This window comes from Crinia signifera, chromosome 12, assembly GCF_055691185.1.
Source record: "Crinia signifera chromosome 12, ASM5569118v1, whole genome shotgun sequence".
Taxonomy (NCBI): Eukaryota; Metazoa; Chordata; class Amphibia; order Anura; family Myobatrachidae; genus Crinia; species Crinia signifera.
In genome coordinates this window covers 30037088-30613803 of record NC_139228.1, presented here as the reverse complement: position 1 = coordinate 30613803, position 576716 = coordinate 30037088, and the positions used below count along the sequence as shown (strand labels likewise).

The following is a 576716-nucleotide window of genomic DNA, read 5'->3' as shown; positions in this document are numbered from 1 at the left end:
TATAGGGCCAGGTTCGCCCCAAGCTCGCTTCCCCACACATGTTCGTCTTCGAGGACGCCCATGTATAGGTTAGCGAAGCTCGGAGCGAACCTGGTCCCCCATAGCGGTCCCCAGTGTCTGCAAATAAAATTGTGAATCAAACAAAAAATAATTGTGTTCCAAGATAAATTGAATGGAAAGTAGTATAAACTCACGTAGAGGGTCTGAGATCCCCTCGTCTTTGGACAGGTAGTGATCTATTGCTTTAATCCCCATAGAATGTGGTATATTGGAGTAAAGTGATTCGACGTCACATGTGACGAGGTAATAGCCATCCTTCCAGTTGACTGTATTGATAATATTGAGGAAGTGTTTAGTATCTTTTATATGTGATCTCAGACCCTCCACATGTGCCTGTAGAAAAAAATCAACAAAGATGATAAATTATTTGTGAGTGATCCCACACCAGAAATAATAGGGCGTCCTGGTGGCGTGCTCAGTGATTTGTGAATTTTGGGCAAATAATAAAACGTGGGTGTGACCGGGTGTGAGGGAAACAGAAATTGTGAGGTTTCTTTGGATATCGCGCCCCAGGCAAGGGCTGTGTCCAGCATTTCGCGAAGTTTTTTCTGAAAACGGGCGGTGGGATCGCCACTGAGCTTGCAGTAAAACTTTGGATCTGTTAATTGTCTTGTGGCTTCTGCCACATAATCTGCAACGTTCAGTATTACGATCCCACCGCCCTTATCAGCTGGTTTTATTATCACCCTCTCGTCTGCACAGAGTTCTTTTATTGCTCTGCGTTCCCCTGGGCTCAAATTATCATTAAGGCGTTTTTTATCGGCCCTATCACACATGTTTTTAAATTGATTCATAGTAGTGTTATAGAAGCATTCTATGTATGGACCCTTGTACTGGAGAGGGTAAAACTCCCGACTTATTTTTAAAGCGATTGGAGTCATATATTTTTATTGGTCTATCTTCCACCTCTTCAGTACAAGGGTCCATCACAGTCCCATTCTCCAAACTCTCAAGTATTTCAAGAGCTCCCATGTCTCCTTCGTCCAGAACAATTGGCATGCTGTTCAGACTTTTAGATTCTTTTAATGCTTTGATAGCAAAAAATCTATACAAACAAATATAGAGGTATAGATGCCTTGAAATCCATGGATGCATAATAGATGCTTAAATGGTTACCCTAAGATATAGACTCAATAATATTCTTTTCTAAGTAGGAAATATGAATTATGAGGAAATTAAATTAAATTATTCCTTTTTTATAATAATAAAAAAATAAAAATAAAGACAAAAAGAGCTACTATTGGTATTGACACTACAGATTATGATTGCTGTTCTGTTGTTTTTTTGTTTGATTGAATGTTTGTGATACTAAGAATAGTGCTACAGTATGTAAAAAATCTGCAACTCGCAATATTCAATTGCTTTTTTCTATATGTATGCGTTACATCTCCGTATCCCTGAGAAAAACCAGCTATGGGACTATAGATAAAATCTTATCTCTCCGACTACTGCCCTATTCATATATATCCGGGTATGTAATTTACCACCATCGAGAAAGAAATACAGACTGCCGTTAGATTTGAAGAATAATATACTATACTGATATAAAGAAGGGCATGTGAAACACGATTCCCACAATAAAAATGGCCGCTAATCGCACATAAAGCCGAGTCATATGACGATGGCAAAATGTTGCGAACTATGTATAAAGCACACAATACAACGTATATACCGGAAGACGGAAGTGACCTCACTGAAACGCAAAATTCCGATGGAACGCAATACCGGAAGTGCATAAGCGGCATTTGCCGCGATTGGGAGAAATAACGCTGTACTTACTATTTATACCACCAACAGAGCAGTAAGCTCTTCTTGCCACTTGCAGACTCTCTGAAGAAGCCGCTGAGAACCCAAAAAAGGCGGGGAAACGCGTTAGAGCACAAGTCCACCGGCAATACACTTAAGAGGATTGGTACCATCTATTACACTGTGACCAGCTTGCCTGAGAGAATCAAACTCCGGATAAAGTTGTAATTCTGGCTATTCAGCGCCATCAACTGGGAGAACAGGACATAGCAGCACCAGGTCATTTGTAAGGTACCCACATTGTCTGGCCAGACCTAATAAGTTGGTAAAAATTCCATCTAAATACTAACAAATACTACAGTTGGCATAAATCTAACAAAGTTATGAAAAATTTGGGAATACATAGTGACTGCCTATAACATCACAAGTTTTAACAGTACTAACCTATTAACACCAGGATCGGATTACAGTTAATACAACCGGTTGTATAATCCTGGCCCCCCCCCCCCCCCCCCCCCATTTTTCATATTTTGTGTGTTTTTATTGTATTTTTACCAATATTTTCATTTTTATTTATATGTATTGTATGTTTGCAATTGTAATAAATTGTTAATGATTTTTACATATAAAACAAGCCTGGTTAGCAGTTATGGGATGCTGTCGGCAGGTTGACACTAATAAGGTCAATTCATGTTGCCCATATAGCAACCAATCATACTCTGTCTATCATTTGTCTATTGCATTCTAGAAAAGAACAGACAGATCTGATCTGGTTGTTACGGGCAACATGAATCGCCTCTTTTCAGTTTTAGAAACTTTAGTAAGTTTACCCCCCCCCCCCCCCCCAGGAGAGTTGCCCAGCCTTCTGGATCTTCCCATCTGTCCAACATGACCCAACCAGCAGCTGCCCAGTGCCACAAACCAACGGCGGGATTTGCGTTGACATGCCACCTGAAGGCAACCTCTGTCTCCTTTTTCAGAAGCTATTGTATGGCAGCGACAGACTGGGTCACCGAATCGGTCCTGGCATTTGTGCATGCGCACGACCTTTGCCGTGCATGTGAACACCCTGTGCACGTGCACGTGTACGCACACATGCACCCAGCTTGCAGGAGAGATGAGAATAGCATAATGTAATGCCCCCCCTCTCCTGGACCTCAGCAGCACACAGAGAGAGCCGCCGGACCTGCCGCAAGTTCGGCCACCCTCTCTGTGCACTGATCGGGAGGCGGAGCCTCCACTTACAAGAAGAAATCAGCCCATCTGGCCATCGGAAGTGCCAGATGGCCAGTCCGGCCCTGACTGTAGGGGAGGACGTAACAAGCAGGTAAGTATGAGTTATGTGCCCCTAAATATTAGAGTCCAGAGATGCACAAGACATTTCTATTTGATACATTAAGACATTTTCATGTCGACCTTATGCTTATGTGTCAACTTTTTGTCACTGCCAAGCTAAAGCCTGTTGACCTTTTTAATTTGTCAACTTATTGACTGTTGACCAATACGCACTAAATGACTTATTAAAATATGCGGCTTAGAATGGACTATCTGAGCGATATGTGCGCACATTGTTATCGACCTCCCATCCGTCGGCACATGCGGGTCAACTTTGGCTATGTATCCAATGACCTCATGTTCAGCAGTCACAGATGACCTCACTAAATGATATCGGTAACCAATATCATTCAGTGTGTAAGTGCTATCTAGCTGACCAGCGGCATCGCCTATATATCTTATACCACTTTTACACCAGAGCTGCCGAGTCGCACCCAGGTTTTTGAACTTGGCTCCAACCCGGATGTGACCCGGCAGTTGTTCCTTTTACAATGGCATCCTCCGGCATTATGCTGGGCGGGCGACAACAGCGAAGGCGGGCCCTGAGCCGTCACTTGGAGATGACATCATCTCCAAGCCCCGGGAAACCTGCCAGCCGGGGGTGTGGATCAGCATGTAGTTAGACAGTCATTAAGGCGACACCATTAGGTCGACATGCATTTAGGTCGACATGAGTCCAGGTCGACATGGGTTAGGTCGACAGGGTCATTATGTCGACAGTGTCATTCGGTCGACAGCCAAAAGGTCGACATGGGGTTTTTCACCGTTTTTTTACCCGAATGTTGTCACACAGTCAACATGGACACAGGTTAAAGTGCACCGTGTCCCCAAGCTGCGCTCGCAATGCTTCGGGGTTGGTGCCTCGCTATGCTTGGCACACTATTTTATTTTCCCATCACGCCCTAGTGGATGGTAGAGCGTCAAATACCGCCTGTCGGCACATGTTGGCTCAAAAAACAGTGAAAAACCCCATGTCCACCTTTTGACTGTCGACCTAACCAACGTCGACCTAATGACCCTGTCGTTTTAACCCATGTCGACCAAGACACATGTCAACCTAAATGCATGTCGACCTAATGACTGTCTAACAACTTGCTGGTGACCCAATGACCGTATTCCCCATCCGGGACCCCAGCAACACTGTCCGACATGCTGGGGGCCAAGCCCAGCACCAGGGAAAGCTGCTGGGCTGCCCCCAGCCTAGTTCTGTGAGGTGAATGGATGCCGCACACAGGCATCCATTCACCTCCTGCCAGGGGCGGATTGGCCCACCGGGAAACCGGGCCATTTCCCGGTGGGCCGGCCCAAAAATCATTAAAAGGGGCCAGCCACACTCCCCCCTGGGCTGGCTGGGCTGCAGCACTTTGCCCAAATCAAAAATGGCCGCGGGAGGAGCGCATGCGCGCGCAGCACCTCCCAGGCTCCCAGCTCCTGTTCCCCCTCCACCCGGCCAGCAGAAGAAAGAAGAACAGCAGCAGCAGGTGATCCACCCACCCCCTCCCCCCCCCGGGCATACCGCCGCCACCAGCACCCCCTCCTCCCTCCCCTGGGCATACCGCCACTACAAACCCCCCCCCCCCCCGCGCGGCATACCACCGCAGCCCCCACCTCCCCCGGCTCGCATTAGCGCATACCGCCACCCCCAAGGCCAGGTTTCGAGACCCAATCCGCCCCTGGCCCCTGCCCAACCTCTGGGCTGACCGCAGGACGCTGCGGTCTGGAGGTATGGGCTTCCCTATTGGTCAAAATGGGTCGCTGGTTCAGATCCCCTGGGTTACCCATTTACACAGCCCCTGACTCCGGGAAGCGCCGTGTCCGACCATGAGCATTTTTTTTACCCCATTTACACCGGGTTGGGATCATTTGGTCTATTGCATTATGGTCGAAAGTCATTAGGTCGAATCCATTAGGTCGACATGCTAAAAGGTCGACATGATTCTAGGTCGACATGGGAAAAGGTCGACATGATTCTATGTCGAAAGGTCATTAGTTCGACAGGTCATTAGTTCGACAAGGTCATTAGTTCGACATTGTCTATGTCGACATTCACAATGTCGACATGGGGTTTTTCACTGTTTTTTTACCTGAATGTCAACACAGTCGACATGGACACAGTTTAAAGTGCACTGCATCCCCTCGCATCGCTCGCTGCGCTCGCAATGCGTCGGGCACGGTGCCTCGCTACGCTCGGCACACTATTTTATTCTCCCACCACGCCCTAGTGGATGGTAGGGCATGAAATACCGCCTGTTGGCACATGTTGGCTCAAAAAACAGTGAAAAACTCCATGTCGACCTTGTGAATGTCGACATAGACAATGTCGAACTAATGACCTTGTCGAACTAATGACCTGTCGAACTAATGACCTTTCGAACTAGAATCATGTCGACCTTTTCCCATGTCGACCTAGAGTCATGTCGACCTTTTAGCATGTCGACCTAATGGATTCGACCTAATGACTGTCGACCATAATGCAGTAGACCAAATGACCGCATCCCTTTACACCAAGCCCCGACCCGGAGTGGAGCAGCAATAACCCGGATCGAGGCTCTGGTGTAAAAGAGATATTATAGTTACTCCCCTCGTCTTCTAGTGTTTATGGGGCTTTAGTTGCAAAGCAGATAGTGGTAAATCATAAGCAGGGCCGCCACTAGAAATTTTGGGGCCTGGAACTGACCTTCAGTGGCACTCCCCCCGCCCCCCCACTCGTGCCCGCCTGCACCCCGTCCTTATCTACATAACATACATTTTATTTACAATCTTAGACAATCACTCACATATACTGTACACTTACTAGGCTATGATATGAGGGTAAGTGCATAGCTACCTTCTCCTCAATGCAATAAGATTAATCTTTCTGCCCCTCTCTCTCCAACCTAACAACTCATACACAACTTAGCTGGCATTTTCACAAAGGGCCTAATTCTAGTTCACTCGCAAAAGCAAATTCTCTCTCTAATGGACAAAACCATGTGCACTGCAGGGGGGCAGATGTAACGTGCAGAGAGAATTAGATTTGGGTGGGGTTTGTACTTCAAACTGATATCTATATTGCAGTGTAAAAATAAAGCAGCCAGTATTTACTCTGCACAGAAACAAAATAACTTACCCAAATCTAACTCTCTCTGCACATGTTACATAAGCCCCACCTGGACAGCATGGTATTATCCATTAGAGAGAGAATTTGCTTTTGCAAGTTAACAAGAATCATGCCCATAGGGGGTTATTCTCGTTGACATGCAGTGCTGCGAAGATCGCAGCGCTGCATTTAATTTTTCGCCCTCGTCCACAATTGCCACTGGCCCCCTTCGCAGCCCGAATCCCACCGCGCGACTGCGAATGGATGTTTGGCATGAACATACATTCATTAGCGCTGTTTAGGCTCTGTGACAGCTCTTTTCTTTCACTGTCTCTCCCTTCCAGTACTTCTGAATGGCAAACCTATACCTACTCTCTGTCTAAGTGTGGTAGCAGAGGCGTAGGGAGGGCGGAGCCACCGGAGCTCATGCTCCGGGCGCAGATTGGTGGAATGGCGCCGCCGGCCCGCCCCCCTCCGCAAACGATCCATTCCCTGCACAAGTTACTTTTCAAGTATAATAATGGGCAGCGCGTGCCGGCGTCTGCCCCAGTGCCCTGCCCTGCCCGGCGCCGGCGTCTGCCTCCATCCTGCCATTGTCGCCCGGTCCCTGCCGCCAAGCGTCACTGATGGTGTGGCCGGGCGGCGGGCAGACAATCTTCTGTCTTCTCTAAATTGGTGCTGGTGCTGCTGCTGCTCGTCAGCATCTTATATAGATTCCGTTACAGTGTCTTATATAGCGCAGCATATTCCGTTACAGTGTCTTATATAGCGCAGCATATTTCGTTACAGTGTCTTATATAGCGCAGCAGATTCCGTTACAGTGTCTTATATAGCGCAGCAGATTCCGTTACAGCGTCTTATATAGCGCAGCAGGTTCCGTTACAGCGTCTTATATAGCGCAGCAGATTCCGTTACAGTATCTTATATAGCGCAGCAGATTCCGTTACAGCGTCTTATATAGCGCAGCAGATTCCGTTACAGCGTTTTATATAGCGCAGCAGATTCTGTTACAGCGTCTTATATAGCGCAGCAGATTCCGTTACAGCATCTAATATATCGCAGCAGATTCTGTTACAGCATCTTATATAGCGCAGCAGATTCTGTTACAGTGTCTTATATAGCGAAGCAGATTCTGTTACAGCCTCTTATATAGTGCAGCAGATTCCGTTACAGTGTCTTATATAGCGCAGCAGATTCCGTTACAGCGTCTTATATAGCGCAGCAGATTCCGTTACAGTGTCTTATATAGTGCAGCATATTCCGTTTCAGTGTCTTATATAGTGCAGCATATTCCGTTACAATGTCTTATATAGTGTCTTATTTTTTCTTTTCAAATGCCAAGACATGTTAGCCACGCCCCCAATTCATTACAGGGGGGGACGACGAAATATGCCCTTGCTCCGGGCACCATGGCACCTAGCTACACCGCTGTGTGGTAGTGTGTGGTAATTTACTGTGTACTTATTGTTACAATGGCAGGGGGTAACTCCAAGAGAGTTGCTTGCAAGAAATGTAATGCAAAATGTTCACCTTCTACAGAGGGAGTTTTACTTTCTGATAAATACACTGTTACCCCCCCCCCCCCCCCCCCCCCCCACACACACACACACACACACACTAGCACAGGCTCCTGTGCATACCCCTGTCTGGGCATCATTCACAGCTTGCAGATGTAATGTCCCAATTATCTTCTGAGCTCTCAGAAGCTCAAAAAGATAGGGAGTTATCCAGAAACCAGTAGGCCTCTTTAGCCTCTGCAGTAGAAGGCTTAACAAAAGCCCTGGCCCCAGGGCCAGCAGAGGGCGCTGGTCCATCCTCTTCAAGGGCATTAAACCACCCTCTTTTACAAAGGAAGAGGTTGCTGCCACAGTCTGTGGATTTAGGTGAAAGCAATCTTCCACTTTTCCTCTGGCAGAGGAACTGGATGATCATGTGCTGCAAGCCTGGTGTCACCCAGACAAAAAATTTCAGGTACTGTACCCCGCAGGTTTTTATCAAATGACCCCCTTCAACCTGAGGTCAGAAAGAAGGTTGAGATACCACCAATGGTTGACTCTTCTGTATCTCAACTGTCTAAAAAGACGGTCCTTCTGATCCCGGGGCCACCATCCTTAAGGACACCTTAGACCGTAAATTAGAGGTAACCTTAAAATATATTTTTTCTGCGGCTGGTGTTTTACAGTGTCCGGCTCAGGTTGGTTGCTGGGTGAATAAGGCCATAGGGGTATGGGCCTCCCAAATTTCTTCAGAAGTTTGTGAGGGTTCTGACCCCGCCTCCATTGTTCAACTTGCTGAACAGATCCAGGAGGCTTCCACATTTTTAATGGAAGCTTCCTCAGATATTTGTATGGTTGCAGTCACAGTTTCTGCACATTCCATATCAGCTTGTAGAGCAATTTGGCTACGCTAATGGCAAGCGGACGCAGAATCCAAACGAGCAGTGGAGGCTCTTGCCTATAATGGGGACATCCTGTTCTGGCCTGAGCTCGATAAATGGATATCCCAGGCAACACGTGGTAAGTCTCACTTTCTTCCCTCAGCTGCTCCACCAGCTACTCATAGGACACCACAAAGGTCCTTTCGTCACACTAGCAGGGTTTGGGAACCACGACTACCCAGCTATTTGGTCCTCAATCTTGAGAATTTCCAGATCTCTCACTCTTCCCAATCTCCATGTTTATTCTTGCTTATTTAAAATCGTTGATAGAAATGAAAATCAATGAAAATAGATATTGTTCTTTTTTAAAGTCAACACTAAATCAAGAATTTAATACAAATAGAAAGTACCCTCAGGAGGTCGCGTGGGGACCATCGTCTGTTATCAGCTATCTAGTAGGATTGCAATGATTCTAGTACCTTATTTCTGTAATAACTTAGAACAGGATAATGATGTGGAAGTAGCAAATAACACATTTCTGTAGACTGCCCTACCATATTTACCGTCTCTTTGAAGGTATTTTGTGGGCTTTTCCCAGGGCTGTCAAGAGAAATCTTGGGCCCCAGTACAACAACTTCCCAGGGCCCCCTGAACTCTAACCCTCCCTGCCATACTTTCGATTGGGAAGCCAACAGACAGCATTCCGGTGGAAGCATTGTGAGTGATGTTGGGATCCCGGCACCGGTCTGCAAAGCACTGTCGGGATTCCGGTATTCCAACTGCATCCCAACCAAAGTGCATATTCTAATATCTAATGCGGACCCTTTGCGTGCTCAGGCCCAGGTAATCAGTAGCCACTCCCCTTCCCTCTCTGGACAACTCATTCCACCCACTGCCTGTGCCAGGTGAATAAGAACTCTCAAACAATCAGAGAGGATGAAAGATTGATGGGGTGTAATGGGCCCCATACATCAGCAATCACAATTTATGGATTTCCAGGTACAGGGATTTTTTGGCCAGATAAATGGATTTTCAATCTATCTGACTTTGCCCACACATTACAGATTTATTTCAGTGATCGGCAGATTTTTCCATCTAAAGATTGCATCTTCATATCTGGAAATTGCCCAATTGATTGTCATTTCAGCTGTTCATAATTTAAATAGATGAAGTAGACGAATTGGGAATGCCCACACATATAAAAAAGATCTGCAGATAATACCAGATTATTAAACATGTTTAAAAACCTGATTAAGCAATCGATTGGCGATTTTGATTGGGATTGCCAAAAGGGGGAGCCCACACATCTAAAATTAATTGTGGCAATCATCTACATATCTGAAAATTGTCACAATTAATTGCTGATGTATGGGGCCCTTAAACCAAGAGGCTGGAGGCCTAGGTTATGGTATAAGCCGGGGTGGCCAAACCAGTCCTCAAGATCTACTAACGGTCCATGTTTCCCAGACAACCTCGCTGGTGCACAGCTGTAGTCATTACTAAATGTCACATTACCCAGACCACCTAGCTGGTGCATAGGTGTAGTCATTACTAACTGTCACATTTCCCAGGTCACCTAGCTGGTGCACAGGTGTAGTCATTACTAACTGTCACATTTCCCAGACCACCTAGCTGGTGCACAGGTGTAGTCATTACTAACTGCCACATTTCCCAGGTCACCCTAGCTGGTGCACAGCTGTAGTCATTACTAACTGTCAGATTCCCCAGGTCACCTAGCTCGTGCACAGGTGTAGTCTTTACTATCTGTAACATTCCCCAGACCAACTTGCTGGTGCACAGCTGTAGTCATTACTAGCTGTCACATTTCCAAACATGCTGTATTCATTCCTACTATAGATTACAGGTTACCTGATATATATAAACTGTTGGTAGATCTTGAGGACAGGTTTGGCCACCCCTGGTATAAGCCGTGTCTTAAGTGCCTGAATGCCTGCTGCTTATCCTGTGGCTGGACAGTTGGAGAACTGACCCCTATCAATCAGCTGTAATGTTTAGAAGCAGCTGGATCAGCCAGACCACCTCCCCCATCATTAAGCAAATCATTGCCGCAGACAGGGGAGGGGCACGGGACAGCGTGGCAGACAGTGCCTGATGGGGCAAAGGGGATCTATTCACAACCCTGCCCATTCGGCACTACTTAAATAGAAAAAAGGTGTGCAGGGGATTGCCTGTAGAACCCATAGACTATAAGCCCCAGTGTCTCCCTAATTATATAAAAGTACAAAAATTGCATAAATGGGGAAAATAGAAATGCAATTGTATTACTTGATTATGGCCGACCATGTGAGCAGCTGGTCCCTGTCTGGTGATCATCATTCTGTCATGGTGACGGGCCTGTTTTTATGTGGAGGCCTGGAGCTGCAGCTTTATCCGCCCCAATGTTAACCTGTTCCTGTTGCCGTGCTACAGGCTGTGATTGTAAAATAAGATGACCTGATTGGATGGTAATTTTAGAGCACAATGGGATTTGCTGGCGAAGTGTCAGTAAATAATAATAATAAATAAATAATTGAGGATGTCAGGAAGGTGCTGCAAAGATCTCATCCCCCCTCTACTGGTTCTGCCCTAACATAATCCTTATAAGATCTAAGCATCACATTATATAACGGATGCCATAAACCCGCTAACAGCACAAATTATGTATAACTAGCTGACGTACTTATTATGTTCTCAATGAGTTGGATGTAATTATCAGCATTTTACACATAATTAGCAGCTCTTCCAACACACCCATGGGGTGGCTGCCCAGTGTCGTTTTTGTTTTTGGGGTATCGCCATTAGCCCTAATCCCCATCTTTCTGCCGGGCCGAGTGCTGTTCATGTCGGCCGAGTGCTGTTCCTACCGGCACCAGTGATGTTCCTATCGCCATGGAGGTCTTCGATCTTGATAATTGGAGGAACGATTTTTGCAACAAGCTTTAGCCTTTATCTCGCAAAAAAGCCTGGAGAGTACAGGGAGTACAGGAGCGATGCGTCTCATAACAAAATAATCATCCTCATGCCTCGGCGCTCTGGTCTTGCGTTTAAGTTCTGGAGGATGAGAGACTTTCGGTAGCACTTTAGTCCCCTCAGGGATCTTATGGGGGACACAGACACGGTTCCTCTCCACCCGTGTCTTGATGAACTTGGCCTTGCTCCCATAGGTCATTGTGCTGCGGGCGTCTTCATAGGCACTATCCGCGGGGCTGATGTGTGTGATCATGACCATTCGGCCTTTCCCGCTTAGTGCTCCCTTTAGCAGCCAGGTCAGCTTGCTGTCCCGATAGTTTCTATGGCTGCCTGGTTTGTCACGCAGCGCCATGATGCAGGTTCTCAGAGCGAGAAGGGAGCGGTTGATGTAGCCTCCCTCTTTCATGCTCTGGCCACTGTTTGCAGTCTGGCTTGCCCGCTCTGATCCTGCCAGGTCTACCATGTACAGCCTGGCTGTGCTCACACCATCGCTGTCCTCCTGCTGTATGGTGACCTGCATTACTGCATGGGAGCGGGATGAGGTCTTATTAGCGGCGGTGGGAGCTTCAGAGCGCCGCTTATTCCCCTTCTCCAGCAGGGCCATGGCTTCCTCAGGATTGCTAAGGGTGAACTGGGCAATCCCTTCTATTTTGGTGTTGCCATTGGGATCCTCTCTGAGGACCAAAGACCCAGAGGAAGGTCTTAGAAGGTCCCGGACTTTTTCATTGTAGATCTCAGCATATGACAATGATACAGAGAAGTTTTTTCTATTTCCAGTCTCCTCAATGGCATTAAACAGGTCCTTCAGGGTGCGATACATTACTCCGGGCTCACGGGCCTTGCCCATCATAGTAAAGGTCTTCCCGGTGCCTGTTGGGCCGTAGGCAAATATGGCAGCATTGTACCCAGATAGGAGGTCACCCACTAAGGGCCTCACTGTGGAATTATACACAGTCTCCTGGGTCGCTGCCTGGTCAAACACTTGGTTGAATTTGAATGTCGTCTCTCTTGTCCTGGTCGAGCGCAGGACGTTGTTAGGATCCTCACCAGGGTCCTGCAGTAGCACTGTCTGCGGTCCCAGCTGGTGGGCAATGCATTGTGCGCGGTTCTTAGTCTCCGTTCTATTAAATGGACGGATGCGCAAAGCGACAGCCACTTGATGATCTTTAGCTTTGTCACTTTTAGTCTCCATCTTATTCAATCGTCAGTCTTCAGAAAAGAATGAGAAATTATATGTGTTGGCTCTAGTCCAGCAATATCAGTTATGAGCCAGGAAGCAGCAAGCGGATGGTTTTATACATCCTCACAGCCCATTGTGACATCACAATCTGCCCTCACAGCCCATAGTGACATCACAATCTGCCCTATGGCAGAGGGGCCCTGCTGTGTATCTTATCCAGGGCATGCTGGTACATAGGATTCTAACAAAGTCGTATTCCCGTACCTCATCCTGGAGGCATATTAATTACACGGGTTCTGTGGCTGGCTCACTTCAAGACTCAATTTCTACTGTTTTTTTTTTTAAACAGCCATCAGACTTCATTCCAACTGTATTTTTTTAATCAGCCACAGAACCTGTGTAATTAATATGTCTCCAGGATTAAAGGGATGAGGTGTTAACCCTACGTATTACCTATCTGGAGGTGCTCCCAGGAACCTAGGATTGACACCTCATCCCTTTAATTCCGGACACACATTAATTACACAGGTTCTGTGGCTGATTAAAACCAAGTGAAATGGAGTCTTTAAGTCAGACAGCCACAGAACCTGTGTAATTCACATGTGTCCGGAATTAAAGGGATGAGGTGGTAACCCTACAGGAACCAAATACATAATACTCAAATATAAAATTATTTGTAGCCTATAAAATAGATGTCACCCGGTCAGCTTCAGATATAAAGGAAGTCAAAGTGGTTGCTTATATTTAACGACAGCGTAACTGCAGGTCACAGATGTTGCTGCTAAATTACCAAAATAAGCCACAAAAGTGATTGTTATAGTTCCCTTGAAATCTTACTTGACCCCATGTTGTTACAGTGGTTCATATAAATGGGTATAACCCTGGTAACAGTTTTCCCTAAAATAGGGCATGTAGAGAAGGGAGTGGTGAACTTTCCTCTGACTACAAGGACCCAGGTTGTTTCCCCCTCAGGGTAATCTGCAGGTGCTACCTACAGTAGTTGCTCCTGCAGTCATAGACATGCACAGTATATTTCATTAGGGGGTGCACCGTCAAAGGGGTGTGTCTAGCACCACCTATTGGGCGTGTGTAGCATTGCCCATTGGGTGTGTCTAACACTGCCAATCATGCATGCATCATCTATTGGTACTCGCTAAAATATAAAATGTCTCTCAGCCAGAACATAATCTCCGGCCTATTTCAGTTTTAATATTCTTATTACTCTGTATAACAGTGCATGCATATAAAGTTAAAAAATTATATGGATTATGCAGGTATGTAGTGATATGACAACGGTCTAGTACAATTAACAATGCAAAACACACAATTCATTGATGGGCACTAATTTTAACGGAATACAGGTCTAAAAAGCAAAAGACTTTGGAAAAAGGTATTGCTGGTATTGCTAGCAGCAGGGAGTTGTCCATAAGGGTGGGGACAGCATTTGGGGGTGCCTGCGCACTCCTAGCACTCAATGTGCGCACACCTATGATTCACAGCCTATTGGGAACTTCCCACATCATTTGATGGTCTAAGGCACTCTCAGGTGTCTTAGGTTTTCACCTGTGTCCGGTGATGTCAGCTGCCCGTCTCCCGCACCCACGTCATGGGCCGATTACCATGGGAAAGCCCAGCATTTTCCTGAGAACGGCCGCAGTGGTGGGTGCATGCACCCAGCGAACACCCTGTTCCCCGTGGCTGCACGAACCCTGCGTATGCACATGCGTAGAAAAGCACATGCACACATCAAAAAACACCGCTCAAGCATGCAAATTCGCATGCGAACGAACCGACCTGAATAAGGGCCATAGTGTCTTCAATGCAATTGGTAATGACATGTTTGCTCGTTACATTCCATGGTGTCATAAAACATGTTGGGTCGGTCTGTCCCAAGCTGACACGCACGGAGGGTGTTTGGAATCATAAAAGGTGGAATTTGTTCTCACACATGATTCTCCTGGTTGCTTAGATTTTCACTCAGACCAATATTGTCCAATATCAGACTATATTGGACAATGGATAAACAAGTTTAGACCTACCAAGGTATACTATACTTTGATTCTCATTTTGATGGAATACAGTCCCAGGCCTCCTTTCTGTCTGGGCCTGGGACTGGAGTCCCCTAGTTCCCCCCGATGGCTGCCCTGGCAGTCCCTATGCACACCTGAGCGTACCGATCACTTTATGTTCTAGGCAGAAAAACTCGTCCTGATTTCCCCTCACAATATAATGCGTAAAACATTTCTAAAGAATTGCAAAATATAAATATATATACAATTAACAGTGGTAAAAGAAAAATCACATTTAGGGTCGGATACAAAGCCGTTTCCGATGGTGGCAGGGGGATCTGCACATGTGCATGCGTTACCTGCTTGGGTCAGGTGGATGACGTCACATGACATCAGCGCCGTCTCTGTATTTGGCGATCAGCGGCAGAAATAAAAGCCAGTTAGAAACAGTCGACGGTCGGCGTCCATTCAATGATTTCTCTCCCCTTTGGCCGCAGGTGGGGGATGTGTTCTCGTACACATCCCCTCATATGCTACCGAGGGGATGCAGTGTCGGGAGATGGGGCGGGCGTTCGGGAGAACTGTGGGCGGCACTGGCCTGTTTGCTAGGCTGCGAGTATATACATCCTGGTGAACAGGACTGAATCAGGCCCTTAATCATTAATGATATTTTAATTCAAATAATTATATATGTGGTACATACTTTCCCCCCGAAATGTGGGTGGTGCTCCCGGCTCCCTGGGAAAGTGGGCAGGTCTCTCAGATCCTACCACCGGCACTCCCCCCTCTCGCACTCGGCTGCAAAAGTGGGGCTGATGGGGATATTCACGTCCAACCTCATCATCGTAGCCCCGCTTTACAGTGCCAGCAATCCTGGCATTGTAGAGCAGGGGCAAAGCTGTGATTATTTACACATAAATGTGACATTGGGGTAAGTCAGTCCTGATCACAGCGAATCTGCAGCAACCAGCGTTCAGTTAAGACACCGCCCCACTAGAGTGAAACTAGCTCACATCAAATGATTTTAACACTGGGCACCTGGGCATCGCAGGCTCGGGGTAGCTGAGACATATCCGGCCTGCAGCTGACGTCACACACCTCCCCCAAAATGCTTAAGCATGTCTGCATTTTCCTAGGCACGCCTGCATTTTTGTTAGCGCTCCCAATAAACGTCCGGTTCCCACCCCCAGAGGCCAGCTTCCTGTTAATCACATTGTGAACGGGCAGCGATAAAAAAAAAAGCATCAGGAGTTCATTGCTGCCGGATATCACGCAGGCGCATTGCGGCCCATAATCAATAATCACCTGCTGTCGAAAGTCGCAGCCGTGTGATCAAGTCTGAATTACCCCCCTAAGTTATAATAGTTTTACAGGTCATCTGCAGAGGACACTGATTTACAGTATGTGCATCCAGATGACTTGAAGGGACTGTTCTAAAGCTGGATTGTTTGGGTATGGTATCATTGGTATGTGAGTCTGACAATCAGTTAATGGTCATTTAATCTCAATGTAGCAGAACTTGTCAATAAACACCCGTCTTTTGTGGACAGATTCAATTGCGCACAGGCCTTGGTTGCCAAACATTCCACATGCTGATAGAGCGGGGTGAGAGCTTCTGTTTATGCCCAGGGGTCATTGATGATGTCACAGACCGGACACTGCAGCTAACAGACAAAGGTGCCCATTTATCAAACCATATTTGCGGCTAAATCCCAGAGTAACCCCCTAATGTATCAAAGGGGGACTGCAGCAGGAATCTCCAATCCCTGCTGCGATCCCCCCTGCACCCCTGCCGGCCGCATCCCCCATAGGTTTCTATGGGGGATGCGAAGCTGCCCGATGTATAAACATCAGGCAGCCTGGCTTCACGTCCCTGGGCTACTGCCACTCTGAGAGGGCGATAGCCCATTGTAGACTATAGGCTACACACCGCACTGCACTATGGGCTACATATACCCCCGGCTTCCGGGTCAGCGTTTCGCAGGGACGGGATCCTTTCGGAGCCCTGTCCCTGCGCCCCCAAATTTGATGCATCCCGCCGGTGTGATCGCATTTTACAATGCGATCCTGGGCGTTAATATTCCACGCCCATGGTAAATGGGCCCCAAAGGGTCACATGTACTAAGCTTAAAAAGTGATCAAATTGAGTGTGAAAAAGTACCAGCCAATCAGACTGGGACCACCCACTTGGACACAAGGAAGAAGGGGGGTCATACATTTGTGTGTTCTACCCGAAATCCGGCCGTCCCACTGTCCGGTCCTACTACAGCATGCAGTTGGGCCCGGTGGCTGAGTTCCTGCCGCTAATGCGTGGGTGGGACCCACTGTGCGCTATGTGTGGCCCAGCCCTTACTGTCATAGACTGGGGACCAGATGCACTAAGCTTCACAAAGTGATAAAGTGGATAGTTATAAACTACCAGCCAACCAGCTCCTAACTGCCAGATTACAGACTAGGTTTGAAAGATGACAGGTAGGAGCTAACTGGCTGGTTGTTTATCACTGTCCACTTTACCACTTTATGAAGCTTAATGCATCTGGCCCTGGGTATGAAAAGTGACAGTTAGGATCTGATTGGTTGGTGGTTTATCACTCTTCATTTTATCACATTTCATGGCTTAGTACATCTGGCCCTTTGCTATTCATAACTATTCTCTTAGGGATATTTATCCACAAATATTTAGCATTCCCGGGATATAGCTATGGAGGAGAACAGCAGATATTTGTACAGTCTCAAAGGAGTTTCATGTGTTGTGCAACATCACATCGCTGTACAACACATCCTGCAGATAGGAAGGGAGACAGACAAGACATATTCCAGACATCAGGATGAACAGCCGCTTGGACCACCCCCCTAGTAGTCTGGTATATCATACATCACTCATTGATTCATCTTTCTGCCCCTCTCCCTCCAACCGAAAAACTCATACACCGTATATCCCCACCATAACCACTTAGCTGGCATATTCACATAGGGCGTGATTCTGGTTCACTCGCAAAAGTAAATTCTCTCTCCTCTCTCTAATGGACTAAACCATGCTGTACTGGGGGGGGGGGGGGGCGGTTGGAGTTAGAGTCATGTGGGGTTTGTACTTCAAACTGATATCTATATTGCAGTTTAAAGATAAAGCAGCCAGTATTTACCCTGCACAGAAACAAAACCCAAATGTATCTCTCTCTGCACGTTACATCTGCCCCACCTGCAGTTCACATGGTTTTGTCCATTAGAGAGAGAATTTGCTTTTGCGAGTGAACCAGAATCAGGCCAATAGTGTGTTATATTACAGCAGAGCAGTGGGAGTTATCCTGAGGCTATCCAGCACCTGTGGAACTACAAGTCCTAGTATGATCTGCTGGAAACGCTGGTTGTTCGCAGCTTGCATGAGCCTGTATTATACTCTTCAGTGAAGGGAAATCGCACATGTGACGTGTGATATGGTGCAATTTTTTTTAGCTGTCTACAAAATCACACCCTATTTCATCTCACCCCGTGTGTCAACACCTTTGAACAGACTTTATTTCATGTTTGTTTGATTGAGATAAAGGGGAGCATTCAATGTTGTCTGAAATTTCCGACAGGCAGAAAAATATCAATATTTTCCCTTCATGTAGATTTGACTTTGTTTTAGTTGAACTTGCATTGTAAAAAAATGTCTGTTGGATTGTTTAATCGAGGGATCCTTTCAACTACCGGCGGCCGTTTTCACTGATCCAGCGAGTTTCCATCTGTCGGAATCTATTCTGACAGTTGGAAAAATGGACCCGACTTTGAATAGGTTGAATGTCAATTTGACCTAATCTTGTCGGAAACGGACGTTATTTCTGCCTGGCGGAAATATCGGCCTGGTTCTAATAAAAAGTCTGAAACCAATGAACAGTTTGCAGTGTTTTTACCATTGTGGGGGTCATTTTCCAGGCTCATTTTGCAGTGATTCTCGGATCAATGGGGAGGGGGCGGAGCCAATATGAAATGATTCCATTAGAATCGTGTCATTTTAGCCCTTAGCTTCCCCACAGAACTGCGAATCGGTCCTTTTGCTGCAAGGGGATGTGGCTTAGCAATATATCGCCCCCAAAAATTGGGGAATCCCTGACTTCGCAGTCTGCTCACCTGTTGTTGCTAAGACTGACAGACCTAAGAAGACACTATGCTACTGCTGGACATTAATCAAAATGTACTGTATGTACTAAGCAAATGTATCTGATATAAATGTAGTATTTATATGTAAAAAAATGATTCCAGAAATGTGCACTTTTGTTATAATTGTTATAAAGCTAACTGATGCAATTGAATGGTATGATTCTACTCTTAAATAACATAATTGATTAGTTTTTCTATATAAATTATATTTATCATATAATATGTGTGCTGCGCGGGTGCCGGCAGTGCTGTTTTTATGGCCGTATGATATGCTCTGTCATATGGGGTGCCTGCGGCCAATGTATGCAGATGAGTTCCATGCGGTCTGCCCATCCACATGGAATACTGCTTTAAAAATGGCCCTCCCAAAATGGCCACTGCCCCAGAGAAGCAAGAGGCTAGAGGCCCAATAGACATCTAGTAAGAGGGAAAGGCACAGGCTCAAACAGCATTACCTGGAAGTGCTTGGACTGCTGATCCCCCGGGAGAAGGAGGAAAGATGGTTCCAGGGTTACTGACCCACTGGGAAAAGGAGGGAAGATTCTGCAGAAGTACCCATTCAAATATAGGGATCCACGGAATGTATGACGGAGCGACCACAGAAGATATCCACATAACTGCTGCAGTCCCTCCTTATCCGACAGGCAGCTGCAGCCTCCATAGGTTCTATGTGGGCTGCAAAGCTGTGAGACATACTTGCTCGGGTGCAAATGGATCATGTGTAGCAGCACACGTCCATTGGCACAGCGAGGACATTGACTTGCAAGGTGTGATTTCACTATAGAGAAGCGGCAGTTTAACTGAACGCTGGCCATGCAAATTCTCAGCCGTGGGGTCAGTTCTGAATCAGGCCCTTTGTCTCTGATTCTGAAGCAGCAGAACAAATATATCACTGAAGTGATCCAGATAGTGATAAAACAATTCTGACTTTAGAGCGTTGGAAACGTTAATAAATAGGATGTATTTGCCATCCAGTACATTTACTAAATCTATCTTTATGAATTTCTTCTGTTTTCTAACAAAGTCTTTATATCATTTCGGCAGATTTGTATATATTCTGTGACTGAATCAGCACAAAACTCTGTTGTTTCAATTAATTACAAAGCAAATCCTATTCTAGTCAATGTGACACGAGTGAGACAATTTTGTTGGCTTGTATATCTAAATATGGAGGCTAGTGTGCACAGTCCAATATTCAGATTGGGGAGCCCCACCAACTGCCACCACCGCCACCCTAAATAGTACAATCCGGACTCACTGGCAGGTGCAGCTCCCCTAGTTGAATTGTGGACAGTGGTGCAGTCCTACCTCTGCAACTGGCAAGGATGTCCAGGAGCAGAGCATTGTGTCCCTCCTGGAATGGGTCATGTTGGGAGGTAGTGTCAATTAATACTATGACCATCAAAATGTAGCAGAATAGTTATCTGTCAGTAAGCCCCTACACACAGGGCGATGGAGCCTCCCTGCTGAGCACAGATCAGCCAGCACACATCGCTAGCAAACATGCAATGCACCAGCAATGTGTGTACAAACTGTGGTCATCCAGCTGTTGTGAAACTACACATCCCAGCATGCCTTGCAATAGTTTTAGCATTACCTAAGAGCAAAACTGTGTCAAGGCATGATGGGAGTTTCACAACAGCTGGAGCCTACCTCCCAACTGTCCCGATTTTCACTAGACCGTCCCTGTTTTTTTGGGGATGGTCCCGCCCCCCCGCCCAGGGCCGGCAGTGTCCCCGGCAAGGAGGGCAGATGGTAGTCCCCCCAGCCTGAAGGGAATAGCCGCTGTGCGCATGTGCACAGCGTCTATTCAATGGCGCAGAGGGTGGAAAATGAGGGCATGGCCAGACGGCACCCTCATTTGCATAGGCCATGCCCCCTTTTGCACAGGCAATGCCGTACGAGCACCCCTCTTCACAGGATGCAGAGGTTGGGAGGTATGCTGGAGGGCCATAGTTTGGACATACCTTTCTTACAGTAAATAATCCTTTTCTATGATAACAGTGAACCCTTCTTTTTTTAGTGTGGAAGACAGTGGCAGATATAGATGTGGGGCTACAGCACAGTCTATAGTTCAAATAGGGGAGAAGACGGATTGCATTCATACTGCACCTCTAGTCTGTCGTGATTTTAAGCACATGCAATCGCCGGGTCCGCCGCCTTCCCCTGCCGACATCTTCTGCCACACTCCTCCACCCCCCCCCCCCTCGCTGCCTTCTCCTGCCCGCTGCTGCCTTTCCCCACATGCCTCCACCTCAGAGGAGACAGATGCTAGAGATGCGCTGTGTCAGAAACTAGGGGCCAAATGTAATAGGGTGAGAGTTTCAGAAAGTGAGAGATTTTGGGAGAGTTTTCCCATGTTTTTTAAAGCAGCAATCAATTACACTGCAAAACCAGGTTGATTTTGTAGTGTAATTGATTGCTGCTTTAAAAAAAAACATGGGAAAACTCTCCCAAAATCTCTCACTTTCTGAAACTCTCACCCTATTACATTTGGCCCCAGATGTCAAATGTGATCTCTAGCATCTGTCTCCTCTGAGGTGGAGGAGTGTGGGGGGAACTGCAAAGTCAAGCAGCATATCTCCGATGGGGTCTGCCACAAAGCCACGTCCCCTTCCCATGAGACCACCCCCCAATTTAAATTTGCAAACTGTTGGTAAACAACGTAGAATGTGACGCCAGCTAAGAACCAATTGGCCCATCTAGTCTTCCCATGTACAGAGCTGGTTCTACCATTAGGCCGCTTTTAGCCGCTGCCTAGGATGCTATATACAGCTGAGTTACAGCAACCATAGGCACAGGATATATCAACCCATCCATAAAGAGGTGATCTGCAGAGTATAGGAAAAAACCGGACCAGACAGATCTCCGGAACGATGGACCAGACAGGGTTCATTCATCAAAATCTGTCATTCCAAAGCTTGTAGTATCCGGTTTGGGAGGTGCCTGTCCAGGGGTGTCCTGTCTGGGTGGGGGGGGGCTGCCTGTGACACCTGTCCCTGTATGGTCCGGATATGTAGCAAAAACCAGAATGGTCCGGACCACATAGGGAGGCCGTAATCTCCCCTTCCCCATGTCCCTGGTGATAGCTATCACATGCATCCCCCTGGAAAAGACACCCCCCGGACCAGACACTAAAAGCTCCGGAATACAGAATTTGATGTCCAGTCCGGTGCTCCGGGGTCTTGTCCCGTACCGGTTATTACTTAGTCCCTGTTCTTCATGCCAAAATAAACCTGTCAGTCGACGATATGGTTTCGGTGACTTAGCACCTTCATCCTGGACTGTTTATTATTTATGGTTAATAATATATAGTGGGCAGTATTCAATGAGGCTGATTCGCCATGTTTTTATGGCGATTTTGTGCTGTAAGGCGAATTTTTGACTAAAACGGTGAATCACCCTATTCAATGACCAGATGGCGAATACATTTCAAGGTTTTTTGGCCATGATTTACCGAGTAGCAATCCCTATCTTTTTATGGTGAAGTGGAATGTGAACTTTTAAAATAAAGTGTTTTGTTTTTTTACATTTGGTGTCAAAAAATCAGGAATTTTATTCTGAGGAGGGGCATGCTATTTTTATTCATGTGCTGTAAGCATATTTTTTTTTTTTTACACAGACCAGCCAGCAGGGGGCCGGAGCCGAGCCGCTCATTAGATATTCATATATTCACTGCAACCGATCATTACATATGCATGATCGGGTGTAGTGAATATACCCGGTCCCCTGCTGGCACCCCCGGGGGGCAGCCTGTACTGCCTGGCACCCGGGGAGCCCACCTCCCCCCCACAAACGTTCTGGGGCAGGCTGGGAGACTTCCATCTCCCTGCCTGCCGCCGTCCTCAGGCTCCCTGCGGCATCGCCGCAGGAGTTAAAATTCGCCAGTCAGGGGCAGCGAGCCCCTGACTCGTTAAATACTAGAGACGGCGAGGCTCCGGAACGCAGCGAGCAGTGGCGAATGTGCAGCGAATCCTAAACAGGATTCGCTGCACATCGCCAAAATGCTCATTGAATACTGCCCAGTGAGTGCAGAGCCCCTGTGAAAGTGTCAGCAGAAAATCCTCCTCCTAATGTACAGAACTACTTGCTGATTGGCTGAGAGAGGTGCTCTGCTTCTCCCGGCTCCCGCCGCTGCCCGGCAGCCAGCATCTTCTCCCTGCCCTGTGCACTGCTCCTGCTGGCACCGCAACAGCTTCCTCCTGCCCGGCTCCCTATGCAGCCTCCCCCTACTCCCTCTGTCTGTCTGTCTACTAGCCAGCATACCCCGCCCGCTGACGTCCCACGCACGGCTCCCCGGGGACTGCATGTGATAAATCCATGGGATTTATCATATGCAAACCTTGGCACATCAAGTGCCTAATCGTGTGTCCCCCTCCGGGGGAGCTGCAAGGGAAATCAGGGCCCTTATTCTGATCGGTGCGGATATTCCCGCATGCGGACGGACCGCCGATGTTGATCGTCTGCGCATGTGCAGAGGTCACTCTGCGCATGTGCAGGCGATTTCGCCGCACGGATTCTTTATACGCCGCACAGGGGGCATAGAGGGGCGTGAGGGGCTACTTAGCCTCATTACCCTATGCATACGCCCCCCGTTTCATGGGCGTTCCCATGCAAACGCGGGGCGTATGCATGGTAATGAGGCCGTGACGCGTGGGTACGGGGCGGGCATCTGACATCGCCGGATGTCAGCTGCCCGCCCCCATACATGATTTCACACGGACAAGTGTCCGTGTGGTCTTGTGTTGCGGGACCTGGTGGAGCGTGCGGCCCTGCATTCGATGTTCGGCGACCATCGAATGCAGGGACAGCTCCCAAGACGGAGGAGGCGTATCCCCGTCCAATTTCATGCGGATCGCCACATATCCGCGTACGGACGGCAGGTGGCGATCCGTATGGAAGGCGGCGATTCGCCTGCACGGTTGCGGCCGCATATTCTGATCGGGCCGCACCGATCAGAATAAGGGCCCAGGTCCGACTAGGACAAGTCAGACTAATGTATGGGGGCCTTAAATGTATCTATCTCTCATTCCTTCTTTCCCCAAAAATGTAACAGTGTAATGTGGGCTAGATGACATGAGGGAGATTGCTGCTATTTCAGGGAGTCTCCTGCAGAACACAGGAGGGGAGGTAACTATGATCCAATTTGATAATATGTATCAAGTCCCTTGCAGAGAAGTGGTGTTACTTTGAAATTGTTCCTTGTCCAATCTGGGTACACATATGATACGTGTACCCAGCGACCTCCTTGGCACCTGATGCTGGCCGCGACCAGGGCTGGCAACAGAAATCTTGGGGCCCTGTACAATTATATTTTTGGGGCCCCCACCTAATCCCAAATCCACACAACCCTCTTCTGTACGAGCCTCATTTAAACTTTCACTGCTCCAGATCCTGCTTTCAGGTGCAGACTTCTCTCGTTCTCAGTCCTGTTGGCTTGGCTCCTGGCTGCTGCCTTCTGCTCGCCTGTCACTTTCACAAAAGAACGCCGAGCACTATGAGCAAGAACGGAACAGACGACCCGCGCATGTGCTATAAAGTACAGGAGCCAGAGACTGAGGCTACAGTGCCAGTGGCGGGTATGGCTGTGCACCTGCGGCCACAGGCCAGGTGCACACAGAGTAGATGGCTCTGAGCACCGAACGGCAGGGCGCACACAAAGTAGACAGCAGTGGCTCACAGTGAGTCAGTCAGACTAGGCCACACAAAGATGGTGCACAGTAGACGGCCTGGCTGCGAAGGTCACTGACAGGCCAGCGGCTGTGATGGAGCATGGAAGCTCTGGGGCCCTTGAGATTGCTGGGGCCCGTCACACTTGTCCCCCTTGACCTCCCCTGTTGCCTGCCCTGGCCGCGACAAGTGATGGGGGGTATGTGTGTTTGAGGGTGGGTTGCAGCATGGCTTTCGCTACTGATATCCACCATCCCTCTGCGTGTCCAGACAACAGAGGGCAATGCTAGGCAATAGGCACACAGGTTAACGATCGTCATAATCATGCGTCTCATTTTCTTTCTCCAGCTGTTGTGAAAGTACACATCCCAGCGTGCATTGCCACAATTTTAGCATTCTCTGAGAGCAAAACTGTGGGAAGGCATGCTGGGACTTGTAGTTTCACAACAGCTGAAGAGAAACAGGTTGGCCAGCCTGAAGTAATGTATATGCACCTGTATTAGCACAAACATATGTATAGTTAGTGCCTATAGTGTCTTTTTTTATGTTTCCTTGTCTAAGGCATAATAATTCTGGGCCTTTCTGTAATTGCTAGATTTCTCCTCTAGATGTCACTGTTGCTTTAGTTTTTAAATTAATGAACTTCCTTACTAGTTTTGTTTCTACTACTTAAATGCATTTACTGTAAGTGGGTTTTAACATGAAAACTTATACCCCTTTTCCATCTGCAAGCTGGGTCGCACTCAGGATTTTGTACCCGGCTACAACCTGGGTGCAACCCGGCTTGCAAACCCACTCACACTAGAGTCCCCACCCGGCATAATGCCGGGTGGGTGATGTCATCGGGAGGTGGGGTCGGGGAGGCGCTGGGAGATGAAAGCATCTCCCAGTGCCGGCTTTTGCACTACATAGTGACCCCGGTTGAATACATGTTCAACCCTGGTCGCTACCTACCCATCTGACTGGGACGCATCCCAGTTTCCGGACGGCACCGCTGCGGGTCCCTGCCCATCTCCACTTCAGGGAGATGGGCAGGGATAGGGGGGACGAGGGGCACCGGGGAAGGTGGTGGGGGAGGCGGCGGGTGGCGGAGAAAGCTCTGTAGCCACCGGCCGGCTCCATCTGTAGGTCAAATCAATTAGTCATCACACTCAGGGTTGCCATTAGAAATTGTGGGGCCCGGAGCTTTAAGAATACAACCTGGGGTACTTGTGTATTTTGGCGGCGCCCATCGCATCGCATACCATAACGTATACGATGGTATGCGATGCGACGCGATATCGTACGATAGTGCACGATGGCATACAATTTTGAAATTGTATGCCATTGTACATGGCATACAATGCCATACGATGCGATGCGATGCGATTAAACATTGTATAAGCACCCTAATGGGTGCTTATACAATGTTAAGCACCCAATTGGGTGCTTACAATGTTAAATGCACTCCCACGCCACCCCCCCACTATAAACGTGAACCCGAAGCGTGGCGAGCGCAGCGAGCCCGCGAGGGGCGGCGGTATGCGTCCTACGACCTTTTCATACCCCCACTATCCACGTCGGCGTGGAGTTGAGAATAGAATAGTGTGGCGAGCGCAGCGAGCGCAGCGAGCCCCGCGAGCCACGCTTCGGGCTCGGTGGCTCGCTGCGCTCGCCACACTATTCTATTCTGAACTCCACGCCGACGTGGATAGTGGGTGTGAGGTTAGCAGGCTGACCGTAAGACTGTAATTATGATATTTTATTATTTGTAGTGAAAAATGTACACTTTAGTCAGTCTGTACCCTGTAGTCCTATGTATGTCTGTATTTCCCAGGACTTTATTCATGTAAGCATTATACCATTGAGACCATTTGCCCGTGGTTACGTCACTGCCTCCAGGTAATGTTCTTAGTAAACTGTGATGGTATCATGAATAAGGGATTTGTGACTATGAAGTTAATTATGGCAGTCTTCCCAAATGCGTATTACTTAAATATTGTAACTGTGTATGTGGAGACAAATGGTCCGGCTAGAAGCGACCAAATGCTTAGATTAGAATCTGTTCAGTTTGTGTATAGTTTTTGGTTCAGGGATCAAAGGACCTCTTTATAGGCTGTTTAGTAACAGAGACAACAGGTAGTGGCAGAGACATACACTTCCCCCCCAAATAACAAGAAGCTAAAGGCTGGATAACACCAGGGTCACTCTCCAGAGAAGAGATCTGTTTACATGAAGGTGTGAAATCCCTCACATACACAAGCTTCAAAGCCAGATGAAGGGAGTGAGTTAATCAGCCCCTGGACAGGTAATAGGAGACCCTGTTACATTCATGCAACTGCACCCAGCATAGGAAGGGTTAAGAATTCCTGAGGGAGGGGGAGAGGGGTGCCTTTGGGATGTAAGTTGGGGTTTTGCAGGAAGAGAGGGGAGAGATTTGATGGACTGTCCTGGACTAAGAGGTTATGCTCTGTCTAGGTATCGTGTGGACTTATATACTATCACTGCTGTGTGGGCTAAGTGATAGTTTGCCCTGTGGAACTGATCTGGGACTGTGACTATACAAGGACTGTCTGGTTGGGCCTGCTACCTGAATATCTTTCTACTCTGCAATTTACCTTTGCCACTGTTTATTGTCTATTTGTGCGTGCTGTGATAAAAATAAACCATATTTTGGTTTCATCTGCTCGGTGTCTGAGTGATTGAGGAACTCGTACCCTCACATTTGGCGGCAGCGACAGTGGGATCATTCAGACACCAACCATCGAGCACAGAAAGCACAGAGAACAGAGGATCAGACCATATGTAAGGAAACGGAAAATGCAATAAGGTGATGTTCAGCAAGTGAGCAGGTGTCAGTCCTGTGAAAGGGAAAATGTTTCCAAGGAAAGAAAATCGATGCCTCAAGACCCCTGTAGCAGAGGAGCTCAGGGACGGAGGTTCTTCAGTGTATCGGCAGGCTGGGAAGCCGGATCTGTTATTTATTGTCAGGAAAATGCAGTATATCTGGAAGTACTGGGAAGACGCTCAGCAGATGGTCAGCGGGTGGAGAGTATCCAGCATACAGGACAAGTTGTGTTACCTGGGGGATGCATTCCTGCACTGTAAAGGTGAGGCCACCTCTTGGAATCTGTTGGGAGAGCCAGAGTTTGTAGAATTTACAGAGGAAGTGATTGCTACAGTTACCCAGATGCTACAAAGAGGACAATATTCTGAGGCTGAAGGACAAGTCCAGAATAAATTGATGCCCCAGATAGAACCAGAGGAAAGGTCTAGAAGGGGGCTACTGCAATCTGGGCAGACAACCGAGGGGTCTGCCACAGAATTAATTGTTACCGCAAGAGAAGGGTCGTTGTCAGGGGGGCCCCTAACTGCCCTTGAAGAAATGAGTATGGAGGAGCTGATAGCAGAAGGTCAGCTGCGAGGTATACCCATCCGATCCTGCACTCGCGGGGAACTCCTTCAGCAGATCCTGCACGATCAGGGAGATCCTACCAATGCATTTGCTGATTATCGAGCCTGGATCCTCCATTTCGGTGCACAGCTGAGTGTGTGGGAACAATTGCAGTGTCTGGAGGAGTGCTTCGTGGTGGCAGAGGAAGAGGCGATTGATCGGGGGCTCCTGGATACCCCAGCATGGCAAGATCAGTGTCGCAGGGGGCGTGATGAAAGGCACCGTTTGCAATTGCTTCTCCCCCATCTTAGGGAGGAGCTGCACTACTGCTTCCCTTTTGCTGAGGTGGGAGATGCAGAGCTATTATCCTGCTGCCAGGGGATCTATGAGGACTGCGTCCAAGAAGAGATCGCCGTGGTTAGAGGAGTATCCGACAACATCCAGGCCACCAGCCCACCAGTCACAGATGACGTCGTGTTTCGGGCTGCCCAGCATACTCAGCTGGGGAAGGAGGCTATCGCGGAGAAGGAGGTGTGCGCAGAAGTAGCTGCAGGTGAGCATCTGGCTTTTAAGGGGACAGAGCTGACACAGCCTGTCCTGCAGCCACCAGCGGAATTGTTTGTGATGGAGGGTCCCTCCTCAGCCCTGGACATTGAGACCAAATGCTGGACTGAAATTTGCCATGCCCCTAGTTTGGGTTTGGGGGAGGAAGGACATGACGGGGTGGTGGAGATGCCGGGGACAGAGCCCCTATATTGGCCTGCTGTTTGGCCCCTGTTCCGTGGGCAAGAGGGGGAGGTGGAAAGTGGTCCCCGCCCCATTGTGCCCGAGGCAAAAGTATTAGTAGGTTACAATGTTGCAGAGGGGGGGTACCCAGAATCCGAAGAAGAGGAATCGCTACATCCCTTGTTAGTTCCAATGTATGACTTAGACTGTAATCATGCCCTTGCTGGTTCGGCAAACCAGCCGCCTTTTACAAGATGGGTTTGGTATGATGTCACCCTGTGGGACTCCGGTGGTACATCCAAACCCCAGATTCTCGGCTCTGCATCCCGCTATTCCAGGTTGTTATTGGTTCCTGAGCAACTGGGCACAGTGACTAAAGATGTAGGGGGAGGAGTGTGAGGTTAGCAGGCTGACCGTAAGACTGTAATTATGATATTTTATTATTTGTAGTGAAAAATGTACACTTTAGTCAGTCTGTACCCTGTAGTCCTATGTATGTCTGTATTTCCCAGGACTTTATTCATGTAAGCATTATACCATTGAGACCATTTGCCCGTGGTTACGTCACTGCCTCCAGGTAATGTTCTTAGTAAACTGTGATGGTATCATGAATAAGGGATTTGTGACTATGAAGTTAATTATGGCAGTCTTCCCAAATGCGTATTACTTAAATATTGTAACTGTGTATGTGGAGACAAATGGTCCGGCTAGAAGCGACCAAATGCTTAGATTAGAATCTGTTCAGTTTGTGTATAGTTTTTGGTTCAGGGATCAAAGGACCTCTTTATAGGCTGTTTAGTAACAGAGACAACAGGTAGTGGCAGAGACATACACTTCCCCCCCAAATAACAAGAAGCTAAAGGCTGGATAACACCAGGGTCACTCTCCAGAGAAGAGATCTGTTTACATGAAGGTGTGAAATCCCTCACATACACAAGCTTCAAAGCCAGATGAAGGGAGTGAGTTAATCAGCCCCTGGACAGGTAATAGGAGACCCTGTTACATTCATGCAACTGCACCCAGCATAGGAAGGGTTAAGAATTCCTGAGGGAGGGGGAGAGGGGTGCCTTTGGGATGTAAGTTGGGGTTTTGCAGGAAGAGAGGGGAGAGATTTGATGGACTGTCCTGGACTAAGAGGTTATGCTCTGTCTAGGTATCGTGTGGACTTATATACTATCACTGCTGTGTGGGCTAAGTGATAGTTTGCCCTGTGGAACTGATCTGGGACTGTGACTATACAAGGACTGTCTGGTTGGGCCTGCTACCTGAATATCTTTCTACTCTGCAATTTACCTTTGCCACTGTTTATTGTCTATTTGTGCGTGCTGTGATAAAAATAAACCATATTTTGGTTTCATCTGCTCGGTGTCTGAGTGATTGAGGAACTCGTACCCTCACAGTGGGGGTATGAAAAGGTCGTAGGACGCGTACCGCCGCCCCTCGCGGGCTCGCTGCGCTCGCCACGCTTCGGGTTCACGTTTATAGTGGGGGGGTGGCGTGGGGGTGCATTTAACATTGTAAGCACCCATTTGGGTGCTCAAAAGCACCCTTTAGGGTGCTTATACGATTTTTGGTCGTATAGGGGGTCAAAATCGCGTCGCATCGCATCGTATGCCATCGGGTGCATGGCATGCGATGTGATGCGATCTGTCCGTCGTACGACGGACATCGGGGGCGCCGCCAAAATACACAAGTACCCAACCTGGTACCTCACGCAACTGGCGGTAAATAACCCCCCAATAAATCTATATTAGTTGGGATTTACTTAAGGATGGACACCCCAGGCTCCGGAAAATGACTCTTGTATTTCTTTTGATGGATATATCAGGAAAATTGTTTATTCGAGTGGACGACTGTAATTTTATTCGAAAAGATACCTTACACCATGCATTGTAATAATTAGTAACAGATGACACTTCGAACTGATGTACTGTAAAGTATTTTTATTTCATGTATGTGAAAATGTAACATCTGTTTGAAGATATGAAGCCATTGTTAAATAACATGTCAAAATATATGAATGTATAACATGCCTGAATAAAAAAAAAAAAGAAATTGTGGGGCCCGGGACTGCCAAAATAGGCAGGGCAGCTAGCCCTCAATGCTACACTCCTGTTATGATTTACAAAGGGCCGAGGGAGAAAGCAGGAGCAACAGTGAAAGTAGGGATGGATGGAACAAGGAGAAACAGAAAGAGTAGATGGGATACAGAGTTATGGGAGGAAAGAAGCAGTAGAGGGGGGAATATGGGGGGAGAGAGAGAGAGAGAGAAAGGAAATGGTGGAGAGAGAGAGGAGGATTAGGAGGAGACAGTGGTACAGGTTGAGTATCCCTTATCCAAAATGCTCGGGACCAGGAGAATTTTGGATAACGGATTATTCCGTATTTCGGAATATTTTAATATTTCAATGATGTATTTTGAAGTATCTTGCATTTATGCTGTATAAACACATAATATACACACAAATATATTTTATTACCACATAAAATACACACAAATATATTTTAATTGTTCAAAAAACAAGGTTTCAAAACGTGAAACAAAATTTGTGTACTATCTCAGCACTGAATTTGAATGCCAAGCAATCATTGTCTTGCACATATATAGTGCCAGTTACATATCATGTCCCCAGTGATGCTGTTACAAATGTCCCCAGTGAGTTTTTAGCAAAAAAAATTTTTTTTTTTCACTTTCTGGAATGTCCGTATTTCGGAATAATTTGGATAACGGATATTCGGATACGGGATACTCGACCTGTATAACTATGGAGGGTGCCGCTGCTATGGGGAACAGCCACTTTGTGGGACCCCAAATCCCTGTAAGCACCCAATGCACCGTAATTCCATAGTTATGACAGTCAGGAGCATAGGTTCATCTCAGTCGCCCGGAGGCAAGTTGGTGTTTGTTGCCCCCCCCCCCCCACTCCAAATATGGGGTGTGTGTGTCAACATTCACCTGCGTGTATCATCTCATAGTCGAGCAGCATCACTTGCTGCAGCGCAGGCTGAGTGGTACCAGGCAGGAACCATCCTGTCTCCTATTGCAGATGTTAGCAGGGCTCCTTGTATACAGCCATTTAACTACAGGTCCGTCGCAGAGCTCCATTGCAAAACCAGGGGTCACACATCCTGCTGTGAACCACACAGGTTCTGCTTTACATGCAGGTGCCCCTTTCAGGGCTTGGTGCCCGGAGGCAGGCGCCTCCATTGTCTCTTGGAGTTACGCCCCTGAGGCCTGTAGTGATAGGGGTTTATGAGATGAAGGTGGGTATTGCCGGGACTTCATATTCACTGTACCCGGACAGAGCCTAGTGGAGAGCACATCAATACGACTACAAATTGCCGTATTTTCGGGATAGTAAATGTCAAAAATAAGTGTATTTCTGGATACAAATACACCTATTATTTACACATTTCCTTTAGTAAGTTTCCCCCTGAATCAGTGCACCGCGTCCCCTCGCACAGCTCGCTGCCCTCGGCACACTATTTTTTCTCCCTCCACGCCCTAGTGGATGGTAAGGCATAAAATACCACCTGTCGGCGCATGTCAGCTCAAAAAAAACTTGAAAACCCCATGTGGGATGCAGTTGATTTGCCGGCGGTCGGGATCCCGGCGGTCGGAATCCCGACACTGGAATACCGACCGCCGAAATCCCGAAACTTTCTCCCTCCGTGGGTGTCCACGACACCCATAGAGGGAGAATAAAATAGCGTGCCGAGCGTAGCGAGGCACCGGGCCCGCTGCGTGGCGAGCGCAGCGAGCCCGCAAGGGGGGGCGATCCATGTCCCCCCCTTGTCGGGATTTCGGCGGTCGGGATTCCAGTGTCGGGATTCCGACCGCCGGGATCCCGACCGCCGTGAAATCGTATCGGATCCCCCCATGTCAACCTTTTGACTGTCGACCTTCCCCATGTCAACGTAATGCTTGTGTCGACCTAATGACCCTTTCGACCTAAAGCCATGTTGACCTTTTGAGTGTGTCGACATTCAGTGGTCAACCTAATGCATGTCAAGCTTACTATTGTTGACCTAAGGAGCGTATACCGTGAAAGGGACAGGTCAGTATGGTCAGGATGTGGGACAGGGACAAGACAGTGGCACGCTGACATATTTACTCACTGCCAGCTCTGTCTATCAGCTGCTCTGGCGCCATTTCTGTGTCCGGGACAGGTAGAAACAGGCCTTGCCGTGGAGGGCAGTGCTGGCATTGCATGTGAGGAGAAGCGTGCCTGGAGCAGGTGCTGAGAGCTGGATTCTCTTCGCTGCTTCCGCGTGCCTGCCGCTGCAATGCAAGGGGACGCGTTGCACCTATTATTTACACATTTCCTTTAGTAAATTTCCCCCTGTATAACAAATAAATATGAGCATTTTAGATTTTATCGCATTCAGAAATTAGAGTTCGTTAAATCCATTGTTCATTGTCTGCTAGACCAGCGGTTCCCACAGTTTTTACTCTCGCCTACCCCTTGATTAGACCTTTCATTTATGCATACCCCCGCCCTTCACTTTGAATATCCAAAGTACGAGTGGAGTGGAAGTGAGCGGGATGCATATCCCTATGTGTGTCCTTATCTTAAGGAGTAGCGGACGAGTAGTGTGTGGTCAGGAATTGGGTCCCTCTGTGTCTGGTCGCTGGCTGTGTACTGTCTCTGGGGTTCCCGCTATAACCTGAAGGATTAATGCCGCTGCTTCCTCCACCCGTATCAGTGTGGGGTAGGTGAACACTGATATTTGAGGGTGGGTAGCTCCAAGTGGATTGATGGTAAGGCAAAAGCGCTAGGAGACGCCGATGATACTGCAGATGGAACAAGAAATTACGCAACGTTAGAGCCATGGTGGGAATAAAACCCATGACCGCAATGCTGCGAGGCAGTAATGATAACCATGACACCGTCCGTACTGCCCAAATTGTACTTATCTTAATATATAGGAAACATAACATTTACCGCGTAGACAGTGTGTATTTGGAACATATAGCTAGAACGTTTCATTATTCCTATAGAACGTGCAGAAGCAGGACTCCAAGTTAAGCTTCTGTGCACAATGTGATAAATGTCGCGCAAGTGAAAATTTTATGTAGGGAAATGGACTTGTGTACCCCTGTAAATCACGCCATTACCTAATGAACAACTGGCCATAGTAGCTGTTGCTTAGTGATGTCATGTAAACTTGGCTTAAACTGATGCATTAAGGATGTGTGTTTTAATTTGCATCTTTAGTTGAACAAATAAAAAAATAACACAACCGGGTGAGATGGTGAAACAAGAGGAAACCCTTATGCAGCGTTTTAGTCATGTTTTAAAATCGCACTAAATTGCATGCAAAAAAAAAATCGCACATATTTTAAATTTTTAGAAAAAAAAACAACGGAATTCGCATACGATTTAGTGTGATTTTTAGTTAGGAAAATGTGAGATTTTTAGTGCTGATAATGTGTGATTTTTTTTAGACATGAAAGTGTGCAGTATTTAGTAAAAAAAAAAAAAAAAAACAGCATGGGGTACCCCCTCCTGACCATAACCAGGCCCCAGGCTCATTGCACTAGTACTGGTTTAAAAATACAGGGGAAAAAAATGCGTATTGGTCCCCCGTATTTCAGAAACCAGAACCAGGCTCTTGGGTAGGTCTTTGTTCCAAAATTACGAAGGACAAAAAAACTGGGGGTCCCCTGTATTTTGTAACCAGCACCAGGCTCCAACAGCCAGTGCGGTCATGCTACAGCTAAGGGACACTCTTATACAAGGTCGCGGGGGGGTGCCACGAATCGTGGGAGGGGGTGAGTCGCGGGGGGCGTGAATCGCGGGAGGGGGTGGGTCGCGCGCGCGGGGGGGGGGGGGTATCCGCGAATCGCGGGAGGGGGTGGGTCGTGGGTTTGTGTATAACGCTGGGCGGGAACGTTATACACATAGAACACTGGTCTTTTCCCTAGGGGGGCGGGTTTGTGTATCCCGCTGGGCGGGAACGTTATATACACAGGAGATGAGTGACAGATCTGGCTGAATATATAAGAGATACATTACAATCTCTCGCTCCAGCAGTGATCCTCTGCTGCAGCTCACCCTGCAATGACTGTGGGGTGAGCCGGCCCCCCTTGCCGGGAATCTCGCCGTTGTCCGAGCTGGGGAAGCCCTCAGCCCTGATTGGCTGTAGGTAACTCCATGGAGACAGAATGTCTATTTCAAATGGGTCCTGTGCACTGCTGGACCACCCCTTAGATGTACCTATGGTAGGAGCAGATAGGGACTGGGGGTGGAGAGTTTGTGGGCTAAAAACTGTCACAGCTCAAAGTGAAAGTACATTGCGGAAGCCGTCATTTTGACAGACTTTTAACTAGTTCTAGATAATTATAGACCAAATTTGATTGGTTGATCGGCAACATCTCCATTTGTCTGTTTTAGAAGCTTTAATAAATCTACACCTGGTCTGATAACTCCATGCTACTCTTGTCATTGTGCACGTGCCAACGACTTCTTAAGGTGGCCATACACTAGTGCGCGGTATTGCATGCTAGCCATCATTGTGTACACAATGTATTGCATGTGATCCCCTTCACCACCCCGGATAGGATAGATCCTTACTGCGGCGGGGACAATCCGTGGATATAACGTACGATGCACGGGACAGCGCTTCGGATCTTTCCACATGATTTATGCTGCGAAATTGTGTAAAAATGGCCCAATTCGCACTGGTGTATGCACACCTGTGTATACCTGCCCTGCCGAATACCCGCCCCCACCTTGCCATTTCCTCTTGCAACAATGCCAGGGGATGTGCAATGAAAACACAACCCCTCGCATGCTGCTGCGGCCATCCAATGATGTCTCAGGGGAAACTAAATGTTATTTGCGGCCACCGGGACGAAGACCGGGCAAGTGTCTGACGTCCTGTGACATTAGCCGCCGCCCCAGGCCCACATGGTCCTGCCTGCATACCCATGGGAAGGCCCAGCGTTTTCATGGAGACGCCCATAAAACGCTGCGCTTCTCATGGGCAATCCCCGTCCCCGACCGCCCCGATCCCTGCGAACGGCTCAGCGACTATGCAAGTCGCTAAAGCCATTTGCAAAGGGGACCTGCACATGCGCATAAAAGGCCACGCTCATGCGCAGTCCTACAACCATCGTGACGGGGCTGAACTTCTGTTTAGAGTAGATTGGAATCACCCCGTTAGTTTTAGCTAAAAGTTGCCTTTTAGTTTTGACCCCTAAAAAAAGGGCAGGGTGTTATGCCATCTGCTCAGCTTGGGTCTCCAAAAAGACAGAGACTCTCTGGCAGGGCTTCCATCAGAATTGTGGGGCCAAGGATTGAACAATGTAGGCAGAGCCCCCCCTTCCCTTCCTCAGTCACCTGGAATGACTGGTGAGACCTCCGGCGTCCGCAGCACTGGCCGCACTGCTCACCCTCTACATCGCTTCATGGGAAATGTGAACTTCGTCTATCACAAATTATATTTTGTAAACTCTAGTCCTGGGACCCCTTTCTGTCTGAGCCCAGGACTGGAGTCCCTGCAGTCTCTCCCCTCCACCTCCCTCTCTCCCTTTTGGGGGGGTGGTATAGGAGCCCGACAGTCAGGATCCCGACAGTCATTAGCCCAATGTCGGGATCCCGACTGCCCGCACTCAGACAGCGGAGGGTGCGCAACAAAGCCCCTTGCGGGCTCGTTGCGCTGCGGGCACAGAGGCTCACTACCTATTCTATCTCTATGGGGGTCGTGGACCCCCACAAGGGAGAATAGCCGGTGGCCATCGGGATCCCCCAGTGTCAGGGTGTCGGGATACAGACGTTGGGCTAATGACTGTCGGGCACACATCCGGCACCCCTTTGGGTGTGAGGTATAGAGAGTATACTGTATTCAGGTCGGGGGTCAATAAGTTGACACCAAATGGTCAACATGCGCTAGGTTTACAGTTACAAAAAGTTGTTAGATGGAATGTCAACAAGGTCTAAAGTTTGACATGACAACAGTCGACGCAAGTCTGTTTTTTAGATCAAAACTTGTATATAATATTTAGTACCACCCAATGACTGTTATACTGTACAAGTTTCCATAACAGCCCTGCATCCTATCACCAATTACACTGTGTTTATATGATAACTTCAATATTTTGGCTTAAGATAACAAACACAATCCCAGCCAGACCAGTCAGCACGATGACCGTCTTGCTGCAGCACCGGCTCACTGCGCTCTGACGTCACCGCCGGCCTGCGGCAAAGAACTACACGTTCCGTCATGCCTTGCGCTTTCCTCCCCACGTGGGGGCCGCCTGGCTGGCAGGCTGCATCTGCAGAAACAGAAAGTGCTCAGGGAGCGTTTCACCTTCAGCCCGTGCTGAGACCCGCGGGGGGGCGAGGAAGCCGCAATGAGCGCAGGATCCCAGGTTGCAGTGGAGGAGATCTCGCTCCACAGAGGGCCATCAGGTACCTAGCCAGCAGAGCAGCTCTCCGGCCCCCTGCTAATCCTCGGGGCACCCTCTCTGGAGTAGACCGGACGTGTCATGGGACTGTGCAGGCCTGGGGGGACCCGGAGAGGTGCACAGGATGGGGGCAGTTGTCACTAGACTAGTAACCATGTGCAGATCAGAGGGTCCCAGCTACCATATGTGTCCCTAATGTACCTATCAGGGGATCCAAGCTATTCTCAATGCCCCCAATGTACCGATGAGGTAGTCCCAGCTACCCTATGTGTACCAAATGTACTGATCGGGGAATCCCAGGTACCCTATGTGCCCCAGTGTGCAGATCAGGAAATCCCAGCTACCCTATGTGCCCCCAATGTACTGATCAGGGGATACTAGCTACCCTATGTGCCCCAATGTACTACTCAGGAAATCCCAGCTACCCTATGTGTCCCCAATGTGCCGATCAGGGGATCCCAGCTGCAGTCCACCTCAATGTCAACAGTGTAAATGACAGCATGAACAATGCCAACATATAAAATGTTGACAGTGAAAATAGGGATTAGGTAAAAACGGGAACGGTCCCTATCCTGGAAGGCTGCAGGATGAATCTAAACATATTTGCTGTTGAGCAACTATTTTGTGCTTTTTATGGATTTATACAATTCCGCGCTAAATGTGTGTGTGTGTGTGTGTGTGTGTGTGTGTATGTGTATATATATATATATATATATATATATATATATATATATATATATATATATATATATATATATATATATAGGTACTTATGTAATATCTGGGCTCCCGTTTTTCTTATGAGACCGCGTCCCCTCGCGGGGCTCGCTGCGCTCGCCACGCTTCGGGCACGGAGGCTCTCTGCGCTCGCCACACTATATAAAATCAACTCCATGCGTAGTTGGGTAGTAGGGGTATGAAAAAATGGGGTGCATTTAACATGGGAGCCCAGATAATACATAAGTACATATATATATATATATATATATATATATATATATATATATATATATATATATATATATATATATATACAGTCAGGTTGCGATAAAGCGGCACTGGAAGACTTGTGAAATCCTTTATTGCTGGTTCAAGACATACACTCTGTCCGACGTTTCGGGGATCAACCGTCCCCACACACCTTGATAAAGGGGACGGTTGATCCCCGAAACGTCGGACAGAGTGTATGTCTTGAACCAGCAATAAAGGATTTCACAAGTCTTCCAGTGCCGCTTTATCGCAACCTGACTGTATCTACTTACTAAGAGAGGGCACGGAAGCAGCTGCAGCATTAGCAGGAGTGCCGGACCGTCGAAAAGTATATATATATATATATATATATATATATATATATATTCTCCAGATTAGTGCTTTGTGGATCTGGTGTGTATGATGTAGTGCACCAGGCATCTGCATAACACTTGCAGTACATAGTATTAGCCCCCATCCATAGTCACTGTCCCAGGTTGTAGTCAGTATTCCAGCGGTCAGAAGACCGACACCAAGATCCTGACTGCCGAGATTACCGCCAGCTGGAATCCTGGCACACAGGGTCTATTTTACCTTGTAGGGGTCCACTATACCCATATAGGAGGAATAGAACCTTGTGGCAAATGAGCCACCGTGTCCGCAGCAAGCCCACAAAGATCCTCATTGTACTCCTCCCGCTGCCAGCTTTCCGGTGGGTAGGACCCCTACAGTCAGAAAATCGTACGTAACCCACTGTCCCGGTGCGGTTCTGCTGGAAATCTGGGCTGTGTGATGAGATTGCGGCCTCTGATTGGCCGTCACATTCACCAAGCCTTCTGCAGCCATTAAGCACAGTACGTGTGTCCATTCCGTATCACAGACAATAATGCAGGAGGACTGGATTTATTGCTCAGTTCCCAGGGCTGTCCTTTGCGGAAGGAGCCAGCTATAAAAGTGTCTAGTAGGCAGTAGTGCAGCTTTCATTCTGACTTTGCCTCAAGTTACAACTCGTTTAACTTCTCTATACGTTTTACAAGTGCAAAATAACATGAGAATTGTGTCATTAAAAAATTGCATATTTTTTTATTAGATTCATTAACGTATGCCTTGACAATAACGCCCCTGGCCTCTTCCAGCTTAAGCAGTTACTATAACTGATGCCTGTAATTGTGATAATTAAACTATACATAAGTAATGAACTTTGCAGAAGCCGGAAGTAGAAACTACTAATGGATCACACAACATATTCCCAAAGGCCCTTACACACTAGGCAATTTTGAGCCCACAAGGGGCTTTGTTGTGCACCCCCCGCTGTCTGAGTCCGGGCAGTTGGGCTAACGACTGCTTGGATCCGACTGTCAAGCTCCTATACCACCCCCCCCCCCCCCCCCCCCCAAAAAAAAAGGGGGGAGGGAGGAGGAGAGGAGAGACTGCAGGGACTCCAGTCCTGGGCTCAGACACTTTTCCTGTTTTTTCCCTTCGCTAGCTGTTGGTGTCAAGGTGATTGACAGAAAGTAGGTGCCTGGGGGTGGTAACTGGCCATTTAGTGGGAGTGCTTAGAAAACCGCTAGGCGTGCCTAGGAAGACAGACATGTCAAAGCTTTTTAGGGGAGGGTGTGAGACGTCCGCTCCAGGTTGGATAGGCCTGTATTCATCGCAGCCACCAAGCAAGTCCCTGGCTCCTCCTAGCTTGCGATAACTGGTGCCCAGTGACAAACATCATTTGATGAGCCTGTAATGAAGGCTTTTGGACATTTTTGCTTCACCGCAAATTCTACGCAAGGTGTATACATTCATTCGCACCGTGTGCATGTTTATTCGCAAGGCAGGATTTCACGCTAACGGGGCAGCGACTACCTGATCACTGCTAATCCGCTGAGTGGCAATCAGGTCTGAATTACCCTCACAGTCTGCTGGATTGAAGGCTAAGGGGTATATTAATTAGTGTAGGATCCATTCAGACATTCATTTGTTGGGATGGATCCGACACTAGCTATTCAATGCAGCGGCCAAATCCGACTGTCGGATTTGGTTGGCCGCTGATTGATGGTCACCCAACAGCATTGGGTGAGCTGCTCTGGCCCGGCGACGGGACAGGTGAGTGATGCAGGAGGCGGGCGTTGCTGCTCACCTGGCACTGTCTTCCCTGCCTCCATCAGACCTTTCCAGATTGAGAAGGTCGGAAACGAGGCCAAAACCTGTCGGATTTGGCTGCATTTCCGACGAGCAGGTGGATCAGCGGCTATTCTACCGATTCAGTTGGGTTCCGACAGGTCAGAGCATTCGTACCTGTCGGGGAAAAGCGATTGAACAGGTCCCTTCCAACCTATTCTGTTCTGAAACTGACGTCTTTTCAACAAGAGGGTTTTCACAACAATTGAATGTAACCCTAAGTGGAAAAATGTGCCATTACTCCATTCTAGCTGTGTTATTTGAGTGAAAGGGGAGCTTTTTTGGGGAATGGGGAATCTACCATGGTCAACTACTATGTACTTTCTTCAGAGCATTGAGTATTCTTTTTTAAAGAGCACTTCTCTGAAAGTGGCCGCCAGAATGATATACTCGTTTTGTATATATTGGATCATAAAATGTTAATTTATGTTGACAAGAGCTCTTTAAATGACAGAGCCCCGCTAATTCATCACTGAAAGGTTTGTCGTTTTTTGCCGTACTTATTAGCGTAAGATTGCGTTTCTCCCGAAACATCCTTCCACATGACACAGTCACCTTTGTATTACTACTGAGGATAAATGAATAGCCCAAATACATACAGTGACCTTTTGTGACATTGAGAACCTTTTATTTGTGGCACAACTGCTCTTAATGAAATATAATTAGAACAATAGAAAAAAAAAAAGTCGGTGATGAATCATATAGTATCTACCTGCTTGGGACATGGAACTTGATCTCCAGGATATAGGGGGGGACGCACTTAGTGAGTGATGTAATAAAACCACTCATCTAGGTTTCATTGATTTTTGCAGGCAGATTATTCTGCTGACTGTTCACTGAGCATCAGGGATTTAATGGTGTCTACAGTTCTCCAGAAAACCACAACATTGACTCCAAAGAAGCTAAATGTACTTGATAAGGATTTACAGTAAAATGTATTTACTACAGAGGTGGCTCATGTACAGGGTAAAAGATGATACAATGCTAGATACACAACAGACGGTTTAGGTTAGTGTGCGTTCTAGCACCCAGCATCTTTCAAAAACCATGCAGTTTCTTTTCCCTGCCTGGGGGGGGTAGTTCTCTGCTGTAATGCTTCTAGCGCAGTGTGGTCTGCATATCCATTCTAAAATACAGACCACGCTGTGCTAGAAGCACCACAGCAGAGAGCAATACCCCAGGTAGGGAAGCGGTGCTGCACTGGTTTTGAAAGATGCAGGGGGCTAGAATGAACATTGTAGAGTAACCAACCACAATTTTTTCCAATTCAGTTTCTCCCTAAGGTCCTGATTCAATTGTTTAGTTGGAACTGATCTTCAATCTAAAGCGACGGGAGATCGCAGGAGACATTCAAATGGATGATTTTTTTACACATATCGTGCCCATTGTCACGTTAGGCGTGCATAGCGGCTAAACCCAATCAAACTAATGGGCTTGATGCAAAAAGTCCCATTTGTATGCTCGAGTTGAAACGACAGTGGCGGCAGCCATATGCGTCTGAAAAGAGCTACAATTGAATAGCTCCGCTGGGTGCCGGCGTGGAAAAAAACGTGTGAATATGGCTAAATGTCTCTAAAGATAGTCAAAGGGACGCATTTAAATGCATTTTCCGGATGACCTCGTACTCACTGTGTATGCGACAGCTGTTATGATGAAATAACCCTGTGTATATAATATGACATTTTCAGAAACACAAACCGTTCTTGCTTGATATTTCAGTCTGTTATTTTAGACCTACTTGACTGCAATGTGCAGAATATTTATAATATATTGGCTAGGCATTCAAAAAAGCAGTCCTCGGGGAACCCTAAAGGTCCAGGCTTTAAGGGTATCCATGCTTAAGCACAGGTGGCTTAGTGTATGTCAGTCAATTTGATTTTACCATCTGTGCTCAGCCATGGCTATCCTTAAAACCTGTAATGTCAGGGTGTCTTGATGACCGAGTTTGGGACCCACTGGTATAGGCAGTTGCCAATCGGCAAAAGATCTAATATGAGGTAGTCAGGAAGGACAGTAACTATAATTGAATGATTGCATGTATAGTGGAGTTTCTAGCACGTCTGGTCTGTATAGCCTTGCTGAAATACAGACCACACTGTGCTAGAAGCACCAAAGCAGAGACACACACCCCAAGCAGGGAAGAACATCTGCATGGGTTTTGGAAGATAGTGGGTGTTTAAATGAACACATGTATGTGGTCATTGTCCAACCATGCTACATGTGCCGTTATTTCTACCATTGCAGATCACATGATTCAATAGAGCAGTTTGCGTAACAATGGCATTTTTGCATTTATTCAAATATATTTTATATGTAATTTTATACATCACTTATTGATTTGTATAACTTGAGTGTCTTGACGGTTCCTCTCTGCCACACCAGTAATCCACTGCAGTATTATATTATCTATTCATGCATAGTACCAACACCCATCCATCTGAGAACACCAGATTTTCAGATCTGCAAGCACATTTATACGTCAGCGTGTGGCCGGGTATAACAGATCCTACCACTTGATTTGGCTGCTGCAAAGTCCATTAGCAGGAATACTGCCAGGAAGTCTGCAGTGTGTAGATGCATACTGCAGCTTTATTCTAAGCTACGGAAACGCACTCATGAGCCTAATATATCGGTAACCATTATGGCAGCATCGCTCTATAGCCTATGAGTGTTTTCAGTTTAGAAGACCTTTACATTTTGTGCAAATGATGTGAATATTTTCACACATTGGACCTGATTCTGGTGAGTTTGCAAAAGCAAACTCTTTATTTAATGGGCAAAACCAGGTGGGGCAGATGTAACCTGTGCAGAGAGAGTAACATTTGGGTGGGGTGTGTTTAAACTGAAATCTAAATTGCAGTGCAAGAATAAAGCAGCCGGTATTACTCTGCACAGAAACAAAATAACTCATCCAAATGTAACTCTCTCTGCACATGTTACATCTGCCCCACCTGCAGTGCAGAATGGTTTTGCCCATTAAAGGAGGATTTCGCTTTTGCAAGTGAACCAGAATCACCCCTATTATGTGGGGCAGTCACTTATGTACAGTATCCCACGGGCATTTCTATGATGCCCGGCTGCCAACATGTATGCTAATTTCAGTAGTCTAGTATCGCTCAGCACCATCTCTCCGTGTGTAGGCACATTTAGATTTGGGGTTGTTATTTTTTTTTCTGTGCAGGGTATATACTGGCTACTTTATTCTTACACTGCAATTTAGATTTCAGCTTGAACACACCCCATCCAAATCTAACTAACTCTCTGCACCTGTCACATCTGCCCCACCTGCAGTGCAGCATCCATTGGCAAAAATTGCAGGTCTTGATTTCTACAAATTTAATGCATGTAACCATATACGATTTACGAAGACGTAATTGAGACAAAATTCTAAATAAATGTTAGTTTAATCCGTGCACTGAGCTCATTTATTGTGCTTCATTTATTCAGGTCTTGGTTTCAATATTGTGGGCGGCACGGACCAACAGTATATATCGCACGATAGCGGCATCTACGTCAGTAGCATCAAAGAGGATGGAGCAGCGGCGCGGGACGGTCGGCTGCAGGAAGGGGACCGGATATTAGAGGTAAGTGACCGAATCTGCTGCAAATGAGTGTACACTATCTACCTCTTCTTACCGCTATGGCTAGGGATGCCAATCCCGGGGCATTTTTTCAATCCCGGGAATCGGGATTGAAAAATGCGCAATCCCGGGATTGAAATCTCTAAGGGGCGCACACAGTGAGCCGGGGCAAAAAACAAGCACAGTGCCTCCGGGAGAGGGCGGGTGGAATCGGTTGTGGCACAAGCAGCAAAGCAGGAGGACAGGCAGCCGAAGCTGCACAGGAGAACTCAGAGGTGCACGGTCACTCTAGAGCGGATAAGGGCGGTGCAGCGTGACGGTCAGAGGTCACGCGGCGTAGGCAGCACTGCCCATACCCACTCTAGACTGCAGGCCAGGGATCGGAAACACTTGGGCAGCGTCTGAGCGCCCACTCAGACGCTGCCCGGCATTAGATATGGGAAGGTCCAATTCCGGGATTCAAATCCCAGCGTTTTTGGGCGAAATCCCGCCGATCCCGGGATTGGCCACCCTAGCTATGGCCCTGCAACTTGCCTTCTGTCCATGCTACAAGGAATGTATTTGTGTTCTGAAGTCATGAATGTGTAATAAATTGTCAGAGACATTTTATGGACCAATGTACTAAGCGAGAGAGATTCTACCAACCAATCAGCTCCTACCTTATTTTCCAAACACTGCCTGCAACATGACAGACAGGATCTGGTTGGTTGGTAATTTATAGCTCTCCAAAGCTTAGTACATATCTGCCTTAAGGAGGAAGTGGGTGATGTATGCATGTGAGCCTTTACACCAGAGTTCACCTAACTCCATCTTTTATAGTCTAGATTTAAAGACTATCCATGTTCGAGTCCATATGTTTATTCAGATTGACTGGTGTACTATGACACCTGTGCTCAAGCATGGTTATTCGTAAAACCCAGGCTGTAATGGAGGAGTTTGGGAAACTGTTTGACATGAAGACCTCCTGTATAGCAGGAATGCCAGGTTTCTTAGCATTGCGATGTATTATAAAGTGTATGTCTTGTCTGTATCACATCAGCCGGCTGCTGGTATGTGCTGAGACATTAGTGCATTACACATGTTTAGTGATCCTGCAGGGCAGCATGAGTGACACGGGACAGGTACATCAGCAAAGTGGATGGGCCTGGCCTCTGCCGTCGTCTATGTGGTTGGGCCTAAGTGCCACCGTCACTGTTGTGGGCGTGCCCTGTAACTACGGAGGTGCTGGGCTTCCCCTGAGCACGACATCTACTCAGGTAGCCGCGGAGACAGATGGGCCGGCTGATTTAGCCTCAATGCCCTTATGGGCCACGGTGCCCTGCTTAAACAGCCTAGTGTGAACACTACGGGGGAAATTTACTAAGATGTGTATTCTACTTCACATGTGATGTTGCTATGGGCAACCAATCATAATCTACTTCTTATTTAGCACCCTCTAGAAGATAGACAGGTTCTGATTGGTTGCAGATAGCAACATCACATGTGAAGTAGAATACACATCTTAGTAAATTTCCCCCGTAGTGTTCATGCTAAAAGGTGTGTTTCCTGAGAAGGGAGTTCTAGTGAAGATGGATTACCAACCCTTAGCTACTAAGCAGAATCTACTTCTTATCTACCGCCTGTGATTGAATACTAATCTGCTAATTAATGCAGTTTTTTTTTTTTTTCCCTGAGTGGGATTGAAACCCTGCAATCTGATTGGCTGCCTATAGCAAAATCTCTTCATTAGAACGCCTTCCTTCGAAAATAAACCCCTGTGTGCGGAGTCTAAGGTGGCACACACAAGTAACTATAGCACTGTCCTCAGTTGGCACGATGTGTAGTTACACAACAGACAAACTGCTCAGCTTTTCAATGATTATTAAGTGGCTATGAATGATGGCATTATTTAGCTAAACAAGGCACTTCTGGAGAAATCTGGTTTCTCAGTTCTCTACAGAATAATCCATGTTGCAAAAACGGGTTAATCATTGCCTTTGGGCCTTATTCACGCTTTTTAAATGAGCAGTTCATCTATTTAAATCTGGAATTCGTAGAGATTATTGATCTTTCTAATAGAAGCGTCCTGTGCCCATTGGGTACACCGCAGATACGGTATACTGTGGTCCAGGTGTGCTGCACTGTGCATGGAGGATGTATTCAACATAGAGCGACTATTGGTATGATAACAGGCTTCACAGCTTGCGGGTCAATGATTTATTTATTCCCATTTATTTATATAGCGCACACACTTTTACAGAATACTTGAACAATCACATCTACCCTGCCCCAGTGGAGCTTACAATCTATATTCCCTACCACATGTACACGCACAGGCATTGTATATTTTTGGATTGTGGGGGAAAACCGGAGTAAACCCACGCAAGCACAGGAAGAATAAACAAACTCCACAAGTCTGACCCAAATTACCAGTGACCAGAGTATTGACACAGCTCTTGTTTTGCTCCATTGGGAATGCAGTGTGAGTAAACACTCAGCTAAAAGGTACATGGGAACATTAATATTGCAGTGGAGGAAGAGGTGCGGAGGGATATGAGTGAAGTGTCTGTAATGCAGTTGCTGAGTGATGGGGGAAGAAGTTGGTATTACAGTGTGGGATATGACTCATGCGGCTCATCAGGAGATAGATGAAGGAGAGAAAGATGGCATTGCATGTTTTTGTACATACTCCGGACTGTTACTCATTACACTGGACTGCAAGAACCGGCCATTCTTTCTTGTTTGCTATCTGAATAAAAATGGATCTCCTAGGACAGGTCTGGCTAACCTGCGACTCTTTAGCTGTTGTGAAACTACACATCCCAGCATATCTTGCCACAGTTTTAGTATTCTCTAGAAGCAAAACTGTGGCTAGGCATGCTGGGACGTGTAGTTTCACAACAGGAGAGCCTCAGTGTTTTGATTGGTTGTTTTTGTGACATTGCTATGTTCATAGTTGTCCTTGGCGGTCTGCTTTGTGTTTGTGCGTAACCACATACACAAAACCATACTATACTCCACAAAGGCTACTGGTTTCCGTCTTTGTTGATCATTGAAGGTGGTAGGACATTTTGCCTTGCGTTTCTGAATCTAATTATCCGTGTCAATGGAAGCCAGTTCCTACAAGTGTCGTGTGTGTGGTCCATGCCAGGTTTTGCAGATGTTCCCTCAGGGTCATCGTTCTTCTATATAGGATAGCAATTTATGTCTTCTCATTTGTGTTCTGTTTGCAGGTGAATGGCGTCAAACTAGAGAATATCTTACACAATAAAGCAGTGGAACAGTTTAGGAGCGCTGGAGAACATGTGGTATTAAAGGTTAATCACCAGGTCAGTGACTATCCCTCGTCTGACTATTTGCTATATAGTGTTCCCCCTAGGAATTATGGGGGGCAGGGCGCTGGTTTGGCGGACCGGGCACGCCGACGTCACGGCAGGGGGCGTGCCCAGGCTGCCGCGTCACGGCAGGGGGCGTGCCCGGGCCGTCACGGCAGGGGGCGTTCCCGGGCCGCTGCGTCACGGCAGGGGGCGTGCCCGGGCCGCTGCGTCACCCCAGGAGGCGTGCCCGGGCCGCTACGTCACCCCAGGAGGCGTGCCCGGGCCGCCGCATCACCCCAGGAGGCGTGCCCGGGCCGCCGCATCGATGAAGGGGCTTGCCCGGCCATGACTACGTCACTGAGCCGCCGGGACGCTGCTAATGGGGAAGGGCGCATTTTGCCCTTTAAAAATCGGGCAGGGCGCAGCGCCCCGCTAAAACAGCCTAGCGGGAACACTACTATATATATGTAACCTACCTCAGTGCATGTGATGTCACCAATTCAGTGTTTATTAACAATGCATACAACACAATGTATATCTGTAAGTTATTAAAAAAAATTTTTGCATGTAATTATTTTCTTTATATAATGCAAAAACTTTCCGTGCCTAACTGGTGTTAGTTTGTTCCTGTGGGGTAGATGTATCAAGATAGTCCCAACCAATTGGCAGTTAACTAATTTTAAAGATTGTTTCAAAATCATAGTCAGGAGCTGATTGGTTAGTACTATTTCTCAAGTTTTTTTTGTACCGAATTTTGACATAAGTCTCAATGGAGACTGTATCAGTGTACCATATCCCCTCACATGGCGAGAGCACAGTGCTGTGCTCAGCACACTATATTATCTTTTCCCTCCATGCCCTAGTGGATGGTAGGGTATGAAATAGCGCCTGTTTTGAGGAAAAAAATGCGAATAACTCATGTCTACGTTTTAATTGTCGATTTTCCCATTGTCTACCTCAACCTATTTCATGTGTCCATCTAAGCCCTATTCCTCTGTAATGCCACTGGGTAGTTTAATTTCTTAGACTGTTAATTTACCCTTTCCTGGTGTTTTTCACTCATATGCTTGTAGTACGTTGGACATCTAGTTTTGAGGGCGGGATGTACTAAGGAAAATGTGGTAAAAACCCCGTTTTCGGGGGGTTTACCGCATTTTCAAGTGTACTAATATCTTGCCACTGCGTCTTCGCCGGGCAGGGTATCACCACCTTTGGGTGGCGATACCCTATAGAAGCTTATGGACTTCTATCACCAACCACCACAGATGCCTACCCCCCTCCCCGTCCTCCATCAAACTCCTCCCCCTAGCAGTATGTCACAGCCGGATGTCCTTCCGGCGGCAGGGGGGAGGAGGAGGAGCCAGGGACAGCCACGAAGCCAGGGATGTAACGGAGACTGCCCCCCACACCACATCACAGGTATACGGGGGGGCCTCCGCCACCACTTTGTGATGCTAGTCACATATTTTAATACATGCGGCAACAACACTGCGGCGATGTATTTTAATACATCCCACCCTGAACTCTTCAGGTGTGTTAGCTATCCGTATCAGTGCACCATGTGATGTCAGAGAGCGAGGAAACATTGAACATGAGAAAATGTGAAGGGAATTGGAGACTGAGGGAAAATTGCTTAATTAGCGAGTTCTGCTTCTCCCAAATGGGTTTTTAGGTCTGCCACATGTTGTAATGGTTCCTTGCATTTACCTCTGTGTAATAGAATGCAATAGTGTTCCAGTGCAGTGGCTACAGATTATGTTCTTCCTCAGAGCCAGAGCAGAAATACAGGGGCCCTGGAGTGGGACAGGCTTCCTGCTCTGTTGCTCAGGGTAATTTCAGTAAGCTGGAGGCAAGGAATCAATCCTGACAGCTTGAATTAGTTTTACAGAGCATATTAAAACAATGGCTGACGCAGAGATAGGTAGCACATCGGCTGTATTTTTTATTACTTAAACCCAGATAGAAACCGTTTCTATGACTACAGCTGCAATTCAGAATCACTAGTGAAACATGCACCTATATTCATTTTGCCTTTCGTGAGGGAAAAAACACTAGGAAATCTAAATAGAGGTTATGTTGCACTGTGCAAGGACCAAAAATTTTATTGGTTTATTTTATTTTTTATTTGATCAGGTTATTTATGTTCTAATATATTTATACACAGGAGGTAGGTGGCAGCACGGTGGTGTGGTGGTTAGTTTTTTTTTTTACCTCACAGCAAAGAGGTCCTGAGTTTGACTCCCACCAAGGTCCACTCTGGGAGGGGTATGTGGGGGTTCTCAAACTCGAACCCCACACAGTTCACGTTTTCCTGGTCACCTGACAGGATGCACTCATTAATGACTGACACATTTTGAAAGATAAACAGGTGGAGCTAATTATTTCACTTGATTCTGTGTGGGGTCCTGAGGACAGATGGCCAGATTCTCTAATCTTCAAAAGTGATAAAATTCAGAGTGATAAACAGCCAACCAATCAGCTCCTGCCTGACATTTTTCAAACACAGTCTGTGACATGGCAGGTAGGAGCTGATTGGCTGGCTGTTTATCACTCTCCATTTTATCACAACAGCCAGCCAATCAGCTCCTACCTGCCATGTCACAGACTGTGTTTGAAAAATGTCAGGCAGGAGCTGATTGGTTGGCTGTTTATCACTCTGCATTTTATCACTTTTGAAGCTTAGAGAATCTGGCCCAGAGTTTGCGAACCTGTGCTATAAGTTGCTTGGTTTCCTCTCAATATTCAAAAATGTACAGATGGGTAAATTAATTACGTACTTGTGTAGTTTCACGGCAGCACCTTACGCTACGTTGTCAGCGTAGCCCAAAGGCAGCCTAGCACAGTCAGCATAGTGTCCCTGCGGCAACCCAGCGTAGTGTCAGGAAGCGTAGTCACTGTACTGTCCCTGCGAGCCACAGCTCTGTCCCTGGCAAGCCTAGTGAGCGCCTCTCACACAGCGCCGGTAACCGACAGATCCTCTGCGATGGTGGACGAAGTGTGGCAAGCCCGAAGCGTGGCGAGTGCAGCGGTATACACATCAAGTAATACGGGCTGGTTTTACGCATCCCCTTGCTGTGCTCGCCACACTTTATAAATTCAACTCCACGCTGACGTGAATAGTGGGGGTATGAACAGGTCGGGAGGACGCATACCACGGGGCTCGCTGTTACGCTGGCTGCGGGAACACGCCGCTGATACTGACGGGGACACTACGCTGACTATGTAACTGCCGCTGTGAAACTACACAAGTACCATTAATTGTCTTGTACTTTTGTGTGGATAATATAGTAGGCAATATAGATTGTAAGATACATTGGGGCAGGGTTCTTGTGAAAATGACTATTGTCTGTAAAGTACTGTGTAATGTGTGCCCTAAATCACAGGTACTCAAACTCAGTCCACAGGCCCCCCACACAGTGCATGTTTTGCAGGTCTCCTCAAAGAATCACAAGTGAAATAATTAGCTCCACCTGTGGATATTTCAAAATGTGTCAGTCAGTAATGAGTGCAGCTGTCAGGTGACCTGGAAAACGTGAATTGTGTGGGACCGAGTTTGAGAACCACTGCCCTAAATAAATCCCTATTCAAACAGTGCCATGCATTGCTGTTTTGGGCCTCAAAAGCCTGTTTGTAAAGTGGTGCCTTATTTGTAATTGATTTCAACAGCAGTACAGGGCAGTGCTTTCAATCCCCCAGGGCATACAAACAGTGCATGTTTTCCAGATCTCCTCACAAAATCAAATATTTAAAAGGTACTACCTGTGGATCTTTTAAGATAATCGGCGCACTTCTCTAAAGAGTTTTCCTATTTTTCCTCATTTTTCAGATGTTTATGAGTACTGAAGTGATGCCGGGACTATTGCAGGTACTCTTTACCTAGCACGGCACCCACGATTTTGATCGTGGGCATCGCAGGTAAAAAAATCGCGGGCATCGCGGCCATTGAATGCACTAAAAATCGGGTGCGACGCGACCGACGCGATGCCCGCGATTTCCCATAGGGAACAATGTTAAATTTCTCAATTGACCCGATTTTACTGTTCAATGCCTCAATTGACACGATTTTTCCATAGGAAACAATGTTAAATGGCCCACAGAGGCAAAATAGCCACCCTGAAGTGTGAAATGGCCCCCACAATTGGTAACGCCACCCCACGATCAACGTCAACCCGAAGCGTGGCGAGCGGCGGCGGTACGCGTCCTACGACCTTTTCATACCCCCACTATCCACGTCAATAGTGTGGCGAGCGTAGCGAGCCACCGTGCCCGAAGCGTGGCGAGCGGACGCAGATACCTTCACAGGTAAATGCGTCCCTTCGTGGGCTTCACAGGTATCCGCGTCCCCTCGCGGGGCTCGCTGCGCTCGCCACGCTTCGGGCTCGGTGGCTCGCTGCGCTCGCCACACTATTCTATTCTCAACTCCACGCCGACGTGGATAGTGGGGGTATGAAAAGGTCGTAGGACGCGTACCGCCGCCCCTCGCGGGCTCGCTGCGCTCGCCACGCTTCGGGTTCACGTTGATCGTAGGGTGTCGTTAACAATTGTGGGGGCCATTGCACACTTCAGGGTGGCTATTTGGCCTCTGTGGCCCATTTAACATTGTTTCCTATGGAAAAATCGTGTCAATTGAGGCATTGAACAGTAAAATCGGGTCAATTGAGAAATTTAACATTGTTCCCTATGGGAAATCGCGGGCAATGCGTCGGACGCGTCGCACCCGATTTTTTTAGTGCATTCAATGCCCGCGATGGGCGCCGTGCTAGGTAAAGAGTACCCTATTGCATTATAACAGAAAAAAATGTTTTTAAAACCCAAAAAAACTCAAGCTAATATTTAGCACGAGGAGGTCATTAATGATGTGTATTGTCTTAACAATATGTCTTAAAACTTTGTGCAAACATAGTTTGTATTTTTTACTCACCGTCCCTCTTCTTTTTTGCCCCCTTCCTTTTTACAGAGTCACCTAAATGGCCCTCTGGGAAGCAGAAGCGACAGAGATTCTGAAGGGACGTCACTAACCATGATTGTGGTGCCTGTAATACTAGCTGCTGTGGCCATCTTTGCACTCGTAAAATACCGGCAACGTATGACGAGGTTCTGAAAGGCCACAAAAATGTGCTAAGAAGAGAAAATATAGCTTTATATACTAATGTCCATATATGCTGTCACATGAGATACCTCCACTGTATCTACTGCCTAGATAGATGTCATAGCTTGGAGTGGTACACAGGAATGTAATGAGTACAATCGTCCTGAGAGTATATGGTATCTTGCGTTACATCTCCACATTGACTACACAATTGTTATGCTCCTGTCGTGTTAATTACTATGAAATAAGTCATGTTTTTGAATGATTACTGCATCATGCTAATAATTATTTCAAATCATTTAACACTTTCCAATGTAATGTCGAGCAGCCTTCACCTTATAAGTTACTGTATGTGGACACTAGTGTGTGTGATGGTTTTTGAGCATGGAAGCTATTTTCTGTTCATTCCCTTTTTTTTTTAATTACAAATTTTTTTTTTTTAAGCCAACTTTTTGTAAGGATGATGCATGGCTGGAAAACTTTATCATGATGCAATATTAAACGTAGGGGACACATGGGTGCTGTGACTGCTCAAGACTTGTACCCAGGGCGCCTGGTAGGGTTGGGGTCATAGGGTCAACCTCTAAAGGTCGACAAATTAAATAAGTCAACATGACTAAGATCGACAGGGTCGGTCAGTCGACGCAATCATTAAGTTGACATTGGCAAGGTCGACAGTCAAAAGGTAGACATGAGTTTTAAAAAAAAAAAAATCAACAGAAGTCGACAGTGTACCGCATCCCATCGCATGGATTGTTGCGCTCGGCGCGTTATTATATTCTCCCTCCACGTCCTAGTGGATGGTAGCGTATGTTATACCACTTGTTTTGGGGGAAATATACGAGAAACACTAATGTCGACCTTAACCATGTCTACCTGTTGTACCAATTCTACCTGTTTTTATGTGTTGACCTAGCGACAGTATCTGGTATTTGCAATTTTAATTTTCCTGCACACAGCAAGTAGCGATTGTCAGATTGGGCTGGTTGGAACAAAATCCTGGTAATGGATGAGAGCAAATGACAGTTGACCATTTGCTTTTAAATGCTGGAAAACTGCCAAAAACTGTCATTCATATACTACCAGGTTTTTGTTACAACCAGCCCAATCTGACAATCGATCCAGCTTAAGGCATGGGTTGGCGAAACCTGTCCTCACCATCTACCAACAGTTCATGTGTATCAGACAACCCGTGGATCTATAGTAGGAATGATGCAGCAGGTTTGAAATTGTGACCGTTAGTAATGACTACAGCCGTGCGCCGGCTAGGTGACCTGGGAAATGTGACAGTTAGTAGTGACTACAGCCATGCGCCAGCTAGGTGACCTGGGAAATGTGACAGTTAGTAGTGACTACAGCCGTGCGCCGGCTAGGTGACCTGGGAAATGTGACAGTTAGTAGTGACTACAGCTGTGCGCCAGCTAGGTGACCTGGGAAATGTGACAGTTAGTAGTGACTACAGCTGTGCACCAGCTAGGTGACCTGGGAAATGTGACAGTTAGTAGTGACTACAGCTGTGCACCAGCTAGGTGGTTTGGAAAACGTGGACCGGTGATAGAGCTCTAGGACGTGTTTGGCCACCCCTGGTCTAAGGTGTGAATTTAGTAAGATGAGAGTTCTATTGAAGATTGGATGTTGCCCATGGCAACCAATCAGATGCTACTACTTATTTATTTAGCACCTTATAAAAGACCTTAGATACAATCTGATTGGTTGATATGGGCCACATCCCATCTTCAATAGAACTCCCTTATATGGCTAACTTGTGCACACATAAATAGCATGTGAGACCCCATGTGCCCCTACTCCAAGGAGCAAAGTCTCCACAATGCATTAGCTTCAACAGATTTAATAAGGGAAGATGGTAAAGGATAACATGGCCTCTACACAGTAAACCTGTTGTACAATTCATTTTATATTTATTTATGCCGTGTTCATATTTATCTGACTAGAACAAAAATCTAATGTGTTTGTTCTAAGGGCATTAGATTTAGGACCCTTTATGAGGCTTTCTTTATACCCCTCTCCTCACTAATACAAAGAATCTAGATAATAGCCATTAGTCAGAGGTAGTGCATTCCAATAACTGCTCTGCTGCATGAATGATTGGTAACATACAAGCAGGACTGCATTCTGTGGTTGTGACCCCTTTTTTCTTATCTATCTCCCTCCCTTGTCATTGTCCAGTTCTTTTTTTATTCTGTGTGACTGAAGCACTATCCTGCTTGGCCTTGACTCTTCTAAAGGGGTGTATACACTAGAACAGGGATGGGTAACCTTGGCTCTCAAGCTGTTAAACTACACATCCCAGCATGCCCTGCTACAGTTTTGCTGTTTGGCCATGCTAAAGCTGTTGCAGGGCATGCTGGGATGTATTGCACGATAACGACCATTGTTAATGATCTTTTCTTGCATGTCGTCTAGTGTGGACACAGAATGGGCGGGATGCACTTAAACAGAAATGCGGTAAAAACCTCAGCTGCGGAGGGTATTGCCAGCTTTTGCTGGCGTTTTCCTATAGAATCCTATGGGCTTCTTAATGCAGCGCTGTGTGAGGGATCCGTCACGGATTGTCCCAGCATGCCCCGTGGCCAGGCCAAACCTGTCCTTAAGATCTACCAACAGTCAATCTTTGTCAGGCCACCTGTGGATCTATAGTAGGAATGAATGCAGCAGGTATGAGAATGTGATAGTAATGACTACAGCTGTGCAACAGCTCGGCGATTTGGAAAATGTGGTCCGTTGTTAGATCTTGAGGACCGGTTTGGCCACTCCTATGTTAGTGCATAGGCGATGTGCGGCAAATATGGGCTGGCGGATGTTGGAGCATCCCTTCCTATATAATAAATAATGCACATGGCATTACCAGTGTCCTCCGACATCTGTATATGCAGGAAAATGGAGGCTATTGATAGCGAAAGCAATGCTGTGGGCTCATTGCGCCTCGTATCGGCAAGTGTGCATTGACCAAAACCGGTTACTCCTCCCATATCATGCTAGGTACACCTCTTCCAATGTATACCCAACTTATGTATCAAGCCCTGGAAGGAGGTAACGTACCAGCCACTCGGCTAACTACTGTTTTACAGGCTGTTTTGGTGGGTACTTTACCTCTCTCTACTTCAATTTTCTCCATGGTATTGTTCATCTCCCCGTATATATTACCTTAAATGAATAGTATTCATGTTTTAATAAACAGGCTTGTTTACCACCAACCTTCCCCGATATCCAGTTAGTAACATTCAAATTTCCACCAGTGGGGCCTGACATTAATTAGCCCCCACATTGCAGTACCAACCCCAACCATTTGTATTATTAGCCATTGTTTAATAAAGAGCTACCCCATAACATTAATACCTCCACCAGCCACTACATTTGATAATTCTCCACACACATAATGATTAATCCTGTTTCTTTTCTGTCAACTACAGTTTATATGCTTAAAGTTCATTAATGTTCACATAAAGCCATGGGATGGTAGCATGCTTTTACTACTGTCTAGTGGAAATGTGTAGGTTAAAGTAATGTTTCCCGGCCCTGCTCCTTCAGGCACATACTGTCTAGAATTCATTTTTATGCTAATTAATGGCCGCCCAATGGAACAATTCAATTGTTTGCACGCAACCATTAATAATTGGCTTGTGCGTACAGTTAAATCTGTGTAAAGTCTTAGTCAGCTTGCCCAGACCATGGACTTATTGCATTGATCGGTTTGCCACCTCAGAAGGCTGTGTGTAGAAATGTGTCCCCCAATTGAATTGCTCCACTACATCTACACTAGAATTGCCCCCTAACAATCCATTTTAAAGCCATCAATGCTGTTTAGGTCAAAATAACGCTTACTAATTAAGTCACCTGTGTTCAAGTCTAGTTATCCTTAAAACCTGGGCTTTGAGAACTGAGGTTGGAAAACGTTGGGTTATAACGTAAGACACTGAAGGGGAAAATGCAGTTGCCTGCAAAGGGTGAAAATTGTAATTGGCACATCTTTTAAACCCTGGTAGCGGCACCGCGTCTCGCACCTTTTGGGGCGAATCCTAAATGACTTGTTCCTAAAGAACTTGTTTGTTCTTTTATTTAGCGCAGTCTACATGTGTTCACCGGACAGTGAATGCATGGAATGGTGCAGAATGTAAACCATATGGATTGGGAACAGGTTTTTAACAAGGAAATTGGAATAATTATCAGGCATATAAAGCTGTAGTCTGATTTTCCTGTTAAGCTTAAAAAAACTTGTTTATTTTTAACTTGTCGCTTATTTCATTTGGGAGGATATTGCAATGACTAGATGGCAGTGTGTCAGGCAACACAGCCTGTGCAGCATTGTGGATGCTGTAAAACTGTCCCAATTCCCTTAAGTATGCTCAATAGATTATGTTCTGAGGATTTCCCCACTGGGAACAATTGAATAACTAAAGCCTGTGCCAAATGGTTGAACTTCTAGAAATGCAAAATGAGGTCTATTTGTGCAGACTTTTATATATTCATCATTTATGTTGAATACGGTTCTAAATGTTTTGCCCACATTGGGGGGGTATTTAATTAAGTCTGTGTTTTTGTAGCCGAAAAAAACCCTGGACTTTAGTATTACATTGTGGCCATTTTTGTAAACACTGCATTGGCGAAATATTACGAAAACCCAGTGAAACGGCCGCAGTTTTGAGAAAAACGTGGATTTGGGCGATACACGTGTGTTTTTTTTTTTTTTACTCTGCCAGATTTTAACTAGTTGTAAAATCAGCATTTGAATAGGTCGAATGTAAATTCGACCTAAAAATGGAAGACGGTGCAATTTTTCTCGACTAGTCGAAAAAAATGCCACTTAAATGAATACCCCCCATTATTATGTGTTGATTGAAAGGTGAGTGTCCCCTGCTTGTGAAATATTCAGTGAATGTACATCCCCAACGGTCATCTTTCACTCATTATCCCTGTGCTAAAAAGGAACTGGCCAGCTGTTGTGGATCGACATCTCCCATCATGCCCTGTCATATCTTTAGCATTCCCTAATAGCAAAACTCGTAGGGCATGCTGGGATTTGTAGTTTCACAACACCTGAAGAGCCACCGTTTGACCAGTCCTGTGCAAAAATCTAGGTGCTCGGTTAGTGAACGCAGGTAAAATGATTGGGAGGCTATAGTTTATATAGTATATGCAATTAGTAACGAAAGATGCAGCCTTCCCTATATTGTCTATGCACATGTTGAGAATGGCAATTAACACTTAATTTATGACTGATCAAGACACCTATACTATATCGTCAAGACTGTTTAAAACTAACATTTTACACACTGTAGCCAAATATGTTCCAAATTGTAATCATTATATATATTTTTTTTAAATGACATTGTGTGTGTGTATATGGTAGGAACTTCTTGGAGAAAAACTAGGAAATAAAGCAAGATGTCAAACCAGGATTTTCTGATGGTTGTTAATTCACAAAGTTATTAAGTGCATTTTTTTGGTGGGAAAAGTGATCTAAACTCTTTTTGTTTTACCCTGGCGTTGTGAGGTATAGCTTAAAGAACATTCCCACCCACATATAGGGGCATATTTATCAAACACTGCAGCAGATATTTCCATTCAGTGTGGGGATGCACTGCTGCCAGTCTTGGAGATTGGCCGCCTCAGCCTGCATTGTAGCCTATGGGCAACAGTTCACATATGCAGTCAGCAGAGGAGCCCTCACCGCATCACAGGGATGGGCTACCTTCAGAGTCCCTGTCTTTGGGCAGTATTCAATGAGAAAAATTCTCCGTGTTTTATGGTGAGTTTGTGCTTTTCTCGTGTTGGACGGAGAATTTTGGTCTCAAGAAGCGAACAACCCTATTCAACGTGCACTTCTCGCCGTCTTTCTAAGTGATTTTCGCCGTGTCTCTCCGTGTAGCAATTCTCCATCTTTTCATGGAGAAGTGGAATGTGAACTTTTAAAATAAAAGGTTTTTTGTTTTAATTTTAGGAATTTTATTCTGTGAAAGGGCATGCTATTTTTATTCATGTGCTTATAGCACATGAATATATATTTAATTAAAAAAAAAAAAAATATATATATATATATATATATATATATATATATATATATATATATATATATATATATATATATATATATATATATATATATATATGTATATATTTTTTTTACACAGAGCAGCCAGCAGGGGGCCGGGAGCCGAGCCGCTCATTAGATATTCATATATTCACTGCACCCGATCATTACATATGCATGATCGGGAGCAGTGAATTACACGGTCCCCTGCTGGCACCCCCCGGGGGGCAGCCTGTGCTTCCTGGGTTCTGGGGAGCCCACCTCCCCCCCCCCCCCCCCCCCCCCCCCCCCCCCCCCACATGCGTTCTGGGGCAGGCAGGGAGATGCTTCTCAAATTAGGCCATTTGGAAAAAGGCAGTAGAGGCCAGCGATGATTTCAAAACACTCTGCAACACCACTGAACAGTGTCATGCAGATACATAGAGAAAAACTTCACACACAGAGTCCCGCTGAAATGAGAGCTGGATTACATTTCAGAGGGGAAGTATCATTCTGTCTGCAGTACACTGGAGAAATCATTCATGCCCACAAACATCCATTGTGTGATCCTTATATACACATACATTGACATACACAAAGTTAAATAAGGTTCAGTAAGTAAAGTAATGCCATCTCGTGTTGTCTTATTCTAACTTCCCTGCCAGGGCAGGCCGATCACTGCTTCCTATCACATTCATTAGGGTACGCCACCTATCAGTCACTGTCCCTGTCAAACATTGAAGTGCGTAGTGTGACCAGATTTCTCCGTCTACAGTGCGCTCCAGCAGCTGAAATTTATTGGTAACTTGTTGAGGTGTATGGTGATACCCATGTCATGGGAATCTGGTCCGTGACTCTTTACAGATGTTTAAGATGAGCAACAATCCAGCCAGCCAAGTATGGCCACCACAGGAAGTGCACTGAACCTGTTTTTTTTTTTTACCTGACATTGACACCATTCACCACTGATGTGCCCTTTAAATGCAGAATCTGATCACATGACACTGCACACCTCAGTGTTAGACCATGTTTCGGCCATCCCCACCATCTTACAACTGATGTGAGGATGGTATGGTATGAGGTGTAGAAGCGGTGGTGTACATGAGTGGTTTTCAACATCGGTCCTCATGGACCGTCAACAGTTAAATGTTTTCCACACAAAATCGCAAGTGAAATTGCAGTAATTACCTCCACCTGTGATCTTTTAAAATGTGTCCGTGAATAATGAGTACACCTGTGCACCTGCAGGGGGACTTGAAAATGTGCTCTGTTGGGGGGTACTTGAGGACCAAGGTTGCGAACCACTGGTGTACAGTATCTGCCTGGTTGGAAATGAAAATTAAATAGAGATCACTACGCATGTGAGAAGTCTTGTTACTGTTCTTATAGAACTTCTCTCCTACAGATGGTGCCACTCTCCTAGTTTCCGCCAGCACGCCATATCTGTATAGCAGACGGACGGTGATGCCTGACCGAGAAATTCTGGCAGACGGCGCATGGCGATAGTTGCGCCGAGAGCCGCTCTGATGAGAGTGACTCCATCTGTGTAAATCAGCACTGCAATGGTGCTACGTGAGTGCTAGTGTTCACACTGTAAGTGCCCCATTGTGCCCACCAAAGTTCTGATGCAACCCAGGTTGCCAGCATTCACAGTGGTTTTTTTATATTAAGGGCAAAGGACCCTCTATCACTTATGCTGCGTTCTCATTGCCGCCCCTGCAAAATCCCGGGTTTTTGGCGGGGCACAGAGCTTCTCAGCTCAACAGACCCCAATCATACTGCACATTAGACCCGGGAAATTCCTGTGTCTGCCCCTTTCACACTGCTTTCCATGGTCTGCCTTCCAACAAGTGTGTGGAATTTGATTGGGTGTTGGGAAATTTGTACAAATTGCTGTGATTGGCTGTTTAAAAACCAGCTTTTATTGGCTGGCTGTCACATATCACATGATTACATCCCCCCAATGAGCTTGTTTTTTGGCGTTGTGTGAAAAACATGGGTCTGTGCTGTTCACACTGCCATACACCCGTGTATTACCCAGGAAAAACCCTGCAAAAAAACCCATGTCTAATTCCCAGGGCATAACACCCGGGAATTTCACAAAGACCCTTTCACACTGAGACAGGACAAGGGAAATTACTGCTTGCCCTGGCAAATACCCGGGTTTTTGCGGCAGTGAGAACGGGGTATTAAAGGGATATTTGAAGAGTGCTAGCAAATGTTATATTATTTTAGGTTTATGTGAATATCCGGTATTTGAGTATATAAAATGTTTTAAACATTATGTAGTTTATTGTGATTGGTGATAAGGGGCAAATGTATTAAGCCTTAAAAAGAGATCAAAGCGAAGGTAATAGTGATAAATGTCCAGCAACTTAGCTCCTAAGTGCTGTTTTTCAAACACAGCCTATAATGTAACAGAACCTAATTGGCTGGACATTTATCACCCTCACCATTTATCTTTTTAAGGCTTAATACATCTGCCCAAGATTACCAGTAACTGGAATTATAGTTAACTTAATATACATGTAAATATAATTTGATTTTTTACAGCCATCTTCCTGTCCCATTCCAGTTCTCTCTGTTAAATATGTCATTCTTGGGAATGCTGGCCTGGTTGTGCATTTTAAAGTGTTTGGGGAGAAGAATCCTTGCCTCTCTGTTAGGATGTGGTTTGAATTGGAAGTTGCTGCCAAATGAAAATGGTTTAACTATTCGAGAGGAAATTCCAACTTGCACCCACCCCACATTATTACTTCACACAATGCTTTGTATTATACGCCTTGCTAAAGTTTTCCTTCATTTTATTTACATTTCTAGTGTGATGACATGATGATAATTACCACATGATCATTCAAAACTTAATAATTAAAAGTAATTGCCTGCAGTCTGATGTTGGTGCTCTTGTGGAGAGCTGGCTGGTACCATTAAAGGCAAATCATTGCTTTATCTTAAAATCAACATTGGTTAGCTATACCAGTGTATTAAACCATTTAGACATTCATGTACAGTTTTTCAGGGTATCTGGAAGATAAGTTGACAGTCAATACGTCAACACCAAAGGTCAACATGCACTATGTAGACTTTAACAAAAGGTCGACGGTGTACGGTCATTAGGTCGACCATTATTAGTTTTTATTCACTTTTTTCTTTTTTAGCCGACATGTACCGACAGGTGGTATTTCATGCGCTACCATCCACTAGAGCAGGAATGTCCAACATTGGCCCTCCAGATGTTGTGAAACTACATATCCCAGCATGCTTTGCCACAGTTTTGCTATTAGAGAATGCTAAAACTATTGCAAAGCATGCTGGGATGTGTAGTTTCACAACATCTGGAGGGCCAACGTTGGACATGCCTGCACTAGAGCATGGGTCTTCAAACTGTGGCCCTCCAGATGTTGTGGAACTACATGTCCCAGCATGCCCTGACATTTTTGGCATGCTCTTATAGGAAAAAATGTGGCAATGCATGTTGGAACATGTAGTTTCACAACATCTGGAGGGCCACAGTTTGAAGACCCATGCACTAGAGCAGGCATTCCCAACCACGTTCCTCAAGGCACACCAACAGTGCAGGTTTTAGGGATATCCAGGCTTCAGCACAGATGGATTAATCAGAATCACTCAGGTACTAATTAAGTCACCTGTGCTGAAGCCTGGATATCTACAAAACCTGCACTGTTGGTGTGCCTTGAGGACCGTGGTTGGGAAAGCCTGTACTAGAGTATAGTGGACCGAGCCTAGTGAGCCGACTCGGGACACTTTGATGGTGTCTATGTCGACCTTCAAGACAGAAACAGTGAAAACCTCATGTTGACCTTTTGACTGTTGACCTCGCCATTTTCAACCTAATTCTTGTCGACCTTCCAACCCTGTCGACCTTAGCCATATTGACCTAGTTCATGTGTCGATCAAAACCATTTTGACCTTCAATGGTTGACCCAATGCATGTCGAACTATTATGGGTCAACCCAATGACCCATACCAACTTTAACATCGACATGGATTGGGAATGACAAAGTGTGCTATGGAGTGAGGCACTTGGCTGGAAGCACGGCCAGCGAAGAGCTACACAAATTGGTGGTCTACGCGCGCAGGTGACATTGACACAAAATTTTTGAAAAATCCTCATGTTGACATTTTCATGTGTTGACCTTTTTGCTTGTGTTGCTCTAAAGCATGTCGGCCTTTTGTTCCTGTCGGCCTAGTACAAGTTGACCTTTTGTTTTGAAGACCGATTGACTTTTGACCATACCCGTTCTCTATATGTCCATATGCACATTACGTTCAGTGCTCATCGCAGACCAACCTAATGAACAAACGACTCTCTTCAACCATCATGCGGGTGATCTCCACAGATACGATCGCCTTGGAAACAAAGGCAAGGTATATTTGGTAAGTAAATCCCGGTGTTTAGTCATCGATGACATTTTCAGTCTGTTCCATCTTTATCGTTTCTCTATTATCCTTTTGCATTTCAGTGGTAAACAAAAGCTCGGATCTGCCGTCTAGCGCCATAACTTCATAAATAACATTGTTACGCCGTGGCCTTGCAGAGCCGTCTCATCGTTTCATGATGGATCACACAGATTATAAATGAGAGCTTTAGGAATTCATTTCCTTGAGGACCAATTCTTGAAGTGCCCGAAGACATCACGTTCCTACCGGCTTGAAACGAAATAACCTGATGTCTGGCAGACCAGCCTCATCATGAATCCATATGCTTCTCTTGTTCAATTTCACCACTTGTATGAAGTCTGCATAAAGCACATTCATCATAAGGCCGGAGCCGGAATAAAATAAAGTTTTGCTCCGTAATTTTCCCCTTCGGTGCTCCGTGCTGTAACCCATGTTAAGTCTTCTATCTTCAGTCTGAATACCCAGCCAAATTGTGAGCAAGACTGGGGAATATTCATTTTACATACAACCATCCAAGTCTTCAAACCATCTGCTGCAGCCTGGAGTAAGTCCACAAAATGACATCAATGACGCATCATCGCTTGCTCACTTTGGGTCTGATTCTGAGGTGGGAGGGAAAAAAAACAAAAACGTTAACTGTGCACCGTCCATGTGGTGTCTCAGTGTGATGGCAAAAGAGATGTATATTCCAGAGAGGCACATACAAATTAAAAACGAAATAGCTGTGTTTTAAAATAAAATAAGAAAAGGTCCGTCCTGCATTTGTGTGATTCGGGCCTAATTTGGACCTGATTGCTGTTTCGTGTAGCGTATAATTATTCATGAACGGCGCATGCATATGGGCTGCAATGCATGTAGGGAAGGAATCCTGCTACTTTATTTGTTTGCACGTGATTGGCAGGAGGACAGAATCTGGGAGTGGTTACCGGCCGTTTAGTGGGAGTACCAAGAAAAACGCTAGGCGTGCCTAGGAAAATGGAGGCGTGCCCAATCGGTTTAGGGGGAGGATGTGTGACGTCAGCTTCAGGCCAGATATGCCTGTATTCATTGCAAGCGCCGAGTAAGTCCCTGGCTACTCTTAGCTTGCAATGACCAGTGCCCGGTGGTAAATTAATTCGATGGTGATCGGCTTGTGATGGGATTTGGACACTTTCGCTCAGCTGCGAATTCTTCGCTAGCCATACACATTCATTCGTACAGCGAGCACATTAATTCGCAAGGCGGGATTTTACTGTAGCGGGGGGACGTCTATCTGATCACTGGCTGATGCTAAAACCTACTTACTAACATGTCTTTAAAGTTTTTTTTTTGCCTGAACACTAGCCCTCAAATATACACTGAGTGGCCAAATTATTATGACCACTTGGCACGTATGCGCGAATCGGCCATAACTTCATGTTGTTGCCACTAGGGGGCGAGATAGCTATAAAAAAGGGTATGCAGGACAAGTGAAGCATCAATTGCACCATGTTGCTTGCGAAGAAATGGGCAAAAAAACGTGATTTAACTGAGTTTGAACGTGGGATGATTGTAGGTGCTCGATCAGTCGGAACCAGTATCCGCAAAACGGCTGCACTTGTGAAGTGTTCGAGAGCAGCAGTTATTAATGTTTACAGAGTGGACTACCGAGCAGTAAACCGGGGCTCAGCTTCAGGCTTGTGGTCATCACAGGCTACTGGATGCTCCATCTGAAAGGAGACTTGCCAGAGTTGGCCAGTTCAACAGAAGAGCAAAAGAACATCAAATTGTGGGGAATCTTAATCAAGGAGCAACTGTGAAGGTCTCTCTGAACGAACTGTTCGCCGCATATTACACCGTATAGGCTATGGAAGCCAACGACCTGTTTGAAAGCCTCTACTGTCTGCCTTGAACAAGAGCAAAAAAAAACAGAAAAGAATGAATTACAGTTCAATGCAATTAGGGACAAGTACATGGTAAATAAAGACAGTTGCATCAGGGGACAGGACACTGACGCAATTATCAGGGTGGCAGTGTGAGAGAGGGCCTTCTGACAGCTAGTAGATGATTCTGAGATGTTCCTCTTATAACTCACTCATAAAAGAAAATGATCCGGTCAGAAAGACGATCCCGTGCTGGCTCATGCAATCACTAAAGATATGTTTTGCTTTCTATTTGGCACAGGCAAAGGATTTTTGTCTCTTGATAAGAAAGCCGCTCTATTGCATTCCCATTTCCCTGCAAAATCTGTAGGCTCGCAAGTAACAGATTGCAAAGCACTGGTAATTTAACACCTCAACCAGCTCAGCTTGAATTTAATGGTGAGAGCGCACCCAGCACCTTCTTTGCTTCTGATTAATGTTGAGTGTGCTTAATATATACAAGGTCTAAGTATTGGTGCTTGATACACCTCTTCCATCTGATTTCCTCTGAAAATGACTTTCAGGTGACATTGAGAGATTTACTGTTGGTCTGTACATCAGAAACCAGTCAGCTCCTTGCACTTTTGGGATTGTTAGATTTTATCTATTATCTTCTAGAAGGTGCTAAATAAATAAGTAGAATCTGATTGGTTACTAGGGCAACATTCCATCTTCAATAGAACTACCATCTTAGTAAATAAACCCCTTTATGCTAGGGATGGCTGTCCAATGGTTCAACATCAAAGATGCAACTGGAAACCTCTAGATGTTCATATGCAGCACTACTGTGGGCCAATCAGGAAAGAGCTTGGGACTAAATGGCACAATGAGGGCCACATCACTGCCATTGTTGGTGGACCAACACTGGACCTCCACCATTGAGAGCAAGACCACTGACTATTGGTGGCAAACAATAGGGGAGAAGGGAGTGCAGAGGTGTGAAAGGGTTGTTATCATTTTAACCCTCCTAATCTCCCTGTAATAGATGCGTGTGCACCTCTGGCAGTGTGTGTCAGTTTACAAGGGCCCGGTCTCTCTCTTTCTGTTCACAGGCTGCAACTAACCAGCGCCGGCCTGGGTCTTCTAGTGTAGCTAACCAGCATGGGATCTCCTTCATGCACTCTCCTGGAGCCGTATCTGTTTCCCTCACGGGGCGCTGGATCTGTTTCCCTCACAGGGCGCTGGATCTGTTTCCCTCACGGGGCATTGGATCTGTTTCCCTCACGGGGCGCTGGATCTGTTTCCCTCACGGGGCACCGGATCTGTTTCCTACGTGCTCCCGGCATGCGGCCTCCATCCTCAGCATACCCGGCACCGGATCTCCTTCCTAGGTTTTCCCGATGCTTACCGGGCGCCGTGTCTCCTACTTTCCCTTCTGCACACTGGGTCTACATTGCAGGCACTTCAATTAAGGAAGGAGGGCACAGGAAAGTGGTGCAACAATTGCCCGTGTCAGTATTTCAACAGAAAAAAGGAGAGAGTGCAGGGGATTGCCTCGGGACCCCCCAGCCACCGGGCCCCATAGCAACTTCATCCTCTGAACCCTCTATAGCAGGGGTGGGGAACCTCAGGCCCGGGGGCCATATGCGGCCCCAGGGGCCTTCCCACCCTTTGCCAGGAGTCAAGTACAGGGGAATTCTCGTGAGAGGTCGGTAGTTCTTGCGAGATTCCTCTTAATTAACAGCAGCCAGAGACAGTCAGTCCTATTCAGCGGCCGCCTTCAGAGCGTGAAACGGCTGCAGCAGGACAATTTGTAAGAGAAATTTTTACATATGGCCCGAAGGATTTTTTCTCCATACAAACGGCCCTTGGCACAAAAAAGGTTCCCCATCCCTGCTCTATAGTTACGCCACTGCTACCACCACTACCCTGCACCCCTCCCCACACATTACATTTCCGCTGCTCTGCACCTTACTCCCCACACACACTACACTACCTTCACTACCCTGCACCCGCTCCATGCACACACTACACTACCTCCACTACCCTAACCTCCCTACCATGCCCTACAACCCCCACACGCATATTCTGCTTTTACCCTACACCCCTTTTCCTGCACACTACACTGCTGCTACCCTACACATCCCCTTACTGCACACTACACCACTGCTACCCTGCACCCCCCTTAACTGCATACTACACCACTGCTACCCTGCACCTCCTCTTACTGCATACTACACCACTGCTATCCTGCATCCCTTTTCCTGCACACTACACCACTGCTACCCTGCACCTCCCCTTACTGCACACTACACCACTGCTACCCTGCTCCCCCCTTCCTGAAAACTAGACTGCTGCTGCCCTACACCCCCCTCCCGGCACAATACACCGCTACTACCCAGTACCCCACTCCCTGTCTAAACTACCATTACAGCAAGTTTGGTAGTCAGAGGATGCAGTCGCCGGGAACAGATGACAGTGGAGAATCGCAGAAGGTAAGTATTTTCTCCTCACCCCGTCCCAGCATACATTAGTATGACACTTCCCCCAGTAAATATTAATACACCCCTCTCCAGCACCAATTAATACACCACTCCCCACAGCACACATTACAATGTCACCCCCCTCCCCCCATACATTACTATGTCTCACACAATCCAAAGCACACATTCACATGAAACTCCCCCAGCATACATTTACATGTCACTACCCTCCCCAGCATACATTAAAATGTCAAACCCATCCCTCCCCGGTACACATAACATACCTGACACTGAGGCTGGCTGTAGTGCTGCTCCTCCACGTGCCTGCCCTGTCCTGCTGGCTCCTCAGCACATGTGCACTATGCTGCACCCAGGCCCTAGCTACTGCCATATGGGAGGAGAAAGAAGGAGGTGGGGGTGGTGCTTCTGCATGTCATTTAACTGACAGGAGCAGCGGGGAGGAGCAGGGAGGGGAGGGAAGGGCTCTGACACAGGATGATAAGCGGGGAGAGCACCTCCCTGCTTTGCATCCTCTGCTGGGCAACCGCTACACACCTGACCCTGCTCTCCTTCAGTCTCGGCGCCCAGCCACACCGCCCCCGCCTCCGACGGCTAAAGAGAAAAGAAAAATATCTGTGTGTGTGCCCAATCCTAACTTTTCCATACCTCCCAATTGTCCCAATTTTCACAGGAACATTCCATTTCGTTGGGATGGTCCTGCGTCCCTTCTGGGGTCGGCAGTGTCCTACGTGGAGGAGGGGGAGCAGTTGGGAGTCCCCCCTGAGCAAAGCAGCAGTGAATAGCGTTTATTCACTTGAGGCAGACCGATAGGGGGACATGGCCAACAGCTCACACAGAGTTGGCCATGCACAAACAGCGTCAAAAATGGGGGCATGGCTTCATGATCGCGGACATCCTGTGAAGCCACTCCCCCCTGGACTGGGGACCTTTCAAACTTGGGAGGTATTCTGTTCCAACCCATAGTTTAACCCAACCCCCCCCCCCCCCCCCCCGCCAGCCTAACCCTATGGCCCCTGCTAGTGACTAAACCTAAACACCTAACCTCTAAAAGTCCTAATGCTATTCTTCGGGATTTCAGCATCGACATCAATGTCAGGATTCCGGTGCCGTCTTCTGGAGTCAGGATTCTGGTGCCGTCTTCTGGCCACGAGTCGGGATGATGGCGTTATGCTGGGTACACACCAGGACGACAAGGGTCCGATCCCATCAATCTCAATCCAATTCCGATGATTGGATGTAGTTTGTGTGGTGATTGGGCCCTTTTCTGTCCTGTTCTGATCCGATTCCGATCGGATGCGCGGCCCTGCGGGTCGGCCGTTATTCAGATCCTTCCTGCAGCAGGTAGGATCTGGAAACAACCATCTGGAAACGCCATCGGATCGGGACCCGCTCACGGTGCACGTCGTGAGCGGGTCGTGCGCTCCGCGTGATCGTGAACAGGTCGGACGCGACACTGACGACCCGCTCACAATGTGCATCGTGAGCGGGTCGTCCTGGCGTGTACCCCGCATTAGTATTCTGACTGCCATCATTCCATCCACCTGGATGTTACCCGCACCCCCAAGAACTATCCACAATGTTTTGTTTCTTACAGCTTTAACGTGATGAATTTTCCTGGTTTGGGGGATTTGGTCGGTTACCCCATTTATAGGGAGGAGAGGGCTGGGTCTTTTCTGTAAATGAGCTGCACCCGTATCAGCTGTGAGATGCCCCATTCCTGGGTAAGTGCAGTGCTCCTGCCCTGTATAGAAGAAATGGTTAACAAGACTTGATTTAAATGGAGCTGAAACCAAGCTCAGCCATATACTGTACTGTAACTGCTCATCAGGGAATTCCATGCGCTGGATGTGGAACAGAAAGGGAAACTCTCAGTTGTGTCTCATGAATGGCTACACATGCAGTATTCATACCTCCATCTCTAGAGGGCCGGGGATACTGTATGATGTAACTCACTCCCTGCAGCTTCTATTCACATCTACTAGGCAAGCACCCAGGGCTCCTCCTCCTAGTTAGATGAAGTCATCCTGTCCCTATGTGTTTTCATGGGTACTACACAGTCCAGTCTGTACGGTATCAGCAGCAGCAGCAGGGTCTCTGGTTTCCCTGATCTGACAACCCATGGATTTCACAGCACCTTCCCCTCTCCTCTGTGCACATCACAAGCCGTGAGCCTCCTGATTATGCTGGAAGCAGCATCAGCACCACGGGCTCTGCGATCGAGTCCCTGGAGCAGGGGATGAACACAGGATACAAATCCCAGGAAAGCCTGTCTGATTTCATGCTACCCTCCTTGGCTTCTGCACACACCAATCTCCCTGCAATCTGTCCACTGATGTCAGGCGGGCTGAGGACATAAACAGCTCTGTGTTTGCCACAACTGGTGCTGATGGAGGTGATGCAGAAGGAAGCAGCATGTTTTTGGATGCTGAACTCACCTTAAGCACTGGAAAGGTCATTGGTGTACAGATGGCTATGGCATTGCAGCAGATCCTATAGTACACCGCTTTACTGAGATAGTTATGTTCTGCTGGGCAATGGATTGCAGATCCTAGAACCTGGGGGGCCACACCTGACTTGGCAGGCACATTCGCTTACACCCATGAACTGCAGCATGAGAAAAAATCCTGTTCTGTGCAAAACTTTGGCCAGAAAGATCCTGAAAGTCGTTTGTTTGGAGGATCTAGAATGAAAGCAGCCTTGTCTTCAGTAACCCATTGCAGTATTAACCAGAAGCAATTCATACACCTGGGATAAGTATAAGGAGCAGACCAGACTCACAATGGCCAATGAACCAGTAATACTAAATGTTTATGATATGGTAAGTTGTGTATACTGCTGGCCGCTTAACCTGTCTGGTGTGGCTGCATGCATCAACTGCAGCTGGTTATGGGAGAGCTAGCTATGGTCCTAGAAGCCACTTGGATGGATGCACATCCATAGGTTTAGTTATCAGTGTTCCAGCTGGTGGTCCTGGTAGCATCCCTGCCTAGTTAATCAATCACCGCACAGCTTTTATATTGATCCACGATTAAATCAATTCAAATAATTGTTAGTGGTCTTTGCAAGTGGGGCACTGTGGTCACCAGTCTGTCAGCGACCAATCTAGAACACAGCATGCATTGCATCAATTAACTTCAGATCTTTACACAGCCTTCATCAGTGCTATGGCTGGATACATCTGATGCTTGTTTGTTTTACACAGTGTTGACCCTAATATGATAAGAGGGTTATTTTTTGGTCATTATTTAGAGTGCCTAACCGGCGTAATGTGTGCATATAAACAAGTGAGGAGCAATGCTCTGCAGCCACTGGCAGGGAAGGGTTCAGGCACAAGGTGGTGGGCTGTAGAATTAACAGCAATGCCCTTTCACTGATTTGTCATCTGTTGTAATAAAAGGAAAAGTTCTGCTATGTAGGCTTAAAGGGCTGATGCTGCATTTGGTGTTTGCCCAGCTGTTTGGTATAATATACACACATTAGTACCTGGAGAGGCAGGGTGGGGTAGGGAGTGGGTCATGCAAAAACTAAAGAAAGACCCATGCAGAGAGGCAGATACATCTGTAAGTAACAGTATCGCTTGCAGAGGCCTGAGGACTGGTTAGAACACACATGCATGATCAGGGGTACAGTCAGTAGTTTGTGGGCCTCATAGCAACATTTTGAAGAGACGCCTGTCCCAATGCTTCTAGAGAGAGACACTTCTCCACAGCAGCTGTTAGATGTACTGTATGATGTATGAAAGCTCCCTAGTTCATTTTCTGAACAATAGTGGTCATTTAGTTCCCATAGTAGTGCCTCAGTTTATATTGTGAACCACAGTAGTGCCCTTCTTCACATTATGTCACATTAGGGGGCTTCCAGTACACCTTATGCCGCACAGTACCCCAATTCACATTATGACATACAGGGAGAAATTTACTAAGATGGGAATGAGACTTCACATGTGATGTTGCTATAGGCAACCAATCAGATCCTGTCTACTATCTTCTAGAGCAGGCATGTCCAACGTTGGCCCTCCAGATGTTGTGAAACTACACATCCCAGCATGCTTTGCCACATTTTTGCTATTAGAGAATGCTAAAACTATTGCAAAGCATGCTGGGATGTGTAGTTTCAAAACATCTGGAGGGCCAACGTTGGACATGCTTGTTCTAGAGGGTGCTAAATAAATAATAAGTAGATTCTGATTGGTTGCCCATAGCCACATCACATGTGAAGTCTAATTCCCATCTTAGTAAATCCCCCCCACAGTGTCCCCAATTCCTTTTTGGTCCCATTAGAGGGCCTCAGTTCATATAATGTAGCATTATAATGCCCACTAGGACATTTTATACCACATTACAAGGAAGATGTGACCTGAGGGTCTTTTTCTAATTCATTCCGAACAGCTAATGCTTCATGTGGTAACAAACTTATTTGGGTTTATATACTAAGATGTGAGTTATATTTCAGATGGGATGTTGCTATGGGCAACCAGTCACCTGTGTGTAAGTGTACGAGCGTTTAAGTACTTCTGGCATTATGGGCCTTATTCTAGTTCACGCTTTCTGACAAAATCCTTCTTATGGACAAAACCATGTGCACTGCAGGTGGGGCAGATGTTACTTGTGCAGAGAGAGTTAGATTTGGGTGGGGTTTTACTTCAAAGTGAGATCTATATTGCAGTGTCAAAATAAAGCAGTCAGTGTTTACACTGCACAGAAACAACATAACTCACTCAAATCTAATTCTCTCTGCACATTTTACATCTGCCCCCTGCAGTGCACATGGTTTTGTCCATTTAAGAAGGATGATTTTGCCAGAAAGAGTGAACTAGAATAAGGCCCATGGTGCAGAACTGGATGCATCTTACAATTCCTCAGGGTGTTAATATGCTATTTTACATATAGCTTTTTAGAACTTATGTGTCCAAATCAGCAGGCAGCCACTCAGCGGGCAGCTTAAGAGTGGCGGGCCCCGAGTGCAGTTTCCGTACGGGCCCTCATCTCTGTCATGTTAAGAGTAGACCTTGCATTGTTCCCATAATATTTCTAAATGCCTATGTGCAGCTCACCAGGAAAATGGTGGCCACATCACTTTCCTGGTGATCTCTGCAGCACCAATGCCGGTCTTCATGGAGGTGAGTATAATGTATAGGTAGAAGCTGGGCATCCCCAGACCCAGGCCCCATGGGCACCGCACACGCTGCATCTATTATAGATACCCCTGTGATGTACACAGGAAACACGACTCTGTGTCTTGGTTGCGGCGGCCATTTTGAGATACCATAGACTTACCTGAGGAGTCAATGTTTTGGGATCTATGTTGATACTGCGAATATGACCGCTGCGAGGGCTCCTGTTGGCCGTCTGTAAACAAATCCTAGCGGCTGTTGCATTAGCATATTTATTTATTTGTATTTATTTATTAACAATTTCTTATATAGCGCCTCATATTCCGTTGCGCTTTACAAAAGGAGACAGTGATACAACAAACAGGGTATTTACAGACAGTCAAAAGGTAAGAGGGCCCTGCTCGCAAGCTTACAATCTATAGGGAAATAGGCATTGATACATAAGGATAGATACTTTATTGCATCGATTCCACCAGAATGCAAGGTTCTGTGGCTGGTTCTGGAATATGATAAGCTTGCCTGAAGAGATGAGTTTTCAGGGAACGCTTATAAGTTTGGAGACTGGAGGAGAGTCTGATTGTGCTTGGGAGGGCATTCCACAGAGTTGGTGCAGCCCGAAGAAAGTCCTACAATCGGGAATGGGAGCAAGTAATGAGTGTGGATGAGAGCCGCAGATCTTGGGAGGAGCGTAGAGGTCGTGTTGGATGATATTTTGAGATAAGAGAACAGATGTATGTTGGTGTAGTTCGGTTTATGGCTTTGTGTGTAAGTAAGAGAATTTTGTATTGAATACGGTAGAATATTTCTGCACATTCCCTGTATTCAAAAATCATGTCTACGGCATCATTGGTGTACAACTATAATCTACATCTAGGAACGGGTATGGATCATTGGGTCACCAGCAAGTAGGTCGACACCACTAGGTCGACATGCAGGAGGGTTGATCTACTTCCTGGTGACCCAATGACCGTATCCCCTAGGAACATTACTAATTTACAGTGGTGTCTCCTCTGAGTAGAGAGTTAGTACTCTCCTTGTTGTCTGCTAACTTCCCAGGCACCAGGGCTAGCTGAACATATAAGCACACTGGGCAGCTGCACAGGGCCCACAATTCTAGGGGCAGTGGCTAGTGGTGATCAGAGCAACAAGTCAGCATTCACTAATGGCCTCTCAGCTTGTAGCCAGACAATGGATGGAGCTATCGACCAATCAGAGTGCTGACAGCCATTCACTGTATGGAAGCATGTAGAGAGATGGGACAGGACAACCAGTGGGGCATGTTAATAAATTGGTTCCTGTGGGTGCTCAGGAGCCACAGTGCATTGCTTTTCCCAGGGCCTTCAATGCTTTTAAGACGGCCCTGCCTCCAAGAGAGTCTAATCTACTGGAATCAGTAAATAAATGACTCTTTTCTCACTAACATCTTTATTCATAGATTTGTAACTACAGTATAACAAGGTCTCAGGAATACTTCTGGGAAATTTCTGAATTTGACTGGAAATTATACTAACAGCAATATGATCCCAGCATATTGAGTGCGTTAGAGTCCCATCTTCCCTAGTTACCAAGTCTGATCAACAGTGTTAGAATTAATTTACACATCTGAGCTTTAATTGGGATCCAATGGGCTCTGCGGCCTTACACTCTTCTGTGAGACTTCTATTGAGTTGACGTCAATACAAATGAGCTCATTGTGTTGCCTGATGACTTGTGTCAGCCTTCTATATAAACAGAAGTGAAGGCTATATAACTTACGTATATACAGTATATTATATATAAGCACAGATATAGGTATATGCAGTTAGGTGCATGTGACTTTGGTTCTTTAAATTAGTGATGGTGGAACTGGTTCATAGTAGTAGGCTACCCAATGGTTTACTGTTAAAGCACTGGCTCATGCGCAGGATTTGTTTTGGTCTTCTACTGGGAAATATTTTGCGGTTCCCAAAGTCACAGCCTGATTGGCAGGCTATTTGGGGGCAGTCCGTGGGTGGGATAGCGAGCTTTTGGAAAAATGGGCAATGCTGTTTTTCTTCTAACCCAGATTTTATGGTCTCAACAGTGCTTTGGTTTACACAATGGCTGATTTGCATCAGATGCTAATGAGATGAGCTGCGGCCGTGAGCAGGGCCGGTGTAAGGCGTCTCAGTACCCTAGGCAAAACTTCAGCCTACTCTACCCCCCATACTGCCACCAATACCCACTTTCCAACCCCTTAAGACATACTTGCCTAACATTCTGTAATGGCAGGGAGGCTCCCAAAAATTGGGTGGTCCTCCCAGCTCCCCAGGAAGGTGGGCAAGTCCCCTGCTGTCTCTGGAGGCCTTCCTTTGCCACCCACAACAGAGTGTAAGTAGGAGTGGGCAGCAAAGTATGGAAATATGCCTCAAGGGAAAGTATGGAGGTGAGGTCTTAGAAGTTCCACAGCAGCCACCTGCATTAAGTACAACAAGGATCCTCATAGACATCCTTGATTTTTTGATAGGCAGACTCGTGGCACCCCCCAGATCCCGGTGCCCTAGGCTGCTGCCTAAATCTGCCTAATGGTAGAGCTGGCCCTGGCCGTGAGCTTGACAATCCCAATGTGTCTATCCTGTATTCACAGTAGGCTGTGGTTCCACTTAACTTGTGCACATAATCTGGGTTGCGAATAAATCGCCCGGTCAGTTGCTCCTGTACGCTAGCACTGCTCCTGCCCCCAGACTTTGCACTCTATGTTTGGCCATGCTCAGCAACGGACATATGACTGTGATCCTGAAACCTCATTTCAGCAGAAGAGATGCTACTGTATAGCAGCCGTTTATACAGTGAGCTCAATCTAGCGCATCACTGAACCCTCCCCCTCAGCATTGCTGACTTCAATCCCCCCACACCCTGTAAGCTCACTGCACCTCCCCCCGTCCGTCAGTCATCTGTACCAACTCAATGACCAGTTAATAGCCCTTTCACACCAGACTTATAACCTAGGCTATTGCCGGGGCAACCCAGGTCCAGGTTTGATGTAAAAGGGTCTACCTGGGTTGTATTACCTGGGAATGCAACCTTGGAAGCTACCAGGGTTGAACACGGAACTTAAACGGGTAGACTTTGATGTAAATGGTGTTACCTGGGTCACACTAAAAGTATACAGTGGGATCACTAGCACTTGAAGATAATGTCATCTTTAGGAGCCAGCAAAGAGAAGACTCTGCAGTAGCCTGGGTCCAGCCTGCGGTGTGAATGCGGTTTCAAGCCACTAAACACATCTCAAAACTGTGTTTAATAATCCAGGTTGGACCCATTTTTTGGGGTGTGAACAGGGTAATAGATAGAAGCCAGTTAGCTTAGCAGTACTTTGGTCCGATTCAGTCCTGCTCGCTGGGCTGCATGTGTTTGGAGCCCACCGAGCAGGTTAACACCGCTATCAAAGGATTTCTCATCTCCCTGGTGCTCGCAGCCACCACGTGACTCACACCGCGTGAGGACTCACACAGCGGCTGCATGTATGTAAGCGAAATCAGGGCGGGCTCAATGTCAAGCACAAATAGGACTGAATTTGTCTACGTGTTTAGAATCCATGCAGCTAGCACAGTGGTTAATGTCAGGCCACATTGTCATCACCTGTGCCTTCACAGAAGCACTGTGTAAAGTACAGACACAGATTAAGCCCTGACTCCGGGAGCAATAAGTGCAAACAGAGGGCCAGGTGCACTAAGCTTCAAAAGTGATAAAATGGCAAGCGATAAACAGGCAGCCAATCAGCTCCTACCTGTCATGTCACAGACTGTGTTTGAAAAATGTCAGGCAGGAGCTGATTGGCTGGTTGTTTATCACTCTCCATTTTATCACTTTTGAATCTTGGTGCATCTGGGCCAATACTAGTTATAAAGATTTTTGACAAATGAGCTCTTTTGAGCAAATAGGAATGATAGTCCTGATTCAGACCTGATTGCTCATCTGCAAATGTGCAGCTGACTGTGAGTAGATAGCCACCTACCAGACACAAAGAAAACTCACTTCTGCAATTTGAATTGCAAATATTTCACCATCCGCTATCCTGTCACACATCCATACGCAATTCGCCCACCATCGCAGTATTTTCCAGTGTGTGTAAATGTGAGAACGTCTGAACCTTCCACAACTCTGTGACAGATTGAGGGCCAGATTCTCTAAGCTTCAAAAGTGATAAAATGGAGAGTGATAAACAGCCAGCCAATCAGCTCCCACCTGCCATGTCACAGACTGTGTTTGAAAAATGTCAGGCAGTAGCTGATTGGCTGGCTGTTTATCACTCTCTATTTTATCACTTTTGAAGCTTAGAGAATCTGGCCCACAGTCTGATTGAGGCTGACGCTGAGGTCACAGGGGAAGCGGTCATCTATTAGAATGAACTTAGGTCTACAGTCATTAGGTCGACTGGCAGGAAGGTCCACCTGACTTAAGGTCGACATGGGCCAAGGTCGACATGACTTAAGGTCGAGTTTGCATAAAGGTCGACATGAGGAAGGTCGACTGGTCATAAGGTCGACATGGGTTTTTCACTGTTTTTTGAGCCGACATGTGCCGACAGGCGGTATTTCATGCCCTACCATCCACTAGGGCGTGGTGGGGCGCAGCGAGGCACCGTGCCCGAAGCATCGCGAGCGATGCGAGGGTCCGATTCTCATTGCCAACTGTGTCCATGTCGACTGTGTCGACATTTGGATAAAAAAACAGTGAAAAACCCATGTCGACCTTTATGCAAATTCGACCTTAAGTCATGTCGACCTTGGCCCATGTCGACCTTAAGCCAGGTCGACCTTCCTGCCAGTCGACCTAGTGGGGTCGACCTAATGACTGTAGACCTAAGTTCATTCTGACAGATGTCCCGATTCCGGTCACAGACCCTCCCTTAAAATGCTTGTGCACGCCTGCGGTTTCTGACACTCCCATAAACGGTGACTTCCTGTCCATCAGATTGCAAGGAGAGTGTGATTAGATAAGATTACATTTCTGTTGCTATTTGGGCCCGCACCTGTGTGATATAATCTGTAGGCTAGCAAAATCATTCCATAATTGAATGGGTCGCGAACTTGCACAACAGCGATACGGTCTGAATAACCGCCGATGCTGTTATATATAGCGATGAGACAGAGGCGTAACTAGATATCAGTAGGCCCCATAGCAAAAGTTTGTAAGGGCCCCACATTTACCAACTGATGGTGATAAATGTATGTAAAACATTAATTAGACAGTAAAGATGGGCCCCCCTCAGCTCTGGGCCCCATAGCAGCTGCACCCCTTGCACCAATGGTAGTTACGCACTTGTGATGAGATGATTAGAGGGGGATGCACTAACATCCGCCGCCCCACATCGCCGACATTCACCGGCTACCACATTCTTAATATTCGCATATGCACTAACCTATGCAACCCAGGTCTAAGACCAGGGAGTTCCTCTGCACATGCGCAGGGTGACGGAGCCGGCTACGGAGCATGCTGGGAGGGAACCGTGACAGAACCCTCACACAGAGATGTGGAGAGAAGCCCATAGGCTTCTATAGGATAAGCTGGCAAAAGCTAGCGATACCCCCCCCCCCCCCCCCCCCCCCCCCCGCAGCGGTACCCAGGCATGCACACTTTAGTTAGACTTTTTTACTCTCCTCTCCAGGAGAACCGAGGAGAGGAGACCAGATACTGCATCCAGGAGAGGCGGGACAAGGCTGATGCCAGCAAGCCCCGTCCACATGCCACTCAAACTCGACAGTGGATTGGGGAGGGGTTAAAATTACGCGACTCCCCTTTACCACGGACCTGCAAAATCTAAGACTCAGCAGACCTGGTGCAGCGGTGAAGGGGGGTGCGAAGGCTGCGGGGGGGGTGGGGGAGCGGGAGACTTTCCAACCTTCCTGGGGGGCCGGGAGGGGGACACGATTTTCGGGAGTATAACTTTAGTGCATTCAAAAATGCAGAAAAAAAAAATTTTTTGCTTTAGTACATCCAGCCTGATATCTGATGAATCTGATGATTTAGCCACTACATTTCTGCCAAATGTTACTGAAAACTGTCTAATTGCTGTCAATTGTCCCTATGTTAGAGGTACATCACCACATTTTAAGGGTTTGTCCCTATACATTAGCCCATGTTGACCAACTGCACATTAAAATCCCTGTTACAATATCTTGTCATTTGATTGCATTTCTCACAGTTTTTATATTTTTGGGGTTAATATTTATTGAACAAAAGGATTTGAAATGCAAAAACACTGCATCATACCCAAGTTCAGATACCATGCCACACTGGGGATTGTAGTGCACCAGAGTCTTACCTAGCCTGTCTTATGCATGATGAGTTTTGATGAACCAGCTCGGCCCCAAACCGTCTCTGGAAATTATTATTTGAACTGTAGGCATCTTTGCGTATTTGGGTGTTGTCATAGTGATATCAGTTGTGGATAAATCCAGCCAAGCATGAAAAAACTTTATTGCCTTATGTTATGCTTGACGGTTTGAAAAATTCTGAGCTAGTTCTTGTGTTTATTCTGTTGCTATATACAAGCTAAACGCGCATAATTGGTAAGATATAAGACTTGGAAATGACACTGGAGCATCAATATGGAATATGTCACACCATATATTATATCCTATATTATTAATAGACGGAGTGACCCAATCAGTGCTAAAAGATGTCTATTGTTCTCTAAGGGCTATCTGTGCAACAGAATTGTCTGCAGTCTCATCTAATAATGAGCTGTGTTTGTAATACTTATTCCATAGTTGCCTACCCTTCTGCATTCTGCAGTAGACTCCCTGAAATAGCAGCAATCTCCCTCTCTCCCTCATTAGTCTAGCAATCTCCCTCATGTCACCTAGCCTACATTACACTGTTATATTTTTTGGGAGAAAAGGAATGAGAGACAGATACATTTACATTGAATCATCAGCACCATTTCCCAGCACTTTACCAAGTATAGTAGCTCTTACTAACTGCTTTGGGGCTCATCTACATTTGGATATAAGTCATTTTAAAAAGATTCCTCTCAGATGTAGCAGTACACACCCACGCTTCTAGGTGCCACGTTCACAATCTTTTTTCACAATCTCTCCATATATGGAACTAGACACGCCCTTTGGGTGGAGCATAGTATGCCCCCTCAATAGGGAACTGTGCTAAATTTTACTACCAACTATAATCTCTCTGAAACTAGTTTTAAAAAGTAGGCGAGTCCAAAAGACCTAGAGCCCAAGTCAGATTTTTATGCAACGCCGACGGTCACGCAGCTGAGCATTTATCGGTAGACTGCGCACACGCCGAGGTTCTCTATCGAGGGAGGAGGGCCCCCGAATCGGTATCTTGGCTAGGGCCCCGCCATGAGGTCTAAATCTGCCTCTGCTGAGTAATAATGAACGGAACGTGTATATACACTTTGTGCACCTGTGTCACATTACTAAAGCTGTTTTGGAGCTGATCCGTATGGTGAGTGCGACTAGGGAAGGGATGGAGCTTGACAAGTAGAGTGCTGCCATAATATTGCATAGTTATAGGTAGAACTATAAGGCCGGCTGATCTGACCTGATGGCACGTCTTGGCAGGCAGTCCCCTACGGCACTAAAGTCTGATTATTCACGTGTAATTCAGGTTATAGCAAATTTGTGCAATGGTTTATGTATAAACGGGTATGGATCATTAGGTCTACAAGATAATGGTCGACACCATTAGGTCGACATGCAGAAAAGTTAACATGGGACTTGGTCGACATAGGTCTTGGTCGACATGGGCAAGGTCGACAGTCAAAAGGTCGACATGGGCTTTTTAAAATCCGAATTTCAATACGGTCTACATGGACACTGAACCATAGCACCGTGTCCCCTCACATGGCTCGCTGCGCTCGTCATGCTTCGGGCATGGTTCCTTGCTACGCTCGGCACACTATTTTATTCTCTCTTCACGCTGATAGGCCATGAAATACTGCCTGTCGGCACATGTCGGCTCAATATACAGTCAAAACCCCATGTTGACCTTTTGACTGTCGACTTTGCTCATGCCAACCTAATGCTTGTGTCGACCTAATGACCTGTCGACCGAGACCCATGTCGACCTTTCTGCATGTCGACCTAATGGCGTCGACACAATTTTTGTCGACCTAATGATAGTATCCCGTATATACAAAGCCAAATTGCTGCGCTGTATTTTTGTCGCTTGCCTATAAATAAGGGACTGATTCAGATGGTTCGCTAGGCTGCATATACTCGCTGCCTAGTGACCGGGTCTGCGCCGCCCGCTGCCCCACTGAACACCCGCATCTCCTCATTAGCATATGATGGGATGTGTATAAATAAAATAAATAAATTTGGCCCACTATGAGCGAGTCTGAATCGTCCCCTTTTTTCAAGGGAAATCTGCCAGGGCCGGTCTATGAATGAATATTGAACGTACTCTATAGTTCATCTGTGAAGCCCAGTTGCCATGGCCATTGAAGCGAATGTCTATTCTTAGGCGCATGACATTATTGACTGTATGACTGTACTGCACTAAGGTGTCAGGGATTCGCTATTATGAGACGCTGTGTATCTGAGCAACAAAGTATTAGCATGAATCTATCACGAGTAGGAGTATTGTATAATAATTCATTCCTAGGAGACTGGCTTTGTATAGAATCATTGCTACTTTCTGCACCCCTTCCGGATCTTTATTTAGACTGCATCCTGTGCAGGCTCCATTCAAAACACATTATTATGATGTGAGTGTTATTCACGACAGCGAGGAACTCATTGACGCAATGCTGAGTTGAAAACACGAGGACTAAGCAGCCCAAACGTTATTTTCAAATTTGTTTTTCAAATCTATTTACAGACCACACTGTGTAATGGGAAGCCTGATCGAAATGTAATAATCATTTCTCAGCCACCCACCACCCAACTAGGACAACCGTGGGCGTTCCGAGCGCAGGGAGCTCTCCAGCCCTGCCAGAGCTTGTAAATGATCATTTAGCAGGCTGGGGAATTTTAAATACAAACTTGGTTATGTAGGACACAGACTAGTTTGTGGTCAGAATGCCTGGATTCCAGTTATAGCAGTGGGAAGTATGCAGAGAAGTTTGAAACTGGCCAATCAGAATGATTTCAGGCTCGAACGCACGATTTAGGCCCTTATTCTACTCGGCTCGGTACGGCCCGCGTGCGGCCGTACCGCCGATGTTTTTGTTCTGCACATGCGCAGAGGTCATTCTGCGCATGTGCAGCCCCCTTCGCCGCAGACGGATTTCGTCCGCCGCAAAGGGGGCGTATAGGGGCGTGAGGGGCTTCAGCCCCTCATTACCCTATGTGTACGCCCCGCGTTTCATGGGCGTTCCCATGCAAACGCGGGGCGTATGCATGGTAATGAGGGCATGACGCCCTCATTACCATGACATGGGGGCGGAAAGCTGACGTCGCCGGATGTCAGCTTTCAGCCCCCTTTCAAGCTCCCACACGGACGATTGTCCGTGTGGTCTGAGCTTGCGGGAGCTGCCGCGGCGTGCGGGCCTGCCTTCGATGGTCGTCGACCATCGAAGGCAGGGGGCAGCTCCCACCATGGTGGAGGCGTAGCCTCCACCATTTTTGTGCGGATCGCCAGCCGTCCGTGTACGGACGGCCGTGGCGATCCGTCGGGTGGGCGGCCCTTGGTTTGTGCGGTCGGAGCCCCGTGTGCGGCTCTGACCGCACCAACCAGAATAAGGGCCTTAGACGGGTCGTGCGATGCATTGTGTGTGTTTTGTGAGGTGCTTCAGTGCCATGCGCAGGCCCGGAGGTTGTGAGGTTCTTCAGTGCGATGAAAGGGCCCTGGGTTGTGAGGTCGATCCTCAGATCTTACGTGCTGCGCATAAGGGGCTCTTTCAGGCAATCTGAGAAATCCAAAATGTACAGGCATTGATATCAATGATCCCAGGCTTGCAGCAGCAGTTAACTTTATTCTGCAGCATGAACGTTGGACAATCGACTATGCACAATCAGGATGATGTTAAGGGTTTCGGTCGACTTAAACCCCATACACACTAAACAAGGCCGGAGGTGGTGGGATGGGCAGCGTAGGCAAGTTTGTTAGCAGGGTCCAGGGGGACTGCACCCCCTGCACGTGTTCCACAATACTCACCCCTCCGTCAGCCTAACGCCGGCTGCATAGCCATTTTCTGTGATTGTGCAATAGAGGTGTCATAGTGAACGCGGCGTGGGCACCATGTTCCCAGAGACCGGAGCATGCGAAGTAGACGATGCAACAATGCCAGAGTATCTATACTGCTGGAGAAGAGGGGGCCCAATTGAAACCTGCACAGGGCCCCTACCTCTTTTAATGCACCTCTGCTAGCAGGTCAGTCCTTCGATCCTTTAATGTTCCTGCCAGGGCACGAGACGCTCACGCGCTCCAGGGCAACGGAGCTTGCCCCGGGTCCCTGCTGCCTCCCCCGCCGTGGTTCCCCCTCGCTGCCCTGACACCCCCCTGACCCTGCCCATCTCTCTGAAACGGAGACGGGCAGGATGCCGCTGCCCCGTCGTCGAAGACTGGCACGCGCGTCCCAGTTTTAATGGAGTCCCTCTCTGCTGGTGCTTGCCCGAGGGGAGGTGCTGGCGAGCGCCGGCACTGAACGAGAGGGGCTCCATCTGTATATAATATCTCTTTTGTGGTGCCTAATTTTTTACTGCCGTATATATAATATCTTTCTGGTTGGGCATAATTTATTTTCTGCCATATGTATAATCTCTCTCTGGTGGGGCCTAATTAATTTACTGCCATATATATAATATCTCTCTGGTGGGGCATAAATAATTTACTGCCGTTTATATATCACCGCTCTATTGGTGCATCTACTGCCGTGTATACTTGCACTCCAATGGTGCTGTCCTGTGGTGTAATGTATTGCATAACTCCACAAAAATAATGGAGATCCAAAATATGGAGAATCAATTAGGGAAAGATGAAGGGCAGCTTCCTCTTACTTCTGAATCTGCTGCAAATGCAAGTAGTAATGAGGACATAGACGATAAAAAGCCATCAACATCGTCTGCCCAGGCCTATGTCCAGTGTCAAAGTACGGGGCATGTAAAATCCAAAAAGCCAAATTTGAGTAAAAGGACGACCAAAAAAAAAGAAATTCAAATCATTGGAGGAAAAACGTAAAATTGGCAATGTGCCCTTTACAACATGGAGTGGCAAGGAACGGTTAAGGCCCTGGCCTGTATTCACGACTGGTGGTTCAACTACACATGACCATGCAAGCCCTTCTACTCCCCCCTTTAAAAATTTGTGTACTTGTGTATTATCACGGCTCCCGGCTATGCTTCATTTTCAACATAGCCTAAGGTACGTTGTCAGCGTAGCCAGCGCCATGATAATACAGTTGTTGATTGTGTGTGTGTTGTGCTTTATATTTACCCTCCTCCGGGCCGGCCACCGCGTCCATCGTCCATCATGATCCCCGCTGACTCCCCATGATCCACCGATGCACGGTCACTCCCCAGCGACAGCATTCAGTCCCCCTCCTCCGGCAGTCACTCCCCGGCGCCAGTAATGTACAATGTACGTAATTCAGCATAGTACCGCTGGGGAAGCATCACAAGGTTTCCCTGCTCCCCCAGCGGCACTACGCTAATTGCGTACATTGTCCGCTGTGAGTACCGGAGGAGGGGGACTGAACGCTGGCGTGGGGGGAGTGACTGCCGGAGGAGGGGGACTGAACGCTGCCACCGGGGAGTGACCGTGGATCGGGGGAGTCAGCGGGGATCGTGATGAATGCAGTGGCCGGCCCGGAAGAGGGTAAGTATAAAGCACAACACACACACACACAACACACATTTCCCCCACTAACAACATCATATCCCCACTATCCACATCATACCCCCAGTATCCACATGGACGTGGAGTTAATTTTCTAAAGTGTGGCGAGCGCAGCGAGCCCAAAGCATGGCGCTTCGGGCTCGGTGGCTCGTCACACTTTATGAAATTAACTCCACGCCCATGTGGATACTCGGGGTATGACGTGGATAGTGGGGATATGAAGCATTGTGTATTATCACAGCTCCAGAACAAGTTACGTAGTTTACATAGCCATGGGGAGGAGTTCAGCATGTAGTAGATTCCTATTAGAAGCTGCTACTGCTCATCATACACAGAGCTGACTCCTCCCCCTCTTGGGCTGCCAGTACAAGGAGCGATGACAGCAATAGCTTCCAACACAAAGCCATTCTGTGCAAATCGCCAGAGCTACAGTGGTTCTATGGGCTGCTGTCTTGCAGCCCAGAAGCAATTCTGTGAATGTGGCACTTAGAAGCATGGGTGTGTACTGCTACATGTGAGAGGAATCTTTTAAAATGACTTATATACAACTGTAGTTGAGCCCCAAAGCAGTTAATAAGAGCTACTATACTTGGTAAATTGCTGGGAAATGGTGCTGATGATTCAATGTAACTGTATTTATCTCTCATTCCTTTTTTCCCAAAAAATGGAACAGTGTAATGTAGGCTAGGTGACATGAGGGAGATTGCTAGACTAATGAGGGAGAGAGGGAGATTGCTGTTATTTCAGGGATTCACCTGCAGAATGCAGGAGTGGAGGTAACTATGATGTAACAGTGTAATGTGGGCTAGGTGACATGAGGGAGATTTCTAGACTAATGAGGGGGAGAGGGAGATTGCTGTTATTTCAGGGATTCACCTGCAGAATGCAGGAGGGTAGGCAAGTATGCATTTTGTTAATTTGCACGGTACCTATTCACTTGCATAATTGATCTAATTTTATCTATTTATCCTTGTTCTCATGTCTTTGTAAATTTGTGTTAAGAGAAGCATTTAGAATTAATCTTTCAAAAATAAAATTGCACTAGAACCAAGATTGATAAAGATGTTGTGACAGAGATTGCAGTGTGTAGACTCACCTAGTCAGTCTGACAGTTGCCTTCTCAGCACCAAGGTTTCCATGGTAATCATTTGAAATTGTTGCTAATTATGCAAGAACTATATTTCAAGAAGTTCCATAAATGGAATATTCATTAATATAAGGCTACAGTGGATATAGAAAAAAATAGTCCCATTAATTATAATTTTCAATTTACACAAATTTCAATGATAAGAAAATTATTTGTATATGGGAATTTCCAAAAAAATGTCATGCAGGGAAAGGGGGTCCAATATCCATGCCCATTCCAGAGCTGAGAGGGGGCCACCTTCCCTGTCACAGTTACTTGTATTCTACGCAATCGTGTAGCAGGGTTGCCTACCCTCCCGGATTGGACGTTGAGAGGCACCGAAATCGGGTCCCCCTCCCGGCACCCCGTAAAGGTGAGAAATCTTCCCGGATGCCGCAGGACCACCCCCCCTCCCCCCCCCCCCCCGCATCTCTCCGGCCACAGCGTTCCATTACTGCGTTTGGTACTTGTGTAGTTTCACGGCGCCACCGCACGCACAGTCAGTGTTTGAAACTTGGCAGCTTGCCAGACTCTGTGTTTAACTGTGCGCGTGCCGCTCTAGCTGTTCTCAGCGCTGACAGGTCATTGTGGTACTTGTAGTTCCACAGTGAAATGGGCATTATGGTGTGTGGCTTAATATGTAATGGGCATTACGGTGTATTGTATAATATGTAATGGGCATTACGATGTGTGGCATAATATGTAATGGGCATTACAGTGTGGCGTAATATGTAATGGCCATGACCGTGTGTGGTATAATATGTAATGGGCATTACGGTGTGGTGTACTATGTAATGGGCATTACGGTGTGTCACGCAATATCTAAGGGGAATTATGGTGTGTGGCTTAATATGTAATGGGCATTATGGTGTGTTGTATAATATGTAATGGGCATTATGATGTGTGGTATAATATGTAATGGGCATAACGGTGTGGCGTATTATGTAATGGGCATTACAGTGTGTTGTATAATATGTAATGGGCATTACTGGGTGTGATAATGCATAATGGCCATTATAATGTGCAGAATCCTGGCACAGTGTTTCTAAGGGGCTCTACTTGGCACAGTATGTGGTGTAATGTGAATTGGTACTAATATGTGTAACAATAGATGTGTGTGTGTGTGTGTGGGCCCCTGCCTGTTTTGTCAGTCCCAGGCCCCACACTTTCTGATGGCAGCCCTGGGGGCAGGACGGTAGTACAGCTGCTATGGGGCCCAGAGCTGAGAGAGGTGTAGCTGCTATAGGTGCAGCTGCTCTGGGGCCACCTTCCTTGTCATAGATACATGTTCTGCTATATACATTTTCCAGCATAGTAAATAACTAGGGTCCTTACAATCTTTTGCTTTGTGGCCTACATACTGTATATCAAGTTACGCCACTGCTGATAAAGCTTCCACGCATGTACAACTGGCAGGAATTATCATTATGTGAAATGTTGCAATGTGTTAAGCTCCAAAACAAAGCATTCTAGAGCTTGGTTTTGTATTTAACCTCTTTCTATAAACGGTTTCTTTTTAGCTTAAATTCTGTTGACTTCAAGGTCACATTGAATGATGGTAAACAGATATACGTATTAGGCATTGATCTTGGTCACAAAAGCCTGCAATTTCAAAAAGGATGTGTAAACATTTTGGGGCAAATGTAATAGGGTGTGAGAATCAGAAAGTGAGAGATTTTGGGAGAGTTTTCTCTTTTTTTTACAAAAAAGCGGCAAACCTTTACATGGCAAAATCAACCTGATTTTGCAGTGCAAATGATTGGCGCTTTAAAAAAATTGGAAAAACTCTCTAAATGCACTAACTTGAACCATGTGTACCCACCTTTACACTGGGAACACTCTGACGAGCAGTGGCGTAGAAGGGGTGTTAATAACCTGAGCCTGGGTCAGCGACTATTATTTCCCTGATATGGCCATGCCGCATTCAATGCCCACATCCCTGCTACCGGAGTGGGCAGCCTGATCTGCGTTTAGGGGGCATGGCTGGCAGGGAGATAGGTCAGCTGGGGGGGCGGGGTGGCACGATTGTGCCATCATGGTTCCGTCCAGCTATACAATGTTGACAAAACAGCTAGTTTATAGCAAGAGCAGGTCTATGATGAATTAAAGTCATCAGTCCCCAGGGCCGCTGAGGGGGGATGTGGGGTACCTGCCCACCGTGGTTACTACGGGTAACTTCTCCACTGGCCATCCACTTCTTCACTCTTTCATCTACATGATATATCAACTACATTTTTCCAATATATGCCAACTATGCATTTGCATAGAGCAGCCTTAATCTGTGACTAGGGGGCAGATGTATTAAGCCTTAACAAGAGATAAATTCAAGGGTGGTAAAGGGAGATAAACGTCCAGCCAATCAGCTCCTTACTGACTTTTTTCAAACACAGCCTGTAACATGGCAGTTACGATGTGATTGGTTGGACGTTTATCTCTCTTTATCATCCTTGCATTTATCTCTTGTTAAAGCTTAATACATCTGCCCCTAGATTAGAAATGAATTATAGATTGCTGGGTACAGGGGAAATACATATGACCTTGTCTTTTTAAATGTGACCCAAATTCCCATGCATTACCAGATGTCTGAGCGCAGTGGTAAATAATAAAGCACCAGACTGCTTATCTTTGCCGTGCTGCAGAAGAAAGTTCTGGCAGTAGTATACAACTGAGCTTGTTCCGTGCACTTGATGTTCCAGATATGTGATTATGAAATGGAAAATGACAGAGACAATAAAAGACCATAAATTACAACATTTCAAATTGAGGCCAAGTACGAAAATTGGTTCACAGGAAAAGGGGGTGTAACCAAGAGTGACCCCGACCCAACATTTGCTGTAACTTTGTAAATTGCATCAGGAAAATACCAAAATTAGCTCATATATGTCCCTGACTCCCTACACAAGTGACCGATGGCAGCACACTGCCCTCACTTTTTCCTCTATGGGTAGAATCATGGTTGCCTACCCTCCTGCATTCCGCAGGAGACTCCCTGAAATAATAGCAATCTCCCTCTCTCCCTCATTAGTCTAGCAATCTCCTTGATTTCACCTGGCCCACGTTACACTGTTACATCATAGTTACCTCCTCTCCTGCATTCCGCAGAAGACTCCCTGAAATTACAGCAATCTCCCTCTCTCCCTCATTAGTCTAGCAATCTCCTTCATTTCACCTGGCCCACGTTACACTGTTACATCATAGTTACCTCCCCCCCTGCATTCCGCAGGAGACTCCCTGAAATAACAGCAATCTCCAGAGGCGTAACTACACCATTGTGGGCCCCATAGCAAAACTTTGGAAGGGCCCCCCAGCACTTTACCAAAATGAAGGCGTGGGGGGGGGGGTGTTGGTCAGAATAGCAAACTGGGATGGGTATGATTTTGTAGAAGGTATATTAGGTATAAGCACAGGACATTAGACATAAGATCAGGACAATAGGGAGAGGACAACAGAGACAGGATAGGACATTACACATAAGCTCAGGACAATAGGGACAGGACAATAGGGACAGGACAATTAGGATGACAATAGGGATAGGACAGGACAATAGAGATAGGAGGGGACATTAGGAAAAAGCATAGGACAATAGGGACAAGACATCCCCACTCACCAAGCATGTATTCACCTTCATTCAATGGATCCAGGCCTCGCTGGGAATGCCACTCATACACCAGGTTGCAGGCAAGGCAAGTGCCATTTCCCTGCATCTCCCACTGGAGGAGGGGGGGAGAGACCCTGCTGTTCCCTGCGCTGGGTCTCTCTTGCTCACATGCGCTGAGTGGGTGAAGAATAGACACAGGAGGCACAGGCAGCCACTGCTCCCTGCTTGGTCTCCCCCTCACATGCGCTGGGGGCAGACATGAATCGCCGTCAGGTGCTGCTCTCTGCTGGGTCTCCCCCGTTGCTCACATGCGTGGCGGGGGAGACCATACACACGATGCGGGGGTCCCGGGTCCCGGCAAGTGCTGCAGTTCCACCGCCACTGCCAGGTCTCTCCCCCGCTCACATGCGCTGGGTATGCGGAGAGCCAGAGACAGGACACGGGAGGCGCAGGCAGCTGCTTCTCCCCGTCACAGGTGCTGGGGGGAGGGGAGAGACAGGAGGTGCCGACGGCAGTGCTGTTCCCTGCTGGGTCTTCACCAGCTCAGAGACAGCGCAGGAAAAGGCAGGGGAGTGCTTGCTGTCCATGGGGGCCCCCCAGCCGCCGGGCCCCATAGCAGCTGCACCCTGGATAGTTCCGCCACTGGCAATCTCCCTCTCTCCCTCATCAGTCTAGCAATCTCTCTCATGTCACCTAGCACACATTACACCGTTACATTTTTTGGGGAAAACGGAATGAGAGATAGATACAGTTACATTGAATCTTTAGCACCATTTCCCAGCACTTTACCAAGTATAGTAGCTCTTACTAACTGCTTTGGGGATCATCTACATTTGGATATAAATAATTTTTAAAAGATTCCTCTCAGATATAGCAGTACACACCCACGCTTCTAGGTGCCACGTTCACAATCTCTTTTCACAATCTCTCCATATATGGAGCTAGACACGCCCTTTGGGTGGAGCATGACACGCCCCCTCAATGGGGCATTGTGCAAAATTCTACTACCAACTATACTCTCCCTGAATCTAGTTTTCAAAAGTAGGCAAGTATGGGTAGAATATTGGCATGTTGGTGAGTGCAGTAATTAGGTTGGTGTGGCCCCTGGATTAGGGAAGCCAATCCTGTGTGTAGGAGATCAGTGGGATACCAGGATTTCGCCCCAAAAATGCTGGGATCTGAATCCTGGGATTGAACACTCTAATCCCAGGATTCACAGCATTAGGCTGCACATGTGCGTTCATGCTGGGCAGTGCTGAGCACAAGCAGTCCTTGACTCAGACGCTGCCCAGCTGTGCGGCCTGGGTGTCTATGGTGCTTAGGCGGGATGCCATAGACATACAGACAATACCAGCAGCATTTCAGATGGGCCACCAGCCATTCCTAGCTAGCCGAAAAGCAGCCAATCAGGGCAGTGGCTGCAGCTCCTGATTGGCTACCAGACCACCAGCTCTGATTGGCTGGCAGCAGGAGCTACATTTGAAATGTAACTCCATGGCTGTCTGCCTAATAGTAAGTGCTTTTAAGATATCCATCCTGGCTGTTACCCCTCCCCCCAGGGGATGCCAAGAGGGGGGAGGTACTAATTACCCAGGCCTAGGTCTGATGGACTGGCCCAGTAGATAAGTAGATCTGCAGGTCCCGGCGGTAGACAGAGTGGCGAGGTGGGGTTGGGGGGCTTAACTTTCCTGACAGGGATGGCTTAACTTTCCTTGAGATAGAGCAGCCTCTTTTTTGTTACGGCCATGGATAGATCCCATATATTGTTTATTTATGAAGTTATTTGTATAGCACACAAATATTTCATAGCGCTTTACTATTTGGCCATTTGACATCACTCGCTGCCACAGTGGTGCTTGCACTCTATATTCCGTACAACAGTACTGTGAAGCACCCATTGCACCATCAGTGCTGCTCACAGATATAGAATGCGCAATAGTGTGACTGCATCTAGGGCCAGTCCTGGGCCAGTCCTGTGCCATGAGCTGTTGGTATCTGGGGCACAGATGCCACCTCTCTATGGGCCTTATTCTGGTTGGTTCGGATGGCTCCGAATGCGTACGGACGGCCGATGGTTGGTGTTTGCACATGTGCAGAGGCGGATCTGCGCATGTGTGAACACCACGCAAGTCCAAAATATGGCGTGAATTCTGTACAATCCAAACAGGGGGTGGAGAGGGGCGTGAAGGCCTGTTTGGGGTCATTACCATATGCGCACGCCCCGCGTTTCATGGGTGTTCCCATGAAAACACTGGGCATACGTATGGTAATGCGGCCGTGACCCACGTGTGTGGGGCGGACATATGATATAGCCGGATGCCAGCTGCCCGCCCATATCCCTGCTTCTGCACGGAGAAATGGCCGAGTGGTCTGGAGCACTCGGTGCTGCCTGACCACTCGGTCCAGCATTGATGGGGGAGGTTCTCACAGATGGAGGTCCGTTCGGTCGGCATCTTACCGCATTCGGACGGTGTGAGCGATCCGTACGGAAGGCGGGGCTAAGAACACTCGGTTCCAGTCCGCAAATATGCATCCGTCCGAACCAACCAGAATAAGGGCCTATGTACAGCAATATCAGCGGACTGGATCGCTAAAGCAGGGCTTGGCTGTCTTTCTGATACCAAACATCCTCAGCCATAGTTTAGTATATACTGTACCACTATTTAGCAGCAAAGTCACCAAGCAGATCTTCACGACCTTATACAAGAAGGCTTACAATGAACTCTCCAAAATGATTGCAAAATGTACTATAGTTAAATAGTGGCAATAAAGCATTAAAAGTCACGTTCCATTTTCACTGCCTGGAACACTTCCAAAGTGGCCGCGTGGTGTGTAAGTAGTGCACACATGGAGGTCGGCAAGAGATCTATCAACGGATGTAATTTAACAGGTTTAAGCAGAACATTAGAAAACATAATTATAGCATGAACCCAGAGGACACCCACAGCGTAGCTGCTTTGGAAATGACAAAAGCTTAAATTTCCACCCAAATCCAATAATTAACCATCTACAAATGAGTCTGTGTTTGGAAGAAAGGCAGAACATTGTGACTCCTTTAGTTCAGATATTGTAGCAATGAATCCACAATGTTACAGTAAGGTCCATTTACCATAGACAGAAAATTCCTAATTCTTTCTATATAGGAAGCCCGACGACAGGCAATAGTATTTCTGACAACTAGGAGCAGTAGTAGAAATATAGCTGGTTGTTCTTTTATAGCTATGTAGCAGTTGCACCAGAGAGAACCAAACATTTTATTTTTTTAAATAAAGGTCCTTATTCTGGTTCAGATTCAAATTCCTTCTCTAATGGATAAAACCATGTGCACTGCAGGTGGGGCAGATGTAACATGTGCAGATAAAATTCGATTTAGTGGGGATTTTCTTCAAAGTGAGATCTACTGTATATTGCAGTGTATAAATAAAGCAGTCAGTATTTTCCCTGCACAGAAACAAAATAATTCTCCCAAATCTAATTCTCTCTGCACATGGTACATCTACCCCCCCCCCCTCCACAGTGCATATGGTTTTGTCCATTTAAAAAGGAATTTGCCTCTAAGAGTGAACCAGAATAAGGCCCAAAGTATTTTCTCATTTGCAAATTAGGTACTTGTGTATTATTAGGGCGCCGTGATAATACAGGAGGTAACAGGATGGTGTGGTTTATACTTACCCTCCTCCAGTCCGGGCACTGCTTCGATCCCCGCTGACTCCCCGTGATCCACGGTGACTCCTCGGCTGTCACAATCAGTCCCCCTCCTCTGGCACTCGCAGCGTCCGTGGTGAGTGCCACTGCCGGGGAGTCACCGTGGATCGCAGGGAGTAAGCGGGGATCGACGCGGTGCCCGGGCCGGAGGAGGTTAAGTATAGAATAGCCATTTTACCCCCACTATCCACATCATACCCCCACTATCCACGTCATACCCTCAGTATCCACGTCGGCGTGGAGTTGATTTTATAAAGTGTGGCGAGCCCAAAGCATGGCGAGCGTAGCGAGCCCCGTGAGGTGATGCATATCCGCGTCCCCTCGCTGCGCTTGCCACACTTCGGGCACAGTGGCTCGCTGCTACCGCCACACTTTATAAAATCAACTCCACGATGACGTGGATACTGGGGATATTAAGCATTGTGTATTTTTAGGGCTCCAGAGCCACTTACGTAGTTTACATAGCCAGCAAGGTCTGTATTGGTATTCTCAATACACCACTACGTAAACTACGTAATGGGCGCCCTGATAATACACAAGTACCGCAAATTATATTTTATTATTTTTTAACTTTTTTTCTGTCTGACTTTGCTAGGAGTTTTTGTTCTTCTCTCTTCCCCTGTGTTTCTCTCTCACACCCACTCTCCCGCCTCATTTAGCCGCAAGCCTCGCAGTTTTAGCAGCCGCACGCTCCGTTTCCCTGGCGCTGCAAAAACCCAGCGCTGTGGAAACGGCGTGTGCAGGGGGGTCAGATGAATACTGCACTGCTCGCTGTCACAGCTCACAAAAAACACTGAATATACCCCAAAGACGTACCCTGGTACAGTGTGTTATGGGAGCAGATCTCTGTCCCTTTACAATGGGTAAAAATAACGTGGCCTGGAAAGTATATTAAACAAATCACCAGGAAAACAGTCTATCTCATGGGATCTAACAAGAGGAAATGAAAATGTTCAAGGTTAAAATAACAAAGAACTACATTGAGAAGATACAATCTGTTCTGTATGAATTCTCTTCTATGTACCTCTAATGTTACCTACAGGCAGTGGTGTTGTTAATGTCCCTAAATTGTGACTATGGGGAAGATGTACAGTACTAAGCCTTGAAGTATGTTAGGGCTCAAAGTGGTCACGCAGAGGACCGCCCACACGCATTCCGCCTCCCCCTACCCACCCCCCCCCCACCCCCCCCAATAACCATTACTTACCAGCAGTGGCAGCTCGGCATCTCCCTCCATCACAGACGGTCAGGAGCGCACACTGCACAGTGCAGCCTGCAGAGCGCCGAGCCCCTCTGAATCCTAGGCTCGGCACTCTGCAGGCTGCACTGTATATTGTGCGTGCCTGGCTGGGGGGCCTCCTGGTGTGGGAGGTGTTGTGCTGGTGCAGGGTGGGGGGATGCCACTGTGAGCAACTACCCGGGCCCCTCCAGACAGCTGTACCCAAGTCAGCCCCCTGTCGGCGGCCCTGGCTGGTCCAATTTGGAGGTTAAAATGTTTCACCTCACCATTAGAGGTGGTGGAACTCAGTTCCACCCCGTTTCCCCTCACTTTAACCCCTGGTTATAGTGGAGAGATGTAAGGTAGCAGCCAATCAGCTTGTAAAAAGTATAGTCAGGATCTAATTGGTTATTAGTTTTTCTCTCTCCACTTTGGACCTTATTCAAGTCTGTTCGCATGGCCGTGTGCGGTCGCACGGGGCCGATGTTTTCTCCTTGTGCATGCATGTGCTGTGTGCGTGCGGCCAAGGTGAACAAACTGTTCTCTGGGTGTACCAGGCTTGCCTACCCTCCCAGAATGGCCTGGAGCCTCCCGAAAATCGGGTCCGCCTCCCGGCCCCCCAGGAAGGTGGGCAAGTCTCCCGCTTTCTGGTCATAGCCCCCGATCCCCCCTTGCCCGCTGGTTTAATTACAGCAAGTTGCGGGTCCGCAGAGAGGGGGCGAGGCTAAAATGACATGATAGCGGCATTTTTCATCATTTAAGCCCCGCCCCCTCTCCGCAGCCCGCGAATCATGGAGTTTTCCAGCATGGGAGGGTGGGGCCAAGTGATGACAGCCTTGCCCCTGCCCCCCTGACATGTTGCCCCTCCGGGCTTCTCCTGGAGAGGTGAAATTGAAAGTAGGCAAGTATGGGGTGCACTTAAATAACAAGGGTGTCTAAGGCGCTATGGGTAGATGCTGAATGTGTTATATACCAGCAGCCTCTAATTCGCCGCCCTCTAATTCGTATAACAAAAAGAAACAGCACCGTTGGACGCTTGGTATATATATAATAATTAATCAGTTGGACAATTAAAACACAAATTTAATTAAAACAAATCACATAACGTTACACAAATTAACATTTAATAAATCATACTAGCTAAGAAACAATTACACTAAAATGTAGGCTCAAATGGACCCTAAGAATTCTGCGGACCAGTTGGTTAGCTTTAATTGGTTGTTCCACATATTACGAGTTTCTCCTCTGTAAATTGGAGTCCAGGTGCCCTTTAAAAATATTTTTATACAGTCACCAGGTGTTCACTTACATGTAGTACAGATGAATGTCTCCTTGTGGTTCCATTAGATTGGTGATATCACTTCCCCTGATCTATGACACCCGCCGAGCGGGTGTCTATCGTGCTGCGGTGTGGGGCAGGAGGCATAGCACAGCTACGATATTTCATACTGCGCGCCTGCCTCCTGCATAATTTATGACCGTTCCGCCGCCTGCAGCTATCGACTTCGACAGCTGCAGGCGGCGATGCCCTATGCCCACAGCATGGACATTGCTGTCCCTGCTGCTGGCTCTGAGCTTTGCTGGGGATCTCGCAAGAGTAGCGAGATCCAGCGCATGCGCAGTGAGCAGGCCGGGGGTAGGAGACAGCGCATCAGTATTAACTTTTGCGCTGTCTCCAGGAGGGGACATCGCCGGAGGGGGGAGTTAGCGCTCCCCCGCTTCAGCCGGCAAGATGTTAGTACAGTAACTAGTAAGGTTGTAGGTGAGCCCCCAACAACTTGCTCCTCCCTCGATTGGCTCACTTGGATTACAAATCGCCGTTCTTGGGACTCCAACCCAAATTGTGACCAATTGGATGGACAGCAGTGTTCCCTCTAAGCTGTGCGCATGTGCGCGCGCACACAACTGGACGAGTGTGCGCACAGACATTACAACAGAGCGCACAAAGCAGCAGTGGTCCTTTTTGCAGTTGTAGACTCAATTAATGAGTGTTTCACCCACTAACTACATTGTGTGCTGTGTTTTGAATGTTTAAATGTTTAATATCATTTTGAAGTAAAGTTAACACAAATGCTTAACGCCATTTTCCAGTTATATATAAGTGATGCACAAAAATTTTAATTTCCTTCCAAAGCTGCACAGCGAAAATATTTTGCCGCACACAGCCTTTGTAAAATTAGAGGGAACATTGATGGACAGTGCAGGTTTAATCTAACCACATTCTCCCCTGGGACTGCCTCATACATGTGAGATCTGGTACCATTCGTTTTTAAACCAACATTTTTTATATATATTTTTTGTCTATTCAATTATGTGTTTATAATGTGCTATACCTTAATTGATATTTAATAAATAAGTGTATTTTACTTTTTAATCTTGATTCACTCATTTAAGTTAGAGCGCTGCTATAACCTTGTGTTTTTTTCTTGCTATTTCCATTGCGGGGACTGACCCTCCCCCTATCATAGCAGCAGCTACCATTGATTAGCAGTTCAGCATCAAGCGCTCCCAGGGTCAACACTTAGTGTTGACCCTCCTTTTCTTGCCTTGAGGAACTAGTAAGGAACTGTTATAGCGGCGCTTTTAGCGTCACTAGCGCTAAATAATGCAGGCAATTGGGATGAATATCGGTCCCCCAGGGTTGACACTTTGTGGAGCGGTGTTAGGGCCTTAAAAAGACGCATTTCGCCGCACGCACCCATCCTTGAGAGCAGGGGGGGGATGGGTGTGGTGCGGCGGGGAGGTCCATTAGCATATGGGAACGCCCAGCGTTTCATGGGTGTTACCATGAGAATGCTGGGCGTTCTCATGCTAATGGACCAATGAGGTCACTTCCCTCAGAATGTGCTTTGAGCAACCTTAGATCTGCGTGCAGGTTCCACATCATTCGATGGTTGGCGACCATCGAATGATGTGGTTGTTCCCTCCCCCATGGGCTGCGAATGGATGTTTATGTAAAACATCCATTGGCAGCCAGTGCGAACGCACACGCCTTGCGAATGGTGGGCCGGCGAATCAACCAGATTAACCCCAATTATCTCACTACAAGGCTTAGTACATCTGCCCCTATATCATGTCATTGTGTGAGTGGAAAGGGACAACATCAGCGATGCCTGTTTGCAGCAGTTGGTTTCTTGCACCAAGCAGACACTAAAGGAAGGAGCTTTCCTAGCTGTAATTCATCCAATGTAATAAAACCTTCCACATGTAAGGGATGATCTATGTGCAGCACTGCATCAAGGCTGGATAATGGATCCTTCCCCTTTTCTAGATTGTAGATTGTTGCACTTAGGAGTAATACAGATGTTTTTTCTAACTTAATTGATCTAAGCGCTGGAGGGCATTGTTTCTTTATAGCTCTTCATCATGTCTTATTGCGCTTACTTGGAATGTATTTTGCGCACGTTAAATACTATTTTTTCATACCTCTAGGGCTATAGATACTGAAATTTGGTGGAATGGATTTGGAAAATGGTGGATTTGGCGACTTTAGGAAAATGCCAGTGATGACACATGCAGCAGTTTACTATGGTGTCTTCTCTGGTAATGGAATTATCATAATCCCCAAACAGTTCTGCTCTTAACAACAAAGATTTGCTATTTACAGCACCTTCCCTGTCATACCATTGTACATTATATAGTTGTATAATGATCCAGTCAGTATACTGCACTGTGTCCTATGTTGGCGCTTTACAAATGAAAGTATAAGAAAAATGTCCTGTGCCGATGGAGATCAGGCGTTATGCACCAGCGATGGATTATTTTATGTAGTAGAGTGATGTCACATGTTTGATATTGATGGTTTTTATTCTAGGGCCCTTATTCTGGTTCACCCTCAAAGGCAAATTCCTTCTCAAATGGGCAAAACCATGTGCGCTGCAGGTGGGGCAGATGTAACATGTGCAGAGAGAGTTAGATTTGGGTGGGGTTTTACTTCCAAGTGAGAGCAGTGTAAAAATAATGCAGCCAGTATTTACCCAGGGCTGGCCCCACCACTAGGCAGTATTAGGCATTTGCCTAGGGCACCGGCCACTGGAGGGCGGTACTGTGCAGCAGAAGAGGGCAGCAGCAGCAGGGGCAAAGAAGAAGAAAGGAGCTGGGAGCAGGTGAGTGACCCCCACCCCCCTGGAGCCCGCCCGGTGCCGCATCCCCAACCCCCCTCCCTCCGCCGCATCTCCCGCCAACTCTCCCCCCGTGAAGCGCAGCGGCAGCGGCCGGATCACCAGCACGTGTAGCTCAGCAGCAGCCGCATCACTCAGCCCCCCCCCCCCCCTGTGGAGCGCAGCGGCCGCATCAAACCCCCGCCCCCGCCTGGGGCGCTCCGGTGCCACCCACCGCCCCTGTATTTACCCTGCACAGAAACAAAATAACTCACCCAAATCTAACTCTCTCTACACATGTTACATCTGCCCCCCTGCAGTGCACATGGTCTTGTCCATTTGAGAAGGAATTTGCCTTTGCGAGTGAACCAGAATAAGGGCCTAGATGTAACGTTTAGCATTTCTAAGCCTTGGCTGAGGGACATATTGATCAGTTATTGGGTTATCCACTTAGGGCTTAGTTTGACACCTGAAATAGGTAGACATAGCTAAGGTTGGCAGCGTTGTAAGGTCAACACAAGCATTAGGTCAACAATGGGAAGGTCGACCGCCAAAAGGTCGACATGAATTTTTCACAATTTGTATGAAAATACCACGATAATACCCCAGAGAGCCATCGCAGGGACATATGATAATTATCACATCGCAAATCTGGGCGATATTAACATATGACATCTAAAGGATGCAGATGGCGATGAATCTGCTGCTACAGGGAAATTGTATAGTAATAATCACATCTCTTGTTTTGGAGAATCATTTCCTTTGTTTTGTTGGTTTAATGGAAATAAGGTTGTTTCCTGCATAAAATCGGAGAGAATATGTCATAGAACAGTTTTGTGGCCCTGGTTATGGCAGTGCCGGATTTGGGAATGTGCCTCATGGGTTATTACGCCTACCAGGCAGAACAGGGCAGATGTCTCATACAGCTGTCATCATACGTCAGGGAATTCATGTAAATGTATGCGTGATGAGAGAGGGGCGGGTGCATAGGCCAAGCCCCCCCCCGCACAGGACGTAAGGACAGAAATACTCTAGTTGTTGATAGAGGTATCCTTCCTGCCATTTTGTATTGATAGCTGCCATTTTACCCCCCTCTCCTCTGCAGCGTTATTTTATATGATCCCCTCAATAATTGCCCATAGCAACCAATCAGAATCTACTTCTTATTAATTTAGCACCTTCAAGAAGATAATAGATAGAATCTGATTGGTTGCTATGGGTCAGTGGGGCAGATGTATTAAGCCTGGCAAAGAGATAAACTGGAGATAAAGTGGAAGGAGATAAAGCACCAGCCAATCAACTCCATACTGTCATATTTCAAACACAGCTGATTGGTTGGTGCGTTATCACCTTCCACTTTATTTCTTAGGGCCAGATGTATTAACCCCTTGAGTGGTGGGTTTTGCTGGGGCAGGACAAACCTACTGGGGCAGGTTTGTTCTGCCCCAGCAAAACCCACCACAGATAGTGGGAAGCTGCCGCTCCCCCCCTCACCTCTGCTCCAGCATTAGTACTCCGGCGAGTTAGCTCCCCTGCCGCCACTAGCTCCCCTGCCGCCGCTTCCCCCTGCCGCCTGTCAGTCAGGACACCGGCAGCAGGCTCGGGGATGTTTCGCGGCGGCTCGGGAGGACTCTGGTGCCTGAACTCTCCCGAGTCCCCCCGAGCCGCGCCGACCATCCCCGAGCCTGCCGCCTACGTCACTGATACAAATAGTGATTGGCGGCTGGCGGCAGGGGATCACCGGAGCGGAGGGGAAGGGGGAGACAGGAGGGAGGGGGGGTAACGGGGGGACCCCTAAAGGTAGTGCGCCAGTGGTGCTCCAGTGGAGCACCACTGGCGGGCACCTAATGCAAAAAGTGGTATGCCTGGAAATTTTCCGTGACAGCCCGCTGCGCTGCTTCAAAAAGTGATAACGTGGAGAGTGATAAACAGCCAGCCAATCAGCTCCTACTTGTCATTTTTCAAATCCAGCCTATAACATGGAAAGTAGGAGCTGATTGTCTGGCTAATAGCACTAACGAAGATAAGTGAGTGAGTAGTTTTGCGCACCCAGCAGCCGTAGGTCAACAAATTCTTAAGGTCCCTCAAACTGTGGCTGTGATATTATCTGCATTATATGATGATGACGGTGATATCTGCATTATATGGTGATGACGGTGATATTATCTGCATTATATGGTGATGACGGTGATATTATCTGCATTATATGGTGATGACTGTGATATTATCTGCATTATATGGTGATGACGGTGATATAATCTGCATTATATGGTGATGACTGTGATATTATCTGCATTATATGGTGATGACTGTGATATTATCTGCATTATATGGTGATGACGGTGATATTATCTGCATTATATGGTGGTGACGGTGATATTATCTGCATCATATGGTGAAGACGGTGATATTATCTGCATTACATGGCGATGATGGTGATATTATCTGCATTACATGGCGATGATGGTGATATTATCTGCATTATATGGTGATGACTGTGATATTATCTGCATTATATGGTGATGACGGTGATATTATCTGCATTATATGGTGATGACTGTGATATTATCTGCATTATATGGTGATGACTGTGATATTATCTGCATTATATGGTGATGACTGTGATATTATCTGCATTATATGGTGATGACTGTGATATTATCTGCATTATATGGTGATGACTGTGATATTATCTGCATTATATGGTGATGACTGTGATATTATCTGCATTATATGGTGGTGACGGTGATATTATCTGCATTATATGGTGATGACTGTGATATTACCTGCATTATATGGTGATGACTGTGATATTATCTGCATTATATGGTGATGACTGTGATATGATCTGCATTATATGGTGATGACTGTGATATGATCTGCATTATATGGTGATGACGGTGATATTATCTGCATTATATGGTGGTGGCTGTGATATTATCTGCATTATATGATAATGATAATGACGGTGATATCTGCATTATATGGTGATGATGGTGATATTATCTGCATTATATGGTGATGACGGTGACATTATCTGCATTATATGGTGATGACGGTGATATGATCTGCATTATATGGTGATGACTGTGATATGATCTGCATTATATGGTGATGACGGTGATATTATCTGCATTATATGGTGATGACTGTAATATTATCTGCATTATATGGTGATGACTGTGATATTATCTGCATTATATGATGATGACGGTGATATCTGCATTATATGGTGATGACGGTGATATTATCTGCATTATATGGTGATGACGGTGATATTATCTGCATTATATGGTGATGACTGTGATATTATCTGCATTATATGGTGATGACGGTGATATTATCTGCATTATATGGTGATGACGGTGATATTATCTGCATTATATGGTGATGACTGTGATATTATCTGCATTATATGGTGATGACGGTGATATTATCTGCATTATATGGTGATGACGGTGATATTATCTGCATCATATGGTGAAGACGGTGATATTATCTGCATTACATGGCGATGATGGTGATATTATCTGCATTACATGGCGATGATGGTGATATTATCTGCATTATATGGTGATGACTGTGATATTATCTGCATTATATGGTGATGACGGTGATATTATCTGCATTATATGGTGATGACTGTGATATTATCTGCATTATATGGTGATGACTGTGATATTATCTGCATTATATGGTGATGACTGTGATATTATCTGCATTATATGGTGATGACTGTGATATTATCTGCATTATATGGTGATGACTGTGATATTATCTGCATTATATGGTGATGACTGTGATATTATCTGCATTATATGGTGGTGACGGTGATATTATCTGCATTATATGGTGATGACTGTGATATTACCTGCATTATATGGTGATGACTGTGATATTATCTGCATTATATGGTGATGACTGTGATATTATCTGCATTATATGGTGATGACGGTGATATTATCTGCATTATATGGTGATGACGGTGATATTATCAGCCTGTAACTTCAGCGTTCACCTAAAGCTTTAGGTGGGAGCAGTTTACCTATAAAGGGGCATTTACAGTATAAGCACAAATCTGCTAATCCACTAAAACCCCATCAAAATATACAATAGAAACACTTCAAATAGCCCATTCCTGTCATGATGTACGATAACTCGGGAAAGGCAACTTTATATATTTTGCAAGGGTTGTTTGTAATATTTTCCATACAGTGACAGTTATGATGTTTGACATTGCATGTAATCTTATTATCTACTTCACTGCAATCTTTTGTCTGCTGTATGAAGCCCTTACAGCCTCAACAGTGACTGTGAAGTGTCCCTTAATAGATTTGTCATTGCCATTTATGTGGAACCACGTGTAAAACACAATAGATGAACAATCCCTCACATTTATCAGTGACTTTTATTTATCAAATATAGTATCTCTTACTAACTGCTTTGGGGTGCATCTACATTTGGATATGTAATTTTAAAAGATTCCTTTCCAGATGTGGCAGTACACACCCACGCTTCTAGGTGCCACATTCACAATCTCTTTTCACAATATCTCCATATATGGAACTAGCCACGCCCTTTGGGTGGCGCATGACACGGCGCTGTGCAAAATTCTACTACCAACTATAATCTCCCTGAAACTAGTTTTCAAACGTAGACAAGTATGTGTAATAATAATAATAATAATAATAATTAGATATAAAGATACCTCAATGAAATATAAAAATATTCCAAAATACGGAATAATCCATTATCCAAACTGCTTCTGGTCCCGAGTATTTTGGGTAAGGGATATTCAACCTGTATATAAATACAATTTATAAAAATGTTGTATTATTGTAAAGACATGACTGGGTTAAGGCGGAGATCCCAAATTAGCACTTACAAGTCATTTTTCTATATAAATGTTCCCCAATGTGTGATCTCCGTCTCTCTTCTATATAACCCGTGTTTCTATCCTGAATTTTATGTTGCTGGATGTTAATATGTAATTTGCATGGACACTGTAACAATTAATCAAGAGTTTGCTTGATTAATACTGAAAGCCTGATTAAGAACCATTGATTGAAACACTTCAATTCTAATTGAGCTGGGCTGCAAAAGAAAAAAAAATACACCTGCAAAAATCTGCTTTTCCTAAAAAAATGTTGCCTTTCAAATAGCAAGTACTGTAGTGATATAGGAGGCATTATTTATATATGGTGAGTTTGTTTTATAACTGATTGTATAATGTAATCTATGTGAAGTAATATGAACGTAATAAAGGCATGATTTGCCTTGACTTATAAATCTCTACCAATTAGGGAGGGTATTTAAACCCAGCCTCAGCCCCCATAACAGTCACCTTGAAAAAGCTGCCCTTTCTTTAAGTGACAGCGAAACCCGTTGGTGATAAGACTGGGACCTTGTATTCTCCTGCTCAAACATATATATATATATATGTCTCGAGTGGACTACACACCCGGTCCTTGTCTCAGTGTAAAAAAGACGCCCTATATATATATATATATATATGGCTAAAAATTCCTCTTCTGAAGCGCAGTACTACCAATGACCACTAGAGGCCACTCAACAGACCAATTAAATCCTTAACAGAAAGTGAAAGCAAAATGATGTTTCAACTTCCTGGATATAGACAGTGGGAGCTGTGAAGACAGAGATTGGAGGTAGGAGTAGCATACCTCCCAACTTCGGAAGCTCAGCAGGCGGGACGTGGCCTAATTTGGGGGCGTGGCCTATACTTGCGGCCCTTCCGCGAGGCCACGCTCCCATTTTGCCGCTATGGGGGCATGACCCAGAGGCTATGTGAGCCTCTAGCCATGCCCCCAGCCCCCTGGCTGCGGGCAGCGGTGTAGCTAGGTGCCATGGTGCCCGGAGCAAGGGCATGTTTCGCGCCCCCCTCTGGGTGATCTGGGCGATCTGGGCAGTGGCTGTTCTGGGTGGGAATGAGGATGGGGGTCACCAGGACTGTGTGGGTCACAGAGGGCTAGGACTCTCATCTCTCTCATATTTATTTAGTAACCGTTTCTTATATAGGTCTCCTTCTTTCTCCCTCTGATATTCCTTTACGTCTTTCCTTTTTCTGTGTCTCTCATTCTTGTTCTCTTTTACACACATACTATATCCTTTTATTTCTGACACACTTACTGTGAGCACCACTCTCATACATACACCTGCACTCTCATACATACTGTACATACATACACCATCACTGTAATACATACATACACCGGCACTTTTATTCATACATACATACATACATACATACATCATCACTCTAATACATACATACATGCACCATCACTCTCATACATACGCCATCACTCTCATACATACATACATACTCATTCATACATAGATACACCCTGCCACTCTCATACATACATACACCCTGCCACTCTCATACATACATAAACACTGTCGCTCTCAACATCACTGTAATACATACATACATACACCGGCACTTTCATACATACTGTACATACATACAACATCACTCTTATACATACATACATGCACCATCACTCTCATACATAACGCCATCACTCTCATACATACATACTCATTCATACATAGATACACCCTGCCACTCTCATACATACATACATACACCCTGCCACTCTCATACATACATACACCCTGCCACTCTCATACATACATACACCCTGCCACTCTCATACATACATACATACACCCTGCCGCTCTCATACATACATACATACACCCTGCCGCTCTCATACATACATACATACATACACCCTGCCGCTCTCATACATACATACATACACCCTGCCGCTCTCATACATACATACATACACCCTGCCGCTCTCATACATACATACATACACCCTGCCACTCTCATACATACATACATACACCCTGCCACTCATACATACATACACCCTGCCACTCTCATACATACATACACCCTGCCGCTCTCATACATACATACATACACCCTGCCACTCTCATACATACATACATACACCCTGCCACTCTCATACATACATACATACACCCTGCCACTCATACATACATACACCCTGCCACTCTCATACATACATACACCCTGCCACTCTCATACATACATACACCCTGCCACTCTCATACATACATAAACACTGTCATACGGTACATACATAAACCCTGTCGCTCTCATACATACATACACCCTGCCGCTCTCATACATACATACATACATAAACCCTGTCGCTCTCATACATACATACATACATACATAAACCCTGCTGCTCTCATACATACATACACTCGGTCCCTTCCGCTCTCATACATACATACATAAACCCTGCCGCTCTCATACATACATAAACCCTGTCGCTCTCATACATACATACATAAACCCTGCCGCTCTCATACATACATACATAAACCCTGTCGCTCTCATACATACATACATAAACCCTGTCGCTCTCATACATACATACATACATACATACATACATAAACCCTGTCGCTCTCATACATACATACACACATAAACCCTGTCGCTCTCATACATACAAACATACATAAACCCTGTCGCTCTCATACATATACATACACCATGTCGTGATCATACATACATAAACACTGCCGCTCTCATACATACATACACCCGGTCCCTTCCGCTCTCATACATGCATACATACATACATAAACCCTGCCGCTCTCATACATACATAAACCCTGTCGCTCTCATACATACATACATAAACCCTGTCGCTCTCATACATACATAAACCCTGTCGCTCTCATACATACAAACATACATAAACCCTGTCGCTCTCATACATATACATACACCATGTCGTGATCATACATACATAAACCCTGTCACTCACACCACCACTTTTATACATACATACACTGCCTCTCTCATTCATACATATATACATACAATGATGGTATCATATATACATACATGCACCCACCTCCACTCACCATACATATATGCAAACATACACTGCCTAACATATATCCATCTAATCATATATACTTTGCCACAACTCCTCCAGTCCCCCCCCCCCCATTCCCCACCAACACATCAAAACCCCAGTGCAGCCCCATACGCAATTGCAAACACCAACCCCCTCCCCCCCTCATTACAAACTGTAGTGGGGCTCCATATAAATATAGTAATCCTCCCCCCCCCCCACCGGCCACCACATTCACACTGACACCACCTTCCCTGGGTGGTGACTTCAGTCCATTGCTCCGGGGATTCAATTGACAGTTGAAAGTACTAATTCCCCTTACCGCTGGAAGGCTGCAGTGCTATCAGCTCCCTGCTTCTTGTGGCACTGCTGCTGCTGCTTCATCCGATGGGGCCTGCTTCCGAGTCGGGGGGTGGCAGTGGCACCTGCTGTGTCTTCGTGTACCCGGGCCGTGGTGTGCGCACAGGAAAATGTGCGGTGACAGTTCTGTTCTGTCTTGCTGATTCGCGGGCCTCCCGAAACAGCCGGGGCCGGCCCAGCCCGCCACTGAGCAGGGGAAGGAGAGAGCGCAGTTGTTGTGACGTCATGGCGCCGCAATCCATGGCACGGGCGTCCAAATCCGGCGCATGCGCAGTAAGAGCGCTCGACGGATTTTCTCTTTTAGCTGGGAGCGGGGAGCGGGCGAGCAGGAGGGCGGGGGAGCCGGCGGCAGAGTGCATGTCTCCGGCGCCAGGTTACATTGCAGCGCCTGGAGCACATGCTCCGCCGGCTCCACCGTAGCTACGCCTCTGGCTGCGGGAATAGACACTGTGCGCATGCGCATAGCGTTTATTCCCCGCTGCTTAGCAGCTGACAGGGGGGACTCCCAACAGCCCCCCCACACCGTGGGACACTGCCACCCACGGGTGGGACAGCGGGACAGGCCCTGACAATCGGGACTGTCCCGATAAAATCGGGACTGTTGGGAGGTATGGAGTAGATAGGGACTAAGCCATCATTTTGACAGGCTTTTAACTACTATATAATAAAAAATGTGGTCATATCAAGGCTTCTTTTATTGCTTGTATAACAACCACTTTTTTTTAAATCTAGCTGTCACAATCGTGATAAATGACTGTACCCCACTATCTATATGGAAGATCACATGCATATAAAGCTTTATGCTTTTCCTATGTCAGGTAAGTATATGAGCAAGTGTACCCAACTCACAGAGAGAGGGTGGGAAGTCAGAATATACATTTGGACACAAAAATAAATATAGTTTACGTATACAATTTATTTTTGAAAACATTTGACTTTTTTTTGAGAATTGTACATATATATTTTCCAGTGTTAAATCCCCGTCCTAAAACTGTCAAAATGAAGTATATTATCACTTCGCACAGACAGCTGATTTCCAAGACAAGTCTGAGCTTTATCAAGATGATTCCATAATCCCTCTATAATTGCTTTCTCCATGGAAAATAGCACGGGCAGGTGGAAATAAGGAACGCCGCTGTGACAATTCTTGTGGGTTTGTTATGGAGTCCATCCCTTTAAATTACATTTTTCGCTACTCTCAATTTACTGTAAGTAAAAAAAAACGTGTCAAATGAATTCTTACTGGGATGAATTAGGGCAATTAGCTGCAGACAAGAGATTGATGAAAACTGTTTTAAGGTTTTCGCAATAAAACATTGCAGAGAATACAGTTTGCTGGCTCAGATTGTATTAAGTCAACATATCAGGCTGATTCAGACCTGCTCGCTAGCAAGTTAACACCGCCCTGGTGAACGCACACCCACTCCGCTGCCTGAATCACCCCCTGCTACACTGCAAGTAGATGTGATGGGAAAAATCATGAGATGGTTACTTATACTGTGGGTTGCCTAACCGCCCGTAATGGCCTGGAGGCCCCTCGAAAATCGGGTCCCCCTCCTGTCCCCCCGGAAGGTGGGCAACCCTCCCGGATACTGCCGGACAACCAACCCCCCCCCCCCCTCCCCCATGTGCGCGCATCTCCCTGGCGGCAGCATTAAATGACCGCGATTCGTGGCTTTTTGGCCCCGCCCCCTCCTCAAAGACCCGCAAAATTACGGGATATGCATTACTGGGGGTGGGACTTAATGACGTCTACATCAGGCCCCGTCCCCAGAAGTGCTGCTGACAGTCTCCTCTCTAGGGTCTTCACTGAGAGGAGACAAGGTATGCTTATACTGTATATAAGGGTGGTTTGAGTAAGGTGACAAGACCTGTTTCATGTTAATTTCATGTTAATTTCCCACCAGGCCAAAGCAGATAGACCCCTGCATCCTCTTATGGTCATTACACTGCACCTCCTATCAGTCAAACTGTCCCAATATCAATTGTAAGGTGAGAGGTGTGGGGAGAGGAGGGGGGGACGTCTGGCAGACACATGATCAAACATAAAGGTTTATAGGGGTGGATGTACTAATCCTTGGAGAGAGATAAAGAGGACAGAGATAAAGGAACATATGTAATAGGGTGTGAGAATCAGCAAGTTAGAGATTTTAGAAGAGTTTTCCCATTGTTTGAAAGCGGCAATTTACATATCAACATCAACCTGGATTGCCGCTTTCAAAAAAACGGGAAAACTCTCCCAAAATATCTCACTTGCTGATTCTCACACCCTATTACTTATGGCCTCAAGTATCAGCCAATCAGCCCCTAACTGCCATTGCGCAAGTTGTGTTTGAAAAATGTCATGGAGCTGACTGGTACTTGACCTCTCTCCTAGGTTTAGTGCATAGACCTTTAATTTGCATATTAACATTGGTATTTTTTCTGTGTGAAAGGGTCAACCAGGTCAAAATTGCCAGGGTTTAAACCCTGGTAAAAACCCAGGGTCGAAGACCTGGGAATTTCGACCTGGGTTGACCTTTCCACACAAGAAAAGGACACTTGTTGAACAGCAAATAAGCAGTCAGAAATGTTTGACCAGTTACAGTACTTTGCTTTTTTTGTGTGAAATGGGGTTATATACTGTGACTGTGCATTTGAAATACACTTTATCATACCTCCCCTTGGGGCAAGTGGTGGAGGGACATTTCTGAAAATAGGGTGTGTGGCCTTGTGGTCAGGGGGCGTGGACTATGATCACTGCACTCCCGCCATGCCCCTGTTTTTACCGCTGAGGAGGGCATGGTCAGCGCACTGAGAGCTGCTGACATGCCCCTGGCCCCTCTCTGTCAGTGAATAGAAGCTGTGTGCATCTTCCAACTGCCCCCACCCCCCTCCCCACTGAGGGACACTGCCTGCCGCAGGTGGGATGGGACAGTCCCAAATAAAGGGACTGTCCCACAAAAATTGAAACAGTTGGGAGGTATGCATTATACATATGTTACCTTATACTGCACAGGTGTATTTTCTAAACAGGTACACTGCATGTACTATCAGTATTTTGTATTCTACAGTGGCTGGCCATGCCCCCTCTGGAGACTGGCCACACCCCTACACATGGGCCCCTATCCCTGCATTCCCCTGATGGGCCCTTCAGGCTCCAGTTCAACATTGGTTTCCTTGACCAGGATAATAAATGGAATATCATCATATGGTCGTTGCTATGGGTTACAACACAGCTTTCAGATATCCTATTGGTAAATTTACATTTTGTGATATTCTTGTAACACTGAATTATGAATTTGTCATGGTATTATTGTCATGATGGAGTACTATATATTTCTTATTTTCACTTACTTGTGCTCTTTAACCATAAACAATCCATATTTTGTTTTGCAGTATTGGATAAATGAATACACCTCTACATTGGGCATAGGAGTATTTCATTCAGGAATAGAGATTTATGGCAGAGGTAAGTGCTACACTTTCTTTATATATAGAAATAAAGTATATACTGCACCTTCCATGGAGAAGTGGCCATGGGGACAGTGTCAGGAATTGCAGGCCTCTTCTGATTTTCAGACTGTATGGAGAAATCCCAGATGTGAGACAGTCCAGAGGGAGGTGGGACTGCAGCACGGTTCAGAATTCAAATAGGGGAGCCACACCCACTGCCAATGGGTGTGGCTACTCTATTTGAATTCTGAACTGCAGCCCCTCCCCTCTGGAGCCACTAACCTTCAACACCAGGGTCTGCAGCCACTCATGAACAACGTTAATGGCTATCCACCTAGAGGTCATCCCCTAAAAAATGTCTAGATACTATCCACCTAGCAACCGCATCCCCACTGTGTTCCTTGGTAAGAGGAGGGGGCCCAGACAGAGACTGCATACGGGCACCCTCCTCTCTTAGGGGCCCATTTATCAAGGATCACATTCACAATGTATCCTTGATTGTGCGATCCTACCACCTGAATGTATCACCACCAGCTTGCAGGGGCAGGGCTCCGAAAGGAGCTCGCCCCTGCGATGTGCTGAGCTGGGAACGGGGGGGGGGGAGCATGGTTAGCTCTGACCCGTCGCCGACCCCGCTGACCACACTGCTCGGTGGCAGTGTGTAGCCCATAGGCTAAAATGGGCTACCATATCAGAATGGCGGTAGCCCATGGATGCGAAGCGCTGCTGCCCGATGTTGATCGGATATTCCTGTTGCGGTCCCTCCTGATATATTTGGGTGATACTTAATACTTTTTTAGGCATTTAGCTGTGTAAAAATAAAGCCTTCAGTATTTTCCCTGCACAGAAACAAAATAATTAACCCAAATCTTACTCTGCACATGTTACATCAGCCCCACCTGCAGTGCACATGGTTTTGTCCATTAGAGAAGAAATTTGCCTTTGCGAGTGAACCAGAATAAGGACCTTTGGGGCAGATGTATTAAGCCTGGCGAAGAGATAAAGTGGAGATAAAGTGGAGAAAAGGTGGAAGGAGATAACACACCAGCCAATCAACTCCCAACTGTCATATTTCAAACACATCTGATTGGCTGGTGCATTATCTCCTTCCACTTTATCTCCAGTTTATCTCTTCACCAGGCTTAATACATCTACCCCATTGTGTCCTGTGAAATATATAAATCTATTAATGTGAGAAATATAAATGATACAAAGTGCTACAGTATATAGCGTCCTGCAACTCCCGTCTGCATCTCATCCAGAACCACTAATCTATATTCACTCTCTCTGCTTCTTTCCTAATGTCAAGTCTGTGACATTGTAAAACAATTACACCTCTCCTTCGTCATCTGTTCAATGCTCCTGACAAATACATTGTGCTCGCATTGTCTGCGCTGCTCCTGACAAATACATTGTGCGCTCTTTGTCTGCGCTGCTGAATACAAGGCTATTTGTTTTTTGTCTTGTTTTTTTTTATTGTAGTCAGAGCTGCTAAGGGTTACACAGGGAATTCTATGTGAATGGGGTATGAAATATGAATAGAATCTAATCACAATTGCTTATTGAATCCTCTTCTTTTAAGTTGTTTAACAGTACATTAAATTCCAAAAAGGACCCAGTATGGTCAGCGGTCGATCCATCATTGGTGTGTGTGACATGCAGTGTATGGCAAAAGAGGGCCTTATTCAGATTTGTCAGCAAAGCAAAATGGAAGCAAATGGGCACAACCAAGTTGCAGTGCAGGTGGGGCAGATGGAACATGTGCAAAGAAATTTAGATTTGGGTGGGGTGTGTTCCAACTGAAAACTAAACGAAATAAAGCTGTCTAACTTCAGTGGGCTACATGCAGGGGCAGACGGTATTTGCACTACACAGAAATAACATAAATGCATTTGCTCCACCTCGCAATCCAAAAGATCCATCTCTGACCACAGAACGTGAAATTTACCTCAGGTTACTGAATAATCGTCAGGTCACTTTCCCCATACTTTTGTAATAGGAAGTTTTATCAGCTCCTTGAATAACACAAAGCAAAAAAAAGATAGAACATGCAGACGCACACTACAAATACTAAGCACCGCTCATCAGAATAATTATAATTCCATCCTTGCCTATTCTCCTGGATCCTGCAGGATACACGCACATTTTCAGGTAGTGTCCTGCAGCTGCGGAAGAATAGGCACCCCTGCTGCATTGTGCCCGCTTGCAAGGGAAGTAGGAAGAGTGAGGAAATGACTGCGGTCCTGGTGGAGAGGGCGGGGCCTAATGATGCAATCATATGCTAATTAGGTCATATTTGCCTCACCCCAATGCAAATATTCAGCCAATCATGGTAGTTTCCTTGTGAGGGGGCAGGGCCTAACAACGCCCACCATCGCTGCCTACCTGCTTTTCCTCTTCGGTCATTATAATTAACTCTGCAATATAACAGAATACATTTGAAGTGCTTAGCATTATTGTGGCAAAAAAATATGGGCTCACCAACCGCAACTTGATGACCTCACCTGGTGGGTCCCAAACAGTAAGGTTCCGGTACTTGAACCCCCAACTAGCAAAGATCCTTTTTATCACAGGTAACAGAAACTAATGATACAGCTCTATAAACATACTTGCCTACCCTCCGGGAATGCCGGGAGGCTCCCGAAAGTTGGGTCCCCCTCCTGGCCCCCCCAGGAAGGTGGGCAATTCTCCCACATGCTGCCCAAAGCCCCGCCTCCCGCAGACCCGCTGAAACAAATTCCGGAATTTGTGGGTCCACAGGAGGGGGTGAAACAAAATTGACATTTGTGTGGCTTGGGGGCGGGGCTTTTGACGCCAGCATTGTTCCCGCCCGCCGAAGTGCAGATGTGGTTCTCTTCTCCAGGCTTCTCCTGGAGAGGTAACTTCAAAAGTCGGCAAGTATGTCTTTAAATAGATCGCCAAGTGATACTCGCTCCAGTCACATTTTAAATTCTAATTATAAGATTTCTGTCAATCACGGATCTCCAAGGATACTGACGGAGCTTGAATAATCTTGTAGAGAAAAATGATCATATACTGACAAATGTAATGAATGATACAGTCTCACCATACAGTACTGTGTTGATTACAGCTGCACACGTTGGACATACACCAGCTTAAATAAAGATTCAATACTTGAATCTTTATCAAAATGCCTGCATTTTCCCTGACACCCCAAGAAAATGTCCAGTCACCACCGCAAAACACTGGCTTTCTGTCAATCAACTTGCGTACGGATAGAAATGAAAAAAAGACATATGTGCACTACAATCCGTACACAGGCACATTGATCGATAATCAGTTAGGCTTCAAATTCATAGCCCAGTGATCAGATCTAAATAACCCTAAATTGGCACAAATTATATATATAAACTATGTGAGGTGCATACATTTTGTAAATGGATAAAATTCTGTATCTTTAATTACAGAGTTTGCCTATGGGGGTCACCCCTATCCTTTCAGTGGAATTTTTGAAATCACACCAGGCAGCGCCGTGGAACTCGGAGAGACATTTAAATTCAAGTAAGTAATTCATTATAGTCCTGTATATGTTTTCAATGAATTTCAATTATTATTGAATTTTAATTCAATTTGCAAATGTATTTAACTCTTTTAATAAATTCTAGATTCCTAATCCCAGTCCCATAGTATATTAGTACAACGCTTCTTTTAAAATGCAATAATTCTCACATCAAACATTTTTCTGCATTATAATTTTCATGTATCAAATGTTTCCCTCACACTTATACAGACATCATTTATAATCACAGATCTCTGTACAATGTATCATTATTTTGCATAGATTAGCAATACAAATGTTCTGCTTTCTTGTGGTCAGACCTTTCCTATGTGAAAAAATAAATAAAAATCACTATGTGGGAGGTGTATTAGCAGTGGTACCAACTTGGGGATAGGGGGGGGGGGTAACTAATCACTTAGGCCAGGCATGACCAAACTATGGCCCTCCAGCTGTTGTGAAATTACAATTCCCATCATGCCTTGCCACAGTTGTGCTATTAGGGAATGCTAAAACTATGGCAAGGCATGCTGGGATGTGTAGTTTCACAACAGCTGGAGAGACACATTTTGGACATGCCTGACCTAGGCCTTGGCTTGTTGGAGGGGCTTAGTGGGGGCCCTTCGTCTCCTTTTTACCTGTCAGCCTAATCACACAGTTACAGCGTGCTGGGCTGCGGTGGGTCCAGATAGGCTGCTGAAGCTAATTGCAACAGGGGGGTTAGGAACCATACGGATTGTGACCCATCTTGGTCCTGGCTGAGGGGTGGCGTGCCACCCCCCTGTACAGGTTACCATAAACAATAGCTTTTTCATCTCTTTGTTTTAAAAGGGGACAGTACTGAGGCCTGGACAGGCTGTCTACGGCCCTGTGAATCACATAGAACCTGATTGGGTGCGTTATTTATTAACAGCTTCTTATACAGTGCAGTAGTTTCCTGGATACACACCCTTGGAAAGCCCTCCCTAAACTTCAGTTTAGTCTCAAGTGACTTCCACTCACTGGCTTATCTATAATGGGTGCAAGATGCAGGGTCGCCATCAGGGGAATACTATGGGCACAACTGTCCTGGGCCTGGCTGCTCTAACAGAGGACAGGACCCAGGCTGCTGCACCTCAAGCTGCCTCCGATCCCCATAGTCCCGTTCTCTTATCAGCTGTGTCTCCCTGCTTCACACAGCACACCACCCACCAGCCTCAGAGACCCCTTCTTTTCTCAGCGGCGGGCCATAGGTCACCCGCCACACCCACCAGCTCCGAAGCCCCCTTCTGTCATCAGCACTGGCCACTCGCCGCTCAAGCCGGTGAGCCGCAAGACACAGAGAAGCCCATCTGAAGGCTAGCCTGCGATATCACGTCACGCCAGGAGCACAGACTGCATTGCTAACGAGAAGGGTGGAAGGTAATTTTGTGAAAGAAAGAGGCCTGGGGCTGGCTCTGTGTGTAGGCTGTAACACTGTATTTAATATTAAGTCCCTACCAGGTGCATTGGAATGGGGGTGGGGGTGCAGATAGCCCACCCCACCAAAAATGTGAGAGGCGCAGAGGAGTGGCATGGAACACGCAATGACAGGCAGGGGACAGAGAGTGGTGTCATTGAAATCAATGTTGTCCCATTGAAATTAATGGGCTGCCATTGATTGGTTGACAGAGCCATGTATCACTACTCTCAGCCGATCAGTGGTTCCCCTTGACTTCGATGGGACAAACTGCATAAGATGTAGCCACCCTACTGTACTTCCATGCGCTGAGGACAATGGCGAAAATGCTGGCACTATAATAGAGGTGGGGGGCCCTGCCTTTTTTTGTCAGTCCTGGGCCCCACAATTTGTGATGGCACCCTGGCAAGGTGTGTGGTACACATGGAGCCCTGGGTCCAAGGGGGCCCATGCTGCATACCCTGCACTCATTTAGTTATACTTACTGCTCTGTCGGCTCTGTCTCAGCTGGCTGCTGAGCTGCAAATATCACTGGGAACATGGCCACTGCTGCCATTTTCTCAGGGGATTTGTGCATATGCAATAGGGATGTCCACGGGAACTCAGCACAGTCACTATGTTCTTGGAGACCTACACATGCCAGAGTCTACTGCACCGCCGGAGAAGAGGGGCCCGATCGGAGCCTGCATATGGGCCCCCTCCTACCTTAGAGCGCCTCTGCGCTCACTGCAGTATAACAGAATGTATCAAAACTGTTAGAAGACCATTTTATATTTTCCCTTATTCATCTATCTATCTATCTATTGCCACTGACCACTAGAGGCCACTTGATGGACCAAATGACTCCTTTGTGTGCTAAACTAACAGAAAGTGAAAGCAATTTTTGTAGGGACACTGATCTGTTTCAAGCTTGCTGGATATGGAGAGGGAGCTGCTAAGACAGAGATTGGAGGTAGGAGCAGATAGGGACTGGGGGTTCGATGAACAGTTTGTGGGATAAAACTGTCACAGCTCAAAGTGAAAGTAAAAACTGCCACATCTCAAAGTGAAAGTACAGTACATTGCAGAATCCATTATTTTGACAGGCTTTTAACTAGTCTTTAATAAAAGTTGCTTTTTTTATTGTGTGAATTACAAGTTCTTGCATATTGATATGTACGGTGCAGTAGAGATTTCTTTATTGTTTTTGGTCAATACCAGGACCCACCTCACATGTCATTTGTCTTTCCCACAGGGAAGCCATTGCCCTGGGCACAACAGATTTCACAGAGGAGGACATTGATAACATCATGGAGGAGCTGGGGAAGGAGTACAAAGGCAACGCTTACCACTTAATGCACAAAAATTGCAATCATTTCTCTGCAGCTCTAGCTGAGGTCTGTAGCAAGGCGGCCCCACCTGTCTGGCACAGTACTGATTTGCTTTCTTGTCCCCTGCATGCTGTTAACATGGCAGCCACGTCCCCTGCTGCTGCTTCTCTCATTCAGATAAATCTGGGGAGAGTATGATTAGATTATAGCATCACACAAAGAACAGCTGCTGTAGAAAAGATGTGAAGAAAAGACACCAGTGTTATAAATATTCACACACAGTGCGCTGATGTCAGACATTAAATACATGTGCATGGAAAATGAGCAACATGTGCCCACTCATTTCTGTAATTACAATTATGGGGGTATACAATCTGTGGCGATATTTCCCGACAGGGGAGATATCGCCACTCACCTATTCAATGAAGGGTCAGATTCTGCTTTGTTGGAACCAGCTGTGGATTGTTGAATTCTCGGCTGTTTGTCGACATTCTGCGGTCGTTTTCACCGATCCACGGGCTTTCCGACACTCGACAGTCGGAACATTGAATTCCAACTGTCGAGCTACTGTCAGATCGGGTGAAAATGGCCCGGGATACCAACAGTCGGAGTCCCAGATTGAATCCCCTCCTTAGACTTCATGTTGCACGCCTGCAGTTTGTTGTATGTCTGCAACACTCCTGATTACTGACAACAATTTCTTATTGCCAGGCAATATATTTTCTTATACGGCGCAGCAGGTTCCGTTGCGCTTTACAATTGGAAATAAACTGGGTTGTTACAGACAGTGAAATGGTAGAAGGGCCCTGCTCGCAACCTTACAATTAGTACACGGTGTTATGCACATATTGATATCTGACAAGATTTGATCTCATCCAGCACAAATGCCTATTTTAACTTTCTCTTGAAGAACCTTCATGTGGGCACAGTATTATGTATCCAACAGTGGCGTAACTATAGCTCCGCAGCCCCTGCAGTGGCGGGGGGGCGCAGAGAAATTGGGGGCGCCGCCGGGGGGGGCTGCGGGGCTATAGTTACCCGCGGTCTGCGTCTCACCCGGCTCTCTGTCGGGACCTTCCTGACGTCACGGTCCCGGCCGGCTCCTGCTGCAATGAAAACTGACAATTAGAAAATGGCTGCCCCCATACTGCAGACAGTTTTCTGTCTGCAGTATGGGGGCAGCCATTTTCTAAGAGTCCATTTTCATTGTAGCAGCAGGAGCCGGTCAGGACCGTGACGTCAGGAAGGTCCCGACAGAGAGCCGGGCGAGACGACGCAGACCGCGGGTAAGAAGGGGGGGCAGGTTAGGTGGGGGGCGCCGAATAAACGTGCGGCGGGGGGGCTCTGAATAGTTAGTTACGCCCCTGGTATCCAATTTGCCAGTCCTCCGTAAATGCTGGGCAATGCCCTTTAACTGGGCTGCCACTAGGAATTTTGGTGCCCGGGACTGATTTTCCTTTCTGAAAAAGTTACATTATTTAAATAAAATTATGAAAAACTCATGCTGACCTTTTCATTTATCGGTCATTGCCTTGTTGACCTTTAGCTTGTGTTGACCTACAGTATTGTCCATTTCAACCTAATACATGTTGACCAATAGTGGTCGACGTATTGACTCTTGACCAAAAGAATGTCAACCTCAAGTCCAGATCCATTTAAAGGGAGAAATCTACTAAGAATGGAGTTATATTTTACATGGGATGTTGCTATGGACAACCAATCAGAATCTACTTCTTATTTATGTAGCACCTTCTAGAATATAATAGATAGCATCTGATTGGTTGCCCATGTGAAATAGACCTCCCATCTTAGTAAATTTCCCCCAAGGGATCTGGTTGATCTGCAAACTATGGCATATTGTTAAAATTGTAATACTCTGATAATTATAGGAGTCCTGCCTATAGTCATACCCATGCGTCCTGGTTATATATGTCTTCCACCGAGATAAAAGGCATTTCTAAGTTTTAACACAGTTTATCCACTTTCCAGATGCTGTGTGGGAAGGAGATCCCACGTTGGGTCAATCGATTAGCTTACTTCAGCTCGTGTATCCCATTTCTTCAGAGCTGCCTTCCTAAAGAATGGTTGACACCAGCAGCCCTACAAAGTCACATCAGCCTTGGCCTCCAAAGAGAAGACCAGGGCGAGACCACAGATGAGGACTCGCCAACTGCATCGGGTGTGGCTGCAACAGCAACTGCCTCAGCCGGTTCTTCACGAACCTGTAGACACACCAGAGTATAAATGAAATTGCGTTCTTCAAGCTATCGCTAGACTAGACTGGACGGTACTCCGGGAACCAACTTCAACTTGTTTGAGGGGGAGTCAGACATTTGAGGAAGATTATCCAGTTTTCCATGTTTTCTCTTCTCCACTTTGTGTGATTCTTTGTGTTTTCAAAGGATCATGGTTATGCAAAAAAAGCAACAATTTTCTTCAAAGGCTAATTCCCAAGGAATTCACAAGTTTGCATTATTTCCAAGTGTGCTTATGGTATGATTGTTCGTTGTATCTAAAATGCACCTAAAATCTCTGCACAGTAGAGACATTCATATGATCTTCTTCTTCTTTGATGAGGCAGCTTCCATGTCTGCCTCTACTGCAGGTGTTCTCAAACTCGGTCCTGAGGACCCCACACAGTTCACTTTTTCCAGGTCACCCGGTAGGTACACGGGTGCATTCATTACTCATTGACACATTTTACAGGATGCACAGGTGGAGCTAATTATTTCACTTGTGATTCTGTGAGGAGATCTGCAAAACATGCACTGTGTGGAGTCATGAGGACCGAGTTTGAGAACCTGTGCTCTACTGGGTGCCGATATTAGGTGCACTTAACATGTATTTGGTATTTTTTTCTCATACTGGTTTATTTCTGAAACAACAGATGATTCATTATTTAAATGAAATACATTAAGAAGAATTTCAATGGTTCACTGAAATGTGTATAGGACCACAAAGGTGTCACAACTTGGGGTTGTGGACCGCACCCATATGTCCCAGACTGATATAAACGGGGGACATCCCATGAAGCCACGCCCCTGGACTTCCTGTGAGGCCTTACCCCTCTTCACAAGGCCACACCCCCTTTCAGGTGACCTTGATACGCCAGGGAGAAGGGTGGCTATTGGCCACACCAGGTGTCACCAACCCGGTGCCACCACTGTAGCATCAGCAAATGTCAGACAACTTCCTTTTATTGTATAACGGGTCATTTATGTGCCACCATTTTATATAGATTTCAGCCACTCACTGTAGTTATCAAACATGGCTGATCCTATGAAACACTGAGGCAATTTTATAACTAATTGGAAGACATATTACCCATGGTATTAGGTAGAGGCATTCATAGCCTCTAACATACATTTTTTTTGCACTTAAATCAAAAATGTATTTCTGTATGTTCTGCTGATTTTAGTCAATTTGTACAAAAATACATAAAACAGTAATATTAAAGAGTAGAATGTGAAGAAATGTAACAGTGTTTAAATGTTTCACATCATCTACATACCATGTGTGATGTAATAGCCATTACACTCTGACGTTACATATAGAATGGATTCATGTCTCTGAGCTTAGATACAGAAACAATTATATGTGATCAATGTTTCCCAACCTCTGCGCTCACATTTACTAAGATGGGAGTTCTATTGAAGAGAGGAGGTTGCCCAATCAAATTCAACTGTTATTTATTTAGCACCTTTTAGAAGATAATAGATAGAATTGGATTGGTTGCTATGGGCAACGTCCTCTCTTTAATAGAACTCCCGTTTTAGTAGATGTACTCCTAATAGTCCAGGTTTTAGTGAGCACAGATGGGCTCAGACCCAATTCTACTGCAAGCCATCCGGCAGTGCCCCGGGAGGCTCACATGTGATAACTCACATGTGATTTATCACATGTAACCGGGGAGCTGCAGTGGGCGGTGAGGAGCAGTGGGGCAGGCGGCGGGTGGGGAGGAGCAGTGGGGTGGCCGGTGGGTGCTGAGCAGCAGGCGGTGATCAGCTGGACGGGCACGATGGGCCACGGCAGGTTTTAGAATTTTTTTTTAAAACGTGTCAGATGACTGGCCTCCCTCGCTCAGCACCCACCACCCGGAAGAAGGACATACAGAAAGGTGTGTGCCAGCAGTGCGCTACTGCTGGCATACACCTCGGAATCGAGCCGGATACATCGCAATGTGCCGCTGATGGGTCCGATCCGACAGATTGATCCTGCTGCTGGTTCATTCTGTAGGGTCTGACCCAATGCGCACGGGACAGTGAATCTAGTCAGATGAGGGGTCAAGCACAACTGATTTGGGCCGATTTCTCTGCCCGACCTGTTGGAATCAGGCAAAATTGGCCCAAACTGGATAAGTGTATGGGGGCCTTTAGTGTACCTGGAGGATTGTGGTTTGGAACTGCTGCTTGAGTCATACCCTGGACTATAGCGAAAAAGCGGGATAAATGGATCCAAGTGAATAATAATTAGGCATTATACAGATTTTGTATACGGGTCTGACCTGGGTGCAAATCTGCAGAGACTCCTTTCAGAATAGCGGCTGAACCCAGCTTATTATTGAGGCAGTGACATCACAGATGCAGCCCAGGCCTTGCGGATGAGATCCTCTCCTATGCTGTAAAGGGCTGCTAGGTCGCATTGATTCGGCTTTCCTGTTTATACTGCACCAGAACCTGGGTACTTCCAGGGACCAACCCTGCAAGGCTGCAAGCTATCCAGGTTGGATTCCCAGAAAACTGGACCTGGGTTAACCCGTTTCCACCAAGCCAATCCCAGGTGATCGCGGCAATAGTAGCAGTGGAAAAAGTACTACTGAGATACTGTTGCCCCTTTCCACTGCTGCAACCTGGATTATTGCCGATCCTCCCAGATCTACCCTGGTCCCAGCTTGATGTAAAAGAGTCCCAGAGAAATAAACCAACTTACCTTGGAATCGGCTCTGGTAACATTTGCAGGGAGGAACCCAGCAAGTGGAGAAGCCGTGCCCTGTAGGGGGCAACACTCACATGCTCGCACCGGGAGTTGTTGAATCAGGTTCTTAAGTCCCCCATACACTGGGTGATGTACCTATAATTTGGGCTCTTTCCCTGTGATTGCAGCAATCAATCACAGGAAAAGAGCCCAAATTGCAGATAACTGACAGCTGTCTCAATGCAATGAGAGTAGAGTGACCAACCGTCTCGGTTTGGCCGGGACTGTCCTGATTTAGACCTCCTAAATCCAACGTCCCGGCCAAACCCATCCCGGGACGCAGAAAGTCCCGTTTTAACTAAATTGTTGGTGTTGCCTGGTGACGTGCCGGGCAGCTCACTGCTCTATCCGGCCGCACAGCATTAGACTTGGAGTGTGGGAGGGAAAGCTGTTACGCGGTGTGCGTCACCGCCTCCCCATCATTGGTTATTTCGGCCGCCGCGTGACCGCGTCCCATCCCACTCTCCCAGTAATGCTGTGCAGCCAGCCAGGGGAGGTTGCAGTCAGGCAGCATTACTGTGAGCGCGGCGCCGGTGCTGCGTTAATGACCTGCTGCTGCCTGTGCTGGTGAGCCCCTGGCTTGACTGAAGGAGAAAGGTAAAGGCGGTGACCCGACGGCTGCTGGAGGCTGGAGTCTGTGAGTCGACTCTGCCACTCTCTGAGATGGTCGTCAGTCTGCTCTGTGCTGCTGAGTGGGATATGCGGCCGGGTGAGTCACTCTGTGAGGGGGAGAGGGGGAGGGAGGGGGGGTGTCGAGCCCGCGACCCCCTGTCCCGGGTTGGCCCTATGGAAAGTTGGTCACCCTAAATGAGAGGTCCGTGGGCATCGCACCGGACCCTCCGGGTCCCCCCGGCTGGAGAAGCAATCTGCAGGATTATAGGATATATTGCATGCAAAAGGACAGCATGCAAAGGTCCCAGGCAGCTCAAGAGAGCATTGCGTGCGGCTTCTCTGAGGGGAGAAGTCGCCCCAATGTATGGGGGCCATTAGTCTCATGTCAGCTGGTATAGCTATCTTGGGACTGATTAACCTTGCACCAATTGATGATTTGGAAAATGTGGACGGTGGTAGATCTTAAGGACCTGTTGGGCCAACCCTGGTCTAAGTCATACTGTGCATGTGTCATGATGGTCTTGCGAGAGTATTCATAAAGTGAGCGACAGTCAGACACCATTTGATGGAGATGTCACTGATTGGCTGCAAAAATGTTGCGTTCGATCATCAACTAATCAGGGAAAGATGCTGTGTGTCTGTAAGTAGTCGCTGGGACTTGCAAATCCACCAGTGGGAGTCTCAATGCAAGTTACACATAGACCAAGTTACTGCAGAGAATCCAAGATGCTGAGGTATTTCCTAACTTAAAGCTTTGTAATTTGCTACAATGTTACGTGTGGATCATTTGCAGCTGATTACCCCACCAGCGCAATGGCGACCAGATGACTCTCTACTGCACGATTTAACATAACTTGGCTATTAGAAGTCTGGATTTACAGAAGTGGAGATGTTGCCCATAGCAACCAACCAGATTCTATCTATTATCTTCTAGAACGGGGATGGGGAACCTTTGGCCCTCCAGCTGTTGTTGAACTACACTTCCCAGCATGCCTTGCTATAGTTTCTCTATTTGGCCATGCAAAACTGTTGCAGGGCATGCTGGGATGCAAAGTTAAATAATAGCTGTAGGGCCAAAGGTTCCTGGTCTAGAAGGTGCTAGATAAATGATACACCGCTCACATCTAATGATATTCTTAGTGTGTGCTGTCTATGTGTTGCCCAGGACCTACTCAGCCGGCATTATAGAAACAGACTGTCTGGAGACGGAGCTGACCTCACACTCCCTCACTTCAAACACCTGGGCATACCTGTGTTTTCCCTGACACTACCAGAACAGTGGCAAACGCAGGATTTCTAGAGGGAGGTTCCAAATACAGTCCAAAAATTTTCCACTGGGACATTGGAGCAAGAGCAGGAGTCTGGCGGAGCGCTAGTTGATCCTAGTAATGACCCTTGACATTAATGTACACACTAGTCTTTTTATACACTGGAGACTGTATGGAATACAGTACTAATATTTAACACTATATATATACTGTATATATATATATACAGTATATCTATACTATAGTATAGGATGTATTAAATGTTGAAATAATATAAATAAGGATCCTGTCTCTTCTTCCTGGCAGCTGCTCTCTGGTCCAGTTCATTGACTGAGGACACAGCAAACTTGGCATAAGAAGTTACTACCACTGGGCATGTGCAGCAGTTCCGCTCTGTCCCTTACACTGCATTACACTGTGGCGACAACTCCAGTAATCGTATTATATACTATTGCTATCGTTATAATTTGAACCACATGCCAAGAGGATGGGGGTTTCTGGGCAACCAGAACCCCCCCCTGTGTTTGCCTATGCAGAAAATGGCCGGTTTTACCACCCCCAAACACCGGCTTCCTGTCAGGCAACCTGCGTATGGCCAGCGATAAAAAAGAAGCAGGATTTTACCTCAGGATGGCCTCGCACATCGATCTGAATAACCCTCATCGATCAGGTCTTAATAACCCCCTATATATTTTCATATTGCACTGCTAATCCGCATGGGTAATACGGCTAAATTTCTCCACAGCATATCAATGCTCTTTCTATTAACGGCTCCCTGACTAAGCCCCTTAAAATGTCATGCGGTACCAGGCAGGGCTATGAGTTATGTCCTGTTATTTTTTCGTTATCATAGAATTTCCAGCTGTAAAAGTCAGAGCTGAAAATATAATTGCCCAATACATCAGTAGCACTCTCTTCACTTTCACTCAGCCTTTGAGATCACTTCTCATCCTCCTTCAAGGTTCAGGAATTCTGTCTTGCGGCTCCCTCCTTGGATATACTCAGTACTTGCCAAACTTCTTGACCTAAACATTGCCCCTCTCACCTAGAGTATGGAAGAAAATAACTTTACTAAGAAGGGAGTTCTGTTGAATAGGAGATATCGCTCATAGCAACCAATTGGATTGTACATCTTATTTATTTAGCACCTATTCTAGAAGATACTAGAATCTGATTGATCTCCTATAGCACTCCCATCTTGGTAAATTTAACCCTAAGCATCTGTGTTTTTGTACCGTCTCTGCAGCCCTGGCCGTACTAATCAACCTTTACATTGCTTCAAGGGCAAGGTTATCTCTCTTTATTTTCTTTCTATCTGGGCCCAGGACTGGAGTCCCCGCAGTCCCCCCTGATGGCTGCCCTGACTGGCAGTGACTTCCAGTTGGAAGTCTGACCTGCAAGTCACCCAAGGCAGTCACATTGGGAGGTGTTCCCTCCCTTAGTGATGCCTTTATGGGCTGCTATGGCTGCAGACCATAGAATCCGGGTTCTTGCGAATATGCAGTACCAAGAGCAATACTGCGCATACGCCAGTGGTGAAAATTTGGGCAGCGCCCCCCCAAGTAAAGTTAACACCCCCCAAGTAAAGTTTACCCCCCCTCCCCAAGTAAAGTTAACACCCCCCCCCCCCAAGTAAAGTTAACCCCCACCCCCCTCTGCCTTATCCCTCCGCATGGCGCTTCTGTGGCAGGGACCCGCAGATCTAGCATCTTCAAAAACTGTCTGCTGTATGGGGGCGCATACCTCCCAACAGTCCCGAAAACCGCGGGAATGTCCCGGTTTTCAGGGACATTCCTGGCAGTGTCCCGCAGCGAGAGGGGGCCTGTTGGGAGTCCTCCTGTCGGCTACTGAGCAGCGGGGAATAAACTCTGTGCGCACGCCTATTCCCACAGCCAGGGGGCATGGCTAGAGGCTCACAGATCCTCTGGGTCATGCCCCCACCGTGAGTATAGGCCATGCCCCATTTTTCGGCACGGAGGTATGGGGGCGGACATTTTGTGATGGTCCGTTTTCATTAGTAGCCAAAGCCAGGAGGGGAGCCAAAATCGCAGACAAGTAAATCTGGGGGTCCCGGCCACAGACGCGACAGGTCCTGCTGCTCCCGGTGCCTGTTATCTGCAGTGTACAGGTGCTGGGACCGTATTTTAGCACCCATACAAGCTGGGGGCCAGCACAGGGGCAGCACCGAGGAACATAGTCAGTATATAGTAATGCTGGTGATGGCAGTCAGATCCATCAACTTTCTTAATGGAGGCTGCACGTTGTGATTAACACAAGCATTACTTGTAAGATAGAGCAGTACTTGTGTTACACATGCTTCCCCTTCCTTCTACCTGGGAGAATCACCGCCACTGCCTATGGACCTGCAATTTCAGTTATTGGGGGATATTTACTAAGATTATATGGGTACGAATTCACCAATTTGTCCCATTCGATCCTAATTACGGCCAGGACCTGGTGTATGGCTCATTTACAAGCAGCTGAATTTCGAAGTGGAGTGAGTGGGGAGGCTTCTATGGGGTGTATGAGGGTAGAAAAAGAGGCTGCTGATTTAAGGGGTTATGCCTATCCCTCTTCTATCTCCCCCCACCTCTATAATCTGACCATTATGGTGCCCCATTGTCATACTGCTAGTGAAGTCACTGGTGGTGGATGGTATTGACATACTGGCATAGGCTGTGTACTCTGTAGGGTAATAATGAAGTCTGCAGGTTCTGGATATGGGAATGATAGCAGCCTGGATTTGCACAGGACACCAGTACTCATACAGTATCTGCGGCCTTGCAAGCTGGTGATTATTAGTGTGGTTACTGCCCAGGACTTGTACAAGACAATGGCCCTCATTCTGATTGACCTGCAAAGCTGCTGATCTAAGACACTCTCTGGTGTCTTAGATAAGCGGCACCCCTGTACGGGAAGAGGGCGGGCAGCTGACATCCGGTGTCCTAAGCTGCCGCCACCCACACCCACATCACTGTCGAATTTCGATGGGATCACCCAATGTTTTCATGGGAACACCCATGAAACAGTGGGTGTTCCCATGGGTGCTACCAGTGGCCACCGCCCCCCCACACCCCCCGCCCTCACTGTTATGTATGAACGGGCAGGCGAATAATCAGTCTGCCACCCCCGCTCGCACAAAGCGGCTGTACATGTGCATAAATGTCTATGCAGTAGCTAAACATCAAACGCACAGAGGAGCGGTCAGTATAAAGGCCAATGAGCGGCGTGGAATTGCACATGATGCAGTAGCTAAGTACACAGGTTCTAACAGCAAGGACTTGATGATAAGCGTGAAAACAGCACATGACTGCAGTCAGACAAAAGCTATTAGAAGGTGAAGCTGAGAACAGGAACTGATACACTCAGGGGGTTATTCTAATACGGTCGCCTCCCCCGTGCGTTGGGGTGCATCTGCGCATGTGCAGTAGCAGGGTGTGCGTGACCACGGTGCACAGTGTGTTCCCTGGGCGCACGCACCCAAGATTACAGGTGGAGGGCGTGGGGCGGAGAGCCGGGAGACGTGCTCCCCTGTGTGATGCCCCGGGCCCCACCTCCAAGTCCGCCCGCTCCTTCAGTAGAGTGGACTAGTTGCTGCGCCATCTCAGCAGTGCGCAGTCTGTACTGCCGCTGTAGCGCCGAGTTTGGTTGCCCGGTTACAGGCTCCTGTCAGGGTATACCCATCTCTAGTCTAGGGGAAAACAATGTGCACAGACTGTCACTATATCATCTTGTAATACTGACACTAATAGTTACCTGGACGTCACATTATCAATAGCTATACCACACACAGCCTGGCAGCCATTGATGATGATGACCATGTATGGCTGTGTGTGGTACACATAGCCATCATCATTATCATCATCATCAATGGCTGCCAGGCTGTGTACCGTACTAGCAGGATATATCATCAGTACAGTGGGTATTACAATTATATGATTTTCTTCCTTTCAAATCAAGGGGGTAACGTTGGCCTATGTAAATATATTTTGGGGTAAAAGATAAAAAAGTTCCCTGACCCTTGGTCTATAATGACTGGACAAGCCTATGTGAGGGCTGGACACATCCCCTAAACATGAGCCCCCATCGGTACATTTTCCAGGTTTCATGCCCCAGCCCAACACTGACAATATCTACTAAAGGCCGACTTTCCCAGAATGTCTAGCACACTTTGTGGCTGATTCAGCATTGATCGGACGGGGCCGACAAATGGAAAAGGGCAACATGGTCAAAAAGCCGGTACAAGCAAAAGGTTAACATGGAAAGGCTGACATTGAAAAAGGTTGACTTGAGTTTTTCAGTTTTTTTTGTGTCTATGTCGACATAAGTCAACATGAGCACAGCAATAGTGCACCCCATAGTTTGCTGCGCTTGCCATGCTTTGGGCACTGTGTCTCGCTGCGCTTGGCACACTATTATGTTCCCCCTTTTCACCACTGGGGTGGTAAAGTATAAACAAGTCTGTTTAAAAAAAAAAATCATGAAAAACTCACTTTCAATTGTACTGATGGCATGATACCATTAGCAAGCTATATTATGAGCAGGAACCTTTTGCATAAAGCCTAAAATAATGAGACTTTGGGGCCCTCTGCTGGCGGATAACAGAAATTAGGATTTTTTTTTTTACTATTTCCAAATAGTCAGATTGTCAATTCATATTTCTCATACAGAAAAACTCCAGCAGTTATGGTGACATCACACTTATTATTTATGAAAGTTATTTGTATTATAAATACTATTTGTTAGCTCTCATGAATCTCCCAGTGTGGATCATTAGGTCGACAAACTAAGGTGGACATGTATTGGGTTGACCGCTGAAGGCCGACAGGCCTTAGGTCAATACATGCTAAAAGTTGACGTGGCTAAGTTGGACAGGGTCAAGAGATCGACACAAGCATTAGGTCAACATTGAGAATGTTGACAGTCAAAAGGACGATGTGGGTTTTTCATTTTTTTTTATCCCGAATGTCAACAGTCGACATGGACACCGAAAAAGTGCACCACGTCCCCTCACATGGCTTGTCACGCTTGCCATGGTTCAGGTTCGGTGCCTTGCTACTATCGGCAAACTATTGTATTCTCCCTCCACACCCTAGTGAATGGTAGGGCATGAAATACCACCTTTGGGCACATGTCGGCTCAACCCAGCGCATGACATCTGATGCTGTGTCTCAGATCTGACACATGGTAATAAATGTACTATAGCAGTACGGATTGTGCCGCTATAACAGTTTTGGTGCCCACACATGGTGGTATTCTCAGATGCGATTCGTACTTTTTAGGTCAGAACGCATTGCATGTAGTGAACATCGCACGTGTAGTTCATATCGCAAGCCAGTAGTTGTTGTACTAGGTGAATTTACATCTTGTTCAAATAGCATCTTGTTGTAGCGCATTGCATGTTGTTGTAGCGTATCACATGTTGTTGTAGCTTATCACATGTTGTTGTAGCGTATCACATGTTGTTGTAGCGTTTTGCATGTTGTTGTAGCTTATCACATGTTGTTGTAGTGTATCACATGTTGTTGTAGCATATCGCAAGTTGTTATAGCGTATCACATGTTGTTGTAGCGTGTTGCATGTTGTTGTAGCGCATTACATGCTGTTGTAGCATATCCCATGTTGTTGTAGCGTATCGCATGCTGTTGTAGCGTATTGCATGCTGTTGTAGCATATTGCATGCTGTTGTAGCACATAGCATGCTGTTGTAGCGTATCGCATGCTGTTGTAGCGTATCACATGCTTTTGTAGCATATCCCATGTTGTTGTAGTGTATCACATGCTGTTGTAGCATATTGCATGCTGTTGTAGCATATCGCATGCTGTTGTAGCACATAGCATGCTGTTGTAGCGTATCGCATGCTGTTGTAGCGTATCCCATGCTGTTGTAGCGTATCCCATGCTGTTGTAGCGTATCGCATGCTGTTGTAGCATATCCCATGTTGTTGTAGTGTATCACATGCTGTTGTAGCATATTGCATGCTGTTGTAGCGTATCCCATGCTGTTGTAGCGTATCGCATGCTGTTGTAGCGTATCCCATGTTGTTGTAGTGTATCACATGCTGTTGTAGCATATCGCATGCTGTTGTAGCACATAGCATGCTGTTGTAGCATATTGCATGCTGTTGTAGCACATAGCATGCTGTTGTAGGTTATCCCATGCTGTTGTAGCGTATCCCATGCTGTTGTAGCGTATCCCATGCTGTTGTAGCGTATCCCATGCTGTTGTAGCGTATCCCATGCTGTTGTAGCGCATTACATGCTGTTGTAGCGCATTACATGCTGTTGTAGCACATAGCATGCTGTTGTAGCGTATCACATGCTGTTGTAGCGTATCACATGCTTTTGTAGCATATCCCATGTTGTTGTAGTGTATCACATGCTGTTGTAGCGTATTGCATGCTGTTGTAGTGTATCGCATGCTGTTGTAGCACATAGCATGCTGTTGTAGCATATCCCATGTTGTTGTAGCGTATCGCATGCTGTTGTAGCGTATTGCATGCTGTTGTAGCATATCGCATGCTGTTGTAGCACATAGCATGCTGTTGTAGCGTATTGCATGCTGTTGTAGCATATCGCATGCTGTTGTAGCATATCGCATGCTGTTGTAGCATATCGCATGCTGTTGTAGCACATAGCATGCTGTTGTAGCGTATCGCATGCTGTTGTAGCGTATCCTATGCTGTTGTAGCGTATCCCATGCTGTTGTAGCGTATTGCATGCTGTTGTAGCATATCCCATGGTGTTGTAGTGTATCACATGCTGTTGTAGCGTATTGCATGCTGTTGTAGCATATCGCATGCTGTTGTAGCATATCGCATGCTGTTGTAGCATATCGCATGCTGTTGTAGCACATAGCATGCTGTTGTAGCGTATCGCATGCTGTTGTAGCGTATCCCATGCTGTAGTAGCGTATCCCATGCTGTTGTAGCGTATCGCATGCTGTTGTAGCATATCCCATGTTGTTGTAGTGTATCACATGCTGTTGTAGCATATTGCATGCTGTTGTAGCGTATCCCATGCTGTTGTAGCGTATCGCATGCTGTTGTAGCGTATCCCATGTTGTTGTAGTGTATCACATGCTGTTGTAGCATATCGCATGCTGTTGTAGCACATAGCATGCTGTTGTAGCGTATCGCATGCTGTTGTAGCGTATCGCATGCTGTTGTAGCGTATCCCATGCTGTTGTAGCGTATCCCATGCTGTTGTAGCATATCCCATGCTGTTGAAGCGTATTGCATGCTGTTGTAGCATATTGCATGTTGTTGTATCTTATCACATGCTGTTGTAGCGTATCCCATGCTGTTTTAGCGTAACACATGCTGTTGTAGCATATTGCATGCTGTTGTAGTGTATTGCATGTTGTTGTAGCATATTGCATGCTGTTGTAGCGTAACACATGCTGTTGTAGCATATTACATGCTGTTGTAGTGTATCGCATGTTGTTGTAGCATATTGCATGCTGTTGTATCTTATCACATCCTGTTGTAGTGTATCACATGCTGTTGTAGCGTATCACATGCTGTTGTAGCATATTGCATGCTGTTGTAGCGTAACACATGCTGTTGTAGCATATTACATGCTGTTGTAGTGTATCGCATGTTGTTGTAGCATATTGCATGCTGTTGTATCTTATCACATCCTGTTGTAGTGTATCACATGCTGTTGTAGCGTATCGCATGCTGTTGTAGCATATTGCATGCTGTTGTAGTGTATCGCATGCTGTTGTAGCGTATCACATGCTGTTGTAGCGTATTGCATGCTGTTGTAGTGTATCGCATGCTGTTGTAGCACATAGCATGCTGTTGTAGCATATCCCATGTTGTTGTAGCGTATCGCATGCTGTTGTAGCGTATTGCATGCTGTTGTAGCATATCGCATGCTGTTGAAGCACATAGCATGCTGTTGTAGCGTATTGCATGCTGTTGTAGCATATCGCATGCTGTTGTAGCATATCGCATGCTGTTGTAGCATATCGCATGCTGTTGTAGCACATAGCATGCTGTTGTAGCGTATCGCATGCTGTTGTAGCGTATCCTATGCTGTTGTAGCGTATCCCATGCTGTTGTAGCGTATTGCATGCTGTTGTAGCATATCCCATGGTGTTGTAGTGTATCACATGCTGTTGTAGCGTATTGCATGCTGTTGTAGCATATCGCATGCTGTTGTAGCATATTGCATGCTGTTGTAGCATATCGCATGCTGTTGTAGCACATAGCATGCTGTTGTAGCGTATCGCATGCTGTTGTAGCGTATCCCATGCTGTTGTAGCGTATCCCATGCTGTTGTAGCGTATCGCATGCTGTTGTAGCATATCCCATGTTGTTGTAGTGTATCACATGCTGTTGTAGCATATTGCATGCTGTTGTAGCGTATCCCATGCTGTTGTAGCGTATCACATGCTGTTGTAGCATATCGCATGCTGTTGTAGCACATAGCATGCTGTTGTAGCGTATCGCATGCTGTTGTAGCGTATCGCATGCTGTTGTAGCGTATCCCATGCTGTTGTAGCGTATCCCATGCTGTTGTAGCATATCCCATGCTGTTGAAGCGTATTGCATGCTGTTGTAGCATATTGCATGTTGTTGTATCTTATCACATGCTGTTGTAGCGTATCCCATGCTGTTTTAGCGTAACACATGCTGTTGTAGCATATTGCATGCTGTTGTAGTGTATTGCATGTTGTTGTAGCATATTGCATGCTGTTGTAGCGTATCACATGCTGTTGTAGCATATTGCATGCTGTTGTAGCGTAACACATGCTGTTGTAGCATATTACATGCTGTTGTAGTGTATCGCATGTTGTTGTAGCATATTGCATGCTGTTGTATCTTATCACATCCTGTTGTAGTGTATCACATGCTGTTGTAGCGTATCGCATGCTGTTGTAGCATATTGCATGCTGTTGTAGTGTATCGCATGCTGTTGTAGCGTATCACATGCTGTTGTAGCGTATTGCATGCTGTTGTAGTGTATCGCATGCTGTTGTAGCCAGTGCTCGAAGTGGAAATGTCAAAGTAGGGGTATGGAAAAGAATAGTAACTAGTTCTGTGCACATGCTCTGGAAAAGGGGGCATGGTCACTTGGAAGGGGGTGTGGTCACTCAAAAGGGGAGGTGTCTACCTGTAGTGTAGGCTGGTACCATTGCCACCCTGCCCTCATCCCTCACTGCTTCTGGCCCCAGCCATCATCATCAGCTGCTGGGTTCTATCCTCGGCCTCCACCCACCTCCTGCAGCTGCTGCTTTCCTCCCCATCTCCACCGCCCTCTCATTCCCATCAACCAGGCGAGCCTCCTCGCAGGTCCCCACTGCCCTGCTGTGTGTGGCTGGGAGTGGCTGGGCTATAGCGCAGCACATACCCGCAGGTCAGGTCTGGGAGGGGAGAACCACACTCGCTACTGACACTGAGTCCCTGTCAGGGTCCTGTCATGCAGCGACTCATCATTGCTATTAGGTGCTTGTTTGATATGTCCCTTTTTGCCTCTTGGTTACCTACCTTTTCTGTGTTTCACCCCTCCCAGCCGCTTCTCTAGCGGTCACCAGATGGAGGTTGCCACCTGGACATTGCCATATTTGGCTGCTCTACAGACATTCCATCTGTCCAGACCTTTGCATCACTGGCAGCACATTCTATCTCATTTTCATGTACTATGTCTCTGTGGTCCATTGTTACCACTTTACATTTTATTTGTATTCTTCTATTATGTACGCGTTTCTTGACCACAGCCATTTGCATTCGTCATCGGCCGACCCCCTGGTCTTCCCTTGTGCGCCTCCATCCTCCATTTGTATTGCCACACTGTCCCTTTACGCTGATTCACAGGGTTCTTATTATATATCTCACTCCATGGCAGTGGCGTAGCTACATATATGGCAGACCTTGCGGTGGCTTGGGGAAGTGGCCCCAGCGGGGTCTGTGGTGGGCACCACTGGCTGAACTGACAGGTGACCCAGGTAGCAGTGAGCACTGAGCTGGTCCCACCCTGTACATATCTGATGAGCGGGTCACGCTCATTACATATGCACGGGGTGGGTACCCGCTCGTTAAATATGCACTGTGCTGGGTCCCCGCTCATTAGATATGCACAGAGTTGGACCAGCTCAGCGCTCACTGCTGCCTGGGTTGCCTCTCAGCTCAGCCAGCGTCGCCCCCGTAGTCCATCGTCTTGCCCCTTCATGAGGGGAGGGGGGGGGGGGGGGCACCGGAATTTTTTTGGGCAAAAGGGAGAAAAATTTCTAGCTATACCACTGCTCCATGGATTTGTTTCCCCCATCACCATAGTAACCACACTCCGGGTGTCTGACCCACGCCCCCCGGTGACCCTGACAATGTTGGCGCTGAGTGCACCAATGATGTCATCAGCACCCCGCCAGGTGCCGTGCGGGTGATTGATGCATGAGGTTGTTCCCATTTGTTACCCTTTATATGTAAGTATCTATGCACATTTTTTCAAGTCTTGATAAAGGGCGACCTGCCCGAAACGTTGACTCACATTATCTGTGTCTGCCTTTCAATTATTAACTATATCTGCCGCCGTGCAGTTTAAACATTCTTATGAGTGTTTTATGACCTTTGTTAAATAATAATAATAATAATAAAAAAAAATATATATATATATATATATATATATACACACACACACACACACACACACACAGACATTTTAATAGAGGGTAATATTGCATAGGATGCATAGGGCATGTATTAAGTTTGTGTTTGTGGCCACTGCGCTTGTCACCAATGATCAATGATAGATAGCTATTTTTGGTACTTGTGTAATATCTGGGCGCCCGATGCAATTGATTGTATGCCTTAACTTAAGGCATACAATCAGATGCCATGGACGCGATTTTCCAGTAAAATCACATCGATCGCATCGCGACCAAATCACATGCGATGCGATCGACGAGATTTTCCAAAGGATTCAATGTTAACAAGGTCCTGTTCATTTCCCCACTATCCAAGTGGGCATAGAGTTGATTTTATATAGCCTGAAGCGTGGCGAGTGCAGCGATCCCTGCGAGGGGACGCGGATTACTTAAAATGTATGCGCTCGGAACGCTTTGGGCTCGGTGGCTCGCTGCGCTCGCCACGATATATAAAATCAACTCTATGCCCACTTGGATAGTGGGGAAATGAACAGGACCATTTTAACATTGAATTCTATGGAAAATCGCGTCGATCGCATCGCATCGCATGCGATTGAGTTCCAAGGGAATTTGTCAAAATCAGTGTGAAAATTGCCAAGCAAACATTTTTATTCTTCATCATTACCTGTAATGTTACCTTATATAGGAAATATAACCTTTTTATTTTTTTTACACAATATTTTTCTTTGAATTTATAAAACACATGTGGGCGACGCTGATATTTTAGCGGATATTCTCTCACAGAGATGTTGGCACTCAAAGGGTTAATTGTATGAACAAGTATTCAGCAGTTATACTGTATATCATATATGTGCTTCTGTTCGATAGATATCTGCAAATAGTGCGGGTACTATCTAGGCCCCATATATTACTCCATGCGTTATATGTTATTTATAGCACACTGCGGAGCAGATATATACTGTGTGTCACATGAGACATCTCTATCTGTATCTGAGCAGATGTATCAAATCTTGGAGTTAGAAATGGTACCAACCAATCAGCTCCTAACTTGTCATTTCTCAAACACAGCCTGTAGCATGGCAGTTAGGAGGTGATTGGTTGGTATTTTATCTGTCTGTACAAGCTGTGATAAATATCCCGCACATTCAGCCCTCAGGACCCCTGAGCTGTCCTCAGCTACTAATGTGCAAGTTGGAAAATGTGGCAGTTGGTGATGAGTCACCTGACCTGTGCACCTGCCATAACAGTTTGCCAGCCTGCCAGAGAAGACGCATGGTGAGTATCTGGTGAGTATTTGCTCTGGAAAATTAACTTTTTCTGTTTTTAACAGTTGAAAATGGCAAATCTTTGCGAATTCTTCTGTCCACATTGGCCCTGCCGACTGAGACACTTACCCTATGTGATTGGAGGAACACTTACATCTGCAGGGGTGCTCATCTCCGTCATCGCCTATGAGTCCTGCCAGAGAGACTCAGAGGAAGGCTGCAGCACCGTACTGAAGATCCTGGGACCAGTTCTTGCTGTTTTGGGCGTTGGCTCCCTGCTGCTGACAAGGTGCAGAGCTGTCTCCACAGAGGACACCACCACAGATACAGAAGGGGACCCAGTTGCTGTAGAGTCACCACCACCAGTAGACCGGGCCTACAGCATTACTGTGGGTGAGTACTTACTACGGTTATGTTACTGTTATGTCCTTTGTCAGGCTGATGGTGTGTAACAGCCAATAGCAGCAGGACAGCTGGTCTATAGGAAACATTAGTCAGTAGGGACAGGTGGTATATATGGTAGCTGTTATTGGTGATATAAAGGGAAATTGGATGACAGACACACCCAGCGAAAGTGGCAGTTATGTGGGTTAAGCCAGTGCTGACACATGTCATCACATACACAGCAAGTGGTGGGGGGCACTGGGAGCAGGAAGGTGGGTGCCAGGTGGCCTTCTACATAACAGGTTGTCTCCCTAGCCACCACAAGGTGCCATGAGTGCAGTGTCTGTGCCACCATAGATATTATGTTTCAAACAACATATGGGGGTTTATTCTAGTTCATTCTTTCTGACAAAATCCTTCTTAGATGGACAAAACCATGTGCACTGCAGGGGGGCAGATGTGACATGTGCAGAGAGAATTAGATTTGGGTGAGTTATTTTGTTTCTGTGCAGGGAAAATACTGACTGCATGATTTTACACTTCAATATAGATCTCACTTTGAAGAAAAACCCCACCCAAATCTAATTCTCTCTGCACATGTTACATCTGCCCCACCCGCAGTGCACATGGTTTTGTCCATCTAAGAAGGATTTTGTCAGAAAGAATGGACTAGAATAACCCCCATGGTTATTTTCTACTTATTACATATTGAATTGATGCTGATATCCACAGCACTCTGGACAATTTTTACAGAAAATCAAGATGTGGACTAAATCCTTATCATATTTATATATATTATATTCAATATATATATATATATATAAAATCAATTCACTTATCATACGAAGGCACCCCCACTTCATGGACTTATCAGTTTGAGTGCCGGTCTACACTGCATGTCTGTCTGTCTTTCCTTCTATCTATCTATCTATCTATCTATCTATCTATCTATCTATCTATCTATCTATCTATACACATATATTTCATATATTTCTATATTTTTTGCAGACAATGAAACCATCAACCTTCCGGCACCTCCTCCATCCTACTTTGACATCCCAGCAGAAGGCAGCCCTGGTGTCAGAGATGCAAGAGACTTGATTGATCCACCACCGTCGTACGAGAGTCTCTTCAGCAGATGGTAGGACAAATGTCTCACCAGTAACATGACTATAAACTCTTGGACTCCTTAGTGAGATAGTGGAAGGTCCCCATCTTATCCGGCTATGGGGTGTATGTAATAGTCTGCATGTTGAAGGAAACTGTGCGATTCTGTCGATTTTGCTGCTGGATTTTAATGTATCAATCTTTAAAGATGCAAAACAAGCTAATGGCTAAGGGGCTAATGGCTAGGGGGCTAATGGTTGTGGACCGGACAACGCTGGTGTATCCAGACTGCTTGGGGGCCTGCCACGGCTGTGTGATGTCACATGGAGCCACTGGAACCTGACAAATGGATGGAGGGTGCAGCCAGTAGCGTGAAAAGCACTTGTACAATAGAGGTGTGCCCACAAATTATTGGAGGTGCATTGTGGTGCATTCCCAGATCTCTGTGACATGGGTGTTTCTGGGCAGTAGCTCAGCAGGTGCCATGCGGGTGCTAGGAACAGATCTGGGTGATGGGAGGTCTGTGGGGTATAGCCTGACTTCCTTGCAGACATACATTGGACACTTGTATCTAATCCACCATTTGTGCCCAGCATTAGAGGGGATACATATAGATGGTATGCCGGCGTTCAGAACACCAATGCCGCATTCCAAAAGAGGGAATCCCCACCACCCCCTGCATCCTAACCCTAAGTCGTTCTCTCCACACGGCCTAACCCGCAGATCAATAGGGAGGTGCCGGCTTCCACGTGTAACTGACAGATACATTAGCACAGAGCTGTGACCCTGCTGCATACATCCAATCAGGTGCATTGTAGACAGCCAGCTGGGGAGATGAACCACATCTCACAACTGCAGGCTATCCATTAGCTGGTGGTCACTGACCTCATGCTGCTTACACAGTGAGGACAAGGAGTACACTAGAGATATCAGTGTGACGTGTACATGTGATAACCTATGACGCCTGTATTTGTGTCTTTTCAGCCAAGTCGCCAGAGAACTCAGATTCCCACCCAGGATAAGATCTGCGTGGAATCCTGACCCGCCACCAAAGTACAGCGAAGTCTGCCCTGTGTAGGAAAGACCTCCTCCTGCAGGCACGGAACATCTGCCTCCATCACTGCACCACTGCCCTCTACCTCAGTGACCAGATAACATCTCCTGGCTGCAGGCTGCCTACTGAGTGCTCCATCCGGCTCTAGGAGTATCCTTTATATAATCTACTAAGGATTTGTGTTTGACATCTGATTATCTGTTTGAAAAATGTTTATTAAATCTGATTTAAATTCAGTTCAAAGAGAATAGAAATGTTAAATGTTAAATATGTAATTTTTAACCTAATTTATACCTAATCATTTTATTACTTTTAATAGTAACCTTACAGTTTACTGCTTGCCAGTTTTTATAGTTCTAGGAGAGTGATGTTATATTTCTAATTAATTGAGGAATGTACTATGTTTTATAATGTCATATAAATGCTATGTAATATGCCTGTTTATTTGTCATGAGCAGCGGAGCGCACAAATGTGTCGCCAACTGGTGAATCTTGTGCTGCATTGATGCTGCCATGTTTTATGTTCTCTTTCCCTGTTAGTCTGTTTTGTCTTCCCCTGTCTATCCTACTCGGGGCTTCTGCCACTCGCCACTTTTAACAGTGGGGGTCTTGAGGGATTTTCTACTTTTTTGCCTGACTAGATGGACATAATTTGGACAAAATTTGGCCATAATTCGGACATAATTTGGACATAATTCGGACATAAGGAATAATAAGTCCCTCAGCAGGTTTTATGGTTTTACCTCTTGCCGAGTAATCTTGTGTTTCCCTGGCTTTCCCTCCCCCCCCTTCTACCTCCTTTCCCTCAGTCAATCCTTATGTGTCATTTGTTTTGTCCGTGCTCTTGCCCACACTAAAAACCAAACACTTTTTTGGCATTATTATTTCATCAATAAATTTCTGACTTTTTAATGCCAGCCGATGTCTCCGTGTCATTATTGTAGTGTTAAGTTATTAGAATTGTTACATGTTTATGGAGTTGGGAACCAACTAGAAACTGGAGAAATATGTAATAACTGCATTTTACATACACAAAAGATGCAATTCTTTTGTTCTCATTCTTGGTTATAATAAAATGAAACAATTTTTAGAATTACTAATGGAATTATTTAATTGTTTACCACCCCTTAAAATTATACATTTTTATTCTGTCTGGATTATGGGTAATTTATATTTTTCGGTGGGAGGTGAAGGTGGCTGCTATAACTAGTAGGAGGGTTATTTTCTGGAACCAGTAGGATTAGGTGCTTGGGCCATTGTTGTCCTCATAGAACTTTGCGGAAGGACACATAGCTGCTGTGGGACAAGCTCACCTGTGCTACCACACAGGGAGGCCGACAGGTGAGCGGGGCATCGATAAGCAGAAGGAGCGTGGCCTCCCGGGTGGGAACGCACACTACCAGCGGAGGGAGAGAGATGACAGGCTGCCCCTGCCTGTCTCCCCAGCCCAGCACAAGGCACTGAGCAGCTTGCGCTGAGCTGCAGAGAGAGGCTGTGCTGCCACAACAGCCTGTCATCCCTCTCCGCACTGCCCGTCTCCCTGCAACCGGGAGGGGGGCACTGCTTGTACATGTTTCTCTAGGGTGATAATGAGCTAGAGGTTTAAGCTTGCCAGTGTTGGGGACATTACTAGCATCAGATATCCCGGCCTTCATATAAGATTAGTTGGTCTTACATTTAGCCTTGGTTGTTTTGGTATAATGATGTACATTTTGCAGCATTGGACATCAGTAGGCAGAAGAGTAACCTTGTGCTTGTACATGTAATTTATCCAATGGGGGTGCCGTAGGTAAACACCCATTGATATTTTCAGAGATCAGCATTTGTACTGTTCTGATGGGAATCAGGGGATGGTCTACAGATGGAGCGCCTCTCATTAGAGTTGGTCCTGGCTATCGCCATTTGCCAGGACCTTTCATAAGACAGAAGGGGGAGTGCACGCATGAGATGCTCGCACGCCCCGTTCCGTTGGAGCACAATGCCGCCTTGGGGCCGCAGCCCCCCGCACCCCCTATCCCTGCCCGTCTCCCTGAAGCGGAGACAGGCAGGGATTCCGCTCCCCGCCACAGAGAAACGGGGACGCGGGTGAGTGTTAGATACTCGCCCATACTCGTCAGATAGAGCACCTATCCGCCAGCTCTGGCCAGCAGAGGGGATTTGGTGAGAGCTGGTGCTGAAGAAGAGGCGCTCCATCTCTATGTTTAGTCTTTGGGAATAATTTTAGGTGTTCGGCTCAAGTGTCTTACATGAGTGTATGGTGTTAACAAACATGGAGAGAAAGAAGACTCTTTTTTTGGGGGCACTCTTGAAAAATCATTTGCATAGATTTTTATGCAAGCAACAAAAAATATATATATCCATGTACTACCGAGGTCTATGGAAAGGTTTGTGTAGTCTGAAGATTTTTAAAACTTAGCTTTTATTTCAATTATTCTTAATATAAGTGGTAATTCACACAAAATATAACGATAAATTATAAAAGATGCATTGTAGCTCAATTATCAATTATGACAGCACGAAAAAAAGGTTCTTATGCAGAACTTAATTCAACAAGAAAAAACTTTTTATTTTTGAGTTCTCAGAACTAGTTAATGCCACAATCACCGTATTTTTTCAAAAATACAGGGATAGAAATGCAAAAATAGTGTGTCAATTGAAACAGCTCAGATTATTTGAATTACCGTTTAAACGTATAGTACGTTCATTTTACAGGGAGAGGTAAAGTTTTAAAGAGAAAGAGTCAGTTTGCCGGTGTCTATATCTCACCCAGATTTCTATATTCCCGCCATCATATAAATTAGAGGATGGTTGGTAAGAGAATTGGGGAGAGCCTCCGCAAATGAAAAAGGAGGAAAGTGAGAGATCTGACCAAAGTATCTTCTGCTGCTCATTAATTCGAAACGTGCACTCACTGTTGCTAAATTTTAGTATTGCAGTACAGATACACGTACGATCTTATGAGTGAGAGAGAATTAATTAACAGTGAGTGAGAAAATTCAAAAGTGATATATAGATCAGAGGGCCAGATGTACTAAGCTTCAAAAGTGATAAAATGAAAAGTGATAAACCACCAGCCAATCATCTCTTAACTGCCATACTCCATGCTGTGTTTGAAAAATGATAGGTAGGAGCTGATTGGTTGGTGGTTTTTCACTCTCCATTTTATCACTTTTCAAGTCTTAGTACATCTCACCCAGAGAGAGATAAAGTCAGATAGTTCAACGGTGTCTATATCTCACCTGATTTCTACTGTCCTACCATCACAGGTTTGTAGGATGGTGGATGAGAAAACCAGGGAGAGCCTCCGTTTTAGAAAAATAGTGAGAGGTCGGCCAGAAAGTGCTTTCTACTGCTCACTGGGATCAGGCTAAACAGTCACTGTTGCTCAAATGGTCATTGCAGTGTCTCGATATTGCCTATACCCAGGAGTGAGAGAAGCTGAAAGGAAACAATATTGAAATAGTTAAATAAGTAAAGGTGTGCCACTGGATCGTGGTTATAGTGGATAAGTGGCTATATGGGAATTATAGACAACAAATTCCCTATAGGGAGACTGTCTATGCAGTATAGAGACAGCATGCACTAGCCCTCTATCAAAGGGGTACGTTCGGTAATGTAGTTGATTAGAGTTTCAAGAAAAAAATAAAAAAATATATTGACACTTTTTTTGCACAAGTTTCCACGTTATTATCTCATAAGTTGCAAATATCTCATTAACAATATGTCATTCCAAAACGTTATTACAGTTGAGCCCAGTTTGACGACATTGACAAGTTACCAGGTATATATGTAAGGTGCAGTTTATGATTTGCAGTGAAATAGTACAATTATAATTCACTGTTAATTGGGGCAATAATGTATCCAGGCATACAGCAGAAAGCAAACGAATGACTGTTCCTGCCTACACTGAGATCAATTAAGCCCAATTAGCAGGCTGACAAATACTTAAGCATATACATTATGCACAGCCCGTGGTTTGCATTAAATCAGGTTGAAAAACTGGCACTTTAACAAGCATATATATTTTTGCTACAGTCTGTCATAAACTGAAAAAGGCACAACTATAACGAGTAGAGCAACAATGTATCTGAACATCACAGCAAGGAATCAGTGACTATTAATGCCTGCGCTAAGATCAGAAAGTATATATCTAATAGGTAGACTGACAATTATCTAGGCATATGTTTAGTATGCAGCCTCTGGTTTTTATAACAGCGATACTGTCTCATTTAAGGCAAAGAGCGGTGATCTGTCCGGCTGTTTATCACCTGGGCTGGGATCAGATACCGCAAATGCGCATTATTAGAAACATACAGTGTGTACACACAAAAAAACAATTGTTACTGCTCAGTGAAAACACCGCAGAGACGCGGTCTGAAATTTCACAACTTAGGAATGAATGAAAAGGAATAGTTACGCTTCCAGAGATACAGCGGGTCAGCGGGAGCTGGTAATTGTGGCTTAGTGCTGGTAGTAGATTCTGCTACAGCATCAGTAAGGGTAGGAAAACGCGTTTCGCCCCTCCCATGGGGCTTGTTCACATCCTATCTACGTGGCTGCGGTGTCAGCTATTTATCAGCACACTAATTGGGTGTCTCAATTGATTAGATTAAGCTGCTACTGCAGAAGGGCTAAGTTTTATTAGTACCAAATAGCGCCCTGCATTTAGTCCTATTGCGAGGAGGTAAATGCTACATGGTAACAGTTTGGCATAAAAAAGTTATAAGTGACATTGGAATAAAGATTATATATGGTTGCAATTCGGAATTAATGTGTCATGATAAGGATACCTAGAATATTTATTTATTGCTGGGTTAATTTTATGGGATCCTATTCCCAAATACTTAATGAATTATAATTAATTAAATTATTTATTACAGATTTAAATCAAGAAAGTAATGTGTATCTAATAAGATAGAATAAAGAAGGAGTAAAAAGAGGGGGAGGGAATGTCCAAATAAGAGGATATCTTAGGAAACAAAGAAAGAAAGAAAAACTTATTTAGTAGTATGAACAATTTATTCCTAATTTTTATTTTAGTTTATATTGTTTTTTTAATGTAAAACGATCTAATAGTAGAAAAGAGAAATACAATAAGGAGACATACCTTAAAGAGAGTTTCAATCAAGGCAGTCTTTAGGAAAAATTGGACAGATAAGCCAATATAAAGACAAAAAATATTAAACAAAATGTATATTAGTTTATATTAGTCCATATTCATATTAAACGGGGGGAAGAATGAACGGAATAATTCATGTGTATATATACATACATTTTTTGGATTTTTATATTGTATATATACATAAGTCAGAGCAGATACATCAAACAAAATAAACCAAATATAGAAGGTCGAGAAATAAATGGAAAAATTATTATTATTATCGGAAAACTATCGGAAAGCTATTTGGAACAATTAATAGTGAGGGGAATAGCCTCAGAGATTAAAGCTGGTAATCTGTAAACTTGGTCATAAAAACCCTAATTATGGAGAACAAAGAGTTTATTATTATTTTTAATTAGTTAATAAACATTATGTTAGATTGCATTTAAATTATAAGTAGAGAAATAGAAAAATATCTAAATGAGCAGAGGAATGTGAACAGAAAAATAGTGGGATGTTATGTTTATAAAAAAGAGCTATAATTAATATGCTCATTAAGGCCGTTAGGAGAAACCGTATTTAATGTGAAAGTCCAGAAACTCTCTCTTCTGAGTAGTTGATTAGTGAGGTCACCGCCTCTGATCCCCAAATGTATTGCCTCAAGTCCAAAGACTCTGAAAAAATTGAGATCACCTTTGTGTTTGAAATGGAAATGCCGGGCCACCGATGTTAATTGTTTTGATCTTGCTATGTCCGAGGCGGCATTGCGGATCGTGCCGATGTGTTCTAAGACACGTTCCTTCATCATTCGACTTGTCATCCCGACATACATAGCGTCACATTTGCAGTGTATACAATACACCACTCCTTTTGTGCGACAATTGATGTAGTCGTGGATTTGATGTCTGTTACCATATCTGTCTGAAAGTTCTTTTTGTCTTATCATGTATTTACATGCCTTACAGACGCCACATGGAAAAGAACCTGTCAGTATGGGGACTCTGGGCTTAGTTCTGGTGTAATGACTGGTGACCAGATGGTCCCTTAAATTGGGTGACCTTCTCCAGCTGATTGATACTTTTTCTCCAATGATTTTGGCCAGATCCTCATCGGACATTAGTACATGCCAATATTTTTGAATACTCTGTTGTATTGTTTTCCACTGCTGGTTGAAGTTACTGATGAATCTGGGTTTAGGTTCCCCTTTGTCATCCAGGTCTTTATCCTTTCCTGTCTTGAAAATGATAGATTCCCTATTGGTTTTGATTACTGACTTTTGGGCTTTTTTAAGGGATCTATTACTGTATCCACGGTCCTTCAGGCGTTGACTGAGTTCTTCACACTGTTGCTTGAAAATCACCTCGTCCGATACGTTCCTCCGAAGTCTAAGAAACTCCCCCTTAGGGATATTTTCAACGGTAGGGGGGAAGTGATGGCTCGTCTGGTGTAACACACTGTTAGTAGCAGTACTCTTCCTAAAGAGTTTGGTTTCTAGTTTGCTATTTGATGCTTTGTAAATCTTTAGGTCCAAGAAAGAGATTTCAGAACTGCTGATTTCAGATGTCAATTTTAAGTTTAGATCGTTTGTGTTGAGGATGCTTAAAAATTCATCTAGTAGTTCTCTGCCGCCATCCCATATCAGTATGATGTCGTCGATATAACGGTTCCACATGCTGATGTGTTTTGAAAATTTCTCATATTCCTCCGAGAAGACCATCTCTTTCTCCCACCAGCCTAAATATAGGTTTGCGTATGTTGGTGCGCATGCGGCACCCATTGCAGTTCCCCTCGTTTGCAAAAAGAACTTGTCATCAAAGGTAAAAAAGTTGAAATTGAGGACAAAAGATAGAAGTTCCAGCAGGAAATCTTGAAATGGTCCAAAATCCTCCATGCTGAGGAAATATTTAACCGCATTGAGGCCTCTGGCATGATCTATACTAGTGTATAATGATTCGACATCCAAACCAACCAAAAGTTGACCCTCCTCCAGACTTACGTCGTGCAGTTTCTTCAAAATATCTGTAGTGTCCCTCGTGTATGAAGGGAGTTCAAGGACAAATTTCCTCAGGTGGAGGTCTAGAAATATGCTTGCTCTCTCCGAAAGGCATCCAATACCTGATACAATTGGTCTGCCTGGTGGTATCATCGGGTTTTTATGGACCTTCGGGAGCAGGTACAGGGTGGCAATTTTAGGGTTCTCAATCCATAAGTAATCATGTTCTTTCTTAGTGATCGCTCCCTCCTGTAAGCCTCTCTTGAGTATTGTTTCATATCTTGGTTGTATCAGTCCGAGAGGGTTTAGCATGATTGGTTTGTAGCATTGTGTGTTATTGAGTTGTTTGTAAGCCTCAGTCATGTACATACTTTTTGGCCATATAACCACGTTCCCCCCCTTATCAGAGGGTTTGATGACTATATCCTGCCAGCTTTGGATATTCTTAAGGCCCAACCATTCCTCTTTCGTGAGGTTGTATGGTATCTTATGCAATTTACGATTGATGTAGATTTTATCGAATTCTTTCGAAACCAAATTAGTGAAAATACCGACCTCCGGACAGATTGAGTCCTGTGGGGTGAATACTGATTGTTTTTTACAGGTAGGTCTTTTTATCTCCCAAGAGTGTATGGTGGCCTGCAGCAGTTCTGCAAGCGGAACCTTGCCTTGGGGGGACAGAAAGTTTGATTAATTGTGACAAGGAATCACATACACTGGACAAGAGGAAGTCTTGGTCTTCATGATGTAGCAGGTAAACAGCATACCAGGTTGTTAGCATAAGCAAGGGTGGTTACAGCATTGCAGTATACAGGTGTCACACCATAGTACAAACTCTTCAGAAAGCTCCAGTGGTCTCTACAGTAGCCCACACCCCGGCATATCACCTGGGCAGCTGTTCCACCATCAAGAGCAATGACCCTCTGCCCTGGAAACACTTATATCAGTAGAGCACAGGTGCTGCTAATCAGCCGAACCCTGATCACATCAGTTTCCCTGCTGCTGTTGCTGCTGCTCTAAACCTGGACCGGATCTTACACATTACTTTGATGTCTAAAGATTTTGACCCTGACGCACAATAAATAACTCATGTTTTTAATGCCAACCTATGTCTCAGAGTAATCATTTTACTGCTAACTTACAGTAATGAATGCAGCTTCATGGAGCTGGGATACTACTGGAAATGGACTCTGCTCTCAGGGAGGACATAGAACTTGATTCAGATAAAGTCTGACGATGAGCGGAAGGCCGCCTTCAGTACATGAGATGGGCGTTATAAGTACGTAGCAATGACCTTTGGTCTGTGTAATGCCACATGAGTTATACAAAGCTTAAATTAAATATTAAAAGACCTTCAACTTGTGGTCATATATCACGCTGATAGTCTGATCCTGCCCCAGTCTGTCCGCTCATTGTCAGCATGTCTGCCAAGCTTTATCTCCTCTCCAAGATAATCCCCCTTTCTGTAAACCTGAGAAGTGTATATTCGCACAGACCTCTATTCCTTACCTACATATTGTGTGAATCCAGGTTATAAATGGGCCTAGGGCAGTGTTTTTCAACCACTGTGCCGTGGTACACTAGTGTGCCTTGAGCTGTTCTCAAGTGTGCCCCGAGATCTAGAGATGCCCAAACCAGTTTACAGCCTCCACCAGTTCAACTGTTATTTACTGGTCTCTTCTTTTCATGTGGGGACCAGTGTGATTGTTTTTTATATGGGGGGCAATAGGTTTGGTTTTTTCCTGTTGGGGCCAATGTGTTTTGCCCTGTGGCGATCTCATGGTGTGCCTTGTCAATTTTAAAATCTTATTTAGTGTGCCGCAAGGTAAAAAGGTTGAAAATCACTGGCCTAGGGAAACGAAAAATCCATTGAATTGTCTACATCTACAACATCTAAACTAAAAGACCCTTAGGGGGATATTTATAAAGAATTGTGTTTGTGTTCAATTCTTTTTTACACTTTATCACTTGAATACACAGCAAATCTCAAAATTTGCAAATCATTGGTTCCAACGGAAGTGGCGCATGACTAATCTAAATACTCATGATCTTGCACCTGAAAATTTAAGTACATTTTCAGGTGCAAGGGTGGCGTGGGGTGGGTGCTGGTCTTGTGCTAATTGTCCACTTGCTGTGTAGTCCTGTGGTGTCCTGTGCTTCCACAAATGTCCAGTGCTGGGGCAGTACTGCTTAGTCCTGTGCTGCTATATCACTCACTCTGCGACATAAGTGGGTGCTGCCGTGTCCTGTAAAAATACAGGGGTTTTGCTGTGTGCCTTTATGGGGGGCCATTGTCCCATGCAGTGGCGTAACTATAAATTTAGCTCCCCCTGCCAAAACTGTTTGGGGGGCCCCAATGCCATTTTTGGATATATAGTCCAGAGATTGGCACTCTTAGGTTGTAGTTTTTCAAAAGATGCCGTGGTGCACAAACACAATTGGAGATATTTCCAATTGATAATAACAGCAGATGAGGTAGACACTCTACAGGCTTAGGCGTATAGCAGACAGTAAATAATGGACACAGCGGTCACTAAGTTATTTAGGCAACGTTTCGATCTTTTATTGCTCGTCTTCAGGCTGAATCCCACTGAACAGAGGTGAGGAGTTCTCCAAGGTGGAGGAGTCTGTTTCCTGTTTTCGCTAACCTTTCAGAAGCCAGGTACAGTAAGTAGGGGGGGGGGGGGGTGAATTCTATACTGTAGAGCAAGGGTTCTAAATCTTTTTTGAATCACGGCACCCTCGAGTATCATAGTTTTTTCACGGCACCCCTAGGGCAAAAAATATATAAATAGATTGGGTTTATATGCGATACTTATGGTCAGTTATATGGTAAAGGGCAGGATTTGCTTCTGTTTGTACATATTTTATGATTGGCAGCCACCAGCACTGGTTTTGCTCATAAATAATTAACCATTAATAATTTGAGTTGGTCCTGGACCACCAACCCAGGGCACCCCTGCCTGCAAGTGCCAGTATGTCATACTGGTGTAGGTACTTGTTTAGTTTCACGGCGGCAGCTCGTGCCGCTCTAGCTATGAATCTTGGCAGCTTGCCAGACTGCCTTATGCTACGCTATCAGCGTAGCGACTGTTTGAATTCTGGCAGCTTGCCAGCTGCTTACTTGTTTAGTTTCAGGGCGGCAGCGTGTGCCGCCTTACTTCTGTAATGTAGGTTATCAGCATTGTACGCTGACTCCTCCAAGGCAACCCAGCGCTGGTACTCCTATGCTCCTGTGAAGCCTAGTGAGCAGGGCCGTTTCTAGACAATTTAGCTCCCAGGGCAAAGAAATAAAAATGCGCCCCCCCCAACACATAACATGGTATAGAAGAAATTGCGCGCGCCTTCGGCGCGCGCCGAAATAGGGGCAGTGGTTTATTTTAAAGGGGGCGTGGCTTAATATAAGGGCGTGGTCTATCAGGAAACAATTACCTTACATCTCACTTTTGCAACCTGCACGTCTAGACATTGTCCTCCCGCACTTAAATTGGCGGGCTGAAGGCCACACAGTGACATAAAAATATAAAGGCCCACACAGTTACCTAGTACGCCTCACAGATCAAGGCCAAACAATGACTGGCTACTTAATTCATTATACACTTTTTACCCGTGATGCCAATTACACATTACGCCGCACACTGTGATGACAATGACATATTACGCCGCACACCATGATGACAATTACACATTATGTCGCACACTGTGATGACAATCACACATTACGCCGCACACTGTGATCACAATTACACATTACGCACACTGTGATGACAATTACACATTACGCACACTGTGATGACAATTACATATTATGCCGCACACCATGATGGCAATTACACAATACTCCCCACAACGTAATGCCTATTACACATTATGCCCCACACGCCGCTGCCATACAACTGATGCTGTTTACTAATATGCCCCCACAGTGGCAGATATGCCCCCACAGTGCCATACATATATGCCCCCACAGTGACAGCTATGCCCCCACAGTGCCATACATATATGCCCCCACAGTGCCACATATATATGCCCCCACAGTGCCACATATATATGCCCCCACAATGCCATACATATATGCCCCCACAGTGCCAAATATGTCCCCACAGTGCCACATATATGCCCCCACAGTGCCACATATATATGCCCCCACAGTGGCAGATATGCCCCCTCAGTGCCACACATATATGCCCCTACAGTGCCATACATATATGCCCCCACAGTGACAGCTATGCCCGCACAGTGCCACACATATATGCCCCCACAATGCCAAATATGCCCCCACAGTGCCAAACATGCCCCCACAGTGACAGCTATGCCCCCACAGTGACAGCTATGCCCCCACAATGCCACACATATATGCCCCCACAGTGCCAAATATGCCCGAACAGTGCCACATATATGCCCCCACAGTGCCACACATATGCCCCCACAGTGCTACACATATGCCCACACAGTGCCATATATGCCACCACAGTGCCACACATATGCCCCCCTCAGTGCAAGACCTATATGCCCCCACAGTGCTAGAATATTATATCCCAGCAGCAGCACAACTCACCATTGCTGCTGCTGGGGAAAGCAGAGTCCGGGTCTCCTGCTGCTGCTGTTGCTGCTTCATCAGTTCCCAGGGGAGGGGAGGGGATCAGGGGAGCGCATTCTAGCGCATCTCTCCTTCCCCTTCACTATGCCAATCATAACTCGCGGGCTGGCTCCTGATTGGCTGCCGGCCCGCGAGATGATTCGCTAACAGCCCAGTGACACAGACAGGGGAAGGCAGAGACGCGCTATGCGCTCCTCTCCTCCCCTTTCAAATCATCTGTTGCTGGTGTGGCCGCGGCGTACGTACGCCGGGGAGAGGCGGAGGAAGGGGGGGGCAGCGGCGTGGGGGGAGCTGCCGGGCGCCCCGGCTATCCAACAGTGTCGGAAGCCGGGGAGAGGCGGAGTAAGGTGGGGGCAGCGGCGTGGGGGGAGCTGCCGGGCGCCCCGGCTATTCAACAGAGGCGGACAAGCCGTGCTGCGCCCCGGGCTGCTGCACGGCTTGTCCGCCTCTAGAAACGGCCCTGCTAGTGAGTGCCTCTAACACAGCGCTTGTGCCCGCATGATATCCTCTCTCCTGTGGAGAGGGAATCATGTGGGCGCCGGTGGAGAGGCGTTCCATCTTTGTGATACGTAGGAGCGTCTCAGACGCTCCAGCAATGAGACTCCTGCATCTGAGCAGCACAAGCCTCTCCTGTCCTAAGAGCGGGTGTGGATGCAATTGCGTATCATGCCCAATGAAGGAGGCATTTGCCAGTGCTCCATGTTACATACTGAAAAATGCACAACACTTTTATTGGCAAGCTGCTCAATCAGAGGTAATATCATTCAGGTGCCAACAGGGAGGGGTAAATCTGGTTAGGAAAAAAAAAACAGTTTGTATCCCTATTGCACACTGAATGAGAAATATACATATAATAATCAGATAATACAGAGATCTTGGTTGCATATATCTGCAGATATAGGGCTAAGCCCCCAGGCCGTACGTCAAGGCATCTCTGTCACTGGGGGTCCCTACCACTGGGTATGGGTCTGGGGTGTGGGCCCCCAATATGCCGGCACAGGCTGACTACTCCAGGGCAGCACACAAATGAAAATTAGTAGGTGTTAAATAAGAAGCACATAAGTGTACATTGTATGTATATTTCTCATTCAGTGTGCAATTGGGATACAAACTGTTTTTTTTTCCTATACTGAAAAATGCCTCCATATCATACCCCCACTATCCACGCCATCACGTTACGCGTCCTCCCGACCTTTTCATATCCCCACCATCCATGTCGACGTGGACTTGACTTTATATAGTGTGGCAAGCACAGCGAGCCACTGAGCCCGAAGCGTGGCGAGCGGACGCGGAATACATGTGAAGTTATCCGCGTCCCCTCGTGGGGCTCGCTGTGCTCGCCATGCTTCTGGCTCGGTGGCTCACTGCGCTCGCCACACTATATAAAATCGACTCCATGCCGACGTGGATGGGGGGGTATGAAAAAAGGTCGGGAGGACGCGTAACGCGGCCGCTCGCCACGCTTCGGGATGGCATGGATGGTGGGGGTGTTTCAGGAACACATGCCATATCATACATCTGAGCAATAGCTACTCAGAGGTCAGAGGCAGGAGGGTATCATTGCATTGCTGCTGGAGCGTCTGAGACGCTCCTACGTAACACAAAGATGGAGCGCCTCTCTGCCAGCGCCCGCATGATCCCCTCTCCACAGGAGAGAGGATATCATGCGGGCACAAGCGCTGTGTGAGAGGCGCTCACTAGCTTAGGAGTACCAGTGCTGGGCTTGCTTGGAGGAGTCAGCGTACGACGCTGATAACGTACATTACAGAAGTAAGGCGGCACTGAAACTAAACAAGTAAGCAGCTGGCAAGCTGCCAGAATTCAAACAGTCGCTACGCTCATAGCGTAGCTTAAGGCAGTCTGGCAAGCTGCCAAGATTCATAGCTAGAGCGGCATGAGCTGCCGCCGTGAAACTAAACAAGTACCTACTCCGGTATATACCAGCCCACTTCGAGTACCGGTTGTACCATATCACATGCGATTTGAACTAGATGCAATGTGATCAAGTACAAAACTCCGCTCCAGTGATTCCCTCCAAAGCACATAGGGCACAGCCTAGTGGTTATGTGCTATGTCTCACTGCCCATCCAGCTCCATGTCAACATAGGTCGACATGGACACCGCCTAAGTCTACCGCATCTCCTCGCAAAAGGGCGAAATTAAAAAAAGCCAACATTGAAAAAGGACAACGTGAGTTTTGTCAGGGTATTTTGTGTCTATCTGGACATTGGTTAACATGTGCACCTGTACCGCTGTGATTGTTTATACATTGCCCCCTGCTATTGGCATGCTATTTTTGGTACTCTTTACTTAGCACGGCGCCCACGATTCTGATCGCGGTCATCGGGGGTAAAAAATCGCGGGCATCGCATGCACTAAAAAAACGGGTGCAACGCGACCAACGCGATGCCCGCGATTTCCCATAGGGAACAATGTTAAAAGTCTCAATGGACGCGATTTTACTGTTCAATGCCTCAATGGACCCGATTTTTCCATAGGAAACAATGTTAAATGGGCCACAGAGCCCAAATAGTCCCCCTGAAGTGTGAAATGGCCCCCACAATTGTTAACGCCACCCCACGATCAACGTGAACCCGAAGCGTGGCGAGCGCAGCGAGCCCACGAGGGGCGGCGGTACGCGTCCTCCGACCTTTTCATACCCCCACTATCCACGTCGGCGTGGAGTTGAGAATAAAATAGTGTGGCGAGCGCAGCGAGCCACCGAGCCCGAAGCGTGGCGAGCCCCGCGAGGGGACGCGGATACCTGTGAAGCCCGCGAAGGGACGCGTTTACCTGTGAAGGTATCCGCGTCCCCTCGCCACGCTTCGGGCGCGGTGGCTCGCTCCGCTCGCCACACTATTCTATTCTCAACTCCACGCCGACGTGGATAGTGGGGGTATGAAAAGGTCGGAGGACGCGTACCGCTGCGCTCGCCACGCTTCGGGTTCACGTTGATCGCGGGGTGGCGTTAACAATTGTGGGGGCCATTTCACACTTCAGGGGGACTATTTGGGCTCTGTGGCCCATTTAACATTGTTTACTATGGAAAAATCGGGTCCATTGAGGCATTGAACAGTAAAATCGCGTCCATTGAGACTTTTAACATTGTTCCCTATGGGAAATCGCGGCCATCGCGTCAGTCGCGTCGCACCCGATTTTTTAGTGCATTCAATGCCCGCGATGGCCGCCATGCTAAGTAAAGAGAACCCTATTTTTAGATAGCGGTGCCAAGGTGCACGATCAGTAATCACGCTTGTCCTCCTTCATACATGGGTGGGAGTTGGTATAAGCGCAGATAAGGGCACTGATACCACTTCTCCCCTATAATGACATGTAATACATTTCCCTCATGGTTCTTTAAAAAAAAAAAAAAAAAGAAGCTTCACATAGGTCATAGCCTGGTGCATACCTCCCAACAGTCCCGATTACAGCGGGACAGTCCCGATTATCAGGGCCTGTCCCGCTGTCCCTCCCACGGCCGCCAGTGTCCCGCGGTGAGGGGGGGCTGTTGGGAGTCCCCCTGTCGGCTGCCCCCATAGCAGCCCCCGGAATTAGACCACGCCTATGGCGCGCAGCAGCTACGTCTCGCGTCGGGGTCGTCAGAAGTTGGGAGGTATGCTGGTGTGGTCTTGAGCTCAGAGTGTATAAGATCTGGGCACAGCAGCATACCTCCCAACATGACCCTCTCCAGGAGGGACACAATGCTCTGCTTCTGGACTTTTTTCTTAATGCATGATTACCTTCATCTGTGTTGAACAGGTTAATTGATAAGTAAGGCGCTTCAACACAGGTGATGATAATCATACATTAAGAGGGAAGTGCAGCAGCAGAGCGATGTGCCCCTCCTGGAGGGTCATGTTGTGAGGTAGGCAGCAGCTGATTCCCCACTTTCACATCTTTCATACAACTTTTGGTTGTGGACTTATTTATTAGAATTTTTTTTACAAAAAGTCTTCTATCGCTCGGCTCCCCAGGGACATAACAGGTATTATCAGTCCAAGCTGGAGCCAATGGGCAGCCTTGATGCGCCGCAGAAACAGGGGGAACTGCACAAGCTTGGTTATCTCTTTCCGGGGGACGCGTTTGTAGTAAGGACGTAGTAATGACTGCCAGTTTGCTGAGGCCGTTTCCGGGTGCACGTATGGTGGAAGTACGGTGTGCTGCGGTTATATTGTTCCCCCTTAAGGTGATTGAGGTTATTACAAGATGCTGAGCACGTTATGGCAATCTTTTAAAAACAATACGACGTTGCGATATGGAGTTCCCATGATGGTGAGTTGTACTGGAGAAAAGATATTGTTATATTATTAAGAGGGTGTCTCTGCCAAGTGTGTGCAAGTAGCATGTCTGATTAGCCTTGCAATGTATGGGCAACTGTGTACCCACATCTCTAATAACATAATCATTATGTAACCTTAATGGATTTTGTAAATGTTCCCTGTTAGGCACCAGGTGTGCGCTCGCTGCCCCGCTCCAGGTGTGCGCATTTGCATTGCTCTAGGTGTGCGCTTGCAGCTGTGCTCCAGGTGGGCATTCACTGTTATGTGCAAGGTGTGCGCTCTCTGGTATGTGCAAGGTGTGCGATTGCTGCCTTGCTCCAGGTGTGCGCTCGCTGCCTTGCTCCAGGTGTGCGCTCGCTGCCTTGCTCCAGGTGTGCGCTCGCTGCCTTGCTCCAGGTGTGCGCTCGCTGCCTTGCTCCAGGTGTGCGCTCGCTGCCTTGCTCCAGGTGTGCGCTCGCTGCCTTGCTCCAGGTGGGGGTTCACTGTTATGTGCAAGGTGTGAGCTCGCTGTTATGCTCCATGTGGGCTCGACATATAAATTCTCCAGGGGGGAGGCATTGCCTAGTATATGAGTGTCAGATTTACACATGCTGTAGTATCACACTTAGATGAAAGGTAGAATATAAAATGCATTACACGTTGTCATGTATATTTATTTGCAGACACCATTTTAATAATAAATATGTATCTAATGATTAAAACAAAAACTTATTGAATGTAGTTGTTACATTGTTGTATAAACAAATAGCAGTAAAGGGTACTTGTGTATTATCACGGCGCCCAAGTTTGTTACGTACGGTACCATAGGAAAATTGCATCGCATGGGCCATTATAACGGCGATGCGATTTTCCTATGTAATTTATTCACTGCCCTCTTAGCCCTGGGGAATCGCATTGCATCACATCGCACCTGCACAAAGCCATTAGGTATACAATGAGGTTTTAGGCACCACCCCACTATCCACGCCACCCCAAAGCGTGGCGAGGGGCGGCGGAACATGTCCTCCGACCTTTTCATACCCCTACTATCCACGTCGGCGTGTAGTTTATCTTATATAGTGTGGCGAGCCCGAAGTGTGGCGAGCGCACGTGGATGACTTTAAATGTATTCCACGTCCCCTCGCGGGGCTCGGTGGCACACTGCGCTCGCCACACTATATAACGTCAACTCCACGCCGACGTGGATAGTAGGGGAATGAAAAGGTCAGAGGACGCGATCCACCCCCCCTTGCGGGGCTCGCTGCGCTCACCAACCTTCGGGGTGGCGTGGATAGTGGGGGGGGGGTGCTTAAAACCTCATTGGATGTCATTATTGTATACCTAATGGCAAATATAAATAAAAAAGCACTGAATAAATTGCATAGGAAAATCGCATCGGCACTTACAATGGTACATGAGATGCGATGTGATTTTCCTATGCAGAATTGCCCACTAAGCAAATAGCTTAGTGGGCGCCGTGATAATACACAAGTACCCAGTAAAGTACTGAATACACTTTCCCTTTAATGTGTACATGCAGTAAGTTATAATGTACTACACAATATTACCTGAGTACTCGTGGGCTATTACTGCGCTCATATGGTACATGGTGGTTAGGTTGACACTATTAAGGTCACATTGGGTCAACCACTGAAGGTTGACATGGCTTTAGGTCAACAGGTTCATAAGGTCGACATGTGCATTAGGTCAACAATGGGAAGGTCGACAGTCAAAAGGTTGACATGGGTTTTTCACGGTTTTTTTTAGCCGGTTAGTGCCGACAGGCGGTATCTCATGCCCTACCATCCACTAGGGCGTGGAAGGAGAATATAATAGTGTGCTGAGCAAAGTGAGCCATGTGAGGGGGCGCTGTGCACTTTTTCAGTGTCCATGTTGACATTTGGGACAAAAAAACTTTAAAAACCTGTGTCAACCTTTTGGCTGTCGAACTTCCCATTGTTGACCTAATGCATGTGTCGATCTTATGACCCTGTCGATCTAAAGTAATGTCAACCTAGTGAAGGTGCCGACCTAAGACTTGTCGACCTTCAGTGGTCAACTCAATGTATGTCAACCTTAGTTGCGCCCACCCAATGACCCATACCCGCGCATATGTAGTGCTGAGAGTACATTTTGAAGAGTAAACCCAAGTAGGTAAATTTGAACCTTCTGGACAGCTGGAATACATACGGATGACCGGAAGTGGGTATGTCCATACTATGGCCCTCTAGCTGTTGTGAAACTACAAGTCCCATCATGCCTTGCCACTGTTTTGCTATTAGGGGATGCTAAAACTATGGCAAGGCATGATGGGATGTGTAGTTTCACAACAGCTGGAGGGCCATAGTTTGGACATGCCTGCCATAGCCTATTCCTAACCACGACCCCACCTGCACCCTAACCATAAGTTAAGTCAACCACCAGTAGTACCTAAAACGAAATTGTAGGGGCTCTGCACTCACTTAATGAACTGATAATAATAAATAGTGGAGATTTAGTTCATGAATTGATCAATGCATTTAAGCCTGCAGCCCCCTTCACGGGACCACCACTTTTCTGCAGGTCCTAACACTATTGCTCAAAACGATTACAATATACAGAGACCCTACAATTTCTGTTTAAACAATGTGGTCACAAGCCATAGGGCTTAGTACAAAAATATACTTCTATAGACATTCAGGGATAGATGCACTAAGCTTCAAAAGTGATAAAATGGAGAGTGATAAACAACCAACCAATCAGCTCCTGGCTCACATTTTTCAAACCTAGTCTGCGACATGGCAGGTAGGAGCTGATTGGCTCTTTGTTTATCACTCTCCATTTTATCACTTTTGAAGCTTAGTACATCTGTGAGCTTATTGCAGCTGCAGCTATGCCAGCAGTATTGTAATGTGCGTTTATGACAGCACAATATTTGTAATTTTCCAATTAACATTTAGGGTCCCAAAAATATTAAGATTTACTTCAACATGTTCTCCCTTTACAGCTATTGGTCATAGGTGGCTCCTTTGGGCTCCGTGAATTCACCCAAATTCGGTACGACGTGCAGAAGTTAAAAAAAACGGTAAGTTAAGTACCATATTGTAGGCTGATTGTTTCATTGTGATCTTCTTTATGTTGTATGTTATTGCCGTTCTTTCTGGTAACTTCAGAAATGTTACTTTGAATAAATCTTGCCTGATGCTTACAGCAGTGGTTCCCAATAGGACTCATTACCCTGGAGAAGGCCAGATAATGGAGGTACCAAGGGGACCTGGGTCTGTGCTAGAAATGAGTGGCTGGCCGGCAGGGCACAAATGGTGCATACACACAGAGCGATTTTCTCCCATCCAAGTGATCTTCCCGGGGGTGGACAACTTTCCATAGCTGGACGCTATGGAAAGCCGTCCACCCCATCACTCATATGCTGGTAATGCCAGCAGATGAGCTGCGGTGACCTGAGATGATGGGAGAGCGCCCATCTTCACTCATTGCCAGGCCGTACACACAGAGTGTCTTTTCAGCTGAAAGTCGCCCAGTGTGTATGGCCAGGCGGTGAGCGCTGAGTGTGTATGCACCTTAAGAGGCATTGTAATGACAGTAAGGTGGAGGGGGGGTTGCTCAAAGCTATACTATTTGATGGGAACCAGAAACAGTGGAGTAGGACCAGAACGTTATAAGGTGAGGGGCCCCGGCATCCACACATTGTTTCTTTAACTCCGAGCATGGTCACTGCCTACAGTAATTCCATCACACACTGCCCCCATAGTAAAGGAACACACAGTCTCCCATAGTAATTCAGCCCCACGGCAATTAAATACCTGTGCACGTGAGTAAAAAAGTTTCTCCCTCAGTGGCAGGAGCACTGGAAGATGGCGGAGAGCAGCACGGACACTGAGCAGTACTGCGCAGCAAGACAGCATGACATGCATGAATCATGCTACGTCATAGGTCACTGGCCAGGCTGCAAAAGTGCAGGGAGGGGGTATTAGGACAGGGCTGTGTGGTCAGTGAAAGGGATATTAGGACAGGGCTATGAAGCCACAAAGGGGGTATTAGGAGAGGACTGTAAGGGCAGAGAAGGGGGTATTAGGAGAGGACTGTTAAGTGCAGGGAGGACGTATTAGGACAAGGCTGTGAGGTCAGAGAGGAGAAGTATAAGGACAGGGCTGTGAGTGCAGAGAAGGGGGTATTAGGACAGGATTGTCCTGATTATACAAATACGTAAGATCAGCACTACATAATGGGCTTCTCAGTACAGTGTGCCCAACTGACAGTAAAATGTGTACACTGCATAAATGTATTACATGTATACTATGGGCACTAAGATCTCCAGTTTCTTACCCGAGTCCTGGTCCACATCTTTCACCACAGTTGAGCCTCCTCAGTTCTGCCCTGTCTGGTTGGAAGAATGGATGGTGTCGTATGTTGCCGTTGACTCCGAGTTGTCTGGCGGGATCTTGATTGAGGAGCTTTTCAAGGATGTCTTTCACTGCATTTCCAAGTCCATGAAGTTGTGTAAGATCATAATGTAGACTTCCAGTGATCATTTGGGTCATAATGACACCAAATGAGAACCAGTCGGCACTGGCACTGTACATCTTCCCAGCACGCACCCCAGGAGCAATGTATCCACGTGTTCCAGCGCAGCCAGTTGCCCTTTGGTCTCCAGGGATGTTCTTGAGTGTAAGACCGAAGTTGGCGATCTTAATGTGGCCTATTTCAGTCACTGTGGCTTGAGGTCAGGACGGATTATTCCCTTGGAATGGAGGAACTGTATTCCACATACAAGCTCTGCAGAGTAGAACCTGGCACTCTAGATAGGAAGGTGGCCTTTTCTCTGCAGGAGCTGGTTGAAATCTCCTCCAGTTGCATATTCCATTCCAAGTAGCAGATGTTCCTTTGTCTGTAGAGCAAATTGGCCATGGATAAGGAAGGTGCTTCCTTGTGCCATTTCCAACATACTCCTTTCCACAAATGCTACTTCTTCTTTGCCCCTGGCGAGCAGCCATCTTTTCTTTATAACTTTTACAGCCACCACTTGACGGATAGACCAATCTGCTGCCAGCAGGACCTTTCCAAAGCAGCCCCAGCCCAACTGATGGAAAAATGTCAGTCTCTGGAGGGTGTCCCTGGTGCAGGATGACGCAGTTCCTGCTCTCTCTTTACATTTTCTTTCTTAATCCTCTTATGTGCAACCTTCTCCTCTGAACTGGATGAGATCCGCATACAACTCTTATTCTTTCTTCCTTTCTGGATGCAGACGTTCTCATCAGAAAAGATCCAAGGATCTTGCATGTTCCCCCATCTTTTCTTCTTCTCCTTGGTGGGGATCTTCGCCTTTTGCTCCTCGGGGAGAGTCCGAACAAAAAAATAGTTCTATTCCCATGAGCAGCCTTGTTCTGCTCCTCTCCACACATCTCTGACACACATGCAATGCACCAGTGATGTGTGCTGAGCGATTTGTGCTCACCAGTGTTCTCTGGTGGGAACACTGGGGAGCTGACTAGTTTTTGACTGCATGCAGCTAAGATCTAGGCAGGTAATAGTGATGCGCAGGACCATGCATGCATCACCGTTGCCCAGGGGTTTACACATGGAGCTGTCTGTGATCTGGTCGGACAATGTATGGGCCTTAAGTCACTTCATGAAGCACCTCTCCGATGTAACGGGACACGTCCACTGCGCTTATAGGTGCCACATTCACAATCGCCCTGACATGCATTTTCACAAATAGGCAAGTAAGGTTATATTGCATTTGGAGTTTATTGCATCACATTTATTAAATTGTGCTGAGTGAAAAAAATATATATATCGCTGTAGCCAGAGGGGACCCTAAGACAGGAGACACTGACTCCCTGGGCCCCCACTTAATCTGGCTCTGGTCCATTTATGGAACTAAACACGCCTTTTGGGTGGAGCATGATACACCCCCTCACTGGAGCAGCATGGAAAACTATAATCTCCCTGAAACTATTTTTCAAAAGTAGGCAAGTATGCATTTCTTGTATTATCACTGAAACTCGGCGTATAATCTTGTATCATTACTTCTTGTGCTATGTTTCTTATCTGAGCACGTGTTTCTAGGTGTTCCTACAGAGTGGCGGTACAGGTTCAGATTAGATATGCAGTCGCTATCAATGGTTGCCATCTTCAACTGGCCATCGATAGTAATGAACTATGTGTTGGATGACCATCAATAGTTTTACCTATCGATAGTCATCCATTTTCTTTGTCTTACCTGTTGGCCAATCAGAATGTGGGGGTGGGGCTTCACGGGTATCAGGGGTGGATCTACGCTCAGGAAAAAAAAATCTGAAACCATCTGGTTCTCCCCATCGATGGCAGAAGTATTCAACAGACTGCACTGGCTTCACTGTGACTTAACTTACTGTTAGAAGGCCTATCTGCTAGTCACCCAAGGCAGTCTAATTGAGCTTAAATTGAAAGTATAGAGATGCTAAGCTGCTTGCACAGTGATACAGGCATAGGGGTCACTGCAGCATATTTTTCAGTCCAGTGTCGGCAGCGCTGGTGTCAATGCATTCTGCTATAGAATTGCTATAGCTCAATCCTATGGATAAATTAAAATATACTTAAAGCTTAATTTCTCCGGTTTTGGTGGTCCAGTCGGCACAGATTTGGCTTTTTATAAAAGGGTAGACCTTTAGCTACTAGAGGATATGAACCCCAAGTTTCTGAAACCCCCAAAAGGCTAACAGCAAGCGTCGGAACTCAGGGTGGGTCTGAATTAACGGTCCCATTATCGTCTATGGGAAAATGTGTTCATTTTGCACCCTGATATCTCCAGTACTAGGTGTCCTAGAGATTCGAGACTGGTACCATATTAAAGAGGAGACTCTTGGCACTATTATGTGACACTGCAGCCATGGCGCCAACATTGGACTGCGGGGAGGTGATGGTGAGCAATCCGGCGCTCGGGTGTGTCAGCTTCTAGCAGGTGCGCCCAAACCAGAGTTGGTAGGGGACCGGAGCTGTCATTGCAGCATCTGTGCCTTTGTTAGCAGCCCCTGTGTGTTTAAATAGCGTAATGAGACGTACCTTCAGCATTCCTCTTAGACATGTAAAACCTATGCTGTTACTCGCTGCATAAATGTGGGCTTCCATGAATCCCTGCTTCACACTCGATAGCCATTTTGTTAACCCGCACAGTGCTCGAGTCTGTCCTTCTCATACTATTTGTCATTCATACAATAGCATAATTATGTGTGTTTAACAAGTGTAGCGTAATGAGAAGCAGGTACAGCAGTGCCCTTACACAAGTGTAAACTATGCTGCAGCCAGCTCCCAAGAAGTTCTGGCTTAAACCCGCTTAGTGCTCGAGTCTGGCCTGCTAGTACTGTATGTCATTCATACTGTAGCTTAATTCTGTGTTTAACTACTGTAGTGTAATGAGACGCAGGACAAGTGTAAACTTTGCCGTCGCTAGCTCCATAGATGTGGGTACCCATGAAGCACTGGCTGAAACACAGTAGCCATTTTGTTAACCAGAGTCTGGCCTGCTACAGTATGTACTATGACCATACTGTATACTCGCTCACTTATTCCCATAACCCGTTATAAATAGCGCAATAAGACACATGCCTATGCAATAGTATTTTTTTTTTAATGTCTATTTAACATACTGTACAGTAGAGTATAGTATGGTAAAGTAGTTCTTGCACTATAGTGCATTTCAATGGAGACTACAGAAAAAAGTTTGGTACCGTGTTAGCCAGTTGATAAGACAATAAAACTTTCACACTACTTATCTACAAACCAATTAAGGACTCAATTTACAAGCTCATTCTGTTATTTTGTTTTGTTTTGATCTTAAGAATGTCCATCTATCACATCTTGTTCCTACTCTGCTGTGTATATATATGTGGTTCTTCACACACCTTGTTATACCATGCCTGAGGAAGAGACCTAAGAAGTCTCGAAAGCTTGCATTTTAACAACATTTATTTTTGTTAGCCATTAAAAGGTATCATATTTGCTAGATTGCTATTTTGTTTTTCTCACTGAGGAACAATAAAACTTTTCTTATCAACTGGCTAACACGGTACCAAACTTTTTTCTGTAGTCTCCATTGAAATGCACTATAGTGCAAGAACTACTTTACCATACTATACTCTACTGTACAGTATGTTAAATAGACATTAAAAAAAAAATACTATTGCATAGGCATGTGTCTACACACACACACGCAATGCAGATTTTTTGCTATAATATTCAATTAGACATCTAAAGCTCGCGCAGTGGTGATTTTAAAAAGCGACATCTGGTGGATGATCACTGGTATCGCACTCACCGGTAATTCCATACGCCGTGCTGTGAGACTTATTGTGCTGCTGTGCGCCCAGGCACGCTGCAATGCCATAGGCAACATAAATGAGGGTGGCTCCGTCTGTATCTGTTTATATTGGTTTACTGTACAAATGTAGCGCCCCTCAGCCAGCTCATGGAAATGCCACATTCCCTGAGCTGGTGCAGGCTGGCGGAGAGGCGCTGCGTCTGACAGGGACACGCAAAGCTTCTCACACGCTCGTGCGTCCCAGTCACTCGGCGACGGGATCGGATTCCATGCACATCTCTGCTTCAGGAAGGTGTGCAGGGTTAGGGGGCGAAAGGGTGAGGGGAACTGTCAGAACGGGGCGTGAGTGTCTCGTGTGCATGCGCCCCCTTTTGGCGGATGGCGAGTGGCAGGCGGCTGGAGATAGAATTGTCAGGAGCAGCTTAGGAGAGTTGCTCCATCTGTAGGTGCTGGATGCACACAAAATATTGTTCCCTAGCTGTGTGGTTGTCACTTATGCATATATGCTGTTACATAGTCATTTTGCTTGATGGTTTCTTGAAGATTAAATGAAAGGCCCATACACACTGGACGATATTGGTCACAATATCGCTCAGAAAGGCCTTTCTCAGTGATATTGTGAACAATATTGTCTGGTGTGTACACTGTACATTGTTAACTGCACTGTAGTTATACGTAATGTTCATGTAATGTCAGAACCAAACCAGCGGGGGGAGATGTTCTACCTCTAGAGGCATGTCTCTAGTCTGCACCGTTGTGAGCATTCCACATAAAGGAATATAATGGTTAGCTAGTAATAGGAATTCAGCAGGTGTCTCAATCACCCCATTTTCTGGTTTGTTTAGTTATAACGTTTCCTGTGTTATTAGAAATGTTTATTAAAATTTTGTCTGTGTATACTGTACACAGTATTCCATGATATGTCTAAATAAACAAATCTACTACTAGTGTGTGTTTGTGTGTGTGTGTATGTATGTGTTTTTTTTAAATTGTTTTGATTTAATTTACATTTTATATATTTAGGGCTAGATTAAAAATATATGCGTAATATAACAATTTATGCCCCTTCTCTAAATTTATTATACCCTGGGTCTGACTATCATACAGGACAATTTCCCTGGCAATTGCATACACCTGATTGCAGGATGAGGAACTGGATTTTGGACTGTGACTTCTTATTTTTTTCCCACACAGGCCACCATAGCACAGACACGATGAGCAGCTGACCAGTGTTTTGTCCTCTGTGGCCTTGAGCGAGTGAGAACAAGTCACCTACCTTTAGTGACCTCTTCACTCACCATAGCAAATATTTTGTATATTTCTAGCCATGATCCTATTCTATGGATCCTCTCACTATACAGTATATTGCTCATCAGGAAGTAACTTAAATAATGTGTGTATAAACGGCTGCCACTGTATGCAGGCAGAAAGCACAAGAAAGGCGCATATTCCAAGGCAACAAAAGTACACACAATTACTTGTTAATATCCATGTACTGTATGGTAAGAAAACTATGAGGTTAAGCAGTGTGTGGGCCGCATTATCAGAACAAGGCATCCTGACCGAAGTGTGGTGAGCCCGTAAGGGGTGCCGGACGACTCACCACGCTTCGGTCAGGATGCCTTGCTCTGATAATGCGGCGCACTGCACAGGTTACTGTTCCCAGTATTAGTCCACGTGGAAGGTAAATTGAACCAAAGTTTTGGGGGAAAAAAAACTTTTATTGACCTTTTTCCCGTTGCATGTATACGATATGGGGTCGGCCTATTGATTGAATACTGCATCTTCCTTGTCATAATACCCAAATTTGTTTACCACAGATAACGTCAAGTTATCGGTCCAGACAAAGATAAATATTGGTGCCCCCCCAACACCTATACCTTATATAAATATGTGTATGCGTGTGTGTGTGTATGCGTGTGCTCGTATATATGTATGCTATGGATATTCTGTTTAAAATAAAGTGTGACATCTACGGTCCTGCTGGGAGGGGGAGTCGGCCAAGCAAGCGATATCAATGGCATTCAATTAACTGATTCAAATTTATCAAAGGGAGAAAAGGTGCCCTTTTGGGAGCAGGAGCCCGGTGGCAGATGACTCCATTGTCTCCCAGAGTTACACCTCTGGGGCCAGCTGTATCAAGGTTCAAAAAGTGATACAGTGGAGAGTGATAAACAAGGCAGGCAGGGAACAGGAACTGCATGGGTTTTCAAAGATGGCGGGTGCTAGAATGAACACAACTGGCTGTTTATCACCCTCTTCTTTATCACTTTATGAAGCTTGGTACTTCTGGCCCACGGTCTGTGTCCAGGGCCGCCACCAAGATTCTGCTGATAAAGAAGACTATTATTCACTCTTATTTCAGAAATCACTCTTTTCTTTTTCTTGCAAATAATTGTATCATTTTCTTTTTCATTCCCTTCGGTCCCAAGTGTGTGTTTTGACATGATGAAATATTGAATGATAATTCATTGTAGTGAAATATCAGATTGTATTATACTTCCAACCTGCATAATAACCTGTTACATATTTCTTTGCAGACAATCTCCAGGGATGGGTTATATTCTGGTAGAAATGTGTCTGTACAAGTAGTCTATCCACTATTGTATTTACTGATCTCCAATGAGGCATGTTTGTTCCATTTATTTATAAAGCGCGCTCATATTCCGCAGCGCTTTGCAGACCATATTTGCACAGTAAAAAGAGGGTGGTATGCTGCGCTTAATGAATGAATAAAGTAGGTTACAAATTTCAAATAATATACAATTTAATAAACGTATCAAACACAATATAAAAAATGGCAAAATTTCAGGCTCATTCATTTGCTAAAAGAAAGGTGCATATTTTGGATATAATAGTCACCCATATCCTCTAAACCTGGATAGTCCAATGTATCAATTGGTATGTCCCCAAAGTTGTCTTGGGCAGAGTCTGTTTATGTAATTAATAACAGGGGGTTCCAGATACCTCTAGTTGGTGGCGAGGTGACTTTCGTCCAGATCGCTGTATGGTGGTTGCAGCAGGCTGGATATATACCGGTCTCCCTTGTGCCAATTGTAGAGGGTAAATTCCTGGTTCTGTGGTATTGTAAATGCGAGTGAGCTCAGAATGGAGTACCCCCCTCGTCTCCATTGAAATATCCACAGTACTTACGAGTGGAGTGGAAGTAAGCATGTCCTTATATTAAGGAGTAGCGGAAGAGTAGTGTGCTGTCAGGAATCGGGTCCCTCTTTGTCTTACCGCTGGCTGTGTACTGTCTCCGGGGTTCCCACTAACCCCTGTAGGATTAATACCGCTACTTCCTCCACCCGTGTCAGCACGGGGCATGTGAACACTGATGTCTGAGGGCAGTGTGGGTGGCTCGCAGTGGATTGCTGGTCGGGCAAAAGTACGAGGAGATGCTGATGATGCTGCAGACGGAACCGGAGGTGACGCAAAGTGGTTAATTTCCACGGCAACAGGCGACTTCTTCTGCCATCAGGAGACTTTTTCCTCTTCTTCCGCCATTACCAATATTATTTTGCCCCAACCGATCTGCAGTGTACCCCAGGTTGGGTACCACTGCCCTAGATGATGGAAGGCAGCAATGACTATAGAGCTCCTGCTTTCACCTCCTTTTTATTAACACTCTTTACGGTACTTATGTAGTATCTGGGCGTCCGATTTTGTGATTGTATGCCTTACCTTAAGGCATACAATCAGATGCGATGCGATTCGATGCGATTTTGCATAGGATTCAATGTTAAGAAGGTCCTGTTCATTTTCCCACTATACAAGTGGGCATAGAGTTGATTTTATATAGCGTGGCGAGCGCAGCGAGCCACCGAGCCCGAAGCGTGGCGAGCCCCACAAGGGGACGCATATTTCTTAAAAGTATTCTGTGTCCCCTCGCGGGGCTCGCTACGCTCGCCACGCTTCGGGCTCGGTGGCTCGCTACGCTCGCCACAGGTTTATATCCAACTCCATGCCCACTTGGATAGTGGGGAAAGGAAAAGGACCCCTTTTTCCCATTGAATTCTATGTTAAAATGGACTCAGACCATTTTAACATTGAATCCTATGGAAAAATCTTGACCATCGCATATGATTTGGTCGCATACGATGCGATCCGATCCGATTTCTAAATCGGACGCCCAGATACTACATAAGTACCCTCTTTACTTCATCATAATAGTACCTGCTGTTTGATCATAACTTGGATGAGTTGTGTGTGTGTGTGTGCTTAAACTTTGACATATCCAATCCCATCTTGTGGACTAACTCAGTGGCCCTTATTCTGGTTCACTCGCAAAGGCAAATTCCTTCTCAAATGGACAAACCCATGTGCACTCTGTGTGTGGGGGGGGGAGGGTTTAGATGTAACTTGTGCAGAGAGAGTTAGATTTGGGTGGGGTTTTACTACAAAGTGAGATCTATATTGCAGTGTAAAAGTTAGGCAGCCAGTATTTTCCCTGCACAGAAACAAAATAACTCACCCACCTCTAATTCTCTCTGCACATATTACATCTGCCACCCTGGTGTGCACATGGTTTTGTCCATTTGAGAAGGAATTTGTCTTTGCGGTGAACCAGAATAAGGGCCAGTTCCCAATGTTTGCTGCAATGATCTCCCGGTTGCTACATGGGATGTTCCATTTTCTCTAGTGCATTGTATAGCACGGCATCAGTTGTACGAGCCCCAACACTGTTACTCTGCACTTAGGTGCCCTGAAGCGTGCACTGTCCATGAGTTATAAAGCTCTGTGCTGTTTTACTATGCTATCGATCTGTACCCCACGGCGCCCTGCAGCTCTGCCTTGTAGTGATGAGGTTGGGCGATCATTAACATCCTCGCTTCTCGCTTTTCCAAGGATCACTATATATCACTCATTCACTCCAGCTAAAACCTGCTCCTCTGACAAATGACCACTGTCAAATCCCCAAAGCCTGAAAACGAGCTGCCTGGCTCTGCCACTTCAATGCAGTCACGTCTGTTTGCATATGCATCCCCTCGCATGCGGACGAATCGATTGGTTGCTCACCATTCCGTTCCCTAATATAAGAGCAAATAGACAGGCAAGTGTCCCTCCTGCGTATATTTTGGGGACAGGGATTAATTCGGACCCTAATGAATCGTCCCCATAGACCAGGGATAGCCACCTCCAGTGCTCGAGAGCTGCCAACAGTTAACGTTTTCCAGGTCTCCTCGCAGAATCCCAAGTGAAGTAATTAGCTCCACCTGTGGATCACTTATGATGTGTTAGTCAGTAATGAGTGCACCTGTGCCCCAGCTAGATCTAGAAAACGTGAACTGTTGGTAGAGCTTGAGGACTGGAGTTGGCTACCCCTGCCATAGACCCATCTGTTTTTAGTAGAATAATGTTCTTTTGCTTCAAATGTAATTGCAGTTAACTGTATCACATAATATAAAGTTTTAGCACTATTTTTAAAGTATAAAGAGCAAATAAAACCATAATTACATTGTCGGTAATATGTATCATAATATGCATATTACAGAGCTGAGACAATAAATGAGGCGGTAAAGACCCATTATACAGTCTCTTTCACCTCTTCCTTCCCATGCTTGTGAGGGAGGATGATCTCTAGCATCACTCTGAAGTAACGGAAAGGAACAGACTATTTGTTCTGCCCAACAATACAATCTCTATGTGATGAGTGGATTTAGGCATAATATTTGTTGTTCAGAGCTAACTGACACTTTGCAATTTGAGCTTTTTGTCCTGTCATAGTTCCCTTTTGAGACAACAACCTAAAGATGCGGCATTGGGCTTAAGCTGTCTATAATGCTCATTTGGAATTCTCTGTCAGACTTTGCTCTGTAATATATCCTTTCCTACCCATGCTTTATAAAAAAAAAAATATTTACGGTTATAGATTGCATCTTGATGATTTCCCTCAGTAATTTGTCCTGACACATACATGTGCAAAAAGAAGATTGCAATCAAACATTGCCCTGAACAACCACTACTACAAGTGTGATCTATACTTTAGTTAGACAGAAATCTCCCTTAAGTGTTCTGCTGATAAGGAACTTTGACCTTAATATAACTGTCATTTACTGTCTTCTGTGCCTCCTCCATCCACTGTTATCAATCATCTTGTTTTTGTGTTTTGTTCGTGGGGGTTGAATATGGAACATTAGCAGGGCCGAAACTAGGGTTTCTGGTGCCCGGGGCAAATATGTGCTTACAGACAGCAGAAGGGTGATATTAAACCAGCAAACAAGACAATATATCATATATTATTATAAATAGGGACAGTGCGTGCCGAAGGGGGGGGGGGGGGGGGGGGGGGTGTTGGTCCAAACACTAGGGATGAGTGTGCACCTGTGTAGAAGAAGGTGCTGGATAGAAAAGTGGTTGTCCCTGTCCGTCCAGTATGTGCTGCTGCTGCCCACTTGCCAGCAGCAGAGGTGGGGAGTGAGCGACACCTGGGCAGGTGCAGAGATTCCCAAGAGGGAGAGAAACTAAGGGAGAGTGATAAAGTATAGTTTAAACAGTGGGGTCCCTGTGGCGGGTGTACGCTGCTGCTCCCCATTTACATGAGTAGAGGTGGAGAGTGAGCGATACACGAGCGACACGTGGATTCCCCGGGATGAGAGGGGGCAGATAGGGGACAACGTCCGTGCGATTGCACCGTGTCCCTAGCGACAGAAATGAAAAAGAAATGTAAATGCTAGGTCAGAGATACCTGGCAGCGTCACCGACGCTGCATGTAGCCGGCGTCCGTCACCCACTAAGCCGGGAGAAAGGAGCATTGCGTCACTCTGACAGTGGTGCCTGCCCGATGCTTGTTCTCCCCCTCTTTGGCTGCTGAGCGTTAGCCGGATAGAAAAGGAACCGCCGGGTTGCTGGTTCCTGTGGGAGCTGCACGCAAAGTCCCGCCGTCAGCCGACATCTGGTACGTGTCAGTGTGACGGAAGGGATTTTGGGGTGTGCCCAAGGGATCAGACGGCCGTTTCGCAGACTCGCTTCTTCAGTGTCTCCCGGACCTGACACTTCATTGACACTTTCTTAAGGTCCATACACACTCTGCAATGCTGGCTGCGGCTGATATGTTGTGGTTAACCCTATGGGCCGAGGGCCGCCGATACTGAGTGTACACAGTAAATGATACCTCTCAGTGATGTCACAAGAGACGTTTTATATTGTAGTGCGTGCCAGTAGATGTTGGTAGACACGCCTGATTTGTGTTGTTAGACACACCCAATAGGTGCCACTAGACCCACTCCTTTGATCGTACCCCCTAATAGAATGTGCTGCGCTCGCCTATGGTCCGGTCCACATATTTAGGACCGTGTCCTTATGTGATTTGATGCAGGTCTCAAAGTTGACATTGCTGTAATGTTAGTTGCTGTGACATTCAGCAGTGGCTCTATCCAAGTCCTGCTGTGTCTGCTCTATACCAGTCCTGCTGTGTCTGCTCTGTAGCAGGGTAACCAGCTGCAGAGGGGAGAGCAGGGCTTGGTGTATATATTTAGTGTTCAGGTATCCAGCATAGTAACACACCCTATTACATAAATACACTTAACAAATGTCTTTACTTGACCTTTAACATCTGGCGGTGAATACGTCCATTATTTAGGTAAAAGCAATCATAAGTCCCTATTCCCTCCTTTAGTAGGCAATAGCGTCTGTTGCAGTATAACCAGTGTGGTAATACAGACACGCGTGTATTACCCTAGTATCCTCCTGCGAGCGGATATGAAGTAGGCTGGATTAGAGCAAGGTCAGGCAGAAATAATTCTGTACTGGTGGAGAAATAAGTGGCCCATGTGTTAGGGTATTGGCAGTCCTCACAAGGACACAGCTTGCTAACACTGGTGCACAGCCTGGTAAAGCGCAGGAGATGGCTACCAGCCAACTAGATTGTGACCTAATGAAGCACAGATTGACCTCCTCTCCGTTGCTGGCAAATGACATCATTCCTCCCACTTGGCTGACTTGTAGGGATAATTTGCAGTTATGTCATTGGATTATAGATATATTTATATACAGTTTCTTATATAGCGCAGCAGATTCCGTTGCGCTTTACAATTGGAAACCGTGATAAAACAAACTGGGTAACAACAGACCAACATAAAGATAGGAGGGCCCTGCTCGCGGGATATGGTCATTGGGTCAACCACTGAAGGTCAATACATGAAATAGGTCGAAAAGGCTAAGGTCTCCTGGGCTGGAAGGTAGACACAAGCATTAGTTCGACAGTCATTAGGGCAACATTAATTTTTTTTTAAATGTTTTAGCCGACATGTTCCTGTGCAGAGAGAGAGAGGTGCCCACGGGCCGTGATTGGCTGGAGACAAGCTGTAGAACTAAGCTCAGGGGCCAACTAAAGAAGAACCTCAGTCATTGGAGGTGCGAGCACCAACCCAACCTCCCACCTCCATCTCCATTACCTGTTCTGTATAACCCAGGGGGTATGGATCATTGGATAGACAGAAACTAGGTTGACAAGAATTATGTCAACATGCATTATGGTCGACATGGGTTAGGTTGACGGGATCATTAGGTCAACAGACTAAAGGTTTTAAATTTTTCCTCAAATGTCGACACAGTCAACATGGACACTGAAACGTAGCACTGCGTCCCCTCGCATGGCCCACTGCATTTGCCATGCTTCCGACACGGTGCCTCACTATGCTCGGCACACTATTGTATTCTCCCACCACGCCCTAGTGGATGGTAGGGCATGAAATACCGCCTGTCGGCACATGTCGGCTCAAAGAAAGTGAAAAACCCCCATGTTGACCTTCCTGCATGTCGAGCTTCAGTCATGTCAACCTTAATGCTTGTCGACCTTATGCTTGTAGACCTAGTGACCGTATCCCAACCTAGGGATTGGATAATTGGCGTACTTCATAGCTGGGACTTTATTAGGCCTCGTACCCACTGCTTTCCTTACTAGCCTTTCTAACACTTTAACAACACCTGAAAATGGAAAACCTCTTTTCAATTACTTCTATCCACATGCGTTCCGGAGATCCGCTGTATTGTGTTCGCTGTAAGTGAATCCACTGGTGATGTTTAGGCGATTTCCATTGTCCTCCCGAACAAGAATAAAAAACGCTATGGGCCTTTTCGCTGGGATATTTTATTTGCAGTTTATTTTAAAACAAAAGCCATTGGGTATGATAGCTCATTTTCCTACCTCGTAATTTACCCTTACGTAGCATTAAATGCTATTCAGCTATAAACTTTATTACAGTAATAAAATGATGTATACGAAAAAAGACACAACACAGTCTTTGATAAGAAACAATGGTTTTCATCAGCTTCCTGTCTGCACTGGGTAACCCTGGGTACTAGACGACAATACTATGCTTAAGCTTTGGATGAGGCCTGATGGTTAATCTGGAAAGTCTATTTGATTTAATGAAATCATCTAGTGCTTTGTATCTGTATGGGTTTGTTAAACTCCTAATTGGATCACAGTCGGTGTTCTGTACTGCCAAACAGTGATTTAGGTAACATCTAAAACTACGGAATTGAAGAACGCAAGAGAACATTTGCTTTGTGGGGGTGGGGGGGATATCCACAGGGAAAGTGTGTGAGTGGGTCTGCTATTTGCTTTTATGACTTTTCAAGTACTAATCTCGTCTCTGAGCAGGAGGTTCCAGCTTTTTGACATCTATCAGTTCAGCTAATGAACATTAAGCGGAGACCATCTGGCAATCCCAAAATATGTTCAGTTTTGCTAATTGTGCAAATATTTAGCTTCCTGAATTGCAGCAGCAACTGATTAAGACTAATATTAGTGTCAATCACTTCTCCTTCTTCCAGTATGCATTGTGTTCTGTCACTGCGCACTTATTGGCATCTCGGCTGATGATTGTGTGTTCTGTCGCTGCGCACTTATTGGCATCTCGGCTGATCATTGTGTGTTCTGTCACTGCGCACTTATTGGCAACTCAGCTGATCATTGCGTGTTCCCTCACTATGCACTTATTGGCATCTCAGCTGATCATTGTGTGTTCTGTCACTGCGCACTTATTGGCTTCTCTGCTGATCATTGTGTGTTCCGTCGCTGCACACTTACTAGCATCTCTGCTGATCATTGTGTGTTCTGTCAATACACACTTATTGGCTTCCCTGCTGGTCATTGGGTTTTCCTTCACTGTGCGCTTATTGGCATCTCTGCTGATCATTGTGTGTTCCGTCACTGTGCACTTATTGGCATCTCTGCTGATCATTGTGTGTTCTGTCACTGCGCACTTATTGGCATCTCTGCTGATCATTGTATGTTTTGTTACTGCGCATTTATTGGCTTCTGATCATTGTGTGTTCCATCACTACACACTTATTGGCATCTATGCTGATCATTGTGTGTTCTGTCACTATGCACTTATTGGCATATCTGCTGATCATTGTGCGTTCCATCACTGTGCACTTATTGGCATCTCTGCTGATCATTGTTTTGAATTACAGAATTGTCCTCAAACATAATGACAGCAGTTGTGCCAAACCAAACAGCCCCTCTCAGTGCGCCAGGTCCAGTCTAGTCTGCTATTGCCTGCCATATTTTTCATGTTTTTTTACCTGAATGGCATGGGCCATTCACTTTTTTATCTCTGTAGTACGTATGCGCAAATATGATGCCTGCACCATGTTTCTGGTGATACCTGTGGCACCAATATTGTGGAAAATATTTTGAATTGGCCCAGGGGTTGCCCTCTTGGACACAGGGACCTGTGTGCATCACCAATGGCAAGAGGTGCACATAAATTAATTTGTTTTGCATGCAGGATAAACACTGGCTGCTTTTTCATGCAGTCCACATTCTAGGGTTAATTTGTTGGCAGTCAATTAAGCTGCCAGTACAGTATATTTTTTTGATTGTGGGAGGAAACCGGAGTACCCGTAGGAAACCCACGCAAGCACGGTTAGGGCCATGGTGGGAATCTAACCCATGACCTCAGCGCTATGAGACAGTAGTGTTCATTCTAGCACCCGCTATCTTTGAAAACCCATGCAGTTCCTCTTCCCTGCCTGGAGTGTCGCTAACCATTACACCATCTGTGCTGCTTCAAAAGATACTCTGGAGTAGTATTTCTATTAAACAGGATGTCTGCATAAAGGTACAGGTCCTCCGGATTATTTTTTGTTGCACTTGCCATTTTTGCCTCTTACGTAATTTCAATGTCCTTAAAATGATTTATATCCTTAACTGCTTGTAGATAAGACAAGCTGTGCCCATTAGATAATGTGACATGTGATGCAATTGACCTTTTGCATCCTCACTGAATTAAACTGCCAGACACTTGTTGAATCCATCTAACTGCACAGAATGCCACACATCACTTCTAAACGGCAGACCTTTGTATGGATTCTATTCCTCCAGTTTGAAGGGTAATGCATGTTATTTCTTCTGTCATGGCAGTAAGTGGTTTAAGAAGGTAATCATACATAGAAAGATGAGATATTTATATCTACAATTCTCAGAAATGTATGCCGGCCCTCTGCTCCCACGTCAATATTGCTACCATCGGTTCCCAGAACGATTGTTCTGCCATCGGATCCAGTCCATAACATTGGCATCGGTTTCCAGACTGTTAACATCGCTCACAGGTCCAAGAACACCATCATTGGTTCCTAGACTGAAGGTCATCTACATTGTTTCCCTAACCGACTTGTTTCCCATTGGCTCCCAGGCCAGATTCCTCCCTTGGTTCCCAGACCGGCACCTGCTGACAGCAGTACTCCCCTTACCCATCACCATCTGTTCCCAGACTGATAACTTTACCATTGATTGCTATATTTCTCATGCCCTCCGTTGAATACTTCCCTGTGTATACAGTATCACAGTCTCCAGTCAGCTGTGTTTAGAGGACCAGGACAGGGGGCCGCGTCCTGCTCGTTGTGCGCAGCAAAGTCCAAAGCTCCTTGCTGGTGAAGACCATCGTGCCCCTGTTCCTGGTCTCTATCAACACTGTCCCAGTTGCTCCCTTGTGTACCACTGTTCTCTCTCTGCTGTATGTCATCCTGATTCATAAAAAACACCCAGCTTCCAGTATCCATCGCCCACCAAGGTTTTTTTTAAATGAACACGTGTTCTCATAGACCCTTTGTTCTAACATGAAATCACCATGCCCCCCCCCCCCCCCCCATATACCCACACTGGTGTTGTTTTATATACAGTGCCTTCTTCTCAATCATGCCAATCTTGATTCTCCTAGACCCCCAGAAACACCCCGTGTGTATTTAGGTTTCCCGATTGCTGCAAAATGTTATTGTGAACAAACCAATTGCTTTTTTCAGTTAGCTATTTAATGAGCACAATCACAGCTCACACTTTTTGGAATTTTTTTTTATTTTCCTCTTTTGAAAACAATTGTGAGCCATTTAATTGCGATTGCCACAGTACTGCACAATATGTTCAGCTGCGTCTTTATAAGATGAAAGAAAGGTACAATAAAGCTGTATCAAAGTTTACTAAGGATATATCAGAGGAGTGTTCTGAGGACAGCAAAGGGGCATTGCCAAAATATCAAAGGAGCATGCAAGGTAATCAAAGGGGTGCTGCCATCTGTCAAAAAATAAATCCGAAGGAAATGCCTGAAATCAGATGACCTATAATTCTTATTACCTGTGAGCACTGATGCTCTAGCTTATATGCTTTATTGATTTGTAATACCCCTTTCACATCTCTATGCTGGGTCAGACCGTTTTTACACTGGGGATTTTGTACCTGGGTGCGACACGGCTTCTGACCCTTTTTACATTGCTGTCCCTACCCGGCATAATACCAGGAGTTTAACGGCAGCGGAGGGGGGTCCTCAGCCAGTGCTGGTTGACCAGAGCATTTCCCAACACCGGCTGTTCCACTGCGCTAATACAAATTGTTTAAAATGAGTATTCCTGTCCAATCCACCTCCTAATTCCTGTCCGACATGCATGGGTGCCCCTTTTTTCTGCTCCCTCGCTTACCTATTTTTATTCCAAAAACTATGTTTTGGTCCCTCCTTGCTCTGTCATCTGTCCGGCCTACAGGCGCCACCCAGGTCTGTCCAATATCCGTATAACAAAGGAGGACATGGAAGTGACTTAATGCAGCATTCTCTGTCCTTCTTCTTTTAGATCAGTGATTTTCAACCTTTTCACTTTGCGGAACACTAAATAAGATTTTAAAATTGCCAAGGCACACCATGAGATCCTCGACAGGGCAAAACACATTGGTCCCCACAGGAAAAAAAAAAACCTATTGGCACCCATATAGAAGACAAACACACTGGTCCCCACAGGTAACAAAAATTAAATACATTGGCCCTTTACATGAAAAGAAGAGATCAGTAAATTACAGTTGAACTGATGATGGCTGTAAACTGGTTTGGGCATCTCTAGATCTGGGGGCACACTTGAGAACAGCTCAAGGCACACTAGTGTGCCACAGCACAGTGGTTGAAAAACACTGTTTCTTTACCGTCCAATGGGATACTGGGTTATACTATGGGGATAGAGATCCTCCGCAGGAGAGACAGGCACATTAAAGCTTTCAGTGTGGGTGCACTGGCTCCTCCCCTCTATCTCCCTCCACTAGTCAGTTTAGAAAAATGTGCCTCAGGAGAGGCAGTGCTTTCTGGATGCTCCAGACTTTTTCTTCAAATTTTATTTAGTTTATTATTTTGGGGCGCTGCTTTAACCAGGCAGCTGTCCTACTTCGAGGGTGTCAGGGGTAGGGTCAACGCGAACCCGAAGCCACGCTTCGGGTTCGCGTTGATAGTGGGGGTGGTACAGCCTCAAAAATGACATTTGGGGGCCATTGAACATGTTTGATACTAATTTCAATGCATTTGGATGCATTTCTGTTAAAAATCGCATGCAATGCGATTTTTTTCCTATACGATGGACATCGTGGGAGCCGTGATTGTTCACAAGTACCGAACCCTCTGAGGGAGATTCCTTTTTCATGACCCAGAGAAAACAGCCGGTGTATTTCCCAGAACAGGCTGAATTAGAAAGTACTTTTAAAGGTGCTTGGCAGAACCCTGAAAAGAGGTTCCAGCTTTCAAAGAGGTTCACAAATGCGTATCCCTTTGATCCTGTTGGCAGGAAGAAGTGGGAGGAACCGCCATGTCTCGAGGTGGGGGCCCGGCTGTTACACTTCAGCAAGGTGTGGGACGCCTTGTGCCTAGATTCCTGGGCCAGGAGTCTTATTTCGCTAGGTTACAGGCTGGAGTTTGCCAGGCCCCCTCCTCGACGCTACTTCAAGTCGGCCCTCCTAGCCTCAGTGGAGAATCAGTTGCTCCTTCAGGGAGCAATTCACAAGCTCCTCCTGTCCAAAGTAATCCTACCTGTACCAAGACAGGAGCAAGGCCAGGGTTACTATTCAAACCTGTTCCTTGTCCCCAAACCGGACGGTTCAGTAAGGCCCATTTTGAATCTGAAGTCGCTGAACCCCTTTCTGCAGGTGTTCAAATTCAAAATGGAGTCGCTCAGGTCGGTGATTGCCTCCCTGGAAAAAGGGGAATTTCTGGCCTCTGTAGACGTCAAGGATGCCTATTTACACGTCCCAATTTGGCCTCCCCATCAAGTCTTTCTAAGATTTGCCATTACCAGTTTCCGGCGCTACCCTTCGGGCTGTCAACTGCCCCGCGCGTCTTAACCAAGCTCATGGCAGAAATGATGGTCCTTCTCAGGCTCCAGCGGGTGAATGTCATACCCTACCTGGACGATCTGCTGATCAAGGCAGGATCGGAGGAGGCCCTGAGAAGTGCGCTAAATCTGACTATGCAGGTGTTGAGAGACCACGGGTGGTGTGAGGAGGCACAGGATAGGGCTTGCCTGCATTTTTAGAAATTAGTTACTCTATGGCCCAAGTTTTGTATTCTTAAATTAAAGCCCTCATTCTGCAGAGGTTACAAACAGGAAGACATTCAGAAGCACACAGTAAGGAAGTGTTCCCTTTAGAAAAGCTTTCCTCCTCCCCCTTTGGAAAGATTGACAGCATGGTCCACCAATCCAAAAGGAAAGATCAATCAAAAGGTGGATTGTGGGAGAGAGGAAGTGGAAGAAGAGGTGACTGTGTGAGGTGAGGGGCACAGCTATAGTCATTGGAGGTTGGGGTGCTGTCCCCTCTCTGTGTAATCAGTGACTAGCCATTCTGTGTGCTCTGCTACAGCTGCCAGTGCTGCTCAGGACTGTAGGAGATACACTGATACATTGTATAGCAGCTTGAGGAGACTTTGCTGAACTGTGAGTGGACTTTATTAGTATAATCCTGATGCTGCTGCTGGTTACTGGATTTCTTGGTCTCCCTGAATAAAGTACAAGCTGTTTAAATTGTTACCCGCTCTGCTGTGTGATTCCTGAACCCCAGGGTACCCAGGTCACCCGGTATCCTCACAGGTGGATTTTAAACATACCAAAATCCTCGTTGCTCCTGAGCCGGAGAATGGTGTTCCTGGGTATGACTCTGGACACGATGGAGCAGAAGGTGTTCCTGCTGGCCGAAAAGGCGTCAGCTTTACAGGAATAGGTAAGAGAGGTCCTATTAAACCCTTGGGTCTCGGTGCACCTCTGCCTGAGGCTCTTGGGCAAGATGGTTGCTTCATTCGAAGCCATCCAATATGCCAGGTTCCACTCCAGGACTTTTCAGCTGGATATCCTCACGAAATGGTCAGGATCCCCCCGGCAAATGCACAGGAGGATTTGCCTGTCGGCGCAGACCAAACTCTCCCTGCAGTGGTGGCTAGATTCGCCAAATCTATTGGCGGGTCGCTGCTTCCAGATACAGGACTGGCTTCTGATTACCACAGATGCCAGTCTCAGAGGCTGGGGAGCCGTGATACAGGGAGTCCGCCTGCAGGGCCGTTGGTCTCCGATGGAATTCATGCTGCATATAAACAACCTCAAACTGAGGGCTGTTCACTATGCCCTATTACAGGCGGAGCCTATGCTGCAGGGCAGGGCGGTACAAGTCCAGTCGGACAATGCAACTACGGTTGCCTACATCAACCGCCAAGGAGGGACAAGGAGCATGCCCTGTATGAGGGAAACCACCACAATATTCTCCTGTGCGGAACGCCATGTAAAAGCCCTGTCGGCCATCTTTATACCAGGAGTCGACAACTGGGAGGCGGATTTCCTCAGTCGTCACGATCTCCACCCCGGGGAGTGGGGACTTCACCCTCAGGTGTTCCAGGACCTGGTAGATCTTTGGGGGCTCCCTCAGATCGACCTTATGGCCTCACGGTTGAACCACAAGCTGGACAGGTACTGTGCCCGGACCAGGGATCCAGGGGCAACAGCAGTAGATGCCCTGACTTGGACGTGGGATTTTCAGCTGGTGTATCTGTTCCCACCGCTCCCGTTGCTGGCACGGGTGCTAAAGAGGATTCGACACCAGAGAGTAGAAGCCATTCTAGTGGCTCCAGACTGGCCTCGAAGCGCCTGGTATGGGGACATTCAGGTCATGCAGGTAGAAGACCCGTGGCGTCTTCCTCTAAGAAAAGATCTTCTCCTCCAGGGACCGTTTGTCTTTCAGGACTTACCGCGGCTGCGTTTAACGGCCTGGAGGTTGAGCGGCAGATATTAGGCCTCAAGGGACTACATCCCTCTGTAATTATAACCATGACGTGTGCTAGGAAGGTCACGGCTTCTCACTACCATGTGATATGGAAGAAGTACATAGCCTGGTGTGAGAAAAATGCTTTGCCACCAGCAGTATTTCGCCTTAACAATCTGTTAAGATTCCTTCAAGCCAGTTTGGACTTGGGCCTCCGGTTGGGGTCCTTGAAGGTACAGATCTCGGCTCTGTCAGTATTTTTCAGAAGAAACTGGCGCTGTTGCCGGAGGTCCACACCTTCCTGCAAGGGGTGCTGAGGATTCAGCCTCCCTTTGTACAACCCACCACGCCTTGGGACTTGAATGTGGTCCTCACCTTCCTTAAATCCTCTTGGTTCGTTCCTTTGGAACAATCGGAGTTGAAACATCTTACTTGGAAGACTGTTGTCCTGCTGGCCTTAGCCTCAGCCAGGCGGGTGTCTGAGCTTGGGGCATTGTCCTGTAAAAGCCCTTACCTGGTATTCCATGAGGATCGGGCAGAGCTCAGGACCAGGCCGCAGTTTCTGCCAAAGGTTGTGTCCGCATTCCATCTGAACCAACCTATTGTGGTTCCTTCCAGCGCGGTACATCCTGATATCCCTCTCTCCTTGGATGTGGTACATACCCTCAAGGCGTATGTTAAACGTACGGCTAGAATCCGGAAGTCGGATAGTTTGTTTGTATTGTATGATGCACAAAAGAAGGGCTCTCCTGCATCTACAAGGACCATAGCCCGGTGGATTCGATGCACGATACAACAGTCCTATGCATCGGCTGGGTTGTTCCTTACTCCAGCGTTGAAGGCCCATTCCACAAGATCTGTTGGGACTTCTTGTGTGGCTGCCGAGGGGTTTCGGCTCTGCAGCTGTGCAGGGCCGCAACTTGGTCAGGGAGTAACACGTTTGTCAAGTTTTACAGATTTCACACTCTGGCCAGGGAGCATTCCCAGTTCGGACAAGCGGTTCTACAGTAGACTCCGCACGTTCCCGCCCATTCTGGTAGCTTTGGGACCTCCCCATAGTATAACCCAGTATCCCATTGGACGGTAGAGAAAATAGGATTTTGGGTACCTACCAGTAAATCCTTTTCTCGTAGTCCATATGGGATACTGGGAGCCCGCCTCTGTGCGGCTTTCTGCTGTAACGACACGGTTACTAACACGGTTAGGGCTTGTTGCCTTGTTGTCCTATATTGACCTTCTTCAAGGATTATGGTGAACTCAGAAGTTGTTATGATTCACCTCTTTGTTATTTTATGTTTATTATTTTGGTTTGGGTGTGCTGTGAGAATCTCACCACGTTATTGTTCACATACCTCCTCACATAGCTCTCCTTCGGCACAGTTTTTTTCATTAACTGACTAGTGGAGGGAGATAGAGGGGAGGAGCCAGTGCACCCACACTGAAAGCTTTAATGTGCCTGTCTCTCCTGCGGAGGATCTCTATCCCCATAGTATAACCCAGTATCCCATATGGACTACGAGAAAAGGATTTACCGGTAGGTACCCAAAATCCTATTTTTGGATAAGCAACAGAGGGGGGTGCAAGGGCCAACCGCGGATCCATTTTGGCAATCTAGCTCAGTAGAAAGCTTTTCATGCCTACTCTTTCAGAATGTCTTTAGACTGTAAGTTCTCAGGAGCAGGGCCCTCTTTACTCATGTGCTTCTGTTTTGCTTACGTAACCCTCTTCAATGGCACCAAATCCTGGGGTTTTCTGCCGCCCTGATACTTATGACAGTATTGTCTGTTGATGCAGTTATGGTTATTATCCCTGTACTTGTCCTCTATTGTATTCAACCACAAGCCACTGTTTCCTGCTTTGATTATTTGTTTATATACTCTGTACTTGGGTGCTGCAGATACCTTGTTGCACCATATCAAGGTTAATAACAATGTCCAGAAGACTCCCAGACCTCTAGGAGAGAAATCATGCCTCCGTTCCCCAGGGATGGTGCAGATCTCACCCTTCAGCCTCCTACTCTTGCCCTTTTGGACCTTCCTGAGGATCTTCTGAAAGGGAAGCCCAATTATGGTAGAAGATGGTTGTGTATTTATACTGCATGGGAAATATCGGGATAATGTGGAAGGAAGGCGTGGCTATAGCTGCACGTCATGGAATCTGTGTGGTTAAAGAGGTGACCTTACAGATCATCCTCCATTATGCCCCCCCCCCCTTAAAAAAAACAACTTTATTTGTCATAATCAACTAAGACAGGCATGTCCAAACTGTGGCTCTCCAGCTGTTGTGAAACTACACATCCCAGCATGCCTTGCCATAGTTTTAGCATTCCCTAATAGCACAACTGTGGCAAGGCATGATGGGATTTGTAGTTTCTCAACAGCTGGAGGGCCATCGTTTGGACATGCCTGAACTAAGGACTATAGGTGCCGATTCTGGCGTGCGTTTTGGGCTAAAATAGCATTGCATCGCATTGCATGCGTTGTGCATGCCATGTGCATGCATTGCGATGCGATAAAAAGACAGTACAAAAAGTGCAGCACATACTTTTTGTACTGTGCGATGAGATGCTGCGGGAGCGCGCATCTCATAGCACACATCGCACCGCCAGAATCAGCACGTGTATGGGCACCTTATATATTATCTGTCCTTTTATTGCCTGAAATGGGGCTTTACTCTGGCCGTCATTTCTTCCACATTGGGTATTGTTGGTTATCCTGTGTTCTAGCATTGGGAGATTACAACAAACTACTTAGTTTGACAGTTTCTATATGTTGTACTATGGGTTTTCACCGTCCTCTGTTGCTGTGCTTGCATCATGCTGTACATGTGCAGTGCTGATTAATTAGTATAAGCTTCTAAAATAATCTTGTATGAAATGGAAATCTAATTTAATACAAATGTTAAATATTGAACAATGTAGTGCAATATAACCTAGTGGGACTGATTGGTCATGGATGACTGAGCGAGGGGTGAAATGGATATTGGTAGTTCTAATACTAGTTTCTTCAAGCTGAGCCCAGTGATTCCAGCAGGTACTGGATACATTACACATCCATCCATTAATTTATATCCCAAGCTGTTGTAATCCGCCACTTCTCTGTTCTGCATAGGGAGTGAAGCATAGATGGGGCGACACACTCTTCCCTACAGTGAGGTTCTGAGCAGGTGACAGATGGGGAACTCTCTGCCCCTTATCAGTATAGGTGACATTCCATACTATGGTTCCAGGTTGATTAGATCTACAGTGTCTAGAGAGATGGTCAATAGGTCTACCCCAAATGTCATCAGGGTAAAAAAAGGTTGACACGAAAAAGGACAAACATGCAACACGTCGACAGGGTGAAAAGGTCAGCATGAAAAAGACACATGTCAAGGGGCGGGGACGGCTGATGTCACAGGATGTCAGCCGGCCGTCCTGTCTTCGTCCTGGCACACGCAATTAAAAGTCGGTCTCCACTGACTTTTATTTTTGAGCCCAGGAGAAATTATTCCATGGTCGGTGACCATGGAATGATTTCTCTTGCAGCAGACACATGCGAGGGGACGTGTCTTCATAGGGGGGGGGGCTCTGGCACTCGGTAAGCTGCTTACCTAGTCAACCAGAATCAGCCACTTTGTTGTATGTTTTGTCCACTGTGGGCCTAGTTCAGATATGGTTGGATGGTGCATCGCCACCGCTTACCCGAAGCGTGGCAAGCCCGCGAGGGGCGGCGGTACGCATCCTCCGACCTTTTCATACCCCCACTATCCACGTCGGCGTGGAGTTGAGAATAGAAAGTGTGGCGAGCGCACCGAGCCCGAAGCGTGGCGAGCGCTTACTTAACATGTATTCCGCGTCCCCTTGCGGGGCTCGCTGCGCTCACCATGCTTCGGGCTCGTATTCCGTGTCCCCTCGCGGGGCTCGCCACACTTTCTATTCTCAACTCCACGCAGATGTGGATAGTGGGGGTATGAAAAGGTCGGAGGACGCGTACTGCCGCCCCTCGCGGGCTCGCCACGCTTCGGGCTGACGTTGATCGTGGGGTGGCTTTAACAATTGGGGGGGCCATTTCACACTTCAGGGTGGCTATTTGGGGTCTGTGGGCCATTTAACATTGTTCCCTATGTAAAATCGGTAATCGCGTCGGTCGCATCGCATGCGATTTTTTTGGGCCGCATGCGATGCGACCGATGCGATTTACATTTTACCATGCATTTCTATGTAAAATCGCATCGGTCGCATCGCATGCCATTATAATGGCATGCGATGCCCGCGATTGGCACCCTTCTAGGAAACAAGTACCTAATTTTATTATTGTATTTATTATAACTATGTTTTATGATTCCCAGGGATTGTATTTTATATTACATAAGTATGTTTTGATTGTGTTTTAACTATTCAAAATACATATTTGTACATATTAATGGGATTTCTGCTTCAATTACAGACAGACCCATCGCTAGCCAAATTCCTGAAAGACAAAGATAAAGAGGAGGTTTCCCTGGAAGCCGAATATGAGGTACTGTATGTTATACTAGCAATTCTCTGTCTGTCTGGAAACCCTCTGACTCGTCTCTGTCAGCCCCTCTGACCACAGGGCGGGTGCTCACACTAAAATTAGACCGGAGCCACTACATTCCGCTTACTACTCTATCTATAGGAAGCCACTGCTTTGTAACTGCTTCTTCCTCCCGCACCATCTGCTGTGTGATCTAAGGTAAAGGCTGAGACCACCCGCTCTCTAAATTAACCATTTAAATGCCATATCCGCCTTCAAATTACCATCCTACAGTTACTGATACATTCATTACTGTGCTCCCCATGCTTTTCCAGCATGCAGAGCCCTGGGGTGTTTTCTACTTCGGACACTGTCTTCTTTATAAACCATTTTTGTGTTTTAACAATAAGTGCTTGGCTGCAATGTACCATGGCACTGCAAAATAGCATAGGACACAGGTTCTCAAAGTCGGTCCTCTGGACCCCACACAGTGCATGTTTTGCAGGTCCCCTCACAGAATTAATTGAAATAATTAGCACCATCTGTGGATCTTTTAAAATGTGTCAATGAGTAATGAATGCACTGGTCGGGTGACCTGGAAAATGTGAACTGTGTGGGGTTGAGTTTGAGAACCACTGGCATAGAACTTGGCCAGTCTGACCAGAGCCCTGATTTCCACAACTCAACCTTTGGAAGGAATGGAAATGGTGACTATGAGCCAGGACATATTGTCCAACATTTATTAAATAAATAATTAAATAAAAAATATAAAGCAAAATAGTCTTGTCTATCTTGGGAATAATCCCTGTGATCGCTCTGGTGTAAGTGGCAAAAACGTAACCAAGGAGGCCTCTGCGTAGGTTTTACCCTGCAGCCAAAATCTCAGATTCAAGGGCCATTGCCATACACCAGGGGTGGGCAATGCGGTCCTCGAGATCTACCACCGGTCCACGTTTTCCAAACCACCTAGCTGGTGCACAGCTGTAGTCATTACTAACTGTCACATTTTCGTACATTCTGCATTCATTCCTACTATAAATCCACAGGTTGCCTGAGAAACATGTACTGTTGGTAGATCTCGTTAACCAAAGACCATAACCATAGACCATGATATAAATCAGCCAATGGTTCAGTGACAAAGCCTTATAAGGCGATAAGTAAGACCTCTCAGTGTACAGAGTAGGAGGTAACGATTTGCAGACCTGGTGTGGTACCATGAAAATAGTTACTTTGCTAGTACCATGGGGTTCATATGACCCCATGGTAAAAAAAAAATACTAAATATGTGACCAGATGAAATACTGTTTATTACAATTATTTGTTTTTGTCCAAATGATATTGCACAACAATTCATGTGTAAGTTTCTGATTTATTTTACATCATCTGATTATCATTATCACTGTAGGCCTAACTTTTACTGCTGCCAGCTCAAATCATCTTCAATGTTGTCCTCATCTTCAGTGTCGACGTCACTGAGGTCCCCTAAAGACGCAACAACGGCTTTGGTTGACAACCTCTGTTGTTTATACATTGTGTTCCGCTGTGTACGTCACAGAACCTTGAAATAAGGAAAAATACATATAAACCATGGAAGGTACTGTGGGGTCCATTTGAACCCAAACGTAAATAGAAAATAAACAGACACAAAAACTAGCGAATGTGTGGCACATTCTTAGGAAATCCTTACGAGAAAATACGTGAAATGCAAGGTCACTCTTTGTGATAGTTTCAAAGAAACGATGGTTCAAAGAGGAGTGGGGTCAGGTAGACCCCATGGTACCACACCAGGGTTAAGTAACTGATCTAGAGCTAAATGTGGGAATTTTTAAGAAGCAGGCTAGTCCCAGTTTGTCACCAAGAATTTCAGGTAAAAAAATTGAATTAAATAAGTTGCGCTTACATGTCATTCTTCTGTCCAGGTATGTGATGAGGAACATGATTCACTTCGGTTTATCCACATATTTTATAATTGAAAGTCGCAAGCACTAATTTTCCTTAATACATTGACCATAAATAATTTGAATTGGTCCTGGATCACAACCCAGGGCTCCCCTGCAAGTGCTCCGCGGCACTCCAGGGAACCACGGCACACAGTTTGGGAACCAATGGGCTATAGTATACAGACATTGTCTAACCAGACATAGGAGGGTGCTGTAACAATGCCACTTGAAATTTTGGCAATCTATTTCCAAGAAGACCCTGGTAGTAGTACTGATGTAGTGCTGAGCTTGAAGGTATGATATAGCCTCTGAAGATGGCTATGCATGAAAGATTTTGGGGGAGTTTTCCCAATTTTTTTTTTAAAGCGGCAATCAATAACTTGGCAAAATGAACCTGGTCTTGCAGTGTAAATGATTGCCTCTTTAAAAAAATTGGAAAACAATCCCAAAATCTCTCACTTTCTGATTCTCACACCCTATTACATTTTGCCCAACATGTCTTATATCAAACTAATCTGCAATATTAACTGTTCATCTTAGAATGTGCAGAGAAAGTTAGATGTGAGAGGGGGGTGTCCAAACTCTGATCTCAATTGCAGTGTAAAAATAAAACTGTCCGCTGCTTGTGAGATGCATGCTAATGCAGCCAGTATTTACCCTGCATGCAAAAACAAACCGCAACAAAAAAAAAGATATTTGCACCCTGTGTTTTACAACATGGTTTGACTTATTTTTGTGATAGTCTAACCCGGTAGCATTGAGGCCCTTGTCTAGAGATCTGCCTCGGAGACTGAAAGACAGCAACTGTAAATGCAGTCTGACAGCTTCTGTAGCTGTGTCCTACAATGGCTGGGTGCTGCGCACTCACAGGATGGCAGCAGTGGGTCATTATTATTCTCTTTGTATTGCTTACTGTAGCCACTGCCTCATTGTCTACAGCCGCAGGTAAGGTGCCGAAGGGCAGCATGAGTCCCCCTGACCAGCAGTGAAGTTCCACCGGCCAGGGGGACAATTGTTCATTATGAATACAGTGGCCTTGTTCTGCGTAGGATGTCCGAAGTCCTAGTCCCGGTAATGTTATATTTTCTACGCAGCTGAAATTTATACATGATTGTCACATGCTAAGGGGCATATGGTGCAAAGGAGTGGACTTGAACACAATAACACAATAATACACTAATACACTATACTGAATGTAACACTTAGGTGTGCATTATTTAAAGCTACTAAAACACAGAATATGTGTTTTGTATAAATATTCAAGTAGTGACCGGAAGCGTGCCTACCTGTAGGGGGCCTGGCAACCGGCAGCTACTGACTGGATCCAGCTGTGAGGCATTCAATATTATTATAAGCATTGTATTGCTTTGTGTGTCCTAAAGAAGGGGAGTCTCTCTCACCGCTGTTTCACCTGTATTCCAAGCTTCTGAGTGCTGTTGTCTTGTCTTTTGCTGCATAAGTGAGCTTCCCCAAAGAAGGGCTCCAAAGCCAAGCGCCTATCATTATATCTGAGTGCAACTTTGTAAACCTAAGGGCGGCCATTAAATCCAGTTGTAGAATGGGGGGGGGGGGGGGGGGGGGAACAGTTAGAAAGGAGACTAGCATCAATGTTCATGATTAATAGAAGTATCGGAATGGCGGGTAAGAAGCCAATGGAAAGGAGCAGGTTACAGTATTCAAAAGTGGAGTAGTAGTGGGTAACTAGACATTGGTTCCCCCGGCACACTGAATAGTTTTAGCAACCAATCTTGAACACTACATGATAATAGAATTCAGAGATATTGGTTACATATACCTGCGCAGGTGTATGACATGCCCCCAAGCCGCGTCAAGGCTTCTCTGTATATTGGGGGTCCCTAGCGCTATATCTAGGTGCAGGGTGTGGCACCCCAAAAACGATCATAAGCTAGGAGGCCCAGTGCGGCATGCCAGTGAGATACTAAGTGTTAATAATTAGTGATAGGAAGCCGAAGCTATACATAAAGAGAGAGATAAATGAAATGTAATTAAAATAAGAGAGAGAGAGTGTTAGTGAGGGAAAAGTGTTAATAGAATGTAAGGGCATGCCGCACTAAAGTCACCCAGCCCAATCAGTCCAGGGGCACCGCACCCCACACCACTGTTACCCTAAATTGGGTCTACAATTAGTCAGCAAGGAGCCACATGATAATGGCTCCTTACTTGGTATATCTGAACTAAGAGCTACCTACCTTGGAGCAACCCCAGACTACTCCATGTGGCATATCAGGACCTGCATCTCCGCCTAATACAGGCTCCTCTCTGCCTCCTGGCGGCAGGAGTGGTGACAAGGTTGGAATGTCAACAGTGAGCGATATTTTAAGTGTGCAGGTTGGAAGTCCGGGATAAGTTAATGATGGTAATGGCAGTAGAGTTGGGTAAGACCTGAGCGAAGGTAAGACCTACAGTAATTAATTTCCTAAATTTACTGGGACATTCAGGATGTGAAAGTATAAAGACAGAGATGTGAGTGCGAGGGTAAGTAAGGACAAGTAAATGTGATTGTCCTCCCTGTAAAGGTGGCATTGACTGAAGGAGTTGAGGAGTTTTCCAAAGGAGGAGGTTTAAAGGGAGATGAGGTGGAAGCAAGCATTTAACGGAAAGTGTTAGGTGGAGTTCGAGAAATAAATAGAACGGCTTGTGAGGTGAGAGGACTGCCACATTCTGGAGACCAGTGCGATGGAGAGTTTATAGAAGAGCAGGATGATCAGCCGTGTAGATCTAGAATAATGAGAATTGTGGCTGTTGGTAGGACGATTTTTGTGGAGAGGAGAAGGATGGGAGGGTGGTAGCGTGAGAGAGAGTGGGGAGTCAAGTGTGGGTTTGTTAAGTATGTGGAAAAACAAAGGCGTACTTGACAGAAGAGCGGACAGTCCATGAGTGCGACAGCTTGAATAGATGGACGAGGCGGAAACAGGCTTCAATAGAGTGGGAGCAAATGAGGCGAGAGCTTGTGTTTTGTTTACTACATAATGACATAATAAATTCTGTTATGAGTTATTTTTCCGCTGAGAATAGATTTTTCAAATTCAGAGAGAGAGGTCTACGTAAGATAAGTAATGTAATAAATAACACATGGATGTGTTTGTTAATTCATTTATTTTCACGTCCGTTGCTGTTCCTCTCCTACGCCGCCGTATTCCTTCCCCAGCACGCACACTGATGGATGCTTCTGCTCTGCTGGGTTACCATCTATTTTCACTGGAGAATGAAAGCAGTCTGGCCGACAGGATGATGTGTCACCACCGCAGAGCCCAACTCCCCAAACCAGATGATATTTGTCAAAATCATGATGCTTTTTGGCACTGCCGTGATTACAACCCATTCCATCACACTCTAGTTATCCTAGTGAGTTGCTTTGGTTCACCGGTGCACTAGCTGTACCCCTCTCCCCTCCCCCCACCTTTGTGTTGCCATTACCCCCCCCTCCCACTAAAATAATCCAGGAAACAAAATCATCTCCCGTCACAATGGCTGTCTCCCTGCGTTATCTGCTGCTGCCTGCTGCCAGGACTGTTGCTAGAAGCTCATATTAGATCTTATTCAAGTAGAGCAGCTTCACGGAGCCCGTGGCCCGACATCCCAGCCTGCCACATGCAGTTTGTTACACACCTCTGCTGGTCGCTGCTCTGTCTTGCCTGCAAGTATTCCTCGATATCACAAGCAGGTTAATTGTCTGAGGCAACTCCATTGTCCTCGGGATTGTTTTGTTCTTGCGTCCGCATCGTGGTAATAACATTTGGAAGTTTAGCAAGAATACAGTACAAGACAATGCACGCTCGTACGTTGCTTTTTATAGCACAGATGCACGACACTGTTTGTGCTGTGATAGAACGATCACTGCCAGCCTGTGTCATTATTGCGCACTCGGCATAGAAATCGCTGTAGGGACCCGGCGAGCGGGGCCAATTCTTTACACGACCGCCATGGAAATGGAACTAGTCTGAAATCTGTTCTATGTAATAAAGGGCCTCATTCAGACTTGATTGCTTATGCTACGTATACAGGTAGGCGTCACCCCGACAAATGCCCCCCTGCCAGCCAAATGTCCTTGCTAACATGCGAGGGGATGTGTACGCGAATACATACCCTAGCAGGCGGCCGCCCGGGAGAGAATTTAGTCAATGGTCAAATGATTGATTTCTGCAGCATTCGGTCTGAAATGCAAGGCCATACTTTTTTCAGATGGCCACTGCTGTGTGAATTTGGGGTCGGGCGCAGTTGAATCAGCCCCAAAGTGGATTATTTTGATGATGTATTCTTACATTATTTACTGTATGAGATGTCATTGATGCAATGTCACAAGCACCCTGCAACAGGTACAAATCTGGCATTTTCATTGCAAGAACCAATCCGCATCTCACACTGGGAATAAAATCAAAACATTTATTGGCGGTTGGCTTTCGAATCATGGTTCCTGTATCAAAGGTGTGCTAATGTCTCCTCTACTTAAGTGCGATGAGTCTTAAGATTGGATATACTGTAGGTAGTGAAGCTTAACCCTTTGAGTGCCAAGTGAATTTGTCCAAAATAGGTGAAAATTGCCATTTTTATTCATCACAATGGCCTGTAATGTTTACCTTTTTATATAATATATATATATAATCTTTTTTTACACATTTCTTATTTGAATTGATATAACAAATGTGGGTGACGCTGGCAAGCTTAGGGAATATTTTGCACATCTCTCTCAGAGATGGTGGCATTCAAAGGGTTAAACTTCCCATTCAGCTTGTATGAAACAGAGATTGGTGCCGGACGTCTCACCGACAGTCTGGATTCCGACACTCAATACTCCGACATCGGAATCCCGACTGCTCCCTCGTGGGGGTCCACGACCCCCATAGAGGGAGAATAAAATCTCTGCAGTGAGCCCGCAAGGGGCTTCATTGCGCTCCCCCCGCTGTGCAGTCGGGATTCCGACGTCACGCTAATGACTGTCGGTGTGTTATACCACACCCACAGAGATGCAGCTGTATCCCGCAAATGATAGAGTGGGGTAACTACGGTGTAGTATGTTTGTGTGTATGTACAAATGTCATAAAGGCTCTTATTTGTCAAGTTGTACATTAGATATAGTATATTGTGGTGGCCTCTGGTTGCTGGGTTCCGAGTGTGGATTAATATATCGACAGTGTCTAGGTAGATATTCAATGGATCGACCACTATTGGTCGACAGGCAATAGATTGACACATGGAAAAGGTTGACAGAAGCAAAAGGTCAACATGAAAATGGGTGACATGGGGTTTTATCGTTTTTTGTTGCCTGATGACGTGGTCTGTTGACATGTCGCATGGCTCGCTATTCTACTATTATTTTCTCCCTCTACGCTCCCTTGGATCGTGAAGTAAGAAGGTTGGTTTCAAAGAAGATCAGGGAAAACTCATGTTGTCCTTTTTGACATGTCGATCTTTTGCTTTTTTCAACCTTTTGTAAGTGCCGACTTAGACCATGTTGACCTTTTTCATATGTCAACCTAATGCCTGTTGAGCAATAGTGTTCGACCTGTTCACTGTTGTCCTATCGACTGGATACCCTGGATTCCTCAATACCTGGTAATAAATATGGATATCTTTAGACAACAACAACCAGCAGCACCATGATGGTCTAGCTTTATTGCGCAGCTTGTTTGTCATATCTATGATGGGTGCCAGGTGTGTGGTGCATTTGAGTCACTACTTCAAAGGAGGGTTCCTAGACACACACCAAGCACCAATAGTAGACCCTAAGGTGTGCCAAGCTGTGCCACACCCTCGCCTTGTACCCGCTCCTAGGAGTTCTCTTTCATATAATATATACAGTCAGATGGAGCCTTTGCAGTCTTCTGTGATCTGCTGCTGTCAGGAGTCGCTCCAGCGGGTTGTGTGTGCCCAGGGACACGTGTCAGATGATGCACAATACAGGGTATCGCACCTCCCGTCCATTGCTAGGTGAAGAGAAGCAAGGAATCATAGTCCCAACTGTTCCACACTAGCTGGGGCGCCGGCAGGAAGTGAGTGCTGCACTGTGTTAATCATCTGTTGCACTATAAATTGTGGGCATCCTAAGTACCGGTGTCCTGTCTGCACTAAGGGAACAGTGGGCGGTTGTTATTGGCAGAAGACCCTCCCTTAGGAGGGCTCTATGGCTTTCACAACAATAGTAATGCTATAAACTGGCCCCCAATCCTTTAATAATTGTTGGAACACTTGCAATACTTGTATTTCTTACCTTTAAATTGCCAGCTGATTTGTTATATGGATAGGTGTTCCTTTTTTAAGTGTATTTAGTTTGACTTATTACTGTTATTACCAATATTAATTCTTTTGAAGTTTAGGACTGACCATGATGTCACTAATACAGAGAAAGTGCCCTAGATGTAGGATAGGGGGGCATAAGCCAACTGAAAATAAATTGAGTAAAATATAGATAAGCTATGACAGGGTTTCTTTGATTCTTGGTGTCACTGGAGTATTTCTCTTTTCCACACCGCTCAATACTGTGTCTAAATTTCTTATTCCGAATAACACGTAGCCCAAGTACTGGTGATAATTTGGATTGGAAGGAACAAAATAAATCTGCAGAACAAATCACATGTCACACTGGCAGTTTTCCCAGCCATACGCTGTGTGATGATCTGTGTTTCCACAAATAGATTTTTATTTATTTCAAATATGTTTTCAAAGAAGTCTTTTTGCTTATAGTTACTGTATACTTTGTTATTCCTTTAACTTAAAAAATATCATTTTGTTTTGTTATTGAATAATCCTTTTTCAATATAGTCCTATATTTCACAGTAGTTTCAAAAATAAAGAATGTCTGTTTAAAATGACATCAGCAGAAATGTGCCAATGTATGGCCAATGTTTTCAGATGGATTTAAATTTAGAGAAGTGAGTTTCAACCTTTTTCAACTTGTGCCACACCAAACAAGATTTTAAAATTACCATGGCACACCCATCGGGCCCCCACAGAAAAAAAACCATACCCATTGGCCCCCATATGAAAAAAAAATTTTTACACTGGTCCCCACGGGGAACAGAAAAAAAAAAATTCATTGACCCTCACATGAAAACAAGAGACCAGCGAATAACCGTTGAACTGATGGTGGTGGATGTAAACTGGTGTGGACATCTAGATCTGGTGGCACACTTGAGAACCGCTCAAGGCATAGTAGTGTGCCACGGCACAGTGGTGGAAAAACGCTGCTTTAGAGGGCAAAGTTGCAGGCGTCTGCAAGTTTCTGGCCAATCTTTTAAAGTGGCAATTATGGTTATGCCTTTTAAATGATTGCCACTTTAAAACACATGCCCTACCAATGCGAATGCTGTGCATGCTCACTCATTTAATAATTGCTTGATTTGCAAATTCTCTAATTAGCGACCCATGCTGAATGAGGCCCATTATGTTTATTGGTAGCTCTTAGAAATATATTCTGCACGGTCTTAAAAAAGCTGCACAGCACAAGTGCTTATTTTGATATTTAAGTGCCACGCTGCTGGAGTCCATTGCACTGGGGTCAGTCTTTGATGGTTTACCCATACACACAGGCTATAAATTACAAGCAGGTTAAATAGAGCTGTGGCTTTTTAGTTTGAGAACTTCCCAGCTGGAGTAACTAATAACTACAGTTAGATCCCTTTGTAGATTTTAAATTATGTTGTCAACATCTCTGGGTTTGTATCTGTGTCCCATCTGCTCAAACCTATATTTCTTCTTTAAAGCCATATTATAGTATGTATTTATATGTAACCACATATTTGCAGAAGCATATTCTGTGCAGATGTACAGCACCAGCACAGCCTACATACTAGCTGCTTTGTAGGACACCTAGCATCACTAAATGCAAAAGTCCTATATTTCTCTCTGGATACTCTGTGATGTATTATTCATATATTATGTGTGTGTGTGTTCCAAGATTTTAATTACGCTGCACTGTAGTTGTATAGAAATCTGCCAGGAAGTCCAAAAATTGTAAATTGGGTATAACAATTAAATGTAAATCACTTAAAAGAGGCTGTTAATAACCATCCAGCCCCGTTCTAGCCACATAACTCCCATTCTCTGCTCACTCCACTGGCTGCCTATAAAACGGCAAATCATTTTCAAGATTAACTTAGTTTCAAAGCCCTACATGACCAAGGCCCAAGGTACCTGAAGCAGCTTCGGATTCCATACTGTCCCACCGGATTACTGCGATCTGTAGATGAAGGACTTTTAGCAGTACCTAGGATCTCCCAGAATTCATCTGGGGGTCGAGCTTTTAGCCATGCAGCGACAAACTTTATGGAACTCCTTTCCCAGCATAATTTGAGAAAGCACCACTCTAGAATTCTTCAAAAACAGACAAGACTTTCCTGTTTACTCAAGCATTTCTGTAATTTATTAAAAGCTTTTCTGTACTTCATTGTTCCTGTACTGTATTACATTCATTGTGTATGTTAAGTGCCTTGAGTCTTATTGGAGACAGAGCGTTATATAAATAAAATTATTTTATTATCATAATAGTGTAATTGAAGTACAGTATGAATGTATAGTTGTGGCCCAGTTGTGGGAAGTGGCGCCACATCCTACAAAGTGTGGCAGGGTTGCGTCGGGCTATAAGCATGTCCACGTTATCGGCGCTTCTGTAGCGGAATCTCTTTAAAGTGTTTGGACTGTCTCAGGCCGCCGGCGTGCTGAGCAAGCACACATTCACATAATAGGTAGGGCTGAGGAAAACTGCATCCAGATCAGACACTGTCTCTTCTTTGTACTTGAAATGTGCTCACTTTACTGGAAGCTTGGATCACACAGGAAGATTAAACCTCATTTCTTGGAAGCGTGAAAACAAAGAATTAGTAATGCTGTCAAAGTTCAAGAAGCAAAGTGAGAGTTTAGGGTTTTTTCTTTTAAACCGTCTCTTTTCATATTAAATCTGGGATTCTTCATTTTAAAATAGCCACTACATTTATATTTTACAACCAGCAAAAGATAGATTTGATATACAGTATATATCCATTTATATTTCTGTTTGTTTGAAATATAGCGGTAAATCTATGAAGTGGTATCTATCCCCTTAAAGAACGTTATGTGCAAGGCCATAATGCACCAGCCAATCAGCTCCAATATGTAAATTGACAGTTAGGTGTTCATTGGCTGGAGCATGACATTCTTTATGGGGATAAATACCGCTTCTCCAAGCTTAATATATTTACCCCATAGTTACCAAGCAGGGGCGTTTCACTGCCTGGGTGTGGCTTTAAAAGTCTACATTCAGAATGTTGAATTATCAAATGGTGACACTGACATTATGTTGACATTACCAAATGCTGACATTGGGAGTGCCCACAATGTGTTTCCCCCTGGACTAACTTAAATCATAGTTGCCTACCCTCCTGCATTCTGCAGGAGACTCCCTGAAATAGCAGCAATCTCCCTCTCTCCCCCAATAGTCTAGCAATCTCCCTCATGTCACCTAGCCCACATTACACTGTTACATTTTTGGGGAAAATAGGAATGAGCGATAGATACAGTTACATTGAATCATCAGCACCATTTCCCAGCACTTTACCAAGTATAGTAGCTCTTACGAACTGCTTTGGGGATCATCTACATTTGGATAGAAGTCATTTTAAAAGATTCCTCTCAGATGTAGCAGTACACATCCACACTTCTAGGTGCCACGTTCACAATCTCTCCATATATGGAACTAGACACACCCTTTGGGTGGAGCATGACACGCCCCCTTAATGGGGCGCTGTGCAAAATTCTACTAACATCTATAATCTCCCTGAAACTAGTTTTCTAAAGTAGGCAAGTATGACTCAAATCTAATCTTAACAGCAGAATAACCTTAAAATAGGTTTGTCGACATTCTGACAATAGGATAAAAATAGAATAAGCGAGCGCTTGTACTGTAAAGATATAATTATGAAGTAAAAGAATGTAAAATTAAATAAACTGATGAAGATTGGTACCTGTAATAAAAATAAAAAAATAAAGATTTTTATAAAAGCAAATGTTTATCTGCTCTTTTTTGGTAGTTGTTTTGTTTAGGGTATGTGGCTTAAAGGTCTGTTTTATTTGAGGTTTCCGGTATGCTAATCTGTCGCTATCATACCTTTGTGTCCTGTACGGCTGTGTGCAATCCAATGCGTTTTGAGCATAGGCTCTTTCAAAACCGCTATCTGGAACTTTTGCAGCTTGCTGGTGTATTTGTATGCTAGAAGCCAATTATTTTGGATTGCGGGAGGATACCCACAAAACCCTCACTCATTGGTAGCAAAACCTTCACTAGTTGCCATCCCTACCAATCAAACCTGCAATTTGCTGTACATATCGTACTCACAAAATGGTATTTTCATCCTTCGCAAATGAAAGGAAAAGATTTTCAGGACCTCCGTTGTCAGCCAGGCGGAATGCCCAGTTGCATTCATTTCCTAATAGTCATCAGTGCTCCGGATTGCTGAGCAGAACCGAGCGCCTGTAAGGACCTACTGCAAACACAACTCTATTTCCCATGGTGCATCTCTCTTTGATATATGTATTCTTAGCCAGCAAATATAAAGGTGAAAGCAAACCTAGAAATGATGATTAGCAGGAAATGTTTATTGTAAAGAGTGGAAAGGCTATCCGGGTCATTACATTACCTACATGTGACAGAGGAGGCACAAATCAAATGAAAATAGTGCAAGTAAGGAACATAGAAAGGAATACAACAAAGCATAGTACTAACGGAGTAGTACTGTTGCTATAATATCACATAATGGGCTAGATTTAATGCCGCCCGAGCTCAGCGTAATTGCGAGCTGTCCGCCGAACTCGGACGGTTTTATAGAGGGGAATTAACTTACAAGGTGTGGTTTTGCCTTGTAAGTTAATTCCCCTTTAAAACAACGTCCGAGTTCGGCGGATAGCTTGCACTGCCGCTGAACTTGCGCGGCATTAAATCTCGCGAAGCAAAAGCAAAACAATTAGCACTGCATGTGGGACATCTGTAAAGTGCAGAGAGAGAGCGTTAGATTTGGGTGGGATGTGTTCAAGCTGAAATCTAAATTGCAGTGTAAATATAAAGCAGCCAGTATTTACCCTGCACAGGGACAAAAAAACTCCCCCAAATCGGTGGCGGGGAGAATTTAAAAATCCTATTCAAAAGACTGGGTAGCTGCTGATTGACTGACAGAGCTCTCTCAGCCAATCAGTGACCGCCCAGTCTTTTGAATAGGATTTTTCAATTATGCAGCGCATCGCAGGCAAAAAAGGGCAAATCAAGTCCCAAATCAGAGTGAGCTCAGGGTAAATTGGGACTGACGTGTCCCTAGGACAAGTCAGCCTAATGTATGGTGGCCTCAACTCTCTCTGCATATGTTACATCTGCCCCACCTGCAGTGTGCAAGGGTTTTGCTTTGCTAACAAAGCTGACTGAATCAGGACCATAAGTAACAATCTTAATGGAATGATACAAGCATCCTCCATCCATCCACCAATAATTATTGATCTATTCCGGATTTGCGTTCGGAAATCCAATCCAAAACATTGGTTTCAAATAAACATTCCCAAATGAACGCAGACAAATGGATTTTTACAAACCTTCTCGTAGAGTTACTATAATATAGCGAAAAGGATCATTTCATATAAAAATGTGGATTTAAAAAAATAAAATCTTTCTGTCCAGAGGAGAGTGGTACCGCACTGGGAACTGCCTGGCCTTGGCTACTACGCAGTACTGCTCAGCATTATCTAATGATTTGCCTTCACTTTCATATGAATTCTCTCAGCGTCTCTCACTCAGTATGGAATTCACGCCGATGAATGAATCAGTGTTTCATCCCTTTTGCAAACATATTAAAATGTGTTTGACTAGGCTCAGAGCATCTTTTTTGTTATTAATCTTTATCTACTGCTTGAAGTGTGTTGAGCGTTCCGAAGTGGGTGATCTAGAACATCCGAGCAGAATGCTGATCAGATGTTGCAAAATTCATGCAGGGCCTGACTCAGTGTTGCATGTAATGCAGCCGTTTGACTATAGATGCAGCTTTACATGGGAATCCAGTCAGCCAGGTCTGTACAGCTACACTGCTCTAGCCTATTCACTAGTGAGTACAGCTTGCATCACTACTTAGCAAAGGATTTGCACAAGCCATATCCTGGGTGCAAGAGACCCATCTGAAATCCCCGGATATTTGTGTATATTGCTAGCAATATATCGCCAGCAATCATATTGCTCAGTGTCTCTGTTTCATCAGCGATGAAAAGGAGACACTGCTGATGTCACGGGGTGGGGGGAGAGAGACCCAATGGGAGGAGGGAGGGAGCAGCAGACGCTGCTGCTGTCACCGGGAAGGGGGGAGATGTCACCTCCCTGTACTCACCCAGCCCCCTGCTAGTCAGAGGCAGCAGCACAGCCAGGTAAGCGGCGCTGCAGCTTCCGGGTTGTGACAGGGAAAAGGGGGGAACAGCGCTGATCCTGGGTGCCCACCTGGCACTGACCTCCTGCTCAGCGCCGGGGGAAGCCGCTGGTCGTAGGTGCATGCTCCTGTGACCGGCGATCACTAGGGAGTACACACGTAAGCACGCAGCTGGCGATTTATCAGTGACCATATTGCCAGCGATTTCAGCCAATATCATCCCCGTGTGTACACATCTTAAGCAAGTTATTAGACTGGATATATAGACTGATATCCAGACATGCATGTGTGTACGGTTATATTTTATGACATATAGGGGTGTGTTCAGGTAGCAAAGGGGCTTCCATCTGGCTTGTTGCAATGCCCATAGCTAATTGCAGCACACGGTAGGCCAATAGGACGCACTTACCACGGCGGAAACAGGTATATTTTGTAAGTAAGGCAATAACCGTGGATTTACTGTAGAGGGAATAAGTTCTAATTGAATAGCTCCAGGTTCAAAAGCTTGAGGCTATGCTCCACTGTTAGCCCTAAGGCTAATTGAATTTCCCCCTATAGTGCGTTACTGTGAATATGAAAAGAAAACTGGAAAAGCCCAAACCACACTGCTGAGGTTACCACTTTACAAAGATCTATAAATGTGTTTCCAAACCGGAATGATAGTAAGAGAACGGCTTCAACAGTCATAAAATGTAGTCATATTAGGGTAGATATACAGAAGTTAAAATATTATTGGATATTTATCGTAGCCATTTTACTATGTCTAGAAGCTCCAATTTCAAACTCATGTATTACTACATTATTTATATTAGCCCTGGGTTGTTTGTGGGTTTCTGCTTATTTCTATTCTGAATTTGATCAAATGTATTGTCCTACTGCATAGTCATTATATCAGTATATTTTAGGTTTAGTGACTCTAGTAATGTCTTTTTATGACCAATGCGCCTAATGCCATCTACGGATAACGTTATGTATGCCCGCTTCGGATAAAAGCAGGACAATGCCTTTCTTATTCTAGATTATCTGCCAGAGTGCATGGCCTTCGCTGGTCCCGTAGTGAACACACGTTTATGTTGCGTCTTTCACATTGGTGATAACGGCAGGGTAGTAATCCCTTCAGCAGGACAAGGTATAATATATATATATAAGAAAATGAGCAAAAAACAAACAGCTAAAATAGAGATATTACTAAATAAAACCCATATTTTAAAGCCTGTATATTTACTGATGCATATAGAAACAAACCATATCCGTTTTTGCTTTTATGAAATGTGCCTATATAAACCAATGTAACCAGCTGTATCTGGCCTACAAGTGACAACCCCAGACTTTAATTATATTTTACGGAGGCCAACAGAACAACATACTGTTGGCGTTCTACTGATAGAAGGTCAAAAGCCACGCATTTGTAATATATACAGCTGAAGATTAATTTCAGAATCCTAGGTATGAATGCTTCTCTGAAATTCCCTCTCTCCCTTTACATAATTCATGCACAATGGCTAAAGTAAAGTGTGTTACATACAATAGTTACAGTATGTGGTTTATTCATGCGTTTCTGTGTTCTTTCTTGTTTTCGTTCTAGAAGGGACCACAGACCTGAATATAACAGATGTGTGAAACTGTAGAACCACTCATATGGGGCCTACACAGGAAAATTTGCTGAGCAATTCTAGATCGCTCAGAACGATCAGCAAGATCACTCAGCACACAGCGATGTTTAAGCAATGTGTGCTGAGCGATATGTCAGGGCCAATGTTCTCCGGGGAGAACACTGGCCCTGACGCCGGCAATTATGGACACATCCAGCATGCTGGAGATTAATCATCAGGCGATAGTGACGTGCGGGGCATTTCCTAAGCGATCTAGTCAGACACCTTATACCACACACCATAATGCCCATTCTAGCAAATGCCTTAATGCCCGTCAAACAATATTCCGCATGCCGTAATGCCCGTTACACATTATAGCAAATGCCATAATGCCCGTTACACATTATATCGCACTCCATGATGTTCGTTACATTATTGTACATCTGTAATGGCTACTATGTATTATGTCACACACCATAATGCCAATTACACATTAGGCCACACACTGTGATGCCCATTACACATTGTGCCTCACACCGTGATGCCCATTACACATTATGCCACACACTGTGATGCCCATTACCCATAACCCTAGAAAAAGGCAGACAGGCTGAAACGCATTGGGAAGCAAGCACCGACCCCCTCATCTACATAAATCCAGCCAGTGCAGTCTCCTCCCGGCCGGGAGTCGAGCAAACAGCCTGGTACAGCGACATCCTTCAGCTGCCGGGATCTCGCGAGAACGGTCACCCAGTGACGCGCACAGCAAGTGAGAGCAGCGGCTTCGCGTCCAGGGAACTGTACGCGAGCCGGGACCACACACCATCTGGAAGTCTCTCCCTAACCTCCGGACGGGTAAGCTGCAGCCAGTGGGACGCCACTGTCTGCAGATCTCATTGACATTTACCACCAGCCCACGGAGGTCCCCGCAGCACCTACAAAGACATTGTTTGTCCGTCACACCGGACTTAGCCACAGTTTTTGGACTTATACTGTAATCATCCCCAGTGCTCAGGCACGCATCCCCACCCCCACACCCTTCCCAATTGAGACCGCTGCGGTCACCTTCCGCAACATATGTCCCAGGTTAAGGACCTATGCTTAAAGGGATCCCTAACAGACACCCTTAAGCCCCTTTTTAGAGGGGTGCATTAGACTGATACCCCGCTGGCCTATTCCTGTGACAAATCCAGGACAACATTTTCATTTAGAATAAAAACAATCTGTTTTTATCACATTTGCAATTCTTCTTCTCATTTGTTCCTCAACTTCCACACCACACGCAGTAGAACATAAGTAGAGCGCTAAAGTATCACCAATTGTATATACTGCTAAACCACACAGGGGACTGGACAACCCTGACACTCAGCTGCTCCTTAAATACATACAGTATAGTTGCCTACTACAGATCGAATCTGAGCGCGATTACCTAACTAATTATATTATGTTACATAAGTGCCGCCTACCTACATGCTCAATGCCAGGGGTTACATGCTTAATGCCAAGGGCTTTAGAATTGATGCCAAGGGGGTTTCCTGCCCGTTGTCAAGGTGTTTCATGCTCATTGCCAAGGGGGATTGCATATTTGTTGCCACAGGGGAGTAAAATGCTTGTTGCCAAGGGGGAGTAAAATGCTCATTGCCAAGGGGAACTGAAATCGTCATTGCCAAGGGGGAGGTAATTGCTTGCTGCCAAAGGGTAGAGAAACTACTTGTTGCCAAGGGGAGGGTAAAATGCTGCCGCCTGCCACGATGTAAAGCAATGACAGTTGGGCAGAGAGAGTGCTGCACTGCCTGGCTATATAGTCAAAGCAGGTACGCCGCTATTTTCCGCCAGCCGTCGGCCCGACTTTGGGCTCCATAGAGGAGGATCAGCAGTTGAGGACCTGCAGGGCACTTCTCTATGGACTCCATAGAGGAGGATCAGCAGTTGAGGACCTGCAGGGCACTTCACTAACAATACTAGCCCGCCGCCTGACTGACATTTATCTGCGGCAACCAGGTCCCCACTGCGCATACAGACAGCCGGCTGGGAAGTGAGTCCAGCAGCCGCTGTCTGCACCAGAGGTCTGCGCTGCACACGCCAGCACATGGAAGTGCTGGGCTGTTCCTAACCCAGTGGAGCACTGTCCATCCTAGCCCAAAGTCGGGCCGACGGCTGGCGCAGCACCCGGAGAAAGGGTTCAGTTAACACCAGGCACTTGGCTCGGTACATCCATCAGGCCAATTCACAGATGCCCTCATGATCGGAGGAGACAGCACCAAGCACCAATAAGGATTTTTGCTATATATACGGTGTGTATCCGTCCTGGAAGCCCTGATCCCACTTGGAAAGACTTATAATATCTTGCCCACAGCAAATTTGTGCGAGACTGAAACATCTGTCCACACCTGGCAATTTATCCATCCAATCAGGAACTGGTAACTATTGGTTACTTCTCATGCAAATGCAGTGAAATGGCTTTTTTATAATCTTTTTATTGAAGTATTGCATGCATGCAAACCATTGTCTTTTAGTATAATTTTGTGTGTATATATTGTGTTTTTGTGTTATTTGTGTAATAAATTGTTTTAGCGTACAGAAGGCGCCCACTGGTTCTTTTTTCCAGTGCAACGATGTGTGCTGCACGATTCGTGCTTAAGCACGTCTCTCAGCTCCCTGCACCCATCGCCCTGTGTGTGCGGGGCATTAGTAACCATTGTAAAAATGCTTCATTTTTTCCTTGTTTATTTCCTGTCCTTTATGGCCTTCAGTGCGATAGGTGTCGGGTCATGAACTGCAGCTGTCCTTGATCAGTAGACTTCCCCACAGAGCCGGACCAAAACTCTTTGCAAGGCCTGCCCCCAAAATCGTGATGCCCAACGCCACCGCTCAGAGTGTCCTATGCCTCTGACTGCAGGGGGTGTGTCAAGAGCATCATTAAAATGCCTGGCAGCATGGCACCGTGCCCCAAGCATGGCGATCACAGCGGTACACATATGTGTCCATGTCAACATAGACACCAAAAAACGTAATAAAGAACCCTCATGTCGACTGTATTCATGTCAACCATATCTACATCGACCATAAGCTTATCGACCTTTCTCGGTGTCGACATTGGGTATGTCGACCATTTCAAGGCAATGACCTAGTCCCTGCTGACCGTTAGTGGTCAACCTAGTGGCTGTCGACCTAGACATAGTCTATCATTTATACCGTAACGACCAAATCACCCAGTATTGTGGGATTTCTTTCCCTATGATAAATAGACCCGTAATCTGAAATCATGGCTTCAGGATCACATGTTCGGTTCCTCACAAGGTGTGTATGAGACGGTTTCTGTTCCTCTCTTGTGTATTCCTAGCACACTCACAGTCTCATTAGAGGCACCATTTGTCTTCGCCATCATATCTCTTTCTATCAGCAAAAATGATTTGTACTTGGGCTGAGGACATGCAAAACAGATTGTAAGGAATGTTTGTCACCCAAGGCACATGACAAAGTAGAACACTTGTTTTTCAAAAGAGCTTTTGTATTGTTTCAACACAAAGTTTCAGTCTGCGTACGAGAGGATTGGCTGTGTGGAATATAGATGCTGTCTGTATAGTTTCTTTGTATGTATATATACAAGATTATATATATATATATATATATATATATATATATATATATATATATATATATATATATATATATATATATATATATATATATATAGATCAAAAAGAAGCTCTAGGACACTGGCGCATTGGATTACCCTGTGTATAAAGTGGAAGGTACTATTTGGGAAACCTTTAGGATTTTCAGGGTATGGCTGACAAATCTAAAGGGTGGCAAGCCAATTCTCTGTGCACCGACTTGGTAAACCGGATAGATTTGGATGGAGGGTATGGGGAGAATCTAGGCGCCTTATAATAGTCAAATAACTCTTATGAGAAGAATTTATACATATATCCGAGTATTTATCATAAAAAGGTATTTATTACATCAAAGTCAAGGTAAAGGTATATATATAAAATCATAAAGTACATAAAATTGCTTTTTTTTACATAAAAGACAGATTTATACAAGACTTTGGGGTTGGTCAGGATGGGGGGGAGAGGGGTTAGGGGAACTGGGGAACAGAGATGACAAATAAATACGTAAAAACAATATATATTAAAAAAAGGTATATATATTTCAAGAGCCAAAGTTGGTACTTAGCTGGGTAAAAAGATTATGCAATTTTTTGTGAAAAAAAGCAGAAGTCCTTTTCCCTAGTTGCAAACTAGGAGGTAGAGCGGTAGTCTCCTGGGCTCAGTGGCAGGAAGGATTGGAAGGTGGTCCCGGCACGTTTCGTCCACTTATGGACTTCTTCAAGGGGAGCAGAAACATATAACATGCACACAGGGCTGCTTTGGCCAGTAGAGGATAGAGGGTGACAGACTGGTGTTGTGAAACATAGAATTTGACGGCAGATAAGAACCACTTGGCCCATCTAGTCTGCCCCTTTTTAAACATGTTACCTCAAACTATATTTGATCCTTATTTCTTTGTAAGGATATCAATATGCCTATCCCAAGCATGTTTAAATTGTTCTACTGTATTTGACTCTACCACCTCTGATGGGAGGCTGTTCCACATATCTACTACTCTTTCTGTGAAGTAATTCTTCCTCAGATTTCCCCTGAATCTTCCTCCCTCTAGTGTCAGTGCATGTCCTCGTGTTCTGCTGCACCTCTTCTTGTGTAGAATGTCTCCCACCTGTACCTTGTTAAAACCCTTGATATATTTGGAAGTTACTATCATGTCACCCCTTTCCCATCTCTGTTCTAAACTACAGAGCAGAGAATGTGGGTGTATGAAGAGGTAGAAGGTGGTATGTTGGTATTGGGTGTGTTAGGGGGTAGAAGGTGGCAGGCTGGCAATGCAGGCATGTAATGGGGCCACTTTCTGGAAACATTTTCAGGGCCACTTTATACTCCCAATCCGCCTGTGACACCAGAGAAGGACGTTGTTGTGGAATTAGCATAAAGTTGCAGACACAAGACGACTGCAAATGTGTACAACTCATAGTAGCAATTATGAGGTGTCCCACCCCTTAACTAGACCCCACCGTCTCAAGAGACCCCGCCTCCATAAGGGCTGCTTCCTGTAATTTCTCATACTTCTTTTCCACCCCCGGAGAGAGCATTACCGGAAGAGTTCCCCTATGCCTTGCAAATCTCATCTGTTAGTACATATGCCATTAGCGTTGGGGCTGTTGGCAGCGCTATGTACCGCAAGTGATTGCTACATCCCGTCCTCTTGTGTCTAACCATTACTCCAAGTCTGCTTTCTGTGCACATTGAGGAATTGTAGTTATCTGGGTACAAAGAGCCCCTTTGCCAGAGAAAAGGGGGCATAATTGCGGTCTCCTTTTGGTGATTGCATACCTCCTAATAATCCCATTTTTAAGGCAGTCTTGATTTTGAAGGGATGTCCCATTATCCAGTAGTCAGGACATTGTACCAGTTCACGGATAAGTTGGTAGGTTGGTAATTGATTAATCATCCTATAAAGAAAACACACTTCATGAATTCTCTGCTCAACGTGAGAATTTGCTTGCCGTAATTGCGATTTAAGGGACTGCGCTAGATCATCTACAAAAACCGTGATGAAAATATGTTTATGGTTATGCTTTTAATCCTAGTCCTTGATTTAGAACGTGTCCCCTGGTGAAGGGAATAGTGGATTTATAATCAATCAAGCCGTGATCGATCATTCGCTTATATTCATTATTTAATAACCGTTTCTTATACAGTGCAGCATATATATGTGTGTGTGTGTGTGTGTGTGTGTGTGTGTGTGTGTGTGTGTGTATGTATGTATGTATATGTGTGTGTGTGTGTATGTATGTATGTATAATATGTGTGTGTGTGTATATGTATGTATGTATGTATATATATATATATATATATATATATATATATATATATATATATATATATATATATATATATATATATATATATATATATATATATATATATATATGGAACAGGCGTGAACCCCTGCGCCAAATGTGTATCAGACAAATAACCAGTAAGAATTCCCCAATAATTCAACTGAGGGAAGGTTAGCACCAAAGTCAGTTTTTCAACCTGCAGCCGCTTCTCTCTATAAGGTGTAGTCTCTGGAATCCACAGAGAAATGGAAATCTAGGAAGAGGCAGAGAGAGGGCGCTTCATGGTGCAGTATTATGAGTATTTAATGGATAATAAAAAATCCTGGTACAGGCAAATAAAAACTCGTACCATAGGTAAAAACACTGTGGACTGGGTACCACAAGGTATAAAAGTAGCCAGAGGCTAGACTGCTCACGCTTAGGTACTGGAACAATGATCCACTGGAAACAGAGAGGCTGCAGCGGAGGGGGGGTAGACGGAGGGGCTGCTGTGGGCGTCGGCGCTGCGGGCGGTGGGGGGAATAGAGCGGAGAGGCTGCGTCGGCTGAAGGAGCCTGGAGGCTTTTCTAGACACTGGATTCCGGGAGAATCCCGGGAAACCGGAAAAGCTTCCGGTAGGGTTGCCACCCAAAACGGGAGATTCCCGGAAATCTGGGAAAGGTGGCAACCCTAGCTCTGAGGCACCTCAGGGAGCCTAGGCGCACAGTTTGGGAACCCCTGTTCTAGTGTGTACGCAGCATAAGGATGCCAGCAGTACAGAAAAACATGATTCATCCCTATACAGTGGGATGAGGGGGGGGGGGGGGGTTGTCGTCCTTTTTTTTTTTTTTTTTTTTAAATTGTTCAAAGTTTAAATAAGCTTTTAAGACCAGGAATCTTTGGCATCCTTTCCAAAGTGTTGTCTTTTATTCCTACATGTAAAAGTAGCCGTCCCCACCAATATAATTCACTTCAGAATAATTTTTAATTTTTCCATTTTTATTTTTATCCATTAGCAACATTTGAAATTTCAAAGCACCAGTCTGTTCGGATATTGTCAATTATCTTTTAATTTGGACTTCAGTACATTTAGTTGCTTTTAAAGTCTGTGTTTTTTTTTTTTTTTCATCGGATGCCAAAAGGGCAGACTGTGTTCTTGGTCTTTGTGGTTGTGGTTTTTGTTTTGTTCTTTTTTTGGTTTATTTTACTTTTTTTCTACGTCTTCCATTTCTAAAGTAGGAAGTAAAGCATAAAAGCACAAGTTGTAGACATACACAGTAACATGCCAGCGCAGGGGCAGGGGTGACCAGAATAATGTTACAGTCCTACAACTACACATCGGAGTTTGGGGGTTATTCTGGTTGACACGCAGCTATGCGTATAGTTTTTCGACTGCCATTTGCATATGCCGCTGCCCCCCTTCACAGGCCCAATTCCCCTGCACGGATGCGAATGGATGTTTAGCCAAGAGGAAAATGGGGGGCAGCTGACAACCGGTGATTTCAGTTGCCCTCCCCCAGCACCCACATCACTGGGTGAATACCATGGGCACGCCTACCCACCGCTGCCCCCCGCACGCCTGCAGTGGTGGGTGCAAGCGCAGATGAAAAACATCACTCTTCGCATGCGAGTTTATGAACCAGAATAACCCCCTTTGTGTAACTTGATGTAAACTTGCTTTAAATATCAGAGTGAGATTGGTAAGAGATAACCTTTCCTCTCTCCTGTCCTCACTCCTTTACTCTCTGTCACTTCCAGTAAGCTGAGTTGGCAATGAGAACAGGCTTGAAAGCATTTTAAATAAAATCGCAAAGACAGGTTTCAGGGAGCTGTTTATAACAAATATAGCGGACGCATAAAAAATGCAGCAGTTTCCGATGATTGAAAGATTGAATTCTGGTGCGCAAAATGCTTTAGCCGCAGGTAGCTCAAACAAGGTGATTTTAAGTCTACCTAAAATATTTAGTATTTGTGAAATTCAACATACTTTTTGTTCACACCATAATGTTATTCTAAGGTTACTGTGTTTTTCTGTGCCCAGTTTCAGGGGCTTTGTATGAATGTAGTTTGCCAACAGTAGTTCATGAGTCTACATCTGTAAAGGCTTTTGGAGGCCTTCACAGCAGCTACTTCTCCAAAGGGTAGGGGTTGGGTAGAGCACCGGTGGTTCTAATTGATAATGGTATGGTGCTCTGCATGGATCTCTCACTTTATTGAACCACAGTATGAGCTCTGCAACACTCTCTACACTCCTTCACCAGACACCATTGCAGGTTAAGAGTTAGGGATGGCCAATGACGTGCTCAATATCAATGGTGAAACTGTAAATGACCATCAATGGTAGCAAACTATGCAATGGAAAACCATCAATGGTTTCACCCACTGATGGTCATATCTGCTCTTTAACTCACTGACCTATGGCCAATCGGAACCTGGGGGCGGGGCATTGCAGGTACCTCAAGGGTCTGAGCTAGACTTTGTGTTCCTACAGTAACTAGGGGGAAAAAAGGCCAACCCTAGTAAGAGTTGCTGGGAAGGGCAGATTGGGAGGGCAGTGTTATCTCCACTGATAGAAACAGCACAGGGGACAGATGATACCACATTTTCTCTCTGCTTTTGCTGGGTTCCTAGAACTCTGTTGCTGCTTGGCTGGTTCTTAATAGTTTATTTTTTTGATTTCTTCTTACTTTCAAAAGAGGTAAGCACTATTCAAACTATTCCCTTGAAACTCCCCCCACAGTTCTTGGCGGAGGCCCAACAGGCAATTAGCCTATTTATTTGGGGAGGTAAGAGACCCAGGTTTAAACATAATTACTTGTTTCGCAGAAGATCCCATGGAGGCCAACAACTACCACCAGGCCACGGTTTTACACAGAATTCTGGAGTGGTTGATAGCTGAGATATGATTGAAGCAGTGGGTAGACTTGGTGGGGTGCTCCTCTGGTTTATCCCTACAGGCAGCACCATGGCTTCCGAGCATCGTCCGTTCAACACATTTGACAGTTGGACCCACTTTGACTCTCTGGAGATCTATGAGATACAAACTGGGCCTCTCCTCACAGGGCGGCAGCTTAGCTCAGCCAGGCAGAGCAGGGAGCGGGTGGGGGAGCAGGCTACACCGCTCCGGGGCCCTTTGATGTCTCGGCACACGGAGCTCGTGCTCCGCCCTCCCTACGCCTCTGTGTGAAGGTAAGTCAAGCTACTGTAAGTAGTTCTGTAGAGCGCCTCATTGCCGTTTCATCTTATATTCTGTAGCTGAGCAGTGATCTCCAGCAAGTCTGTGTCCTTGTAATTCAGTCTGAGCTTCTGAATGTAAAATTAAGTTCTGTGGTATAGTACTGTGTGTGTGTGTGTGTGTGTGTGTGTGTGTGTGTGTGTGTGTGTGTGTATGTTTCCTTTTGCAGCCCAAATCTGTGTCTGTGACTGAGCGGTGGCTCGTGATAATGCACTTTTCATGGGGATAAATTGTGTTGGGTTATTTGCCGCAGGGATGCTCCTGACACCTCAATGTGTATGTTCTGGGTTTATATCCATCTACTGACACATAAAACAGTCCAGCGTTCAGCGGATGAGTGACGGTTTCATTGTCACTCCTTAATAACTTGCTTTGTCGTTTATCCGCCTGGTGTATAAGGTGCTCATAGCAGGAGCTGATAAAACAAACATACCATTCAGCTCTGCTGTGTAGTAAGCATGTTTCCTGACTCATGTGGGCATTCACTGTACAGTACTCCTGAATGTAGCCTATTGGGGTAGATGTATGAAGCGGGGATAAGGGAGGAGAAGTGATTAGTGCCTGGTACTTTATCACCAGCCAATCAGCTCCTGACTGTTAAATAGGCTTGGTTTGAAAAGGAACAGTCAGGAGCTGATTGGCCGGTGATGTAGTACCAGGCACTAATCACTTCTCCTCCCTTATCACTGCTTCATACATCTACCCTATTATTTCTTCTGTTGTGTATCACCAATTGACTTACAGATCGTTCGATATGGAGAATTGGGGTAACTCTTGCTTCCGTCAGTTTACAAATTGCTACTTTGTGGTTTATGCAAATAAGGGCACGGCTTATGCAAATGAGGGGCGCGCCCCCATTTTGATCCATTTCACCTCCGAATAGACGACGTGCGCATGCGAACAGCGTATATTCTGTCAGAATTGGGGTGGACTCCCAACATCCCCATTCCACCACCCCCCACCCCCCCCGCCCCCCAAGCGGGACACTGCCGGCCGCTGGAGGGACTCGGGAACATCCCCCAAAACCATGACATTCCCACATTTAGCGGGACAGTTGGGAAGTATGATCAAAATATAATTGCTATTAGCATTTTGTAATGGCGGTGGAAGCATATCTGGCAATGGAACTCATATATTCCAATGGCCCCATACCCAATCGTATTTGCACTGCCAGTTGGTAGTGTTTGCATTGTGGCATGCCGCCCCGCCGAACGTACCCCCCCCCCCCCCCCCCAGCCCAGCAAATCCCCACACTTGCTTGTGAGTGGATGTGTGTGCTTAATCCACTCGCATGCGGCTGCATAAAGCAAATATCATCTGATAGTCGCTCACCATCACATGATGTTTTTGCATCATTCGTATATAAAAGTAAGTCTATACTTACTTTCATCCTGTACAGAGATGGCCAAAAAGGGGCGGATGCTGAAGTCATCCGCCTGCCCTGAGTTGACAGAAGCACGCCTGTGTTCGCTTGGGTCCCCCAAGCGTTTCAATGGGCACGCCCATGAAATGCTGGGCGGACCTCAGCAAACACCCCCTGCCTGTCACTCAGGCTGTGAGCACCTCGGCGAAGAGGAACTTAGCCGAAAGCACTAGCAGCCGGGCCCTGCACATGCGCATTGGCAACAATGCCCAGAGCAAAAACATCAGGGACTGGGCCGAGTTCGGACCTGTGTGGGCCACTGTTATTGGCCAGATGTACCAAGCTTCAAAAAGGGATAAAGTACCAGCCAATCAGCACCTACTGTAGCTATCGTTTTCAAAGCCTGTTAGGGGGCAGTTAGGTGCTGATTGGCTGGTACTATGGAAGCTTGGTGCATGGGACACTATGGAGGAAATTTACTAAGATAGGAGTTCTATTTCACATGGGATGTTGCTATGGGCAACCAATTAGAATCTACTTCTTATTTATTTAGTACCCTCTAGAAAATAATAGACAGGATCTGATTGGTTGCCCATAACAACATCCCATGTGAAATACAACTCCCATCTTAGTAAATTTCCCCCTATGTGCTTCATTTTTACAGGAGTGGATTGAAAGGTCTACAGCATGGGTGTCAAACAGAAGGCCTGCGGGCCAAATCCGGCCCGCCAGACCTCGTCATGTGGCCCACACGAGGAGATAGCACGCAGGGGCAGTGTGTCCCAGCTCCTGCCTAGGCCACCTCCTCTCACCCACCTCGCCGGAGCTGCGGGGTTGGTTGCTGGGACGTCACGCAGCTGGCGATCCGTGCTGGACTGCTGGTAGTAGCGGTAACCGTGTGTGCGAGGCGGCTGACTGAAATAGGTTAGTAGTGTATAGCTCGGGCTGGTCGCTGTACGTGGGGATCTCTGTCACTGAGGGTGACATTTACACACCAGGACATGCTCTCCTCTAGTCACTGCGTGTCTATCTTGCTAGCCCACATTAAAATGTCTTTCCCAAAATGGTGTCACCTCCTCTAGCATCCCTAAGGCAGCTCTGTACCTTCTGTCCCTGTCTACCACTGAACCCTGCACCTCAATATAATTAGTACTGGATGTGGAATAAAATTTCTGCAGCATAGCTCTGTGTTTGATGGCCCACCATTTTTGTTATTGCATTATTGTTATACAGTATGCATGTCCTGTTTCATACTGCTTTAAAGTACACCTTGTACAAGTTTTCTGTCATTTGTACTTTTTGGGGGACCGGCCCTTTGAGGGTGACCAAACTGCTGATGCGGCCCCCGATGAATTTGAGTTTGACACCCCTGGTCTACAGTGTCTAGCTAGACAGTCAATAGGTCGACTTCAAAAGGCCAACAAGAATAAAAGGTCGTCCTTGAAAAGGTCAACACAAGAAAATGCCAAACTTTTCACATTTTTGGTGTTGTCAACATGGACTCCCAATTAGCGTTACGCGTACCCTCCCATGGCCCATTATACAGAGGCCGACCTGGGTTTAACCCTTTTTATAACCCGGGTCGAATTGTCAGGTTGGTCGCCCCCGGGTTAAAAGCTCTGGTGCTTTCACACCGCACCTCGACCCGGGTCGACGCGTTCCGCAATCCGGCAATTACCCGGGACCGAGGTGTGATGTGAAAGGCGTACAAGTAACAACTCGGTGTATACGTCATCTGGTTTCATCCTCTATTTTTCACTTGTCATCTACAGAAGCTAAAGCAGAAGGACCTTGATAACTGGACGAACATCCGAGGCCCTCGTCCATGGGAGGACTCTAAATCTTACCAAGACCAGCAGAGAACGAACACTGCCAAAAATGCATAAATAAATGAAAATGAGAAAGTGGCGGAAGCCTTCGTAGCGGTGTCTGCAGAGGACGGGCGCCGTGTTCCCAGATGTCTTTGCTCTTGTACTCCATAAATAAGCCACGCTTCAGCAATCCCCCCCCAAATGTCTCTGGTTATTTCAGCAGGTGGATCGTGATGAAGTGGGGAACCCTAACTGTTATTCTGTGATTGTTTTCCCAGACCTACTTCTATTTAATATTAAATCATATTTATGCAGTCCTTCAGTTCAAGTACCTTTCCTCAGATTCCACAGCTGATTGCTGCAAACAGAATATTAAATCTTCCACATAGGAACAGTCATATAAATTGATTTCTGTACAGAACTGAATACACTGCAGAACTAGAACCAGTCGGGGAAATGATGAAAGCTGCTTTCCTGTACAAATGAAGCCTTTAATATGTATAGTTTATTAGTAATTAAAGGATGTTTTGTAACATATTATTTACTTCTGGTATTTTGTGCCTAGCAAACCTCCAAAAATGAACAAAAATATGTTTTATATTAACTGACTGCAGTCCACGTTACGCTTAGCAATAGCGCTGATACCGCTGTTCTGGTAAAGGCAGTGGATTTCCTTTGCGGTAGTCCCAATGATGTGCACAATGACCACGGTTATAAACGAAGTATAATCCATAACAGTTATGTTTGTGATGACCCAACATTGTCTAAAAATCAGGCAAATGCCCAGGAACGTTCAGAAGTGGCCTGCATTGTACGGACCTTGCCACCTGCAATGCCGTGTCAGCGCCCCCCACTGGCCCTTAGACTACAGACACATGCGCATTACAGTGTGTGCAGATTAAAAATAATCGCCTAATGGTTAATCTAGGTCTCATACTGAATTAGGCCATAGGTACTAAACCTTGGGGAGCGATAAATTACCAGCTAATCCTCTCTTAACTGCCATCTTACTGGCTGTGTTTTAAAAAAAAATGACAGTAGCTGATTGGTTGGTTCTTTGGTCCTAATTCTAGTCTGATCAGTCTTTTCCGTATTCACACCGGGGACTTGTACAGTCGTCGCAGCGTTCCCATGTGTGGTAGGGATGGAGGCAGGCAGGGGGCATTTACCTGGGGGGCATACCCACAAATGCTGGGTGTCCCCATGCGAACGCAGATGCCCACTCCGTCAGCCGCCCGACCATCCAATGATTTCGCCCCACGTATGTTAACCTGCGAATGTTTATGCAAAACAACCATTCACAAAGCTGCGTTGATGTTCGGACAGCGACTGGGGCGGACATTTGCTCGCCCGGCGGGCGGTGTGAGATGGCTTCCTGAACAGAATTTTTTTTTTTTTTGCTGCATAGCGAGTTAATCAGATCCACCCTTTTTATATCTCCATTTTATCTCTCTCCAAGGCTTCGTACATAGACTTCATAGGCAGAAAACAAAATCATTGAATTCAGTTTGGAACAGCTTGTTACATGTTCTTCAAGAAGACTAGGATGATGTGTGATTAATATTCCCCGACCCACCGCCCTAGTTTGCTGAAACCTGTAACCTCTGAGATTACTGGGGAGGAAATGGTGAGTATCTTTCATCCATTGTCGTGCCGGAAAGCAATCCGCAGGCATGCAAAGGAATGAATGTGCTCCGTCCCGCTAGCCCGCGCTGATTAGAAGTCATCGTACATGTGCTGATTTTAGATTGCAGCAAATCTTATAGACGTGGTGGTATTGCTTCTCGTCCACAAGGGATTTATCTGCCAGCAGTGAATGGATTTAAAACCCCATTGCCATGCGTTCTCCACACTCACCCGACATATGGACAGCATTTAGTACAGAACTTTCCCCGGCTCGCAAAGTATCCTTAATATATTCCTGGCACACTATTGTCCTGTGCTCAGAGAGCAAGAGGGATTAAGTCTGGGGAAAATGAGCATTTGTTCAGAAGGACGGAATGAGATTCTGTGCTTGTCGGAGCATCAGTCAGCAGCTGTCCGCAGTAGGTGTTATTGGGTTTTATTTTCTATCAAGAAATACCACCATCATCTACGTAGCACTTCCGGCCAGATGTTCTCTAAGCATGCACGACATTATACAGACCTCTCAATGGCCCCGTTAATGCTTTGGTGGTAACAGAAAGGAACGAATGCGTTCTACACAGAATTGTATTGATCCAAAAATCAAAATGAAACAAATAATATATTTTTTGGGGGTAATTACTGACGTTCGTTCTTAAAGGTTAACTCAATCTTCAGAGCAGTGTCTCCCTCATATAATAAATACAGTTGTTAGGTAGGGACACAAACTTAAGGTCGACATGGACTTGGTTGACACTCAAAAGTATTTAACCTTTTTGTCAACAACACATGGCGACATGGATTCTGTACCGTGTCCCCTCGCATGGCTCACTGTGCGCACTGTGCTACATGCGCGCTGCCTCTCTCCACTCGGTGCACTATTATATTCTCACTCTATGTACATTTTGATAAGTAAAGTATGAACCAAGTCGGTCTAAACCCTAAAAAAGTTCAAAACTCGTGTTGACCCTTTGGCAGAAGGTCGACAAACATGGTTGACACTCAAAGCAGACCTATGGTATGTCGACCATTTTCAGTTGTCAATTTAGTCCCTGTCAACCATTTGTGGTTGATTTAGTGATTGTCGACCCAGGGACCAGATTCCAGACCGGATTCCATTCACGCGGACACAGATAGCAAGTTGCTAAGCCTCGGATGGAGATAATGTGGAGAGTGATAAAGTACCAGCCAATCAGCCCTCAACTGCCCTGTTACAGGCCGGATTTGAAACAGGAGCTTATTGGCGGGTACTAGTGTCACTGCAACCAAAATTTATAAGCCCCATTGTCCCTGCAACACCCCTAAGCTTCATCCTAGTGAGCCTAATAGATAATACAGCAATACGGCCCTGTTGTTAAACTGAAAGACTTTGAGGGGGCATTCAATCTTCCGCCGCTATTCCCGACAGTGGAAATAGCAACGGGGCCCTATTCAATGCTGTCTTTCCCGACAGCATTGAATAGGGATCTTGGCAGAACGGGCCCGACTTGGGACCGTTCTGCCGAGAACAGCCGTGGATTGTCAAGCTCCCAGCCGTAGCTCGACTATCCAAGGCCGTATATCGCGGCCACGCCCCCTTTTCAGTGTTCCGCAGGTGGGACATTGAGTCCCACCTGCCGATTTCTCATTGAGACGGACGAGAACAGGAATTTTTAAATATCCCCCTAAGACCAAATTTGCAGGCTGGTTTCTATTCGATAGACTGCACATGTGTTTGGCTCGTAGTACGCATGTGAGAGGCCATCATCCCATAAAATCCTGCTAGTTTTTTGATCGATGGTCGTATGCAAGGTGATTTGACAGGTAGCCGATATTTGTGGGTGGTAACCGTCTGTTTTCTGGGAGTATCCGGGAAATAGGCTTGCCCAAGCATTTGTAGGGAAGTCATGTGACCTCAGCTCCGGCCTCTGTCAGCCTGTTTCTATTGCAGGCACCGAATAGGTTCGGGGCTACGCACAGACTGCACACACTGGGAAAATAATTTGATTGTGAGTGATCGCGAATGGATCTGCAGTTAATCGCATGACTACGTGGCGATGTCATATACAGTATGCAAGTCTCTGTTCATTAGCAGAAAAGCAACCTGGTCTGAATAACCCCCGTAGGCGGGGAGTGTAAAAGAGGAGGAGTTAAAATATTGTCTAAATTTAGAAAGATTTTTTTTTTTGTAATAGATTATAGTATCAAGAGGTACTGTGTGGTCATTCCATCAAGTATATTAACATTTTACATAGTTAGTGGGGTTGAAAAAGAAGTTTTGTCCATCGAGTTCAACCAATACTAAAAAAAAAGTTTGCAATTTCACCTAGTTAGGTGTTATACAACCCCTCTGGCTAGTCTCTTTTACTGCAGCCTGATTCCTGTATGTGTTCTATGTGCAGGTTTAGCTACTACATATTAGCCCATAATCTCTATAGGTCAGGCTGCAGTGTCTGTCAATTGTTTAGCTGCAGATGTGTATCCACTCACCTGTCACATAATTAGGCCATCAGCCCTCTGCCTGTGTGTCTGGCTGTCCACCTGCAGTGAATAGGTGGCTTGTCCCTTCTTGTGGTTCTCATTGGGAGTTGCTCCCTATATTACCCAGCCTGTGCTGGACTCAATGCTGGTTATAGAGTTACCTGATCCTGGTCTGTGCTGTCGGTCTGGTATCCTGTGCTCCAGTGGAAGTTCGAGCCTTTCCATTCTGTGTCCCAGTCCTATGTTACTGGCATCTACCATTCTGTCACTTGCTCCTGGTCGGTGCTGGTGTCCTTAGATATCTGTGCTTTCTGCAGTGTCCGGTGATCCATGCAACCTACATCATGTAAGTACTGAGTTCTCCCTGTTGCTCTCATTCGCTATTTACTTTGAATATTATCTTGTTGCACCCAGTAGTTACTGTGTATAGCTTCTTATTTTGAGTGTTTGCATTTTCATACAATGCATTATTGCATCCAGTGTTTTTTCAGTGGTTGTTATCGGTGCTCTGCTTCATTCAGTGTTTCTTATGGTTATAACCTCTTGTTCATTGTTGCACTTGTAGTTCTACAACTGTCATTATGTGGGTTGGTGTGTGTTTAATTTATAGAGTTTTTATCCCATATTATGGTCCAGTGTATTGCCCCTTTCAGCCTCCAATAGCAGCTGGGTGCTGGATGACTGCCTGACAATCGGAATCCTGACAGTCAGTATACCAACATCGGAATCCTGACTTCCGGTGCTTCGACAGGGGGGTTCCCGACTGATAGGGGCTATTCCACCTTGTGGGGGGTCCACAACCCCCAAAGAGGGAGAATAGAACCTGTGGCGAGTGAAGGGAGCCTCCGAGCCCATGAGGGGCTTCTTTGCGCTCGCCCCTCCTGTCATAGCACTGGCATTCAGGATTCCGATGTCGATATACTGACTTTCAGGATCCCGATTGTCGGGCAGTCATACCACACCCATAGCAGCTTTCTCCGTGTGAAAACCGGGGGGGACCAAATTCCCCTTGGGAAGGGCGGCTGCCATAGGCAAAGCCTTTGGCTACAGGAGGCTAAAATACTGCTGGGCAAAGTGCAATAGCGCCACGTATACCACCTTGGTGACCATCCTAACATTAGGTCTAACCAAGGAACCCTAAATCTGAATTAAGTAATTTTAAGCTATAAGTCTCATTGATAAGTGGCCAATGTATTTTTAACTGGTCCCTCTAATATACATTAACATGAGGGTTGTGTCCCTGGATGTCTTTGTCTGCTACAGATTTGTATAGCCCTCGATCGTCTATATATTTATTGGGTTTGCCAGGACTACTTCTTCTAGCAGAGAATAACAAACTGTGACTGCCCTGACTGTAGAGAATCCCTTTCTTCGTTGGGTCTGAAATCTCCTCTTCTCTAAACTTAGGTGGTGCCCACTTGTCCTGTACATATGGTCAAATTCGGCCCTGTTTTTGATTGTGGGGGTCTGAACATGCATATATAAGCGTCCAACAAAGAGGAGTGTGACACACTCCTATTTTTTGGACTTTGGGTCTAATGCTGTGTACACACGGTGAGATTTGACGTTAGATTTTGACTATATAGTCAACATCGTATGCAGATCGCACAGGTTTTTTACCTTGCGATCCCGATGCGCGCTCCCGTGACAGCACAAGTTGAAACCCAGATAGACAGGGCAGCAATGACTATATAGTGCAAATCTAATGCAGATTGTACGTAAATAGTACAGAGATAGCAAAGATTGCATAGCACTTGAATCTTAAGTCGAATAGCAAGGGAATCTCATCGTGTGTACACACAATAACTCTCTACTACCCGTCTTGGACCAGACCCCCCATTTCGTCATCTTTATGTTCCATCTGGATTAATTACATCGGGATACTACCATCTGCTCGATCTTGGGACCCCATCTTTTGGGAGAGCCATATTCTAGGATCTGGAACAACATCAGTCTATAACCCAGTCAGGTCTATGGACACCCACCAATTCCAGTTAACTACGTCTTTGGACGTACAATTTGGGGCACAGCACTTACCATCAAGGGAGCAACATAGGAGCAAGCTGGACTGCATCTAAGTATACCATTTTTTCCTAATCCTTCAATAGCCAATTCTTTATTGAGGTATATTTCAAAATTTTTTTTTCATGTTACTAATATATTTTTTATGCCTCGTTCTAACAATTTTTTTTATTGAATCAATGCTAATTTTATACAATAAATATTTCTTTGTATTGATGTAATACCCATTGATCAATTTTTAATAATCTATAGCGCTCACCTTCTCTACATCACCCACCAGTCATTTTTACATTCCCTACAGGATTGCATTATGCAGCAAGCCAACCTCCCACATCACTTCTACAATTCTTTAAAGCTGTTGACCAAATTGCTGCTTCTTCCATTGTCCTGTCCTATGGCTGTCTACACTTCAGTGGTGCACTTGGACTTCAACTTCCTCAGGACACTGCTCTGTCACTTTGGTAGAAGATGTGTCTGCATTGCCCACTTCCGGGGAACCAAAGTAAAACATGCTCTGAGTTACACAATCGTGCAAATCAATTAAGCTCGCCAACTTGAAATTGTGTCAGGGTGGTAAGGGGAACCCAACAAAAGCTGCGTTCTAAGTATGGCCTAGCCCGGTACTTCTGTATTATCTGGGCTGCCGATTTTTTGATTGTATGCCTTAACTTAAGGCATACAATCAGATGCGATATCGCATCGCATACGACCATATCGCATGCGATGCGATGTGATGACCCGATTTTTCCATAGAATTCAATGTTAAAATGGACTGAGTTTATTTTAACATGGAATTCAATGGGAAAAAGGGGTCCTTTTCATACCCCTACTATCCAAGTGGGCATGGAGTTGGATATAAACCTGTGGCGAGCGTAGCGAGCCACCGAGCCCGAAGCGTGGCGAGCGGACGGTATTCTGTGTCCCCTCGCGGGGCTCGCTACGCTCGCCACGCTTCGGGCTCGGTGGCTCGCTACGATCGCCACAGGTTTATATCCAACTCCATGCCCACTTGGATAGTAGGGGTATGAAAAGGACCCCTTTTCCCATTGAATTCCATGTTAAAATGGACTCAGTCCATTTTAACATTGAATCCTATGGAAAAATCGGGTCCATCGCATTGCATGCGATATGGTCGGATGCGATGCGATGGACCCGATTTCAAAATCAGCAGCCTAGTTAGTACATAAGTACCCCTAGCCCTTTTCCAACAACGTTTATACTAGCATATACATCTTGCATTGATTAAAAAACCTGAGCTTAGTCATATCCATGTCACCAGGTTGGGTGGTATTGTTGTAGATCCAAAAGCCTTTGCAAATGTCATCACACTAGTGACAGTAGAGAGCCTGGCTGGGTGCAGGTACTTTTATGGGTGTGTGGCCGAATCACAGAAGTTTTGGCCATGTATCCATCTAAACAAAAATAGAAAATAAAAGAACTGCACTGGACAGGGGATTACAGTGAGCCCCACAGCCAGGGCCTGGTTCTAGGTTCCTTGTGTTCTAGGCTAATACACATGACGCTCCCCTTGTAATGCTGCTAAACACACATGCATGTTCACTCAGGGACTCGCCAGCCATACTGCCCGTGTGCATGTAATGAAGGTTCTACAGCTGGCATGTAGGATCTAATGCTTGTGGTGTGTGATGGAGACTTTGGCTTTAGGCTGCCCAACTGGCGCTGCAGCACAATGTACATAAAGTAATGGTTCCACCAGTAAGTTGCATTGCCACAGCCATCTGACAGTCACCTTAAGTACATTGGTTGACAGGCAGAAATCAACACATGAAAAAGGCCAACATTCATTCGGTCAACCTGCTCAAATGGTTGACATGAAAAGGGTCAACATGGAATAAGGTCCACATGATTTTTTTTCATGATTTTATTTTTTTAACCGACTTGTTCATACTTTACCGCGGCGTGGCACCGTGCCTGAAGCATGGCAGGTTTACGCGTTACACTGACCTATGTCAACATAGACACCAAAAACCCAGAAAAAAATCATGCCGATCGTTTATCATGTCGACATTTTCCACAACGACCTTTTCACCTTGTCGACTTAATGCATTATTATTACATTTTATCTATAAGGCCTGTCAACCTTTTATACAGTAGGTGTTGACATTCTACCTGTCAACCGTTTGACTGTCAACCTAACGAACCACAATCCATGTTTTTAATCTAAAAACTTATTAAATGCTGAAATTGATTTAGAAGAAGCGCTAGTACTCACCTTTATAGGAAAGTTTTACATTTCTTTCCCAGAAAATCCATATGAACACTATTTTATTTGCGTTCCTTTAAGCAAAACGGAATTACAGGCCGCTAATTGATTGCTTCTCTGTTGCTGTTTGGAGCTCCGTGTACTAGACATGTTTGGTCGTATTTGCAACCTGTTATATTTAGGTGTTTTCAAGTCGTGAAATCAGATAACACTTTGCCTTATGTTCGTTTTACGCTTGTGCCGGCAATGACGTGAGCACAATATTGCAGCAGTTCCATCTCTTACCCGTAACCACATCAGTAGCAGAAGAATCCCGCTTCCATAGGAATTATTTTGTAGACTTTCATCTCAGAGTCTAATGCTAGTTATTACTGAATCACTCCTTATGTTTCCAAGACTTCTATAAGGTAATTGCTGATAGAACAATTCGAACTTTGAGGTTTAAGAAGGCACTTACTAACACTGTAATGTACAATATTAATACAGAATGCTGCTTTATCCTTCATTCTTTTATTTACAACAATTTTAAAAGGATATATTGTATTGAATGTTTTGTTCCTGAGCTGTGAGCAAGTATACGTCAGGGATTTGTATGTGCGTCTCTTTGTCTTCTGAATGTTTTCGGAATCTCAAGTCTGACTTCCAGTTGTGTACATGTACATAGTTCCCAACATTGTTAATTCAAAAGTGCGGATTTGTTAGTGGAACTGCATACCTCCCTACTTTAAATTCCCAAGGACTGGCCTCTACCAAAGGGGGCGTGGCCCTACAGGAATGCTACAAGCCACACATTTTCTCTTCTGAACAGAGTAGCAGCTGGCAGGGGGGCTCCCAACTGCTAACCCCACCACAGCACACTGCCAACCCCAGGTGGGATGCAGGACATGCACAAAACTGCAGGATCAGGGCAGTAGGGAGGTCAGTGAGTCAGAAGATACAGACAATGGCTTTGGCTACTCCCACAGAACAGAGGCATTCTGGGAAACTGTCCCCATCACCGCATTTGGGGGAAAGGAGTTGCTATGTGCAGTATATTTCTGGCAATTGTTTACCTATGTAACACATGCTCACAAATAAGGGAGTGTCCTAAAGGTGGCCATACATCAGAAAGATATTGTACCCAATCATACAATCTCAATTGATTATAAAATGGATTGTATGCAGATTGTGTGTCCAAAAACCACCAAGGACTGCCGGGGAATTGAAGGGAAATTGGACACAATCATGAGCGCAATCGCTCTTAAGATCGATCTTTCTGATGTATGGCCAGCATTAGGATGGCAGAGCTTGTCACCACTTTGTAATACGTGGCTGTCAATCTGAGGTATCTCTATGCAAAAACCAGCTTAAACCAGCATTAAATGGCTAGCAATGTGGGTATCATTATGTAGTGTAGGTCTAAAAAAAGGTAAGTATCTGGAAAATATGACTGGCTATAGCGTTATCTTGGTGTAAATGGTACAAATGTAGAGTGGAACGAAAGACAGTAGTCCTTTCTTCCACATAGGTTACACAGAACCAAGGGGAGGATCTGAGGTGGACGCTAATGTGATAAAGGCTGCAGCAGCCGAATCTGCAAAGGGCCCATGGTGGGGAGTTGGGAACATGATCAGCTCTGTTTAATACATGCCGAGTTTAAGAAAGTGCTGGTGGAAAAATGGAGGGAGATCATTGAAGATTTGTGATAGGGTGAAGGGGTAGAAATTTGGGGAGGAAAGGAAAAATTTGTGAATCATTAGTAAACCTTTTTTTTATTGCAGGCAAAGTGAACGGATTAGATCTCCAAGGAAGGTGTAGAAAGGGAAGTGAAGGAGACCAAGGACACAACCTTGTGGCACAGCAAGAGGAAGAGGGGAGGATGTAGAGATAGAGAATGAATTGCTGATAGGACAGCCATGAGAGGAAGGTTTGGACGAGGAGAGCGTAGTCAGCTGTGTCTCACATCAACTAACAGGTCAAGTAGGATGAGAGCAGAAAAAAGATTCTAGTGATGAGATGACCTTCAAGGTCATTAGTGACATTGAAGTGAATGGCTCTAAATCCAGACTGAAGCATGTGTAGGAAGACAATGGGAATGGGATGAAGGAAAAGTGGACAGATGGTGGAAGACAAGTTTTGTTTCAAGAGTTTGGAGACAAGGAGGAGGAGACACAGATGGGAGAGTGGTTAATCAGAAATCCAAGATCCAGGCAGGATAGGGTTCCTTTTTTAAATTAGAATAGTGGAGCTGCGGGTGAAGATGAGGGTGGGAAAGTGAATACAGGGTGCAGAAAAAGACTCAGGGGCATATTTATTAAGCTCGGTGACGTGATAAAGAGTCTGGTTTGGTACTTGTGTAGTTTTACGGCGCCAGCATGGCGCCGTGCTACTTCCGTGTGTACGCTCGCCACGAAATATGTCCAAAAAAGTAACTTAACTCCATGCCAACATGGATAGTTAATACCTCCACTATCCATGTTGGCATGGAGTTGATTTTAAATAGCGTGGCGAGCGTAGCGAGCCATCGAGCCCGCAGCGTGGGCGAGCGAAGCGAGCGCCGTGAAACTACACAAGTACCTCTGGTTTTTATCACCGGCCAATCAACTCCTGCCTGTGAAGTTACAAGCTTGGTTTGAAAATGACAGGTAGGAGATGATTGGCCGGTGATAAAAACCAGACACTTTATCACTTCACCGAGCTTAATAAATAAATAATAAATCTACCACAACCAAGTCCTGGTTGCACCAAGTATAGGTAGTCTCCAGAGAGGGGAGGAAAGCAGGTGATGGTCAGAGAAGAAGGACATGGTCAAAATAGCAGGACCACTAGCGCATGAGAGGGAGCTGTAGTGTAAAAGAAATAAGGAGGCTGAAAAGTGAGGAGTGATTGGAGTTGGGTGGTGGGGATGTTGGCCTGGTTGGAGGGGTTGCCGATACAAAGTGGAGGAAGCTGAAAACAACCAGAGCACAGGGCCAGAGGGAAATAATGCCACAGTGATGGTCTAGAGATGGAAAGGGAGGAAAAGGGGAGATGCATGGAAGAGGGACAGATGAATGAGAGGGTATGGCAGCAGGGTCACCAAATGGGACTGCATAGTCACATAAATCAGTGGCAAGTCACCATCAACAATGATAATATTAGTAGATAGAAATATACAAACATTGGTGTCAGTAAGAGGCGGTAAAACCTATACAACATAGGTTTATTTCCTTGAAACTTGTTGTTTTATTATATATTATTAAATACATCTTATTGATTCACTCATCAAGTCTTAGACATTTTTCTTCAGCGCTGCTTTTTCTGTTTTTATAGCATTGTTTTTTAAGGAGCTGGCTACCCCCCCCCCCCCCCTCCCCCCTTCCCCTACCCCCAGCAGTTGATTTGAGTTAGCAGCACCTAACAAGCCTTTTTTCTGTAATCCTATTTCTGTCCAAACCATTATATGATTTACCTTGTGCTGTAATACCAGGCTGACTTCAAAGTTTGTACCGGTCTGTGTCCCTTGTTTAATACCCTTTAAAATGTATTGCATATTTTTTAAGTGTAACTTGACATTTTATATTAACAAGGGAAAAGGCAGTCTGCTCTTCCATGAGTTGCAATAATTGATGTTGACAATAGGTAGGGTCAGATATGTCCCCAGATTTATTTTTCTGACTTTACAAAAATGCAATGTTGACATTTTCAAACATCAGTAGGAAAAACATTGAGATCTGAAAAAAAAAAAAAAAAACATGACATCTTTGTGACAATTCTATTCTACTTTCAGAAGAAATAAAGACTTCAAAGGTTAGTAGGGTATGAGGGTTTGAAGGACAGTATGGTATGAGGGCTAGTGGGGTATGGAGGTCAGGAGGGTATGAAGGCTAGTGGAGTATGAGGTTTAGTGGGGTTTGAGGGTTAGTAGGACGTGAGGGTTAGTGGAGTTCGAGGTTTAGTGGGGTTTGAGGGTTACTAGGATGTGAGGGTTAGTGGGGTATGAGGGTTAGTTTTGTATGATGGCTAGTGAAGTATGAGGTTTAGTGGGGTTTGAGGGTTAGTTTTGTATGATGGCTAGTGGAGTACGAGGTTTAGTGGGGTTTGAGGGTTAGAAGGGTATGAGGGTTAATAGGACATGAGGGTATGATGTGAGGATGAGTAGGACATAAGGGCTAGTAGGACACTGCACAACTGTTTTGTTGCTAACAGCAACCAGTGGTACATTTACTTTAATTTGCTAAATGCTTGTATATATCTATTATTATATTTAGTTATTATTATAATAATTATAATTATTATAATAATATTAATTATAATAATAATTATATAATTGTGTAATGTACTGGTGCACTGGGAGAGACATGGGGAGGGAGTAAGGAAATAGATGGCATACGGGAGAGATGGAAACGGACATAGCGGAGAGGGAGGGTATGGTAGGGAAAAAGGAGATAAAGAGAGACATGGGCTAGGGAGAGAATGATTGGTTGGAGCACCATTTATCATTCTGAATGAGTGATAACAAGAATATCACTCTTTGATATATCTGCCCCTTATGTAGACAGGAGAAAGCCGACACTGAGATCCCAACACAGTTGTAATATGTCTTCAAGCATTTTAACAAATGCTCCTAAACCAGCTTGTTTAACGTTATAATGCCCGAATGGTTACAATACTTTGCGCAGCATTACAGCTGTTTTGGCATCCTGGTGCCAGCTCTCTCCTGCCTACATAGTCACTGTCGTCATAGCGATGGCAGACTCGCTGACTGAACCCCCTTGCACTGCATGTCTGTGCTATCAGACTGAGCAATAGCTGCACCATTATTCCAGCGCTAATGCCTGAATGCCATTTTCAATTTTCATTTGGCAGTTTGGGAAATTCTTTTACACCTTTAATTATCTCCTTTCTTCAGAACAAACTATTGTACTGTATTTGTTGATCTCAAAGTTCACACTCCATAGATGAGCTGGAACACATTTAAGAATCTGTGCTCAGCCTCAAGGAAACTGTAATTTATCTTCCTATGTAAATTATAGTAATCTGACATCATGTTACAAATCTCCTTAAAACGTTATTGTGCTGCGCATGCTGTGCAAGTGTAGATTAGAGGCCTGCCAGAGCATTTGATCATGACTTTCAAGAGACCTCATATTAGTGGTTACTTTGTATCTTGTTTGCCCTATACTGAGAAGAAAGTGCATGTTTTTATGAAAATAGTCTTGGTAGGCCAAGGCTGGGAGTGCGCCCGTCAGACGTTTTCTGTGCTGACTCAATGTTAATACGTTCCTAAGGGACCAGAGGGGATTAGATCAAAACCGGTACACCAGGCCGGCTCCCTGCACCACCTTTGCCATTCTGGAACATGTACAGTATAGCATACTTATCTACCATCCCGTAATGGCTGGGAGGGTCCAGAAAATCATGTACCCCTCCCTTTGACGGTCAAATACCAGCATTCGTGGCTCTTTGGAAAGGGGGCAGGGCTAAAATGACGAAAAATAGTGTCATTTTGTGCCACTCCCTCCCCGAAAAGCTGCATATCACTGCATTTACAGGAATGGGGAGGGGCTTAATAGCAGAAAGCCCCGCCCTCACCCCCCCCCCCCCCCCCCAGGAAAGGAGACAATTAAGGTAGGAAAGTATGATGTATAGATCGTACCTATTATTCCCAGTCTGATGGGTGTCTGTAACAGCTGTCACCAGGGAGGCTGGGAGTGACAGATTACAAACTCTGGGGGTTATTCTAGTTCCCTCGCAAAGGCACAATCACTCTCTAATGGACAAAACCATATGCACTGCAGGTGGTGCAATAGTGATCAATCTACTGACTGTCAATCTTGTTGAAGTAGACACTTCTGTAACACTGGCCAATCAATTCCTGACTGTCAAGGTACAGGCTGGGTTTGAAAAATGACAGGAGCTGATTGGCCAGTGATAAAGTACCAGCCTTTGTATCACTTTACCAAAGCTTAATAAATCTGCCCCTATATAAGTTGGAGGAACCAGTATAAGCAGCACTTTGCCCTAGTTGGGTTGTTTTACTGGATGTCACTTCTGCTGATTTCGTTCTACTAACCAGTATGACAGTATAGGGCTGACCTTGGAACTATCACACTTACAGGATTGTTCTGTTTCCCCTTGTGTGTCACTCATGGGGAACGCTTCCAAGATTAGATGTGGCAGATGCTTTTAAGTACATTAAGGGTCACTTTTAGAAATAAAAACAGTGTTAAAGAAAATGTCCTTTAAAAACCTTCAGTTTCTTAGTGATATCTATTTGTCATATAGAATTTCAAATGAGAGACAGGATTTTATTATTTAATAAAGGTTCCTATGTGCAGACGTAGATGGGAGGTGCGGAACATGTACCTTGGGGAGAGGACACTGTACTGTATATTGTCTTCCTTTTAATGTCATCATTACAGCAGCTGGCAGCACTAGGCACTGACCGCCTGTGTCACCTGACTGCTATTATCCAATGACCCACAGCACTCTGATCTCATTACATGCCGATAATAGGATGGGGTGATCTCTGTGCACGGTGTGTAATGTACACATAAGCAGCAGAAATGGCTTCTCACCAGGGACCTGACCACAGCAACATTCTTCTATGTGTCCTTTAGCTTAAAGCTGCCATGCCACTTACACTCATTTCTATAACAGCGAGTTATAAAATTATTGTTTATTTTTATGGTGTCACAAGGGTTCCGCAGTATCTAACAAACAGGAAAACAATAACTTTACAGTACAAGATGGTGTATATACTGTACCTGTTAACATGAAGCTGGTAGTCCTGGCCTTCATATAGCATACCCATGCTCCAGGAGAGGGCAGCCAGCTCAGTGAGGCAAGGGGGCGGGACCATCACCGGTAGCGAAAAGGGACCGTGCGGGGGCGAAACCATGGACCTGTTTGGGGACGTGGCTAGAGTGATCGCATCTTTTTACCCACGCCCCTGCCATGCAATGCCGATATTTCAGGCATTGCACTGCAGGGGACTGCGCTAAAATGATGCAATCAACATAATTTGACCCACGGATCCCCCTGCTGAGGGGCAGTTCACGGGAGATGGAGGGCTATGTGGGGGGACCAAATTTTTTTGGGACCCTCACGGCAATTCCAGGAGGATCCCTGAGCATACTTCCCAACTTTTTCATGGGACAGTCCCGTGGTGGTGGGGGAGGGATAGCTGGGAGTTCCCCTTGCCTGGTGCAGCTCTGCTGACCGCACATCATCTACTCCTGGACACAGAGGGGCTGGAGCATGGCCAGCAGCTCACAGAGCCTCTGGCCATGCGCCCACAGTGGTGAAAACAGGGGGCATGGCCTGCCGAGTGTATCGCAAGCATAGGCTTTGCCCCCTTGCCGCTAGGCCATGTCCTGATTCTTGTGACTAACAAGTTGGGAGCTGTGCTTTATGTCTCCCACGTTATCACTCTTCAAGACTTAATACATCTCCCCCAAAGTTTGTAATCTACTGATGTACTATATGACTGAAGCAGTCTTGCAGTTCTCTGTGTTTAATGGAATCCTCCCATATTTTTTTGCTCACCCAATAACTGCTGATAGACTGTTTATTTTACGCACCCGTAGCAGACGTGGGTTTGTGTCATAGTGTAAAATGCTGCCCATATTTCCCATCTGACCCATTAAATCTCTCTTGCATTGCAATGTTCCAAAAAAAAAATCTGCTGTGCAGATTTATTTCTCCTATGTAGTGCATTGAATGCTACGTGTACAATTTTTTAATGCCTTTGCAGTCTTTGTGCTAATTTTTATCTTTAAAATTCAGAGGACAACACAAAGTATACGGCTCTGCCTGGCTGTTTCTTTTTTATTATCTTGCAGGAATCTGAAATCTCCTAATTTTGTGCTTAACAAATTCAGATTCTGGGATTATCCTTATATTTGTTTAATTCATAAACAGCTGTGCAAAGAAAAAAAATACCATCTGGTTTCCTCTTCTTACCTAAAAACAGATTAAGCCGTTCCGTAGATCTAAATGAAATGTGCAACTGTATACAAGTTGTTATTATTCATTTGTACTCAGCCAACTCGTTCTGCAATGCTGCAGAAATAATAGAAGGAAAAAAGAAAACGCAAATCTGTGATACAGTAGATAAAGAAGGCCCTGGCAGTGGAAGTTTAAATTATAAAATTAGGGTTCTAAACATTGGCAAGTTCTCTTACCCCCTTCAGTTTTAAATTTTGTGCTTATTATTATTATTAGAATTTTTTAAATTGGAGTCACTTTTCTTTAGAAGGGATCCGCAGCGCCCAATTACAGAGCACATAACAAAATAGGCCAAACAAGAACATAACGACAGTGGTTGGCGCACAGGGAAGATTCCTGGTTGGCCCGCACACCTGTGAGACCGCCTGTCAGCCAGTCACTGTAAAAAAGAAGAAAATAAATCAGTTGTGGCTCTTTCCAGATTAGTGACCCCGCCCACTTCCTGTCTCTCACACAAATAGCCGTTGCCGGTTTACAGAGCAGAGAACCCAACGCTGCAAATACTCATCTAACATGTGTGTCTGTCTACTGTATATCCATTATGTAATCTGTGAAAGGGAAAGGATTGGGTCCTATCTGGGATGTAACAATGTCAGTGGTGTTTCTGGGCTCCTTTTGGCCAGGGTCTGTGCTCAGTCTCTACACACAGGTAGTAGTATGTTTATTTATAAGGCGCCGCAAAGTGTCCGCAGCGCCGTACATAGCAAAATGATGATGTATTCATTCCACCTATTTGGTGTTGATTCCACCTACATTTGATTTGGTGTCACTTTAGTTTAGTTCCCCAAGTGCCCCTGACTGTGAGCGCTTACATTCTAAAGGGGCAGGGGAGTCAGAAACAGATGGGGTAGACAGAGGAACAGAGGGTAAGATTTGGCTGGAACAGAGGGTAAGATTTTGCTGGATTTGGTGAAGAAGTCGGTCTTGAGAGCCTATTTGAATTTTGTAGAGAGGTGGAGAGTATGATAAATAGAGCAGGCATGTCCAAACTGTTTCCCTCCAGCTGCTGTGAAACTACACATCCCAGCATGTCTTGTCATAGTTTTAGCATTCCGTATGTGAGGAGCTGGGGTCAGTGCTGTCGCTCTCGTGCTGTGTCCGCAAGCTCCAGGGAAGGTGATGGTGCTGGAGGCTTGGGGGGCGAGAGAGGCGGCTGCCATCTTCTTCCGCTTCAGCCGGGTAGAGCTTACGGAGGCGTTGGGAACGTTGCTTAGCAACGTCCCGAACTTCCACCCACCATACAGCAGCAGGAATGGCAGAGAGCAGCTGCAAATGACATCACCCTAATAGTGTGGTGGGGTGATTTGATGCAAATGACCAGGGTTGGAAACCCAGAGTTTATGATCCGGGTTGACCATTTCACACAGTTAAAAACCCTGTGTAATTGAGCAAATTACCGGGTGTAAATGTTAGACCCGGAGATTTGCTCTCCTGTGTGAAGGTGGTCTGACAGCGTGCCGCTGAATAACCCGGCATTTCAAAAGCCAGGTAATTGCCAGGTTATTCGGCCACTGCTGTGTGAAAGCGGTATTATATTACAATTCTATCCATCTATGTAAGTAAGAGTTAAATAATGCTGTAGCCCGTTTAAGGTGCGATACTTTTTTTTTTTACATTATTTTATCTTTTATTCATTAGAGCAGAATTCTCCAAATGTAAAATTCATCACACATCAAAGAACAAAACAGGTCATAATTAATACAAAGGCTTACTGTAGGCTACCCCAAGTAATAACACAACATGAGTATCATAAACGAAGCAGTTTCATACAGTAATGGCCAATTTCTATTCAAGATACCTATTTTTCTTTTTGGTTTTAACCTGAGCCTGGAAGGAAGCAGCATGGCCACACAATAGTTCTCCCATTTTAAATGACACCACACAGTAGCACAATCCTATTCACTTACACAGCACCAGTCCCATAACTAGACATGTTGGTGCCCTGTGCCAGAAAGGGAATTGTTGACTGGCTGACCAGCACAGTCAAAACAGGGAGAGTGTGCGCGGCAAAAATATAGGAGCATGGCTTCATGGGAAGGGGCGTGGCCATATAAAAGTACCAATAACACCGTAATGCCCATTACACTTTATGCCACACATCAAAATGCCCCGTACACAATATGCCGCACACCATAATGCCCATATGACATTGACACACATTCTGCTACACGGAATGCCCCGAGTACTCCTGCATATGCCCACAGTGTTATTGCTGCTTATACATAACACCCACAATTGGCTACAGTAGCAGCGCTGCTTATACCTGTATATAGATAATGCCCACAGTTACGACAGTAGCAGCGCTGCTTAGACATAATTTCCACAGTAACCTACAGTTACACTAGTTGCTGACAGTAGTAGTGCTGCTCATACATAATACCCACATTAACCGACAGTGGTAGCGCTGCCCATACATATGCCTACACCAGTTGCCGACAGTGGTAGCGCTGCCTATACGTATTCCTACACCAGTTGCCGACAGTGGTAGCGCTGCCTATACGTATGCCCACACCAGTTGCCGACACTAGTAGCGCTGCCTATACAAATGCCCGCACAAGTTACCCACAGCAGTAGCATTGCCCTCACCAGTTACTGACAGTAGTAGCACTGCCGATACATATGTCTATGCCAGTTGCCAACACTAGTAGCGCTGCCCATACATATGCCCACACCAGTTACTGACAGTAGTAGCGCTGCCGATAAATATGCTCACGCCAATTGCTGACAGTTGTAGCGCTGCTGATACATATACCTACACCAGCAGCCACAGAGGACAGCAGAGGATGCAGGGCTGGGAGAGCACCTATTCTGCATGGCGTCTACCTGCCCTGCATCCTCTGCTGAGCAGGTAGCGCCAGCCCTGCTCATCTACCAGTAGATGGCATAGAAATTGGTGGATCTCCTAGAATACCATATTCATACCCAGGGGTATAACCAAAACACCTATATATCTGTCTTTTAAGAGCTAAAGTGTATGAGTCTATAAAACCCTCCCAGAATGCAAAGAAAGAGGCCATCCCGGTCTCTTTAAGCAGAGCTGTTTAAAGCCAATCCATCAGGAAGGCTAAAAATAATTTGGTTTTAAAGACAGGGAGTGATGGGGGAACCTGCATGGGGCCACATTTGCAATTTACATTTATGGGCTACTGCTGAAATAATCAACAACTTCTTACGGTCTCCCTTCCCTAAAACTAGCTGTGGTAAAATGCCCAAAATCGCCCATTCTGCTGATAGCGGGAGATAATTTACCAGATACATAGAAGAAAACCTATTAACCAAAGCAATAACCATCTTATAAGGGGGCAACCCACATTTAGGGTACCAGTAGTCAAGAACCTGCACTGGGCGGAGAGATACCCATTGTACTAAATATTATGTAAGAGTTTTCTGTGCATATTAGAGGAGAGCACCGATTGGGATAATATGAGGGTGATTTTGGTGTGAAAAGTGGCAGATGCAAAAGGGACCTACCAGAATATTAACCGATTAATAAAGCCAGAGGGATTGGAAGCCTGAAGCATGATGAAAACTCGTGACAATGGGTTTCGACTCCTTCGATGGGCACTATAATAGTTGGTGATGTCCTTTAGGCTGTATAATGCATGACCTCTTTTTAAAATTTTATAAATGGAGCAGCATTGTGGCATGGTGGTTAGCATTACTGGTTACGGTACTGAGGTCATGAGTACAATCGCATGATCCTCATGTGCGTGTGGGGTTCCCCTGGCTGCTACAATGCATTGGGAACACTGACCCTCTGCTCTGGACAAACCTATAACAGGAAGTAACAGGTGTGGTTAATCAGCAGACAGGGATTCAACATACATCTTAGGAAAAAACTGACTGGATCTCACTAGCCCTGCTGTTGCTGCTGCTCTAAATCCTGGACTGGATCTTCCACATTCACCTCATGTGGAAGTATGCTGTCCCTGCCACACATTTATATTACAAAAAAACATTAATAATCCTTATATTTGGAGAAAACCTTGGTAGATTCAAAGTTGATTATTTTAAAAAAAAATTTTGATTTCTTCTTTAATTGCAGGAATCAGGAATCACGTGTTTACAAAATTATTCATAAGCTCATTTTATTTTTAGCCATTAGAATACCATTTTTTGCTTTTATTATCAATACACATTTTTTGCTATGGATTTCTCAAAAGTGCGGGCAATATTAGAAAGGGCAGGCCCACAAAATCTAAAAGCTGTTCCGCTGTCAATTACCGCCAGATCATGAAGGGATTTTTCAATGTGGTTGCTCCTAGAGCAACATTCACAAAAGAGGCCATACTTTCAAACGTTAAAGAAGAATTTTAGTTCCGCCCCAGTAATCCTGTATCCAGATCCGCAGCGACCTTTAATTGTTGAGGCAGAGATATCCGAGGTAGCGGTAGGAGACGTTCTCTTACAGCAATCATCAGGCTCAAACAAACTGCTTCCATTTCTCTTGCAAATTTTCAATTCGAAGACAACTATGATATTGGGAAAAGAGAATTGTGGGTTATGAAATAGGAATTTGAACAGTAGACACATTGTCTAACCAAAGTTGCTCGTCCGATAATAGTTTTTGCTGATTATAAAAGTTTTAATTAAAAAGGGGAATAAATACAATTCAAGACTAAGGGCCAGATGCACTAAGCTTCAAAAGTGATAAAATGGAGAGTGATAAACAGCCAGCCAATCAGCTCCTGCCTGCCATGTCTCAGACTGTGTTTGAAAAATGTCAGGGAGGAGCTGATTGGCTGGCTTTTTATTATATCACTTTTGAAGCTTAGTGCATCTGGCCCTAAGTGATCTTTCGTAGGATTTAAAAGCTACTTCTAAATTTTTAAAAGGTTTTTTTTTTTTCAATAAAAACAACTTGTTAAATAAGGTAAATATGCTATTAGATTTGATTGCTTTTATTGTTCCGGTCACCTACTCCAGTTCCCAGGTTGGACTTACCTCTAGCATAGGTTGGCCAGGACTGTTTGCCTAAATTTGTCCAGGGCATGATCTTCCCAACACACACACACTACAGCAATGTTCATGGAACCAGCACCCAAACGCTTTTATTTTGGCATGCCGCGTCTCCGCTTTTTAAATGGAAACCCTTAGAATTCCTCTAAGAATGAATATGTGCATTGCTACTGGGTCCGTCTTTCTATCTCGGGAATGGCGCCTCCAATCCTGGGTATCCAAATGCGCAGGTGCATTTCACCCTTTTCTGCCATGCAGTGCTGAGCACCAGCAGCGCTTGTTTCAGGTGCTACCTGGCAACCAGTTTGTGTCTGCACAGCCTCGCACCTACCCACCCCCTGCACCATGCCCACTCACCTGAGTATGTAAGGACCAGGGCTTAAAGTGGTCCTGGAGAGATAATGGAACTCATTTCCCCTGACACTGACCCCATCCCCCCTATTAGGCAGAGCAAACTATAAATGTGTGCCCTAACTCCCATAAAGGGATAGTGGCCCCACAAGGAAAGGGTGTGGTCACTCCAATTAATATTAAACCACACAGTAGCATAATCATATTCACATTAAACTGCATGTAGTGCCCCTGACTTATTTTACATCATATAGTAGTTCCCCTTATTCACACAGTAGTGCCCCTTATATACACACTAGGTGATTCCCATAGTAGTGCTGCTTATACACATCTGTTTCTGTTACTTTAGCAGTTCACAGTCCATGTCCTTCAGCAGTCACATACCCTGTGTCCCCCCAGCAGCTTCCCCACCTCTGTGTCCCTCCAGTCCCCTCTCACCCTGTCTTCAGCACAGAGCCTGCTTCTATTAGTTGCTCTTCACTTCAGCAGCGGTGATGGTATGACATCACATACGCAGTTCCCGGAAGAAGAGCCGCTGGGACCAGGCTTTTATGTTGGCTTTACTGTTCAGGGCTGTGATAGAGGTGGAACTCCGTTCCCCCTACCATTAGAGGTGGCAGAACTCAGTTCCACCCAGTTCCCCCTCACTTTAACTCCTGGTAAGGACTACATCACAGTCAGTTCCCAATGCTGCATGGTGTACGGAGGCCAAGGATGAATCCCGAGATTGGAAGTTTTTCAATCCTGGTTCCTGTGATTGGCCTCCTTATTTATAGTGTTTCCTCTAAGCCTTGGTATATAAGATCCAGGAGCACCCACTATGGGGTTGATTTACTAAGATGGGAGTTCTATTGAAGATGGGATGTTTCCCATAGCAACCAATCAGTGCAGGAGCACTTCAACCTTTACGGCAGTGTGGGCCACATTAAAAAATTAAATGAAGCCCGAGGGCCACTAATCTCTACTGTGGTATTTAGCACAGCCCTTCATAGATAGACATCACACCTCCCATAAAGCACAGCCCTTTATAGATAGACAGCACAGCCCCCGCATACATGGTTGGCACAGGCCGCACAGCTGCCCATACACATAACCCCCACCCCCAATATATAGTCAGCACCAGGGCTATTTCTAGACAATTAGGTCCCAATCGGAACAGAAAAAAATGCATCTACCCATACATAATAGTATATTGAAGAAATTGCACGCGCTCCGAAAGAGGTGTGTCCTAATTCTAAGGGGCGTGGTCTAATTATAAGAGTGTGAACTAGCAGGAAAACCATTACCTGACATTTCACTTTTGCAACCTTTGAATTTTGAGTGTCAAGGTCCTGTCAAGCGGGACAAAAACGGACCAGAATTCCGACTATTGGTACGTTCTGACGGAATCCCAGATTAAATCCCCCCCCCCCCTTAGAATGCAACATTTCTGTATATTTCTTTCAATTACCTAAACTCACTTTCATGTTTCTATTGTTCGTTGGAAACTATTTAAATAATGTAAGAAAAAAGATTCAGAGAGATTTTTTTTTTTACCTTAGATTTTTCATTGTGACCCCATTCTTTCAGAGAATATATATTTTGGTTTGGGGACTTATTCCGTGGAGAAGGGCCAAATAAATATAATTCCCGACATGCAAGGCTATGATTAGCCCTTTTTGCGACTGAAAGGCCTCACCTGATGCAGAACCTCGAGGGAAGGCTGGCTGTCAATCATCGTTTTGCCTCTCGCAATGAACCGCTTTCACTGTGTAACACAACAGAGAATGACAGCTCTGCTTCCTTATTTAACAGCCTCAGACTTTGCTGCACTGACCTCTGTGGTGGATGACTGGCTTCCAACGTTATTCCAAATCATTAAAATCAAACCAGCCTGAGGGCCAATTGCTCAGCTGCCACTCAAGATAGCTTGCCCCAGAGCTTAACAAATTTCAGCACCTTGTGTTTATTCCTAAAACAAAAGGGTGTATTTATCAACTGACATTCTTTATTGTATAACATGTACTCCACAAAGCCCGTCTCTTTTTCTACCTAAATCCTTCTGGGTTTTTTTGTGTTCTTCTTAGTGGTAACTGTTCTAATTATGAGCTCTGTTACCGTAGCTCTTTAAAGGAGTTTTTGTAAAACACTGTATTATTCTCCGCAAGCGTCAACCGGATTAATAGGGGAAAAAAATGCACCAAAATACAGACAAGCGGTTTTCTTCTATAACCACTGCTCTTGAGAATTATAACGGAAGAGATCTGCACATTTTATTACCAGTTATTTATATAGCGCAGAGTGGAGCACATTTATTAAGCCTGGTGAAGTGATAAAGCGGTGATCAGAAGAAAGCAGGGGCGGATCCAGGATAAAATGACAGGGGGGGCACCATTATAAAAAAGGGTTTGGGTGGGGGAGGGGCGGTGTTAGTGGTGCCAGTGTACATGCTAAGAGAGCAGCAGGAGAGGGTGGGAATGGAATTAAAAATAGGCCCTGGCATTTAAAGTACACAGGCCCACCATGGTGACAAAAGTGAAGGATGTAGTTGTGCGCGCGCCAAAGGCGCGCTCCAGAAAAGGGTGTGTGGCCACTCAACAGGGGGCGTGTCAACACCATATACAACTTCTACACATTATGCAACAAAATACTAGACCCCATTATACTTGCCCCTTACACATGATGCCAAATGGAATGAGCCAAAATTGACATAATGCCACATGGATTGAGCCAAAATTCACATAATGCCACATGGATTGAGCCAAAATTTACATAATAACACACACGGATTGAGCCAAAATTCACATAATGCCAAATGGATTGTGTCAAAATTCACATAATGCCACACGGATTGAGCCAAATGCATAAAATGCCATACGGATTGAGCCAAAATTCACGTAATGCCACACGGATTGAGACAAAATTCACATAATGTGTGAATTTTGGCTCAATCCGTGTGGCACATAATGCCACACGGATTGAGCCAAAATTCTCATAATGCTACATGGATTGAGCCAAAATTCACATAATGCCACACGGATTGAGACAAAATTCACATAATGCCACATGGATTGAGACAGAATTCACATAATGCCACACAGATTAAGCCAAAATTCACAATACACTTCATAAACAGGGACATTGTCCACCAAAGGCGCGCATTAAACATTTACACCATAATGTCCATTACACGTTAAGTTACACGCCATTATGTCCATTATGTGTTATTCCAAACACCATAATGCCTATTAAAAATTATGCTACATAAGTTCTGCTTCTCTACATGCTCATTGCCAAGGGTTCCATGCTCATTGCCAGAGGTTTTATGCTCGTTGCCATGTGGGATTGCATGCTCATTGCCAAGGGGGAATACATGCTCGTGGTAAATGGGGGACAGCCACCGCCAGGCAGAAGTCATAGCCACTGACAGTGGCAGAGCCTGGCTGTATTCAGAGCACTGCAGGTCCCGGCTATTTGAAATAATACCCCTTTACACCAGAAAATGCATTCCAAGGTTGGCCCCTTTTACACCAGCCTAGTCCCTGCATTTTCTGGTGTGAGGGGGAGAGAAAACCACCCCTCCCCCCTTTAACCAGTTATCTCATTTAACCGGCTATATCTTCGGAACCAACTGACCCATTTACATGAGACAAGTATTATATTGAAGAACGTTTGAGTGGGCTTTGAATGATTTTGGTCCAGTGAAACTGTTACGTTTGGTTCCAGAGTAATCTGCCCTCAAAATCATGAACTGCCATGAAATTACATTTCAAAAATAAAAAAATTGGTTTACACACAATATCTCTGGAACCGATTGACCGATTTGGACCAGCCTGATATCATATTGAAGGCCCAGCGATTTGGAATTGAATGATATCAAGCTTCTGTGATGCCAGGGCGGGAACTGACAGCCGTCGGAACCGGGGGGGGGTCGGAATTGACGGGTCCCATATTATCCTATGGGTAAAAAACGTTACAGGTTTGCCAGGCGATATCTCAGGTTCCCGGGGGGCTAGAGACATGGGGCTGGGCTCGTTGGAAAGCCCTGGTCCTCAGCTACAAAAGAAATGACAGGGGGGCACGTGCCCGGGTGCCCCCCCCCCCTGAATCCGCCACTGGAAGAAAGGTAATAATGTACCAGTCAATCAGACTTCACTTTATCACTTCACCGGGTTTAATACACCTGCTGCAGTGTTTGGTCCTTTACATCTGTCCCTGTCCCATTGGAGCTTACAATCTATATTCCCTACTGCATGTTCATGCACACACTTATACATTAAGGTCATTTTGTTGTGAGTTAATTAACCTACCAGTATATTTCTGGATTGTGGTCAGAAACCAGAGTACCCCGAGGAATCCCGTGCAAGCACAGGGAGAATATACAAACTCTGCACAGTTATGCTGGGTATACACCAGGACGATCCCGCTCATGAGCGGGTCGTCACAGGAACATACGAACCGCTCACGAGCTGAAGGAGCCGCCGACCGGCACAGAAAAAGCCCCTGATGTGATTGCAATCCGATCGCGACCCGCACCCACTACAATGGTCGTTTCTGAGATCCTACTTGTAGCAGGTAGGATCTCAGAAAAGACCTAACGACCCGTGGGACCTCGCATCAGATAGGGATCGCATCAAAAGGGCAGAGAAATGGCCCAAAACACGGCCGATTTACATACATTCGGTCGAGATTGTATCTAAATTGGCTTGTTTTGGGACATAACGTCCTGGTGTGTACCCCACATTAGGGCCGCGGTGGGCATTGAACTCATGACCTTGTGCCATGACGCAATATAACTAGTCATCGCACCATCTATGCTAACCCTTAACCAATTTGCACCAGAGACCTTGGCCAAATATTTTGGTCATTTTTGGCCACAAAGTTTATTGTTTTTTTTTTGTGCTACGGATAACTTTATTGTTTCACTTTCACAAAATATATTGTATTATATTTGGGAATGATCAGATAAAGCTATATTTATCTTTATTTTGCTTTCTTTCATTTTTCTTTAGTTTTATGAGTTCCCTATGGTAATATTTTTTTAGGCCAGACAAAAAAAAAAATATTATGATGTTCTAATGTGTCTAGAAATATTTGTAACACTTTCTTTTATTGTCATTGTTCTTTGTTGGCATTGTGTATATGCTTTACCCTAGGGGAAGAAGTGGCAGAGTGGATCAGTATCTTACTAGACCTAGATCTATAGGAGATGCTGGCAATCTTGTCCGTGCCTGTAACTGAGGTGTCACTATGGTACATGGGATTTATATCAGTTTGGTTTCCCCGAATGTTACCAAGCAGTGGTGAGAACACCTGATTGTTACTAATGAGACTATAGATGGGTGGTACTGAAATGTGGCACAGTCCCTCATGAATACAAAGTATTATCTAAATAGAAATAATAAAATAAGTACAGTACTTCTTGGGCAGCCTGACCACCAGTGGCGTAACTATAGAGGTTGCAGGGGATGCAATTGCTATGGAGCCCGGGGGCTTGGGGGGCTGGGGCCCCAGCAAGCTATCCCCTGCACCCCCTTAATCTTTTTTTTCCCGTTTTATTTCCTTATTAAATACTGCAGCACAGACATTGGCCGCGCTGCCAAACTTGTACCCAGTTCAGTGGAGCCCAGCACCCCCAGGAAGCAGTGGAGCCCAGCCAGCATTGCACGGAGAGTAGTGGTGCCTGTCACTGCCCGGGGATCAGTGTAGATCAGTGCCGCCGCCTGGGGAGCAGAGGAGCCCATCGCCGCACTGGGATCAGTGTGGAACACGGCGCTGGCCAGGAGAAGTAAAGGAGTTGTCGTCTGGGGAGCAGTGGAGCCCGGCGCTCCCCGGGAAGCAGTAAAGGCCGCACACCCGGGGAGCAGTAAAGGCTGCGCACCCGGGGAGCAGTAGAGCTGCCTAACGGACGAGAGCAGGGGACTACAGTCCGGCACAGAAGAGCAGGGGAGCAGAAAGCCTGGCAGTCAGAGCAGAGGAGCCCAGCACCAGTGAAACAAGCTGGTGAGTGCATTTGGGGACCTGCCACTGCCAGGGGGAAGCCAGTCAGACCCTTTCAAACCCTGTATCCTCTTTATCTCAACCCTCTTTCACACCTCCTACCCCTCTGTCTCACATCTCTAGCTTTTTCTCTGACCCTTGTCTATTTCTCCTCTATCTCTCTTCTACCCACCTCTTTCCCCATGTATCCCCTCTTTCTAATTTCTCCCTATCTCTCTCTTTCAGGATTTTGCTATGGGGCCCACAATACTGTAGTTACGCCTCTGCTGACCACTAAGTTCTCTGAAGGCTGGAAACAAACCTAGAACAATATGCGACAATAGTGGTTTGGCGGCTACAATTTAAACAATATATCTAGCAATAAAATCCACAATCCAGTGAGACAAAAGAAGGTAAATGTCCAGTCTTGTTTTATATATAAAATCTTCGGTATGTCGGCACAGGATAAACAGAATGATCTTCAATCAAGATTGCATAGCAGAGGAAAACCCAATGCATTTCGTCTGAAAATCTGATTTTTTTTTTACAAATACAAACATTGAATCAACATAACAATATTTTAAAAAATATATAAAAGAGAATACGTCCATTTTACAATAGTACAAATAGCCCTCTCTCTTTAAATGCCCCAGTTAAGTAATGTGCTTTATTTGCAATTACGCTGTATACAAATTGGCATATATTAGCTACCATTTCTCTGCACAGTTGTGGTGGTAGCTGTGCATTAGCATTGGAAGCAAGTATTTTTGCAAATGTGATTCAATAAGTATTACCAGGGCCGGACTGGCCATCTGGCACTTCTGGCAAATGCCAGAAGGGCCGATGGCCTTGTGGGCCGGTTTTCTGTATACTGAGCGCAGCGCGGTAATTAGTGTAAGAGAGAATGACAGGTCCCACGGAGGAGACAGAGAGAGCCGACGACGCTCCCCGCTCTGCATTCTCTATCATTTCTGCTGTCCTCCTTCCGGTCTGCGCTGCACTAGTACTACCTGTCACAGTGTGTATGACAGGCAGCAGCGCCGGAAGCTTATTCACTTACAGAGCTGATCTGTACCTCCCAAGATGTCCGCACAGGCTGGCAGTAATAACTGCGTCCTCTGCCTGCTGCGTGATGGATTTCTCTTCCTGCTACTAAGCACGGAAGTTTTCACTCTGCAGTCTGCACTCCGATTACAAGCCCGGCCCTCCCCCTCTACAAGCTGCTGCTGCTTCACATCACAGGGAGCCTAGACAGACGACAGGAAGATTTAACCCTCTGTCATCCTTGGTTTTTTACATTAAGCTTCAAAAGTGTGTTTAATTTTTGTATGTATGTGTGTGTGTGTGTGAGGGGGTAATGGGCATAATGTATTGTGTCATATTCTGTGGTGGGCATTACAGTTTGTGCCACAATGTGTAATGGGCATTATGGTGGGTGCCATGATGTGTAGTGGGCATTATGAGGTGTGCCAAAATTTGTAATGGGCTTAATGTATTGTGTCATAGTCTGTAATGGGCATATCGGTGTGTGCCACCATGTGTAATGGGCATAATGGTGTGTGCCACCATGTGTAATGGGCATAACGGTGTGTGCCACCATGTGTAATGGGCATAACGGTGTGTGCCACCATGTGTAATGGGCATAACGGTGTGTGCCACCATGTGTAATGGGCATAACGGTGTGTGCCACCATGTGTAATGGGCATAACGGTGTGTGCCACCATGTGTAATGGGCATATCGGTGTGTGCCACCATGTGTAATGGGCATAACGGTGTGTGCCACCATGTGTAATGGGCATAACGGTGTGTGCCACCATGTGTAATGGGCATAACGGTGTGTAATGCCTCCTTTTTGTAATGCCACGCCTCCTTTCCATGAGACCACGCCCCCTCTTCACAGCGCAAGGTGGGCCTGTGTGCTGAAAATGCCAGGGCCGATTTCTGGTCCCAGTCCGGCCCTGAGTATTACCCAAAGTATAGCCCAAAATTATTCATCTGTTTCTATGTAAAACAGCTACAGAAAACTCATTGCATAAAAATAATCAGTCACCACTGACCCAAAGATAATTTATAATTGCAGTCTTAAATTGCACAGGCTCCTGGAATAGAGATGTATTTCAACTAATTAGCTGATGGATCCAACTCAAGAACCTACAGCTGCAGATCAAAGATCTGCCAGTCATCATGCATTGTGTAAAGAGGACTATAAACCAACATAATATATGTCAGCATTATCTGAGGTCACTCTGGACTGATTCCCCCCCCCCCCCCCCTTATATATAAAATTGAAAACAAACTGGTTATTTTGAAATATTATAACCTGATAAAATTAACACACCTTAAACAGATTCTTCGATGTGTTTTATCAGGATATAATATTTGCCGTGTCTTTTATACCATTGAGCTTTACAATTGGAAAACAACAGTGGATAGAAACAAACAGACATAGAGGTAGGAGGGCCCTGCTCGCAGAAGCGTTCCTGTGCAGGTTGCCGCTACCAGCGGTCGAGCTCCAGGACCTCTGCCACTAGTGTACGGTGCTGTGAGTATACAGCTCTATATCCCAGCCAAATTTGCCCGCATTACTATAGGAACTTTGAAATCACAATATGTATGGGCCTCTGTCTCCCTGGCCAGCCGGGACGCCGGCATACTATACCCTAAACATTAGGAATTTGAAAACTTCTATATTATTGCCCAGTGGAGAATAAAGTACAATTCCCAAATAGACACATGTCGTTTTCTATACTGTGACCTTCATTTGTGGACATACAAAATAGATATTGGGTTTGGTAACCAATTAACCCCAATTTTTAATTACCATCTATTTATTTATTTATTTATTGCATTTTATTAGTTGTAATTTTATGTTTATACTATAGAAATATGCACTGATAAATGTCTTATAAGGATCACGCTTGGCAATAAAAAATATTTTAAACCAGACTGTTTGAATTGCAAAAAAAAAAACTGGACTGCAAAGGGTTAATGCCCCAGTCTGACATCGCCAACAAGAATGTCTATCTGATAGCAGAGGTGATTTGTCTTCCTACCCATCTCTCATGAATCGTCTATCTCTGTGTATCTATTCATCTTTCCATTGTATGAATATATTTATGTAGGAATCTATTGGTCTTTCTGTATGTCCTGTGTGATGACTTTAGATGATTGTGGGAACAATGACTGCTGTTCTGTAATAGTGTTCAGGTCCATGTTGTTCTCTAGTCCCCAGCAGCAGCTCCTGTTCTGTCACTTCATTCACCGTAATTATTATACTGATTCATATACAGTTGTCAGCTTATAAAGACCAATTGGCACATCTGTTCGGCCCTGTGACTGCCTTCATATGACACTTATTTTATTCATTGTTTCATAAATATATGCAGACTGCAAATCACTTTTTGGAGAGAAGGGTCATGAAGTCAATTGCCGGGACTGACTTAAATTTACGCCGTTTGATAAATATACCCCTACAGGCCTAAGCTGAAGCTCATCTCCTGCTGTTACTAGCTGCATGGAATGTAGTCTATCAGTGACCATGTAAAGGACATTCAGTCAGGGATTTAATTTGAACTCTACAGTTATTCTTGCCACCTACACAGCAGCCACATCAAAATAAATCACAATCCATGAGGAAACATGTTATTTGGTGTACAGAAGTTATACCCCTTTCACACCAGCTTAAATTCCTGGGTTGGGTCCGGGAACAACCCAGGACTAGCTCTGGTGTGAAAGGTTCCAGGGACAAATTCCAGGGTTAATATGCCAGCAATTCAACCCTGCTAGGTAGCAGGGTTGCTCATGTGTCCTTTCAGGGTTACTGGCTGGCGTGAAAGGTGCAGGGACATGTCCCTGCTTCCCGTGTTGCCTCTGCTAGTGCTGATTTTCTAGCAGGGCAACTTTCTGTTGTGGTGGACACTCAGACACGCCCAGAGACAGCATACAGTGTGCAGGGAGACAGTGTGCATGTTCTGTAGCCCCACAGACCCCAGAAGAGCATCTAAACTCCTGAAAGCCTGCAATGCGTGCCATGTCTTGGACAAATGAGGTGAGAGAGCTATTAATCATTAGAGGGGAAGATGCTTTCATATGCCTTTTAATTTGTTTTATACAAGTAAACAAAGGCTGAAACGCTACAAATGTTTTGTGTCTTAATTATTAATAATCAATAATATAATGTGAGCCTAAAAAAGGCCATTTTCAATGCTTTTCTCATAGAAATGCAGGGTCATCTCGGGTTCAGTGTGAAAGGTGCCGACCCGGGTTGTCCCTGCTTCAAAAGCATGTGTGAATGGGTCCCAACCTGGGAATGTCCCTGCTTGTCCCGGGAATGTAATTCCCGGGTTTGTCTTCTGGTGTGAAAGGGGTATTAACATAGCCCACTAGTAGCCCTCTCCATGAGACCAGCATTAACAGCTGATCCCCATCTGTAGTATAAAATAAAATGTGCGCAGGTTTGGGTGCCGGATGACTGGCCAACGGTCGGGATCCGGCGGTCAGTATACCGACGTCAAAATCCGGACTGTTCGACTGCCCGACAGTCAGTATCCCAACCAACAGGGGCTATTCTCTGAATCACTGAGCCCGCAATGGGGTTTTTTTGTGCTTGCTTACCTGTCCAAAATGGTGCACCGCCTAAATCACAAAACTTACCAGGAAAGACTAAAAGATCTTAATATGTATAGTTTAGAACAGAGAAGGGAAAGGGGGGACATGATAGTAACTTTCAAATATATGAAGGGTTTAGACAAGGTACAGGTGGGAGACATTCTTCACAGGAAGAGGAGCAGCAGAACACGAGGACAGGGACTGAAACTAGGGAGGAAGATTTAGGGGAAATCTGAGGAAGAATTACTTCACAGAAAGAGTAGTAGATAAGTGGAATAGCCTCCCATCAGAGGTGGTAGAGTTAAATTCAGTAGTACAATTTATACATGCTTGGGATAGGCATATTGATATCCTTACAAAGAAATAAGGATCAAATATAGGTTGAGGTAACATGTTTAAAAAAGGGGCAGACTAGATGGGCCAAGTGGTTCTTATCTGCCATCAAATTCTATGTTTCTATGAGTACTGGCGCCCAGAATTCCAATGTCGGTATACTGACGTCAGGATCCCAATTGTCGGTCAGTCATACCACATAGGCAGGTTTTGCTTTTAATTAATTATCATGTTGTGGTTTTGTCAACCACCCTTAAGTTTTGGGTCGGACGTCAGTTTAGTTTAACCCTTTGACTGCCAAGTGAATTTGTGGATTGACATAAGAAGATGAAATAGACACCTTGTGCTGTTTTATATTCCTTTGTATAATGATAAATCAGTTGCACATCTGTGTTCCTCGGAGAGTCCAGAGGGTTTGTGTGGATATTGAGATTCCGCCAGGAAATGAAGGCTAGCATTACTCCTATTAGGTTGTCGTGTCCTGGGGCTAGAGAATGGTGTCCTTTATACAGTCTATGATGGACTCCGCTTTATCTGTCAGTAATGTGTCTCAGGGGATTGGCTCCCATCTATGGAGGCTTTACCATATAATCTGCCAGAGGTGGAGAGTGTATATATGTGATGTGAAGTGGTCCCTATACCAGATCTACTGCACTCCAGGAAATAATTACTGAACTATTGGTGTAAAAACATCTATTAATCCAGATTTGTAAAACATACATCATGGACATGTTACTATTCAGAACACCTTTATCTGAATATAATAATGACACATTTTAGCGGTGGTCCAGTTATATAATACTTTATATATGTTATGTAATCATCCCTTGTTATGTTTTTGTTTTAGTACTTTGTCTGGAAGCTCCGAGATCTCGAAGAATGAAAAAGGATTTTAAAATATAAATCTATACATGTACCTAGAAAACAAGAGATGCCACATTTACATAAATTATATATTATATCAAATTATCTGCATATTGTGTGTGGAAACATGGATAGATTCACAGGTACCTCAAATAAAGGATACACTAAACAGGCTGGAGTAGGCATCTCAATGGATGGGATGTGGGTGGTCAGCACCGGAATCCCTGCCCCATCAGGAACCCGACAGTCAGCATCCCGTATGTAAGTATGCCGGGGAGGGTTAGGGTTAGGCACTAAGTGGAACATTTAGGCTGCAAGATGGGAGGCTTAGGGTTATGTTGCGGGAAGGGAGGGTTAGGCTGCAAGTAAGAGAGGCTTAGGGTTCAGCTGCAGGAATGGAGGCTTAGTGTTAGCCTGCAAAAAGGGAGGCTTAGGGTTAGGCGGTGGGAAGGGAGGGTAAGGGATAGGCTGCAAGTAGGGAGGCTTAGGCTGCAAAAAAGGAGGCTTAAGGTTAGGCTGTGGGATGAGAGGGTAAGGGTGAGGCTTCAAGAAGGGAGGCTTAGGGTTAGGCTGTGGGATGGGAGGCATAGGTTTAGGCTGCCAGAAGAGAGGCTTAGGGTTAGGCTGCAGGAAAGGAGGGTAAGGCTTAGGCTGTGGGATGGGAGGGTAAGGGTTTGTCTTCAAGAAGGGAGGCTAGGGTTATGGAGACATACTGCAGGTTTAGGCTGCAAGAAGGGAGGGTAAGGAATAGGCTGCGGGAAGGGAGGTTGAGGATTAGTATACTACAGTAACCCACTAGGTATTGGGCCTCTAGGCTGCAGAATGCCACTTTCAGTGATGTGACCATCAGCATTCAAAGTTTAAGACCGCAATCTCAAAATAAAAAATGTAAATTAAAAACTTGGATTTATGTTCTTATTCATAACAGAATACTCAATTTTTCCAGCATATTAATCTCATTCATGGAATATATCCATATTTTTAATAACCACCCCTGAAAAAAATACAATAAACACAGAATAAACACATATGTGTAGTATATTGGAATAAAGAGCTCCTAGTAATGGAAAGCCTCGTACCATTACTGGTAGGAAGTTTGAATGTCTTCCAACGCATTACCAAATGATCTCAAGAATGACAGCATAAAGCTGGGCCCAGTGGTTTCGGTTCTATTTCATCCTCATGTTTTGGTGAAACCACCATCATGTGTTTTGTTTCAAATTAAGTTTTTGGTTTGGTTAAAATTGGTAAATAAGAATAAGTCATTTTAAAAGAATAAAAAAAAATGTAAAAACAGCTAAAATCTTGCAATTTAGGCAATCCAAAACTCGAAAATCCATAGATCCATAGATTCTTTAGTAAATGTTATACATTAAAAGCCAACATTGCTGCTGACCTCTATGGTGTTCTGCTGGCCACTAGATGGCACCCAACAGAGCTCTAAGAGACAACAGCACATGATCACACAGGGTCTTATTATATGTGCTGATGTGTACTGATTCATAGCATGATGCTGTTAGCATGAGGCTGCAAGTAGGGAGGCTTAGGCTGCAAAAAAGGAGGCTTAAGGTTAGGCTGTGGGATGAGAGGGTAAGGGTGAGGCTTCAAGAAGGGAGGCTTAGGGTTAGGCTGTGGGATGGGAGGCATAGGTTTAGGCTGCCAGAAGAGAGGCTTAGGGTTAGGCTGCAGGAAAGGAGGGTAAGGCTTAGGCTGTGGGATGGGAGGGTAAGGGTTTGTCTTCAAGAAGGGAGGCTAGGGTTATGGAGACATACTGCAGGTTTAGGCTGCAAGAAGGGAGGGTAAGGAATAGGCTGCGGGAAGGGAGGTTGAGGATTAGTATACTACAGTAACCCACTAGGTATTGGGCCTCTAGGCTGCAGAATGCCACTTTCAGTGATGTGACCATCAGCATTCAAAGTTTAAGACCGCAATCTCAAAATAAAAAAGGTACTTATGTAATATCTGGGCTCCCATTTTTCTTATGAGACCGCGTCCCCTCGCGGGGCTCGCTGCGCTCGCCACGCTTCGGGCACGGTGGCTCGCTGCGCTCGCCACACTATATAAAATCAACTCCATGCGTAGTTGGATAGTAGGGGTATGAAAAAATGGGGTGCATTTAACATGGGAGCCCAGATAATACATAAGTACCATAAAAAATGTAAATTAAAAACTTGGATTTATGTTCTTATTCATAACAGAATACTCAATTTTTCCAGCATATTAATCTCATTCATGGAATATATCCATATTTTTAATAACCACCCCTGAAAAAAATACAATAAACACAGAATAAACACATATGTGTAGTATATTGGAATAAAGAGCTCCTAGTAATGGAAAGCCTCGTACCATTACTGGTAGGAAGTTTGAATGTCTTCCAACGCATTACCAAATGATCTCAAGAATGACAGCATAAAGCTGGGCCCAGTGGTTTCGGTTCTATTTCATCCTCATGTTTTGGTGAAACCACCATCATGTGTTTTGTTTCAAATTAAGTTTTTGGTTTGGTTAAAATTGGTAAATAAGAATAAGTCATTTTAAAAGAATAAAAAAAAATGTAAAAACAGCTAAAATCTTGCAATTTAGGCAATCCAAAACTCGAAAATCCATAGATCCATAGATTCTTTAGTAAATGTTATACATTAAAAGCCAACATTGCTGCTGACCTCTATGGTGTTCTGCTGGCCACTAGATGGCACCCAACAGAGCTCTAAGAGACAACAGCACATGATCACACAGGGTCTTATTATATGTGCTGATGTGTACTGATTCATAGCATGATGCTGTTAGTTAACTGTGTCTTAAGCCCCCCATACATCTACAGGAGTGATCTTCCGATACATTGGTAGTGCTGTTCTGCCAATTGGATGCACCAATTATACCCCTTTCACACCAGCCTAAATTCCCGGGTTGAGTCCGGGAACAACCCGGTACTACTTCTGGTGTGAAAGGTACCCGGGACAAATTACCGGGCTAATGTGCCGGCAATCCAACCCTGCTAGGTAGCAGGGTTGTTCCCGGGTTCAACCCTGACTGGTATGAATGGATTAGGGTATATTTACCCGGGTTGCCGGGTCCTCGGTGTCCTGTCCAGCATGGAATTGACGAAAGGCGGCGGGTGCAAATGATGGGACAGCTGGTGGATGATGATGATGCAGCTCTCCGGCGGCAGTGAGGTGCCGGAGAGCTGTGTCATCTGCCGCCTGTCCCGTCATTTGCGCCGCCGCCTGTGTGGATCCCTGGCCTGTGCGGAGGACCAGCAACCGGGGTGAGTATTCTCCCCACCTTCTGCCCACCTCCGCCGCCATCCCGCCTCCTCCCCACCTCCTGCCGGCCTCCTTCCCGCCCCCTTCACACACCAGAAAATGCAGGGACTTTTCTGGTGTGAATGGGTCCAAACCCAGGAATGTCCCTGCTTGTCTCGGGAACTGAATTTCCGGGTTTGTCCCTGCATTTCTGGTGTGAAAGGGGTATTAGGGGCATAACTCCCAGAGGCACTGAAAGCTACAGACTCTACAGGGGCTTTAGGGTAGGAAATGTTAATAGTTATCTTTATTTACTTAAACACATTTGGTTTAGTAGAGTATCTGGTGGTCTGTAATGATTTGGTGAATGCTATAAAGGTATAGATCTCAGCACTTCCAATAGCTATAAGTAGTGCCTACAAGATGCAGACAGTCATTGTTCACAATAAAATAACATTTAATTCACTGAAAATATACTTATGTGCTTAGGGATGAGTTCACACAAGATCAAAATGCATTTGGAATGTATTGCATAGGCATCACATTATTCATGTACAGTATATTGTGCTGAGTGAGAAGTAAATAAATATCACAGCAAATATATAGTTGTAAACAAGAAAGCCCATATTGCAAAGAGCAATGTTAGTAACAATACTTGCAAAAGTTCCCAAAATAAATTGTTCTACAGAATTATCTTGCGCATTTAAGCATAGAAACCACGTATATGGAGCTAGACGCGCACTTTGGGCATGCTGTGCATATTACTTTAATCGCCCCTGATTTTAGTTTTGAAAATGACCCCTACACGGACTGGGCTGCCGAATTGGCCCTGGCATTTATGCACGTGCGCGACCTTTGTCGAGTGCGTGCAAACGCTGGGCACACGTGCGTGCTGCCTCTCCCGGCTTCGAGGATAGAGGCAAATAGCGTTGTGTGTGATGCCCCCCTCTCTCCTGGAATTCAGTGGTGCACAGAGAGAGCCGCCGTACCAGCCACGTGTCCAGCGGCTCTCTCTGTGTGCCGATCAGGAGGCTGAGCCTCCACCTTGCAAGAAGAGATCTGCCCATCTGGCCATCGGCCCCTCTGGCTTTTGCCAGAAGGCCAGTCCGGCCCTGCACCTCGACATAACAGAGCCTAGTCACCAGCAGCCCTGTCATGGCTGGTGACTACTTGCAGAGACAGAACTACCATTAGTGCAGCAGGTGCTTTCCACCAGGGCCCTGGATAACTAAGGGGCCCACTGCTGCCACCCTCTGCTGTGTGGAATATTGTGAGCGTGGGTGGGAGTGGAGAAGGGGGACCTAAATGATATTTTTGCACATGGGACAACCACTCACAAGTTCCGCCACTGGCTGTGTATAATTGCTTAATTTATTTATTTAATATAAATTACATAGCATTCATTAGTAAACACTATGACACAATAATGCATCTATAACTTATAGTACAGACTTGGTTTAGAAATGCCCTGGGTCAAATGTAAACCATTGTAATTATAATATCATTGTCTACAACATCACAATTAATGTTTCAAATAGCTTTACAAGTACAGAGGTCAAAGTGATAGATCAATATATTCCTTAATTCAGTGTGAGTAAATTCTATCATTTTCTCCACTCCTTGGGCACTGTACAGTGATTATGCCAACCCAGATCATATTGTTGCCTGTTATACTGGAGTTTTCAGACATACAGTTCAAATGTTCCCACACAGACCAGCAACTTGGTAAAGTATATGCCCCACTTACCTCACAGCCTGTCAGCTCAAAAAACAGCGAAAAACCCCATGTCGAACTTTCGACTGTCGACCTAGACCATGTCGACCTAACGACCTGTCGACCTTGTCCTATGTCGACCTTGCAGTCTGTCGACCTAGTGGTGTCGAACTAATGACTGTCTGTATCCCAAATGCAATGTAGTTCTGGTGCTTATGTTACTGTCATTTTAGTAATATAATTAATTTGTATTCCTTACGTAAAGCACACATGTTAACAGTGTGGGACTGGGCCTTGAATGGCTCACTGGGGCAATGCAGTGGTAGGGGCCCATGCTTAGGGGTGTGGTTAATTTTCAGAGGAGGTGTGACCAGCAGCCACATTGGTTTGCCTAACTATCAGAGAGTGCATTGGCTGGGCCACCTGATAAAATATAGATATGGTGATATGGAGTATGTATGCCTGTTACGCAGTGGAATCTCTAGTGTACCGTATGTTATTATTTTTTTAGCTTTTTGTAGCTATTATTTTATGTGTTTTATATATATTTATGTAAAATGTGACCTTTTTGTTGGTGGGTTGTTATATATAAAATCTGTGTGATTGCACTATTTTGTGTCCTAATTGTTTTGATATCACCAATGTAAAATAGGTCTTACGATGAAAAAACAGACAATTGACAAACAGTATTCTTTCAAATAAAAAAATGGAGTATTTAATTCCTTAAAGACTGACTGGAATGGTTTGTATTTGTAAAATCACAAATTTCCAAATTATTTTGTAAATAAATATCTTAATATTTACATAATATAAACATTTTCTTGTTGGAGCTGCAATTGATTCATTGTTATAACTGATTTCCAATTGCTGTTTCTGATGCCTCATTAGCCCAGTTAATTTGTGCATATTTGAAATCTCATTATTAGAAGATCATAGCCTAGATTATTATTTCCACTAACATATGACAGTATGGGATTATTATGAAATACTTTATTCTACCCCTACTCCCATTGTCTCTACATTAGTATTGAAATAAATATTTTTCTTCATTCTATATTTAAAATACATGTACAGATGGAGCGCCTCTCAGTCAGCGTTGGGACTCGCCAGAACGCCCCCGCTGGTGAACGCTCCATTTGACTGGGTGCGCACGAGCGTCCCCGTTTCCTGTCGGCGGGAATGCAAACCCTGCCCATCTCCGCTTCAGGGAGATGTGCAGGGTTAAGGGGGTAACGGAGAGGTGGGTTCGGGTGGCGGGGAATGACGGCAAAGTGGTGGGGACAGCAGGGAGCTCCGTAGTAAATGGACGCATGTGTGTCTCCTTCCAGCGGGTGGCGGGGGCTGGTAAATCTACCGCCAGCCCCTGCAAGAATGACAGGTGCTCCATCTGTATTTTTTGCCAAATATGACATAAACAATTGTTCCTCTCCTCACTTGTGTCAGTTTTGCCTCAATGAATGTAGGCTGGTATCTTTAAGTGCAGTGGTTCCCAAACTCACCCAAATAGTCGTTTTTTTTTTAAAGATCATCATAAACCCCTTTCACATCGCATAAAAAGCCTGGGTCAGACCCTGCTTTTGCGATCTGAAAGGGTATGGAGGCGCATAGATGGTTTCAGAGCCAGCCTAGCTAATTTGATGCTCTAGGCAAGATTTTGGTTGGTGGCCCCTAGCACCGCCACTAGTTCCCCCTCTGACCCATTGCTCTTCATTCACATTGCAGCTGTTGTATTGCTCCTTAATCACACTGAACCAGACAGTAGTTACCTTTATACAAGTTATGCCACAAAATAGTGTACTTTATACACATAATTCCACACAGTAATGCCCCTTACACATTATACAACACATTTGTAATGCCCTTATAAACATAATGCCACACAGTAACTCCCCTTACACATTATACCATGCATTAGTAATGTCTTTATACACATAATAGAGATCAGCTCCTAACTGCTATGTTACAGACTGGGTTTGAAAAATGACAGGTAGGAGCTTTTTGGCTGGTTATTTATCACTATCCATTTGATCACTTTTTGAAGCTTGATAGATCTGGCCCTAATAGAAACACTGGGGCATATAGTATATGAGTTCTACATGACTACAGGGCATTGGACTCGCCTTCTCACTCTCACTAATTTTTTGCCATATTTTTTTTAGTTTGGGCGCAAACGGACGATTATTGTTTGCTCCTACCTATTGCCTGAGCTAATTGGCTGGTTGCATTGATATTGTGTTGAATGGCCAGCTTATGGATCCAAGAGTACACAAACCAGCACACTTTGGAGGTTAATCTGGTTGACTCGCAAATTTTGCAGCCTTACAAGCCCACCACATGCTGACCACCATCTGCAAGGCCACCCGCCAACCATTTGATGGTTGGTGGGCACCCTTGGCGGGAAGTGGGTGGGCAGCTAACATCCACTGATGGGGAATTACCAAGAGAATGCGTTCCCACGGGCACAACCCCCAGCCACACCGTTGTGTGCGAGTGCCCGGCCGCTCACACACAGCGGCTGCACACGCGGATACGTGACTATACACATGCGCAGTTACTAAAAATTGCTCCCCTTCGAAAACCCGCAGTGTAGCGAGTAAACTAGATTACTGTTCTTTATTCTGTGCTGTACAGTGGAAATGGGCAAATACTGTATTCAATCCTGCTGAATATATGCCCCAATGACGCCAGGCCCGTAATATCAGCAAATGGTTTTGTAACAAAGTAAACAAACATCCCGTTTTGTGCTGTTATTTTGTTGCAGGCTATGGAATTAATGAGAGATTTTGTCCTGTAAAACACTTGGGAGCCTCAGGAAAATGTATTTTTTTTATTATCTCCTACACAAAGAGCGCTCAATGATCAATTTTGTTACCAATTTTTGTTATTTTGTGCTAAGGATATAAAATAATACGGGACTCTTGTTAATGATGACCCGGGGAATCAAAAAGATTGTGAGCACTACGGTACATGTAAAAGCCGATGGACAGCCAGAGATTGTGAGCGGCAGATAAAGGAATCTTGATGTATAATATAATTATTGTTTATGCACAAAAATGCCTATTTAGAAAGAATAAAAATGATTTTGCAATGCAATTTTCACTTAAAAAATACATAATGCCATTAGCTATTTATCAAATAACGTTTTTTATAATGTGCTTCGAAACCTTTATCTGTGGCAGTGCCATTTCTAGCAGCGGGTGAGCTGTGTAATCGGGGTGCCCCCTGCCACGATCGAGGGAGACCATCAAGCCCAGCTGACAGCCCTAGAGTCAAAAGTAGCAACAGTGGCATTTCAGATGTGGTTCCATCCAATCGGAGCCTGCAGACCATCAGCCAATCAGGAGCAGGTCCATTGGCATTGGCTATAACTGAACCATATCCTTGGTTCCATAGGTGCTGATTTATTTTTTGCTGGTGGGTGCTCAAGCCAAAAATAGAGGGGAGTGGCTTCATGGGAAAAAGGCGTGGCCACAAAATAATACTGATTTATATTACGCAGCACAGTTGTCTCCAATATTCAAATTATGGCAACAGTGCCGAATACATAAATGCCCACACAGTGCCAAATACATAAATGCCCACACAGTGCCAAATACATAAATGCCCACACAGTGCTGGTACAAAATCCCCCCCACAGTGCCAAATACATAAATCCCCCCACAGTGCCAAATACATACATGCCCACACAGTGCCAAATACATAAATGCCCACATAGTGCCAAATACATAAATGCCCACACAGTGCCAAATACATAAATGCCCACACAGTGCAGGTACATAAATGCCCACACAGTACCTGTGCCAGCGACGAGGGAGGGGGAGTGCAGTGGGACACGGGCGGGTGGGCCGCTGCTGAGCAGGTGGGTGCTCATCAATTTCCGTGGGTGCTCGGGCCCTCAAGCACCCACAGAACCGGCACCTATGCTTGGTTCTTTATTATTCACAATATTCCATAAGATTTTGTTGAAAAAGGTTATATACAATTTACTCAACGTATATAGATATAGCATATTAGTATATTTTAAATGGAAGCCAAAGGCAAACGCTATACTATTTCAACTATTTTTAATTAGTCCACTTAAATGTAAAGATAAAGTACAATGAAGGTGAAGATTGCAAACAGAAATCAGAGAGAACAAAATATTCTACAAATATTCAATAATTACCATTAAAACGCCTGTCCCAATGATAACCTAGGACTATAGCATATAATTCTTAGTGGTCGATTCAATTAGGAGTGAATTGGGTTCTGGAGTTTGTTTTTCAAGCAAATTTAATTTGCATTTGAATTCCAGATGGGATTGGTACTAAATCGCGGCAGTCGGAATCCCGGCGTTCAAAATCCATACGCCGAAATCCCGACAAGGGGGGGACGTGGATCGCCCGCCCCTTGCGGGATCACTGCGCTCGCCACGCAGCGGGCCCGGTGCCTCGCTATGCTCGGCACACTCATTTATTCTCCCTCTATGGGTGTCGTGGACACCCATAGAGGGAAAAACTGTCTGGATTTCAGCGGTCGTGATTTTGAACGCCGGGATTCCGACCGCCGGGATTGTAACTGCATCCCTTCCAGATTCACAACGCGTTTTCCCAGCAAATTTCACATTTTCTGTGCACATTCTTCTAAGCAGATTAAAAGGTAGCAGAATTTTACTGAAAAACACGCTATAAATAATTTTTTCACTATTCTTACAATCAGGTTTCCTGTTAAGAATCGTAAAGCCTTCTATGTGCCTATCCCTAATTCCCATCCCTGCAGCCTAACCCAAGCCTTTCCCTTCCCACAGCCTGACTTTAAGTCCACTGGTGCCTAAATCTAACCCCATTACTATTCTCCGGCTAGCAAGCTCTGCATACTAGCGATTGGGATCCCGACTGTCAGTATTTCCAGCATCTGAGTTCCACTACCGGTTTTGTGAAGGCAGTTGGGATGCCGGCATTGGTATATTGAACGCCGGCATCCTGACTGCCATGATGTTAAACACATTAACCCTTTAGTCCTTCGTTGATCTTTGTCTTGACAGTTTCTTTCTAGTTTTTCCTCTTTAAACACTTTTTTTGTTTTTCTATTGTCAGTTCTCTTGCAAATTGTCATGTTTCTTCAGCCATTACCACCTAGAGTACTTGGTTACCATAGCAACACAAGCTACCAGTCATCCTATTATCTGGTTAGCTTCTCAGGCCTAACACAATAATCCGGCTGGGAGGTTTATTCTTTTCTCAGTCATGCAAGCAGTAAGTAATTTTCACCTGCATATTAGGTATAAATGAATTCTCTATAGCAGTCTCCCTAATGAGAGCTGCCGTATTACATAAACTAAAATACTGAGCATTGTGGCAAACAGACGTCCATTTGAGGCAACGTATAAAATAGAAGAATGATTTGGGCAGATTAAATTAGCTGCTTAGTAAACTCCATGGGTAATTCAATCTGCCCCAATAATTCCAAAACTTCGTTCTGAGCTATTCACTTAAGTGTCGCTATCTGCACGCGGAAAGCCGTAGAGGCTGCAGTAACGTCATAGGCTCAGGAGCTACAATGTAAACCATAGATCGAGCCAGAGTGAGGGGTGTAACCAGTACTGTGAGGCCCCATATCAACATATTAAAGTGGGTTATGTCCCAGAGATTCCCCTCTGCGGCAGTTACTCATTTTGTGCCCTTAAGAGCCCTAAGGTTCACACTATGTCTCATTGTAGGCCTACCAGTACACATTATGTCACAGCACCTCGAAAGTACAATGGCCCTTATTCTGGTTCACTCGCAAAGGCAAATTCCTTCTCAAATGGACAAAACCATGTGCTCTGCAGGGGGAAGGGGGGGGGGGGCACATCTACTCTACTACAAGTTACATCTACTCCACCTGCAGTGCACATGGTTTTGTCCATATGAGAAGGAATTTGCCATTGCGAGTGAACCAGAGTAATGGCCAATATGATATACAATGTCCCCCAGTTCATATTATGCCACATTACATTACAGTGCCCCCATTTTTTACTATGCCACATTGCAGTGACCTCCAGTTCAAATCATACCACATCACAGTGCCCCCCTGCTTTGTATACTATGTTGCTAGTTTATATTATATTGTAGAATATAATGCTTTTAATACTTTGTTTTTCCAGTTTTGGGAATTAAACAGATATATATATACAAAATGTACCTCCCAACATGACCCATTTCAGGAAGGATACAATGTTCTGCAGGTGATTGTCTGTGTTGAGCAGGTTAATTGATAAGAAAGGTTTTTCAACTCAAGTGATGGCAATCATACCTTTAGAGCCTGATTCTGATTAACAAGGTCCCCCGCGTGTTCACATGTGTGCGTACATCATCCCGGGATTAGCTTAAGTCTAAAAGGCTATTCCCAGGATTTTAGTAGACTAAAATCCTGGGTCCTACGCCATACTTGCCTACCTGACCCTCTCCATGCGGGAGAAAATGCTCTGCTCCTGGACTTCCCTGGTAATGTATGATTGCCATCACCTGTGGTGAAACACCTTTACCTAGCTCCCCACAGGTGATGGCAATCATACATTACCAGGGAAGTCCAGAAACAGAGCATTTTCTCCCGCATGGAGAGGGTCACGTAGGCAAGTATGGTCCTGCGCAGCTGCAATTGACCCAGGTTTTTTTTAAACCTGGGATTGTACCGGGTTTATAACCCCAGGTGGTATGTCTGAAAGGGGCTTAAAATGTTTTAGGTACTTGTATACTATCACGGCTCCCATCGCATGCCATATGTAGTGGCATGCGATGGCATGCGATGCGATGTGATTTTTCTGTTTTTTTTTTATGCATTTGTTGTAAAAATCGCATGCTATCGCATCGCATGCCATGCGATGCTATGCGATAGCATGCGCTTTTGATCACAAATGCATCCAAATGCATTGAAATTATTAGCAAACATGTTAAATGCACCCCAAATGTCTTTTTTCACACTGTACCACCCTCACTATGAACGCCAACCCGAAGCGTGGCGAGCGCAGCGGTATGCGTCCTATGACCTTTTCATACCCCCACTATCCACGTCGGCGTGGAGTTGAGAATAGAAAGTGTGGCGAGCGCAGCGGGCCCGAAGCGTGGCGAGCGGACGCGGATACCTTCACAGGTATCAGTGTCCCCTCGCGAGGCTCGCCACGCTTCGGGCTCGGTGGCTCGCCACACTTTCTATTCTCAACTCCACGCCGACGTGGATAGTGGGAGTATGAAAAGGTCGTAGGACGCGTACCGCCGCCCTTTGCGGGCTCGCTGCGCTCGGGTTGGCGTTCATAGTGGGGGTGGTACAGTAACAAATGCCCTTTGTGGTGCATTTAACATGATTTTAACACGTCACTGATTTCTGTGAAAAATCGCAACGAATCGCATCACATCGCATGCGATGCGATTTTTTCCTATACAATGCCCATCGTGGGAGCCGTGATACTACACAAGTACCATGTTTTATACTGCATATGTATGCTTTGAGTTTAATCCATGACACCTAAGATTTATGCAGGTTCTGTGGCTGATTAAAACCAGGTAAAATGCAGGCTTGAATTTAGCCAGCCATAGAACCTGTGTAACTCATAGATGTCACAGATTAAAGGTATATTATAGTAAACCAATGTACATGTATGTGTTATAGTGTATATATTTGTATTAAACTATATTTGATACAATTTTGATTGATCTATTTCAAATATACAACTACCAGTCATGTGCTGTGTATGGTATGGTTCAAAGGTTCTCAAACTCAGTCCTCCGGACCCCAAACAATGCATGTTTCCCATGTCTCCTCACAGAATCATAAGTGAAATAATTAGCTGCACCTGTGGATCTTTTAAAATGTATCAGCAAGTAATGAATACAACTGTATTCCTGCTGGGTGACCGGAAATGTGTCAGAGTAATAAGTACGGTACACCCGTGCACCTGCTGGGTAACCGGGAAATGTGTCTGTGAGCGAAAGTACACCTGTTTACCTGCTGGGTGACCTGGGAAATGTGTCAGTAAGTAATGAGTGCACCTGTGCACCTGCTGGGTTACCGGGAGCAATGTGTCAGTGCACCTGCACCGGATCTCAGGATCAATTTGTGCATGCGCTTTTGATGTATTTATGCTAGGCAGCAATGTGCACCAGCAGCGCTCAGCTCAGATGCTGTCATGTTGTGTGGCTGTGCGGCATGATGTTAGAGTTCACGCTGCACAGCCACGTACCCCCTCCCACCCACCGCCCCTTGCAGCAGTGGGTCCTCCTAAGCCTCTGTGCCCAATAGCATTAGCATCCTTGCACCTACTATAGTGATGAACTCATAGTGCACATGTGGAAGGTCAACTTATCTGCCCCTATACAGTCTACCACTGACTACTTAGTACTATTTTACCGTTAAACTGGTAAGCAAATAGCCATTAGAAATGGCACTGCCTTAGACCAGCTCTGGACTTTACCTGCATGCATCATAGTTATCTCTTTAAAAATCTAAAACAGCCTAATATTTGTCAAGCAGTGTTACCATCCAAAGCTGTACCAAACAGTGGCATCATGCCATGATACCCATTTAAAAGCTTTAATGAATCCTATCTCTTTTCACTTGCTGCATATATTGAGTTTAACTGTTATTGCTGCTGTTATCTCTGTTCCTTCTGTCATTATCTTGTGGGATGTTGAATTTCCTGAGTTGTCTCAGGAAGAATAGCCACTGCTGGGCCTTCTTGACGGTAGTGTTTATGTTGGGGCCCCATTTGTTTGATTTAGTGAGATTGCTTAGAAAATGCCCTGAAACCGGCACGTGTCTAGGCCCCATAAGTGTACTTAGCCAGTTTGGCACCTTAGCAATAGGGATGTCAACCATCGTCCTGAAGACAAGGTGCTAAATGAGACGGCCATGCACCAGCAGAGGAGAGGACCACTACTAGCCCACTAAGTCAATGATACCTAGAACAAGCAGTGAGATATTCTCAAAATCAACAACAAACCTGGTATAAGATCGAAAGGTGTCAAATTAAGGGCACTTGGTCATTTGAGTAGGGACCCGCACAAGATGTGTAATGCTGATTTACTATTATGTGTAAATACTGACCGACACCACCTGTTCACTGAGCCGGCTTAGCATAGTAAGGCGGACGTCTCCATGTCATCAATCAGTCCAGCACAGCAGCAACCAAAGTAATAAAAAGAATCCTGTTTGGAGAATCAAACCCGAGACTCCAGTAAATGGAGAATGTGGACACTTGCACACTGAGCCAGCTTGCCTGTTAAGCAAACCAGATGACTCTTGTCTGTTTCATCAATCATCCTGAAAGAACGTTAAAAAAAAAACTACACCTGGATCTCCCCATCACTAGTGCAGTGTCAATCACCTAGCACTGCGAGCGAGCACAGCGTCTCATCCAGTCACAATTATCACAAGTGATTTATCAGTAATTCTTATGGTCTACATACATTTCAGATATGTCTTTAGAGCCAACACTGGGCAATAGTGCAATCTCAGGAAGCGGTAACGTGTGATATAAAGTGGGCAGGAAAACGTCATGTGGGTCTTAGGCTTAGATTTGAGATAACTATAGGCGCCATACAACGGCGGGCGCAATCTCCCGACCCACCAGTACTGCCGTTCTGCTGACCAGATGCGTACACGGTCAAGGATATTTAGCATATTAAGAAGAACTGATTCCGCTATCCCATATCAGAAGTTTTTGAATGTTTAATATTCCAGATCCCCCGGTGAGACATTTGGGGAATCCCCTTTCAGTGAGTGATTGCCATGCCCTGTGCTGGAACACCTTCCTCATCAATTAACTAGTTCAACACAGGTGACGGCAATCATAAATGAAGAGCGAAGTTCAGGTGCAGAGCATGGTCTCTCCCTCCTGGAATGGGTCATGTTGGGAGGCATGAAATAAGTTTTTACTTTTGTAAATCTAAATCAACCGTTAGCATTATAATGCTCCACTGCGGTGTCACACTTGGCTGTGGAAAAGTAACTCTTGGTTACCTGTATTTTGGGAATAACTATAGGGCGGGATGTATAAACAAAATACACAGGGGGAGATAGAGAGAGTGTGAAAGAGGGGAGGCAAGGGTGGGTAAAAGGAGTGGAGGGAAGGGAGGGCAGGGGTTTGAAAGGGTTGCCAGGCCTCACTTTGTCACCCCCCAACCACAGTACAAGCAGTATTGTGGCAAATCTCTGGCAATGGCTGGTCCACCACACGCCACCTCTGGCAGTGGCTAGTCTCCTGTGCACCAGCAATTTCCCATCAACAAATGTAAAAAAAAAAAAAGCAAAAGGGTGCAGGGGATTGCCTGTTAGGCCTTGGGCCCCATAGCAGTTGCATCCCCTGAATCCTCTATGGCCACACCACTTTTTATTTCTAACTCCAACATCACCAACTTTCCTGCGCACCTCTATCAGAGGTAAAACTGGTGATGCCAATGGCCAAAAGGCGGCAACCATCACCACAGCACTCCGTGGACCGAGAACTGAATCCCACAGAGGAGTTTTACACATTTTGCAAACATGGAAGGCATTTCGTTTTCCTACAGAGCCAGTCATTTTGTTTGTAGTGTTCTAAACTATACGCGACTGCATGCAGGAATATGCAATCCTATTGCACGTACCGTACAGCATTTACCCAGTTCTCAGAAATCACTATGGAAGCTGTGGTATGAAGTGCAATTTCAAGTGATGTATCTATTTGTAATGCCTTGCTGAGAGCCAGGACAAAAGGAAAGACTAAGTTAATGGATTCTGAGGTCATCTGAAACTACAAAATTGTACCAAGGTCAGAAGAGATGGGAAGAGAAAGACGCAGAAGATTACTCCGACATTGTTTGTAACAACATTTTGTTATCCAGCACAGCTTTATAGAAAAACTTTTAGGAGCACCCCTATTGTGGAAAAGATACTTGTGTTCTTTTTTTATTGTTGTAATAGCTTTTAAAATTTTTCTTTTTTAAGTAAAACGGTTTGTCGTGGATTGACAGTGATGTTGCCGACTGTGAATATGGAGACATGTTAGCTTGAATCAGAGGGGGTAATTCAGGCTTGATCACACATCTGTGAATTCGCAGCGGACAGCGTTTAGTTAGATGCTGCCTCGCCTTGCGAATGAATGTGATCGGTGTGCGAATGGCTGTGTAGGGCCACAAATCTATTTGCAGCATACGGATATGTCCAAAACCCTTGGTAACAGGCACAGACGTTGGGTTTGGCTGGGAGGCAGGGACACATTAAAGGCCACAGGCCACTGCTGCTGGATGGGAGGGGTGCTGCGGGCCTCCCAACCACTGCTGGCAGCAGTGATCAGGAGTAAGGGTCAGTAAAGAAATGTGGGCCCCTGGGATCCGCTGGGCCCTAGACAGATGCATTGAAAGTAAGCATACCAATCGCAGGATTGGGATTGTCGGGTTCCCAGGATTTACAGCATTTTTGGCCAGGATCAGAATTTTGGGATTTGAGCCTTCAATCCTAGGATTTCGGGATCAAAATGCGCATGTGCACTTGATCCCTTTTTCCCGAACAGTGCTGAGAACTAACAGCGCTGCCTGGCAACAAGGTTGTGTGGCTGCACAGCATGATGGTAGAGGTCACGCTGTGCCGTAACTCACTGGCCTGCCCCCACAGCATTCACCCGAGTCACCTTGCCTCATCCCGTACCCAGAGTCACCTCAGCTCCCCTATTGCCTGCCACCGTGTTCTTACCATACGTATACTTACCTTTCTTAAGTAATTAGCCTACTTATATACTTACCATGCTTATACTGTATACCCCCCATATTTATATACTCACCATATTTATATACTTTCCGTACTTACTGTATATACTTACCATGCTTATACTGTATACCTCCCATATTTATATACTCACCATATTTATATACTTTCCGTACTTACTGTATATACTTACTATGCTTATATACCTCCCATATTTATATACTTTCCGTACTTACTGTATATACTTACTATGCTTATATACCTCTCATATTTATATACTCACCATATTTATATACTTTCCGTACTTACTGTATATACTTACCATGCTTATATACCTCCCATATTTATATACTTACCATATTTATATACTTTCCGTACTTACTGTATATACTTACCATGCTTATACTGTATACCTCCCATATTTATATACTCACCATATTTATATACTTTCCGTACTTACTGTATATACTTACCATGCTTATATACCTCCCATATTTATATACTCACCATATTTATATACTTTCCGTACTTACTGTATATACTTACTATGCTTATATACCTCCCATATTTATATACTTACCATATTTATATACTTTCCGTACTTACTGTATATACTTACCAGACTTATACTTACCTTGCTTAAGTAATTAGTGTACTTATACTTACCATGCTTATATACCTCCCATATTTATATACTTACCATACTTATGTTTACCATACTAATATACTTACCATACTTACTGTATATGCTTACCGTACTTTCTTCAATACTTACTGTGCTTATATACTGTAGTTACCATACTTATATACTTACTGTATATACTTACCATATTTATATACTTACCATACTTATAAACTTACTATGCTTATATACTTACTGTATATACTTAACATACTTATAGATTTACCGTACTTACTTTATAGACTTACCGTACTTACAGACTTACCATACTTCTAGAAACCAAATGTACTGTATATACTTACCATACTTGTATACTTACTATATTTACTGTATTTACTCACCATAACTATAGATTTACCATATTTGCTGTATATATTTACCATACTTATAGATTTACCATACTTACTGTTAGGGATGTGCACCGGCCACTTTTCGTGTTTTGGGTTCTGATTACCTTGAGGTTTTGGGTTCTAATGGGTTTTGCCAAAACACCCCCTAAACGTTTTGTGTTTGGATTTTTTTGGTTTTGGGTTCTGATTTTTTTTGTTGCTCCTACGCTATATTAATCTCAATAACATTCATTTCCACTCATTTCCAGTCTATTCTGACACCGAGGTAGCTGGATAACTATGCTAAGCTTAGCTGCACTGCAGTGGTAGATACGGCAGTACTAGGCACCAGACAGGTAGATAAGGCAGTACTAGGCACCAGACAGGTAGATACGTCAGCAATACTAGTATATGTGCACCAGCAGAATTTATAATAATTCAATTTATTATTAGGTACTGCTTGGCACTCAGTGGCACACGTCAGTGCACCAGCAGCATGGAATTATTTTTTACAGTCCCATGCAGCACAAGTATTATTTTTTTATTAAATTATATATAGCAGCCTAGTATGTAGTTGTACTAGGTAGGTACACTTGTGGCAACAGTGGACTGAGTAAATAATACTGGCAACCTCTATTCACAGTATTCAGTGCAGGCAGCACCAGTGGACTATATATAATTAAATTAATTAAATATTAATAATATAGCAGCCTAGTAGGTATAGAAACTAAACTACTAGGCAGGTAGGCAGTAGCACTGCCAGTGGCCACCACAAAAGGTAGTTACACAGCACCAGTAGCAGACTATTATGCACCAGCAGAATTTATAATAATTAATTTTATTATTAGGTACTGCTTGGCAGTGGGACTCAGTGGCACACGTCAGAGCACCAGCAGCATGGAATTATTTTTTACAGTTACACGAAGCACAGGTATTATTTTTTAATTAAATTATATATAGCAGCCTAGTATGTACAGTACTAGGTAGGTACACTTAGGCGGTAGCACTGCCAATGGCAACAGTGGACTGAGTAAATAATACTGGCAGATTCAGTGCAGGCAGCACCAGTGGACTATATATATAATATAATTAATTATTAATATAATATTACGGATTCAGTATTGAATCCCGGCGGTCGGGATCCCGGCGTTCAGAATCCCGACAGCCGAAATGCCGACAAGGGGGGGACGTGGATCGCTGACCTATAATCGTCTCCTAAGCCACCTTACTGCTAACTCCATTCTAGACCCCCTCCAATCCGGGTTCCGCCCTTTACATTCCACTGAAACTGCCCTGACCAAAGTCACTAACGATCTACTATCGGCTAAATCCAAAGGCCTCTTCTCTATCCTCATCCAGCTTGATCTGTCGGCTGCCTTTGACACTGTTGACCACCCTCTCCTGCTCAACACCCTCCGCTCCTTTGGCATCACTGGCACGGTCTTCTCCTGGTTCACCTCATACCTCTCCGATCGCTCCTTCTCCGTCTCCACTCCGAGCTCCTCCTCTCCTACTACCCCCCAGTCAGTCGGTGTTCCCCAAGGGTCAGTCCTTGGCCCTCTCCTCTTCTCCCTCTACACCACCTCTCTGGGCACCCTCATCAGCTCCTATGGTTTTCATTACCACCTTTATGCTGATGATACCCTAATCTATCTCTCCTCCCCCGACTTATCCCCATCACTTCTGTCCAAGGTCTCCGAATGCCTCACGGCCATCTCAGCCTGGATGACCCAACGCTTCCTGAAACTAAACATGGCTAAAACTGAACTTCTAATCTTCCATCCCCCGAACATCCCCTCTTCTCCCACTATCTCCATCAGCATTGGTGAAACCGAGTTCACGTCCACCGACCAGACGCGCTGCCTCGGTGTCATCATTGACTCCTCCCTCTCTTTCACCCCCCACATTCGTGCTCTCTCACAGTCTTGCCGCTTTCACCTACGCAACATCTCACGCATCAGACCATTCCTCTCCACTGACGCGACCAAAATTCTCATTCACTCTCTTGTCATCTCCCGCCTTGACTACTGCAACATCCTTCTCTCTGGGCTACCTCTCACCCGCCTCGCACCTCTCCAATCCATTCTTAATGCTGCTGCTAGGCTCATCTTCCTCTCCCGCCGCTCTACCTCCGCCTCCCCCCTCTGTTTATCTCTTCACTGGCTCCCCATTCCTTTCCGAGTTCTCTTTAAACTCCTCACCACCACCTACAAGGCTCTCTCCTCCTCCACAGCTCCCTACCTCTCTTCACTGATCTCTATCCACACTCCCTCCCGTCCTCTTCGCTCCATCGCTGACCGCCGACTGACCTCTCACCTAATCACCTCCTCCCACTCCCGTGTCCAAGATTTCTCTCGCGCTGCCCCCCTGCACTGGAACAACCTCCCGCCACCCATCAGGCTATCTGATTCCCTTACCTCCTTCAAGCGCTCCCTCAAAACCCACTTTTTTCGACTAGCCTATCCCTCCTCCTAACCTCTTTTGATCCTCCTATCCTGCCTCCGTTCCCCTCCGTTCCTACTTATCCTATTGTATTTCGTTCGTCCACCCACTATTTTTAGTATGTTAACTCTTATGAGCAGGGCCCTCCTTCCTCACGTACTCACCCTACCTCATTACCTCACCTGTGCTCCTGTCCTGTTCTTCCCTTCCTCTACTTCATCTTCAGTCTCCTCGACAATTTCCACACCTACTTCTGAACTGATGCTGATTTTAGTTCTACCAGCTATACCCCTATTTATACTGTATCTTTCTACACACCCTGTACGTTACCTTTTTTTTTGTTTGCTATGTACGGCGCTGCGGACACTTTGTGGCGCCTTATAAATAAACGTACTACTACTGCCCCCCCTTGCGGGCTCGCTGCGCTCGCCACGCAGCGGGCCCGGTGCCTCGCTACGCTCGGCACACTAATTCATTCTCCCTCCAGGGGTGTCGTGGACACCCCAGGAGGGAGAATGTGTCGGCATTTCGGCGGTCGGGATTCCGGCGTCGGGATTCTGAACGTCGGGATCCCGACCGCCGGGATCGTAACTGCATCCCCATATTACAGCACAGCACCAGAGGTAGGCCCCAGCACAGAGTAGACAGTAGTACTACAAGTACACAGTTAGACTGTCCTCCTTGCTAGGGAGAGCCCACCCTAAGCAGAGAGGAGAACAGAGTACACAGCAGCACTGAGTGAGACAGCCCCAGTGAATAGAATAATTACAGCACAGCACACCAGAGGTAGACTGCACAGAGGAGACAGTAGTACTACAAGTACACAGTTAGACTACACAGCAGCACTGAGAGAGACAGCCCCACAAATAAAAAATATTGTGTTCAAGGTCAATGAGTAGGGTCCTCCTTCCTCACGTACTCACCCTACCTCTTTACCTCACCTGTGCTCCTGTCCTGTTCTTCCCTTCCTCTACTTCATCTTCAGTCTCCTCGACAATTTTGACACCTACTTCTGAACTGATGCTGATTTTAGTTCTACCAGCTATACCCCTATTTATACTGTATTTTTCAACACTGTACGTTACCTTGTAATTTGTGTTTTTTGTTTGCTATGTACGGCGCTGCGGACACTTTGCGGCGCCTTATAAATAATCGTACTACTACTTACCGTGCTTATAGACTTACTGTGTTTATAGACTTACCATTCTTATATACTTACGGTACTTATAGACTTCCCATACTTATATGCTTAACATACTTACTGTATATACTTACCGTTCTTATAGACTTACCGTACTTATATAATAATAATAATTTTACTTACCATACTAACTGTATATATTTACCATACTTGCCATACTGATATACAGTACTTACTGTATATACTTACCACACTTATATACTTACTGCATATACTTACCGTGCTTATATACTTACTATGTTTATGTACTTACCGTGCTAATAGACTTACCATGCTTATAGACTTACTGTACTTATAGACTTTCCATACTTATATAATAATAATATTAATAATAATAATTTTACTTACCATACTAACTGTATATACTTACCATACTTATATACTTACTGTATATACTTACCATACTTATATACTTGCCATACTTATATACTTACTGTATATACTTACCATACTCATATACTTGCCATACTTATATATTTACTGTATATACTTACCATGCTTATATACTAACTATGTTTATATACTTACCGTACTTATAGACTTACCGTGCTTATATAATAATAATAATTTTACTTACCATACTAACTGTATATACTTACCATACTTATATACTTGCCATACTTATATATACTTACTGTATATACTTACCATATGTATATACTTGCCATACTTATATACTTACTGTATATACTTACCATGCTTATATACTAACTATGTTTATATACTTACCGTACTTATAGACTTACCGCGCTTATAGACTTACCATACTTATATACTTACCGTACTTATAGACTTACCGTGCTTATATACTTACCATACTTATATACTTACTGTGCTTATAGACTTACCGTACTTATATACTAACTATGTTTATATACTTACCGTACTTATAGACTTACCGTGCTTATATACTTACCGTACTTATATACTTACCGTGCTTATAGACTTACCGTACTTATATACTAACTATGTTTATATACTTACCGTACTTATAGACTTACCGTGCTTATATACTTACCGTACTTAAAAACATCATGTGCTGTGAGGAATTTGGGCTAAACAAGCGCAGAAAGAATCTGAGGACATAAACCTGCTGTGATTGGTAAAATGTTTAGGTGGTTATATGGACACAGGGGCACTGCACTTATAATAACCTGGAATGCTTTATAGTGTGGTACCAATGCTAGATTTGATGTGTATTGCCAATGCTAGATTTGAAGTGTGGATCCAGTAATTTTTCAGACACTCTTAATATTAGTATGTGGTTTAATGTGGAGTTTTCGGTAGGGAATTTCTAGTTTTAATGTGTGCCAGTTTATTGCATGATGCCAGTGCTGTTTTTTTAATATGTAGTGCCAGGGCTTACTGTAATGCGTTCATGCTCTGCTGTTAATATGTGGCATGCCAAAGCTACTTTTAGCGTGTGATTCCAAATCCATTTTAAAGTGGCTCCAATGCTCTTCTCAATGTCACTGCCAACCCTGCTTGTAATGTGCAAAGTCACAGATAATTGTAATGTGTTTAGGCAAGGATACCGTAGATTAATGTGCTGGAGCACCCGGTTGCTACAAGGCTTTGCTTGCATTTTGAATGTGCTCTTTTTTTCTCTGTGGCCTACAATTCTAATTTGGTATTAATTCCTATGTGCTGCTATTGCTAGTTTAGTGTGTTGTGCCACTCAATATATGGTGCCAGTGTTTGTTTTATTCTGGCCACAGCATAGAGAAGGGTGATGACAGGGTCTGTGGATACCTCTCTCATTTTGTTCCCCATATCTCTGTCACTACCACATCCATACCTCTCTCATTTTGTTCTCCATATCTCTGTCACTACCACACCCATACCTCTCTCATTGTCTTCTCCATATCTCTGTCACTACCACATCCATACCTCTCTCATTGTCTTCTCCATATCTCTGTCACTACCACATCCATACCTCTCTCATTACGTTCTCCATATCTCTGTCACTACCACATCCATAGCTCTCTCATTGTGTTCTCCATATCTCTGTCACTACCACATCCATATCTCTCTCATTGTGTTCTCCATATCTCTGTCACTACCACATCCATACCTCTCTCATTGTCTTCTCCATATCTCTGTCACTTACCCATCCATACCTCTCTCATTGTGTTCTCCATATCTCTGTCACTACCACATCCATACCTCTCTCATGGTCTTCTCCATATCTCTGTCACTACCACATCCATACCTCTCTCATTGTCTTCTCCATATCTCTGTCACTACCACATCCATACCAATCTTATTGTCTTCTCCATACCTCTGTCACTACCACATCCATACCTCTCTCATTGTGTTCTCCATATCTCCTTCACTACCACATCTATACCTCTCTCATTGTCTTCTCCATATCTCTGTCACTACCCCATCCATACTTCTCTCATGGTCTTCTCCATATCTCTGTCACTACCACATCCATAGCTCTCTCATGGTCTTCTACATATCTCTGTCACTACCCATCCATACCTATCTCATTGTGTTCTCCATATCTCTGTCACTACCACATCCATACCTCTCTCATTGTCTTCTCCATATCTCTGTCACTACCACATCCATACCCCTCTCATTGTCTTCTCCATATCTCTGTCACTTACCCATCCATACCCCTCTCATTGTGTTCTCCATATCTCTGTCACTGGTCATGGAGCTGCTGTATAGTGGCATATGCATCAACTCTTGGAGAGAGACAAAGTACCAAGTGTTCAGCTTATACTGATTATTTTCAAACACAACCTGTAACATGGACGTTATTAGCTGATTGTCTGACACTTTATCTTTCTCCACTTTATATCTCTCCAAGTGTTGACGCATGTGTTCCATACTCAAATACAACACTTACCATCTCCATCTGACTACTATGCCGCTCACAGACTATTCTCGTGACCTTTATACAATACCCCCTAGAGCATTGTTGTGACCTAAATACATATCAAAACAGAGAGCACATTCTAGTGACCAGTATACAATGCACCAGGCACCACATTGACACCTATATACAATGAAGAGAACATAAAGGTCGGGTAGCCCTTATCTGTGCATTCCAAAAACCCACCCCCTTTTTTCATACTCACCTTGACCCCCAATGTCCATGGCTGCCTCCGGGATCCTCTTCAGCGGCATCTCTGGTCCCGTGGGGTGCATTGCGCAAGTGCACTTGTGCGCCAGTGATGTCACAAGCATACCCACGTACTCGCACAATGCACCCCTGGGACCGGAGATGCCGCTGAAGAGGATTCTGAAGGCCGTCGTGGACGTCAGTTGACAACCAGGGAACCACCAGGATACAGGTAAGTATGGGGAAAAAATATATATTCCAAAATCCGAAAAAATCCCTTATCCAAAATGCTCGTGGCCATGATAACCTGAGTAACATTTACACAATACAGATGTCTCTCTTTATTAATCAATATACAATACAGACAGCATTCTAGTTACCTTTTTTTTTTTAAATACTCACAGCATTCTAGTGATCCCTATATAATACAGATAACCTATAGCCATATAATTATAGACACTGATATGCAGCACAGAAATCACCCTAGTGACCAATATACAACACATAGAAAACATCTAATTAAATAAAATTGACAGAACATTGTTATGGCCACTATACAAAACGGAGAACATTAGTGTCCTCTCTATAATAGAGATATTATCTCAGTGATGTCACAGGGGGCGTGGGATGCTGAGGGGTGACACCAACATGTTTGCTCCTGCTCAGTCACAGGAGCTGGATGCTGCACAGTAACATAACGTGCAGCATCTGGCTCCTGTCACTGTGTAGCAGCCTGTACTGCAACCACAGCTGTCTCCAGGGGCAGCTAGCATCTCCTGGACCCTCAAAGGGATGGGAACATGGGTAGGAACAATAAGCCTCTGACCCCATGCATTGCCTGTTTCATTCAGTCTTTATGGCCTTGTGTAGCCCACCTGTACAGGCTACTCTAACTGTGAAAACAGATGATTCATTTTTATCAATTTAATACTTAATATTAGTGTGCAATTACTGAGCTTTCTCCGGCATGTGAAGCGGATTCCCGTCCAACCCTCTAAAAAATAAATATGGTCACAAATCAGCCACAAATATAAAATGTAATTATCACAACTGTTTATCATTCTGGAGATTTTTAGTTTATAGAAGCCATGCATTAACCAGTGCACAAAACAGTCATCAAACGATTTTGGAAAACAATTAAACCAATCAAGAATATACAGTATATATAAATAAACCAAGAGTGCACTATAGTTGACTAGTCACAATGATGCTGAACTAGGGGGGATGACTGAAAAAAAGAAGTAAATGACAAACAAGGGCCACATTGAGCGTTAGGAACAAATACAGCTACACTACAAATTTGCACCAGGTTTTAATGCAAATAAGATTGTAAGAGCGTCTGTGCGCTGCCTTTTTTCATGTAGTGTCCCGTGGGCAGGGGAGAAAGTTGCTCTACAAAGCAGCTGGTAATAACTGAATTGATGTCTGCGTATGCAAACAGCATGTATTACTGAAGGGAGGGGAGCTGTGGGTTGCCCAGTTGTTTGAGAACCCCACCCCCCAAAAAATGACAAAAAACTGGGGGTTGCAGCACTCAGACCCACCCCCTCCACATGAGGCCCCACCCCCTTTTCAGGTCCCGCTTGCAACACAATGAAAGTTGGGAGGTATGCATTCAAAGACCTAACGCGTCGGCTCTGCAAGCTCAGTCGATGGCCAATATATATAAATATATATCTGAAAACATATCAGAGCATCTTAGTGTGTATGGGCAGACAGCTGACTGCCCATTAACGTACTATAGGAACTTAGCGCTAACTATGTGATCAATTGTAAAAATACATATCTGTTAAGAAACAGCAATCCAGATGTATTTCAATGGATGATGAATGCCTAAAACAACAAGAAATGATATACCCTTTCTCCCACGTTGGAGTGGGGAATTGGAACAAGGGTATATCAATACAAAACAATCATTGCGTAGTATCCAAGGGGTAACAAAAAGTTTTGTTTGATACAGGAGACTCACAATATTGATAATTAAAATCGCATTTAAAAAAGGGTTGCGATTTTAATCATCAATATTGTGAGTCTCCTGTATCAAATAAAACTTTTTGTTACCCCTTGGATACTACGCAATGCTTGAAAATACATCTGGATTGCTGTTTCTTAACAGATATGTATTTTTACAATTGATCACATAGTTAGCGCTTAGTGGTGTCACCATCTCTTGTATATTTGTCACATTTGTTGAGTGTTCGTGTTGACAGAACACTTGGTGTGTCCCACTAGCTGCAGAAATTGTGTGTGTCAGTACTCTTTTTTTGTACTATAGGGACTGCCAACACAGCTGGATGTGCAAATGCAATGCTGTCATGTTGGGTATGGGTAAAAACCGGGCCCGGACAAGGCCCCCAGACTGCCGGACCAGCCATCAAACTACTCATTTCAGAGCCTGTCTGGGGAGGGGTTTTTCACGTAACAGCTGTCACCAGGGGGAGAGGAGGAGGGGGAGAATAAAGCCTCCCTGTATGAGCATGTAGCAAAAAACGGAACACACGGGGAGACTGTAATCTCCCCTTCACCATATCCCTGGTGACCGCTATCACCCTCATCCCCCCTGGACAAGACAACCCCCAGATGGGACACCCCCCGGACCGGACACTACAAGCTCCGGAATGCAGATTTTGATGTCCGGTCCAGTTTTTACATAGCCCTGTCACATCAGGACGGCATATTCATTGGCCAATCAGTAAGGGCATATACATACCTGAACCACTCCACTCTGTTGGCGCAACCACGGGTCTGCCAACATGTCGTCCTAGTGTGTACGTTTGTAGAAGACATGATCTGCACTTCTCACCAGTAGGTACCAAAATGGAATGATCCCAGTAGAAGTTTGCAGCCTTATAGGAGGTTGAAAGATATCTAGCTGGCCTTCAACATGTCAAATTAAAAGAAAGTCCTGGAAATTTTACAGGAAAGTTTTACTATATATGCGAAGCAACTCTCATTGGCTGTAGGCGAACATCTTTTAATATGTGAACGTCATACGCTACATGGTCTGTAATTCTTTTTGTTATATTGGAAGCTATCTGATGTGAAGCTAGATCCCTCATTGGTGACAAATAAGCCTAAGGGATATATTTACTAAAATGTTAAAAAATACAAAGAAGTGATGTTGCCCATAGCAACCAAAAAAATTCTGTCTATCATTGGCTGTGTTGTAGGGCAATATAGAGTTTACGTTCCACTTGTCAAAGACTGATGTTAATTATTAACTATCGTCTGCAAAGAGCTGGGAAATATGTGGGCCCCTTTTACCAGGATTTATTAACTCTGTCTCACGTGATGTGTGATGTAAAGCGGATGATTTTGAGTGATGCATTTTGATTACAGATGTGCCGTTGGGTTCTCCAGAGATCTGAATCCACGCAAATTTTATGAATCCCAATTGGAAGAAAAACCTGCTTCCAGGTATCCCGAGTGGATCCAATCCCAACTGAATCCTGGTTCGGATCTTCTTGTGGGTCAGAATCCAGATTTTTAATTTGAATCTCAGGGTTTGAGTTACAAAAAAAAAGACACAATTGTAGCGGCTTCTTTTAAATCCGTGTTTAGCAATTTTTTTAAATGACTTTGTTAACTGAACCAAAAACTGAATTGGAAACTAAAACACTTGAGGGTGGATTTGTGGCCGCATGCAGGGGACGCTTGCAACGGGATTCATGTAGCTGGGGGGGGGGGGGATGCACTTCGGGATCGGATCCTCATCTAATGCAGCTAATACGGTGCGATTTAGGGTCATTTTCAATTCGATTTGGACTAAATAATCCAAATCGCATCGAAATTTACTCTGAATCGCACCGTGTGTACACAGCATAATAATCACAAAAAGTACTGTAGCATGGATAGTTGTTTACAAAGAAGCAAATACATTACCAATATAACTGTAATATGTATAACAACTAATATAGATATTGGATAATTGTAAATGTACAACTTTATTTTCTGTATAAAACAGAATTAAATATAAAATACAAATGTCTTTAAATAGAAACTAGCATAGTATTTTCACTTTAGAATTAGTCTTCTTCCCTGTGCTAGTCCAAATGAAATGACAATTAAGTAATGCAAATAGACAGCTGAAACGTCATACAACATAGCCCCCAACTCTATATAATAGGTACAGCTAGAAGATTCATTACACAAGCTGCCTTCAGTATTAGGTGCATAGATCTATAAATGCATAGCATCAAGACTCAGCCAGTATGGATGAGATAATGGAAACATGTAATATAACCCATCTACCCCCTCTTTGATTAAATGCCTTAATGCCATACTAATTCACAGACTTGATTAAATTCATTTAGCCACACATAATGCTCAAACGAGAGTTCAAAATAAAGGCTGTATGTAGTATGCATGTACTAAAACTGACTCTTATTCTGACCAACATATTATATATAGCCTGCAGGCAAAGGTGTATCTACCATATAGGCAATAAGTGTAGCTCCTATGGGGCCAAGAGCTGATATGGGGCCTCTTTCCCTGTCACAGTTACATGTGCTATATACAGGGTAGCTACCTTATATATAGGGTAGTTACCATATATAAAGGGTAGCTACCATAGATGCAGGCAATTCTGCTGTTAAGGGGCCACCTTCCCTGTCACAGTTGCATGTGTTATATACAGGGTGTAGCTATCATAGGTGCAGGGAGTGTAGCTGCTATGGGGCCAGAGCTGAGAGAATCTCATATTTTCTATCACAATTACATACATTGGATAATACAGACTTTTGAATCGTAGCTTACAATATATCTAGTTATGCCCCTGAACCTATTCATTATAAAAAGTGGTATAAAATGAAGTGGAGGCCAATATAATGTTACATAATATGAACTTGGGCATGTTTAATGTGAAGCAAAGTGAAGTGGAGCCAATAAAGTGTGGCATAATATAAACTGGTGGCATGAGATAATGTGGGGATACTGTATGTCATAATGTAAATTGGGTGTACTGTGTTGCATCATGTGTACTGGCAGCCCTACAATGTAATATTATGTGAACTAGGGCACTACCATGGTTCAAAATAAAATAGGGCACTGTTATGGGGGTGTAAAATTAACAACTGCTCCTGAAAGATGTCTCCCTTGAAGCATTGGGACAGGGGTCCTTCAAAATGTTGCTATGGGGCCTATTTAGTTCTTTCTATGTAAAGTGTCAATTAGGTAAAAGCAGGGTGTTTTGGCCTTAAAACTTATTGGCACTTAAAATCTCGTGGCTATCTTGCAGGAATCATGTAAGACCAGAGAATCAGACACTGCCAGGCAATGGAAGGTTAAATATTTCATGATGTCCCCTCAATTTAACAATTGCACAAAAAAAGAAACCACTAGCAAGGTGCTTCATAAAAGCACAAAGTGCCTGTGTCCAAGCTTTCATATCAAGCAAAGACTGTTCATGGGAGCGAACCTGGGGTGACACAGGAGACCACTACCAGAAAGCTTAGAAAAGCCAACTTCCAATATAAATGCCTGCAAAAAACTGGAGACTTTATATGGGATAGTCCATTCACTATATAGTTACAAACCCCCAGATTATCAGGCTTGTCAGAGTGTTAAGAGCCGAGCAGGCTCGGACTGGCCCACCAGGCAACTGGGGGATTTCCGGTGGGCCCCAGTGATACAAACATTTACTACGTTAATGCCACAGGGCAGTCATCTGCTACCCACTGACACAGCGGCTGCATAATTATTTGTTATCGCCACCAGGCAGTCAACAGCTATTGACCAACATGGCGGCGGCTGCAGGCTGGGAGGCTGATTTCACTCCGTTAAGTCACATTGCTTCATGCACTGGACCCGCTGCCTACTTTCCCCCTGGGGGGCCCTAATGTCCCAGTCTAACACTGATTTCGGGAATGTAAGCACCAATGTCCACACAAGGTATTCTATTGGAGGGTACTACACCTCTGTGACCGGACGCCTGCCCTTATGCTCTGGCTATGGGGTCCACAGATGGCGGTTTCTGGTCTCACGGGACCTGACCAATAGGGGATTTCCTGTTACCGTCAGTAACCGCCTGTTACTGACTCCACCCACTACACAGTGGGCGGGGATATCGCTGCCACCACCAGACTCCTGCTATGGTTGGAACCACGGTTACCTCCTCAGGCCCAAACGCTGGCACCTGAGTACTACCTGCTGGGGTGTATGTGTCGACACGCTGCTGAGACACCCTCGACTGGCGTCGGTTGGTTCCCCACTGGTCACGGACCAGACCTCTGCCTCGGTAGCTGGCAGAGCGGAACTTGGAAGACGCTGGATCCTGTTACTCAGAACAGCCGGAGAACGGAACTAGTGCAGTAATTCTGTTGGTCACAAGATGAAAACAGTCGTCTTGAGGCAAAAAGATGTTTATTTGCTCATAGATCTGAAAAGGAGGGACAGCATACAGGTGATGTTACAGCATTCAAGTCAGGCAGATGTACAACTTTACAGTCGAACCTTGTGCCTTTTTATCCAAAATCCACACAGCATACTACAGGGGATAATTCCACCCTGTCCTCCCCACCCAATCAGCATTGTGCAGGAGGTGTACATGCCTGGGACATTTACATTCATATATCAATTGGAACATTTTCCTGTCATAAATAGATCCAGATTACATGTCAAAGGGTTCAATCCAATTTCCTTAGAATATTTACCAAATGGACAGGAAAGCTTGGATTCCTTGACACATCAAATACACAGGTCTCCTTGCTAACACCTGTACACACGCACTACAGACACAAAGCCTGCTTCCTGCTGTTCAGTGGCCATTCATCAGAGATCTTCTAGCAAAAGGACAAATAGCATCTCATTTCCTCATCACAGAGACTGCTAGGTTCCTTCCTAAAGAAATGTTCAAAGTGCGTATTAAGTTTAGAATGCTCAATACTCAATACAATATACAAAATATATGGTGCAGTTCTAGCTCAGTGCTGAACATACATTTCATAAATATATATACTTTGTGCCTTGTGCCCAGCAGCAGGCTTCAACTCACAGCAGCGCTGCAGCAGGGGACCAGTCCCAGCTCAGTGCTGCTCATACAGTTTAAAACATGTCAAGTGCCCTTGTCCAAAATGGCTTAACACCTTCAGTGCCATGGCAGCCATTACACACCTGTGCCAGGGTCTCTGGCCACAACCTCCATTGTAAAGAGCTGCAATTCGGCATGCCAAACCTTACGGTTAAGCTATTATTCATGCCCATTGTAAATATACTAGAAATGTAAGTATAGCTTTGCTCCTTTTTTATGTCCCTGAAGAACCATCGAGAATCCTAATAACTTCACATACCCCCCTGAGACTTTAGTGAGAAACTACAAAATACACAGCCCATAGCATACAATAATTTTCCCAGCAAATGCTAAGTAATGTAAGTAGAGATTTGGACAGTGGAGAACATTGTGTTTGATCTTGCTCTCTACTTTCCAATTAGCTTGGGACGTCTCCCAGTCTGGAAAGTATGGTGGCAACTAATCTCATAGCCATTAGTGTCATAGAGCAAGGAGGTCAGAGTCCAGTTTGCAAAAAGAAAATACATTGATCAGAACAAAATATGTACTGTAATAGCAACAGGATCCTGGTACTGCACAAGTATTTTTTGCAGGGCATGGTAGAGAAGTTCCGGCAGTCCTCCTGAATAAATTTAGGCTTACCCAGATGGCTGATGGTTATGTCATGTTCGCAACTGTGATCCAATGCTGTATCTTTGGAGAATACATCTTATCGTCACAACAAAATGCATGACAACATCTTGTATTAAGGCTCTGAGAAAACCAAGAGAGGGATTAAAGTGGGATTAAAGTCTTCCAAAATATTGTATGTCAATAGTGAAAAAAACATACAAACTAGCTACTTAAATTTTGAAAACCCAGGACAGATATATGGATATATCATATGTAATAATAAACAAGGCCTGGCCAGCTAGCCTAGCATCAGGAGTCTCTGACCTGTCCACAGAAACCATTTTTAAAGGCAACTCACAGGTGCTACTAATCAACTACAGTTGATTCCTGAGCTCAAACTAAAACCTAGACTGGAACCATGTAAAGTATAACTGCTGTAGTGTGCTTAAACAGGGAAATCCTATTAACCCTGTCACCAGTACACCTGGTCTGTACCTTTCCCACAGGCTATGATCTGTGCTTGGAGAGGAGAAATAAGGGCCAAGATACCAACCCTAACCCTTAAATAGAGAGTAATTAAGAATTACTGACAATTCTTCAAACAAAGCAACAAATATATGTCTGCGTAATCCCAGTTTTTCCAGATCCCTTGGTTATCCCTCAGCGTTGTCACGTATCATTGGACAATCTCTTGCTATTACCTTGGCAACCTCTGCTGGACCAGAAACGTCACCTGACAAGTGAAAAAGGGACTGGATGTCCCGAAACATGTTGGACTGAGGAGCTGACAATTGTTTTAACAGGGAGGAAGGTCCAGTGGCACAGCCTGAGGTGCAACCTTGATCTCTTACGCCGCTATCCTTCCGGATTGGATCCGACTACAGTTTTCAAAGGCCATCACAGGACATTGCCCAGTGCACCTAGACTCCTCTATTTGTATCATAACTTACATCAGTGCGAATAAAGAGACATTTTTAAGCAAGCAGCTTTGAAAGATACCTTTATATGATTGCAGCAACGCATGAGACCGTGAGTACAGGTACGCCACCCATATCACTTTGTTGAAAGATACCATTACGTGCTTGATCTTATTTTTAGTTGTGTAAGTGAGGTATGCACCTCTAGCCTAATATCTCTGCTTCTGTGTGAGGATATTAGACAGACACACCCATTGCTGTATCCCATCTTTTTCATCCACATATCATATGAAATAAAACTTCAAGGATCTTTCTGGGATCGAGAAAATAGAAGAACAGAGAACGCTGCAACAGACCACATAGAGGAAGTATTATTACCTTTATTCACTTTTTTCATTGGGTTTCCACAAGGGGGGAGCGCCCAACGAAGTGTACCACCTCTCCATTTTCACGTCACCTGACAAGTGTCAACCATGTATGCTTTATTTGTTATTATTACGGATTAAATAAGAGGTCATTTAGTGTACTAAAATGATCAGTTGTCATATGTGTAACTGATTGGCCACAGAATTGTCATTTAGACACACATTGATACATACACACACACACACACACACACACACACACATATTCATTCTATATTTAAATCCATGTGGTGCTGTGAGTTCTATACACAATATACTGATCTTCATTATTCCCCACATGTCTGGTTTCAACAAATCTGTTTAGTTATTATTTCTTGCAGCCTACCCAGATTAAATTTAATTCAAAGTATCATAACTAGCAGATGGCGTTTAACCTTAAAGTGGAAGCCAGACCTCTGAATTACTTAGAGGTTATAAGTATTATGCTACATTATGCATACATAATATGAGGACTAAAACCGCTGGGAACATTTAACTAGCTATAAAAACATAACCAGACCTCCACCTTGAGATTATCACAGTGCCCTGAGGGAGCTCCTGGCCTATTTGTGACAATCTTGTATCCAATAGCATTTTGAGATGTGTAATTAAGGAGGGGGGAGGAAGAGGAGGAGGGGGGGGGGGCAGGCACAAGTTTTGTTCCACACTAGTGAATGGGAATTACTTGTCTGTTCCCTATGGACAATACTGAGCTGGTGGATCTGACAGATGTTTCTCCAAGACTAACCATCACACGTTGATAATCATTTTTTGGAATAGCCTATTCCCTCTTGTTGCACTGTAAATGCCATTCAGTTACAATTACTATTACTGGTGTATAATTGTAAAGGACGGACAGAGAACATACACATCCAGTGGCTAAATAATACTTTTTATTAGTCTATGTGTATCAGAAGCTGTCTTAAGAAAATATTTCAAACTATTCTGCTATAGTATAGAAATGTGTATCGTCTTTGGCCCAAATCCTAAAAAAATTACTGACTAATTGTTGGAATCGTGGCTGCCTTTTATGTTGGGCATGCATGTGGTGGACTTCTCCACTTGGAGAAGTTGCCGGTGATCCTTACTTGAGCCGCCTGGCCAAGACCGTCCTGGGCGGCAGAAACGCATGCGGTCCTTTTGCATTGGATATCAGCCAAGCCTGCCCGGCTCGGATGAGATCCAGCATATTGATTATGCAGCCGGTGTGCCTCGCAGGCTCCAGTGCGATGCACACAGGACATACTGTAGTATTGGGAAAAGAGCCCAATCGCAGGAAAGAGCCCAAATTGCATGTGAATCGCCATAGCGTATGGGGCCTTTACATCCATAGATCATAGACCCAAGGGGGCATACAGTGTTTACTAAAAGATTGTGGTTAATGTTGGTCGATTTTGTTGTTGATGTTGATCAATTTGAAATCGATCTTAATCTATGTTGGTCTTCCAGGCTGTCAGAAATGGAAACTTTTGTTCAGGCTGTGACCTTGGTGGCCCAGTGGAAGGCACTGGAAACCAGAATTTGGAGTTTCGATGTAACTGGAATGCATGCACAGAAATGAGAGATAACTAGACACAAGCGCACAGCTGGAACATGGTATTGGCTAATACCAGGAGCAGAGGCACAGGGTCTAACCCACTGGTGGTCTTCACCAGGGAGCTTTGGTCTTTGATGCACCTGATGAGCAAGTCGCGGCCCTCTGTCCTGGTCCCCTGATCTCAACTGTGTGTGACTGAAGATCTTGACACACAGGGACACAGCAGGATTGCAGGTCTGAAGCTCTGGAATATATGTGAGAGCTAACCGGTATAGGAACCTATGAAGGGAACTATAGGCCAGGTTGATGCTGGCAATTAGCAGTCTGGGAGCTGATGCTTGTGGCTATCGGTTCTGGGAACTGATGTTGGTATTCCACCCTGGGAGCAGATGCTGGAAACTATCGGTTTGGGAACCGATTCTGAAATTTGCTGGATATCATACTGTTTACTGATTTGTCTGTCTTGGTACTGATGGTATCGCTGTCGTCTAGAGGTGAGCGGTCTGGAAACTGATTGTGTGGTACTTTGGCCTGGGAGCCAATGATGATTCAATTGGTCTGGGAACTGATGGTTTAGCCTGGGAGTCGATCTTATGATCGATCTGGGAATAGATGGTGGGGCTTAGTGAGATTGGTCTGAGAAACCATGGTACCGCATAAGAGCTGATGGTATCCGGAACCTGTGTAAGTAATCCTGGACTGGGCATAGAAGACTGGAGCACACTGGAGATGATGATAGTAGACGTTTCTGGTGTCTCAGTAGAGGGATTTGATGGCGTTGTGTGGTGCTCAGGAGCTGCATACAATTTTTTTTCATAAATGGAAAACAAATGGGCAGAATCAAAAATTTCTTTGAGGACAAAGTCAATGGTTTAACTTAATAGAGAAAAGTCATTGCATAAGGGATTTGAGGTGACAGGTTTCTGGAGACTGCGGATGATGGGAATGCACTGAGGAAGAATGAAGATTGCTTGATGATGAGGAAGGATGATGACGAAGGCTTGAGTAATGATATCTGGAAAGAAGAATGGATATGATGGCAAGACAATTGGATCCAATAATAAAGACACTGAAAGACTGTGAATGACGGGAGCTGGACCTGGAACCGGAGCCAGGAGGTACTGAAGGAATCTGGTTGGTGCTAGTTGGACAGGACCGGGATGAAGGGCCTGGGTTAGGCTGAGAGGTGTGCAAAGGAATAGGAGCCCTGCTAAAGATGACAGACAGGCTGAGCTGAGAGCAAGAAGCAGGCACTAGAAAAGCCAGGAGTCTTCCCAAATTAACTGCACGGCTCAGAAGACTTTTTGCACTGGCCATGATTAGCCTAGGCAGATCCCCTATATACCTAGAGGGCGGCTGACATTGACTGACAAGCAGGAAAGATTCTGGCCTGGCCCAATCATTCTTTTGCTCACAACCAAGATGGCGGCACCGGTGGCCTCCCAGCGCATCCTAACACTGTCAGCCTCCGTGCCCCGAGACTCAGCCCCCACGCTGCCACACATGCCTGCTACCCCTGTCACCTCCCGCCTGACACTGGGAACCAGATGGAGACATGACAGCGGACATGGACTTGGTGAGTAGCGTGCCTGCTGTGTACCACCATGGCTGCACGTTACACTCTGACAGCAGATGAGTAACCATGTAGGCTGGTAACAGAAGGACACAGGTGATTGGATCACTGGAGAAAGCCTGGAGTATCAGGAGATAACTCAGGAAACTAAAGGTGTTCAAGGTGCTAGAGGATTCTGGAAGCCTTGCTTATAACCCACAAGGTAACTGGTGCTGGCTGCAGGCCTGAACCAGGAAGAGAATTACCTGGATTTACCTTGATCATGTGACTAGTGCAGGGGTCAGCTGAATCATGTGACTGCTTATGGAAGCTGTGGTTGATTCAGAGGATATACTGACATACCTCCCAACATGACCAACTCCAGGAGGAACACAATGCACTGTTTCTGGATTTTCCTCTTAATTTATGATTAAGATCATTAATGACTTACAATCCACCAGCTGGCGAACACAGTGCAGCGCAGAGGGGATGCCCTGTCACTGGCTGTAGCGGCAACAGTTGGGGGATCAGGTGTGTGCCATTGGATGTGCCCACAGTGGAGATGCGCTGTGGGCAAGGCACCAATGGCACACACCTACTGGAGTTACGGCCCTGAAGGAACCTAAAGACTATTAGCAATATCTAGACTCTCCCATACAGTATTTCACTTGGAGCTCTAGAACTGAAGCTCCGTAGCTCCAACTCACTACAAACCTTTACATACAGACTCAACATTTTGTTAATACCCTTTATTTATATTTCTATAAAAATGCCCACATCTTTTTTTTCTGTAGTTGTTAATCTTTTATATGTTTATTTTATATCATGTATTTTGTTTGCAAATGTCAAACACTTTAACTCCCATAGGGAGGAAAGTGCTCTATAAATCAGATTATTTTAATTATTAATATTATTTAACAACAGATAATTTGCCCTAGTATGGTTCCCAGCATATCTCAAAATTAAAAAAGAAATGATTTCAACATGTTGCTAAAAAAAATAAAATATAAAACTCTACCACTATAAAAGATTAGATATAATTATAATTAATTTGGGAATTAGAAATTCACATCTGGGACTCAGTGAATGAAAGTGTTTATACTGAAAAAGGAAACAGGAACAGTATTACAGTTATATAAACTTATGTGAAAATAAAAAATGGAAAAGACGATGATTGTTTTTAATTTAGAACCTAATTTCTCTCTCTTGTTGTTGTTGTTGTTGTTGTTGTTGTTATTATTATACATTATTACAGTTCTCTTTTAGCTTACACAACCCTTTAAGTACCAACATTTCTTTGAGAGATGTTCCAAATATCCGCTAAAAACCAGCGTCGCTCACATTTGTTATATAAATTCAAATAAGATATTTCCAAAATAAGGTAACCATTGCAGGCCAATTTTCACACCTATTTTGACAAATTCACCTGGCACTCAAAGGGTTATGAAGTCTAAAGGTGCCAGTATAGTATGTGTGATACAACTAAGCATGGCTCTGGTATGGAACGCGTAGTGCTATCATCAGAGGTGTATTCAATTCAATTAAAGGGGTGCGCAGCGCATTACATTGTGGTGTGCAGCTCCGGTACAACATTTCTAGCTATGTGTGGGGGTGTGTGGAACCAGTCAGGGCAGGGGCACAACTAGAACTTCGTGGGCCCCATAGCAAATTTTTGTAAGGGGCCCCCAACTCAGTTCTCCACTAAAGTCAGCATGTCTATTGCTGCACAAGAAGTGTGATAAGGGTTGCCAGCATTTTAATGTTGGCACAGAAAACAACCCACTCCTTTGTGAATATATATATTTTTTAATAGTTATCCTTTATTAAAACGCTCTCATATATACATTCATGCATACACTGCTTCTCACATACATACATACATACATACATACATACTGTACATTCATCCACCTTCTTTCTTCTTTTCGAGCTAATCCACACCTGTGCAGCGCTGCTCACCTTCAGAATTCCGCTCACATATATTGTACCATTATGCTGAGGGCAAGTGTGTTTTATTATAACTATCATAGACTTGTCCATTACACATCTTCCTGCTGTCCTATAAAGCCATGAAATGACTGTTTAAGGGTCAGCAACTCCCATTCATGCTTTGCGGTCTATCATAACTCAGAAAGCTTTATTGTTCCAAGAGACATCTTACACAACCTGTTTGATGGAGCCAGGGTGGAGAATTATTGACATAATTTGTGATGCAATAAAGCTGCGGAATGCTCTGTTAGGGACTTACTGACCTATAAAAAGAGAACTGGTCATTTCATTTAGATTGAGAAAAAGGTCACAAATATATTATGACATGTTAAGAAGTGTATTCATGCTTTCATTTTCAGCAAATTTTTAATGTTTCTATAGTCTTTTATATGGAAAAAAATTACCCCTTTATATATATATATATATATATATATATATATCTGCAGGGGCATCGACAGGTCAGCCGGGCCCCAGTAAAATGGAATGGGCGGAGTCATGCCCCCATAGAAAAAATAAACGAGAGACAGATGACAGGCTGCTGCCTTTCTAAGTTAAAAAGATTGTATAGGCTACACACTCATTTCTTTGTTTCTCCATTTCTATATGCTTCTTGAGGTCACCCCTATATTGAGAACCATGGTGGTGGCTATGTATTTTTATTATGAGACTTTTAACTAACATACATTTTTTCATTTTAGAGTTGACTTATATTGTTTCTATGTAAACAGTCTCCGTCTTCCCTGCTGAGCAGTGAATTTATGGCTGATATTATATACGCAGTGGGACGCATAAGATTAAGTGCTGAAACGCACGGCCATCTTCCTTTTCCTAGGACATCACCGTGTTTGTAAGAAGCGGTGTTACACTTCCCATCGATGGAACGCAAGCGGCTCTACACTTCCTGTGGATGAACCGCAGCGTCACCCGGCCGGATAAGCGCTCCCTGCACGTGGTATACACGTCACTCTACATTTCCGGTTGAATGAACCGCATCGCCATATTGCCAGGCACGGAAGCCGGATTCTGGAGGCCGATTAGAGGCCAATAGTGTGCATGTAAATTTGATTGATAGGGGTATTTATACGCCCTATTGTGGACTGATTAGTCACGCTTCTGAAGAAGGAGGAACTCTCCGAAAACGCGTTCAAGCGTGCATTTTAAACTTGTGTGTGTCGACCTGTGGAAGCAGCGGCTAAGCAGAGGAGTATCCTGGACTGAGCCCCCCTTGCCTCCGGATCAAGGGACCCAGCCTGAAGGACGCCCCCGATGACATCATATGCTTGCTGTTTTTGCCTGGGACACTGTGTTTATGCTTTTAAACAAGTCACTTTATTGTAAGTGCATTTGCTTTATTAAATTCTTTTTATCATATTGACCTGCACCATGTTGTTCTCTATTATGTCTCCCCTTTATATGTAAATAGGGGAGAACCTGGAACACTTTTGGAATACCTTACACCTGTCGACTCTGCTAAAATTCGACCTGGTTGTATTTTATATTGTTTATGTACAAGGTTTATCTACACCTTGCCTTGCATGGTTTACACTGAGCGCTGTACCCTCCCATTCACCATCTTTTTGTCTGCTATGTAATTTGTGGTAGTTGAAGGTGAGACTACTGTGTGTCTTGGGATACAGCTGCACTCTGTATTAATTGCGCACCTACGTGGTTAATTCTTTTTTTGTTCTTTCTCACCAGCTCAGCACACGGCACTGAGCATTGTATGCTGAGCTGGAGAGAGAGGCTGTGCTGCACCTGTCTCTCTCCCTGGAAGGGGAAAGGGAAAAAGTACATGCTCCTCACCACCCTCTTGATGCCACTGTAGGTAACTGCAGATTCAGCACTCTCGTGGAGTGAGGTCGCTGTCACTTACACACAGGGGAAGTAGGGAGAGGGGTAGTGTAGGAGAGCAGTACATGGGGAGGAAAGTGCAGGGTGAAGGGTAGTGTAAGAGAGCAGTGTGTGAGGGGTAGTGTTGGAGAGCAGTGTGTTAAGGGTAGTGTAGGAAAGCAGCATGTAAGGGGTAGTGTAGGAGACCAGCATGTGAGGGGTTGTGTAGGAGAGCAGTGTGCAAAGAGGGAGTGTAGGGTGAGGGGTAGTGTAGAAGAGCAGTGTGTGCGGGCAGGGGTAATGTAGGAGAGCAGTATGTGTGGGGAGGGGGTGTAGGGTGAGGGGTAATGTAGGAGAGCAGTATGTGCGGGAGGGGGTGTAGGGTGAGGGGTAATGTAGGAGAGCAGAGTGTGCGGGGAGGGGGTGTAGGGTGAGGGGTAATTTAGGAGAGCAGTATGTGCGGGGAGGGGTTGTAGAGTGAGGGGTAATGTAGGAGAGCAGTGTGTGCGGGGAGGGGGTGTAGAGTGAGGTGCAGTGTAGGATAGCAGTGTGTGCGGGGAGAGGTTGTAGGGTGAGGGGTAATGTAGGAGAGCGGTGTGAGATCCCGGTAGCATGGCGAGGGTAGCGAGCCCCGCAAGGGGACACAGACGCACAGCACCATGCTGGCGCCGTGAAAGTACACAAGTACCATATATACACACACAGATATATATATCTATAATATATATGTCTAGTGTCCGTGTGTCCCAGAAACACTGCCATCTGTTGGCAGCAAATGAAACTACATCTACTAGCTTCCGAAGCATTTGCTTCAAGTGGGCTTACACTGCTTTATATTGGCAGCAAGTGAAACTACATCTACAAGCTTTTGAATTATTATACCCCAAAATAATACAGATAATAAATAAAATAGTAAAGTACTCCCTTATATCTATACCACAAGTAAGAAAACCCCTGCTCTATATACTCGATTCCCAAATAATTAGTAACTATAACATCATGAAAATACCATGTCATATACCTTTCTATCAAGAAATGAATCAGAAGCAATGCTGTACAGTAACACTGCCAGTGGTACAGGACTACCCTAGAAATAACATTTGTCTTTTTTTTTTTTTTTTACCATATACTGTATAAGCAACATGAGAATCGATAAAAAACAGGTATTCCCAGACCCAATCAGTGCACACTTAAGCTGGCCGTACACCTAAAGAATTATTGTCAGATCTGGCTGGTTGGAACAAAAATTTGGTAATATCTGAATGACCATTTTTTGTCAGTTTTGCAGCATTTCCAAGTAAATGTTCTCCATACACACTGCCCAGAGGCAGAACTCTGGGAGGCAATGGAATCATCTGCCGCCGGGCTCCTGCTCTCAAGGGGGCACCTCTCCACCACTGCCAGTTTAAATCCATTAATTGAAAGCCATCAAAATCGCTTCTGTGGCTGAGTTCTGAAATATATATATGTGTTCTCTCTCTTTCTGTATATGTTGTGTGTGTGTGTGTGTGGCGGGGGGGGGGCACCAATATTCATCTTGCCTCCGGGCAACTGGGACAAACTTACGCCACTGATCACTGCCCGATCTGTCCTGCCCGACATCACAACTGGTTGGGTATTTAAATATATGTGCCCACCTAGTTGAGCTGTCAATCACCGCTGACTATGGTAAGGGTGTACGGACGGGTGGTGAATCACCTGTACACATAGAACGATGTGGACTTTGGCAGTGTTGCACAGCCAACGAGATATGTCTGTGAACAACACCATTCACAGACATATCGCTGGTACACACTGGCCAATGTTCCATCGATATATATCAACTGTTCAATCAAACTGGCTATAAATCGTTCATTGCATCCCTAGCATTACAGTTCAGGTTTTAGTGACAGCCATGCTTGATCAAAGGTGACTTAATCTGTACCTCGGTTATTTTGATGAAACCATGTTAGGGCAGTACGGAGGGAGTAATGGTCAGCATTACTGCCTCACAGCCCTGAGGTCATGGGTTCAATACCCACCATGGCTCTAACTGTGCGGAGTTTGTATATTCTCCCTGTACTTACCTGGGTTTCCTCCGGGTACTCCGGTTTCCTCCCACAATCAAAAAATATACTGGTAGGTTAATTGGCTCTCAACAAAATTAACCCTAGAATGCCTGTATGTGTGTGTGCATGTGGTAGGGAATATAGAGTGTAAGCTCCACTGGGGCAGGGACTGATGTGAATGTTCAAATATTCTCTGTACAGCGCTGCGGAATATGTGTGCGCTATATAAGAAACTGTTAATCAATAAATAATAAAAATTCCCATCTTAATAAATTTACCCCTTAGTGTGCCTTAAGGATCAAGGTTGAGAATGCCTGATATGGAGCATTGGACATGCTGGAACTTGTAGTTCTACAACAGCCAGTGAGTCACAGGCCGCCATCCTCTACTGTAGAGGTTAGTATAAATAAATCCAAACCACATAAAGCAGTATGACTAGCTGTTTTTCAGCTCTAGGTAAGAACACTTCCTGGGAATTGACTTTTTGCCTTTATTGTTGCCTTGACTGCTGACAGTAACACCCTAAGGATTCCTTAATAACACATACTGCACCTTGGATATCCAGCGGGACCACTTTTCCTGGGCATCGTTGCTACAAATGGGACTTGGTGGCAAATGTATTAATAGCGAAGAATCCCAATAGAAGTAAAGCCAATGTTTTATTCCTCCCAGAACAGGTGGCAGCCCAAATTGTATCTATTCTTGACAATAATAGCAAGCGCCTATATACTGTGTAGTTACTGCTCATTCATTTGCTGGATTCTGATTCTTTTGATTCCCTAAATTACATTCGGCTGTTTGCCTTTATATAACTGCTAGTTGACTCTGCATTCAAAAAAACCACAACACAAAGAGCTGTAGCATTAATTTATACACAACGTACCAAGCAGCCTCCTGCCCCTTATAATTTACTCCCTCGTTTTCGCAGGTTTTAATTACGTTACATATACTTAAGGTCTATCATTAGCATTGTTTGATCGCTCGCAAAACTGGCTATGTCAGTGATCTGAGGCTGGTGGTACAGTCTGAAACCACACATTTAAATGGCGTTGCAGGCATCTGAATTGCAGATTGTGTTTTGAAATAAAACAAATTACACAGATTCAGTTTTGTGTTTTGGATGACCTTCACATTTCCAGCATCACCCATTAGGAGATAGCTCACTGGATTGTAAATCAGAGCATGTTCATGGTATAAACATTCAAGGGCATAAAGGAATGAATTAAGTCAACATCCATGACTTGTGCGGATCTCGACCTTTGTTTTCTCTAATGTTCTGAGACATCTTAATTTTTTCATGCATTTCATGGGTTCTGTTGCGTTATGTTCATGTAATTCTGTAGCAAACAAATCCTACTTATACCGTATATGTACAATCTATGTAATTAATAGCTATTTCCTCTGAGGTTGTTGCCTTTATTCAGGGAGTTATAATTTTATTACATCAGCATGTATTCGGAAACTGTGTGCATTTGTGAGTAAGTGCACATGTGTCATTACTCTGGTACTCTCTTCTTTATCTCATTTGTTACTGACATCTTACTCCATCTCCTCTGCCAGTATGGATGGTGTAATGGTTAGCATTACTGCCTTACAGCACTGATGACATGGGTTCGATTCCCACCATGGCTCTAACTGTGCAGAGTTTGTATATTCTCCCTGTGCTTGCGTGGGTTTCCTCCGGGTACTCCGGTTTCCTCCCACAATCCCAAAATTTACTGGTCGGTTAATTGGCTCCCAACAATTTAACCCTAGAATGTCTGTGTGTGCGTGTACATGTGGTAGGGAATATAGATTGTAAGCTTCCCTGGGGCCAGGGACTGATGTGAGAAAAACTCTGTAAAGCGCTGCGGAATATGTGTGCGCTATATAAGAAACTGTTAATAAATAACTTCCTCATTTACTGATACCCGGTTCCGTCTGCCACCATTCAGAGACCAACAAATAAATTGTTGAAACATCTTGAAGTTTATGCGGATGCCTATTTAGACAGCATTGTGATACATGACAGGGATTGTGAGTCCATAGTGGAATTAACAGCCATTTCAGCCAAATGTGTAGTACATCTGACCAAGGCCAAATATTTGGGCTGTGTTGTTGGCCAATGTCACACCTTAAAGAAATAAGGTAGAGACCGTAAAATAATGGTCTAGTGCGGGGTCCTCAAACTATTTTGCTCTGGGACCCCATCAGACAATAAAAATAATGACAGGACCCCAGCAAGTTACTGCAGAAGGTCATCACATGACATGTGTGGTCAGCAGACAGCACATACATGGCAGCATTGTGGAGGCACAAAATGATAGGAGGAGTCTAAACAACAGATATTTCAGACTCCTTGAATCACTGACTGAGATTACAAAAGTCATCAGCCTGATGGTCAGCAACATGGAGTCGCAACCCCATGCTGAGAAGGTCAGGACCCACAGTTTGAGAACTGCTGGTCTAGTGTAATACCCTGCTGCCTATATGCCTGTATAATGCCTCGCTAATAATTCTGTATTTATATGGATGCTTGTGGAACATCTACACCATGGTTGACCGCTCATTTGATCATATCTGAGAATAGCTGGGGAAGCCATGCACCAGCGTACACTCCTCCTTTCCTGTATCCTCCTTTTCTGTATCTGAAACCTCTTGGCTGAGGTGGATAGGGCAAGCAGAAAGTGATGTGAACCCATCAGGCAGTTCTCAGCTTGCCATTGTTCCCCATTACCAAATGCATTCCTATGGAACACCAGTATTAAAAATAAAACACTAACTACTGAACATGCAGCACAACATTTCCTTCAACCTACTGCCCCCCCCCATACTGCCACCAATAACCACTTTCCAACCCCTCAAGGCATACTTGCCTAACATTCCGGAATGGCAGGCTTCCAAAAATCGTGTGGTCCTCCCAGCTCCATGGAAGGTGGGCAAGTCCTCTGCTTTCCATGGAGGTCCCCAGTATCCTCCCCTTTACCACCCACAACAGAGTACAAGGAATAGGGGCCAGCAAAGTAGAGAAGTATGCCTCAAGGGAAAGTATGGAGGTTAGGTCTTAGAAGTTCCACAGCCGCCACCTGCAACAAGGATCCTCATAGACATCCTCGATTTTTTGATAGGCAGACTTGGTGGCGCCCCGCAGATCCCGGTACCCTAGGCAGCTGCCTAATGATAGAGCTGGCCCTAATCACTCTACAACTGTATAAAATGTCCAACATTACTGTACAACTGATGGGATGGAATCAGATAAAGTCCTTCATGTGCAGTTTCTTTCAGATTTGCAAACCACATTCAGTATTTTGTTGTTAGTACATAACCCTTTGTGGGGAAGATGCATCAAAGTTTCTAAAAATGTTGCCTACAACCGACGCAGCTCTCCCTTCCTGACACCCCATGTCCTGGCCATCCCCGCTCCACTCACTTCTTTCCTTCAGGGCTCTTTGCCCGCATCTCATGTCACCTGTCTGTCTCCCCCTCCCTTGGAGCAGGGCCCTCTTCCCTCCTGTTCTCACAGCATTCTTGTATTCTAAATATAGCTCTCTAAGGGGCAGATTTATTAAGCTTGGAGAAGAGATAAACTGGAGATAAAGTGGAGAAAAGGTAAAAGGAGATAAAGCACCAGCCAATCAGCTGTGTTTGAAAAAGACAGTTGGGAGCTGATTGGCTGGTGCTTTATCTCCTTTTACCTTTTCTCCGCTTTATCTCCAGTTTATCTCTTCTCCGAGCTTAAAAAATCTGCCCCTTACTCTCTTACCATCTACATCCGCATTTCTTCTCACTTGTGGTCATTTATCTCTACCAATGACAGGTATGGGTCAAAGGGTCGACATGTCGACGCATGAAATAGGTCAACGTAGCTACGGTCGACAGGGTTGGAAGGTCATCACAAGCATTAGGTCAACAATGGGAAGGTTATCAGTCAAAAGGTCATCATGAGTCCATAATTTCTGAGTTTCGCCGTAAGTCGTCATGGACACCGTATCCGTGTACCGCATCCCTTCGCATGGTTGCTAGGTGCAACCTCTCCACTTGTCTATATGATTTAATAATACACAATCTGAGTTGCATTCTTTCGGAATTGACATTATTAGAAATGATACTGTACTGTCCAATTCATAGGGGCAATGAAGATCACAAAACCACTTTTTTGTGAAACCACGTGGTTTTTTTTGCATAATGGTGCTTGATTAATCGCTAGCCCGTGGATCTAAATCTCATGATATCAGTAGTTTCCGGGGGTGCAATCTCAACGTTTGTATTGTCAGACTGGAGAAGCAAAATGTGCCACATACAGGGCCGGCGCCACCACTAGGCAAATCTAGGCATTTGCCTAGGGTGCCGGCCACTGGAGGGCGGCATTTTGTGCCGCCCGGGTACCTGTCCTACGGCGCTGTGTATTTAAATCTGGCGGCAGAGGCAGCGGGGGTCCCTGCAGTCCATTAGAAATCACGAGCGCTATCCGCCGGGCTATGCGGAAGCGCTTCTAGTGTGAAAACTCTGGCAGCACGGCGCACGCTGTTCTCAGCCAATCAGCGTGCTGCCAGTGTTTTCACTCTAGAAGCGCTTCCGCATAGCCCGGCGGATAGCGCTCGTGATTTCTAATGGACTGCAGGGACCCCCGCTGCCTCCGCCGCCAGATTTAAATACACAGCGCCGCAGGACAGGTACCCCCCCGGCACCGGGGCGCCCCCACCCCGACTCGCCTGGGGCGCTCCGGTGCCTTGCACCGGCCCTGGCCACATACTGTGCTGAAGACCTCTGACTACTGGCATTGACTATATTTTAATTTGAAAGCAACCTCAACAGAGTGACCTTTCAACCATCCAAGGTTTTTCATGAAAGGAAATAACATTTATATGCACTTAAACATATGTAACAAAAGTACTCAAACACGCAAAACGAGCCAATGTAATAACAACTGATCTGTCTCCGTCATAATTTAAGACACAAATGAGATAGAGAGGGATTTTGGGAGAAATTATTGATGACATTTAAATAACGACTTCTTCCTCTGGATGTGATACGGCATACCATTAGGTAGGGTGGCGTTGGTCAGAATACCGGCACCAACATCCTGGCCTAGTTCTATCAGTTCGAGTGTGGTCAATGCTCCAACAGTTCCAGTATGACTTTAGCTTCAGTTCCCACAGCTACATGTTCAGTTCTCTGCAGTCTCAGTCCCTGTCTGTCCTAGAAGGGACTATCATGTTCTCATACTGAGACTCATCGCAGTTACCTACAGTACACCGTACCAGTGTTCCCTGTTTCCAATATATCTCATGCACAAGAGTTATCTACACCCACCTAGCTTCCTGCGCAAAGCTCTTTCTACTGAGTCCACATCAGAGGCCACCTGGAGTCAACAAGAAACCACCTACCTTTATAGATAAATCATTGAGCCGTATCCATTTTTGACCTTTCATAAATGTGTTTTTGTGCAAAGAAAAACAATTCCAATGAAAAAAGTTGAACCTTTTGGACTGTATTAAACTTAAATGCAAGGGATAATTATGGATACAGCTTGTAGCTATATTAATTACAGCTTCTACATCAACTGGTCTGCATGGAATATATAAAGCTTAGTCATAAAACAGGGTTGCCGACCCTCTCGGAATTACCGGGAGTCTCACGAAAATCGGGTCCCCCTCCCGGAAGGGTGGGCAACCCTCCCGGAATCAGGGGGACCCCCACTGAGCCACCCGATCGCGGCATTTAAATGCCACAATCCGCGGGTCTCAGAGGAGGGGGCGAAGCTAAAATGACACACTTGTGTCATTTTAGCCCCGCCCCCTCCATGGAGATCAGTGATTTTGGCTATTTTCCGAAATAGGGACGGGGCTTAATGATGTCACAGTCAAGCCCCCGCCCCCCCCCGAACGGGTAATGAAAGTCTCCTCTCTGGGCTTCTCCCGGAGAGGAGCATTTGAAAGTCGGCAACCCTGTCATAAAACTCTCTTGTGTAGCAACAATACTTCTTTTAGGCTAATGTTTCTTTGAATTTTGCGGCGCAATGCACCCGTTTCACTGGATTGTTGATTGATTTATCTATTCATTTCAAGGTTATACTGTAGTTTCTTTTTAATTCACTGGATAGCTGTGTTTGTCACAAGCTTTTGTGGTACTTGTGAGTTATCCGGGCGTCCGATTTTTAAATCGGGTCGGATCGGGACATCGCATCGCATCGCATGCGACCATCGGATGCGATGCGATGCGATGACCCGATTTTTCCATAGGAATCAATGTTAAAATGGACTGAGTCCATTTTAACATGGAATTCAATGGGAAAAAGGGTCCTTTTCATACCCCTACTATCCAAGTGGGCATGGAGTTGGATATAAACCTGTGGCGAGCGTAGCGAGCCACCGAGCCCGAAGCGTGGCGAGCGTAGCGAGCCCCGCGAGGGGACACGGAATACCGTCCCCTCGCGGGGCTCGCTTCGCTCGCCACGCTTCGGGCTCGGTGGCTCGCTACGCTCGCCACAGGTTTATATCCAACTCCATGCCCACTTGGATAGTAGGGGTATGAAAAGGACCCCTTTTTCCATAAGAATCATTTTAACATTGATTCCTATGGAAAAATCGGGTCATCGCATCCGATGGTCGCATGCGATGCGATGCGATGCGATGCGATATCGCATCGCATCGCATCTGATTGTATGCCTTAACTTAAGGCATACAATCAAAAAATCGGACGCCCGGATAACTCACAAGTACCGCTTTTGTGTACAGTCTCTCCATAGTTTCAAGCTCTTTGTGTACAACTATTGCTGTTGCACCCTGAGCTTGACCATTGACTAGACTGAAATATAGAAAATGCATCCAGTCTTTTTTTAAATCAGCTTTTATAAATTAACAAAGGATGCCTTGAAGCTGATAGAAATTAAGTTCTAGACATTTACTAGACTAGAGCTTTTCTTTTATAGTGGACAAGATTATACAGGTCGGATCTCCCTTATCCGTGTATTCCGAAAACCGAAATATTCGGTTTTTCAGAATATTTTGGTGGTTTTTTTTGTTTTTGTACCCCCCCTCCCGAACCCCCCCCCCCCCCCCGCCGACCCCTTGTTTTCATGCTCGGGACCACGAGCATTTTGGATAAGATATTTTTTTCGGATTTTGTATTCCCCCCCCCCCCATACTTACCAAGTCCCCTGGTGGTGCCCCAATGGTCCCCCAATGTCCTCAGTTTCCCCTGGCATCCACGGTGCCTCCAGGATACTCTTCACCTGCATCTCAGGCACGTCTGTGCCCTCACGCAATGCACCTCTGGGACCAGAGATGTCACTGAAGAGTATCCTGGAGGCACCGTGGATGCCGGGGGAAACTGAGGACATTGGGGGACCATCGGGGCACCACCAGGAGACTTGATAAGTATGGGGGGGGATCCAAAATCCGAAAAAAATCCCTTATCCAAAATGCTTGTGCTCCCGAGCATTTCGGATAAGGGATACTCAACCTGTATTATACTAGTTAAAAGCCTGTTAAAATGCCGGCTTCGGCAATGTATTTTCGCTTTGAGCTGTGACAGATTTATCCCACAAACTCTCCACTACACCCCCAGTCTCTATCTGCTCCTACTTCCAATCTTTGTCTTCAGAGCTCCCTCTCTCACCATATCCAACAAGTTTGAAACAGGTCAGTGTACTTGCAAAAATTGCTTTAATTTTCTGTTATGATATCTTTTAGCACAAAGGAGTAATTTGGTCTGTCAGGTGGCCTCTATTCGTCAGTGGCAGTACTTCACCTCATAGAGGTGAGGACTAGTTAGCCTTTTATATTTATTTATTAACAGTTTCTTATATAGCGCAGCATATCCTGTTGCGCTTTACAAAGGAGACAGTGATACAACAAACAGGGTATTTACAGACAGTCAAAATGTAGGAGGGCCCTGTAGGAGGGCCCTGTGTATATATATAATAATAATGTCCATAGTAAATGGACATTATTTTAACAGAATATTTGTACTCATTACAATGTGTTTTGAATAGCAGTCATCACAGGTACTTTGGAATTTATCTGACAGTTCTGTATCTGATAAGGTAAATTCAGATGGATGTCATATTACTGTTGTTCCAATTGTAAAGCGCAAGAGAATATGCTGCACTATATAAGAAATTGTAAATAATAATGATTATAATAGTAGTAATAATAATAATGTTTATCACATTGCTAGCCTTGTAGTAAGTAGGAAGTATTGGGGGTGGGGTGCAATCATTTAGAACATGTCTGTACCACTATTTATTGATAGTGCATAGGCTGTGGGGATTTGGTTCCTCGACTCAAAATTCCGTTTGGACCTCTTGCTTCGCAGGGAGCAAACACGACTCAATCAGCGCTTCATACTTACAGCCACTTGGTCCGCAATGGGCTTTCCCCACAATATTGTTTCGGTATTCGGTTGTAACTTTATGGGTTTCCCATCCAGCAAATGGACTTTGACGATTTCCCTGTTTTCTGCACAAACCTCTGGTGATCTTGTAGTATTTTGATGGTATTCTGCAAGACTTGGTGGCCGGAAGAAACAGCTTGGGTTAATTTTTCCTTCAGGGTCACCACCCGTTCGTCTGGGTATCTTTGCAACACGTTCATCCCCAGGATTATGGGGGCTACTTTTTCCTCTCAGGTTGTGGTGACCAAACAGCCTTGCATGGGTAACAGTATCGTCCTGATTTTGATGTCGGCCTCCCAATAGCTCACACACGAGATCTCTAGCCCATTACTGGCAATTCGTTGAAGCCAGGTTGGTGGTGGTGGAAGCAACTGTTCTTGCCCCAATATCTTTGGAGAATGGAAAACTGCACCCCATTGATTACTACGGGTAAAGTTGGGCATTGACCGATGTATTGGGGCTTCTATTGTTCTGGATATACTCAACGTATTCTCCCCGAGGCTCCGCCCTCGGGTGTTGGAGTTTAAATGATCCATTGTTGTTTTTCTCGATATGCCCTATCCCCTGGCATACAGGATGCCCCTGGCTATCAATTTGGTCTGACAACCGCCACCCGTACTTTTCTATCCGGCCTCTGTCTTTTCGGTCTAAACTTAGGTCCCCATAACTGGGTGCCAGTGGTTTTGCCAGGTGTCACATTTCTCCTTGTAGCTGGTCTCCCGAGGGGTGTTGACTGCTCTGTACCACTGGATCCCGGATCTGTTTTGGTCTTTCAGGGTTGGCAGTGGTGGTTCCCTTTAGCCCTGAGGATTTTCTTAAGCCTACCAGCTCTGGGTACTCTTCCTCTCTTCCTTGTTGATTGCCAACTATGGTGATGGCGGCTTCCTTGAAATCTCGGGAAGGTTTTATCCTGCATTTGTTTTTTGAGTAATCGTAGTTGGATTTTGATGCTTTCCTTTGAAGTTCCTTCAATAAATATAACAGTGAGTGATTTGTCTGCATTTTGTACTTCATCTTCGTCAACTGCTCAGATTGCTCTTAATATCTCTTGTAGACTCAGGGCATAGTCCCTGAGTGTCTTGCCTGGTTGTTGCTTGCATGCATACAGCTTCATATTTAACTTGGGGTGGGTTTTTATCTCAAAAGTAGTGGACAGTCTGTTTAAGATTTGGTCTACCTCTTTCTGTCTTCCATCGGCCAGGAGAAGACTTCTCTGAGTGCTGACCCTGCCCCACTAGGATCTCCACCTTCTGTTGTTCATTTAACGCATACAACCGGAACATAGATCTGAGCTTGTTCTTGAACTCTGTAAATGTGGTACACATTTCTGCTATAGGTCGGGAGCCACGGGGCCCTGAAATAGTAGGGTAAGGTTATGGGTGTATTCGGTGCTGTTGCCAGGGTTGCCCGTTGTTCTTGTTCCTGATTCTGTGGCCCTACCGGTGGTGCTTTTCCCGCATCCTGTTGTTGCTCCATCTTTCAGTTGATGACTATTTTTCCCGATTGCACTCGGATCCTGTTCGATACAATGCCAAATTTTATGTGATGCTCGTGTATGAGTGGGAAGCTCTCCCTTACCTCCATCTGCTGGATGTAACATGGGGTCTTCTTGGTGCTTTGTGTTCTTAGTCATTTTCAAGTTGGAGAAGTATATTCTTTAAGAACCTTGGTGTGCCAATAATATGTCCCCTGGGTACTCGGGTAACGTTACCATATAATCGTCCTTGGCTGACCTGTGCACAGGAGTTTGGTCGTCCTTTCCTCGCAGAATGGTGTAATATAGCGAGATTTGGAGTCCACTGTAAATCTCTGTAATCCTGTAATCTCTGTAAAATATAACCAGCCTTGTCCTCTTTCTCAGTAACTTAGGCTGTGGGGGTAATAAGCCCCGTTCTGGCCAAACAAATGGGCAATATTCCTCCCAGATGCCGTGGTGACTCCCCTTCTCCCGTAAAACACTCCCTTCCCAGCTGTCTGTCCACAATGATGTGTCAGTGGGCTGTCGGTAACCTGCTTTACCTAGAGGAGGCTTGGTTCTCGAGTGGGCTGCCATGGTGTTCTCCCCACAGCGTTACTTTAATGTCCTCTCTTCCCCGTCTAGCTCTTTGCCCTGCTGAGCTAGAGACTAGAGTAGACATAGGGATACGTGCACTGCTAAGCCATACATTAGTCCGACTAGTCCTAAGGACAAGTTGGACCTTATTTCCACAGCAGCTCCCAGGGAGGGGGACACATGATTAGGCGCTTGATGTGCCAAGTTTTGCATATGATAAATCGCATGCTCCCGGAGAGCTGCAGGTGGAGAGAGCAGGGGGGCAGTAGACATAGAGGTGGCGGGCAGGTGACACCGGTGAGACGGCGAGGGTAACGGAGACCCGGGCAGGGAGAGCAGGGAGCTGTCCGTGCTGCAAGAAAAAAAAAGAAAAAGCCCATACAAATGAATGGGCAGCAAGTGATTGACTGAGATCTCTCTCAGCCAATCAGCAATTGGCTGAGAAAGCGCTCAGCCAATCACTGGCTTCCCATTCATTTGTATTGGTTTTTCTTTTCTTGCAGCTCCCTGCTCATCCTTCCTGGCTCTCCGTTCCCCTCACCAGTGTGTGTCCACATGCCCCAGCCCGCCTCGCAGCATCCCCCGTCCGCCGCCGCTGTGTACACTGCCCCTGCCTACCTCACAGTGTCCCCTACCTGCCTATCAGCATCCCCCGCCTAGAGGCTGCACATAAGATATAGCAACCGGTCCTATCTCCCGACTATGATCCAATGCATCACGCATTGAGTCGGACAAGAGTTCTGCACATGCCATTTGGCCCGATTTCACTACCCAATCCATCCGAATTGGGTGAATTTGGGCCCAAAGCGCATAGTGTAAAGCTGGAGCACTACATTTCTGAAAAATATCTTTCAGAATTTACATTTCTGAAGAAGCGACCTGGGTTACTCAACTAACATTGGTTCTTCAATTGCTTCAATATTTGAGCCTTGTTTAATTGATTTGACATTTCAGCCAGGTACCCTTTGTCCATTGTTCATTAAATATTTAATCAACATGACAAGGCCAAAGGCCGCCTCCAACATTGGCATACATTAACCCTTTGAGTGCCAAGGGAATTATCAAAATTGGTGTGAAAATTGACAATCAAACCTTTTTATTCATCCTAGTGACCTGTAATGGTTACCTTTATATAGGAAATAGAATCTTTTTAGCACAACATTTTTTATTTGAATTTTTATAACAAATGTGAGAGATGGCGGCATTTTTAGCAGATATTTTGCACATCTCTCACAGAGATGTTGGCACTCAAAGGGTTAAAGTGCAGATCTTAAAATGTATTTTCTGGTTGCCATTCGTCATCTCTTAAATCTGGCAATAGGTAGTGATAAATCACTTTTGAAGGCACTGTTCTATCAGAGATCAATCAAACATAAATTAATTCATATATATTTATGGACCATGGAGCACCGGACCCTGGACCATGGAGCACCGGATCCTGTACCATGGAGGCCCGGACCCAGGAGCACCGGACCCAGGGACCTACTGACGGGATCAAGATAGGTAAGTATCAGTATGTGTGGGCTTTGGATGTATTTAAGTTTTATTTTTCATGTGTCAGTGTGTGCTTATTTTACTATTTTTCATACTGTGGAACTACAAGTGCCAGCGGGCCCTTTAATGCCCCGCTTGCGGGGAAGGCTTGCTGGGACTTATAATTCCACAGTATTAAACAATAGATAATACTTTTTTTACACTGAATTAGCCCGGTGACCACCGCTCCAGGGTTTATCCTTTATTGGGGGGGTCCCCACTCCCCCAGGACCCCTGGCCAGGCTGAATGGTCAGTAGGGTGATGTTTTGGCCACGGGAACTTATATAATAAGTGTCCCCCTGCTGTGACATTACCCTGCTGGCTGGTTTGGCCTGGGGCTGGTTCCTAAAATACGGGGACCCCTTGTCATTTTGTCCCCCGTATTTTGGGAACCAGCCCCGGACCTGGAGCCTGGGGCTGGTTTTAAAAAATCAGGGAACCCCTATTTGCCGGGTTTCCTGACTTTTTATTACCAGCCCCGGCTCTTTCAGCCTGGTGCTGGTTACCATTTTTTTTACAAATTGCAGCCTGCACAGATCAGTCAGGCTGCTAATACAAATGGTTACGCCATTGGAGGGTTACAAAGCAGTCGTATTTGACTGCTTTGTAAATTCCCCTCCGGAACACGACTTTGCATACGGCTGAAACAGCCGTATGCAGTCGTATTCATTCGTAGTAAGAATACTAATATGAAATTTCGTATTCTTATTCTTAGTAAATTTCCCCCTGTCAGTCCGAAAGGGCTGAATGAACAACTAGTATTTAATACATTTTTTTAAATATATTTTATTAGAGTTCCAGTTAATGATATTCCAGTGTGGAATCTATCTAGATGATCTTTTGCATACTGAACATATTGATATGTATCGGAGAAAAAAGGAAAATAGTGACAGCGCCTGGACTACTGCAGCCCTAGATCCACCTAAAGACTCCTAGGATCTTACAACTCATACACAGCAACAAAATGGTGTTCTAATTGGCGCTGTAGTCCCCTCTATTGGGTGATAAAACTAGTCACCAATATGTGAATAGAGCTTGGCAATTCTTCCGTCTGGTCGTTCTATAATAATTGAAGAACTGACCTTGGAAAATGGCCCTATATGCCCGTAACAGTTTTTTTGAATCTTCTCAACCTTGGCATGCATGGATCATCACAACCAATCAGATATCATCGCCAGGTGGCCATAGAAGTACACACTCACCAAATTCAGGTGCCCTATGTTCACCAAAAGGTTTCTTTTAGGTCCGCCTCCTCCTCCTCCTCACTGGACACAGACAGCTTGCTTACTCCCAATATTTGTAAAAATTCTTGAAGTTTATTTCCAGCAGTACAAGTTTAAAAAAAGTTTAAAATATAAAGAGATTCCCTAGGAAATTGGTGGTCTGGGTTACCTCCCTATCCAGATGGAAGGACCCCCAGTGGCTGAAGAGGACACCAGCACCAACCAAAAACCTTTTGGGTTATCTTATTTACCTCCAATCAACGCGTTTCGGGCTATGGAATAAGCCCTTTTTCAAGGTGTCCCTTGAAAAAGGGCTTATTCCATAGCCCGAAACGCGTTGATTGGAGGTAAAGAAGATAACAAATGTGTTTGATAGATGTAGGAAGCTGAGTGGTAGTTTCTCACTCTCCACTTTATCACTCTCCACTGTGGGGTAGATGTATGAAGCGGTGATAAGGGAGGAGAAGTGATAGTGCCTGGTACTTTATCACTGGCCAATCAGCTTCTAACTGTCCCTTTTTAAACCCAGTCTGTAACTTAACAGTTAGAAGCTGATTGGCTGGTGATAAAGTACCAGGCACTTTATCACTTCTCCTCCCTTATCACAGCTTCATACATCTACCCCTGTATGTCTTATCTACCACTATAATCAGCAGGATTGACATTTTATTTGCCACACAATAAAATTTCAGGTAAACATGTGCAAACCATCTACAGATGGAGCGCTTCTTATTCAGCACCGGGGATCGACGGAGGAGAGGCGCTCCATCTGACCGTCTCACATGCACGCACGTCCCAGTTTTTTAGTCGGCAGGGGACGGAAACCCTGCTCGTCTCAACTTCAGGGAGACAGGGAAGGTTATGGGGGGGTGCAGGGGGCTGCGGGCACCGATGGGGGAGCGGCATGTAGGCAGTGGCTCCATCGAAAGGGGACACGCAAGTGTCTCGCGCTCGCACGTCCCCTTCTGGCGGCTGCCGTTCCGACCGCCAGGCCCCTGCTAGACGAAGCTAGCTACATCTGTATGGCGCCATTGAATGCTGATACCACACTTATGCATCCTGACATTTTTATGGGTTTATAATACCTGGAGGGAGCACACATTGTAGAAACGGCATAACCTAACTTGCTACACTGGCTCCTGGTAATGTTCTGTGCAGTGATGAATGTGTTTTTTTAATCAATGTCACCAGTTTTGATTTATGTAGTTTGGAATAAACATGCTGACTAATGGGAATGTGAAGAACATATGCTACTGGATCATTTACTTCTGAGAACATGTGCAATACATAGATGATATTTAGGCACATACGGTAGATTCATATCTTAGACCACACTCCTAATGACTACCTCCATGGAACTAGAAAGTAGTCTGCAGTTACAACACTACTGAAATAGTCAAAAAGGGAAATAAGAATATTTAAGGCATAATATACATATACTGTATTCCTTTCTGGCACAAGTTCCCCAAATGGATAAGTCAGTGAACTTCTTAAAAAGCCAGCCACATATTACTGATTCATCATAGGCTGGCAATGCAATAACATCCATGTCCTCTGGGCGACCATCATATACAGCAGGGATGGGGAACCTTCGGCCCTCCAGCCGTTGTATAGCTACACATCCCAGCATGCCCTGCAACAGTTTTAGCATGGCCATATTGCAAAACTGTAACAAGGCATGCTGGGATGTATAGTTACACAACAGCTGCAGGGCCGAAGGTTCCCCATCCCTGGTATACAGCATACAGCTGTTCGGGTATGCTTGTTACACCTCTAACAGGACCGCTATGGGAGGGGAATAATCTCTGAGAGGTACTGTATGGGGTGTACAGAGGGATTACATCTAATATTCAGGGTAGCCAGGTTACAGAGAAGTCAAAATGGTGTCCTAAAGAGAATGTTATTTTTATCATCTATCTACAGAACATAATATAATCTATCTTTGAGAATTTATCCCTGACATTGGGGTGGGGAGTAGATGAACTCCAAAGGACTGATATCACCACATTCTGAGTTGTCAGAGAAAGGAGTTCTTGAGCATTGGTCAAGACAAGGATAACATTTTAAAGTCATAACCAAGGATATGTTGTGACAAAACTCCTAGAATTGACTTAGAACACTTAAAGATTGGCAATCGCACCAGATATGCTAATAGCTTCCAGACGCCATCTTACAGTACATCTCCAACTCCTATCAGAGACCCCATAGTACATATTGTATACTATACTAGGGTTCCTATACCGGCAAGATAATACCTTCTTGAGAGTCTCTAAGGGTGCAGAACTTAAGAAGGTGGAATACAAGTTTTGTATAAATTTCCTAATCAAAGTGATGGTCTTTCTCCCATGCAGTAGTGAGTGAGCTAGAGTGAATAGAGGAGGATCTCAATAAGTAATGTATGTGTAGCGGAAATCGAGGGAGAGGGTGTAAATATAAAGAGTTTCAAAAGGAGTATGGGTATGGAAAGATCTGAGGTGTTAATTGAAGAGATCAGGAAGTGTGGAAGTTGTATCTCCAATCAGAGGCGGAACTACCATTGGTGCAGCAGGTGCATTGCACCGGGGCCCCTGAAGACTAAGGGGCCCACTTCTGCCACCCACTGCTATGTGGCATATTGTGAACTTGGTTTGGAGTGGAAGAGGAGGGCCCAAAAATGTAGTTTTGCACCTGGGCCAACCACTCGTAAGTTCCGACACTGTCTCCAATATACAGAATGAATGTGATAAATGCCAGGAGGACTGAAACTGTGAGAGTATACCTGATGGGCACACCAGCTGGCTGACACAGAACAATTCCTCTGCCACACAATGTTTGAAAGAAACACGGCCTTGTCAAATTCCAGGTTCTATAGGAAGGATGTAAGAGGAGACATTTATGAAGAATCGAGAGGGATACGCTCGACTTCCTCGAAGAGCGCAAGTTGGGATTGATGGTAGGATGGTGAACTTTTGAGAGATTTGGAAGCTGGGAATGACCTCAATGTGGTTACCAAAGGCTCATTTCTCCATGGTGACCCATTGTTTGTAACTTTAGCATGTGTTCATTCAATGCTTTGGTTCAATAACATGTCATGGTGATGACAATAACTGGTGATATGAGGGAGTTGTAGACCACACAAATGTTTATAGCAGTACATTATAAGGTAGCATGCTTGAATTAGTCTGTGACTGGCCCCATACAATACAAATTAGCGGATGCCACTATGGACAGCTAAAGAAAACAAAATTGGAAATGTCAATAGTAATCTGGACTCATTCGTTTTATCTGAGCTTGGTTGGGTGGCCGTACAAATGGGAAGGACAGTTTCTAACCAGCAACTTGCTGGAGCTGCTCAGGATTCGGATGTAAAACATCTGTCCCAAAGCACACGGGACAGGACTTGTTATTGTATTTCCACAACCCCCATAATGACATTGCTTCCCTGCTTGCAAGTTAAATGATTTTCATGTTATCTCTGGTCATTACAACTAAAACTGAGGCTTTAGTGCTTCATTGAGTAGCAGTAATTTGGGGATTGTATTTTCCTTTGAAATGGTACCCCTTTTATCATTCTACATCTATTTTTAACTGTACACTATTTTGAGAACTTTGATTATCTTCATACTAAGGGGGAAATTTACTAAAGGAAATTTGTCAAAAAAAATAGGTGTATTTGTATCCAGAAATACACTTATTTTTTACATTTACTATCCTGAAAATACGGCTATTCGTATTGATTTTTATGTATTTTCGGTATAGTAAATGCCAAAAATAAGTGTATTTCTGGATACAAATACACCTATTTTTTTACAAATTTCCTTTAGTAAATTTCCCCCTAAATGTTGTCCAGACTTATAAACTTATCAGCTCTGCCAAACTGGGATTGTGTATGGGATCCCTGTGCTTAAAGTTCTGTCAATCACAAGAACGACAATGCTAACCCCAACCCTCACTTCCTGCAGCCTAACCCCTCCTTCTTGCAGCCTAATCTTCCCCTGTGAAATAACCCAACCCTCCAATAGTGCTTGACATTAACCATCCCCCCGCAGCCTAACCCTACCCCCGCCCCCATTCAGCCTAACCCTAATCCTCACCCTAAAGCCTAATCTTAACCCTCCCCCTTCAGTCCTATCCTTCTCTTAGTACCTAACGTTAACCCCCCCCCCAATAATTTGGACGTCTGCTGGATATGTTCAGTCTGCATTCTGAGGGTGCCGGACGGGGTCCCGACAGGCATTTACCCAACGTCGGGATACCAACTGTCAAAACACAGACAGCCGGGTTCCCGATGGCCACCGGCTATTTTCCCTCATGGGGGTCCACAACCCGTAGCGTAGCATAGCAAGCCACCGTGCCAGCAGCGTGATGAGCGCAGTGAGCCCGCAAGGGGCTTAGTTGCGCTCACCATGCTGTCTGGGTCCGGCCAGTCAGGATCCCGACGTCGGAATAATGACTGTCGGGATCCTGACTGTCGGAACCCTGTACCACACCCCATTCTGAGACTGTTAACATGTTGCCTGTCCACATTGCTGTTAGTTTACCCTCTGACTACATTCTGTATATAGGGTATATACAGTATATATACTATATTATTGAGTTGTATGCAGCCACTTCCAAATGCGTGTTTCAGCTGCATCATCCTACAGAGTAAGATTTGGTAATGAAACCATACATGGTAAACACAAACTTGAAAGCTTGAGCAGCCTCTGACGAGCTGGCAAATGCCAGTGACACAGAAGCACTGTGGCAGACAGTATATATACTGTAGGATATATATGAGCAATATAGACTTTCTAATACAGCTAAGGCCCGGCTGATTAACGGCAGGTGTGTCCGTTACAAACAGATGGCAAGAACAGGCAGAATTCTTGTCAGAATCAAAGCACAGACGCTGAGTGGTCAGATGCCAGCTGAGTCCCGTTTATAAAATAGGCCAGGGTAATACAAGAGCCAAACACAGAATAACAAACCATACAAGACTAGTGACTCAGAAATGGCCGCAAACACAGAGTTTCACAGAGATAAAGGCATAGAGCAACATGGTGGATTTTACATACAGGAACCATGTCCTGTCCTGAGCACTGGGCACATCAGGCACAAACGACAATTATTGCCAATTGTAGAAACAACATTAACTACTATCCACACTTGATCAGCAAGGAATAAAACATCAGCAGCAATCCCAGACATAATAACAGCAGACTGAGAATACAGAATTACACGTAACAGTAGTCACTTATTCTTTATTTTATTAGATTGAATTCTCATGAATATTGGTTCCATCCTACAAAATGGCTGACTCCACTGTGTGTAGGTGACCGATATGCCACATTATATCTGTTCAAAAAAAACTGAATGGGTAAAACAGAATATGTCACCAATCCCTAATGCAGCATTTTCCAACCACTGTGCCGGAGCCAGAGATGCATTTTTAACTCTACACCTAGGGCACTCCACATTGAAAGCAGTTGGCATTGGTATGAGGTCTATACTGTACTTTACACAGGGTCCACAGGGGGCCAATGTGTTTGTTTGTTTTCTCCTATGTGGACAGTGATAATAATTGTTTTTTTTTATGTGGGGGGGGCTTAATGGGGACATGGAAGTATCTCCGGACCACTGCATTAACCACCCAGCAACACCGTCAGCAATATCTACCAATAGAACACCCAGACAGGTAAGTGGGACACCGCCCTAGTTCTGTTTCACCTACTTCTCTGCTCACCACCACAAAAGAACCTCTGGACCATCCGCTCAGACCCAAGAGCCCTATCTGACATTCTGCAACATATCAAAATCCATGCAGCATAGTTTTTCATCATCTACACATCAAAGAACAGTCACTATGAGCGCCACTGGCATTTCTAGCGGATATTTTGAGGATCGCTCACAGCCACGTTGGCACTCCAAAGGGTTAATGAAAAAGGTTGGCTTGGCAATTTTCACACCTATTTGGACAAATTCCCTTGACAATCAAAGGTTTAAAATAAACATAAATGTAAGAGATAAGTAAAAGAGGAAACACTGAGTGCTTATACATCCCATAAAGAAGGTATAAAAAAAATATGAAGCACGAGGCTTTAAAAATCCGTGAAAAAAAAAAAAAATCAGAAGTTACATAATAAAAAAAACAACCTAACTTCCCAATGCTAAATAAAAGAAAGTACCAGTAACGCAATATAGACAATGTACTTAACATGAGAAATGGCTGCCTGGCGCAGGAGACAAGAATGGAGTCAAGATCTGTGTCCACAGAGTATATAAAAAGAAGCCTTTAAAAACAGTTGGTAGATTGAGATTTTTGTTGAAATGGAAATGACTCCTGTCTAGTGGTTCATTCTTATTCATGGTATTCAGAAGTGTATATGCCGAATAACACTGAATAGAGCTGGCATCGCTTTAATAAATTGTTTAGTGTTCAGAAGTTTTTCTTGGATGATGTGACAATTGGGACTTCATATTCCTTCTGGGGAGATGGCGGACAATCCCCCCGCTGTGACTAATTGAAGAAAAAAAATGAAGTTCATCTCCGGCGTATGAAAATGTATGCATTAAAAATATTACTTTTACTGCAATTATTTTTGTAACCGCAAGATTTGCAATTCACAACATGCAACCCAATCAAGCAAAAAAGGCTACTACTCTACTATATGTGCTTTGTATTTAATATTTATATTTAGACAATTCGGTAGACATTTAAAACTAGTTTAGGTGCCCCGTTCTGACGGAGCTCCCCCCAGGTCCCCGACACCTCGCCACCGGTTCTTGACACTTGCTTCCACCTCCCCGCACACCACACCCTAACCCTACACGTCTCCCTGAAGCCGACTGACTGGGAAGCGCATGCGTGTAAGACGCTCGCATGTCCCAGTCTAATAGAGTCCCTCTCCACCAGCATTCGCCAGCGGGGACATTCTGGCGAGTGCTGGTAGTAAATGAGAGGGGCTCCAACTGTATTTCTCCCAACTGCCCTAATTTATGTCACACCTGCCTCTGATGTTTGCGGTAAGGTGGTATTGCCAGAGGAAGTGACACATATCCAAGGGAGGCACCAGAGGGAGGGGCTGCAGCACAGTTCAAACTTGAAATAGGGGAGCCACACCCACTACCATCAACTGTCAAATCGTGGATTATTACTATGAACAATTTCCACAATTCCCCGAAGGATAATCGATGACTGCAGATCTAAATTTTTATACCAAAATTAACTTTGTTAGAAGCAGGACTTGACAAATTAAATAGTGAGTTTAAACTTCCCTTATAATCAATGATTCAAACACCAATTTGTCATTTAATGCCAAAGTGCCTTCTTATTCATTGGGTAGTATTCAATGCCGGGGGTGAGCGGTGACAGCGAGTAGTGCTGCCTGCTCGCTGTCACCGCTTGCCCCGTCAGTATTCAACTGCCCCCCCCTTATGCCGATTCCCCCTCACTCGGGAAATCCCTGCATTAGCCACGAGCCTTGCTGTTTGGGGGAATCCTCGATGACCTATGACAGCGAGGATTCCCCTGGAACGTTGAATACGGAGAGCAGTCGGTGCGAGGGTTAAACAGCAAGGATCACTGCCATTTAACCCCCTCACCGGCCACGCGCCGCTGCATTGAATACTACCCATTGTATGCATGGGTCCAAGACAACCAGTAATCCTGATGACCATCTGGCCAGGACCGGCGGACAATGCAGCCTGATGATTACCGCAATGTCACATTGTCTGCACTAATTGGGTCCCGCAGGATGTAGCTGTTTTGACTTGAGCACAGAAACTCGTGTTTCTCAAATTTGGGCTTAGAAATTGTTGGCGCAATTTGTACAGAGAGAGAGAGAGAGATTCAATACCTTGTGGAATCGTTGGCATAAACTATCGGTTTTCTACATTTGCTTATTGTCGGTAAGGCTGGATTTTTCAAGTAGAATATTAAAAAAACAACCAAATTGTTACATTGTTAACGGAAGAAAGATAATAGCTCTTTGTAACAATCATTTCAACACATTTGCTGATAACAAAAAAATCACTTGGCACAAGGATATGACCTAAATTCTGCCGACGAGGTTCAGATTTTATTATGCATTAATCAGATGAGGAGTAGGAAATCCTCTTAAAAAAAGTATAGTAAGTGGCATGTTTGATTGGCTCAATGCAGCTAAAAACCCCTTGAACCATTTAGTAATGTGAAAGCTGTTGAGAGTTTTACAATCACAATCTAATGTGTTGCAGTGATAAGATTATTTGCCTGGTCTTGAAACTCCAGGTAATTTGTTAGCCAGACTCATCTCTTTGTTTGCGGTATAATTATAGCGCCGTCATTAGTCAAACAGATAAACAGAAGTTGTGCTGTTCTTCAGATGCACCGCTGCTGGAACTAGGAAACATTCATATTAATTATGTATAAAATTTATACCCGGAGAACTTATTTTTAACCTCTCCGCTTCCATATATTATTTCATTAAATGTTCTCAATTATATTCACGCATAGAGAACCAGGGCTGGGTAATTATTAACAGTTATTAACAGTTTCTTATATATCGCACACATATTCCGCAGCGCTTTACAGAGAATATTTGAACATTCACATCAGTCCCTGCCCCAGGGACGCTTACAATCTATATTCCCTACCACATGTACACGCACACACAGACATTCTATGGGTAATTTGGTTGGGAGCCAATTAGCCTACCAGTACATTTTTGAGATTGTGGGAGGAAAACGGAGTACCCGGAGGAAACCCAAGCAAGTACGGGGAGAATATACAAACTCTGCACAGTTAGAGCCATGGTGGGTAATGCATCAGTGGTAATGTAGGATTGCCATCACCTGTGGGGAGATAGGTAATTGATAAGAAAGGTGTTTCACCACAGGTGATGGCAATCATCTATTACCAGGGAAGTCCAGGAATAAAGCATGTTCTCCCTGAAGGAGAGGGTCAGGTAGGCAACCCTGAGTTAGATTTGGGGGAGTTATTTTGTTTCTGTGCAGGGTAAATATTGGCTGCTTTATTCTTACACTGCTATTTAGATTTCAGTTTGAACACACCCCACCCAAACTAACTATCTCTGCATATGTTACATCTGCCCTGCGTGTAGCATCGTTTTGTCCATCTGTAAAAATTGCAGGCCTCAATTAAGCCCTATGCCATTATTCAGCTCATACCCACACATTTAGTTGCCCTGGGTGGGCCACCAGTAGATGCCTATGGTGGTGGGGCATATACAGTATTGCACTGCTTTATTGCTATTAGTATTTTGGGTAATCTATCTGTGCTACAGGTGCATAACTCCTAGAGGCAAAGGAGAAGCCTGCCTCCAGGCTTCAGGCCCTGAAGGGGCACCAGCATGTACAGCAGAACCTGTGTTGTTCACAGGGGGATCCAACTGTTACTCTTAAAACAGAGAGGGGTAGATGTATGAAGCAGTGATAAAGTGCCTTTATCACCGGCCAATCAGCTCCTGACTGTTAAGTTTGAGTTTAAAAAGGAAGTAGATTGATACTCCGAATTTGGACCAAAAAAAAGGATATGCATTGAACACCCTTGCACATCGTGAGTATGGGTATGTCACCCACCCTAAAGAAACCTTGATGCACTTTTCTTTAATTCTTTTATAGTGAGTTGGGTACGCCATTTGTCTACCCACAACACCTTGAAATATCACTGTTACAAAAATTATATGACAACCTGTATATTCTCTTCTCATTCGCATATGGACACATCCTGAGAGAGAAGGAAAAACATAGGGAGAATTCCCACTGGAAAACTGCTATGATACTACAAGATGGAGAGTATTGTACCATATTTTTTTTTGTCCATAGGAGGAGCGCCCAAATTCTGAGTAACTCTCTACTTCCTTATATCTACTTTGGGATCAGAGGGGTTAGGTCGGCGAACCTTAACCATAATAGCGCCTCATTATCCTTCAAAAACAATTCTGGGTTTAAAAAGGGACAGATATGAGCTGATTGGCCAGTGATAAAGTACCAGGCACTTTATCATTTCTCCTCCCTTATCACTGCTTCATACATCTACCCTAGAGTTCTGTGGTGCACCTGCTGCTGCTGCAGAGTTAATTGGCTCTATACCAGGAACCTTGGCATCTGCCAAACTGGATGTGGCTTCATAACAAGTGTGATGGAATGAGGCAGGGGGAGACACAAGGGTGGCAGGGAGTGGGTGACTGAGAGCAGTGTTGTGCGGTGAGGTTAGCATCATGTGAAGCAGGCACTTTTGGGGACAGCGGATGACACGGGGACAGTGACAGTGACACACACACACTCATTATAAGTGCACACAGTCACTTACACACATGCAGGAACCATAGGCAATCTGCTGTCCCCTCCCTTCCCTCCTATAAACAATACCTACAGTATATACAGCATTGCCTTGTAAATGGTCCTGCAGTTGGCTCCAGGAGGCTCAGAGAGTCTGGCCGGGTCTGCAGGTCTCTGCGCTGGCCGTGCACTGTATCCGGGTGTAGGCTTCAACTCTAGGCTGAGGCTTCCTCTGGATGGTAGGCCACAGGCCACCCTGGCACTGCCAGAGCCCCGGTGGCAGTAGGAGGGAGATAGTCTCCCATGTAGGCAGCATCTGCGCTAAGGTGTGCTCCTTCTCTGGGAACAGGCCTGTACGCAGGTATGCCGCAACCGGTCGGAATCCCAGTTTTCGATCTCCTGCACCGCCGGAGCCTCAGTGACAGGAGGAGGGAGGCTCTGTTAACATTGACAGCGGTAGGCATTGCTCTCGTGCTTCCGAAACAAAATAACAAAATAATGGGTTCAAAATGATTAAAATAATATAAAGCATATATAAAAATGGAGCTCCTCTCATTCAGGCTAGGGCTGGCGATCGAATTGCCAGCCACCAGCCTACGCAATCTGCCACCAGCCGCAGGAAGGAGGCGAGCGTGCCCGAAACGCTTTGCCTCCACACTTGTCCTCGTCGGTCACTGCCGCCTAAATGTCCCCAAATCATAAGAATATAAATCGCTAATAATATTGTTGATGTTTCTTCTGTGTTATAATAGTAGAGAAGAGAGCCAGAGCAGAAGTTGCCCAGAGCAACCATTCAGCATTAAAGTAACATTTATATGGGGTGATTGATAAGTACCCGTGTTTGAAGACAGATGGCGCCACTGCCGTAAAACCTACATATCGTTTAGTGTCATCTGTCAAACAATGACTGTCAGAATTTCAGATAAATTAATCACGGACTTTGTAGCTGTTGGAAGTGAACAAGTTTGAGCTTTGTCTAACTATGGAGAACATGCAGCACCAGTTGGTGGTTAGATTCTTGTTTTTGGATTGGAAGGCGTGTGAGGAAATCAAAGAAGGTTGACAACCATCAGATATTGGGCCAATGAATTAAAGCATGGTCGTACATCAGTCTTCGATGAAGACCGTCCAGGCTGCCCAGTTGAGGTGACTACAGATGAAATGGTCAACAAAATTCATGATATTGGCAGACCGGCGAATGAAGATCAGGGAGATTATTGAGATCGTAAGCATCTCGTTTGAACACATGCAAAATATCCTACATGAACATTTGGGCACTACAAATCTATCGGCAAGATGGCTGCCGCATTTGCTCACTATGGACAACAAGCAGAATCAAATGACAACTTCAAAGCAGTGTTTGGAACTGTTTAAGGTCAATCCGAAGGAGTTTCAGCACCGTTATGTGACTATTGATTTATTTATTTACCTATATAGCGCACACATATTCCGCAGCACTTAACAGAGAATATTTGAACTGAATGTCCCTGCCCCAGTGGAGCTTACAATCTATATTCTCTACCACATGTACAAACACACATTCACTGTTGGGTTAATTTGGTATTGTGGGCGGAAACCAGAGCACCCGGAGGAAACCCACGCAAGCACGGGGCGAATATACAAACTCCGCCCAGTTAGGGCCATGGTGGGAATTGAACCCATGACCTCAGCGCTGTGAGGCAGTAATGCTAACCATTACACCATCTGTGCCCGTTGATGAAACATGGATCCATCACTAGAATTCAAGGAACAGGAAGAGGAGCAACAGAACACGAGGACATGCACTGAAACTAGAGGGAGGAAGATTCAGGGGAAATGTGAGGAAGAATTACTTCACAGAAAGAGTAGTAGATAAGTGGAATAGCCTCCCATCAGAGGTGGTAGACGCAAATACAGTAGTACAATTTAAACATGCTTGGGATAAGCATATTGATATCCTTACAAAAAAATAACATGTTTAAAAAAGGGGCAGACTAGATGGGCCAAGTGGTTCTTATCTGCCATCAAATTCTAAGTTTCTATGTTTCTAACAGTGAAAACATTGGACTTCACCTGCCGAACGCGCACCAAAGAAGGCGGTTGCATCAGCCAGAAAGGTCATGGCCAGAGGTCTGAATCAGGCCCCTTCTTCTACATCTAGCCAGTTCACAATAGTTATCAATTTATTTAAATTATGTAATCAAAATAATCACAGGACAAATAGCATATAACAACTATGGGGGCTAATTCAGTATGGGTTGTAGATTACGGAAAACCGCTGAGTTTGTGGGTGGTAACCGGCTGTGTTATTCTGGGAGTGTCAGGGAAAACGCACGCGTGTCCCGGTGTTTGAAGGGAAGTCCTGTGAAGTCAGCTCCGGCCCGATCTGCCTTTGTTTTTACTGCAGCCTCCGATTTGAGGGCGGACAGACCACGCACACTGGGAAAATCCTTCGATGGTCAATATGCAGGCTTGCACAGGACGAGATTTCACTGTGGCTGGCAACCATCCAATCAGGTCTGAATAACCCTCAATGTGATCTGTTGGTGGTACTCGAGGACTGGTGCTGAGATCCACTGGCCTATACGGCTGAGCATGCTGAATCATAGTAGATGAGAGTGGTCCTGCTGGAAAGACAGATGTTGCACAGGGGGTGGTGACATTATAAATCTAAGCATATTAAGTTCAGTAAGAAAACACCACTGCACCTACAGTATCTGACAGGCGCCTGTAATAAGGGTAATTCCTTTTGTGCAAGCATTATTCCTACAATCCAGCCTGGTCTTATTATGTCAGGTTGCTTCTGGATGTTCTCTGTAACAGTTCTCAGATCAACATTTTATGATAGTATTACATTATATTTATTTTAGCTTCCTGTCATACTAGGCGTGCCAACCAGAGAAACCACAGCTTCTAGTTTACCAGGGAGAAATATTCCAATGGAAATTGATTGGATTTTCTCATTTGATAAAATGGTTTTAATGGTTCTATTCAGCAGCTCCGGAGACCCAGATAAATTATCACACAAGGGGGAGTAACTATTAATTACAGTTTCCCACATTTGCATTGAGTATCCTGGCCAGCTCGGGATAGTAAGCGTCACTGCGGGACAGAATGCTGCTAACACATTACACTGTAAGCAAACTTAGGTTAAGTGAATTACATTTGTTATACAAAATGCACACTGTTTTTAATATTATTATTCTATAAGATAGTGTTTTATATTTATTGTATTAGATAGGTAAAGCTTAGCAATCTTTTAGGATTTTTCGTAATAATTAGATTATAGGTTCTTGCAGTGGTCGAAGTGGGGCGGTATACGGGGGTATGCCATACCGCCACTTTAATCTGAAGATTAAAAAAAAAACTTTTTTTCCCCCCTCAGGATGCTCTCTGATCACTCAGCAGCGCATATTGTGCTTTTGTAATACCCCTGTACAACGGGGCAGTCTGGCAGGGGACGTTGATGGACAGGGGGGTGTCCGAAGGTGCGCACTATATTCACTCTTTACTTTTCCATACCCCCACTTCAAAATTTCCATACCCCCACTTCAAAATTTCCACTTCGACCACTGGGTTCTTGAACTCAGTGCTCAAGACCCCAAACAGTGCATGCATCCCAGCAGGCGCGTTTTAGAGAGGAGGAGGCCTGGGTGCAGCCTCCTCCTGCCGGAAGTCCTCCTCTCTGTCAGGAGTAGAGCAGCGCAGTAAAGTCTGAGCACTGGAGCACTCAGATGTGTAGATCTCTGGAAAAAATGGCGCGGCCACCATTTTTCTGGTGATTTCCACATAGCTGCTGCTGCCAGCTGCAGCACACCACTAGAGGTTGTTCCCCACTCTGCAGCTGCCCTACCTACATTAACACCGCAGCAGCAGCCAACAGGACTCAGGAGTCACAGACAGAACAGAAGTTGAGTAAGTCCCCAGACTGAGGAATATCAGTGTGCAGGGCCCCAAGATTTCTGTTGCCAGCCCTGGCACTAAAGTGCTCAGACTCTACAGCGCATACACAGATATTTGGGAAAATGGCACGCCGCTGGAGTCTGGGGGGGGGGGGGGGATTCAAATAATGGGTACAGAGTGGTGTGGGACCCCCTGGGACTCAGGGGCCCCTGTGCACCTATTATAAATACAGTATGTCACCGCTTCCCAGTTCTCCTAACAGACTCACAGGTGTGATAATTAGCAGTGACCTGGAAAACAGCGGCGTAACTATAGCACCGGGGGGGGGGGGGTGGTGCTGTGCATGTGGGGGCGCCGGGGGCTGCGGTTCTATAGGTAAACCCCCCTCAATCCCCCGCAGACTTACCTATCGCGCTGGTCCCGGCGGCTCCGTTCTTCTGCTGAGGACCACCACAAAATGGCCGCCCCCATATAGCACACAGTTCTCTGAAACTGTCTGCTGTATGGTGGCGGACATTTTCTGGTGGTCCTCAGCAGAAGAACGGAGCCGCCGGGACCAGCGCGATAGGTAAGGCTGTGGGGGATTGAGGGGGAGTTTGCATTGGCGGCGATGGGGGGGGCGCGGGCGCCCCCCCCCCTAACGGCGCGGGGGGGGGGGCGCCCAAAACGTAGCTACGCCACTGCTGGAAAACATGATCTGCTTGGTTCCTACACATGGGGCGATGGGAGCCGGCAATGCTGAGCATTTTGCTTCGCTCAGCACACATCTCTGGACACATGCAGTGCACTCGCGATGTGTGCTGAGCGATCTGTGCTCAGTGGGCTTTGCTTATGCTTATAGGCAAAACCCTGCAGGAAAGAGAGCGCATGCGCCTCCCTCCAGTGATCCCAGAGATCTCACATGTAGCCTGGTGCCGCCACCCGCCACACCCAGGGACCGGAAATAGATAACAGCCGGTGTTGGAATGGCTGGTTTAATTAACAGGCACCAAATAATCTAGATAATGTAAGGGTCAATAAACGAACAATAAACCCAACTTTAAAATTGGTTACAATAACGGCCTTATACTGGTTGACGTGCAAAACTGCGAAATTCACAGCTTTGAGTGTCACTTTAACGCTGCCCGCATAAACGCCCCCCCCCCCTCGCCGACGAATCTCCCCGCACGCAAGCGAATGGATGTTTTGCATAAACAGCTTGAATGATTTCTACAGCGCTTGCTGGGTCTTACATCTGCTCGTGCTCCGTGCGGGAAGTGGGCGGGCAGCTGACAAATGCTGAGTTCAAACCGACAACAAGGTAAACATCCAGCAAGATACCTCAAATTGGCATAGAAATACAGAAAGGTAGTGGAATAAACAGAAAAGCGCTCAGTGTATAACCAAGTTAAAAAAGGGATTTTATATCACCATAATGAAAGCACTGGTTCCAACTTTATACGTCAGGGTATGATGAGACCTGTGATAATAACCACCCTTTCACAGGATATGTGACAAGTGGGTACAACAAGAAAAGTGGAAATAGTGCAAATTATCCTTAAAACAGACAGGTTTTTAATAAAAGTCCACACTTACAATATGTAGACAAGTAAACAGCATAAAAGGTTCCACAGTGGCAAAGATAGCAACACGGTGAGATGTAGCAAGGTGCAGATCCACTTGTAAGTCCAAAACGACCCGTCCAGAACAGGGGATTTGAAGAACAGGGATATCGCGTCACCTACAGCTGCTCGCCTCCAGTCGGACCATCCAAACGACACTCAACGCGTTTCAAAATACTTCTTCCTCAGGAGTGTTCTAGTCCACTAAGGGAATCCAATCCCTATTAAATAGTCCTGCGTATACAATACACACCTGTGCATGCTACGTTCTAATTTGCAAGCCGGATGTCCGGGTTTCTGTAACCGGAAACCAGATGGCCGTTCGTGTCACAGGCTATTCAATCTTTGGAACGTGGAAGCAAAATTAAGACGTAAATGTCACGGCGATTCAACCCTTACGATTTTTATATAGCATCTTTGCGGCTCCGTTCAAAATGCTCCGACCATTATGGTTTTCACCGTTGCGGTACTTGTTTGATGTGCAAGACCGTGAAATCTGATGTGAAAAAAAGGTGGATTTTATAGTAGATGGAAAAACTTTAAAAATACATAATTTCATCACGTGTCACTCCAAGGGAGTAATATATGCACTGCAGTGTTAATGCGGGTTAACATATGTCGGGAAAACTTCCTGACAGATGAAGACCCGCCTTGCGGAGCATATATACAATATTAAAAGGGCTTATTAACCCATATGGTATCTGCCCATTTTAAAACTTGTCTTGGATCCAATCCATGTAAATTAAAAAGTTTTTGGGGGATTGAACAGGTTTCCTCAAGTTGGAGACATAGGGCCTTATTTTGGTTCATTCTTTCTGACAAAATCCTTCTTAGATGGGCAAAACCATGTGCACTGCAGGGGGGCAGGTGTTACTTGTGCAGAGAGAATTAGATTTGGGTGGGGTTTTACTTCAAAGTGAGATCTATATTGCAGTGTAAAAATAAAGCAGTCAGTATTTACCCTGCACAGAAACAAAATAACTCACCCAAATCTAATTCTCTCTGCACATGTTACATCTGCCCCCCTGCAGTGCACATGGTTTTGTCCATCTAAGAAGGATTTTGTCAGAAAGAATGAACCAAAATAAGGCACATAGTGACATGGAAACCAGGCTTTCCAAAACAGAAATGAAGTGGATCCACCGTTTGAGGACCCTGGTACCACAGGGACTCAACGGTGAATTTGAGTTGAAACCGTTTCTAACGTAAGCTTGGTCACATCACTGTTCATTTTATTCCTCTCTCCTTTATTTATTGTTGTGTGTATTTTATTGTACCTTTTTATTATATTGACATTTATTCTTTTCTTTTAGATCTAAAAAGTATTTATATTGTGTAGTTCTATTTTGAGTTAAAACCAGATAGCCGGAGCATTTTGAACGGAGCCCCAAAGATGCTATATAAAAATCGGAAGAGTTGAATCACTGTGACATTCATGGCTTCATTTTGCTTCCGCGTTCCAAAGATTGAATAGCCCGTGACATGCACGGCCATCTTGTTTCCGGTTACGGAAACCCGGACATCCGGCTTGCAAATTAGAGTGTAGGGTGCACAGGTGTGTATCGTATACGCAGGTCTATTTAATAGGGATTGGATTCCCTTAGTGGACTATAACACTCCTGCCGAAGAAGTATTTCGAAACGCGTTGAGTGTCGTTTGGATGGTCCGACTGGAGGCGAGCAGTTGTAGGTGGCGCGGTATCCCTGTTCTTCAAATCCGCTGTTCAGGAGCAAACGGACGTCGAACATACAGTATGCCACACCCAGCCGCACCAAGTGGCTGCACATGCGCATAACAGTTTATGGTCAGCCGCTCACCTGCACAAACACGCAGGGGAGCGTGAGGACCTGAATAAAGTCCTTATTCTCTATAGAAGCAGTCATGTCCTTCTTTCCCATTTGCACCTTTATGTGCAGATTGAGCAATAATATATTAATCGTCACTTTTACAGATCACCGATGCAAAGAAGTGGAAACAAACTGCTCTCAGCTAAAGCCATTAGTCTATATGGAGACTTAAGCGTTCCACATTTACGTTGACAGTGTAGTTAAAAGTATGTTTCACTTAAAAAGTGTGATGTATAGCCAGCCCCTGGGACTTTGGCACCAGGGGGGTTATTCTGGTTCACTCCTTCTGGCAAATTCCTTCTTAGATGGACAAAACCATGTCCACTGCAGGTGTGGCAGATGTAACATGTGCAGAGAGAATTAGATTTGGGTGAGTTATTTTGTTTCTGTGCAGGGAAAATACTGACTGCTTTATTTTTACACTGCAATATAGATCTCACTTTGAAGTAAAACCCCACCCAAATCTAATTCTCGCTGGACATTTTACACCCCCCCCCCCCCCCCCCCCCCTGTAGTGCACATGGTTTTGTCCATCTAAGAAGGAATTTGCCAGGAGTGAATCCCCCATGTGCAGATGTAAATGCAAAAAAAATACAGACTTCACATACAGGGGGAGTGTATTACATTTTCTTTTGAGAACAGGGAGAGAAGTTCCCCATAGCAACCAATCATATCTTTCCTATGATTCTATAGAATATTCTTGATAATTGGTAGAAGCTTATTGCATACCTCCCAACTTTGTGGTCCCCGGACCCGGGTCACTGCTGATGCGCGCCGAAATTTCTAGGGGGCGTGGCCTAATTTCGGAGGGCGTGGACTATACTAGCAGCTCTCCCACGAGGCCACGCCCCCATTTTTCCGCTATGGGGACATGACCCATGGGCTCTGTGAGCCTCTAGCCGTGCCCCCAGCCCCCTGGCTGCGGGAATAGACGCTGTGCGCATGCGCACAGCGTTTATTCCCCGCTGCTTAGCAGCCGACAGGGGGGGGGGGACTCCCAACAGCCCCCCCTCACTGCGGGACACTGCCGGCCGCGGGAGGGACAGCGGGACAGGCCCTAATAATCGGGACTGTCCCGCTAAAATAGGGACTGTTGGGAGGTATGTTATTGGGTGCTATGGGCACCTTCTCTCACTAGTCCTTTTAAAGAGGTTTGATACATATTCCCCTTAGACACTTCTAAACCTAAAATATGATTTGACATACTTACGGACTTTTGGTGAAACAGGGGGTGTGGCCTCACAACGGGTGGGAAGTGCGGGGTTGTGGATGCATGATTGTGTCATTGTGATCCCGCCCCCACTGGTCAATGCCAATGTACCATCATTTTAAGGATGGCTGCTGGGGGAGCAGGGGGCTGCAATTTAGGTTCCCTAAGGGCGGGATGTACTGTCCTCCGCCGCCCGTCTCTGCCGGCTACCACATTCTTACTAATGGCATATGCACTAACGCACTAACATATGCGATTAGTAACGCAAAGGACTGCTCTTGAGATAAGACCTTGCGATGCAGCTCCGTCCCTGGACTTCCGACTCTGTGACCCAGGATTCCCTCTGCGCATGCTCAGAGTGATGGCCCGTGGGGCATGCTGGGAGGGATCCCTGATGGATCTCTCACACAGCGCTACGGAAAGAAGCCCATAGGCTTCTACAAGGTATCGACAGCTTTTGCGGTGCCCTGAAAGCCGGGCCGGATTAAAATGGGGGCACAAGGGGTCAGTACCCCTGGGCCCCCCTCTAGCTAGGGGCCCCCTGTGGTTGGCATGTATTTAAATATATATATATTTTTTAGCTAAAGTTTTTGTGCATGGGAGTGGGGTAGTGCTGCAGTTTCACCTATCTGCCAATGTGACAATGATTAATGGTGCTGAGCATCGGGAGCCAAGGCACACTGACTGCACAAGTGTGCAGTGCATTACTGGGAGTTGACTAAGTCCCATGACACTTTGCACCAGAGGGCAGAGGCTGAGACGTTTGTGCTGAGCTCTGATTGTTGAAGCTCATTACATGGTTCTCAGGCCCATGGAGAAAAGCAGCAGCAGCCTAGTCATGGGAGGGTTTTTAATCAGAGGCAGCACTGGGACTGTGAGGTCTCCTACAGAGTAAGGTGCAGAGGGACAAACTAAGGCTTTTCATGTGGTATGTATGTGTGTGTGTGTGTATGTATGTATGTATATATATATATATATATATATATATATATATATATATATATATATCCCCTGCAGTTACCCATTGACCAAGTTTATGCTGCCTTTACTCTGTGGTTTGACAGTATATTATTCTCCCATGCAGTTTACAAGTTTGACAAGTGCAAGGGGGCCCCCCTGTCTAAAGTGTCCTGGGCACCCTGAAGGCTTAATCTGGCACTGCGACAGAGGGGCATTAGGGCATATGAAAATGCGGTAAACCCCCGATAACAGGGTTTTACCGCATTTTCATGTTAGTGCATCCTGCCCTAAAGTTCCAAACACACACTAGATGAGAAAGTAAAAGATATTGCTCTGAAGGGTCTTTCTGATCGATAGGTTTTACTGGCGATACCCTATAGAAACCTACTTGCTCTCCGTCATGGATTCCTCCCAGCATGCCCCGCAGCTGGCACCTTCACGTGTACACGCAGAGGGACTCCTGGGTCCCAGACCCGGAAGCCCAGCTCTAGAGCTGGAAAAAAAATATTATTAAATACTTTGGGGGAGATTCTCTAAACAAGAAATGCGGTAAAAACCCCTTTATCTGGGTTTTTACTGCATTTTGGGATGCTGTAAGCATCCCCCGCCAGGTTAACGCGGCAGGGGGGGCATCGCCAGAAAAAACTGGCGATGCCCCATAGAAGCCAATGGGCTTCTACCGCATCCCACCGCCGCCCCGCAACGACCCCCCGCCGCCCCGCATCGCCCCCTCACCTGTGTCCGGGCAGCACAGCGCTGTGCTGCCGGACCTGTGACCTCCTCCCTGCACTGATCCTCTTCCGGGTGCAGGGAGGAGGAGAGCCAGGCGGAGCAGCAGCGCTGGGTGTGGGAGGGAGGGGGGAGCCGCCGCAAGAGCTGTCCTTTGCCATAATTATCGCATATGTTAGAACATATGCGATAATTATAATTACGATGGGCGGCGAAGGGGGGAGGAGATTCTTAGAGAATCTCCCCCCAATCCCACCAAGCTCAATTATTACAAACTAGCTGACGTACCCGGCGTTGCCTGGGATTAAATCTTCAAATGATGAAGTTATCAATGAGTTGGATGTAGCTGTTAATATCTGTATAATTATTAGCAGCTTAGCAGCTCTTTCCACACACCCCTGAGGTGGCTGCCTAGTGTCATTTTTCTTTTGGGGTGTCGCCAGTAGCCCTAATCCCCAGATTTCCTTTCTGTTCAGGATCTGTCTGCACCACTTGTGGTTTCATCCCAATCATGGCAGGGGTATCTGTGAATACATAACCAGAGAGAATAACAGACCAATGAATCTTATCTATAAAGGTCCAGTTATCATCACCCCCCCCCCCCCCTCTTCTTCCTCCTTTTTTCAGTCTTCATCTCACTCTTAATTCTATTCTATCTCTTTCAGCTCTTCCTTTAATCTACTCTAGTCTTAATTATCTTTTTCTAATAAAATACGGTGGTAACAATTACACACGTTCAATTGATACTTTATAAAAATCTCTTTGTGTTTAATATGGTACATTTGTTATTTTATTTCACTTCAAAGATAATTCTATTTTGTCTTAACAAAATAAGATGAAATTGGACAAAACTGGTTCCCTGAACTTTCCCTGTAACAAACTGCGGAACTGTGCACCACTGATCGTTATTTGATCTGCACCCATCATTGTATCATTACATTATTGATTAATTAACAGTTATTTATATAGCGCACACATATTCCGCAGCGCTGTACAGAGAACATTAGAACATTCACATCAGTCCCTGCCCCAGTGGAGCTTACACTCTATATTCTAGTGAGAGGGTTGTTTCAGGAATAGAGCCAGTGGCTAGTAGGGAAGCTGCTGTGTGTAACCAGAAGGGTGGGAGGGCCCGCGAAGCACAGGTAAACTCAGCTCCATTAACCTCCAAGTAACAAAACAATTCACAATGCAGACTGTTCTTTAAATGAAAGCATCAGATGTTCAAATGGGATTCATGTACCTGTAAAATAGGAGATGAGATGGTTTCAGAACTTCTCTCCAGTCAAACTCATGCTTCTGTTGTCAGGCTCAGCAAGGGAATGGTTAAAAATCCCAAGGGTGGGAGGGATGAGGGAGTCTGCAAGGTATAACAAGACCACCACTTTGGCCGGTTGGCTGGACACTATTGCTCTCCCCCCCAATCTGGTTTATGAGGGGTCTCAGATCTTATCTTACATCCTAACTCCAGAGGAGTCCACAGATGGCTACACTCCCTGGGTCACCAATAGTCCACACACATAAGAAATCTCTCGTCGCCTACAGCCTGTTTCGCTAGACCCCCAGGTAGTGACACTGACTATAGGGAGAAGGGTCTTGTTATACCTTGCAGACTCCCTCATCCCTCCCACCCTTGGGATTTTTAACCATTCCCTTGCTGAGCCTGACAACAGAAGCATGAGTTTGACTGGAGAGAAGTTCTGAAACCATCTCATCTCCTATTTTACAGGTACATGAATCCCATTTGAACATCTGATGCTTTCATTTAAAGAACAGTCTGCATTGTGAATTGTTTTGTTACTTGGAGCCTGCAACTTCCCCCCCCCTCCACTAATTAGCCTGTTGAGGAATTTGTGCAAACACCAGCCCCTCCCCCTGTACCAGCTGACCCAAACTTTCCTTTAATATTGGAAATGTTTGCAAGCCTGCTTTAAAGGCTTTGCCTGCTCTTAGCCTGCATCGTAAGCATGACAACAGAAGCATGAGTTTGACTGGAGAGAAGTTCTGAAACCATCTCATCTCCTATTTTACAGGTACATGAATCCCATTTGAACATCTGATGCTTTCATTTAAAGAACAGTCTGCATTGTGAATTGTTTTGTTACTTGGAGCCTGCAACTTCCCCCCCCCTCCACTAATTAGCCTGTTGAGGAATTTGTGCAAACACCAGCCCCTCCCCCTGTACCAGCTGACCCAAACTTTCCTTTAATATTGGAAATGTTTGCAAGCCTGCTTTAAAGGCTTTGCCTGCTCTTAGCCTGCATCGTAAGCATGACAACAGAAGCATGAGTTTGACTGGAGAGAAGTTCTGAAACCATCTCATCTCCTATTTTACAGGTACATGAATCCCATTTGAACATCTGATGCTTTCATTTAAAGAACAGTCTGCATTGTGAATTGTTTTGTTACTTGGAGCCTGCAACTTCCCCCCCCCTCCACTAATTAGCCTGTTGAGGAATTTGTGCAAACACCAGCCCCTCCCCCTGTACCAGCTGACCCAAACTTTCCTTTAATATTGGAAATGTTTGCAAGCCTGCTTTAAAGGCTTTGCCTGCTCTTAGCCTGCATCGTAAGCATGACAACAGAAGCATGAGTTTGACTGGAGTTTGGACTGGATTTGGACTTACACCCGCACATGGCATCATTTTATTTTTCACCAATTACCATCTCTCTCAGCCTCTAAGCCGATGAAAGCTATGTATTTTCTTTGTTTACTGTCTCTTTACAATGATTTGTACCATGTACCTCCGTAACCACTGTTTGCAAAGCCTGTATGCTGTACCATCACTAGTTGCACACCCGTTGAACAACAAGCTGGCAGGGTGTGCCAGCTTTGGAAGAAAAGTGCTACAACCAGTCGAACTCATGCTTCAGTTGCCATGAAAATAATATTATTACTGCTGCCTTTGAGCAGCATGATCAAGATGGCGCCGCTGATGGCTGCCTAGGAGCTGTGCAGCTCAGCCAAATATGTTCCATGTGTGATAACTGTACTGTCTCTCTGCTTGTATTGTTACCTACCTGGCTGTTTCTGTGACCAGTGGCGCCGCTGATGGCTGCCTAGGCGCTGTTCAGCTCGGTGGGTATGTGCTCCCTATGTGATAACTGTACTTAATGTTACCTTCCTGGCTGTTGCAGCGACCAGTGGCGCCGCTGATGGCTGCCTAGGCGCTGTGCAGCTCGGTGGGTATGTGCTCCCTATGTGATAACTGTACTTAATGTTACCTTCCTGGCTGTTGCAGCGACCAGAGGCGCCGCTGATGGCTGCCTAGGCGCTGTGCAGCTCGGTGGGTATGTGCTCCCTATGTGATAACTGTACTTAATGTTACCTTCCTGGCTGTTGCAGCGACCAGTGGCGCCGCTGATGGCTGCCTAGGCGCTGTGCAGCTTGGCCAAATATGTTCCATGTGTGATAACTGTACTGTCTCTCTGCTTGTATTGTTACCTACCTGGCTGTTTCTGTGACCAGTGGCGCCGCTGATGGCTGCCTAGGCGCTGTTCAGCTCGGTGGGTATGTGCTCCCTATGTGATAACTGTACTTAATGTTACCTTCCTGGCTGTTGCAGCGACCAGTGGCGCCGCTGATGGCTGCCTAGGCGCTGTGCAGCTCGGCGGGTATGTGTTCCCCACATGTAATGTCTTAATGTTATATATGTAATGCCTTCACCCCCCCACCTTCATCCCTGCTTGATGCTGCACTGTAAATCCACAAAAAATTCCTAGTGTGCGCAAGCATACATGGCCAATAAAGTTGATTCTGATTCTGATTCTGATATTCCCTACAACATGTACACGCACACACACACAGACATTCTAGGGTTAATTATTTTGGGGAGCCAAGTAACCTACCAGTATATTTTTGGATTGTGGGAGGAAACCCACGCAACTACGGGGAGGATATACAAACTCCACACACTTAAGGCCAGGGTGGGAATGGAACCCATGACCTCAGCGCTGTGAGGCAGTAATGCTAACATTACATGATGATATATTTATATTTACAATGTTCTTACTTTCTATAAAATGGATGAGGGCTGCATAAGCCTAAGACCATATAAGAGCCCTATCTTTTGGGGTCAGGGTAAGTTCAGTAAGGGCAGCTAGTTCAGTGGCAGGAGGGGTGTCAGTGATGAGTTGGTGACAGGCCATGGGCCTATCAGGGTGCAAGGGGGCGTTTACACAGAACAGGGTACATATAGGTTTTTCCCAAGTGCTCTTTTCTTTTGGACACAGTGAATTTTTGTTGGCTTTTATATCCAGATTGGCAGAAAGTCAGCGGTCAAAGAATGGCATAAGCGGTCATTGTGGGGCACCCCCTTTTGGTAGGACGGCAGGTGTGTCCTTCCCATGCGGGGGAAAAGGGGCGTTCCTGTGCAGGAGAGCCCATTGCTCTGCCAGGTTAAAGGGTGGTGAGTCCCGCACAATGCAGGGTATGCAGATAGGAGGCGGTGGTGAGCCCCTCCTGGAGTTTTTGGAGTTAAGATCAAGTTGACTGGGCTGGCGTTTTGGTAGCGACTTGTTTTTTGCCATCCTCCACATTTAGTTTAATTAACTGAAATCTAGTTTAAATGGCAGCTACAAAATTTAGTTTCAATTAGCCAACATGGTCACCAAACCTTTTACACTTAGCACTTGGTTGTCCGTGGCTTCATTTATTGTCCGTGTGAGTTATTTGGTGTCGGTGTGATTTATTGTAAGTTAAGCTAGTTAAAGTTAAGTAAAGGTATGGCACCGTAAGGTATGGGCGCCTTAATATAGATCTACAATGTTGGACTATCCATTATTTGCGCTAATAAAAATGTATGTTTAAAAAAAAAAAGGTGTTTCACCACAGGTGATGGCAATGGTAAATTAACAGGGAAGCCTATGGGTGCGTACACACGGGGGCGATAGGTGCTGAAATCGCTGGAAATATGGTCGCTGGCGACCATATTGCCAGTGATTAGGAGTGTGCCCCGGCGATAAATCGTCGGGTGCGCGCTCCCGTTGTCAGCCCCATTATAATCGCTGGTTGCAGGAGCTTGCTCCTGCGACCAGCTGATTACCTCTGCTGCACCGCCGGCAGAGGTTCCCTTTCATCAGCGACCATCTCTGGTCGCTGATGAAAAGGAGACACTGAGCAATATATCTCCCCCGTGTGTACGCACCTTGTGAACAAAGCATTTTATCCCTCCTGGAATGGGTCATTTTGGGAGGTATGCATTAACCAAACCAACTTGTCGTTAACGATATTTTCATGCATATCATCAACAGTAAATGCACTACTGTATATGGTTAACAATGCATGCTCCTGTGGGCTCATTAGCAATGTCCTCCGTCATCTGTACATGCAGGACGACAGAGTTTTTAACACCCCCACCCCCAGTCACCCCGCTGGGTCCTGTCGCTATCGATAATGTGTTGGGTACACTGTCACATCGTCTGATATGTATCCGGCTTTACTGTACTGTATGTAATGCAATCCCTTCCTGCAGACCATTACATTTAAACACACAATATACTGATGTGATGCTCTAAATCACTAACAATTCAAACAAATCACTAACAGGTAAAATCCAGCCAGATGCTCTCTATGGCTAATGACTATTTCTATCATTGCAATGCAGACTATTTGCAGGAGGTGTGTGGGCTGGAATGGGAAAGTTGCAGTGATTATTTAGATACACTCCCTGACCAATCCCTGTTATACCGAGCATGTAAAATTGTTAGATGCTCCCCCAGTGGAAGGCTGCAGAACATGGCTGCTGATATTCTGCTACAGTAAAGACTTAATATCTCCATGTACTTTGCAATGAGCCTGGAATGAAAGGATGACCACAGACGTGTTCATTTGGCTTCTCAGCCTGTCCACACTCACTGCATGGGATTGGATGTACACACTCAGCTCCTCTTCCCCCCTGCTCTGGATTCTCACATGCACTTCCCTGTCTGCCCTGACAGCTGCAAAGGGGAGAAGAGAAGAGAGAATTTTTAGCAAGTAAGGCAATTTGGAGTGACATGCAAAGGATCCCTCCCCCTACACAGGCACTGATTAACCAGGAGATGCAATGGTCGCTGTGCAAGAACCCTGAGGATCTGAATTGGGGAACAACACCAAAAAGGGACTAGTCACGCCAGGATTGCAGAAGGGGTGAGTGGCAAGCTGTAGCCAAATATTCACATAGCCTGGCTGCACTGTGGGCTGTGTTCTGGCATTGAGCTGGACATCAGCAACTGCAGGATCCCCCGGTGCTGTCAGTCCCGGTATATGTGTATGTCTGTTTAATATATATATATATATATATATATATATATATATATATATTAAATGCCTTATTTATACACAGTATCTCTGCCTATATGATGGTTCCCCATTATTCATCCTATTATTACCCAGCTGATACAAGGGGAGATACTGAGATGAGCTGTATGAATGACGATTTCACTGCAATCCGGGGTTCCATCTGGAAATATTTTTAACCCTTGGATGACAGAACGGAGGAGACTGCTAAAATGCGGGGTGCTTCTTGTGCTGTGTGGCCAGCCCTGCAAGGGGTTAATGAGGTCTTCCTCTTCATATCTAGCGTTACTGATTTAATTAGTGCAACCCAGGGTGGTTGGCAGTGCACAGACCTCACTGGGAATTAACGCTTTGCAGCTGGGGCAATCATGGCAGGCTGTACCTGTATGGCTATTGGATGCTAAAGGATGCCTCAACCATTGACATGCAAATTGCCCCCATTGCCTCACTGGTCAATGATTAAAGTATTGTAGCAGGTGATGTTCCATAGAAATAGCTGTAACTAGGCAAAATGGAAGGGGTGGTTTACATCTATGAACTCCAGGTGGGTGTTTTCCTATCAGTTGCTGGATATTATTAACCCTTTAGGCACTCATGTTAAGTTTGCACTAGCCTATTGCTCATAGGTATAATGAATTGATGAGATACAGTAGGAGGTATGTACTATATACACTTTTGAGTGCATTGGCTTATATACATTATTAACCCTTTTAGTGTCCATGGTAAAGTAAGTTTGTGTAGTGTCATCATAACCTAGTTCTGTGAGCTGAGTGACTTTTTGGACCTATGTATTCTGCATACCTGTGAGCAGACAGACCCGGGTTACAGCTATATGCTATTTTTGATGCACTGCCCCTTTATTCGCTGATGGGGAAACTAATGTTTGGTAGGTTTGCATTAAACTCCTACAGTACTTCTCCTACATGCTGTACACAGTAGTCACCAGAGAGATGAGATAAAGGTAGGTCATCCCCCATTTGCATTACTGTGCTGCTGTGTGTGGGTGCAGTACTGTTAACCCTTTCCGCAGTGCTTTTGGATATACACTGTAGCGATTGACAGCTCAAATGTACCAAATTCTTTCTATAAGAAACCCTGGTATTGCACCATTTACTGAGGGCTGGCACCGACATCCGGGAGAAAATACTGTACAATAATCCAAAATTGACAAGACAAAAATCTATAGATCAATGAAGTGTGCAGTTAATCAGGAATCAGCTGTTCGGTAATTGGAGTGCATGGGGTATATGTTCTGTGGTGTAAAGGACTTGTATAAAGCGGAGTACCCTTTTACAGCGATGGTACATCCCATGCACTAGCAGAATAAGTAATGTGTTCAGGCCCAATAGACTTATAGGATTCGGGACCTTTCTGTAGTCCGCCGTACCTGTGACCTAACTACTACAATTTAGTAATGTGTAGAATACATAAATCGGACAATGAGGTAATCCTGTAGGTTTCTATAAATATTTTTTTATTAGTGGAAAAATAACAATGCTTGTCAGTAAAATATTGCATGCTGGGTAGGATCAGCTGGCCCTTGCTTGTATGTCTGGGTGATTATGGGCAGGATCCATTTATTTTCGGTCCAATCTAATGTATAAAACTAAGGCATTCATAACATTTCTCCGGGGCCTCTTGGACTAGGGAAAAAACAAGTTCTTACATAACGGGCCTGATTCTGACAAGGGGGCATGACATATTTACCACTTTATGCTGGGGCGAGGATTCGTACGCCTCTATGGATATAGATGTTTCTCTCAGTGGGATAAATTTACTAAGATGGGAGTTCTATTGAAGATGGGTTGCCCATAGCAACCAATTAGATGCTATCTGTTATCTTCTAGAACAGTGGTTCTCAACCTCGGTCCTCAGGACCCCCCCCTAACAGTGCACGTTCTCCAGGTCACCCAACAGGTGCACTCATTATTATTCACTGACACATTTTAAAAGATCACAGGTGGAGCTAATTAATTCACCTGTGATTCTGGAAATTGTGCACTGTTGGGGGGTACTGAGGACCGAGGTTGAGAGCCACTGTTCTAGAAGGTGCTACTAGGAATAAGAAGTAGAATCTGGTTGCTATGGGAAACATCCCATTTTCAATAAAACTATCATCTTAGTACATTTACCCCAGTGTTTCTGTGGCCACAGTCCTGACAGCTCACTCCAGCCAAGCATCCCATGGTGTATTGAAGTTAGCTGTATGAAGACACGTCTGTACTTCTGGAAGCTAGAAAGTATCAGTCATTTCAGAAACAATGCAAATGACATTCTGCAGACATCTAGAGCAGGGGTAGACCACCTGTTGCCCTCCAGATGCTGTGGAGTTACACATCCCAGCATGCACTGCAACAAATTTGCTGTTAGAGCATTCTGGGAGGAGTGGTTCCATAGCTTCCGGACCATCCATTGAAATAATGATATAACCTTTTTTATTTTTTACTGGTACTGTTTTGTTTTGTTTTGTTTGTTTCACACAGAAAGTATTGTGTAAAGGTATATACAAATAGAAATTGTTACGTTAAATTCAATTATATTTGTGTGTTTGGTTAACTTGCATTGCCTGTAAAGCCTTGCCCCATCTCAGCGCATCTGCAGTAAAATGCATCATCACCATTGAAAACGAAATGAGAGCCACTGTCCACGTGTTAATATGCTGTGTTTCTGCACATGTTTGGCGTGTACTCATAGCAACAAACATTAGTTGATGTAAAACTTGCTGGTGCTTTTACTGATCTTTCTCAATATGTTTTTATTATATTGAATGTATTATTAGGGGCACCAAGAGGGGGAAGGGGGGTTCTAATTACCTGGGGCCTGGGTGGGATCTGCAATCTAATTGGATAGCCCCACACAAATTGGAAATAAATTGTGAAAAGCATGTTTCTTCTGGGCTAATTGGATATCCCCCTAAATTGCCTTTATATAGAACATTGATGTGGCTTTTGACCGAACATACTGCGCAGTAGTCATGACCTTCATAGAATAGGTCTAATGAGTAATACCCAAATGCGCTAGGCTTAGCTAATTAGAGAAGTGCCCTCAGCAACATGTGGGTTTATGCCATAGGTTTCCAAACGCAGTCCTCAAGGCACCCCAAAGGTCCAGGTACAGTATTCAGTATATCCATGCTTGGCCACAGGTGACTTAATTAGTAACTCAGTCAGTCTGATTTAACCATCTGTGCTGAGCCATGGATTTACCTTAAACCTGAACCGTTGGGGTGCCTTGAGGACCGTGTTTGGGAACCTCTGGTTTATGCAAATGTCTTATTGGCTTGTGTGATCCAATCCATAGTAAGTCAATTTCTGATCTGTAAAATAAAGTTTCCAAGTCCTGTCTGCAAATATATGTATATCGGTAACCCGTAGCAACCTGTAGACAGTTTACCTCTCGCTCCTTCCTGCTTCATTGTCAGATTTATTTGCTATCGCTTATAGAAACACTTATTTAAAATGTATTTTGCTATATTATTACAGATAGGTGTCTGAGTAAATATATATGAATTTTTATATATTAATTGAATTCCTAATTGAAATTCTGGTTGATATTTGCATTAGTGGGCTGTCCATGTGGCCCCTGAAGTGTATGATGGGGCTTATCAGTTATCTAAGCACAAGTTACTCCGTGAAGACAAATTACCAGTTGCTATAGGTTACTACATATCCTCCAACATTAGGCACATAGTTCAATCTTTCTGACAAAATCCTTCTTAGATGGACAAAACCATGTGCACTGCAGGTGGGGCAGATGTAACTTGTGCAGAGAGAATTAGATTTGGGTGGGGTTTTTCTTCAAAGTATATAAGTTCTATATTGCAGTGTAAAATCATGCAGTCAGTATTTTCCCTGCACAGAAACAAAATAACTCACCCAAATCTAATTCTCTCTGCACATGTTACATCTGCCCCCCCTGCAGTGCACATGGTTTTGTCCATCTAAGAAGGATTTTGTCAGAAAGATTGAACTAGAATAAACCCCAAAATTCTCTTTTTCTGGACTTCCCTCTTAGTAGGGTATTCAATGCTAATTAACGGTACTTGGACTCGCCGCTGCAGATTCGGCTCTTTGAAAAGCTGAATCTGTATTTGCGGAAACAAGCGCTAAAAGTTGGGAATTTCCATCCGTTTCTCCACTAAACCATGTTTTTTCCAATTGTTTTGTGAAAATCTGGAAAAATGTAAAGATTGAAATGCAAATTCCATCTATTCTGTGTGAGAACGGACGATATTTCTGCTGATCGGAGATATCGAGAAACATTGATAAGCCCCCTTAATTTATGATTATCATCAGATAGTTAATTGATGAGAAGGATGATTCTCCACAGGTGACTGCAATCATAAACTAAATGAGGGAAGTCCAACAACAGAGATTTTTGGGGCAGATGTATTAACCATGTAAATGCTAAGGTAACTAATCAAAATAGGGGCCAGATTCTCTAAGCTTCAAAAGTGATACAATGGAGAGTGATAAACAGCCAGCCAATCAGCTCCTGTCTGTCATTTTTCAAACACAGTCTGTGACATGACAGGTAGGAGCTGATTGGCTGGCTGTTTATCACTCTCCATTTTATCACTTTTGAAGCTTAGAGAATCTGGCCCTAGGTGTGAAAATTGCCAAGCAAACATTTTTATTCATCATAATGACCTGTATATAGGAAATATATTTCTTTTTCTTTACACATTTGAAAAAATAATAATATAACCAATGTGAGCTGACTGGCTGGTGCGGTATCACCTTCTATTTTATCACTTTACTAGGCTTAATACATCTGCCCCTTATGAAAATAATGGAACGGGTCATGTTGGAGGGTCTAGTAAATTACTATCTATGAGGCTGAAAAATAGACTTAATGAAAAAATAACGGTCAAAATAAATGAATCAGGTGCCAAGCTATACCTCGGGCTGGATGAGGAGGTTGTTGTGTACAAGACGTGAGTTATGTTGCGTTTGCACCGATTCCTAGCTTATGTCACACAGCTGCTATGTCCGTCTTCTGCTGAAGCCTTGTTTACTTTGGGATTCAAATATAGCCTCTGCGCCATGCTCTTCCCTAAATAAGGCAAGGCAAGGGGCTATTTAGTGTTTGCAGGGTGTGAGGTTACTACGCTGAGGAAGGGAGGGTGCCCCGCTCCTTGGCACATCCTTTCCTCTGTATCATGATGTCTCACTGAGACAGATGCAGTTGTGGAAGAATATTTCCATGTCAGCTGGAAGGGCGCAGAGTTTAAATGCATGGGCAAATATTAATATTGAGCCCTTACAATGCCAACTATGCCAGCCAATTATGTAATGTAATAGTCAGTAGGCAACTTGTATTGCTACTGACTGGTGCTCTCGGTTCATTGCAAATATATATATAAACCTTAGAGGAAAGCATATTTTTGATGGGGCTGACGTCTAAAAATATGCACTTTTAATAAATACAGTAATACACTTTAGTTTCCTTCACCTGAAGGTTACATATAACAGGGACAGTACAAGAAGTTTCTGTTCCCTAAACCAATTAAACAGAATTTTATACTAGTTTTTTAATTAGCTTTATAACTTACTTTTTACTCGTATATTTTTGACACGTCCCTTTTCACATCATGACTGCAGGGCACCGCAAAAATCAGGTGATGCTCCCGGCCCCCTGCAAAGGTTGGCAGTGGTGGTACCACCACCACCTCAGTCGTCCACAAGAGAGTAACAGGGGGACCCGATGACGCAATTCACACTGAACATCATCATCATCATCACCCTGCCACCCCACTTTTTTAACACAGTACAGCAGAGGAGAGCCTCAATGACTCAATCGTGATGCTAGCGTCCCATTCGGCCACGTTCCCTTCCAAAGTACAAAGAAGGCTGGTATTGTGTATATGTGCAGAAGAGGAGGAAAATATTTTTACATTCTGGGGTATATTCAATGGATGCCGGGTATATTCCAAAATTCTTTTGACGGAATGGATCAGTCACCCATTATTCAATGCAACGGCCAAATGCGACAGCTGATTGATGCTAACCCGGCTGGCGCGGGAACCAGGTGAGCGCGGCGGCGGGAGGCAGCAGGAGCTGGGACAGGGCCGGGTGAGAGCAGTGGGACAGGTGAGTGCGGGAGGCGGCGGACAGGAGGACGTTGATGTGTAAGCTGCTGCTGCTTATCCGGCTCTATCCTCCCTGGCTCAATCCCACATCTTTTCATATCGGTTTGAGATTGCCGGAAACATGGCCGTGTTTCCATCAAAAGCAGATGGATTAACGACTATTCAGTCAATCCAAAAAGCTAGCATTGAATAAATCAGAACCCCTTATGACCTATTCATGTCGAAAAAAAACTGCCATCTTTTCGGCAAAATGGCAGTTTCAACATCAATTGAATATAAACCTCTGTGTGCAATAATAATAGTCAAATGATCATCTGCCCCTTTTGTACTACCCCTGTTAAATAAACTTAGGACTTTTTCCCCCATAAAAATACAACTTGGTTTAGGCATAAAAAATGGCTTCTAGTGTTCATGGAGGTGTGTAGATATCTTTACTGTATGTATTACAGATTTAAGGATTGAATGACTTATTTTAGTACTGTCTGAGTATATGCTTTTTTAGTAGTGCAGTACAAATGTTCAGAATGGGTACATTATAAAACCCAATCATTATCCGCGCTGAGCTGATGCAAAATCCAAGTTCTTATACAGTGGAATGCAAATCGTGATGCTCCCATCTGTGCGGCAAGGGGGCCTCCCCCAATATGTGCTACCTTCACCCTCCAATAGTCTCAGCAATCGTACTTATTAAAGTGATACTGATTTTGCAGTAGTGGTGTGCGAGTGCTCCTAATCTGGTCTGCCCCACACTGCAGGTGGGGCAGATGTAATATGGGCAGAGTGAGTTAGATTTGGGGGAGTTGTTTTGTTTCTGTGCAGGGTAAATACTGGCTGCTCTATTTTTACACTGCAATTTAGAGTTTGAAGACACCCCACCCATATCTAACTCTCTGTGTACGTTACATCTGCCCCACCTGCAGTGCAGCATAGATTTGTCCACCCGCAAAAAATGCTGCCTTCGTTAACAGGTCCAAATCAGAGCCTATGCCGTCACCTGTGCAGACTGATGCTCGCCCTAGCCTTGCCCCAGAATCCAAGTCATAACCTAGGAGCACATGTACAAAGCATGTTCCCATACTGCATATGTAATGCTTTTCTACACACAGCAGATTTCCTGTTGGTACTCTGATCTCATTGAAATACATTTCAGACAGATATTAATATATAGGAAGACAGGCCGACCATTTATCTGGAGGAAGGGGATTCCAGTGCATGGTAAAGCATCCTAAATAGAAATGTTAATTGCACTCACCAGTTTTGCATGTGATCCATTTAAATGAGAAACATGGGGCTGTCCCCATTATTCAATTAGGGATGTTGAAAGGCCGATAACGATGAACCGTGACTTGCAGTTAGCAGCTCTGTTACCCAGCCACCCTGGAAGGAGGCACAGGAAGACTGAGCTTGGGCTCACCCTTTCATGAGTGTGCAATTTTTTGCAAAGCCGGTAAACACCATTTGATTTTTATTGAACTTCCGCCATATTAAGGAACCCATTTAAAGGGACCTACTGTCAGCTCGAATTCTAGTTAGCAGCCTTTTAATTTGGAAATCATGCCCCTTTAGGACGATACGCGATGAGTTTCGATTTCGTCATTTGCTAAACCTCATGGTCTTTCTGAAGCGGATACCATTTGCTGTATTATATTAAAGGATATTTTTATATTTGTTGCATTAAATGTGAGAAAATCTTCAGTGTATGACATGATTGCCTGTGATTACATAAGGACTTAAGCCAAGTCCTGGAGGTGGTGGTCTATCTAGTGTGCTCTATTTCTAATATAATATCCACTCGAATCAAAGCCTTCTCTCATCTCGTGTATAAGGCTATTTGCATTTTAGTCATTAATGACCATTTCAAGGCACGCCCATCACCGAATCATGCCAGCCCACTGTTGTACAATGACATCTTCACAGGCAGTTGGTTTGTAACTACCCAGTTTGGTCATGTAATCTGCTGCACCAGAGGCGTACCTCTGGGAGGCAATGGAGTCCTCTTCCGCCGACTCCTGCTTCCAAGGACGCACCTCTCCTCCCCTGCAAGTTTGAAACAGTTAATTAAAATCGGTCAATATCGCTTCTGCGGCTGCCTCCCCCTCCTAGCAGGACTATAGACATCACACTCTATATTCTAAACATAACATACATACATACAGTTATATAAGGTGCTGTGGGTGGGGGCAATATTTATCTTGCCGCTGGGCAACTGGGACGAACTTACGCCACTGTGCTGCCCTATTGAAGAACCTGCTAATAAATAAGTAACGACTGCGCTATGTGTTTTGCAAATTGAGTCATTTTGCCCTTGTCCTTCACCCACTTCACTTGGCATCTGATAAGAATTGCAGTAATCCCGAGACCTGAGAGCTTTCTGGACACTGAGTGTGTCCAGGTCACATGAGTTCCCGAACCTATCCGTTTTAAGGTGCCCTATTTAAACAAGGAACTGCTTTATTGGCAGAACATCTATCTCTGAGAATCAGTATGCTGCTGCTCCTTATTCAATTGCACTTCAGTATTGCTTCACAGCACTCTGCTCCATCCAGCGCGTTGCAGAAAACACACTCTGGCATTACTTCACTAGCATCCATAGTAGTTTAGGATGAAAAAAGACATACATCCATCAAGTTCACCCTTTGGTTAGAGGGTATGGTCTATTTGTCATATCCCTATATATAAATTATGTAATTTGATTTAATTATGGACAAATTATGCCTGTACCCTTGGATTTTTTTTAACCAATAAATGTTTGTCCAACCTTATTTTAAATGTATTTGTGTCTGCCGACCCCACCTCTCCATCTGCCGACACCACCTCTCCAGGAAGAGCGTTCCATAATTTAATTGTCCTGACTGTAAAAAAGTTTTTCCTTCTAAGGGTGCGAAATCTTCTCTCCTCCAGTCTAAACGCATGCCCATGTGTCCTAGAGTCCTTCCTCAAAAGCAAAACTTGTGCCTCGCAGTTCCTTATATTGTCCCCTGATATACTTGTACATGTTCCCCTTAAACGTCTCTTATCCAGCATAAACAATCTCCATTTGTCCAGTCTGCCGTCATAGCTTAGATTTCATAGATTCTCCAACCCTTTTATTAGCCTGATTGCTCTTCTCTGGACTATTTCCAGTTCTACAATGTCCTTTCTGTACTACGGAGCCCAGAATTGTACTCCAAATTCTAGCTGTGGTTTAACCAATGCCTTGTAGAGTGGCATAATTACATTTCCGTCCCTAGCCTCCATGCCCCTTCTTATACAATCTAGTATCCTGTTGGCTTTCTTTGTTGCTACGTGACACTGAGCACTGCACCCCAGGTTGTTGTCAATGTGGACTCCTAGATCCATTTCCATTTCTGATTTACCCAATGCTGTAGATTATGCCGCTTAGATTATATTTAGCACACTGGTTATGTCTCCCAAGATGCATAGCCTTGCATTTATCCACATTGAACCACATTTTACATTTTTTCCTCCCACTCCTCTAGTTTATCAGAATCAACTTTATTGGCCATGTATGCTTGAGCACACTAGGAATTTTTTGTGGATTTACAGTGCAGCATCAAGCAGGGATGAAGTGGGGGGGGGGGGGGGGGGAAGGCATTACATACATTACATTACTTTAAGACATTACATGTGGGGAACACATGCCCACCGAGTTGCACAGCGCCTAGGCAGCCATCAGCGGCGCCACTGGTCATTGCAGCAGCCAGGTAGGTAACATTAAGCAGAGACAGTACAGTTATCACACAGGGAACACATACCCACCAAGCTGAACAGTGCCTAGGCAGCCATCAGCGGCGCCACTGGTCGCCGAAACAGCCAGGTAGGCAACAATACAAGCAGAGACAGTACAGTTATCACACAGGGAACATATTTGGCTGAGCTGCACAGCTCTTAGGCAGCCATCAGCGGCGCCATCTTGATCATGCTGCTCAAAGGCAGCAGTAATAATATTTGGATTTATGAACCACTTTTCTTCCAAAGCTGACACACCCTGCCAGCTTGTTGCTAGCAGGGTGTGTGACCAGCGAAGGTACAGCATACAGGCTTTGCATACAGTGGGGGTAGAGATATATGATGAAGATCTTGGTAAAGAAACAGTAAAACAACGAGTAATACATAGCTTTCCTCAGAGGCTGAGACAGATAGTAATTTGGGAAAAGCAAAATAAAATGTGGCAGTGTTTCGGTCTATGTCCAAATCAAGTCCAAACTCCAGTTCTAACTCATTGCTTGCTTTAGATGACTTGCTTCAGATGATGATGCCAGGCTTCTCCAAATTTCCCATTTTAAAGGAACGTTAGGTCAGCTGGTACAGGGCACTCTGAAGCGTGAAGATATCCTGATCTTTTCTAATCACCCTGCACAGTTTTGTGTCATCCGCAAAGATGGCAACTTTGCTGAGTAATTCCACCCCTCTATCATTAATAATATAGTATGTTAAATAAAAGAGGACCTAGCACCGACCCCTGTGGTACTCCACTTAGTACTGATATCCAGCCTGAAAATGCACCACTTACAACCACTCTCTCTTCTCTATTCCGCAGCCAGTGTCCAACCCAACTACAAATTTTGACCACAATTCCTCCATTTTATTGATCAACCTCGTTTGTGGCACAGTATCAAAAGCCACACGTCTAAAGCATTTCCATTGCTGACTTCCTTGTAAAAGCTTATTAAGGTTCATTTGGAAAAAGCGTTGTGGTTTTTTTAATTTTTTTTTACAAACCCATGTTGGTTACTTATCAATGATTATACAGTACATCTCTAAATGTTTTTGATACCATGTCTTAAATTTCCCTCAAATAATTTCCCCATTGATGTTAAGCTCGCAGGTCTAAAATTTGCTGGGTCATCCCTTTTACCTTTTTTTTGAATATTGGTACTACATCTGCTTTTTTCCAGTCCTTTGGCACCATACCAGATGAAAATGATTTATTGAAAATGTAATACAGAGGGTTTGCTAATTCCTCCCTCAATTCCATTAGAATCCTAGGATGAATCCCATCCGGACCTGGTGATTTATTTGTTTGTTTGTTTCCACTGTTTGCTCATTTCTATTAAAGATAGAAAATTTTATTTAACAGTTCTGCTTTGTCCTTATCCTCAGTAAAGCTATTTCAGTTGATATTGGTTAACGGGCATATGTTTTCTTTGTACTTAATGAACTCCTCCTCGTCCCCGTTAGTTTTTTACAGTATATTTTGAATCCTCTTGTCTTATTGTTTATTGCTGTCCTTACTTTTCTAATCCAACCATGGTGTCTTTTCCTATTGATATTACCATTATTTCCATTTGGGATATACCGGTAGTTGTTAGTGGATCAAACAAATTTTTGAAGGTTTCCCACATTTCCTCTACATTTTTCTGTCAAATAACGCATCCCCACTCAATTTCTTTTAAATATTCCCTTTAACAATTCCGAGTTAGCTTTCCTAAAAAAAAATATTTTAGATGGTCCTTTTTATATTGTTTCCAAAAGTTAATTTCCAGTAAGACCATGTTGAGGTCACGGTTTCCCAGGTGTTCTATTACTTTGGTATTTGATACTAAATCTATATTCTTTGTTGATACGAAATCCAATAATGCCCCTTTACGAGTTGGTGTTTCTACCCATTGTGTAATATACTGGTCCTTCAATAATTTTAGGAATCCCCCACTTTTAGCTGCCTGTCATTGTTGCAGGGGCTGTCGGTTGGACCGCCAGCCGCTGGAAAGGGACGCACGTGCATCACCTTTCAACGTAGTTCCCCCCCCCCCCCCCGGTCCCTGCCGCCCAAACTGCTAGGCATGACCTGAATCAACCTAGTGTTGCGACATGTATATACGTGTAATATAATGTTCTAGATCAGGGGTGTCAAACTCAAATTCATCGGGGGCCGCATCAGCAGTTTGGTCACCCTCAAAGGGCCGGTTGTATCTGTAGGACTGTGTGTCCACTCTTTATTATCATAAATTATTGTCACTGCATTCAATTATTGTATACTCAGCAGTAGCATTTCCCTCCTGCTATTGCTGTGAACTGCAGTGCATTAGGGCACACGCTGCCTGCACAGGGGGGCAGCACTCAGTCTTAGGGCATATGTCCTGCTTATTATCATGGGACACAGCAATTAATGATGGGCTGCAATGTGCCAGTGCACGCACACACACATAGGCAGAGAGTTTGACACTTACCCGCTCTGATGCGTCCACTCCAGTCTGAGCTGCTCCACCACCAAGGACACAGCTGCGCTCTCACACAGGCGCATTTCCCCCTCCCTCCTGTGAGTAGCGCTCCTCGCACTATCTATCCAGGAGTGGGGGCAGCGTGCTCCCGGTCACTGTGCAGTGCACACTTAGCAGTAAGTGACCTGGAGCGCACAGCAGCAGCAGCACCATTCACCATGACGGACCTGCTCTTTCCTCTCTCTGGCTCCTATACAGCAGGTGGGAGCGGAGGAGGGGTTGACGACCGGCGGCACTGCGCTAGAGGGCAGACGTTCTCTGGCTTGTAGGCTGCCGCGCATGCGCTGAAGAGGCGGCTTTCTTGTTTAAAAAAAAATCCAGAATAAAAGGTGAAGGCTGGCGGCGGCTGCGCGGGCCACATGAAGAGGTCTGGCGGGCCGGATTTGGCCCGCGGGCCTTGTGTTTGACACCCCTGTTCTAGATCATATTGAAGATGTTGTTAGTATGAAGCTAATACCACCATTAATAAAATGACCAATGCCAGGTCAGAAGTGATAATAGTGCCACAAATAATATGCAAGTTCATCAAATCTGAAAGTATTTTTCATGCATAGGAATCATTTGAAACTTGTGCCAAAAACATAAACTATTGAAATTAAGCTTATCTGTAAATCTGGGATTGGTTAAGTATCCACCAGCTTCTCAATCAGTCTGCCTCTTCCAAATTGAGTGATATACTGTAAACCTGATAAAAGCAGGGCAATAGCGTAATGTGTAGATCACAGATTTAGCCACGCTAATCAGAATCAAATTTACATGAAAATAGAGTATCTAAAATTGTGATCACATGAGCACCGGTGGTTTTGTCAACTGTTGTCAAAAACACAGAGCCACAAAGTTAATTAGATCTACAATTTAAAAATATACAGTGTTGGGCTGATTAGCAGAACCTGTGCTTTCCTGATATAAGTGTTTGTAAAGATAGTGCCAATGTTTACTTAAGCAAGATACACTATATAACAAGCAACTGGGAAAAAATACGACTGGGTATAATCTCACTTGTATTTTTAGTCCTGGTCCGCCATGTTTAAGTTTTTTTTGTCTGTTTTATGTAGTGACTTGGGCTGATGGATCATTCAGGCCAAGTCCAACACTGCCCAAGACTGAGGAAACAGTGGGGGAACGATAACTAGCATGTGTTCTACAAAAGAAATGGCCACTCTACACAAGTGGATGTGTTCCTAAGGATGTGTAACCAATAAGATCTAGATCTTATTTGTAACTGTCCAGTTTGTTGGGCTCATGCCCACGGTCTTAGCTGACCGATGTGGAACCCATTGTAGACTTTAGCTGCTGCCACCCATCCACTTCAGTGTTTGACTTGCCATGCATTCACAGATGCTCTTGTGCATACCGGTAATGTAATGTAATGCATGGCCATTTGAATTACTGTTGCCTTCATGTGCGTTTAGACCAGTCTAGCTAAGCTCTTCGGCATCTCATTAACAAGGCATTTATGTACATGGAACGGCCTCACACTTAATGCTTTTGGTTTTGCACACCATTCTCTGTATATTCTACATGGAATCCCAGGAGATTGGCATTTTCTGAGATACCAGTGATGCCGACTCTCCCGGAATGTCCGTGAGACTCCCGGAAATCTGGGATATCTCACGGACTCCCGGAAGAGGGTCCCTTTCTCACGCAGCTCCGCTTCGTGTCTCTGCAATGGCTACTGCGCATGCGCAGATATTATCGATGACGCTGCGTCATCGCGTTGCCACGTCATAGCCGTTTTCTAGCGCATGCGCAGTAGCCGTCGCGGAAGTGAAGCTGAGCTGCGGGAGTCCACTTCGGATCAGCGTGCGTGTGTAAGTATGGCAGTGCACTTTTTTATTTACAGCTGCACACCCCCAGCAGAGCCCGCACACCTCCAGCACTAAGCCCGGGGACCTTAAATTCACAGCCCCTCAGGCAGTCACCACCTCATCTTCCGAGCGCTGCCCCTGCCCCGTTCACTGTATACAAATTTAGACTGTCAGCTGCACATTTTAGGAACGATCTCCCCCAGCAGAGAACAACCTGAGGCAGTGAGTCACCTCACCTTCCGAGCGCTGCCCTGGTCATCATTCAGCCAGGCTTCCCATCCACTGGGCATTCCTAACCTGTAGATTGTTTGACAGTGTACGAGTTGGCTTTTATGTAATCTGTTAAATGTTACATGTACCTCAATAATGATAGCAGTTTTTAGCACGCCAAGCTGGAAATATGTTGTCCTGCTTTGTGCATTTATATTTATAACAATTATCATAAAACTTGCTTAACGTGCAAAAGAATATAGATAACTGTATGATAATTGTTATAAATGCACGAAGCAGGAAAACATATTTCCAGCTTGGCGTGCTAAAAACTGCTCATAATTGCTGACAAACTGGTGACGCAAGGCCCTCCCCCTGGTGACGCAAGGCCCTCCCCCTGGCGACGCAAGGCCCTCCCCCTGGCGACGCAAGGCCCTCCCCCTGGCTTTTAATTTTCTCCCTGAAATGATTTTTCAAAAGTAGGCAACCCTGAGATACTCAACCCACTCTGTCATGCACAGTCAAAGTCACTTACATAACATTCATTCTGGTGTTTGCTCTGAACAACAGCTGAACCTCTTGACAATGACTGCATGTATTAAGGCATTGAGTTGCTGCCCATATCACTAGCTGAGTTAGAGTGATCTCTGTGCAAGGACACAAATGGCATGATACACTGCAGGCACAGATGTGAATATACACACGTTTGCACCTGTGCTGCCCTGTTCTGAGTCGGACCAAACTTGGCTGGATCTGTCTTTCCCTAAGTAAGAACTGGTTAGTGATAATGTGACCACATAGAACCGCACTGTCTTTTGGGAGAGCCACGGGTGTGATTGGTGAATGTAAAGCTCTGTTTTGTTGGATTCATTGCTATTCTAATGGTTTGGTGCAAGTTCCAGCACCATACACACATAAAAGACCTTCAGAATCAGAATCCAGACATATACTTATAATAGCCACTGTTACCTTATAAAGTCTGATAAGATTATCAGTCCTTGTTTGCTACAGGACTAGAGCTTTATCACGGGACACAGGACACTAAAGCGGGTCTATAAAAGTATACACTAATGAAGTAGGCATGAGGTTCTGCAACAGGGCAAACTTAGGCAAATAACCTATATAAAATACATGATACAGGTAGAATCTCCCATATCCCAAATGCCAACTCTTCCTGAATTACAGGGAGACTCCCTGAATAGTAGCAATCTCCCTGACTCCCTGAAGAGTCTAGCGATCTCCCTGATTGCACTTTTCCCCAGTTATGTAGCTCTTGCATACATTGAGAGAGAAAAAAATCTGAGATCTAAGCAATTGTTTATTAAAACGGACCATGTAATACATAGAAACATAGAATTTGACGGCAGATAAGAACCATTTGGCCCATCTAGTCTGCCCCTTTTTTATCCTCCAGGTAATCTCAACCCTTTTTAATCCTTATTTCTTTGTAAGGATATTCATATGCCTATCCCAAGCATGTTTAAATTGTTCTACTGTCTTAGCCTCTACCACCTCTGATGGGAGGCTATTCCACTTATCCACTACCCTTTCTGTGAAGTAATTATTTCTAACATTTCCCCTGAACCTACCTCCCTCCAGTTTCAGTGCATGTCCTCGTGTTTTATTACTTCCTTTTCTTTGAAGAAAATTTCCTTCCTGTACTATGTTAAAACCCTTGATATATTTGAAGATTTCTACCATGTCCCCCCTTTCCCTTCTCTGCTCCAAACTATACATGTTAAGATCTTTTAGTCTATCCAGGTAAGTTTTGTGATGTAGGCCATGCGGTTAGCATTAATGTCTCACAGCGCTTAGGTCATGGGTTCCATTCCCATAATGGCTCTGACTGGGCGGAGTTTGTATATTCTCCTCATAATTGAGTGGGTTTCCTCCGGGTGCTCCGGTTTCTTCCCACAATCCAAAAATATACTGGTAGGCTAATTGGCTCTCAACAAATTAACCCTATAATGTCTGTGTGTGTGCGTGGTAGATGTGGTAGGGAATATAGATTGTAAGCTCCACTGGTACAGGGACTGATGTGAATGTTCAAATATTCTCTCTGTACAGCGCTGCGGAATATGTATGTGCTATATAAGAAACTGTTAATAAATAAATGTAATCATTGTGTGCATGAAACCGTCACTATCTCAGTCACGCTCAAGAAGGTTTCATATTAGATTTGTTGGATCCTTTACAAGAATATACTGGAATACAATAAGGGTGCGCCATCAGAATGTCACTATTCACAATGTAAACAGCAGACGGTCGACATTGATGTCGACATAATATTGAAACTTTTGACATTTCGGTTAGGGTTAGAACTTAATAAAACCCTTTGTTAGTGGTTGACAATAGGCTTAATGGCGACCTTGTAAACATGTTGAGGTGTTTAGTGCCAACATTGGAGGTTATTCAGTCCTGATCACAGGCCAGGCGGTAATTGTCTACTGCTTGTAGTACGCATGCGCGAGGCCTTCCTGAAATAAAATCCTGCAACCTTTTTGATCACTGGCCGCACGCAAGTTGATTGACAGGAAGCCGGCGTTTGTGGGTGGTAACTGACCGTTTTCTAGCTGTGTCTGGAAAACGCTGGCGCGTCCAGGAGTTTGAAGGGAAGTTCCGGCTCCGATTATCCTGTTTCTATGGCAGCCGCTGAGTAGGTCCTGTGCTACACACAGACTGTACACACTGGAAATATCGTTCAATGGTGAGCGACTACGGATTTGCAACTAATTGCCAGGCCGCAAAATGTTTGCAGGCTTTTTGCAGCCTTGCACAGGGCAGGATTTCACTCTGGCTGGTTGGCATATACCGGATTGCAAAGTAGTAGCCATACGATCAGGTCTTAATAGCCCCCATTGCATCCATGTTGACATAATGTTCTACACCCTCAATAACTACCGTTTGCAAGAGGTTTTGCAGCAATATACTATTTGGGCAACCCAGCCAGGGGATATATGTCCACAATACAGCACCACACGATGAATCACTCACCCAGAAGCTCTGATGAGATGTTCAGGAGCAGCAGTGTAAATTATAAATGATATTCAGGGTAACCACAACAATGTCAATAATAAGCAACTTCCAACTGAAAACGGATAAACAATCCTAGTTAAACAATCCAAAGTCAATGGCTGTATATCAACGGAGTAACTTTCCATTGGCACACTCCCTTCTGGTACAAGTGGAATATGTGTTTGACTTATCATTGCTTGTACCCATACTTGCCTACCCTCACGGAATGGCTGGGACTCCCTGGAAAATCGGGCCGGCCCCCCGGGAAGGGGGGTAAGTCTCCCATATTACCCCTGCACCTCCCTTCTAGATTATGTGTCAGCTATAGATGTGTCAGCGTATGTATGTACGTACATTTATATGCCCACGCTGCCCCCCTTCACTTGAATGAGCTTCCTCGCTTTATTAGGCTCTCCCTAACCTTGCAATGCTTCAAACGTTCACCGAAAATAAACCTGTTCATCAAGTGTACCTTCCTGCATAACCTGGTACCGAGGCCGCTCTCCTTACCTACTGCTTTACAGATGGAGCCATGCTTTTTTGCCCAGGTGACCCCCCTCAGCTTGCCAGGACAGGGATGCGCAATGGCCTAACATGGTTACGCCTCGACCAAATTACTCCTTTGTGTGCAAAAAGATGTAATAACAGAGAATGAAAGCAATTTTTGCAGGGACACATCTGTTTACATTATGCTGGATATGGAGACAGATTGGAGGTAGGAGCAGATATGGCCTTGGGGTGTGCTAAAAACTGTCACAGCTCAAAGTGAAAGTACATTGCAAAAGCCGGGCTTTTTTTTAATGTGTGTGTAATAAATGAATAATTATATATATATATATATATATATATATATATATATATATATATATATATATATATATATATATTTTTTATATATAGAAGAAAAAGATATAGGGTGCGCTTGATGTGATCCACCACCTGAATCAACAATTAAATGGTAGACCATACAATTAAAATCAGTAAAATTTATTAGATCAAAACAGACACGGATTCCATAATCCAATTCTTCCAAAAATGATACCCAACGCGTTTCGTCATAAATAACTTCATCAGGGGTTATGTTCTCTAAACCATTTGAAGTTAGGTTTATAGATTTCTTGATAGTGTTAAAGATTATGGAAAAGAACTTTTTTCCCACAGGAAAAGAAAATCTCAAGTAGGATTAAAGGATGATATTTCCACTAGGTATAGTGCAATAACCTGGATCAATGATCTAGCTCCTGTGCTTCCAGTGTCTGAATGCAGCTATATATATATATATATATGTGTGTGTGTTTTGCTTTTTTATGTAATCACTAGCTATAATGCTCATACTTGTGGTTGATACTTTTCATTCATTAGTATACTGTAGTTGGTGTGTTCCTGTTATTTTTTGCTGTTTCTGTGCATTTGGTGGCTTTGGTCACCCTCGTGTATGGTCAGTGAGTTATTAGTTGTTAGCTGTAATAGGATGCTCCTTTTCCACCCCCCCTCCGTTAATAGTAATGCTGCTTGTGGACAATGTCATTATGTAAGATGTTTGTTTGCCCAGCGTTGCTGTGTTTGCTTTCGTTGCTTTTACCTCATGTTATAGAGTATCTCTTGAGTCATCCATTTTTTATTATTGCATTTACTTTCAGCAAACATTTTTTTTTTGACAGAACCCAGATGAAGCTAGGACTGGAAAAATTGTAGCAAATGGAAAATGTACATAAATTACAGGAGACAATACATGTGTAAAAGCCCTATTGCTTGATAGGACTTTGGGGGACAATTAGAACAACTGCTACATAGGTAATCGCCCTGAGACTGTGATGTCACAGTAGCAAGCAGGCATTTTCTTTCATTTTCTAAACCAGTGAGTCACATCAGGCAGCAATTTTCCAATGCTGCTATGAATGTGTATTTATAAAATAATCATAATAAATGTTTATACTGTAGACAGACCTCCCAACTGTCTTGGTTTTGGCGGTATAGCCTTTTAGAGACTGCCCTGCTATCCTAGGAGTGGCCTCACGGAAGAAGCGTTTGTTGCATTGTCTCCCCCTTTACCTGCTGCTCTGCTTAGGCATCTAAACACCAAATAAAAGGGCTGGGTGCAGTCCAGAATTGCATTGCCCATTGTGACGAGAAATGGGGGTGTGTCTCAGACAATAGGCCATTCCCCTTTTTTAGACCAGCAAATTCAGAGTGTTCAAAGCCTCCCTCTGAAAAGTTGTGTGTTATGCCATAGGTATAGATGCTGTACTATTGGTACTTGTAAATAAGGAGCCCCACCAATGTAATTTCTTTATTAGTGTTTATTCTATCACCCTTTCAAAACCCGTGCAGTTCCTCTTCCCTGCCTAAGGTGGAATTTCCAATTGTTAGGGTTTCCCCACTAAACACTAATAAAGTCCAAAAACGGAAAAAGCTGTAAAAAATGAAATGAAGGTCATTATAAGTTGGCCATACATCACACTTTCCAACACTCAGACATGACAATTGAATACGGCCGTAGAATACATTTGTATAGCTTTGTTGGGCACCCTCTAGTGGCGAAAAAAAGATTTGAATATGGTCCCTAGAATGTCCAGGAGATTACTTCATGGCATCACTGAAACAAGAGAGTAGATCAGGAGAGAGAATGTGGCAGTGGCATCTTCTTCCCCCAACTCCAAGTCAGTCTAACTTGATTTAAAATTGACCTCCTTCCACTGACTAGCATTATTATCTCTTATACCCATCAAATACAGGATGCATTAATATTCCCACCATACAGGGGCATTCCTATAACTTGTAACACCAAAAGGGGATAGGCTTTACTTTGAAGTAAGGGGTCATGGCCTCCCTGCTCGACCCCTGCTTTCACCACTCCTGCGTCCGATAGATGATCGGCTGCACTTTCGGCTCCTTCACTGTTGTACGAGCCAAGTGCTGCATAAAATGAGTGCAGCTCCTGTCACTGAGGAGGAGCTGGGATTTTGGTGTCCATTATCAGAGGGCAAAACTTGGGAGTAGCCCAGTGTGGATGGAGGACTCATTGGGGCATCTCCGATCCAGTTGACCTGAGTTCCCAGGGGTCTACTCCCCCCCGGCTCCCTATACTATCAAAGATACTGTAAGAGGCACTTACATACTAGTCATCATTATCCCAGGGTTGCCGACCCTCCCGGAATTCCCGGGAGTCTCCCGAAAATCTGGTCCCCCTCCCGGCCACCCGGAAGGGTGGACAACCCTCCCGGAATATGGGGGACCCCCCTGAGCCCCCCAAATTGCGGCATGTAAATGCCGCAATCAGCGGGTCTCAGAGGAGGGGGCGGAGCTAAAATGGCACAACCGTGTCATTTAGCCCCGCCCCCTCCCTGGAGATCAGTCATTTCCCGTAATGGGGCGGGGCTTAATGACATCACAGTCAAGCCCCGCCCCCGATCGGGTAAGGAAAGTCTCCTCTCCAGGCTTCTCCCGGAGAGGAGCATTTAAAAGTCGGCAACCCTGCATTATCCCAAAAGGGAGAATGTCCATGGCTAAGACATTGCGTCTTAGCCATGGACATATCTTTTTTTCTTTTTCATTCAGAAATTAAGCAGATCTCCATTGCCACACTGACCTGTTATCATATTCAAAATGAGTGATGTCATGTCAAGGGCTGGCTTCTTGTGTTCATGCGGACAGACCGATTAGGCAAACCTAAGACGCCTTTCTTGCCTTTGGCAAAATAACCCCACAAAGTGAAAAGAAAAATTGTGTCCTAGAAGCAGATGGCTATAAAATAAATCCGGATAGTAAAATAGCTTTAAGGCTTCCTTTCGGCAAGTGATTTTATCCCCCCAAGGACTATGACCGTCAGTCAAAAGAATTTATGGCTAGGGAAAAAAAAATTATAAGAGCTCTGCCGGGCTAAAATAATGATTTTGGAACCTTCAGAAAGAACAATTATTCATATGGTCTGAGATCCGTTCTTTTTCAAGGAGTCTTTATTTTCTTTTTTTATATCTAAAAAACTAAAAGCCTTTATGAAAATCTAAAATAGGTGTTTTGTGTAATACAGTGAGTATTCTATAGAAAAGTTTGAAAACAATACGTCTAGTGTCGAATAAAAAGCTTCCAGAGGATAATATCCCCCCCCCCCCCCAATCCTTTTGACAAATAAGCCACAGTGAGTTCCAATTTGCCCACCTTGTGTCTTGAGTATAAAGCGTCCTTTTCTAGGAATTAGACCATCATCACGGCTTATTTCTCACTTCTCTTTCTGCTTATTGTCAGAGCTGCTTTTTCAGGACATGAAATTGCGCAGAATAAGGTATTATCAGGCAGGAGATGACTAGTTGTTATACCATCTATACCGCACTAAAATTACTTCCCCAAAGTATTGTATTGAGCAATGGAGACTGCAGCAAAAGAGAGGAAAATGACTGGCAGCACAAATATGCTTTGTTGTATTTGTAAATCATTATTAAATAGATTCACATATGATATCTCCTCCTATTTGCAACAAGCGAGGGATGCATTTCATTAGCCCATTTACTTTTTAGCATCTTGTTGTGTACTATTTAGTCCATTTCCAGTCTTTATATTCTATTTTTTCATTGTAAGCTTGCGAGCAGGGCCCTCCTACCTCTGTGACGGTTTTTTTCTACCCAGTTTGTCTAATCACTGTTGTTTCCTATTGTAAAGCACAAGAGAATATGCTGCACTATATAAAACTGATAGTAGTAGTAGTAGTAATAATAATTAATAAAGATCTTTTTCAGATATAAGTATGATGACATTTACCCAGTTTTTCCCAAACTGTGTGCCCGTGGCTCCCTGGGGTGCCTCGGGTTGGTGGTCCAGAACCAGTTCAAATTGTTTATGGTCAATTTAATAGGCAAAATCAGTGTTTGTGGCTTTCAATTATAAAATATGTAGATAAACAGAAGTGAATCATTTTCTTCACCACATAACTGGATCTAAGCACAACTTAATACATTTTTTTTTTTTAATTATTGTTGGTAACAAACTTTTGGTCTAAGGGTGCCCTGAAAAATATTCTGATCCTCTAGGATGTCGTGATTCAAAAAAGTTTGGGAACCACTGAATTTATCCATTGCCTACACATAGTGGAACCAGCCACTGTTTAGGCTGAGACAATAGGTCTGATTCTGAGTAGGACACAATGGCGATGTTTACAGGGTTGAGAGAATTATAAGTTACTGCTTAAGTTTCTTGGTAGCACTGCACATGTGCCAAGGTATATTAACTATGTTTATATATATTTACAGGTTTTAATATAGCGCAGCAGATTCTGTTGCGCTTTACAATTGTAGACCGTGATAGAACAAACTGGGTAACAAACAGACATGGAGGTAGGAGGGCCCTGCTGCAAGCTTACAGTCTATAGGGACATAGGAGGGAAACACAAGGCCAGGCACCAGTAATACCATAGCAGTCCCATCTAGTTTCAAGTCCAGAAGGGAAACTATATAATACGTAAGTGCCTCAGAGGGTTATGTGTGTGGCTCTTAAATATGATAGGCTTGTCTGAAGAGGCGAGTTTTCAGGTAATGCTTGAAAGTTTGGAGGCTAGTGGAGAGTCTTATTGTGCGTAGAAGGGGCATTCCATGGGGTGGGAGCAGCCCGATGAAAGTCCTGTAATAGTGAATGGGAGCTAGTAATCCATGCAGAAGACTTGTGCAGAGCTGAGTGGTCAAGTTGGGAGATGCTTACAGATAAGTAAAGAAATATACATGGGAGTTGTATGGTTAATAGCTTTAAATGTGAGTAGAAGTATTTTATATTGAATGCGCTAAAATACAGGCAACCAATGTAGGGACTGGCAGAGCGGATCAGCAGACAATGAGCATCTTGCTAGGAAGATCAGCCTAGTAGCAGCAATAAGAATGGATTGCAGGGGCGAGAGGCTGTACTTGGACAGACCGGTTGGGATACTATTGCAATAATCAATGCTGGATATAATGAGTGCATGGATAAGATATTTAGTAGTGTCTTGTGTACAATAGGGTCGTATTTTGGATATGTTTTTTAGATGTGTGTGACATGATTTGGAGACAGATTGAATGTGGAGAACAAAGGACAGTTCAGAGTTGAGGATGACTCCAAGAAGCAAGCTTGTGGGGAGTGTAGATTGTCGAGTTGTCAACCATTATGGAGACATCAGGATGGTAATTGCTCTTGGCTGGTGGGCATATAAATTATTCTGTTTTGGAAATGTTGAGTTTGAGGTGGCGAGAAGACATCCAAGATGAGATGGCAGAGAGGCATTCAGAGACCCTGCCCAAAACCACTGGTGGCAACTCTGAGGTTGATATATTTGCGTATCATCCACATACAAGTAATACTGAAATCCAAAAGAGCTGATTAGTCTTTAGACTTAGCAGTGACCAAATCATTCACTGCTTTAGTAAGTGGTGTCTCTGTGGAGTGTTGGGAATGAAAGCCTGACTGAAGTGGGACTAATAGGTTGTGAGAGTTAAGAAAGTGTGTGAGGTGAGAGTAGACAAGTCTCTCGAGTAGTTTGGAGAGGCATGGGAGCTGAGAGATAGGATGGTAGTTAGAGAGAGAGAGAGAGAGTGTCAGGGTCAGAATTGTGTTTTTTTTTCAGATTGGAAGTAATCACTGCATGTTTGAACAGAGATGGAAAAGTACCAGTAGCAAGAGAGAGATTTTATATTTCAGTTAAGGTTGGGTCTGGTACAGGTGAGAAACGGCAGAGTCAGGAGAGATAAATGTAGAAATAGGTGAAAGCTGAAGAGAGGTGGAAAGTTAATAGTGATAGTATTTCTTCGGGTTAGAGGAGACTTGCTTGAATTCAGTGTCAGGAGAGTGAGAGGGTAATGAGATTGAGACAGCTACAGTAAGTTGCTCACAGTGGGCATTTATGTGCAAATAGTTTGACGAATAGGTACCATTTATGAAGATAGCGAGGAGTGGCAGAAAAAAATGTAGTCATGTTGCTGTCATTTTTGGAATGTGCTATAGGCAGTAAACTTCAGGTCCACGGTCTCCGTTCCTGTGGCCATTCTTTACAACTGTAGGGTTGCCTGTTGCCCGTACAACCGTAGGGTTACCCAGATGGTTGGGTATCTAAACATCTGCAACCGATACTGCATTCGGGCAACTGGCCATCGATATTGGCATACTATACAATGGATGACCATTAATTTTTTACCTATCAATGGTCATCCAATGGCTGTGGCTTTGCGGGTGTTGGGGACGGAGCTATGCTCCCTGTTCCGGCCCCTGGGGGGGGACTATTCGTTTATGCTTGAACCCGATGGAGGGAAAGTATTTGGTCATTCACCATTGATGGCAAAACTATTCTACATCGGCCATAAACCATCCAGAAATTTGAATCCTCAATAGCCATCCCTATGCTGCATGTTTGAATAGACACTTGGATTTGCACTGCCGACTTTGGGGGTCTCAAAGCATTACCAGGCGACTACAGTATTTGAATATATTAGCTGCATAGAAGTTTGCAGCTGCAAATGCCTTAGTGTACATTTGTGAATCTGGCCCTATATTCTGGCAGAGGCACATCATTTAATTATGTAATAATGACATCACAACTGAATATATAACCAGGTATTATCCGGCACTCAGACAAGTCAAAAAGTGCCCCCATAAGTCGCCAGCCAAAACCAGTACTGACAGCCAATATACAACTATTCATATGTGGCACTCATGTCACTTTAATAATGCAACAGCAGCCGTGGTTCAGAGCATCAACGTTTCGGTACTGTTTAATACCAACTTCAGGATATAAAAGTAAAATACAAAACCCACCTTAAGTAGTGTAAACACCCAGTGAACCGATCCACGCCGCCAGCCGCCGCTCACAGTGGGCGAGGTGCCGTTCAGGGTCCGGGGGAGTCTGGTGACAACATTCCACACATGACGTTCATGATGTTAGCGACCAACACCAAAAAAGTGATGTAGTAGAGCTACAGAATAATGTAATAATAACAATGGTAACTGGTAACAACGATCTCAATTAATATATTGCCAAAACGGCGAATATAGATTGATTAGAATTAGACCTAATACAGTACGCGTACATTACTTTTGGTACTCTTTACCTAGAAGGGCGGGCATCGTATGCACTAAAAAATCGCATGCGATGCGACCGACGCGATGCCCGCAATTTCCCATAGGGAACAATGTTAAATGTCCCAATTGACCCGATTTTCCTGTTCAATGTCTCAATTGACCCGATTTTTCCATAGGAAACAATGTTAAATGGCCAACAGAGGCCAAATAGGTACCCTGAAGTGTGAAATGGCCCCCACAATTGTTAACGCCACCCCACGATCAACGTCAACCCGAAGAGCGGCGGCGTTACGCGTCCTACGACCTTTTCATACCCCCACTATCCACTGCGGCGTGGAGTTGAGAATAGAAAGTGTGGCGAGCGCAGTGAGCCCGAAGCGTGGCGAGCGCACGCGGACACCTTCACAGGTATACGCGTCCCCTCGCGGGCTTCACAGCTGTCCGCGTCCCCTCGCGGGGCTCGCCACGCTTCGGGCTCGGTGGCTCGCTGCGCTCCCCACACTTTCTATTCTTAACTCCACGCCAACGTGGATAGTGGGGGTATGAAAAGGTCGTAGGACGCGTACCGCCGCCCCTCGCGGGCTCGCTGCGCTCGCCACGCTTCGGGTTCACGTTGATCGTGGGGTGGCGTTAACAATTGTGGGGGCCATTTCACACTTCTGGGTGCCTATTTGGCCTCTGTGGCCCATTTAACATTGTTTCCTATGGAAAAGCGGGTCAGTTGAGACATTGAACAGGAAAATCGGGTCAATTGGGACATTTAACATTGTTCCCTATGGGGCATCGCGTCGGTCGCAACGCATGCGATTATTTGGTTGCATGCGATGCGACCGATGCGATTTTTTTTTTTTTACTAAAGATGCCCACGATCAAAATCGTGGGCGCCCTTCTAGGTAAAGAGTACCTTACTTTTTTTTTTGTAAAAAGTATACACTTATCACAAAAGGATCTAATACTAAGATAGTACAATTCTAAATATCCCATATTAAATGTATTAGATACTGCAAAGTTTAGATAACCAAACCTGAGTAATTAACGAACACATAATAGTGACAAATACTGCCTTTTGATTGTCGACCATGTCAACCATAAGCTTGTGTTGACATTCTGTAAGTGCCAACCTATCGTATGTTGACCGTTTCTAGGTGTCGACTTTGTCATTGTTGACCATTAGTGGTCATTGTCGAACCAGGGACCACATACCATACATACCTACCCTCTCTGCATATGGTTCATGTTCTGCCTACGCTGATTCTGCCCCTGACTGTTCTAAGAGGAGATGTGTCCACTTCCAGCAGTGTAACGAGAGATATGGGCAAGTTGCCTATAGTAACCAATGAAATGTACTTGTACCGGACTGGTTCTCTTCTCCACTTCTTTTGCTTGATACATTTCCACCCCAATTCCCTGTAGCGGCTAAGCGGGATTGGGACTATTTCCTGACTGTACAGGGCAGTATTGAAAAAATGTGTAGCCTGAATATTGGTGGTTGGGATAATTACCTGCTATAGGGCAAAATAAAAAAGTATTCACTTTTCAGCTGCAAGGAGTCTTTTTGTTCATTATATTCCCTCCAAACTGCTCGCTCTCTCTACTGCTAATTTTTTTGATAGTAAATAATGGCTTCTCAGCAGCAGAAAGGAGATCAAAATCAATAGGCCCGTGTATATTTTCTCTGCAACTCCAATATGTGTGACTTCCGACCTCTACGCTCTCTGCTGTGTTTCGCATCCCACTGATCCAGCGCTGAAAGGATTCAGCTCCTGAGTTTTAGCATTATTTTTACCATCTCCCTTGGGAATCGCAGTTGTGTCTTCTTCTTCTTGTACTTTTTCTTGCTTGCTGAATATGGGTATCTATTGCTTTCCTGTAAAACATTTCCCTTACCAAATAACCCTTTAGGGACCCTCGTGTAATATTTGCGGCTATTTCCCCGAAAACACCTGTTAGACGTTGATATGTACTTTCAATGTCAACTAGTATAGAAACTACAGACACATCTTTTTTTTCTCCCATCTTTTCCCTGTCTGGGTCACCTTCAACTTTTGTGACTTTTAATAAAGTGCATGAGAGCTGCCATGCTACTGACATTCAGCCAATGCAATGCCATTTTAAAGATGCCCAGAACACCCACCACACATATTAAAAAGTAATTTTTGGACCACCTTTTATAGCTATGTAAACCACCTTATCACTGTATTATGGTTTATATGGGGCATTGGAGAGTATAGTTTTAGCAGTGGTGCTTCACTTCTTAGCCCAGGTACCCGCTGGAAATTGGGTATTTATTTATTAACAGTTTCTTATATAGCGCACACATATTCCGCAGCGCTTTACTGAGAATATTTGAACATTCACATCAGTCCCTGACCCGTGGAGCTTACAATCTATATTCCTTACCACATGTACACACACAGACATTCTAGGGTTCATTTTTGTTGGGAGCCAATTAACCTACCAGTATATTCTTGGATTGTGGGAGGAAACCGGAGTACCCGGAGGAAACCCACGCAAGTACGGGGAGAATATGCAAACTCCGCACAGTTAGAGCCATGGTGGGAATGGAACCCATGACCTCAGCGCTGTGAGGCAGTAATGCTAACCATTACACGATCCGTACTGCCCCAGGGTATTATGCTTCGCATGCCCTGGTCCTTTGAGTTTTCACCCAATCACAGCCGCTAATTGGATACCGTGATAATGACCAACTGTCAGCATCAACGCTAGTAGGATTGCAACCATTGTGCTTTTGTATTTTATAATGGGATTCTGGCTGTTGAGTTTGGGTCATCAAGGCCCTTATTCTGGTTCGTGCGGTACGGCCCGCGTGCGGCCGTACCGCCGATGTTTTCCGTCTGCACATGCGCAGAGGTCAATCTGCGCATGTGCAGGCGAATTCGCCGCACATAACGTTAGTACGCCGCAAAGGGGGCGTATAGGGGCGTGAGGGGCTTCATGCCCTCATTTCCCTATGTATACGCCCCGCGTTTCATGGGCGTTCCCATGCAAACGCGGGGCGTACGCATGGTAATGAGGCCATGACGCAACTCATGGGGGCGGAAAGCTGACGTCGCCGGATGTCAGCTTTCAGCCCCCATACAAGCTACCACACGGACGATTGTCCGTGTGGTCTCAGCTTGCGGGAGCTGCCGCGGCGTGCGGACCTGCCTTCGATGGTCGACGACCATCGAATGCAGGGGGCAGCTCCCACCATGGTGGAGGCGTACGCCTCCACCATTTTCATGCGGATCGGCAGCCGTCCGTGTACGGACGGCCGTGCCGATCCGTCTTGTAGGCGGGGATTCGTCTGGTGCGGTCGGAGCCGCATATGCGGCTCGACCGCACCAACCAGAATAAGGGCCCAAGAGTCAGCTCAGTACTGGTGAGGAAGGGGATTTCTTTTATATCCCTCCACTCCCACTTCTTTTTATGTTGCGCTCAGAATTTATCAACAACTTGGAATGTACATCCAGTAGGGAGTCTTACGGGGATGCTCTGTCACCTAGATAGTGGCGTAGAACTGGTCTGGAGATGCTTTGGTATATCGCAGTATGACAAGTGCCAGTGGCAGGTTGGGCGCTGTGCGTGCAAAGTACTAGGGACTGATTCAGACCAATTCATTTTATGGGGAGAATTTGGCCCTGTCCCCGATGTTTGCTGAGCTGTTTGCTTAGGGGGTGGCAGCAGGGGAAGACCCAGCATTTTATGGGCGTCCCCATAAAAATGCTGGGTGTTCCCCGCTAATGCAGGCATGGCGATGCCTGCTTGGAGTGGGCGGCTGAAGTCACGTGACATCAGTGCCCGCCCCTGAATTCGGAGTACAGTCGCCAGCTGGAAAGTACTGTAAGTATTGACTTTTCCGACAGGGCAAACTGGTCTACACCAGGCACTAGGTTTGATGGCCATTGTGGAATGAATGGGATAAAGCTTCCGGGAAAGTCTAATACTGTTCATTGTTTTTATGACGGTGTCTCATGTACCCTATAAGTATGTTCATTTTGAGCCATTCATTGGTTACAGGCTACACTTAAGCTGGGTACTAACTTGTCCAATTTGCTTCTGTCCAACCTGCCTACGAGTTGGTGAGACATTGCTAGAGGGTGAAGGCTCACACGTCCTCTGGTTTTATCCAATCCTGATTGACTGGTCTTTCCAAAATCTTTTTGAAACTGCTGATAAATCATTAGACCAGACCGCCAATCACAAGGTCAATTTAGAAGTTGTGAGAACCTGCGACTGGTTTGTCCAATTCTTCTCTTGATTTGTCCCTGAGATTTTAAGAGTGTGAACGGTGATGGGTGCTTTATCCATGACCTTGGACTGCAGTAGGATTGTGTCTGCAGTTTGGTGTCTGGAAGTTGGATCCCTGGAGGGCTGAAAAAAAGACCAAAAAAACATTTACATGCACCAGGAATACAAACTTGTCAAAAGACATTGCTTTGTAGTAAACGCTGCAAAAGATTGTATGTCATTTTATATAAAGACACTTACAGGTCATAGAATGGCCATCAAACTGGTGATCCAGCATATATTTGCACTTTGAAGGGAAGCACCCAATTCACAAGGTAGCATCTTGCTCATTCGTCCATGTTTTGCATTGATTTTTGAGGCAACAGTCTAACAAAATGTGTAATCTTTAGCAGTGGAAATAACTTCTGGAGGCTGATGGAACCTTTGTGTTGTGGATTCAGTGTGCCCACGGCAAAGCTTTAAGCATCCATTACTCACTGAGGTAGACGTGGTGTCAGGAGACGGTCAAAAATATAGTCTGCATGTTCTAAATGTATTTTTGGTTTGTTTTAGGTCTTTCTTCAATAGTCTAAGGCAAATATTTAATTAAAAGATAAGTGATTTTGTGTAAAAAAAATTTTTATGTAAGAAGAAAACCAAAAGAATCCTAGTAGGGTTCCTAGTTTGTTCTACATTACTTTGCTCACAGGGTAATGCTGTAAACCTGGCATGTCCTTCTAAATTCTTCATCATAGTTCCTGATCTCCTCCTCATGTCCAGCTCTGGCTGGCTAACCCAAATTCTGGATTTGGTACAAACAGTAGATCAGCGGTTCCCTACCCACCCTGCCAACAGACAACAGACTCTGTTCATGTACCCCGCACTGTCACGGGTGGAGGAAGCAGCGGCATTAATCCTACAGGTGTTAGCGGGAACCCTGGAGACTGTATACAGCCAGCGGCCGGACACGGAGAGACCAGATTCCTGACCGCACACTACTCCTCCGCTTCTCCTTAATATAAGGGCACACATATCGCTTATTCCACTACACAAATACTGTGAATATTTTAAATTGAGAGGAGGGGTACTCATGAATGAAAAGCTTATTCAAGGGGTACGGGAGCGAAAAAAGGTTGGGAACCGCTGCAGTAGATGACAAAAGAAAGGTTTGTTCTTTGACTTCTTATGGAATAGCCAAAGGCAAACATGGACTGTACACATGTAAACCAGACACTTCTAATACTTAGATGGTTATTCAATGTGTGCAGATATATGGGCATACAGATGGACCCTTTGCGAGCCCCGTTCCGACAGAGCTCCCCGTCGGTCGCCGCCACCTCCCCCCCCAACCCTGTCCTTCTCGGGTTTCCGATCCCCACCGCCTTGTGACTGGGACGCGTGTGTGTGTGAGACACTCGTGCGTCCCAGTCAGATGGAGACCTTCTCAGCCAGCGCTCACCAGTGGGGTCATTCTGGCGAGCCCTGGAGCTGAATGAGAGGGGCTCCATTTGTACATCTATTCAATGCAGTCAGGGATCGGATGAGACATAACTTTCTTTTTCACTTCCATAAACCGCCCTGTTGTGGGCAAGCCCTGTTTTTTCCAATATTAAAGATATAAAAATAAATGTGTCCTATATACCAATAAAAATATGAAATGACTAAAGGCTGTGTTTTCAATGTAAATAGGATTACTAAATGCGAGTATTTTGATGATGTATTCCCTTTCAAGTGTTTTGATCATTAAAAATAAATGCAGTCTTGCAGTGAAGTCACACAGAGCTGTAGGGGATTGCGTCGTTACTGTGTGGCACATACATTTATGAAATCAGTGGCATTTATACAGTTGTATAATCATCTCTACAGCACGATACATGTTCTCTTGTATGCCCCTTCCCCCCCAGCGGACACAGTGTGTCTCTGATCACCCAGAGCATCATAACTAGGATTAGAACCTGTGACCTGTCTCACTGGGGGCAGACACCTTACTGATAGAATTATTTGCTCCTGCACAGTAAGTATGCAGATATAGACTATGTATAGTTGTTAGTTCAAAACCATTACTATTAGGCAGAGCTACGCCTAATTTTCTAGAAAAATAATCCAGGATTGTTCAATATATTTGATAATAAATATATAGTGTGTGTGTTTGTGTGCAGGGCCGGCGCCACCACTAGGCAGCCTGCCGGCCACTGGAGGGCAGCAGTTTGTAGCTGACCCCCCCACCCCCCGTGGAGCAACACAGCGTCCGTCCCCCCCCCTCCCCGTCTGGGGCGCTCCGGTGCCTAGCACCGGCCCTGTGTGTGTGTGTGTGTGTGTATGCAATATATATAGCATTCAAAAGGATTACAGGGAATTCTTACGCGACTTCTCCCTCCAAAAAGTTGTATAACCAGTGGTGACTCCTGAGGAGGGGCTGCAGCACAGTTGAAATTTAAATAGGCAAGAAACACAAACTGCCAGTGAGTCAGTTTGGAATGGCAGTTAGTGGCAGTGGATGTGGCTCCCCTATTTTTAATTTTGAACTGTGCTGTAGCACCCCCTCTGGAGCCTAACTTGCGTATCACTGGATCTCTTCTTGGTCAAATGCCTATAAATATATAGGCATACCTCCCAACCATCCCACTCTTCACGGGACCGTTTATTTTCATTTGGGACGGTCTTGTCAGGGGCCGGCATTGTCCCGATGTTAGGGGTGGGGCAGTTGGGAGTTCCCCCTGCTGCACTGCTAAACAAAGCAGCGATGAACGTCTTTTCATGGGCGGTAGAGGGGGCATGGACAGCAGCTTTCACAATACTTGCCACACCTCCATACTGATGTAAACGGGGACGTAACTTCGCAATCCCTAGCATCCCGCAATGCCACACCCTTTTTACTGAACCACGCCCCTTTTCAGGCCCGTGCATGGAGTCCCGACTGGCGACTTCTAAAAGTTGAGAGGCATGTATAATTATCTATTGGCATTTGCTACTACCGTCTGCGGACTGTGGTAGCCTGCTGGCGAGAGGGAGCGATACAGGATGCTCCTTCTTCACCACCAGTGGTAAATAGCTAACCAAATTTTGAATGCAAGTGATGCTTTTCAGTACGCGTTAAGAGATCCAGAATTTATTGTAGATCCCCCTCTACATATTTCTGCTCCACATACAGAAAAAAATAGAGCATTAACGTAACCTTTTCCATTCATTACCATTTGGGGAACAAATGCAGCATCACAAGGAATTGATATCTTTAACCCCTTCATGACAGAGCCAGTTTGTGCCTTCATGACAGAGCCCTTTTTTTCAAATCTGACATGTCTCACTTAAGTGGGGATAACTTTTTTTTGCTTTTACTTATCCCAGTGATTTTGAGATTGTTTTTTCGTGACACATTGTACTTCAAGTTAGTGGTAAATTTTGGTCGATACAGTCTGTGTTTTTTTGTGAAAAATACCAAAATATCGTGAAAAAATGGAAAATTTAGCAATATGCAAAATGTCACATTTTCTGCTTGTGAGACAAATAATCATACCACTCAAAATAGTTAATAACTAACAAAGACCATATGTCTACTTTATGTAGCAATCATTATTTCAACTTCCTTTTCATTTTTTTGGACACTAGGAGGCTTCAAATATGACTAGCAAATTCTCAAATTTTCAAGAAAATTTCAAACACTGATTTTTTTAGGGACCAGTTCAGTTCTGATGTGACTTTGAGGGACTTGTATGTGAGACACCCCCATAAATGATGCCATTTCAAAAACTGCACCCCTCACAGTATTCAAAACAGCAGTTTGGAAGTTTGTTAACCCTTTAGGTGTTTCACAGGAATTAAAACAAAGTGTAGGTGAAATTTCAAAATTTCTTTTTTTTTGCAGAGTTTCAATTTTAATACATTTTTCTAACGAATACAGTAGATTTTACTAGAGAAATGTGACTAAAAATTGATTCCCCCAATTCTTTTGTTTTCAAAAATATCCTATATGTGGCCCTAGTGTGCACGTTGACCAAACCACAGGCTTCATAATAGAAGGAGCACCTACTTGATTTTGGAGCCTCCTTTTTATGAGATTATTTTTTAGGCACCATGTAGGTTTCTAGGCACCATAAGTGCTAAAAGTTAGGAACCTCCCCCACAAGTCACCCCATTTTGCAATCTACACCCCTCAGGGAATTCATCTAGGGGTATAGTGTACATTTCAAACCCCCAGGGGTTTCACCAATTTTGGTACAACTGGGATGTGAAAATGGAAAATTACATTTTTTTACACAAACATGCAGTTCTGGCTCAAAATTTTTCATTTTCACAAGGAATGAAGGAGACAAAGCACCCCAAAATCTGTGCCCCAATTTCTCCCGAGTACGGCAATGCCTCACATGTGACCAAAAAATACCAGTTGGGCGCATGGCAGGACTCAGAAGGGAAGGAGTGATTTTTGGATTTGGCAGCACAGATTTTGGTGGAATGAATGGTGGGTGCCATGTTGCATTAGCAAGACTCCCAAAGCACCAATACAGTGGAACCCCCCCACAAGTCACCCCATTTTGCAAAGTACACCCCTCAGGGAATTCATCTAGGGGTATAGTGTACATTTCAAACCCCCAGGGGTTTCACCAATTTTGATACAACTGGGCAGTGAAAATGAAAAATTACATTTTTTTACACAAAAATGCAGTTCTGGCTCAAAATTTTTCATTTTCACAAGGAATGAAGGAGACAAAGCACCCCAAAATCTGTGCCCCCATTTCTCCCGAGTACGGCAATGCCTCACATGTGACCAAAAAATACCAGTGGGGCGCATAGCAGGACTCAGAAGGGAAGGAGTGATTTTTGGATTTGGCAGCACAGATTTTGGTGGAATGAATAGTGGGTGCCATGTTGCATTAGCAAGACTCCCAAAGCACCAATACAGTGGAACCCCCCCACAAGTCACCCCATTTTGCAAAGTACACCCCTCAGGGAATTCATCTAGGGGTATAGTGTACATTTCAAACCCCCAGGGGTTTCACCAATTTTGATACAACTGGGCAGTGAAAATGAAAAATTACATTTTTTTTACACAAAAATGCAGTTCTGGCTCAAAATTTTTCATTTTCACAAGGAATGAAGGAGACAAAGCACCCCAAAATCTGTGCCCCAATTTCTCCCGAGTACGGCAATGCCTCACATGTGACCAAAAAATACCAGTTGGGCGCATGGCAGGACTCAGAAGGGAAGGAGTGATTTTTGGATTTGGCAGCACAGATTTTGGTGGAATGAATAGTGGGTGCCATGTTGCATTAGCAAGACTCCCAAAGCACCAATACAGTGGAACCCCCCCACAAGTCACCCCATTTTGCAAAGTACACCCCTCAGGGAATTCATCTAGGGGTATAGTGTACATTTCAAACCCCCAGGGGTTTCACCAATTTTGATACAACTGGGCAGTGAAAATGAAAAATTACATTTTTTTACACAAAAATGCAGTTCTGGCTCAAAATTTTTCATTTTCACAAGGAATGAAGGAGACAAAGCACCCCAAAATCTGTGCCCCAATTTCTCCCGAGTACGGCAATGCCTCACATGTGACCAAAAAATACCAGTTGGGCGCATGGCAGGACTCAGAAGGGAAGGAGTGATTTTTGGATTTTGCAGCACAGATTTTGGTGGAATAAATGGTGGGTGCTATGTTGCACCAATACAGTGGAACCCCCCCACAAGTCACCCCATTTTGCAAAGTACACCCCTCAGGGAATTCATCTAGGGGTATAGTGTACATTTCAAACCCCCAGGGGTTTCACCAATTTTGATACAACTGGGCAGTGAAAATGAAAAATTACATTTTTTTACACAAAAATGCAGTTCTGGCTCAAAATTTTTCATTTTCACAAGGAATGAAGGAGACAAAGCACCCCAAAATCTGTGCCCCAATTTCTCCCGAGTACGGCAATGCCTCACATGTGACCAAAAAATACCAGTTGGGCGCATGGCAGGACTCAGAAGGGAAGGAGTGATTTTTGGATTTGGCAGCACAGATTTTGGTGGAATGAATAGTGGGTGCCATGTTGCATTAGCAAGACTCCCAAAGCACCAATACAGTGGAACCCCCCCACAAGTCACCCCATTTTGCAAAGTACACCCCTCAGGGAATTCATCTAGGGGTATAGTGTACATTTCAAACCCCCAGGGGTTTCACCAATTTTGATACAACTGGGCAGTGAAAATGAAAAATTACATTTTTTTACACAAAAATGCAGTTCTGGCTCAAAATTTTTCATTTTCACAAGGAATGAAGGAGACAAAGCACCCCAAAATCTGTGCCCCAATTTCTCCCGAGTACGGCAATGCCTCACATGTGACCAAAAAATACCAGTTGGGCGCATGGCAGGACTCAGAAGGGAAGGAGTGATTTTTGGATTTGGCAGCACAGATTTTGGTGGAATGAATGGTGGGTGCCATGTTGCATTATCAAGACTCCCAAAGCACCAATACAGTGGAACCCCCCCACAAGTCACCCCATTTTGCAAACTACACCCCTCAGGGAATTCATCTAGGGGTATAGTGTACATTTCAAACCCCCAGGGGTTTCACCAATTTTGATACAAGTGGGCAGTGAAAATGAAAAATTACATTTTTTTACACAAAAATGCAGTTCTGGCTCAAAATTTTTCATTTTCACAAGGAATGAAGGAGACAAAGCACCCCAAAATCTGTGCCCCAATTTCTCCCGAGTACGGCAATGCCTCACATGTGACCAAAAAATACCAGTTGGGCGCATGGCAGGACTCAGAAGGGAAGGAGTGATTTTTGGATTTTGCAGCACAGATTTTGGTGGAATACATGGTGGGTGCTATGTTGCACCAATACAGTGGAACCCCCCCACAAGTCACCCCATTTTGCAAAGTACACCCCTCAGGGAATTCATCTAGGGGTATAGTGTACATTTCAAACCCCCAGGGGTTTCACCAATTTTGATACAACTGGGCAGTGAAAATGAAAAATTACATTTTTTTACACAAAAATGCAGTTCTGGCTCAAAATTTTTCATTTTCACAAGGAATGAAGGAGACAAAGCACCACAAAATCTGTGCCCCCATTTCTCCCGAGTACGGCAATGCCTCACATGTGACCAAAAAATACCAGTGGGGCGCATAGCAGGACTCAGAAGGGAAGGAGTGATTTTTGGATTTGGCAGCACAGATTTTGGTGGAATGAATGGTGGGTGCTATGTTGCATTGCCAATACAGTGGAACCCCCCCACAAGTGACCCCATTTTGCAAACTACACCCCTCAGGGAATTCATCTAGGGGTATAGTGTACATTTCAAACCCCCAGGGGTTTCACCAATTTTGGTACAACTGGGCTGTGAAAATGAAAAATTAAATTTTTTTACACAAAAATGTACTTCTGGCTCAAAATTTTTCATTTTCACAAGGAATGAAGGAGACAAAGCACCCCAAAATCTGTGCCCCCATTTCTCCCGAGTACGGCAATGCCTCACATGTGACCAAAAAATACCAGTGGGGCGCATAGCAGGACTCAGAAGGGAAGGAGTGATTTTTGGATTTGGCAGCACAGATTTTGGTGGAATGAATGGTGGGTGCTATGTTGCATTGCCAATACAGTGGAACCCCCCCCACAAGTGACCCCATTTTGCAAAGTACACCCCTCAGGGAATTCATCTAGGGGTATAGTGTACATTTCAAACCCCCAGGGGTTTCACCAATTTTGGTACAACTGGGCTGTGAAAATGAAAAATTACATTTTTTTACACAAAAATGTACTTCTGGCTCAAAATTTTTCATTTTCACAAGGAATGAAGGAGACAAAGCACCCCAAAATATGTGCCCCCATTTCTCCAGAGTACGGCAATGCCTCACATGAGAACAAAAAATACCAGTTGGGTGCATGGCAGGACTCAGAAGGGAAGGAGTAATTTTTGGATTTTGCAGCTCAGATTCTGGTGGAATGAATGGTGGGTGCTATGTGGCATTAGCAAGACCCCCGATGGACGGTGAAATGATGAACCTAATAATCCATCGATGTGTGGTATATTTTGAAACACTCCTTTATACATAGGCCGGGTTTGTCGGGGCAAGTTTCACAGTGGAAAATAGTTTCCTTTCTTATTCCCTTTTTATAGCAAACTTTGCACCTTTTTTGTGTCCTGCCCTTTCTTGCAGTGGAGGGGATTTCGTTGGGAAAATGCTGCCCTGGTACAATACGGGGGCCAGTACTAGAAGTACTGGGGCCCTCTGCCTGCTGGTTCCCAAATATTAGGCCCTTTATGACTTCCTCTTGAAAGTGCATAAATGTCCCCCTCTGGCCGGTAGAACGGAATAGCACGTAAGCGTTATACAGTGCCATCTGGATGATATACACAGCCAGCTTCTTGTACCAGATATTTGTTTTCCGCAGGGCACTGTACGGCTTCAGTACCTGATCTGAAAGATCCACTCCGCCCATGTACTTATTGTAATCTAGGATACAATTTGGTTTTGAGGTGTGGGTACTGGTACCTCGTACAGGGATGGAGGTGGTACTGTCTCCATGAATTGTTGTCAGTATAAGGACATCCCTCTTGTCCTTATATTTGACCAACAACATATTTTCGGTGCATATTCCCCTGCTTTCACCCCTTCTCATTACTTGGGCAATGTGCGTTTTGGGGAGGCCTCTTTGGTTCTTGCGCACAGTACCGCAAGCTGCTGTACCTCTTGAACCAAGGGCCTTAAACAGGGGGATGCTGGTGTAAAAGTTATCCACATAGAGGTGATAACCCTTATCCAGGAAGGGGTGCATTAAATCCCAGACAATTTTGCCACTAACACCTACGAGGGAGGGGGGGCATTCTGGCGGTTCAATTCTTGAATCCTTCCCTTCATATACCCTAAACTTGTGGGTGTACCCTGTGGTGCTTTCACACAGCTTATACATTTTTATGCCATACCTTGCCCTCTTACTGGGAAGGTACTGGCGGAATTTAACCCTTCCTTTAAAATGTATAAGGGACTCGTCGATGCTAATACATTTATCAGGGATGTACAGCTCTGCAAATTTGGCACTGAAATGATCAATGACCGGCCTGACTTTGAATAGCCTGTCAAAGGTGGGATCATCTCTGGGTGGGCACTGTGCATTATCGGTGTAATGTATAAATTTATGGATTGCCTCAAAACGAGTCCGAGTCATGGCCATACGGTAAAATGGGGTGCTGTACAGAACATCTGTACTCCAATATTGCCTAATTTGTGGCTTTTTTACTATGCCCATATGAAACACCAGACCCCAAAACGTCATCATCTCTACTGCATCTACAGGGGTCCACCTAGCAAATGATGACGTGGGGTTTTGAGCAATAAACTGCTGGGCATATAAATTAGTTTGGTCCACCATTAAATTTATAAAATCATCAGAGAAAAATAATTTGAAAAAGTCAATTTCTCTGAGACCTGTGGAATCAAATTGGATTCCTGGCATGGCCAAAAACTCAGGAACCTGGGGCTCAAAATTGTCTGGTGGTGGGGTCCATACGAGATCAATTATTGGGGGGGGGTCTCAGCTGCTCTACGGGGGCGTCTTTGAGGGGGTCCCTCATCACCAGAGGAGGAAGAGGAGCTTAAGACGAATCCTTCAAATTCCCCGCTTGCCTCACTGGCTGTGTCAGAATCAGAAGCAAGCATGGCATATGCCTCCTCCACTGAATACATTCTTCTGGATGACTGGGATGACATTTGGGATGACATTTGGGATGACATTTTTATTTTTGTGTTACTGGTAGTGAAATGTTTCAACACGTGTATAGTGTAGGGGGGGGGTACAAACTTTATTTCAACCCGGGGGGGTATGTAGTGTGTTGTGTGTATGTAGTGCAGAAAAAAAAAATACTTTATACAAAAAAAAAAAAATTGAAGGGGTTAAAAAAAAAAAAATTGAAGGGGTTAAAAAAAAAAAATTGAAGGGGTTAAAAAAAAAAAAAAAAAGGTCCTGCGCCAAAAATTGAGCACAGATGTTGGTCAGTAACGTCTGTCACTGAACAGCGCTCAAAGGCAACAGGAATTTGATAAAAAAAAAAAAAAATAGATCAACCCTGTGCCGAAAAAGCTGATCAGTGATGTACGTCACTGATCAGCGCACAGTGGCCACAGGACACCCACAAAATCACAGTGTGTGTAAAAAAAAAATTAAAAAAAGACCACACAGCACCCACAAAAAAAAAAAAAAGGTGATCAGTGATGCGACACTGATTACCAGTGAGGGGCAGCAGGTGCACAACCTTTGGTGCAACTGGCAGCAACTGACAGGTATATATAAAAAAAAAAAAACCTCTGCGCCCCCAAAAAGTTGCTGATCACCTCAGATATAGTGATCAGCACAAAAGGCGGGGGTAGCAGACACAAAATATACACTCTCTGTCACTATCTCTCTCTATCTCTCACTATCACTATCTATCACTATCTATCACTATCTATCACTATCTATCACACTGCAGCAGCAGCACTGACAGTTATATGTATAAAAAAAAACCTGCACCCCCAAAAAGGGGGGGTAGCAGACTCAAAATATACACTCTCTATCACTCTCTGTCACTATCTCTCTCTATCTCTCTATCTCTCACTATCTATCACTATCTATCACTATGACACTGCAGCAGCAGCACTGACAGTTATATATATAGAAAAAAAACCTGCACCCCCAAAAAGGGGGGGTAGCAGACACAAATCTCTCTATCTCTCACTATCTATCACTATCTATCACTATCTCTCACTATCTATCACTATGACACTGCAGCAGCAGCGACAGTTATTTATATATAAAAAAACCCTGCACCCCCAAAAAGGGGGGGTAGCAGACACAAAATATAGCTCTCTCTGTCACTATCTCTCTATCTCTCTCTATCTCTCTCTCTCTATCTCTCTATCTCTCTATCACACTGCAGCAGCAGCAGGAAGTCTCAGGAAGTCAGATCCAGGAAGCGTCCAGCACGCTACAAGCAGTGATCAAGTGATCAGGTAAGGTATTTGCAAGGATCAGGTAAGTATGAGCAAGGATCAGGTCAGTATCACGGCAGATAGGCACGGTGACCGCTCTGCACGCTACTCCAGACCGGAATGGCGTCTGCAGCGCAGTCACCGGTAGTTTAAATGTCGCGCCTTGGCTGTGATTGGTCCGTGGGTCCCACGGACCAATCACAGCCTTGGGGGCAGGTGGGGTGAGGGTGGGGTGAGGTGTCATCGTCACCGATGACCCCCTCATGCCCCCTGACGCCCGGCGGTGATTGACACCTGTGTTACCAAGCGTCTGATTCGCTGGTAACACAGGAAAACGCTGTGAATGGCTGTTCACACTGAACAGCCAATCACAGCGATCGCCGACGGGGGGGCGGCATCGCAGCCCCCCCTGGGCATGCAGGGACATGTCTGCTGTCAGGGACAGCAGACATCGTCCCTCTGTCACTGCGTCTCGAGACGCAGTGACAGTTTAAAGTCATGACGTATATATACGTCATGTGTCGGGAAGTACTTCCCGGCCATGACGTATATATACGTCAAATGTCGTGAAGGGGTTAACTTATGTACTGTTAAACTAAAAATAGTTCTCAAGCTGTTTCAATAAATAGTACTTAAACCTGAGCAACATAGCATAGGCAAACGCAGGGGGGGGGGGGGGGTTGGGTTGCCCGTAAACCCCCCTCCTCTTGGCAAGTACCTTTAAATAATGACAACAATAGCACTTGTATATAATATGATCAATAGAGCTGCCACCACATCATGCAGTGTAAGGGGCAGAGCTGCTGCACACAGGGCCGGTGCAAGGCACCGGAACGCCCCAGGCGAGTCGTGGTGGGGGCGCCCTGGTGCCGGGGGGGGGGGGGGTGTGTACCTGTCCTGCGGCTGTGTATATAAAGCTTGCGGCGGTGGCGGCAGCAGGGGGTCCCTGCAGTCAAGAAATAACGAGCGCTATCCGCCTGGCTACGCGGAAGCGCTTCTGTTGTGAAAACACTGGCTGCACGCTGATTGGCTGAATCTCAGCCAATCAGCGTGCAGCCAATGTTTCCACAACAGAAGCGCTTCCGCGTAGCCAGGCGGATAGCGCTCATTATTTCTTGACTGCAGGGACCCCCCGCTGCCGCCGCAACCTTTATATACACAGCCGCAGGACAGGTACCCCCCGCGGCACGGGGGGGGGGGGCGAAATGCCGCCCTCCAGTGGCCGGCGCCCTAGGCAAATGCCTAGATTTGCCTAGTGGTGGCGCCGGCCCTGGCTGCACATACCCAGTGTACCAGCTTCTTCTACCACATTTACTGTATGTGTGGATCTGAGCCCTCAAACATCACAATGGACCAGAGAGCAGCTGCTAGGAGGAAGAGACAGGAGCTTTACCATGAAGTGGGAGATTGTGAGCTTAGAAAATGCTGTACTGGTTCTATTATGTTTGTGTAGTTTTTGTTTTTTTATTAATTATGATATTTATGAATTATGACCTTTTCCTGACCACTTATCTTACTGAAATGTTTGATACAGCCTAAACTATAGACCATCTGTACTGTTAAATATTAATACTGTATTCCATACAGTATCCAGTGTATAAAACTAAAAAGACCATTTTTTATGGCTGTTACTGTTCATACTCCCGGGCTTACTCCAATATGCTGCAGAGTAAGCGATTTTGTCTGACCTATGGAAACCCCCCTCTAAAATTCCTGCTTTTGCCACTGCATAGTAATGTCATATGTACTGTATGCCTTCTGTTCTCTACAGCCTGACATTTCAAGGTCAAGCTGTGTACATAAAGCAGTCTGTAAAACTTCAATCTAAAATGCTGTTTCTATAAGTGTAGGACAGGTGCAAGGATTTAGTTTCATGCTTCAGCCTCCTACTTCGTTGTCATCCTATATATCGACGAGCATTGCGCTGATGGTGGATGACCATGTTGAGTGTAGATGTAAATGGATTATAGAACTCATATTTGCAGGAAGTATAGAATGACCGGATCCCTCTGGTAATTAGGCTGAATTCTTTGTGGGTCACAAGATTTTACTTGAGCATTGTGGACAACACAGCAGACTTCTTTGCATCACCATAATAAATAATTATTAAAATCACAGTACACGAGAATGCACTGGCTCCACTGTGACTGGCAGTGACTTTCTATTAGAAGTCCTACCTGCCAGTAACCCATATAATAGGCAGTCCCATTGGCAGTGCTGGATTTCCCACTAGGCTCATGCCTGGGGTTGGCATGGCAACTCCCCTGATGCAGCTGAAACTGGTCAACACATGGGATCTAAAGGCAGTGTGGTGTCCCAGTTCTCACTAAAGGGGCATACACACGTAGAGATCTGTGCTAAGCAATTTTGCTGGTGTCAAGATCTCCCATGGGGAGCACATACACATGCAGAGATTTGTGCTAAGTGATTTAGCTAAGCGATTTTGCTAAGCAATTTTGCTTAAGCAAAAAAAGTCAGGGTAATGGTTCAGAATGAGAGATTGTGATCAGTATCTCTCATTCCGTACACACAGAGAGATTTGCAGTCATTTGCTAAGCAATCTGACTAGATTGTGACTGCATGCACTGACTTAAGGTGAGTACACACAGGTGCAATTTTATGTAAAATCGCTGGCAATATGGTCGCACCTCCCGTGCGCACTGCCTAATGGTCGCTGGTCGCAGGAGCATGTTCCTGCGACCAGCGGCTTTCCCCGGCGATCGATGTGCCGGGAGGTCAGCGCCGGGGAGATCAGCGTTGATCTCCCAAGCCCCGTGCCACTGCTCCCTCCCTCCTCTGCTGCTGCTGCGCTCCCCCTCCGCCCCGTAGCAGTGTCTCCTTTTCATCGCTGATGAAAAGGAGACACTGAGCAATATGATTGCTGGGGATATATTGCTATATATATAGCAATATATCCCCAGCAATCATATTAGAGGCGTAACTACCGTAAGGCAGCCACCGCGGCTGCTTGGGGGAGCAAGCGCCAGCGGGGCGCCCCCGGTGCCCGAGCACTCTAGTCAGATCCCCCCTTACCCCTAATAGCAGACAGTTTTTAAGGATGCTAGAGGAGGCCGCCGCCTCCTCTAACATCCCTAAAAAAACTGTCTGCTGTACGGGGGCAGCCATTTTGTCGTGTAATTTTTCATTACTGCAGGAGATGGAGCCCGGAGGCTATCTGCGGTGCCGGACTGAATGCGGGGCCGGCGGCGGCATGCAGAGGGGTAAGGTAATTTTTTGGCGGGGGGGGGGGGGGGGCACAATATTAGTTACGCCTCTGAATCATATTACCCCGTGTGTACACAGCATAAGTTAGCAAGAGATATTTAATCTCTCGGAGCATATCTGTGCTTCCTTTCTAAGCAATCTAGTCAGATTGCTTAGAAAATAGCACAAATTTGCTCCATGTGTACCCCTTAAGGGCCAGATGCACTAAGCTTCAAAAGTGATAAAATGGAGAGTGATAAACAACCAAACAATCAGCTCCTACCTGCCATGTGAAAGGAGCTGATTGGCTGGCTTTTTATCACTCTCTATTTTATCACTTTTGAAGCTTAGTAGTGCATCTGGCCCTAAATGAGGGGTAGGGTCGTTGCATTCTATAATAAGGGAATAAGAGGAGGCACACTATATTCTATACTACAAAGAGGCACATAATACTCTATGGGGGGGAGGGGCGCAAATAACTTTTTTTTGGGGGGGGGGGGGGGGGGTGCTTAATATTGTTGTGCCTAAGGGCAGCCAGACTCTTAAATCCACCTATGCCCATTGGGAGGTGCAACCAACCTCTCTCCAGGACTGCCAGTCTGGGCTGCTATAGACAGAGATCTGGCTTCCTGTAGGCAGCCTCTCCCTGCCTTGCCATGCATCCCAATTTGGCTTCTATGGACTGCAGCTGAAGCAGCCCATAGAAGCTGGGGGCATGCAGTTACTCTGCTGATACTGTACATGCACCAGTTCTGGTGCCTGTCATCTGCATTATACAGGTTTATACAGGCACTGGGAGTGGGAGCAGTGCGGGGGTGTTTGCTGTAATCTTCGACCCGCCCCCCCACCCCCTATGATGAGGTAGAGCCGGGGCTGAACGCAATATGTCTGTATATTCCGAACAGTAGTCATGCAGAGAAGTATATATTGTATAGGGGGCTTAACTCCATCCATCCAAATGTGTCTGAAAGGACAGAATTTTTCTTTTTATTATTATTTTTTGCTCCTTGGCATGCTTCCTGATTGTGTCTGCACAAAGCTGCAGCTGTACTGTAAGACGCACGCCGCGAGAAGTTGATTGTAAATGCGGTCATCCTGGTAGGTGACAGGAAAGTGGCTTAGCGCATGTATAGATATGGACATTCAGGTAGTTAGTGGTCCTTGTATAGCACCTATGCCCATTATTGCAAAGTACCAATTTTCGGTACTTTTCTCATGCGCAGGATCCATTCTGTGCGTGGATGAGTGGATCCTGCAACATAGGCTGCAGGCCGGCATCAGAATGTCATTGATTGACAGTCTGATGTCATTTCAGAGGCATGAATTGGCTCCATTTTAAAATAAAACAAACGGAGGCTTCTCATGGCTGTTTGTGCGTCCAGAGATCTCCATTGTAAGATCGTGATCTTCTGGCTTGTGCAATCAGTGTCTTTAGGGTAGGCATGTGCTGTTGTGAAACTACAAGTCCTGTGATGCCTTGCCACAGTTTTGCTTTTAGGAAATGCTAAAACTGTGGCAAGGCATGCTGGGACGTGTAGTTTCACAACAGCGGGAGGGCCATAGTTTGGACATGCCTGCTTTAGGGGTACCATAGTGCTGGGTGCTTTTACCTGATGCTGCATCCTAAGATGCAGCTTGGTTCACTACTGCAGCAGGAGGCATCTTGGGAGAAAGCCAATCACAATTTGCAAATGTGCGCACCGGGGAACGCGAACTGCATTTGCATTGAGACAAATGGAGTGATGGTTGGCAGCAATGAGGGGGCATTTTTCAGGTTGCTGTCTGGACAACTCTGCTAGTTCCATTGCAGAGCGCTTGTGCAATAGTGCAGCAGCTGCAAAATAATATTGGGACAGCCTTGCCCTGTGCTGGGCGCACCCTGCGCAACCTGCCGCCAGGAGTTGTCATTTTACGAAATATTGCAAAATGACATCTCCTGTTGAATCAGGATCCATATCTGCATTGACTGCTTGTGAACATAAAGGTGGAAATGCAGTGTCCTCCACTGACCCCTTCATCCACAAACATGAGAGCTGGTTGCCATAACATGTCAACATGATCACACTTGACATCCCTGGCATTTTCCTAATGCAAGTGGGAAACCAGCCTTGCTGTTTGTGTGGGCAAACATCCCAATGTGAGTAATAATTAAAAATAACTTGGCTGGCAAAGATCACAAGAATGCGGATAGTTATGGTGTAGCTGTAATTAGAAACAAACCCCCATTTGGGGGGGGGGGGGGGTTATTGTCAATTTTCAGGGGCGGAATGTTCTAAAATCCGTCGCCCCTCTTTGCCGGTTATCGCATCCATACTGAGTAGTGTGCCTTAAGTTGTTCTCAAGTGTGCCGCCAGAGCTAGAGATGCCCACACTACAGTAGTTTACAGCCACCATCAGTTCAACTATTATTGACTGGTCTCTAGTTTTCATGTGAGGGCCAATGTAGTTACCTGTGGGGAGAACAGTGTGATTGTTTTTTTTTTTTTTCCATATGGGGCCAATGGTGTTGTTTTTATTCCTGTGGGGGACATGTTTTTTTTTTCCCTGTGGGGGTCTGATGGCATGCCTTGACAATTTTTAAAATCCTTGTTTGGTGTGCCGCGCGTTGAAAACCTGTTGAAAATCACTGTCCCAGACCATGGAAACCTTGCTTCCCTGTCACAAACGGTGAATTGGTTTTTTAAATGGTACTCGAGTTGGAAGGAAGATCCATGACTAAAATATATTCGTACATTCCAGTAATACAGCTTGTAGAATATAGACTATTTTTCTAGACCCATTTCTCTCCCCGTGTCGCTGAAATCCAGATCCCCTTGCAATGCTTGCAGTGCATTGTGAATGAATAAGAATTAATATGTGAGTGGCTTGGGCAGCGGCTGTCCGTCACCCGATCGGCACAGTCTCCCACCGCTCACTCTCTTATTGAGGCCTTACATTTACTGCTAATAGGTACAATTTTCTGCTTAGTGCTGATCTTGTTGGGCAACTGTTTACAGATCCAGCAGTAAGCAAGCTCCGATTAACACAAACCAGTCTGCTAAAATGAGTTTTTAATCCCTCTGTATTTACTCTATTTACTGTGACACACTTATTAAGAGCAGCACAGCACTGCCTCCATGTTTTATAGTACACAAGACTACAATTTGCAATGCATTGTGGGTGCTCCATCCGTTTTTTTTTTTTTCTGTCTACACTGAATTCTGGTTATGTAGTACAAATAACTGCAGCAGCAGTATGTCCGTGTAGGCTACGTCATCTGTCACACTTCACTTTGTTAATATATCTCTGACTACCTTCTTTGTGGCAAAAACACGCACTCTCTCTAGATGTCTTTTGCAGAAAAAAAGCCACTTACACCAAATTATGTCAAAATAGATAAGGTCAGTTTTCTTTCCCTCTTGTATTCCTTTAACAGGTGAACATTCCTGTTCTTGACATGCATAATGCATTTGGAATAGATGAATGTTTTGTGCACTTTATAATGGAAAAAAAAAATATTGGCTGGTTGTTTTATGCTTTGTTGTTTTTTTTTTAAATAATAAGATCTGTTAGCAATTCTGATATGATATGCTGCTCCAAAAATCTGGAAACGGACAAAAATCTGTTTAACTTCAATAATTTCACTGAATGTTTTTGTCCAGTGAAATGGGTTTGGGAGCACATTTCTCTGTCATTTGTTCCCATCCAGTACCAGATTTTTATTCCATCCAACCAAGTAGTTGGATGGTTGGATGAAAGTTGGTCTGATGTGTGGCCAGCATATCAAAAGAGGAGTGTCCGTTCTGAGGAATAAATGCCACAAAGTGTTCAATGGTCGCAAAATGACTATGAGGTATATTTATCAATTATGTATCTCGGATATGGATAAATTTGCCCAAAGTCCATGATAATCGAGCTTGGGCCAGATGCAATAAGCTTCAAAAGTGATAAAATGGAGAGTGATAAACAACCAGCCAATCAGCTCCTACCTGACATTTTTGAAAGACAGTCTATGACATTGCACGCAGGAGCTGATTGGCTGGCTCTTTATCACTCTCCATTTTATCACTTTTGAAGCTTAGAGCATCAGGTGAGAAAGCTCTGTCCCAGAGGATCCATGGCCACAAATCTCTATGTTTTTCATGAAAAATACCCAAAGTTTGTCATCTGCCTTACCCTGAGAAACCCCCTACCCCTCAGATTACTTATCTGCAGCCAAGATTGGGGATCCTGGCAACTGGTGAATTGATTCTGTGCTCTGCTGTGATTCCAGGTGCTGTAAAGTGAGGTGCGACTTTGCAGCATCACTTTACTGCACCAGGTGTCACAGGAGAAGCGCCGTGATCCGATAATTGGAAACCTTCCGACAGTTGGAATCCAAGGCTGTTTTAGTTTCTTCCGACTAACTTGACAGCCTGAAAGTCCTTAAGTCGCCAAGAATGGCCGCAGATTGACAAAAAAAAACATGGCCCTGAATTGGACAATACACGGCAGTTTCTGACACAAAAGATCCTACTTTTTAAAAAAGCCAGATCTCTGAACCTTCAATGCTGTCATTAACGGCAACATTAAAAAGATGAGTGACAATATTTTTCGTTGGGAAATATCCCCACAAATTGAATGCACCCCAAAATCTCTAGACTAAATCTCCCCATGCGTACACCCATTTACAGACCGATCCGAGCACAGCTTTCACTGCCAGCAGACACAGAAGGCTGTGCAGGAGTCAGGAAAACCTAGATAACGCTCTCTCAAGATACTCTTATTATCACTGGCTTCCTCTGTATCTTTTTAGAGTTTTTTATTAAAGTAAATTTTTGATAATTCTCCTCTAACTGTCATTTCATACATTCCTGTGATACTAAAATAATGTGATAAGGGTGTGGAAACACCCTTTTTCATATTATTTTAGTAAAATAATATTCATTTAAAAAAAGCCTGTAAATGCGGGGGATGGGGAGGTTAGAAGATCTGTGCACCATCTGTCATGTTGTATTCAACATCGTTAATTTTGGTTTTGGCAAAGTCATCTTCGCTTTACCAACCTGTATGGAAAGGTGCTAAATTCCTCTGACACTTTTATGAGGCAGAGAAATTACTGCACAGACCAACTATTTATAAAACAGCTGCAGTTGTATTTCATGAATAATGACAGTTTTCTTTTTTTTTTCTTTTTTTTGCTTCATGTTAATAATATTCCAGAGGATAATGCATCACAGAGTATGAAAGTCCAGCTTGTGATGTTCTGTCATTAAAGCACATAGACCAGTGGTTCCCAAACTGTGTGCCGTGGCTCCCTGGGGTGCCTCGGGACACTTGCAGGGGTGCCACGGGTTGGTGCTCCAGGACCAATTCAAATTATTTATAATCAATTATATATGGACAAAATCAGTGCTAGTGGCTGCCAATCATACAATATGTGTTCAATCAGAAGCAAATCCTGCCCTTTAACACATAACTGCACCTAAGAATCACATATAAACAAAATCTACTTAATTTTATATATTTTTGGGGGGTCTAGGGGTGCCGCGGAAAGATTCTGATACTCTGGGGAGCCGCGATTCGAAAAAGATTGGGAACCCCTGACATAGACGCTATTATGAATTGACTCACACACCGGTGCTGCAGCAGTTCCTTGTGATCATCCCTCTCCCCCTAATCTTACTCGCTGACCTTATATAAATATACCATTTTTGAAAATATAATGTTGCTTAGATGATAAGGACATGGTTCTATGCTGCAGAAATGCAAAACCAGTTAAAACGCTAGTATTTCATTAAAGCAGAAGAAAGCTTCTCGGCTTTGATAAAAACCTAGAAATGATCTATTGGCGGCTCCAGGGGTGGGGCACAGTCAAAAATTGAAGAAGGGGAGCCGCACCCACTGCCCACTGTCCGTTTTGATTGGCAGTTGGTGGCAGTGGATGAAATGCAATGTGGTTATTAAATAAGTGCAAATTAAAGGGTTTGGAGAGGTTTTGAACACAAAAAATAATCCACTAGCCCTTTAATGCATTTCGTTGATACTGAAGTTAGGCAGAAAGGGTGTGGAAACATTACCTTTTAACATAAATTTATTTAAAAATGTTTAAAAAAATCGTCCCCTTAATCTCATATGTGACAATATTACTTTAAGGAGAGACATGGGAATGGCCAGTGGTTTATGGGTACATGGGCAGGCCAATGCCTGCCAGGGTGGGCTGCTGATGTCACGGGATGTCAGCGGCCCACCCTGTTTTCGGAGCCGCAAGTGGCAAATATAGGTCAGTCAAGACTGACTTATATTTGCTAACAGGGGAATAATTATTTGATGGTCTGTGTCCATCGTATTACTTTTGACCCGTACGCTCTGGTGTGATTGGGTGTTAAATGCTACACTTCCGTTCACTTTGCGGCAGGGATGTTTGCTTGGCGAGAGGGTGCGGGCATTCGCTCGCTACACAGGCGGCTTTAGAGGGCTCGCTAACCAGCGAATTTATGTTGCTTAGCGAGTCAACTGGAATCCGACCCATAGTACAGATCTGTGCTATCTAGTCTTGCATGCGCAAGACTTTTCTATTCGATATAGACTTACAGGAGCGCGCATTGGGATCGAATTTGGCTGAAAACCGTTTCAAATAAGATTTTGCTTATATAAGAAAAATCAACTAGAAAAAAAGACCAAATAGAACCGTGTGTACACCTCAGTAGTCTTTATTTCTCAGGAAATATTTCAATAATTATTATAGATACTATATGCTTAACTAAAGTGAGATATTAGACCAAATATAAAGACTTTGCCTGGAATTGGCGTACCAGGCTGGGACTTGTTGTTCATACGATCTAGATCTTCACAGTTTTCCTGTCCCAGCTGTGAAGGAACAATTGGCATATTTGGTACTTGTTTCCTAGCACGGCCACAAATCTTGGCCATCGGGGGTAATTTGAGTGGCCTGCGACGCGACCGACGCGATGCCCCCGATTTTTCCATTGAAATGCATTGAAAACAGTGAAAAATCGGGTCGGTCGCGTCGTGTGCACCTAAAAATGCTTAAATGGTCCAGACGCGATGCCCCCGATTTCCCCATAGGGAACAATGTTAAATGCTTCAATTTACCCGTGATGACCACGATTTCCCATAGGAAACAATTTTAAATGGATCAATTTACCCAAATCAGCATAGGAACAATAGTAAATGGGCCAAAAACACCCCTGAACATTGAAATGTCCCCCCAAAAGTATTTGACGCCACCCCGCCATCAACGTGAACCCGAAGCGTGGCGAGCGCAGCGAGCCCGCGAGGGGCGGCGGTACGCGTCCTCCGACCTTTTCATGCCCTACTATCTACTAGGGCGTGGAGTGAGAATAGAATAGTGTGGCGAGTGCAGCGAGCCACCGAGCCCGAAGCGTGGCGAGCGGACGCGGATACCTTCACAGGTAAACGCGTCCGCTCGCGGGGCTCGCTGCGCTCGCCACGCTTCAGGCTCGGTGGCTCGCTGCGCTCGCCACACTATTCTATTCTCACTCCACGCCCTAGTGGATAGTAGGGCATGAAAAGGTCGGAGGACGCTTACCGCCGCCCCTCGCGGGCTCGCTGCGCTCGCCACGCTTCGGGTTCACGTTGATGGCGGGGTGGCGTCAACTACTTTTGGGGGAACATTTCAATGTTCAGGGGTGTTTTTGGCCCATTTACTATTGTTCCTATGATAATTTGGCTAAATTGAGCCATTTCACATTGTTTCCTATGGAAAATCGTGGTCATCGCGGGTAAATTGAGGCATTTAACATTGTTCTCTATGGGGAAATCGCGGGCATCGCGTCTGGCCCATCGCACCCGATTCTTTAGCGGCCGCGATGGCCCCGATTTTACCCCCGATGACCGCGATTAAGATCGTTGTGGCCGTGCTAGGAAACAAGTACCGCATATTTTTTTCTTTGATATTACTTTGGACGTTTCAGTTAATAATATTTCAGCGATAGTTCTGATTTTCTTTAGTGATTAATAAATGTTTTGTAACCATTAAATGTTGTCATGGGATATCAGTATTTTGGATGAAAATTTAGTTGTTTGGTGGCACTAGCCAACATTGACTACAAATCTGTTTTTGTTTCTGTAAATACGTTCTAGATTATATGTTTCTGTGGACTGTGAATGTGTATGAATGGGTGGTTTCTCCTTTACGGACTGTGGCATCATCAATACCCAGTGCTATCAATCGATATTGCTGCGTATGGCCATGATACAGATTACAGTTGCCTTGGTATTTTTGAATGTCTTCAAAAACCTAATTCCTTTCTATTCCATATATTTTTCTAGCTGCTATAATTTGTACATTCAATTGCAACCACTTACGATCAGTGGTAATAATGCCTTTATCATGGCTTGTGCCAGAGTCTACTGTGCATCCACAGGTCTTCAGGAAAATGGCGCCCTTGCCTTATTCCCGGGGTCATCTCTATTGTGCATGTGCAAATCACCAGAAAAATGGCCATGGGGACCATTTTCCATGTGATTTCTGCAGTCCATGTTGGGCAGATGGACAGTAAGTATAATTTCAATGGGCCCGATGGATATTTCAAGTTGAATAAAATTAACCATAGTACCTAATAATGTAGCACATGACTAAGTGGGGCATGTATTAAATTGTTCCTTTTTCAGTGCTAAGTGACATCCTGCATTGCAGCTTATCGCAGCCATATAGGATGTCTTATCACTGCAGTGTATAAAAGCCAGTCCCCTGAGAGGTGTCTCTGTAGGTCTCTGTTCGTCAGTACTGGATGAGTGTATGGCCTAGCTCAGATTTGTTGGGAATTGCATAGCTGCAGGAAAGCTACTGCGCAAATAAAAATGCAGCAGGAGACTGTAGGAGATAGATGCCCCAGCATGCATTTGTGAGAGCAGAGTGCTGAGTCTGAGAACACAGTCTCAGATCACCATTGTCATGTTTGCGCTTTGCAGGCAGCGGGCACACCTACTGCAGTTCCCAGACTGGGCACACCTACGAAGTAGGGCCACTCCTGCTCCTCCCCCAAGCACTGCAGTATGTCAATCAGCTATTTCAAGAGCCGTTTGCACATGGGGTTGATATACAATTCTGAATTAAGCTCATGCCTAAGCATTGTGTTATAGCTCCTTTAATGCCCTCGCACAAGTGCACAATATTCTGAAATACAGGAGAGGGCATTTTGAATTAATATGCGTGAACACACCAGAAAGAGCATCGAGCGACTGGATTGCGTTCGGTCTTCTAATATTTCTGATCCAGATATGAAATTCTGTTACATGACTCAGCTCTTTGTCAATTGGCAAGTTACCATAACACTTCACCTAAATAGCTGGTTATGTTGACGGCCTTATTGTACAACCATTCAGGTGCCGACTTTTCTTACATATAAAAATTAGGAAAAGCCTTTGTTTCAGCAGAGGAAAAGGGGCTTTTTGCCATTTGTCCATATTTCTAATATCCATTTACCCATAAGCAGCTTACAGGGGAGCTAATGGAAATGCCATGCATTCAATAAACGTCCAGTGAATGTCTAAGCCAGAATCCAGAGTTCAAAATCTTTACTTATGAGAATGCATTACCTCCAACGTCCGAAGAGAAAAAAACTGTACAAATTCAGAAAGTGGGCGTGACCACGCCCCTTTCTTATACTTCCAATGGGCAGTTGGAGACTCAAATAAAGGTACAGGCCATACTGTATCTGCCAAATAGGAACTGTTGGAGGGTATGCGTGAGTACGGTTGAATAAAGACATTTGTCCATTGAGTTCAACCTTTTTTTTTTTTCTTCTTTAGGATAACTACTACTGATTCTGCTTACATTAATGTGGCCCCTAACCCCCCTTATAACCATGAATGTTATCCAGTAAAAACTTGTCCAACCTTAGCTTTAAATGTTTAGTGTCTGCCAACACCACCTCCTCTGGCAGAGAGTTCCATATCTCCTCTCACCTCCTCTAGTCTGTGACCATGAGGTCTGGGACCATGTGTCCTGGTCACAGACCTCGATGTAAAGAGGTTGGCTGATAGTTCCTTATATTGTCCCCTGATGTATTTATACATGTTTATCATGTCTCCTCTTAAACATCACTCCTCAAGTGTAAACCTTCCCAATTTGGATAATCTGTCCTCGTAGCTCAAGGACTCCATCCCTTTAATTAGCTTGGTTGCCCTTCGCTGAACTTTTTCTAGTTCTACAATCTTTAATGTCTGTGGCCCTGATTCAGAGGTTTTCACAGTGCATGAGCGTCATGTGCATCTGCAATTACTTATGTATTGTTCCTCCTTATGTCCTTCTCTATGATGGACTGCGCTAATCCTAGGATACCCCTTAAATGTCTCTACCAGTTGGTCATGACATCGACCCCCCTCGAGCTGTCCCTGCCTGGCACAGTGTCTCCCTGGTAACTTTCTCAAGATCTGGCCACTGTGACTTCACATGGATTGCAGAAGCCGTCTCACAGATGTGTACACCATCGCGTTCCTTGTGCATGCGCACAGATTATCGCTCCTAATTTGTGGTCTCTCAGCTGTGTCCGGCATTAATTCAAGTCCATTGCTGCCTGACTCCACACGTCTTCTAGGCAAATTTCATAGGTTACTAACAAAAGACTTGGATCAAAAGAGGTACAAATGTCTGCCTGCAAAACAGATGTAATGGACCCCCGACCAGATCTCTTGTGTCAGTCATGTAGTATCACAAGATCTTTTTTTTTTTTTTACTGATTAAGCTGCTGCAATGAGCCTCCCCTCTCAAATGAATCCAGTAACCTCAGTTAAGCTTCAAACATGATTGGTGCCTAGAGAAACGCACTTGACATTTTGTGAACCTCATAAGAACACCCTGAGGATTAATGTGACACTGCTTAGAAACAAGACAATTGTACATCGTCTGAATGTGGCACATATCTCTGAATATGCAAAATCATCTTGAATGCATTTCAACACTGCAAAGTAGCAAATAATCTGATTTCCGTAGACTGCACTCAACTCCTGCCATCTTAGTTTGTCGGCGCATTACAAGAGCTGATTTTTAATACATTTTCTGGTCCTATAACTCCGTCCTCTCTGGTTTTAAATCACATTACAAATTACATCACCACCCATTATCTTGATGACTCTATTTTAATCTCTAAAAGATCTCTATTTGGGCTGTTCAATGAAGCAGTGTAATGAGTATTTCTGATGCTGACATATATGCTGTGAGCGGCCTCGTTCTGGAGAGGAAACTCTTAAGCTTATGACCGGCGAATAGTGCATTTCTTGTACTGTGGTAACAAACAGGAAATTCCTCTATATAATATATATTAATTAGCTTTTAATTACTGCCTAAGGCTGGAAGCAGGTTTGCTTTAGGTCCCAGCTCTGTTGAGGTCATTGACCAGGTCCCCCATGTAGTTCTAGGCTGATTCCTCAGCGTTCTCATGATCATTGATACCCCATGAGGTGAGTTCATGAATGGAGCCCCAGGACGAGGGGGAATGTCAGTGATCTTGTATTTCTTCCCTTTTTAAAAAATTGGGCCAACAGTTGATCTCTTCTCACCAAGCTGCTTGCATATTATCGAGCAACTCATCCCAACCTTGTGCAGCCCTACAATTTTGTCCCTTGAGTCCCTAGACAGCTCTCTGGTCTCAGCCATGGTGGAGAGGTTGTAGTCTGACTGTTTTGAGGGTGTGGACAGGTGTCTAGCATACGGGTAACAAGTGGATAATAGAAGAGCTTCTTAAAGAAGAAGTAACAGGTCTGTGAGAGCCAGAAATCTTGCTGGTTGGTAGGTGTCCAAATATTTATTTTCCGCAAGAATATACAAATTGTTTAAAATCATACAACATGATTCCTGTCCCCCAATTACCAAACCTTCTAGGTAGGACAATTATGGTGTCCTCCTGTTAGACGGTGACAATGTGGACCTCTGTGTTGCTGGACTTTACTGATGAGTCATGCGCTACTGATGAGTCATGTGCTTTGTGAGTGACATGCTTCATCTTCGCAGCAGAATAATAGTTATGTCTCCCATCTCAACTGTCCAGTCGCTGTGTCGTGTTATTATTGACACAATGCCTATTGGAATACTGTGGTTTTGACTGGATTGTTAAGGAAAGAATCAATTTTTAATTTGTTGCACAAAATGCTGTCAATTTGCAGCCAAGCCTTTGATGGTGTTGTCAGCGATGTACCCTATGTTGTACAGCAAGTATGTGCTACTTCACGAGTGCCAGTGTATTGGCTGTACACAGACAAAAAGTAGACTGCCATGGTGTACACAGGCAAGCAGATTTTGGTTGACAAATTACATAACTGAATAACAATATTGTTAAGGAAACATATTCTTATGTGCAATAGTAATTTTAGTGTTCACAAACCTTTTTCCAAAATAAATACACCCCATGTAGTTAGTAGTATTACAGTTCCCCTAAACCAGTGGTTCCCAACCCTGGTCCTCAAGTACCCCCAACAGTGCATGTTTTCCAGGTCACCTGGCAGGTGCACTCATTAGTCAGACACATTTTAAAAGTTCCACAGGTGGAGCTAATAATCTCACCTGTAATTCTGTGTGGAGACATGGAAAAAGTGCACTGTTGGGGGTACTTGAGGACCAGGGTTGGGAACCACTGCCCTAAACCCATTGCCTGTAGTGCACTGAGTATTCACACCAGCTGCTCCATCGCTCAGAGCCTGAGATGCTAATTCTGAGCTACAGGCAAAGTGACTAGCTTGGACAGCCATGGAAGGATGTCATACTACCTTATGCTAATACTAGAATCCATAGGTCTAATGTGGGGGTTTGTGCCTCTGCAAGCAGAAACCTGGGCTGCCTATTGATTGTACACCAGCTGCCACAACCATGATAAATATAAGCAATTGCAAGAGTCTCACTCTGGTTATACCCATCCCAGAGATGAATCAGAACAGGCTTCCTCTTGCCGCGTGTGCAACTCGGAATCTCTCAAAGCTGTAGGATTATCGATATTTCCCAAGTGTCTTACCCTATAAGAGGCAACCAGCTGAAGGTATCACGGCAAGCTATGTGGAACCAGATTTGTTCAACTAGTTGAGGTGGTGAAATGTTGGGTAGAGTTTTAGTTCCTGTATTAGTCTCTTTTTGCATTTATGGGGGGTAATTTAGATTTAACACTACTGTGCCGATTCACGCAGCGGCTGATTACTGATGAACTGCGCATGGATATAGCAAAGAAATCCTACTAGTTTTTTTTCTTCGCTAGCCTTCCGCGAAGTATTTGACAGGAAGCTGGAGTCTTGGGGTGGTAACCGGCTGTTCAGTGGGAGTGTTAAGAAAAACGATAGACGTGACAAAAATAAAATACCTCTGTTCTTTTGCAAAGGACAAAAATTCTGAATAAATTCTAGTGAAAATAAGAGTCCTCTTACTTTAAGTGTGGACTGTAGGAAAGTAGTCAATAAATGAAATCCTTATTGGGGGAATTCCATTAGTGCGACCTAATGGATCCCTGGGTGGTAATTCAGTTGTCCCCAAATGCTTACAATATCATGGGAACCTGCCTGGAGGCAGGAGGAACAAAATCCCAGATAAGTGTATTTTTTTCGCAGCCTTGATTGGTAGAGCTCATGGATCCTGGGACTTATCTATGTATTTTTGCAGGAAATGGGTCCGTTTTCATCTGGGAAAAAAAAAATGGTCTGGAGTTGAATTGATAACACCATCAGGCAAATAATTGTGATCTTAGTCTTTTTTTTGTTTTTTTTTTCAAGATGAAAACATTAATACCACTTTCACACTGCCTAAACTTTTAAAAAAAAACAGTATTTTGAGACGGTATTTAAAACGGGTCTGAGCCTTCACATTGCAGTAGATTACTGTTTTAAATACCGGTTAAATACCATTCACATCAGTCAACCCATTTAATCCCCTGAACAAGTTTCAAGGCAGCCAGCCTATCTCAGGTCTGTAGTCTGTTGTTTTTACTAAATACCGTTTCAGTGCATAAAAAACGGCTCTGAAACGTGTAGGACTCTGCTTTTTAAACGTTTTGCAATACCGGTTATCTTTTAAATGAACTCTGGTGCTTTCCCACTGCAGCCTTAAACATTTTAAAATGAAATAAAACGGCAATATACCGTTTAACAAGTGCGGTGTGAAAGGGGTATATGAGAACCATTGAACTGCCGTCTATATGTTGTTGTAAGACCTCAGTTAGGTGTAACACAACTTACCTAGTTGTGTCATATGTTATTGAGCTCTGTATTGTTTTCAGTGATTTTAAGCGTTTAAGACTTCAATATAAAGCCCAAGGAAATCTTTGTACAATCATTGGAATAGTGCAAACTGTTCAGGAGATACCTGCCTGTAACAGGCACTTCATGATTTGGTTCTCTACACACAAATGACCTTGTAGAAAGTAGAAAGTACACAGCATTTTAGACTTTGATAAATGAGCGCTGTAAATTCCAACTGACAGATAAGTACCGAGTACAAAGATGTAGTTTTTGTCTAAAAAATTCAGTCCCTGTGCAGAGCTTTCTCCTGAACGTCTTCATTCATTATCCTAAACTAACCATGTTAATATATAAATCGGTACTTATTTCCTAGCACGGCGCCCACGATCTAGATTGTATGTGTCGGGACGATATCGCAAGCATTGCATGCATCTTATGTGTTTGTGCATGGACGAGATCGACGACATATACAATCTATACAATTGAAAAGATTTTTAATTGTATGTACAATATCGCATCTTGTGGATCTCATCTTATGGATTTTATGCATCCATTAGATGCATAAGATCCATAAGATAAAAGATCCATCAACACCAACCCGAAGCGTGGCGAGCGCAGCGGTACGCGTCCTCCGACCTTTTCATACCCCCACTATCCACGTCGGCGTGGAGTTGATTTTATATAGTGTGGCGAGCCACCGAGCCCGAAGCGCAGCGAGCCCCGCGAGGGGACGCGCATTACTTCACAGGTATTACGCGTCCCCTCGCGGGGCTCGCTGCGCTCGCCATGCTTCGGGCTCGCTGCGCTCGCCACACTATATAACATCAACTCCACGCCGACGTGGATAGTGGGGGTATGAAAAGGTCGGAGGACGCGCGCCACCGCCCCTCGCGGGCTCGCTGCGCTCGCCACTCTTCGGGTTGGTGTTGATGGATCTTTTATCTTATGGATCTCATGGATCTTATGCATCTTATGGATGCATGAGATCCATAAGATGCGATATTTTACATACAATTAAAAATCTTTTCAATTGTATAGATTGTATGCCTTAATTAAGGCATACAATCTTATGCGATGGGCGCCGTGCTAGGAAATAAGTACCTATAAATGTAATTGCCTGTTCCTCTACTTTCTCAATATATTATCCACTGAGTTTTTGTTGTCTTGTCACTCCGTCATCTGAATTACCCATTACTTAAAAAACCTGATCGATTGTTATAATATTGTGACGAGTTATATGGGGTAACTAGGTGGCGTACCAATTTTGATCGCAAATAAAATACGATTCATTTTATAACGAGGTTGGTGGTTTATAGTAGGATGAAAGAACCGGTTCATTTGTAGCTATTTCGAGTAGCTGAGTAAAACCGATCATCTTAGCCATGCCTTATCGACGCATCCAGGGAAAGAACTCTAGGGCCAAAAGTCAATTTTTAACTTTGGTTTTTAAACAAACAATACAATGTGCAATTCTAAATTAACAATTTGTCCGAAGCAGAGAACTTCATCTTTTTAAAATGGTACCTCATTCATCAATTTTGGTTAAGTATCAAGGGAGAAAAATGGATCATCACCAAAAATCACCTTTTAAGAAATAATATGAGGGTGGATCAATAAGTACCTATGTTTGAAGACAGGTGGCGATGCTGAGGAAGGTTGGTATTACTATTGTGTACTACCATCTTTCAAACAACGCCATACCAAATTTCAGATTGATAGGTTAGTTTTTTTCCACCACGACAATGCACCAGCTCTCTCATCCGTAATTGTTGCACCCAAATTGCATGAATTGCACTATGAATTAGGTTTTTTTTCCTGCGAGCCATGTTTTTAGGTTAGAGAACAGAAAGAAGTTGCAGGGAGCCATATCGGGCGAGTACGGTGGATGTGGCAACAATTCACAGCGCAATTTCTGCAATTTGGCCGCAACAATTAAGGATGAGGGAGCTTGTGCATTGTCGTGGTGGAAAAAAGAAAATAACCTATGAATCAATCTGAAATTTGGTATGGCCTTGTTTGAAAGATGGTAGTACATGGTAGTAATACCAACCTTCCTCAGCAACGCCGCCTGTCTTCAAACACAGGTACTGATTGATCCACCCTCATATATATGATACATTATTTCCCTACTATTAAGGTCCATACACACTGGGGTATTATGCCCAGCATGTATGGACAGCGATGATCGCTATTACCAGCAGATGAGTGGTTTTCCCGGCGAGGATGCGGGAGCGCGCAGCAGCGCTTACCGCTCATTGCCGGGGCATACACACTGGGCGGATTTGAGATGAAAGCCGCTCAAACAGGCTGTTTTGAGCGGCTTTCAGTTCAAAGTTGCCCAGTGTGTGTGGGCCTTACTGTAAGTTAGGCTGCTACAAAAAGATGAGTATAAAAAAGGGGGGTATGTGTGGTGCGCAATTAACAGCAGCCGGCACTAGGGGTAGTCAACCCCTAACAAAATAGAGAAACTAGAGTTTTTTTGTGTGCTGGCGCTGGCTGAATAATAAGAACAAAACGGTGAATCAATGGAAAAGTTTTAATAAACACAGTAAATTGCAAATTGACATAACATAAATAACACTTTATAATAGGGAATAAAAAAATGTGTATTATAAAGTGTTATTTATGTTATGTCAATTTGACCTAACCATATATACTTTGGATTGTGGGAGAAAATCGGTGCACCCGAAGTAAACCCACGTAAACACTGGGAGAATATACAAACTCCACACAGTTAGGGCCATGGATGGGTATCGAACCCATGACCTCAGTGCTGTGAGACAGTAATTCTAACCATTACACCGTCCGTGATGTGTATCTATATAATAACATTATTATATGGTTTTGCTATTATTTGTAGTATATATTTAATTTAACATGAGATCCAATTAAGGTTATATGTATTGGCTATTGTTATCTTATGTTATGTAATACCAGGAGTATAGGTTGCACCAGTAACAGGTGGCTGAGTAATACCGTACCAATTATATATTGGCTATCCTCAACCCAAAGGTGCAGGTTTCTGTAATGCACCAAAGTGTAGTTCTGCACTAGTTCCTCCTGGTCTTCTGTCCATGGTGCTGAATACAACAAAACACAATTCTGCTTCTACAATACAATTTGCTCCAGTTTCAATTGATGTTTTGCAGATCTTACAGATGTACTGTATTTGTAAATGTTACCCTTAATATGTTTATGATTGCGCCTGCTGTTTTCTCTAAAGAAAGCAATTTTTCATTCGATATCTGGCCTCTCTCTGTGGTTCTACAGCGCCATACAAATGCATATGCAAGTGAAGACCTAATATTATCGCTCTTATAAATTTTTAGCTAAACGATCTACAGTATATGTTCCCCTTCCCCCAGCCCCCCATCAAGTAATCATTGGGGTTAAATATGCTGTCGCACACAGCCGTGTACCTGTCACACATGTGTAAAAAATCTCACATTTCAACAATAACACGTCCTATTTCTCTGTTAAAGGGGGGAAGTATATCAGACTTAACGCCCCATACACACAAGATGATCTCGCTCCATGAGCCATATTGTCAACCATACCCGGGCAAACGATGCACACTGGGCCTGATTCAACTTGATCGCTGCATAGTAAATCATCGGAGCCCAGCGATCCGGTAAACACCGCCTGTCTCCGCCCCTGTGCATTCCTAGCTGTGCGAACCGGGAAAAATCTATTCAGAAATATTCACCATTGAATGGATTTTCGCCCCGTGTGCAACCGCCAAATAAGTCTAGACTTAGCTCTGTGATGACCTTGGGGACCAGACGCCACCTGCTTTTTCCAGGTTACTCACAGAATATGCTGGGGTGCCACCCTCAAACGCCAGCCACCTGTCAATCCACTTGCTAACAGCCAGCGATGTGTACTGTGCACATGCACGGTCTTTTAATAATCCAACTCACTAATCCAATTTGAATCCAACCCACTAATGAGGTCACTAAGGGCCTTATTTTGGTTCATTCTTTCTGACAAAATCCTTCTTAGATGGGCAAAACCATGTGCACTGCAGGGGGGGGCAGATGTAACATGTGAAGAGAGAATTAGATTTGGGTGGGGTTTTACTTCAAAGTGAGATCTATATTGCAGTGTAAAAATAAAGCAGCCAGTATTTACCCTGCACAGAAACAAAATAACTAGCCCAAATCTAATTCTCTCTGCACATGTTACATCTGTCCCCCTGCAGTGCACATGGTTTTGTCCATCTAAGAAGGATTTTGTCAGAAAGAATGAACCAAAATAAGGCCCTAAATGATATCATTCAGTGACATCATTGGGTTCTCCTCCCTACATGCAGTCATTGAGCATGCATGGTTAATGAGTGTACACACTAGACAATATGAACAATGATCTCATTCATATTGCTAACTATATATCATCTAGTACAGGGATGGGGAACCCTTGGCCCTCCAGCTGTTGTTGAACTATACATCCCAGCATGCACTGTAACAGTTTTGGCATGGCCAAATGTAAAAACTGTAGCAGGGCATGCTGGGATGTACAGTTCAACAACAGCTGGAGGGCCGAAGGTTCCCCATCCCTGATATAGTGTGTATGGTGCTTCGCATTGCCACGCCTGCTTCTACAGAGGAAAATCCCATAAAATACTGGGAGTTCCCTTTTTGCCGCCCCCTGCATGCCCCCAGCCTCCCCCTATCCCGCAGGGAATGGTGCGGTGAGTGTGTAACTCGCCAAAACCGTTCACTGCTTGGGTTTGCACATGTGCAGATATGCCAATGCGCAAACCCAGACCATTGGGGCTGCTGCCGAATTTGAGCGATCCTGAATCGGGCCCCTTTGTGTGGTTTTTGTTAATTTATTTAATATATTATGAATATGGGATTTCGGTACTTGTGTATTATTACGGCGCCTACGAAATCAGCCGCAAAACTGGCCTCTAATCGCATGCAAAAATCGGATGCGATTTAGCGGCCGATTTGCGGCCGATTTTCCACGATTTTCTGCCGATTTGCATGCTATTCCATCCTTGCACACCCCCACTATCCAAGCCAGCCTGAAGCGAGGCGAGCGGACACTGTACGCGTACTCCCAACCTGTTCATACCTCCACTATCCATGTCGGCGTGGAGTTGATTTTATAAAGCATGGCGAGCGGATGCGGAAAACCATCCCGAAGTGTGGCGTATTCCGCGTCCCCCTCGCGGGGCACCCTGTGCTCGCCACGCTTCGGGCTCGGTGGCTCACTGTGCTCGCCACGCTTTATGAAATCAACTCCACTCCGACGTGGATAGTGGGGTGATGAACAGGTCGGGAGGACACATACCGCGGCCCCTCGCTGCGCTTGCCACGCTTCGGCCTGACTTGGATAGGCAGGAAATCGCCAAAAGTCACATTGCGGATCGAATTGGCTGCAAATCATATGTTACATAGTTACATAGTAGGTAAGGCTGAAAAAAGACTTGCGTCCATCTAGTTCAACCTGGTATAGATTATCCATTACTGATTTGGTCTCCATTGTTGATTTGGTAGGTTTTGATATTTAACAGACAGATTAAATTTCTTATTTGTACCCATGGACGTTTTTGTCCAGTAAATGTTTGTCCAACTTAGCCTTGAATGCATTTAATGAGCCAGCCGCCACCACCTCACCGGGAAGAGAGTTCCACAGTTCGACTGTTCTGACCGTAAAGAAATTATTTCTACTAGCTGAACCAAATCTCTTTTCTTCTAATCTATACTCATGCCCTCGTGTCCTAGATTCCTTTCTAGTAGAAAAGAGGGTGTGTGACAGTTCCTTATATTGGCCCTTGATATACTTGTACATGTTTAGCATGTCCCCCCTTAAACGTCTCTTTTCCAATGTAAAAAGTCCCATATTGCTTAATCTCTCCTCGTAGCTTAAATTCTCCATTCCCCTAATAAGCTTTGTTGCTCGCCTTTTGGATGTTTTTCTAATTCTATGATGTCCTTTTTGTAGTGCGGGGCCCAGAACTGCACTCCGTACTCGAGGTGAGGTCTCACCAATGATTTATACAGTGGCATAATTACCCTTGTGTACCTAGTTTCCATTCCCCTCTTAATACATGCCAGAATTTTGTTGGCCTTTTTGTAGTTACATTACAATGGGCACTACATCCCAGTTTGCTGTCTATTTGTGCTCCTACTGTAGATCCCTTTCAAGTATGGAAATACCCAGTTCCTCTCCGCTATGGTTGTAAGTTGCGCACTGGTTGTGTCTCCCAAGGTGCATAACCTTACATTTATCTACATTGAACCTCATCTTCCATTTTTTTGCCCACTCGTCTAGAATTGCGAGATCATTTTGAAGCATGGTGACATCTTCTGATGATTTGATGACTTTGCTAAGTTTTGTATCATCCGCAAAGATGGATACATTGCTGAGTAACCCTATCCCAATATCGTTAATAAAAATGTTAAACAGAATGGGCCCCAAAACCGAACCCTGGGGCACTCCACTTAGTACCGGTATCGTATCTGATACGGCACTATTCACCACCACTCTTTGTTCTCTATTACATAGCCAATTCCCTACCCATCTGCAGATATTTTCACCCATTCAAACTCTTGTGTGGGACAGTATCAAATGCTTTAGCGAAATCTAGGAAAATCACATCTATAGCATTTCCATTATCAAGGTTTTTGCTAACCTCTTCAGAGAACCCTAGTAGATTAGTTTGGCATGAACGATTTTTCACGAACCCATGTTGGTTAGTACTGAGAAGATGGCGATGGTCTAAATATTCCTGGATACCATCCCTTAAAAATCCTTCAAATAGTTTACCCACAATTGATGTTAAACTAACGGGTCTGTAATTTGCGGGATCTTCCTTTTTTCCTTTTTTGAATATTGGCACTACCTCTGCTATTCTCCAATCTTTTGGTACTATACCTGACGATAGTGACTTGCTAAAGATATATTGTAGGGGGGTAGCTAGTTCATCCCTTAATTCCATTAATACCCTCGAATTAATCCCATCTGGCCCTGGTGATTTATTTGTTTTGAGTTTGCTTAGCCTTAGTATTATTTCCTTTGGCGTGAAATCCACAATGAGATCTGGCTTATTTGTCCCATTTGTGGTAAGTGTTCGTTCCACAGTCTGCTCTCCCTTAGTAAATACTGATGAGAAGAATTCATTTAACAGTTTTGCTTTTCCCTTGTCCTCAGTAACACTTTTCCCACTAATATCAGTTAATGGGCCTATGTTTTCCTTAATTAAACGTTTACTATTAATGTATTTAAAAAACTTCTTTGGGTTGGTTTTGCTTTCAGTGGCTATGCGCTCTTCATATAATCTTTTAGCTGCTTTGATTACCCATTTACAAGTTTTTTTTCTTTGTATTTTTCGAACGCCTCCTCATTCAAGTTATTTTTATAGAATTTAAATGCTCTGGTTTTATTGTTGATAGCTGACCTTACTTTTTTGTCCAACCATGGCGGCTTTTTTTTAATTGAATTTACCTTTATTTACTCAAGGAATGTATTCAATAGTTAATGAATCAAGCACCTTTTTTAGAGTATCCCACATTTCCTCTGCATTTTTTCCCTCCATAACCGTTTCCCACCCAATTCCTTTTAGGGCTTCCCTGAATAGTTCAAAGTTTGCTTTTCTGAAGTTTAGTATATTTGCAGATCCTTTTTGATGTAATTTACTGAAGTTGATTTCCAGTGAAACCATATTGTGATCACTGTTCCCTAATTGTTCAATTACTTTTGTGTTTGAAACTAAGTCTATGTTATTTGTTAATACTAAGTCCAAGAGTGCCACATCACGAGTTGGAGTTTCTACCGTTTGTGTAATAAACTGGTCTTTAATTAAGCTTAAGAACACATTGCTTCTTGCTGATTTACATGTTTTGGTTTCCCAATCAATGTCGGGTAAATTAAAATCCCCCATAATTAATACCTGACCCTGATTTGATGATTGTTTGATTTGGTTTAAAAGAAGAGACTCTTCCCTTTCGTTTATATTTGGTGGTCTATAGCATACCCCTATTATAATTTTGTTTTTTTGTTATTGTCGGTTATCTCTGCCCACACTGTCTCCGGGTTGTCTTCTTCTTGGTCTGTGCTCATATTTTTCTCACATGATGTTATTATTTCCATATAGGCACACTCCCCCGCCCCTTCTATTTTTCCTGTCTTTCCTGTAGAGTGTATATCCCTCCATGTTTAATGCCCAGTCATGCGACTCATTACACCATGTTTCTGTAATACCAATGATGTCGTAGTCATCCCTACTGATCACCGTTTCTAGCTCCCCGATTTTACTCACTAAGCTTCTTGCATTAGCCAGCAAGCATTTTAATTTTTGTTTATTTTTAGATATGGCTCTAACATTGTGCTTAGTTACTCCCCAAGACCCGTTTGTATTCCATACTAGCTTCCTCCTTCCCCTCTCCCCTTCAATAGACTCTCTATAGCCCTTCCCACCATGCACACTGCTTGACCTATTTACAGTTCTGGGAATTTTTCCTCTATCCTTCCCTCCTTCCCGTATACTCAGATCATCTGTACCTAAGGACTGTAATGGGGTAACGTGACTGTTAATACATAACATTTTATTACATGACATTCCTGATGCACCCTGGGAGTTACCCCCGATTATCCCCTTGTTATGTCTCTTGACTTTGTCTGTTTCTCTCCCCCCCCCTTCTCCTTCCCCCTGATGATTCTTGATCCCAATCCATCTTCTCTCACTGCCGTTGCCGTTATATCTTGCTACCCCCACCCCCCTGTCGCCTAGTTTAAAATCTCCTCCAACCTTCTAACCATCCTTCCCCCCCAGCACCGCAGCCCCCTCCTCATTCAGGTGCAATCCATCACGGCAAAAAAGATGGCGCCTGACCGAGAAGTCCGCCCAGTGTTCCATTAACACAAATCCCTCCTTCCTACACCAATCCTTTAGCCGCACATTTAACTCCCTGATCTCCCTCTGCCTCCCTGAGCTAGCGCGTGGCACTGGTAATATTTCAGAGAAAATTACCCTAGATGTCCTCGCCTTTAGTTTCTTACCTAATTCCCTATACTCATTCTTGAGGACATCCCTCCTACCGTTGGTGCCGATGTGCACCAAGACCACCGGGTTGCTCCCAGCCCCTCCCAACAATCTGTCGACTCTGTCCGCGATGTGTCATACCCGAGCACCCGGGAGGCAACAGACCGTGCGGCGATCACGGTCCCGATAGCAGATTGCCCTGTCTGTTCTCCGGATGATAGAATCCCCTACCACCATCTGACTTGGTACCTCACTAGCTGCCGTCCTGATTGAGCTAGGGGGACCGCTCCTCTGGTTGCTAGAGGGAGCAGTCTCCCCCAGCTCCGTCATTTCGTCTCTTTCCCCCCCCCCCCCGAAACTTCGTCCAGCCGGGCAAATTTATTCGGGTGAGATAGATCCGAGATGTCGTGCCTGTCCCTCCTGTTTCTCCTTTTGACCGTGACCCAGCTGGCTGCCTGATCCTCCTCCTCTACCAGTGACCGCAACTGCAACTCCTCCACCGTTCGTTCTATTTAGGCTTTGCTCAAGACTGTAAATGTCTCTCAGTCGCTGAACGGCCCGCTCTAGATCAGTGACCTGGGCTTCCAGGGCGGACGTTCGCTCACATCTCGTGCAGATGTATTCGCACTGGGACTCTTGCTCCAGGTGCGCATACATCTTGCACGACATGCACTGAGTGAGGTTTTCAAACAGGGCCCCACCCATTTTTATCTAATTCCCTTCCACTCACCCCTAGTATACAATAGAAAATTAGATTACACTATCAAATAACAGTTAGTTGATACTTATCTGGTCCTGCAGCTGTAACGCACTCCTGGCGACCTCTCGTCCTCCAGTCTACTCCGTATCCGTCTTCGTCTTCAGAGTTCAGTTGTTCAGTTGCTCGAAGTACTTGGTGGCTCTCTGTCACCTCAGGCAGCACACTGTGAACCTGTAATCACTCCAGGGACACACTATTAGAGATCTGGTAATATTCCCTGGTATATTCCCCTGTTAATCTGGTAATATGCCCACAATGTTCAGTGTTATACCCCCTGTGATACCCTGTTAAACCCCCTGTTTAATGCCCAGTACTCACACTTCTCCCTGACCTTAGTTAGTTATCTGACCCTAGTTAATTAGCTGTTAGTTAATAAGCTGTTAGCGGATAACTAGTTGTTCCCCTCCGCCCTATCTTCCCTTCGGTTAAGCTAATTCAGATAACTTAAGCTATACTTTGCTTTCAATTTACTTTACTTTACTTGTGGCCCGCTGTGGTCAGGTGTGCAGGGGTGCCGATCCAGTCACTGCTCCCCCTGCTCCCTGCTCGCCTCGGGTCCTTACTCCTCACTCCTCCTGCTCACACGCTGGCGGCGCGTCCAGCTGATCAGCGTCTCACTGATCTCAGTCCTTCTCCTCCTCACCTGCTCACACGCTGCCGCGCGCGCCCAGACACTCGATCGTCACTCACTCTGTTTTCAGCGGTACCTCACACTGGGGCAGATGTATTAAGCCTTAACAAGACATAAATGCAAGTGTGATAAAGAGAGATAAACGTTCAGCCAATCAGCTCCTTACTGACTTTTTTCAAACACAGCCTGTAACATGGCAGTTAGCAGGTGATTGGCTGGACGTTTATCTCTCCTTATCACCCTCGCATTTATCTCTTGTTAAGGCTTAATACATCTGCCCCGCTGACTGCTGCTGGTGCAGCGTCCCATCCCGCTCACTCCTGATCTCCACACAGCACACACACAGCACCGTGCTCCCCCTCACTTGCGTCCTCCACGCTTCTGTCTCTCCCGTTTGGTCACTTCCTGTCCTGCGCAAAGAATTGTCAATGCCTAATATGTGATATCGTATGCAATTTATAAAACATCGGGCGCCGTGATAATACACAAGTACCGGGATTCCTATAGGAGAATATATTATTGGTTAGAAACTCTGAATTGTCCTTCTAATGTATTACCCATTATTTAAATGAGTTGTTGGCGAAGGTTGTCCTGGGGGCAGAAATATCCTACTCAGTAAATATAATATATATTTAGTTATGTTGCCTGCTTAGATATCTGTTTAATGTTCAGTTGTGTTTCCGTGACAAATACTCTTTGAAGGGAGATGATCACTTGAATTTTGTTTTACAATTCTGACGCTTGGCAATCTTGCACTGGCTAGGGAATTTTACATATGATTATTGTCATTATATGCGTTCAATATTGAATAAAACACGATTTTCAATTTATCTAGAAGAATAACTCCCCTTTTGATATACATTAGTAATCCTAAAATACAAAAGAAACCAAATATACAGATGTAATTATATGAAAGGGTGATAAGAAAATATAACAGAAAACTGTGTTCGTGCCTTGTATGCATTTGATTGAAGTTGGGTTTATTTGACCTTGAGCTACATACAAAAAAAAATTACGTACAATACCATGTCAAAGCCAAACCTTCCAACAGAGCACAAAGAATGATAAATAGAAAAATATCATACAATTGCAAAAGTATTATATTTGTGGCTGCGCAGTCATATTTGCGTTGATGAAATACTTGACCTCATAAAATCAAACACGGGGTGAAATGTAATAGGATGAGAGAATCAGAAAGTGAGAGATTTGGGAAGAAATCTCCAGATTTTTTAAAGCGGCAATCATTTACACTCGAAAATCACACTGGTTTTGCAGTGTAAAGGATTGACGCTTTAAAAAATCTGGAGATTACTTACCAAATCTCTCACTTTCTGAATCTCTCATCCTATTACATTTCACCCAATGTGTTCATTAAATTCATCTGTGTAAGAAATAACTAGATCATCTGTCTATTCATTAGTAAGTGCAGATATATTTATGTTTGGGGCCCTACAGTATGGTATCCCATTTGCCCCCACCCCCTCCTTTCCAAATAAAAAATTTGCCCTGGCTGAAATAAGAGGAGCATTTATTAGGGGGAGATCATTACATACAGCCTGATTATTGAAAGGTACAACCTTTCAAAAAATGTTACAGCAAGGGTGGATTGGGAACTAAGTTTAAAAAATTCTAGAAGTAGCCTCAAGTGGGTGGTGCCAAATCAATTGTAGGCAGAACAAACCCCAAAATAGGCAGGGATAGTATATCACTACACCTGTGTGGAAGCTCTTGGTTTTAATATGCTTGACTGTCTGTGACGAACCTCAAACCTCCACATTTCAAATAACACCGTGCCTTCACCCGTTGAGGCTGCATGAGGGAAGTTTTGGGGTCTGTTTTCAGACAAGCAACTCATTCGCATAACCCCATGAAAATCACTAAAATTGCCACCCTTTCCCCAGTGGAGCCCAGAAACACCCCATATATTGTTACACCCCCAGATAGCACCTACTCCTGTCAGAATTAGGGATGCCAATCCCGGGGCATTTTTTCCCTAGGCTTCCCTAATAGGAAAAACCCTCCTTGGCCGCCCGCATATTAACTTACATGTGCGGTGCAGCCGGGAGGGTGGGCGGTGAAGCTGGGCGGGCATTTTGTAGCCGGGGGGCGAAGCCAGGAGCGGATGGGCGGGCGAAGCCAGGATCAGGCGGGTGGACGCAAAGTGAAAAGGGTGCTGTGTGGGTGGTGTCGGGAAGCCGTAAGCACGCTGTGCGGCCTGTGTAGCGTGACCTGTCACCTTGTCACGCTGCGCAGAGCCGCACTGCTGGGACGGGAGTAGCCGGGCAGCGTCTGAGCACTCGATCGGGTGCTGCCCGGCTTTAGAATGCGCATGCGCAGTCTAATCCCGAAATTGGAAACTCCAATCCCAGGATTGAAATCCTGGCGTTTTAGAGTCCAAATCCCGGGATCCCACCGATCCCGGGATTGGCCACACTATAGATGGGCACCCACCTTAAGTGAGCATTTGCAGCCACGGGTACTCTGATCTTTGAACTGGCAAAGGTTGTTTGTGTGGAAGACAGGAGGGGGCGGGGCCACTACTCTGGGCAAGGCCACAAAGTCACTGGCTCACAGGTCCTCGGCCTACCGGGAATCTTCTTTGTAAATACTATGGCCAATCCGCCCCTGGTTACAAGACCATGGCAAAGTCATTAGGCAACTATAAGACCCCAGTGTCGATACACTATGTAGGAATGTCAGGATCTCTATAGTTGGTGTATATATACAGTAGGACGTATGTATTCAGTTTAAATGAGTGAACGTTTTTCCAATGGTTCTCATTCTTGTATACTCTCCCCTTTCATTTCTTCTCATCTTCCCTGGAAACTCTTCAGAAAACCACCTCTAAATGTATATGGTTTGGCAGGTGCCCAAAAGTCAGTCTTCTACAAGGGTGGTGGCCTTTGGTGGTCTTTTTAACTTCCAGATATATTACATTGCTTCCCACCTTTCCTAAACAATTCTTGCACTTAGGGGTAAATTTACTAAGATGGATGAGTTCTATTGAAGATGGAATGTTGCCCATAGCAACCAAGCAGATTATATCTATTATTTTCTAGAAGGTGCTAAATAAATAAAAGGAGAATCTGATTTTTTGCTATGGGCAACAGCCATCTTCAATAGAACTCCCATCTTAGTAAATGTGTTCCTTTGTACCTCTGCAGAACTGCCCTTTAATGTGCACATTTTTTAGCACAATCAGGGGTTAAAGTGAGGGGGAACTGCTGGAACTGAGTTCCACCACCTCCGATGGTGAGGTGGAACATTTAAACCTCTACATTGGCCCTGCACAGTAATTCTCACAGAAAAGCAGTGGCGTAGCTACGTTTTGGGTGCCCCCCCCCGCCATTAGGGGGGGGCGCCTCCCCTCGCTGCCGCCCAGCCAAGCACCCCTACCCCCCTGCCCCGCCGCCTATGCAACCCCCCCAATCCCCCCCAGCCTTACCTATCGCGCTGGTCCCGGCGGCTCCGTTCTTCTGCTGAGGACCACCACAAAATGGCCGCCCCCATACAGCAGACAGTTTCAGAGAACTGTGTGCTATATGGGGGCGGCCATTTTGTGGTGGTCCTCAGCAGAAGAACGGAGCCGCCGGGACCAGCGCGATAGGTAAGTCTGCGGGGGATTGGGGCGGGGGGGGGGGTGTTTAACTATAGCACCGCAGCCCCCGGCGCCCCCACATGCACAGCACCCCCCCGCGGTGCTATAGTTACGCCGCTGCAGAAAAGCATTCCAGTTTGCATGGGGATGCCAAAAACCCTACCACTGGCCCTGTCTCTGCCTAATGGGTGGAGCGGAGGGGGGGTAATTAGATGGCATAGAGAAATGAGTTCCCCCACCTCTGCATAACCACTTTAAGCCCTGAGCATAAGCAATTATTAATATGATACTAGGCAGCATATTATGCTATAAGGCAGCAGAATAGTTAACAGTAATTACTTCTCTACAAGAATTTTCGGGGAAAAATATTTAATGAAGATATCGCTACAAACAATAAAAAAATTCAAAATTAGACCCTTGTGCATTGACACACTTCTGTCAACAAGTTGTCCACACTTGAAAGGTGCCCTGGAAATCCTTTTCTGGGACGTCTTGCAAGCAGTGCGTCGAAAACCGCTTTGACCTCTGCTATGGTCCCATGGCGGTATGAGGGCTGTCTTCACTCTGGGGAACTGTAAAAAGTTAAATCGGGACTGCAGGGTGGCTGGGGAAGCGTTGCAATGCCATTCCAGGCCAGGTAACCGTTGACTATGAAGTTGATGTGGCTTAGTACATTGTCAAAATGCAGCTTCCAATTGCTCTTTCTGGATCATGGCCAACCTCTCCATAGCCGATTTTCCGAGTCGCACACAGAATTTAATGGCTTAGCGCTGTTTGATAAAACGTAGAATTTTTAAGCTTCAACTGAGCTTAGGGACAGGGGTCCACTAAATCCACTATACAAATCGCACTGAAGCTCGTAGGCAACTGACGTTCATGTGCTCCATCGAACCCACCGGGTGCAACAGAAAAAAATAGGTCTCATTACTTTTTATACAAACCCTGTATTCTGGCCCCACAGCACAATGTACTTTTGCCCTTCCCCTCCACAGCATACACATAGCCCTCTGCGGCTCACAAAAAGCGCCCCTCACCCACTGCTCCCATGCATGCAGGTCCCTCATCTTTCTAATAGTACCGGGGCACAAGTGCAGGAGGTGCCAGAGTTTGTAGACGATGTGTAACGGGACTTGCTGTGCAGTTTGGTCCCCTGCGCCGCTCTCAGCCCCTGTCCGGTCTCCTGCAGCAGCGCAGCCAGCGTATGGAGGTGCCCCAGCCAGTCCAGTTACAGCCGCCTGACTCCCCAGGGCGTACACGTGCGGGAGGTGGTAGAGTGTTTGTGGCTATGTGTAAGGGGACTTGCAGTCCAGTCCCCTGCACCACTCTCAGCCCCCTTCAGGTTTCCTGTACCACTGTCAGCGCGTGGCGGTGCCTTCGCCAATCTGGTCACAGCCACCTGTGGGCATCCCCCAGGGGCTGCGGTGGGAGGAGATAAGCAGTTTGCAAAATGACCGCATTCAAACAGACATGACTTTGCTTTATACTATGTTAGGACGTATGTACTGTATGTATCTATGTATGTGTATATATATATATGTATGTACAGTATGGAAATATATATGTGTGTGTGTGTGTAATATATAATGTATTTATTTATCTAAGAAATTCAGGATAGGTACTACATCTTCTGTGACAGCCAGGTTGTTCATTGCCCTTGCGGTAGAAGGGTGTTTCGCTTCACACCTAATTGAACACTACGTGGAATAACCGGTATCCGACTGTGTTCACTTGGAACCTCATTTCATTTTATGGCTCCTCTCATTTCAGCCAGAGCAAAATCAATATTGGCATTTGCATAGTGTTAAAGATGTGCCCTTCCACCAGAAAGGCAGAACTGGTTCCAAGTTTATTTGGAGTTGGACAAGGATGTTCTGTTTATGTCAGTAGAGAGGTCACTCAATTGCTTGTCGAAATTGCAAGCATGGCTCAGAGCGAGCGCACGTGTAATTCCAGCTGGCGGGTGCGTGAAGCAGGGCTGGCATAAAATAGAAACCCCTAGCTATTTATACGTTTCAATGATGTATAATACCAGGCTCAGGACCACCCTTAGCAATTTATGTGACAAATTGAATTATGCGTTTTACTTGTGTCACTTACCATTGAGTACTTGCCTTTAATTTGCCAAATACAAATTGAGTATTCTTCCATCTTCTAAATTAGGAAATCCATATTATGTTTTAGTTCCTTGTATATAATACAGTATATATATATATATTTTTTACTATTTTATTTGTTTTATATGATTAGTCCCCACACCAGACTTCTTTTTTCTTTACAAAGAAAGCAGTAGCCTTTTTGTTTACAGCACAATGTATAACTGAGTTTTAGGATTTGCAAATGCTTGTCCCCAGAGAACGAGTGTCACATGTTTTTTCACTTGAGCTGTGCGAAATCATGTCACAAATTTATACATCAAAAAGGTATTTGAGCAGCTATAATGTTGCTTAGAAACCAAGGTGTTTTATTGTATTTGGTTTAAATGTATTCTTTTTTGCTCAAAATGGTCTACACCCCAAATAAATAGCTACAGTATGTATGAGATCTATATAGCAGATTAATTTGAAATAGCTGTAACAGCTTTAACTATTAAACTAACATTTATTTAGGTACTTGTGAGTTATCCGGGCGTCCGATTTTTTGATTGTATGCCTTAAGTTAAGGCATACAATCAGATGCGATGCGATATCGCATCGCATCGCATCGCATCGCATGCGACCATCGGATGCGATGACCCGATTTTTCCATAGGAATCAATGTTAAAATGATTCCTATGGAAAAAGGGGTCCTTTTCATACCCCTACTATCCAAGTGGGCATGGAGTTGGATATAAACCTGTGGCGAGCGTAGCGAGCCACCGAGCCCGAAGCGTGGCGAGCGAAGCGAGCCCCGCGAGGGGACGGTATTCCGTGTCCCCTCGCGGGGCTCGCTACGCTTGTCACGCTCGCCACGCTTCGGGCTCGGTGGCTCGCTACGCTCGCCACAGGTTTATATCCAACTCCATGCCCACTTGGATAGTAGGGGTATGAAAAGGACCCTTTTTCCCATTGAATTCCATGTTAAAATGGACTCAGTCCATTTTAACATTGATTCCTATGGAAAAATCGGGTCATCGCATCGCATCGCATCGCATCCGATGGTCGCATGCGATGCGATGTCCCGATCCGACCCGATTTAAAAATCGGACGCCCGGATAACTCACAAGTACCTCTATTTATTTATTAACAGTTTCTTATATAGCGCATACATATTCCGCAGCGCTTTACAGAGTATACAGTAGTTGCTCATTCACATCAGTCCCTTCCCCAGTGGAGCTTACAATCTATATTCCCTACCACATGTACAAGCACACACAGACATTCTAGGGTTAATTTTGTTGGAAGCCAATTGACCTACCAGTATATTTTTGGATTGTGGGAGGAAACTGGAGTACCCGAAGGAAACCCAGGCAAGTACAGGGAGAATACACAAACTCCACACAGTTAGAGCCATGGTGGGAACTGAACCGATGACCTCAGCGCTGTGAGGCAGTAATGCTGACCATTACACCATCCATACTGCTGACATAAATTTTTACTGCACAGAGCTTCTCTATCCTACATAGGTGAGACTTAGGATTTTACTAGTTTGGTACCAATTTGTATTGGGTTAGGTGGGAACTATTAACAGAGTGATTTAAAGTACAGGTGATATTGGAACTCCTCTATGAATTTGAAAGGCTAACACCTCTAATATACCCCTTTTCACATCGCCAAAATAACTCTGGTTGGACCTGCAGTTTGACCCAGGTAATAAGAAGGGTTAAACCCTGGTTGCCCTTTGTATAATGGTTGACCCAGATTTAATGTGAATGCAGTGGACCCAGGTTAGAGCTGGATTGCGATCCCAGATCCGAACCATGCTTGCAATATGAATATTTTACAACCCCGCCTCCCTCCCCCCCCCACCCATAATTCTTCTGTGTGCATAGGTCCCCATTATAAAAATAACTTATCACTAGGGTGGCCAATCCCGGGATCGGCGGCATCCTGGGATTTGGCCTCAAAAAGTCTGGGATTTCAATCCCGGGATTGGAGTATCCGTCTAATGCCGGACAGCGTCTGAGCACTCGCTCAGACACTGCCCGGCTGTTCCTGAATCCTGATCCCTGCGTGCGGCCTGCATAGCGTGACAGTAGAGGTCATGCTACACAGGCCACACCACCCACTCTGATGCAGCCTTCTCCTGTGCCCGCCCCCTTCCACTCACCTCCGCACGCCCGCCTCTGCTCCTCTGCCCACCCGCCTGCCTCCTTTCTAGCCTGCCTCTTCTTCGGCTGCTGTGCTGTCTGCTAAGGAGGAGTTGCATGAGCCTGGAGGCACTGTGCTAATGTAAGTAAATGTGCAGGTTGGCCGGTGTGGGGGTGGGTATGAGACACACCTGACACAACTTGGGATTCCAAAAATGCCCCGGGATTGGCATCCCTACTTATCACCTATTGGCAATAGGCCCCCTAGTGTTCTTAATATCCAATAATAGTAGTAAAAAAATATATATTTTTTTAGAAATCCCCTCACTCTAAAAAGTCCCATTTTCCAGTGTCATTTGCTTTATATTATTACTCCTCCACCCTTAGTTGTTACTGATCTTACCCCCCCCCCCCCCACACACACACACACCCCTTGACTTCGGATGCTTAGAATGCGACTAAGCCAGACGTAGTTTAATAAACAAATATGTCCCCCCCCTCATCAACAGGTGGCACCACTTCCCGAAGATCTATATGCATGCACTCTGCCAGGCCTTTTCTGGCCACATCCACTCTTTTTGCTGAACCAATCCCACTTGCACTCCTACACTACCCCCACTACCACCGCTCTACTCATTCTCAATGTTGCTTCCTGAAAATGGGGATGAGGGTGGGTGGCATTTATTTCCCTCTGCCAGGACCTGAATAATTAATTCCCATTCCCTCAATCCCTCTTTTCAGCCCTGGTTTTGTGTTATTTGAGTTAACTAACCGTCCGCACAACATGGCTTTATGTCTGCAATGCAGCAGATTAGACAACCTATTATTGTGCTAAAATGGAAAAAAAGTTTTATGTAACGCCAAAAAATAAACTCAACATAAATAAAACCAACCACTCTCAATCAAATTAGTGCTGTAAATCAAAGTGGAGTGTAGCAAGTCTCATAAAAAAATATAGTACAACATTAAAGTAATTACACAGCAGATGCATTATTCCTTCAGTCTTTTATTGTTAAGTGCAATCCATTTTTTTCCTTTCAAATATAGTACTGTACCATTAATACTGAAATAAAGTTCAAGCACATAACAATTTGCACAGCGTTTGACAGTCTGTGCAGGTTCCAAATGCCTTTGACAAAAAAAAGTCAGACAATGGAAAAACACACTCTTTTTTTTATGCAGCTGGGGCCTCTCTAGGCCTCTCTGGGCAGCAGCACCTATTGCGCACTCCTTGTTATTGCCCTGCCTTATTGGCCTTCTCCAATCCTGCAGATTTATACTGCACTCCCTGGTTTCCAACATTGGGTTTACTCAGTACTGCTGTTCAGTGTTTCCACATATGTTTTTAAGGGGACGCAGCTATAATCTCGGCAGTTGGAATGACGGTTGCCGAAACCCCAACTGCAGTCAGAACACCGGTGGTGGAACTTCGAAATGGGCAAGGATACAAATGATGGAATCATGGCAGCTGGCATCTTCAACGCAAGTATGACGGGTGGGTTAAGGAAGGGGTTAGGTGTAGACACTGGGCAGACTTTGGGACAGATGTATCAAACTTCAAAAAGTGATAAAGTGGAGAGTGATATATAACCAGCCAATCAGCTCATTCCTGTCCTTTTTCAAACTTAGCCTGTAACATGGTAGTTAGGAGCTGATTGGTTAGTTGTTTATCACTCTCCATTTTATCACTTTTGAAGCTTGATACATCTAGCCCTTAGGGTGGGAAGGGTTAGAGTTATGCTGCTGGTAGGGAGGTTAGGTGTAGGCACTTAGAGGGGGGGATATGTCTTAGGCGATGGTTGGCATAGGTTTAGGCAGGAGTTTGGGGTTAGGTACTCCTAGGGGGAGGGGGGGGGGTTTAGGCTGCAAGCCGGGATGGGTTAGGGCTAAGGGGTAGAGGAAAAGGTTGGCTTACTTACTGAATATGTGGCCCAACCAATCAACTTTTAGCTAGCGAGTACATTCAGTACTATGATCGTTGGATACTACCTGGGTACTATGGGTCACTTTTCCACTGGTCACTTAAACTCATTTTACTGCTTCATACATCAACTCCATGGTACAGGTACTGTATCTGAGAATTGTCCTCGGCGTTTACAAATGCATCTTTTCCGCTACTGTGTAATATATTGAAGGGGTTCTAATTACCTGGGCCCAGGCCTGATGAAGGGGCCCAGTGGGGGTGGTCCCCGCATTACTCAGCTGCAGCAGCTGTTCTCAACACAACACATGCTTCTGTGTGCTGGGCTGCAGTGTGTCTGGCGAGCTGCTTAATGTGCTGTTTCTTCTGTATTTTATTATAAGAGCACATGACCACGCCTCCCACGATTAGACTATGCCCCCTCAAAAGTACCTGCACCCAGCCATGTCTCTACTGCCCTGGTCACATAACATGAAATATACAAGATTGGGGCCAAAATCGTATCAGCCGTTTGTCATGTGGGTTTCTTGAACTGTAGCTCCCAGAATGCTCAGCGATTCAGTCCCTCTGCCTTTTGTAGAAGACCAAAAACAACCAGAAACAAAGAGAAGAGAAAATTAGATTTATGGCTAAAAGTTTTCGGGACAGAAGTGTGTTCCGCCCAGAGTTGCTTATTCAGCAGGTAGAAGAAAACAATTAGTGAAGTTAACTCCTAGCTGGTTTTTAGTGCTTGGTGCCATGAACAAATATAGTCTATTGATTTATAAATCGCATGCACCGTTTCTCTCATCAAGGGATCGTTGTAAATGGCAAATCAATGCATCTTAATCTTCTTTCTTTTTTCCCTCACGTTTAACATTTTCTAACTATCTCTCACCCAATGCAGTCGGTATTCTCTTATATTCAGCGGTCTACTTCATGCTATGAGTGAAGATATTGAAACCCTTTTAAGTTAGATGAAGGTTGCCGACTTTCTGGCTGCCCTCTCCGGAAGAGGGCAGCTAGCTCAGTATGGCATGGGGGTGGGACCAAATCCGGGAGCAAAAAAGGGGCGGTGCTACATCCGGGCTGAACTGTTTGACTAGAACGATTGCATCATTTAGCCACGCCCCTGCCATGCTATGCCGGTATTTTATGCATTGCACTGCGGGGGGCGGGGCTAAAATGATGCAATATCGTCATTTGATCCACGGATCCCCCGCAGAGGGGCAGTCTGCTGGAGACGCAGGGCAATGCGGGAGGGTTGCCCTCCTTTCCGGGGGGCTGGGAGGGGAACCCGATTTCTGGGACCCTCCCATCCATTCAGGGATGGTAGGCAACCCTTAGTTATATTTTCCATTTTAATGTGTCCTCTATGCTAGAGATTCCTGGCTCCACTGGTATTTCCTATTTATTGTATGTGTTCTGTTTGTACTGTATGTGTCTCCTCTCAGTACTGAGTAATGTAAACTTATGTCAACCTTTTTCCATGTCTGCCTAATGCACTTTGACCTATTTCATGTCTTGACCTAGAGACTGTCGACCTATAGTGGATGCACAGGCTCTGTTTCACCAATTGTGATTTTTCAAATTGGAAGGTATTACAGATCTAGGGACTGTAAGACACACCTGGGCCCCAGGATCCTCCAGTGCAAATATATCATTATCAATTTGTCGTGTCCACTCATTTTTAATGTACCGTATAAGCCTTTTCCTTTAAATTAGCAGAACAGCAGAATATTCAGCACCGATAATTAACTCTCTTAACGATTCCGGACACCCATCATTAAAAGCACAAACACTGAAAGAGGATATACATATTATATAGGCCACTTACACCACTGCCCTACGGGGTGGACAAAGGTAATGAAATATATGGCAAAAGGTTAATGCAGCTAGAAAGCAATCATGAAAAGTTTGCAATCAGATGTTTTCTCATAGAGGCTCACCGTTGCAGCAGTACAGTACATTAATAATGGGAACATTACAAAACAAAAGTGATGGTAATGTCCAATTATTTAATACTTGTTTACCCGAGGAAGAAGTCTATAAGCACCTAAGCAAAATTAAGATAAATAAATCTCCAGGGCCAGATGGCATACACCCGAGGGTTCTAATGGAGTTCAGCTCACATAGCTAGGCTTTTATACCTAATTTTTGAATATTCAATTTCATCAGGCTTGGTGCCTATGGACTGGCGAGTTGCAGATGTAGTGCCTTTATTTAAAAAGGGTAATAAAACACATATAGGAAATTATAGACCAGTAAGTCTGACATCCATAGTGGGGAAATTACTGGAAGGTATTATAGAGGATAGCATTCAGGAGTATTTGAGGGACAGTAAAATTATTAGTGGGAACCAGCATGGATTTGTGAGGGATAGGTCATGTTAACGCTTTGAGTGCCAACGTTGCTGTGAAAGATCCTCAAAATATCCATTAAAAATGTCAGTGCCCTTACAGCGGCGCAATATTTAAATGTAAGTTAATTGACTAGGCTGTATTTATTTATACTAAAAAAAAGTCGCTATGAGTAATGTTGGCATTTTAGTGGTTATTTTGAGGATCGCTCACAGCTACGTTGGCACTCACAGGGTTAAACTAACTTAATTAGCATCTATCTTAGATTTTGCTAAGGCCTTTGATACGGTGACTCACATGAGGTTGATCTACAATGTATGGGAGCTGGGTCTATGAAGCCACATCCACACTTGAGTCAAAAGTTGGATGGAGAATAAGGAACAGAGGGTTGTGGTAAATGGGTCATTTTTATATTGGTTTAAATTTTACCACAAGGTCCTTTTTAATATTTTTTTTAATAACCTAGGAGATGGTCTAAGGAGCAAAGTGTCCATTTCTTTCAGATGATAGTAAACTGTGTAAGGTAAGAAAATCAGACGAGGATATGGCCTCTCTACAGAGCAACTTGAATAAACTGGAGGATTGGGCAGCAAAATGGAAAATGAGGTTTAATATTAATAAATGTAAGCATTTAACCTTTTATTTAATTGGGGAAAACTGAGAAACTATGAGCACTATGTCAGCCGTTGCCCGCCCCTGCCCCCCCCCCCCCCCCCCCGGCAACCAGGCCCTGTGACGTTGCAGCATGTCGCAGACTGTCACACAGCTGGGGGGGGGGGGGAGACACGCGACACTAACCAGCGGCAATCCCGAGAATTTGCCAGTCTGGGCACTGAAGCATAGCCCGAAAAATTCTCGGGATTATCACTGAAGGGGTTAATGGAGGAGGATTTAGGGGTTCGCTTAGACGATAGACTCTGCCGCTCAATGTTAAGGAGAAGCAGCAAAGGCCAATAAGGTATTAGCATGCCTAAAAAGATGCCTAGAGGCAAGGGAAGAAAATGTAATCATGCCACTGTATAAATCATTGGTACATCCTCATGTGGAATACGCTGTACTGTTCTAGGCACCATTCCATAACAAAATACATTTTGGAACTCGAAAAGGTTCAGAGAAGAATCATTGGGATATGCGGAAAGGTTAGCCAAGGTAGGTATGTTTACATTAGAAAAGAGAGCTGATTTAAAAAAAAATAAAAAAAATTAAAGTTTACCTAATGGGTCCAAATAATCATTATTAAAAACTTCAGGATTAGTGAATCCACTGCAAGCATTAGAAAAACCTGATCGTTTTTAAAACCAAATTACTTTTAACCAGAGATCAATTAGACTTATTAAATATAATTGATTTTGTTGCTTCTCTCAGCATCAGCAGGTTGATGAGCATTGCATAATCTATGGTGGGAAAAAAAAGAGGCCTCTGGTCCATTAAATGCTAGAACAACAACATCTACAGCAGGGGCGGATTGTTACTGGAATCCGACGGGGGGTGCGGCCGTATGTAATTCGCAGGTGTTTTTTTCGGTGGTATGTAATGCGCGCGGGTATGTGTGTGCAGCGTTACGAAATGCGTGGGGGGGGGGCGGCGGGCGGCTCACCAGCTGCTGCTTCTTCTTTCAGTGAGGTGCTGAGCGGCAGCTTGAAGGCCCTGGAAGGTGCTGTGCGTGCATGCGCAGCAGCCTTCCGTGGCCATTTTGGATTAGGGCAAAGTGCCGCTGCCCAGCCAGGCCAGGGGGGCGTGCGGCCGGCCCCTTTTTAAAGAGTTTTGGGCAGGCCCCCCGGCAAATGGCCCGGTTTCCCGGTGGGCCAATCTGCCCCTGATCTACAGTATATAAATGTCTATTGTCCGTGAGTGTCCGAAACACTGCGAGAGTAAAACTACATCCCTTTCTCACATAGGGCGGGATGTTGTAACATCCGCGCCCATTATCACCGGACATCGCATTTTTAATAACGGCATATGCTATAACATATGCCGTTATTCATGCAAGGGACAGCTCTTGCGGTAAGAGCTGTCCCTTGCGATGCGGTGCCGGCGCTGGACTTCCGGGTCTGTGACCCGGGAGTCCATCTGCGCATGCGCAGACCCCGGCGCCGGCCGCAGGGCACGCTGGGAGGGATCCGTGACGGATCCCTCAAACAGCGCTGCGGTAAGAAGCCCATAGGCTTCTGCAGGGATTCGCCAGCTTTAGCTGGCGATTTCCTCCGCAGCGCTGACACTGCGGAGGCGCCATATAGCATATAGAAATGCGGTAGAAACCCCGAAAACGGGGTTTTTACCGCATTTCTGCTATATAGCATCCCGCCCATATGCACAATCACAGAAGGTAGTAAACTAGCTTTCAAAGCTTTTGCTTCAAGCAGGCTTACTAGTGTCTATATATTGTTCAGATGCATGTTACATAATCTAACATATAGTATTAACACACAAATAAATAAATCCTGTCTAATTACCCTTTTACAAAGTCTAAAAATCCCAGTTAATTGCAGGGTTTACCTGGGAAAACTGCTACATGTAAAAAAAATCCCCCCCCCCCTTTTTTTGTGTGGGTAAAACCTGCTGTGGAAACGGGCTCTTACCCGGGATTTTTATACACAGGTAAATCCAAAAGCCATTGATTGATCCTTCCAGGGTGCTCGTTGCTGATGACAGCATTTTTTATGATATCTATAGGCAGCGGTGGCTCCTAACTGTGCGGAAGAGGGGGGCTGCCGTGACGCAGGCCCCACCACCCTCCACTGCCGCCGTGCTCCTGGTCCCGGTCCCTATTGCTGCCACTCCCGACCGCCGGTCTAGGGCCGGCGCATGTGCAATAACTTCTTCGGTACTGCGCATGCACTTGCCCCCAGTCTCTATGGGCTGCTTATGTAGCAGCCCACAGAGGCATATTCAGGGTCACGGGTCCGGTGCATGCGCAGAACCCAAGTTTTTATGGGCTGCTGCTCAGCAGCCCATACAGAGACTTCCCGGAGGGAGGGAAGGGAACACCTCCCAATGGCACTGCCTTGGGTGATTGGTAGGTCAGACTTCCAATAGGAAGTCACTGCCAGTCACAATGAAGCCAGTGCAGTCTTCACTTAGGCAGAGAACAGTGGCGGATTTTACCTGGAGGGGCTGCAACCCTGCAGCCCATAGGTAACAACCTCCACTGTCCTCCACTGTCCACTGTCCTTAGGTCTTGCTGGACTACGGTGAAGTGAAAACAAGATGGTCTAAGCCAGGTACAGACCCCGGATTTTGGTGAAAAAGAGGTATAAACTCTTGAATTCCATATGAGGTTGCCTGCCTCTGAATTCCTCTCCAATTCTACTATATCTTGACAGTTCGCTACCCAAATTTATTCTTATTATATTTTAGATAAATGACACCAGCAGGGTTCCGCAGTGCTGTAAAATCTATGTCGTTTATTGTCCGCAGCAAATAATGACACAGTTACATACCTCCCAATTTGTGTATCTTGGGAATCAGGACTTGGTGCGCCGTAGTTGCGGCCGTCCCGAGAAGGGGTTGGGACTTAGTCAGGTGTGCGTGTCATTGATTAATATGGGGGTGTGCCCAGCGCTCCCAGAACAGCTGGACAGCCCCCATCTCCCTCCCTGCATGCGCATTCCCAAACTCTGCCATTACAGTGCAGGCTTTAAGGATATCTATGCTTTGAGCAAATGGGTCTTAAGTAGCAACTCAGTCAGGCATAAAATATACATATTATATTAAATTATTATTTTAACATCTTAAATTCCAATGCATTGGGTTTGATTCTAAGCCCGCTGGCATTTTACTGCACATTTCATATTTTTTACTTCAACATTTAATGTTGGCTAGGTAACATACAGTGTATATGATAGAACAACTATAAAAAGACCTATTATTATAACTGTATTTTCTGTCCAGTCATCTGGGGAAAAGGTCAGGGGACACTCTGGGGCAGCAGCTATAATAACCCACCAGTCAGGGTAATGAATGTTTTCTGCTCTCCATTCAATCAGAAAAAGCTCTAGGCCGCGTGGAAGAGCTTATTCACACTGCTCCGTGCTGAACTATGATCATTTTTCAGCTGGGTAGGACTGAGCAAGTAATGCACTTTTTATTTACAGCACCATAAATATCTTGTCACTTCCCAAGGGTGGCAAATAAAAAGACCTTACAGTTATTCATTATTATTAAAAATAAACTAGCTTGTGGTATGAGCTGGGTAGAGGACTGCGCTGAAAGGGGGGAGATAGTTGTTTGCTCTTATGTCAGTACATGTTTTACATTTAAAACAAAATATTCTTAAACGTGAGGAGCATCCGAGGGTATAATACGGCTGAAGGGGTCTGGACATTAGTTTGAAGTAATCGCGCTAGATGAATACTGAGGAGGGCATACTGTATTTTCATTTTGAAGGCCAAAATGAGATGGATCATCCCCTCTTTACTGATCTGCACACCGCACAAGCCATTTCACCTGATATTGTATTTTTTTTACTTGAACTTGCAGGATATGTAAAATGTAGTGATTAAGTTCTGCGCTAGAGATACAGTCCTGATTCCATCAGTCACAATACTGTACCGATGAATACTGATGGTGAATATTTGGATTGTGGTTTGGTTAGGTACTAGGGGGATCATTTAGGGTTAGGCACTATAGGGGAATGGTTATTCTTAGGCTGCAGGAGGGCAAAGACAAGGTTAGGCACTATGGGGATGGTTGCTGGAGGGGATGGATATGTTTAGGCGACAGTAGGGGAAGGTCAGGGCAGCTTGGCACTAGGGGGGAGGGTTAAGCTGCAGTAGGGGAAGGTCAGAGCTAGGCACTAGGGGGAGGGTTAAGCTGCAGTAGGGGAAGGTCAGAGCTAGGCACTAGGGGGGAGGGTTAAGCTGCAGTAGGGGAAGGTCAGAGCTAGGCACTAGTTGAAGGGATTAGCTGCAGGAGGGGAAGGTCAGGGCTACACACTAGGCGCATGGTTATGGTAAGGCTGCAGGAGAGGAAGGTCAGGGCTAGGCACTCTGGGGATGGTTATGGTTTAAACACTAGGAGGTGGTTAGGGTTAGGCGGTGGGATGAGACAGGGTTAGCTACTAGGTCGATGGTTAAGATTAGGCTGTGGGAGAGGAAGGTTAGGGTTAGGCACTAGTGGGAAGGTCAGGCTGCGGCATGGCATGGTTAGGGTTAGGCTGCAGGAGTTGATGGTTAGGGGTCAGCACTAGGGGTATGCTTAGGCTGTGTGATGGTATGGTTAAGGTTAGGCTGCAGTATTTTATTCTCCCACCATGCCGTAGTGGGTGGTAGGGCATGAAATACCACTAGTCGACACGTGTTGGCGCAAAAAAAAGTGAACAATGATGTCTCCCTTTTGACTGTCGACCTTCCTATTGTCCACCTAATGCTTGTGTAGACCTTACCTGTGCCGACATATTTCAGGTGTCGACCTAAGGCCAGTCGACGTTCAGTGGTTGACATGTTGACCTTAATAGGGTTAGCCTAATGATCGTATCCCATCTTAAACCACACATACTAAAACACAGGCTGGTTTACATGAAAATGGTCTGATCTATATGGCATATAGATTCCCAAATCTATACGCACAATATTCAGATATTTATTGGATGGGTATATAAGGGGACCTTTTGTTCATAAACACCAAATAACTCTCTCCTATAGGGCCAGATGTACTAAGCTTAAAAAATGATACAATGGAGATTGATAAACCACCAGCCAATCAGCTCCTAACTTCCATGTCACAAGCTGTGTTTAAAAAGTGACGGGTATGAGCTGATTGGTTGGTGGTTTATCACTCTCCATTTTATCACTATTCAAGGCTTAGTACATCTGGCCCCTATACAGTAAATAAGCACTAGTCAGTATTATATTTTGCAGCCTATGTTAGCCCATTTGCAGAAGATGGCTGAGATTGCATGAGATACTCTATTCAATTAGTTGTCTAGCTGATCAATACTATTGTCCATTACTACAATAATTGACTGTCAAAGCCCCTGGGTACAGAGGAGAAGACACCGCTCATTGAGGTTCAATCAGATCACTTAGTAGATTAATTGTGTTACACTGACCCGGTAGGAAGGCTGTCATCAGAAAAATATTTCAATGAGGCAATATGTTTATCAACTTATTGGATTATTTTCAGTGAATTAAATGAATCAAGTCCATTTAAGAGAGCACAGACGTTGGACAACCCATACGAGTGTGTAAAGCGCTATTAAAAAAAATAAAAAAAAGATATTGAATGAAGTTATTGCTATTAAGTTATGGTAGGTTAACGCTCCCAATATGGTATTATTGCACCTTCTACAGTGTATACTATGATGAAGGTACTTGAGTTTGGTTACATTATTTATGCATATCATTTATGTATGCATGTTCTTAATGAAAAAAAAATGATATATTTAATTTATTAACTATATATTGATATTGGTCATAAGACAACTTTCTCTTGTGTGATTAGCCAACAGGCTGATTAGGCTGCAGCCTAGGGCACCAGGACTGGTGGGGGCACCTTGTGGGTGACCGAAAAGGAAAAAGATTAAGGCCTAATATGTTCCGTGCTTGTTCGCCATCACCCGTTCTGATGTACTGTGCGGGGTTACGTTCTTAAGGTGACTGACAGATGGCTGTGCCACTGTAACTTACTGATGGCACCATTACTTTATGTACATAGTGTTACAGCACCAGCTGGGCAGCCTAAAGCCAAAGTCTCCTTTCCACGCCACAGGCATTAGATCCTACATGCCATTTGTATAACCTTCGTTACATGCACATGGGTAGTATGACTGGCCAGTCCCTACACGTGTGTATAGCAGCATTACAAGTGAAGCTACATGTGTATTAGCCTAGGGCACCTGGAACCTCCACCAGGCCCAGATCATCACTTTTTTGGCTATATTTTGAACTTATATCTAGTGCAAAGTACAGGAATATTTTCAGTAATGAATAAAAAGGGCATTTGGGGTTTTCAGGAGTATTTGTATGGACTCGATACAATACTATGAGGCATATGTAATAGGCTGTGAGTTTGGCGGAGGTGACGATTCTCGGCCAATCTTGGATCTTTTTTTTTTTTTTTTTTTAAAGCAGCAATCATTTCCAAGGCAAAACCATACCTTGTAAATGATTGTCGCTTTAAAAATATCAGCCGGTATCCCACACCTCTGGCAGACCCTGACCCTATTACATATAGGTGAGTACAGATAGGTTTTCCTGAGTACTGGTAACTTTTACTTTCTTTGTCATAGTAAATTTCCCCCACAGTGTTCTTTGTACAAGATGTGAGTTGTATTTCACATGGGAAGTTGCTAGGGGCAACCAATTAGATACTATCTATTATCTTCTAGAAGGTACTAAAAAAATGAGAAGTAGTTTGATTGGTTGCCCATAGCAACATCCCATGCGAAATACAACTCACATCTTAGTAAATTTCCCCCAGTGTGTATATAAGTGTATATATCCGCTAGGGAGACAGTCAAAATACAGACAGCCATTGGCAGGCAGTCAAAAAACCGACACGTTCAAAATGTCAACATGAGTTTTTCATGATTTTTTCTTTGATCGCGACTTGTTCTTCCACCACGATCCAAGTGTAAATAGAATTAGATTATAATAGTGTGCTGAGTTCAGCCTAGCACCGTGCCCAAAGCATGGTGAGCACAGTGGTACACTTATACGTGTCCATGTCAACCCATGTTGACATAGACACCAAAAACAAAAAAACCATGTTGGCATTTTGACAGTGCCTTACCCAGTGGCGTAACTATATATTTTGCGCCCCCCCCCCCGCCAAACTTTTTCAGCGCCCCCCTCCCCCTCTCTCTCTCCCTCCCCTCGGCACCCCTCCCCATGCCCATACCTGACAGAGCCGCATCTGCGGTCACTGTCCCGTCCAGTCTCCCGGCGCCGGCTGATAATGAAAAGTGACTCTTAGAAAATGGCTGCCAAAACTGTCTGCAATACGGGGGCAGCCATTTTCTAAGTGTCAGTTTTCATTATCAGCAGGAGCCGGCGCCGGGAGCGAGTGACGGGACAGTGACCGCAGATGCGGCCGGGCAGCAGCGCAGCGGGTAACTATAGCACCGCAGCCCCCCCCGGCGCCCATAGTTACTCTGCGCCTCCCCACCACGGCGGGGGCTGCGGAGGCATAGTTACGCCACTGGCCTTACCATTGTTATTCTGGAATTGCTTAGTGCTCATTACAGTAAATCTGAAATACCAATGTTGGATAGTCAAATAATGTCACCCTAATTTGCCATTTGCTTCTTATCTTGCAGATTCCTGACCCGTACATAAAGAAGATTACTTGGATTTCTAGTTCCCAAATAAAATTCATGTATGGCTTGGCTAAAGTTCCCGCCTCTTGCATCGACTTTCCTTAACTTTGGACTTGTTACCTTTATCTTATTTATTCAAAGTCTTAATGTTCATGCTGTTGCCACAGGCCATCCCACAAGTGCTGGACCAAACCTCAACTGCTCAGGTTCCTTTGAATGTAAGGAAGGGGTTATATTGCCAATATGGTACCCAGAGAACCCATCCCTGGGGGATAAAATTGCCAGAGTCATTGTATACTTCGTCGCAATGATCTACATGTTTCTCGGCGTGTCCATCATTGCAGATCGATTTATGGCATCCATAGAAGTCATCACTTCACAGGAGCGGGAAATCATAATAAAAAAATCTAATGGAGAGACCTCTACAACAACAATTCGTGTCTGGAATGAGACTGTCTCCAACTTAACTCTCATGGCGCTTGGCTCTTCGGCCCCTGAAATCCTTCTGTCCCTGATTGAGGTGTGCGGACATGGGTTTGTTGCTGGAGATCTTGGTCCATCAACCATTGTTGGGAGTGCAGCGTTTAACATGTTCATCATTATTGCTATCTGCGTCTATGTCATACCTGAAGGAGAAGTTAGAAAGATCAAGCATCTTCGAGTATTTTTTGTGACCGCGGCATGGAGCATTTTTGCATATATCTGGTTGTATATGATTCTTGCAGTCTTTTCTCCTGGAGTGGTTCAAGTTTGGGAAGGTTTACTCACATTATTTTTCTTTCCTGTATGCGTCGTCCTCGCCTGGGTGGCAGACCGGCGTCTCCTCTTCTACAAGTACATGCACAAAAAGTATAGGACTGACAAACATCGAGCAATTATGATTGAGACGGAAGCTGAGCATCCTAAAGGGATTGAAATGGATGGCAAGGTTATGAATTCTCATTTTCTAGATGGGAACCTGTTAAATATGGATGGTAAAGAAGTAGATGAATCTCGCAGGGATATGATAAGGATCCTTAAAGATATAAAGCAGAAACACCCAGAGAAGGATTTAGATCAGTTGGTCGAAATGGCAAACTACTACGCACTATCGCATCAACAGAAGAGCAGAGCTTTCTACCGAATACAAGCCACTAGAATGATGACTGGAGCGGGCAATATCCTAAAGAAACATGCTGCTGAGCAGTCCAAAAGAAGTTCCAGCTTGCAAGACATATGCTTGGACGAATCAGAAGAGTTTGTGTCTAAAATATATTTTGACCCATGTTCCTATCAGTGTCTTGAGAATTGTGGTGCTGTATTATTGACCGTTGTGAGAAAAGGTGGTGACATCTCCAAGACCTTGTTTGTGGACTATAAAACTGAAGATGGTTCTGCAAATGCGGGAGCTGACTATGAGTTCTCAGAAGGAACCATAGTTTTCAAGTCTGGAGAAACCCAAAAGGAGTTCTCAGTTGGGATTATTGATGATGACATCTTTGAAGAAGATGAACATTTCTTTGTGAGGCTCAGCAACATCCGAATAGCTGAGACACAAGAGCCAATGGAAGCGAATAGCTTTTGCTACCCAAAAGCAGTTTTGGTTTCTCCCTATGTGGCATCAGTTACTATCTTGGATGATGACCATGCTGGGATTTTTACATTTGAATGTGACATCATACGTGTTAGTGAGAGCATCGGTGTCATGGAGGTTAAAGTTCTTAGGACATCTGGTGCCCGAGGAACTGTCATAGTACCTTTTAGGACTGTTGAAGGAACAGCAAAAGGTGGAGGAGAAGATTTTGAAGATACCTATGGTGAACTGGAATTTAAAAACGATGAAACTGTGTAAGTCAAACTCCTTTATTCCTATGATATGATCTGAATGTTTACTTAACCTTTGATATACCTAATTGGCAAAGTTCCTTTTTCCAAAAACCGTTATTTCAGATTTTTACGCATGATGATTAGAAATGTATTATTTATAAGAGAACGTATATTCCGTACCTAAGTCCACAATGCTTACATTTTGCAATACATTTATTAGTTGCCAATATACCAGTAGCGAGACTGGGAAACTTTTGTCTGTTCTAGGGATTCTTCTACATACTCATCAGTATTAGTAACTTCCCACTGTATGCTTGGCAATAATTAGACTTAAACATTGGCTTCAGATAGTGAGCATTTATTTGTAATACAAGATGCTTTTCTTCTCAATTAAAATAGAGAGGGAATAATGTACACACTCTACAGCCAAATAGAACGATATTCAGAGTCAGTTAAAAGTTCTACGACCTTATATACTGTATCATCTCAACTCTGATCAACATCTACAAAGTGCTGATGTTCTTTAATAAACTGTTTGATTTCACTTTATTCGATGCACAATGAAGAGAACGCTGAAGGAGATAATGAGTATGGATCATTTATCCACTTGTTTCCCCCCCTTTATATGAAAGTGGTTAACAGACAGCAGTCATCCAGGTTCTCTCTATAGACCATCACTCCTCTACGCACATGAGTACTTCCATATTGCCACCCTGTAATGGAGCAAAGCCAGTGTGCAAGCAAAAGGGCCATTTACTAGGGATGGGTAATCTCTATTCCAATCTTGGAGTTGATACTCTTTCAAAATTGGGTTAATCATTTTTGCTTAGCAGCCCTCTGCATTAACTTGAGGCCACGGAGTTAGTCCATTCTATAATGTTCTCGTCAGTGGCAGGTGAACACTTTAGCGCTAACCAATTTTCAAGCAGCAGAAAACCACACGGGAAAGAAAAATATTAATGTTGTGATGATTGTGTAGAGTGTGTCTGTAACACTCCTTTAATATTATTCAAAGGATAGTAAACCAATGAGAGTGCCTTTACATTTTTAGTTTTGATAGATGTTTCTCCACCTCCCCACCCCTAGTCGATCCCCCCGTACATGTTCTATCTCTGGGAAAAGTGCCCTATTACCTTCTTGCTTATTTGATGATCACAAAATCGTGTTAACCTTTTTTGGTGCCAGTCTTAATTTTCTTTTCTCCTTTAAACATTACTGAAACAAAATCTCTTTCTTTAGAAGTGTTATCCAATACATGGTGATCAATTACTAATAATAACAATACATTTATCGCAAATTCAGAAATTGGCCAACCAAGTGCAGGAGGTGCATACTTTAGTGTTACAATTGGAATCATTGGCTGCTCTAGCTGGCCTATTCAATTGCTCCCCCATTTCTCACCATTTTAGAGGCCAATATAGTCCTCTGTTATTCCACCTTTATTGTAGTGGGATAGGCACCCCTGCAATAGTTCATACCAGCTGTGAATACTTAACCATTCTTTATATACAAACCAATAGGAATTTGTCTAACACAGGCATGTCCAAACTGTGGCCCTCCAGCTGTTGTGAAACTACAAGTCCCATCATGCATTGCCACAGTTTTGCTATTAGGGAATGCTAAAACTATGGCAAGGCATGCTGGGAAGTGTAGTTTCACAACAGCTGGAGGGCCATAGTTTGGACATGCCTGGTCTAACATGTGTTTTAGGAATTGTTGCTCATTTGGGAGATCAGGATAAAGAATGCACTGGTTGCTGGGTTTACAGTCCTCTTCCAGTATGACACTGTTTGTTTGTGTCTGGGTGCTACAAGGAAATAGAGTATAAATTCACAGTAAAAGTTATTTAATAAGTCATCTACAAGCATTGTTTATTACAAAGACCCTTGTGGAAAGAATAATGATGCCACTTCAAAGTCCAGCCTACTACCATGCTAGAACCAGACCCACAAAGTAATTTTTTTTTACCGTCCTAAAATTACTTCTTGTTTCAATCATGTGTTCTATTGCCTACTATGCTGGCTTCTCACAGAGACTGCTAAATTCACTACAGATTGCATCATCAAGACCCTTTTCCCCGCTGTGCCAACCGAAAGCATCCGGTAACTCCCTAAAACCAGTATTTCGTGGCACAAATAATGAAAAACTGAGCTCTTCTGTGGGGAAGAATTAACCTTTATGGTCTCTGCTAACCAAAGGCTGTCCCTCTCTGTGCTTAAAATCTATTTATGTAAAGATCTCGCCTTGCAATAAAATGTTATTTTTGCATGTGGCTGTAATTGGAGGTACAGAAAAATATTTTGACAATGTACAAAATGTATTACAATACCTGCCACAATTGGTTCTGCTCCTAACATAAATTATCTCTGGGTGAGAGCATCTCCAAAACTGCAGGTCTTGTCAGGGGTTCCTGGTACAGTAGTCGGTGCTTAGTACTGGTCCATGCATGCATGAGGATGTTACCTTAACCCTTTGCAGTCCAATTTTTATTTTTTTGCAATTCAAACCGTCTGGTTTAAATGTTTAAATTCATTGTCATTTTTGTATTTATTTCTTATTCAAAAATGGTCTACTTTGAATGTTGAACGATGTTAATTGTCTTATTTTAAAGTGGCTCACCACTGGATCTTCAACTAGCGCTAGGGCTGTTGAGCCTTACAAGATGTTGTACCTCCTACCTAAAACATCATTCCGGACCACAAAGGCGTAAGGTCATCCCTATTGCCCGGAGGCTAAATGGAGTTTGGTTCCCCCGCCTTCCTTAACAAAGGGAAAAACAAATATTGTGTGTGTGTCCTGAGCCCACAGAGAATTTCTGTGCAAGAATGTACAGTGGGACAGGGTCAGACTCACAAGCATTCAGAATCGGCGTTCACCAGGGGATCCCATCTCAATCCAATCCCAATCCGGCAGCAGTGTGAACCACACAGATACTTCTATTAATAGAGGTGCCCCTTTAGGGTTTGGAGCACCTGCCCGACCAAGTGCACCCCTTCTTGACAGTGACCTCTTTGAATCGTTAATACACCCAGTAAAATGCCAAAATTGTTCAGGATTGGTTTGAGGAACATGACAAAGAGTTGGAGGTGTTGTCTTGGCCCCCAAATTCCCCAGATCTCAATTCAAAAGAGCATCTGTAGGATATTGTGTAAAAACAAGTCTAGGACATGGCCACCCCCCAAACTCCCCGCATTGTACAGTATATATAGGACATGCATGCTACTAATGTCCTGGTGCCAGAAACTTAGAGCACCTTCAGAGGTCTTGTGGAAACCATGTCTTGATGGGTCAGAACTGTACCGCAGCGAAGGCAGAGGGGCAGCGGCGGCAAAACGGGGACATGGCCTCGCACGAGTGACTCGATTTGAAGGCCACGCCCCCTCGTTGTGAGGTCACTCCCCGGAAATGTCAGACTGCGAAGGTCCCTTTGAGCCGGCACTGATAAATGGGAAGTATGTATAACTGATTCTGTAGACAAACTGTACTGTTGTCAGGTGGCACCCCATCTTTTGTCCACAACTGACATAGCCCTTCCACTTGTTCTTAACACAATGAGATAACCTAGTGCAGGGCTAGTGGGATGAGTGATCTATGACTTTATATTGGCGTGGCACAGTTACAATTCTCATACAGTCGTTTTGTTAACTAAAAATATATATATATTTAGTAGATTTTTCAACTAGTATTGCAAAGGGTACTGATCTGTTCAAATGGCTATTTTTAGGGCCTCTCTGTAATATGGATTTCATCTTTTCATTTGCTGATGGGTTTCCTGGCAGCGCCGATACAGTAAGCATCATTTAAAATGAATAAATAGCGGTCTGGGTGCATATTCTGTGGGTGGCAGCAAGTTAGTTGGCAGGTAGGTGACTGTTTCGGGTATGTTCTGTTGTCTCTGTTCCCTAACACACATTAGTAATTGCCTCGCTTGAAGACAAACTAAATATTGAACGCAGAGCGTTGCCAAAAAGACTGTGGTGCCTGCCAATAGCATCTAAATGATGTCTGCAGTGAATGCTTTGATTATGATTCATCGGAGCATTCAGTGTATAATCTATCATTTGGATCAGTCGCAGCGTTTGGAAAAGAAAAGTTCAGATCTTAATGAAACTTGTCATTTCCATAACCCCTTTGGTTATATTCTATTTTGTGCATTATGTGCCTGGCTCAAGCCTTCTCTTGGCGCTGCGCATTTCCGTATAGTAAGTTCTTCTACATCCTTGCCATGACAAACACCTATTACCTTATTACTTTATTATCTTGATACTCTTTTGTGGCCAAGTGTCTGGCAAGCTGCTGTTGGCTCAAACATTTTGACCATTGTAGAATCTGACGTTCGCAGAATGAATCCCATGAACTACGCAACTGTTTTTAAAACTTGAAAGTCTGATTGAGATGAAGGCTGGCAACTGTCAGATAAGCTGTTCTTGCTTTCATTTCTCAGGGTTATTCTTGTGGCAGCTGCATGCTGCAGTTATTGCTGTGTGTGCGCTTTGTACAGTACCTGCGTGACTTCTGGTTACCTAAAGACCTATGCGGGATTCTTCTTTACATGGTGGGATAATGCTATTTCAGGGCTATATAAATAGGGGATATGGTCAGGTCCCCACCGTGGGACCTGATGCCGCAAATTGCATCATCGTGGCCCTCCCCCTGTGGGGGTTGTATAGTTAGTTAGGCTGTGGGGGTGCAGGGTGTATAGTTAGTTAGGCTGCGGGGGGTGGGGGGGGGTGTATAGTTTAGGGATGGGCTACAGGGGGCTGTATAGTTAGGCTGCGGGATGGTGGTGGATGTTAGTTAGGCTGTGGGGGTGCAGGGTGTATAGTTAGTTAGGCTGCGGGGGGTGTATAGTTAGGGATGGGCTACAGGGGGGTGTATAGTTAGGCTGCGGGATGGTGGTGGATGTTAGTTAGGCTGTGGGGGTGCAGGGTGTATAGTTAGTTAGGCTGCGGGGGGTGTATAGTTGGGGATGGGCTACAGGGGGGTGTATAGTTAGGCTGCGGGATGGTGGTGGATGTTAGTTAGGCTGTGGGGGTGCAGGGTGTATAGTTAGTTAGGCTGCGGGGGGTGTATAGTTAGGGATGGGCTACAGGGGGCTGTATAGTTAGGCTGCGGGATGGTGGTGGATGTTAGTTAGGCTGTGGGGGTGCTGGGTGTATAGATAGAGCTAGGCTGTTGGGTTTGGGGGTGTATAGTTATGGTTAGGCTACAGGAGGTGTATAGTTAAAGTGGCCAGGCAGTGGAAGTGTCGAGACAGAGAGGGAGGGGCAGAGAGAGAGAGAGATAGATAGAGAGGGGGGAGGAGGAGGGCAAGAGAGAAAGATACCTGGCTTCAGCAGCGCATGGCTGCAGTTCCCTGGTCTTCAGCAGTAAATCCCTAATGCCACTCAGATCAAAAGGCTGCCGCTCCCCAACACCGATGTAGCACAGCTGCATCATAGTACTTCCTATACAGACTCTGCCGCACATAGCACTTCCTATACAGACTCTGCCACACACCAATACAAAAATGTCACACATGGAACTGACCAGCATGAGTTTGCAGTTTTGTTTTGTCACTTTCAGTTGCGTTATTTTGGCGAATAAGATGCCCGACGCAAATAAGTCCGCGTTGACCTGCTGCGGCTAGAGACGCAGTGTATGGGGACGTGTGTGCCTGATAACGCAGACTGCAAGCTTTAGTTTGGTTTTGTAATCTCTTGCTGTGCTGTTTAGATCTTTCTTTTTCTGTCTTGTATTATTCTGCTCATTAGATTGTCTCATACTAGGTCACAACAGACCTTGAGGGACACTTCAAATATATATTCATTTTTATAGCAACTCTTTATTTGCGCTAATTGGAGCTGACATACGGGGCCAGATACAGCTGAAACAAATGTATATCGGAGAACTAATTCAGGTCTTGTGCTGCATATGAGCGCTGTGTGGATAAAGTACTCCATACCATTATAAATGAGGCATGTCATGGGGCGTGGGGGAGGAGGCAGCGCTTGGAACTGACGCTGCCTCCACTCACTGCCTCCTCCATAGTGTGAACAGGAATCGGATCACTCGAACCGCGTTACTCGTTCACATTGCACAGCAAGCTGGATCTGACCAGGGATTAACCCTTCTGTTAACTAGGGTCAGAATGCCGGGTTGCTGGATCTGGAAAGTTTTTGAGAAGGTCCTTTCACACCGCACAGAGACCAGGGTCGTCGACCCAGGTTATTTTTGCAATGTTAAAACAGAGTCACCCAGCCCTCCAAACACACCTGCAGCTACATCTCCGGTGTAGGGGGAACTATGGCATATTTAAACTGGGGGTTTTGCAAGTCACAATATGCTGAACACTTTATAATAAGGTCACCAACATATCATTAGGGTGGCCAATCCTGGGATCGGGATGTCTCTGCCGGCTGCACAGCTGCTCTCCACTTCCAGCCTCACCGCCAGGGACTCCCAGACCCTCTTGGATGTACAGCCGCTCCCGGACATTCTGCCACTCCCACCCGACCGCCAGCATAAGTAAATGTGCAGTGCAAGCAATTTTGGAGGGAAGCGTTTTCTTTTTTAAATTAGGGTGGCCAATCCTGGGATGTTGGGATTGAGCGTTTTTCAATCGCAAATCCCAGGATTTTAAAAATGCCCCGGGATTGGTTTCCCTACTTATCATATTAACCATTTTATTGGTAGCGTCCACACAAATGAGTTTCCTTGAAACACCAACAAACCTATCTCCGGCCCTGATCTCTGGCATCCCAGAACTCCAAAAAGCTTGGCAGTGATACACATTTGTGTTTGATCCATTCTGGAGACACAAAATAAACTACAGCTTGAGTATCCCTTATCCAAAATGCTGTGGACCAGAAGATTATTCCGTATTTCAGAATATTTTTATATTTCAATGATGTATCTTGCATTTATGTTGTACAAACACATGAAATACACACAAATATATATTTTATTTGTACCTAAAACAAGGTTTCAAAACCTAAAACAAAGTTTGTGTCCTAGCTTAGGTAATGAATTTGAATGGCAAGGAATCATTGTTTTGCAGATATTTAGTGCCAGTTACATATTGTGTCCTCAGTAGTGCCAGTTACAGATGTCCCCAGTAGTTCCAGTTACATATCATGTCCCCAGTAGTGCCAGTTACAGATGATGTCCTCAAAAGTGGCAGTTACATATCATGTCCTCAGTAGTGCTGGTACAGATGTCCCCAGTAGTGCCAGTTACATGTCATGTCCCCAGTAGTGCCAATTACATGTCATGTCCCCAGTAGTACCAGTTACATGTCATGTCCTCAGTAGTGCTAGTACAGATGTTCCCAGTATTTTCAGTTACATATCATGTTCTCAGTAGTGCCAGTTACATGTCATGTCCTCAGTAGTGCTGGTACAGATGTTCCCAGTTGTGCCAGTTACATATCATGTTCTCAGTAGTGCCAGTTACAGATGTCCTCAGTAGTGCCAGTTACATATGTCCCCAAAAGTGCCAGTTACATATCATGTCCTCAGTAGTGCCAGTTACATGTCATGTCCCCAGTAGTGCCAGTTACATGTCATGTCCCCAGTAGTGCCAGTTACATGTCATGTCCCCAGTAGTGCTGGTACAGATGTCCCCAGTAGTACCAGTTACATGTCATGTCCCCAGTAGTGCCAATTACATGTCATGTCACCAGTAGTGCCAGTTACATGTCATGTCCCCAGTAGTGCCAGTTACATGTCATGTCCCCAGTAGTGCTGGTACAGATGTTCCCAGTAGTGCCAGTTACATGTCATGTCCCCAGTAGTGCCAGTTACATGTCATGTCCCCAGTAGTGCCAATTACATGTCATGTCCCCAGTAGTGCCAGTTACATGTCATGTCCTCAGTAGTGCTGGTACAGATGTCCCCAGTAGTGCCAGTTACATGTCATGTCCCCAGTAGTGCCAATTACATGTCATGTCCCCAGTAGTGCCAGTTACATGTCATGTCCTCAGTAGTGCTGGTACAGATGTTCCCAGTAGTGCCATTTACAATCATGTCCTCAGTAGTGCTAGTACTGATGTCCCCAGTAGCTTTTAACAACAAAAAATGTTTTTTTCACTGTGTGGAATCAGTGGCGTAACTAAAAATTTTGCTCCCTCCAGCCAAAATATTGTCTGGTGCCCCCCTCCCCCCTGAATTGCCTACCCCCCGAGTTGCCTACCCCCTGATGGATATGTGTACATATATATATATATATATATATATATATATATATATATATATATATATATATATGTAAAGAAAAAAGAAATTGAAGCGCACCAGTCAGCAACAGGTAGGTACAATTTTTACTGATATACAGCTGACAAACATAGGTAAAAACATATAGGAATAAAAACTTCCCAAATGGAAAAGGCGGTACAGCAATACCAGGTGTCGATGGAAACCGGACAGCAGTGATCAGTTGCGGTCAGAACACCGGACAGCGAATACCAGCCACGACTTCCACAGGATACAGCGGACCAAAGCCAGGACGTCTACAGCGTCAGGATAGAGTAACCCACGCGTGGTTACTCTATCCTGACGCTGTAGACGTCCTGGCTTTGGTCCGCTGTATCCTGTGGAAGTCGTGGCTGGTATTCGCTGTCCGGTGTTCTGACCGCAACTGATCACTGCTGTCCGGTTTCCATCGACACCTGGTATTGCTGTACCGCCTTTTCCATTTGGGAAGTTTTTATTCCTATATGTTTTTACCTATGTTTGTCAGCTGTATATCAGTAAAAATTGTACCTACCTGTTGCTGACTGGTGCGCTTCAATTTCTTTTTTCTTTACAAGCATACTCCGTGGGAGCCGTGGTTGGATCCCTATTTTGAAGCTGCACACATATGGGAAGATTATGGACTTAGCCTGATATTTTGGACACTTTGGGACTGATTTGCGCTGGGTATTTTTCTTTTATATATATATATATATATAGAACAAGGATTTGTTCGGCACTCTCGGCTAAGGCTGGGTCATCCACCGGGGTGCCTTCCCACGGAATTGGTATAAGGAATGTACTCCAAGGCAAAAGCCCTGGAAAATAGGAGAAGCGGCACTCTCCGGATTTGTGAAGTCGATAAGTCTTTAGTGCATCACAAAAAATTTACAACATAGTCGTCAACGTTTCAAGGCTAGTGTGCCTTTTCACCAGGACGAAGTAAAGTGCTGATAGTGCTGTGCAAATAGAAGAATCTTCTTCTATTTGCACAGCACTATCAGCACTTTACTTCGTCCTGATGAAAAGGCACACAAGCCTTGAAACGTTGACGACTATGTTGTAAATTTTTTGTGATTCACTAAAGACTTACCGACTTCACAAATCCGGAGAGTGCCGCTTCTTTATTTCCAGGGCTTTTGCCTTGGAGTACATTCCTTATACATATATATATATATATATATATGAGCCCCACAAGGGGACTGTCACTGCTAGGGCCAGAGCAGACATGCTGCAATGCTGACAGCCTGACATATTATGCATCCCTTCTAACAGCAGGGAAGGTATGATGAGGGGAGGAAAATATGATAGGGGGCGGAGCCATGTTTGTACCTGGGGTAGTAGGGGCTGGGGTGGCTGTCATATGGCCACCGTTCAGCAGTCAGCACTCTCCCCTGCCCAGCATGACTCACGCCGTCGCCACTGCTGCAGTGCTAGCCCCTCCGGCGGCCATTTGAAATATGGCTCCAGTTCCTGAGCCAATAGGACCTCACGTCCCTGCAGGCAATCACCGCGGCTGCAGGAACATGAGTTCTGATTGGCTGGCGGACGGAGCTACATTTCAATTAGCCGCCGGCTAGTCTGTATAGCTGTGAGCACCAGGGGAAAGGGGCGGGGGTGACCATTACCTGGTGGCCAGAGACAGTGAGTAACAGAGCGGCTCGGGGGCACATTGCACCCTGCCACCCTGCCCAGCCCACAACTGCTGGTGAGCACCGGCGGCGCCCCGCTGGAGCTTGCTCCCCCAAGCAGCCGCGGTGGCTGCCGTACGGTAGCTATGCCACTGTGTGGAATGTATGGTTTTTCTGAATAATTTGGATAAGGGATACTCAACCTGTATAAACATTATGAAAGGGCGATTTCACATAAAATACACTACACTAGCTAGCATATACCTCCCTCCGCAATGGGCTATCCAATTAGCCACTTTTTTTTATTCTATTCCCCAAAAATTTAATTTTTGGATGTATACAAATAGGATCTGCGTAAAGTTTAATGGATGCGGTTTGGCTAAATCCCCAGTAAGCGACACATCAGGGCTAACTGAATATCTCATGCATCATCAATAGAATTATTCTTTTTTGTAGCGCCCAGCGCAAACATATATTATACAGTCCCATAATTGTAGGTTATTACGGGCATGGTAATCTGGGAGTGGTTGGATGTCCCCAGGTGTAGCAGCACATTATGTCATCTATACATAGAAGGGTTATGTTTATACAAAGGATTTTGTTTTGTTTGAAACATATACTTCTAGGGATGGTTTATAAACTATGGAGATGGAACAAAAATTCAGGATGAATTTGGAAAGCTTGTTCCTGTTGTACAGCTTAGTGACCTAAAAGAAACGGAAAATATATATGATCTCAATGTCACATCAAGGAGAGGACAATATAGGTAAAATCAGCCGGTTTTCCATGTGCTGAGACATCCTCGCCAACGAAGCCACGGGCAAATGCTAGTTTGAGATGTAAATATTTATTATGGCACTGAGGCACAGTGTACGTACTGTCTAGTTCTGTGTCTAAAGGTGCCCATACACTTAGCTGATTTGGGCCAATCAGATGTATTCGACATTCCCTATGACCCGATTCACGGTCCCGTGCGCATTGAGTTGGACCCTACAGATTGCACCTGCTGCAGGTGCAATCTGTGGGATCGGGCCCATCAGCGGCACATAGCAGGTGCTTTTTAGCACCCATGAGGTGTTGGGTCCGATCCATAGTCATGTGCCAGAGGTGAAGCACCGCTGGCACACACCTATTTTCAGGGGCGGGGAGCTGGCAGCAGCTGGATCCAGGCGGCATTGATCAGGTAGCGGCATTTGATGGGTGCGAAGCGGCTGCTGAATTTAAAAAATATTTTCAAAAGACTGGCCGGATGGTTATTGGCTGAGAGAATTCTCATTGCCAATTTGAAGGGAGGCCGCTTCCTTTAAAACTGGCGTATCAAGTGCCAAATCGCAAGTGAGCCTCCCGAGGAGCTCAAGGGTATATTGGTCCGACTTGTTGGACTAGTGTATTGAGGCCTTAAAGGATTACATCATGGTGCAGAGTGCAGCGCATAGAAAGAACGAATTGTAATTTTAAATTACATTTTCTATTGATAAGTTTCACTCCCCTTGGTGGTCCAGTGTGCATTGGTGCTCTTCCTGTTGAATCAGTGTATCTGCAGGGAGCAAAATGCTGTGATGCTGGTGCTGTCTAGACCCCGCCAGTCCATAACCAAAGTAACCCCTGAGCCAATGTAGCTGTGGGACAGTAGCCACCCAGCAGCCATGGCAAAGGCAATTTGAAGTGAATCAAGCAAAGCAGGAATTACCATAATCCCCCAATATCCCACACCTCTCCACTCCATTGGAGCCCAGAGACATAGATATGGATAGTTAACAAAGAAGAGAATGTGCCAGCGCTGGCTGTACCAATAAATGGATCAGACGGTTCTCAAAAAATATATAACAATTTAATAATAAAAACACAAATAAAATGTAATATATAACAATCTAGTACGTTGATACAGTATGTGAATCATTAGAAAAATGATACATCCGGCTTCCTCAGGAGCAAGTATGATACGTGCTCTTGAGGAAGCCGGATGTATCATTTTCTGGGGAAAAGCGTTGAGCTCCACTAAATCGGTTTCCTGATACCATCTCTGAAATGGCAGTGACCTGTCCTATCCACCCACAGACGTCCCTCGCCACCAACATCTGGACCAATTTCATTGGGATAACTGCATGATCCCCAATTCATCCAGCAAGTAAGAGGAGGACTGTTATAAGTGGGAACCTTGAGCCCTTGAAAACAGAGGGCAATCCAGGACTACTACGTCACCCCTGTCTGGATATATCCAATATCGACCAGACCAATGAGGATGGTAATATGAACCCCTGTCAGCAATATATGAAAAATACTCCTATGTTCATAATATCCCAGTGATATATGTTTTACACAGTGCTAATTGGACTCTCAGTCTAATGATTCACATATCAACGTACTAGATTGTTATATATTACATTTTATTTGTGTTTTTATTATTAAATTGTTATATATTTTTTGAGAACCGTCTGATCCATTTATTGGTACAGCCAGCGCTGGCACATTCTCTTCTTTGTTAACTATCCATGGGCGGGATTCTCTAAACTAAAAATGCGGTAAAAACCCCGTTATCGGGGTTTTTACCGCATTTTGGGATGCTGTAAGCATCCCCTGCCGGGTTACCGCGGCGGGGGGCATTGCCAGAAAAATCTGGTGATGCCCCATAGAAGCCAATGTGCTTCTATCGCAACCCTCCGCCGCCCCGCGCCGACCCCCCGCTGCCCCGCATCGCCCCCTCACCTGTGTCTGGGCAGCACAGCGCAGTGCTGCCCGGACCTGTGACCTCCTCCCTGCACTGATCCTCTTCCGGGTGCAGGGAGGAGGAGAGCCCAGCGCAGCAGCAGCAGCGCCGGGTGTGGGAGGGAGAGGAGAGCCGCCGGGACCTGCTAGGACCCGGCGACTCTCACCGCAAAGGACAGCTCTTAACACAAGAGCTGTCCTTTGCCTTAATTATCGCATATGTTACAACATATGCGATAATTAAGTATGCGATGGGTGGCGAAGGGGGGCGGAGATTCTTAGAGAATCTCCCCCCATATCTGTTAATTCTTCAATTTAAGGGTCTGACAACCCTGTGCCAGCTGCTGCTGATTGCGCACCACGCATACACATTTCCTACTTTTTCTAGATATGGATAGAGCAGTGTTCTACTCCCCTGCCCCAACACTGTGGCTTTCTGTCCCCCAACAATGCTTAGAGCTGCAACAGTACTGAACCGTCTTTACAACGGTTCAGACCAAAACGGACTTGTTTAAGGCAACAGAAGAACGGAGCGCTAACAGGTCAACCGCTTTGGTCTGAACCGTTGTCAAGAAGCCGTACTGTTTCTGTACGGGCATGCCAGGGACACCTCGGCAGATTGAAGCCATGTTCTGCATTCCATAGTATGCTGCCCCTGGAAACGTCTCATCCATGAAGAGGGAACCGGGGCCTTTATTTCAGTTCACATTTGGAAAGAACGGAGCCTGCTGATCAATGCCAAGCTTGTCATAAGTACACATTTACTGCCTGCGTTGTTTACTTAGATCAATTAATGGCCTCAGCTTGTGTAGACATTGCAATTGTGAAGCTTCATTTAAAACATGACCTTTCTGATACACCCAGGAGCTAGCATCAGCTGTTGTGACATAACAAAGTGCCCCCTTTCCAAGTGGTATCAATCACAAACATCTAGATTTGGTTCAACAACCAGGATCAGCCTGCGATCTCTCCTTTATTTATGTCTCGCTGATGGATGTGCGCGCCTGCTCTTCCTCCCAGATGAATCACCCTTTCTCCAGAGTTGCCCTTTGGATGGTTGCAGGAGGCTATTTTTCTCAGCTGATATGTAATACACGTTCAGGAACTGCTCTGAAGGCAGAATGTTAATCCCAGGACAGGGCTGAGGAGTGCGGCAGACAGTCATGTGTTGGACTGCAGTGTTCCCTCTGGAACTAGCAGAATTCAGAATGGAATGGCTACTTGTCTGGTGTTTACAGCGGCCCTGTTACATGTCACATGCCAAAAGCCGTCCGCAGCACTTCCTAATTCCCCCATGAACGTTTTATGGGACACTCGAACCATGCTCCTGGTTACAGCTATGTATCCATGGATGAGGACAATGTAATAATGACCTCCAGATCCATGCATGCACCCAGTGGCCCGAGAATGATTACTAAGTGGAATAGCCTCCCATCAGAGTTGGTAGAGGCTAAGATAGTAGAACAATTTAAACATGCTTGGGATAGGCAAATTTATATCCTTACAAAGAAATAAGGATTAAAAAGGGTTGAGATTACCTGAAGGGTAAAAAAGGGGCAGACCAGATGGGCCAAAGGGTTCTTATCTGCTGTCAAATTATATGTTTCTATGTTAACCCTTATTATTGCTCTAGGCTGCTGCCAGTGTGGCATGTTCGGTGCGCTTAGTTGCCACGGCAATACAAAATATCGAAAGTGAAGTGTTTTTTTTTTTTCCGTTTTGTAATTGCTGCAACAATATAAGGGGCCCATATTACCAGTCGCTAATACAATGCACTCAGCCGGTGTCGGGGTGGTCGGCGCATGCACAGTCAGCTCCGCTGACCGTTCTGCCCCAGCAGCAGCATGGTCTGCAGCCCGTAGGTCCTCCTGTATAAGGTCGTGCCCCGAGTGAAGGAGAACTGGGTTTAGGCAGCTCTCTACAATCGCTTATGAGGTCCAATGGGTGGTCTAGGGCAGGTCCCGGTTTATCTCCCTCGATCACCAGATGTTAATTGAATCCACCTTAGTACCAACATGTGTCACCGGCTTCCTCCAACGCGTTTCAACCTCTGCAGGGGTCTTTATCAACTCCTTGACCTTGGACATCATAAGCGATTGCAGAGAGCTGCCTAAACCCAGTTCTCCGTCACTTGGGGCACGCCCTTATACAGGAGGACGAGTGGTTCTGAGTACTAGTGATGGGGAGAGATTCTACTACTTAAGCCTGACCCCCGTTCTGAACCTTGAACCAAATTTCAGAGGCGGGGAAGAGGAGACGCCGTTACCGGAGCAGGGGCATATTGTGTTATTTCTCACAATCTTTTGCACCCATCGGAGCGACCACACCTTTTTGTGTATTTTATACACATAACATTTACAGCCACGTATTTTAGGGTGTGGGGACACCTAGGAGGTGGTCCATCCGTAGGCTACAGCTGCACATAGGCACATTGAAGTGGGCAATCACAGTACTATCTTACTTCATGCATTAAAGTAGTGTAGAACATTGGGACAGTAAAGTAGTGTGGTAAAACAGGGAACATTGGGAGTGTCCGAGAATCTCCCGCGACTCAGGATTCTCCAACAGCGCTGTCACTGATTAGGAGAACTCTGCAGACTATACACATCACCGGTTGGTGTAGGGTAGTGGATATTGGAATATTTTTCAAAGTTATATTTAATAAAACTAGACATACTGTACATAAAAGAACCGGTTTCCATAAAACTTTTTTTTTTTGTGTGCGATTCCTACTGTATTACACATTTTGCACATGGTGTTTGTACTACTAATGCTCCTTTCTTGAGCCAGATTAACTGAATCAGCCTAATGCATTGCATTACAGTATCAGTGAAAGTCTTCCAGAGAGGGGAGGCGGGGGTTAACTTGAGCTGAATACATTACCTCTAACATTAATCCACAATGGGAGTGTCTGAGACGCGCTGCAGAGCTTTTTAATACTGTAGACACTTCATGCACGCGCTGCAGCACACATTTCATGCATGTGCAGTGAAGATTTCAAAAAGTGACATCTGGTGGATGATCACTGGTATTGCACTCGTCCAGTAACGTGACCGCCAATCGCCAAGCTGTTAAAATGTATTGCGACTCCTTGCGCCGCGGTCAGCCATGGCGGACTCGCTGTACAATCACCATAAGTAGGCAGAATGAGCGGCGCTACATCTGTAACTTTTTGCTATGGGTCATAGTATATTTTTTTCTGTGCACCAGAATTCATAACTTGTCCCCATTGACTGAGAACGGAATGCTGTTTTGTTTTGACAATCAATTTGCTTGTCTGTTACTGATCATCTCCTGAATTCAGCTTTCTTCTTGCAAAGATCAATAGACAATTAATTTCTCCTATTTACAGAATTGTGGCTTGCCACACTGAGATTGCTTTTACAGTATGTCACAATAAAGGTACAAAAACGAAGATACATGTGTACGACTCTGACGACAACGAAAGCCCTTTATTTACAATTGTAAGTGACATTGTAAGCACTGAACTTCTTGTGTTATTATTGTAAGAGAAAAAATATTACATTTTTTGCAAACCAACATCTCTGAGGAAATGTTTTACAGTACAAGGGCTTTTAAACCCAAGCCAACAACCCCTTTGGATGTCTCAAATGTTTATGCTTAACAACATATCACAAAGCTGTTTTGCGCTTTAGAGTGCTGCTGTTCACCAACACTGACAGACATAGCATAGCTAAGATTTTCCTGCAGCTAGTACCTTGATGGCTAACCTTGACACTCCATATGTTGTTAAACTACACATCCCAGTATGCTTTGCCATCGCTGAGCTAGTAGGTGTTCTCCAGAGAGCACCAGACTGGAGAAGTTGACCATAGCAACGTCTATAGATACTATTTGAATTCCATGTTGTCTTCATCGAGGGGTGTGTATTAATAATATGAGTCATTGCCTGTTGACCAAAAGTGGTCAATCTATTAAGTGGACACATGAGAAGAAAGGTTGACACAAGCAAAATTGTGATATGGGAATGGTCGAAACAGGAAAAGGACAGCATGAGTTTTTTTTATGTTTTAGGATCTTTGTCAACATTTGTTGACACAGACAACCTAATAGTGTGCTTTTGTCCATGATATCGTCCCCCCCCCCCCCCCCCAATGATGGACCAAATATATAATTTTTTTGTCAGAGAGCCAATGCCGCTGCTGCAATGCACCAGCAGGAGGGAGAAGCCGCCAGGTGCCCAGAAAGCCGTGTGAGGGGGAGGGCACCGGTGGTGAGGTGAGCTGCTACTGAGGGCTGCTGCTGAATACTGGGGAGGAGGGGGGGGGGTTACAGCCACTGAGGGCTGGGGAGTACTTTCAGCCTTACATCCATTGTGGGGAAAATATTAGAAGGAATAATAATAAGATATAGTATCCAAACTTTCTCATAACAGGAGAACGTTATATGGGTTTGTCAAAAATAGATTGTCTGACTAATTTACTTAGCTTCTATGAGGAAGTCATTAGGGGGCTGGACTTAGGCAAATCTGTTGATGTAATACTGCTTGATTTCGCTAAAGCTTTTGACACTGTGCCTCATAAAAGGTTATTAATGAAACTAGGTAATTTTAGGATTAGGAGATAAAAAAAATTAATTGGATAATGGGGACAGAGAGTGGTGGTAAATGGCATACATTCCAGCTAGGGTAAGGACCAAAGTGGAGTCCCGCAAGGTTCAATATTGTTTCATATGTTCATTAATGATATAGGAAGTGACATGGGCCCTTATTCAGATCTGATCGCAGTACAAATTTGTTCACAAAATGGGCAAAACCATGTGCACTGCATGTGGGGCAGATGTAACATGTGCAGAGAATGTGCAGAGAGAGTTATATATGGGTGGGATGTGTTGAAACTGAAATCAAAATTGCAGTGTTAAAATAATGCAGCCAGTATTTACCCTGCACAGAAACAAAATAACACACAAATGTAACTCCCTCTATACATGTTACATCTGCCCCACCTGCAGTGAACATGGTTTTGCCCATTTTTAGAACAAATTTGTACTGTGATCAGATCTGAATAAGGGCCATAGTGAGAAAATTTGCGGACAACGCGAAATTGAGTAAGGAAATTAACTCAGGAGAGGATGTGGATACACTATAAAGTGACTTAAAGAAACTGGAAAGGTGGGCGGAGAGGTGGAAAATGCAGTTTAACATTGATAAATGTAAAGTAATTCATTATGGAAACAAAAGTGAACAAGCTACTTAGGCTAATTTGAATTATTATAGGGAATTTTGCTGTAGAGAAGGACTTGTATGTATCGGGTAATAGTGCACTCTGCTCAAGTGCAGCAGCAAAAGCAAACCGGACACTGGCATGCATTAAAAGGGGAATAGATTCAAGGGATGCCAATATAATAATGCCTCGGCATTGCACCTTTAAAAAAAGCATAAATTACTTGGAACAGGTACAGAGAAGGGCAACTAAGGTAGTAAAAGGTCTTGAATAACTACAATACAAAGATAGGCTAACCAGACTGAATATGTTTGCACTGGAGAAACAAAGGTTGAGAGGTGATATGATTAGTATGTTCAAATACAGGAATGGGAATCATATGGAACTGGGAGATGATTTGTTCACTAACAGGCCTATACTTAGGACACGCGGGCATGTACTGAGGCTCAAGGAAAATAAATTCCGTACTGAATTAAGAAGAGGATTCTTCACCATTAGAGCAGTAAAATTCTGGAACTCGTTGCCGGTGGGGGTGGTTACAGAAACTACTGTTAATGAATTGAAATCAAAACGGGATACATTTTTTGCCACTAAGGGAATCCTATAGACATGACTTACTCAAGTCAGTAGTTACAAGTCAGCAGGGGCGGATTTAGGGATAAGGGCGCCCCTAGGCACAACAATAATGTTTACTAAGTAGGACAGTTTATAGGGGCAGTATCTGCATGTGCTATCCATTTACACTCTATTTAAGATGGAATATAGTACAGTACAGTGGATATTTTGCAGTTATTGGTACATTTTGGGCTGACAGTACTATTACAGGCATCCAAGTGCCGCCCCCAAACATGTGCCGCCCCTAGGCACGTGCCTCACGTGCCTAATGGGAAATTCGGCTCTGCAAGTCAGATAGGTTGAACTCAATGGACGAACGTCTTTTTTTTCAGCCTTAAGTACTATGTTACTATGTATGTAACTGAGGGCTGGGGAGGGGGTGACTGCCACTGAGGGCTGGGGAGTGGGCACTGTCACTGTGGGCTGGGGAGGGGTTTACTGCCACTGAGGGGTACTGCCACTAAGGGCTGGTAGGGAGGTGGGTTCTGCCACTGAGGGCTGGGGAGTGGGCACTGTCACTGTGGGCTGGGGAGGGGTTTACTGCCACTGAGGGGTACTGCCACTAAGGGCTGGTAGGGAGGTGGGTTCTGCCACTGAGGGCTGGGGAGGAGGTGGGTACTGCCACTGAGGGCTGGGGAGGAGGTGGGTACTGCCACTGAGGGCTGGGGAGGAGGTGGGTACTGCCACTGAGGGCTGGGGAGGAGGTGGGTACTGCCACTGAGGGCTGGGGAGGAGGTGGGTACTGCCACTGAGGGCTGGGGAGGAGGTGGGTACTGCCACTGAGGGCTGGGGAGGAGGTGGGTACTGCCACTGAGGGCTGGGGAGGAGGTGGGTACTGCCACTGAGGGCTGGGGAGGAGGTGGGTACTGCCACTGAGGGCTGGGTAGGGTGTTACTGCTGCTACTCAGAGGGAGGGGGGGTTGCTACCATTGAAGGCTAAGGGGTGGTTATACTGCATGGTGGGGGTTAGATTTAGGCAGTGGAGTACGGGAGTTAGGGTTAGGTACTAGTGGGGAGGATTATGGTTATTCTGCGGAGGGGGGGGGGGGGGGAGGCTGTGAGGAGGGATGGTAAGTATACTTTCCTGACCCCTGTCGGGATATATATATACACACACACACACATTCGGAAACCCCCCATGATATTCCTGCATTTCCCACTGCCCTATGCTCTCTTGGCTCGTGAAGTAAAAAAAGTTTGTCGACCATTGGCATGTTGACATTTTGATTGTGTTGACTTTTTTTTGTGTCGACCTAGACACTGTCAACCTATTAATCAGATACCCTTTGATGGGAGGGGGCAGTCTGTTTGCCCCAGCTGCGGGTTGTGTTACAGAAAAATAGGTGTATCAGTTGGCGTGATGATGCAATTGTATCAGAATGCCTCGGGGTCCATCATATATTATTTTATATATAAATGTAATAAGGTATATTTTTTTTTATTAAGGTAAATGATCAAACACTTGCCTATTCTCCTGAATGCAGCGGGAAGCTCACAGTATTTGGGGTAATCCCCCTCCGCGCCAGAAGAGTAGGTAGTTCGGCTGCATTCTGCCCACTACCTAGTAAATTGGGAAGGATGATGTTATAATTACCAGCAATGGTGGGAAGGGGGCAGGGCTAAATGTCTGGCGTTGTGTAAAATAGGCCCGCCCCCTCACCACGAATCTGCAAATCAAGGGTGTTTCCTTGTGTGGGGGGGCGTGGTCTAATGACAAGTCAGTGTGTATTTTGCTCTGTACCTGTGTTTATGTGCATATGAGTACGTCCAGGGGTGTAACTATAGCACCGCAGCCCCCGCCACCGCGCGGGGGGGGGGGCGCTGTGCATGTGGGGGCGCCGGGGGCTGCGTTGCTATAGTTAAACCCCCCCTCAATCCCCCGCAGACTTACCTATCGCACTGGTCCCGGCGGCTCCGTTCTTCTGCTGAGGACCACCACAAAATGGCCGCCCCCATATAGCACACAGTTCTCGGAAACTGTCTGCTGTATCGGGGCGGCCATTTTCTGGTGGCCCTCAGCCGAAGAACGGAGCCGCCGGGACCAGCGCGATAGGTAAGGCTGTGGGGGATTGAGGGGGGGTTTGCATGGGCGGCGGGGTAGGGGTGCTCGGCGGGGCGGCGGGGTAGGGGTGCTTGGCGGGGCGGTGACGGTGGGGGCACCCCCCCCCCTAACGGCGGGGGGGCGCCCAAAACGTAGCTATGCCACTGAGTATAGTAATTGCACACAAACACTTGTACAGCGCAAATCAAACTAATACCCTGCAAATAATTAATGACTGTTTGCAATGAGCAGTACCAAGGAAATTGCAGCCCCCCTTAAGTCTAAAGGCAGGAGCCGCCACTGTCCTTGCTGGCACTCACATGCTCTTCAGTTATTCTTGGAAAGGAAACAATGGTGGTTTTCTTCAGGGAGTCATATCACTATGAGGGAGACCAGAATATTAATCTCTGCTCCCGGTGGCTTTCTTCGGAAGCTATGCTGGCAGCTGCAAACATCATTTTTATGCACCCAAATTCTTTTGTAATACCAATGTTGGCTCATATGTACAGTATACTGTTGTAAACAATTATTGCGTAGTAGAAAATACATTAGAATCGCAATGGAAGGATTGCAAGTTGGCTGTAGAGATTTGTTGTTTTCACAGAGAGCGATTAAAATTAGTGCTTTGTAATACTTTTTAAAATTAAAATGAGTTAGTATTGGCGCTAATAATTCTAAAATGTTCTACACATTCACTGATTTCATTGAAAAAAAAAAGTAAAACTTCTTTTCCATCAAAATCCTGGGTCAGACCTGGGATTTTATTGGGCCTCACTTTCCAATGTCCCCGTTTCCACTGCACTGTATTCCTGGGCTGAAAACCGCATCTCATTTGGTGACATCAGCTGCTAGAGCCCAGGAGCAATCAGCAGCTTTTTTTTTTTAATCCTGGGTAACAGCTGTTTCCACTGCAGCTCACCCAGGTAAGACCCACAAAAACCCTGCCTGTGACCTGGTTAAAAATCCAAGATCTTGTTACCTGGGAATTTTTACACATAGCCGGTTCCACTGATATAAATCCCAGGTAAATGTATGTTCATTTAAAAAAAAAAAAACTGCTGATTTTCATGTCGGTGGAAAAGGGGTATTAAAAGAAAAGTAGACCTATTCAAATTGCATCGAAACTTTATACACAGTAAGGCAGTCATTTTGTGGGCTGAACCATTAATAGACCACACAATGACTCAGAGGTTGATGCAATGTCGATGTTTTCGCAGTTAAGCAATTATTTAAAACCAGGATGATACATGCCGTTGGGTACGCAGTCACTGCCATTAGAATTGATGGTGTGTATTCAGCTCCTTGTGCCTTTATGTTAATTTCTGTTTTTGTTTTATTTTGTAATGGTGTGAATGGTTTTTATATTTTCAGAAATTATTTGGTAAAGACTGATACTGTAACTTCTACTAGTTTAATCTTTTGCTTATTATATATTATTCATATTTCTTTATATGCGCCACAAGGATTCCACAGCGCCTGACCATACATAGATGAGCAAAAGAACAAAACAAGAAAAATAGTGATTTATCGTAGAAATTCAAAGGAGGACAAGTACATGGTAAATATAAGACAGCTGCAGCAGCGGGCACTGACGCAATTATACCAGTGGCAGAGATAGATTCTTAGAAAAGCCTATGAGGAGAGAGGGCCCTGCTCGTTAGAGCTTACATTGTAAACGGAAGGGGCAGACAAACTGGGGTGACACAGCAGGGACAGAAGTGAGCATAAACAGAGGGTTAGGAGGAGAAATGGTTAGATTTAATGAAGTGGGTCTTGAGTGCCCATTTAAAGTTTTGTAGAGAGGTGCCCTGTGAATGTAAAAAAAAACAAGTTGCCAGTGCTCACCTAAAATTACATACATGTGTGGAAAATTGGATGTTAAATCTGATTTCTCAGATTCTGGTTTGGTCAAGACTATCTATAGTTGACCAGTGATGGACAACCTGATATATTTTAAGGGCTACATTAGACAGTCATCCAAGTATTCCATTTACTGTTTGGCATCCCAACTGCACCCTATACCCCTCTCCTATTCCACAATTCTACCACGTGCTACACAGACCTCCGACTATCTTCAAAATGACTCCACAAACCTTCAAGATCCTTCTACATTAAAATGCTCAACACATATATTGGCACGCTGCTCATTCAGATTGTGATGTCACTCAGGTGCTAAAAGGGAGGGGTAATTCTGGTTAGGAAAAATTATTTTGTATCCCAATTGCACACTGAGTGAGAAATATCTACATAATAATCAGATAATACTGAGATCTTGGTTGCACATTAGGGCGGAGTGAAAAAACTAAAATCGAGAAATTCAAAATCGGCTAGTGTGGAAAAGTTGTGACTTGAATAAGAAACGTGCAAAAGCATTTTGATCTGAGTCAACATCTTCTGTTCTGGCAAGAGGCCTGAAGTTTCACTTTTTGGGTGAAAACTATGAAGATGCTCCGATCTAGTTAAAATTATGTCAGGATGTTAGAGTGGTTCATTAATATACTTTAGCATAGTAAAAGAGAGTACGAGCTTGTCCTAGTGCAAAGTGACTGACTTTGGTGGGAGAAAAAATACCTAATAATTGACCCATTTTCATGGTCACAATTGTGAATATTGTGTGTTTTCTCCTGAACGTGTTTATAATAGAAGAAGCACAAATACTCTAAATGGAATTTCGGTGACACTGTGTGAAATATAACACTGCATAATAGCCCTTAATCAGAGCTGATCCCAGTACAAATTTGTTCTCAAAATGGGCAAAACAAATGCTGCATTGCAGGTGGGGCAGATGTAATGTGATGAGAGAGTTAAATTTGGGTGGGGTGTGTTGAAACTGAAATCTAAATTACAGTGTAAAAATAATGCAGCCGGTATTTACCTTGCACAGAAACAAAATAACTCACACAAATCTAAAGGTGGCCATACATCTACAGATCGATTGTCAGATTGGGCCGGTTGGAACAAACAGCTGGTAATATCTGAATGACAGTTTTTCAGCATTTCAAAGCAAATGGTCAACTGTCATTTGCTCTCATCTTTTACCAGGATTTTGTTCCAACCAGACAGATCGGACAATAAATCTGTAGATGTATGGCCACCTTAAATCTCTCTGCACATGTTACATCTGCCCCACCTGCAGTCCAGCATTTTTTTGCCCATTTTGAGAACAAATTTGTACTGCGATCAGGTCTGATTAAGGGCCACTATGCAGTGTTATATTTCACACAGTGTCACTGAACTACATGAAATTGGATTTATGCTGCTCTCTTTGCAGTGCATATACAAAGATAGACAATCCTGTGTATATAAATAAGAAATAACTGTTGCAGTCTGTTATTGAAAAACAGTAACTGTTACAATAAGTTTTACAAGTAACAGTGTAAACTGTCTAATGTATCATTTTACATATCACTTCTGTTTATTGACAGAAGAAGTGTTGCATCCCCTATACTGGGAACATGATTGGGCTGCATTACAGCATATAATTATGCCAAAGATAAGCCAATATATTAACTGTTAAATACGTTGAAGTGTGTTATGATGTAATAAATTGTAAGCTTGCAGCAGGGCCCTCTAACCCCCAAGTCTGTCTGTCATTACCCAGTTTGTTTTATCACTGTCTACTATTGTAAAGCGCAACAGAATCTGCTGAGCTATATAAGAAAGTGTAAATAAATAAATAAACAAATAAATACATTGATTCAAAAAATAACAGGTTAATCATTCTATGAGTGGTGTCCAGCAGTACATATATGCCAATCACTGTGTTCATTTCTAGGCAGCAGGGCCGTCTTAACAACAGTGTGGGCACCTGGGCAAAGCAATGCACTGGGGCCCTTACCCATTCTCCCCTCCTAGGGGTGGTGGGTGGTATCAGCAGCAGCTTTGATGTCCCATGGGAGGCAGGGGGTGCTCTATCTTCCACTCAACATGTAGGACCTGGAGCAGTAACTTCTGCTAATTACTCCTTTACTGCACAGGTGGTGGGAGGGTGAACACTAACGTGTGGAAGGGGGCACTGAGCTGTATGAAGGGTCTCTTGTAAATGACTTCCAGGGATGTAGGGGGTGTTTTATACACAGGGGACGGTTGGATAATGGAATGGGCTTAATATTCGTCATTTTCCGGTGGAAGGGCAGCTTGTTTGACTGCAGATATCGCCATTATCTGGAAATAGATGTCTTAGCCTAGTATAAAAACCTAGAGTCCCAACTTTCAGGAGGTGCTGGGAACTTGGGTATCAGAGATCAGGAGCCAGAGCAATCCATTGACAAAAATATAAAACTACACCAGACGTTTGGAGCTGGAGCAGGGACCGGCTGCTTGAAGGCTGATATCTCTGGTTCTGGGAATGATAGAGACAAGCCGCTAGTGTCAGAGAGAACCTGAGAAATATGACTGGAAATTGTAATTAACAGGTTGGATGTGGACTGCTGCTTTGAAGTTGGATATCTGCAGTTCCCCAGGGCCGATTTTCAAAATTCTGGTATCCCTTGGAAAAAGGGGATCCTCAGCTATCAACATAGAGCCCTTATACACCTGGAGCCCCTGGGCAAGTGCCCATTAAGCCCATACAAAAAGACGGCCCTGCTAGGCAGGATTGATCAGCAATACCTATTACAGCATAATGCACTTTAATGTATTTAACTGTTAATATATTGGCTTATCTTTGGCATAATTATATGCTGTAATGCAGCTGCAGGTGGGGCAGATGTAACATGTGCAGAGGGAGTTAATGTGGTCATACATCTACAGATTTATTGTCCGATCTGTCTGTTTGGAACAAAATACTGGTAATGGATGCTTTGAAATGCTGATACTTTGCTTTGAAATGCTGGAAAACTGCCAAAAACTGTCATTCAGATATTACCAGGTATTTGTTCCAACCAGCCAGATCTCACAATCGATCTGTAGATGTATGGCCACCTTTAGATTTGTGTTGATTTATTTTGTTTCTGTGCAGGGTAAATACCTGCTGCATTATTTTTACACTGCAATTTAGATTTCAGTTTCAACACACCCCACCCAAATTTAACTCTCTCCGCACGTTACATCTGCCCCACATGCAATGCAGCATTTGTTTTGCCCATTTTGAAAACAAATTTGTACTGCGATCAGGTCTGATTAAGGGCCATTATGCAGTGCTATATTTCACACAGTGTCACTGAAATTCCATTTAGAGTATTTGTGCTTCTTCTATTATAAACACGTTCAGGAGAAAACACAATATTCACAATTGTGACCATGAAAATGGGTCAATTATTAGGGATTTTTTCTCCCGTCAGTCAGTCACTTTGCACTAGGACAAGCTCGTACTGTTTTTTACTATGCTAAAGTATATTAATGAACCACTCTAAGACATCCTGACATAATTATAACTAGATTGGAGCATCTTCATAGGTTTCGTTATTTTCACCTAAAAAGTGAAACTTCAGGCCTCTTGCCAGAACAGAAGATGTTGACTCAGATCAAAATGCTTTTGCACGTTTCTTATTCAGGTCAAGTCACAACTTTCCCACACTAGCCGATTTTGAATTTCTCAATTTCAGTTTTTTCACTCCGCCCTATTGCACATATCTGCAGATATAGGGCTGAGCCCCCTGGACGTACGTCAAGGCATCTCTGTGTCACTGGGGGTCCCTAATACTGGGTATGTCAATACCCCAGACCCATACCCAGCATTAGGGACCCCCAGTGACACAGAGATGCTTTGATGTATGGCCTGGGGACTCAGCCCTATATCTGCAGATATATGCAACTAAGGTCTCTGTTATCTGATTGTTATGTAGATATTTCTCACTCAGTGTGCAGTTGGGATACAAAATGTTTTTATCATACATTAAAATGCTGCCACATGTCGGCTGATCTAGTACAATGGTAGATCGTGGGGGGGGGGGGGGGGGGGATTCAATCTGGCCAATAAAACTTCTCACCTTTTCACTACCATTGTCTGCTGTATAGTAGCACAGTCACAGTGACACATCCTGCAAGGAGAGAGAGAAGACTTCAACAGTGAAGTGCAGGGCCATGATAAAACGAATGCCCTGCAGGTCCTCCATATGTGCGAGGGTATGACTGGTTATGCTATAGGTGCTGTCTAGATCAGCCATGTTATGGTTGTCGAAGCCTGTGTGCCCGTTCTGCGTGTACAGAGGGTGAGTCATACGGTATTCGGTTGACAGATAAACCATGTTATCGTCACCCACCTTTAGTGGAGCCTGTCTGGTTAGATGCCTAAAGATAGTCAACCGCTTCTAGATAGTCTGTTAGACGCCAGCGCCTGAGTGACGGAAGCGTGGTTGACTGTCACATGACATTAGTTTTGACCTTTTTTTTTTTTTTGTGCCGAACATCACCGGGGCCCCATGGACACTGTATACTGTATGTGCACAATGTCCCCTCACATGGCGGGCGAGCTTCGGGCACAGTTATGATGACCATGTGACCGCCGCTCCTATTGCTCTAACGCTGGTGTCTAACTTCCATTACTGATGATCTAGACATGGTCAACTATCTTTAGACCAGCGGCGTAACTATAGCACCGCAGTCCCCGCCACCGCGGGGGGGCGCTGTGCATGTGGGGGCGCCGGGGGCTGCGGTGCTATAGTTACACCCCCCCAATCCCCCGCAGACTTACCTATCTCGCTGGTCCCGGCGGCTCCGTTCTTCTGCTGAGGACCACCACAAAATGGCCGCCCCCATATAGCACACAGTTCTCTGAAACTGTCTGCTGTATGGGGGCTGCCATTTTTTGGTGGTCCTCAGCAGAAGAAGAACGGAGCCGCCGGGACCAGCGCGATAGATAAGGCTGCAGGGGATTGGGGGGGGGGGGTTTGCATGGGCGGCGGGGGATTGGGGGGGGGTTTGCATGGGCGGCGGGCGATTGGGGGTGCTTGGCAGGGCGGCGGCGGGGGGGCGCCCCCCCCTAACGGCGGGGGGGGGGGCGCCCAAAACTTAGTTACGCCACTGCTTTAGACGTCTAACTAGATAGGTTCATCTAAGCGTGGCTCACGATAACTTGGTCGCTCTAGACATTGCAGATCCGTTGACCGGATACCGCATGACTTACCCACACAGGCTTGGTGGCTGCAGATGAGGGCTTGCTGCCTGGCTGTAGCCTAATACTGATGTAACAGTTCAGATAGATATTTTAGGATGGATGACTATTTTCGTGACCATGATATGGGGTTTTATGGGTGTATAGATGGAGCCTTCTTCAGCAAGCCTTCTCTGGCTAGCCATGGCTCACCAAGTCCTATCGTTCTCTGCTGCAATACAATACATAGAACAATGCAGTAGGGGATTAGCATACGATTAAGTCTGACGGGTGTGGCATAACACACCGACATTCGGGATTCTGACAGTCAGTAGCCCGACGTCAGAATCCCAACTGTGGTGACTCAGACAGCGGAGGGAGCGCAACGAAGCCCCTTGCGGGCACTCTGCGCTTGCCACGCTGCAGGCACAGTGGCTCGCTACGCTCGCCGCCAATCCTATTCTCCCTCTATGGGGGTCGTGGGCCCATCTGTAGGGGTTTTAGCAGTCGGGATTCCGACATCGGTGTAATGACTCTCTGAATCCTGACTGCCGGTCTGTCATCCAGCACCCAAGTCCGACAGTCTGGCTCACTTAATCCTATTAAAGGGCTAGATGAGGATGGCTCTATCTGTATATCCAAAGAATACGCTATTTATTTTTCTGTTTTATATACGCTGTTGCATCCCGTCACTTAGTGCATGCATCACAGCATTTACTAACGCTGTATGCATGAATACTTGCAACTATTTTCAAAGAAGACAAGGAAAGAACTGGCCATGGTGATATAAGAACATCTGGGTTAAGGCCCGTACACACTTGGTGATACCCTCTGCTGACTGATTTCGATGGCAGCGAGGACCCTGCAGGAAACTGGCATCACCAAATGTATACACGGGGTGGGGGGGAAGCAATGCTGGTGCATGTTTCCGGTCCACATCCTTGTCTGTACATGTGCAGATGATGGAGGGGGTGTTAACGGCTCACTGGGGTGTGACATTGGCCATCAGGAACAGCATACACACTGGCCGATTTTAAATGATCGATGTTGATGGGTTAAAATTAGTGATATCAATTTTGCATGTAGGTTTCTAGCCAGTGGAACACCCAAATGTAACTCTGCACATGTTACATCTGCCCCACCTGCAGTGCAGCATGCTTTTGCCCATTTTGAGAACAAATGTGCCCTGCAATCAGGTCTGAATTAGGCACAATTTACCACAGCCCTTCAGCTCCTAACTGCCACGTAACAGACTGATTGAAAAACGAGTTGTGAGCTGATGGGTTGGTGCTTTATTTATCCCTACTTTACCTCTCTAAACTTTAAAAATGGCACCTTTTGTCACCTTTGAAAAGATGCATTTCCTGTGGGTTTTCAAGTGTACGATTCTATAGTCTATTACAAAGCGGAACAAATAAACTGTATGACTTTCATTCCTTTGTGTGTGGATTACCAGTGAAGAGGTAACTGTGGCCGTGTGTACACAATACATTGCAATAGGTTATACAGAATAAAGCCGGTTAACATTGTACATTGATTTGCTTCCTATGACCTTTAATATCCTTTATTTTATTTTTTCAAAAGAACTTCAATGCTGTTGTGTAAGTAAATAGAGCACTTACAGAGGGAGCTGCTCCTGGTGATTCTATCGCCATGCGCGCGCGCACAAGATGCTTGTGCGCCCCATTCTCCAGGAAGTCGTGCAGCCATCTACCGCTCCCTGCCTGTCTCCCCTGCTCGCGGTCTGCTCTGCCCGTTTCTTGCGTGTCTCCCTGATGCGGAGACGGGCAGAGAAGCACCCTGTCCCTGCTGCCTTGCTGAGTGGGACGTGCGAATGAGATGCTTGCGCGTCCCGCCATCTGCCAGCTCCGCCAGAAACCTTGCCATGGCGAGCTGATGGCATGGCTGAGAGGGGCTGCATCTGTATATATCACTTATAATTTAAGATGTATATTTACTGATTTGTAGGCAATGAGGGGAAAGTAAAAAATCTCATTGTATAAACCCGGAGTGCTTGTTTTTTTTTTAATACATATATTACTATGGTAGGAAGTTATAATTAGGGCTAAAGCATATCAACAAACATGCCCTAGTATTTCTAATCTAATCTCTCCTGCTTTATATGTGATCCTTTCATCTCCACCAGAGTGCCCAGAGGTGAAATAGTATGTGGTGCCCCAGCTAGCCCGCACCCTCCTGTCTCAAAAGCCCCCTTCTGTCTCCCCAGCTAAAGCCCCCAGTGTCACCCAAGCCAGCCAACTTCTGTCTCCCAAGCCAGTCCTCCTGTCTCAGCATTCCCACTACTGTCTCTCTAGCCAGCCCCCTACTGTCTCTCTAGCCAGCCCCCTACTGTCTCTCTAGCCAGCCCCCTACTTTCTAGCCAGCCCCCTACTTTCTCTCTAGCCAGCCCCCTACTGTCTCTCCAGCCAGCCCCCTACTGTCTCTCCAGCCAGCCCCCTACTGTCTCTCCAGCCAGCCCCCTACGGTCTCTCCAGCCAGCCCCCTACGGTCTCTCCAGCTAGCCCCCTACTGTCTCTCCAGCCAGCCCCCTACTGTCTCTCCAGCCAGACCCCTACTGTCTCTCCAGCCAGACCCCTCAGTGGCGGAACTTGTGAGTGGTGGGCCCAGGTGCAAAATAACAATTTAGGCCCCACACCAGTGGGTGACAGGGGTACAAGCTGCTGGTCTAGACAGCAATGGGCCCCTTAGTCCTCAGGGGCCCCGGTGCAATGCACCTGCTGCACCAATGGTAGTTCCGCCTCTGCGTCCCCTACTGTCTCTCTAGCCAGCCCCCTACTGTCTCTCCAGCCCCCTGTCTCACTATTCTTTTGGTCACTATTACAAAGTCCTGAAATGCCAATAAGAGAAGTATTTTCTTACTAAACATATTATAGTGGGTCAAAGGGGGAACCAGGCAAATCACATATACAGTATCAAGGCCAAGAAATCCCACAGACTTAAAAACAAAACAAAACTATAAAGTGCTGGCAAATCATATAAGAATCAGAGGTAGGAGCCACCAGAACTACCAACTCCACAGGAGAACTGTATTTGGTAGAATGTCCCTGGTTCCCCTTTATTTCATCAATTGAAACCACTTCATATGAATTGGTGAAACAGAGGAGGATTAATTACAGTCCGCTACCTCAAATAAGAAATGCCTTCAATGATTTAATTGACTGACTGACTGACTGGTTGTCTGTAGGAATGCAGATTTTTTTCTGCTTGTGGTGCATGTAGTATAAATATAAGCCAGTGGGTGGCTTTTCTTCCTGTCACTGGAACATCTCCATTCCTTGTGGTCCTGTCCAGCTAGTTGAAGTGACAGAGCACCTGGCTGGTCTGATCTCATTTCTGCTGAGTGAAAGATTCCCAGTACCATCAGCAAGTAGCCTGGAATAGATGGGCTGAGTTGATCCCTCATTTGTATGACACATTCATTTTTAAATTCATTGACTCTTTCTGATTAGAAGCCGATATTGGAGGAAAAGCACTTTTATTCTTGCCTTAGCCACTTAACCAATGATCCCTCCAAAAATCACTCAGAAATAGTTTTTGTTATCTTTTATTTAATAGAGTTTAAAAAGTATTTTTCAAGACATAGTGATGGCCATTGGTGCAGTTGCCATCGATGGTGATTCTTCAACCAGCCATCGATAGTTGCAAACTAATGTGATGGACAACCATCGATAGTTTTAGCTAACGATGTCATCCATTTTCTTTGACTGACTGGCCCATAGGCCAATGAGAATGTGGTTGCGGGGCTCAGGCTTGTCGGGGGCGGAGCTATGATGTGCCAGTCAGAATGTGGTTGCGGGGCTTCAGGCTTGTTGTGGGCGGAGCTATGCTGTGCCATCGATGTAGGAAAACCATCTGGTTCTCACTCATCGATGGCAAAAGTATTCAACATCGGCCATAAACCATTGATGATTTCGAATTATCGATGGTCAATGGCCATCCCTACCAAATGCTTCCCAATTGGGATACCGGCTGTCTGTTTACTGGCGTTGGCATCCTGACCTCTTCGGAGTTGTGGCATTGGTCTTCTGGAGGCAGTTGGGAATGCCCAATGCATCCCAGATAGATAGAGTTCCAATCATCAGGTACTGTAGCTGGTGTGGTGGCTAAATCTGCCTCATGGGGGGCAACATTTAACAATTTAGGTCGACATGGCTTAGGTCGACAAATGAAATAAGTCGACAGGGTTGGAAGGGTAACACAAGCATTAGGCTGACAATGGAAAGTTCAACAGTCAAAAAGTTGACATGCGTTTTTCACTTTCTTTTAGCCGACATGTGCCGACAGGCGGCATTTCATGCCCTATGATCCTCTACTGGCGAGCGCAGAGGTACACTTTAACCGTGTCCATGTCGACTGTGTCGACATTCGGGACAAAAAACCTCATGTTGACCTTTTTTTACATGAAAACCTCACGTTGACCTTTTGTCTGTCAACCTTTCCATTGTCGACTGCATGCTTGTGTAGACCTTCCAACCCTGTCGACATTAGCCATGTCGACCTATTTCTTGAAATTTTGTATTTGTTCCGAAACATACAGAATGAAAAAATGGAAGCAAATGAACATCAAGATTATGATCTAAAGAAGTCGTTACACTATAGAACATACAAATACAAATTCATTTACAGTACACTAATAAGGTTCTAAAACGGAAAACAACCGTTTATGTTTACTGAAAGCAAATTAGTTGGCAAAATACCATGTAGAGACCAACAAAACCTTATATAATATGGCATGATAAACTTATGGGGTGAAATGTAACAGGATGAGATTTGGTAAGGAATATAGAAAATTCTCCTAAAGTTTAAAAACACATTAAAGTAGTAACATACTGTATAATGAGATTGTGGAAACCCCCCCTGTCCCACGCTACACATACACATAGCTAAAATGTAATTACACTGAAAATAGGCTCGCGGTATATGGGTCTCTTTGATCCGCTGTAAGAGATGTGTAACTAGCAATGCTGACCGATGAAATGATTTTAATCTCTTGCAAACTGGTAAATACAGAATGCTCCAGCACAGTAATTCTCATGAAATGGATAATTAGTTACACATGTAGCACTTGAAGTACAGTCAGAATAGTGTTAGCTCTCATTTGCTATAAACCACTGCCTTAAATAATGACATAGTGCACCCCACATATAAACTGTGTACGGTGCTGCCAAAGGGCATAATGAGCTTCAAATAGAGCAGCAATCCGCACATTGAAGCAGATTAATAACAATATTCTAACAAACTGGAGCAAGTCACCGTCCAGAATAGATTAGACGTGTCCTGTAGACAGGGCGTTGAAAATAAAACCCCCTTTTCCACTGCTGCTAAAACCTGGGTCAATGCAGTGACCACCCAGAACGTGGCTCAATGGTAATAACTCTCTCTTAAAAAAAAAATAATAATAATAATTTATAATCCCGGTAGTGCCCCAGGAAGTGTTCATGGGCAATGTAAATAGGAAACCCAGGTCATTTAAATTGGATGGAAAATTGAACAGTATCTGTGACCGCCGTCGACCCCCCCCCCCCCCCCATACACTAGGACCATTTTGCCCTTTTCACCTGATTTCAAATGATTTTTTGGTGTCAATGTGGACACCTGAGCACATGGGCCCCAATGTAGTGCAGCTCGTATCCTCCCATGGCTCGCCATGCTTTGGACTTTACCAACCAGAATCCGCATTGATGTTCAAGTATGGGAAAAGTCTAAAAAATCTCATGTCGCCCCTTTCATTGAAATTTGTCATGTCAAAGTTTTGCTTGTTGACTTTTTGGCAAGGTCGACCTTGTGCGTGTTGATATTTTGTCAAGGTTGGTTTTGTGCATGTTGACCATTTGGTGTTGACCCAACTGTCTATCTAGACACTGTCTACCTATCATCTGGATGCTGTTTGTGGGGGGTGTCTATACGCTACTGTGTGGCTGGTGCATGTCTGGGAGGGGTTCTTATCTGTGGGGGGTCCCTATCTGTTAGGCCACCCTAGGCCCACTAGGTGCCTAGGGTGGCCTACCCCCAGAACTGGAAACACTGAAGAGGTTGTAGGTGGCGGGAGAGGTTGGGGATAACGGCCTATTTGCTGCCTGCCGCTTTTCTACAGCGTCGGGTCCAGGCGGCAGAGCCTGAGCCAAAAGTAACACTATAATGATGTATATACAGAAATGTCTCTACGGCTATGTTCAACAGCTCTGATTGCTGAGGCTAAAGGCATGTGTTAATGGGGTTCCTTTTTTTTTTTTTTATTAGGGGCTGGGTCCCGCTCCCCCTCTCCCACTGCAGGGAGCCGGGCTGTGAGTAGAGAGATGACAGGCTCCAGCCGCAGCACAGCCTCTCTCCCCAGCTCAGCACACTCTGCTCAGTGCTGTGTACTGACCTGGGGAGAGAGAGACAGCTGCAGCGGCAGCCTGTCCCCTCTCTCCCTCTTGTATATTTACCCAGAGGCAATGGTCCCTCCATTTTACCGGGGCCCGCCAGTCCTGTCGGCGCCCCTGTTCACAATACATTCTTCTCATTATCGTCATTCTCTAGTTCTAAAGCGACACAAGACTATGTAGTGCTGTGTAATCAGAGGAAAAGTCCCTTCCTCAGTTCAGTGGCGTTTGGGAATATCCTGATTTCATGCATACAGTAGCTATATGCAGATTAGGGATAATGAGGAAATCTGTGCACGGCAGTAATGCTACTCTGGGCCGCCGTGGTGTTGAAATCCACAGTGAAGAAAACATTTGATTTTTAATACTGGACAACATTTTATACTATGATACTTGGCACTAATACCTTGTGCAGGATACAGGTCATTGTGTTATTTGGCAATAATGCCTATGGAAAGCACATCAGGGAATTCACTGCGTAGGTACTGTCAGGATGTAATTGCTGCACCCGCTACTCTGCAGTATACTGTATAATTGAGAAGATTAGTAGTTATTTAACAGGCTGTAAGATACCAATGATGTACCAATGGCAAATGACTACCGGCTGTGTCATCTGTCATTAGGGTTTTACCTCCCACCCTTCTTTTTTTATTTAAGCTCCTGTAATTATCATGTTAAATCTTATTCATCGGATGCTGGTAGGAATTTCATATCCCTAATTTTAGCTGGACATAAATAAAAGTAACCGACTAGTACAAGCCTATAGCATGATTGTTATTAAGCTGCTTGCACAATACTTGAAACGATAACGACCAGTCCTAAAATGTTCGTGCATGCCCTGTAGGGTGTACGCACTATGGGGGGGGGGGTATTCAATCCTGGACGTATTAACTGGCCAGGCGAAAAGGCGTTTTTTTAGTCCATTTTCTCCGATGCCATTTCGCTTTTGTTTTATTGGCAAATAAGGATCGGTGAAAACGGGCGGAAAAAAAACCCAACAGCCGCAAATTCGCCAAATTTGCGGCAATTTTGACAATCCACGCCAAACTAGGAGTGCAAAGTGAACGAACAAAAGAGAAAACGAATTAAATAAATATTTGGTCTGACCGACCTCAGCCTTTTAAACCGCATCAATTCTTTTAGGTACTCTTGCACAAAATTAAGGAATTTGGAGGCTTATAGTCAGGTGTATGACATACTAAACCGGCGAAGCATCAACATTGCTCTTCACTGGAGATAAGAGGTCAAGCCCAAACACTGAAAAACAGCCCCTCACTTCACTGTTGACGTAAGCAGTGGCGTAACTATAGTGTGGCATCCCCAGCAGCGGTCTCGGGCCCAGGGCCGTCTTTCCCATTGGGCTTAATGGGTAGTTGCCCAGGGGCCCAAGGATAGTAGGGGCCCACCACAATGGAGAAGATGGCACTGTCCTAGGGAAAGGCGGCAGGCGGTGTGTAGCGGGGATCCTGGCAGCGGCGGGTGGAGGGGACCCAGGCAGCGGGCGGCGTGTGCAGGGGACCTGGGCAGCGGGCGGCGTGTGCAGGGGACCCGGGCAGCGGGAGGCATGTGCAGGGGACCCAGGCAGCGGGCGGCGTGTGCAGGGGACCCGGGCAGCGGGAGGCATGTGCAGGGGACCCAGGCAGCGGGCGGCGTGTGCAGGGGACCTGGCCAGCGGGCGGCGTGTGCAGGGGACCCGGGCAGCGGGCGGCGTGTGCAGGGCACCTGGGCAGCAGCATGTAGCATGTAGCAGGGTCCGTCCAGGAAGCGGAGACCTTGATGTAGTGCTGTCTGCCGCCGGGCAGGAAGCGCTGCTGTGCTGATTTTGAAAAGACTGGCCATATGGTGATTGGCCGGACGCTCAGCCAATCAGCGCCCAGCCATTATTTCCAAAATCTGCAGCGCTTCCCGCACGGCGGCAAAAAGCACTACATCAAGGTCTGAGTTGCTGCTTCCTGGACGGACCTTTCCACCCACCGCTGCACGGATCCCCACCACCCGCTGCTGCTGCACATAGGTGAGGGGAGGGGGTTTGTGAGGGGAGGGGGGTTATGAAAGGAGGGGGGTTATGAGGGGAGGGGGGCCCTCAAATTATTTTGCCCAGGGGCCCATTATATTCTTAAGACGGCCCTGCTCGGGCCGCACTAAAAAATACCTGCTGTCCTGTACGAATACACAGTTTGCTGTCACTCAGTCGTAGTGGGCGGCGGTGGCTGAGTACTGTAGCTGTGTACCAGCCTGCCCCCCTCCCTAGTCTCCTTGCCTCCTCTGTGCCTGGGGGCAACAGGTGTCATTACCCGCACACACTTCCGGCCACAAGTATCCAAGGTCGGCCCTTGAAAGCAGAGGCTTGCAACAGAAGGCTACAGTGTTTGTGCTTCCATTAACGCCAGTGCAATTTCAGCTATGTAATCAGAGGAACGTTAATGACTTTTACACACCATGTGACTTGGCAGTCATTGACCCCACACTGTGATGTTACTTGATCATGGAATATCCAGCTGAGATGAAATTTCACAAACCATCTTATTGCAAATGTTGCATCTTGCATGGCTAGGTGCCTGATTATATACACCTGAACACTTCCCCTCTCATACCACAGAAAGAAGGAGAAATAATCCGATGGTCACTGACCATCGATTGATTTCTTCAACCTTCGCTCTGAAAAGTAAATCCATATTCACACAAGGGGTGCCCGAGTTCGCACCCCAACGAGTTTTATATATCAATGGCATATTTGATTTCTATGTAAGAAGAGCTCCAGGAAAGAATTCTTTGTCCGTTTAAGCCTCTGTGCTGAAATCGATGTTCTGTGCAATCCAGTGATTCCACTAATGACCAGACTCCATCTTGGTTTTTGAAATGATTTCTAGTCTATGTATTTAGGCAGCTGGATTGACTACTGTGGTTTCACATTTCTGTTTAGAATATCTAATTAATCTACCAGTAGGCTTTTGCTGTGTAGACGGAAACCAGAGAAGCGGCGGTGCAGCTGGTGAGTTGCGCCAGGGCCTGCCGCAATAAAGGGGCACACAGCTGGCAGGTTTACAAGCCAGATGGACTCAAATATGCTGCCCGCCATTGCGCCTCCAGCTGGACACGTAACAAAGTGTGCCGGAGGAAAAGTGTCTTCAGCCAAACTAGGTGTTAGGCGCTGAGCACCCACCCAATACAATAATGCTGTGTCGACACGGCTCAGACGTGCTAGGATACCTGACCCACAATGAGACTGGAATAGGTCCTAGCTGGTAATCATTACCGGTCGATTGGCGCAACACCGAGACCAAGGGGCATGAGAGATAAGGACCCAATTAGGCCAACAGGGATGGACAGTGAATTGACCAGAGTGGATGGTCTGTGGGGAAAGGGAGAGTCTGTCTCAGCCGCTGACTCTGTTGCCGCCCAATAGGTCCACCGGAGGGTGCAGGAGCCCTAGATCTTCTCGCACGGCAGCCACGTTTGAAGCACGGGTTAAGCCTGTGCAACTCCGGTGCCCTCCAAAGCGTTTTAGGTGGTGGTGACAACCAACCGGTGGAGGTAATAGGTGGACAAGAGGAGAACTAACTAATACCCCGGTAGCTGAGACAGGGGGGCCCCGGGAAGGGGGAACCCTAAACGGGAAGGTGACTAGGATAACCCTAAGATATACTGAGCTAAATGTACACAACAAAATAACAAACTGATATACAGCAAGGATAGACACAAGCGAGGTATGGAACGATACCACAGGATTCTGACAGGAACAGCTCCTAAGTAACCAGGAGTCGGATGATGCAGGGAAGAAACTGCCGCAGGAAGCGCAGGTCAGAAGCCGGAGAGTTGCCAGAGTGAGAAGCTGCAAGTCGCCCACAAAGGATTATAGCCAGCGTCTGAATGGAGAAGGACGCCGGTATTTGAAGAGGGAAAGCGCGCGCAAGGCGCGTTCCGGGTCGCGCCGTGATGACGGCGCCTGCAGAGAGACCCGGACAGCTGCAGCGTGGCTGCTAGGCAACCCCTTGACGCCCGGACACCAGGCAGGAAGTGGCCAGCGTAGACGTTGCCTGGCAACGAGAGTCAGAGCGCCGACCGCCGTGCGCCCCGGAAGACGGGGAAGGCTGTACACGGCGGTGACCTCTGACAGTACCCCCCCCCCTCGAGGAGAGGTCAACCGACCTCCAACCCTGGGTTTGTCAGGAAAGGACTGAAAAAATCTCCGTTTAAGGTAAGGAGCGTGAAGATCCTGATCCATGACCCAGGACCTCTCTTCAGGTCCAAACCCCCTCCAATGAACTAGGAAAAAGTTTCCCTCTAGAAATTTTGGAGTCTAAAATGGAATCAACCACATACTCCTCCTGACCCCGCCGTAGGATGGGCAACGGCCTACGAATAACTGGCTGGAGAGCAGGTTTGAACAGTGAGCAGTGGAAGGTGTTGTTAATCCTGAGAGAACGAGGAAGCCACAATTTGAATGCGACCGGGTTAACCTTCTTAATGATTTTATAAGGGCCAATGAAGCGTGGACCCAATTTGCGTGAGAACTGCCGGAGCTTGATGTTCTTGGTAGAAAGCCACACCCAGTCTCCTACCTTGAACAGGCATGGTCTCCTGTGGCGGTCAGAGAAGTGTTTGGCCGACATAGCAGCAGAGAGGAGCGCTCCCCGAACCATGCGCCAAATCTTTCTCTTAGAAGCCAACCACCTAGAATTACCCACTTTGGCATAAGTGGGAAAGAAAGAGTTAGCTCTAGGGTGGAAACCGTAATTGCAGAAAAATGGAGACTTCTTGGTGGCGGCATGCCAAGCATTGTTATATGAAAATTCCGCAAATGGCAAGTTCTCAACCCAATCCCGCTGAGTCTTGGAGACGTAGCATCGCAGGAATTGTTCTAAAGATTGGTTAACCCGCTCAGTCTGACCATTTGACTGGGGGTGAAATGCAGATGAAGGACTCAGCTTAACTTGTAACGCTGAACACACCATCCTCCAGAATCTGGCAACGAACTGGACCCCTCTGTCCGAAACAATGTCAGATGGCAACCCGTGAATCCGAAAGATATGAGTGATAAATAAAGAAGCTAAAATCTTCGCCGAAGGTAAGCCCTTCAGAGGAACAAAATGTGCCATTTTACTAAACCTGTCTACCACCACCCAAATGGTATTAAAACCTGAAGCTGGTGGCAAATCCGTAACAAAATCCATGGAAATGTGCATCCAGGGTTTATCAGGAACAGGTAAGGGAATTAACTGACCCAAGGGAGAAAGTCGAGATGACTTATTCTGGGCACACGTGTTACACTTGGCGACAAAATGTTCGACATCTCTTTTCATACCTGGCCACCATACCGCACGTGATAATAAAGAAAGAGTCTTAGAGACCCCTGGATGGCCAGCGGACTTACAAGCATGAAATTCAGAAAAAACTTGTTCGCGAAGTCCTTGAGGGACAAATAATTTACCATCCGGGGTGGTGGCTGGGGCCGAGGATTGAGCTACAAGAACGGAATCCAAGAGCCCTTGAGTCAGGCCTGCCAGAATACATGAAGGATGAATAATGGGCTCGGGGTGAGACACAGGATCTTGTAAGGCTGAAAAGCTTCTTGACAAGGCGTCCGCAAGAACATTCTTAGCTCCAGGTCTATAGGTAATAATAAAATTGAACCTGGCGAAGAATAACGCCCATCTGGCTTGCCTAGAATTCAATCTTTTGGCCGAACGTAAGTAAACCAAATTTTTGTGATCGGTAAAAATTGTGATCTGGAATTTGGCCCCCTCCAGCCAATGCCTCCACTCCTCCAGAGCACATTTGATGGCCAGTAATTCCCGGTTACCTACATCATAATTGGCTTCGGCATCCGAAAACTTCCTGGAATAAAAGGCACAAGGGTGCAACAACCCATCAATCTTGTCCCTTTGAGAGAGGACAGCACCCACCCCGATCTCTGATGCGTCGACCTCAAGGACAAAGGGGCATTCCGGATTGGGGTGGCGAAGGATTTGGGCGGAAGAGAAAGCCTGTTTTAATCTTTTAAAAGCGTCCACAGCAGAAGAAGACCAAGACCCAGGATCCCCTCCTTTTTTGTGAGAGCAACAATAGGAGCCACAAGATCCGAGAAATGAGAAATAAACCTCCTATAGTAATTGGCAAAGCCTAAAAACCTTTGTACGGCCTTTAAATTAGAAGGCTGAACCCATTCTTGAATGGCTTTGAGCTTGACAGGGTCCATGGAAAAGCCTTTGGGAGAGATTATGTAACCGAGGAATGAGATGGTATCAATCTCGAACTCGCATTTCTCGAGTTTGGCAAATAGGTTGTTCTCTCTGAGCCTCTGTAGAACAGCCCTGACATGCTGGCGATGCATATCCAAAGAAGAAGAGTAAATCAAAATGTCGTCAAGATAAACTACAACAAAAACACCAAGAAAGTCCCTAAGGACATCATTGATCAGATCCTGAAATACAGCCGGGGCGTTGGCTAGGCCAAACGGCATGACAAGATTCTCATAATGACCTGAGTGAGTGTTGAACGCCGTCTTCCACTCATCCCCGGCTTTTATGCGGATGAGATTATAGGCTCCGCGTAAATCAATTTTAGAAAACACCACAGCTGAGCGCAGCTGATCAAAAAGAACAGAAATTAAGGGCAACGGATAAGAGTTCTTAACCGTAATGTCATTCAATTGACGAAAATCAATACACGGACGTAGGGTCCCATCTTTTTTTTTAACAAAAAAAAACCCCGCTCCAACCGGAGACTTGGAAGGCCTGATAAAACCCTTTCTCAGGCTCTCCTCCACGTACTCCTGCATTGCCTTCTCTTCAGGCAGAGACAAGGAGTACAATCTACCTTTAGGTAGTTTAGAACCGGGTAAAAAATTAATGGCGCAATCATAGGAACGGTGCGGAGGAAGTGAATCCGCCTCTTTTTTAGAAAAAACATCTGCGAAGTCCGCAAACTGGACCGGTAAGCCAGAGGGAGTAGGGGTAGTGAGAAGAGCTGGAAGCTTGATACAATTCCCAAAGCATTCTCTACCCCACCGTATCAATTCTCCGGACCTCCAATCAAAAACCGGATTGTGCTTTTTAAGCCACGGAAGACCGAGCACAATGGGTGCGATAGGAGACAGAAGAACCAAAAAACATATTGTCTCCGAGTGGGAGAATCCAACCCGGAAATCCGATAACTCGACATAATGAGTGATGGCTCCTGCGGCCAGAGTACTACCATCTAAACCGCACACTGACACCTGCGAAGCTAACGGTAGCAGGGGTAACCCCAGATCTTTGGCAATTTTATTATCCATAAAATTAGCTGCCGCGCCCGAATCCACTAATGCTTGACCCTTCCAAGAAGAGCTAGACACTAGAAAACTGGCAGGAAGAAACAAAGAATCAGATGAGGAGAACAAAGAACAGCCCAAGAAGACACTCCCCATTACTTCTCGGCTTTGCCGTTTCCCGACAATACTGGGCATTTGTTTAAAATATGATCTTTAGAACCACAATACATACACAGGCCCAGTGTACGTCGACGGACCTTCTCCTTGGGAGTCAGCCTGGAAAATAATCTGGTTGTCCCAAGCTGCATAGGTTCACCCAAATCAGGAGGAGACTCCTCAAAGGGCTCAGAACTGGGTAACGCCTGAACCCCCCTTTCACCGCGTCTCTCCTTAATTCTCCGATCGATCCGAATAGCCAAAAGGATCAACTTATCAAGAGAAGGAGGAGAGGGATACTGTACTAAACAATCCTTGATACTATCCGTAAGACCTAGGCGAAACTGACTTCGTAATGCTGGGTCATTCCACCCAGAATCAGGAGCATAACGTCTGAATTTAGCACTGTACTCCTCGGCTGAGAAATTACCCTGTTTGAGGGCCCTAAGATAAGCCTCAGCCGACGCGGATTTATCAGGGTCGTCATAAAGAATACCTAACGCCTGAAAGAAGGCCTCCACAGAGCGGAGAGCCGGATCATCCGAACCCAAACTAAAGGCCCAAGATTGCGGGTCCCCTTGAAGAAGGGATATTACCAGACCCACTCTCTGCTGCTCGGTACCTGAAGAGTGGGGTTTTAACCGGAAGTATAATTTACAGCTCTCTCTGAAATTTACGAAGAGAGGCCTATGACCGGAAAACTTTTCAGGAAAATTAACTTTGGGCTCGGGCAAATGAGTAACAAGGTTGGAATCAACTTTAATAGACAGGTCCTGTAATTGTTTGGTAAGGAGAGAAACCTGATTGGCTAGGGCTTGTGCCGTATTAGGATCCATATAGGCAAGGGCTGCAGAGACTACCAAAATATAAGGGATCCCCGGATGCCTAGCTAACCCTGGGAAAAAAAAATGAAGCAACAACTGCAGGACAAAAAATAGGGAGCCGGGTGATACCGACCAATTATAAAGGCTGGCTATACTGTTAGGCGCTGAGCACCCACCCAATACAATAATGCTGTGTCGACACGGCTCAGACGTGCTAGGATACCTGACCCACAATGAGACTGGAATAGGTCCTAGCTGGTAATCATTACCGGTCGATTGGCGCAACACCGAGACCAAGGGGCATGAGAGATAAGGACCCAATTAGGCCAACAGGGATGGACAGTGAATTGACCAGAGTGGATGGTCTGTGGGGAAAGGGAGAGTCTGTCTCAGCCGCTGACTCTGTTGCCGCCCAATAGGTCCACCGGAGAGCAGGAGCCCTAGATCTTCTCGCACGGCAGCCACGTTTGAAGCACGGGTTAAGCCTGTGCAACTCCGGTGCCCTCCAAAGCGTTTTAGGTGGTGGCGACAACCAACCGGTGGAGGTAATAGGTGGACAAGAGGAGAACTAACTAATACCCCGGTAGCTGAGACAGGGGGGCCCCGGGAAGGGGGAACCCTAAACGGGAAGGTGACTAGGATAACCCTAAGATATACTGAGCTAAATGTACACAACAAAATAACAAACTGATATACAGCAAGGATAGACACAAGCGAGGTATGGAACGATACCACAGGATTCTGACAGGAACAGCTCCTAAGTAACCAGGAGTCGGATGATGCAGGGAAGAAACTGCCGCAGGAAGCGCAGGTCAGAAGCCGGAGAGTTGCCAGAGTGAGAAGCTGCAAGTCGCCCACAAAGGATTATAGCCAGCGTCTGAATGGAGAAGGACGCCGGTATTTGAAGAGGGAAAGCGCGCGCAAGGCGCGTTCCGGGTCGCGCCGTGATGACGGCGCCTGCAGAGAGACCCGGACAGCTGCAGCGTGGCTGCTAGGCAACCCCTTGACGCCCAGACACCGGGCAGGAAGTGGCCAGCGTAGACGTTGCCTGGCAACGAGAGTCAGCGCCGACCGCCGTGCGCCCCGGAGGACGGGGAAGGCTGTACACGGCGGTGACCTCTGACACTAGGATTATTTGGATTTGAACAAATACTATTTTGCATTGTACATGAATTATACTGATATCCTGTGCACTATGAGACCTTCCCAACAAGCCCACACTCCTTTTTTGGGAATACAGCTTTGGCAGATGCAGAGTCTCTTTTTTTGGGAAGATGGACTGAGGGCATACATCCCAACTGTCATGATTATAGAGGGACAGTCCCGCTAATTGGAGATTGTCCCTTCTGAGCAGCCAGCGATCACTGAAAAGATGCCGTCCGCATGTGCACGGCATCTTATTAGTGCAGCAAGGGAGCCTGGGACTGCCCAGCAGCTTGCAAAAAGTTGGGCATGCCCCCACAGGGAGGAAACCAGGGTTGATGTACTACTGTAGGTCACACTTCCTCTGCCTGACACCATGTCCATCAGGCAAGTAGCTCTTCCCCTTCTCAGGCCACCCGCTCCTTTGGCAAAGCATGTCCTGATTAAAAAAACAAACAAACAAAAGTTGGGAGGTATGCTGAGCAGGCCCTAAACACCACTCACTAGGGATTGCCATCGACCATCGATGATTCAAAATCGTTGTTTATGGTTCATGTAGAATTGTTTTGCCATCGATGGGGGAGAACCAGATAGTTTCCCTCCATCGATGTCCATCATAAATAATTCGGGTTTTTTTTGTTTGTTTTTTTCCCCAAGAGGCTGGGACATGGAGCATATGACACATGTGAAGCCCCGCCCCCATGATTTGATTGGCCCACAGGCCAATTAGTCATAGAACATGGATGTCCATCGATGAGTAAAAACATTGATGGTCATCCATTGCCCTATTGCCATCAATTACCATACTACAGTAGGAGCAAGTTTCATCTTTGCTCCTTTGGTCATGGCTAGCCATGGCTATTCTATTGTTCTCAGCTGCAATACAATACGTATTGCGGCTGAGAACAATAGAATAGCCATGGCTAGCCATGGCCAAAGGAGCAAAGATGAAACTTGCTCCTACTGTATTACCAGTATAAGATGACCTGAAGTAGGTTAAGCATCCTAGGATCTAATGTGGTGAAAATGGCTTTGCATCTCTGGCCACATCATGCAAGACCCCTAAACAATTCCTTTCTCCTTAAACTCAGTTCTGTCTGCTTTATCTTGAAATTAAGGTTTATTTATGGCTCTTGCCTACCTCTCATCATCCTCCTGGCCTGAGCCAACAGCTGAAGATTTCATCACCATGCTCTGTAAACTATTTCTAGCTGGACGTAGACACACATGTGCGATGTGATGCACAGCATAGCCAAAGATGATTGTGCACAGCACCTGGGAGTTGTTGTTCTTTGTAAATGACCTCCAGTATTTCTCCTGTACGCTCAACTATTGGACTATTTGCATCAGGGTTGCCGACTTTGAAAAAATCCTCTCCGGGAGAAGCCCGGAGAGGAATCTTGCATTACGCGTTTTGGGGGCGGGGCTTAACTGTGATGTCATTAAACCCCGCCCCCATTACAACAAATAGCCGAAATAACAGTTATCCACGGAGGGGGCGGGGCTAAAACGTCACGATTGTGCCGTTTTAGCTCCGCCCCCTCCCCTGAGACCCGCGGATTGCGGCATATAAATGCTGCGATCGGGGGGCTCAGTTGGGGTCCACCTGATTCCGGGAGGGTTGCCCACCCTTCCGGGGGCCGGGAGGAAGGACACGATTTTCGGGAGACTCCCGCAAATTCCGGGAGGGTCGGCAACCCTGATTTGCATTGATACCAATCTATTTACTCCTGCAAGTCCCCAGTAATAACTCATCAAAGTGTGCTTAGGAGGTTCAGTTCTGGCTTCCACTGGTTATATATTTTATATCTATCTAAATGAAATTGAAATTTTAGCCTTTTACTTTCCTAATGTTATGTGCAGCGTATTATATTTGGTGTTTTATTTCTGTTTTCGTTTTTTCACCCGAAATAAATTTTTTCGTTTGGGGTGGAATTTAGTCTGCAGCATTTAGTTGTCTGTAGGCATGTTAAACATGTGCGTAACTGGATAATGGACAATCTTTTGACTAAAACTATATTATGAAATAAGCCTCCTGTTCTTCGTAAGCATTTACAGAGTAATATCAACCATTCGCATTATGGCCGTATACTGTTAAAACAAAACAAAAATGAAGCTGCAAGGCATTATGGGAGGTTCAAAGTTGGCTGCTCCCAGTAGGTTTTTGAAATGCATTTTCTCCTGTCCACACAGCCAGGGATGAATCTCTTAGAGACCCACTTCTCTGGACCAGTACATTTTACTGATGAATAATGAATTGGAAGCTACATTCAAGTCAGACATCTATTACCATTTATATTACATCCCAAGTGTTAAAGGCTGCCTCTAAATAACTTTAGGCTTTTAATTGTCTTATCTCATAAGTGGTTTTCTGCCGCCGTTTCCAAAAAAGAACACTTAACTAATCATACCGAACCATGTATGCAGGGGCGTAACTCTGGGAGGCAATGGAGTTATCTGCCGCCGGGCTCCTGCTCCCAAGGGGGCACCTCTCCTCCCCTGCTACTTTGAATCAGTTAATTCTCTGTGTTCTCTTTACTGTGCTTCTCACTAGATACCCCCTCTTTTCCTTACTATGCTCCACACATCATCGAACCTGATGTTTTTTTTTATTGTGCAACTGCCCATCTATATATATAAAAGGCTAACTACTCCTCAACTCTGAGATAAAGTACCGCCAGAGACCACTAGAGGCTACGGGATGGCCCAAATGACTCCTTTGTTTGCTAAAGCTATCATTAAAAAAGTGAAAGCAATTTTTGCATGGACACCGATCTGTTTCAAAATCGCTGGATATGGAAAGAGGGAGCTGTGAGGATAGAGATTGGAGGTAGGAGCAGAGAGTGGGGGGGGGGGGGGAGAGATGAGGCTGATGTCACCAAGACCCACCTTCATGCCAGTCAAACGTGGCAATTTGCGGGGTGCAGATTGGGGGAGGGCTAAAAGGATGCGATTCACATCATTTTAGCCCCGTCCACTCGTCGCAGGAGACTTGCCCACCTACCTGGGGGTCCAGGTGGGGGACTCGATTTTCAGGAGCCTCCTGGCCATTCCAGGAGGATAGGCAAGATTGTGTGAATTTTTTGGAATAAATTACCTTTTAAACTGAGTTGGAGTCGTGGAACCGTGTCGGTATTCTGGGAACCGGATAACGAAAGATACCTTTTGGGGACCATAGGGCACATGTTGCAGGTGAGATTTTTTTCATATATACGAACTGGCGAAAGATTGCAGAAGACTAAAGATACCTTTATGTGCCTATAGGGCCTTATTATAAGGTCAGTTACCTCAAAAGGAAACACTACGCTTGTGATTGAACAGATGAAATATTAGTGATTGACGTCTATCTTTATCTCATTTTCTTCTCATACGGATTCCTGAATGAGATCAGAATCGAGTGGATGGAGAAATAGCTGTTTTTCCAGCTGATTAGAATAAGACAGCGCCTGGGTTTCGGACTGCATACCCTAATTCTCAACCTAATGAGATGTGATACCATTCTGTGCCACACAGAAAATAGAAAATTCAGGTGCACTCTTTAAATACTAAATATTTCTGATCCGTACAATTGGAACAAACTTTGCAATATAACATAGCGTAAACCTGAACTTCGCATTATTTAGCCAACAATATTGCACCACCTTCCCAAGCACTCATAAGGCACAAGTCCAGATACTAAAAGACCAGTTGCTGTGAGCGATGCGGGCGGTTTTTGCGGATATTTTGAGGATCCTTCACAGCAACTTTAGCACTCAAAGGGTTAAGGGAACAGCAGCGCTTTAAGAGAGTAAGAGGTTCGTGTGCAGCCCCCTTAATTTGGGCCCCCTCCTCTCTCCCGGAGTACCAGCCGCAGCGCAGCAGTAGTGCACAGCGCAATACAGTGGGAGCTCTAGATGGCTCAGACTCTACTGCGCATGTGCAGAACTCCAAAAAATGGCACCACGGCCATTTTTTTCGGTGATTCCAGCAATGCTGCTGCCTTCATCGCGTGACTCCAGAAGTTTATTGAAAAATGGGTGTGGCCCAGGGCCCGTGTGCACTGCGCACATTGTGCCGATTATAAATATGCCACTGTAAGGGAATTGCTAAAATCCTGCATGACTTCTGCTTATAATTTTGATTTAAAAAAGCGGAGAACATTGCTAACAAGGGCCGTGCTGCGGACTGCTATTATCCATGGTGCAGAGGATGGTTGTGTATATTGCATAATTAATGAGACTGCAAATCACAGTCTCTTCTTGGTTTGTACTTTTGTATGGCAAAAATGCCTATTATCAAATGTTCCGAGTTGTTTTGTGCAGTGCTGACACAAACCCCAGGTTATAATGTCAGTTTATGATGTATCACTTATGTAACTACAGTATGTATCTGCTGTAAGGATGCTGCAGTTCTGCTGCAAACACAGAGGAATGCAGGAAGGTGCTTTTCTGCTTGATTGCTGGCCAGCTGTGATAAACTCTTCCAGGCGGATGGGAAAGGTATATGTCACATGAATGCAGAAGAACAACATGAGCTTTGATCACGACTTGTGGGTGTCTGCTGTAAAACATTTCCAGTGCTAGAAATATGACAGTGTCTATCTATATCTATCTATCTATCTATCTATCTATCTATCTATCTATCTATCTATCTACATATGAAGCAAAGCACAGGAGGCCATCCAATGTGTTTCATGATCATTACTTGGACTCCATTATTTATTGTATATTTTATTTAAATAAATATATATGATTTAATGATTTATTGCAGTAGAGCACAGGTTCTAAAACTCGGTCCTCAGGACCCCGCACAGTGCATGTTTTGCAGGTCTCCTCACAGAATCACTAGTGAAATAATTCGCTCCACATGTAAAAAATTTAAATGTGTCAATGAGTAATGAGTGCACTTGTGCACATGCCGGGTGACCTGGTAAACATGGACTGTGTGAGGTCCTGAGGACTGAGTTTGCGAATCCCTGCAGTAGTGGAATACTATATTTTTTAAGTGCATCAAGGAGTAGTATGTTGCACAGAGAGACTGACACATACGAACATCAAGGATCCAGTATATTACCCTTTTGGAAAACTCATATAGGGGATCCCCAGAAGTGGAGGTGAACCCACTAGGCAGTGGGGCCCACCGTTGGTTGACCCTGTGGGCCAGTCCTACCCTGTGCACCTGTACATATAAATAACTATAACACATACCTCCCAACTGTCCTGATTACAGCGAGACAGTCCCACTGTCACTCCCACAGGTGGCAATGTCCTGCGGGTAGGGGGGGGGGCAGTTGGGGGGAGCAGGAGTTCACCGCTGCTCTGCGCACGGCATCTCTTCACTGCAGGGAAGAAGGAGGGCATGGAGGGGCCAGGGGCTGCCCAATCGCTGGGAGAGAGCTTTTCACGCCCCCCAAAAAGTATAAAAACAGGGGTTGCTGCACTAGGCCACACCCCCTTTACCTAAGCCCCACCCCTTTTTCAGACCAGCCATGCCTTTGGTGCGGCAAGTCCCGATTTACTGATCAGCAAAGTTGGAAGGTATGCGTACCTCCCAACTTTTAGTTACGCTGAGGAGGGACTGAGATGCGCACTTAGAATTAGGGGGCGTGTCCTATAGTTGCGTCATACCATGTGGTTACGCCCCCATATTACGCTGTGGGGGCATGGCCCAGAGACTCTGTGAGCCTCTAGCCAAGCCCACCAGCCCCACTAATGGGGAGACGCCCAGCTGTCCGTCCGTCCGCCCCCCCCCCCCCCCCCCCACCGCGGGGACACTGCAAACCCTGTGCATTAGGCAGCGCAACTCAGCATTGCTACATGTTCTCTGTAAATTGAGAGAAAATAATTCTATTCCTGCAAAACTTGAGAATTGATCTCGCTGAGCAGAGTTTGGTACTTTCCCGCCCTTTTGGCTTCCCTATAAAATAGTCACGTTAATAATTTATCTTCCTAGGACAGAGAATGTGTTTCTGTCGTGTAGGCAGCTCACCTCCGCGTTGTTCCAGTCATTCCCTATATAATTATTGTACAGAACAGATGTACTGTTGCTATGTAGTGTTTCTTTTTGTACTGCAGGTCTATAGAGACACCATTACAATTGCAGGATTAGGTCCCTAATCATAGATTAATCTGGGTAGTGAGTCCCTTAGATAACAGATATGCAAACCATCTGCTTGCAGATCCTTTCCTGACAGTACTACTCCCCACTGGGAAACACTTCTGTTGCTGACTTTCTAAATTATCAGAAATTTCAAGTCTTCGCCGTCTTCAGTTCTGACCACAATTCAAGAAAACTTTGGTATTATTTTTAAAACAGAAAAAACTTTATTTGCCCTTGGTTTGCCCTGACCTGTGAGATGGTGACTGCGGCATTCTGTGGCGTAACCAGAGGCGTCCAGGATGTGGTATTACTCGGTGTGAAAGATTGAGCCCTAGGGTGGCCCTCCTGGAAAGGGGCATGGCCTCACAAAATGTCCCTGTTTTCTTTACCCTGGAGCAGTGGTGAAACCTATGGGTGGTCGACCCAGGTACTTTGGCAAAGGCGTAACTATGATAGGTGCAAGGGGAGCAGCTGCTATGGGGCCCAGAGGTGATGGGGGCCCATCTTTGCTGCCTAAGTAATATGTTTTACATGCATTTATTACCATCAGTTGCTAAATTGGGGGCCCTTACAAACATTTGCTATGGGGCCTACGAATATCTAGGTAGGCCCCCCTCCTCCACCCCAGCGCAAGTTCACAATATGCAACATGGCAGTGGGAGGCAGAGGGTGATTGGGGAAAACAGCGGGTTACCTGAAGCGGGTTACAGGGGCAGCAGTGGGCCCCTTAGTCCTCAGAGCCCCGGTGCATTGCATCTGCTGCACCAATGGTAGTTCCGCCTCTGCTCTGGAGATATTGGGCTGCTTCTGGGCTGTCCCTGGAGACTTGGGCTGTATGGAAAGGGGTGGTCGATGTGCTTCACATGGGTTCCCTAGACATTAATACTTGCCTGTTAGCATTTAAAATGCTATGCTGAGTTCATGGTGTACTTGCACTAATGACTAAGGAACGGAAGCCGAGACATGTTTCATCACAGCCCAATTTTAGACTGGAACAAATACTGTGCTAGCACAAAAAGGACAGGGAATGCGATTCTTTATACATACTGCTAGTACTGTAGTTACACGTTTTAGTATCTAAAATGTCGACATGGGATAACCCAACATTCTCAGGATGTTGACACTAGGGTTAGGCTGCTGGCCAGGAGGGTTAGGGTTAAGCTACAGGGGAGAAGTTGGGTTTCAGCACTAAAAGGAAGGTGATTTTGGTATCTGCCGTTGTAATCACCGAAGTGTCAGTCACATGACCCCTGGCACCTTGCAGCTATCAGGAGTAGATAAGCCACTCCTGAGCCACCATGGATGTTATCTTAAATCATGTCTACATTTAATCAGTGTTGACGTGATTAATGTTGACCATGTCAACATTCTCACGTCCGCTTATACCACAAACCAGATTTTCTACAATCTGTTATGTGACTGCTATGCCCCATCAGCACAGATAACTATAAAGCATCTTCTCCGCTATTGATGGCATAAAAAAGACACTGGATGAAAGATATGTAGGGCCTGATTCAAAACTTTATTAAGCAAACAAACCTGAATCACCCCCTTAGATTAAGTAAATGTGTCTATTTAGTAAAGACTCTGGGCCAGATGCACTAAGCTTCAAAGTGATCAAATGGTGAGTGATAAACAACCAACCAATCAGCTCCTGCCTGACATTTTTCAAACACAGTCTGTCACATAGCAGGTAGGAGCTCATTGGCTGGCTGTTTATCACTCTCCATTTGATCACTTTTGAAGCTTAGTGCATCTGGCCCTTAGTATGTTAGTGAGTAGGGATGGCCATCGGCACATCCCCCATCGATGGTTGCCATCGATGGCTTCTAGAGCAGGAACCATCGATGGCTTCTATCTCACACCATCGATGGTTCCTGCCATCGCTTAGCCGCGCATGCGCAGAGCAAAGGGAAGGGTCGCTGCGGGCAGCCTGCTCGGCTGGGATCCGCGCGCATGCACAGAAGAAACTTTAGCCATCAATCCAGTTTGTTTCTTTTGCGCATGCGCACACCTTTCGTCGGGACGGGTCACCCGCAGCGATGCCGCTGAACGCAATGACGCTGCGCACGCAGTGCGCATGCGCCCACAACTTTTAACATCGGAAGTCATCCATCGATGACATAAAACTATTCGACCATCCACTATCAATGCCCAAAACATCGAGCACTAGGTCCCAACCATCAATGTTTTGGGAACATCGATAGTCGATGGCCATTCCTATTAGTGAGTAGTATAGTGTGAGCAGTGTGTGGTACAGGTGTGTCAACCCGGAGAGCAGAGAGCGCAACCGGAGAGCCGTTTGGAGAAGTATTTTTAGCACTAGTAAGTGGGGCTGTCACGAGGAAGCCAGCACATTTGGGGCAGCTATCTATCCTGCATGCCTCTGCTAACACCATCTGTAAGTCATTAGAGAGTTTCAGACCGTAATAGTTATATCGGAGCAGAATGTGAAAGCTCCTGTTTTTCTCTGTAATCGCTTCCCTAGAGTGCAATTATCATTTTATTTCAACTATACTGTGTAATACCTGAGAAGAGAAACAGCCAATAGACTAGGACGGAACAGCCGATAATAATGATTGTATTAGGGAACACAGAATTCATAAAGATAGTTCTTGTAAAAGTATTATCTGATGTACCGCTGCTTCCTCAGATGGGGCATGTAGCAGCTGAGGAAGGGGAGTGTATCTAACGCCTTAGCAGGTGTATCATGTAAACTAGGCATGTCCAAACTACGGCCCTCCAGCTGTTGTGAAACTACACGTCCCATCATGCCTTGTCTAAGTTTTGCTATTAGGGAATGCTAAAACTATGGCAAGGCATGCTGGGATGTGTAGTTTCACAACAGCTGGAGGGCCACAGTTTGGACACGCCTGATGTAAACTGTTCAAGAACTAATAAGACCTCCCAGCAAACATTACAAGGAAATCCTGTTCCTGCCAGGTCCTCTTCTGCTTGTCTACTTGTGGCTATATCATATTGGGCTGGGCCTAGTCAACTTGAGCGCTTCTATCCATCTACCCTAAAACATAGGAGGCCCCAAAGGGTTAAGCCATTTCTTTCTCTAGTTAGCAATGCAGTGCTACCCTACTAGGATGACCCTATTAAGGTCGACCACTGAACGTCGACAGGGTGTATGTCGACACCTGAAATAGGTCGACGTGGCTCAAGGTCGGCCTGGGTTGGAAGGTCGAACAACCATTAGGTCAACAATGGGTAGGTCGACAGTGAAAAGGTTGACATGAGTTATTAAGTTTTTCTTTTTGCCGACAGGTGGTATTTCATACCTTGCCATCCATTACAGCGTGGTGGGAGAATATAACAGAGTGCTGAACGCAGCGAGCCATGCAAGGGGATGTGGTAAACGTAAATGGTGTCCATGTTGACTATGTCAACATATGGGACAAAAAAGTGATGTGCTTATATATCTGAAGTTAGGGCATACCTACCGGCTATCCTGATTTCTGCAGGACAGTCCCACTTTTCAGAGACTGTCCCTCTGTCCCATGCCTGGTCTGTCGTGTCCCGTGGGTGGTCAGGTGGTTGGAGAACAGGTTAGGTTAGCTGCTGAGGTGAATGAATGACACAGCTTTCTTGAAGGGAGTGGCTGGGGTTTGTGACACATCAGGCTCACAGGGGTCCAGAGGAAATCCCAGATGGGCTTCACTCTTACCTTTTAATGTCCGCTCCAGACTATTATCTCAAATTACACATGGTTATGCCGTTTAATGGTCTGTTACATAGTCTCTAATGACGCCAAGCGTCTGGGGGCTGGCTAACCCCCTTTGTTAATTGCAAACTTGATTTTTACACAGTTGAGCGATTATCGGCCAACTAGGCAGGTGATGAGGTCATACTGTGCATGTGCCATGAAGGTCTTGTGGCGTGGCTGCAGACAGGATTTATTAACAAAGTGATAGACAGGGAGGAGCAGTTACAGTGGCAAAAAATGCAGGCGAATCTGCCACCCAATAATGGCTCTGGCATAGTACCACCTGTAGGCATGCTGCATGCCCATAGCGCTACTCAGACGATCAATACCTGGCTGTGTCTTTTTACGCAGCCACTAGGACTCTTAAAGCTGCCAGTGGCATTTGCTGCACAATACATTGACAGCTGCGGCAGCAGCATTATATCATATCTCAGAATAAGGGGTATTCAATTCAGTGCTGGATTGTTCTACAGGCGAACAAACTGCACTTTTAGACATTTTAAGGTATTTACATTCCATCTGTGACGATTTCTTTTGACTGTCAATAAATCTGTCACTGTCCAAATTGCATCCATTTTGGCAGGTTTTGACAATGCAGTTTCGACTGCATTAGCAAAACAGCATACAAAAATGGCCTAAAACACCTAGCCCACAGAAACTGACCTAATTAAACACCCTCCAAAAGCCGGCCATATACTTGTCCGGTTTGGCCACTTTTCACCCGAATTTGACGGATCGGGTCGGAGATACCGGTTTGAAAGTGACCAAATCGCAGGTGTTTGACATCTGATCCGATCCAATGTGAGTGGGACCGCCTGTCTTCGTCTCCATTGGAGATCGGACCTGCTTGCAACCTCCAATTCGGACAACCTTCCGGCAGGGAGGAATGGGATCGCATGCAAATGAGCCGCATGCGATCCTGCCGCCTGGGATGCTCCCGTGCGGCTCAAGAGGCTGAGACTTCACAATGAGAAAAATCGCAGTTGTGTATGGGGGCTTTAGACCCCAAACTCTGCAGCGAAGGAGAATGTAGGTGTAACGTGGTAATCCAGGCCCAACTGTAGCCCCCACAATGTGGTTTTCATGGTGATTTTTAACTCTGAAAACCTACCGCAATATTATCTCTGTAAAATAAAAGCTAAAAAAAATAAAAACTTTATTAACAATTCTTTTTTTTTTCTTTGCTGCCCACTGATGTTCTTTAAAGATGGAAGGATACTCAAGGAAATATGTTTAATTAACCGACAGCATTCATTCTCAGTGGGCTCCCTCTGACCTGCTCTGGGATTTATTTGACTTTATGTTCAAGTGAATATTTTGAAAGGTATGCCGCCTTGAATTAGCTTTTCCTTTCAGTCCGACGCAGCCCAGCGTCCCTTGCGTGCTCCTTCCATGTGTGACAGACGGAACTGTCAGAGAGATATCTGTCCCTTTTTACAGAGTGGAGGTTCTGCTCCTTCTCTTGCTCCGTGTTAACTTGCTTTGATGTGTAATGAGGAGACCTCTCTCCTCTCTTTCCTGCTCTCTCTATCTCTCTCTCTCTCTCTCGCACAAAAGCAAGGAGGACACAATCAAGGTGGTAATGAACAGGATGTCAAATTGTGTTATAATAGCAGCCCGTGACGTGTGCACAGGAGCGCAAAGCAAGGCTGATACTGATGGTGGCTTTCTATTTTTACCACCTGCAGACACCGGCGCATTGAAAGGTTTTTATTTTAGGGAAGAGGAGTCTTGTTTTATGAGGCATAACATATTGTAAGAGAACAGCGGGTTATCTTTAGCACCAGTTAAAGTAAGAACGGATTTTGCAGCGGTCATAAAAGCGAGCTACCGTTTTATTCCTTGTAAACCTCTGTTGGGAAGCAGCTTAATACACATAATGTATTAATAGGAATATAAAATATCAACGTGCGCCACACCATATGCACAGCAGAGCAGATGCAGTGAGTCATTTGCTACCAATTGCAGATAAAATAGATTTATGTCGCATGACGCACAATGGAAAAGAATTACATCTTCAAAATGTCAATGAGCTGGTAATGAGGTACGCACGGGGTTAGCCAATTATAGTGATATATTATTGGATTTTGATTTTGCCTGATAAGAGACTATTGTGATCTTGGATTGGCAGCCATTTTATCTATGAACTTGGCCGTTTAAGTTTCAGCTCCCATCATGGGAATTCTGGGCCACTTACTTGTAGAGCGGATGGATGAAGAGGTTTAATGTGATGGCATCCTGCAGACTGTTTCAGTTTTGCAGACACATTAGCTGAGGAGGAGAAAGGTAGTAGTAGCACTATTATGGGATGTTGTGAAGGTTCTATGGAAAGTGGATGCTGACGGATTTGACAGTATGAGGTAACGCAAAAATAAAATGGCTAAGGTGTAGGGTTGGGCAGGGGTGGGATAAGGGCCTGATGGGTCTAGAGCTGAAACTGTTCAAGCTCCTATTAAGCCAGATGCACTAAGCTTCAACAGTGATAAAATGGTGAGTTTTAAACAGCTAGCCAATCTGCTCCTACCTACCATACGTTGGGTTTGAAATATGTTAGGCAGGAGCTAATTGGTTGGTTCTTTATCACTCTCCATTGTATCACTTTTGAAGCTTAGTGCACCTGGCCCATTATGAGAAGTGGAGGAGGTGAGGCCATGCCATGTAGACATGTAGAACCCATACACTATACGCCCCAATGTCTCCCTACATATATAAAAAGGCACACATTGCATAAATGTATCAAATAGAATTGCAATTTGAATATTTTATGATGTATGGCCAACCTTTTGGCCAGCTGTGACTGGTTTGGTGATGATCATCTTGTCATGACGATGAACCTTTTTTTCCATGTGCTTCACTTGCCCTATTGTTAGTCTGACCGTGGGGTTAGTTATGATAACCTGGTGGTCACTATCCCAACAGTTACATTACTGACAGCGAATCTCATAATTCAAAATCATATACAGATGGAGTGCCTCTCAGCCAGTGCCGGGGCTCACCAGATTGCTCCCGCTGGCGAGATTGGCATTCCACCTGATGGAGACGCGCGCGCTTCTTAGTTACCATGCAGCGGGGGCACCAACCCTGCCCGGGGGAGGTGGGGGACCGTGTCAGGGACCGGTGGCGATGACCCGGGGGGGAGCTCTGTTAGAAGGAGATACACGCATGTCCCCCATTAGGCAGCTGGCGGTTAGCGAACCGACCGCTAGCCCCTGGATGAAAGAGGCCGGCTCCATCTGTACACAGCACATTTTGGTGAGCATTGTAACCCTAACAGCCACCTTCACCAGCTTAACCCTAACCGCCCACCTAGTTCATTGGTTCCCCACCTCAGTCCTTAAGAACCCCCAACAGTTCACATTTTCCAGGTCTCCACACAGAATCACAAGTGAAATAATTAGCTCTACCTTTTAAAATGTCGCAATGAATAACAGGGTGACCTGCAAACCGTGAACTGTTTGGGGGTACTGGAGGACCGAGGTTTCGAACCACTGCCCTAGTGCCTAACCCTAAATCTCACCATGGGGTTCATTGGAATGTTATCTATTGGGATTTTACAGCTGGTATTGTGAACATCGGAATCCTGACTGCATCTTCACATGTAACATTTTATAGTAATTCACATGTACGTGAAGCAGACAATTTGTCTCGGGATGCAGTTTAAATCCCGGCGGTCGGGCTCCCGGCGTTCAAAATCCCGACGCCGAAATCCTGACACTTTCTCCCCCCGTGGGTGTCCGCGACACCCTCGGAGGGAGAATAAATTAGTGTGCCAAGCGTAGCGAGGCACCGGGAGCCCGCAGGGGGGGGGGTGATCCACGTCCCCCCCCTTGTCGGGATTTCAGCGTTTGGGATTTTGAACGCCGGGATCCCGACCGCCGGCTTTTCATGCCGAATCCTTTGTCACATCCTCCTTGGCAACTGATAGATTTCTTGTTAACCCTTTGAGTGCCAACATCTTTGTGAGAGATGCGCAAAATATCTGCTAAAAATGCCGCCATCTCTCACATTTGTTATATAAATTCAAACAAAAATGTTGTGTAAAAAAATATTTTTTTTCCTATATAAGGTAAAAATTACAGGTCATTATAATGTATAAAAATTATTGCTTGGCATTTTTCACACCAATTTTGACAAATTCACTTGGCACTCAAAGGGTTAAGGTTGGCGGTCCAATTTGTTACACATACAGCGTTCTCGGTAAGAGGTATATTTACTAAAAGTTTAGATTCATTTTACCAAAATGCAGTTGTTTGACCCTTCTTACTTTATTCACAAATCAGAATTGGACCCTTAATGCAGAAACAATTACGGTCTCCAAAGACTTGATCACAAGATCACAGCAAAGTCCAATCTCCTTGCCTTTCATTTGTTAAAATAATTTAATTCTCTAAATATGCTTGGGTTTGGCAATTTAAGGGCAGGGATGGGGAACCGTTGATCCTCCAGCTGTTGTTGAATTACACATCCCAGCAGGCCCTGCAACATTTATAGCATGGCCAAATAGCAAATCTGTAGCAGGGCATGTTGGGATGTGTAGTTCAACAACAGCTGGAGGACCAAAAGGTTCCCTATCCCTGGATTAGGGAATGGTATCCAGGCCACTTCTCTGTAAAGAGGTACAGTACTGTTGTTGTCTGTGCTGCCACTTCAGTGGCGTAACTATAAATTTTGCTCCCCTCTGCCAAAAAGTTTGTGCCCCCCTCCCCCCGGGCTCCTCTCCAATGTGTTTCCCCAGCATGTGATGTGATGACGGAAAAGCTGATGCAGGATAGAGGATGAAAAACTAGCAGACACTGCTGATTCCCTTGGCTCCAACACATCCCAGGCCGCCCCAGCACGCCCATTCGCCCACCCATCCTGTACACAGTAGCCAATAGCCGACTCTGTCTCCAGTCAATTGAATTAGTGGGGGGATTTGTCATCTCTGCCATGGCCGCACCCAAGCTACGGGTGACTCACCTCCGGTGCTCAGCCAGTGGGCAGTGGTAGGCAGCAGCATGTCAGTGCGTCCAGTGGGTGCCCGCGCCCACATAGACCCCACTGTGACTTGCTCCCCCAAGCAGCAGCTGGGGCTGCCTTACAGTAGTTACGCCATTGTGCCACTTGTTTATGCTGGGGTATCCCTGGAGCGCAAATTAACCAGAAACCAAGTGTTTCTTAATTTGTCCAGATTTTGCGATTCTAATACCACTTTCACACTGCAAATACCAGCTGGGATTTGGACTCGGTCCGTCCTGGGAGCGACCCAACATTTGCGAGGTAAAGCTCCCCACAATGACCCAGCAATAAATAGGGTCGTTGACGTCATCGTGGAGTGGCGGTGTATCATCATCGGCAGGGGAGGAGGCAGCGGTTGTAACTGCTGCTGCCTCCTCCCTATAGTGTGAACGGAACCTTAGTCGCTCAATCCGGGTTACCTATTCAGACTGCACAGCAACCTGGATCCGACCCGGGTAAAATCCTTCTTTTAACCCGGGTCGGATTGCCGGGTTGCTGGACCCGGGACTTTTCAAAAGGCCCTTTCACACTGCACAGGAACCCAGCAACAACCCGAATCGGACCCGGCTCAGTTGTGCGGTGTGAAAGGGTTATTAGTAATGCAGTGTTCTCTTTAACATTAGAGGATGGTCCATAGTAATTTCCTTATTTGCGGTTTTATTGATGTGAAGTTCAAATAAAGATCTAGACGCAGAGGAATCTGTTTTAGGTTTCTGACAATTTTACACTCCTGCAGATAGGGAAACATACTATCAGGGCAGTCGAGAGGAATGCCGGGCCCCGGTAAAATTTTGGGGGCGTGGCCTACGTGTGGGAACCTCCCACACTTAGGCCATGCCCCCAAAATGTTTAGAGGAGGGTGAAAGAAAATTCTAAAAACTGTAATCTCACACGCTGTCAGTGAGACACTCATACTAAGCCTGCTGTCAGCACAGCACATTCTGTAGAAATGTGTGCTGCTGTTGCTTCCCGGGAGGGACGGAAGGGGGAAGGGAGGGGTCGGAGCAGGGCCCCTCCAGCAAGCCTGGGCCCAGGTAATTAGTACCCTCTCCCCCCCCCTCTCGGCTCCCCTGCATACTATCGGAGGTAGCGATCAGTCTTTCAGTAGACCAATGAATACAGGGTAATGTTACACCCTAAATGCATCCACTCTCCCCGCCTTCCAGTAAAAATAATACTGTGAACTGGGGAAATTAAATTCCGATTTCGCCTATGCAACACTTAGTAGGAGTGAGTGCCTTATAAAGGTCACTTGCTCCTTATTGATTTGACCTTTAGTAATGTGCTGATTGAGGAAAGTGAAAAAAAAAAGTGCAGTGGGGATGCCGATCTAGGCCGTAACAAGAGAGGTGTCAGTGGCACAGTCAAGCAGGGAATGTTAGCTGCGCTGTCTCTGCCCCTCGGCACCTGCATTTGGATGCTTCAGGCACTCTTCCAGCAGCCTATATGGTCCACCAGAGCATTTGGAGCACTTGGCTCCTCCCCCTTAATGTAGTGCCACCTCAACTGGTGGATCCTCATGTGATACAGTTGAGAGTTCTCTACTATCGGTGTGTAGCATCGAGTCTAACTCTTTGCACACATGTAAAAAGTTGGATGTAGCATTTACGTCAACTGCCACCTATTTATAGATGGTATTGTAGCAGATCTTTAAAATGTCTCTGAAGATTAATCCAACGGACGCTGTGGATACTCTACCTGTACTCACATACTTTACTGCTCATTTGAAACCTAATCCATAAATACTATTTAAATAATAATATCCAATCAATTTTGAAATGCTAAAATCACTGATCTAGATACATGCAAATGACAGACTGGCAGTCGGTTGCCTGACACCAATTCAGTATCCATTTTTTAAATCTGCGACCAGCAGAAGTCAGTTATCCCAGTGTTCAGGGACTGATGGAGGTGTCTTACTTCTACTGAGTAAAATTCAGGTGACCAGGCATTTTTTTTTTTTTTTTACACCACAGGACGTAGAAGGTTTTGCCGGGTGAACAGAGTCAGCCCTGTCACATGTGCCTGTCTCTTCCCATTCTGTGTAGAAGCACTGCCATGGCTTCTGGCTAGATTTCTGTCTGAAACATTTCTCCCTTCATCCCACCGCTCGCTGTCTGGCAGAACATCACTTTTATGGTTCTCATTCTTTCCTCTGTCCTGCTGCTGGTTAGATGACAGTGTGAGTCAGCATGACCTGGTCTGCTAGCAGCACAGATAATGCGCTGCTCGTGTGGGGAGGCGCCCTGGTCTTGTGTAATGCAATGCACATTTATGTGATAGGCACTGGCAATACATGGATTGGAGGTAATAGTGTTATAGCGAGATATACTTATATTCCAGGGATCATCAGTGGGGGCTAGGAAAGGTATGCTGTTAGTCCAGGATAGGGTCATTGAGTCGACCACTGATGGTCGACACCTGAAATAGGTCAAGATGGCTAAGGTTGCAGGGTTAAGGTCAACACAAGCATTAGGTAGACAATGGCAAGGTAGACAGTGAAAAGCTCATCATGAGTTTTTCTGGGTTTTATTTTTGAGCCGACACATGCCGACATGGGTATTTCATGCCCTGCCATCCACTACTCCATGGTGGGAGAATTAAACAGTGTGTCGAGCGCAGCGAGGCACCGTGCCCGAAGCATGGCGAGTGCAGTGAGCCATGCAAGGGGACACTGTACACTTTGACGGTGTCCATGTCGACTATGTCATAATGTTGACACTCCAGTTTAAGGCGAGGCTCCGGTTAGGGCGATTTGCTAAATGTTGATTGGCCTTTTTTGTCTAATACCCTCACAAGCACCACCACAGTTGCACAACTATCACATATCTATGCGTCACTTGCAAACACGCAACATGTAAAATCCATTGTATTTAACATTAAACCAGTGACGTGCGGTGAGGTTAGGGGATGGTGAGGCACTAGCTTGGTAGAACTAGCACGGACAAGCTCTGTGGGCAGCGCTGGGTCCACTTTCTTCTGCGCTGACAGGCAAGTGTGGGAGTAGCCGCCTGCATAAACAGTAGAGACCGGCAGAGCAGCTTCTACCCGGACCCAGCGCTCCCCACAGACCCTGTTGGTACTGGCTCCACCAAGCCACCATGGTGTCTGCCCCTTGTTCTACCACCCCTGCTGATGGGGGGCACTGTGCTGTTGATGGTGGATGCTTAGATGGGGGGCTCTGGGCTGGGGATGGCTGGTTAGATAGTAGGGCACTGGGCTAGGGAAGGGGATGGCTGGTTAGATAGGGGGCACTGGGCCGGGGATGGGGATGGCTGGTTAGATAGTGGGGTACTGGGCTAGCGAAGGGGACGGCTGGTTAGATAGGGGGCACTGGGCTGGGGATGGCTGATTAGATAGGGGGCACTGGGCTGGGGATGGCTGGTTATATAGTGGGGTACTGGGCTAGGGAAGGGGATGGCTGGTTAGATAAGGGGGCACTGGGCTGGGGACAGGGATGTCTGGTTAGATAGGTGGCACTGGGCTGGGGACAGGGATGGCTGATTAGATAGTGGGGTACTGGGCTAGCGAAGGGGATGGCTGGTTATATAGGTGGCACTGGGCTGGGGATGGGGATGGCTGGTTAGATAGGTGGCACTGGGCTGGGGACAGGGATGGCTGGTTAGATAGTGGGGTACCGGGCTAGGGAAGGGGATGGCTGGTTAGATAGGGGGCACTGGGCTGGGGACAGGGATGGCTGATTAGATAGTGGGGTACCGGGCTAGGGAAGGGGATGGTTGGTTAGATAGGGGGCACTGGGCAGGGGACAGGGTGGCTGGTTAGGGGGGCACTGGGCTAGGGAAGGGGGATGGCTGGTTAGATAGGGGGGCACTGGGATGGGGGTCGGAAGCACTGACCTGGGGATTGCAGTACCTCAGCTCCGGCTGCGCTGCTGAGCAGTGCTGGCATCACACGAGAGGGGAGCCATCAAGTCCCACTGATCTCCTCATCAGAAATGGAGCCTGGGCTGGGGCCAGGCGGCAGCCACAAAGTCACTTCCTCCCCTGGTCTCATGTGGAGGCTCTGGAGCTGGGGCCAGCGCCGGGGGAGACTGGGAGCTGCTGCAGTCACATTCAGCTGCTGGTTAGTGCTAGAGCCGCTGGAGCTGGGACCAGCGCCAGGGGAGAGGGGGAGCCGCTGCTGTCACATTCAGCTGCTGGTCAGTTGTGGAGCTGCTGGAGCGGAGCTGGGACCAGGGGCGAGGGGGAGCCGCTGCTGTTACATTCAGCGCTCGGGACGGCGCTGGGAGTAGCCATCAATTTATTCCCCCCGCTGGTCTTACGTTGAGCGCGGGAGCTAGGGCTAGCGCTGGATCCGTCAATCTCCCACTACTAGTCTTTTGAGTAGTGCCGGGGCTGGGGCTTTAGGGGAAGGGGGGAAGGGGAGACAATGACACCTATCGCAGTGCCTTAGTGACAGTCAGGGACATGCTTTCTGTTTCTGGCTATATGAATGCACGCCCCTGTCACTGAAGCAGCGCCACTGTGCCCAATCACATCTGCCTCAGTGACAGGGGCGTGCTTTCATATAGCCAGAAACAGAAAGCATGTCCCTGACTGTCACTGAGGCACTGCGATAAGTGCCGCCTGTAATGCTTTTTCTAATGGGCATTGACAGCAGCTAGTTGTCCCCACCCCCTACCCGCCCCATAGTTCAGAACTTTAACATTGACACCCGGAGGTGTCAATGTTAATTTAGGTCATTTAGCCCTTTTTTTTTCTAATATAAAGCATATACACATATGTGTCATAAGTATTTTCTTTGTATTATTTTATTAATCATTAATGACAGGGGAGGCACTGCCTCCCCTGACTGCACGTCCCTGATATGTTTGATACTTGTTTAGTTTCACGGCAGCAGCACGAGACGCTCTATCTTGAATATTGGCAGCTTGCCAGACTGCCTTAAGCTACGCTAGTAGCGTAGCGACTGTTTGAATTCTAGCAGCTTGCCAGCTCCCTAGCATCCTTACATTATCAGGCTACTTGTTTAGTTTCAGGGCGGCATCGTGAGCGGCCTTACGCTGACTTCTCCGTGGCAAGCCAGCCCTGGTACCCCTAACCTCCTGTCAAGTGAGCACCTCTCACACAGCGCTTGTGCCCGCATGATATCCTCTCTCCTGTGGAGAGGGGATCATGAGGGCGCCGGCGGAGAGGCACTCCATCTTTGTGTTATGTAGGAGCGTCTCAGAAGCTCAAGCAATGGGACTCTCCTGCGTCTGATGCAAAATGATGGAGGCATTTGCAAGTGCTCCATATTACATACTGGCAAATGCCTCCATTTCATACCCCCACCATCCACGCCATCCCGAAGCATGGCGAGCGGCGGCGGTACGCGTCCTACCGACCGTTTCATACCCCCACCATCCACATCGGCGTGGAGTTGATTTTATATAGTGTGGCGAGCACAGCGAGAATACATGTGAAGTTATCCACGTCCCCTCGCCACACTATATAAAATCAACTCCACGCCGATGTGGATGGTGGGGGTATGAAAAGGTCGGTAGGACGCGTACCACCGCCCCTCGCGGGGCTCGCTACGAGATATTGTGTGTAAACCGATTTCTTTATTTTTGAAATGTAATTTCATGGCTGTTCATGTTTTTGAGGGCAGATTACTCTGGAACCAAACGTTCCAGTTTCACTGGACCAAAACCATTCAATGCCCACTCAAAAGTTCTTCAATATAATACTTGTCTCATGTAAATGGGTCAGTTGGTTCCGAAGATATAGCCGGTTAAATGAGATAACTGGTTAAAGGGGGGGAGGGGTGGTTTTCTCTCCCCCTCACACCAGAAAATGCAGGGACTAGGCTGGTGTAAAAGGGGCCAACCTGGGAATGCATTTTCTGGTGTGAAAGGGGTATTATTTCAAATAGCCGGGACCTGCAGTGCTCTGAATACAGCCAGGCTCTGACACTGTCAGTGGCTATCACTTCTGCCTGGCGGCGGCTGTCCCCCATTTACCATGAGCATGTATTCCCCCTTGGCAATGAGCATGTAATCCCACATGGCAACGAGCATGGAACCTCTGGCAATGAGCATGGAACCCTTGGCAATGAGCATGTAGAGAAGCAGCACTTATGTAGCATAATTTTTAATAGGCATTATGGTGTTTGGCATAACACATAATGGACATAATGGCGTGTAACTTAACGTGTAATGGTCATTATGGTGTAAATGTTTAATGCGCGCCTTTGGTGGACAATGTTCCTGTTTATGAAGCGTATTGTGAATTTTGGCTTAATCTGTGTGGCATTATGTGAATTCTTGCTCAATCCATGTGGGATTATGTGAATTTTGTCTCAATCCATGTGGCATTATGGGAATTTTGGCTCAATCCATGTGGCATTATGGGAATTTTGGCTCAATCCGTGTGGCATTATGTGAATTTTTTCCCAATCCGTGTGGCATTATGTGAATTTTGGCTCAATCCGTGTGGCATTATGTGAATTTTGGCTCAATCCGTGTGGCATTATGTGAATTTTGGCATAATCCATGTGGCATTATGTCAATTTTGGCTCATTCCATTTGGCATCATGTGTAATGGGCAAGTATAATGGGGTCTAGTATTTTGTTGCATAATGTGTAGAAGTTGTATATGGTGTTGACACGCCCCCTGTTGAGTGGCCACACACCCTTTTCTGGAGCGCGCCTTTGGCGTGCGCACAACTACATCCTTCACTTTTGTCGCCATGGTGGGACTGCGTACTTTAAATGCCAGGGCCTATTTTTAATTCCATTCCCACCCTCTCCTGACGCTCTCTTAGCATGTACACTGGCACCACTAACACCGCCCCTCCCCCACCTAAACCCTTTTTTATCATGGTGCCCCCCCTGTCATTTTATCCTGGATCCGCCCCTGGACATGCTCAACATGTATAAATATATTAGGGGCCAATATAAGGAACTGTCAAACACCCTTTTTTCTGCTAGAAAGGAATTTAGGACGAGTTTAGATTAGAAGAAAAAAGATTTTGTTCTTCTATAAGAAAAAATTTCTTTACAGTCAGAGCAGTCAAACTTTGGAACTCTCTTCCTGGAGAAGTGGTGTCGGCAGACACTATAAATACAGATGGAGCCCCTGTCATCCTTGGCCGGGGCTCGCCAGACCCTTCCCTCTGGCGAGAGCCGGCGGACAGGGGCTACACTGAACTGGGACGCGCGTGAGTCTCACGGGAAGCGGTCAACTATTAGAATGAACTTAGGTCTACAGTCATTAGGTCGACACCACTAGGTCGACTGGCAGGAAGGTCGACCTGACTTAAGGTCGACATGGGCCAAGGTCGACATGACTTAAGGTCGAATTTGCATAAAGGTCGACATGAGGAAGGTCAACTGGTCATAAGGTCGACATGGGTTTTTCACAGTTTTTTGAGCCGACATGTGCCAACAGGCGGTATTTCATGCCCTACCATCCACTAGGGCGTGGAGGAGGTTATTAAAGCTGTGGCGAGCGAAGCGAGCCACTGTGCCCGAAGCATTGCGAGCGAAGCGAGGGTCCGATTCTCATTGCCAACTGTGTCCATGTCGACATTCGGGTAAAAAAAACTGTGAAAAACCCATGTCGACCTTATGACCAGTCGACCTTCCTCATGTCGACCTTTATGCAAATTCGACCTTAAGTCATGTCGACCTAGTGGGGTCGACCTAATGACTGTAGACCTAAGTGTGGTCTGACAGATGTACCGATTCCCGTCTCACACGCACGTGCGTCCCAGTCTCTCGGCAGGGACGCTGCATGTCCCTGCCCATCTCCGCTTCAGGGAGACGGGCAGGGTTAGCGGGGCGGCGAGGGTTACCTGTATTGAGGGGCAGCAACGGCGGGGGAGGCGGCGGGGACCGGAGGCAGGATCCGTTGCCAGGGGGCGTGCGAGCGTCTCATGCGCGCTCCCCCTGGCAGTGATGGCGGTGCTGGCGTTAGAAGCGCCAGCACTGCAAAGATGACACCAGTCCCCTCTGTACGTTTAAAATAAGGTTGGATAAACATTTATTGGTTAAAAACATCCATGGGTACGAATAAGTAACATAATCTGTCTTTAAAATATCAGAACATACTATGCAACAAGGGATAAACTATTATAAACATAGGTTGAACTAGATGGATGCAAGTCTTTATTCAGCCTCACCTACTGTGTAACTATGTAATACCCCTTTCACACAGAAAATGAAATACCCGGGTGAAGCAGTTCCACCCGGGAATTTCATTAAATACAAGGGCCCTTTTTCTGTGTGAAAGGGCACACCCGTGTCATAAATCCCGTGTCTCCGACCCGGGAATTGACCAGGGTCGAGGACACGGGATTTATGACCCGTGTTGACCCTTTCACACAGAAGAAATACCCGTGTTGTTCAGCAAATTACCGGGTAGAAATTTTCAACCCGGTAATTTGTTCTTTTGTGTGAAGGGGGGTTAGGCTGCTCCCGGCAAATTGACACGGCATTTGAAATGCCGTGTATTTGCCGGGATTTTCAGACTTTTCTGTCTGAAAGGGGTATAACTTAGTAGTACTGGAGTCCTGTTCTTGTGTATCTCCTATATAGATTAATAACTCATTTTCCCACTGGGTGATTTGGCCATGATTGAATTAAGGGAGTCCATAAACCATGCAGGATCTTGAAATATCGCTGGAGGGTGAATGCAATCCTTGAGTCAAGGGAGTGTCCTCACGATGTATGCGGTATTTGTAATCCACAGTATGCAGGTGGTGGTGTCCCATATGTTGGTATATTGCTGAGAAAGTTCCAAAGTTAAACCCAGGGATGAGATACGGAGATAAATTGTAGTAGGAAAAAACCAGTGCAACCTTTAGAATCCGGAGCTGGTTTTAAAAGTACAAGCGCCGCCTATGTGGGAGCAGCTCCACACAACACCCCACTAGGCGCCTGGTCTATTCTTGAGCCCACCCAAGTGCTCAATTATACCCCCTTTTTTCTTTTGGGCTAAAAATTAACCCTACAATATCCGTGTGTGCGTTTACATGTGGTAGGGAATATAGATTGTAAGCTCCACTGAGGCAGGGACTGATGTGAATGTTCAAATATTCTCTGTAAAGCGCTGCGGAATATGTATGCGCTATATAAGAAACTGGTAATAAATAAATAGTAAACAAATTTAAAATAATGACTTGGAGACTTATTGGCGATGAAAAGGGTCAGGTTTACTAGCTGAAGTACCCGGCGATGGTTTAAATGTTAAATGTTCAAGTATTAAGTAATTAATTAGTTGGATTTAATTGTCCATTTCAAAAATAATTAGCAGCTTAGCAGCTCTTCCAACACACCCATGAGGTGGCTGCTCAATGTCGTTTTTTTTTTTGGGGTGTCGCCAGTAGCCCTAATCCCCAGCTTGTTCACGTCAATTCCCTCCAGTTTCAAAACAGAACATTAAAATAATAGTGAAAAACACTGTAAACATGTAACAACAATTGTTGGAACTGGAGGGATCAGTGACAAGTCTTTTTATTAATTAGAAAAATGCAAAAACTGCAAATTGGAAAAACACTGTAAAAATGTAAAAACTTTTGAACTTTAGAACAGGAACTTACCGCTTTAGACCATGATCTTAAGTTTGGTTGTTCTGCTTTGCTGGGGAGCCGTCAGTAAAGGTGGGAGAAATGATCCGGGTTCAAGAGTCTCGCGCGGCACAGAGGGCAGATGTGGTTGTCCTGCAGCCATTCTGTCAGACAGGGGACATGGAAGGTGTGGTGACAGTGCGATACAGCCATTTCTGTACCTACCTCAATGTCAGAGATACAGATGGAGCAGTACTCTGGTTCCTCTCCGTCTGCAATGGTGCGCCTGCTGTAGGTGGGAAGACGGGACAGGACGAGCCGCAAGATGGTGTCCAGCAGGTGGCGTTCTACTCTCTGTGCAACTGCCTGATGGTCTCTTCCTCTTCGTCCAGACCTTCCTCTTCCCGATGATGGTCCAGATGTTCTTGCTGACCGACTCCTACACGCTGGTCTGCGGCGTCCTGACCTCAGCCATGGCTCTCTGGTGTTCTGGCTGGGTCCATCTAAAATGATATTTCATATATTGTAGATATAACAAATAGCCATATGTTACATGTAAAGGTCAGATATTGCTGGTGTACAATAAGACTTCCAGCAGTAACATGATTTATATATTATATTACTATACAACTGAAAAATAGAGCTGTAACATTATGAGTGTATGGATGCAGGCCCCAGTGCTTAGCGGTTCCTGATCTGTAACTGACAGCATGGGAGGTGCCAGCCAGTAACACAGGGACACTGGCCAGCCACCACTACTATAATCCCTCCCACTACAAAGGCCAACTGCTAGAGAAGAGACATTGGTCTAAATGGTGCCCATACACGTTACAATTATTGTATACAATATTGTATACAATATCGCATCTCATCCGATCTCGGTTTTGCGATGACATCAGATGAGATGAGATCTAGTACAAAAAGTATGTGCAGCACATACTTTTTGTACTAGATCTCATCTCATCTGATGTCATCGCAAAACCGAGATCGGATGAGATGCGATATTGTATACAATATTGTATACAATAATTGTAACGTGTATGGGCACCTTTAGATTTAATTTACTAAACAAACATTTTACTGACCTTCATTTCCAATCAGCTGGGATAACTCTCGGCGGCTCATTGTCACCGGAGGCAGAAGGTGATCAAGTTTAAGGTGGGAAAAAAAAGGGGAAAAAGAGAAAGAAAAAGCACAGATGTAATTGTGCGCTGATCTCCACTCACTAGTCACTCACTAGGAGAATCACTGGCAGCGATTAATAGCCTGCAAATTGTTCTCACCTGAGAGGTCTCTTCTCCTGTGTCCACATCAGCTGCTGCCCAGGAAATGCCAGGGATATTGCTGTGCACTGAGGATTGATGTGGCATGCGGGCGGCAGTTGGTGGTGGCAGTTGGTTATGGCCATGCAGCACATCACATGTACAGTATACCCCACATCATCCTCTGCTGCCAGGAATACTGGACAGAGCCACATTGTAGCAAGGGGTCCACATACATCCCAATGTTTACTTAAAATGTCTCTTACATTACTACTTTCTAATATAAGAGAAATGTTAACTAAACATTGGGATGTACTAACTGTCCACCCCCTGCTACTAACTTTTCTTCCTCCCAAGCCTCACGTAGTGTTTAGGTGAGCTGCCATTCTGAAATCTGTCATCACCTTAAGTCAGCTGTTAAAATAAATTGGTTACAAACAGCTAAGGTGTTTCCCCATGCAATAAGTGCAAAACGTGCCAATATGTAGATGAAGATTATGGCACAGATTTTGGGACATAAAAAATCATGGGTTATTAAAAGCTGCATGACATGTCTCACTACACACCTGATCTATATACTGTAAATGTGGAAAAAGATATATCGGAAAGACCAAGCTTCACCTTTCTGCAGCTTTCAGTCAGAAAAGTAAGTCAATACTTACCTGTCAGATGGCAGCTGATGACTGAAATGGGGGCAGACGCTGACGTCATGTGACATCACCTGCATCCCATGCGAATGCCTTGGAGAGTGTGACACTCACCAAAGGCATTCGCACAGGGATTCTGTACATGCGCAGATCCACGCATGCGCATTCACAGACCCCCACCTGAATCAGGCCCTATGAATCTTTAAGAAGGTGTATCTTTGACAATCTGATTAGATAGTGGGGTACTGGGCTAGCGAAGGGGATGGCTGGTTAGATAAAGGGGCACTGGGCTGGGGACAGGGATGGCTGATTAGATAGTGGGGTACTGGGCTAGGGAAGGGGATGGCTGGTTAGATAAAGGGGCACTGGGCTGGGGACAGGGATGGCTGGTTAGATAGGGGGCACTGGGCTGGGGACAGGGATGGCTGATTAGATAGGGGGCACTGGGCTGGGGATGGGGATGGCTGGTTAGATAGTGGGGTACTGGGCTAGGGAAGGGGATGGCTGGTTAGATAGGGGGCACTGGGCTGGGGACAGGGATTGCTGATTAGATAGTGGGGTACCGGGCTAGGGAAGGGGATGGCTGGTTAGATAGGGGGCACTGGGCTGGGGACAGGGATGGCTGGTTAGATAGGGGGCACTGGGCTGGGGACAGGGATGGCTGATTAGATAGGGGGCACTGGGCTGGGGATGGGGATGGCTGGTTAGATAGTGGGGTACTGGGCTAGGGAAGGGGATGGCTGGTTAGATAGGGGGCACTGGGCTGGGGACAGGGATTGCTGATTAGATAGTGGGGTACCGGGCTAGGGAAGGGGATGGCTGGTTAGATAGGGGGCACTGGGCTGGGGACAGGGATGGCTGATTAGATAGTGGGGTACTGGGCTAGGGAAGGGGATGGCTGGTTAGATAAGGGGGCACTGGGCTGGGGACAGGGTGGCTGGTTAGGGGGGCACTGGGCTAGGGAAGGGGGATGGCTGGTTAGATAGGGGGGCACTGGGCTGGGGGTCGGAAGCACTGACCTTGGGATTGCAGTTCCTCAGCTCCGGCTGCACTGCTGAGCAGTGCTGGCATCACACGAGGGGGGAGCCATCAAGTCTCACTGATCTCATCATCAGAAATGGAGCCTGGGCGGCAGCCACCAGGTCACTTCCTCCGCTGGTCTCATGTGGAGGCTCTGGAGCTGGGGCCAGCGCCGGGGGAGACTGGGAGCTGCTGCAGTCACATTCAGCTGCTGGTTAGTGCTAGAGCCGCTGGAGCTGGGACCAGCACCAGGGGAGAGGGGGAGCCGCTGCTGTCACATTCAGCTGCTGGTCAGTTGTGGAGCTGCTGGAGCGGAGCTGGGACCAGCGTCTGGGGTGAGGGTGAGCCGCTGCTGTTACATTCAGCGCTCGGGACGGCGCTGGGAGTAGCCATCAATTTATTTCCCCCATTGGTCTTACGTTCAATGCGGGAGCTAGGGCTAGCGCTGGATCCGTCAATCTCCCACTACTAGTCTTTTGAGTAGCGCCGGGGCTGGGGCTTTAGGGGAAGGGGGGAAGGGGAGACAATGACACCTATCGCAGTGCCTTAGTGACAGTCAGGGACATGCTTTCTGTTTCTGGCTATATGAAAGCACGCCCCTGTCACTGAAGCAGCGCCACTGTGCCCAATCACATCTACCTCAGTGACAGGGGCGTGCTTTCATATAGCCAGAAACAGAAAGCATGTTCCTGACTGTCACTGAGGCACTGCGATAAGTGCCGCCTGTAATGCTTTTTCTAATGGGCATTGACAGCAGCTAGTTGTCCCCATCCCCTACCCGCCCTATAGTTCAGAACTTTAACATTGACACCCAGAGGCACCGCTCTTGGTGCCTCTGTAACCAATTATAATAATCATTTAGCCCTTTTTTTTTCTAATATAAAGCATATACTTATAACACATATGTGTCATAAGTATTTTCTATGTATTATTTTATTAATCATTAATGACAGGGGAGGCACTGCCTCCCCTGACTGCACGTCCCTGCCAATCCGTGCCCTACGGCAGCACTCCCTGTCTGCACTCAATTGTGGCCAAAGCAGGTTACAGAGCCAGTAGGACGCGGGGCTAAAGGGCCCAGGAGAAACCCAAAAAGAAGAACCAGCAGGTAGGCATGCTGAAGAAACTACGTAATCTACCATTTACCCCCAAACATTGGAATATGGTCAAAATTGATCAAATCTATTTAATTTAATTAATTTGTCTGAATGACATTTTTGCCTGTTTATAGCTACTGAGAGCAAATGGTCAATTCATTCAAACCAGCTAATTAATTGCTTGGACAAATGATATTGAGGTGTATGGCCAGCTTTACAGATGTAGAGCCCTTAGTTGCATTTAAATAACTGTGGGAGTATGAGATGGTTACATGTACCTAACTAGTCTGGGCTATTTTTACACACATGTATTTGTTTTAAATGAGTACAGAAACCTTTTTCATAGTTATCATGAAACTCTCTTTGTTCTTTGCAATGGAGTAATATTCCATACTGTCTCATACTGTTGGTCAGTGCAGGACAAACCGGTTGAGATTTACAGCACTAACCGTTCACGTTTCTACACCAGCTAGAATGTGCACAGGTGCAGTCATTACTACCTAACCTGTCACATTTCCCAGACCACCTAGCTGGTGCACAGGTGCAGTCATCACTAACTGACACATTTCCCAGACCACCTAGCAGGTGCACAAGTGCAGTCATTACTACCTGTCACATTTCCCAGACCGTCTAGCTGGTGCACAAGTGCAGTCATTACTACCTGTCACATTTCCCAGACCGTCTAGCTGGTGCACAGGTGCAATCATTATCAACTGTCACGGTTTCCAGACCACCTAGCTGGTGCACAGGTGCAGTCATTACTAACTGACACATTTCCCAGGCCACCTAGCTGGTGCACAGGGGCAGTCATTACTAACTGTTACATTTCCCAGGCCACCTAGCTGTCGCACAGGTGCAGTCATTACCATCTGTCACGTTTTCCAGACCACCTAGCTGGTGCACAGGTGCAGTCATTACTAACTGTTACATTTCCCAGACCACCTAGCTGGTGCACAGGTGCAGTCATTACTAAATTACACATTTCCCAGGCCACCTAACTGGTGCACAGGTGCAGTCATCACTAACTGTCACATTTTCAAACGTGCTGGCTGCAATCATTCCTAACCAACACATTCTACAGATCCACAGGTGGCCTATAGAAGATGAACTGTAGGTCAATATCAAGGACCGGTTTGGCCAACACTCACTGCTGCAGGGGACTATCGTCCTGTGTTTAGTTTAGATTTGATAAAAACAACATCAACCTTGGCATAGAAGACAGTCAGTGAGTTGGTGCCTCTGGTAAGTTCAGAGTGTTATCCACAATCTAGGATCTAAAGCACAAAGAAGTAACTTCTTGGGACAGGCATGCACAATTACGTTGCTTCATGAAGCTGTTCTAATTAAATCAGCTGGATTCTCCTGGAGATGAGCTCAATATTCTAACGTCTAGTATGTGCTTTGTTTCTCCTTTAGATAATCATTTGCAAATCACCTTATTATCAAAAGAGGGATATTCATTTCAAAGGATGTGTGTGGTTTTCTTTAGCATTACGGTAAGAACTTGGTGGTGTAAATTAGTTTAGATTAAGGGTTTATTGGATTTAAGCCTCCACATTACTAGAATGCATATCAATGCAATGCAACAGCTGAACCACTCTCAACGGCTGATATCCAAATATCACAGGCGCAAAATGTGAACTAAACCACCTCAGAATTCATTTCAATGTGTAATTAAAATGCAACGTTCTTCCCCTTTTCCTCAAACTCCCAGGTCTGACCCAGGATTTAGATTTTTGCAATTTCGACCCCTGTTATTCCCGTTTTGGCCTCCATTTACACTACACCATTGGACCATCTTTCTGTTCTGCTGGTACATGGAGATGACATACTGTAAGCTTCAAGTGCCAGTGATCTGGATCTCCATAGACTTGTAATGGGACCAAGGCTGGTTCCTCGATTTACCCTGTACTGGCCCTGGTAGCATTGTGGGTAATGAAGGGCCCACCCGGGAATAAGGACCCATGATTAGGTGTGTGGCCTTCCACCACAGAGGTTTGCCTAATCAGAGGTGGAACTACCATTGGTACAGCAGGTGCAGTGCACCGGGGCCTCTGTGGACTAAGGTGCCCAATAAAGCTCCTCTCATCCTCTTCCTATCTCCCACTATTTTCCCTGTCTCACTTTGCTCCCCCTGCCTCTCCCAGATGCAGTGCCAGATTAAGCCTTCGGGGGGCCCGGGGTACTTTAGCCAGGGGGGCCCCCTTGCACTTGTCATTACTGGCCGCACGCTGCATGGTAGAATATTACACTGTCAAAACACAGAGTAAAGGCAGTATAAACTTGGTCAATGGGTAACTGCATATATATATATATATATATATATACATATATACACACTCACACACACACACACACACACACATAAATACATACCATATGAAAAGCCTGTGTTTGTCTCTCTGCACCTTACTCTGTAGGAGATCTCACAGTCCTAGTGCTGCCTTTGATTAAAAACCCTCCCATGACTAAGCTGCTGCTGCTGTTCTCCATGGTCATGTAATGAGCTCCACCAATTAGAACTCAGCACACGCCTCTCAGCCTCTGCCCTCTGGTTTAAAGTGTCATGGGACTTAGACAACTCCCAGGAATGCACTGCACACTTGTGCAATCAGTGTGCCTTGGCTCCTGATGCTCAGCACCATTAATCATTGTCACATTGGCAGATAGGTGAAGCTGCAGCAGTACCCCACTCCCATGCACAAAACCTTTAGCTAAAAAAATATATATATATTTGGGTGTTTTTTTATTATAAGTTTAAAAAAATATATATTTTTTAATTTATTTATCAGTTATTTAATCGTTTTCAATACAGAATACTGTAACTAAAAGAAGATCCAATTAACCGACCAGTATATTTTTGGGTTGTGGGAGGAAACCAGAGTACCCAGAGGAAACCCAACCAAGCATGGGGAGAATATACAAACTCCGCACAGTTAGGACCATGGTGGGAATCAAACCCATGACCTCAGTGCTGTGATGCAGTAATGCTAACCATTACACCATCCGTACTGCCTGGGTACGCACTATGCCATAAAGACAGACGGTATGCACGATAATATCATTATTAACGATAAAATTGTGTATATCGTCCAGTGTGTACCCACAATATTGTTAACGATGTGCACGCCTGTGGATCATTAACGATAAGCCCTGTCATCTGAACATGCAGTCAAATCTGACAATATCTTCAGCACCTGCATGTTTCGCGCCCGGGGGGGTTGATGTCACTGAATGATAGCGTTAATGATGTCATTAAGTATTTTTAGTGCAAATCATGTTTTGCAGCACTGCCTATATGGCTAGGGATATCAGCGATTCCTCATATCGCTGATATCGCCTGTACCAGGCTTCAGAGTACTGAACCATTGGCATTTTTTTTTAAAGATCCACAGGTGGAGCTACTGTAATTTTTATTTCCCTTGTGGTTCTGTGAGGAGACCTGGAAAACATGAACTGTTTGGGGTACTGATGGCCAAGATGGTGAACCACTGTTCTTGGGCATGGCAGGTTAATGTTCTCATCAAATAACAAGGAACCGAATCTAAAAATAGCTGTACTGTTCATTCACATACAGTAAGGACTACATTATTTCTATATAAAAACGACAATGTGAAGAATATATAGTACTAGTATCACCATGGTTACTAGTATCGCCATGGCCACTGGCATTTTTAATAGCATTGCACTTTGTGTTTTATATGTTTTTTTTTTTAGTTCATTGTGGTCTATTTTGTCATGCTTGAGCCAGGTGAAGGCATTGGAGAAGTCTATAGTAATGGAGTATGACCTCTTAAGGCTAGTAATTACAGTGTGTCAAACGTGCTTATGTTTTGTAAGCAATTTTTCTTGTACATTCCTCCTCCGTGGGTAGGTAAGGACAGTGCCTTAACAAGACATTTTGGTGCCCTGTGCCAGAATGTCCACATAATGCCCACAGGACTAGCACCGCTTCTGCACACATTGCCCACAGGAGTAGTATCCGCCTTCCCCCAGTGTCAGCCCTGTCCCCCTTGCCCCATTTTCACATACCATTTATTTTGGCTGCTGCTCCTCTCCATCATACCTCTTCCATAGACATTCACAGCGCATCCCCTCCGCTCTGTACTGTGTTCCCCAGCCGGCTGCTCCCGTCCTCAATCAGTCACAGTGCAGTCTGCTGAGTAGAGTGCAGAGTCTAGGATACAGAGGGGAGCGCCGATCAGTATCAGCACAGCGCTCCCCCTCTATGTTCTAGACTCTGTGCACTGCTCGGCAGATAGCTCCGTCCCTGACTGGGGAACTGCCGGCTCAGCTGGGGAAGCACCATGCAGCGCCGAGAGGACGCGCTGTCATGGCCTTTGGCCGGGAGAGAAGGGGACAAGGTGTGCGCCGGCGCGTGCTCCCACAGTACACATGAAAAACTCATGTTGACCTTTGACTGTTGACCTTCCCATTGTGGACCTAACGCGTGTGTTAACCTTCAGGGCCGGTGCAATGTTCACTTGCACCCTAGGCAAACTGTCAGCCGCCGCCCCCCCCCCAACACACACACAAGCAAACTATCAGCCGCCCATCCACCATACCACCGTTGCACCCTCCACTAGATGCAGCGTGGGGGTTCATGATGGGTGTGCGGGCAGACAGGGAGCGGCAACCGCCGGTGTCTGTGCCTGGGAAGGGGTGACACTGGCTGAGAGACAGTGGCAGTTGGGGCGGGTGTACAGTACAGGCTGGCGGGTGTGCGGGCAGGCAGGGAGCGGTAACCGCCAGTGTCCGTGCCTGAGACATTAGACACAGTCGGGCAAGTGTCCAGGCATCGGGTGTGCGGGCGGGCAGCAGCCGCCGCCGACGGTGTCAGTGTAAGGCAGCGGCACCACCAGTATAGGAGCGCCACCCGTGTGTCCTGGTGTGGTGTCCAGCAGCGCACCGGTGGGGGGAGATGGGGTCGGGACTGTCTGCTGTCAGGCAGACAGCAAGTTTAAGACAAGGGGGGGGGGGGGGGGACACTCACTGAATGCTGCCAGTGCCTGTGGCTCTCTGAAGATGGATCGCTGGCGCTGCAGCTTCCTCCTTCCAGTTCCTTCCTCCGGCTGGCTGTCCTCCTCTGCGGTAGCTTTCTCTGCAGGCTGCTGGTCATTACCGCCCTCCAGTGGCTGGCCCTAGGCAGATGCCTAAACCTGCCTAGTGGTGGCGCCGGCCCTGTTGACCTTACGACCCTGTCAACTTTAGCCCTGTCAACCTATTTCAGGTGTTGCCCTTCAGTGATCGACCTAATGTATCTCGACCTTTATTGAGTGGACCCTATGCAGGGTCGTAACTAGATATTTGTAGGCCCCATAGTAAATGTTTGTAAGCGCCCCCTATTTAGCAACTGATGGTGATAAATGTATGTAAAACCTATTTAAAACCTAAGTATTACCTTGCTTAGATGGCAAAGATGGGCCCCCTTCACCTCTGGGCCCCATAGCAGCTGCACCCCTTGCACCTATGGTAGTTATGCCCTTGCTATGAACCATTCCTATCTGAATAATCCCCTTTATTTTCTACTGATATGGACTATATATTCCATATCACACCATGTGTTTGCCCCTTTAGAAACAACATTTCATTTGTATCTAAACCTCTGTGTCCTCTTGAGGTCATTTAAATCACTGGCTATTGCTAAGGTTGTATATCATTATTTTAGAATGTATTCTTGGAGATACGTTAGACTATATATAATATATAGTGTTAAATAGTAAAATATTTGCTTTTATTTTATTGTTGATGTTTTTGTCATTATTAGTAAGGATAATCGATTTTATTATTTTAATTGACTTTATGATGATCCATAATACAGTTTGAATGCACGTTGAAATTAGGTAAAGTTTTTAAAAATATTCAATTCCACTGAGTAAATAATGTAATTTTTATAAGTAACAAATTGATTTGAAATTGTCTCAGCTCATTTAACCAGCCTTGCACCTGATTCGCATTTCAGAAATACTTTTGTTCTGGAAGATTTCAGTCACGTTTTTTGGCTCTTCACTGCCACCTGTTGCTTATAGGAGTCATTTTTATTTCAAATGCATAATACCTCTTTCACACAGAAAATTAAATTCCCAGGTGAAGAATAGATAGCAAATAAGGACAGTGTTCGATAAAGGACACAAAAGTGACAAGAAATGGCATCCTTCTGGAGTCAGGAACAAATGACATGCACAGACAGACACTATGGTACTCTGATGCATTCCTTCTCAAAAACACGCTTAAACACATGGAAGAACTGTTTTTCCAACTTTAAAATATATAATTTGGTAAAAAATAGTTTAATAACGCAAAAAATCACCATTGCGCGGTGATGGGGACTGTGCACTCAGCAAAGGAGAGTACATTTCACCAGGCAGAGTGCTGGTGCTGGGAGGTGTGGCCGGGGTGGGTGTGGGGGCTCCCGTCGCTAAAAAAAGCGGGACACTGTGGAGGCATTGCCGGCAGATAGCTGTAGGGTTGGTGATAAGGATAGTGTGGAGGGGGTCCGCTAGATGCGTGCGTCGGATCACGCATTCACAAAAGGGCATCATGAATTTCTTTAGCCTGAGCCCTTGTTAACCACTTAAGTGGTATGCCCGGAGATTTCTCGGGCTCAGCTGCGCTGCCGCAGCGGGCTGTCCCGGAAAATCTCCAGGCATACCACTAAAATGAAGGTGTGCGCCAGTGGTGTCCAGGTGTGCACCACTGGCGCATCACCTTTCCGGGCACCCCCCCCCCCACCCCAGTGACTGGTCTGCTTTCCCCTCGACCCCCCTCACCTCTCAGCTCTGGCGATTGTACGCCCCGGAGCTCCCCTGCCCCTGCCGCCATTAGCTGTACTAGTGATTGACAGGCAGCAGGCTCGGGGATGTTCGGGGGGACTCTTGAGAGTTCAGGCACTCGAGTCCTCCTGAGCAGCCGCGAAACATCCCCGAGCCTGCCGCCTGTGTGATCACACTGACAGGTGGCAGGGGCAGCGGCGGTAGGGGAGCTCCGGCGTACTAACGCCGGAGCAAGGGGGAGCGGAGGGGGGAGGTGGGGAGCGGCCTCTGACAATCTGTGGTGGGTTTTGCTGGGGCAGGACAAACCTGCCCTGGTAGGTTTATCCTGCCCCAGCAAAACCCACCACTCAAGGGGTTAATGCATCAAATGCGATGCGTTTAAAATTTGTGCAGATGTCATCATCCACATGTCGCATCTCCGCTTGTACCGTCTCTGCAAATTTGTGGATGTCGTCACTAGGTCCTACTAAGCCTTGCCTCCGACAGTTGGAAAAACTGTTCCGAGCTGCCGGCTGCAGGTCTTTTAGTGCCCTTCCTCCTCTGCCTGGGTGGTGGCGTTGTCAGGGGCGTGGAGGTTATTGTCTACCTGATGGTAGCGGAAGAATCCACAAACCGCTCCGGGGTAGAATCCTTTAAAAAGAAAAAAAAAAACAGTAGGACCATGAATAGCAATTACATGAAAGTCAGATTTAAGTTTCAACTTACCAGATCCTGGCTCTCCTCATCCTTCTTCTCCTGCCTAAGTGGAGGCACAGGATCCAGGCTACCCCATCCATGTAACTTTGCATGTCTTTCGAAAAGGAAATGCATCTGGTCCTAGTACCATAGTGTCGGCGTTTACACGTCATTGGCATTATGGCACCCCCCTCCCTCCACCAAGCATTGGTGGTACAGTGGGAAATGAAGAAAAAAAAAAACTTACCGACTCCTGGGTTCTGGAACACTTCTTGTCTCAGCAGCAGCTTGTAGACAATGATGGAGTAGGAGGAGTGCTTCAGGAAGTGTCCTGGTGACGCAGATCACTGATCGCTATATGTCCGCTACACACTACACAAAGTGATTTGCAGTGTCTTGCTTAGCGATGTAGCTAGATTTATGAGCACTGACCATTCTTTTTCTATCAGCGATAGCGACGCGTGGGTACGTGCATCGCGATCGCTGTGCACCCTACACACACAGCGATGTAGACGACTTTTTCTTAGCGATTAGGCCAAATTAAGCAAAATCACTAAGAAATTAGCAAGAAATCGGCATGTGTGTAGGCCCCTTTAGCCCCTATCATGACTGGCTTAACTATGGAAGTATGGTGCAGTGGGGGTGCTTACTGGGCTTTGGGGTCCCTAAAACGGCCGGGCCCCATAGCAGCTGCACCCTCTATGGTTGGAGGGGGGGATTACAGGAAGGCCGGTTGTCAGCGGCATAACTATAGCACCGCAGCCCCCGCCACTGCGGGGGGGTTGCTGTGCATGTGGGGGCGCCGGGGGCTGCGGTGCTATAGTTACACCCACCCACCCCCAATCACCCGCAGACTTACCTATCTCGCTGGTCTCGGCGGCTCCGTTCTTCTGCTGAGGACCACCACAAAATGGCCGCCCCCATATATCACACACTGTTCTCTGAAACTGTCTGCTGTATGGGGGCGGCCATTTTGTGGTGGGGGGGAGGTTTGCATGGGTGGCGGGGGGGTGGGCAAACCAGCAGGATAAGGACTGCATGGCAATACTGGCAGCACATCGGCAATAGACACTTCAGATTTGTAAAGTTAATTAAGCTCCAGTTATTTCCATGGGTATTGTTTCCTTTTTAAGGTTTAACCTTGCTCTGTTAATTAAAATGGATTGCTAATTACTACTAAGACTGCCAGATGGTTTGACTACTTCCCATGGGTTTAGAAGTTTCTCCATCTTTCTTAACACCTTACAGTGTTTTTAGAGGATTTGCCCATTGCTTAATATCGCAGCCTAATTCTACTAACCACTGAAAGTGCAAATGGACCAGGATGGACCACTGCCCATGATACAGTGATCCCAAATGGTCCATTAGAAAGCTTAGATTGGGGGCGTGGCTAGAGTGGATTAACAAATAGCCTGTGCAGATCCGGAACAGGACTTGGTTGGTCCCTTTGTTGGGAAGTATGCTTTACTTGCTATCTATGAGACAAAGCTTCTGTTCCACCGATCAAAAAAAATAACATAAGTTACCGGAGTAATGACTAGAATGAACAAGTTAGATTTGCATAAATGCATAATTAATAATCCATTAGCATATTTATGCTTAAAGGGTAGATGGTCCTGCTTGCATGAGCTTACAAACTATTGGGAGTACACAATGAAATCGGCCAGAGATACAGAGTTAGGAGATGGCATGCTAAGATAGAATACAAAAATAGTTTTAAGTGGATGTGCTAAGACTGGGAGGATGGGTGAGAATTTACCAGAGCACAGGAGGGCATGGATGGGGGCAGCCCAAGAAAATCTTGGGTGCTAGAGCAGGTAGTGGTAATCAGGGAGGAGGTGAGAGGCAGCCATTGGCAGAGTGCAGAGAGGATGACTGAGTACTTGTCATAGTCAGAAGTATTTGTTGGTCCTTATAGGGGCACTTGGGGCAATAGCATATCAATAATACTTACCCCTCTGATGTCTCATGTTGGCTGCAGTAATGTCGCACTAAACACTTTTCCCCTGCGTTTCACATCTGTGCAGTAGGAAATTACTGGGAAAATGTCAGCAATACCATTTCCAGGGACACCTGAGCATTCGCACGAGGTTGGTATAGCGCTAGGGTTTGCTAGTGATCCTAGTGCGCAAAGTGTACTAACCTGCTGACTAGAGAGGAGGGGCCTAGATGGAGATAAAACACATACTTGCCTATGCTCCCGGAAAGTACGGGAGGAAAGTATGGGAGGCTTTCGGAAAAATAAGAGCACTCCTGACCACCTGGAAAAGCAAGCAAATCTTCCATATTCTGCATTGGCGGGGGTGACGACACGATTTGTACTGAATTGCTTCATACTAGCCCTTCCCCCAATGCTGAATACTGATAAATTTTCCATGTCCTCGTACCACCCACCTTTTCCAAAGACCCGCCCACTTTTGATCCAACCAGACAGACAGAAATACGGAAGGTAGAGTGTGCTTTAATGAAATCTCTGCTCATTTATGTAAACCAGGAGTAGGGGGTTACTCTAGAGGTCTGAGAATGGACAAGAATATGATCTGGAATAAATCGGAATTAGACCCTGAAACCGATATGGCGAACTTGCTTCAGTTATAGCTCGAAAGCCGTAGTATGCGAAGAAAAGCGTACTTTGATACACATCCGCAAAAGGTGTCAACTTAACAGGGTAACAGCTGCAGCTTTCGGTGAAATGAATACTGTCAGCAAAGCAATGAGATATGTAGAACAATGTTATTTACAGAAATTATGTTCTAACACTCTTAATGCTGTGTTTTCAATAAAGAAAAGAGATGGATCTAAATTTGCAGGTAGTGTCTCCTTTAAATATGGAGTGTTGTTGCTAAGGGGGGGATGATGAAATTAGCATGTGCTCAGAATGGGATTTATCTCCGCTACAAGCTCTTATTTTTAGACTATAATTGTTATTGCAAGAAACATGTCACTATGAGGAAGAGGAGGTGACCTCCTACTTACAATGATATGCCACGTATAAGTATACACACCGCACCTTTCGCTGAAGGAAAGATTTTAGCTGTGCATTGGCTGCCAGGCCTATCATTTGTTCTAGCCTCTGAGCTACAAACCAGCAGTTGTGGCAGACTGGACGCCTCTGTGCATATACACAAAAAAAGGTGACTTTTATATACTGCATGAACATATGTATGTGAACTCGTGACCTATACCACACAACTGTCCCGACTACAGCAGTATAGACCCGTTAATTGGACACTCTCACGCTCGTGCGTACCCGGGGTGGGGGGGGGTGGTGGATTTGGGCAGTAGGGGTAGCCTGTGATCCATAGGCGTGAGGTCACCCAGAGGCAAGTTGGAATGTGGTGCCCCTTCCCTTAAAAAGACAATGGCAGGTGGGTCTGGGTCATACTCGCAGTCTGCTGCATGAATCGCCATCCCATCTCACAGTCCAGCAGCGGTGGATGCACGGTGTTGCTTGCTGCAGCACAGGCTTAGCGGTACCAGGCAGGGGTTGTCTTGTCCCCAGTTGCAGGGCTCCTGGGGCAGAGCCGATTAACTCTGAAGCAGCAGGTGCGCCACGAAGCTTCATGTGAAGAGCTGAGGTCGTAGTTGGAGCCTGCTGTGATCCAGCAGGTACCCCTTTAGGGCTTGCAGCCCAGTGGCAGGTGACTCCATTGTCTCTGGTAGTTTCTCCCCTGATGTGATCACCGCTGCTCTACCCAGCCGCTGATCACTGAATAGATGTCATGTGATGTGCAGTGCGGGGAGGGAAGCCAGTGGCTGCCCAGCTGCTCAGGGAGCACGCCCCCAAAATGATATCAATGGCGATTATGGCGCAAGACCCCCCCCCTCCTCCTGTTTGGCCACCAACATGCTGTCAGAGCAGCATGTCCCGGTCTCTATTTACAAAACCTGTAAGGCCCCTTTCACACACACCGGCAGCCACCGGACGGCCAAACCCCACACGACCAAGAAGCCGTGCACAGAAGTTTATAATGATCGGGATGGCCACAGTCCTGTGAATGGACACACTCCTGTCCATTGTTAACTACTGTTCACGGCTTTTGGCTGTGCGGTGTTTCGCTGCCCAGTGTCAGCCGGAGAGTGTGAAACCACCCTTAGGTATGTGTGACCATCACAGATTACACCCATTTGTGCTTGCATGCCATTGTCCAAGCACAAATGGCCAAACGTCTAAATGTACAGACTGTGAGGGTCAATAACATACGTGCAAACAGTCAATGCAAATGCTTTGTTGTTATGTACAATATGTTTCTGAGGAAACCGCTGATCACAGAGAAACGTGTGATTGAATCTCTGATCCACCGGGATTCACAGGAATGCGGCTTTTTCTAATGCTGTTATTACTGAAAACAGAGTATTTCTCAAAGTGCATACAGAGGACATGGTAATTACCCTGATTGGACACTTGCTGCGCTGTTCTCTGCTCCCTTCTCCCTGGTGGGACCTTCCGCCTCTGGATGTGCTCAGTGGTGTTTTATCACTTTGAATTAACCTGGTAAATGTTCAACTCTGAGGGCTTGCATTTTGCAGTGCACTTAATGCTTTGGACATGCTCTGTTTCCTACTGAAGTAGTTTACTATTAGTGCCCATGAATGAATCTCCCTCCTGGAATTTTGTCTTGCAAATCTCCCAAAAAATTAGATGTGTTTTTAAAATAAGTCCCTGTGGCCGGCTGTAATAAGAAGTCTGGTAATTGTCCGTTTTGCCTGATTTGTTTCTTCATGCGGCTATTAATGACATAGCTTTACACCGAGTCATTTGACAACTACGTGGCCACATATTGGGACTTATTTACTAAGATGGGCGTTCTATTTCAGATGGAATGTGCTAGATGGTGCTAAATAACGAAGAAGAAGATTCTAAATGGTTTGTCCATAGCAACATCCCTTGTTCACTAGAACTCCCATCTTAGTAAATAAACCCCTGTGAGTCTGTCCATGTGACTCGTAACCATTTTTTTTTACCCTTCAAAGAGATTTTGAAAAGGAGATAATAATTTATATTTTATGGTCCTGATGACCAGCGGGACCTTGTATGATTAGAAAGTGTTGTCAGATCAGCCTTTTTTCATGTATGAAATGTACGCAGTCATTTTACACATTATTGAAGGGTTAAGTGGTTATACTGTAAATAAAAACGACACTATGAGCAGTATCCCCCCCCCCACCCCCTGATTTTTAGGTATTGTTCAACTATTATCTGAAGTTGGAACATGTCAGAGGAGTTGCTGCTATTATGGGTGCTAGTCGGGGTCCCGACAGGCATTTACCCGACGTCGGGATCCCGACTGTCAAAACACTGATAGCCGGGTTCCCAACGGCCGTCGGCTATTTTCCCTCGTGGGGGTCCACGACCCCCATAGAGGGAGAATACAATAGGTGGCTCGCGCAGCGAGCCACCGTGCCCACAGCGTGGCGAGCACAGCAAGCCCGCAAGGGGCTTTGTTGCACTCTCCATGCTGTCTGGGTCCGGCCAGTTGGGATCCCGACGTCGGGCTAATGACTGTCTGGATCCCGACTGTCGGACACCTGTACCACAACCGCTATTATATGCTATTTTGGACAGCACTGAAACCATGAGAGTTAATTTGTTTGTCCTCTCATAATTTATTCATGTTGAATAGTTATTATGTGTGAGGGCTACTTTTTCCTCCATAAATAAGTAGTCTTGGGCAAGAGTATGGCTTGGCAGGCAAACTTCTGCTTCTGACTGATATAACTTTTCCAGTAGTGGAACTTTTGCCGGTTGGGGGGGCGCTCACTGCTAAATGCGGATTAGGCTCACTGAGGTTACAAATGGAAATTTTTATTCTGTGGGACAGGGTTATTACATTTTGATAATAGTTGCGTAGCACAATTCCTACCTTTCGCACAACCTTTTTCTCCCTACAAAGGATTTTATTTGAGACCGGATCCAGACCCACATTTATTATGGCACTAAGTGTGCCCATTAGTGATATAAACAAAAACCTATCCAGTTAAAATAGACCAAATTACAGCAATGGATATCTGCCTCACCTCCTTCAATTTCCATGTTTGGGGAAAAATTTCAAATATTTAAATTTGAATTGACTGAAACAACTCTCCACAAGGAGACTCAAACAAAAGTTTTTTTCAAAATATGGGAAAGTTACATAGACACATACCAACTGAAATTAAACAACAAATACGAGACCAGAATACTTTTACAGGACCCACCAATTTTGAACTTGGAGTGGTCATCTCGGACACGCATGGTCTCCTCCCCCCCCCCCCCCCGTCCCTCTGAAAAATTTTCTTTATTTGTTTTCTTTAATTTTTGTTTTTATTTTTCTTTCTTCTTCATTGCATTACGAATAAAATGGTGTATATATTAACAGAAGACTACACTACTCTTATCCGCATAAAAGGTGAAGAAAAAAAACGCTATGATTTCAATGGTTATACTTGTTTATTAATAATTGCATATACAAAAATAACCTATACAAGAATTGGTCAATTTATTGTATAACTGGCGAAGTAATCTCTTCTATGTTCAAAAATTGTATATTATTGTTGATTGAAGATCGTTCTCATACAAAATGTTCATTGTATGATCTTTGAATTCGTAGTCCTATATCGACACTAAATGTAAAGGAAGTGAAAATTGAAAATATTTGCAAACTACAATATTGTTTAACGACATGTCTTTTTATATTTCACTCTTTGCAATAAAAACAACTTTGGGAAAAAAAAATAGACCAAATTAAAACCTATATGGGGGGAGTTCAATTGCATGGAAGGGTGAAAATTCCCATAGCAGCGGAAATGAAACCGCATCGGGCACCATTCATCTTTTTGTCTAAATAAATATAAAATTTGCCCAAAAGTGTGCAATACCCTATGGGACAGCGAACAGTTCAGAGCGTGGCTACTGCAGCATTGTTTTGGCTAGGCAAAATCATACGCCAGTAATGTAATTCCCCCATAATACCATGATAATATCAGTCCCACAATCTGCTTGTAGTAGGTGTTTTTTCCACTAAAGCAATAAGTACTGTAGGGCTTTCTTGTGCAGTTTCCACTAAACCGTGACTGTGGATACTGTACAATTTGATTTGACAGTCTTGTTTCTCATCAAAAAATGTGCGGTCCTGACAGGTATGTGCACTTGTCCTTGTAGAGAATCCTCAAGTTTGCTTGTGTTTAGCTATTTGTAAATGACTCTTTCTAGATTTGATTGAAGCATCTTCCACTAGATTCAACATACTCTCCTACCCTCCTGGAATGGCCGGAAGGCTCACGAAAATTGGGCCCCCCACCCTGCCCCCCAGGAAGGTGGGAAAGTCTCCTGCATGCTCCCTGTAGCCACTGAATCAAATTCTGGAATTTGCGGTTCTTTGGGTTCGACCAGGTAACGAGGATCACCTCATTATAGCCCGCCCCTTCTCAGAGTACACATGAATCTGTAATGCTTCTGTGGATTGGGGGTGGGGCATTTTTCCAGTGCGATGCTCGCTTCTGTGCACATCACACCACACAACACAAAAAAGCACATGCAGCCACTTTTCTGCCTACTCCCCTTCAGATGCATTCTCTCAGATGGTTCTCTCCAGGCCCTTCCTGACGAACACTAGAGGAGACATTTCTTTCTGGTATAAAACTTTGATAACCCCCACCGACTTCTCCAAGATGCCCTCTCATGTGAAATGGGAGACGGATCTAGGCAGGTCACTCACTCCCACTCAATGGCGACAGATCTTCCTCTCCTCCTATACAATGTCTCGTTGCCTAAATCACACTGAGATGCACATCAAGCTCACTATAACAGGCTCTACCTGACCCCAGACCGCCTACACACCTTTTGGCCATCTTGCTCCAACCAATGCTGGAGACAGTGTGGATGCATAGGTAACATATAACACATTTTTTGGTCCTGCCCTAAACTCCTAGAATACTGGGCTGAAGTTTTTAAATTAATCTCTACTGTCCTTAAGACCGTTCTTACCCCTGAACCATCCACCGCCCTATTTCATATGTACCCCAAGAAGTCCCTCTAGAGAAGAGGTATGTTCTGGGACATATACACATTGCTGCGCAAGCGAACCTTGCTCAACAATTGAAGCAACCCTCCCCCCCCGTCCCTACTTCAAGTCATTCTGAAAACGAACCACCATTTTCTTATGGAGACCAACTTCACTCCCTTCTCATCCACTCCCTTTCCCCCCCCATGCACGTTGGCTACCGTGGCATATATACGTCACAGCCAGAGAGGGAGCCAAAGCCCTCCCACCCACTCCCCCAACAAACACAGCACAGTTCAGCCTGAATGAACCCCCGGAGCCTCAACAATAAAAGGACCACCCACAAATGCTTGCTCACACTAATTGTTATTAGTATTTAAACTGTACTATGTGTTATGGTTTGGGATTAATATCCCTTATCAACGGTTTTCTCCTTTTCTGTGTGTGTTTTTGTTTTTCCTCTTCCAATTGACCGCTCTGCGTAGCGACTTATTGTATACTGATTTATATCCTGAATGTTTGTTGTCCAATACCCCCCCCCCCCCCCCCGATTGTCCCCTCTTTCTTTTTGTACCCCATATCATTAATCTGTTCCAATAAAAATTTATTGGCGGGAAAAAAAAAAGCACATGCAGCCTGTACTTTTTGTACTAGATCACATGCGATCCAGTACAAAAAGTACAGCGCAATCACTCCATGTCTGAGCACCTTTAGTAGATCCTGAGGACCAGTTGTGCCAGCCCTGAGCTCATGTGTATTTAATACTGAATGGATACCTGGATGGCTTACCCAAAAAAAATCATCCAAAAATAAATAAGTGAAAATATTGATTCAGTATTCTATAGAATTTTATTGGCTTCTGATCTTATGCTGCTGGAGAATGGAGGGGGGAGATGGCGCTAGATTGGTAAAATCATAGAATAGTTGAGTACTTAGGCTGATGGTGTTCTTCCTTTTTAATGTGCTTCTTGTTTCGTGATTGTGAGTCTCACCTTGAGTATCGGAGACAAAAAAAGGGGGGTGATGGAATGTTTTTAGGAAGGTTTCAGATTGTTTAAATATGGTGCAATGTGAAAGGGGTTACGGTGTCCCTTAAACAGGTAGCAACACTGCAATAAGGATCGGTAAGAAAGCAGAGTTGTTACCGGTTCGTTGCCGTGTTGCTTGGTGGTGTGAACGGGTAAAATGGGTTCGAGCGACCCGTTTCCCATTCACACTATGGAGGAGGCAGCGCTTAGAACAGCACCAGTTCTAAGCGCTGCCACCTCCCCCGCCCCCAATGACGCACGACTCCCTGCCGCACCCCCAGATGATGTCAGCGAACTGGCATTATTGCCGGTTCGCTGTGGGGATGTGACCATCCCAAAATGCAGGTTCGCACCGAGACTGAAACGTTTCAAAGTCCCGGTTCATTTTGCGATGTGAAAGCGGCATTAAACTACAGTATGTGGTTTCCCAAGTTCTCTTCTCATTTCTAGACTCTGACATTACACTCTGTATAATACAACTAAATGCCATGTACATTTTATCCAACATTCACACATCATATCCGCTTGCTTGAGCTTGATTTTTTGAGACATGAACTTTACATATTCAAATGTCACCAAGAATTGGGTATTTAGTGTAACTGCTATGCCTGGTATTAGATGTAGGTGTTAGTGCATAGACCACAATGGAAAATGCTAAAGATCTTAATTCCATATTCATAGCTCTTAGAGGGTGTATACAGCCGTTGGCCAGTATCGGCTTTTTATTACTGCGCTTGCTGACCCTTCCTTAGTGTATTATACATTATCAGTGATTCCTGCGTTATAATTACTGTTTAAGGAGAGTACGTCCATAAAATCTGAAAGATTGAGTGAACGTCTGGCACAATGATAGTGTTGTAATGTAACTCTTCACAGATTACTGTAAATATCTTTCCCAAACAGTAATTAATAAAAACGGTACAGTATACCATAATGTGTTTGTGTTTCTCATTTATGATTAATGTCAACAGACCTTTAAAGTTCTAAAGGGACTCTATGTATATTTATTTATTTTAGTTGCCCAGTAGAGCTGCCTCAGTTCTCATTGTTAGCATTTTTTACTCCCTTCAGAGGTTATTCAATAGTCGGAAATAAAGGCCAGGACCTATTCAATTCCGGCAGTTTCTGTTCAAGACACGCTGCTGCAGATTTGGGTCTTTTGAAAAGCCAAATCTGCACTGGTGCACACGGGGCGAGCCGTTCTCCGTGCTGAGCGATTGGCTTAAGCAAGATTTATAAGCACGCGTTGAGATGCACCATGTTATTGTTTATAGGTAAAGCCCCGTGATCTAGCAGGATAGACAGTGTGAGCACTGGCTCTCCCTGCGGTCGATAGCGACACGTGGGACCTCGCATCACCGTCGCTGCATGGCATACACACAGAACGATTAGTGCGCCATTTCTAAGCCATCTGTTCATATCGCTTAGAAATGGAGCAGAAATCACCTCTTGTGTATACCCCTTTACACTAGGGATGGTCATCGTTGCCTTTGCCATCGATGGCAAAAGTGCAACTGGCCATCGATGGTGCATAACTATGCAATGGATGATCATCGATGTTTTTACAAATCGATGGTCATCCATTGTTTTTGACTGATTGGCCTATGGGCCAATCAGAATATGGGGTGGGGCTTCACGGGTATCCTGGGCGGAGCTATGCTCCATGTCCCAGGAAAAAGCAAAATGAAACTATTCGTTTAAGCTTGACCTCGATGGTGGGAAACCATCTGGTTCTCCCCCATCAACGTCATCAATGTCATCAGCCATAAACCATTGATGTTTTCTAAACTTTGACGGCCAACCCTACTTTACACCAGTGTGCAGACTGTCAGTTCTGCAGAAGTGGGACATTATGGAGACAATGGCCCTTAGTCATATCTGAAAGCAGTACAAATTTGTTCTCAACATGGGCAAAACCATGTGCACTGCAGGTGGGGCAGATGTAACAAGTGCAGAGAGAGTTACATTTGGGTGGGGAGTGTTGAAACTGAAAACTAAATAACAGTGTAAAAATAATGCAGCCAGTATTTACCCTGCACAGAAACAAAATAAGTCACACACATCTAACTCTCTCTATACATGTTACATCTGCCCCACCTGCAGTGCGGTTTTGCCCATTGTTCTGCGATCAGATCTGAATAAGGTCCAATAAGTGATAATTACTATTTCCTAGTGAACTCTTAGGCAGCAATCTCACATACTAATTACTACTCCCCACAGTGTCTGCTTCATCTGAGTGTAGGGGAATGATAAGTTAAGTAAAGGTACAGTGTGGTGCTGCTTTGTAACCTGCGTTACCTTTGGTTCTCTCTATTCCTTCTGGGTGTCTCTGAGCTGGATTTGATGTATGACTTACTTGGCCATTATGACATGCCTTTGCCTAGCATTGCTGCCTGGTAATGTTTACTTGTGCACAGATCACTGCAGAGACTCTGTCCCATGCTGCGCACACGGAGATCAGGAATAGCCTGCTACGTATTATTATCACAACTTGCTTTGCACGCCTCCTCTTTCCTTCATTCGTTGCCTCCCTGGTATCACCATAGTAACACAGGATTTCCTCGGAAAATAACTCTAAATATAGATTTCAAATCCCCATGCTTTCGGCTAAAAGCCTCGAGCCACGGTAGATGGCTGGAAGGATTAGGCTGCAAATGCAGAAAATTTGTAGACAGAGTGGATTGAAGTGGAAAGGAAAATGGCAGATTGTTATCTTGAAGGCTTCAGGTCATTTCCAATTGAACGGCTGCCCATGCAGGCTTCTTCCTTCCCTGTGTTCTCTCCCGTCGGCAGTGCAGCACAACCTAGATCATAACCTCGCAGTCTCTTCCGTTTCAGATCTGTGCTGCTGGAGTGTGTGCAGTTATTATGCCACATTTACATACATTGGCAGCTAGCTTACCTCCAAGGGAGCTCTTCACAGGTCTTGCGCTTGGCTGCCTTACGGAACCCTACAAAGCTAGATTTTCTTTTTCCCCGAATTTAAAAAACGTAGGTACTTGTGTAGTTTCATGGCGGCACTGGGATCGCATCGCATGCGATTTGCATGCGATGGTACTTGTGTAGTTTCACTGCGCCACTGCTGATTTGATCGCATGCAATGCGATTTAGCACACCCCTACTATCCACGGCGGAACGCGTCCTCCCGACCTGTTTATATCCACCGAAGCGTGGTGAGTGCACGCGGAATACACGTCACGTAATCCACGTCACGTAATCCACGTCCCCTTGCGGGGCTCGCTGCGCTCCCCACGCTTCGGGCTTGGTGGCTTGCTAAGCTCGCCACACTTTATAATGTCAACTCCACCCCGACGTAGATAGTGGGGGTATGAACAGGTCGGAAGGACGCATACTGCCTCCCCTCGTGGGGTTCGCTGCGCTTGCCACGCTTCTGGGGGATGTGGGTAGTGGGGGGGGGTGCTAAATTGCATCGCACGCAATCAGATCGCATACAATGCGAACCACGGGCAGTGGCGCAGTGAAGCTACACAAGTACCATCGCATCACACGCAAATCGCATGCGATCACATGCGATGCGATTTCAGTGCCGCTGTGAAACTACACAAGTACCAAAATGTAAAATTTGGAGGCCGGGAGAGCCCATACAATAGCTGTCGGTACTTGTGTAGTAGCACGGCACCCATCGCATTGCATACCATAAGGCATGCGATGGTATGCGATATTGTACAATGTCATACAATTTGAAAATTGTATGACATTGTATATGGCATACAATGCCATACAATGCAATGCGATTAAAAATTGTATAAGCACCCTAATGGGTGCTTACAATGTTAAATGCAACCCCACCCCACCCCCCCACTATAAACGTGAACCCGCAGCGTGGCGAGCGCAGCGAGGCCGCGAGTGGCGGCGGTACGCGTCCTCCAACCTTTTCATACCCCCACTATCCACGTCGGCGTGGAGTTGAGAATAGAAAGTGTGGCTAGCAGACGCGGATACCTGTGAAGCCTGCGAGGGGACGCCGATACCTGTGAAGGTATCGGCGTCCCCTTGTGGGGCTCGCCACGCTTCGGGCTCGGTGGCTCGCTGCGCTTGCCACACTTTCTATTCTCAACTCCATGCCGACGTGGATAGTGGGGGTATGAAAAGGTCGCCACGCCGCTCGCCACGCTTCGGGTTCACGTTTATAGTGGGGGGGTGGCGTGGGGGTGCATTTAACATTGTAAGCACCCATTTGGGTGCTTAAAAGCACCCTTTAGGGTGCTTATACAATCTTTCATCGCATAGGGCGTAAAAATCTCATCGCATCGCATGCCATCGGGTGCATGGCATGCGATGCGATTAAAACATTGCACGACCAACATCGGGGGCGCCGTGATAATACACAAGTACCTAGCTGTCTGTAGATCGCACAAAAGACATCGCTTCTCCCTTTCATGTTCAACTTTGTCTCTGGACTATGTAAAAACGTGACCCGGACAAGACCTTGGACCGCCAGACCGGATATCAAACTCTCCAGGGACATGGAGAAGGAGAGACTACAGCCTCCCTGTATGATCCAGACCGTTACGTTTTTTGCTACATGCCCAGACCATACAGAGAGGCTTTATTCTACCCCTCCTCCTCTCCCTGGTGACCGCTGTCACAGGCAGCCCCCCAGACAACACCCCCCCAGGACGGGACACCTCCGGACCGGACACTATAAGCTCCAGACTGCACATTTTGATGTCCGGTCCGGCGGTCAAAGGTCTGTCCAGGTCCGGTTGTTACCCATACCCCTTTGTCTCTGATGCTTTACAGGAGAAGTCATGAAGTTACCTTTAAAGGGAATGTATCACTAGACAATGCCTCACAATTTATTGTACCAAGTATGCCATACCAAGACCTTTATGCTAGATATAGGGAGGCATGAACTATGCAGGTATATTCTATTTAGTTAATGCTATAATTTGTATACCCCCTATCGCTCAATGCTGATATTTATGAAAATGCAGCCAATCCATTTTGATGTCATTAATTCCCGATGGTAGGTTATTTTTGCTTGAATGTTCATCCCACAATATGGGGAGTAGTCTAGCTGGAAAAAATCAGACTTCAGTATTCAATTGCTGGCATTGTAGCTGGTTGTTCTAAGACTTAAACGGTCAAAAATCGATGATTGGCAAGTAATGTGCCGATCCATGTGCTCCCCCCCCCCCCCCCCAAAGGCACTTAATTGAATACCCCCCTTAAGGTGCAAGACTATTCATCCCAATGCCATTTTGGCTGATAAAAATGGGCGGATATTGTAAATTATGACTGATGTCATTATCGTGGTATCTAATTAAGGGATGCTTTTTGTCATCTGAAACATAATACACGATCGGGAGAAATCACATGGTATCGGGGACAATCGTGAGCAGATCGTGAGACGATTATACGATGGTCGCACGATCTGTTGGAGCATACGATCCGATCACGATCTGTACCCAATTGCAGGGATTGTTTTCAAATCCTGACTGCAGCAGGTAGGATCTGCAAAAGTACCAAATTACCATAGGGCACACGCATCGGATCGGAATCGGATCTAAAACATGCCCAATTTACATACAATCGGTCGAGATTGCATCGAAATTGGGGGAATTGAGGACAAATCGTTCTGGTGTGTACCCAGCATTACTCATTTGCACAAACTGGGAAAATCTTTAGATGATGAGTGAGTTGTGTCTGGATGTGCGACCATAGGCTATTTCACGAATCTGGCCGCCCCTAGGAACAACATTATTTGCCGCTTACCCTTGCCTCAACAAAAAAATATTTTTTGTCTTTGTGCACCCTCACAGAATAGAATGTGCCTCCTTATTAAATTAGCCTCTGACTCCTTTAGGACCAAATGCACGAAGCTTCAAAAGTGATCAAATGGAGATTGATAAACAGCCAGCCAATCAGCTCCTGTCTGACATTTTTCAAACACAGCCTATAACATGACTCTCCATTTCATCACTTTTGAAGCTTAGTGCATCTGGCCCTTAGTGAGAATTGGAACTCCACACTGCCTTTAGATCCCATGCATTGGCCTGCTCCAGCTGCACCGCTTCTCCCTGCATCATACAGGGGAGGAAGCTGCCATGCCGCCCCAGCAGGTGCCACCCCTAGGCGACAGGCACCGCCCCTACTTTCTGCCTGGGCGGTTGCTAACCACTCGCAGTCGCCTGCAACTTTGCAGATGTGCATTCAGGTCTGCGTCAGGCCCTTAGTGCCTGATCATGTGCCAGTTCTTTTGGGGTATCCAAATTTAGCCATGGTCCAAAAGCAGCATGTGCAGTCCAATGTATAACCAATTGCCTGTGTTCTGATTACAAAGCCCAACTACATACAGTATATACTGTAGTTACTGCAGGGTTAATTTCCTGGGATTCACGGCTTTTCAGGGGCAGGGGCTAAAGATGCAAATCATGTAATTTAGCCACGCGCCCTCCCGGAAGACCTGCAAATTGTGGGATTTGCAGTACTGGGGGTGGGGCTTGATGATGTCTGTCAGGCCCCATCTCCCTGCCGTGCTGCTGACAGTCTCCTCTCCGGCTTCTCCCGGGGAAGAGACTTTAAAAGTAGGCAATCCTGAGTTACTGTTTTTAAATATATGCATCTTAATTTATTTCTATTGAATGGTGTTCATTTATTTGAATCATGTGGCACCTATCTCTAGTCATTATCTATCTCCACATTTGCAGAAGCGCTGTTTTCCCTTTGTACTGTATACAAATGCTCAAGGTTGCGGAATCAGAAGGCTGTGCTGCACAATGGCAGTGCTCAGACTGGGCTTCCTACAAGAAATAACACTATTATGCACTGGGGGTATACAATTACACTAGCAGCTTACAGTATATGTAACATTGCCATTATTTATGTGTAATCATAATTTCAGAAGATCTTTGTTATGTTGTTTGAGTGAAAGCCTGTTCTAGAATTCGATTTGCAGTTATCTTGTCTGAGGAATTATGCTATTATTGGAGGGATTGTGCTATAATTGCCATCTCAACTAAACTCCCTTTTCCTATTCTTTTTTTTGTAATGTATACACGGTTATTTTTTTAAAACTTGCATCACAAGATTGTGATATAAATGTTTAGTCACAATCCTGGGGCGGGGGGGGAGACCATGGATCCTTTGCCAAGATGGCTGCCATTTTGTCTTCTGTGCATGTGTGGAGCCATCTTGATAGTATGTTAGACCACCACAGTGACACAAACATGTCCCACTTTTGCTTCCAGTGAATCTGTGTTATCCTGGGATATTGGTTACTGCTGCTACCAGTGGCGGATGGGGTACTAATTACCCTGGCCCAGGTCTGCAGCAGCTCTTCTCAACCCAACGCATGCGGTGTGCTGCATTGTGGCCAGGGAGGTGCTTCAAGTGCTATTTTTTTTCTGTATTTTAGGCCAATTCAGGCTCGTTCATATGGTCCCGAATTCAATGGTGTTGGGTCTGCACGTATATGCATCACACTTACCGAGGCCCTCTCATGCGCAGGGGAAGGGTGGACAGGGGGCTGGTGCAGGGGAACACCATCTAGGGCAACGCAGTGGCTGTCCTGCCACCCATAGGTAAAAAAACTATACTGGTGGTAACCCCAGACCAGGCATGGGCAACCCGTGGCTCTCCAGCTGTTGTTAAAGCACACATCCCAGAATGCATTGCCACAGTTTTCGCATTTCCTAATAGCAAAACTGTGGCAAGGCATGCTGGAACTTGTAGTTTCACAACATCTGGAGAGCCACCGGTTGCCCATGCCTGTCAAGCAGTCATGTTCTTCCTTTAGGCTTCCATCATGTGTTTTTAAGAAGCCTAAATGGACTTAACTTTAATTTGCATACATTATTTGTGCCAAAATTATATTTCTTTCTTTATAATACACAAAAATGTAAACAGACGTTAATGAGCTAAAATAGAATCCCCAGGCCCAGATGTTTCCCATGTGCCCCTTAAAAGACCCATCAACCCCCCACTTCAACATGCCCCCCCCCCCCCCTTCATTTGTATGTGCATTATTGGGCCCCCATCTGAATATTGTACCTCCTGACCTCTGTATATCCTGCTATTAAGTCTAGGTCCTGTATTGTGTGGCTACCCATCCCATCCCTTCATCTACTGTCTATATCTCCTATAGTGTACACCCCTCTAGTGCCCCCAAACCCCCATCTATGCTGTGTACTGTGTTGCCTCAGTCATGGGGCAGTAAAAACAGTGTAGTAAATGTGCCCACACAAATGGGACTGGCATACATTTGGTTTTTAGGAGGGAGAGTGAAATGAATGAGGAAATGGTACGGTGGCCATTTTGCCAGTGATTTCCGCATATACAGTAGAGATGTCTCCATGTACAAGGTGTGGATGCCATGTTCCCAGGGACCTGCACATGAGACATAGGTCATTCTGGTTGACTAGCAAAGCTGCAAATTTCGCAGGTTTGCGAGCCAACTAAACACCGCCCGCACGAACGCCCACCCGCTGCACACACCCCGATTTTCCCTGCACGCGCGAATGTATGTGTGTTTTTCATAATCATTCAATGGTTGCCAAATTACCATGGGAACCCCAGTATTTTCATGGGGGATTCCCATGAAATGCTGGATGTTCCCATGGGCGCGCCCTGTGCCCTCTGCACCCCCCCGCCCGCACTGCTCCGTTCGAAGGAGACGGGGACTATACAAGTCGAGGCATCCATTCGCAACCGGAGCCTGCACATGTGTGTAAATGCTTATGCGCAGTAGCAAAACATTGCTCCCCTGGGCGAAGGCGTAGGGGAGCGAACTGACTAGAATGACCTCCATAGATTCTGGCCCAAATCAAGAGTCTACAGTGCTGCAGCTAATGGAGGTGAATGGGGTCTTCATCATTTGACATTCTGCCCATAGTTCATTTAAAAATGGCAACTTTGTGGCGAGCATTCGGCTAGTAATTCATCCTGATCAGAATGATAAATCACTAGTGTGTACACTAGGAATCAGATGTTCTCATCTCTGAGAAAATCATACAGTTGTCAGGTTGTGGAATTGTTTCTTGTGATTACCTAACATTAGTGGTTCTTTATACTAAATAATAACATTGTTCTACTTATCAGGAACTGTGAGAGATAATTCGTTTGTACTATGTGGCGATTCAGACCAATTCGCATGGGCGGCAAATTTGCAGCCATCCGATTATCAAACAAGCCATCCACCTGAAGGCAGCAAGCAAAGGCTAACCTTTGCTCGCTGGTCACAGGGTGATTGACACCTTGTGGGCATTTGGGGGTGTGCTGCCTGCGTTTTCTGGGTATCTCTCAGAAAACACCGGTGTTCCCCGGCCGCTGGGTGGGAGGACCACTGACATCATCATCAGCAGCATCTTCTCCCTCACTCAGTGCTGCAAGCATTCGCAGACGCTTACAGAGGCAGGAAGTGCAGGGGCGTGCGTTTAGCGTGGCGGCTACCTGCTCGCTGCAATCAGGTCTGAATGGGGCCCAATTTAATATTTCCATTCCATCATTTACTTACTTGATGATTACTTCTGAGTTTAATTTTTACATTTTATGTTTTATTTTAATAAATATTATTTTGTATTGTCAACACTTGATCCACACATTGGCCCTTATTCTGATCGGTGCGGAAATTCCCGCATGCGGACGGACCGCCGATGTTGATCGTCTGCGCATGTGCAGAGGTCACTCTGCGCATGTGCAGGCGATTTCGCCGCACGGATTCTTTATACGCCGCACAGGGGGCGTAGAGGGGCGTGAGGGGCTACTTAGCCTCATTACCCTATGCATACGCCCCCCGTTTCATGGGCGTTCCCATGCAAACGCGGGGCGTATGCATGGTAATGAGGCCGTGACGCGTGGGTACGGGGCGGGCATCTGACATCGCCGGATGTCAGCTGCCCGCCCCTATACATGATTTCACACGGACAAGTGTCCGTGTGGTCTTGTGTTGCGGGACCTGGTGGAGCGTGCGGCCCTGCATTCGATGTTCGGCGACCATCGAATGCAGGGGCTGCTCCCACCATGGAGGAGGCATATCCCCGTACAATTTCATGCGGATCGCCACATATCCGCATACGGACGGCAGGTGGCGATCCGTATGGAAGGCGGGGATTCGCCTGCACGGTTGCGGCCGCATATTCTGATCGGGCCGCACCGATCAGAATAAGGGCCCTAATCATTTTTATTTTAGAATAACGATACCAATCAGCCGGTGCAAAGTTGGGGTCTAATTATAATGATCTGCATCTGAAATTAAAATACTGTGCAATCTATTAATCGTACCTCTCTGCATTCTATTTAATCATAATAAGGGGATATATATATCAAAGCTTGGAGAGAGACAAGTTGATGTATCAAGCAATGGATTGAGTGTAGAAGTTGCCAATAAAAACCCATCCACATCTGAACGTGCCCTGTAAAATGACAGTTAGATGTGGATTGGTTCATACTTTGGGCGGTATTCAATTCGGGATTCCGACTGTCGAAACTTCCCAACAGTCGGAATCCCGTCCGTTTTCGCTCAATTCGACACTAACTCAACAGTCAGAATTCAATGTTCCAACTGCCGAGTGTCGGAAAGTGAGCGTGTCGGTGATTGTTGAAAAACAGCCATGAATTCGACAATCTGCATCCATTTTCCCGACAAAACAAATCCACCTAGTTTTGAAGTCAGAACTGTTTTGTCAGAATCCGCCTTCAATGCTGTCGGAAACGGCAGCGTTGAATTGGTGGCGGACGCTATTTTTCCCAGCGGAAATCGTGTCAGAGATTGAATACCCCCCATTATCTCTCTCCACACTTGGATAAATCTTCTCCTTAGTGCTGTTATAAAGAGGAGCGAACATATTCCTTCTATTTCTTTCCTTTTGCTTTTTCTTTTTCACACCTATTGTTTTTATATCCACAGCAAAGCAATGCATATCAAAATAATTGATGACGAGGAGTATGAGAAAAACAAGACTTTCTACATTGAACTGAGGGTACCACACGTGGTGGACATGAGTGTGCAGAAAGGTGTAGTAACCGCTTTGTCACACTAACAACCTCTGCTCCCGATTGCTCTCCTCATCCCAGGGATTGGAAGATGGCTGGTAGCAATCCAGTTGTTGGTGAACTATTTGCCCTGTGATAGGAGAAGCTGTCCAGGCGTTAAGGCAAATGTCATTCATCAACAGGTGGAGTGCCACAGATTGGCCATCCCTTATTTAATCTCTCCAATATCCCACCTCTTCCTTTATGCTTTGTGCTATCTCTAACAACTAATCCTTTTCTTATTTAACACTCTTATTGCTAACAACGCTTTGCCAGTAGATCTGACACCACTGCACACACCCAAAGTCAATTGTGCATGTCTTCCACTAGTCACTAAAGAATTCTACATATATCAAATGAAAACTACATCCAGACTTAATTTTAAAGCAGCAATCCCATAACTTAATTAGGTTTGTTTGTTTCATAACTGAAATATGTTTTCATTGTGACATCTTCCCCCACTCACTTGCCTTCCAGAGAGGTACTGAAATAGAGATAATGATTTATAGGAAGAGAGCGAAGCATGATCAGATGCATGCCTATAAGGTACTTACCTTTTTACAAGAATAAAAAACTTCTCTATGGAATTGCTGCTTTAAAGAAGGTCTGTATAATCAATCATTGCATCTTTTGTTTTGCGGCTTAGGTAGCATCCTGTAATAAATGTTAGGGGTTTAGTCATCATTCCTTATTTTCTACGAAAGTAGGTGAAAATTAAAAATGTTTGTTCTTTGGCATAAATTATGTTTCATTATATAGGTAACGCAGGAGAGATCACAGATACTTCCTGTAAGTTCAGTCCCCGATCTGGCCCTGTCCCCATACACTATTACGGGGACAAAACAAAGTAATATCCTCCAACATCTGAAGGGCATGAACCGGTTTCAAACAATCAGAAAGCGGGCGTGGCCACACCCCCTTTCCTATTCTTTCAATGGAGAGTCATAGACCCAGACAAAGCCCATTTTGGCAGGCACATGCCAAAAAGGTACTGTTGGAAAAGTAAACAAATCTAATTAATATTATTTACAGTTTGTTATATAGCGCAGCAAATTCTCAAATGTCAGTGATAAAACAAATTGGGTAGTTACAGACCGTCAAAAAGGCAGGAGGGCCCTGCTCGCAATCTTACAATCTGATCTGATACTTGGAAGCCGTGTAACACATACAGTAAGTCTACAAAACTATTTCTTCTGATTGCCGTGGCTTGGGGGCAGTATGGTTATAACATGACCATTAATGGGGTTGATTCTGGATTGCATAATGTCAACACCGTCTAGGTCGACCCGAAAAGGTCAACCGACACAAGCTCAACACAGAAATAGTCAACATATAAAAAAGGAGACAGTAGTTTTTTCATGTTTTTTGGGGGGTTTCAATTTGTAGATTTGTTAACATCGACCCCAAATTAGTGTACCACGTCCCCGCACGTGGCTTTCTTCGCTCACCATGCTTCGGGCGAGGTGCCTCACTTACCGTTCCTAATCGGAGTCCACGTGCTTTTATCAACATTTTGGCAATTTCAACCTTGTCAATGTCGACCACATGGGGACAATGCAATAGGGTGTGAGAATCAGAAAGTGAGAGACTTGGGGGTTTCTCATTTTTTTTAAAGCGGCAATAAATTTCATGGCAAAATCAACCTGTTTTTTTTTTTTCCGTGTAAATGATTGCCGCTTTAAAAAAAAAAGGGAAAACGCTCCAAAAAAACTCTCGCTTTCTGATTCTCACACCCTATTACATTTGGCCAATGGTGTCAACCTAATAACTGTTGACGTAGACGTGGCTGACCTGTAATCCGGATCTCCTTTGTATCTGGAATCAGCTGGATGCTGGAGACTTGCCCACTTTTGAGGTAGCCATCAGTGCCACCTGAAATATGTGTAAAACCAACCACCCAAATGTCCAAATTTTCATGGGACAGTCCCATGTCCTGCCCGGGGCCGGCAGTGTCTCATTGGGGGGGGGGGGGGGCAGTTGGGAGTCCCCCCTTAGCTGAGCAGCGGGGAATAGATGGTGCATGCACAGTGTCTATTCACAGCAGAGAGGGGATGGGGGCATGGCCAGCAGCTTTCACAGTGCTGGCCACGCCCACAGCAGCGGCAGAAACGGGGCCGTGGTCTTGCGGGAGAGCTGCAGGCATAGGTTATACCCCCTGCCCAGAGGCCACGCCCCCAAAGGTATGCACTTTTGTTCCTACACTGCCACCAATGTTGGGAGGTATGGTAAAACCCAATGGCATAGAGCCTTGTAAGTGTATACACATGATGTATACAGTACATATACAGTGTAACTATGGTTGGGAGTTTGAAATGTTTGAGCCTCATAGAGAAATCAACAAACTGTACAAATCTGTGTAACTTCCTCATAAAAATGCCCATTGTAAACATTGCAAACAATTTTGCTTTACCCAAATCTCGCATATCCCCTAGTGCCTAGCCTCTGCCAAGCTGTGCCTACTCCTCCATTAATCTTGCATAAACAAATAGAGGCTTACCGTGTTTCTTCTATATATATTGGAAATGATCACCGTGAATCCAGATTGCTTACATTTCACTTCATCTCAATCACTGTCTCTTTTTGGAAAGAGAGCGGGTTATTTGCTCAGCATCGGCTATGCATTGATTCGTGTGCTTACAACTTGTTGGGCTGCAAGCAATACCTTTTGGCAGTTTGTTCTGATTGTTTTGCATGCTCATTTCATTTCATCAATCCAGACCGTGTTTGTTTGGGCCTTTCCCATTACTGATTTGAGCTTCTACCAAAGTAGCGCTCCGTGACGGTAAGCCAAAACATAGACAACTTTTATTTCAAGCGACATCTTCTGGTGCTCATTTTGGGTCTGATTTGCAGTTGAAAGCAACTTGGCTGTAGACCCCTGCATCCTTCAGTGACCACCTCCCATATCTGAATACTTGGTTTGACATCCACCATCATCATCATCATCATCAGTGCACGCTTTCACTTGTCCTGTACTTGGTGCAGAAGAAACGTCTAATAGGTGTACAGTCTATGCCTATTATTATTGCATGTTATTTATAAGGCACTAGAAGTGGTTTTCAGCACTGTACATATGTCCGGGACGGTCCCTTGATGTCCGTACAATTGGGCAAGTGTCTCTGGCCCACCCACTGCTACCCACTTCCAGAGTGGGTGATCCTGGTGGCTAATGGCACAATTCAATCCCCACTTCACAATGCCAGTAATCAAGCCATTGTAGCCGCAGTGATTTGGATGCACCCTTCTAACCTTTGCCAATCATTTGGCCATCACTTTATAGGCAAGATATGTTATGCAATCGAATGTACGTTAAACTCCGCGTCAGGACCTTTTGGTTTTGTAAATTATATTTTCTATTATTTTATGGGCCTTGGTCTTGGCTCGGTCCGCAGATTACTGAAAATCACTATTAGGCGGTTTTCGGTGATCTGCACATGCGTAAGGACCAGATGTATCAAGCTTCAAAAAGTGATAAACAACCAATCAGCTTCTAACTGCCATGTTACAGGCTGGATTGGAAAAATGACAGTTACGAGCTGATCGGCTGGTTGTTTATCACTCTCTTTTTGGAGCTTGATACATCTGGCTCTCAAACTGCAGTTACATTCAGGAAAAAGCGGCGTCAGTGTAAGGGCAACGGTGCAGCATTGCTGGGACATGGCCCAGACAACGCAGTTGTGTACTGACCGTTTGCGGGGCGGGCTGTGGTGGCTGCAGGATGTCACACCCACAAAGCTCAACTCTTTATATCATATGCCATAGCTAAATAGTGATGTCGTCCATCAATGTAAAATACGCTAGTAATAATAACACCCATCGAGACCTAATTTGACATTATTAATGCCTAACATGCTCTAAGATGCCAGTGATAATGCCTAGCCTGCAAGATCTAATGTGCCAGTAATTATGGTCATCAAGATCTAATATGCCATTGTTAAAGCCCATTACGCTCTAATATGCCTTTCTTAATGCCCGAAGATCAAATGTGCAAGTAATAATGCCTAGAGATAGAACGTTACAGAGACCATGTCATTGGCAGTAGCACGTGCTATTCTACTTAGTATTAGTAAGGAAGACGTCCATTCATTTCAGATATTTATTATTTCTATATGTGTTGGATTAAAGGCCCATGTGCCCCTCCTCTATATGGGCCCCTCCTCTGTAGGAGATGATGCGGTGTGTATGGAGTCATTCACCTTTAACAGGATTTGCCAAGGCTAATGACGCCCCTGCTTTCAACCAAAAAAGGGTGAAGTTTCTCCTCAAAGTGGGAAGGATTGGACAGACCACAGGTCGGACATGACTAAGTGCCGGAAGGTGTGCAACAGTCCAAACTGAACAAATGTGAGAAATAAAGTTTCCAACCCATGCAAGTAGCGGCCCATCTATTCCTTACCACCAGCCTCTGACAATTTGTGCAAAGAGGCCAGTAGAGAATGAAAGAGTCTACTATGCAATGAAGTGGTTAGTCAATGGCTAGGTTGGTTGGTTATGTGGTCAGTTAAAGTTCCTAAGTAAGATTCAAACAGAAATGTCAATTAGTGGTACCTCACGGGATAGGTATATGACCTTTCTACAAAAAGGGACAATGGTTATGTGCATGATAAGGTGATGACACCATCCTAGACTCCTAAAAAGTGGAAACTGAGGAAATGTTTCCCATCAAAGTTGAGTCTCTTTGGCATTTTGAGATATACAGTAGGGCCAAATTCAGTCTTGACCACTAATTAGGGAATCCACAAATTGAGTGATTTATCAAATTACTGGGAATGCGTACCACACACATTACGCATGCACGAGGGGAAATATAAACAGAAAATGCGAATGGAAAAGTTGGAATAAACTCTTCCCTGCAAGTTCAAAGATCTCTGTCCCACTCCCATCCAAATAACACATCCATGTTGTTGCCTCACATCATCCACACCTCCCCGTACTGTGCCTGCCCCGCATCATCTAAATCTCCACCGTACTGTGCCTGTGCTGCATCATCTACACCTCCCGGTACTGTGCCTGCCCCACATCATCTAAATCTCTCCGTACTGTGCCTGCCCCGCATCATCTAAATCTCCCTGTACTGTGCCTGCCCCGCATCATCTACGCCTCCCCGTACTGTGCCTGTCTCACATCATCTACACCTCCCCATACTGTGCCTGCCCCGCATCATCTAAATCTCCCCGTACTGTGCCTGTCTCACATAATCTACACCTCCCCGTACTGTGCCTGCTCTGCATCATCTACACCTCCCCGTACTGTGCCTGCCCCGCATCATCTACACCTCCCCGTACTGTGCCTGCCCCGCATCATCTAAATCTCCCCGTACTGTGCCTGCTCTGCATCATCTACACCTCCCCGTACAGTGCCTGCCCCACATCATCTAAATCTCCCCGTACTGTACCTGCCCCGCATCGTCTACACCTCCACGTTCTGTGCCTGCCCCGCATTGTCTACACCTCCACATTCTGTGCCTGCCCCGCATCATCTAAATCTCCCCGTACTGTGTCTGCCCCACATCATCTACATCCACTGTGCCTGCCCTGCATTGTCTACACCTCCACGTACTGTGCCTGCCCTGCATTGTCTACACCTCCACGTACTGTGCCTGCCCCGCATCATATAAATCTCCCCGTACTGTGCCTGCGCTGCATCATCTACACCTCCCCATACTGTGGCTGCCCTGCATCATCTAAATCTCCCTGTACTATGCCTGCCCCGCATCGTCTACACCTTCCCGTACTGTGCCTGCCCCGCATCATCTACACCTCCACATACTGTTCCTGCCCCGCATCATCTACACCTTCTCGTGCTGTGCCTGCCTCGCATCATCTACACCTCCACGTACTGTGCCTGCCCCACATCATCCAAACCTTCCCATACTGTGCCTGCCCCGCATCATCTACACCTCCCCATACTGTGCCTGCCCCGCATCATCTACACCTCCCCGTACTGTGCCTGCCCCGCATCGTCTACACCTTCCCGTACTGTGCCTGCCCCGCATCATCTACACCTCCACTTACTGCGCCTGCCCCACATCATCTAAATCTCTCCATACTGTGCCTGCCCTGCATCATCTACACCTCCACGTACTGTGCCTGCTCTGCATCATCTACACCTCCCCGAACTGTGCCTGCTCTGCATCATCTACACCTCCACGTACTGTGCCTGCTCTGCATCATCTACACCTCCACGCACTGTGCCTGCCCTACATCATCTACACCTCCCTGTACTGTGCCTGCCCCGCATCGTCTACACCTCCACGTACTGTACCTGCTCTGCATCATCTACACCTCCCCATACTGTGCCTGCCCCGCATCATCTACACCTTCCCATACTGTGCCTGCCCCGCATCATCTACACCTTCCCATACTGTGCCTGCCCTGCATTATCTACTCCTTCGCATACTGTGCCTGCTCTACATCATCTACACCTCCACGTACTGTGCTTGCCCTGCATCATCGAAATCTCCCCCTTCTGTGCCTGCCCTGCATCATCTACACCTCCACGTACTGTGCCTGCCCCGCATCATCTACACCTCCACGTACTGTGCCTGCCCCGCATCATCTAAATCTCCCTGTACTGTGCCTGCTCTGCATCATCTACACCTCCCCGTATTGTGCCTGCCCTGCATCGTCTACACCTCCTCGTACTGTGCCTGCTCTGCATCATCTAAATCTTCCCGTACTGTGCCTGCTCTGCATCATCTACACCTCCACGTACTTTGCCTGCCCTGCATTGTCTACACCTCAACGTACTGTGCCTGCCCCGCATCATATAAATCTCCCCGTACTGTGCCTGCGCTGCATCATCTACACCTCCCCATACTGTGGCTGCCCTGCATCATCTAAATCTCCCTGTACTATGCCTGCCCCGCATCGTCTACACCTTCCCGTACTGTGCCTGCCCCGCATCATCTACACCTCCACATACTGTTCCTGCCCCGCATCATCTACACCTTCCCGTGCTGTGCCTGCCTCGCATCATCTACACCTCCACGTACTGTGCCTGCCCCACATCATCCAAACCTTCCCATACTGTGCCTGCCCCGCATCATCTACACCTCCCCATACTGTGCCTGCCCCGCATCATCTACACCTCCCCGTACTGTGCCTGCCCCGCATCGTCTACACCTTCCCGTACTGTGCCTGCCCCGCATCATCTACACCTCCACTTACTGCGCCTGCCCCACATCATCTAAATCTCTCCATACTGTGCCTGCCCTGCATCATCTACACCTCCACGTACTGTGCCTGCTCTGCATCATCTACACCTCCCCGAACTGTGCCTGCTCTGCATCATCTACACCTCCACGTACTGTGCCTGCTCTGCATCATCTACACCTCCACGCACTGTGCCTGCCCTACATCATCTACACCTCCCTGTACTGTGCCTGCCCCGCATCGTCTACACCTCCACGTACTGTACCTGCTCTGCATCATCTACACCTCCCCATACTGTGCCTGCCCCGCATCATCTACACCTTCCCATACTGTGCCTGCCCCGCATCATCTACACCTTCCCATACTGTGCCTGCCCTGCATTATCTACTCCTCCGCATACTGTGCCTGCTCTACATCATCTACACCTCCACGTACTGTGCTTGCCCTGCATCATCGAAATCTCCCCCTTCTGTGCCTGCCCTGCATCATCTACACCTCCACGTACTGTGCCTGCCCCGCATCATCTACACCTCCACGTACTGTGCCTGCCCCGCATCATCTAAATCTCCCTGTACTGTGCCTGCTCTGCATCATCTACACCTCCCCGTATTGTGCCTGCCCTGCATCGTCTACACCTCCTCGTACTGTGCCTGCTCTGCATCATCTAAATCTTCCCGTACTGTGCCTGCTCTGCATCATCTACACCTCCACGTACTGTGCCTGCCCCGCATCATCTACACCTCCACGTACTGTGCCTGCCCCGCATCATCTAAATCTCCCTGTACTGTGCCTGCTCTGCATCATCTACTCCTCCCCGTATTGTGCCTGCCCTGCATCGTCTACACCTCCTCGTACTGTGCCTGCTCTGCATCATCTAAATCTCCCCGTACTGTGCCTGCTCTGCATCATCTACACCTCCCCGTACTGTGCCTGCCCCGCATCATCTACACCTCCCCGTACTGTGCCTGCCCCGCATCATCGACACCTCCCCGTACTGTGCCTGCCCCGCATCATCGACACCTCCCCGTACTGTGCCTGCCCCGCATCATCTACAGCTTCACGTACTGTGCCTGCCCCCCATTATCTACACCTCCCCATACTGTGCCTGCCACCATCATCTACACCTCCCCGTACTGTGCCTGCCACCATCATCTACACCTCCCCGTACTGTGCCTGTTCCGCATCATCTACACCTCCCTGTACTGTGCCTGCTCCGCATCATCTACACCTTCATATTCTTTTATTCCTTCTGTCCTCCCCTAACCTTAACCCTTCCTTGCCATAGACTACCCCTGCGGCCAAATCCTTACTGCTAGTGCCTAACTCTAGTATGACTTGCCATGCTGACAATCACTGCCACCTGGCAGCTATACAGAGGAGCAGCTTTCCTGCAAAGTAATCCCTCACAGCCCACAGCATGTACCTGGAGGCTTCAGCCACTGGGAATATCATAGTCTTGATAGTCGCTGTGTTCCTGATGTTCCAATGGGGTTGTTCCGATGTTTTCATTCCTTTCACTTGCAGACAGTGGCTGGGTGGGGGTATTGGGGTCCGTGAAATTGAGTAGCCCTATGGACAGATAGCCGCGGTCTCGCCAGAGTGAAAACCCGCCCTGGGCAACTCTGCTAACGGCTAGTGAAAATCTCGCCATGGGGCAGCTAGCTGCAAATCCACGCGCAACTCACTCACCATCGATTGAGTCTGCCCAGAACCTACTCCACCTATGCGACATAGATAGGCTGTTCAAGGCCGGAGCTGACGACATCCCCTCTTTTTGTCACCGTTTGGTACTGCCCATGTGTACTGTGATCCATATTCATGCACAGTCATCCGATGATCGCTATGCAAATTCGCACAACAGTGGCCAGGTCTGAATAACCCCCAATAGCTGCCCCCATTATTTGCAGGACAAATCTTGAAAGCAGATTTCCTTTGTGCATTTTTTATTTTTATAATTCAAAACATTTTCATGTCATTGTTTTTGTTTTACGCAACATTACAATATAGATGAGTTTTGGGGCAGGGGGGAAAACCTGGTGTTTAAACCTTACATGCCACCAACACTGATGTCTCCTCTGTATCTGAAATCACATTTTGATGAAACCCAGATGTCGGGTTACTATGGTGCTGGACTATTTCTGTCTCTCCGCAGGTAGAGGTGCAGCTGTGAGTCACTTCCTCCTAAACAAACACAGCACACAATACAAGGTGGCGTGTGACTGACAGCTGTACTACTTCAGGGATCTCTCTCCATGTGCATCTCTGAATACCACCTTCCAGCCAAGTATAATAGATACAAGTATGTGAGAATCCTGGCCACGGACTACATTATAAGTGGCTGTTCTTTCACTTGACCTATTTTGCCAGTTAGAGAACAGTTTAATTTCCATTAAAATTTATAGTTTGCTCTCTTTATAAATGGGTTATATTAAGTGAAGGCTGCATAGGCCTGAGATTATTTAAGAGTCTTAGATTTTTGTGGGCAGAAGTGTTAAGATACTTGCTAGGCAATCAAGTTTGGTTTAGCTTTGTGGGGTGTTGTGTTCAGCCTATCAGGGAGTTCAGAGGCTTAGGTGGGGTCTATAAGGAGAATTTTAATAATTGAACTTCCCCTTGCAGTCTGGATGCCCACCGACCATGGTGCTTGGGGGGCAACTACCCCTTTGAAAGATGATAAATGTGTCCTACCATGGCGGTGGGGCATTTGGGCACTCCTTTTGGGGAGTGTCCACACTGTGCTAGATAAAAGGTAGTGAGACTTTCCCAATGCAGATTATTTAGATGGGGCGTGTCAGTCACCACCATGTTTTTAGTTGGGGCGTTTAAGTCACCGCCATATTATAGACGTGTGACGAGAGCTGGTTTTAAGGTGGCGCCTTATTTGCTATCCCTTTACGAAGAGGCTTATTCCAAATATGAGCCTCTTCGTAAAGGGATGACCTTTTACACGGTTGTGTTGTTCTTTTAGTTGATAAGCTAGCTTAAAGGTTTTTGGTTAAGATACAATCACAGTAAACGTACAGGTGTCCTAAAGTCAGAGGTGAATTCTTTAAATTGCTTAATGGTTCCCTCACTGCTTAATATTTGCAGCAATATTTTTAGATTTCTGCTGCTATTTAATGACCATTATTTATGTTGCGCACACATATTCCGCAGCGGTTTACCTGTGGAGCTAAACACACAACAGGGGGTGGCGACTGCACACAGTCCCCTCCTATCTTAATCCGCCCTAGTCTCTAGATAGAGGTAAGAGGGACATTGCTGACAGGCTTTCTGTCTACAGTATAGGGAAATAAGAATTTGATACATGAGGATGCGTGTTACATATCTGTATCGGTCCATCTAGATTGCAAGGGTCAAAAGTTCTTTGTGGACCTGGTCTGTATGATTTATTTATTTACAGTTTCTTATATAGCGCAGCAGATTCCGTTGCGCTTTACAATTGTAGACAGAGATAAATCAAACTGGGTAACAACAGACAGACTTGGAGGTAGGAGGGCCCTGCTGCAAGCTTACAATCTATAGGGATATAGGAGGGAAACACAAGGACAGGCACCAGTAATAGCATAGCAGTCCTACCAAGTTACAAGTCCAGAAGGGAAGCTAAATAATACATAAGTGCCTCAGAGGGTTATACGTGTGGTACTTAAATAAGATAGGCTTGCCTGAAGAGGTGAGTTTTCAGGGAACGCTTGATCCAGTCATAATTGTTTTTTTTTTTTTCAAATTTTTTGATTAAAGCACCATGGATAAAACCTACAATGAAGTAACCGTTTCAAATGCAATCAGGATTGTCAGCATGTGTGACATAAAGCATAGACATCGGATATTATAATATTACAACAGTCAGAATTGTTATTTTTAGAATTTCCATAAAGTTTAAACATGTTTATTAGGTACAGGAACAGTATTTAGGGGTGGGCCTCCACTCCAAACCTAAGACAATATAGCCGGTTGGTCCTGCACTGCCATTCTGGTTAAGTACCAAGTGGTATTTTTGAGGCTGTTGTGTATTTGGTTTCGTGTGGGAAGTGGATGTGGTGTAATGAGTACTTAATGACATACTGGTGAAATCCGGGGTGCTTTGTTCAGTGCTATTATGTGAGCTGTATTTTACTGTGGACAAATAAAGTCTGCATAATTTGATAACTAAAAAGTAACATTTTTGATAGTCCAATGGGGTCTTTCCAGTATACCGGTCAAATGGGTGATGCACGATTGTTTGGTGTGGTCTTCAATTACAGTATATGCTGCAGGTATGTCGTTCTGTAAAGGGATTGTTTGTATGTTATTGTGAGTTGAATAACAGGTATGGTTATGACCTATATACAATAATCATATATATATATTTATTTATTTGTTAACCGTTTCTTGTATAGCGCACACACAGAATATTTGAACATTCACATCAGTGCCTGCCCCAGTTACAATCTATATTCCTATATAATAAAGGCTCACACTGCTCCTCACCTCTAAGGGGGGGATTTAGAATGTTACTGTTATGATCTGTCATTTTGACAGTGTGGTAACAACTTAAGTGTTCTATAATAAAGGCGTGAGACATTTACGCTTTTGTTAGTGAGGGCTCATTTTAACACTATTACTGTTCTGGATGATGATGAGACCAATAAAACTTACTTAGAAGTCCCCTCTTAAAGTTACTTTCACTCAAACCTGAGGGTGGTGCTTAATTACATCATCACACCAGACCCATGATGTCACAATTTCTCCTGCACCCTTTTCATGATTAAAGATTACAGGACTTTTTAAAATATCAATGCTCTATTCATTCTCCCCCTATTCTTATATCCACTGACTCAGGACTACATCCCTATGAAGGAGAGTGTGCAGGGTATAATTTGCGTGGTTACTGCATATATAATTTATCATACAGGAATGTTTCCAGCCCAGAAAATGTCCATGATGGGTTTAAACAAAAACAGCGTTGCTCTTTTATAGGAATCCTGATCTATAACAGATTACGGCTTCAAAAGATGTATCAAAATTGCTAAATATATTTAGAACCGCTTCATACATGTCCTTTTGTCAACTAAAATGGTTTATTTTTATGATGTGATGCAAACAAAAGAAATTGACCATTTCTTTTTCCTTATAACAAAAACATATTGTTATTCTCTATTATTGAGATAGTGGAACTGCATGCCCATTGTGCTTCACAGGAAAAAATACAGACAATCAATACAATCTATAACAAGGTTATTGTTGCTATTTATCAAGGGACCACTGCAGGCAATGACACAGATCTCTCCTGCTTCATTGTCACCCCCAACAGTGTATGGAACATTGTAATTGTGCTCTTTACAATGCCCTGAATCCAAATGCTGGTACTTGTTTCCTAGCATGGCACCCATCGCATTGTATACATAAGACTAAATATGGTATGCGATGCAACGCGATGTTGTACAATAAAAAATTGTATGGCATTGTATGCCATACAATGACATACAATGCGATGGTATACAATTTTTTATTGTACGACCACCCAGATGGGTCCTTACAATGTTAAATGCTCCCCCACTATCAATGCCAACCCGAAGCGTGGCGAGCGCAGCGGTACGCGTCCTCCGACCTTTTCATACCCCCACTATCCACGTCGGCATGGAGTTGATTTTATATAGTGTGGCGAGCAAAGCGCGGAATACATGTAAAGTAATATGCGTCCCCTCGCGGGGCTCGCTGCGCTCGTCACACTATCTAAAATCAACTCCATGCTTACGTGGATAGTGGGGGTATGAAAAGTTCGGAGGACGCGTACCGCCACCCCTCGCGGGCTCGCTGCGCTCACCACGCTAAGGGTTCGCGTTGATAGTGGGGGTGGCGTAGGGGTGCATTTAACACATAGTTGCCTACCCTCCTGCATTCTGCAGGAGACTCCCTGAAATAGCAGTCCCTCTCTCCCTCATTAGTCTAGCAATCTCCCTCATTTCACCTAGCCCACATTACACTGTTACATTAAAAAAAAAAGGAATGAGAGACAGATACAGTTACATTGAATCATCAGCACCATTTCCCAGCACTTTACCAAGTACAGTAGCTCTTACTAACTGCTTTGGGGCTCATCTACATTTGGATAGAAGTCATTTTAAAATATTCTCTCAGATGTAGCAATGCACACCCACGCTTCTAAGAGCCACATTCGCAATCTCTTTTGACAATCTCACCTTATATGGAACTAGACACGCCCTTTGGGTGGAGCATGACACGCCCCCACAACGGGGCGCTTTGCAAAATTCTTCTACCAACTATAATCTCCCTGAAACTAGTTTTCAAAAGTAGGCAAGCATGATTTAACATTGTAAGCACCCATTATGGTGCTTATACAATAAAAAATCGTATCGCATTGCATGCATTGAATGCGGCTATATGGCATAAGATGCGATGGCATAAGATGCCATAAGATGAAAAAATTGGGCGCCGTGCTAGGAAACAAGTACCCAAATGCTTGTTTCAGTTTGTCTCTGGTAGCTTGTGTCATTACAAGAACTACAGTATTGCAATGAGAATGTGTATCCATCCACTCAATACTGATATTGTAGGGTGATCTCCGGCTACCCATGCTCAGGAACATTACCGCCACAGAACTGGCAATATGCAGTGATAAGGATTGTTACTATTTCTTGCTCCAGCTTCCAACATCCCAACATTCTAAACACCCACCCCTGAAAATGTGGTGTCACCTGTACTTTATTCTGGCCACCAGAACAGAAGTTTTACCTGGCAGAAAAGTCCACTAGAAATTGTGATGTTTGGAGCTATGCAGTATGTCTGTATTATATATTTTTATCTTCTAGGCACAGTCAGTGAGGGAATTGTAGTAAGCCTTCATGAGAGGCAAAGTACCTTCAAATCAGCTCCTAACTGTCATGTTCATGTTACGTACCATTTAAAACAAGACAGGAGCTGAATAGTATTTTTTTCCCCTCTTTTAGATATACTATATATAATCATTATTACAGAACTGTTATTGCAGTTTTAGTGGCAGTTTGAATGCACAAAAACTGCTCATGAATCATAATATGCCAATATTTCAAGGACATAATGCAAGTCCCTAACTTTGGGGAAGTACTCCAGTAAGAACACTCATAGACCTAGTTCCATGCCCTCACTTTGGAGAAGTACTCCAATAAGGGAAGTACTCCAATAAGAACACCCATTCCTCACTTTGGGGAAGTATTCCAGTAAGAACACGCATACACCTAGTTCCATGCCCTCACTTTCGGGAAGTACTCCAGTGAGAACGCTCATAGACCTAGTTCCAGGCCCTCACTTTGGGGAGTATTCCAGTAAGAACAATCATAGACCTAGTTCCAGGTCCACACTTTGGGTAAGTACTCATAGACCTAGTTCCTGTCCCTCCCTTTGGGAAGTATGCCAATAAGAACACTCATAGACCTAATTCCAGGCCCTCACTTTGGGGAAGTACTCCAATAAGAACACTCATAGACCTGGTTTCATCCCCCAATATACTCCCATAAGAACATTCATAAACTTATTTCCTGGCCCTCCCTTTGGGGAGTATTCCAGTAAGAACAATCATAGACCTAGTTCCAGGCCCTCACTTTGTGGAAGTATTCCAGTAAGATCCCTCATAGACCTAGTTCCAGGTCCACACTTTGGGTAAGTACTCATAGACCTAGTTCCTGACCCTCCCTTTGGGAAGTATTACAGTAAGAACCCTCATAGACCTAGTTCCGGGTCCACACTTTGGGTAAGTACTCATAGACCTAGTTCCTGACCCTCCCTTTGGGAAGTATTGCAGTCAGAACCCTCATAGACATATTTCCTGACCCTCACTTTGTGGAAGTATTCCAGTAAGATCCCTCATAGACCTAGTTCCAGGTCCACACTTTGGGTAAGTACTCATAGACCTAGTTCCTGACCCTCCCTTTGGGAAGTATTCCAGTAAGGACCCTCATAGACCTAGTTCCGGGTCCACACTTTGGGTAAGTACTCATAGACCTAGTTCCTGACCCTCCCTTTGGGAAGTATTGCAGTCAGAACACTCAAGGACATTTCTCGGGGAATGACTTATACTACTATATTGCATTGAAAGTGTAGAGTGAAATCTATGGGGAAAAAGAAATAGTTATGGGCAGTCAATTAGCGATAATCAATTGTTTTGCGGATAGGCAGGAATACTGCATATGTCCATAAGGCATGGGTCTTCAAACTGTGGTCCTCCAGATGTTTTGGAACTACATGTCCCAGCATGCCCTGACAGTTTTGGCATGCTCTTATAGGAAAAAATGTGGCAATGCATGTTGGAACATTTAGTTTCACAACATCTGGAGGGATACAGTTTGAAGACCCATGCCATAAGGTATTCCGTTGGTAAAGCAGCAAAGCAGCTACACCTGTGCAAAGTGTTGGGTGCAATGCCGAAATGATCATTTCAGAGGCCAAAAGCCTGGCAGATATCTGGGAGAATGCAACCTGCAATACTGGGTGACCGCCTTTAAAACAATGGCATAGCATATATATAGCCTATACCTATATGCATTAATATATTACACTAAATGGGAATGCTAGGCATATATTTTATAGATCTTTTCAATGTAGTGGTTACAACTGTGCATTTAGAATAGTACAATCACAGTGTATTATGGTGCAAAATTGTTCAAAAATATTCAGTTATTACCAACATCCTTCATTACATCGACCTGAAATACATGTTTTATTGTTGCTGTATGTTTCCATAAAAGTGTTAATAATGTAGATTAATCATTTTTAAAATTGAATTTAAATAGATTTTAAAATTATTTTGTTTAGCACAAACATAAGAGATAAAAACATGTGACTGGAATGCTATTCTTCAGTGTGTTACACGTGTCACCATTCCCAGTACATAGCTGGTATTTCTGCTGTAGAAATAAATGTATGACTTATACAGTATGCAGTTTGTATGGTCCCTCAGGTTGGATGGGAAATGGTATTACAGCTATACAGAAGAGTTAGGTCTCGCGCCCACTGGTGTAAGTTTCCTTCCTGCACTTGCGGTTTTCATGTAAAAACAATGCACAAAATAAAATCTTAAAATGGAAACAACGATTTTTCTGATAGTGTTCATTCTAGCACCCTGCATCTTTCAAAAGCCGTGCAGTTCCTCCTCCCAGCCTGGGGTGTCACTCTCTGCTGTTGTGTTTCTAGCACAGTGTGGCCTGTATTTCAGCACTGATGTTCAGACCAGTCCTGTGCTAGAACCACCACATCAAAGAGCGACACTCCAGGCAGGAAAGAGGAACTGCACAGGATTTGACAGATGCTGGGTGTTAGAGTGAACACTACTCTATCCAGTAACAGTGTTTCTGGCATCTGAGAGAGCCTTTTCGCCGCAATATACCGTTTCCCAGAGTCTGGACCATGTCACACAACAGAAGCGAATGTTTGCTCACCATGGTCGATTAATCTGTCTTCAAACCTCTACTTGACTCTCCCGCTTTTGTAGTACTACATAGCCCAGCGGTTTCTTGTACTTGGTCACCAAACAGTGGGTGATCTAGACGTGTAGTATGACATTCCTTAGCAGCCTCAGGAGAGGAGACTACAAGTGAGAACGCACTGAAACTGTTCCTATATATACCATTGTTTCTCTTATGTCCCAACAGGAAAACCTTAAGGGTAAAAATAATAGATGAGGAGGAATACGAAAGGCAAGAAAGTTTCTTCATTGCCCTTGGTGAACCGAAATGGATGAAACGCGGAATATCAGGTGTGAGCCAATTACTACCACCCCCTACCTAAAAATAAACCAATAACCACTTTTTCTTTTTTTTGTATCTTCTCCTTTCCTCTTCCTCATTCTTTTTATTTTATCTTAATCAAACAATTCCATGTTCCTCTCCTGTGTATTCCCGTTCTCACCATTTTTCGGTCATCTACCTTCATTTTATTCCTTCTCGCTGTCTTTGCAATCATTTCATTTTGTTTAATCCAATTAATGTATGTGTATCATCCCCATTCATCCTCGCTGTAACCGTTTTACTGCACAGCAAAGAGCGTCAGTGAGATATGGTGCATGGCTTGTACATTCGGTACACTTGCTTTACATCCTCCCTCTGGTTTCTTGTTTGCTCTGAAAGACATTTGCCTGTATTGTGAATTAGCCAGATCAGAACAACAATGGATTTGATACCACTGCCAGCTAGTAAAAACACTATACTAAGCTATTCGTTTATAATGTATAGATCATAGGTATAAATTATAATAAATGTTAGTAGTAATGACTGTGTGACCCGCAATTCAAAAGATGCTGCTTTGATTTCAGTTCGTAATTCTTTCCACAATGCCATTTAGAAACAGTGCAATTTTAGATGGGACTTGGACTGAGCATTAGTCATTTGCTGTCCACATTGTTCAGCAGAGGCAGTGCAGGCAGGGTTAGGTCTATTTACAAGTGTGCTAAAGGACCTGTCAGGTGACAGGGGAGGACAGTGGGAGGAGCGAGGTCAGAAGTCGGGTCTCAAATGGACCCTCGCAGGCTGGCTTTGTTTGCTTTGTTTCGCTCTCCAACTGATTGCTAAAGGCAACCAGTGGCGGCATGGATAGTGAAACTGCAAGCCCCCCGGCCTTGCTTTTCCCCCTGGGCTTCAAAGGTCCTTTAGCCCACATGGGTTTAGCAACTTCCATGTAGGCGCCGGGTGGCAGGGAAGGTGCAGCCAGCACTGAATGGATGTTTTGAGGGAGGTGGCTAAGAGGAGGAATAGCAACACAAAAGAGTTAGTCAGAAGTGGCCACGCCCCCATTATCCAGTGATCACACCTTCTTTAACAATTTAGAATTTTAAAGTTGTGAGGTGTGAATTATCTTATGCATTTTCTAAACAACCCCTTCTCCTTATGCCAATCCGCCGATCCATGTGGGAATCTGTAAAATACAGCATGTTAAAAATCCCCGACTGTTTGATTTCAATACTTTTTGGATTGACAATGGTGAATTGAGGATTTCCAACATATCGTATTTTGTGGGTTCCCCCATCTCAGGCATTGTGAGAATTTGTAACTGCCCCCATAATCTCCTGATGTCTCGGCCCTTGACACCTTGCTGCCGTCAAAAATACCAATTGATATTAATATACATAAAAGCCTGATAATGCTATATTACCAAACATTGCTTCATTCAGAGAGAAGACATTTCTTGGCATTAAATCAATAGTTAAATCAATAGTTGCATAGGACTGGTAAATAATTACAGGAATATAACCCAGTGCTATGTTTTTTTTTTTCTTTTTATCCATAGTTGTTGTTGTTACAGTATATGCTTCATATTATATAAAATGTAATATATGTAAATGTAAGCCTAATTTTGTTTATTTTTGTATGGTGTTTAAAAACTTAAAACATAAGGAGTAGTCTTATACACCAATAACAAATGTCATTTGAAATAGAATGCGTATAAAATGTAACCAACCTGTGTTTGCCATACGTCTCTTCTGCTTTGTTCAAATAACAATTTAATGCCAATAGTTCACATAAACCCTTTGAGTGCCAAGTAAATTTGTCGAAATAGGTCTGAAAATTGCCCAGCAAACATTTATTTGCAAAGGAACATATTTATTTGCATTTATATAACACAAGTGAGCGACGCTGGCATTTTTAGCGGATATTTTGTACATCTCTCACAGATGTAGACACTCAAATGGTTCATTTAAATGAAACGGTGGCTATGTACTAATTTGTGGCAAATAGGCAGATTTTCCATGGTTACTTATCATGACCATAGAGAATTCGGTTTCACCCACAATTGAACAATAAAAGCTGCGCTTTCTTCTGATTCTTGCTGGCAGCAGTACAAAAACCCCAGATCTAAGACTTTCCTCCGTTCCGTGATTATGTCCCCAAACTAGATGTCATTAGGGCTAGCTAACGAAGCTCTGTCTGGACTTTCAAATGGGGTGCAACAGACAGAATGGATACTGTACATATTCTAAGCCACTATGGGTTCTACTACTGCTGCAAATACATGGAGGGGTATTCAATACCCCCAATGGCGATCAGAGTATTCTACTCCCTCCCCTTCACTCGCCACTTCCACCTCGCTGGTTTCATTCGGTGTGGTGGAAACGGCGAGTGTGGCCATTAAAATGGCGGGGTGGCCATTAAAATGCAGCGGACTCACTGTATTTGCAGCAAACCTCGCCGGCGGGGATTCTGCCTAAACATTGAATACAGTGAGGGGGTTGGATGGCGAAAATAGGCCATCCTCGACGTACAACCCCCCCCCCCCTTGCAGAGGTGTTAAATACCGCTCATAAACAAGATATTTCAAACTTTTTTAATCTAGTCAGCCATCTTTTTTTTTTGTTTGTTTGTTTTTTCCCCAAAAAAATATTAATATTCGGACCAATCAGATCTGTCATTGTCCTATAACTCAGCAGCTTCCAGTTCCATGGAATTATCAATATGTAATCATTTTCCAAGGTCCATTAATTTAATTAATGATTGCATGTCTTCCAAGAAGTGCATTCTACGCGTCACTATGGTGCGGCCTCTGTGATGTATTATAAACAAGGTTTTGCATGGCTAGGTTGACACATGCTCACTAATTTAATTTTATACTTGCAAGCTAAGGGTTGTGAACATTGCTTTTCAGGAGAGTATAGTCTCACTGGAATGGATGTCCTAAAGGTCATTGCAGATCTCCCTAAGTAACACATGTACCAGGAATATATAATATCTGTGGTGGGCTAAAATTAGAGTGATAAACAACCAGCCAATCCGCTCCTAATTACCATGTTACAGGATGGATTTGAAAAATTACCATTAGGAGCTGATTGGCTGGTTATTCATCACTCTCCGCTTTATTACTTTTTGAAGCTTGATACATCTGGCCCTTAGAAAATATCGCAGGGCAGCTGAGCCAGGGCAACATGGAGAAAGATGGGGGCTTTATTAAGTGGAGAGAAGTCCTGTCTCTGCCGTTATCTCCCTTTAGTGATTAGAACTCTTACAAAAGTGGGCCATTCACCGATACACAGTGGGAGTACCATCTTCTTAAAAGCAAAAGGAACGGAGGACGTCTGCACAAGTTCCCAGGCATTAATACATCCCTGGGTACTACGTAACAACCTACATTCATATCATTTAAAATAGGCAAAGTTTTAGCTGTGAAACACCCCAAATTTCAATGTGGAACATTTACCAAAAGTCTGGATGTGTAGAGTTCATGGAATAAAATTGTCTTGAGAGAGCAATCAGCGGGTACAGTATAAACATACAGGGCGAGATATAATGCGGTCTGATGTCACCGGCCGTTCGAGATGCCAGCCAATCTTACTTTTAATGAGGCTATAATCTAGAAGCCAAAACCGTGCCATGTAAATGATTGCCCCTTTAAAAAACCATCCGATATTGTCTGGCATCCTGCATATCTGGCAATCTCGGACTACATTATATATCACACATAGGGTCCGATTTTCGATCACTCATAGTCATTCGATGGTCGGGGTTTGCGAGTGCGCAAGTCAAACCCAGACTGTGGTTGGCCGTGGCGTGTTACACACTGGCCGGGCCATTCACAGAACGGAGAGTGGGACGGGGCAGGCGGCGGCGGGGGCACTGGGTGTTCCCATGGGTGTAAGTGGGCGATGCCTGCTGGGGGCGGTGGCTTGCATCACAGGACGTAAGACACCCACCCCGTCTTCATCCAGGCGGATGCAAATAGAAGTCGACAGCCCATTGTCAAATGATTTCTCCTGCTAGCGGCTCATGTGAGGGGGGGGGGGGGAGGTGTACTTGTCATAGAGGTCTCTCTGGTGCTCGGTAAGCTGCGATGTTTGCAGCCAAGGCTTAAAGTGGTCATGGAGAGGTGGTGGAACTCACACACACCCACACACCTGAGCAGGTGTTCGGTGCCCTCTACAATTGATACATTTGTGCCCCAAATGCCCCACTAGCTAAATGCCCCACTAGTCATTTATGGAGCAGTGCATGCCGTATGCGCGTGTCAAAAAAGTGTTGTAATATCACAGATAATTAGTGACAAATCAATAGTGCCCCAGTTCATATTATACCACATAGTAGAACAATCCAAGTCACGTTACACAACACATATAGGCCCTTATTCTGATCTCGGCGGTACGGCCCGCGTGCGGCCGTACCGCCGATGTTTTCACTCTGCACATGCGCAGAGGTCACTCTGCGCATGTGCAGGGGAAATCGCCGCACAAAAAATGTATACGCCGCAAAGGGGGCGTATAGGGGCGTGAGGGGCTTAATAGCCTCATTACCCTATGCTTACGCCCAGCGTTTCATGGGCGTTCCCATGCAAACGCGGGGCGTATGCATGGTAATGAGGCTATGACGCCAGTGATGGGGGCGGAAAGCTGACATCGCCGGATGTCAGCTCTCCGCCCCCATACAAGCTTTCACACGGACGATTGTCCGTGTGGTCTAAGCTTGCGGGAGCTGGTGGAGCGTGCGGCCCTGCCTTCGATGGTCGCCGACCATCGAATGCAGGGGGCAGCTCCCACCATGGTGGAGGCGTACGCCCCACCATTTTCATGCGGATCGCCAGCCGTCCGCGTACGGACGGCCGTGGCGATCCGTATTGTAGGCGGGGATTGGTTTGTGCGGCCGGAGCAACGTATGCGGCTCCGGCCGCACAGATCAGAATAAGGGCCATAGTTAGTGACCCGCATTTATTTACACCTCCTGTAGTGAGCCATATTCACGTTACACCTCACATACTGTAGAGAACCATGTTCCCAATATAAAACATGATAGTGTCCCTTATACACATAATAATGGCCACTGTAGACAATGCAATATACACTAATTAACCCCTCCCTTCCCACGCCACTCCACACAGCCACACTCCTGGGTATAAGGTCAGATCTCCTCAGCAGCCAAGTGGTGATCAGCTCCTCCTCCTCTTTCTTATCCTGTGGTCAGATGCGGTGTAATCACCAGGGGAGTGGAGGCTGAGGGAGTTCCCTAAAAAGTTTTCCCTCATCTGCAGGGAGTGGGACTCTTTTCCCTCATCTGCAGTTTCCCAGTTGCAGTGAAGTGAGGGAAGGAGGGAGGAAGTGCGGTGCAGCCACCGGGAACTCTACTAATGACTTCCCCCAACTGGGAGGTGGTTTGTGGCTGGTGGGGCTCTGGCCATAACTTCCAGTGTCCAGGGGAGGGAGAGGGGAGCAGAGTGGAGTACAGCGCAATCACCTGGAGGGTGGCGCATAGCAGAAAGAAGCCAGCCTTCCCATCAGACCGCCTTCTCCTCATCCACTGCAGTCAATGGTGCGGTTTGTGGGCGGGCGGACGGAGGCAGAACCATTCCTCCTCAATTTTGAACTGACCGAAACCCCCGCCAGCCACAAACCCCCTCCCTGCCTGCAGCTGGGGGAAGTCATTAGTAGTCCCGGTGACTGCACCGCACTTCCTCCCTCCACTGCAGCCGGGAAACGTGATTATAATCCGCCCGGCTGGTGCGCCGCATCCCCCCACACCACTCACTCCAGATTGCAGGACAAGTTTGTTCTCAAAATGGACAAAACCATGCGGTACTTGTTTCCTAGCACGGCCACAAATCTTGGCCATCGGGGGTAATTTTAGTGGCCTGCGACGCGACCGACGCGATGCCCCCGATTTTTCCATTGAAATGCATTGAAAACAGTGAAAAATCGGGTCGGTCGCGTCGTGTGCGCCTAAAAATGCTTAAATGGTCCACCCGCGATGGCCGCGATTTCCCCATAGGGAACAATGTTAAATGCCTCAATTTACCCGCGATTACCCCGATTTCCCATAGGAAACAATGTTAAATGGGTCAATTTACCGAAATCATCATAGGGAAGAATGGTAAATGGGCCAGAAAGCCCAAAAAACCCCCCTGACCAGTGAAATGTCCCCCCAAAAGTAGTTCACACCACCCCGCGATGAACGTGAACCCGAAGCGTGGCGAGCGCAGCGAGTCCGCGAGGGGCGGCGGTACGCGTCCTCCGACCTTTTCATACCCCCACTATCCACTAGGGCATGGAGTTGTGAATAGAATAGTGTGGCGAGCGCAGCGAGCCACCGAGCCCGAAGCGTGGCGAGCGCACGCGGATACCTTCACAGGTAAACGCGTCCCTTCGCGGGCTTCACAGGTATCCGCGTCCCCTCGCGGGGCTCGCTGCGCTCGCCACGCTTCGGGCTCGCTGCGCTCGCCACACTATTCTATTCTCAACTCCACGCCCTAGTGGATAGTAGGGGTATGAAAAGGTCAGAGGACGCGTACCGCCGCCCCTCGCGGGCTCGCTGCGCTCGCCACGCTTCGGGTTCACGTTGATCACGTGGTGGCGTAAACTACTTTTGGGGGGACATTTCAATGTTCAGGGGTGTTTTTGGCCCATTTACCATTGTTCCTATGATAATTTGGGTAAATTGAGCCATTTCACATTGTTCTCTATGGGGAAATCGCGGGCATCGCGTCTGGCCCATCGCACCCGATTTTTTTGCGCATGCGATGGCCCCGATTTTACCCCCGATGACCGTGATTATGATCGTTGTGGCCGTGCTAGGAAACAAGTACCAACCATGCTGCCCTGCAGGTGGGGCAGATGTAACATGTGCAGAGAGAGTTAGTGCTTCTGTCCACTAACCAACCCCTTAGTCCGGAGACACATTCACTGATGTTTTCTTCTCACAGAAATGTGATGTGGTGACATCTACAAGGAGACACAGTTGTTAGGACTGTGTACAATTAGGGAAATAGGTAGTGAAATGCACAATCCATGTATTGGAAACCAGGCACCCCAGGGTGCATCCCCCAGATACATCCCCTTTGCTGGCTGTGCATAGTAACAGCTTGCTTTCCTTACAACTAGACAGACCGCATCTTTGTGTATCCTCTGAAATCCCCAGTGCTTCCAGGAGGAAAATATCCTGAGCACGCTATGCTCTTATGTTCCCTTACTGCTAAACAGTCATCATCTGCTTTATTTAATAAATATTAGGACTTTGTTTTATATAGTCCTGAATCGTGATTTCATTGTTATGAGCCATTACAAAAGTAACCAGCACCCCCTAGTGTCTATTTTTGTGTAATGTAGACATTGGCAATATAGTTTTTCAGAGCTATTGTGGAATTGAAGGTACCAGCATTACTTGTACAGCTGGATACAGAGGTGTAACTAATACTTTGTGGGTCCCATAGCAAAATCTTGAATGGGCCCCACTACAATGCCCCTTCGGGGGACAGAAGGGAGTGAGGGGAATGAGAGACAAAGGGGTTTATTTAATTCAGCGCCAGTGCTCATGGGTATTTAGTCCAGAATTCTCAGACTAAAGGGTCCTGCACTAAGGCACAAAACAGCATTGCCGAGACAGTTTCGATCTCTGCTCACACCCCTCCGACGTTGCAGCGCTCCCTCTCTCCAGATTATATCTCACTTCCAATCACCGATGCTGCAGACACAAGACAGTGTGTCTGCGCAGCAGGATTTTTAAAAATATAAATGAAAAAAAAAATCTAAAGGGTGCAGGGGACCCCAAGCTGCCGGCCCCATAGCATTTACATCAACTGCATCCTCTATAATTATGCCACTGGCTGGATATTAGAGAGTGTTCAGCCTGTGTTCCAATTTAATAATATCAATATATTATAATAGCGTTCAAGTAATGCATGACATGACTGTGATGTCACTGGCTAGTATCCAGGCCAGACTTACACTTAGCCTATGGCATGGACCTTCGATCATTTGGTCCTGTATCACTAACCACTGGCACTCAGTTTGGAAACCATTATACTACTGAATATACAGTATAGTCAGGGTTTAAAGTGGGGGGGAACTGGGTGGAACTGAGTTCCACCACCTCTAATGGTAGGGGAAACTCAGTTCCACCTCGTCCACAGCCATGCACAATAATTCCAACAGAAAATTCTGTCCCAGCAGTTCCCCTCTGTGGCATGTCGTATGTTATGGCATGCCATTCCCACCACTGAAGTGAAAAAGAAGGAAGGGGAAGCTGCTGGAGGAACAGAGACCGATATGTGTAACTGGTACTACTGCTGTTGGTATTATGTGTATAAGCAATACTACTATGGGCATTATGTGTAAGTGACACTACTGTGTGGCATACATGTATAACGAGTACTACTGGGTAGCGTAACTTTAATAAGGGGCACTGCTGTGTGTCATAATGTGAATAAGGGGCATTACTTTTTGGTGTAACATGAATCAGGGTGACTACATATAGGGCCTTATTTTGGTTCATTCTTTCTGACAAAATCCTTCTTAGATGGGCAAACCATGTGCACTGCAGGTGGGGCAGATGTAACATGTGCAGAGAGAATTAGATTTGGGTGGGGTTTTACTTCAAAGTGAGATCTATATTGCAGTGTAAAAATAAAGCAGTCAGTATTTTCCCTGCACAGAAACAAAATTACTCACCCAAATCTAATTCTCTCTGCACATGTTACATCTGCCCCCCCTGCAGTGCACATGGTTTTGTCCATCTAAGAAGGATTTTGTCAGAAAGAATGAACCAAAATAAGGCCCATTGTATAATGTGAATATGATCTGTGCTACTGTGTGGTATAATTTGAAATGGGGGTACTATTGAGAGGCCACTGTCCCTTTATAAAGTATAGGAGGTAGGACACAAATTTTGTAGCTTGCAGGGATGCCAAAACCCCTGGCACTGGCCTGAACTTCACCTAATAGGGATATGGGGGGGTCAGTGGCATGAGAAATTAGTTCTACCACCTCTCCCAAACCACTTTAAGCCCTGAGTATAGTACTAGTTATGCAGTGCCCCATTGCAGTATCTTCCCAATATACTGCTGCTTACACTATGACTCAGGTACCTGGTACAGTGCATACCTCCCAACTGTCACGATTTTAGAGGGACAGTCCCGATTTTCGGGTCCTGTCCCGCTGTCCCACCCGCGGCAGGCATTGTCCCGCTGCGGGGGGGTGACAGTTGGGAGACCCCCAATCTAGTAGAATAGACGCTGTGCGCATGCGCACAGCGTCTATTCTCGCATGAAAATGAGGTCGCGGCTAATTAGCATAAGCCGCGCCCTCATTTGCATACGCCCCGCCCCCTTTTCGGGCGCTCGCGCGGCTTCGCCGCGCGAGTGTCCCTATTTCATACGGACAGAAGTTGGGAGGTATGCAGTGTAATAATCATATTGCAGAGAAAACAAAATGGAAGACTGAATATATCTTTCAGGTTACCTTAATGACCTGTATATGAGTGCATATGGTCATCAAGTCAATAGTCAAAAGGTCAACCACTATTGGTCAACACAATAAAAAGGCTATAATGCATTAGGTCGACAGGCTCAAAAGGTCAACATCTGAACAATTTGACATGAGTTTTTCATGATTTTTTATTTTTAAACCGACTTGTTTATACTTCACTATCCCAGTGAGCATAGAGGGAGAATAAAACAGTGCGGCAAGCGCAGCATTACACTTATACAGTGTCTATGTCAACCTATGTCGACGTAGACAACAAAAAAGTGAAAAACTCATGTCAAACTTTTTCCTTGTCAACGTTTTGCTTGTGTCAACCTTCTGACCGGGATGCAGTTAAGATCCCGGCGGTCGGGATCCCGGCGTTCAGAATCCCGACGCCGGAATCCCGACCGCCGAAATGCCGACACTTTCTCCCTCCTGGGGTGTCCACGACACCCCTGGAGGGAGAATAAAATAGCGTGCCGAGCGTAGCGAGGCACCGGGCCCGCTGCGTGGCGAGCGCAGCGAGCCCGCAAGGGGGGGCGATCCACGTCCCCCCCTTGTCGGCATTTCGGCTGTCGGGATTCCGGCGTCGGGATTCTGAACGCCGGGATCCCGACCGCCGGGATTCAATACTGAATCCTTCTGACCATGTTGACCTTTTTGATGTGTTGACCCATACTCCTCCATATGCAGCCAGGGACAGTAGCAGATGGACTAGAAGAGAATAGGCGGAACTCCACAGCTGCTGAGGGAGTTGGTGAAAATGGCCTCTTCTTGGGCCTGTCGTACTAAGCTTCAAAAGTGATCAAATGGAGAGTGATAAATCGCCAGCCAATCAGCTCCCACCTGCCATGTCACAGGCTGGGTTTGAAAAATGTCAGGCAGGAGCTGATTGGTTGTTTATCACTCTCCACTTTATCACTTTTGAATCTTCGTGCATCTGGCTCCAGTGTTTGGGAGCAAATAGTCAACTGTCACCTGCTCCCATACTGTACTTTACCAGATTTTCATTCCAACCAGTGAAATTGAATGCGTGTACTACACTTGTTATTAGAATTTTTAAGAAAACGTCCATTAACCTAGCATTTATGGTAATAGAATCCCCTCAACTAACTACTATTCTTTTCAAGATCCAGACATGGAGATACCGGTGACCTACTCTCATACTGCCAGTGTGGTGCATGTCAGTGTTACAGTAATGACGCAGTCTGTTACATCTTTTATTGCATGTTGCTACATTTTGACACATGTCACTCAAACTTGCTGTGTGTATACCTTTGCCCCCTCTTCGTGAAATCATCATGTTCTCTTGTCACCGCCAAATCTCTCTAGAGCCTTTTATGGAACATGACATGCTTGTGAAAGGCTTTTATGAAAAGCTGTACCTGGTGTATTGATCCTACTAAAATATCATTATTCTGCAGACAGATGTATTACTAGATATTATCTCTGAACCGCAAATGAAAGTTCAGAGCATCACAAGTCTTTTCGGCTATGTCTAGTAAGAATAGAGCTATTAGGTGCCTTTATATGAACTGCTGTTAGTTACATTGATATTCTCTGCCTGCCAATACACTGGATAAACAGGAATGGATTCGCCAGTTCTTTACAATGTTATGAAAAAGTTGGAATATGAGATTAGTAGAGAGTGTTCTGCTATACAGAGTTCTCTTTCTGGACCTTCACGTTAATAGGTCCTGGCATACAGTAGATCTGGCCTTTATCTAGTAGCTGCAGTTCAGGAAGAGGCAGAACTCTGGGAGTCAATGAAGTCAATTGCCACCGGGCTCCTGCTCCCAAGGGGGCACCTCTCCTCCCCTGTGATTTAGAATCCGTTAATTGAAAGCCGATCACTTCTGTGGCTGACTCCCCCTCCTAACATAATTTTTGCAAGTGTCACCCCCTGTATTAGAACCCATGACCTGTCTTACTGGAGACAGACACCTTACTGATTGCGCTATTTGGGGGTCACCGGACTCGGAAGCAACTGAGTTCCACCACCTCTAATGGTAGGGGGAACTGAGTTCCACCTCTACCACAGCCCTGAACAGTAATTCCAACAGAAAAGCCTGTCCCAGCGGCTGCTTCTTCTGGCAAGGTGTATGTAATGTAAAGTTAAGATGAACAACTATGGACATTATATGAATAAGGGGCATTACTGTGTGATTTAAAATGAATCACGGGCACTACATGCGGTGTAATGTGTACACCATTGTGTTACCATGTTTTGTGGGACCATTATCCCTTTATGGGTGGTAGGGCAGAAATTCCATGGCAGTGGTCTAGGCTGTACCTAATGGTGGTGGGCAGTGTTAGGGGAACGGAGTTCCACCACCTCTCCAGGACCACTTTAAGCCCTGCTCGGAAGTTAGCGCCAGAGCCGCATCGCAAAGGACAGCTCTTATCTTATTTATTTAGCACCTTCTAGGCAATAATAGATAGAATTTGTTTGGCTGCGATGGGCAACATCGAATCATCAATAATCACTCTCATCTTACTAAATTTACCACGAAGGAGAAATAATCCAGAACCCATAAAGTGTTGAAATAAAGATAGGATAAGGACAGTTTTGAAGGCTGTCAGTGCACAGAAGAAAGTATAGTAGTCTACAAGATTAGGGGGTTACACCTATTCAATGTGCCCATTTTCAACTAAAACACGTGATTTGGCAAGATTTTTGCAGATCCGCGTGTTTACCGACCTATATTGAATAGGTCAGATGTAAATTTGACCGATAATTGTCAAAATTCCATCTTTCGAATTATTGTTGCGGATTGAATACCCTGTTCTTAATAACTAAATAAAATGAATGTTTATTTTTGCCAAGAAATGTATTTATTTGAGAGAAACCGTAAAACACCTGATTTGTGCTTTTGTAATACCCCTTTCACATCTTACAAATAACCTGTGTCGGACCCGGGTTGGTGACTCAGCGAGGTGCAAAGTGAACGCACCGCACCTAATAACTCTGGTCGACCAACCCGGCATTTCGACCCTCTGTATATTGGCCTACCCGTATTTAATCTTAAAGCGCCGAACCGGGATTTCGAACCCTGGTCCAAGCCGCATTTGTGATGTGAAAGTGTATACAGATGTGTACTTTTTAAGTTGTTGCCACAATGCATACACCAGTGGTGTAAGGAAGGCTCCGCAGCCCCAGCGGTGGCGGGATGGAGCAGGCGCCACTGGGGCGCAGGTTCATGGCACCAGCGACAAGGTACACTGCAACTTACATCTGGCTACAGGGAGCCTGGAACAAATAGACAGCAGCGCGGCATGCAAGCTGGAAGGGCAGCGGACAGGGTAGAAGGGGGAGCGCTCTCTGGCTGTCTGTGAGGACGCAGTGTCAGAGCACCCCCCCTTCCACCCTGCCCTCTGCCCTTCCAGCTTGCACGCCGCGCTGCTGTCTATCTGTTCCAGGCTTCCAGTAGCCAGTCAGGCTGTGACTGGCTGGGTGAGTGGGGCTGCCTGCTATACGCGTAAGGTGCAGTACGGGAGGGTGCTTGCGGGGGGGCAGATTTTTTTTGGGCTGGGGGAGCATCATTTCTAGTTAAGCCACTGGCATACACATCACAGAATGTGTATCCAGAGATCCATTCACTGCTATGGGAGACCCACATGAGATCCCCCAAAGCAGATGCAGTTTTGCTATTTTAGCTGAAGCTGAATTAGGCCCTGTGTTCTGATCTTATTCACATGAAAATTAGAATTTTTAGAAATGTATCCCTAATGCAGGAGGCGCAGTCTAAAAGCCGCAAGTTGCAATATTTTATGTGTTTTTTTTTAGTTGAGTATCAAATTCTTGCATTTTCACTTCCAGTAGCTAATTTGCAGTTTGTTGAATTGGTCCTAATGTGTGCTATAGTACAATAACATTATGTATGTCGGGCCTCAGGGGATGTGCCAGCACCCAGGGGCGCCGACAGGTAAGCTGAGCCCCCAGTAAAACGAGAGCGGGAGAGAGAGGACAGGCTTTAGCTGCTGCCTCTCTCCCCAGCTCAGCACATGGCACTGAGCAGTGTGTGCTGAGCTGGGGAGAGAGGCTGTGCTGCATCAGCAACCTATCATCTCTCTCCCCACTGCCTGGCTCCCTGCAATGGTGGAGAGGGGTGCGGGCCCTGGGCTCCTCCAGCAGACCTGGGTAAAATGTATCCGCCCCCACTCCCCCTCTCAACGCCACTGCCAGCACCTATACTGTACTCATTGATGCAGGCATTCCAGTGCCCTTTTTGCTGGAGCTGTATTACAAACTAAAGTAATTTCACTAAACACTTGCTTTTTTTACTGTGGTGTATTTATAATGGGTGCAATGTGCACGGTGGTGGCCCGCACCACACCCATTTTCTAATCCTGCGTTGGATGCAGCAGCGCTGCTGCAATAGCTGAAAAATGGCCGCAGTGCGATTTTTATTTATTTTTTCCAGAGCTGCACATGCCCTGTACAGTGTGGGCCTCTAGTGCTCACACTCTACTGTGCCGTGCACTAGAGCAGCACCAGCCAGGAGAGAGGAGGGGGCTTGTATGGAAGAGGCTGCACACTGGCCTCCTCCTCTCTTAAATCGCTCCTAGTTATGAACTTATGGGCAGAAAGAGTGATGTTGATTAGAAAAGAGAGAGAATGTCATATACTGTGTATTATTCCAATTCATATTTCCATTGAATTTGGCACAGCAGAACCCACTACCTTTGCGTGACTAAACCGATCTTACAGTACTTCTGTTTTGTGTACATGTTTCGTTTTCCAGCTCAGGAACATATTGCTGACTGAGACCCGAGCTTCACAATATTTACTGGTGTTAGAATGTTTGTGAGAGAAAAATAAAAAATTCCGTGTTGGTACATTGTGCTGTCGGTGCGGTAGTTTGGCCCCTAGCCAATATGGATCATCGCCATAGACTGTGTTTCTTAATTAGACCAGACATAAGAGGAAGCTGGAGACAGCCGTGTCTCTCCCCAATGATGTTTTACAGAGCCATTTTTTCATTGACGAGTGGATTTGTAAATTAGAAACGTACACTCGTACGAAGCCAGATTGTCAACTTCAAATTACTTTTGCATCTGTTATAAAGCTGTGATACTGAAAGTGTTACTTCTATTAAAAAACACAGTATGGGCTTTTTCACAGTAATGTTAGCAACTTCTTATAGAATCATCACAAACTTTTTAACTGAATAATTTAAGGTCTTACAACCAGGAGTTTTGCGTTTTTCCTGGATTTAGTACAGGCCCCGCTCAGCATAGTTCGGGGGGATTCAGGAGTTCGGGTGACCAAGTCCCCCCGAGCCTCCATGAACATCCCTGAGCCTGCAGCATGGTCACTTCTGTGATTGGCGACAGGGCAGCGGCAGGGGAACCCTGGCGATCTGTGGTGGGGAGTCTGCACTGAATGGCGGGGAGAACAGGTGGGTAGGGGTAGGCGACAGTGGAGGGGATACCCCTAAGTTCTGTGGTGGGTTTTTCAGGGGCAGGACAAACTTTCCCTGATGGCTTTGTCCTGCCCCAGAAAAACCCACCACTCAAGGGGGTTAATATAGTATTTTCTCTATATTGTGTAATGTATAGTTTTTCCTTTTTTGCGTTGACCAATGTTTTCTTTCTTTTGGAAGCCATTTAAGAAAGCATGATTGTTATTTTCTTTTAAAGATCAGAATAATATTATTTTGAACCGTTGTCACAGGGCCCTAAAAGGAGTGGGGTCCATCGGCCGGTGTCTATTTGGTAATCCTTCATTGGATAAACCATATCCCTGATTCAGAAATATCGACCCACCTTTGACTCTTTGGGGAATACTTAGTGTGTCGCAGCAACGTGGAACAAGACACTAGAGTTTAGAGCTGGACTATTTATTAGTCCACCAAGCCTTCCCACAAGGCCCTAGAGGGCACCAAGTAGCCTGGATAATTCAAACCCATGTATTATGAACAACATAGAAGTGAAAGAAGGGCCTCTAACTAGAATGTTGTATAAACAGACTCTTCTTACTCTTCGGATTGTCTGGGTGGCATTGTCCACCATTTTTTTTTGTGTGTGTGGTGGTTGAAGTTACTTAATAATTAACCGAAAATCAATTTGCAATGTTACTAACACATCACTAATACAGCATATGATTGCATTATAGTCATTTCTGGTTTTGGAGCATTAACCCTTTGCTTAACGTTCACATCACTATTCATAAGTTTGTTTTGTTTATACTTTCAGTTGACATTAAATTCTCATTTTAATTTTTAAATTTCTCTCATTTTTATTGTTTGTTTAAAGCTCTGCTGTTGAGTCAAGGTAAGCTCATTTTTCCTACATTTTAATTTACTGAATGTTACACTTAAACGTTTTTTTTTTTTTTTTCTAGCTGGAGGTTAATTAGTCTGCATAAAAGTTAATGATGATATGTGAAATACTTATTACTGTGCACTGTTCAATTTTAAGATCAACAATGTTCTTTATTTGAATGCTTGATACAGTATTTGGTAAACTTTAATGGAAATGTTGGGCATTGCTATCTTTGGTATAGTTTTATTTCATGCAACTAAGCGCTACACAGGGGTTAAAGTGAGGGGGAATGGGGTGGAACTGAGTTCCACCACCTGTGCAGTAATTCCGTGAGAATTACAGCACAGTAATTCTCACGGAAAAGCATTCTAGTTTGCAGGGGGATGCCAAAAACCCTACCGCTGGCCCTGTCTCTACCTAATGGGGGTAGGTGAGGGGGTGTAAACAGGTGGCATAGAGAAATGAGTTCCCCCCACCTCTGCATGACCACTTTAAGCCCTGGCGCTACACATTTAAAACTGTCGTCAAATAAAGGCAAATGTCAAAAAAATGTGATGGCAAAAGATCCATTTATGACATATGTAAGGTCTTTACAGAGTTTAGCAATTGGTTCTTCACTTAAAAGATCTGTATCTGAAAACAGTTAAACTGATAAAATAGATATCCACAACAATATTTACAACGGTTGATGGTAAATTGGGTGGAAGAACAGTTTGTAGATATCAGTGGATTTTGCTTTGGTGTGGTTGTGCTTTAAATTGAGCTGTGACAGTTTTTATCCCACAAACTCTCCACCTCCCCCCCCAGTGCTCCTACCTCCAATCTCTGTCTTCACAGCTCCCTCTTTCCATATCCAGCAAGTTCAGATCAGTGTCCCTGAAAATATTGCTTTCACTTTCTGTTATGACATCTATTAGCCCACAAAAGAGTAATTTGATCCATCAAGTGGCCTCTAGTGGTCAATGGCGGTACTTCAGCTCATAAAGGAGAGGAGTAGTTAGCCTTTTATATTTGGTGGATAGCATCTGAAATCAAAGTCTGTCTAGACCAGTGACGGCTAACCTTGACACTCCAGATGTTGTTGAACTACACATCCCAGCATGCCCTGCTACAGTTTTGCTCCTTGGCCATGCTAAAACTGATGCAGGGCATGCTGGGATGTGTAGTTCAACCACAGCTTGAGTGTCAAGGTTAGCCGTCACTGGTCTAGACTGACTTTTATTACCGAAGGGGAGAAAAATCGTTTGATGGTGTGTGACCATCAAATGTTTTCTCAGCAAACAGATCTGAATCCTGCCCTAAAGGCCTAATTCAGACTGGACTGCAAAGCATAATTTTTTTCTCTAGCGGTCAAAACCATGCTGCACTGCAGGTGGGGCTGATGTTTTTAGTATTACTGGACATACAGTTGATTATAATATAGTGAGTTCAGTGGATACATTTGTTTCCATAATAAATGGTTTATTTTGTATAAGTGTTGATACATAGGTTTCTTGTTGATCAAATGGCTACATTGCACCTTGAGCTATTATATTGGCAATCCCGGCCACTATACACCATACAGTGTGACCTTGTGCTGGTTATTGAGGGGTAAATGTATGAAGCTTGGAGAAGTTGTATCTATCCCCATAAAGAACGTTATGTGCAAGGTGATAATGCACCAGCCAATCAGCTACCTGCCAATTTACATATTGGAGCTGATTGGCTGGGGCATTATCACCTTGCTCATAATGTTCTTTATGGGCCATAGACAGAGCCAGATTAAGGTCTAAATGGGACTGGAGCTGAATGATCAAGGGCCTATTATGCGCAATAATAGGGGTTGCGGCCAGCACCTAATAATGTGGGAGGCGTGACCAGTGTTCTGTTTGGGTGGTCTGCTCATGGGTGTGTCTGTATTTGTGTAAATACTTTCAACTAATTATATATGCCTGTAAAAGGCAGGGGGCTGGCATAGGAAAAATGCAGGGAGATATATTGGCGGGTGCACTCCAAAGGTGCACCCACAGGATGCCGATGTCCTAAGATACTTGCGGGGTGAGGCGGCCCTCCAGTCATAAAAAAAAATACTGAAAGCCGAAACTTGGTAGACAACATTTCAGCACCTTTTATGTGGTCACCCAAATTTACCACACCATATACCCCTTATACAAATCATGCAACACAATAGTAACCCCCTTATACTGTACTTGCCTCTATTACATTATGCCACATGGAATGAGCGAAAATTCACACCGAGTGAGCCAAATTCACACTATGGCACACAGATTGAGTCACAATTCACGTTATGCCACACAGATTAAGGCAAAATTCACTTTGTGCCACATGGATTAAGCCAAAATACACACTATACCAGACATATCCAAACTGTGGCCCTCCAGCTGTTGTGAAACTACACATCCCAGCATGCCTTGACCTAGTTTTAGCATTCCCTAATAGCAAAACTGTGGCAATGCATGATGGGACTTGTAGTTTCACAACAGCTGGAGGGACATAGTTTGGACATGCCTGCACTATACCAAACAGATTGAGCAATAATGCACAATATGCTTCAAAAATAATGCCTATTACATGTTAAGACACACACCATAATCTCCATTAAGTATTATGCCAAACACAATAATACCTATTAAAATTTATGATACATAAGTGTTGCTTTCCTACATGTTCATTGCCAGGGGTTCCATGCTCATTGCCAGGGGTTCCATGCTCATTGCCAGGGGTTCCATGCTCAATGCCAGGGGTTCCATGCTCATTGCCAGGGGTTCCATGCTCAATGCCAGGGGTTCCATGCTCGTTGCCATGTGGGATTACATTCTCATTGACAAGGGGGAATACATGCTCGTGGTAACTGAGGGACAGCCGCCGCCGGGCAGAAATGACAGCCGGGCAGAGAGCAGGGGGCTGCCCAGCTGTATTCAGAGCACTGCTATTTGAAATAATACCCCTTTCACACCAAAAAATGCAGGGATTTACCCAGGAATATAGTTGGAAAAATGGGGAAAGGGGGAGGGGATGGGGGCCAGGTGCACAGGACTGATTTGCTAGCAGGTAAGAAGGTTAAACTCCAGTCAACATGTGAGTGAGTAAATTATCTACAGCCACTAGGCGAGCATTTTCAACCCAGGTACTTCACCACAATTCTCAATTTCTCTTGGATCTTGCAGTCCAATTAGAGTGAGATTATACACAGTTTTCGACCATTAGAAAGTAATTAAGATAACAATAAGTTGTACTGCCAGACAGTGTGCCATTTGTTACGCATTTATTAGATATGTGTTTATGATAACCAATATGGTTAATTGAAGACGTGCTTAGTCTGAAATAATCCTTTACAGGAATACGCTGATATTACAGCCATATTGAACAGAGGCATTTAGCCCATTTTCAGACCCAGATATCATATTTTCACGATCTTTTCTCAATTTTTTCTATTCCTGTTATCTGTATGTCCTCGTCTCATGTTCGTCTCTTGATCCATTAACAGGATCAATTTTAGTATTAATAAAGTTGATATTTTAGACTGATACGTTTATATTATAGAAGGCAGTGCCCCACCCGGGAGTTTCTTTCCTGATATTCTCCCTTGAATATCAACCCGTTTCCAGGAATATAGTCCAAGGATCATGCAGGGACATTCATACTAGCCCCTTTTACACCAGCCTAGTCCCTGCTTTTTCTGGTGTGAGGGGAGAGAAAACCACCCCCGCCCCCCTTTAAACAACCAGCTATATCTTCGGGAACCAATTGACCCATTTACATGTAGGCTTCGAATGATTTTGGTCCCGTGAAACTGGGCCGTTTGGTTCCAGAGAAATCTGTCCTCAAACAACATGAAATTACATTTCAGAAATGAAAAAAAATTGGTTTACCTGCAATATCTCTAGAACCAATGAACCCATATGGACCAGGTATCAGATTGAAGGCCCAGCAATTTGAGTTCGACTGAGATCAACCTCGAGCTTCTGTGATGCTGGAGGGGGAACTGGCAGCCATTGGAACTGGGTGAAGGTTGGAATTAGCGGGTCCCATGTTATCCTATGGGGAAAAGGTTCCAGGTTTGCCTGGCGGTATCTCCAGTTCCCGGGGGGGCTAGCGACGCGGGGCTGGGCTCGTTGGAAAGCCCTGGCCCTCAGCTACAAAATGGGCCTATTTGGGTGAGTGGGCCTGGAGCTGTAAACTTCATACATTTACCCCTAAAGGGGTGTACACACAGAGAACTTTTAACAGGAGATTTTGACTAGATAGTCAAAATCTCCTAGAAGGTTAGCCAAAATCTCCCTATTTTTCTCCTGCTTAGTCAATATTGTCTTGCAAAAATTGCTGAGCATAGATTGACTGTGCAGGCAAGGAAATTTTGACTAGATCATAGACTATCATTGCTTAGTCAAAATCTCCAGTGCATCTAGCCAAATTCTCTCCCAAAATTGCTTAGTCAAAATCTCCCTGTGTGTACACCCCTAAGTCCTTCATATGTAACACCTGCAGAGAAGTTACCAGGCAGCTGCAGTGTGGTGTTTGGTCTTGGTACTAATGCTGCTTTCAGACGGCATAACTGGCTTTGACCCTGTATTTGAAAACGTTTCCAAAAATGGGTCTGCCAGGTAAAACCACTTTCACACCGCATCTCTTAAATGGTATATTACCGTTTAAGTGCCATTTTTTTGACACTGGCAGACCCGTTTTTGGAAACTTTCCAAATACAGGGTCAAAGCCAGTGCAGTATTCAGCGCCGCCCCCCCCCCCCCCCCCCCCCCTAGGGTTAACATCACCCCCCCCCCCCCCAGGGTTAACATTACCACCCCCCCCCCTTGGGTTAACATCACACACATACACCCCCTAGGGTTAACATCGCCCCCCCCCCCCCCTAGGGTTAACATCACACATCACAACCCCCCCCCCCCAATGTGTTTAAGAACCCCCCTCTCCGTGCAGCCGGCAATAGGCTGCTTATAATAAAAGTGACTTTCGGAAAATGGCTGCCCCCCATACGAAAGAGTTTTTTTAAACAGGCTTTCCTATGGGGCAGCCATTTTCCAAAAGTCAGTTGTTTTTTTTTAGAAGCGCATCCGTCCATACAGTACTGCCGGGATCTGCAACGGGAGGTACCGGCTGCACGGAGGGAGGTTTCTTAAACACATTGCAGGGTGGGGGGTGGTCGGGGATGTTAACCCGCGGGGGGGTCGATGGGGGGCTCCAGTGCTATGAATATTTAATGAGCGCTCATTAAATATTCACTGCACTGAATTTAGGACCCAGCTCATTGGCTGGGTCCTAAATACTGTTTCAGATCCGATTTTGATGCCAAAATACCGGGTCTGAAATGGGTAGGACCCTCCATTTAAACCGTTTTACAAAAACGGCTTTTGTAAAACGGTCAAGTGGTTCTGCGCCTTTCAGACCGCACAGATTACCGGTTTAAAACGGTTAAAAATCTGCAAAATACCGGTTTTTAAGTGCAGTCTGAAAGGGGCATAACTTGGTATTTGTCCAAGATTGGTAATGAAAAAACTCATGTCAACTTTTTGACTGTTGACCTTCCCATTGTCAACCTAATGCTTGTATCGATCTTCCGACCCTGTTGACCTTAAGCATGTTGAACTATTTAAGGTGTCGACCTAGTGACCGTGTCCCTTAACAATGACAGAAGGTCGACACGAAATTATCCCTTTGAGTGCCATGGGGATTTGTTGAAAATAGGTGTGAAAATTGCCAAGCAATTATTCATCTTCAGCAAAATGACCTATACCTTATATAGGAAATATTAAAAAAAAAATATTATTTCAAATTTTTATTTGAATTTATATAACAAATGTGAGGGACGTTGGGATTTTTAGCAGATATTTTGCGCATCTCTCACAGAGATGTTGGCACTCAAAGGCCGACATGTATATGGTCGACACGAGTTCATACTTTACTATCCAAGTGGGCATAGAGTTAAAATAGTGTGCCAAGCGCAGCGGGCACCGTGCCCAAAGCATGGCGTGCGCAGCTGTACCCTTATATGGTGTCCATGTTGACATATGTCAACATAGACCGAACAAACGTGAAAGGCTCGTGTTGACCTTTTGAGTGTCGACCATGCACATGCCGACCTTAAACTTGTGCTGACATTCTGTCATTGTCGACCTAGAGTATGTCGACCAGAGTTACGCCTCTGTGTAGCACCGTGCTTCCTCTAATGCTTTTTCAACCCTGCTGAAGTAATATCTCTCTAGGGGTCAGATTCTCTAAGTGATAGTCAAAAGTGATAAAATGGAGAGTGATAAACAGCCAGCCAATCCGCTTCTGCCTGACATGTCACAGACTGTGTTTGAAAAATGTCAGACAGGAGCTGATTGGCTATCTGTTTATCACTCTCCATTTTATCACTTTTGAAGCTTAGAGAATCCGGCCTTAGTAATGTTAAAACTTTACTGAAGTGCGAAACCGACTCTGAATGTAGGGCATGCCTACAGATACTGGGCTGCACAAATGTTAGATTACGTTTTGATTGCCAATGTATGTGTGTGAGCAGTTGTTGGGGTATTGGGTGCACGAAGCATGAACAACAAGAGAATTTATATGGCAGTGCTATACTGTAATTTAAACGGATACAAATGCAGTTTTATTGCCTGTAAAGCAGCCGGCAAAAACTAGATTTACAGTTTAATCATGACAAATTGTGAGTTGTGGAATTGCGTGTCTGGCATTTGCAGATCTGGGGATCTTGTACGAGAAATAGTGAATGTATAGTATTAATCCAGTTTTTTAGAAGTAAATAATGAAGATCATTTTTGGTGGGATACTTTTATAGTGTTCATTCTATCTCCCTGCATCTTTGAAAACCAGTTCCTCTTCCCTGCCAAATCAATCTTTGCTTTTGGGCTTCTAGCACAGGTCTGGTCTGCATATCCATGTTGAAATACAGACCACACTGTTCTAGAAGCACCAAAGACGCTGTCAAATTGTTCCTATTTTCTAGCCAAAGTCCCATATAGTCATTGTCTAAGATATCCATTTATTATAATTTGAGAGTTGTAAAGGCAAACTGGACATGGGTAAGAAAAAGTGTGTGTGTCTACGTGTGTGTGTGCGGGGGGGGGGGGGGGGTGCAAGATACAATAGCAATAGCATTTGTAAGAGAAATCAAGGAATTATATTCTATGCATTACACTAAAGGTGGAGAACCGAAGAGTGTCCAACATCTAGACCTACAGTACTTACTTAGAGGCTACAAAAGAATGGAGAAGTTTATGTAATTTTGGATTATTGTTAGAATAATGGACATGGGTACAATACAGAGAGGTATAGTTGACTTAATTTAACCCGACTTGGTGTATAATTAATTATAGCGTTACCTACTGCCGATGGATATTCTGGTCCATCATTGATTGGTTCTCATGAATGGTCCTCCATACTGTTGTCTCTTTTATTCAATACGGTTTCCTGGAGAATAGGTTCTGTCATTGGAGGTTTCTCTGGTGTATGTCCAGCTATTGCTTAGAAATAGGCAGCGGTAGGTCTTACACTTGAGCTTTTCCAGCTAAAGGGGGTATTCAATGTTGTCTGATATTTCCGCTAGGTGAAAATATTGGGCATCACTATTCAATTCTGGCCGTTTTTTTTTCTTGGGACTCCCCTCATGTAGATTCGACTTTGTTTAAAGTCAAATCTGCATTGTCGAAAACAGCCGCTGGATTGTTGAATCCGTGTCCGTTTTTGACTATCTTTGGTCATTTTTGCTGGAGTGATGGGGCCCATCCTTGTTGCATGGCTGCCACTATCAATACCATATGGTCAACTTACTGTATGGAAAACAATGCATCCGTTTTAAATGACACAGCAGTAATTGTATCGCCAGTGGGCTATTCAGTTTAGCCCCGATAAATCGGTGCAAACCACAGTTTATCAGGGATTTCATTTCACTTGCCTCCAGCAGGCGAAGTAAAATCCCCAGAAAAAGACCAGGTTTTGGAACTAAGCTGGGCTGTTTCTAGTTTAAACACCCATCTGATCTGTGGACAATTCAGGTGGATAATTAAGAACTCTGAGTTTATATATTCATTTTATAGGTGGTGTAGGTTTACAGACATGCGAGAATGTCATATAAGCACTTCTAGAAGTGTCGCTTTTCGTATTATTTTTAAAGGGCTTTTTTAGTCTATTGCCTTGCTCCGCCCTCGCTTCATCCCCTTGCAGTTGTTAGTGGGAGGCACGCTTATCGGTGCCTCCCAAACTATTTTAAAAACTGCAAACTGTAGATTACTATAAAACTTGGGGATTGAACTTATTTATAGTAAAAGTCCTTTTCAACCCTAATTACGAATCTAGACCTACATTGCACTTGACGTCTCATTAAATATTTGTGTCTCGAGTTCTTAAATCCTAAATGCGTCTGTCTTCCTTTAATGCAGTGCACACATCCATTTGGCACTTTGCATGAATCATATGCTCTTATTTTATCTCTAATCTTGACACTACTTAAAATATTGCTTTGATAGTATTTAGAATATTAATTAGGAATAAGTTAGAACCTTAAATATGGCTGGGAAATAAGAAGCACTTAACCCATTTAGAAAGACTTATCTCCCACTGTTCCTACCATCCATTAATGTTGTCTATGTTATGATTTCCTTGTGCTTATTTGATAACTGATAGGCTAGATATTTGGGAACGGTCTCTGATTTCCTTGTAAAGAAAAAACAATATGCGCCATCAGATTTGGTTAGATGCGCAGTAGTTGACTACAGATCCATAGCACTGCAGCCATTTCCGTGTGATCTGTGCATGCACACTGGGTATGTGCCTGGGAAAAAGGCATGGGCGCCATGTTCCGGGAGACCTGCGCATGCGCAGTAGCATAATGCCGGAATCTATTTGCCATCAGATAGGATGGGACCCGCAGCGGAGGTCGCACGCGGGTCCTCTCCTGTCTTGAAATGCCCTGTACAGATCCTTTTGAAATCTGTATTTTTGAACATTACTTTTCAAATGGAACACGACACGAGAAAGTCTTGTGTGAACAACCTGCATCAGATTTAGGGGAAAAGTTACTAAAATGGGAGTTCTATTGAAGAGGGGATGCATGTTGCCCATAGCAACCAATCAGATTATACTTCTTATTCATTTAGCACCTTCTAGAAGATTATAGATAGAATATGATTGGTTGCGACGGGAAACATCCCATCTTCAATCGAATTAGTAAATGTTTATGTTGGTAAATTACAGTAGAATAACCTTCAGCCAATCAGATTATCTGAATGCTCACTACATAGCCAATCGGTTCACTGCTATTTTACCAACTATAGCAAAATATTTAGGGAGCGATGGTTTGCAACTCTTGTATGCGCATGTGCAGCCATTTGGTGCCAGCGGGCACAGTGAATTACTTGTTCATCGTCCCATTCGTACCTAGCGGTGCGGGCTGGGTGCATGGGGATGCCCAGAGGTTCATGGGCCCCACCCTCACAATGATGTCAGCAACCTGGTTTACTGCTGAGACCTTCACCTTGCGAATGCCGGGTTGCTCCCGGGACGGACCTGTGTCCACATCCTGGGTGTGACTTGGCATTTGCGATGTGAAAGGGGTATAAATGTTGATTTTTAGATATAGCAGAGGTACTGTGAGTCAAGTATACTACATATAAAACATGATGTTTAACGTAACGGCACTCTACGACTTGTAATTTGATAGATTATGATAAAACCAAGTGGCAATCCATTTTAGTCTATTGTAAGAGAGTTTTTCTAAGCACATGCCTGTTCTTTTCCAGCGGGGGAATTGGTGGATAGGAAGCTCTCGATGGAGGAAGAAGAAGCCAGGCGCATTGCAGAAATGGGGAAACCGGTTCTGGGGGAACACCCAAAACTTGAGGTCATCATTGAAGAGTCTTATGAATTCAAGGTGAGCGCACTGCCATTGTAGAAAAATTTCAAAGAAAATAATGCATCAACTTGTATAGAAAATGACGTACAACATGAGACACAACTAAGAACCATTGTCTATTGACGTTTCCTAAAGCAGCCAATCAGCTTCTGTCAGTTATCTAGCACAGTGTATAAAATGACAGTGGGAGTTTGATTGGCTGCTATACGCAACTTCTCCACTTTGCCCCTCACAAACATTTTGATTGGGGAAGGGGGCCCGCAACGAGTAGGGCTGAATCGTCCCCATAGTCAAAATTCACATGTGGACACTTCCATCAGGCTGTCCAGGTCAGGAGTACGACCACATCAAAGTGGAACCTGCGTGAATCTTTATGGCGGTAGTAATGAATGTCTCACACAGTGTGTATCTTTCTTTTGCCCTTGGTAGAGCACCGTGGACAAGCTCATTAAGAAGACGAACCTTGCATTGGTTGTAGGGACTCATTCCTGGAGGGATCAGTTCATGGAAGCCATTACCGTCAGTGCTGGTAAGATTACCCAACACATCAATAACCTTTGCAAATGGAAGATTTTGGCTATATTTTATAATGTATCCGGTTGATAGGTTGCAACAAAATGTCAACATGCAAAAAGGCAACACAAGCAAAACATCGACATGAAAAGAAAGTTGGCACATGAAAAGGTTGACATGCCTTTTTCCCATTTTTGGACTTCTTCATACTTTAACATCCATGTGGACTCCTATTGAGAATGGTAAAGTGTGTTGAGCAAGGTGAGGGCACGCACTACACGAGTTGTTGCATCTATGTCAACAGTTGTTGACACTGACACAAAAAATCTTACAAAAAACTCATGTCAATGTTTTCAGGTGTTGGCCTTTTCCATTTGACCTTTTGCTGATTTTGACCTTTTGGTGTCAACCTAAGGACTGTCAGCCTAGACACTATACAAACTGTTGAATCGGGACCCTTCATGCTCATAAAAAGGGGTGGGGCCTCTATAAAAGGTGCACCACCCAATCGCATCACCCAAGCTTTTCCCCCTTCACTGTGACTAGATGTGTGTGTCATCTATTCTGCTCATCTACTACTTGTTTGCTGCTTTGCAAGAGCAGTGTTGTGTGTGTGTGTGTGTGTGTGTGCGCCCCCCTCTCATCAGGACACAATCCTAGGACTGTCCCACTGAATACGGGGGGGGGGGGGGGGGGTTATTTTATTTTATTATTTTAGCTATTTGGTATTTTCAAACAGGGAACATTTTGTATGTTTGTAAGCATCGAACACAAGAATAACTTGTGAAAACATTGATTTTTTATTTTTTTGTAATACATACGATACATCATATACTGTATATATTATTTCTAGAAGGTGATTTTTTGGTGACGCTCCCTTTTTCTCCCATCATACTTAACCAAAATCGATACGAGGTACCATTTTAAAGATTAAGTTATCGGCTTCTGACAAATTGTTAATTTAGAATTGTACATTGTATTGTTTGTTTAAAACTCAAAGTTAAAAATTTACTTTTGGCCCTAGAGTTTTTTTTCCCTGGATGCATCGGTACGGCACGGCTAAGATGATCGTTTTTTTCTCGGCTACTCAAAATGGCTACAAATGAACCGGTTCTTTCGCCCTACTACAAACCACCAACCTCGCTATTAAATTAATCGTATTTTATTTGCATGCGGAATTTTCATACGGGCCATCTAGTTTAGCAATATTTTACTGCGTTGCATTTAATTTTAATAAGGGTAATCCATGATGGGTACATCTGGGCGAAGGGGGCACGGAGGACTAAATTAGGACTTGCCTACATTCTAGAGCTTGTAGATTCCACATATATGTATGTCTCTAATACAATACTGTTACGTCTGCTAGAGTTGTATGAATTATAGGCCAAGGCCTGCATTAGACCATGGACCGAGGCCTCATCAGTTTCCTAGTGAATTGTGTTTTAAAACTCTCTGGAATATTGCCTCATTCAGCAGTCTGTATGTTCTTACTGTGTGAAGGAAATAAATGCACCAATATTGTTATGAGTCCAAGTTGTTAAGCCGGTTTTCTTTGTTTATATGTAGCTGGAGATGAAGATGAAGATGAGTCTGGGGAGGAGCGGCTGCCATCTTGTTTTGACTACGTCATGCACTTCCTGACCGTGTTTTGGAAAGTACTCTTTGCATGTGTTCCCCCCACGGAATATATGAACGGATGGGCGTGCTTTGTTGTGTCAATCCTCATCATTGGCATCCTTACCGCCATCATCGGAGACCTTGCTTCTCATTTTGGCTGTACCATCGGCTTGAAAGACTCTGTTACTGCGGTCGTGTTTGTGGCCTTTGGCACATCTGTGCCTGGTAAGTTCAATCAGGGGAAATTTTTACCAATTACTGTGGTTCAAGCAAGGCATCACTATGGATGTGCGGGCAACACCCGGGTGTCAACCTTTCAGAGTGGGACATCCCTCCAGAGTGACGGGAGCTGGGTGCTGTGCTGTGACATAATTGCGCAGCACCGAGCTCATGTCACCATGGAGGAGTTGGCGTTAAAGTAAGCTTCTTCAGAGGCAGCCCAGCATTTTCAGGAGTGCTTAGCATGCTGTCACAGTGATGTAAATGGGGGATCCTTATGGGGCCATGTCACTTCCCACCAGTTAATTCCCCCTAATTAATGTAAGCGATGGGTTCTGCCAAGACCACGCCTTTTCCTGCTAGGTCATGCTCTTTTTTTTGGCATCATACAGCGAATGCACCAGGTATCACTGACCCCATGCCACAACTGAAATAAGTCATGGCATTACTATTATCCATGTCATACATATTTTTGTATATAACGTTCCCATCTATTGTCTCTCATTGCTCATTTTTGTTTCGGATAATAGGCATTATGTACAAATAGAACAGACAAGGGATGTAACTGATCAGTTCCACCTTTCATGTCTGTGCGTCTCTGCTGTGGCTAAACCCTCAAAGGGTAACCGATCCAGAGTACCTGGGGAAATATATATATGTATATACATAGGCGTGCGCAGCCCATTGTTTTAGAGGGTGCACCATTGGAGGGGTGTGTCCATCACCGCCTTCTGGGCGTGTCTATAAACTCGTATTGGGCATCAATGCACACAAAATACAAGGTGATTTATTTATGTATATGCACTGTAGATAGAATCATACCCCTTAAATTCAGTAGAAATCTGGACAGTGATTGCCAAAGGCACGCTGCAAAAATTTACACTGTAATGCCCATACCATATAATGCCACACACTGTAATGCCCATTCCACATAATGCCAAACACCATAATGCCCAACACACATTAAAGCCCATTCCACATAATGCCAAACACCATAATGCCCAACACACACCAAAATGTTCATTCCACATAATGCTGCAAATTGTAATGCTCATTCCACATACTGACACACACTTTAATGCCCATCAAGTATAATGCCACCTACCATAATGGGAGACCAGGCGGGCGGGAGGTGGGAGAGAGCAGGTAGGAGACCAGACAGGTGGGTTGTGGGACGGAGCGGGTGTGCGCGCTGTGCGTCGTGACGTCTAAAGGTCAGAGCGGGGCCGGGGGGCTGACATTATGGAGCTGAGCGAAGCAGTGACGCAGGTCCATCCACGCAGCAGCAACACCTATTATGTCCCCAGCCGCCGTGATCTGTTTGGCATGCTGGAGACCGGTGGCAGGCAAGTCATGCGGCAGTCCTGACCACCGCGGGTGCTGCTGAAAATCTATTTTGCGTGCAATCCGTTCGCACGCCTATGTATATATATTTATATATATATATATAGAGAGAGAGAGAAAGTTGTGCGGACTGGCTCTCTGCCTGGATGAAACGTGCCCCGGTGCCTTCCGGATAGATTAGGTAGCCAAAACAATAAACAGACAGTGACACTCGTAGGACTTTCCAAAAAGTGTATTTAAGGCAATGCAGAACAAACCAACGTTTCAGGGCAATTACGCCCCCTTTTCAAGGGGCGCTGCCTCCTCTAGCATCCTTAATATCTGTCTGCTGTGAAGGGGGCGGCCATTTTACAAGTGACAGGAGGAGCACCGGGACTCAGAGATTCGGCGGCGGCAATAGCTTCCGCAGAACCCGCAGCGCCCAAACTTCCCTAGTGCCTCCAAGCGACCGCGGGGGCTGGGGAGCTATTGCTATGCCACTGTATATAAAGAGATCTATACATTCAAATGGAATCATCAGTACCATTTCCCTGCATTGGTTATTATAAGGCACAATGGGGCAGATGTATTAAGCTTTAACAAGAGATAAATGTAAGGGTGATAAGGAGAGATAAACATCCAGCCAATCAGCTCCTTACTGCCTTTTTGAAACACAGCCTGTGTCCTGACTGTGTCTTTTCTTCAACAAGTAGAACAGATCTTGCTAACTGCTTTGGGGCTCATCTACATTTGGATGGAAGTAGTTTTATGACACACCTCTCAGATGTAGTAGTGCTTCTAGGTTCTACCTTCCCAGGCCCGCCCAAGGTCCCCCAATTCTGGTGCTTAGTTTACAATGTCCCTGAAATACTTTTAGAAAAGTAGGTAAGTATAGTTAAATTGAATTTGGACGTTATTGCATAGGTATCACATTTATTATCACATATAATATGCTGAGTTAGAAGAAAATAAATATTACTCCAAAGGGCCCCCTAAGGTATGAGGCACTGACACCCTGGGCCTCCCACTTGATCTGCCTCTGGTCCAAATATGGGGTGCCGTGCGAAATTCCAAAATCTCCCTGAAACTAGTTTTGAAAAGTAGGCAAGTATGATTAGATCCTACATGTCCGTTTTATAAACTTTGTTCCATGCACATGACTGGTGAGTCCCTGAACACTCATACACGCGTGTTTAACAGCATTTTAGGGGAAGCTACATATGTATTAGCCTAGGGCACCTGGAACCTTTCAGAGCGGGGCCGGGGGGCTGACATTATGGAGCTGAGTGAAGCAGTGACGCAGGTCCATCCACGCAGCAGCAACACCCATTATGTCCCCAGCCGCCGTGATCTGTTTGGCGTGCTGGAGACTGGCGGGAGGCAAGTCATGCGGCAGTCCTGCGAACGGATTGCACGCAAAATAGATTTTCAGGGTGCTGCTGAAAATCTATTTTGCGTGCAATCCGTTCGCACGCCTATATATATATATAGAGAGAGAGAGAGAGAGAGAGAGAGAAAGTTGTGCGGCCTGGCACTCTGCCTGGATGAAACGTGCCCCGGTGCCTTCCGGATAGATTAGGTAGCCAAAACAATAAACAGACAGCGGCACTCGTAGGACTTTCCAAAAAGTGTATTTAAGGCAATGCAGAACAAACCAACGTTTCAGAGCAATTACGCCCCCTTTTCAAGGGGCGCTGCCTCCTCTAGCATCCTTAATATCTGTCTGCTGTGAAGGGGGCGGCCATTTTACAAGTGACAGGAGGAGCACCGGGACTCAGAGATTCGGCGGCGGCAATAGCTTCCGCAGAACCCGCAGCGCCCAAACTTCCCTAGTGCCTCCAAGCGACCGCGGGGGCTGGGGAGCTATTGCTATGCCACTGTATATAAAGAGATCTATACATTCAAATGGAATCATCAGTACCATTTCCCTGCATTGGTTATTATAAGGCACAATGGGGCAGATGTATTAAGCTTTAACAAGAGATAAATGTAAGGGTGATAAGGAGAGATAAACATCCAGCCAATCAGCTCCTTACTGCCTTTTTGAAACACAGCCTGTGTCCTGACGGTGTCTTTTCTTCAACAAGTAGAACAGATCTTGCTAACTGCTTTGGGGCTCATCTACATTTGGATGGAAGTAGTTTTATGACACGCCTCTCAGATGTAGTAGTGCTTCTAGGTTCTACCTTCCCAGGCCCGCCCAAGGTCCCCCAATTCTGGTGCTTAGTTTACAATGTCCCTGAAATACTTTTTGAAAAGTAGGTAAGTATAGTTAAATTGAATTTGGACGTTATTGCATAGGTATCACATTTATTATCACATATAATATGCGGAGTTAGAAGAAAATAAATATTACTCCAGCCAAAGAGCCCCCTAAGGTATGAGGCACTGACACCCTGGGCCTCCCACTTGATCTGACTCTGGTCCAAATATGGGGTGCCGTGCGAAATTCCAAAATCTCCCTGAAACTAGTTTTGAAAAGTAGGCAAGTATGATTAGATCCTACATGTCAGTTTTATAAACTTTGTTCCATGCACATGACTGGTGAGTCCCTGAACACTCATACACGCGTGTTTAACAGCATTTTAGGGGAAGCTACATATGTATTAGCCTAGGGCACCTGGAACCTTTTATCAGGCCCTGGTGCCATCGCTGTCCCAACTTCATTCAGTTGACAGGATGAATATCAGTTCAGCGAAGAAGATGGCCGCCTCAGTCATCTGACATGGACGCCATGGAACCTAATCCATGAAATAGACTTTGTAACGCTGTCAATGTAGATTCTTCCACATACACTACTCAAACAGGCTATTTAGCTTTTTGTTTTTAAGTGACTAATAGATACACCATTTAAGAGCATGTACGTTGAATGGGAAAATAGACAATGTTCTTGGTTTTCTAATACACTGTGTATTATTGTCTTTTCTCCTAGATACATTTGCAAGCAAAGTTGCAGCTACACAGGACGTGTACGCAGACGCATCAATCGGCAACGTCACTGGGAGCAATGCCGTCAATGTGTTCCTAGGTATAGGTCTAGCCTGGTCCGTGGCTGCCATCTACTGGGCTTATCAGGGACAAGAGTTCCGCGTTTCAGCTGGGAGCTTAGCTTTCTCAGTCACCCTCTTCACCATTTTTGCATTTGTCTGCATTAGTGTCTTGCTCTATAGGAGGCGGCCTAGTATTGGAGGGGAACTGGGTGGCTCCAGGGGGAGCAGACTCATCACAACTTTGCTCTTTGTGACCTTGTGGTTACTTTACATCTTATTTTCCACTCTGGAAGCCTACTGTTACATCAAAGGGTTCTAAACGAAGCCAAGTTAAGCTAGCAACAAAGTACTGCTCTTTTCTGGTGGCAGTCCTATCATCGTTGAGGATCTCCAGGGCGGAAATTGTACCAGCCAACCAGAGAGCAGCTCTTCAACTGCCGGAGATTACCGAATCACAGCTCAAAAGGACCTTCTGACTGGTATCAATGGTTGATTGGGAGCATTGGGGCAAAACAGCGGTACTCTGAGTTCCTAAGAATCCTATCAAGAAAAATGGAGCACTTTCTAGCCAGCTATTACTGGAACAGGACAATGGATACACTTTAAATACTGGTCACTTTTTAATAACAATAGCAGGAGAGAGCTATTTGTGCCAAATATAAGGTACCAAGCAACACCAAGACTTTGACCTACGGCAAAATAACCAGCAAGGATTCCTTTATTTTTATTTTATTTTATTATGTGTTTGTTTGTTCTTCAGAGTCGCTTTAAACACACCTTTGTATTTATTTCATATTTTTACTCAACCTTTGAAATGAATTAAAAAAAAAATAGAATATTCTCAAATTTAAAACTGATTACACAGTGGTAGCAAAATATCTGTCCTACGTCTTTAATTTAGAGTCACTGCAAACTGGAAAATATGGAAATTGGAAATGCCAAGGAGAGCGAGGAACGGGTCATCGTGGCTTTTGTCCGATAACGTTATTGTCACTTCCTACAAATCGCACTGGCTATTCCAAGGATACGTGTGCGCCAGCTAAGGAGCTCAACCTAGCGATGGGCGGAAGAGGAGTAACAGATCCTACAGAATGGAGAGGAGGAATGTTGGTCACCTTATCAAAGCTTGTAAACCTCTGTACATACGTAACTGTGTTCACATGTTGCTGTTTGCCCGTGTGGTTGGATATTGGGAGTCAATTCAAAAACACAGTTGACTTTCAATCCTATAATTTTACCTTTATAATATCTGAGTACAGACGGCTATAAATATATATATATTATACACCTATATCACAGTTAAAAAAAAAACATATCAGACAAACAAATTATGGTTCTCCCATCTGGCCTTGATGATGGATGGTATGGTCTAACGACAGCTGGTAATAACTACCAACCCATGCCTACACCCGAAACCATTATATTTTTGTTGGGCTGATACACTATAGAGATAAAAAACCTAACAATTTCCCACCTGTATTTCAGTGTTTGTTAGGCGTTTCCCCAATACAATATATGGCTTCTCCTTTTTCATTAAAAGCCAAAATTCTATTTATTTTTTTATACAAAACCTTTAGATTTTGCTGAATCCAGATGAAGGTAACCCATTTCTCATCCATAATTTGCAATATCGCTTTCAAGTTCATTACATACTGTACTTGGGATTTTACAGGGAGATATATTTTTTATCTTATATTGATGTGGAAACGTTTATCTAGATAATTTATTCCTTCTATAAAATGCTGCTTTCAAATAATTTTACTGTGGTTTTATGTGGGGAGAGGGGGATCTGAGGTACTTTAATATCAGCCCTGACAACGTTGGGTTGTAAGATTTGAATTTTGAATCAACCGGAAGATCACACACAAAATGATGTCATTAGTATGATCAGAAAAAAAAAACCCACTGACCGGCTTTTGCATGTGATAAGTTAAACCTATTAAGACTTTAAAGCTCATTTTCCAACAATTGATCAAACTTGCTTGTTGTGTATGATAAATGGTCCAGCCAATCAGCTCTTGTCATGTGTCCAGCTTCTCTCATGTGCAGGACTTAAATTGGTCATACATAGGTGGGGGAACTCATTTATCTATGTCACCTATTTACCCCCTACCCCCCCCCCCCCCCCCCATTAGGCAGAGACAGGGTCAGTGGTAGGGTTTTTGGCATCTCCTGCAAACTAGAATGCTTTTTTGGGAGAATTACTGTGCTGAGGCAATGTGGAGGTGAAATGTTCCACCTCACCATTAGCAATGGTGAAACTCCGTTCCACCCCATTCCCCCTCACTTTAACCCCTGCTCATGTGTTTGATAAATGACAGTTGGGAGTTTTATCACTCACAACACTTTTTTTTCACTTGTTAGTAAATGGGCTCCTCAGCATGCAAGGTAGGTACAACTGGGATGACAGCACACATTGTCCTAAAAAGAGGCATATCTGCAATATTGCGATATATTTTGGGGTCACAAATGAAAATGTGCAGCAACCCATAGCCTGTACCAAATTTGTCTACTTTCAGTGTCAAAATATGAAAGAAAAACTGCGCCGAGTTTGATCTTTTGGTTCATTGTCAATGGGCATTGAGAGCCATTGCATCATCAAAACCCACCCATCTCTATAAATCAGAGCGGCAACTGCGTGATGATGACACAATGACATCATCACACCACTCCCACTCTTTGCTTACTGAGGTTGGTAACGATTGATGATGTCATTTGTACCATGTCCCTACCCTCCTTGCAGCATGTATGTGCCTTTTTGAACCTCCTAGCTGCATTTAATACTTTAAAGCGCAGTTATATATACAAATATAATTATTTTAGGGTGACAAGTCCCATATATATGTGCATTTAGTGAACAGGACCCATGTCCACTTATTGCCTTGTATTTTTTCCAGTTCATAAATCTCCTCCAATGGTTTGTACAATCATTGATAAACTAGGCTCATGTAAGGCTATCACGAATACAGGATCTGTGCGGATTACCTATATATATTGGCGTACACAGCTGCTCAGCAAAATGCACATTTGAATAGATTCTTTTTATATTAACTATTTTTGATTCCACACTTTAGGTCTTATAGGGGCTGTGACACTGCCCCATGTGATTTCTGGTATGTTGGGAAGTAAAACTCTTGTTCCTGATTCAGCAAATGGGATCTATTGTATGCATGCTGATAATCACAGCAAATCACTACAGCTCCTGTGAAATGGGTACAGATCGGTACCGATATTTATCTCCCCTGTAAAGTGTCAGTAAACCAGGATTAATCCTGAGTGTGGGGGGGATAGTATTCTGCACAACTAACAATATGTTATGAAAAGTGTTGCTGATTTTGTCATTTTATTTTTAATAGGGTTATTTGTTGCTTTCAGGTGTTAAAGGATCGGCGTGTAATTAAATGAATCGGCATGTTGTCAATCCAGGTAAAATATAACTATACCATGGTGAGATCATATCGGTATACAGACATACTGTATAAATTACATGTTACTAGTACTATAGATATACTTGTAGCAGTAATGACACTAAAGGTCTAACTTTTCAGCAATAAGAGTTTTTTGGGCACTTCTTAGGGAGATTTATTAAAACTTGGAGAGACATACAGTATGGGGGCAGATGTACAGTATTTAGCCCTGGAGAGTGATAAAGTAGAGAAAAACTGCCAACCCATCGGCTCTTAACCATCATTTTTTAAAGGGAGCCTGTAATGTGGCAGTTTGGAGCTGATTGGCTGCAAGGCTTAGTACCGCACACCCCAAATTACCCAAATATTAGCTCATAACTCATTTATCAAACACAGCCTGTAAATGAAAGAAGCTGATGTGTTAGTACTTTATCTCTCTCTAAGCATTGCTAAATCTCCCCACTAGTTGGGACAGGGATTATTGGTGGAAGTTTGTATTTTTAAGATCCTTCGTTTCAATATAGTTTCCCGGAATGTCCAAGAGATCCCGAAATCTTGGTATATCCTCCTGGGCTACTTTCCTGGATCCCAAATCTCTTTCTTGAGAAATGAATGGGGTCTTTGGTGCTGCAACCTTGAAGAGAACTGTGTCGTCATAGTTCCGATCCCTGCCGGGAAGTCCTGTCGCCGTAGGTTTTTCCCTGTGCTGCATGACGAATCTCATCATAGCAACGCAAAGGGGGCGGGGCTAGGCATGACACAATACTACACTTCTACTTTGTATAACTTCTGACTTAGTGGGGGGTATTCAGGATGGGAATCCGACTGTCGTAACGTCCCTGCAATCTTGTATCTTTCAAAGCTGGGTAGAGAACACCTGCCTCCTATTCCAGCCCATAGAACAGGGATGGGGAACCTTCTTCCCTCCAGCTGCTGTTGAACTACACATCCCAGCATGCCCTGCAACAGTTTTAGCATGGCCAAATAGCAAAATTGTAGCAGGGCATGCTGGGATGTGTAGTTCAACAACAGCTGAGGGGCTGAAGGTACCCCATACCTGCCATAGAAGGACTTTACAGCACTTCTCATTGGTGTAGCTGCATAGATGACACTGTGACTTTATAGGTTTTGGTTTGAAGAGGAAATAATAGTATACACACACTTACAACATGCATATACAAAACACATATTATACACTGATTATAACAAGCCCGTCAACTGCTGTGGAACTACCCTACCCAGCATACCCTGACACAGCTTTAGCATGCCCCAATAGCAGAACTGTGTCAGGGCATGCTGGCTGGGATGTGTAGTTCCACAGCAGCGTTAGGGTTCAGTACTCCCGGTATACTTTTGCAGCCTAATGACATTGTCTTCATCATGTGCGGTGTTCTCCCAACAGTAGCAATCCTGTATAGCTGCATTACACAGGTCCGACAGCCATTAGAGCCATGGTTGGACGCTTTTTTCTATCTCTGTACATACAGACCAACGCTTTTGCCAGTGGCACTGTAAGCAAATATTTAGCAATTTGTTCAAAAATTCATCTGACATTTGTCTTTGTGAACGAGAAAATTCTTTGTCATTATTTAACAATATAAATGATATGTAGGATAAATGGAGGCCTGCACACAGAGGCTAACCTGTGCTGATCCCAGTAATCAACATAATATTGGATGATGTCACTGGCTCCAGGTGAACTGACAGACATCGAACACTGGTTACTATATCAAGCAAATCCTCAGTGCGCTTAAAATTTGTCACTATAGTATATAGTTGCACTACGCCCTATGGAGTTCCTACTCCAGTTATCGTTAGGGGAAACCTCAGTACAGTGGCCTCATACATAGATCTCCCAGATTTGACCAATTGTTAATGAAGTTTAAATGCAGGGCAAGGAGGGTGTGAGCAGGAGGACCAATCACAAGCTGCAATTTTCTGAATAAGCATACACCTTTTATGGGGGGGGGGGGGGGGGGTTGTAAGCGGACGTACAGCAAACAGTGTTTCTTTATCAACTACTCAATATTTACTAATTGGAGATAACTTGGCAAAAAGAGAATTTCATAGTTGCCTACCCTCCTGCATTCTGCAGGAGACTCCCTGAAATAGCCGCAATCTCCCTCTCTCCCTCATTAGTCTAGCAATCTCCCTCATTTCACCTAGCCCACATTAAACTGTTACATTTTGGGGGGAAAAAGGAATGAGAGATAGATACAGTTACATTGAATCACCAGCACCATTTCCCAGCCCTTTACCAAGTATAGTAGCTCTTACTAACTGCTTTGGATAGAAGTAATTTAAAAAGATTCCTCTCAGATGTAGCAGTACACACTCACACTTCTAGGTGCCACGTTCACAATCTCTCCATATATGGAACTAGACACGCCCTTTGGGTGGAGCATGACACGCCCCCTCAATGGTGCAAAATTCTACTACCATGATCTCCCTGAAACTAGTTTTCTAAAGTAGGCAAGTATGGAGAATTTACTAAATGTAAATATTGCACTCTGCAGAGGCACATGTGCACAAACACTGCAGAGGCACACGTGCACAAACACTGCAGAGGCACCATGCACAAACATATCAGCCACTACACAGTTCACTTGCAGACAAGCAGTTTACTATCCCCCAGTATTAGTGATCTATTGTACACAATTTATAGCTGTGTCAGTGGCACTTGTACCTTTATCACAGATTGGGACATCTACAACTGTAAAATTCAATTTGTTACCATGTGTTCTATTTGCTAAACTGGGATTAACATAATGATGTATAGGGCAGGCTTTCCCAACCACGGTCCTCAAGGCACACCAACAGTGCAGGTTTTAGTGATATCCAGGCTTCAGCACAGATGGTTTAATCAGAATCCCTCAGATACTAATTAAGTCACCTGTGCTCAAGCCTGGATATCTACAAAACCTGCACTGTTGGTGTGCCTTGAGGACCGTGGTTGGGAATGCCTGGTATAGGGGATAATTCTGACATGGGAGCAAAGGTAAAACCACTTGGGGCAGAATGTAATGCCGAGTTAGGCGGCCGTGCGGTATGCGGGACGAACTCAGATGTTTTTTTCAAAGGTGCAATCACTTGCAAGTCAAAACGTCCGAGTTTGTCCCTCATCCCGGACAGCCACTTAACATGGGCGCCCCAAGTAACTGGCAAAAAACATGATACACTGCAAATGGGGCAGATGTACTGTTTAGAGCAGGCATGTCCAAACTGTGGCCCTCCAGCTGTTCTTAAACTACACATCCCAGCATGCCTTGCCATAGTTTTAGCACTACCAAATAGCAAAACTGTGGCAAGGCATGATGGGACTTGTAGTTTCACAACAGCTGGAGGGCCATAGTTCGGACATGCCTGGTCTATAGAGACTGAGATGTGAGAGCAGTGTGTTCAAAATCACACCGAGCTTGCAGTGTATAAACTGTTAATTGTTGGCTCCATGCAAAAGCAGCCAGTATTTACCCTGCATGCCACAAACAAATCCCCTTACATAGCAGCATGGTTTGTTCCACATACAAAATTACTGGTTTGCGCCCATCGCAGAACCAGGCCCATAATCTTACCCCGTGCTGTATCCGTGAGGCATCCACTGATTATCTGGTCTCTTCTAATGCAAAAGGATTTCCAAGCTGGTTTATACGCAAATGTCAAGTGATTGGTTCCAAAATATTCTAATGGAAATCTATTTAAAAAAAAACAATCTGTACTCTTTTTAGAACAACTGTATTTAAATTATATGACAAATAAGTTTATTTTGATACATAAATATAGGTTTATGGTTTTTCTTCACAAATTGGGTGATCTGATATTTGTCTATTGTGGGATTCATTTCTTCTGTATGAAGTGCTCTTATTCAGCATTAAGCTCACTTTGTCTGCATTGCTCTGTTGCTTGTATTAAAAGCAACCCCATCATCCCTTCTTTATGTTCATTTTAGTCTTCTTTGCAGTGTCTTTGGTTCCTCTAGTCTAGTATAAGCACATATGTACCCTTTTCATGTTTTGAAAATCAACAGTAAATGTAATTACCATAGCTTTCCCATATTTTGGTGAACTGATTTGTTATACGGAATTATTTATCATTTTAAAACCATCTGATTATATAAAGTAAGTGTCTTTTTTGTTTTGAGAAAAGCGCTATATAATTACTATTATCATGTGCACACTGCCATCTTCTGGACAATGTTCAAGATGCAGCTAATCCATTTACTAGGAACAGTGATCACTGAGCACACATATACTGTAGGTTGCATTCTCCTGAATATTGATTAATCTCACAGATTGGCCACCTCCACTGTGTGCATGAAACAGGTGTCCTTGGCCAGTGTGGTCAATTCATTTATAGATCGTCCTACAGTGTCTCCACTTTAATGGTAAGCAGAATATTTTTTTTGACTCCTTTACTATGAGAGTGATAAAGTAAACTAAAGCATCGTATAGTATGTATGTTTGGAAGAAATGTGGGCAACGCATTCTCTCAAGGGCTTATATGGTACTTTAAAAAAAAATTCTTTTTTTAAAAGTAATAATAAAAAAAAATCCTTCTTTCATAAAAAGTGGCTGCAAATTGTTTTTTAGTGGAAATATCCAATGGGCGTATATATTCCTCACGCCCATGCAAAATGTCTAAGGCAGTGGTATCAAACTCATGTTCCCTCCGGCTGTTGTGGAACTACACGTCCCAGCATGCCCTGCCACAGATTTTATATAATGGATGGCTAAAACTGTGGCAGGGCATGCTGGGACGTTTAGTTCCACAACAGCTGGAGGGTCATGAGTTTGACACCACTGGTCTAAGCTCTAGTTGGCAATGACTAGTAATGGTTCTATATATATAACCAAACATTTGTGTCTGATCTTCAGTAAAACTATAGCCATTTTTGTTGATGCACAAATAACAGTTTTTACCTTGCTACAGAGAGTAAGTATGACTAGTGTTTGCTATAGTATTACACATATTTATTCCATATTTAACTCCTACATGGGGCAGCTCGGTCGCGGAAACAGCGTGGCCTCCCAAAGGGCCAGATGCACTAAGCTTCAAAAGTGATAAATTGGAGAGTGATAAACAGACAGCCAATCAGCTCTTACCTGTCTTGTTACAGGCTGTGTTTGAAAAATGTCAGGCAGCAGCTGATTGGCTGGCTGTTTATCACTCTACATTTTATAGCTTTTGAAGCTTAGTGCATCTGGCCCAAAGACACTACAGAATGGATGCCTGTAGCCTCTAAAAGAAGCTGCACATAGCACTACAGCAGTGATTCTGGCAGCAGAGTGCTGTTCTAGGCAACCTGATAGCCAAATGTAGGAACTGAGATACCACCAACCACAGACGCCTAGTTACGGCACAGATATTTGCACCCCTCTCACTGCAACATGGTTTGTTCCAGATACAGTTACTTCCTTTATTTGTACTTTGCTCCCAATTGGACAAACCTATAACTAACCGGGAAGCAGACTGGACCATTTATTTGTGATGTAGGAAAGGTCCTTAGATGGTTTTAGCGCTCACTCCCCAAAACTTGGGAGACATTTCTGTAAGTTGATACTATTAACCCAAGTTTGAATGTCCTACTTGTTATCACAGTCATGGCGATGCTGCACAATGCTGAATTAAGCCAGTTCACTAGATCCAAGTGTCCAACAATGGAACGTGTGGTGTCCTGTGCTGCCACGAATGACACATTCTAAGTTACTGAGGGGTAAATTTACTAAATCTACTGGAAAAAGAAAAAGAGGTGATGTTTCCCATAGCAACCAATCAGATTCTGTCTATTCTTTTCTGAGGGGCATATGTCGGCAAAAAAAAAGAAGAAGTGAATAACTCATGTCGACATTTTGACTGTCAACCTTGCCATTGTCGACCAAATGTTTGTCGACCATCCAACCATGTCGACTTTGGCCATGTTGACCTATTTCAGGTGTTAACGTAAGCCCTGTCGACCTTCAGTGGTCGAATTAATGCATGTCGACATAAATAGGGTCGATCCAATGACCCATAACCACGCAACCTTTTAAGGTACTTGTGTACTATCACGGCGCCCATCGCATCGCAGACCATAAGGCATGCGATGCGACGAGATTTCCCCCGATGTCATACAATGTTAAAATTAGATAGCATTGTATATGGCATACAATGCGATGCGATGCGATTTTACATTGTATAAGCCCCCTAATGGGTGCTTACAATGTTAAATGCACCCCCACGCCACCCCCAGTATGAACGTGAACCCGAAGCGTGGCGAGCGGCGTCGGTACGCGTCCTCCGACCTTTTCATACCCCCACTATCCACGTCGGCGTGGAGTTGATTTTATATAGTGTGGCGAGCACAGCGAGCCACCGAGCCCGAAGCGCGGCGAGCGGACGCGGAATACATGTAAAGTAATATGCGTGCACTCGCCACGCTTCGGGCTCGGTGGCTCGCTGTGCTCGCCACACTATATAAAATCAACTCCACGCCGACGTGGATAGTGGGGGTATGAAAAGGTCGGAGGACGCGTACCGACGCCGCTCGCCACGCTTCGGGTTCACGTTCATACTGGGGGTGGCGTGGGGGTGCATTTAACATTGTAAGCACCCATTAGGGGGCTTATACAATTTTAAATTGCATCGCATCACTGTGCATCGGGTGTATGGCATGCGATGCGATTAAAAGTCGTGCGACTTAATATCGGGGGCGCCGTGATAATACACAAGTACCCCTTTCAATATTTTAATATTGCATATCATGTATAACATAGTAAAAACACTTGACCAAAAATGATTTTACTTTTCCTGTCTACAAATCCTCAACAAAACGTGGGCTCAATGTAAATGGAAATATAACCACCGCACCACCGTGGTTTCCAATCATTATACAATGGCAAACACACAGAGCAATATCAATCAAGATATTTTTATATCATGTCTATAGGTATCAAATTCACTTTTATATGACATCATTGATCACAATTGATAAAAAAAGGGATAAAAAAAAGGTTAAAATGGGTCATAAGGAGGAGATGGAAGACTTTGAGAGTCTGGGAATGGGAACACCCTGAGATGATGACATGGTACAGAAATCTCATGGTATGGTCTTGGTATGTTGCTTCTCTTGGCTTACGTGGTGGATGGGAAACCGTTATGTGCTGTCCTACAGAAAGGACACGGGGGGGGGGATCATCTGTGTAATCTATCCATATGTTATTCTGCAGTCTGAGTTGCACATGTTATGCAGTAATAAGGAGGGATCGGATATCCCACGGGACAATAAGGGTTTTCTAGTTAAGGTTGTATAAAGACCTATGTAAGTTACATTACATTTATAGGTTTTGTTCTGTTACTGTGTTTTGTATTCATTGCCGCTAATAAGCATTGGTCAAGAAGGGCTGGCACCGTGATGTCTCCCCCCCCCCCCCCCCCCAGTCACCCATTTTACACACTGTGGGGTTTATTCTGATTCACTTGGAAAGTCACAATCACTCTCTAATGGCTAAAACCATGTGCAATGCAGGTGGGGCAGATGTAACATGTGCAGAGAGAGTTAGATTTGGGTGTTTTATTGTTAGCATAAAAAAAAACACGAAAAACTTGTGTCGCCAATGTGCCGTTGACCACGCTCTCGTCGCTCTAAAGTTGGTGTCTAAATTCCATTACTGCAATCTGGACTTCTTCAAATATCTTTAGGCGTCTAACTAGACTCAACTAAATGTGGTTGACCAGAACATGGTCAATATAGTCATCGTAGATCCGTTGACCAGATACCTATATAGAGATGAATACAATATACGTAGTGATATCAGTGTGTGCACATATACAGTATATACACACAGCCATTCATGTCCCTATTTATATGCATACAGGTATAGGAACTAACCAATATAACCATTACATAGAGACCTTTGTAACCCTGTACATACACAATACTGGGAGGTGTATGACGCCTTGGGGAGAGATAATGTGGAGAGGTAGCTGTCACTTATCAAGAAGTCTTTGAAATGACAAAACTTTGATTGGTTATGTTAGGCAATGTCTCTACTTTGTCACTCTCCAATGCTTCATGCATCAACCCCTAATAGACTAACTGTGCCCATACTAATCGCATATAACATATGTGATCCTCATCGCAGAGAGCAGCTCTCCCAACAAGAGCTTTCCTTTGTGATGCGCACATGTGCCTGACTGTCCGGCTTTATGACCATGGGGTACGTCTGGTACGTTATGTATCAAGCCCTGCAGAGAAATACATTGGAGAGATTAAAGAGCCTGGAAAGTGACAGGAGAGGATTGGTTGACACTGTGGCGATTATGGGGTCTGTGTACTTGGATAGAACTGAAGTACCAACCAATGGGCTACTGCCATTTTTCAAACCCAGCCTGTGACATTACAGCTAGGAACTGCTTGACCCCCTATCTCTGTGATATCTCTCTGCTAGATCGCTTTCTTCTCACCTTATTTCTCTCCAAGGTTTCATACATCTCCCCTGTAAACACGGGAGGAGATTGGTTGCTATGGGCAACAGACAGACCGTAGTAAATCTACCCCTTGGTTTCCATTTGACAGGAGGGTGAGTACTATCTATACTCTAGTCTCATGTTAGGGTCATATTTGTGTGACTTGCCAATAGGTGCCTAAGGAATCCGGTTCTGACATGTCCTTGTGTGTTATACTTGTGTTAGTGTTCTAGTGGCCCATGTGTGGGCAATGCACATTAATATCTTGGTTCTGTTGGATTTTATGTGGCTCCAAAAGGGTGTACACGCTGGCTCTTATTCTGGTTCACTCAAAAGGACCAAACCATGTGCACTGCAGTAACATGTGCAGAGAGTGAGATCTACAGTATATTTCAAGGAATTTGCCTTTGCGAGTGAACCAGAATAAGGGCCGCTG

The 576716-nt window shown here is 45.2% G+C and overlaps 5 protein-coding genes, 1 long non-coding RNA gene and 1 pseudogene across 10 annotated transcripts; 5 read left to right on the top strand and 2 right to left on the bottom strand.

Annotated features, from left to right (window-relative positions):
• Positions 1-11449: 11449 nt before the first annotated feature.
• LOC146049883 (kinesin-like protein KIF19 pseudogene) lies at positions 11450-12855 on the bottom strand (annotated as a pseudogene).
• A 24062-nt stretch (positions 12856-36917) lies between these two features.
• Positions 36918-57600, top strand: SYNJ2BP (synaptojanin 2 binding protein). The gene is made up of 4 exons (XM_083166878.1): positions 36918-37082; positions 43667-43803; positions 47013-47108; positions 52054-57600. The coding sequence occupies exons 1-4, from the start codon at positions 37025-37027 to the stop codon at positions 52195-52197; spliced, it is 435 nt and encodes a 144-aa protein (XP_083023004.1). The 5' UTR covers positions 36918-37024; the 3' UTR covers positions 52198-57600.
• An 11227-nt stretch (positions 57601-68827) lies between these two features.
• Positions 68828-119516, top strand: LOC146050684 (deubiquitinase DESI2-like). The gene is made up of 5 exons (XM_083167816.1): positions 68828-69777; positions 109262-109334; positions 112747-112840; positions 115508-115649; positions 117573-119516. The coding sequence occupies exons 1-5, from the start codon at positions 69739-69741 to the stop codon at positions 117825-117827; spliced, it is 603 nt and encodes a 200-aa protein (XP_083023942.1). The 5' UTR covers positions 68828-69738; the 3' UTR covers positions 117828-119516.
• Positions 119517-134209: 14693 nt separating this feature from the next.
• On the top strand, positions 134210-137724 carry LOC146049632 (uncharacterized). 2 transcript variants are annotated; one of them, XR_014466162.1, is made up of 4 exons: positions 134210-134335; positions 134477-134707; positions 135707-135839; positions 136790-137724. XR_014466162.1 is itself a non-coding variant. In XM_083166196.1 (3 exons), the coding sequence occupies exons 1-3, from the start codon at positions 134386-134388 to the stop codon at positions 136881-136883; spliced, it is 549 nt and encodes a 182-aa protein (XP_083022322.1). In that variant the 5' UTR covers positions 134348-134385; the 3' UTR covers positions 136884-137724. The 2 variants fall into 2 exon arrangements, 1 of the variants encoding a protein (XP_083022322.1); XM_083166196.1 differs by lacking the exon at positions 134210-134335 and having other exon boundaries at positions 134348-134707.
• A 14919-nt stretch (positions 137725-152643) lies between these two features.
• Positions 152644-210836, top strand: COX16 (cytochrome c oxidase assembly factor COX16). Its single transcript, XM_083166879.1, has 4 exons — positions 152644-152825; positions 155799-155876; positions 182037-182108; positions 210260-210836. Exons 1-4 carry the CDS (start codon positions 152760-152762, stop codon positions 210371-210373), a joined length of 330 nt encoding a protein of 109 aa, XP_083023005.1. The 5' UTR covers positions 152644-152759; the 3' UTR covers positions 210374-210836.
• A 104353-nt stretch (positions 210837-315189) lies between these two features.
• Positions 315190-326121, bottom strand: LOC146049742 (uncharacterized). The gene is made up of 4 exons (XR_014466193.1): positions 325979-326121; positions 325464-325546; positions 319266-319364; positions 315190-315356 (listed from the first exon to the last, which is right to left on the bottom strand). It is a non-coding gene; the product is annotated as an uncharacterized LOC146049742 (long non-coding RNA).
• On the top strand, positions 325315-573638 carry SLC8A3 (solute carrier family 8 member A3). Of its 4 annotated transcripts, none has more exons than XM_083166350.1 (8): positions 325315-325736; positions 414535-416361; positions 532081-532184; positions 547893-547910; positions 557657-557787; positions 558199-558298; positions 559849-560124; positions 564374-573638. In XM_083166350.1, the coding sequence occupies exons 2-8, from the start codon at positions 414596-414598 to the stop codon at positions 564748-564750; spliced, it is 2772 nt and encodes a 923-aa protein (XP_083022476.1). In that variant the 5' UTR covers positions 325315-325736; positions 414535-414595; the 3' UTR covers positions 564751-573638. The 4 variants fall into 4 exon arrangements, with proteins under 4 accessions (XP_083022476.1, XP_083022479.1, XP_083022478.1 ...); XM_083166352.1 differs by lacking the exon at positions 325315-325736 and adding an exon at positions 326295-326430; XM_083166351.1 differs by lacking the exon at positions 325315-325736 and adding an exon at positions 327237-327330.
• Positions 573639-576716: the final 3078 nt, after the last annotated feature.

Bases quoted from the DNA above. Each gene is read 5' to 3' on its own strand.
- COX16 (XM_083166879.1), top strand. From the start codon at position 152,760: ATGCTGAGCACGTTATGGCAATCTTTTAAAAACAATACGACGTTGCGA. The intron at 155,877-182,036 runs GTAAGTTAAGTA...CTTCAATTACAG, and splicing joins TGCAGAAGTTAAAAAAAACG to ACAGACCCATCGCTAGCCAA. The intron at 182,109-210,259 runs GTACTGTATGTT...TGTCATCTACAG, and splicing joins CCCTGGAAGCCGAATATGAG to AAGCTAAAGCAGAAGGACCT.
- SLC8A3 (XM_083166350.1), top strand. From the start codon at position 414,596: ATGGCTTGGCTAAAGTTCCCGCCTCTTGCATCGACTTTCCTTAACTTT. The intron at 416,362-532,080 runs GTAAGTCAAACT...ATGTCCCAACAG, and splicing joins TTTAAAAACGATGAAACTGT to GAAAACCTTAAGGGTAAAAA. The intron at 560,125-564,373 runs GTAAGTTCAATC...CTTTTCTCCTAG, and splicing joins CTTTGGCACATCTGTGCCTG to ATACATTTGCAAGCAAAGTT.
- LOC146050684 (XM_083167816.1), top strand. From the start codon at position 69,739: ATGGCCAATGAACCAGTAATACTAAATGTTTATGATATG. The intron at 109,335-112,746 runs GTAAGTGCTACA...CTTTAATTACAG, and splicing joins AATAGAGATTTATGGCAGAG to AGTTTGCCTATGGGGGTCAC. The intron at 112,841-115,507 runs GTAAGTAATTCA...TCTTTCCCACAG, and splicing joins GGAGAGACATTTAAATTCAA to GGAAGCCATTGCCCTGGGCA.
- SYNJ2BP (XM_083166878.1), top strand. From the start codon at position 37,025: ATGAGCGCAGGATCCCAGGTTGCAGTGGAGGAGATCTCGCTCCACAGA. The intron at 37,083-43,666 runs GTACCTAGCCAG...TCATTTATTCAG, and splicing joins GCTCCACAGAGGGCCATCAG to GTCTTGGTTTCAATATTGTG. The intron at 43,804-47,012 runs GTAAGTGACCGA...TTCTGTTTGCAG, and splicing joins AAGGGGACCGGATATTAGAG to GTGAATGGCGTCAAACTAGA.
- LOC146049632 (XM_083166196.1), top strand. From the start codon at position 134,386: ATGGCAAATCTTTGCGAATTCTTCTGTCCACATTGGCCCTGCCGACTG. The intron at 134,708-135,706 runs GTGAGTACTTAC...TATTTTTTGCAG, and splicing joins GGCCTACAGCATTACTGTGG to ACAATGAAACCATCAACCTT. The intron at 135,840-136,789 runs GTAGGACAAATG...GTGTCTTTTCAG, and splicing joins GAGAGTCTCTTCAGCAGATG to CCAAGTCGCCAGAGAACTCA.